At 44.5% G+C, this 571870-nt stretch overlaps 5 protein-coding genes and 3 long non-coding RNA genes across 13 annotated transcripts; 5 read left to right on the forward strand and 3 right to left on the reverse strand.

Annotated features, from left to right (window-relative positions):
* The first annotated feature begins 24958 nt into the window (after positions 1-24958).
* Positions 24959-76227, forward strand: LOC116950461 (uncharacterized). Its single transcript, XR_004404020.2, has 3 exons — positions 24959-26267; positions 73703-73846; positions 74956-76227. It is a non-coding gene; the product is annotated as an uncharacterized LOC116950461 (long non-coding RNA).
* Positions 76228-76239: 12 nt separating this feature from the next.
* Positions 76240-80999, forward strand: LOC116950403 (putative beta-lactamase-like 1; the record flags this gene model as incomplete). Its single annotated transcript, XM_032968115.2, is given in 3 exon segments — positions 76240-76343; positions 76539-77100; positions 77102-80999. Coding segments are annotated over 3 exon segments (1158 nt in total), but the record flags the coding sequence as incomplete, so codon positions are not given.
* Positions 81000-90044: 9045 nt separating this feature from the next.
* LOC116950494 (neuromedin-U receptor 1) lies at positions 90045-93089 on the forward strand. The gene is made up of 2 exons (XM_032968291.2): positions 90045-91150; positions 92426-93089. Exons 1-2 carry the CDS (start codon positions 90211-90213, stop codon positions 92866-92868), a joined length of 1383 nt encoding a protein of 460 aa, XP_032824182.1. The 5' UTR covers positions 90045-90210; the 3' UTR covers positions 92869-93089.
* Positions 93090-97811: 4722 nt separating this feature from the next.
* On the reverse strand, positions 97812-103079 carry LOC116950402 (uncharacterized). Its single transcript, XM_076072935.1, has one exon. The coding sequence runs from the start codon at positions 103065-103067 to the stop codon at positions 102159-102161; it is 909 nt and encodes a 302-aa protein (XP_075929050.1). The 5' UTR covers positions 103068-103079; the 3' UTR covers positions 97812-102158.
* Positions 103080-135943: 32864 nt separating this feature from the next.
* On the reverse strand, positions 135944-420281 carry MEGF6 (multiple EGF like domains 6). 4 transcript variants are annotated; one of them, XM_032968230.2, is made up of 38 exons: positions 419475-420280; positions 413183-413317; positions 410824-410933; positions 338164-338268; positions 242377-242499; positions 205391-205513; positions 195772-195897; positions 193097-193219; positions 190949-191071; positions 188289-188426; positions 184870-184992; positions 182769-182891; positions 180038-180298; positions 178897-179028; positions 177417-177545; positions 175751-175879; positions 173477-173611; positions 171877-172011; positions 171128-171253; positions 169651-169782; positions 168682-168810; positions 166293-166424; positions 165617-165745; positions 163928-164056; positions 161878-162006; positions 160537-160665; positions 159201-159329; positions 156428-156556; positions 154688-154816; positions 154145-154276; positions 153013-153141; positions 151811-151939; positions 149415-149543; positions 148799-148927; positions 145739-145867; positions 144666-144794; positions 143440-143568; positions 135944-142734 (listed from the first exon to the last, which is right to left on the reverse strand). In XM_032968230.2, exons 1-38 carry the CDS (start codon positions 419564-419566, stop codon positions 142709-142711), a joined length of 4848 nt encoding a protein of 1615 aa, XP_032824121.1. In that variant the 5' UTR covers positions 419567-420280; the 3' UTR covers positions 135944-142708. The 4 variants fall into 4 exon arrangements, with proteins under 4 accessions (XP_032824121.1, XP_032824123.1, XP_032824122.1 ...); XM_032968232.2 differs by lacking the exon at positions 205391-205513 and having other exon boundaries at positions 419475-420281; XM_032968231.2 differs by lacking the exons at positions 242377-242499; positions 338164-338268; positions 410824-410933; positions 413183-413317; positions 419475-420280 and adding an exon at positions 213189-215973.
* On the forward strand, positions 345909-349020 carry LOC142930497 (uncharacterized). The gene is made up of 3 exons (XR_012946427.1): positions 345909-345996; positions 346218-346327; positions 348934-349020. It is a non-coding gene; the product is annotated as an uncharacterized LOC142930497 (long non-coding RNA).
* Positions 420282-430240: 9959 nt separating the features above from the next.
* On the reverse strand, positions 430241-471545 carry GPR149 (G protein-coupled receptor 149). 2 transcript variants are annotated; one of them, XM_032968229.2, is made up of 4 exons: positions 469898-471545; positions 452811-453003; positions 448806-449320; positions 430241-439673 (listed from the first exon to the last, which is right to left on the reverse strand). In XM_032968229.2, the coding sequence occupies exons 1-4, from the start codon at positions 470960-470962 to the stop codon at positions 439080-439082; spliced, it is 2367 nt and encodes a 788-aa protein (XP_032824120.1). In that variant the 5' UTR covers positions 470963-471545; the 3' UTR covers positions 430241-439079. The 2 variants fall into 2 exon arrangements, with proteins under 2 accessions (XP_032824120.1, XP_032824119.1); XM_032968228.2 differs by having other exon boundaries at positions 448806-449323.
* A 41875-nt stretch (positions 471546-513420) lies between these two features.
* Positions 513421-530716, forward strand: LOC116950579 (uncharacterized). Of its 2 annotated transcripts, XR_012946429.1 has the most exons (5): positions 513421-520260; positions 522732-522842; positions 524027-524107; positions 524967-529364; positions 529530-530716. It is a non-coding gene; the product is annotated as an uncharacterized LOC116950579 (long non-coding RNA). The 2 variants fall into 2 exon arrangements; XR_012946428.1 differs by lacking the exon at positions 513421-520260 and having other exon boundaries at positions 520271-522842.
* Positions 530717-571870: the final 41154 nt, after the last annotated feature.

Genomic DNA, 571870 nt, shown 5'->3' on the forward strand with positions numbered 1-571870 from the left:
ATAACTCCGAATCATCTGGAGGTTACAAGTTCCAATCGCAGTTAAGAGCTCAATCCATCATCTCCCCTGGGCCTGATACAATGCATTGTGGGAAGGCAGCAGTGGCTGTCCTGCTGCTGTAATTGGGAGAGATTGCCCACCCACACTCCCCTATGAAATGTGGAATGTCCACTACTAGAGGAAAGGGCCAGAGTGATGAGCACTGCCACAATACCTATTGGACTGTTTATATATATAAAAAAGTTAAATCACTTCATAGACTTTAAATTGTACATTCGTGAGAATTATTTTAAAGACATTTTGAGTATGTACACCGGCTATGAATGTTATTTAAACTGCGAAGAGAAGTAAATGTGCTTGGGCAGGACACGCTTTCCAGAAGGGAATGTGATCGATGGTTAAGAATGAGGATGTAATGCCAGTATAGGAATGGAACGCATCTGTGGCGACATCCATTGAGGAGATGTAGTGATGAAATCGGCTCATGTGCAGGTCCTGTAGATGAATAGATGCATTGTGAGATCATGATAACTGGTGATGACTTGAGGAAAGCTTCACCCAATAGTGTAATGACCACGGCCAATGATCATTAACATATTTAACACTTCTAAAGTCGTAAAATAGTGTTCATATATAAAGCCCATCTATATAATGTGTACAGTATACATATTTACATAATATACCACAATAAATAGATAAAGTTTAGATTCTCACATTGCAAAAAAATAATGGAATAACATAGTTATTAAATAAACAGCTCCCTTTTTCCGAAGCATTAACTTATTGAAGGACTGTCTGAAATTCAATTTAGGCTGTGATGTGCCAAATGCATAGAAGCTGTTGGTTTGAAAAAAGCAACGCCTTGGATCTCAAGGTAATGCGTGGTTTCAATCTTAGTTAATTGTGTAATTTGAGAGCTTTCACAGGTGTACTGGCTAAACTCAAGTTGTATGCTTTAAAACGATTGTGATTGGGTGTTGGGGTGGCGTGTGACAAGTGGGTTTAACACGTAGGCTTTCGCGACCAATACTGTAATGATTGAACCCAATAAAACACTTTATTATTGACTGTGCGGGTATAAACCAAAAATTATACGGTCTGCTTAAAATGTGGATGTTAACGACCCTATGGACGTTTTATATATTTAAAAAAAATAGTTAATGAGTCGTGTGCTCACGTCCGACACGAGCATTTGAATTTTCTCAATATCCGCTGTCAATGACGCATCCTTGCGATTCAAGCAGCCTGACTTCGTCGCAAACGTCACCTCAAACCGACGCCGCCGTCTGGGACAGTCCGGGCGTGGTATATCGCTCGTCTCCAGTCGGATGTCCCAACTTGCCTCGCCCAGCCGTGGAACAGAACCTGACCGTACGTGAGCTCGGTCGCGCGAGGAGAGGGGGGCACTGAGCCCACGCTCAGCCTGGTTGCTGCTTGTCGATCGCCGTGTGCCACGTGCCAAGCCATTGGGTGATGTCTGTGCACCATAGCGGTTTCGTGATAGCCAAACTTTAAGAATGTTGCGAATATACAATGCACTAATTATTACTATGCTTTCAGCTTGGAGGATTGTCATTTAACATTGTGTCGTGAGTTCAACTGAGTCGCAGACGTACTCTTGGAGGCAACACATTTATTTACACCAACACACGGGGTTACTGCCCCTTAACAGAATGACAACCTATGGTGGTGTACCACCAGGCTACACTAATTACAACGTAGCTAGTTGCAACGGAGCAGGACCAACAGCTCGCGTCCAGGCAAGGGTGGAAAAAACACGATTTTTTTTGCAAACTTTATCGGGTTATTCGTTTTATATAAAAAAAAAACGATTTTGTCGGGAAAAAAACATGGTTTTAATCCGGCAAGTCAAGTTGTCGTCAATCGGCGCCAGAGTCATCAAATTCGTTGTCCTCTTCGATCATCTCAACCTCGCCGTCGAAGATGGCGTGAATGTTGCTCTTGATGAAGACGAGCTTCTCCACCGACTCCACGCTCGGGCTGTTCCTCAGCTCGGAGTGAACGAAGGCTGTGGTGGAGAAGTTCCTCTCGGATGCGGCACGGGATGTGGCGATGCTGAACAACTTGACAGCGATATTTTGCAGCTCAGGCCACCCACTGCCATCGGACAGCCAAGACTGCATCGGCGTCTTGCGACCTTTGACCATCATCATGTAGCTGAACGTGTTGTTTGTCTACTCTTTGGTGGGGGCTATGATTATAGGGATTAACAGGCAATAAAACCGGATTTTTGGCCATCTGAGATTATCGTTTTTTTTATTAAGACAATGAAAAACCCGATGGAAAAATACCCGATGCTGCTAGCCTTGGGTCCAGGTCCACGTGTTGGAGACTTGTAGAACGTAGGACATAGATGAAGGTTTCTTCAGGATGAACAACAGCACCAGTCCCTCTGGGGGACCCGGCTTATATCCTCTGTGTCGTGACTGGCTCCGCCCTTAGCCACGACCATCTTCTAGAATCCTCGAGCAGGATCTCGACCCTGACACGTGATCACCCCTAGTCCTCACTTGGGGGCCCTGTGTATACTTAACCGGCCACGTGTCCTCTGGGTTCAACCAGAGTGCCCATGGCCCTCAGTAATCCCATTTCCATGGCCGGCACTCCACACACCCTATCCTGTAGGGGCTGGCACTGCACGCCGAGCGTGGTGCCGCTCAGCGCTATCGATCAGCGCTCACCGAGCCCCTCTAGGTCCGGTACTGCACCCACATCCACGTGGTGTCCGCGATGTCGCTACACCGCACGTCGTGCCTCTCTGGGGCCGGCATTACACGGTGACATCCCGCGATCTCACTACATCTGAGCAATTCTAGTCAACAATCCTTGCGTTCCTGTTGTACCCCCAAATGAATTGTTGCACCTTTCTTAAAAAAAAAACTTCAAAGAGTATGAATTTGAATGGCACTCGTCAACAGATTATTTTTTTTTCCCAGAAATATTCCCAAATTTTATTTTCTGATATATTTTTAAAAAAGCACACACACATTGGCAAATGAACATATTACGGTCGGAATCCATTGCAAATTGTTACGAATACATTTTCGTATATTTGCATTGCTGAATATGCAGCTGTTTCGGCACTTCATCGATTGTATGAAGATTGTGTTGGGAAAGTCATATCATTCATGCTTTGCGCCAGCGCTGTTGGGATCGTGGCGCGCTGCAGGTGCTGATTTATAATGCATCTAACAGAATTATGCATTGGCCGCATCAAAATGCCCCAGTGTTGCTTTCATATTATAATGGATCGTGTGCCTTTTCATGAGACGAGTTAGTGTTTTTCACTTTTCAAACAAACCCCTCCCCCTTGTATGGATGGGATCAAAACAAAGTCCCCTTGATGACTTGGTTATAAGCCAAGCTAATCAACATTATATACGTGTGTGTGCGCTTGTGTGTGCGTGTATGGCTTATATACTTTTTTTTACACAATATGTTCAAAACAAGTTATGGGCTTGTCATGTTTGCTTTTTTTTTAAAAGTTAATAAATTATGCATTACAGTCACAGTGGCTGTTAAGAAGGGCTTCAAACAGGGGACCTTTCTGGTTTTGTAATGCCATATGCTCCATCCGTGTTGGTTGATGTTCGCCTATGCTCAACACGTGCCACTCCAATGCAGCCGTCGCTGCGACCCAGAGGAGGATTAATGGACAATGAATAATTTAATTTAATTTGATTTCACTACACGCCAGTACATAATGCAAACATTTTTAAGACAACACAAATTGCGCGTCACGATACAAAGAAGGCGACGTGATGGAGAGCATGAGGAGGAATTTAACGGGCACATTCATATTGTATACCGTACGTGTGTACTTGAAGTACGTCCACGCGTTTACACTCGGCAAAACTAAACTGTTGTGTCGTAGCAACTAGTTATTTAAAGTCACGTAGGTAGAAAAAGGCGTTTTTTCTGTTTGCCTCCTCACAGCTTAAAGGAGGCGACCTGCGCTTGGCTTTCTTCACTCCAACGCTGTCCTCTGGACAGTTTGGTCCCTTCACCTGATGAAGGCCACTTGTGTTGTGGCCGAAACGTCGTGATTTTTTTTGTTTAGTTTTTTACCTCCATGACTTTACCGAATAGAACCAAAGAGTATGAATCATTGCAGTCACGAAAGATTCAAATCTAGAATTAGTTATTTAAATGCAAATGAGAAACAATGCATTCATAGTGTGAGTTTTGGAAGAAGAGGTATGAGGTTCATTTTAAACATTTATGTAATTTCTATAATGATAATAAAGCTAAATTATGTACACGCATTGCATTCCGTATCTCGTAGTAATAAAACAACAACGCAGTTTTGGCGCATAGCTGACGAAAAATAGCACGCTTCAGTCAAACGGTGTTAAAATAAATTAACTAGACAAAACTGTTTTTTTTGTTACACCAGTATCATATGTTATATGTGTGGTGTTAAGATTAGCACGCTGGAGTTGCAGTATAGAGGTCACCATTTCAGTCTCGCGGTGTTGGCAGTTGCAACGAGGGAGGGAAGGAAAGGCCATCCTTTTAGTGGGGCCTCGTCTGTCAGGAGTTCCGTGAGTATTTACGCCAGCAGCCACGAAGTGTCACTTTACGGTGACACTGATGCATCGGGAAATGCGAGAATGCGGTAAAACAACGTCAAGACTTCAGATTTTAATGAAATATTCATCTGAGACAGTGTCTCCGGTAGATTCCCTTCCCATCGACAAATGCTTAAGAACGGCACAACTCGTTTTAATAATCAGTCAAATTCGGCCACTTGTTCAGTATAAAATTCCTCTGAGAAAAAACACAAAATGGTGGCGCCAATGGCTGTGATTAATCTACCGCGTCTTAGCATCCTGTGTAAGGCAAGACATAATTTGACACTTCATCGCCACAGTGTTTTGTTGAGTTAATTAGTGACTGTTTGCATTCGATGCATTCTAATTAATTTGCATACGCAATCACAATTCTGCCCAGTGTATGGAATCATATTGTGTCCATGATCCGGGCCACGTGATCACATTTGTAATAACCTTTCGACCGTACACTCCTAATATATGTACGTATGCGGAAAACACACGCGTTTTCATGTTAATTCTCCTCTGGGACATTTGTACTTTATACTGTTCGGGTGGAAATGCTTTTTTTTGTTTAACAAAAAATAAATCTCAGGGGAACCACTCATTTTGTTTTAAAATACATTTGATGCAACCGCCTATTTTCCACGCATTAATGTGCCCATTAGAGTCCACATTTCCGTTGTTTCTAAGCATAACTTGTTTTTTATCTCACATAAATGAGCAATGAGATGCCATTGTTGTTGATTGGTGCCCCCGAAACCATTGGTGCACAATTCCACATTCCCGTGTCGGGGATCAGCACATCCAAATCAATTATTTAATGCATTTGGGAGGGATTAAGAGCTTAATCTATTATGGTGGTAAATCCTGAGTTGTGGCTATCTGATTGCCGCTCCATCTCCGTTATGCATTTCTAGTGTGTTGTACGGAGGCACACACTGGAGTTGGAGGCAACACGTTTATTTAACAACTTCCCAACAGGGTAACTCTAAACGCACACTGGTTCAACATCTAGGTGATAACTACACGGTTAACTATGTGAGTAGCGGGTTAACTACACGATCGGGTCAGTCAGCTTACACGTTGCCTGACCCACGATGATGAGCGAAGGCCGAAGAGACGTAGCACCCGGCCACTTCCTTATGACCCTTGGGCTACACCCATTTCAAACCTTTTTAAAACAGTCTGCCTCAGCAGCAGACCACGCTTTCCCACCTGATGACGGACGCTTGTGTTGCACCTGAAACATTGCGATTTATTTTATTTTACACCCACGTGACTTTACCCAATAGAACCAAAGAGTGTGCACTCAGGGTTGGTTCCACAGACGAGCCCCGATCAGTCTCGGGGCTTCCTCTTCACCCCCCCCCCTCCCCCCGAGCGCGGCCTCGCTCTGACTTCGGGCCACGCCCCCTTCTCGATCTTGCCAGAAGCTCTCGGTTCCCTGTCACGTGTCCTTCGAGCCCCCTATGGCCCGCTTGCATGTCAATCTGTGGTCTGGTGGCCGAGAGGACTCCCGACATCCGTTTAAACTCATACAACAGTAGCTGGTGCTAAGCGCCATAGTGAGATCCATAACTTCACTACAAATTGACTGCATTCCTAAATATAATATGAATGTGATATGCAAAGTTACTAAATAAATAACAATTGCAATAACTTCACAGATACATTTTCCATTGAATAAATTAATGTAAACATTCCTCAGCTGCTTTTTTTTATCTTTAAGAAGGGGGCATTCCGATTACAACAACTTTTTCAGACAAAACTAGCAACATTTAACCCTTGGAACGCTATGGTAAAGGATGCATTTCATTGAAAAAATAGTAAAAGGAAGGTCGACGATAAATAATGGGAGACAAGAGGAAAAGGATGGAAAAATAACAGGAAAGTAGGAGCAATGGGTCAGGAGAGACAAGGATAGAGAGGGAGCAGCTGCTACATCAGGGCCTCAACGCTGCACGAAGCAGTCTGTTTTCATAGAAGTTCGGGGAGAGGAGAGGGTTTCAGAGTGGGAGTGGCCACACACAAGTCTGAGGCTTTACAGGAAGCTTGTCCTGATTTTGATTTGTAGATGGTGCTTTGCACCAAGTGTAACCCAAAAACAAATTGGCACGATGTCCGACTGTTCACTCCATGCGTGCTGGGAGCTTCACGACATCCTCAAGATGCTCAGTGCCTAGATTCAGGTGCCGAGAGGTTCTTCTGTCCGTAGACAACTCTCAGCACGTGGAGTGAAATGCCAACAAACCACCCCCGGGGGTTTTCACGGTTGCGCTATATTGGCGTGGTTTTCGGTTGTGCCGCGTGCTGTTTTGCGGCGCAGTGTCCAATTAATTCGGTCACTGATAGAAGCTCCCGGCATGTCGAGCGATTTGTTGGACGTCGTTACGAATGACAACATGAAGACACTTTGGGCAGAGCCGTGCAGAGCACGAGCACACAAAAAAAACCCACGCAGCAGGGTCCACAGTCGAACCGCAGGTTGCGCGACGCACGGGATAACTCTGTGAAGGACGCTGCACTTCGTGATGCTGCCGCTTTAAAACTGCAAAAGGATGTGGACCCATGTTGGGTCTTGGGCTCGGAAACATTCGTCTCAAAGGGAAGTGCTGCCCTACTTTTGAACACACCCCTGCCGCCTCGGGTTGTCGCAGATAAGTTAGGGTTTTGGGCTTGATGTGATTGGCGGTGATGATGACCCGGATACTGAGTGCTTGGATCTCACCATGTCGCCCCCGTAAGGATTTTCTGGTGGGTGATTAGCCATTAATGTGTATTGTGATTTGCTATTGAAGGATGCAGTTATCTATTATTTAAAGCAGGCTCTTCAAATATGACATTGTTATGCGGAAATGGCATTGTTATTGAACACATGCACACGTGTTCAAGCGCGCACGAACAACCGATGCACACTCGCTTAGCATTGCTTTGTATTTATTACATTGGTAACCCTGACATAATATTTCACGACGAAAATATAAAGCGTTGGGTATCTCGGAAATGGGATGTAAGGTCGAGCATCGTCCGCTGTAAATATATTGCAATTTCTCACCTGAAAACCTTGCCTTAACAAATGTAATGCGATTTAAAGATTTCGTGACTGCAGGGATTCATATTCTTGGTTCTTTCGGTAAAGTCACGTAGAAGGGAAACAATACATTTATACAAATATAAAACAATAAAATTCTCACGTTTCGACTGCAACACAAGCAATCATCATCAGGTGTGAAAACCACAACAAGAACATTTCACATTTTCTTGTTGTGGTTTTCACACCTGATGATGATTGCTTGTGTTGCAGTCGAAACGTCGTGAGAATTGTATTGTTTTATATTTTTATTATTTTATTGTTTCCCTTCTACGTGACTTTACCGAAAGAACCAAGAAATAAATGTAATGCGATCAAGTTTAGCCATTTGACCCATTTCCAAAACATCTCCTCTAGACATGTGCAGACAAAGTATTACTTTCAAATCACATTATTCAGCTGCATACCTCATTTGATTATGTAAGGGCATGTGTATAGCTTATCCATTTTGCTTATTCAGAACATCGTACTTATTCTGAACATTACTCATTCTGAATTTTTTTAAAGTTAATCCCAGAAAAAATAATATGGTGATGTACTTTATTTACCCAAAGGTCTCAAGAGTGTTTTTGGTGAGAAGGCTCCTGCATTGAGACATTTGGTCAATGCGACAAATTTATATTTTGCATGTGGGGGCGGGGATTACGATGTTGCTGAATTTATGCAAATTACCTCGTTGCGCGTTGCATTACAGGACCTCAAAACAAATACGGTTTTTTTATTTTTTCCTTTCAAATTTTTTTGTTAATGATCGTAAAAAATTTGCGAGTGACACATTTTTTCCCTCTGAATTTTCAGTACCAGATCAGTAGATAATCATTGTATGGTCCTTTGTGATTTATTACAAAAGTATGCATGTGATGCAAGAAACTAGTTTTACAAAATCGTCACAATAGTACGAACATTGCACGATTCCAGTAGTGAGACCATATACTTACATTTCAAGGGCTGGCCATGGGTAAGAAAGGGTCTTTTGAAGCGTAGACACACAGGGTTTCCGAAACCACTTCATAAACCAGGGCGATTGCAGTTGTCCCAAAATAATTAACTCACTTTTTTGAGCCAAACCCTTAATGTATTGGCTCATAGATACAATGCCATTCTTCAATGCATTGGGAATTAAAGCATCTCTCAAGGTTACTTGAGCTGAAGGTAAAGTCACGTAGAATGAGAATAAAATAATAAATTGATAAAATAAAATAACACAATAATATTATCACGACGTTTCGGCCACAACACAAGCGGCCTTCATCAGGTGAAGGGGCGAGACTGTCTGGTAGGACAGCGCTGGAGTGAAAGGGCCACGTTCAGATCACGGCCTTTAAGCCTCAAATTTCAGCAGGCTTAAAGGCCGTGATCTGAACGTACATTGTCATCATCATCGCCAGCCTTGGTTTATCCACTGCTGAATGAAGGCCTCTCCATGTCATCACCATCCCTCACACTCTTGCAATGCTACATTATTGCTCCTGCACATGAACTGATCTCATTGCTCCATCTCCGTGTGAGCTTCCTCTCCAGTGCATTTCCTAGTTTGGCTGCAATCTCAACACTGTTCTCGTCCTGTGGCCGATTGAAGCCCGCATTACTCGGTAACGGTTAATGTTAGCTGATTTTCTTTTATTCGTCAATCCACGAGCTCCTCTTTCAGTCTTTCGGTGTAATCCAAAACACGCGTATGTCCATGTTTAATTGTTGCTCCGTTTTCAGCTCCTTTCTCCCCTTTTTCTTTGCCTATGTCTCATCCATACATCGTAGCTGACAGTATTCATCGACAATATTCTACAAGCACATTGACAAATTTAATATCGCTTCACATTCCTATCGGATGTAAACAATAAAATAAAAATAATGTAATTTAACCCTCATCTCCCAGTATACATTTTGTCAAACTATACTGCGATGTGTGACGTTGAAATTCATATTGGGATGTGAACAAATTATAAGGGATTCCGTGGGGGTCACAAAGGGTGAAATCGTTCTTTAAAAAATCACTCATCCGACCGTAAATCCACTGGGAGTTCCATTTCTCTCGACTGGTGCAACATCTTGAATAAAAAAACATTGTGCTTTTGTTGAACCCGCAGTGAAGGCCTCTTTACTGCAGCGTGAAACTCGCTGTTGGCAAGATACACAGTGAATAGTTTAATGTTATCGATGGAGCATCCGTCACTTGTCACAGGGAGCATGTCCACCACCACCATCATCATACTCCCCACCTTTTTAATAATAACGATATGAAACACAGGCACTCGAAACCGAACTGGTTAGCATCCGTTGACACGTGGAGTTGTAATTTTAAAACCCGTCGAGTTCGGAAAATGTAATTAACAAACATGAACCTACAGAGAACACAGACATCCATAACCCATTGTAATTTATATACATTCATCAATCCCCCCTCCCCCATACGTGAAGGGCTCACAAGTGACGTCATCACAGGTATCCCTCTATTTAAGGAACAAAACAAGAGGATTTCTACACAAATCTGGCTGTCTGCCTGATGATGCTAGTTGTAATTACTGGCGGAAAGTCGTACTCAGATTGTAAATGTTGTGGATTCGGTCTCCACCACACTGCAGTGCTAGTAACGAATTGGAATGTTCTGTTAACGTGACAAACCTTACAAATTGGCTGTGTCAGGTAGTGGCGGGTTTAACGACACATTTACGCGATCTAACTAAAAAAAAAACTGGATTATGGATATTGGTTCGGAAAGCCTACGTGTTAAACTAACACAGGCATTCAAAGATATTCAAAGTTCATTTGAAAACATAGCCAAAACAATGTAAAGATCACAACAATAATTATGATGATGATGGATAAAGGAACAACTTGTATGACATACACTTACACCGGGCATAATTTCAGCAAAAACAGTCCCGAATGCTATACCAGGAACAATTTTAGTACACCACATTATGTCGTCATTAATCTTCCCTATATTCAGATCAACCTGTTCAGAGGATTATCGGAATGTTATAAGTGGTTCAATATAGGTTTCTAGATGTGTGCTTTGTACTATTGTGGTAGTGCCTTATGCCAATAATCACAACTCCAAGCCAGCCTAGAAGCGTTCTGGTAAATATCGAGTGAGATATTAAGCACTGCTTATACGTAACATTAATTTGATTTGTAAAAAAAAAATATGATGGCAAGATATATGTTTATGAATAATCATCAAACCGTGTAATTTTAGATGATCAATTTGAGTAGTAAGTTTTCTCTCTTTAAATGAAGGGATGCATCCCAGAAAATCCGAGCACCGTCTTTTCAAGCCAGAGATAGTTAAGCATAGCCTAACACCATCTCTCTTGGGCAGAAATAACCACAATATCCCCTGTGGTCGATACACTTTGCTGCAAAAGCAAGATAAACAGAGAGTCGCACTACAGTAAGCCCGCTCCCCACTGTTATATTTATCCCTTTGAGCGTCATAAAACCTGTGGAAAAATGCATCGACGAGGATTATATGTGTTTTTTTTATTTCTCAACAAAAAAAAACGAACCGCTGTTAATTATCGCCCGTTGGATAGCGGCGCGAAGGGGTGCCCTCTGCGCGCACGTGAATGCGCCGCACACAGAGAGGGCAACACCGTGGGAGCTCCTCCGCATCACGGCGCGATCATTACGGCTGAGGCAGCAGCGTGAGGCTCACGCGCCGGGACTTCCCGGCGGGATGCGGGCGGTGGTGGCGGTGGTGGTGGGAATGGAGCCCCCGGGGCCCCCTGTAGTTCGCCACCAAGAAACGGCTCTCGTCGGCAGATGAATGGAAGCGCGCGATGAGTGACGGCTAGCGCGTTGGGAGGAGGAGGAGGAGGTGGTGGTGAGGATGCTTGCTGCTCGTTGTGGCTCAAATGAGGGTAAAGCAAGGCGGTGCGCTCCCGATGTGTCTCTCGGGGTTGTACCCGCGAGCTGTTGCGCTTGCTGTCCCAGTCTCTTGCTTCTTCGCCCACTCGGCTCTGCCTCGTGGGGCGGCGGGGGGGGGGGGGGGGGCTTTTCTGGGAGCCTTCTTCAGACGAGCAACGCGCGGTTAGAGTCGGTTAGAGTCCGTACGCATGGAGGGGGGAGGGGAGGTTGACCCAAATGCATACGCTTGCATATGGGGGTCTACTGACAATGTCCGTACGCATAGGAAACGGGGGGGGGGGGGGGGGTGAGTGAAGCCTCGATAATAATAATGCAGCTGGCGGTGGACTTATCTATTTGCTGGAACACGTTAATATTATTAATCCTTGATCGCTTCTACGTGGATTAAATATCGGCCGTTCTATAGGATTCGGGGGGGGTGGGGGGGGGTGGGTGCGTCAAGCGAACGTACGCAGGTGTGTGGGGGGGGGGGTAAATAGTACGCGTGCGTACAGAGAGGGGGGGGGATTGGTCAAGTTTTGACAGATTTTTGCGTTGCGTACTAAATGGATGGCCCCTTACGGCCAGAAAACCACGTTAAGGGGTTAAGAGTTGTGGCCGTGAAAAGAAGACCTATACACAGGGAGGCGTAGATTGGTTGTTTCACGTTTCCCTCCCGCACAGCATGCACTTAAAGGATCAGGGACGCAGAACACTGGCCCTTGCAGATAATGGGAGCGGCCGATGCACGTTCAATCGCAAACTGAGGAGTTTTGCAGAGTAAAATTTTAACCTGTACAACGTTTTTTTTTTTTAATTGGCGGTGGCCGATAATAATTATTTTGTTCATATTCTTCTGGTTTTAATATTTAACACTCAATAACGATACGCCGTTGGTTGGATGTGTATGCATTTTCATGGCGCGTGTATATATGTACTTTTGCAGAAGAATTGAAAGCTGGTAGACAAAATAATTGGCGGATTAAAATATATATACACACGGAATAAAAAAAAATATAGACTAGAAAATAAATTTAAAACACTAAATATTACGTATTAAATTTTAATTTTAGGTTGATATAATTATTGCTGCATTTTATGAGCGCACAATGCATATAAAATTATTTAATTGTGATTATATGCTCGTATATTTTTATCATAATAATTATTCTATCAATGTAGTATGGACATAATGTCAAATTATGTATTTGATACATTTTTATTTGTGTAATTGATTAAATGTTTTATATAAAACAGTAATTACATTAAAATAAATACTAATAATACATTGTTTTATATAACAAACAAAAACATTTCCTCGATACCTTGTCTATAAAAAATGTAAAATATGCCGTTATGAATACAATGCTTATATGTAAATATATTTCCGTGCACATAAGTGCTACAGTATTTTCATAACTAATGCTTTATTTTAAATCCCGAGTCTACAAAGATGGTCTAATATCATACATTAGTAATATGTGGAAATGTAACATCTATTACTCCATTACATAACAAATAATTGAAAACATTTAAATGCAATGCAACTATTCTTACATTGACTAAAATTTGCAATGCATTCTAAGAATTTAGATAGTTTTGCGTAGCTACATTACTTCCCAATTTTGCACGAAATATGTTTTTTTTTAATAATACAGATTTAATTGAACTTAAATAATAGTACGTAAAGCGAAATTCCTAAAGTCTGGTCCAGTCTGACATGTACGTATATATGCATTTTCTCCACTCGTCGTGCAGTATAAGCGTGATGCCCTAAATCGTGGTTTGCATTCGGGGGAGTCACAATCAATTGGCAAACGTTAAGGGGGCATGGACCACTCCACGGTGCCCTCTGCATTTCCAGTGATTGTATCGTTCATGCGCTGATGGCTGAGGCTACGGCAAGTAAACATGTAACGTCGGCACATTGCACACAATTGGAAAATATTGCACGATGCAAAATGAGGTGGATAAAATGTAATGTGTTTGTGTAGCAGAAGCAGCAGCTGCGGCGTCTAAGGCAATCTGGCAGAATTGTGGAACGCTTTGCCGAGGCACGCGCATGGAAGCATCAACGGCTTAGGCCACGATGACATCTACATCTTCATAATCTGACTTTAGGCGTATCCTTTAGGCAGAGAATCGTGTATATATTGTCGATGTGGTTGGCAGCTGTGCTGGACCAGTGGCGAATGCGAACTCTATAAGACCTTCATCTTTGCGTGAAATTGTCTGCGGATGATGATTGAGATATTCTGTCCCGGTTTCTTTTTTTCTCGTTACTGAAGTTTTCCGATCAAGGCTGATGGCTCAGAGAGACGGATTATTTTCTCCTCGATAAATAAACTCGCAATAAAACTCCTCTGCAGATGCCGCGCCATTCTTCACGTAATGTAAATAATATACAGGGGGGAGTCTAACAACCAGATGGCACTCGAAATTTGTTTTAATAATTATCCAAATATACAGGGTGATACGTTCATAGATACCCCACTAACATATTATGGACACGTAATACAATGGTAGATTAGACAATGTTAACGTAGGTCAACGTCGTTAAAGGGAGAAAATGCTGTCGGGAATGTGCCCGGGAGATCACATCCACCATGGAGATGGAATGATGAAATCGGTTGTAGGTGCGGGACAGATTGTTGCCTCACTTGGTCATGAGAGGTGACATTAGCGCCTTGGGTGGTGGGGGGCTTCATCCAGCAGTGGATTGACGATGGTTGTTAATGACGAGGAGCAGTGTCTTTAGTCCACATCGAAACGTGCTTGGCCTGGACACCGACACCACCCAGAGAGAGAGAGAGAGGGGCTGTGTCGCTACTTTCAATGGTTAAATAACAAAATCGTATATACGTTTTAAAGGATCAAAATAATCGTAATCCAGACAGTCGGGCTCATTGTCCAGCGCAGAAACACTGCGACAAGAAATGACTGCATGGATGACGATCAGTCAATCAGTTACGACACGGGGGGGGGGGGGGGTGGGAGCAATAGCTGTCACATAAAACCACCGCCAGCAATTCCCCTTTGCATTTTTATCATGACCTTCAATGACACCTAATTATTTATATTTTGCCAGCCAACTTGAAAATGTTTCTTTGAAGAAAAAAAAAACATTGTTTATGAGTAGAATAAGCACTGACGTGTGTGTGCGCGCGTGTTGTATGTGTCTGTGTCACTGTGTGTGTGTGTCACTGTGTGGGGAGCGGTAGTGTAGCGGTGAGCGCGCTGCACTACCAACCTGGCGACCCTGGTTCGATTCGCGCTCATGGCCAACACCAGTGACGATTATCTGAGCCAGTCCTGGGCCTCCCATAGGTCGACTCAACCTCAAATGAATACCTGGTGCGGTGTGTAAACATCGCCACTGGGGAGACAAAGGCGGTCGGGCGTAGTGCTGGCCACCCACCCCCTCGTGTACCGTTCCGGCCTTCATAGGTGCTCGCTAACAGCACTTGCCCCTACAGTCTGTTAAGGCTATATGGGGGATCTTTGTCTTTGGAGCGGTAGTGTAGCGGTGAGCGCGCTGCACTACCAACCTGGCCACCCGGGTTCGATTCGCGCTCATGGCCAACACCAGTGACGATTATCTGAGCCAGTCCTGGGCCTCCCATAGGTCGACTCAACCTCAAATGAATACCTGGTGCGGTGTGTAAACATCGCCACTGGGGAGACAAAGGCGGTCGGGCGTGGTGCTGGCCACCCACCCCCTCGTGTACCGTTCCGGTCTCCATAGGTGCTAACAGCACTTGCCCCAACAGTATGTTGAGGTTATATAGGGGACCTTTGTCTTTCCCCTATGGATGTTCTTTCGGATGAGTTCCATTCCTTGGCCGGCACACCTTCATAAGCCTTGGCTATCGGTCATGGGCTGCCTAAGCCCACTAATGCTATCCCAATTAATCCCCCTTATCAGAAACAACGCCTCAATAATCATCCCAAAAGCCCCGACTTTCAATGAAAGGACTTGACATTTGGGCCTATAATGGTCACAATTCTTAACCATAAAAAAATGTAAGTGCCCTTTAACTGATGCTAATACATGTGAGCGTGTAGCTGTCATTATGAAGACAAATGTTAGAGCACAGACACATCCCACTTTGTTCAAAGTTGTTTAACATTTAGCTCATTTGCTTTTATCTAAGCCTGACAATCTATTACCAAAAGAATGATTAAGTATCAGTATGATCATAATACAAAACAAGTACTGTATGATACATGAGTACAGCATAGTGGATCGGAACGTCACGTTGTGATGGGGTAAAGTGTGGGTAATCCCACCTCTTCCAAAACACCTAGCAAATAGGCTCTCTAGATCTCCTTCTAATGGAGTCCCTACAGCCCTTCGTTCAGCAGTTGTGTCACTTTGTAATACCGTCCAGAGCATATTGTACTACTTTATTATAGATAATATGTTGGACTCCTCTTGCATGCTGGGCAGACGTCTTGGAAGACATTCGTGTGCCCACACTTTAACCCAACTCATGCGACCTGCCGATCGGTTCACCGTGTTGCAGACATTTATACTGCTGGGTGGAGCCGGGAGATGGAACCGCTCAATCCACCATGGGCTTCATCACTCATTAAGTACTGCTGGTTTTGTATTCCCCGTAATACTGCAAAAATAAATACACTCAAGGGGAGTAATAGATCTACTGCAAATTGGAGTGAACATTTTCCTTGACTTCTCTTCTGCTCTACAATGCTAATATAGCCCAAAGCCCCCTTTTATGATTCATTCGACAGATATCGCTTCTACTTTGCGGGGGCTCCATTACATTTTTTTTACTCAATCTGTGTTGGGCCCTGACAAAGCTGGCCCTTGCAATTTGTATGCGATAGCGGTTACTGACACGTGACACTTGTAGGAAATAGTTGTCAGCTGAGCGGCGAAGTGTAACCAATCCTTGTGAAGTGTGTTGCTTTAGGCCAGGAAAAAAATGTACATGCGAAGTTATCCGGTGAGATGAAAAAAAAGTAACATCGGCCGCTAATTTCATAGGGATTTAAAGACGCATTCAGGTATCACAAACTATGATTTAGTTTGTCGGGCATGTAAAGCATATCTATTAATCCATTACGTCTTCTAGTTAGTGCCCGATTAATATATGTTTTTATTGCGCTTTGATTCCTCGTGTAAAAATAAGTAAGTGGTTATGCAAGATGCACGAGTGGTGGCGGGGGATTGTTGACAATTTAGCGAAATAATCAAATAAAGTTAATGGTAATTAAATACAGAAGTCGCCGTTGTAGTTTGCAATTTACAGTTCAATTGCAATGTGAAAAAGCATAGAAACGAACTTTATCATCTGCAGAAAGCAGATAACAAATTCGATTAAATGAAAATTGTTTTTGCTCGAATGCCATAAAAATATAGTTGCGCGTATATCGCCATTCCCAGAATATTTTAAGGTCATAATTCAGGCATCAAATCACACTTACTATAAACGTGAATGATACAAATTTCTCTTTAATCTACACCATCAACCATAGCTTCATTACAAACAGGTATTGTATAGGACTGATACAAACACACACACATCGCATTCCCAATATTTGACAATCAATTACGTGTGCCGGCTGATGATTAAAGATCAAAGATAGGCCAGCGAAACGCAGATGAAATGTTTTTGCGTGCAAACTTTTTTTTTCTGAATGAAGTTTTCAAATGTACATCTAAAATGATTCGGACAGCAAAACGACAGATATCGCCAGCAATGCATGACGGTTAGGATTGCTATCGCGTTTTGCCGAGCGGTGACTCACGATCTCTTGAACCGCGCGAGCTCGCAGTTGCCACTGTGCATCCCGACCTATAAAGGGGGAAGTGATACAAAGGAAAAGGTTAAGTTAGCGTGACATGTACTTATTTCTACTTTACACGGATGGGTATTTGATTGTGGAATGTTGTGAGGTATGCGTTTCCTTTGTCTAATGCATGGCACGTTGTGATGCCTTAATGTACATTTAGATGTATTCCAACCACTGTAGACATTTATACACTTAGTTAACTTCTGAAGCACTTTACTTTCTAAATTACATGAGCCGGCCTTTTCTGTCACTGAATCTTGAAATTTCATGCGATTATCATCCTTGTTATAAACTCTTATATCTATTACCTCCAGTCACCAAGCAAATTATTACCACCTACCTGGCTCTTTGGAACAAAAAGTTAAACTCATGTATTCACTTTAACGTCTTTGTTCAGTTTTTTTTAATTAAATTTGTCCTATTAAACCTCCGTTTCATTGAATCCACATTTTTACCCCCCAATTTAAATGATTAAGATATTTCTCTTCTATGCGCTCCATCAGCAGGCATTTTTGTTTCATGACCGTAGTCCATTATTTTAAGGCGTTTGTAACTTTTTTTATCTCGTTTCCCCTATTTTGTACGTGTTTTAACACATTTTCTCATTTAAAATTACAGAGGTCCCCTGTTTCTGAGTTCAATCACTGGGATGACACGGGCATACAGTGAGGGAAAAAAAGTATTTGATCCCCTGCTGATTTTGTACGTTTTCCCACTGACAAAGAAATGATCAGTCTATAATTTTAATGGTAGGTTTATTTGAACAGTGAGAGACAGAATAACAACAACAAAATCCAGAAAAACGCATGTCAAAAATGTTATAAATTGATTTGCATTTTAATGAGGGAAATAAGTATTTGACCCCTCTGCAAAACATGACTTAGTACTTGGTGGCAAAACCCTTGTTGGCAATCACAGAGGTCAGACGTTTTTTTTGTAATTGGCCACCAGGTTTGCACACATCTCAGGAGGGATTTTTGTCCCACTTCTCTTTGCAGATCTTCTCAAAGTCATTAAGGTTTCGAGGCTGACGTTTGGCAACTCGAACATTCAGCTCCCTCCACAGATTTTCTATGGGATTAAGGTCTGGAGACTGGCTAGGCCACTCCAGGACCTTAATGTGCTTCTTCTTGAGCCACTCCTTTGTTGCCTTGGCCGTGTGTTTTGGGTCATTGTCATGCTTAAATACCCATCCACGACCCATTTTCAATGCCCTGGCTGAGGGAAGGAGGTTCTCACCCAAGATTTGACGGTACATGGCGGTGAAGTTGTCCTGTCCCCTGAGCAGAAAAACACCCCCAAAGCATAATGTTTCCACCTCCATGTTTGACGGTTGGGATACTGTTCTTGGGGTCATAGGCAGCATTCCTCCTCCCCAAACACGGCGAGTTGAGTTGATGCCAAAGAGCTCCATTTTGGTCTCATCTGACCACAACACTTTCACCCAGTTGTCCTCTGAATCATTCAGATGTGCATTGGCAAACTTCAGACGGGCATGTATATGTGCTTTCTTGAGCAGGGGGACCTTGCGGGCGCTGCAGGATTTCAGTCCTTCACGGCGTAGTGTGTAACCAATTGTTTTCTTGGTTACTATGGTCCCAGCTGCCTTGAGATCATTGACAAGATCCTCCCGTGTATGTCTGGGCTAATTCCTCACCGTTCTCATGATCATTGCATCTCCACGAGGTGAGATCTTGCATGGAGCCCCAGACCGAGGGAGATTGACAGTTCTTTTGTGTTTCTTCCACTTGCAAATAATCGCACCAACTGTTGTCACCTTCTCACCAAGCTGCTTGGCAATGGTCTTGTAGCCCATTCAAGCCTTGTGTAGGTCTACAATCTTGTCCCTGACATCCTTGGAGAGCTCTTTGGTCTTGGACATGGTGGAGAGTTTGGAATCTGATTGATTGATTGCTTCTGTGGACAGGTGTCTTTTATATAGGTAACGAGCTGAGATTAAGATAACACTCTTAAAGGGAGTGCTTCTAATCTCACCTTGTTCCTGTCAAAAATGTTATAAATTGATTTGAATTTTAATGAGGGAAATAAGTATTTGACCCCCTCTCAATCAGAAAGATTTCTGGCTCCCAGGTGTCTTTTATACAGGTAACGAGCTGAGATTAAGAGAACACTCTTAAAGGGAGTGCTCCTCATCTCAGCTTGTTACCTGTATAAAAGACACCTGGGAGCCAGAAATCTTCTGATTGAGAGGGGGTCAAATACTTATTTCCCTCATTAAAATGCAAATCAATTTACAACATTTTTGACATGCGTTTTTCTGGATTTTTTTGTTATTATTCTGTATCTCACTGTTCAAATAAACCTACTATTAAAATTATAGACTGATCATTTCTTTGTCAGTGGGCAAACGTACAAAATCAGCAGGCGATCAAATACTTTTTTTCCCTCACTGCAAATTACACAGATTTTCCTGAAATAGAAGAGAACGTTGATGTGGAGTGCGCTTCATCGTCGGTCACTAATGAAGGATCTCCTATGATTAATATTGGATGGTTATTGTACTTTTAGTTATTTTTATATTACAACTCATCACGAGCCCTGGTACAGAGCACAAATCGTGACCGTGCAGGGAAGGGGGGGTGGGCGTGCAGAGACTCCGTGGACAAAGCCCCAGGACTCAGTGTTCCTGTGTTTAAGGAATGCGGGGGGGGGGGAGGGGGGCAGAAATTGGGTTCATTGCTGAATTCCAAGTGGGGACCGCGAGCGTGGGAGTTTATATTTGTTGGGATCGATGATGAAGGGTATTGTTCTTTTTAGTCGACGTTATACCTGTCCACATTGCATTTGCCATATAAATGTACATCGATCTTCATAGACACATACAATAGGTGGCAGAGGCGTAGAAAACAACGAATGCTTTTTCCCACACGAGTTAAAAAGTATTTGTATATATGTAGATATATTATATATATACACAGACATATACATAAGAGATGAGGTGTAGACTTGAATTGGGAAGGGTCCTGCCATCATTTATGCACGTCAGTGTTACACACCAAAAGGTGTCCTCAACTGTCAATGATTATATAATTGATGAAAACGATCTAAGGTAGTTTTCTTTCCATCATTGTGTCCCAAGACATGTACATGCACAACTCCAGTTGTTGTTAAATTTTGATATAAAGCTTTCGTGACTGCAGGGATTCAAATACTTATTTCCCTTTCGGTAAAGTCACCACGTAGAAGGGAAACAATAAAAGAATTAAATAATTTTTTATTTTTTATATTTTTATTATTTTATTGTTTCCAGTTGTTGTTGTTGTCGTCAGCAAATAACATCGCATTGCTGGACAAAGACCTCCTTCTACGTCCTTCCCTTCTTTCCTTTCTAGCAGTGGCCTCCCAACCCCGGCATGACGTAGTCTCTCTGATGCCGTCACTTCTGCTGTCTCCCTCCGCATCCCTTCTCTTTTCTCCGGCCTCCACTCCGTATGATGTCACTGCATTGTGCGCTTTCAGGTGCTCTACTGCAGCCATCTGGAACGCTCTTCCTTCCGATGTTAGGAAACCCCTGAAGCTATGCACTTTTACATCTATAACTACTTTTTGTGTTTAGTTTGCTGTCCTTCCCCCGCTCATCTTATTCAGGTGGTTGGCTACGCACGGTGCGAAATAAGTTCTGCATACATACAGAAAATTGCGTCACTCCTCTCTCATCAGCTATTCTCAAGAAGGTTCCTGCCCATTTCCACTTGTTTTCTTTTGCGGTAAGGACAGCATCGGTCACCCCTGTCGCTTGCCTTGTTTATTCATTCATCAGCTCATATCTATGACTTAATTCTCACAAACGTATTTCCAGAGATCTTTGCAAACTCCATGGCCACTTGCTACTTACCTGCCCGAGATTAACATGGTAGTCCACCCTATAAAAACCAAGTTAAACCTTGGTTAGCTTCTGAGATCTGACAAGATCAGACATTTTGGCTGATGAGGTCATCCGCATAGGCGTGTTCACATCTATTATGAAGTCACCAATAATACTTTTGCATCTTTTTACGGCAACGGATGTGATCCGCATAAATACTATGCTCAAATTTAATTATGTTTAGGAGTTCATTCTCATAATATGTTCTAGTGCTCCCCCTTTAGAAGTGCACATTTGACATGGTAAAGCGGTGTTCTGTTCAATCAGCCACTGGCAGTGCCCATTTGATTGTCAATTTGCTCTCCTCCGGCATTTGATGATCACGCACTGACATCTGCAGGATTTTTCAGAAAATGCATTCAGGCTCGAAAAAAATATCTCACTTTTAATTTTACGACAAACAAACAGATGCTCATTAGTTGAGGCTAAGCTGATCGTTACACGTAGACATTGGGTTTGAGCTGGACGAACCCGATGAGCTATGAAACTGTTTGCGACAGGTGACCAGCCCACACTGTGGGGTCGGTTATGGCCGGAAATTACAGAGGAAGTTTGTACGGATGGCACTTTGAAATAAGCGTCAACATTGCATTCAAAAACTGTCACTAAGCATTCTTTGAAATATATTCTGAGGTGTCGGCCAGTAAGGATCGTGCTCTTGGCTGGCTCGAGGAGCTGAGTGTTTGACCTGGTCAGCATTTGTCACATTTTTATTTATTTATTCACTGCTTTTTGTGAATGTGTTGATTTCCCCAATTAGGAGCCGAGTTCCGTCTTGATAGATGAGCCCCTTCTTTGATCTGCTCGTGTAATTATTCTACGCCGGCGTTTTGAGATGCATTTGTATGAATGCCACGATAAGACATTCAATGTAAATAGTATGATCGAACGTACAGTACAATATTTCGTATGTATTCGTTAGACTTGCTGTCTGTGTTTGCAGCGTTAGTTTTAAATGGGACATGCATATTCTGACAACTGTTAGCCCTATTGGTCAGTATCTTCAATCAAGTTAGTTCACCATTCATGTGTTCCCAATGCCGGCTATAACATTAGCCTGGCCACACGTTCATCAAGAGACCAATACGTCAACGCGGCCAGAGCTGTTGATAGCTCCGCACCTCGCCAACGCTCTCCACCCGTCCGCCAGATCCCACAGTGGCTGCACAGTGGCAAGGAGGCCATTCAAATCGTAGACTCTGATTTCTTTATTATATATATGCATGTTGAATTTCTTTCGCACCTTACTCAGAGCCAACCGTGCTCATCGGAGGTGCGGGGGAAGGACAACAAACTAAAGACGAAAAAAAGCAGTTCTAAAGAAATACGATTTCAATCTAAATAAAAAAATGCGTCGCTCCCAGTGGCTTCCTAATAACCGGAAGGAAGAGCATTCCGGACGGCCGCAGAAGCGCATCTGAAAGCACGCGATGCGGTGACCACCGTCTTCGTTTCCATGCGCGACCGAAAGCCGTAGCGAGGATGACCGAAGTTGGCAGCGTGGTGCATGCTCCTTGATGAGATCAGTCAGGTATCGTGGTCCATTGGCATATATACAGGATCGATTGTGTTGAGCCTTTCTTTGTTTAGCGTCCACTTATCACCTTCACGTTTACTTTTGCATGGAGTAAAAATCTACTTTAACGTACGGTGCAGTTTGTGTGAATGCACGACCCATTCGGTCTACCGTCCTCACCAATAATTAATAACTCGTCAGATTCCTCCAGTCTAAATAAGGATTCTGATTCTGAGCTGGCCAGCTTGGCAGTGTCAGCCAAATCTCCTTCCGAGTGGTTTCATGAGTACTCCCTCGCGTGGAAGCAGTGGCATGTGCAAGCAATTAACTACACTGCACTTTTTTTTTTACTAAGTCTGGCCCACTGAGCTCTTTCGCTCTATTTAAGAATCGACATGGCCGTGAATGATAGCTCAATGATAGCAGCCAAATACTCTAAATGCGCTTTGATTCTAAATGTGGAAGGAAAAAAAAAAACGGACGCACCCTGAGAAAAATCCACACGATCCACGGGGAGAACATGCAAACTCCAAATATACAGGCATCAGGGTCAGGATCGAACCGAAGACCCGCATACCAGGCGAGGTTGTTAACATCTCGCCACAGCCGAGCTCCACGGTGGCGATATGTTAGTGGTGCGCTGCACCTTTACCTTTGCATTAGTCAACAACATTCGAACACACTGGGCTTCAGAGCTGTTGAGGCTGGGCTAATTTCCAATGCATGCCGTAGCCTATAGCCGCATCCGCTCGCGGGAAATTAAAACACCTTCACTCCTTTATGTTACGGTTTACCGATTAACGGGATGTGTTGCGTATTATAAGAGTTGTGTTTTTTTCATTCTACCTTGTCGGTCTGCATGGAAACGCATAGCTTGACTGTGAGCGATGGTCAAGACATGTGGAGGCCTATATCCAGCAGTGGATTAATCACGGCTGTTCTATATGATGCTCATGACAATCTTCCAATACGTGAGCTGAGTATTTTATGAAAGAAAAAATCCTCATCCCGCATTTCCCAATTGAATGACCGATGTTAATAGTCACGGACTCAGTTGAAAGGATTTGCTCCATTAATGAGATGCAGATTATTTTGGTCTTGGCTTTTGAACGTTTACAGATAAGCAACATCCCCATTCCGCCATGTCCACGTGCGTGGATCGTACGCACGATTGCATGTGATCTGAGAGTTGCATCGGTGGTCTCGCAGTGGTTTAATATGTAGTTAAATTTAACAGCATACCAAATTAAATAGTCCGATGGGTTTTAATTAAAAATAGCACGCAAAGCACATGTGTGTGCGTGTTTTTTTATGTATATTATATTTGCATATGGAATACTTCGGTTACTAAAAACATGCACTGACCACGGATATATATATTGCTGTGCAATACACTACACAGACACATAAATCCAAAACAATGTTTTCTTTTGAAAAAAAAACTATATCTGCCTAAACTCCCCGCACCTCCACACACATGCACTGTTGAGCCCACTTAGTGCAGTCTCGTTCAATCTGCCAGTGTTTACCGTTTGATTAATAATTTAAAGCCTCTAAAATGGGTAGCTGCTGTCTCCGAAGGCGAAACAAGACCCCCCCCCCCCCCCAACACAGCCCCGCCGATGACTTTGCTTGCGCTGGAATAGTGAAAAGACTGCATCGCTGAGTGATGGCTACAAATCAATCCAGGAGAAAATGAGCTTTGTTCGGTCGTTCTGCTTTGCTGGCCGTCAAGGGGTGTAAAATTTAAAAAGTTGGGGTGGTGCAGAGGTTCTTGAAGGCCTCGGGCAGAGTACCAAGTGCCCCCCCCCCACTCCCACCCCCTTTTATTTATGAGCAACACAAAACAGGTCCAATGTTGTGGGGGGCCCCTCTTGTGTGTGGGACCTAGAGCAGGTTGCCCCCATCCCCATTCACCCACTCCTCCCCCTTCACCCACCCCCTCCCCCTTCACCCCCTCCCCCTTCACCCACTCCCCCCCCTCCCCCTTCACCCACCCACCCCCTTCACCCACCCCCTCCCCCTTCACCCCCTCCCCCTTCATCCCCTCCCCCTTCACCCCCCTCCCCCTTCACCCACCCCCTCCCCCTTCACCCACCCCCTCCCCCTTCACCCCCTCCCCCTTCACCCACTCCCCCCCCTTCATCCACCCCCTCCCCCTTCACCCACTCCCCCTTCACCCACCCCCTCCCCCCTTCACCCACTCCCCCCATCCCGCCCCTGTTCCTGGGGGGACCTGGGCCCAGCAGGCACGCCAGGAGTCTCGCCCACAGCGGGAGATAAACAACACTGCTAGGAATATATTCTGATTTGGTTATCGCTTAATGTACCAGTCGCCAAGCCCTGTAGAGATGTTTAAGAGTAATTTATTGAAAAGAAGAAACTTGGTCGTTAAGCTTCTCAGTCGTCTGAATTAAAGGGTTGTCTAAAATGTGCCACACCAACCCCTGTTTGCCCCCCACCCCCCCCCCCCACCACTACCACTCCATAATCGCCCACGACATTCGACTCTCCATTCTAATTCACCCTTTCATGTCAACTTGCCACCCTGCCCAAAACAATCAACCACGATTGACCATATTGAACCATTGGGGTGGGAAGGGGTTTAAAGAAAGACACTTTTGTTTCAAAGTTCTCCATGGATCTGCTGCAGTCTATCTTGCTAACCTCTTGTTTTAGTTGATTCTCTTTCCCCCGACCCTCTGCTCGATCAACCGAAGACTTTCCGACTACATCACTCGTCAACCTCAAATCATTGGGTGAGTTGTTCATTCTCCACCGATGTTCCTGACATCAGCAACTTCCTCCTCCTTGACCTTCTTCTTTGGTATGGATTAATAACAGCAGATTAAAGATGTAATTTTGTATTTGTTATCCACTCAATGTTTTGTTCACACGCAAAGTGGACATCGTGCATTCCTCCTTTAAATGAGTGAAGACAGCAACGGGGTGTTTACGATGCGGTCGATGGTTTGCCATTCGTGGCCACACTCGCAGACTGCCGAATCTTTGATGCGCCACTTGTGCATCAGGTCGCCATGTCTGCTTTGTTACTGCATCCCTTGGCGCAAATCCTTGCTCAAGATGTTGATCTTTTTTGGTCTTGAGTTTATTTTGATTCGTTACATGGATTATATTCAAGTTTAGCCGGTTGTCCGGCTATTTTACAAAGGAGATCCATGCTGCGTGCTTTGTTTTGTCCGTCATTCTTACTGCACTATAACCATATCATCATTGTTGACGCGTGCCTCTCAATGAACTTACCCTGCAACTATATAGTGTGCTGAGATATGACATTTCGAGGCTATATAGATTGTAATATTGTTTCAGTATACTATATGTAAGAAGTGTTGTTCAATCCGAGAGTTTTTCCATGCAGCGAATAACGTTTTTTATTTCCTTGCTAGATGACATGGTCCACCTATCATGGTTGTGGTTTCACATGTACAAGTCCGTTCACAAATGTATGAAGGACTCCCCACACCGTGACGTTCATGGAGGATGCTTTGACCGTACCTCACCACGCCGGTGAGTGTGGGTTGGCGACGAGGAGTAAGGCAGGAGCAGTTCTAACATCCCTTGCCACTGATGTCAGCCGTCGTGGCTGGGATTAGAACTCGGGGTCTCCATATGCATAGCGCAGCATGCAAACCACTCCACCACCCGCGCCACGGTAGGGTATTGACCGCTGTAGTTCCCCAGCAAAACGTGCAGCTGTTGTCGGGATGACTTTGCAGTGATTAGCACAGTTTTATTATGAAGTTTCACAGCAGCTCGAATTAATTTCAGGACTTCACACAGGTCGGGTAGCAGCAGGTGATAATTTTACTTAGCAGCAACACATCAAATTCCGTGATTAACGGTGTCGGCGCGCAAGTGATGTATGACGCAGCGCTTTCTCCGTCCGCGGTTCAAAATGGGAATTGGGCTTGGGCACCGATCGGTTGGAGCTCGCCGATCTGTAACTGTGGGAACGAGCGGTGAATTAATACAACAAAGGCACTGTTGCTAATAATGGCAGAGCCCTCAACTGAAACTCGTTGGTCGCCAAACAGGGGACAGGCGCTCGTGATCTCGCCGTCCTTTCTCACGACGTCGAAGCGGTGTTGTCACATTATTTATTTTTTAAAGGGCACGCCGAGACGAACACATCGTAATCGTCCATTCTGCTCCAGAGATCCCCACAGTCATTAGGAAAGTCAATCAATGTTGCAATTAAACACACACAAAAAGCGAAAAACATTTTAATCATCAAGCCAAACAATTAAAATTGTCATTCTTAATCACAATGATGTTAATCTAAGCCGGGAGTTATTTATTTTCACACCGAAGCTAAGGATTTGTGTTAACTGTGTGCAGTGTATTAAATTGTCCTTTTGTTAATAAGTGTGGGTACTGAGCACTGCTAACGACTGTTACGCAGCGCAAGGTCATGCAGGTTTGACAACGTGTTCAGGATCATTATCCAAGCTGTTGTAATTAGTGTGAATGAGGTGGCCGGGTGACTCAGGGGTCAGGGCACTGGGCTGCCACCGCTGAGATCCTGGGTTTGAATCCAGGCAGCTGCCCATGATTAAACGAGGTTGTCAGAAGGATCCAGTTGATGGTGTCAACCCGGTCACCAATGACTGCAAACGTTAAAAAAACTGAGCTATATCGTTTTTTTTTCAGAAGCTCAACGAGGTATTTAAAAAAAAACCTGTTTTATAGAGGTGGTTTATCGTGTGTAAATTTACATCAGCCAAATACTCTAAACGCATGTTGACTCTAAATATGGAGAGAGAGAAACCGGATGACCCGGGGAAAATCCACGCGATCATGAGGAGAACACTCAAACTCCAATTATACAGCAGGTGTCAGGGTCGTGATGGAACCCACGACCTCCTGCATACCAAGTGAGGGCGTTAACATCTCGCCACCGAGGCTCCCAGTATCAGTATACCTTTCATGAGTGAACCTTGAAGCAGTGTTTTTGAGAAAGTACACCACATTATATTGGTTCCTTTTTGAATTGTAAAATAAATATATAAACCCAGCTGTTAAGAGTTAATTCACAAAGTGTAAAGTTGCCATGCAACAAATATCTGTAGCGGGGAATGTTGTGAAAGTCCAGTGCCCCGAGTGTGCATAAGGGGTCAAGTGAAGTCATCTCAGAAGTGGTTCTGTGGTACCACCTCCCATGGGGCCGATCTCTAACATGGGGGAGGGAGGGGGGTGCCCTGCTCTGTGAGATGTCCACATAAACTCTCTGTCCAAAGGTGTGCATCAAGAGCACAAGTGGAATACATTTGCGAAAAAGACCAAAAACTTATTTTTTTTCCTACAATTATATCGTCGACACGTAGGCTTTTGCGACCAATTAGTCGTTATAAAGATTTTCATTTTGTACGATGATGCTGGATGTAATTAGCAGCGAAACGTCACGGTATTCGAATAGTAAATGTTGTGGGTTTACTCTCCAACACCACCGGTGTGCTGAAGTAGCAACTAATTGGCACGTTTTGTTTGACGTGACAAACCTCACTAATTGGCCGTGTCACGTGGTGGCAGGTTAGCAACACATTTATCTTTTATGCGATCTAACCCAAACAAACCCTTATTATGAAAAATATCTTCAACACTTTACACGTATATATGTTGAAAAACGCTTGATTTGATACTTCTTCTGCCCAATTAACTACATGTATGAGAAAAAGTCGAGCTTTTCGTGCAGGTGGACTGTGCTAGCTATTTGTGTAAATCGTCTTTAAACAAAGGCGTCCCAAAGAGTTTAAGAAACACACACACACGTTCAGCTTTACTGTTGTCCTGCTGTAGATGAAATCAATTAATACAGATTTGTTTTTGTATTCTTATTTTTTTAGGCTAATAGGCATCTCAATTCTCAACAATCGTGTTGTGATGTCGTGGCACCTAACAATTAAGATTGCTAAATATATAAGTATGACTACTCTCTACAAACAATACATTCTACGATAATTTAAAAACATGCGGCTATAGTGCATTTTTAGGCAGTATACACTTTAGAAAAACTTAAATATTGGTGTTATTTTAAAGTAATTAAAAAGAACGCCTTTTGGGAGGAGTGGACATCAATATTGTATCTTTCACCGCTCGTGTGTTACTGTGTTTCAAGATACAAGCTTCTCCGAACCACAGACATCTGTAAGTTCCTTCCTCTTCTGCTGTTGCCTGATCAAGGCTCTATCAGCTCGGGTTTAGTACGGATAATAACGTAGTACATGTGCACAATAATTATAGAGCAAGGTTATTGTGAAGCCGCTATGTCTCACAGATGAGGGTCGCCTGCAAGGTGCCACGGTGGTGAGATGTTAACTACCTCGCCAGGTATGCAGGAGGTAATAAGTTCGAACACGACTATGATGCCTGTATATTTGGAGTTTGCATGTTCTCTCCCTGTGGTCGTGTGGGTTTTCTCCAAGTCCTCTGGTTTGCCCTACACATTTAGAATCAACATACGTTTAGCATATTTGACTGTTGCTATACGTTTCCACATGGTAAGTCACTTCAGCTGTCATTTGTGGCCAGGTCGCTTCTGAAAAAGAGCTATATAGCTCAGTGGGCCTTACCTAGTAAAAAAAAAGGTTAAGTTTAGGGTGCTATTTTGCTGTGCGATCTTTGCCAATTAAGTCATTTGCGAGTAATTTATCGAATTTGGACCGTGACGATGGCACATATGGTCTCCCCTTTGAGAACGACATCACGGTTTTTGGCACAGCGGACATCATTGCCAGGCAGTGAGGCTCGTGGATGTCTGCGTGGACATTTCCCATGGAAAGAAATGGCAATGTTCGTCTATGAATGAAAAAAAAAAACAGATAGCGTGAAATTACACCACCTCCTCCACCAGGCAGGCTGTATTGTCACACGCTCGCAACGTGGACATTGTTGGTCTTCTGCTTAATCTTATACCAGCGTCCGTGTGCGCGAGTTTTAACGAGACAATATACTTGCGTCTACTCGACAAAGATGCCGGGACAATGTGGTTGGCAGTAGAAAAGGAAAAAAATTCTGCTTCTAAGCTCTTACATCTTTGCTCCCCATCTTAACAGACATGTACTAAGCAGCATGAAAGAAATATGTTAAAATAATGGCTTGAGGTCTCCATCAAACAATGGATTGACAGATGGATGCACATCAGCATACCTTGTTGAGGCCAAACTTCGTCTTCGAGGATGATGATTTAGTTGACTATGTTTCTGATGCATTAATTTAGTCAAGCTTGTAAGAATGAATTATTTACAAACTACACGTACGCTGAGATTCTGAGTTTGGATCCAGGCAGCTGCCCATTGTCGAAGCAGGTTCATCCATCTCTGTGAAATAAAGTATTGTTAGATCCGCCCCGACTAGACATCTTTAAAAAAGTGCTTTATAGCTCTACGGATTCCTCCAGTATGACTATTTTTAGTCTGAACATTATAAGTCGTATGCGGAGTGAGTGGGAAAGGTCTGCCCCTCTACTGTGTGTGGACCAGAGTGTCACGTGAAGGACATCCCAGATCTAGCTCTGCGATACCCGCATCTGTGGCCCGCTTTCTAACGCGAAGGGTTGCACTGTTCTGTGAGGGAATGGATACTTCACCTCATTACATGTTGCCAATATCACAATCGGGAGAACATTTTGGGGTAAATAACAAAATATATATAATATGAATAAAGACGTTGCAATGACGACAACTCTGGTGACTACAGTACTTTGTGAAATAATGTTGATGTGGTGATGGCATTAAGAAAGTTGAATCTTTTCCTTTCACCAACTACTGAGAAGCTTTCCGCAAGCCGTCTGGGAAATAATTTGCATTTTTTTTTATTTTCGTTATTTTTGTTATTTCTCTTCAACTGCCGAGACCGGGAGGGCCTTGGGGGTGGGGTGTAGGGATGAGGGGAGTATGGGAATGAGGGGGGGTATTTGCTAAGTTTTAAAGGGGGCTTCTGATGGAAAATAGCTTTGGCAGCTTCTGATGACATTTCGTAGGATTCCCTGTGAGCCTGTTGCCGTACAGGTTTGATGGTTTGTACTGCAAAGCAAGGAACATGTGTGCGTGTGTGCAAATCTGGTGAAATTTTATTTACAGAAAACTTTTTTGAAGCGCATTTCTGAAATTTGACGTGGCATTTCCTTCTCCACCTCTCCTCACCCTTTGGAGAAAAAATAAAAAAAAATTGTGCCGGTCACGATTGCAAATTACAGCACGTAAAATGCACCGCATTGTCTTGAAAATTACAGAATTTGGGAGCGCACAATGACCATGAAAGGAAATATTTGATTCAAAGTGAAGTTGGCTGTGCCTCTGACCGATTCACCATCTAGCTGTTTAATTTTGATGTGTTCCCCCCCCCACCCCCCTGCGACCCCCCCAACTCTCCTGTCCGCTCAATGCTTCCCATGTGCAGCTCGCCAGCGAAAGCTGCGCTGCATTCAGCTGTCCGCAGCAGCAGCAGCAGCCTGAACATTCATCGCAGGGAGTTTCCTCCTCGGATGGAAACGTGGCCTTGATTTCAAAGAAGAATGCACACCGTACACAAATGCCAAATGAGTGCTCGCAACATAAACATGAACTTTCTGCACTGCAGCGTATTAATTATGCTCGATAATTACAACGGGGGGGGGGGGGGCAATGGATCCAGCGCTCACATCATTCCACTCCCCCCCGTCAGTAGCCCCCTACCCCCTGCTCCCTCCCGCCGGGAGGCTCGTGAAGCAAACCCACGAGGTGAATTCTGTGAGCCCCGACTCTCGGAGTCTCGGTCTTAAACTCGCACAATAAATCAACGAAGGCCGTGTAATGCCACCGCGTAGGTCTCTTTGCAGTCGCGCTGCGTTTTTGGGTCGGGGACCGTCTGTCGTTCAACTTCACGTACAAAGTGTCGCTCCGCGTGCTCGGAGCTCCGTCAAAAAACGGATTATTTCAGTTGGACATCATGCCACGCAATGCGCGATACAACCTGATACAACATTGGAGAGCTATGCAGTTAACAGCTGTTCATGTATCACTTGCCACCGATATCAGCCACGTTCAAGGATCGAACTGAGCACGCCGAGTTCAATAGTGCAGTACACTAACCACTGCACGGCCACTCTGCTCACTCGTAAATGTTGTGAATTCATGATCCCAATGTACCTACTCTTAGATACACATTTGGAAATATTTCGGCGAGCGATAGCATGTAACTAAAGCTCACATTAAACAAAAAGTACAGATTACACCAGGTAAAAAAAAAACTAATTTCTTCTGCAACACTCCGTTAAAACTAGACCTGCAAATTAAGTAAACTTAGAAATATCAAGTTATTTTTTTTACAGATAATGCCACCAGTGCCCTGCTTCATGCACACGGTTAATTGCATGAGGTACAGGCATCGGCTAGGAAACGATTGAAACAGTTGAACTACCCCGATGGAGTTACCGCAGGCATTGTTTCATCGCAGCAAAGGCGTCGTTATTGGTTCACGCGGTGAGCTCGGTAGTCGCTTTTTCCACTTCGCCGTCCACCTTTCTGTACTGGATGTCTGGGGGAACTTTTTTTTGTCAGCTGGTTCTTGGACACACACACGGTCTCTTTGTCCGGACCAAGTGAGAGTGTTAAAAGTGTTAAAGTGTAAAGAATATATTTTTTTCCAGAATTCCACGGGGATTGCTTTCTTTAGGATTTGGGGGATTTGAGGGGCATATGAGGAAGGATGAGTACATTTTGGTCGGATTGATTTGGTCAGCATGAAGCTGTCACACAATTGAGGATTGTGCACTATCTCTCTTGCCAGCACTGCCACGCCACATTCATCTCCGATTAAACCCCGGGGAAACACCTGCGGAAGTTCTCTGTGTTGGCCCTCGCCGTGTCCTAAATACTCGGAAGGAATATGTGAAGAGGAAGCCGACAAAAACGGCAAGCAAAAATTAACGTGAGCGCGATTCAATTTGATTTACAGCGTTGTTATTCAGTTTTAAGCGCGCTATAATTCATAAGCATCCATGCATGCAATATATTAATTTTGATGAAAAATATATATTTTGACAAAATAGTCATCCTTGGTTTGTTTCAATGCTGTTGCTGGTTTCATAAGTAACACCAGGATATAATCAAATTATATATAAATAAAATAAAAATATATGAACTATAATTCACAACCAATGACTCTCGCCTGTTACATCAGACCACGTAGTGGTATTAATTTATGAAGCCTTATTCTGCTGATGGTTTAGTGAAGTGAAGACTGTCAAGGGTGTTCCATCTATCATCAGCGTGTATTACTTTAGTATAAATACATGTTAATTTTGATTCATATGTTGTTGTTTTTTCTGACTTTATGTGAACGAAAAGAGACAAATTCGGCCGTTTTCTCATTGAAAATAGGTAAATTTGAAAATATCACTGTCCTGGTCACAAAAGCAAAGTTTGTGGGGAATACTAGCCATTTTCTATACTTTTTAGGCATAAGCAATTACGAAATAACACTTACTATCCAGAAACCAAAAAAAAATTGTTTCACAGTGTAATCATCATCAGGCATGATTAATCCGCTGCTGGATTAAGGCCTTCGCAAGCCATTGCCATATTTCATGATCCTGCACATGAACTGATTTCATTGCTCCATCTCCTTGGGTTATATCATCTTAAGATGCATTGCATTTGATTCCTTGGCTGCATTCCATTCCTTGTACTTGAAACCGGCTCGCTCAATCCCTCTCCTCCCGGTGATCGTAACGAGGGGACAGGCCGGTTAATAAAGACAACAATAATTGACGACTTCGGAGGCGATGAGTGGATACTCTGCGTTGTGCTCTGCTCTCCTCTTGAGTATCGAGTGACTCCACCACCGAGGGACACCAGAGGATTGTGGAACGTCAACTCGTTATTCCCAAGTGTTCATCTGAGGAGCATTCGTGCATCTGTAATTCAGTGATGTGCGGCGAGGTCAATGGCTGTGGAGGCACTGGCTAGTGTCAGAGCCAGATGTACACACATGAACCCGATGGAGGTAGCTTAAATTCGCCATTCAATTGGCAGGTTGCACAATGACTATGGGTTATGCGACCGTATGTTTCATATTTCATATCAGCATTCTTTACAACACACCCAAACAGGTAAGTCACGTATTCGATTCATGTTTTATAGGCGAATGCAGTTCCACTATTCATACTCATCCAACACAAATGAAAATATATATTGCATGGTCTTACCTATCCTTCTGGACAAAGAAGTCAGTGACTTTGTTGTAGAAGTCCTCTTTATTTTTTTTGTTTTAAAAGTCTCTCCATCTGAATAGAGATGATTGCCAGGGATGAAAGTCGGGCTTGGTCAGTCCGATTTCGACTGTATGTTTTGGGTCGTTTCAAAGCAGAGAACGACCTTTCAATGGACGCTGTTGTAGCTGGTATAGTGAGCACCGGCTGGGCTAACTTTGTCGCCTCGGGAACCGTCTGCCACAGATCATTCTGGGCCCAAAAGCTGAGGAGCTCTCCGGGTGATTTGCATTCGTTCCTCACCATTTGTGAACTATACAATCCGATAAGATCAGCCTTTAGTCTAACAAAGTCAAAGTACCTTGCATATTTTGATAGGCTCTGTAGTTTGGTGCCATTGAAATGTTGTGACATTTCATAAAACTTCGTGCAATAACCAAACCAAAGGAAAGATAGCTCACCGAAATGATCAAACCCTCGCTTTTATTTGAACACTGATATTATCCAGAATGTTATGAAACATTATTGTCCTCAGATCGGCTGTTTACTTTGGGCGTTGTATGTCAGGCCAAGTGTGACGCATTTCTGCTCGAATCGATCATAGAACCTGTCAAACTCTTGTCTCGGGCGTTCCGCAACTCACATTGTGTCGCGGATTCGCGCACAGCAGAATCCAATGTCCATTACTTTATTCTGCAGCACACGAAAGAGTGCATCGGTTTCATTGAAAATGCCCTCATGTGCCATTATGAAGAAGCAGGTTGATGTTTTTGACAGCCAGAGATCATATCCGGCGGCCGTCACCAGGGTGTCATTGTCCCAACCATCGAGATTTTCGCTCATAGTCCGGAACACAGCACGCAGATCACATTGCTACTTGCTGATCGTCCGCACTAGCCTAGAATTTTAGCTCCATCTCGTGGGCACTGCTCTTGGTAAACGTCGCTTCACGACATCGTCCAGTAGGTGGGTGCGCTCGGTCGACTTATTACAAAAAAACGTCGCAAGTCCCTCAAATGTTTTAAAAAAAAAAACTTTTACACTCAGGCATACATTTTGCTGAATGCTAGCTTCAATTTGTGTGCATACCAATGGGTAAACGTCGCTTCAGGTACCTTTGAGTTAATCTTGGCCCGCACCCCATTAAGATATGATGCCATCACAGAAGCTCCGTCGTAAGTCTGGTCGCTTTTCAATTGCAATAGTCGGTGCTCGTCTGTAATCACTCACATCATCAAATCCCAAAAACGCCTCCCTCACCTCACAAGTCACCTCACTTTTAGCCACATAACACAAAAATGACAGAGACCTGGCCTTTATTTGTGACATCCGCTGACCCGTCTACTTCACATTTTCTGAGGGGTTGCGCAATCGGAGGGGAGGCTGGGCTCGTCGCTGCCTCACCTCTCGTCTCTCCCTGCACTTGCAGCGGAGCTCCGCAAAATTTGGCGATTTTTGACGATAAAAATGAATGGAATCATACAGAAATAACATAACACAGATCAGCGGAAAAAATCTTTATCTCTTTGTTTTCATAAAAATGTTTTGGTAACAGCTATTATCATTGTAGTATGACCAGTGAGGCTCTGCCTCCCCTGCCTCCCCGTGACTGCTGTAATTATGACCCAGATGCACACCAATCGACCCCACGTTACACAACACCTCACTGCTGAACACCCGAAGAGCGTCCATAGATGAATTGATTACTCCACTGGTGGGCGTGGCCTACTTTGGGATCCAATTCATGGTCATCATTCATTGATGGAGGCATCCCCAATCCATATCGGTCATTGGTTGTTGTTATTTTTTTCGTATGATACTTCACTATGCTGGTCAACGTGGGTTGGTGAAAGAGGGGGTGGAGATCAGTGCACTACAAGGTTTTTAAGTCAATACGTGTGAGTCATTGCATTAAGCCCATACCGCACACATTCTGTTCATATGCAGACTTCATTCCCCCTACAGTTATTCTCGCCGCAGAGCCATCACGCACGCGATCTTCGGCTACGCTTGCTTAGCTTCCCAGATCTGTACGAGATCGAGAGAATCGCTGCTGACTTGTTTATGATCCTGGATCGTGCTTTGATGGGCGACAACGCCATGGATGTGGGAGGTGTCGTATCCGCGGCTTGCTGTGGGCAATGCATACAATTATTATTTGTCGTACTTTACTATGACCCAACACTCGCCGGTGTCGTACCATCAGCGCTGAGTGTGTGTTGCGAGGTGAGTAATGTGTGTCGGGTAAGTGGTGCGTCCGGTGAGTGTCTGCTAAGGTGTGCGGTCAGTGTTTAGTGAGAGGAAAAGCATCAGCTGAGTGGAAAATCCACGCGCGTGAGTGCCGAGTGGCGAGTAGTGTAAGGTGAGTGAGTCTTCTCACGAGTGGTGAGTGTCCGGGTGAGTGGTGGATGAATGTGAGTGTGGATTCGTGGGTGTCTGGTGTCTATTAAGCGTTTGTTGTGCCATATTGTCGAGCAAAGCAAGTAGCCGCAGCATGCCAACCTGCTGATGTTAGCCCTGTCCCCGCTTTATCACCAAACGCATCGGCATCGAGAAACTGCGCCAAGCGGATCGAAAACACAGTCCCCGGTGGTTTTGATGCCGTGTAATACCTTTGGCATTGTGTGCAGCATTATGCAAATGGGAGGATCCCCCACCCACTGCAGAAAGGTTATCTGAAGGGCAATGTAATCCTGACACATGGAGGTGCTGGGCTGCAGCAGATGGAGGAACCACCCTGCAGCCCTTTCTCAATCTCCCCATCCCTGTGGATAATGCTTACTCGCCCCATGCTAGGCAGAAATTGGGCAAAAATAAGCTGCTTGCTTTTCAGCCCCTCCAACACTTACCAAAGTCTCAAAGACAGTCTTGGGCGCACATGCTGGTACGGTTGAAGACTTTTGTGTGAAGCAAGTTTAGCCTACAATATATTTTCTTCCAGAATAGGGCAGTTGCGATGATGATGATGATGGAAAGATGGTCATGCACTCCATTCTAGTTGACGCGTCGCTTGTTATCAAGTGACATGCTGCACACAAACCGTTCTGAAATGACACGAAAAAACTCAACACGTTTGTCAACAACACTGTAGCCTTAACATTGATATGTAATTGACAACATTTGACTTCTTCTCAGCACACACAAAACATTCGGGAATGCTCTTGTCGCACGTTCACGTCACAAACCACCACGGCTTGGCACAGGGCACAGCGACCGACGCTTTCCACGTATGTGTGCACAACAAACAGCTGCTCCTTTTTGTTTTAAACGATCAATTAATTCAGTTTGTACGTGCTAGATCTGGAGACGGCGCGAGCACTATTCAGCTCTCGTTCGCGCACGTTGTGCCGGCAGCGTCAGCGAACGACGTAGCGGTGCAGCGGCATCTCGTTGTAACGCTCTTCTACTTGCAGAGCGTGTGATATTGAACGTGAGTTGGGAGGCGACTGTCTTTGCTCCCCGGCCCCATGCCCCGTAGAACAAACGTTGCCCTTCTAGCGGTGCGCACTCACAACATCATGCGAGGCGTATACGTTGGGTGCCATGGTGGCGAGATGTTAACTCCCTCGCCTGGTATACATGAGGTCTATAGGTTCGATCCCGGCCCTGACGCCTGCATATTTGGAGTTTCCGTGTTCTCTCCATGATCGCGCGGATTTTTTTTTGTCCGGGTCTTTCGTTATCTTTTTCCCTCCACATTTAGAAACACGCGTTTAGAATATTTGGCTGCTGCTTTCGATTTCCACGTAAGCCACTTCGTCGAGTTATCGTTTGTGGCCAGGTCACTTCTTAAAAAAAAATATCTATATAGCTCAGTCGGCCTTAACCTGGTAAAATAGAGAAAAAAAAAGTTTGAATGACTTTGTTGCGTGAATACAACCGTTCCTTTTATTGAGGCATGCCATTTTACCGGTGCGCACCCTCTCACGTCTGCACAGCATGATGCGAGAAGTGTACCATTTTTTTTAATGGAAAGTCGTATGATTAATGTGACTTTACTTCTTGTTTGCGCTCTCTTAGTGCTGCAGTACTGCTGGGTATACCGCTGAAAATCCACTTACTTATTGAATACGTTGATTCATATTTCATGAATGCTTGCCAGGCAGCAGTAATAAAGCGGTAATACTGTAGATGCTGTTGTCCTTCATGAATCACGTGACAAGTGTTCATAGCTGGCCAGAGTTTTATAGGTAACTCGTGTGCTCCAGGAATGATATTGAGAAAGAAAAAAAAGTGAACCAAACCGTAAAAAATAATTTGCACGTAAAAATAATATACGGTGGTTTAACACGTGAGTTACTTATTCGGTGAGTATAGAAGAGCACTTGTGTTTCGTATATGCTTGTGGATAGTAAAATTACAACAACAAAAACAATCTAATAAGTCGCAGTCCTGCAATTTCTTGCTCCTGCCACTGCTGGTGTATGTTCCACGACTATAGGGAGCTATGATGACCTCTAGAGAGACCCTCTAGGAGTATAGGAGGTCAAATATACCCTCTAGAGAGACCCTCTAGAGGGTATATTTGACCTCCTATACTCCTTTTAACTCTGCCCATGAGTATTGGAAGAGGTCAGAGTACCCGCACTTTTACCAACCATACGCTAACAGCTTTATCAACTGCTGTACCCATTTATACTGCTGGATGGACATTGGCGACAGGGCATTTAAGAAACTTAAATAACTATTAACTATGTTTTTTGTTCACGAAGTAAGGCCCACTAATCTATATAGCTATTTTCAGAAGCGACCAGGCCACAGATGACAGCTCAAGGAAGTGACATATCTTAATGTGGAAATTGAAAGCAACCAAGTACTCTCAATGCATATTGTTTCTAAACGTGGAGGGGAAAAAAACCGGAGGACCCGTAGAAAAATCCACGTGAACCACGGGGAGAGAGACATGCACACTCCAAATATGCAGGCGTCAAGGTTGGGATCGAACCCATGACCTCCTACATACCAGGCGAGGTAGTTAACATCTCGTCACCGTTGTTTCAACGGATGTGCGAGGAGGTTTAACTGACGACCTCTGGATTGCAAATCGAGTGTTATAACCACGATACCATGGCGGAATTAGTTTGGTGAGTGCATTTATTTTACACTTTTTACATTTGTTGATTTACGAGTCTGAAAATTTTAAAATAACCTTTGTTTCCCTGCTCAAATGTTAAGGTGTCTTGTTAGATAGTTATGACTTATCTGAAATATAAGTTTATCCTTGAATCCTGTGTTTAGGGCACAATATGCTAATTAAAGCAATTATATTTCAAACATCTGCAGACTGGAATCTCTGGTTTATTATTATTATTTTGCCTCCATTTTACGCGAATGCGTTTATGTGTAGGGTATTTGTAGGATTAGAATGCGTTTACATGCAGACTATTGCGTTTATAGATTATCTCAATTTCCGTTTCAATAGACTGAATGTCAGTGCTGTCAAAAGTGATATAAAGTACGCGTAAGCATCCCTCGGAGATGCTACCACCAGAAGCTCACCCCACTGTCGAACATTGTCATGTTCTTTCTAATAAGCTCTCCAATCAGTCTAGAAGTCATTTCAAAAGGCACGGTATTACCTGCACACAATGGCATCACATGCGGCATGAAGAGAAATGTGCCCTGTGCGGAGGATGTGTATGACGTTACGAGGATGAGCGAGCGCCAACCCTGGAGATGTGATTCCTCAAGTCACTTGCTGAGTAAATGAGGTGAGGTGAATAGCTGATTATATATATGAGATGGGGTGAATAGCTGCTGATATATATCATCAGCAAGTAAATATATTTAGTAACTTTAGTAATATATTTAGTAAATCTTGACGTCAAACTTTCATGAATGCAGTAATTCATATTCTTTGGATTTTTCGGTAAAGTCACGTAGATGGGTTCAAATAAAATAACAAAAAAACCTCGACGTCTCGATCACAACACAAGCGGTCGTCATCAGGAAAAGGGAGTTAGCCTCTAAAGGCAAACAGTTTATAAAGGTTTAAACTTGGTCGTAGCCCAAGTGTGTCAGCAGCATGGGAGGGGCAGCTAATGTTAATGTCGTGTAAAACAACGACACCAGCAGTCGGCCTCCACCAAAGGTCCTCCAGGCAAACATTACACCTCGCTCCACACACCCACACTGCTGACGGTGGAGGTTGTTGCTAGAGGTGATGGTAGTAGTGGGTAATGATGGTGCTGCTGCGGCAGTAGTTACATTGGGGAAACTAAGCGACATGTCTCGGACCGAGTCCGTGAACATAAGGCAGATCTGAAACATGGTAGGACCAATACCTCAGCCGTGGCTGATCATTGCTTTAATGCGGTGTGCTCACGCGAAATTGATTTCTCTAAGACGAAGGTACTTTGCAAATCCACTGGCTATCAACAAAAATTCGTTCATGAAGCCAACCATATATACAGACACAATTTCAACCGAGAAGATGGGTACAAACTCAGCAATCACTGAAAGGACGTTATCAATCAGTTTAAGTCATAACTGGCTGTAATGTTTCAATTTTAGACCTGGTAACCCTTAAATTGGTGGAAGCCCACCACCAGGACCATCACTGTCCACTACTACCATCACCTTTAGCAGCAACCTCCACCGTCAGCAGTGTGGGTGTGTGGAGCGAGGTGTAATGTTTGCCTGGGGACCCTTTGATTGGTGGAGACCCACTGCCGGTGTCATTGTTTTCCCCTACATTAACATTAGCTGCCCCGCCCAAGCTGCTGACACACTTGGGCTACGCCCATCTTTAAACCTTTATAAACAGTTTGCCTTTAGAGGCTAACCCCCTTTTCCTGATGACGAAAGCTTGTGTTGCGATGGAAATGTAGTTTTTTGTTATTTTCTTTGAACCTATCTACATGACTTTACCGAAAGACCTTCAATGCTTACGGACACACGAGATTTTATTGAAGAACGAGTTTCAATCGGGTCACTGCGTAACCTTTGCCTTAAGCTCACCACTCACCTGACACTCACCAAAACATCCATCACTCACATCTCACACTCACCATTCACCTGACGCTCTCATCCTCACCAAACACCCCCTAGACACTCACCCGGCACTCACTACTTAAAACTCGCCGAACACCTCACCACTCACCTTACACTCACCAGACCGCTCACAACTTACATTCGTTTAGCCACGGCCAAACAATCAAACTGCTTCTGGGGATAATGGACTAGCCGCATGATAATAATGCTTCGATCGTGTGATTTATTCTTCATTTTTATAAATTATTGCTGCCCACGGAGCCTGCTGCTTCAACAACAACACGGCCACCGGCCTCTACACTCCGAGCAACGGTCTGAACAGTTGGTGACCAATTATTTTAAGCGACACGCTCCATTAATTTAGCTTAAGTAATTAGTTCACCCAATGTCGGGTGAAACTGCCAACCTGCCAATCTAAAAACATTCAGTCGTCTCTCCAGCTTGGCAAAGAGTGTAAGTCGCAATCAGTGCTCTATATACATTGGCAAATACGTTCATGCAAATAAATCTAAAAAGTAATAAACAATTGTGCTGTGTGTGTGTGCACATTGGGCGACAAACCTGATGACCTGATTCCAATTAGCAGCAACAGAAAACACCATTCGCAAGTGGTGGATGAACCTGCCCTGGATTTGCCCCAAAATATATTCAGCCTTAAAATGTGTACCTGGTACAAAGTATAAACAACGGCACTGGGAAACCAAGAAAAAACTGGTTTAGTGCTCGACACAACCACCCTCTCCTGACCTTAATAGGTGCTCACTAACAATACTTGCTGATTATTACGGGAAAGATTCGATAATGGTGTTCATCGAATTCATTGGAGATTTGCAAGTGAGAGCGTGTGAGTGAATTCCTTTAAATACTGTGTGTGGGCTCTGCATGAAAAAGATTGAGGTGTGAAATATTTTTTCTGGGTGAATTCGCAGCGTGGAAACCGTGACACAGTCTAGCTTTCCAGCGAGAAGGTCCAGGTTGTTGTTTGTAACTCAAGGCGAGCCTTGGCACCCTTGACGTGCAGAGAAACCTTGCGTTTGCACGTTTATCCAACAGAAAATTACGTGAATTCACGCCTGCAAGTGTTTTGCTATATTTGGGATCTCCAGTAGTCCACTGCGTGTCAAACTATCCACTAATTCTTGCGATCGCCAATAAAAATACCCATGGCACACCCTGTCCTGTTTGCTTTGAAGAACGACCATTGTCTGACATATTGTCCTATTTGTTTATATACAACATAATGTGTGTGTATATATGTATATGTTTCTATTCATATTATATGTGCCGGCATGCATGAAGTGTCCAAATATTAAAATGCCTTTAATTACAGTATAAGGATATATTTGTAAACAAAACAACAAAAAAAACAGATGACCTAATTACTCACAAACAGAATAGGTAAAATGTACACTGCAATATATGAGTGTTTTTATATTTTAAAACGTGTTATTGTTAACGTGGAAGCATTACAAATCAGATATTTTTTGTGCATTCATATATATAATTAAAGCTTGCAACAAATAAACTGCTCACCTGTTAATGCGTTGCTCGGTAGAAAATTATAGAATATGGAAGAGGAAAGTGGTTGGATGCCACAGTGCAATTAATACATTTTAATGTGTAACTCGGGCCTTTTAAACTGTAATTATAACAGCATTACGTATACGACGTGAAGTCAGATGAGCAATGGAGTGGCATGCATCACTGTTAACAGCCCAGAGCCATAAGAGGAAATTCCACTTGTCTGTGTTTAGGGTCAAGGTCATGCGATCTAGTTGATGCCTGATAGAGATTTCAACCTGCAACCTAACACTCGTGAGCTCAGCACTCTCACCACGTAGCCACCCAGCGGTGTTCATGAATATTACAATAATTCAAATTGATTTCTGCTCAAATGAGCATTGATGGGATGCTAATGTCTTGTTTACAGTCTAGAACTAGTGCTGTAAATTCCATATTCCTCTTTAGCAGTGGCGAGTCTATCCATAGAACAGGCACTGTTGACTTCCCCACAAAGTGGTAGTAATTTATTGAGCCCAGAGGTATGATGGGCTGGGTCAAGCCCCAACTAGGATGTTAACTCGCATCTTTCTGATTGCGATCCGCTTGCTCTGCCGTTGATCCACGCATCCAAATTAATGTAATGGCATAATTACTTTCGTTGAAATAGAACTGCAGTGATGCAAATGTTGTTTAAAATGAATTTGTTTCTGTTCAATGACACAGATGCATCGTTTTGAATTGAGGCTGTTGCTGTTCATACGGAGTGATTAGGCCAATAACATCTGGAAAACCAGCGGCATTTGTATAACAAGCCTCATCCTGCTGATGAGCGCCAGACGGTCAGAACCAATCTAGAGTTGTCTTGCCTGAACAAATGCCATTGCATAATAATAATAATATGAGTTTAAAAAAATTGGTCGATATTTTTATTTCAATGTGGAGACTCAGAACGTTCTACTTAAACATACTTTGACGAACAATGCTCTGCAACAACGCATTTTGGGTCGTATGAAGCTGTAGAAGAATATAGAACGCTGTGAATCTGTGTCAAACTGACGATATACCAAGTTAATTCATTTAAATAATAACGAGGGGATTGAGATCCTTGTCTTTGTCTAGCACAGTGGATCCCCAATCGGCGCTGCACAGCCTTAGCCATAGTGGAGCTTTCCCGTTCTCATCAGGAAATTCACATTTCGATTGTCACCCAGTCGACACCTAAATGGGGCCTCACGGTGGCAAGATGTTAACTACCTCGCCGGGTATGCAGGAGGTCGCCGATTCGATCCCGACCCTGATGCCTGCCGTATATTTAAAGTTCGCATGTTCTCCCTGCGGTCGCATGGAATTTTATTTGGCTCCTCCGGTTTTATTCCTCCACATTTAGAATCAGCACGCGTTCAGAGTATTTGGCTGCTTGGTTAAACTGTAAAAAAATATATCTCTACATAGCTACGTGCCTTCGCGGGCCTTACCTGGTAAAATGGACGGATGGTAATTTGAAGAACGCATGGTGAGGGCATTCCATCAATCGCACCCCATGTAAGCACGTAAATAAGCGAAACAATTTAATTCTAAAAAGGAAAAACAATACCGCTAGCCATAGGTCGCCAACCTTTGGGTCTTTCTGCACACCGTGGCTGCAAAAGTCCATTAGAGCGACATATTTTAATCATGCCATAATTTATAGATACGCCTGCTCTGGGCCTCAATAATGCATGCGGCGTAATAACAGACTTACACTATTAAACTTATTGCAAAAAAGATGCTTCACATGACAGGCTTTAGCTCTTTATTGCCCAAAGTAAAGAAAAAAAAGGGGTTGAAATGCTTTTGGGGAAAATTGGATTTGCATCGTCAATTACCGGAGGGCACGAAGCTCTTGCCTGATATTGCATCTTCAGCCTCAGTTGTGTTACCGGAGGCCCAATTAATTACTCAAACTGCTGATAATTTAAGATTACATCAACTCGTGATTTGTGTGGGTTTTTTTTATTCTCAACTATTTCTTTCTTATCCTATTGTTTCAAAATATCAGCATAGTCGAGACGTTTGAATCACCGAATATACTGCATTTGGCTGTGTGTCAAGAGTGGCTCTCAATCAGAAGATTGTGACTCAGCCCTTCATCTCTCCGGTGTTATGGTAAATGAAACTAGGACCGCTTGGCTGTTTCAATGATATATTTTTTTTATTCGTACCTCACCATCGAGCAGTGGAGTTTCGACCGCTGCCCTAGGGCTGTGAACGGGAGATGTGCGACATCACTCTCCCGTGCGAGTGGGTAACCACTTTGACGCTGACTTTTTTTTTAAATTGCCGTACATTACGTTCTTGCTACGTTCACATGTGAACATAGTTATCGCCTTTGGGTAGCAAGCAGACGAGCGTGCGAGCGGCTTGCAAAGTGGCTGTAACACCTCTGCTCCTGTTTGACTAAAAGTCACAGCCAAACACCTTTTGTTATCGCCTTTACTGGCGAACACCTCCACGCGGGCGATAACAACAGTAGCAGCAGCGGCAGCCAGCAGGGAGGGAGCTCTGGGGTGTCCGCTGCTGCTGCTGCTGCTTCAGAGGACAAATTACTCACGCAGATCTGTGCTGAGATTCCGGCCAGCCACTGAGCCCGTGCGTGCTCGTGGTGGTCGACAGCCAATTCCAGCAGCGCAAATCCGGCATTTATTTAGACTAAACTATATATATATATATATCACTTAGCCACACTATAAATGATTGTAAGTATCGATATAGTTAGATTTTTTTGTTTTGGTGTTGTCCTTTTGCACACTTACAGTTGCAACTCTGACAATTGTCCAAGGGACCCAAGCACCCCAAGTTTGTTGATTGGCCATGGCTAACAGCCCTGTACCACCCAGTCTTGGCCAATCTGCATTGACCAGCCTTGAGATATATGGTCGAAATGTGTGTGTATGTATACATGTATATGGAAAGCGGTAATGTAGCGGTTAGCAGGTGAGGTAGTTAACATCTTGCCACCGTAGATTTGAAGTCACGTAGGTAAAATAAAATAAATGAAAACAACTAAATTAAATCACGACGTTTCGGAGGCAACATAAGCTTCCGTCTTCAGGTGGAAACTGTCACAGCAAAATTGATACAGCAAGTGATACAGCAATTTTGCTGTGACGGTTTCCACCTGAAGATGGAAGCTTGTGTTGCCTCCGAAACATCGTGATTTAATTTAGTTGTTTTCATTTATTTATTTTACCTACGTGACTTTACCGAAAAAAACAAAGAGTATGAATCTTGCCACTGCTTAACAACAACTCGAGTAACATTATACGCCATAATGTGCACAGTCACATCACATGCTATCAAATTCATTATTAGCCGGTATTTATGTATGTATGTTGAACTTCTTTCACACCATACGTAGCCAACTGAGCTAATAATAGATTTAGTATTTATTTTTCTAAAACACGTGCCAACACTTGTACGTGAACAGAAGCTGCTATATAGCCACTAATAGGCACAGGAGGAGGAATGTTGGGTATTTTTAATCAACGCTGACTCTCCGGGCAAGTCAAGGTCCTGTACATTGTCAGCGGCCTAATTGAGCTGTAGACAGGGGAGTTGGACACTGAAAATCTGTGCGTTTGGATCAATCGCATTCGGAGTGTATGCTGTGTACTTTGCCAGTCTGCATACGAGCACCGCTGTGTCACTTGCACCAGAGAATCATGGTTATGTTTGTTTGTTTATTGGTTTGTAAACATCTTTCTCTGTGAATTGGCTGGGCGTGGCGGTGTACGCCTGTCACCTCGAGACTTGGAGGCAGACTTGTTGGATCGATAAGAGATCAGGCAATTGAGACACACACACCTGGAGGCAAATATAGGAGCCAGTATAACAAGTAAGAATCCCGTCATGCTTATCACACTAGATGTGCAATCCAGAGGTCACCGTTTTCTTCTCCCAGAACGGCTGTTGAAACGATGAGCACGTTTCGTGAATATCGCCCACCTCTGTCCACCCAGCAGTTCAAATCGGTACACCACGCATTCTTGGTTCTTTCGGTGAAGTCACGTAGAAGAGAAATACACAACGCAAACAGCCGTCCTCTGGTGAAGAACAGAGCTGTCGGAAATACAGCGTCCAGGACGGCTGCTTGCGTTGTGGCCGAAATGTCGTGATAATTTAATTTTTATTATCTTTTATTTGTATTATTTTATTATTTCCCTTCTACGTGACTTTACCGAAAGAATCAAGAATATGAATCCCTGCAGTCACGAAAGCTTTAAATCGAAATGTGGTACACCACGGTTCCACAGTTAGTCAATGGGCAGGCCGTGTGTGGTGGGATGAATGTGGGGTACTTCCAACTCTTCCAAGATGTCTCACCAGCCACAGCTCATCGAGAGGGAATCTGTGCAGCTTCCGATAGTATGAGGCCTGTTCCACCAGCAGTGGCATGAGCAAGCAATTGCACGGCTGCACCTTCGTATTTTTAACAAGTAGGTTGCCAATCCACCTTGCAGTACTTGACTGGCTATCCCCTGCAACGTCAAGGTTTTACTGGTAGGAACCTCCTGGTTCCACCAGCCCACAGGGGATTATTGTGTCTGTCCGTCGTGCATCCAAAAATGGGAGGGATGGGGCTGGGTGGAGAGGGGAGGGTGGGGAGGGGCTGGGTGGGGAGGGAGGGGCTGGGTGGGGAGGGGCTGGGTGGGGAGGGTGGGGCTGGGTGGGGAGGGGCTGATCACCCCGTGGTGCCCCCCTTATAAAACTCAACGTTTAACCTACTCACGCCGGCTTGTGCCTGCCCTCACAGTCGGGCATATTTGTGGAATACACCACGTGGTGCCGCCGTTGACCCTGGCCATTGACCGAGCAACCCAACGTTCCTACCAGCTCCCTCCCACATGGAAAGCTACTCAAAAAGCAATCAGCCGAACATTCCAATTTAAGTAATATATATTTTCTACTGGGGGGAATAATATAATTGTAGTGCTAGGTAAATGATAGCCATTCTTTCTAATCCTCTGCAGTAATACGGCGTCCTTTTTAAGCCCATTTAGTATCCAAAAAATAAAACTCTTATGACATCGACTCTCTCTCTCACTTAATGGGTTATTCGCAGATTGAGCTTGGCTGCAATTTGAAACATCCTTTGGGACAAAATACTACAGTGCGACACTTGAGGCTACCGTTGAAATAAGAAAAATATCTCGCACACCTCAGGCAGTGGAGAGAGTGACCACTCCATTAGTCGTTCCCTTTTCACACTGATTCGATGTTTCAGGAAATCGTACAGCTGAGACCGCTTGTTCAAGAATCCTACGGCTATTTGGTTAATCCAACACTGTTTTATTTAACTGCAGTCTGGTTGCGTGCATTTTTATCGTTTCACTTAACAGGCTCAGCTGAATAATTACATGTATCAAGCCATTTACGTGTATTCAAAACATGAGTCAATGTTGTAATACTGGATTCCCGAATCCAAACATTAGCACGGGGAAAAAAACACCCCACACATTATGGGAGAATAACAAACTCTTCATTGATTGCCATGCAACTTGCCCCAATACCTTCTACAGGCACCTTGTTGCAATGGAGGTTGGTACCTCACAAATGCCATCCCTCTGTGAACAGCCAACCAAACTTTCACCCCACGGCAAAAACCCCCACCCCCCATAACGGTACTCTGGATATTCAAGAAACTTTAGAAAAGCAATTCTTGTACAAAAGTAAACAGGTCCCTGCAGGGTGGGCTGGTAGGAACATTGGAATTTTGCGCAATTTTATTTTTACACCCCAACAGCACGAGATTTCACTTCGTTAAAGTATTGAAAGGGGACGGACGGACGGACACATTAATCTATTGCTGGCTGGTACACTCGGTTTACAACTTCGTTCCTACCAGTATAATATTAATACACATATAATAGCCCAGATCTGTCCTTCTGTCATTCTGTGACCGTGATTAACGCGGCATGGGTTGGTTGAATTGTGTCACGTGAGAGTGAGCAAGCAGCCAATCAGAGCTGCGCTCCTCCCAAACATGTATGCCCCCGGATTGGTTGAAGTGCGTCACTTGATCGCGAGCTGCCCACTTCGTGTTGTGGTGTGCCCCGCACTGACAGTCGATCCACTCACACACGGCTCACTCATACACACAGCTCACTCACACTCACTCACTCACACACAGCTCACTCACACACACACAGCTCACTCATACTCACTCATACACACAGCTCACTCACACTCACTCACTCACACACAGCTCACTCACACACACACAGCTCACTCATACTCACTCATACACACAGCTCACTCACACTCACTCACACACAGCTCACTCACACACACAAAGCTCACTCATACTCACTCATACACACAGCTCACTCACACTCACTCATACACACAGCTCACTCACACTCACTCATACACATAGTTCACTCACACTCATACACACAGCTCACTCATACTCACCCATACACAGCTCACTCACACTCACTCATACACACAGCTCACTCACTCATACACACAGCTCACTCATACTCACTCATACACACAGCTCACTCACACTCACTCATACACACAGCTCACTCACACTCACTCATACACACAGCTCACTCACTCATACACACAGCTCACTCATACTCACTCATACACACAGCTCACTCACACTCACTCATAAACACAGCTCACTCACTCATACACACAGCTCACTCATACTCACTCATACACACAGCTCACTCACACTCACTCATACACACAGCTCACTCACACTCACCCATACACACAGCTCACTCACACTCACTCATACACACAGCTCACTCACTCATACACACAGCTCACTCATACTCACTCATACACACAGCTCACTCACACTCACTCATACACACAGCTCACTCACACTCACTCATACACACAGCTCACTCACTCATACACATAGCTCACTCATACTCACTCATACACACAGCTCACTCACACTCACTCATACACACAGCTCACTCACTCATACACACAGCTCACTCATACTCACTCATACACACAGCTCACTCACACTCACTCACACACAGCTCACTTACACTCATACACACAGCTCACTCACACTCACTCACACACAGCTCACTCACACTCACACACAATCGCATGCAGCTCAGAGGAGACGGGTGAATCAGAGTTAGGCAGAGCCGTGCTCTCTCCACTGCTGCCCTGAGGGACCCCCGCGCTCTCTCCATTACATTACTACTCGAGTTTTTTTGGAGCTTAAATCCACTGCTGGATGAAGGCCCACCGCACGCTGTGCGAGTGGATCGTAAGGATTTACTTGACCAGTCTGTTGGGGGGTGCCGCAGGCTGTGGTTGTTGGGGGGTGCCGCAGGCTGTGGTTGTTGGGGGCTGCCGCAGGCTGTGGTTGTTGGGGGGTGCCGCAGGCTGTGGTTGTTGGGGGGTGCTGCAGGCTGTGGTTTTTGGTGGGTGCCGCTGGCTGTGGTTGTTGGGGGGTGCCGCAGGCTGTGGTTGTTGGGGGGGGGGGTGCTGCAGGCTGTGGTTGTTGGGGGGTGCCGCAGGCTGTGGTTGTTGGGGGGTGCCGCACGCTGTGGTTGTTCAGGGCCGCCGCAGGCTTGCCCAGGGAGGCCTTAGTGACTAAAAACAAAACTCTCTTTTAGTCGCGTCGTACACTGAGATTTCATGCATTTTTTGTTGTTCATTTTATAATAAACACAGACTACCTGAAGAAACCCCATGCATACTCGTGGGGTAACACTTAACATTCTGCACAGATATATTTAAGAATCCATTGCTGTACTGCCACCACGTGGCTACCTCATCGCTCGAGCTGACAATTCTTGATATTGCCAGGGCGTTCCCCATCAAACGATTAACCAGGCCCACTCCTGCATAACTTTTGCGATCGAGCAAGATTGGGTGCACTCAAGGTGACTTGGTTGTAACAACGGTATATGAAAAATATACACATATAGTGCAGTGTTTGAAAAAAAAATCACATTCTTGCACATAATGAATGCTGAATTGTTATTGTTAGCTCTGATTTTAAGTGTCACGTTGTATTATTTGAAGGAAAAAAAATAAACGATTCCCGAGTTGAACAGACCTGTCCACTGAATGGAAATTCCCGATCTGTTTGCCGTCACAATGTAAGGTACATTACAGCACATTTGTGTGAGTTGTAATTTGTAAGGCCTCGTACGCAGACTATTATGTATATATAAAAAAAAAACCCTCTCATTCTTTTTTTGTGAGTAGAGTGAATGTCAGAGCTGTCAAAAATGACTGAAAGTATTCCGAAGCATCCTTTTGAGATACATCAACAGCAGCGGACATCCAGCCACAGCACATGGCCATGTCCTTTATAATAAGCTCTCCAATCAGTCTCTTCCTTTCAGCGCTAACAATATTGCCGACGTGCAATGTTTCCTCTGTGGAAAATGAGCCACGTGGGGGGGTGACGGTGGGAAGAATGTCTCCCACATAATGTTCCCTCATATGGTGTCAGATGAGTTGAGCAGAAGCCACTGTGTATATGCAATCGCTGGAAATCTGCCGATTTGGAACTCGTTTTCCCAATCAGTTCTGCATCGCACACCAAATTTATGTATTATTTTTATATTCGGTATGTTGTGTGTTAGTGTGATGAAACATATTCGAAGCGTCCGAGCTAATGCCAATAATTCTTATGGTTCATACAGATATTTACACACTCTCGAAAAATGTCTTTCTGCGCCCAGGCTACACGCTTACATTCACCTGAATTTGAAAATAACGAAAAAGTAAATAAATGAAGCCCTTCCTTGATGCACTGCTAGATAAAGTTATCCCCATGCCGGTTTGTTTGCTCACACTTTATCAGGCTTGTCAGTGTCGGGTTGGTGAAAGCGGAGAGGTAGAACTGGTTGAAATATCACACATCATTCACCACCAGGACTGCCAAATGTGTATTATTTTTATTGTTATTTTGTAGGTAGCAGCCAAACCAAATTTCTGGACTGAAAGCACGTGCCAAGTTTTCCAGACAGAAGCTCCCCCCTCCCCACCCCCCAAAAAAGAGTATGCAGTTTGTACACCAAACTATGTTGGTGATGATACTTGGTTGGCAGTGTTGCACAAGCACAATTAGCAGCGTTCGTCCGTAACACTGAGGCCTCAAAAGGGGAAAAACATGTAAAAGGTGACGTTTCGTGCAATGGCTCTTTTTAATTAACGTGGAATATCGTGCCATTACCCAAAATATCGCCTAATGTATATTTAGATTTGTTTACTTTTTAAGGGAACAGTGTTATCGATGAATGCGTTGACATTTTGGAAAAAGAGTTTCTTCCGAATCACATTTCAAAACTGCTCAAATGAATTCTCAATTGTGCACATAATTTCCTAAGGGTCCATCCATAAATGACGTCACGCACCTGGGGGGGGAGGCAGACATTTGTGACGATGTGTGAAGGGGGGGGGGGTGAGAAATGTGACGTTACATCAAAATGCACAACTTTATATATAGACGTTTTAATAAATGTTTTCTCCTACAACATCAGAGTGCAGCGCCACATTAAATACGCACTACAATGACAATAGTTTAAAGCGATTTGAAGCATTTTTTGGGGGGGGGGAGGGGCAGAGCTTTGTGACGTCATATTTTAGGGGGGGTCTGACTTTTTGTGACGTCGTGTGACGAAGGGGGGGGGGGTCAAAAATCGTACAAAATCGCGTGACGTCATTTATGGACGGCCCCTAATGCGGGATGCCCTGCTCGCCCTACACTTAACGTTAACCGTGGGCATATCAGAGTGCGAAGTGCCGCACAAACACTGCCGCAGTTTTAAAGACACGTCTTACAAACTAAAAACTAACATGATTCTTAAGCGGGTCGCTGTCTGTTGAAAAATGTACCCACGTATTTGAAAGGGCAAACGTGTAGAGTTGCCAGCCCTGCAATTTCTTGTTTAGGCCACTGCTGGCAGCACAGTCTCGATGGGCCTCTAGAGAGCCCCCTGTGGTCCTTTGCTTGGGCGACACTTCCACGATGATCAGACATTTTTGAAAGGGGTGAGAGTGTACCCACACTCCATCCCAGCACGCATGACCTGCCGGTTGAATAACTGCGGTGAACCCATTTGTACTGGACCGGCCATGTTAGCCCAGCTCTCGCTTTGCTGAACTAACACATAATAAGGTCGCACTCATTGCACACAAAGTGTTTGACACAAATTGAACCACAATACCTTTGCTGATCTCGTCAAGGAGCATGTGTACACCATCACGCGAACTCCGGGTCATGCTCGCAGCAGCGGCATTTGCTAGTCATCGAACAAAGACGGTCACCGCATCGCGCGCTTTCAGATGTGCTTCTGCGGCCGTCTGGAACGCTCTTCCTTCTGATATTATGGAAGCCACTGGAGCTCTGCACTTTTAAATGTAGAGCTAGATTGCACTCCTGGGTAGACAGAGACGGGGGAGGGGATATTTAGGAACCTTACACTATTGTTTTAACTGACTCTCTGGGAGATGGAATGAAACCCATCACATTTGGATTGCAAGTCCAGTGTTCTATGCGTTACACCATGGCCGCGTCCCTCAAAGCAGGAAGATACTGAAATAAATTGTGAACAAATAGAATGAAAACAACACGATACCCGCTACCACAAAGGATTGGCTGTACAGTACTGTAAAATAAATGAAATTATATACATTTTTAAAATATTTTTTTTTCAATTCCCCAACGAAAGTCCTTCGCCACGAACGCGCCAACCCTCCGCTCGCTTGTCCATAAAAATAAACGACGCTTGCCCATTTCAGCAGTTGTGACACCGCTTGACCCAGTTTTGTGCACGTGGATTTAAAATTCTGCCTTTCGAAAATTCTGGCGACACGCCACGTTTGCGCATGCACCGATGCCCACGCACGCGGCATCCCGGGCCTGTGGAGCAGCAGCGTCTCACGGCGGTGCCTTCCGCGAGTAGAGCGCCGACTTCGGTATCACGCCGACGCTGTTTTGCTGCTCATCCGCAGAGGGTCGCGGTTCGAGTACCAAAGCCGCCACCCGGTTAACGCTGCGGCTTGCTTAACCTGTACAAAATATCCACGCTTTGCTTCGCGGGGGGACATTAAAGATCCCGTGATGTTATTTGAAAAGAGCGTGCCTTGTTTGCCGGCGTCGTTGGTCGAAAAATAGTTGCCCAACTTGAACAGAATGTAATTAATACTACTCAATTTGGAGAAGAAAAACATTATTTTGGAAAAAGGTCAAATAGGTCAGATTGCAATGCAAATCAGCTACTTTTACTGCACATGTGCAGAGTATTTCATATGACGGGTTGAGTGCAATGTTCGAGATTTACGTACAATACATTGTTAAGGTTTAATAAATTTAGTGTTCCCAATATTTCCACAATTGATTCATTGAGGGCACTCATCAAACAAGTCCTTGCTCTCGACACAAGTGCAGATGACATTGAGTGAATGTTTAAAACTCGGGGTGAGTGTTTTGTTGGTGATACATATGATGAGGCCAATTATATCCAATCGCGATGTTGCAATACAACCTGCTGCAGTCAATGTCCCTTCAAAATGTATCTTAGCAGTGTACTAACGTGGAGGCAGTTTGCATTAATTCTCGAAGTTAATAGGCTACACAAAAGCATCCAGACTCAATCTCGGGAGCAGTGACCCAAGACGATCACTCCGTTATCCAGTGAAGAAGATCGGAATGACAGAACATGCCTTCATTCATCCTTCAACATGCATATAATCAGACCCTTACCCATGCCACGGGGTTCCAATGTTCTGCCCTGTTTTGTGATCTGTGCTTACCAGTGATGGATTTTTTTTGTCCGTGGTGAAATAAAATGCGCCTCATTTCCTCATACCCTAATATCAGAACGCATTTGCATCCATAACTAAATTTATGTGGTGTGCATCACAGCGGCAATGATATATAAATGCGTTGTGTTTATATATTTTTATGATTGCTAGGTTAAGGGATGACTTTTGTTCGCGAGGGAAATTATTATTTTTGATTTATAAAAAAAACTCAATAATTCATCAATAACACTGTGGCCTTAAAAGGAGAAAGAATATATAACGGGTAATGTTTCAGCCAATGAACATTATTCTTAGCACGTTGCTTTTATATTTCCTGATTGTGTGCCACTGCCAAGGCTGTATCACTAAATGCTATTTTCGATTATATAACACATTTTTTAACGGTAATAAAAAAAAAGAACAACTATCCTAAACATATTCTTAGCTCTTTCGGTAAAGTCACATTGAAGGGAAACAATAAAATAATAATATATAAAACAATAAACATTCTCACGACGTTTCGACCATAACACAAACGGTCGTCATCAGGTGTATCGGTTTGCATACATTTATTTATTTTTAAACGGTGTATTTATTTATTTATAAAAACGTCAGCGCCACGCGCAGCGATTTGGCAGTTTATTTAGAAGGACGAGTCCATCTATGTTCTGAAAAGAGGCGGGGGGAGACGAAAAATTAATGTATGCTGTCTGAAAGCCATTTTAAGCGTGAACAATCAATTAAGACCTGAAATGGTTTATCAAATCTTTCCAATGATTGCTAAGCCAGAATCCATCTTCTCGGTTGAAATTGTCTCTGTGCTTGTATATGTGGATAGCCTCATGAACGAATCTCTCATGGTAGCCAGATGCCTTACAAAGAACCTCTGTCTTGGAAAAGTCAATGTCATGTGAGCCTACTGAATTATAACAATGATCTGCCACGGCCGAGGTGTTGGTCCTACCGTGTTTAAGGTCTGCTTTGTGTTCACGAATGCGGTCCGAGACATGGCGTTTGGTTTCTCCAATGTAACTACTACCACAGAGGCAACTTAGTTTGCAGACACCAGGGTACTGTATGTCCAGAATCACATCTTTTACAGACGGAACCAGATCACGGATTTTATGTAATGTGTTGAAACGGACCTTGATCTTGTGTTTATTGAAGATTTTGGAGATCTTTTTAAAAATAATATATTTTATTATTTTATTGTTTCCCTTCAACGTGACTTTACCGAAAGAGCTAAGAATATGAATTACTGCAGTCACGAAAGCTTTAAATCAAAATTTATCCTAAACATTTAAATAACGTTACTTACAATTAACACAAAGCCGATGTATATAATCTCTCATTGCAACAGTATTTCAAGCCGCTGTTATATAGCAATGGGTTAATGGGGCATCGTGGTGAATGGAGTGAGAACAGCAGTACTGAGAGCTCGGGCAACGATAGCGGATGAGATTGAGACACTGACGAAGCTGGTAAGGCAGTGTTATTGACAAATGTGTTTTTTTTGTAATATGTGCATCACTGCCATTGCAGAAATACAAAATAATTGGATAATATATCGGGTTGTTACTATCGGTGGCCGGGGAGGAGGGGGAGGGGGGTTCATTACCGGTAACCACGTGAAAAAACAGTTATCGGTTTTGCGCAATTTAACCCCAACACAAAATTTTCCCGTCTCCATTCCTCTTCCAGCAACCGCGGCACTAATACCCAACGCTCACCCCTGACACTCTTACAACGCCGACGCTCGCACCTAACGCTGCCACTGGAACGTGAACGATTTGCCATCGTGGCGTCCGTCCAACGTCCTCGACGAGCAGCAGTGTGAACATTTGCGTTGCGTCATTGCGCATGTCGAATGTGTTCCGTAATTATATTATCGGACGAAACAAAAACAAAACATACCCCCATTAAAACATACAGCTGCACAAAAATCACGTGCGTGATAAATTAAACTGTTTCCAAAGTCGATTCGTGCACGCCTTCCAGCGGATGCAGCACTCTGGTGCAGGCACGACTGTTCGACGTGGCGATGAGAAATCGTAGCAGCGCCAAACTGCGAATAGCCGAGACAGAAACAGACTTCTCTCATCAGGTAAAACCGTGTAGTAGCCCGAACACGCGTTCCATAAAGCGAGAGTTTCCCTGTACGCAGAAACGTTTTAATGCAACAGCATTTTGTATATTAATACAAATTCACTTTATACACGTGCATATTTACTAGAGATACGTTGTGGATTTAAAAAAAAATATTAGGATTTTTAGGCCAAGTTTCAGATTTTATATCACGTATTCGGATTTTTATTTTGGTAGGTTTTAATAACTTTCCTTGTTAATGTGTTCTGTTTAAACGTGTTCATATCAATCGGAAACAAAAAATAAATTCGGATCAATCCTAAATTTATATCTAGGTCGTATAAATTGTTCATATGCATCTGATATGCAAATATTAAATGTACCCTAATTTAAAGTACGTGTTTTTGGAGTGGTAATTCTAAACAAATGTATAGCTTTTGAGGCAAGGATGTGTCAAACGTCTTTATAAAAGCCAGTATGACATGGCATTTATCTTGTGAAATCAACCAGGCAAAACATTTGCTTTTAAATACATTAATAAATACCAATACATCCATGCACCTGTTTTGCTTATACCTGTGAACATTGTGAAAGGTAAAGACAATGGAAACATGGAACTGGTTTCTTTACTTTGATGGTGGGTGATAAATCCATCTCCATAAATTTCATGACATGTAAAATGTCTGTCTGCAATGATGCAATTTAAAAAAAATAGGTGGTCTCCATTACCCTGCGTTCACCACAACTCGTGATACATTCCTGATAACCCTACGCTGCTCTCTAGCGGCCAACTCTAGTGTTTGCATGTGTAACGGCCCGAAACAATAGACCACTTGCATGACAGGAGGTAAATACGCAGACGGACAGTTCAGGAAGTGTGTTAGGGGCCTCTGGTGCAGGGGAGGCTTCGAAGAGGATAGGTTACGGTCGGACAATTAAGCTGATTAGAAGGGAAATTCAAAGGTAAAAGTGGGGGGGGGGGAAGAGGGAGGAATGTCGAGGGAAACGTTTGACGACCGTGATGGGAGGAGGAAGAGGATTGGCTGAGGGAGATGGGGGTGAGCGAACCTTCGAGAAAGGGGGCCTCGAGGGATATGCAAGGGGGGAAGGGACGGTTGGCGACAAGACGAAGTTCAAGCCGTCGAGAACTGAACCCTGAGGCTGGAATTGGTGGTGTGTACAAACAAAAGGCTCTTAGTAAGCAAGCACGTGTGTTGGCGTCACTACACATACATCAGGATGCAGTGGCTGATCAAAAATGAGCGTTCATGTTGGCTACGTCATAGTTTATTTGAAGAAAAAGACATCTTGTTCGTGCACGTCAGCTTATGAGTAAGATACGATCACCAATATCGCGATAAAATATAAACATTTGGACGTATATTTATTCCCAAAAAAATGGTCGTAAAAAAGCTGTACCATCGGTTTCAGAAACAACAAGGAAAATAAACTATGCACGACAGGAGATCAGCACGAATACATAATTCCTGTTTACAAACAACTCGAAGCTCTTCTGACTTAAACATTACATTTCTACAATGCATACCTATAATGTATGGCTTGTTTTTTTAACAATGCACGTGTATCTTGCACCATGTGATGAATTCTGAATATGTATGTCGCTTGAATTTGCGAAAAGGTCTAATGTTGGTATTTTACGCCATGGGCTACATTTCCTTGTCAACTGATGGGAGACTCATCTGTCATTGCAACGGAGGGATTTTAAACCACTTTGGAGCTTGCATTTCACATTTAAATATACATCTCAGGTTTTAATAAGTACTATTGCAATGCATTAGAGAAGAGAATGTGTAATAATAGTTGCATTAAAATGAACACCTACATTTAAAATACAAAACAAAATCAACAAACATCTGTGGGATAACCGAATTTACTTCTATGTGTTTCAACAATTGACATACAAAATGGCTTTTCTACATTCGTACATGCACAACTTTAATTATACAAACATTAATATTTCAGGATGGAATAAACGAAACAAAACAAAATCCACACATTTTAATGTCCTACTCTTTTTTACATTTTTAGAAAACCTTTTCCAGCGATATTACAAAGTATGGTAGGCACAGTGTGATCGGTGGCTTTACACTGCCCACGGTAGGCAATTGCCCTACCAGTCACTCAGTGTGTGAAGCGTGATTGGGTTTCTCTATGCAACTTCAGCACACTCTGGGATCCTACATTGTCAACCCTGGGAACGTGTCATGATAACTTGGGTGACAGTGCAATTGATGAGGGTGTATTTCACGTGTCACATGCTTTCCATGAGTGATTTTCTCGACTGAGCTTTTATAAGGCATGGTTTTATGAAGCATGAATTATGGAAAAATATATTGCGTGTGCGATTAAATGAGAATGCATCAGTTTGCGAATTGCAATTATGATGAGCACGTCATCATGATTAGACCTCCTTTGCCATTACCAAAATGTAATAATAGGGTTTTTCCCCTTTTTCTGGCAACAAAACTGAAACCTTTTTACAAGGATTCATGTCTGCATTAACCACAATACCTGCAGTAATATATGCATTGTCCTTGAAACTGATTGGTCCACACCCTTGGTGTGGACCAATCAGTGTGAACCAATCAGTTTCAAGGACAATGCATATATTATCATAGTATGTTTTTTGTTTGCATTTTGACTGCAGGTATTGTGGTTAATGCAAACATGAATCCTTGTAAAAAGGTTTCAGTTTTGTTGCCAGAAAAAAGGGGAAAAACCCTATTATTACATGATGAGCACGGTTGGCTAAATACGGTGCGAAAGTACATACATGATCTTTGAAGACATCGTTGCCCAAGACAGGTTAATAGTGGTCAATAAAATCTTATAATTAGTTACTGTCATTTTTGTTTTACATATACAAAATGTTCTCGGCATTTGTCACAAAACAAGAATGTACTCCAGTTGATATTAAACTTTAATTCTATACTGAGAGCAGGGGTGGGGAACCTTTTTTCTGCCATGGGCCATTTGGATATTTATAACATCATTGGCGGGCCATACAAAATTATCAACTCAAAAATTAGCCCGTTATATTTTGCCAAACATTTAATTAGGTCACCCATAATGTGATGGCTGGAACTGCTTCTCTTTGGTGAGGCGTGTGATGATGTTAGCTGGTATTGATGATGTTGCTACTCGCAACTGCTTTTCCAGGTTTGCTCCTAGATGTATTGAATATCGAGTCCCGCCTGCGGTTGCCTTGACAGGGTCACACCAAATGATTTTGCGGGCCTCATACGTCCCGCGGGCCGGACGTTCCCCACCCCTGACTTAGAGTATCATTCATTTTAAATATGAAGTTCACAGCAGAACGTTTTGGTTTTGTCTACTGCTGGTGCCTTATCAGTATTCAAATCTGGCCTGGTGGCTCAAGAGAAGAAGAAGAGGGTATAAGATCAAACCCTGGTTGGAGGTTGATTCAGCACATCATCCCTCAGGGGTTGATAATATCATAATTTCATTGTATGGAAGTCACTAGTGATTTTCCTATAAGTAGACTCATTCCCACCATAGGAATATGGAATTTGTGCCACTGGCAACGTGCTGTCAAAGGGATATGAGCATAGTCTTGATGCTTATTTGAGCAGGAAATCACTGCCTTTGTATTCTGATCAGGATGAAAACATTAATCTAAATCGTTTGTGTGTGGTAATGTCTTAACCCTAGCTCCACAACCATTCCATGGGAAATGTGACGCATGTTATGTGTTCACAAGAATGATGTCAAGTATTTCTTAGATACCATATATTGGAATATTGCTGCTGGTGACTAAAATGCTTGCAATATTTCATCACTAGAGGGCATTGTCTATATTACTCTGAGCAGCAAAGTAAGAAGGATAAATGCGGATTGTAAAGTGCCTTATTTAGAAGTTATTTATAGAGCATGAAACTGCTTAGCTTTAGGGTGACACAAGTAGTCTTTGGTGCAACTTAATTCCTGGTAAGGGGAAATAATCTGTAGGAGTAAGTATATGTGTAGTGGAATAAATAGGCGCATGGGGGTAATTGGTGAGATTGCGCAGGGGCAGGACAGTAGGGGTCATATTTGGACGATGAGGTAACGATTGGGCCAATTAAGCTGGGGGAGCCAAGGACGGCTGTGATTGGCTGGTGTGGTTGTCAGGGCTGGGGTGGCGTCTTGAAGTCTGGCGAGGTAACGGGCGCACGGGCACGCGGAGCGCCGTTGGGACTGCGAGTTAATTATTTGGGGTGTAATGAGAGCGGGGATAAATTGGGGAGACGTGAGGAGAAACGGGAGTTGGAGTCGGGGGCTGGACGAGGCAAGACGTGAAGCAGCTGAAGAGAGAAGCAGCTAGCAGTGGAGAGAGCATAGTGATAGCGAAGAGCGGAAGACAGAGACAAAGCAGTCAGCAGTGGAGAGAGCATAGTGATAGCGAAGAGCAGAGACGAAGCAGTTGGCAGTGGAGAGAGCACAGTGATAGCGGAGAGCAGAGACGAAGCAGTTGGCAGTGGAGAGAGCATAGTGATAGCGGATATCAGAGACGAAGCAGTTAGCAGTGGGGGAAGCACAGAGACATCGGAGCTGACGGAGAAGTAGAGATTGGAGAGACAAAGGTGGCGAGCGAGTCGAGTGAGGCACGGCGAGCGAGCCGTGACAACAAGGGAACTGTGGAGCATCGAGGACATGTGGAGAACTGTAAATAAAGTGGTGTTGGAAGAAAGACAAAAGTTGTCCGAGTGAAATCAACCACTACATATGTACTTTTAATGTCTTAACATGTTGGGCATTCCCAAATTTAATATCAGCATGTTTGTCCAGTACTTTACTTGATAGCAGAACTTCATTGCTTCCATTGCTTGTGGCATTTCATCATCCTCAGCGATTATAATCAATCCATTCATGGATGCAGGCCTTCCCCAGGTGTGGGAATCTCTGATGGTTCTCTGATGCAACAATCCACCTTGGATATGCACGTGAGCTGATTTGATCGTTCCACCATCTCGATGGCTGTCCCCGCGGAAGTCTTTCATTCCTTGGCTGCCACTCCGTAACTGTTCTTGACCATCGGCCATAATCCCTTCGAACGATGTTACCTGCACAAGGCCGGCTTTTTTCATTTTTACAATTTGAATGACGACTTTAACATTCCTATATTCTCTAATCTAATCCACTCGAGCCGGAGTTTCCGACCCACGTGTTGCTGGCAGTCAACCACGCACCAGTCATGGGGGCGACACAATAGAACGCCTCTTTATTTCCTACGCCACGCGTAAAAGTGCTTGGCCGTACCGAAACAACTGACATTGAGCAGTGCTCATTGGAGCAGTGCTCAATGTCAACGAGTCGTCGATTGCTTCCAGGGCAGGGCACAAAAACACCGCGGGGTCAGGGGGTGGTGGCTGTGTCCAGGTGGGCGGGGGGGCGATGTTGTGTGACCAGGTATTCCGTCGGGGGGGGGGGGGGTAGGGAGCAAGTAACACGCATTCTAAGGTGGAAATCGAGTGTGGCGAGTGGGGGGGGTGTGAGGAACACGCTATAAATTATGCAACATACACGGAGCTTTATTTGTTGGGGTGACCACCTCTCGTCTATGCTGGGACCATATTATCTTAGCTGACGAAAGGGGGCGGGAGTCCTTCTCCTTTGCTCGCTCCAATCTCAAGTCTCTGAGCCTCTCCCTCTTTTACTCTCAATTTAAACGTCGGAGGATGACGAGGGGGTGGGGGTTAACACAGCTGGCCTCAATGGGTACAACTTTTAACATCCCACCATTTTGCAAAGCAGGATGCCCGGTCAAGAACATTTGCCCCAATTAAATGAAGTCTGTCGGCACTTCCCCAATCGCCTCCTTCCTCAAAGCAGTGCATCTCACGTCACTGCGGTGCCCTAAGCCGTAGTCTGAGGCAGTGATTTCCTCAACAGTTATCTGGTTGCAGGAAAGCCCCCTCTTGGTTTGCGAAGGATGTCCCAGCCACTGTAAGCATTGTACCAGAGTGGGTATCAGTATTCTCATTGGCCAGACCTTTTAAAAATATATATTTAAGTATTCTATTTGCAGTTTTAAACCTCTGCTACGTGAATTGGAATTGTCCAGACTGCCCGCTGCCAGAATCCCACATAAATAAAATACACGAAGACTCTTATTCATAATAAGACTCTTGCTCTTTGCTTCTTTCGATAAAATCACGTAGATAGGTTCAAAGAAAATAACAAAAAATAACAAAAAACTGCTAAACAAAAAAAAAACCTGAAGACTCATTCAGCCTTTTCTTGATTAACGAAGATATTGTTTTATTAACACGAGTTGCAAATTTCAGCACTCATTGTTTTGTTTTATCTTCTACAATTTTGCCCAGATTGTGTTTTCTGCCTCACGCCATGAGGCAAAATGGGGCGCCGCGGTGGCGAGATGTTAATTCTCTCGCCTGGTATACAGGAGATCATGGCTTCGATCCCGACTGATACCTCTATATTTGGAGTTTGCATGTTCTCCCCGTGGTCATGTGGATTTTCATCCGGTTTCGGTTTTTATCTCCACATTTATAATCATGCGTTTATTATTTGGCTGATATACATTTCCACAACAAAAACCCAATTAGTTGAGCTATCCTTTGTGGCACAGATCGCTTCTGAAAAAAGCTATGAAGCTCAGTGGACCTGACCTGGTTAAATATAAAAATATAGTTTTGGTTAAGTTTAAGATATCCTTTTGGAATTATCGTAGGACAGTGAACTCGCAGTGTTAGAGAGCTGCCCACAAATGTCGATATCACAGAGTTATCGCTGAGATGCCTTCACACACAGTAGAGGATAACACTTCCCCACTCACTCTGCATATGAGAGTGAGTAAATCAATTTGAATAAATATCATCATCATAGTCAACCATGGCAAATCTGCTGCTGAACGAACATGTGATACAAAAATCAACCTATCACCTGCACATTAACCGATTTCATCGCTCAAGCTACTCGGTGGACATCCTCCCAGACACATGCAATTCCTCGGCTTATGATGCATCTTTTACGTGGCGTATGTGTGTGTTTGCATCTGTGGGGAGGGGTATTGTATTGGTTAGCGTGCTTCGTTAACTGCATCGAACCCTCTATGTGCCTTACTGGGTCTCATAGGTGTTCGCTAATGACACTTGCCCCAAAAGTCATGTGAGGCTATACGGAGGAATATTTTTCTTTGTAGCCCTACGTCCATGGCGTGCGTGTGTGTGTGTGCTCATGTTTGTGGTGAGCAGTGGTAAGACGATGGCACTGCACAAAATCCATGTGACCTCATTTTTATTCCATTCCACTCACACCAGTGCAAGGGGCAGCGATGCGTAACGAAGCTACCCCGTAGGTCAGCTCTCTGGAGACGACACACGTGGTGCATGTGGTATGCTCAAGTCATCAGTGTCAAGACAATTGCAGATTTTTCTGAACCCAAACACAGTACTCCTCACGAACCATATTCGCCGGAGCTGATATTCATCTAACACAACTGGCAGCAAAACATTACAACCGGGCTAAAAAAAATTGATCTTTGTATTTAAAATTGCATGCATTTGCATGTAGGTCAGTGGCCGTTTTCAGCTGGAAAATGAAATAATTCTTGCAAATCGTGACACTGATTTGCATGCCTCTTACACAAGCAGGTGACATTCATTGAAATTGTTGAGGGCGCACGTGGCATATTTAACATACGCTCATTAAGTTAATTAATCGTAAAATGCCTTCACAGTGTAAACATTTTTAAAACGCGCAATTAGAACTAGAGCAATTTTAACCCATGGAAATTCCATGTGTCCACATCCATAATGTTGGCAATTAAATTGTTTATTTGTATCAGATCCTCTTTTCCCATTTCAGTTATTGTGAGTGCATTTTTTAAATGTTCTTTTATTTGCATAACGATCCCAGTTATCAGAGCTGTTTCGTATATTCAATTCCAGATAGTTTGATAGTACAAGCCACATAACCACCTATTAAAACTGTTTTAAACTATTATTTTTACCAGGTAAGGCCCACTGAGCTATATAGCTCTTTTTTTCAAAAACTACCTGCCAACAAATGATAGCTCAACGAAGTGGCTCATGATGTAGAAATCGATAGCGGCCAAAATACTCTTAAGTGCATGTTTCTCAATGAACCTGGACTAGAACAAGAATCTGCTCACATTTGCTGAAACTCCAAAGTTCAGATGATTGCTGGACTATGCCTGGATTTCAGGAGGGCTAGTTACTGAGACCAGTCTCAGTCATAGAGATAGCGAGACGTAACCGTATACAGCATGTGCATCTTACTCTCAAAATACATCAATGGGTGTGAAATTAAACAATATTGCCAGCACAGTGTGCGGCCTAAAGGCCATCGTCAACAGCAGCAGCTAGGATTAAGGCCTCCCCATGCTATCAGCATCAATTATTATCCAGAAATATAATAATCCATCTTGCACCTGTATGTGAGCTGATTCCATCACCCCATCTCCACAGGAGACATCGTCTCAGATGCTTCCTATTCATAGACTGCCACTCCCATCATTATTCTGGACAATCGGTATCATCTACTCTCGCGATAAGACCGTGATAGACGAGGAATATATATTCCAATTGTCACCTGTAATCCTCGCCAGTAATACTGTAGTTGCTGCACTATTTTTTGTATACTGTTGTCGAGACAGAACTCTGACACTCTATGCCATTTCCGTACGAGTTGCATTCATTGCTCGTAATGAAACGCATTGCCGGTAAAGATCGCTGGCCTCAATTGCTGTAAAGTTACTCGAGTGTTATTATGTGGCCTAAGAGATACATGTGAACTCAAACCCATTTGTAGAGTACTGTATTAACATGTTATGTACGCGCGCGCACACACACACGCGTTGTTAATGAACCGCTACGTACATGATAATCTGTGGAGATTACTTTCTGGATTGCACGTATTAAGGGATTGGAGATCGTTATATTGGGGATGAAGTGGATTAATTTGTAGACCCTGGTCTTCCTTAGGAGCAGCTGTTCACTTGCAAAGAAACCCTGCACCTTTCGCCATCGGACACCTTTAGCCAACTTACCAAATAGTCTGCGATATGCTTAGGCAAGACTAATACAATTTTGATGCTGTTTAACACAGCACCGCACATTGTGTTGATTATTTTATACCTTTTTACTTTGCAGAGAGCGTCGATCCACGGTTATGCGGCAATTGGGATCTGCTTCCGTGAATAAGGGACTGCCAATTCGCCTCTCCAATCTCACCTCTGCAGTCTTACCTCTCCAATCTCATCTCTCCAATCTCACCTGCCCAATCTCACCTTTCCAATATCACCTCTCCAATCTCACCTCTCCAATCTCACCTCTCCAATCTCACCTTTTCAATCTCACCTCTCCAATCTCACCTCTCCAATCTCACCTCTCCAATCTCACCTCTCCAACCTCACCTCTCCAATCTCACCTCTCCAACCTCACCTCTCCAACCTCACCTCTCCAATCTCACCTCTCCAATCTCACCTCTCCAATCTCACCTCTCCAATCTCACCTCTACAATATCACCTGTCCAATCTCACCTCTCCAATCTCACCTCTCCAATCTCACCTCTCCAATCTCACCTCTCCAATCTCACCTCTACAATATCACCTCTCCAATCTCACCTCTCCAATCTCACCTCTCCAATCTCACCTCTCCAATCTCACATCTCCAATCTCACCCCTCCAATTTCACCTCTCCAATCTCACCTCTACAATATCACCTCTCCAATCCCACCTCTCCAATCTCACCTTTTCAATCTCACCTCTCCAATCTCACCTCTCCAATCTCACCTCTCCAATCTCACCTCTCCAATCTCACCTCTCCAATCTCACCTCTCCAACCTCACCTCTCCAACCTCACCTCTCCAATCTCACCTCTCCAATCTCACCTCTCCAATCTCACCTCTCCAATCTCACCTCTCCAATCTCACCTCTCCAATCTCACCTCTCCAATCTCACCTTTTCAATCTCACCTCTCCAATCTCACCTCTCCAATCTCACCTCTCCAATCTCACCTCTCCAATCTCACCTGTCCAATCTCACCTCTCCAATCTCACCTCTCCAATCTCACCTCTCCAATCTCACCTTTTCAATCTCACCTCTCCAATCTCACCTCTCCAATATCACTTTCTCCAATCTCACCTCTCCAATCTCACCTCTCCAATCTCACCCCTCCAATCTCACCTTTTCAATCTCACCTCTCCAATCTCACCTCTCCATTCTTACCTCTCCAATCTCACCTCTCCAATATCACCTCTCCATCTCACCTCTCCAATCTCACCTCTCCAATCTCACCTTTTCAATCTCACCTCTCCAATCTCACCTCTCCAATCTCACCTCTCCAATCTCACCTCTCCAATCTCACCTCTCCAATCTCACCTCTCCAACCTCACCTCTCCAACCTCACCTCTCCAATCTCACCTCTCCAATCTCACCTCTCCAATATCACCTCTCCAATCTCACCTCTCCAATCTCACCTATCCAATCTCACCCCTCCAATCTCACCTTTTCAATCTCACCTCTCCAATCTCACCTCTCCATTCTTACCGCTCCAATCTCACCTCTCCAATATCACCTCTCCAATCTCACCTCTCCAATCTCACCTCTCCAATCTCACCTTTTCAATCTCACCTCTCCATACTCACCTCTCCAATCTCACCTCTCCAATCTCAACTCTCCAATCTCACCTCTCCAATCTCACCTCTCCAATCTCACCTCTCCAATCTCACCTCTCCAATCTCACCTCTCCAATCTCACCTTTCCCACTCACCTCTCCAATCTCACCTCTCCAATATCACCTCTCCAATATCACCTCTCCAATCTCACCTCTCCAATCTCACCTCTCCAATCTCACCTTTTCAATCTCACCTCTCCAATCTCACCTCTCCAATGTCACCTCTCCAATCTCACCTCTCCAATCTCACCTCTCCAATCACACCCCTCCAATCTCACCTTTTCAATCTCACCTCTCCAATCTCACTTCTCCATTCTTACCTCTCCAATCTCACCTCTCCAATATCACCTCTCCAATCTCACCTCTCCAGTCTCACCTCTCCAATCTCACCTTTTCAATCTCACCTCTCCATTCTCACCTCTCCAATATCACCTCTCCATTCTCACCTCTCCAATCTCACCTCTCCAATATCACCTCTCCAATCTCACCTCTCCAATCTCACCTTTTCAATCCCAACTCCCGGCTGCAAGTCAGTGCGCTACGATCCTGCTGCTTGCGCAGCGCTCGCTCGGGTGACGTGGATCAACTCCCACGACACGTGGAGGGGGGGGGGTGGAAGTTGTGCACGTGAGGAGGTACTGTGGGGCTAGAAAATAATGTAGGCTCTTTTTTGTTTGTTACCAGAACGAACTAAGAAGATGAAAAATAATAATATCTATGCATAGATTCTCTATTAAAAAATGAATGGTGTTATGTTACAACAAAACGCGAGCCCGACATACCACGCGGAAAAGTTCCGGTAACAGGGTAAGGATTCCATTAAAATCAATCCATCGTGTTTGTCCACTTGAGTGGTTAATCGCAGTATCGCAGCCGACGGGGAGCTATTCGGGCACAATTATTGTGCTTGTATGTCTATAGTCTCTTTGCCACTGGTTTGTGTCTGCAAGTTTTTGGGTAAACCCTTTTAATCAATTTGACCAGTTTCATATCAAGCAAGTCCCTGAGAGGAACACAACTTTAGTACAACATTTAATCATTTTTCTACGAGACATATCATGTCCCCATGTTACAGAGACAAAGAACTAAAGCATTCATGCTCTCAACCTTAATTCGAAGGCATGAAAATATATCTTCTTGGTTCTTTCGGTAAAGTCACGTAGAATGGAAATATTTTATTATGTTTTATTTTTATTATTTTATTTCCATTCTACGTGGTGACTTTACCGAAAGAACCAAGAAGATGAATCCCTGCAGTCACGAAAGCTTTAATTCGAAAGCATGAAAATATACTCTGTACACTGCAAGAGGTGATGCTAAGGGCTGTTGTAGCTTGGGCTTTAGCTCCGTGTTGCGGCCCGCACAGATGCCTCATTGTGCACTGATAGTGTGCAGATGACTCGCAAGTGTTAACATTATAACCGACGCCTTTGTTTTTGGTTTGGTTTTGTTTAACCCTGGCCAACGTACAGGGACTCCTCTACTTACGAACATCCGACTTACAAACTTTCAGAGATGCGAACAAACCTGGTCCGTATGTCCAGTTGCCTGTTCGGACCGAGAGTCGTAAGTTCAACCGCCGCGCAATAGATGGCAGTAGTGGAATCTACATCTGCAGAACGTGAAGAACCAGTGGCGTCTGCATTACAGAAGATTCGACAATGTTTAAAGCAATTCCCTCTGTTTAGTATATATGTTGTACAACACAATGTAATCGACAGGAGTAAAGTTGGACTTAAGAACGACTTATGAACAGACCTCTGGAAACTTACTCGTTCGTGATAAGTGGAGTATCCGTATAATAATTGATTACTCAATACCTGTAAAGCAGTCATAATTAATTAATATCACGGGGATGTTCTATGACAGTGGTCCTGGAAATGGTATCTTTAACTGAGAAAGGTATTTGCGTGCATTTAATAAGTCTGGTCTGTGTCACAATAACGAATGGTTGATGTGACAAGCACAATGTTAGTGACGGTATTAAACCTCTGGCCAAGCTTGCCATTTTAAGGGGACGCGAAGTCGGGCATTATTTATTGTGCATATAATTATATAATTATTATATATGTATTATTATATATAATTATTATATATAATTATTGCTTTCAGTTATTTCTTTTCTCGTGGGCTTGAAGTTTTTTTTTTTTATTATATTTTGCTTAATTCAATATCTGGGCATCTGATACATGCCATCACGTAACAGGTAAAATCGTCTTTTAAATTAATCCTGAAGGTGGCTGTACACAATGCTACACTTTTATTCCTCATCGTTATAACGGTGCAATTCGTAAATTACTTTGTGGGACAATTTGAAATTCTCCCCCCCCCCCCCCACCACCAAACCCTTCCCCCTCCCCCTTCCCACGCCCCCCCACTTCATGAAAGTTCCTTCCAATTGTACCGGCTGTCTATTTCCAACCCTGTCCCTGCCATTCCCTAAGCCTCTCAGAGCTGACGCCGCATTAGATGTGAATACCACAAATTTGGGGATATTTCTGCACTCTGGATTAGTGTCCCCAGGCCGCGGTGGGGCTATTGCTGACCCCGGGGGAGACGCAGCGAGCGGTGCGGTTTCATGCGGTCGCTCCCGACCCGTGAAAGTTGCGAAAGCCCTGTCAAGGGCTGCTGGGCTGTGGGCTGCAGGCCGCCGGCTGCAGGCATGGACACCGTGCAGGAGAAATTTCAAAAATGCCGCAGCGGGGATGGGGGAGGGGTTGGTTCGTCGGCGCCACGTTGCGGCGACAACGCACTCTGCCGCACGGCGTGAGCCGAAGGATTTACTCGCGAAGATATATCGCTGCGTCTTGGCCTTGTTCATCTATAGAGGGATGTGGGGGTGGCGTGACCACTGTCCTTGATGGGGGTGGCGTGGGGGGGAAGGCCACCATAGCAACAAGGTCGAGAACTGCTGGTTTAATGTGTGGATCACATTTAAATTAAACTATTTAAACGGCTTCATATTCTTGGTTCTTTCTGTAAAGTCACGTAGAAGGAAAACAATAAAATAAATAAATATCTCAAACAAAACAATAAAATTCGTGCATGTACAGTGAGGGGAAAAAAAGTATTTGATCCCCTGCTGATTTTGTACGTTTGCCCACTGATAAAGAAATGATCAGTATATAATTTTAATGGTAGGTTTATTTGAACAGTGAGAGACAGAATAACAACAACAAAAAATCCAGAAAAACGCATGTCAAAACTGGACCTATTACTGAAAATCAATTTATAACATTTTTGAGATGCGTTTTTCTGGATTTTGTTGTTGTTATTCTGTCTCTCACTGTTCAAATAAACCTACCATTAAAATTATGGACTGTTTATTTCTTTGTCAGTGGGCAAACGTACAAAATCAGCAGGGGATCAAATACTTTTTTCCCTCACTGCAAACCGACAACATTTATCGAATAACATGGGACTAAACACACCAAGGCTTACACTGATGTGTACCTGTGCTCAACAAAACGTGGGGACATTATCAAGAATCGTCGTGCATGTTAATGAAGTGCGAATGAGCGTGTCATTCCGAGCAAAACGTCACCGGCTTAGAATAGCTCTGAGAGATTACACAAGGGCTTAAACCGAATATTGCCACCGATGGGACATTTAAAGATACAAATGAGTTTGCATGGGATTTTTCCCCATGTGTGCATCCAAATCAGTGTCTCGCAGAGCCAAAATGTCCACAGATGCCCTGAAAATTTCAATAAGGTAAGGTTTATGAAAATATTTACAAATACTGATGCTTTTGTGACAATAATAACGTGAATTTGAGTCCTGGTATGGAATGTACATGTGGTTTCTGTAAAATGAGTTAGCTCTAGTGCATATACACATCCTAGCGCAAGTGGCACTTTTGTGCATGCATCCACATACAGCAGTGATTAAAGCGGTGGTCTTTTCCTTGGTATGGCTGGGGAAATAGTTTATAGTTTCAGAATCAGAATCAGAAAAGGTTTTATTCGCCATGAAAGTTCGCACATACAAGGGATTTACTTTGGCAGGAACATATAGTAATCTTAAATCTAAAATAAGTGGTATACAAGTCTAACTATACTAAAGGTACAAACACTAAGGGGCTAAAGTATGTAAAATTTTGAATAAATATTGAATAAAAAGTAGCTATAAGATACAATCTAAAAATACAAAAAATACAAATAGGTTAACATAGTGTAAATATGGCAAGGTGTCATTTTGTAGATAAAATGTAAAAGTCAGTGTAAGTGTAAAAGTCAGTGTAAGCCCTTGGCCTTGTTGAAGAGGCCAGCAGCGGTGGGAGGAAACTGTTTTTTGTGGCGTGAGGTTTTGGTCTTGATGGACCGCAGCCTTCTGCCGGAGGGGAGTAGCAATCCATTCAACGGCTTCAGGTGAGGCAGAGTGAGTGGTCGCGATGCCACCGGGAATGGCTGTCTCAGGGCAGGAGTTCGTCACGTGGGGCGATCGGCTGATTTGGGCGGTGGCCACAGTCACCGTTTGGGCTGCTCCCTCACACTCCACTTGTGGAGCGAGTGGCCTCATCTTTCCCCGGCCCTGTCCTCGAGCGGTCGAGGGTTGTCCAAGCGGTGGTAACTCGGTAGAAAGAAAAGATCGACCGTGTGTCTGACATATTTTGATCGTATTGTACGGACGTCAAGCCCACGTGCAGTTAATATGTGTACATGTACACGTTATCTGGCATCTGCACACATGTGTTTTATATTTGTGTTTAGGTAAACCTAACTGGCCAAGTAGGGTGATGGCTGCATTACATAATATAGATATTATATGACAATGATATAGATATATAATATCCAACGGTATTTATACCAACACGTTTTGTGACGAAGGGGAAACATCTGTGTACGGTTATAGATATTTCTTCGGAGCCGCGACACAATGATTATCACACTGTACCACGATCCATACAACCCAGGTTTAATTCCCCTTCGTTCTGTGCCAATGGTCTAAGCCTCTTCTAGGTTTACTGAGCCACTAATAAGCACTTGGATTTGTTTTCTTCGGTTCAGAAATAGGATCATTCACAAAATAATTGGCTCATTTAATATCGTAACCTTCAAGGTGGCATTTGTTAATGACAAAATGTGGTTCAATATTTTCTACCTGTTTTGTGTATGGAACTTTGTTATTTTCTTTACACTGTCCAACTAATGTAGAAACCGTGTATGGATCATCTCCGTCTCTCCATCGTCTGCAATGAGTGGGGGGGGGGGAGTATAACTCCAGTAAGCATGTTCCAATTTCAACAGAACTTCAGGATAAATATCTGTTCCTATTAGGGACTTGACCTATTGAAATTGGGCTAAGTACAAACGTGGTTTAAACTTTGGCGACACAAATCAAAGCAAAAAAATGTCTGTATCAGATGTGTCCACTGAGTGGTCAGATGGAAAGGTATCATATATTGAGTGGTCAGATGGAAAGGTATCATATATTGAGTGGTCAGATGGAAAGGTATCATAGATTGTATCCAATCGGAATGCGATTTGGATCATGATTGGACTTCATGGTTCAATATTCATTACCCGTCTCATTTCACTTTCTTACACTCCTCTGCTTTCGTTTCCTGCCTTGGATCACGACCACAACTTCTTTAGACCCGTACATCTGTATTGGACGTGACAATCCATCGGTTGCCAGTATTTTTTTCTTTATTCGCTTTTGTGAGGTTAAATAAAAAAAAACTAAATCATTATATGTGTATTCGGCACGTTGAAAGAAAGTATCCGATATCAAAGTTTACCAGAAATACGTGCGTCACGTGATAGAGATGTTATCATATCAAGACGTGTTTATTTTTTTAAGCAACGGTAAAGTAATGTTTTTGTTTTTCTAATGGTGCACATGATGATCACGAGAGGTTTTTTTTAGGTTACGAAGCACAAAATGTTCAATGCGTCGCAAATAACACGCGTCTAATGCATTGATACGATGATACGTTTATTTATGTTATTAAATTCGAGTTTTGAATTATGCAAGGGGGATTGGTTCTTGGTCAAAGTCTTCCATGGTAATCGCCGTGCATCATTGGGATCAGCCCTGGCACGAACACCAGAAGCGGCACAGTATCCATGGAGACAACATGGCTCACAGAGTAATGTTTACAAAATAATTGGATTGAACAAATAGATTAATTGCGGTGGGAGAAACAGTTATTGTGACCATAATGGGCATACTCGCTAAGCATAATTAATAATTAAAAGACGCAATCTCACCAATACTGCTAATGGCACTCAGGACCAAGTTTCAGGTGTTGAAATCTGATGCTTGTAAACCTAATATGTCAGTGTTGTACGTTTTCATGGTTGTGCAGGTCACCCACCCCCTTCATAGGTGCTTCTCGCTAACAGCACCTTGCCCCAACAGTCTGGTGAAGGCTACACGGGGGATCTTTGCCTTTGCTGTGTACAGCTCCCCGATGTGTCTTGGGGTTGTACCGCGTGCTGTTCGGCGCAATATGCCCGACGTTTCCGCTCCACATCCTGGGAGCTCCTTCAGTTTGGTTTCTGGACGAAGTCGTCCACATTCACGTCGAACAATCCAACGAAGCGTGATGCCACCAGTAAACACATCGGGGAGCTAAATACGGTGGTGCCTCTAAGACAGACACTTGATGGACGCTGTACAGCGTAATGGATGCAAAGCGCCATTTTAACAAGTTCCTTCTTTTTCATAGCTAATATATTATTATTATTTTACTTCTTCAGCCACTGGGCCTCGGCCTCAGTAAATCGCCATGGTGGTGGGAGGAGGAGGAGGAGCTCTTTATGGAATGATATTTTCCCTGCTCCTGTCTCTTTTCATGATGGGATGTTTCCTCTTGCAGTGTATTCTTCTCAAAAAGGAAAAGCGTGAGTATACATATAATCTAAAGCATATTTTTTTCCCCCCATGCTGTACATATATCAGAATTATTCCTTGTCTAAATGATTGTGGTGGATGTTCCGAATGCAACCTCGTGAGAGGTATTTGTAAAAATGTGCCCCTAATTCATATTATTTAAAAATGCTATATTTTGTGGACGGTTGCACTTAAATCACTTAAAAAAAAAACACAATAATGCGATAAATAGATTGTGCTGTATTAGAAATTAAATGCGTACATTACAGGGCAAGTGAAACGTGTGTTAACCACAAATGTGGGATTTTTGGCTCATATTGATGGTAAGCCAGCATCAAAACGATTGAATCAATAGGCGAGTGATAGCAGGTGGTAGTACTTTTGGAAAACTGAGTTTAATAATGAAAAGCAATGTGCCTGAAGTAGTAGGTTTAACATCGTTGCATATTGCCTGCTATAACATGGTTCGGAAAGCATGAACATTGATGGAGAAAACGGAAGAAAATCTGAAAAGTGTGCATAGAAACATGGCGAGCGGCATTATATACATATCAGCAGGCTTTCATGATCAATAGGATTCATAATTGCTTTATTTTGGGTTGAATCATGTTGGTATAGTGTACATTTATTTTTTACTGCAACCCTCGTGCACCATCTGAATAAGCCAATCAAATCAAATCGTAACGTGGGAAACATCAGTTCAACACCTAAGCTTTCGCGACCAAATTCATCCTTAATAAAGTTTTTTTCTTGGGTTAGATCACGTAAATGCGGGAAAACCATGCCAATCGATTCGGTTTGTCAGCAAACCCGAATTGCCGAAACGCAAGCAGAACGTTTTTGACAACATTGTCCACCGTAACGCCGGAGATCCCGTGCAGCAGCATCAGGCGTGAGCAAGAGTCCCCCCCCCGTTACCTCGTGGAGTGATGAGCGCTCCTCTTACACTCGGACGGAAAGAGAAGCACATGGATCGGAGAACGAACGCCAAAGTCACAGACGCCATGTTTGCAATCCATCTCTTGCACCCGTAATATTAAACTCGATCTTTTTTTTTTCACGCCTTGAAACAACAAACGAATGTATCGTATACGCTGTTATTTTGTGTGTGTGTGTACAGAGGCAAGGCTGCGTTGGCTGGGTCATATAGCCCGCATGCCCAGCCACCGCATGCCGAAACAGCTTTTGTTCGGCCGGATCGAGGGGGCTAAATGGGCGTGGCACGGGCTAGAGAAGAGATGGAGTGATGTGGTACAGGAGGACGTGGAGCTGAGTGGACTTGCCGATGAATGGTACCAGCGGTGTCAAGATCGGCCTCTGTGGAGGAGGCTCGTGAAGGACGCTATTGGGCAGTTGGAGGCAGTCGCCCTCCAACAACAACGGAGGGCAGAGGAGCGACACTCACAACAACGAGCGGAGCGCCGGGTGGCTAAAGCACAGCAGGTTGGCACAGTAGGGGGCACAGGTGGTGCACCAGCCAATCATTTCAGTCAGTCGACCCGTAGCACCTGGGTCTGCCCCGTGACCTCCTTCCCGCGGGCGTTCGACACTTCACGTGGCCTCAAGGTGCACATGGCCTGGCACAAGCGTCGTGGTGACGTCACCGCCACTTAGTGGCGAATGGCGGTTGTTGTTGTTGTACAGAGCAACAACAGAACCTTTAAGACGAAATAAAAATGTACCCTCTCTCACCCAAACTTGTACCACTAGAAGAGCCCGGACCAGTTCGACACACTTTAAAAGCTATTTTTAAAGTTATTTTTAAAGTGTGTTTGCATCATTCAATAGTTTTACTCTCACGTGTTTGCTTGCATGTGGCTACATTTTAGATAAGAATAAACACTCCACTTGTCTAATGTTGTCCATACATTGATCATGCATTGTATGTTTTTTTTAAAGAACAGAATCAGGATCAGAATCTGTATTTATCCGATGAGATGTGAAGCGCTATTTTTTCACAAATATCCAGTAGAGCAGAGCAAGTTTAAACTCTCTGCAATTATTTTCCAGATAGAAAATTATGCAAAATTTTCGCTTTACTGTCCCATGCTGCCGTGCTGTACTGCTTAGCACAGCGTACTTACAGTTCAGAGGTCGCCAGTTTCAACTTCTTGGTAGCCTCTGCGCACTCTGCAGCATCAATGGGTGGGTACACCACCAGTCGTTGATCGAGTGAAGTGGGGAAAAGTGTGAGTGCTCCCACCTCTTCCAAAACGTCTGACCAGCGTGGACGAGTAGGCCAAATACCCACTAGAAGGGCTGTCTAAAGTTCCCTATAGTGGAGGGCCTTTTTTACTGGAAGTGGTGTGAGCAAGCAATTGCAGGGCTGCACCTTTAGCTCTTGAAAAAAAAAATACATGAGCTTCATAAAAAATGAGGAAGTCCTTTCTTTTGTTTTGTAGGACTACCCAGAAGACTCCGAGGTACAAACCTGCTATGGAATGGCAACACGGAAGAGGCTTTATCTCTTTTGCGAGACGATGTTTTAGTTTCATATCCTGGAACAAGGTAAAATGTAATACCTCAATCTATTTCACCAGCAAATATGAATGCTGCATACAGTCGTCCACATGCTGTGTTGGTACCACCTCCCATCAAACCCCCGACCTTTCCTCTTTTACCTTATTACAAATCACCCGCTCCGATCGTTATCGTTCGTGACCGCTGGCACTGCCATTGCTGCGATGCGTTATTCTTTACTAGGTGCCACTGCAGCAGCCTGGCCTTCTCGCTCATCGTGCACGCGCTGGCTCAGCACACGGCCGAGGGCGACTACCAGACGTGGGTGGAAGAGCACGTGCTGGGCACGGAGGATACCGGCTTCGACTTCACTCCCGCCACGCTCTCCGAGGTCAGCCCCGGATACTACAGCAGTGGAGAAGCCGCTCCCCTCTGCGACCTGGACTGGTATCACCCCGCGGGCCAAATGTACTCCACCACCAGGGACTTGGACAAGCTTGCCATGCTCCTCCACGGCTTGTACAGAGGTGTCGGCAAAGTCAAAGTCGAAGGCAACCGCGGCGGTGCGCTTCTTCAACAAGGCACCGTTTGGACCACGCTGGCTCCTCTGCACGAGTGCCAGGAGGGATATTTCGCCCACAAGACCGGCACGCCGTAGGAGACGGACGAGCGGTCGGGGTACGACGTGGTGAGGAAGGACGGCGACATCGACGGCTACACGGCCACATTCTCGCTGGTGTCCACGCTCAAGCTCTCCTTCATCACGCTCATGTCGGGCGGGCGGCCCCGAGGCGTCGACCCCGCCGGTCGAGGCGTACCGGCTGCTCGTCCCGGCGCTCCGAGAGACGCTGAGGCAGCCGTCCCCGCCCGATCCTGGGGCGTACGTTTGCTATTACACGCACGGGAACGCGACGTTCTACGAGGTGCGGGCCCACGACAGCGGTGCCCTCTCCACGCGGCAGCTTGGCCCACACATGGACGAAATCCCCGAAGGTTACAGAACTATTTGGGTCGGTTACTTAATGGATATAATCTTTCAAGTCACTTTCGAGGGAGATTATCCCTGCGTCTTTCGTACGCCAAATGTTACGCTGACCCTGCAGTCTCAAGACGGGAAAATGTTTCACTTTTACGCCTTCAACATATATGGTGTCTCTCCAGGTTTTGATATTCCAGGACTGAATATATACCAGGTTCTCAAAATTCAAAAGCAAGGTCCCTTCCTAATTGGTGTTAATATTACAAAATTGAACACGAAGCGGCTTAATAGCCTGGTTAATGTCCAGTGTGAGGTGTAATAGCAGAATGTCTAACACGTTCAATATGTATTATGTGATCGTGCAGTGATATCTAATTACGTGAAATTTTCAGAAAAAAATTAAGCGCGCTGTTGAGATCAATTAGAATCCTTTCAGAAGAGGTAATGTATTTGTAACAAAAAATGTGCTTTGTAAAAATGCACATAATTAATATTCCTTGATTAATTCAATAATATAGTGCAGGTTTTCTGGGAATACCCGCCGAATTATCAGCATTAAAGATGGGCAAATATGTTCACCATGGTAATTGAACTTTGTTATTACTGTGCATGCAAATGAAGGCATCCAAACAAGAAAGCTAACATGAAAGAAATACATCTCTTGAAGTAGTGTCATGCAGTGTATAATTCGAGCCATTTATTTAGAGCCTAAAACATGCAGTTGTCCGTGATATTTAAATAATGTGCCAATTTGGATCAATAACACACGAAGAAAGAATGGGCCCTCTGATGCTGTTTTTTGGTTGTACCTCGCGTATCTCTCAGCACGATGCCCAAAGTTTTTCCCCGCGTGCTGGAAACTTCTTCCTCCTCCAGCACGTGGAGTGAGCACGTGGAGTGAGGACTTAAGTTAATATTCAGTATTTCTCACCAGTTGTCCTTCATCAACACGATGAACAAACATGACCAAACATTTAGACCACACAATAATATGCACATTTGTATGGCGTCTGTTGATACAACCGGCTGATGAGTGCCCTCCCATGGAATGGAGGTTGACTATGGGATTTGTAAGAAGGGAGTGAGATGAGAGAGAAATGGGTCAGACCATGAGGACTCTTACAATAATGGCAATCTTGAAGTGAATCCAAGACATGACTTTGCAAGCAGGTGAGAATCCTAACAGGAGAATATTATATTCAGAATTGAAGCATATTGTATTAATAACACGCAGTAATCAAATGGGGATTTTGTTTTCTGCAATGTCATTGCCAACAGCAGCGTGTTAATTTATTTCTCTATTTACCATCGGCTGCGACATTGGGGAAATAAAGTCGCACGCATTGTTGGTCTAAAACTTATTTACAGAATCGTCTGGAATGCGCCTGAGATCACGTGACTTTGTTCAAGATCATATTTTCTCGTTGCAGCTGCAACAGCAGTCTCGGTGCTGGATGCTTTTGCACCGATCACCTGGCAACACAGCAAAAACATTTATCCTCATGGTGATTGATATTTTCCCTCACCGATGTGTGTAGGTTTTCACCACGGTGTTGTTTGAAATTGATGTCTGACGTTTCGCACCACATACAACCCAAAAACACGTCGGAGTGCTGTAGAGCACAACCGCAAATACCTACGCAGTAGTGATGTGTTATGCAATGTGTACACGTTGGCAAATTCGTCACGAGAACCAAATTAATTTGTCTATATGGAGACAAATAACATTTTGGTGTCAGTTATCTTATTTATCTTTTGTGGTTTTTTTCACCTTTATTTCCTGCATTGGCTCGTTTCTTTTCTCCTTAATTCAAAGGCTCAGCAAGGATTTCCCATTGCCTAGATGACCTGCCTGGTTCATGACAACTTCTTGGGCTTAGGCCATCCAGGAAAGACAGGAGGGGTTGGGGGTTTGGGCCTCCTAGGATGTGCTGCATTGATGATTCAAGATATGAACTTTGAACCAAAAATGTGCAGCTGTGTTGCAAAACTACGGCTGGGATTCCACGCTTGTACTGTGTAGCTTCTCCGATGTGTGTGTGCTTCGGGTTGTACCATGCGTCGATCGGCTCCTGAAATAGCTCCCAGCATGTGGAGCAAAACGTCTGACAACGATGTCAAACAACACGTGGTGCAAACCAACTACACGGGAGACCTGTGAATTGCGAAACAGATGGTATGGTGATGCCACATTTTACATCAGACATTGCACATCATTTGAATAGAGAAACACGTTGTTCTTTTCACTGATATTACATAATGCGACTTTAGTGTATTAAACACACACACACACAAACAAAACACTACGTATATTTAACTTTTTTTTAAGTGTCTGCAACTCTTATTTTTTTCAGAAGCATTACAAACGTATATTCACGTGAACACTGGCTGTTTATGGCCAATTGCATATGAGTTAGAGAGTACGTTTCTATAGTGGCATGTGTGTTCTAATTGCAACGTGCAGGTATTTGCACACATGCAATGATACGGAATTATCACTGTTGATGGCTGTGCTGCCTGCTATTGTGGGCACATGTTTGCGTGCATATACACGCACACACACTGTTAATGCTGTACATTAAATACACAGTCCACCTGCCTGCAATGGCGTGAACAATATATGTACAGCACAGGAAAACCCTTACATGTTAGAAGTTTCGTGTATTCGTATACGTGCGCAATGGCATTCCTGGTTTATTTAGCTCACTCATTACTGATGTAGTTTTAAATTAATTGAAACTCCTCCTATACATGTATAAATTGGGGTCCACTATGGATGGATCTTAATGCGGGTACATATTGAAAGCAATAAACTATTGATATATGTGTGGGTGACCTCAGGTAAATGCAGACAATAAGATCCATTTGTTGAGATATTTCTGGGTCACTACTCTTATCTAAAAAAATCCCAGATAATAGGATTAATGCAGCACTTCCATGAGACCACTTCTAAACAGGGTGCCCACCTTCTGAGGGACAAAGGGCCATTACACACTCATTCAATGAATAGGAATATCGCACCACACCAGGAGAGGGGAGGGCTACATCTCAATGCATTGTCTTTGGCCGTGTATTAGTAACACAATTGCGCAACTGACAAAACCCGTTTAATTAATGCCGTTCCATATGAAAACACAGAATAGCTGGAGGGGAATTGTTTATTATAAATTGATCTTTTTCAACAAGATCTCGAGGCATTACTCTGCTTTTTAAATCGTGCTTGGAATTTACTGTAAAGACGGTGTTGTCTTGTACGGGAGAGGATGATGAAATTACAATGTCATAGTAACGAAAGGGACACTTTCTTAACATATCTCTAATTCTCTAGTGAACTCTCAAGTGTCCTCAAGGCATTTGCATTTCCAAAGATCCCAAATGGTGCTGGAATAGTAGTGCAACTCCTATGGAGTGATGGATGGCTGTAACACAATGAGGTGGAATTGATGTTCTTGTATATTTTGTTAATTTCACAAATATATTTATGTACTTGATATTGTATTGTGCCATATATGCGTAGTACATTGTTCCGTTGTTAATGATCTTCAATCCCGCTGTCCGATCGGCATTCTGCAATAAGGCATATTTTTCTCCATGGATGAAATTGTGTTCTTGGTGTAGGGAGTGTTTATTAGCTTTGACTTTTTTTGAAAGAAACAAATTAAAATACAAATAGGAAAACTAAGCATTTCTTCTATTTTATACCTGAATAAAAGAGAAGAAATGTTCTGTGTATGATGGGACATTATAGTTGGCATTTGTATACCTTGTTAATGAAATTCATTGGGAAGACTTTGCTGTGAATATTGCGACTTCAGACTCATTCAACAACAACTGCACACAAAAAAACCACCCTTCCTCATCACGTTAATGTTTTATTTTCAAAAGATACTTTGGCACAATCGCAGCTGTGCCTTGCAATGTACATTGCTACAGCATGGCCACGTGGTGGCATAGTTCAGCACACGTGGTGTGCATAAGAGGTCATTTGAAGTAATCTCAGATGTACAGTGAGGGAAAAAAGTATTTGATCCCCTGCTGATTTTGTACGTTTGCTCACTGACAAAGAAATGATCAGTCTATAATTTTAATGGTAGGTTTATTTGAACAGTGAGAGACAGAATAACAACAATAAAATCCAGAAAAACGCATGTCAAAAATGTTATAAATTGATTTGCATTTTAATGAGGGAAATAAGCATTTGACCCCTCTGTAAAACATGACTTAGTACTTGGTGGCAAAACCCTTGTTGGCAATCACAGAGGTCATACGTTTCTTATAGTTGGCCACCAGGTTTGCACACATCTCAGGAGGGATTTTGTCCCACTCCTCTTTGCAGATCTTCTCCAAGTCATTAAGGTTTCGAGGCTGACGTTTGGCAACTCGAACCTTCAGCTCCCTCCACAGATTTTCTATGGGATTAAGGTCTGGAGACTGGCTAGGCCACTCCAGGACCTTAATGTGCTTCTTCTTGAGCCACTCCTTTGTTGCCTTGGCCGTGTGTTTTGGGTCATTGTCATGCTGGAATACCCATCCACGACCCATTTTCAATGCCCTGGCTGAGGGAAGGAGGTTTTCACCCAAGATGTGACGGAACATGGCCCCGTCCATCTTCCCTTTGATGCGGTAAAGGTGTCCTGTCCCGTTAGCAGAAAATCACCCCAAAAGCATAATGTTTACACCTCCATGTTTGACGGTGGGGATAGTGTTCTTGGGGTCATAGGCAGCATTCCTCCTCCTCCAAACACGGCGAGTTGAGTTGATGCCAAAGAGCTCCATTTTAGTCTCATCTGACCACACCACTTTCACCCAGTTGTCTTCTGAATCATTCAGATGTTCATTGGCAAACTTGAGACGGTCATGTATGTGCTTTCTTGAGCGGGGGGACCTTGCGGGCGCTGCAGGATTTCAGTCCTTCACGGCGTAGTGTGTTACCAATTGTTTTCTTGGTGACTATGGTCCCAGCTGCCTTGAGATCATTGACAAGATCCTCCCGTGTAGTTCTGGGCTGATTCCTCACCGTTCTCATGATCATTGCAACTCCACGAGGTGAGATCTTGCACGGAGCCCCAGGCTGAGGGAGATTGACAGTTCTGTTGTGTTTATTCCATTTGCGAATAACCGCACCAACTGTTGTCACCTTATAGGAATAGGTTTTACCCTTTTAACTGGCACAAAAACTGACACCTTTATTCAAGGCATCATGTTTGCAATAACCACAACACAAGCAGTCAAAATGCAAACAAAAAAGACAACTCTGATAATAATATGCACTGTCCTTGAATTTGATTGACGCCAAAAGGCGTTCTTCTGGTCCAACACCAATGGAGGCTCTAAGAAAAGCTGTCTCGGGTGTGCTCCTAATCTCAGCTCGTTACCTGTATAAAAGACACCTAGGAGCCAGAAATCTTTCTGATTGAAAGGGGGTCAAATACTTATTTCCCTCATTAAAATGCAAATTAATTTATAACATTTTTAAAATGTGTTTTTCTGGATTTTTTTGTTGTCATTGGCTCTCACTTTTCAAATAAGCCTACCATTAAAATTATAGACTGATCATTTCTTTGTCAGTGGGCAAACGTACAAAATCAGCAGGGGATTAAATACGTTTTTCCCTCGCTGTAGTTACCTTTAACAGACTGCTATATAATACGTAAAATGTTATACTGCCTTTCAAGATATCAAATGAATGTAACTTCGACTTTTTCATTCATGTCAACCTAAATATAATAATACATCTGTAATACAAAGGGAAATGCTAATCTTTCATATGTTTAAAGTACTTACATGTATTACCGTATGTCTCATGTACATCACGTGCCATTTATTTTAGTGCACACCATAGTATTGCAAATCCAATGATTGCGAGTGGAAGGCAGTGTTTTTTTTGTTTGTTTAGCAGCTGTTGAGGAGTGGCATATTCCATCTATAATCTAACATCAGTCACATCAGCATTGATGTTTTTACTGCAATGCATATTTGAATCGCTCATTTGGATTTATATAGGTTTTCTAATGGCAAATTTCACACGTGTACCAAATTAGGTTGCGAGGTGGTATCTGGTGGCCTTCATATAATTATTGCTTTCCGTGATTTATATGTATAACAACACATCTTTGCTTCGTCGCATATGTAAACAATTCCTGACTCTGTGTAACTATCTAGGTGACAGGAATTATTTCTAAGCTGTATTGTTGGATCTTCGGGCTAAACCAAGAGAGGGCTAAGCCGCCACTGCAAAATATACGATGATCAAATCCTTGCCGTCATCTTTTAGTAAGCTGGATTCTAACATGGCATTAGATTTTGATCTTGGCGATGACTGCACAACCAACAGACCAACACGTCATATTGCATGTGATTTGTCACTCACCTTAGGGACCATCCATAAATGACGTCACGCACCTAGGGGGCGGGGGGTCAGACATTTGTGACGATGTGTGACGAGGGGGGTGCGGGGGGTTGGAGAAATGTGACGTCACGTAAAAATGCGCAACTTTAAATAAATATAGACAACACGATCTACTTAATAAAATAGACTTTTTAATAAATGTTTTCTCTTAAAACATCAGAGTGCAGCACCAAATTAAATACGCATTACAATGACAATAGTTAAAAGCGATTTGAAGCATGTTTTATATATTTGGGGGGGGGGCAGAGCTTTGTGACGTCGTATTTGAGGGGGGGGGGTCTGACTTTTTGTGACGCCGTGTGACGAGGGGGGGGGGTCAAAAATCGTCCAAAATCGCGTGACGTCATTTATGGATGGCCCCTTAGCCTGCTTCAGCTCCGAGGTTGAAGCATTTTCGATTGACATTTGACGAGTGCTGTTTGAACGGTGTTGCTGGTGTGAATCAAGGCCTGGAGAATGAAGTTCAGAAGTAAAATTTTGACTTAAAGCTTTCGTGACTGCAGCGATTCATATTCTTGGTTCTTTCGGTAAAGTCACGTAGAAGGGAAGCAATAAAATGAAAAAAATATAAAACAATAAAGTTCTCACGATGTTTCGACTGCAACACAAGCAATCATCATCAGGTGTGAAAACCACAGCAAAAAAATTTGAAAAAAGTGGCGTTTTTTTAACGCTAGCACCACGGAGAGCGATTTGGCAGTTATGGCTGCAGACGTAGCAAGATCTGAAATCGCTGCAACCCTCAAAACGCTAAGATGCCAGCTAGCAACCTCAGCAAAGATGAGTGTTTTGAATTATATAAATTAAAAAAGAGAGATTACATTGTCATCCTCTCAGCCGACAAGGGCAATGCCACTCTCATCATGGATAAAATAGAATATAACAACAAAATTCAAGAATTGCTCAACGATAGCAGCTATATAAAAATAAAAAGAGATCCCACCAACAGCCTCGTCGTCATACAAACCAACAAAATAATTTCTGATTCAAACGCATTAATTGATCAAACCAAACAGTTCTCGTTGAAACCTTCTGCTGCCAGGCCACCAAGATTATACGGCTTACCAAAAATACATTACGTAGATACACCCTTCGTCCCATCGTCTCTACTATCAACTCCCCCACCTACAAACTGGCTCGTTTTCTGTCTGAAATCCTGCGGCCTTTCACTGGAAAAACCACCTCTGCGGTACAAATTTCTTCTCACCTGGTATCGACGATCACGGGTATTTCCCTGTCCCCAGACGACCAGCTTGTCAGTTTCGATGTAGTTTCCTTATTCACCAAAGTTCCTGTACCTGACACCATCGCAATCATTGAAGACTTGGTTCATCAAGGACTAAACAATGAGGTACCCCCCCTGGTGAGACACTGCTTAACCAATACATACTTCACTTGGAATGGAACTTCCTACAAACAAATGAGGGCACCCCAATGGGCTCCCTCATATCTCCGGTTGTAGCCAACATTTTCATGGAGAAATTTGAGACTGACGCCATCCAGACTGCCACTCTGCACCCAACCTTATGGAAGAGGTACGTGGATGACACTTTTGTCATCTGGCCACATGGCCGGCCTGCTCTAGACCAATTCTTCGATTTACCATGGAAGTCGAAAAAGAGGCAAGTTACTTTTTTGGATGTCCTAATAAAAAGAGACCTGATGGTTCAATGAGCCACACTGTCTACAGGAAAGCTACCCATACGGATGCTTACCCGAAACCGGATTCCCACCACCATCCATCCCAGAAGAATTCCCTCATCAAGACTCTGCACCATAGAGCCCAATGCATATCTGACCAGGAACACATAGCCAGTGAACTCAAGCACGTACACCGAGCTCTTACGGCTAATGGTTACTCCGACTACACAATCCGCAAAGCTGTCACACCAACCATGAAGAAGGACCCTCTTGAGGAGTCTTTCAAAACCATCACTTTACCCTACATTGCGGGGATCACAAAAAATATCTCCAAAATCTTGAATAAACACAAGATCCAGGTCCGATTCAAAACATTACATAAAATCCGTGATCTGGTTCCGTCTGTAAAAGATGTGATTCTGGACATACAGTACCCTGGCGTCTACAAACTAAGTTGCCTCTGTGGTAGTAGTTACTTTGGAGAAACCAAACGACATGTCTCGGACCGCATTCGTGAACACAAAGCAGACCTAAAACACGGTAGGACCAACACCTCGGCCGTGGCAGATCACTGTTATAATTCAGTAGGCTCACATGACATTGACTTCTCCAAGACAGAGGTTCTTTGCAAGCCATCTGGCTACCATGAGAGATTCATTCATGAGGCTATCCACAATACAAACACAGAGACAATTTCAACCGAGAAGATGGATTCTGGCTTAGCAATCATTGGAAGGATGTGATAGACCATTTCGGGTCTTAATTTATTGTTCACGCTTATGGTGGCTTTCAGACCGCATCCATTATTTTTGTCTCCCCCCTCCTCTTTTCCGAACATAGATGGACTCGTCCATCTGAACAAACTGTCAAATCGCTCTCCGTGGTGCTAACGTAAAAAAAAAACGCCACTTTTTTCAAAATTTCTTGTTGTGGTTTTCACACCTGATGATGATTGCTTGTGTTGCAGTCGAAACGTTGTGAGAATTTTATCGTTGTATCTTTTTATTATTTTATTGTTTCCCTTCTACATGACTTTACCGAAAGAACCAAGAATATAAGTTCAGAAGTAGTTATATGATGCAATGCACGGGGAACCGTTTTCTAACGCCAGGAGGTGCAGCAATCTCAATCATATCGTAATTTGCTGCTGATTTCGCCATGGAAAAGAGGACAGCAAAAAAGATGCTCAGAATGAATTACACACGGTATGCATACAACTGTGAAGATACATATTTTTTAATACCATTGTGAAATGCATATACTGTGCAGTGGTTACAAAATACATATAAAATACCCATAAAACACTAAATTATCTCGTGAAGGACACAGTCAAGAAATCTGACGTTGATAACATTTCTGCATAAAATAAAAGTAGATTGTACAAAACTAGCTCTCTTGATTGCATATAAAACCACTTTTTGTCCTCTTGATGTGGGCACAAATATGCTCAAACTTTGCACTGATTAAGGTTTCGGCTGAAATGATCCGTATTTAGATGTCATTTGTCTTGAATGCACAATCATTCGTGCATTTTTTTTTGTATTTCTACGGGGAAAAAACGGACATGTGCATGACATGCATGCAGCATTGTGTTTTACAATAAATGTGCAGAGATGCATGTTCTTACCGAATCACTACGCTTCCCTTCCAATGCCTCTTGTCCTTTTTATTATATTTTTCCCATAATGCCTCATATATTGTTTTTTTTTTCTCATTTCTATCTTGAGGTTCACTTTCCAGCCTCCTTCATTGAATTGCAGTATTATTTATCGTCACCCATTTCCATTTGTTGTTAAATGACTATATCAATCATTTAATTTTAGATGCTTAATATTTTCTCCATTTATTTTCAGGGCAATGTTTCTCCAATCCAATTTTCTGAAAAAAATGTTTTTAGGCTGCTGTGAATAGCGCTAGCCACAATCATAATCAATATTCATCAGTCTAATACAACATATGATTGATAGCATGAATATAGTTGTATCTATGGCACCATCTTTGCCAGTGTCAAGATGATGAAAAAAGAATAGGCTTTACCCTTTCCAACAGTAACACAGGTGTTAAGATGTTCAAACACCAAATAGACACACCTATTGCAAGGCAACAAGCTTGCATTAGCCACACATTAACCACACATTAGCCACACAATGACCACACATGCTTATGGTAGAACATCAAAATAATAATAATATGTTTTGATTGGCCTAACACTGGTGAGACATGGCCATAAATGAAGCTGTGTCTGGTCGTCATGAATCGAGTTACATGCAGAGAAACCTTACGGAAGCAAATTTTGCTCATGTGGTCTCGTCGCACAACTCTGTGTGCAAAGAGCAGGGAACTGCTGGCACGGGAATGACGCCACGCCCTCTGTCGTCACATTTTTAGAACAATCCGAAGGGGAAACTAATTTCCGATTTTCCGAAATGTAATATCTAGGCTCGATTGAAAGATTTTTTTCGATTAATCTGAAACTCAAGAACTTCCCTAATACATAGTTTTATATATGTGTCCTTCACATGCTCGGCGACTTTACCGAAATAACCAAAGAATATGAATTCCTGCAGTCACGAAAGTTTTAAGTCAAAATGTATGCTCCATCAAATTAGTAATTATAAAATGTGATCCAGACAATGGTATGTAAATAATGATGGCCTCTGAGGTGTAAAACGTAAGACGAGTTTGTGTTTTCAAACAGAGCCACCAGTGTGAAGCTCCAGGGCATCAAATCCAAGCATCTTTATTTTGACCAAGAAAGGCAATAGATTTGTTAGATGTTAAATAATTACCTGCACTCATGCCACTATGATTGTATAAAATGTAAAAATTTAAATGTGTAGATATACTGTGGCATATTAAATGTTCCTATCTAAAAGGTCCAGGTGACATTAACAACAGATACATCACACTGAAATTATTTCTCCAGACAGACATGTGGCACAATGCTAATTTAAGTATGCTGATTGTAATTATCTGAGGAATAATCACTTAATTAATACACTCACGAATACACAATATCTAGCCACGTTAATTACACAAAGCTGTTTGGCAGTTCAACAGTGACATGTTTTAACGTAAGTGGTGATATAATTGGGTTGGCTGAGACTGTATGGATGAATGCATACGTAAACATAGTATTATATACATTTTATTAATTTACATTCGGGCAGTGATGATACATGGCTGTAATTCGCCCCTATGGAGGCAAGGGTTGGTGGATCACACAAATGTTGGGGAACTCGCTTCTCATTGGGCGTCAAGAAGCCATACCATGGCTCACCAGGAGAAGGCGGTTACACGAAGTGTGGACGAATATCATCTGTCCCATCTGTATGGGATAGAGTGCTGCACCCTCATCTGTGTGGGTTTTCTCCACGTGCTCCAGTTTCTTTCCACATATATATTCACATTCACTAATTGGCTGAAAACATCTTTATATAATATATGCAACGCTGGACCCTCCTAAAATACTGCTTGGACTAAGTGTGACTGCCTGGGTAATTAAGGAATTCTTATAATTCTTTGGTCAGTGATTACTACAAAGGCTCATACGTCGTGCCAATAAAACACCGTTACATATAGTGTGAGGCTTCTGAGATGCTTGGGCTTTTTTTAAAAGTCACAAGGTGTCTCCTTTTGAAAGCAGATTATTGTAATGAGATATTCACCGTATGTTGGTTGAATGACCCTTGCCCGAATAGATTTTGAGGCAACAACAGCCACTCAACCACAGTAGAGGAGTAAGCAAACTCGCCGCTAAACCTGCCTGCCTGATTTTTTTGTGTGAAATGCGGTAAACGAATTGGCGTGATCACGTGATGCTTCACCGCTATATATCACGGAGAGCAAGTGGGGTGTCCTGCCTTTACAAGGCTTGCGCAATTGATGGGAGCTCACGAAATTCGATAGCTCTTGTTGTTGTTGTTGACGCTCGGACAAGATTTGGGGAGACGGTCGAAAGATCTTTCCCCCCGTGGATATTTAAAATCTTAGTATCGTGGCGTGCTGCGTATTCCTGATGTCAGGTACATGGTGAATTGTTACTTTTATATTACGTGGTTTAAATGCTTTGGCTATATTTTTTGTAAAAATATTTGTTATGAAACTGCACTGTGGGTCTATAAAAATACGGTTTATTGAGTGAAGGTTTAGTTGTTTTGAGTAGTTGCTAGAGCGCGCCTTGTTTGCTTTTATGCATATAGTCAGCATCATTTTATTGTTTATGTTGTAAACAGTTTCATATGTCGACAGTATTTTTATGTGCATATATACAAGAACCGTCTGCTTTACTTAAATGTAAACTAATATGAATTGTATTTCCCCTGAGATTGTATTGATCAAATTCGATTCATAAACTGTGATGTCATGTAGAATACACATGCTTGCTAACAAGGAATAATTTGCCTAGTTATGCAAATCATTTTCTCAACCAGTAATGACACGAATCTTATTTACAGCATGGAGCTGTCAGTGTTTGGTTGAATCAAAAGGTATATTACCATATTTATAAGTTAAACTTGGTTCATCCCCAGATTCAAATTGGGGGATTTTCCAAGCATAATTTAGTCAAATAGCACACTGGTTATATGTTTCCAAATGAGGACACATGCTGTGTCTTGTTTCATGCCAGATTTTCCAGCCAACGAAGGAACATTTTCTAAAAAATGATGCTGATAAGATGTATTACAATAATCAATATTTCGCTTTCATGAAATAGTAGCAGATATTTATTTATTAATAATCATCAAGGGCATGCTGGCTGTAAAGTGTTCTCTTCATTCCATGAAATTTGTACCCTTTTACCGACACTGAAGATATCAATACTCTAAATCTAGGTTCGACAAAATTAGTTGTAGATTGTACTTGCATGCTATATATGCGCCGTAATGTACAAACCAGACATGGAAAGGACGATCTTTGAAGAAATGTTAAACCGAAATTGTTCAGAGCTTCAAATATTGACTCTTAGCCCTGACCCAAGTTACCGCATGCTCTATAAGGACCTCTGCAACTCATCGGACGACAACGAAACGTCGAACTACAGTCTGCCAGTGGAGTTCTACATGACCAGGGGTCAAGTCATCACCGAGCTGCTGGGACCACGGACGTCGCCATTCTTTGTTCCCGTCCTAGCCATCTACCTGCTCATCTTCGTGACGGGAGTCGTGGGAAACTTCTTGACGTGCATCGTCATCTCGCGTCACAGACTCATGCGCACGCCCACAAACTTCTACCTCTTCAGCTTGGCCGTGTCGGACCTGCTTGTGCTCGTGCTGGGCATGCCCCTGGAGTTGTACGAAATGTGGGAGAACTACCCGTCACTGTTTGGCGAGGGCGGCTGCTACTTCAAGACGATGCTCTTCGAGACCGTCTGCTTCGCCTCCGTCCTCAACGTGACGGCGCTGAGCGTCGAGCGCTACATCGCCGTGGTCCACCCGCTCAAGGCCAGGTGGCTGGTCACCAGGACGCATGCCAGGCGAGTGATCGCGTGCCTCTGGGTCGCCTCCGTCTGCTGCTCCGTGCCCAACACGAGCCTGCACGGCATCCACTACCTCCGGTCTCCCCTGGGCGAGCCCTATGAGGAGTCCACCATCTGCATCGTCACGCAGCCGCGCTGGATCTACAACGTCGTGGTGCAGCTCACCGCGCTGCTCTTCTTCCTCGTGCCCATGGCCACCATCAGCGTGCTCTACCTGCTCATCGGCAGGCAGCTGCGCCGGGAGAAGAGCCTGGCTGTGCCCCACGAGTGCGAGGGACGCGGCACGTTCGGAAACCAGAGGATTCGGACGAACAGGTCCAAGTGCCGGCAAGTCACGAAGATGCTGTGTGAGTAATGCACGCACGATTGTACTTCATGTGTATGGCGTATGAGATGCATGCGGACCATTTCATGGTTAGCATCCGTTAATTGATACGCACTTGCGATATTGGTTGAATAGACACATATTACACTGTTATTTGGAAACTGTAATCCAATGATCTGGACAGGTGGCGCTGTGACCCGTGGAAAGTGTTGCGATTTCAAATCCTCATTTTGGGTTAGGATCAGCCCATCATCTCTCTGGAGTAGAAACATTTGGAGTATCACTTTGTGGGGAAGCTGAACTTCTTTCGCACCGTGCATAGCCAACAGTGGATAAACTTGCCTCGCCATGGGAATGTAGAATATGCACTATTGGCTCAAGGTCACAAAGAGGAAATGAGCATAATCACTGCAGCTCCTTTGACTCATTATATACGTAAGTATGTATCCATAAATCAATCACTGTAAGTGTTGTGTACGATCGTACTCTATATATATAATTTTGTATAGGCCATTCTATGTGTGTGCAGACTGTCCATCAAGAAGACCTTCCCAGCGTTTGTAAAAGCTGCCTCTAATTGAACCCTAGCAGTGTATGATTAAGAAAGAGTTGCCTGCCAAGCACTGTATAATGGAATATCCTCGGCTGTGCATTTCCTTTTGCTTTAACCCAGGGTTTCCCAAACACTAGTCCTCGTGTCCCAACACACTATTGCGTCTTTCGGCTTTCACCAATTTACGCGCCCAATGATTGTTAAAAATGCGTTTAAAGTACAGGGTGCTTTAAAAAAAAAACGGTAACACTATGATAATGATGGCCAACTAGTGGAGACTGACTTTTTGAAGCTATCAACATACATTTGTTATATCATGTTACAGTGTATTATCCGTTATTTTTCCATTAAAAACGATATTCCCATTTAAGTGTTAACATTTGTTCTAAGCCCTTTGTATTTGGCTGCATTAGGAGCCACTTCATTAGACTATCATTTGTGATAGCCAGGTCGCTTCTGAAAAAGAGCCATGTAGCTCAGTGGGCCTTACCTGGTAGAATAAAAGCAGTAAAGTAGTATAGTAGCATCCCACGTGGGATCTCAAGCAACAGCAACAGCAGCAGCACCGCCCCCAACGTCTTCGAAAACTTGGCAGGACCCTCCCGAAAGAGGGCCTTGAGAATCGGGCAAGACTTTTCAGGTTTATCGATAGTTATGATAATCATCATTTTAACACACCACGCGTTTAACTACATTCCTATGTGGCACCGATGTTCATCCCCCCCCTCCTCCCCCCCCCCCCAGACGTCTTGGTGATCGTGTTCGGCATCTGCTGGGCGCCTTTCCACACCGACCGTCTGGTGTGGAGCTTCGTCCACCGGTGGACAGCGGACAGCCACGGCATGTTCCAGTGCGTCCACCTCGTCTCGGGCGTCTTCTTCTACCTCAGCTCGGTGGTGAACCCCGTCATCTACAACCTGCTGTCCACACGCTTCCGCGACATGTTCAGGGAGGTGATGTGTCGCCGGCGGGCCCCGCGCGATCTGCGGCGCTTCGCTGCGCGAGACGGGCCCTGGGTCACGGGGGAGGCCGCACGGGGCCGCTCCGCCACCACCACCGCCGCCGCCACCACCGCCGCCGCCGCCGCCGCTGCAGCCTGCGTGGAGGTCGTGGGCAAGATCGACGCGAAGCGCTTCAGCTGCAGCAGCGGCGGCACGCGGGATGAAGCGGAGACGAGCTTGAATTGATTTTGTTCGCGCCCCGCCCCACCCATATCCCACCAACACCCATTACCCCCGTCTCCTTCCCACCCACCTCCTCCTACCCAACACAATTAAACAGGTGGATTACACATTCTGGTCTTTGATCACGAAAAGGATGCTATGGGCCGTTGTCTGGAAAGAGAATTACGTGCCTCTCTTTCGTATCGAGCAATGCGCGTTGCACGTGTTTGTGTGCACGCGTGTGTGTGTGTGTGTGTAGTGGTTAGCGCGCTGCGCTACGAACCTGATGAACCGGGTTCGACCAATACCGGTGACGGTTATCTTAACAGGTCGTGGGCCTCCCCTAGGTCGACTCAGCCTCAAATGAGTATCCGGTGCGATGTGTAAAATCGCCACTGGGGAGACAAAGGCGGTCGAGCGTGAGGTTGGCCACCCACCCCCTCGTGTGCCGTGCCGGCCTTCATAGGTGCTCGCCAACAGCACTTGCCCCAACAGACTGTTACAGACTATACGGGGGATCTTTGTTTTGTGTGTGTGTGTGGTTATCCCATCGCTGAGCTCCTCCATCAGGTGACGATGTGTGGGGCTTGGATGATGTGGCCTGGAGGGCCGGATCACGAAGTCCCGCAAACGCAGCCACTGCTGATGGACTGATGCGGTACAAACGGACGAGATGGCTTCACCGGCCACGAGTTATGTCGTCTGTGCTCTGTGGTTGCATGGGCGAAAGGTGGGCGATGTCCTTGGTAAATTTTGCCCAGATGAATCAAAAACTCAATCAACAAAAAAGAGCACCATTGGTGTAAGGAGGTGCCTCGTGCAATACATCTACTGGACATCGGTGAAAAAGAGCTTTGTAGCTCATTGGATTCCTCCTGTATGAATAAATATACTGATTTTGGTTACCGGGCAATTTGGTGGAAGCTGCCCTCCATGAGCAAAGGAAGTCACGGGAGCATAAATAATGGACTTGGTCCAGTGGGGGAGCGCAGGTAAAGAGTATGCCAGTCATCTGGGTAAGTTATCCCATAGCACCTGCGTCTGTTCCACGACCTATCTGCTACCAGTGAGCTTTCAAGACTTCACATTGCTTCAAAGTGCTCCTGGCCTGATACAGGCGGTGTGTTTTATGTCAACGTCACTTTGTTGCTCATGGTAGTTGGAGTCGTGTATGTTTCGTAGGTAGTGGTGATGTCGTTATTCATGCAGAACAATTCAGTCCAAGTGACGTGGGTTAGGTTCCCAACCGAAGATATTAATATTTGTCACGCGTGGCATCTGAAGCCATTCCTGGTTGGCTATACATCCGATTAGCACGGTCGGCTACGTACGGTGCGAAATAAGTAAAAATAAATGCATACATCAGCTCGGTGTCGAATGAGAACCTGGGTGCAATGTTTGAATATTTTCCCTGGGGAGAGGAATATGGCACGTGGCCCTGGCCACACGACTCCTTTGCGTGATGCGTTGGCCTTGGTAGCTTCTCGCCGACAGAGCCGTCCCTACGGTACCGAGCTCTATCAGCGCACCTTCGATTATCACGGTTGGCTAAGTACAGTGCGAGAGTTCAACATGCATATAAACATACAAGCATACGACGAATCGGGGGGAGGCGCTTTGTGGAGGCCCCACGCTTCGATGTCACGGTGTCAGATGTACAAGTGACATTTAGTTTGAAGGCTGTCGTGGATGGTGGGGGCCCACGCGGTGTGAGTTGCCCCAGGCCCTGACACCAATCACCCCCACTGTGGACGGCCCTGCTGATCGTATTTCCCCCTAAAATGCATGTCATTACACGGTTGCTATTTTACTTGTTTTGGTGTAGCGCGCGTCTGTACGATGCGTTGTAAATGTAAAGTCAACCGCATTTGACAAATATTCTCTCTTTGCAGATTCGAAAAATGTTCGCGAAAAATGTTTAACGTTTCTTTCACTTCATTTTGTTGTAACCCCAGGGTGGTCCAGATGTCTTAAGACCCTCCCCCACCCCCCATTAAATTATCTAAAACTACGTTTTTATATATATTGTTTATCTAAAAAAAAATTAATATGCAAATGAAAAAAGTGGTCACTTAATTGGGGGTCACTAAACATCAGGACCATCCTGCATAATCAATGTATTGTTTAAGATTGAGTTATGGTTGTGCACTATTTTCGATTTCTCATGTGACACAGATGTTGTTGATTTGATTCATATTTGCTTCATTGCTGTACATAATTTTATTTGTTGTGCTATCGACATTTTAGTAAACCAGGTCACTTTTGCAAAGGAGACTATCCTGGAGTTATCATCTGGTTAAATAGATAAACGTTAACACTTGTCAATAACACTGTCCCATAGAGAATAAAATATAAACAGGCAACGTTTTGGGCAGAAAACCTTCTTTCTTGCAAGCAACATCGTCTATCACGTGATATGATTTTCCTCTCGGGCAATGTTGTTGGCTAATGTTTTTGTTGTTGCTCGTGCGCACATTTTACTAATTTAATTACTTTTACACTCAATTAAATTAATATGCTTTAGCTGGGTACACTACACCACCAAATTGTTAGGTGACATTTATTTGTGAATAATTAGAGAGTTGAATTACCATCAAAGATTAGTCAGTTTTTGTAAAGCAATGTATACAATTTTGAAATTAACTGATTCATCATAATTTCTGTTTCCAATTAACTGTAACACCTACAACTTGGAAGGGTGTATTACACCAGAACTGATACAAGTGTCCGTAATTTCCTATTTTTTTATATTTTAAAGTCATATCCTCAGCTTAAATTTTTACATAAAAGCCATGCAATTATATTTGAACATGTTGAACATGCATAGTATGCAAAGAGCAACATAAAAGTTTAACACGTAGGCTTTCGCTACCAATATCATCCATGATATAGTTTTTCGGGTTAGATCGCGTAAATATATGTGTCGATACCCCCGCCACCACCCTGGCACAGCCAGTTAGTGGAGAGTGTCTGTACAAAACCGTGGAAGTTGTTAATAAAGAAGGCATCTTGTAAACTATGTCTCTGAATCGTTGACACTGCACCAGTGTGTTCCAGAGTAAATCCACAACATTTACAATCGCAGTCAGATTTGGATTTACTCTCCAACATCCCGGTGTGCTGTACAAGTAACGAATTGGCACGTTCTCTTTTACGTTACAAACCTTACTAACTGACTGTGTCGGGTGGTGGTGGGTTTTAACAACACATATTTACCCAAACAAACCTATATTATGAGCAACATGAAACTTAACGCATAGACTATATACTCATTGTATGCAATGGATGATGTGCACCTGTTATAATCACCATCAGCCTTGGCAATTCGACTGCTGTACGAAGTCAACCCCAAGCTGTCATCATCTCTCACGATGCTGTGATGCAACAAGACCACCTAACAGCCGCATAGGAGTGAATCTCATTGTCTTGTCAGATGTGTCCCCCTTCCTAGGTTCCCACATCATTTGTCTTGACTCATCAGCTATCATCCCTTCTAGTGATGTGTCCAGCTGACCCCTCTTACTTTACTTTACGAACATTATCACGGACTTAGCGTGCGCATGTCTTTCCAATTCACGTGTCCTCTCTCTGTATCTCACTGTAACTCCAAGTTTATCATTATCTATGCCTCGTTATTCACCTCCCGGATGTCATTTTGTAGGCGTTTAATGATGTATGGAGCCATTCACTTACATTGGATCATTCACAGCACGTGTCAAATTGTGCGCGAGAGAATTGATTATTTGGAATTTGTGCATGTTATTTGCGAAATTTACGTTCAGGTTAATAGAGCAAAATAAAGTTGTACGAATGGGACAGTAGAGAAAAAAGTGAAAATATAAACTAAGAAAAGTATCTTATATACAATAATGTATATGGCTGACCATTTACAGTACTGATGCTAGAATTCAGTCGAGTGTCATGCCAGATGCGATATGTTCTTGCTTATTACTGCAATACTGTCAGACCTCTCTCATTTATCCTCCTTACTCTCACTTTATATGTTACGTGGCCCTGCATAGACCCGTGGCTCTAAATTGAAGCGTGTCCCTCTCCGTATTGCTTGGATAAGAAGAGCAATCCAGAAGTCACCACAAATTCTCCCTGTTATCAAATCGTCCAGTTAATCTGACCGCTGTTGAACAGGATACAGGAACATGTCATTCGTCCTGTTGTTCATGCTGAATCACGGATAAGAATAGTAACCTGGAAGGGTGAGAAAATCTGTTCTATTATCTGCATTTGCCATTTGGCGATACTGCGTTGGCAGTGGTGTGCAGGCACAATTGACACACAAAAAAAACTCAACGCACTCGTCAACAACACTTCATTAAACAATATATATAATTGGCGATGTTTCAGGCAAATGCCCTTCATAGCAAATACACAAATTCCAGAGATTTGGAGCTCATCAGGATTGGAAGACCATGGGGCCGAATGAGAATTACAATGTAAAAGTGTTTTCTGATGGGCAGTTTTAAATTGGCTTATGAATGAACGGACGTTACCTAACAGCCACTGTTGAGTACCGAACAAACTCTTCAATGATCAGGTGTATTCACATGTCACGGTGGCGAGATGTTAACTACGTCACCAGGTATACAGGAGGTCGTGGGTTTGATCCCGATCCTGGCGCCTGCTGTAAATTAGTAGTTTGCATGTTCTCCCTGTGGTTGCGTGGATTTATCTCCGGTTTTCCCTCCACCTTTAGAAACATGCGTTTAGAGTATCTGGCTGCTATCAATTTTCACAGGATAAGCCACTTCGTTGAGCTTATAATTTGTGGCCAGGTCGCTTCTGGAAAAAGAGCTCTACACAGTTCAGTGGGCCTTACCTGGTAAATTAAAAACATATTTTATAGATTATTGTTCTTTTCAATAGTTTATTAAATTATTAAATAACCCCAACTCATTTATAATAAAGTACATTTATTGGAGGATATGATAGGAGTAATGTGTACAGATACATCCGGATAATAGGTTCTGCCCAAAATTCCCCTCCCCCAAAATCAAATGGATCATTGGACTTTCACGAGAGTCCTGAGTGTCTTATCAAAACAAAGGCATTTTGTCTTCGGGATGCTATTCTCGCGCACATTACAACTCGAAGTAGTGTTTGTGCCAGTGAATGCATTAATTGTCAGTAAACAGTTCGAGTGCATGACTGCAGTATCGATGAACACATGATGAACACATGATGAACACATGATGAACACATGATGAACACATGCTGAACACATGATGAACACATGATGAACACATGATGAACACATGATGAACACAAATCACAGTGCTGTATTGGATGTAAACGAAAAATTGTTGTTTATTCAGAGACATTTGACTTTAACAGGAACGTTGAAATTGGCCAAGTTGATTGCTATGTATTCACTCTATACATGGGTGAGCAGGGCCACGTGGAATTTAAAACTTTTTGTTCAATGTAAGGAATATATGTATAAATGTGCATGCAGTGCTGAACTATTGGTCACAAAGGAAAGCATAGAAAGTAACCTTTCAGTTACCCTTTTGGCTATATTCACGAATTAGTTTTCTACAAATTATTATTCAGCGTTCTTTGGTGCTTTTGGTAAAGTCACGTAGAATGAGAATAAAATAATAAATTGATAAAATAAAATAACACAATAATATTCTCACGACGTTTCGGCCACAACACAAGCGGCCTTCATCAGGTGAAGAGGACGAGACTGTCTGGACCACGTGCATCGATGCACTACAATTTATTTCAAATTTATTCTAAAATGGCATGAAGTGCTCCTACGTATAACCACTAGCAATGTTATTAAGCTGACTTTGTAGAGAACATGTGGAAAAAGGCAATGCCTGATAGGTGGTTATATTAGAATGGAATATAGAGTGTTAATAATATAACAAAATTTGGGTGAAATGTAAAATGACAAATGCTAACTTAGTGATTTAAATATTCTTGGTTCTTTTGGTAAAGTCACGTAGAAGGGAAAACGAAAGCTTTAAATCAAAATGTAGTTATTTATATTATATGAAATGTATACTGTACATGTCTGGCTATTACTGATCCAGAAATCCCAACGCGGAATTTTGCTCCTTTCTTATGGACCATTGGCTGCAAAAAATAAATCACTCACAGAAAGTTTAAAGCACAAACAGCACAATAGAGACATAAAAAATTAATGAACTCCAAGTGAAAATAGTTGGAAACTGAGTCACTGCATTGAGACATGAACTTCATTTTGAAGACCCTTAATGTCAATCATGCCATAAACTAACAAGTACCTAAAATGGCATGCTAACATATGTGCATCTGAACATTATTGCGGTGTGTTTGGAAACTTCTGGCTGCAATACTTTGATAAGTCATGTAACGGAAATACACAGGACAGCATAAATCCCTTGAGCCGTGTCCATAATACTCATCGCTCGTAGGGTCCACGACAAACGTTTATTTTATATATGCAGCTATTCCCAGGGTTTCTTCCCATCGTGCATTGTGGAATGGCTTCCTATTTTCTCCTAAATTATTTCCGAGCAAGACGAGCCAAATTCGTAAGTGCCTTTTCTCAATCAACGTTCATATTCTTAGCTAAAGAACTTAAATTTTAATAGAAATATGCGTGAAGACAAGATGTTCATTTTAAAACAGAATGTTGAAATAAAAATTACAGCTTTGTATATAATCTATAATTTCATTAAATTATAATTTGTACGTTTCTGGATCAGTAATAGCCAGACGTGTACAGTATACATTTCATATAATCTAAATCACTAAATTTTGATTTAAAGCTTTCGTTTTCCCTTCTACGTGACTTTACCAAAAGAACCAAGAATATTTAAATCACTAAGTTAGCATTTGTCATTTTACATTTCACCCAAATTTTGTTATATTATTAACACTCTATATTCCATTCTAATATAACCACCTATCAGGCATTGCCTTTTTCCACATGTTCTCTACAAAGTCAGCTTAATAACATTGCTAGTAGATATACGTAGGAGTACTTCATGCCATTTTAGAATAAATTTGAAATAAATTGTAGTGCATCGATGCACGTGGTCCTTTTGTACTTTTATAAGCCATCAAGTTAACTGCTGGCATTGTTACGCACCTGTAAAAAAATATTTTAAATTTCAGTTGCGATGACAGCCTCTCCACCCGTGAAAAGGTTCCACCAAATGGTGAATAATAAAGTGGACTGCCACCAGTGTAAGTGGCAAAACTGTAATTGGCAGCCACATCACATTTCAGATAACCAAAAACTTTGCCATCACCGTCTGAAAGGGTGCAATGAGAATAAACCGTGTACCCAGTTGGGTGGTGGCCACTACAGCACTCAGCCCACAATGATTGTGAGTTTTAAATATTTTTCATGCGTTGACTTTACATCATCGTCTTGGCCGACCATGCCTCTTGGGTCAGTTATATGACCGCCGCTGTGCAAAATGCAATGAAATCGTCTGCGAAGAAGGTACCGAATGTAATCAGCCAATTCACGTTGTACTGGCGGTTCTCAATCAGTCCTGCCCTGCAGGTGTCAATCATTTCTTTAGCACTGTGGTAAGTTTGTTGTCCTTCCCACGTACCTCCGATGAGCACGGTTGACTACGTACGGTGCGAAAGAAGTTAAACGTGCTACGTTCCAGCCATTTAAATGCTTGGCCGATGCTATATGAGCACTGTATGTTTCCCTGAGTGCCGCACTGGACTCCATGCAGTCTGGTATCCACCCCCAAGGTTCCTCTGATCCGTGCGATCTAGTTAAAAACCCGCATTCGATTCAGCAATGGAACCATTATTTCAGGATAAGAATAGTGAGAATTGCCCAGTTTTATTAGCCATGGTCAGGAATGGAACTCAGGTCGCTGGCTTGATAGCACATAGACATTGATTCAAAGTTCGATGCAAATTTGTTTCAAAGCAAGGGTCCTAGCCTATTATATCTGCCATGTCACCAGAATGAATTCAGGCAAGCCTATCTCTGCTGATCAGACACTGTATGTCTAACCGGTCCAGTGTTTGTATTGGATCAATGCTACTGAAATTATGCACTTCCAGAAGGTCATGGCGCCATTAAATTCCTTTTTAAAAAGTAGTTTGTTTTTTTACGCGGAAAGAGATCTATGAAAGTGGCGTATTGTCTGCTGAGCTATTTTGTTTGTTTGAATGGTTTGCATCGATTTTTTGTATGGGTCATTTAACGATTGCATTGTATTATAGGTTTTGTAAAATGTGCATTCTCAGTAACAGGGATACAATCCCAGATTATTCTCTTTACTCCTGTCTCAAATATCCATGCCCACATTTACTTAAAGTGGCCAGATGTTCACCGGTATTTGCTACAATAATTCCCTGGCCAATTGTTTAGGTCACACTTTGACAGGCACAGATGCATGCACGCGTTTTCATTTTCTGACTGTGATGCACAATTGACTTCATTATTTTGATGAGAACCGCAGTGTAATCATCGGCTTGAAGGCAATTAAACAGTCACAAATACGTATTCGAAAACTTTAATACGTCACATTTGCAACATAATCATACACATATGATATGAATAACAAGTACATTCCAATCGGCCGATTTCCAAAAGCATTCATTGGATGCTTTTTTTTTATCCAAGGTAAGTTTGATCTACTATTGACCACTAAAAATGCATCTAAACAAAACGCACATTGTTCAGAGTGTTACACACAAAAACTAGACAACTTAATTGCTCAACTGTTACATGCATAACACATACCATGAAGCATAGCAATTAATTACGCGAATTCATAACGTCAGAATTAACCACATTAGCATGGGTGGGACGATGTCTTCACTCATTACTAGGGATTATTGAGCTCACAATAGATGCAACGTGTCACGTGATTAACAATGAGTGATTTTCAATTAGTATTTTTAAATCACGGTTCTTGAGCACAGGCTCAAAGGCACGATATGCCAAGCGACCAGCACCAAACAGCACCATTCAAGGCGTCATTGATAAGAGTTCATGCTTTTTTACGTACAATCTGTTGTCTAATGTATCTGCATGACCACTTGTTTAAGCCACTCGTGGTTGCTACCCTGCATCACAACGTAAAAAGAATATCCATACATATTGAATCGCTACCTTGAATTGCGACAATGCATTTAATTTCCACCCATATTAAACATATATACTCACGTCCTGTGAAAAATCGAGGCACAGATCATTGCTAATCGACATTCTAAATCGTGTTCAATGATGTGTCGGACTCTGTAGCCCACTTTAGTCAAAGCACAAGGCAATGAAAACAGATGAATTGCCTCAATTCACACAACCACATACGTGTCCTGCTTCTCTACGAATGAACACCAATAGCAGCTCGGTTAATCCCCAAAACTCGACACATGTTCTTTCTGAGGTGCGTGATTTTGAGGCCGTAGATGACCAGGCCGAGGCCTTGTGCAACTGAAAAGACGACCAGGTGTGTCATCAGAATAGCCTCATACGTTTGGAATGAAATTGCTATACGTCTCCCAAATGCAGCCAGGACTTGCAGCAGTATTGTGGGCAGGATGAACAAGGACAGCTGCAGTCCGTGGTAGAGAATGGAGCGTCTGCCAGTCTCATTCTCTACGCTAAACACGCCCGCTCGACGTCCTTCCCGATAGATGAGAATGTAGCTCAGCACAACCACAAGTGAGGAGGCGCACACGCGGAAAACGGAGTACAACACGCGCATCTGTCCCGTTTTGAAGAGGGTCACATTGTCCACCGTGCAGAGCATGTTTGGGTTGTGGTGCTTCTCCAAAATCTCCTCTGCGAGGAACAGGGCAAATGGCACCGAAGCGGAAACCAAGGCGATGGTGATCACGGCGTTACGCACTCTGACGGGGGACAGTATCATGTTATACTTCAGTGGCCAGCAAATCGCAATGCATCTGTCAATGGACATGGCCGCTAAGCTGTAGAAATCATTTGCCAGGTAAACGGAAACTAATGATTGGTACACATTGCACACTGAGCTGCTAATCGGCACGTTGCCCAATTGTACGGCGATGAATATAATGCGCACAAGGTAAACGATCACTTCGTTGATCATTAGAGAGGTAAAGAAAATGAACTGGGGCTTCTCACGCAGCGCCTGTTTCTCCACAAGGACGATCACGAGGACAGTCGTGAAGGGCAGGATGAGATGTAGCATGATGATATTCACGGAGATTTGCACGCACAATATTGTCGCCGATGTCGGGGCCGTCAAATTCATGTTTGCTTGCAAACTGTAATTACTGCACTAAGAAACGAACGGACATTTCACTTTCAGAATGGATGTGTTGAGTTCAGTAATCGTAGAACAAATTAAATTCACAGATACACAGAGCTGATATATTCCGCAATGCACATTGTCCTTAAATATATGTTTTATGGATGCAACTTGCTGTTAATGAAGTTCACATGGTTACATTTGCATTATCTTTTCCACAGTTTTCTTGTGAGCTTTGATGAAAGTCATGATCGACCTGGTTAAAAACACAACAGGAAAAGACAATTGATCAGAGGGAGGTTGACAAATGTATATCAATGTACTTTAGTTAAAAGTCTACGTGTTAAACTCCTTAAATAAACTATGGAAATGTAAGTGTGGATTTACATGAAGGAAATAATACAATTTTATTCTTTTTTTCTAAGCTCTATGCATTCACGTTTTCTGTTGAACGTTATGATAACTATATCATCAGCTAATTTGAGATGGCTAAAGTTTTTCTTTTTTCCCCCAGGCATTATTTCTGCATTTATTTATCTATACCAATTCATGGGAAGATACAATTTGTCGCCTTGCCTCGGGCACTTAACATATCACACGTCAACGCATCGTTCAGGTAAAATCAGCGTGGCTGTTCCAATTTTAATAAATTAAGTTGTAGTGTTTCTTAATACGTATATATATTTTACAGTTAGGCCTTGGTTTGTGATGAGAGCGTTTATGACTGCATCAATCTCCCTAAGTCGAATTAATAATTGGGGCAGTTAAACATAAGACAGTGCACAAACGAGGACAGACACCACAGGACACAGTCGCCAATGAGGCAAACAACATCCACGAGGCAGCGCGAATGAGACAGAGAGCGCACATGAGTTAGTAAATACAAAATAGGCACAATGCACGACAATGCACGAGTTAGACAAACAATTAAGAGGGAAAATACAAATGACAGAGGACTAACAAGAGCGGCAATCGCACGCTACATTGCCAACCGTGCTCATCGGAGGAAGGAGAACAAACTAAACACAAAGAGCAGTTCAAAATAAATTAGTTATCAATCTACAGGGTGGTCCAGATGTCTTGCGTCCCCTAATGTAATGTTTTCCTTTGTTTACGTATTAATTTCTGTTTAAAATAACCCTTGAGAAATAAATGCGGGGCACAAGACATATGGACCACCCCGTGACTTTAAACGTGCATTCGGAGCTGCTGTGGCTGGGGCCGTGAGGATGATGATAAGTACAAGTGAACGGATCAGAGTGGGGGAGAAGAAGGAGGATCTGAAACAAAGGTTGGAGTTGAGCCACTCCACGAGGCGAGAGGATGGACGGTGGGGGGAGGGTGTGAAGGGATCGTGTCGTGTGTCAGGGTACTCACGGGGCTGATGTGCTGTGTTGATGGGGAGAGAGTGGCAGCAGTGACGGGTCCTATCTCTCATGCAACCAAAGGGTTATAGTTTAAAGTAATTTGAAATACCCTAATAGTTAAAGAATAAGTCAATGACGGTTATGATACAATAATTGCAATTTTAATGATACCATTAAACTAATAATGAACATTAGCCCCCTTATTGTCGATGGATATTTTTAGTCAGCGACATGCAAATCCCTTAGGAATGCAGTTTGTCAATGGAAACCTGTGGTGTGGAAAATGAGAAAACGCAAGCAAAGTGAGAATCAAGTAAAATATTCTACATCAGTAAACAAATGGAATGCAAACATACAAAACGATATCAACAATATAATAAATCTGTGGTCTTTTTTATCTTTCACAATGGTGTAAGTTATATCAACAATTATGTTTGCTGTGACAATCTTGAGCATTAAAAGTGGGGATGGTTTTCCATTTGTTGCTATCTCACAATTACTCTGTATCGTTCCTCGCACAAAAAAGAAAGCACAAAGGAAATTCTGAAAGCCAATAATCACACTATCATAGAAAATTATAGATAATTTCAGATGGAACAATCCCCTCGTGCAACAACTAAATATCTAATTATGAATATGATAACAAATCACAAATAATTCTAGATTTGAAGCTTTTGTGACTGCAAGGATTCATACTGTGTCACAGATATTCTGCGTTGACTATTCCACCTGAAGACGGAAGCTTGTGTTGCCTCCGTAACGTCGTGATTTAATTGTTTTCTTTTATTTTGTTTTCATTTTATCTACGTGACTTTACCGAATAAAACCAAAGAGTAATTCACAAATACTACACTTGGATTGTTGTGTATTGCAATAGCATGAATGACGCAGAAATTGAATAGCCAGAAAAAAATATCATATTTGTGATAAAAAAATGACACGTTTTAAAAGTGATTTGCGTAGCTTTTACCATTTCACTGACCTTTTCACTCGTATTCATTGAGGCTTAGCCTTATTGATGAGCAGATCTTTGGCCTTGTGTAGTCGTGGTTGATTTGTTTCACACGCAAAAGAAAAGGCAGAGGGTTAAGGAAATGTATGGAACGATATTCCAAAATAAACTTATTGAGCTTTATATAAAGCCGGTAGGAGGGGTAGAGATGGGGAGGAGAAATGTCTGTGGGTGGGACTCAGAGCCAATGCAGTGGGGAGCGGTGGTGCAGCGGTTAGAGCGCTGCTCTCCGAGCCCAGTGACGATTTTTTTTTCATCTTTACCGGTCCTGGGCCACCCCTGGGTCGACTCAGCCTCAATTTTGAGCACCTTGGTGTGGTGTGTGAACATAGCCGCTAGAGAGACAAAGGCGGCCGGGCTTGGTGTTGGCAACCCACCCCCGGCCTTCGCAGGTGCTATCGCTAACAGCACTTGCCCCATCAGTCTGTTAAGGCTACACGGGGGGATCTTTGTCTCTGTCAAAGGGTACAACTTTAAGCTCAATCCAACACAAACAATATTCGACATGCTTTGCAAGCCTTTTCAACCATGATGACTGTTGAGCAAACCTCACATTGGATATTTCATGCTCATAGAGCAAATCAACAGTAACAGTGCCGAAGTACAGGCTAAAAAGCAAACAAAACATGGATATAACAATATCAAGAAACATTTCCAGTAACAGTCATGCCCTCTTTGATGACAGCGTGGGCAGGAGTGTGATTTATATCTGATCCGCACTTGAGCGCTCATTTGAGCAACCTTTTTGCATGCAACTAAATCGCTTATATGTGGACGTTTATGTAACTGGTTGTAAGCAGTTGCGCAACTGGTTGCTTGCTCGTAGAGACAATCTGCTTTCAAACGATCTGCTGAGCGATTTGTAGTGAGTAGATTTCGCCATGTGCACCTTTGGAAACTATTTTGTTTTTTTTTACAGTCCTGAACACACCTTAATTTCGTGTGGCGAGATGTGAACTACTTCGCCTTGGTAAACAACGAGTCGTCGATTCGATCCCGACCCTGACGCCTGTACATTTGGAATGTGCATGTCTATCTCCCCCGTGGTTGCGTGGATTTTTCTTGCGCGTTCAGAGTATTTGGCTGCTATAAATTTCCACGTGATAAGCCACTTCGTTGAGCTATCATTTGTGGCCAGGTCGCTTCTGAAAATTAGCTACATAGCTCAGTGGGACTTACCTGGTAAAATGAAAAAAATAGTTTAGTAGTTTAATTTAATGTTTGCGCAGTACAGCGATAGAATGAGTCCATTAAATAATGAGGCATAAAGTAGGAGTGTGTCATCCCCAAATAACGTTACCCTGGTTATCTTGGACGTATGCTTTCCTATTTAACAGGAATCTAGAGATACAGCGATTCCGAATCCACTTATTAAACGTATGAATCTACACCATGCTAGATCCAATGTTTCGGTTGTTGTCCATCACCCGCACGGTTGGCTATGTACGGTGCGAAAGAAGTTCAACAAACATACCGTACATACATGCTCACACGCATATTTGTTTCATGCCGTCTTGACGCCTTCTTAATGTCTGTTTGGTGTTTGAACTTCTTAACACATGCATTTTTTCCAGAAAAAGTTAAGTTTTTTTTTTGTTATATCACAAAAAAATGACTGTGTTGTTATTATATGGATGTTAAATTAGTGTTGCTAATGGTAGCTAGCGCTGTTTCTATGATCACCCAAGGTCTACATGCCATGAAGTGGCATGCGTTTGCAGCCTCTCTTTGCACCCCCATCAGCTCACGAGGAGAAATCTGTCTGATTGCTCCGAGCATTAGGCAACCTTTGTTACCAAGGTAGCAAACTGAGACAGTGATTTGTTCAGAATCTTACACATGCACACGCTCAATCTACGTCAGAGACGTTGCACCTTCCGTCCATATCCGCTGAGCCACAATTACAGTCGTGGGGAAAAAAAATAAAAGTCAGTCTGTCCAGTGTGTGCGTGCGTGTGTCTACGAACCCGGCGACTCGAGTTTGAATCCGGCCAACACCCGTGAGGATTATCTAAAGTGGTCCTGGGCCGCTCCTAGGTCGACTCAGTCTCAAATGAATACCTGGTTGTGGTGCGTAAACAGCGCCGCTGGGGAGCCAAAGGCTGTTGGTTGTGGTGTTGGCTACCCACTCCCTCGTGTACCGCGCCAGCCTTCATAGGTACTCGGGAACAACACTTAGCCTAAAAGTATGTTAAAGGATATATGGGGAATCTTTGTATTTGTGGTGAGTGGTGGTTCACGTTGAAGTGAGACAGGGATGTCATTCGGCTCCTGCGTCTATGAATTTTACTCAATATATCTGCAAACAGTGTAGAAAATCATGGAATATAAGATTACTTCCAAAAGCTACTCTTCTTATCCACAAAAAGTGTGGATAATTGGAAGCCATTCCACAATGCAGGACAGGAAAAAACAAATCAAAGAAAATCACGATTCATCGGGTGAATGTTAAAATTAACTCTACCTCTATGCAAATATGTTGCAGACAATGGAAATGCAGTATGGGAAACATGCAGATAATAATAGGAATAATAGATACGCAGAAACGAGGGGTTTTGCAGACCCTGTAAGCCCGAGATAATATAATTCGTGGGTAAAAAGGGTGGCGGATAAACGTTCGACTCGACACGATGTATTAAGCCATAATTGCAATTTATTGAAAATGAAATTAATTGCTGGGTTCACACTTTCAGAAATTTATTCAGCGCGCCATATCCATATTCTGCCTCTGCAGCTTTACACAGTTACAATTAATTAATTTTACTAGGCGGAGGGTGTTATCAAGGTGTCAATGTAACCATGGAGACTTTGTGATTATCATGGTTGCATTGAGAGATACAAGAGCGGCGATAATCATTTGTTCGGAGAGCCTACAGAACTAAAAAGCTTAGATTTTGTATATTACTTGAAATATTTGAATAAGCTGTATACCGTGAAAACATGCCGTGTCTTTTGCAACTCAGTTTAACACGTAGGCTTTCGCGACCAATATTATTCATAATAAAGGTTGTTGGGTTAGATCGCGTTATTTATAAATGTGTCGTAACCTTCCACCACCCGACACGGCCAATCAGCAAAAAAAGTGTCACGTTGACAAAAGACAAATAATTCACTACTTTTGCCCACCGGTGTGTTGAAGAGTGAATCCACAACATTTACAGTTTGAGTACGACGTTTCGCTGGTAATTACATCCAGCATCATCGGGCGAATTGCCCGATGATGCTGGATGTTGTGGATTCACTCTTCAACACACCGTTGGGCTAAAGTAGTGAATTATTTGTCTTTTGTCAACGTGACACTTTTTTTGCTGATTGGCCGTGTCGGGTGGTGGAAGGGTTACGACACATTTATAAATAACGCGATCTAACCCAAAAACCTTTATTATGAATCTTTTGCAACTCCTAGAATTATACTTAAATCAGCCACGCATTAAATGTAGTTTTATTATTTTATACATGCAATTATTTAAATTTGCTTTATTATTTACAGTCGGTTTTTGATTAAATTGTACCCTACCTTGGCAGCGATAAGTGCACTACCCCATACTTCAGATTAAGCTATCCCTGAAAGATGACTTGTCCAAATACTTTCACTTCGATAGGCTTATTGATGCACAGTAAAAGCACAGCTTGCATGTCCTCAAAAAAGGTTTGTTGTCACGTGAATCAAACCAGTAATTGTACATCTCAGAGTATGGATTGAATTAAGGGAACGTCTCATTTGTTGTGATGATGTTCATTTGTGCATTTATTGATGACCAGAGAGTCGCCACATTTGAGAACCCAGAATAATCGCTGATTGCACCAATCAGTCAATCCCGCTCATTGGCATTCCCCAATATGGAACGTTTTCAACGTCTGTAATTATCTTCCCAGCATACCGTTTCTTGAATAACTCGCCTTAATCTCGACTGCTACTACGTTAAAAAAGCCTATAATCACGTCTAACTCGTATTTTGATCACCACTTTGAACATCGACAAATCATTCCATGACTGTGACAGCATAACTACCGTAGTTTTCTGAATCCGCAAGCAAACTTCGATAACTGACGTGGCTTCCAATGGTGTATGCCATGTTGCAAAATCACTCCTACATTTGTGTCCTTATTCTGATTCATGCATAACCTTCCCTCGCACGTGGTGGATATTCGCTGCAGTCCGCATCTTTCGTTAGCGTATTTTGCTGCTTGCTGCAGATATTCACGGTTCGAATCTGGCAGGCGCCCCTGGGAAACACCGTGGTGTATTAACCAAAACAACGCACCCCATCTGATTCACGGTGGACGTTAAAGATCGTGTGACGTCATGAGGAAAGAGGAGATCATGGTCCAAAATTTGCCAAATAATTCGAAAAGTTACTCGATTGTGATTACAAAAAAAAAGTCATCGACCCCTTTCTGGCAGGCTAATGCCACCTGCAGGCGGCTGTCGAGTCGCCTCGTTGCTGCACAGGGAAAGCTGCCACTGATCGTGCCGTTGATATCTCTAAGGAGAGATGCGATGTTGAGTTGCATCGAGTTGCCGATGTATGTAAGTGCAAAGGTTATTATTTGTGTTGTTGCTAGACTCATGGGCAGTATGAAGTGAAGTGTGTTTTGAATGCGTTCGCTGCAATGTTGCCTCAAGCCGTGACATTCATTTTATATTTTGTAGATTTTTTAAAACTGATTGGACGACACCCGAGACAGCCTTTTTTATGGCCTTGTCTCGCCACTGTGGGACCAAGGAACACCAGAAGGAGAACAGTACATTGCGTATGTTAACAGAGCATGTGTGTTTGCATGTTTTGCCACAAGCACGTGTGGTTAATGCACACTCGATGCCTTGAAAAAGGTACCTATGTGGTGTTTGGACATCTTAACACCCGTTTTATTGCTGGAAAGGCAGAAAAAAAATGCGCCCATAGATACGAAGAACCAATTTCCCTTTCAAGTGGTACCTATTGTATCAAACCCGGACACATGATGCTGAGCTTAGTCAGCACCCAATCAGACTTCATTGAACTCATTTCGAGCCGCTCCCTCCATCGCGAAACCACCTGGCTGCCTTCATCAGCAGTTCATACCCTGATATGAATAACATCCGTTTTTTTTTACACAAAGGTCAAGTAGACCTTGAGTACTGCGTGGGATGTGCACTCAGCGCTTGGCCGGCAAAGGCTGTGGGGCGTGATGATTGCGTCTTGTGTGCCTCTAAAAGGTTCTTCGTCTTTTGGGCTCTGGTAATAATATATTTATGTTTGGCATCATTTTTTCGGTTATATTTTCAAAAGATAATTACAGACATTTATTTTTTTTCGTAAATTTCTCAGATTGTTTAAAGCATGCGTAGAAGCTCATTATTTAATAATTTGAAGAAATACACAAACCTTGACTCGCATTTACCAAAAATGCTAAACATTACAAGTAATTATGCTATAAACTATTGAGGGATAATGCAGCGAATGAGTCGGTTAAATTATGTTTTGCAACACCAACTTTATTACGATATTCGAACGTGGTTGTCATTTTATAGAATGCAGACTATCATAAGCATTGAAAAATGTTTTACTCAAGTCACGAGCATTAACACAATGCAGCATTTACATTCTTATATAACTCTGCATCACGTAATATAGTGAATACGTGGAAACATTGTCACGCCTTTGAAATTCATGTTAAGACTTTCATGCATAAGCACAGGTACAACAGAGGAAAATGCATGTGCCATTAATAATAGAGGAGGATAATGTATTTTATAAATCATTCATATTATGTTGTTCCATGTCTTACACTACTTTATCGGATTACTCCAAGATAATTACACAATTTAGACACTGCATACATACTATCTTTGATAATACATTCATGTTTAATGCCAATTGATTACATTCATATTACGATTCCAGGTAATGGAGTATAGTGATTACGGAGACATGCAATGCCGTGTATTTACAATTAATTGCAATAACTTCACGCAGCGACATACAGGTAGCGCACACATAGGGCGCTTTTATGAATTAAAGGTGTTCATTTGTTTCGAATAACGTTTCTTAATTAGCAGCCTGCCTGGTCGTACGTTGCCCATGAAGATATTCCGACGAAATGTATCCATTGTGTATTCATAACGGCGATTGTTCGTCATCACTTTTGGCCCTGGCTTCGTCTATTTTGAGAGAAGCATGCATCCCCGACACTCCCCCCCCCTACCCCCACATTGCAGTGTTTACATATTGTCATCAGCACACTCCTAATGAGAAGACATTGTCCGTATAGGTCGCTATGCTGTCCTGGGACCCGTGTTGAACACTGACGCGGAGTTTCAGTGGAGAAAAAAAATGATGCTCATTAAAAATAATTTGAGAGAATAATATTACGACGTGGACTTGAAATCAAATCAAATGTTTTTTTTGCACCCAGGCGTCGTGCATTTTCATTTGCGCGTATTCAGCTGACGCGCTGTGCGACCGCGGGTGTAGTTGAGTGGGTTTCAAAACAAGTCGGGTATGTGAAGGCCAGATTTGAAGCTTTAATGACTGCAAGGATCCATACTCTTCGGTTCTATTCGGTAAAGTCACGTAGGTAAAAAAAAGTAAAACAACAAAAATCACGACGTTTCAGCCACAACACAAGCGGCCTTCATCAGGTGAAGGGACCAGACTGTCTCGAGGACAGCGCTGGAGTGAAACACAGCCACGCTCAGACCGCGACCTTTAAGCTGTGTGAGAGTAATTAACGTGCCTTGACAAAGGAATTACCATAAAAATTTGGATTTAATAGGCGGACTTAGCATGATGAAAGGTAGGGAGGGGGTCGACCTGTGCAGGCTGGCGAGGGGGTAAGGTAGCGTCCACATGCTGCTGGTGGTGTGAAAAGGGGATTTCAAGAAGCTGCGAAAGTTTGGGGTACCACTACTTGAAAAATATACTATACCATTGAAAATTAGTTTAATGTTTGGTTCGATTTAGAACATCTTTCCAATGGTTGCTTAATTTGAAACCATCTTCTCGGTTGAAATTGTGTCTGTGTTTGTAGATCTGAATTGCCTCGTGAACAAATCTCTGATAAAAACCCGTGGGTTTGCAAAAAACCTTGGTATCGGAGCCGTAGCTGATCACTGTTACAGGCCTGTAGAATACGACGGTTACACCACGCACAAAAACGAAACTGTTTATCCATAATATAGGTGATTTTCTTGTTATATCGCGTAAATATAAATGTGTCGTTAAACCCGCCACCACCCGACACAGCCGATAAGTAAGGTTTGTCACGTAAAGAGAACATGCCAATTCGTTACTGGTACAGCACACCGGTATTTTGGAGCGCACAATGACAACATTTACAATCTGAGCACGACGTTTCGCTAGTAATTACAACAAGCGTTATGCAATCTAACCCAAAAAAAACGAGAAATTATGGATTATATTGGTCACGAAAGCGCACGTGTTAAACTGACGAAACTGTTTGTTGGCGGTTCAGTGATGAGGGCGGATATGTGACCTGCTATAATGCAAAACAATCGTTTAATTAAATCCGAGATGATTTACAAGCATGCATGTGACATTTTATAGCACACTATACACTGCAACATTATTATGTAAGCACATTGCGTACAGATGTGAACCATTCATTTTCATAAATTATTTTTACTAATGCAAAACGGAAAAAAAAACCAGTTAATCACGAATTCATGAAATAACCTTGCCCGTAAAAATAGCTATCACAATTATTTCAATGTAATGTTTGGTCATTAACATCGGCCACAATCGGAGGAAGTGGGAATATTGCTGGATGCATAGCAGCCACTAAAATGCAAAACCATTCTCTGGCAGTTTAGCAATGAGCAATTCCTGAACTCAAGTTCATCCTCTTTAGGGCAATGTGTTTGACAAATGTCAGTTTATATTCTTAGCTCTTTCGGTAAAAGTCACGTTGAAGGGGAACAATAAAATAATAGAATATATTATTTATATATTATTATATAAATATATTGTTATATATTTTATTATTTTATTGTTTCCCTTCAACGTGACTTTACCGAAAGAGCTAAGAATATGAATTACTGCAGTCACGAAAGCTTTAAATCCAAATTTCAGTTTCTTTGTTTGTTATTTTGTACTTGCACGTCATTGCAGGTCCCTCTTTTTACAAAAAGGGATGCCGTTCTTAAAAAAACAAACAAACTTAAAACACGCGGAAAACACAATTGCGTAAATTTAATGATTTTCCCACTTTCATTTAATTTTCGGGATGCGTTTCGGACAGTCACTCCAACTCTACTCCTAACCTAAAAAATACACACCTATATCGCATGTCACAACACAAAAAAAACTACAATAGAGAACACAAAAACAAAACAAATGTAAATTCAAGTTAAAGCTGAAACAAAAAGAATTAACCTTATCGAGGAACTCATAAAAAAATATCCGCATGTTGGAATGACTGGAAAGTTGACGTGCTGTAGGGATACTGAGACTCTGTAGCGGATGCATGACGCAGCCTCACGGCTTGTTCTCGATTGATCTGGTGACGCGTGCAGTGTGAAATTTCGTTCACGCGGAAAATCGATTTCGTGAATCGAAAAGTGTCCGTAATTTGCACAATTGCGTGAGCGCCAAATTTCGTGAACCGAACGTTCGTAAATCGAGGGACACCGGTTGTCGCAACTTGCCGTTTCTTATTCCGCTATCGTCAAAAGAACAACGGGAAAAATTAGTCAATTGTTAACCTCCCCAATGCGTCTATTGGTACAGAACACCCTTACAAGTGTCTCTCTTAACTCGCGAGCGCGTAAGCCATACACAATGGGACTCAGACCTTGAGCGACGCCAAACACAACGGTTTGAAACAGCATGAGGTTCTGCACCACGTGACTGGTCATAATCAAGAACGCGTTTTCGATATAGTACAGAAACATCGGCATCACGAAAAAACAAATCTGCACCAAGTGGTACATGACGGTTTTGCGAGCGCGCTTGTTCGCCATCCCTAAGTTCCCGCTGCGCTTTCCTTCGAAATAGATGCAGCAGTAGCAAACGAAATTGATGAGGATAGCGATCACGATGGGCCCTAAAATGAGAGCCGTTGCCAGATCTCCCATTGCCCCAGGGGGGTCCATTACATCCAACGAGCAAATGACCGGCGAATTGAGATCCGAGGAATTTTTCAGCACTAGATTGTTCATCAATCGAATTCCAGGCCATACGGTGGATAAACCAACCACGGCGACGATGATTTTCCAATACTTCTCGGTCGAGCAGATTTCATTGTACCTCAGCGACCAGCAAATGGCCACGTATCTGTCCACCGACATCGCCATCACGCTGAAGAGTTCGTTGTTCAGGGTGGAGAAGAGAATCATGAAGTAGATGGCGCACATTGCCCGGGACAGTTGATACTGGCACAGGTGCAGTATGTAGAAAACGACCTGGACGGAATTGAAAATCACCTGGCTGATGATGAGGCTCATGAGCAGAAAAAAGCGAAGCTTTTGTCTCAGAGAGCGGCTCTTGAGCATGAGGTAAAAGACTAAGCTTGCAAATACCACCGACAGAAGCCACATGGTTGAGTGCATGGCTACCTTCTTAATGTTAAAAGATTGGCTGATGCTAGTTTCAGATGCATATGTGAAAGACGTGTTGTTGAAAGAAGCGTTGTATACAAATGCACCTTCTTCCATTGTAGATCGTCTGTGGATGGTGGCTTTCACATATTTATTTTCCACTCTTGTGCCTGGAACATAAATAGGTTCTTAATAGGCATACATTTTGCAACACTTGAACAAGCGACACAATCTGCAGTTTCGTAAATGTCACGAGGTATTATGATTACTAAGCTGGTGATTACATTATAGTTAATCATTTGCAATTCTTTGTCAATGTACTGCCAGGTTAAAAACCTTCCGACACCGTGTCGGCCGTAGCAGTTGGTTGACCATACTTCACCATGCTGGTCAATGTGAAATGGGAAAAGAGGTACAGTCTGTTCTCCGAAAACGCGTGTTTTCAAAGCCTGGAATTCTATATAACGCGATGAATGTACGAGGGAACACATTTTGACAAAACGGATGCAAATTGTATACAACGCGGTTGAGTGAACAGAACTTCGTCGTGCGAGTTGGAATAAGCGGATGTATGGCTGCTTCTGCGTAGCATCACACATGGTGGAATGCTTCTGGATGCTACCCACGTGCATCAAGTCTTTGTTCAGCCTGCATACGCATCACACGTGTGATCGCGGTTTGTGATTTACCAATTTTTAAGTTATTATAACGCGATGTTTCCATAACGCGGTGTTCTTCAGGAAAGCAACTACCATATTCATATTCTTAGCTCTTTCGGTAAAGTCACGTTGAAGGGAAACTATAAAATAATGAAATATATTTTATTATTTTATTGCTTCCCTTCAACGTGAAATATATATTTTATTATTTTATTGCTTCCCTTCAACGTGACTTTACCGAAAGAGCTAAGAATATGAACTACTGCAGTTACGAAAGCTTTAAATCAAAACCACCATATTGTTTTCTATCTACGTGGTTTTACCGAAAGACCCAGACAATAACTACCATAATATATGAGAACACATATAACTTACAACTGTAATTGAACTCAGGCTGATGGATAAACTTGCGGTGTGGTAACCACCGTGCCAAACATGCCCCTAGTTTGTATAACAATTGCTATTTTTTTTTAAATGTTACGTATGAATTGCTCTTACCTGATATGAATATAATCAACACTTGATGTAATCGAGTAACAAGTTGTAACGTCCGCTACTGTTGTATTATACGTGTAATTAAGTAAAGGGCTGGCCAAGTAAATTGTGAGGTGCTTCGTTAATCAAAAACAATCCCTAAAGATGTCGCAAGAGCCAATGTTCACGATTGTGTAGACCGGGTCAGTTTTATGCATTCTCTAATGATCTCCCATGATACTTGGCAGCCTGAGCAATTAGCAATTTGTCACCAAGTTCCCATGGGATCGAGCGTCCCCTGCATCGTTTTGCAATGTAACAAGCTAAACGTGTGGCAGTGTTTTTTTTTATTTATTGCAAATGGAACAACCTGGAATCGTGAGCCTAATTAGAGCGTAAAATGAGTTGGGCTCTTGATACAGACATACGTATATTGGTGTACACTCGTGGCATTAAAAATCATGACAATTATAGAGCAATGATACAATGTGACACTTCAAATGAAGAATGCATGCATTTGTATGTAATTTCAGCATGGACACATTTAATGTAATTACAACATGGAAGCATCAACTATGTTTATTATATCCCTGCGTATGATGAAAATGTGCTCAGGACCTAAATGCCAATTTGTCGAGGTCTGCTCGCCACGAGGGGGCTTCAGGAGAGAGTTCGTTTAGTTTTGCTGTTCCTCCGTTGAAGGAGCGCAAGGCCACAGTGATTTGCAATGTGGGCCATAGTTTTGTCACTTGCACTGGAGGCTTGTCTTTCAGTCTTCTATTTATGACGAAGAGCTTGCCGAGAATGAATGGCAGGCCTGTTGAAAGCGGTGACAATGCGGTGAAGATGTCGCGACTTTCCACAAGAGGGCAGTGTTGCAGTTGTTTCAAAGCTCTGTTTTGTTGACCAAAATACATGCGAAGGCAATGAAGCAAAGCCAGCAGAGGAGATGGCAGAGATATGACATAAAAAAACAAACATTTAAAGCCACTATAGGGACCAGAGGCAACTAAGGAAATTAAAACGTCTTTGTCCAAGCAGTGAGAAGTTAACAAACTTTTTTTTTTTAACCAGGTAAGGCCCACTGAGTTTTCTGGCTCTTTCCTCAGTAGCGACCTGGCCACAAATGATAGCTCAACGAAGTGGAGTGTCACGTGGACATTTATAGCAGCAGTCAAATACTCTAAACGCGTGTTTCTAAATGTAGAGGGAAACACCTGAGCAACAGGGATAAAAAAATCCATGCGACCACGGGGGGAGAGAGAGCGAGAGAGACACAAAACTCCAAATATACAGGGGTCACGGTCGGGATCGAAACCACGACCTCCTGTAAGCCAGGCGAGGTAGTTAACATCTCGCCACCACGGCAGACAGGAGCATTCATTAAATCCGGTACTCTAAAGGCCAATCAGTGTTAATTGGCAGTGCAACTATAGGGGGATTAATAGATAGCTCATGATTGGAAGATTTCAGGTGCAGTGCTGGTTGTCATTAGACTTGAGCCATCATCCCTTTGTGATCAATAAAATGAGTGCCTTTTCATGGGTGGGGGAATGCTGCTATCGTGGAATGTGTGAGCCACACAGGAAATGCAGCTGAAACAATGGTGTAAGTTTTTTCAATCACCCCACATCTGCCTCCCCCCCCAACAGTCTAACTGAGATCACCACAGTTTGTCGATCAGCAGGTCACCTATGGGTGGGGTAAAGTGTGGGTAGTCCCACCTCATCCAAGACGTTTGGCAAGCGCGGAAGAATCGACCAAATAGTCTCTGGAGGAGCTCTCTAGCTTCCTTAAGTGAAAACCCTTTAGCCAGTGGTCAATCAGTGAAGTGGCTTTACCCCTCATGTGGAAATGTGGAGTTTCCATCCTCGGCATTTCAGAGCTGGCAAGGCAGCTGGGCACTCTCTCACTGCTCTTTTGGCAAGAGAGACACTGAGTGGGAGTAATTGGTGGACTGCTCCCGTACCTCCGGTTAGCACGGTTGGCTATGTACGTTGCAAAAGAAGTGCAACGCGCCTATATAGATAACAGGCAGCAAAGTCGCACGGTTTGATACGATGTAATTTAAGATATAATTACTGTTTATACGTGAAACTCAAAGTACAACTGCACCTCAAAATACTGTTCAAAATTGATTTGACATGCACATTGTATACAGTGTATGTATGTATATAACAGGGAAGAGATGGTCATAGGGGTAAGGTGTTGTGCCTGGACTTGAACACGTATGGAGGGAGCGAGTTCCATATTGTAGGGGCAGCAGAGGAGAAGGAGCGACCCCCCCACCCAAAATGAGTGGAGATTTGGGGTTTCGTCAGGCGTTTTGCTGCTTGATTGGAGAGCATATGAAGGGGGAGCCGCGGTCGAAGTTTCGTGCGTGGAGGGGAGTAGAGTGAGATGAGAGTGGAGATGTAAGAGGGCACGTGGAGGTGAGTGGAGGGAGATGAGAGGGGAGCGGTATGGGGGGACGGGATCATGGAAAATCTTATTGAGGGCATCCTTGAAGCTGATGCGAGATTGGATCGGGAGCCAACACAGACATGGAGTATTTTAGGTTATATGCCACCATGTATTGATGGGCCCTGGTTAAGTCAAGACCAGTGCAAGCGTCTTGTTTGAACTATGTTTTTGTTTAATTGACAAAACAAATTACCTGCAATTTCCACGGATGGATTGAATGTTATCTACCTACTCGTGTATAGTACTTAATGTTATTTACTTTGAATGAAACCTCACCCACGTTTTCCCCTCCCCTCCATCACGCTCTATGCACGCTCCAGGTAAAACTGTGAATATCACCTTGACGACAGTTACATCCCCATGGTTTTAAGGGAGTGGCGATGTGCTTCAGTCATCGGACGTGGCCTGATTATGGTATCTCGGTTGCATTTCCCGTACAGCTCTTGCCCATCAGAGCCATTCAACATTCACGGGAATAAACATTGTCACATGTTCTGCTTGGTTGATTTAAAAAAATAACTATTTAAATGTCACGATTTGCTTCCATGTGATGTATCGGGTCTGCAGTTAACTTGCTTTGTTTGAATAAGTGTGGTTTATTCTCATGAGAGTTATTTGGAAAATTGCTGTGACACGTCGAAATGCACGCGGTTTGTCATTCCAAAAACAACAAGAAACGTACCCTATTCACGAATAGAATAAACACGTTCAGGTCCATTATCATTTTTCACATGCATGTAGGACGCCGAGTATGTTTTAAGTTAAATTAAGCTACACATGATGTAGTCCATGCAATTTACACACATAAAAAATGGTAAACATTGGAAAAAAACAATGTTATACAAATACGTGCCATGTAAAATAAAAAAAAGAATTCTCTTTTGCAAAACAGTAAATTACTAAAATTGTATGATTCAATGTTTAATGCAATCAGCTGGGTCTTATTTTACATGTAATAATTGGCTACCACAAGTATTGCCCTAGTTCACATGTACAGTATATTGTCAATATATATTAAAAAATCATCTAAGGTACTCTCAGAATATATTTTTACAAAACATTCATTTTTTAAAATCACAATTACTTATTCCACGAGCCACACTTATTCTTCTTTGGCAACGGATTTCTAGAAATGTCCAGATGTTGTCTTGTCTCTGTTTCTGCTAGCAATATGAACCCTCATGCCCAATTACATCTTAAACATCCTTGCACATTGATAAATGTCTTCACAACAAGTTACGTTTGTGGACAATCTAATGTTACTGTGTACTTGGCACCCGATAAAATACAATACACATAAGTACGGCGAAGATTGCTGCAAACAAAATACAATAATTGGCGATATAAACGCGCAGAAAAACATATAGACACACGTGCGAAATGCATCTTTCTCGCGGTCGATTTGTTCACACCTTCCAACGGACACAGCACTCTCAAGGTACCGACTTTCGACGCGTAGATGGGAATCTTAGCAGCGTCAAACTCCGAATAAGTCGAAACATCACTCCCGTATTTTGGAAAACAGACCTCTTTGGGTAAAGCGTTGATAGCTGAAACACGCGATGGATGAAGCTGCGTTGGGCAAGGTTTTTCTGTACAATAAAAAAAACAGAATAAGCTAATTCTCATATAACTGTACGTATATCTCCTGCCTATATCTGTTATGTCATCTGACAATCATTTTGTAAATTCAGTGGTGGTTTCCAAAATCAAATATCTGCTTAGGGGGATTGCACAAATACGTTGATGAATTGTGCAGTTCGATATGAATATCTTACCACTCTCACACACCGATGTGGATTAATTCGAGATTAAAAGGGCATATACTGAGCTCATTATTAATTGGTTTCATGCGAATGCGGCGATGCGAAATTATTGGTAAATCAGACGACACGGTTTTTCTGACGTGCTGGTTTTTTTTTATTTCCTAAAGAACCTTGACGCAGCTTGAAGTAAAACGTCGCATCTAATCTTGGTTACGAATATTCGTCTTGAGCACAGCGGTGAGTAAGTAATAACATTTGTAATTATTGTGCACTCTTATGAGTCCAGTCCGTCACACGTTGAAGTAGGTTCTCTGAAACAACAACAACAACAATAACAACAACAAACACTGTTTTAGAGTCTGTTGCGAAACTGGCTCAGACTCAAGGATGGATGCCGAACATGAACTGGTAGCGTGTTCCAGGTCTTTGAGCTGGAGACCCCGAAGCTGCGCCACCGCATCGCGCGATGTTTACCCGTGGGTGCAGCAGCAGGTCGCCGCCAGCCACGGAACGTAGCCGGAATCGATTTTTGGTACTGTTGAAGCTGGCATGCACTGAACGGTGAGATACGACGGAGCAGATAGATGGAGACTCGTGAAGACTAGTAGGCATACTTTTTACGCAATTCTTTATTTAATAGGTTAGCCAGTGCAGCTCATCACGATTCAAACTCGTGATCGGATTATATTTATGTTTCCTAACTATCAGACGAGCTGCAGAATTTAACACCGGCGGTGACCTGAAGGACAATAATAATTGGCACGTTGTCAAATGCCCGAATGCGTGGCAATAGAATGTGTGCTTAGGCTTTGTCGGGTGGTGGAGGGTGTCACGGCAAAAACAACAACAAAAATTGCACAAACCATTAAGTGGCCAGACCCAAATATCAATTATAAATGGTAAAATTGGCTTGCGGACACCTAAGTGGTTATGAATTTGCTTTAAATTATCATGATGCGCATCATCACTAAATCTCAACACTTTATCTCTCATCACTTTATCTCTCGTCACTTTATCTCTCACCACTTTATCTCTCTCATCACTTTATCTCTCGTCACTTTATTTCTCGTCACTTTATCGCTCGTCACTTTATATCTCATCAATTGATCTCCCTCATCACTTTATCGCTCATCACTTTATCTCTCATCAATTTATCTCTCGTCACTTTATCACTCATCAATTTATCTCTCTCATCGCTTTATCTCTCATCACTTTATCTCTCAGCACTTTATCTCTCAGCACTTTATCTCTCAGCACTTTATCTCTCGTCACTTTCTCACTCATCAATTTATCTTTCTCATCATTATATCTCTCATCACTTTATCTCTCATCACTTTATCTCTCAGCACTTTATCTCTCGTCACTTTATCTCTCGTCACTTTATCTCTCGTCACTTTATTTCTCGTCACTTTATCTCTCGTCACTTTATCTCTCGTCACTTCATCTCTCGTCACTTTCTTTCTCTCGCTCTCTCTCTCTCTCGATGCAGCCGTGTCGAGTACCAGATGCGATTCGCGAATATCCAAAATCGCGGATAGCAAGTTAGTAAATAACGGGGGAATATTGTGCGTCGTTCATTTCCATTCGGGGTCCCGTTCCTGCACACGGCCCCTGCCGTCCCACTTGTTCATGCGGTGCACCTTGTTGTCGTAGTACACACATCTTGCTGATACGAGTCGGAACTCCATCCTCACTCATGTGCAAGTTGCCTGGCTTGGTTGGGAAGTAGTAGAGACCTCATGGACTAATTTCTTTGCTGTGATAACTTTGCTGTTGTTTGTTTATATTCTTAGCTCTTTCGGTAAAAGTCACTTTGAAGGGAAACAATAAAATAATAAAATATATTTATAAACAATACAATTCTCACGACGTTTCGACCATAACACAAACGGTCATCATCAGGTGTGAAAAACCAACGGCAATAAACATTTGAAAGAAGTGGCGGTTTGCATTTATTTATTTATTTTTTATTTTTAAACGGTGTTTGTATTTATTTATTTATGTTGTTTGTTTGTGCTTTTGATCTTGGTGCCATTTCTTCATATGTTCATTAATTTTAGATTTTGCTTTGGAAGTAGTACGGTTTTCATTTGCTTCGAAGTAGCTGTATATGGGATTTGGCCATTTATATAATTAATGCACAGCATTATGAGATGCCATTAGCATGAATTATGCAATATTAAATGAAAGTAGTATTATTACACTAGTTCTTGGCTTCCTTAAGAGAGAATGTGGACTCGCTACACCGTTTTGTTGTTGTTGCTATTTTATTATTGTTCAACCACAGAAACAATTGCACAAACTATTGAACACACAGATGAGATTTTTAATAAACATACATTTTTATCCCTGATATAGAAGCAATATTCCTAATGTGCATGCGGTACCCACACGTGTGCTTATACGGTAGATTATATGTGTTACGTCTCCTTCGCAAAATTCACAATTACTTGCGCATAGCTAGTGCGTTACATTCGACTACAACTTACACATGTCCATGGATATCTGAAACTCGTCGGTTTTTACATAGCACTCGCAATAAGGCCTCTCTTAGCTCATCTGCCCTCAATCCATACACAATGGGACTCAAGCCCTGAGCGGCCCCGAAGACAATTGTCTTGAGTATTAACAGCTGCTCCACGGTACCCTCTGCAATGGTGAAATAGACCTTCTCCACATAGTACAGAAATATCGGTAGGACGTAAAAGGACACCTGCAGGGAGTGGAACATCACCGTGTAGCGGGCACGCTTGCTCGCGACACGAATGCTCCCGTTACGCTTCCCTTCGCGGGAGATGAGGCAGTAGCACACGGACAGGACCACGATGGATATCAGGATCGGCAAGACGTTCAAGAAGTTCACGATGCTCCTGACGATGGGTGACTTCGCGTTGAGGGAGTCAATCGAGCAGTACGCGAACTGACCAGGTGGATCTTCCTCGCTGATCATCGGCGTGGCCAGGCGAAAGACAAGTTGCAAGAGCGACGAGAGGGAAGCCATCAAGACGACGATGGCGACTACCTTCAGGAACCTCTCAATGGAGCATATCTCGTTGTACCTGAGCACCCAGCAGATCGCCACGTACTTATCGACCGACATCGCCGCGATGCTGTAGAGTTCGCTGAAGGAGGATAGGGAGAGGAATGTGAAGTACACCGTGCACATGAGCCGGGATAGCTGGATTTGGTGGAGCTCCAAGAGGTAAAATAAACATTGCATCGTGTTAAACATGACCTGGCTCAGGAGGAGGGTGACGAGCAGAACGAACCGGAGCTTCTCCCTCAGCGAGTAGTTCCTCAGCATGAGGTACAAGACCAGGAACGTGAAGGAGAGCGACAGGAGCAGCATGGCGGAGAACATGGCCATCTTTTTGAGATTTGATGACTGGATGCTCGTCACGTGGGACGCGTTCGTAAGCAGGTCGTATCTTGAAGAGGTATTCACCTCCATCAGGGGACCAAGAAGGCGATGAAACGATGACGAGAGTGTCTTGATTACTCTTGGCTAGTTCGGCATTCTATTGGCAGCTTCAATGATTTTCTACACACGGAGAACCAAGTTCTGCAATGCAAAGATGCTTTACATTAAATACAACAAAATAACATTCAATTTATATGATGGAGCGCCTTTCAGGATACATGCCCAACGAAGTATTGTTGTCAACAATCCAACCACAATACTGTATTTGCAGCAGTAACTCAAAATTGCAACTCAGATCAAATCAACAGATACCAAAACATCTTATTGCTCATGAATGCAATGCTAACAACAGCATTGTTTTAATATTGTTGAAATTGAGTAATGATAGGATTGTATCAGCATCAGGGGAGGAGAGATGGAATCTGGGATTGGCCATTATGAGATGTAAAAAAAAACAAATATGAAAATTAAGAATAGGTCGTTATTAACAATACTTAAAAACTATATATATATTTTACTCCAACTTTTGAAAAATTCTACTTGTGACAATGATGTTTGCAACACAATATAATTACCTGTTTTTTTTTCACTTAAACTTTAAGGAAGTTTGTTGCATCCATTATTAATACTATCTGCAAGACAATAGGACAGAACAGCTAAGTCAGAACCAGATCAAATGAAACGAAAATATACAACTGTGCCATCATTATGGAAATAAAAATTCACTTCATTCTGTAAAAAAAAACTCAACACATCCTTCAAAAACTCTGGCCTTACAATAAAAAAACTATACAACAGGCAACGTTTTGGGGAAACGACCCTGCTCTCCAAAAAGAGCCTTTTAAAAAAAAAACATCAGCTTTTTACATATTGATTTGCCTTTCAAGGTCCATGGTGTTATTGACGAACGCGTTGAGTTTGTTTGCTATGTGTACTTGTGCACAACTGCAAACGCACTCTCGGCAAATAATTAGCTTAACTCCAAAACGTCGACCGATATCACCCAACGGCAGCACATCGATACAAAATAGTAAGGGGCCTCATACGGATTCCAAAGGGACACCACAAATATGTGAACATCAAAGATGTCGTGGCCAAAGCCGTTGGTGCCACCTCACCTCGCCAGTGCTTTGCACCCTCTGCAAGACACCGCAATTGCTGCCCGGTGCCAACGCCACCTCCCAGATCTGTCCTCACGGTATCACACCAGCTGGTCTTAATGTCTTACCGTTGCGCCACTCGGCAAACCGACCCATGCCAATCCCGCACCCTTGTCCCGCCCAGTGCGACATTTGTTTTTCTTATTCCAATAATCATACCTACAACCCTTGCCTACCACGTTATCTTCCGGACTTGTGTATTGCTCAGAGCTGTCGTATATCTGAGATGGGAAGTTAGCCGATAGACGGCAGCTATTTAAGGGTCAAAAAGTGACGTAAAAGAGTGAACAGAAATCAATGGGACCCTTAGAAGCGAGGATATGTGTACTCTGTAAGACGTATTTAAAGCATTGATGGGAAAATATAAAGGCACGCCACACAATGGTTTGTATATAGAGAGAACAAAAATGATTTGCCAGGTCAGATTTATGTAGTGTGCTAATAAATGTATCATTCATTATGAAATTATTATACTGCAGTTGGAACTGCTTGGTTGAAATGTTGTAAATATAATTCCGATAGATTTTTACTTTATTTAAAACAAAGCTTGAGTGATCTTCAACATCACACGTGATGTGAAAAGTTAACCAGTTTTACTTTGTTGAAAATATATGTTTTTTTTTTCAGTAAACCTCATCCAATTTGCATTTTTGACATTTGAAGCTTAACGAAAATGTATCTGATCAGTATGTGCTGTCTATGCGCACACGTAATCTGCAGGCAAGTGCACGGGCACATTTGCTGGTACAAGAACTTTGTTTTCATATCCATTCACTGATTAAACATGGACAGTTTTGCTTTGTCTCTGTGTGAGTTTTGCATCCTGGGTGCCGTATGTGTGTGTGTGTATGCGTGCTGTTGTGTGTGGGGCTGTTGGTAGCAGTTCTTAGCTTGATCTGGTGTGGTGTGTAAACATCAACACATGGTAAACTAAGGTGTACAACTGTGGCGCTGGTCATGCCGCTTCTAATTGTGGAATTCCAGTTCTATTTTAATTTTTTCCCTAGTTTTGGGCCCAATTGTACTGTCAGCATCTTTTCATGAGATGGAGTATCAACATGCTTAATAAATAAGACAAGTGACAAATATGAATATATTATAATAATCCCACGAAGTGTTCTGAGTATAAGAACAGTAATGAATATATTACTTTACAAATGTGCTAGTATTATTGTATCTGTGAGTAAATGTATTGCTTACAGACATACGAGGTTTAGACGTTTCAATTATGTAACCTATGTCAGTGTGATTTTGGGGAAAATAAATGAATATTGCACAGTGAATGGAGCATGTCCCTCGCACTGATGTTCAATCATTTTTATTCCAGATTTTACCAATAGGTGGAAGATGTTTCGCGCGACTGAAGAGAGCGGCGTTCTTGCATAACTACATATTAGAAGAGGAGCAAACTGATCTTACACGTGTGTCCTCTCAGGATATCAACACACGTGAAGTTTATTAAAGAAGGAAGTTATAATATGGTGACAACTATTAATTGGGGCAACGTTTACATATGGCTACAATGGCAGCAATGAGAACGGGAGTGCGAGTGACAATTACAGAATTGGTAGGCCAGTTAACACTTCAACGCCAGTACAAATTGCGGGGTTGAATTTGGATTTCAGATTACAAATGTATAGGAATTAAACACATTCAGTATCACCAGTCATGGGGATATGATCTAGAACAGGGTGTTCAATGACCCATGACTGTCCATAGGAAGCAGAGACACTGACCAATGTGACCAAAATTCCTCTGACAGCGGACACGAAACATTTAACAAAGAGCCCAAAAAAATCTAGAATTGTATCCCCAGTACTCAATATTACTGAACGTCAGTGACGTGCGGTGAGGTCAATGGCTGGGGAGGCACTGGCTAGTGTCAGAGCCAGATTCACACACTGAGGGGGGCGTGGCCTCACAGAGCGGGGCGTGGCCTCGATGAAGCAGATGTGATAGCTGCCTCCCCTGGTGCTTTTTCATTGCAGTTTAATGACGAGAACAGCGAGCCTAAATATCTTTATACACGTATGTGAAATAAGTTACCTGGATTATGGAAGACGAGGACATGAAATGAAGGGGTTTACAAACATTACATTGGTGACGTACTGAGATAGTAACAGGCACGCGCTTATTGCCTGCGCTCCATCCAGTTACTGAGGGGTTGCGCAATCAGAGGGGAGGCTGAGCTCGTCGCTGCCTCACCTCTCGTCTCTTCCTGCAGTATTTGCAGCGGAGCTCCGCAAAATTGGCTATTTTGACAAAAAAAATGATTGGAATAGTACAGAAATAACATTTATAACACAGATCAGTGGTAAAAATCTTAATATTTATTTGATTATTCTTTTTTTTTACTTTTCGAAACAGCTATTTTCATTGGAGTATGACAGGTGATGGTCTGCCTCCCGTGCCTCCCCTGACCGCACGTCCCTGCTGAACATTACATTGCTCAAGTACACGCGGGTTTCTTAACGATCTTGTATTTCCACCGATGCACTGTTTTGTCTGTGCCTTGTTACTGTACAATTATGCAAACAATTGTCCGTTTATATTAATATAGATATATGGTAAATTGACAGCAAGTATACACACACACATTGCATACAGACCACCACACAGTTAGAATTGTATGCATTAACCAATACTTTAATATAAATGTATTACAAATACACAATGAAAACATATTCCAAAAGACGCTGCATGAAGCCACTCAACCACTTAATCATTCCTATTGACACATATAAATGCTAATAAAAAAGATAGGACAGTATATCATGCTTGTTATTAGCAAACATGAAAGTGTATGATATGAGACCACATATCAATCTTTGAGACACTTAAAATTCAAATTAAGTGAATCCCTAAATTCTTCCATAAGTCCCACCGAAGTCCGTGCTCTCTGAACCTAAAGAATACATTTTTTCCAGATGTTGGAAAAGAGATTCAAAGAGGGAGCCACATCCATGATTTTCTGAAAATCCGTCGTGCAGTAAATCATATCCCTATAACTGCTGATACCTGCGGTTTGCACGGTTGGCTACGTACGGTGCGAAAGAAGTTCAACATACATACACACAAGCACGTCCGCTAGCATGGGAATATCTCCATCGCTCATTATATAGACCGTACTTCCCCACGCAGTTCATCTCGAACAGTGGTTCTTAACCTGGGTTCGATCGAACCCCAGGGGTTCGGTGAGTCGATCTCAGGGGTTCGGCAGAGCCCCCGCCACGGAGGTCCGGACACACTTGAATTATTGTGTAAATTTGTGATGACACACACGGCCCGCTTGGCCATCACTGGCTGCAGATGATCATGCTACACTACTTGGCCAATCAGCGCTGCGGGGAATTTAGTGCGTACTCAGTAGTCAACGTGTGACTGTTGTTGTCGTACGTCGTGTGATTTCTTTAATATTTTATCCATACTAACTATGTCGGGCAAAAGAAGAAAGTGGTCGGACGAATATGTACAACATGGATTCTCATGTATCACGGAACGTGATGGGAGTGAGCGTCCTATCTGCATGATTTGCAACGCCAAGTTGAGCAACTCTAGTCTTGCACCGGCAAAACTAAAGGAACACTTCTTGAAGCTGCATGGAGACGGGGAATACAAGAACACAACACTTGCTGAATTCAGGGTGAAGAGAGCCAGATTCGATGAAAGGGCCACTCTGCCTGCTCTTGGATTTGTACCTGTTAACAAACCGATCCTGACAGCATCGTACGAAGTTGCTTACCTGATCGCAAAGCAGGGCAAGCCACACACCATTGGTGAAACACTTGTGAAACCAGCTGCATTAAAGATGGCGAATCTGATACTCGGAACAGCGGCCGAAGGTAAATTATCCCAAATTCCCCTTTCAAATGACACCGTCAGTGACAGAATAGAAGACATGAGTAAAGACATCTTGGCTCAAGTAGTCGCGGATCTGATTTCAAGCCCGGCAAAATTCAGCCTTCAACTCGACGAAACCACAGACGTTTCTGATCTAAGCCAGCTTGCTGTTTTTGTACGCTATGTGAAAGACGACATGATAAAAGAAGAGTTTTTATTTTGTAAGCCTCTTACAACAACAACGAAGGCAGCCGATGTGAAGAAGCTTGTGGATGACTTCTTCAGAGACAACAATCTTTCATGGGATATGGTTTCTGCAGTTTGTACGGACGGAGCTCCAGTCATGCTGGGAAGAAAGTCTGGTTTTGGTGCGCTAGTAAAGGCCGATGCACCACACATCATTGTGACGCATTGTATTCTGCACAGGCATGCGTTGGCAACAAAAACCTTACCTCCAAAAATGACAGAAGTATTAAAAACTGTGGTGGAATGTGTGAACTATGTGCGAAAAAGTGCTCTGAGGCACCGCATCTTCAGTGAGCTGTGTAAAGAAATGGGCTCTGAATTTGAGGTACTTCTGCTCCATTCTAATATTCGGTGGTTATCCCGGGGACAGGTGCTGAATCGTGTTTTTGCCATGCGTGTGGAATTAGCCCTGTTTTTGCAAGAGCACCAACACTGCCATGCAGATTGCTTCAAAAATCCTGAGTTCATTCTCATTTTAGCGTACATGGCTGATATATTCGCAGCTCTCAATCATCTCAATCAGCAGATGCAGGGTGGTGGAGTCAATATCATGGAAGCGGAAGAACACCTGAAGGCTTTTAAAAAAAAGCTACCGTTATGGAAACGACGAACAGAGAACAATAACTTCGCAAACTTACCGCTTCTGGACGACTGTGCAAGTAAGATCGAAGATGTGTCTGGAATCGGAGATATTTCTGTATCCACGGAACTGAAGCAAACAATTGCCACGCACTTAGATGAGCTTGCAAAGTCTCTCGACGGATATTTCCCTACAAGAGAGTCATATCCAGCATGGGTGAGACAGCCGTTCACGTTTGCTGTTGAAACAGCAGATGTCAATGATGAATTCCTCGACGAAATCATTGAAATTCAGCAGAGCCAGGTTCAACAGCAACTCTTCAGAAGAACAACGCTCTCAACGTTTTGGTGTCGACAAATCAACAAGTAACCAGTTATTGCTAAAAAAGCCCTGGATTTTTTTATACCATTTGTTACAACACATCTTTGTGAGCAATCCTTTTCGAGGATGCTGGACATAAAAACGAAGAAAAGGAACAGACTTTGCTGTGAAAATGACATGAGAGTGGCACTTGCCAAGGTGAAGCCACGCATATCTGAACTGATCTCTCAAAGGCAACAGCAGAAGTCACATTGATTTCCAGGTATGTAATTTGTTGTGAGTTTATGCATTGTGTTGGTTTTATTCTTTGAACAAGGTAATGTTCATGCACGGCTCATTTTGTGTACCAGTAAAAAACATATCTATGTCTTGAATTTGAAAAAAAATCACATTTTATTTTTCACTAAAGAGGGGTTCGGTGAATGCGCATATGAAACTGGTGGGGTTCGGTACCTCCAACAAGGTTAAGAACCACTGATCTCGAAGAATGCTGCGGTAAGGGGCCCCCCTAGTGGCAGCTGTCCCTGTGCGATATGCAAGGTAAAACCCAGAAGCAGACCTTCGAGATGGCATTAGCCTGGCAATCGAGGTCGATGTTGCTATGTGGCTGATTCATGTGTTTAACACAACACGGCAAACTTTACGCTGTCGCGTAAAGCCACGTATCCAAGCTACCACGTAAACACACATTGAGCCGCCGTGTCAACACAGATTGTGCTGCCGTGTAAAGACTGCAGCTGTCTTTGCGACCTCTGGTTCGCACAACACGGTAGAGGGCAGTGCTATACCAACTGCGTTGACACGAACAGTGATGTTCGTCGCATGGCAGTGACACCGATATTGAATTCTCAGAATTTATCCAAATTGAGCGCAGAACTAAATTTGGAGCGGTGGGTTTTTTTTTGTCCGTGTGTCCAGTCATTGGTGACTGAGCTGAGGACCGAATGGAATGAATTTGCCACTCAATTTCCCTCTTCCGTAAAATAAATTGCTTTCATGGGAAGAGTGTTCCACAATTCATGATGGTGATCATCGGGAAAACGGGAAGGTGGATAAAACATTTTTATTGTGGTCCTGTGAATAATAGGAATTGTGGGTAATGTGGCTGCACATAAGAGGGACTTCTTTGGTATCACAGGTTCGCTTGCTGAGGTTATTCTACAAATGCCTGTGCATGTTGGTCATTTCATATTGCATACAAGTGTAGGACCTTTTCATTAACATAAGTACAAACTCATAAATTATCTGCTGTACAACAATGCAGCATGTTATGTTTGCTGAAGCCCCATGCAAGTTGGTATGGTAGGCTTTAATTGCGATAAAAGACAGTATTTTGCAAGGAATGCAATACTAAACATTTAAACTCTAATATAAACATACGCACAGTGCATCCATTTAGTACGCAATGACCATGTTCTTGTGCAATTAAAAATAATGGTTGATACCACCTAGGAAACACGACATTTCATGCACGCAATGGTCCTCTGTTTATTGCAATTATAATTCTCAAATACATGTGCGTGTTGTGTTCTTGTATCAGTAGGTGCGAATATGCCTGCACATTCGCATACTTATTATTATGCATTTAATTGTCATTTTACGTAACATTTAAAACGTCAATCGCTCTTTAGAATAGCTAATGTTTATTAAATGTCACTTTCTGGAATAATGCATTGTTTGTTATTTATATATATTCTTTTTTAAGAGTAACATTTAAAGAAAATTTAAAGAAAATGTTACATAGTTTGAGCAAGCTCCAGTTAAACAAACGCACATTTACCCACCGTATACATTACAGAAATGTCACACGAGGAACCCATTATAATAGGTGAATAATATAGTGCGAGAGTGACACTCAAAATTCCAGTTGGTCATTTTTCAAGGTCACACTTCATGGTTTCGTTAATTTGCCTGTTAACCGAAGCTCCGTGAGTTGTGAGAGAATCCCTCAATGTTCAAAACCATGGCACCTGGGTGCTTGAAAAAAAATGGTTGGGCATCGATTATTAGCTCACATTAAAATCCTAACAAACAGAACAAGTTCACGAACCGAAATAATCCAATTGATCTCTGATCCCCATTGTTTCTGCATCGCTCTGCTCTGAGCTCGCTGCATCCTTAAGCTTGGTTTTCTTTCTATCGTTTCACTATGAACCGTCTCTGTCCCTCCTGCCATCTCACTTGCATCTTACGACTGGAAATGATTCCCCAACCCTCCTCGTAAATAATGTTCGCTTGGGGTCGCTAATTGGACCAGCATCGCCACTGTCTGCTGCAAGTGCTTTTAGGTGCCCATTGCGTTGTTATTCTGAATTTGAACACACGGTTGGCCGTCTCGCGTGGATACTGGGCGTGCAAGCAATTCAGTCCCGGGCCAAGCAGAGTAGCCAACGAACGCCCCCAATGGATGGCCACGAGATCCTTCTTTAACAGCTCGAACACGCAAACGGCAACACCATCGTGGCCAATCTAGCATTGAAGCTCTCGAGACTGCAGGAATTACTTATACTCATTGGTTCGTTCGGTAAAGTCACGTGATGCAACCCAGTCGGCCAACAACAACACGAAATCTGGTTGACCACGGATTTCAAAAGACTGTTCATCTTCTAGGTTGGACCTTCAAACGCTCTCCCACTTCGACCCACCAAATCCGGACAGTTGAGTGTACCTCGGACAAATGGTGCTTCAATGGGTGATGGAAGCGTTCAAGTCGTCAGGCGCCTCGATTGTCGATCGCCTTGCCCCAGACCGTTAGGGACGCTACTATAGTCGAACCTTTTCGGGCTCGTCTAAAGACGCATTTATGTCCTCTTGTGTAAAGTTGTTTGCCTCTTAGTCTAAACGTAAGTTTCTGTTTGTTTGTTTATTTTACTTGAAGTCTGTTGTAAAGTGCTGTGAGGCCTCTTGTGAATAGCGCTACGTAAAACCGAGTTTTTTTTTACGAACTTCGCCCTGTAGGCGGAGCGGTGGCAACCTGAACACGCAGACGGATCCCTCGCACGCCTCGCTCGCCTCGACACCGCCACGCACATCAGTGGACACACACATCGGTCCCCTGGCACCCGGAGGTGTATTCTAGATTGCCCAGTGATGGTGGCCTCGCGGCTGCACTACTGCCACTGACACCCAGCTGCACCAAATGTCCAAAACGTCAAGCGGCCAGCAACACGCTGTATCGTTGTCATTCTGTATCATTGCCACGCTGTATCGTTGTCATGCCGTATCGTTGCCATTCTGTATCATTGCCACGCTGTATCATTACCACGCTGTATCGTTGCCATGCTGTATCATTGCCACGCTGTATCATTACCACGCTGTATCGTTGCCATGCTGTATCGGATTTGGGATTTTAGGACACTTCTTGAATTTTTCAGTGCTCTAGTACTCTGCGCTATGAATAGAGTAATCTTGAATTTTGAAGCTCAGCTGAAAGTCAGATTGGCATTTTATTTTGGCCGTGAAGGATTCGTACAATTCCATGTACACATCACAATGTATTTGCATTCCAAAAGCAAAGTGATGGTTACAAGTGTTTTTTCTTTTTTGGGAATATACTCTTCTCCTGGGAAATTAAACATTTCAAGAAGGATTCCAATTTATCTGCACCGCAGAGTACAATGCGTTGCTTTTGGGAATTCAGACCACTCCAAAATCACTCTGGCCTTTGACACGTATCCACGGTGCCTCTGAAACATAATCCATCGTATGTGCTAGAAACACACGTTTGTGTTTATTAATGTCTTGCACGTGTACAGTCTCATTCACGTGGCTAAAATGTAACCAAAACGAGACGTAGACGACGTGACACTAGAATGTACCACGTGTACATGATTCTGTAATTTACGTTTTAACGGTGTTCATTTATGTGTTCATATATGGTGGTGTACTTTCGCAAAAAATATAAATATATATTCATCGCTTAGAACTCTATCCAGTCACGACATGGTTTTATAAAGAACACGTGATTTTTTTCTTTCGTCATTCCACCGATGACATGATCAAAGAAAATAGTTGATCGGCTTTCATTTTTTAAAATAAAAGTTTAATGATTGATGATATATACATATGCTTCAACGTAAACATCGCTTTAGCTGCTAATTATACAACAGGAGGACATTTGTGCAGGGTGTTTTTTTTTTTTAAAGCGTGTACGCGTGTTCTAGATGTACAGCAGATTATGTGGAAAGTCACTTGATGGGAATGAGATTATACAACATTGCAGGCTATATTATGAGTGCAAAGTTAAAGTAGAATGCGTGTGTGTTTGCAGGTAGTGGGGAGCGGTGGTGTCGCGGTTAGCGTGCTGCACTATGAACCCGGCCACCCGGGTTCGATTCCCGCTCACGGCCAACACCAGTGATGATTATCTGAACCGGTCCTGAGCCTCTCCTAGGTAGACTCAGCCTGAAATGCGGTGTGTTAACATCGTCACTGGGGAGACAAAAGTGGTGTGGTGCTGGCTACCCACCCCATCGTGTACCATTCCGTCCTTCATAGGTGCTCGCTAACAGCACTTGCCCCTACAGTCTGTTAAGGCTATACGGGGGATATTTGTTTGCAGGTAGCTTTTATTGGCCTTGCTGAAGTGAGCACAATTATCTAGTGTTGGAATTAGGTACAATTCCAACACTAGATAATTGTTATAATTCAGAGGTGGAATATATATACACATATAATCAAGCAGCCAGCAACACATAGCACGATTGAAGGTGTAATAGATTGTGTGCTGTGAATCCAACAAAGTGTATTATTGGAACTTGGGAAAATAAACTGTGGGAGGGAATTCCAAAGTTGAGCATTGCGAGCAAAGAAGTAAAACGAGAAGTGGGGTAGACCTGCAGTGGGGTAGGTGAAGCCGGTATGGAGGAGATGAAGTGGTCAGCCTCGTAAAGTCATCAACATTGGTGGAGGAAGTGATTGAAGTTCAATTGCGGTGGAGAGATGTTACTTCCTGTAATTCCTTCGCCTGGTATGCAGGAAGTCGTGGGTTTGATTCCCGACCCTGACGCCTGCTGTATATTTGGAGTTTGCATGTCTCTCTCTATCCCTGTGGTCGAGTGGAATTTTTATCCGGGTCCTCTGGTTTTTCCCTTCCACATTTAGAAGAAACGTGTGCGTTTAGAGTATTTGGCTGCTATACATTTCTGCATGATCAGCCACTTCGTTTTTGCTATCATGTGTGGCCAGGTTGTTTCTGAAAAAGAGCTATATACCTCAGTGTGCATTACCTGATAAAATAAAAAAAATAGTTTAGTACAGTTTAATCGTTGTAATAATCATGGCTGTAGTGAAAAGGAGTGATATGAAGGCAACTGATCACTGTGGAACGAGTGGCAGGAGTGAAGCAGTGGGTGCTGTGATCTGCTTTGTTTGGGGAATTAAAAAAAAACATACAAGCTGACATTTGCAATTTTTGCATAAATATTTCTCACGAGCGAGGGTTATTTTAGTTGGCCTGAAGTGTGTGTATGTGTGTGGGCTTCCCGCACACACAAGAATACTCAGCGACTGTGTTAAAAAAAAAAACTAATGCAAACAATAGAAGAATTCCTCAACCAGCCTCTTGTATGCAAGCTGGCCTGCATGAAGACCAACCTGTATTGTTTTTAGACCGGGTGATGTGGAAAGCTCACCAATACAAGTACAGGACTGGAAATATCTAGGCATAGGCTCCACATAAATTAGGCCACGTAAGTAGGCCTTCCAAGCAACAGAGGTTGCATTGGCTTGCCTTGTGCAGTCATCACAAGCCAAAGTAGCTTCTGTTTGGCTCGATTGGACTCAAGTAAGTGGGGTGACGCGATACAGAGGAAGGCGTCAAGCTAAGTAGATCTTCCAATGACTAAATCCAGTGGCGTCAAGATTGGTAGCGTGAAAGACATTGACTGGGCAGTTGGCGGGAGCCACTCTCCAGCAAGGTCTAAAAAATACAAATGTGATGCTCACAAGGTACGGAAGGCGATCCGGAGTCCAAAATGATTAAGCAATAACACATTTATAAAGACACAACGCTAGCAAAACCAAGCCACTTCGTAATAAAGCAAAACCTTTAATAAATTAGCACCACTGGGTACATTTCAGTATAATTGAGGTAACGTTCCTTCCTCCAACTTATTTGCTCACACGGCTTGCAAAAGTGAAATAATCAAGTATATGCTGCATTTTACGAGCGAACAATGCGATATACCAAGCGCGATAATGGTAAGTAATTCGTATTATTAGAAAGCGTGTTGAATATACAAGACTGAAAATTACTGTGGGCTTCACAAAATGTTATTAAAATACTTTTATATCATATTTGTTGACAGCAGTTTTTGTCATGAGTCATTCAGATGCATTTTGCGAACTGTCTCTATAACAATATGATGCTTATGGAATATATTGTATTTAATATAAACCATACAATAAAAAATACAATTTGACATTGTAAAAAAAAAACACTATTTAAAATCTGACAATATTTTGACATTCGAGAGTTAATGGTGATTGGGGTTTTTATATGCCAGAAACATGTTATTTCATTTGGTTTTCAAAGGACAGATTTACAATGACTTGTACAGTTGAAATGAATGATTAATTGATGCAGATAGGTGAGAGAGAAATATCCTTTAAGATGCATTTTTATAAATCCCTGCTCACTGTTTGAGGGTGAGGATAATAGTCTGTGATGGGTGGGATTATGAGTCATTTTTCCTCAAACAGAAATGGTGTTTCTTATTTATCAATTTTTCTACAGGTGGCTAACGACCCCCATATGAACAAATGAATGCTATGGCAGAAGATTGCCCACTTCCAAAACCAATTTCTGACATCTATTTTCATGAAAACGAACTAAATAAGGTTAAATTAAATATAATCGTGCTATATCTCACCACATGATAGTGTATTAGAATGTTTTGTGCCTTGTATTGATATTAGACATGTTTAATTTTGCCATGAGAAACCCAAAGTTTCTGCATCACTGTCCTCAAACATGTAACGGATGAATAAAGACCCTCTTTTAGTTGGTAATTTTATGTAAATACGTAAGATGATGATGAACATTTTCCACAGACAACTGGCTGTGAAAGCACATAATCAATTGGCAATCGATAAATTAACCCGTGCTGTTATATTTAAACGTTATGTTTGAATACAAAGAAGGTTATTTCCAAAAAAACTACACCAAATAATGCGTAAGCAAAACTCAACACATCCATCAACAACGTTTCCCTCATATATATAAATATATATGATAGGCAATGTTTCTGGCAATGGTCCTTCTTCATTGCACAAAGGCCCTCCTTGGGCCATTTTACGATCCAATTATTACATTTTCCATAAAAGGCAATGTCATTGACAAATGTGTTCAGCTTTTAACAACTGTGCGTGTACACCACTGCCAATTCAATATGACAAAGAAGTCAACTAATGATTTAGTGGCCCCTGGCCAAACCTAACCTTGTAAGCCACCTTCATGTTCACCGTAAAACTCAAAAAACTGATCGCTAAAACATTTTTTTCTGAAAGCCTTTCTGCATCTACATGAATAAGGCAAGCGGCAAAACTATCTACTGGGATTTAGAGAGTTTTAGCACATGGGGGAGTGGTTTTGGTTACACTTTTAGCTTCCAAAATATTGGTGACATGTTTTATATAGTTTATTAGTTGCATACGATTTGGTGAAGTGTGCAATACACATTCATTGACAGGATTGGAACGGTCTCAGGCCCTTTTAAAGGAATTCACGTAAACGGGTGTGCCTATCTGTGGATTCAAGTGTATATTACAATATAAAATATAGTAAGCAAGACTTCCCCATATTTATAAACAACTGAGCAAGCATAGATCCTTAATTACGTCATGGAACGGAAAACTGAGAGTAAACATGGGAATGGAACAGTTACATACATTATACATGTGGCATCGTAAATAGCCACTTTCATCAGCAAGCATAGAAAGTCTTCAGAAATGGCATACATTTTGCTAAATAAACTTTCAAATATGTTATGCAAACACAGAAATAAATGATTATTTGTAAAAACAAAAATATCTCAACATTTTGTTTATGTCAGTAAATATGGGTCAACAATTACCATTGAAATTAGTATAATACGTAGGCTTTCACGACCAATATTAAGATTGATAATTGATTTTTGGGTTAGGTCGCATAAGTAAAATGTATCTGTACACCCTGCAGCATCCCGACAGCCAAATTACCACACCGAGGCGCTGAGGCAGTAAAATGACACAATTGCTCACGTGACAATGCAACAATTAGCTTTTTCAGGTGGAGGAGGGTGTACAACACACATTTTACTTATGCCATCTGACGAAAAAAAATCAACTACGATCAAGGAAATTGGTACAGATTTCAATATTATTTTGTTTAAATATCAAATCCCTGAAAAAGGAAAAGTGTGAAACATTTAAAATGTTTCATGGACTAAAAAAAAGCACCATTTCATCACAGCCACCCCTTCCACACCCTTCCGAGCAAAATAAAAAAAAACAATTATATTTATTGTTAATTGTTCTCGATGACATTATAGGAAGGATCGATGGTAATAGAGCTTCATAACTTTAAAGCAATAAAGGAAATAGGCAAAACAACGTCAACAAGTGCGTAACAAGAGGGATACAACGAATCACACGATCCACAATCCGTCGTGAAATCTCGGTCACTTTCACCCCCGCAGCCTTTCACCACCAATATGATTCGCACTTAAGTTTTGGGTCAGACTGCATAGGTAATATGTGTGTCGTATACCCTACTCCACCCGACACAGACAACAAATTAACAATTGTTGCATTGTTAAATGTACGTCGATTGCTGTCCAACGCACTGTTTTTTTTAAAGCAGTAATTATTTGGCGCGTTTGTTCATCACGTTACAACGTTATTAATTGCCCCGTGTCGGGTGGAAGGGGGAGTTCGACACACATTTAACTTAAGCGATCCTACACAAAAAAACGATTATACATCATGGTCAATGTTAACGATTTAATCCACAAATGTTTATATTTGTTTTGTCCTTATAGTGTGTGTAGGATATACATCACAGTGGAATTAACATATTAAAGCGACGTTGCTATAAGCATTGGACATTATCAATGTTTACAGATACACTTTGCGAGTGTAGGAATACGTTTTGATCGATGACTGCATGAAGTGTTATATCTTTAATGTGGACAGTTACCCAGGGATCACATTGCATTGCTTTTGGACAAAATGCATACTGCATAGCACCTGCGTTTCTCACACGTGTGTCGTGATGCCTCGTTGTAAAATTACGTTTGACTTTTCACACTCGTAATCCAGATACAAAAGTAAAAAAAACCGATGTATTCAAGTGCGCAATTAAAGGCGATTATCAATTATGTAGAGCTTATTTTTGCGGGCACTACGACACAGACGTTGCATATGCCGTTTAATACAGAAACAAAGTCCCGTTTCATGACATCAAATAAATGTAGTTTTACGCGTTTTTTTTTAAGAACTGCTGGAAAACATCGCATCAGAAGGTTAATTGGGTTATGGATCCAAATGTTGTTTAATTTCCATGTCGTGTACCAAGGACTAGTTAGAAGCTACGTAGCCTTTTTGGTTCTATTGGGTAAAGTCACGTAGGTGAAAATAAAATAACAAAAAATCACGACGTTTCGGCCACAACACAAGCGGCCTTCATCAGGACAGCGCTGTCCTCCAGACAGTCTCGACCTGATGAAGGCCGCTTGTGTTGTGGCCGAAACGTCGTAATTTTTTGTTATTTAATTTTCACCTACGTGACTTTACCCAATAGAACCAAAGAGTATGGATCCTAGCAGTCACGAAAGCTTTAAATCTAGAGAAGCTACGTAGCATTTATATATTGTGAGTGTTAACGATAAGCGTGCGTGTTGTGTGGTATTGCATGTATGCACATAACGTTCATGCATTTATTTGGTAATTGTTATTTGCTTTATTTCTGCGATGCATTCGTGGTTTCTTACATATCCAGTGACATTATGATCTCGCTGTTTTAACACTTGCTACGTGAGCAATATCAAATGGTCTGAACTGTTGGTATTTTGGCACCAGTTTGAAAAATCTTGAAAGATGTATTCAATATTGAATCATGAATCATTAATTTGAGCCAGATTCGTGATGTTCAGCCTGATGTTAAAAACAACGGTGTCTGTTCAACTACTTCTAATTCAACAATCGCGTGACAGCGGAAGATATCGGCATGTAAATGTACGTGTATGTTGAACTTCTTTCGCTCCGTACATAGCCAACCGTGCTAATGTGGCAGTCTCAATGGAAAAAAAAACATGTTGAAAGCACTGCATTGACAAAGCCAATCAACCTCGGAGAACCAATAAAGTGTTACCAGTGCCAACCGTTTTAATTGTCCAACAATGTACTACACATTTTCCCACAACAAACCGTGGTATGTACACTGATGAAGCTCAGATGGCATTCATCACCGCCGTGTGTCAATTTAAATTGTGAAAAGTCCCGAGGGAGATGTACAACGAAGATACCCCCCAAAAAAACGCGTAAAAAAACGAAGTGCACATCTAAAACGGCACATTCATGTGTAGCTGTATGCCTATAGCAGTCTTCTACAGAAGCAATGTCAATATACAGTTCTGTAGGCTTCAGAATGCACTCTCACAGGATGTTCCGGATGTGTGGATGAATGTGAGAGACCCGTTCCATTTAACTCACAATGGGGGTTGGAAATTTTTGAGAATTTTACGGGAAATGTTCGCGGAAATAGCTTGAAATTTCTTCCGCCTCTAAGAATACCACAATGCCATTATCTTGTCGCATTGTGTCATTTGTTACATTTGCTGAACGCCATTGCTTCTATGCTTTTGTTGAACTCTTTCATACATTATTGTACATTCCCCATTTGGGCAATTACGTAGCAATTTGAAAAAGCTGTCAAGTTACGAGAGATGGAAGTCTAAATGGACTCTTTTTGCAAAACATAGGGACTCTTAAACATTGTAATTAATTGCAGCGAATACTATTTAGGATTTATACAAAACATGTAACAAAATATGTAACAAAATAACAAAGGAATACTACCACTGTAATCAGGCATTTAACCTCATACTAAATCACGCACAGTTAACACTGCCTACTCGATATGGCATACGGTACAACACTTCATAAAAATTGATGCTAAATACCGTACAAAGTTTTGCCAACTAGCAGAAACTTAACGCATCGTCAATTCCGACTTCCTACATTTGTATTCTGACTTTCAGAATTTAATGAAGATGCTTCATGTGGTATCAAAGCTAAACGTCGTGTTAATTGCCAATCTTGGTCGTCAAAATTGTTCTTCAACTCATCGCCGAGCTGAAACAATGAAAATTGGCAAGTACATTTCTTGTATGCCTGCACGGCAATACAAATTGTTTGGCTGCATTGATTGGAGGGTCTTTCAGCTGTAAACATTTTACAGCGATAATTACAAAAATTAACGATGGATTTTAGAAACTCACAGATTCTCTTTACTCGGGTTTTAAGATGAGAATGTTTGTCTAAGGCAATGAATTGGTATATATGTGAATTGACTCTTTTGTTGGGGATTTGTGTGTCGGTGTTATATCTTGGTTCCAAAAAAATAATCCTTATTTTTACGTAGATACAATAGCAGTAAAAATTCCATAATTTATTGATGAGCAGGGCTGGATATCGCAAAACAATTTCATAGTGTTCCTCAAAATCAATTGCACAATGTTTAAAGTGGGGGTTTATTCCAATGTTAACAAATTACTTTACAAATTCCAGATTCATCCTTCCATTTTATTTGAACTTCTTCAGTGCACAATTAAAAAAAAATCGCACGCGATTTTAATACAGACTTTTTCCCATGAGACTTTAACGTTAATGATAACACAGAAGATGAATTCCATTGCACAATTGGGTGGCATATGGGAGGAAATAAATGCAATGAAGAAAACGGCATGTTTAAAAAGTTCAATCGTGAAACAAAACACGTAAGCTGTGTGTGTCTATTTTTCTACGCTGCATTAAGAGAATTAAAATAAATTGCGATATTGATAACTCGTATCATACCCACCATTAGATATAAAAGTGTAAAAAAATACATGTTACCCTTGTGGCTGATGATAATCTATGAACAAAAAAACGTTTACTTGTTCATTTAACTGTTTGCTTAATATTGTCAGTTAGGACATTCAACGAACTCCCTTTTGAATGCAACAATAAAATAAAACGATGCATATATTATCATTGTTATTATTTCTCCTTGAGAAACAAGACAAATGTTGAACCAATATTTTGGATCAGTATTAACGTTTGGGTATTAAAGACTCGGCATAAAAAAGAATTTAAACCATGGTGATGTATTGGCCAAAAGTATTGAATACTGAACACGGAAAACAAGAATGACTTTGTGTATATCTCCGTGTGTGTTGCTGTTGTACGGAAATAACCTCTAGGTAAGGCTACAAACAGAATGGCTTTCCTCCATGCAATTCACACACGCATCCGTCAGTGACATAAGTGGACATAAACAAAAACAAAAGGAACGTGATCATTTCCAGTAACATTTCACTTCAAGTGTTATACAAAAGAGGCCAGTAAACAGCATGGTATCAGTACAACTAGAAATTCACTGCAGTCAGTCTACAATAGGCCACTTTTCTCTCTCGGATGTGCCACACCGTGATATTTCTTGACATTGCGAGTCATCAATTAGATGTTTTCTCTTTTTTTTTAGCAACGGCACAAGTGCTGCATGTCGAGCAGTCACCGTCCTGGTGAAGGAGAGAGCAGGTTGCTACATTCATTCAGAGCTGGGTTTGCAGTGGTCCACCTGTACGGAACAATGCACAAAAACACATACGATTCGTTATTCATATATATCTTTGGTAGCACTTTTCTTGAGGTCATATGTGTGTATGTGGGACTTCTTTCGCACCGTACATAGCCAATCGTGCTCATGGCAGGTGTGGGGGAAGAACACAATTGCTGCACATCCGACTGTCAAACAACCCTGACCAATTGAATTGCCCTCACCCATTGGAGTAACTGATTTCATGGAGATGCTCCCAAATCCAACCTTTTCAGTAAGTCATCGTGCAGCAATAGAATTGCTCACCTATTTGTATCCATATTTACATGACATGCAACCGACACATGAGTAGGTTGTTTGTATGCAAAGATATTCCAGTATTTTTACATGCACGGCAATCAAAATGAGTTCACCAAAAGTGCCAAGAAGAATGCTCCTTAAAACTAGCATACACTGCTACGAACCCAACGATTGTAGTTGTATCCCTGTCCACAGCTAACATGAGAGTCTAGCGGTCGACTTAGCCTATATGGAGTATCTGGCAAGACATTTTAATAACTGCACTTGCCAGACAAAGGCATTCAGGCGTGCGTGTTGCTCGCCACATCACCCTTTCACCCCACAGGCCGGTCTTAGAAGAGGTGGTCACTCACGCTATCCTCCCCAACATTCTGAATGGCTGCACAGGGTACCTTTGTATTTGTGCGAGTGTCTGTCTGAGAGTACCTTCTTGACAGGTAGGTCCCACCCAGCCGTAGAGACAGCTGCAGCTTCCAGAGCGAGGGTTGCACAGTGCCTTGTTGGCACATTCACACGTCAAGGAGCAATGTGGCCCGTATCGGTTCACTCGGCAATCTGCAGACGGGCAGAGGAGATGCACCCATGTGATCATTTGTTTGTATTATCCAAAAGCCCCTGATTCACATTCATGCTGTGAACAGTAATTATCATTTCATTATAAGCGCAAATGTGTTATTGCCCAGAGATGCTGCACGATAATAATAATAATAATAATCTTGGCTTGAAGCTTTCGTGACTGCAGGAATCCATACTCTTTGGTTCTTCCGCTAAAGTCTCGTAGGTATAAAATAAAATAAATCACGACGTTTCGGGTGCAACACAAGCGTCCATCATCAGGTGGGAAAGCATGGTCTGCTGCTGATGCGCAGACTGTTTTAAAAGGTTTGAAATGGGTGTAGCCCAAGGGTCATAAAGAAGTGGCCGGGGCTCGTGATGTTAATGCGAGAAATTGGCATGTAACTGTAAGATAGGAAAGTGGCCTCTTCGACGAGGGCACGGAAGTGGCTATGTTAATGTGAGAGATTAGCATGTTAATGTGAAATCGAAGAGTGGTGCAATCAGCAGCAGACCATGCTTTTCCACCTGATGACGGACGCTTGTGCTGCTCACGAAACGTCGTGATTTATTTTATTTTATACCTATGTGACTAGCAAAAGAACCAAAGAGTAATAATAATGTTAATTGTTTGTTTTTGTCAGAGCACTGCGTCTCAAAGCGCTATACACGCAATAAGTGACTTAACCCTTTCCATTTCCGATGACGTACTGATGATGTACGTCTACGTACGTCATCAGTTTTTCTTCCAAATCCGTGCCGATAAATGTACGTCATCAAATAACGCAGTAAAAGATAAGGTAAGACGAGGAACGAAAACAAGAATATATTACAGCAGGACGTCGCATATCCGATAGTCAAATATCCGCCCCGTTCAATCATCTCGCCACACCCAGTGCGACAATCGTGCATGGCGTAAGCATAACATTCTTATATATGTTCACATATATGACCATTTAACATATCCACCTTATATATACCTCAAGTCCCCATCAAGTCGGATATGTGATGTTGTATTGTAAAATATTTTTTATATATATAAAATGAGATAACAAAACATAGTACGAGACCAGTGGCTCTATTTCGGACTAACTCACCCACGTCACACTTGTCACCGGCCTTGCCCGGAGGACAGAGACATTTGCCCGTGACATGATCGCACTGCGAGCCATCCACACAGTCGCATCTGCTCAGGCACTTGTCTCCAAAAGTGCCAACGGTACACTCTGAACGAACGAAGGAGCGGGGAAAAAAAACACACATTTAAAGATAACGTCAGCATTCAACAAGACATCACCAGGCATCAGCGTGGTCGTGCAAATTGGAACAGAGGTCTGGACACAAAGGTGGATAATCATGGATTAATTATTCTCATTCCCGCACCCCTCCGTTACTTTCCTCCACGTTTAAAAGAAATATATTCCCTTCTACACTCAGACATTCTTTACCTGATATGTAACGTGGTTATACAATAAATCCTTCAGCTTATAAGGGAATGTTTGGTTAGAATATGTATCTTGAACTTATTTCACACCATACGAAGCCAACCGTGCCATTCGGAGGTGCGAATATATAAGGTGTTACGTTTTTTTGTACACACACAATATCTATATACATAAATAAAGGTCATGAGGTGTACCTATACATTCAAGAGCTGACTATCCATGTTGTGCAGGGCTGCATAAAATCTGCAGCTAGAGTGAGCTCGTGTACAGTGCTTGTGGCAGTTTAAGCCAGCTGGGAATGAAATAGCATGTTACAACTTTTGGGAAGAGCACCGTATTTGTTGGAGACGTAGATTATAACAAATGTTATCGTTACGGAACCGTGAGCCCGGAAACAATATCCAGCTGATAGGTTATGAGTGCTTTCCCAGATAATCTTTGGGTCGTTTTGAAAGAGGCAATGACTAAATGGATAAATACGTCGTGTGTAAATATACGTAGCTCTCCACAGACTGACAATTGGCATCCCCGGTATGAAATAACAGCGCCTCATGGCTGTTCATAAGACGCACTCCCAACTTTTGCTTTATATTAATTGGAGAAGAACATGGGGCATGATATTCCGGAGAATACAGTGTATGTGTTTAATTTAGGGCACGGTTGGGGAAAAGGGAATTATGTTTTTTTTTGCACGATGAAATGGCCCTACACATTGCTCAACGTACCATGGTCACACTTGGAGCCATGGTACCCTGCTGGGCACACACACTGCCCCGTCACCGGGTGGCACAGGGCGCCGTTTCTGCAGTCACAGGGCCTCATGCAGTTCAGGCCAAAGAATCCAGGTGGGCATTCTGTCGAGACGAACAAGCACAACATTTACACCATTGGAACCTTCTTTGCCAGTAGCAAAACATGATAATTGTTTTTTTTTACCCTTTTATCCGGCAACAAAACTGACACCTTCTTTTACAAGGAGTCATGTTTGCATTGACCACAATACCTGCGGTCGGAATGCAAACAAAAAACATAACTGATAATGTGTGCACTGACCTTTAAATTGATTGGTCCACACCCGAGACAGCTTTCCTTAGAGCCTAGTCTCACATGGTGTTGGACCAGGTGACGCCAAAAGCTCAACATTTGTTTTTTTTTTTTAAGAATTCACCACGATACTTACTCTGTATCCATTCAATGAGAATAGCTCATCTGTTCGCAAAGCCAACACGTGCTGTGTTACTGTGATGGGTCAAGTATTTTTTGAATGGTGGAATCTTTAAATGTCGACCATGTACAATGCCATTTGAATTGGTCATTAACTCGCAGAGCAATGAATTATGGCAAGGAAGAGCCATAAACGTATACAACACGTAACTTTGTTCGATGATTAGCCAAAAATCGCTGCTGCGAGGATGAGCGGAGTTTGGCATTACAGTTTATTCTCTTTGACGAGATCAGGAGGTGGTCTAATCACCACCTGCTTCCTTCTCTATGGGGATAGAGTGTTGCCCCCTCACACCTGTGTTTTTTTTTTTCTCCGAGTACTCCGGTTGCCTCCCACATGTATAACTACTCATCATTATATTCTTAGTTTTTTCGGTAAAGTCACGTTGAAGAGAAACAACAAAATAATAATATATATCAATATTTAGAGAAACAACAAAATAATAAAATATACCAATATTTATTTTATTATTTTGTTGTTTCTCTTCAACGTGACTTTACCGGAAAAAACTAAGAATATGAATTCCTGCAGTCACGAAAGCTTTAAATCAAAATTTACTCATCATTAATTGGCCTAAAATATCTTAAAATAAATATTTGAATTAAGAAACAACATCGTAAAATAAAAATAATGCAAGACCCTCATGAAAAAGAGTCTTAACACTCTGCGGCTCTCGTGAATAAATAAATCATGATTAATATATCAATCATTGTTAAGAAAACATGTTTTTATACAGATGAAGTTCGCTGTGAAAAAGAAAACTGGGGCATTACAATTTAATTTGATGCAAACGACAAGTCCCCCTTTCATTTATTATGTCAGCAGACTCGTGCAGTGAGCTAAATCTCTGCCTCAATAAGTGGTAAAAAAAATACTTCTTTTGTCTTTTTATGGAAACTAGGCGATGAGCAGCTTTTTTTATTATAATGTTTTTTTACGGTTGCGAGCGACTACTAATGGGGTATTTATTTTGCATTACAACCATGACAGCGTCGCGTATTCGCCAGGCGAGCCACCATTGTGGAGAGATGATCTTGTAAACTCGTAAGCTGATACCCAACATCGTCAACGGCTTCTGCGCAATGCTCTTCTGCTGCCCATAGAGACATATAGGCCAGATGTAGCAGGGAAATACGTGACATCGAGAAAATTGACGGTGGGTGGATTTCAGCACATGTTGAATTTGTATTGATAATGTGCATGGTATTCACTCATAAAAAAACGGTGTCATTTTGTGGATGGTCAACAGTGACTGTCCTGTGAACCCCCCTCACCCTCCCTCATAAGAATGTGGAATTTCCACTTCTAGCTCAAGGCTGTAAACAGGAGATGTGCACTGAGCCCTGCTTGTCTGAGTGGAGGGGCACTGTAACGCAGTGACTACGCGGTTTATTATTAAGCAGCCGGCCATGGTTAATGCTGCAGGTGTATTAATCATGAATGTGCTCCGGCTTACTTCAAAATGGAATTTAAAGATCCTGTGACGTTATTTGAAAAAAGTAGGCCATGTGTGCTGGGGGTCATGGTAAAAAAATAACCAAACTACATTCAACTCCTCGAAAAATTACTTAATTGAAGAAAAAAAAACATTGCAACATCGTCCACTGCTGGCAGACGATTGCAGGTCAGCAATTGGTTACACCTTGTGCCACACAGGCATCGCTGCCACTGTGGGGGTCCTATTAGCCAGACTAAAGCAGGTCATTGAAATGGTTGTGATAAAATGTGATGGAGGACACTTTGAGTTGCTCCAGAATTAAATGGGGGTGCCACGGTGGCGAGATGTTATCTCCCTCGCCTGGTGCGCAGGATGTCGTGGGCTCCATCCCGATCCTGATGCCTCTATATTTGGAGTATGCATTTTCTCTCTCTCTTCCCGTGGTCGCATGGATTTTTCTCTAGGTCCTCCGGTTTTTCCCTCCACATTTAGAAATGTGTGTTTAGAGTATTTGGCTGCTAGAAATGTCCACGTGATAAGTCACTTCGCTGAACTATGATTTGTGGCCACGTCGCTTCTGAAAAAAAACTAATAGCTCAGTCACGTAGAACGATTGCTTGTGTTGCGATCGAAACGTCGTAGTTTTTTGTAAAAAAATTGTTCTACGTGACTTTACCGAAAGACCCAAAGAATATGAATTCCTGCAGACACGAAAGCTTTAAGCCAAGGCTTTACCTAGTAAAATAAAAACGTCGTGAGAATTTTATTGTTTTATTTTATTATTTTATTCTCATTCTACGTTACTTTACCGAAAGAATCAAAGAATAAAAAAAAATACTTTAGTTTTAAATCACTGCGTGCATGCAAATCCTCATCCCGTATCAGCAATTGTGGCCATGCAACCTAAAACTATGGACCAAATAGTAAATAACTGCTGGTCTGCACTCCTTCAACAGGGGAGAAATAGCAAAACTACACAATCTCTCTCGTGAAGCCCTCTCCTGGTAGCTAGCAGACCCTCGACATTGGCATTTAGCTCACGAGCATATGGCCATCGTACACGAGAATACAATTTGAAGTCCCTAAACCCTTTATCCTGGGACGAAATCCGCAGGGGCCTACCGTATTCACAAGCGTGTCCGTAGACTCCCTCCGGGCACTTGCAGCAGCCAGTGAAGCGGTCGCAAGTGCCGTTGTTCCGACAGGGGCAGCTGACCTGGCAGCCGGCGCCGTATTTACCTTCGGGGCATTCTGTAGCAAAGAAGCACAGGCCTCAGGCGTGGCAAAGATGCGGTGATTGTGACGGGTGACAATGTCTTGCGCATTTCCGTCTGCTCCGACGAAGCGACTCACTCACTCAATTTTCAGTTAGTTACCGCTTTTAAGTAAGACAATGGTTGTTGTCCTATGGACATGTGCAATTCACAGCACCACCATCAATGGAGGTGATTGCCCGTCCAACTTAAATGCTAGGAAGGAGGGATGCAGCTTCACGTTTGGAAGTAGTTTAAACGTGTAGTTTACACGTTTTTCTTACGAGTAAAGTTATAGAATTATCAACAAAAGCAGCTTTTGCTTGAGAAACCTGACCACTTTAATGTGCAGCGTATGCAGATATATGCATGTATATATTTTACACCATGAAAACAGTGCTAATAAGGGAGTTGAAGTTTCGGAATGTTGGCATGAGAATAAACAGCTTTGGGAGAAGTGTACACGTACGTACACACACACGCACCTTTCTCACAGTGTAGACCAGTCCATCCCAAACCGCAAGTGCAAGTCCCGTTGGCTGTGTCGCACAGTCCGCCGTTGCGGCATGCACAGCTCTGCTGGCAGCCAGCCCCAAACCTCCCTCTAGGGCACACTGATACAAGAATGCACACACATGCACACACACGTGTGTGTGCATACACACGATGACACAAAGTCAAAGATCCCCTGAGTGGCCTCTAACAGGCTGCTGGTGAAAGCTCTGTTAGCCATCACATGTGCAGGCCGGAACGAAGCTGGAGGTGGTGGTGTGGCTAGCACCACCACGCCTGGCCGCCTCTGATGTTTACACACTGCACCAGGGGCTCTTTTGTGGTTGAGTCGATCTAGGGGAGGCCCAGGACCGGTTCTGTTTTGGCAGGGGATCTAACCCAGACCGCAGGAGTCCGCAGTTCAGTGTGCTAACCACAACGCTACCACCCCATCCACTGAGATGAGAACGAAAACTAATTTCTTTAGAACTGCGTTTGTGTTTAGTTTCTTGTTCTTCCCCCGCACCTCCGATCAGCACGGTTGGCTACGTACGGTGCGAAAGAAAGGACAAAGACACACACACAATGTCCACAACCGTACATACATCAACACACACAGTGCGCACTCTCGAATACAAAACACAAACAAACAATTGTGACGATGGCGCTTTGGGTGGAAGATTTGTGAGCCAAAGGCGCCACGTGTTTAAGAACAAAATAAAATTGACTCGACTCGACACGTGTATGTGGTCACACGCACGTGCAGGCAAACGTAAAGAATGCATACTTGAATGCGCACATACATACATACGTGCGTACTGTATATAGATATGTATTAGCATGCAGGCAATACCCACTAAAAGAGGGTATATTGGCCTCACGTACACACAGACACGCAAATACACGTGTGCACGCGCGCACACGAGCACACGAATGCCTGTCACCGACGCAGGATATTTATTTTTGGTGGCTCTTATAATTCACAGTTCGGTGTTTACTTATGGGAAGCCCTGTTTTGCAGTCACATTTTTTTTGTACAGCGCAATGTTTCAGTGGATGGAGTGAATAGAGTTGGAGGGCCGTTTTGTTTGTGGCTAGTCACGAGCAGTAATGATTTTCACTCATCACATTTGTTGACAACCGGCGACGTTTTGTGGCGCGTGTGGGCTCATGCCGGTGTCTCTCGGTCACCGTTGCAGAGATACGAACGCTACCTAGTGGAGCACTTTCTACACAAGCGTTGCCGGCGCGGCACCACCCACTAGTGCTCCATCTCGTGAAGCTGTTCGGTCATTCTCAACCAGCCGCATGTATGTACGTTGAACTTCTTTCACACCGCACGTAGCCAGCCGTGCTAATCGGAGGTGTGGGGGGGGGGAAGGACCACAAACTAAACACAAAAAAGCAGTTATGAAAAAAATTAGTTGATTTGAAAGTGCACAGCTCCAGTAGCTTCCTAATATCGGAAGGAAGAGTGTTCCAGACGGCCGCAGAAGCGCATCCGAAAGCGCGCGATGCGGTGGCCAAAATATTTGTCCCCTTAGGTGGGTGATGCAGAAGAGGGCAGGAACACAACGCAGAATAACCTCCATTAGTCCACCCCAATGTTTTTATTTATTTTTTTGCCAGGGTGTTCTCTCGTCACGATAACGGGCCAGAGAGAGACGGGACGGGTCGACTTTTGGCAATTTGCTAATGAAGAAAATGTAAAGATACCGACCCATCTCTGAACATCTGGACACCACATCATCGTAATGCAGCCACGTGGCGCGGCGTTTATATAACTTCGCTCGGATTATCTTTTGTCACGAGAAACTGAATGTTCCACATATTTTTCAGTTTAGCAGAGACACTCTGCGTTGCATTCTTTTATTCATTTAACATGATCATCATCATCATCAGCCCATGGTCTACCCACTCCTGGATCAAGGCAGCTAATCCTGTGCAGCATCACTGGCCTGCGAATTGTGGGCTATGTTTCTAAGTTCTGTAATATGTGAGTAATGGCCATTTCATCTTAAATTACTGCGATAACTGATAACATTTTTTTTTAATAGCTCCCTGTCCACCAGGGCAACTCAGAACACTTTATACTGTGGATAAGTGACTTCCTTCGCATTGCATCTAATCTCAAGCATTTTAGAATCAGAATATTTATTTAGACTGGAGGAATCCGAAGAGCTTTGGAACTCTTCTTCACAGTTGTCCAGTAATGGGCAGGTCAGCAAGTCTATACGGGCATCCCAAGTGGCAGCTGTCCCCTGTGCAGGACAATGTGACACCCAGTGCCTGACCTGCAAGTGGGTATTGGTCTGCCAGCCTTGGGTGGGGGGAGTGGAAGGGAGGGGGGCGATGATTGCAAAGTAAAAATCCCATGCAGGTTGCTCACCTTGTTGGCACTTGGCCCCTGTGCGCCCAGGCTGGCACTGGCACCGTCCACTCACGGGGTCACACGAGCCCCGCTCCCCACAGGAGCAGAGGGATGCACACTCCTTGCCATAGTGGCCTGCAGGACAGGCTGCTCGCCCAGACGCACAAAACAAAGACATAGATCCCCCCGCACCAAAGTATGGCCTTAACAGACTGTTGGGGCAAGGTAAAAGTAAAGGGGCAGCCTAGCAATGTATTGATCCAGCCACCGCTGGCACATGGGCCTCGATTAGGGGGGCTTCGGTGGAAAGATGTTGACCCCCTCGCCTGGTATACAGGAGGTTGTGGGTTCGATCCCGACCCTGACGCCGGCTGTATATTTTGAGTTTGCATGTCTCTTTCTCCCCGTGGCGGCGTGGGATTTTTCTCCAGGTCCTCTGGTTTTTCCCTCCATGTTTATAAACATACGTTTATGGTATTTGGCTGCTATAAATTCCCACTTGATAAGCCACTTTTTTGAGCTATCATCTGTTGCCAGATTGCTTCTGAAAAAGAGCTTCATAGCTCAGTGGGCCTTACCTAGTCAAATAAAAAGTTAGGAGTAAAGAGTAAATAAGATTGAATATTGGCCTACTTTCCCCTTGTTGTTTGACGTTCATAGAACAACCTATAACGTATGAACATTCAATGGGTGAACCCATATTTGATCGTGCGTGTACTTACAGAAATGCTCGTGCGTGTATTAAGCCCCATCACATCACGGAGTGACTCAGCAGCAGGAGAGCGATCGGCTCCCAAGGCTGTGAGTTAAAATCCTGGCTGGGGGTTGACTCAGGGCCTCATCACCCGAAGGGTCGATAAAATTAGTACCACTTTGCGGAGAAGTCAACCGTGGTATTCCAATGGATAAACTCACCCCTGCCGTAGGAATATATGGAATGTCCACCGCTGATTCAGGGCTGGCTGTAAACATGAGATGTTGCATGCATGTATATACGCTGACATTCTTTCGCACCGTACGTAGCCAACCGTGCGAATCTGAGGTCAGCGCCAACGCTTCAATACCCATTGAGCAGGATATCACATGGACTCTGAATTAAGACTTTACAATGAATACCCCCCTCCCCTCCAATCCCATCATATTTAATGTTGTCGATGTCCCAGCGCGGTCTGGCGAGGCCATGTGTAGGCGGGGGGGGGGGGGGGGGGGGTCCAACGTACCCTGGCCGCAGTCGGCTCCGAGGAATCCGGCGGGGCATTCGCACGTGCCCGTAGCTGTGTCGCAGCGTCCCCCGTTCTGGCACTTGCACTTCCGCTCGCAGTCGGAGCCGTAGCTGCCCTCGGGGCACTCTGCGGGGCGGCGAGCAGAACGAACGCAACGGCGGCTCGGCAAGCGAAGCGGCCCGACGTTTCCAGCAGATTGAGGATCGTCACGGTAAGATAGAGAACCCCCCCGCAGGGCCCAACCAACGAATGTCGCGGTCACAGCGTCAGAATAAACGGGTTATGACCTGGCTAGGTGGTAAAGGGTTACATTAACAGATTGACATGCTAATCTCTAGCAACACAACAGCCGAGGTATACCTAGCTCTGCGATCTTACATTTACCTGCAAATTCTATCTCTAGCCCCGCCCACTTACCCTTGGGTTGTACCCATCTCAAACCTATATAACCTTTGGCTGCAGTAGCTCTCTCGCTATATTTCCTCCTGCCTCGGCATTCTGCCTGCTGTATTTTTTTAACCTGAAGACGATTGCTCGTGTTGCGATCGAAACGTCGTGATTTTTTATTTTTTTTATTTTTCTATCTACGTGCCTTTACCGAAAGACCCAAAGAGTAGGTGGTAAAGGTTTACCGCTGCGATTGCTTGCTAATGCCACTGCTGCCAGAAGGGCCTCCGCTTTCAGATGCGCTTCTGCGGCCGTCTGGAATGCTCTTTCTTCCGATATTAGGAAGTCACTGGAGGTTGAAACCCAAATCTTTCAAATTCTAGATTGAAAGAACGTTTCTTTAGAACTGCTTTTTGTGTTGAGTAGTTTGTTGTCCTTCATCCGCACCTCCAGTCAGCACGGTTGGCTACGTATGGTGCGAAAGAAGTTAAACTTACATACACGAGTGGGAGCTCTAGAGAGCCCATCTAGGGGGGTTGTTACGCTTATACTTTCATGCTGGATAGTGATTATGGAAGAGGTGGACTTATCCACACTTTACCCTACTCCATTCAAACTGCTGATCCACTAACTGTGGTGAACCCATATATACTGCTGGGCGGATAGTGCACATTGTCTTCAGATTAACATTTTTAAGAGACCCCCGAAGTTGGTAGGAAGTGTAGTTGTGTTCTTCACTCACTGCTGTCACAGTGCGGTCCGTGGAAGCCAGCGAGGCAGTTGCACCTCCCCGTGACGGGGTGGCATTGTTGATTGTCTGCTGAGCACTGGCACACGGAGTTGCAGTTCTGACCGAACGTTCCAGCTGGGCAAGCTGCGCAGAGACGCACAACGGGGACGCGGTCCGTGCGTGTTAGGACGCAGGGAGAGACGGTGGTTAATGATGGTGGCCACTGGAGACTTGGAGTTGGGGGAGGGGGGGGGGGTGCATTCAGCCCTTGTATTAAATATAATCGAAACCTCCGATTAGCACAGTTGGCTCCATACGGTGCGAAAGAAGTTCAACGCACGTACGTACACAATTCATCATACTATGTTACTGGAGATAGACTGGTCTGCAAGTATTTGCTGCAAGCACCATCGTTTAGTATCGAGTCAACACACGGTCGACATGGAGTAAAAGCCACGACGATGGCAGCCTGATGTATGATGAATACAGATCAATATGATTCGTCACCCCGCAGGGTGTTGTGCGCTGGGACAGCGTTGTTCCCTGGAGACTCACTCTGGTCACATCCATTGCCGGTGAATCCCGGGGGGCAGCCACAGTTCCCCGTCACGTGATCGCAGGGCACGCCGGACGCGCACGAGCACCTCCGGGTGCAGCCCTCGCCGTAATGGCCCGGCAGGCAGGCTGCGGGGGGACAAACGTCGCTTGAGCGTCTGTGTGGGTTTTTGTCTGCGTCGTTATTCAAGAACCCAGGATGCAAAGTAGATTTCGAAGAGAGGGAGGGGGCTGGCGGGGGGGGGAGGAGGAGGAACATTTATGGGGGAGGGGAGCCAAGAAGATTGAAGAAGTAGTATGGGAGCGTCCCTCGCGTTCACAATCGCTGGCCGCGAAGTGAACACTCTGTGTGTTCGGCTCTGAGATGTGTTCTCGGGCAGTAACGCGCGCTCATCGGCACGATGTCCGACGTTCCGCTCCACCTGCGGGGGGATGCGTTTGGAGTAATTTGGCTGCTATAAATTTCCGCATGATGAGCCATTTCGTTCAGCTACCGTTTGCGAGTGCCGGGTCGCTTCTGGAAAGGGGCTATGTAGCTCAGTGGGCCTTACCTGGTAAAATAAAGTAAAAATAGTTCAGTTGAGTTTAGATTCTTTAGTTCTTCAGCAATAGTTGTTCGGCAACTCTAGAAGCTTGCAGCACGTGGCAGGAAGCGTGCTGGCATAGTCGTGCCGAACAAGGCGCGTTACAGCCCAACAACACACTGGTAGAAGCGATGCAGAACAGCCGCGAACAGTCGTATTCAGTCGGCGGTAATGATTGAAATTGATTATTACACACGCGATGCATGCTATGAATTGTGTTGAGTGAATTGAACGTTCGAGAATGTTTTTTTTTTATTCAAAATTACATGCGAATTATATGCTAATGCTACATTCAGGCGATTGTAATGAATCAAAACTTTGCAAATTATACAAATAATGAACGATACGTATGAGACGCAAACAATTAAACAGCAGAAATAGAATTGCAATCCCAAGTGAAGATAATTTATGGAATCGCTGGGGGTGGTGGGGTGAATGTTACATGTAGTACTCAGTGTGTACGGTGTTGATGATGAGTGGGTTACTGTAATCAGGCTAATTAAGGCAGGTGCCAGCAACGCTGTGTGATCACTCAGTTTGCAATCCTGTGTGATCACTCAGTTTGCAATCCTGTGTGATCACCAAGTTTCCAGTGTGTAAGGCGAGCACCGTGACTTAGCATGGTCCAGGTCGATCACTTGGATGGATAACTTTCTTTTGTAACAAAAACACATTTGGGGGGGGGGGGGGAAATTAGTGTGCAAAACAATTCAAAGAGAACGGAAATGTGTTCGCGAATGTGTGTGTGAGTGTGTGACTCAGCCTCGAAAGAGTACCTGGTGCGGTGTGTAAACATCGCACCAGGTACTCATTCTCTAGTGAGACAAAGGTGGCCGGGCGTGGTGAAGGCCATCCCATCCCCTAGTGTGCCATTCCGGCCTTCATAGGTGCTGCTCGCTGACAGCACTTGCCCCAACGCACTCTTAAGGCTATACGGGTGGTGGGGGGGGGTGGGGAGGCCCTTGTCTGTGTGTGTGTGCGCATGTGCTTGGGTGCGCGCGTGTGCATGTACGTGTGTGGGTGCGCGCGTGTGCGTGTGCGTGCGTGGGTGCGCGCGTGTGTGTGCGTGGGTGCGCGCGTGTGCGTGTGCGTGTGTGGGTGCGTGTGTGTGTGCGTGGGTGCGCGCGTGTGCGTGTGCGCTGCGGAGTGGACTCACGCTTGTCGCAGTGGCGGCCGCGCCACCCGGCGTGACAGTGGCAGGCGCCCGTCGCGTGGTGGCACGAGTCGCCGTGCGTGCACTCGCACCTCTCCCCGCACCGCCCGCCAAAAAACCCGGCCGGGCACGCTGCACAAAATAAAAAGACAGCGCGACGGGCCAAGCCACCACCGGTCAACGGGCGGCAGGGACGGGCGATCCCGGTCCCGCTCGGCCGGTGGGAACGTGAGCTCGCTCTCTCTCGCTCTCTCTCACTCTCTCTCGCTCTCTCTCGCTCTCTCTCGCTCACCACCGGTGAACAAGCATCACGGTCCCGCCGGCTCACGGCCTCCGCTCGCGCTTCTCGTGGGCTCATGGGGGAGAGAAAGAGCGAGGTTATACGAGGGGGGACCCTGGCCCAGGACTGTCGGTGGACTGCGCTATCCTCTTGAGCCTCTGTGTGTGTGTGTGTTGACCGTGAGCCTGCTTACATTGACAAAGAAAAAGTTCCCCCGTGAATCGCCTGTAGCAGACTGTTGAGGCAAGTGCTGTTAGCGAGTAGCATCCGTGAACGCCGGCGCTGTGGCACACGAGGGGGTGGGGTGGCCAACACCACGCCCGGCCGCCTTTGTCTCCCCAGTGGCGATGTTTACACAAGCACACCAGGTACTCATTTGAGGCTGAGTCGACCTCGGAGAGGCCCATAACCAGTTCAGATAATCGCCACTGGCGTTGGCCGTGAGCGGGAATTTAACTCGGTTCGCCGGTTTCGGAGCAGAAGGTCCAATATCCCAAGCGGAAAGTAACAAACAGCACTCTTGAAGTTGCAATAGATGAGAGTTTATACGTTTCCTGAATTGAGTGGGGTTGTCATAACAATTTGGGAATCAAAATGTTGAGAGGGAAGGTGCAGAATGAGAAGTGATGTGACCTGCAGTGTGGTGAGCGAGTGTGTGAGCGACGCTCACAGCAACGAGCGGAGCGCCGAGTGCTAAAGCAAGTTGGCACAGAAGGGGGCACAGGTGGTGGTGCATCGGCCAGTCATCTCAGTCAGTCGACCCATGGCACCTGGGTCTGCCTCGTGACCTCCTGCCAGCGGGCGTTCGACACTTCACGTGGCCTTAACGTGCACCTAGCCTGGCACAAGCGCGGTGGCGACGATCACCGCCACTTAGTGGCGAATGGCGGTTGTTGTTGTTGTTGTTGAGCAAGTGTGTTGTGATGATGAGCGGTGGTGTAGCGGTTGGTGCGCTGCGCTACGAACCCGGCCACTCGAGTTCGATTCCCGCTCAAGGCCAATACCAGTCACGATTATCTGAACCGGTCATGAGCCTCCCCTAGGTTAACTCAGCCTCAATTGAGCACCTCGTGCAGTGTTAACATCGCCACTGGAGAGACAAAGGTGGCCGGCCGTGGTGCTGGTCAACCACCCCCTCGTGTGCCGTGACGGCCTTCATAGGTGCTCGCTAACAGTCTGTTAAGGCTAGATGGGGGATCTTTGCATTTTGCCCGTGTTTACCGTCTGCAGTGCGATGGTTGAACAGTGTGGATGAGACTAAAGATCAGTCTGGCAGATCGAGTCCTCAGCATGGGAGGGGGCATCAAGTTCACGGGGAAAGAAACCTTGGCATAGGGGCTGCACAAATGCCAGCGTGTGGGGCCGGGTATATTGGTTGTCAGTGGTCGATGCGGTTTCTGTGTAGGTTCATGGAATCAGACCACGGTTATTGCCTGGCAATGGTGTGGGGTGTATTTTTTAAATAACCAATTGATGTCATATGCCATTAAAAACCTGGTAGGGTCGCTTGCAGCAACAGGACATTGTGTTCCGTTGTAATAGCCTACATATGAAAACCGCATGTATAACCTTTGTATTTGTGAGGTAAGTTTTCCACGTGGATCAAAAGACGTAGTAAGATACGTTTTTGAGTGCCAAGTGGCGTTCATCTACTAAAAATATATATTAAAAAAATAAGCCGTGATATATGTTTTACTTCAACTTGACAAAATAAAAGAATAATGGCTCTATATACGTTGTACAAGATAAATTGCTTAATTGAATCAAAGTCAAAATAATGCACTCTATTGTACATCGATTGTAAATGCTACATACAAACTATTATATTGCTAATATACGAATCAAATAAGGCATTTGACGCATTTTACGTATGAGGTGTTAACGGAATAAACATTTGGGTCTATATACTTTTGGGTCTATGTACATATACTTTAATTCCAAAGTATTGTTAATCAAATTAAATAACGCCTTGCATTGCAATTGCACACAAATGCACAACTTTCAGTAAATGCACGCTACAAATTGCTTACACCGGCATGACTCAAACTGTAGTCCTTGCAAGCCTGCACAATGTAGCTCTCAGTGTTTTACCAACCATGAGATGTGAGTATATGTATTGTTTACGTTAACATGTAGGCTTTCGCGACCAATATCATCCACAATACAGTTGTTCTGGCTTAGATCGGATACATATATCTATATATCTACATATGTACGCGACCTATGTATCTATATATTTATGCGATCTAACCCAAAAAGCCCTCTTGTGGATGATATTGTTTCGTTTGTCTGCCCTATTGGCTTTCCAGACCAACATTATCCAGTGTCATTTGTTCAAACAAATACATTCTGGACTGGTTTTTGACCTTGGGATCTCACCGTAACAATCAAACCTGTTTGAGCAAATGCTGAATAGTTCACGTGGTTCAGCTGCTCGCCGTGCGATAAACAGAATGGGATGAATGCAACGAGAGAGAGGGAGAGAGAGACACGTACTTGACTCGCACGTGTCTCCAGTCCAGCCTGCCTTGCACGTGCACCTCCCTGTCCTAGCCTCGCACGTGCCTCCATTCTGACAGCTGCAGGATTGCTGACAGCCAGCACCAAACTTTCCACCTGTGCACTCTGCAATGGAATTACACGATTACATAAAAAAATAATAAGACAAAGGTATTCTCTTCATACAACTATTGATCCAGAAGAGTCTCACAGAGTCTCAATACTTTTTGTTTCAGGAAGGCCCTGCATTTAAGATATTGGGCGAGTTGCATTAATTCATGTTTTGGCTTCATGTGGGCGGAAACTATAAAACACGGATAAAACCCACGCATATCTAGAGGGATAAGACCCAAAGCAGAATTCAATAAATGTAAGGATTCTTTACTGTATCACCGTATCGTTGGCACTTAGCATCTCAAGCTCAGAGTGGAAGATGGCAGCCTTCACGTGGCACACACTGTTAAGTGATAAATCGTGACTAATGCCATCATCAAACTGGTGACAATCTTCCGGTCTGCGGAGCAACAACTTAATATCAAGCTGAGTTTGCCCAGGACGCCTCCCATCCAAGTACTAACCCAGTTAAATGCTGCTTAGCAATCGGAGTGATTTGGTTGTCACCATTCAGGAGGTTCCTTCTCAAGATATCTGACCAGTTGCATGTTCAGTCTTACACGCTCAGTAAGGATTATTGTTGATTTTGTATCATCCCCTCATTCCTCTGTGGTCAGTAAAATAAGTAAGGATTGTGGGTGTTTAAATTGTGGTTAAAACTGTGGTTATCCTATGCAGAAGCTGGATCATGTCAACTGGTGGCTCAAGGTCCCCAATAATTTGCTTACCAATGAAACACTTATTTAACTAAGAAAGTCATATTGACTGTGTTTGGCCAATGCGGAATGCATTGCATGTTTCTTTCTGGAGGAAGGATATCTATTCGAGGGGGTCTTAGAGGGCCCTTGCAGAGGATATTTTGTCCTACTTTTCTATGTTGGCCAAGTATATTGAAAGAGTTTAACTCGGTGCAGCCTTTCATGACCAATACTATGATTCGCATTTTTTTTGGGATCATATCAGGTAAATAAAATGTTTGTCGTTATCTTACAAATGCCTGCTGGTTTTAACTACCAGCGAAACGTCGGACCACATATTCTCAAATGTCGTGGATTGCTCTCCAACAACACACCAGTTGGTGGTGCTAATGCAGCAGTAATAAAACGGCGCGTTTGTTCACGTGACAACTTTATTGATCGGCTGTGTTGGGTGGAGGAGGGTGTATGACGCACACTTCACTTGTGTGGGGGGGGGGGGGGGGCACGGTGCGGCGACGCACCAGTTTCACAGGCGACGCCCGTCCACCCGTCGGGACAGGAGCAGTCTCCCGTCACGTGGCTGCAGGTGGCGCCGTTCCGGCAGATACAATGCTGTGCACAGCCAGCTCCGTAGAATCCGGCATCACACTCTGCGGGTGCAAACGGAGCGACGTCAGCTGACTGGAGAGCCGTCGTGCAGCCAGACGTCGGGGGGGGGGGCGGGGGGAAAGAAAGCGAGGCTCGGGCACGACAAATTGGGCACGATGAGTCACTTAGAAACTATTCAACACATGTTTTGTTATTTTAGCAGGTAAGGTTCACTGAGCTGCATGGCTCTTTTTGAGAAGCGACCTGGCCACAAATGATAGCCCGAATGAAGTGGCTTGTCACGTGGAGTTTTATCGCAGCCAAATACTCTAAACGCGTGTTGATTCTGAATGTGGGGAAAAATCCACACGACCACAGGGAGAGAGACTATGCAAACTCCAAATATACAGCAGGCCTCAGGGTCGTGATCGAACCCACGACCTCCTGCATACCGGAAGAGAGAGGTAACATCTCGCCACCACGACACCGGATAATGGCCGATGGTCGAGACCGATGATAAGAGTGGCCGCCAAGGAATGATTGGAAAATGGGTTTTTATTCCTAGCAGAGATTTTATTGTAAAGCAGCCTGAGAAGCTCTGCATGAAGTGTAATATAAAAGCAAATTGTCTTTTATTCTATTACAGTCCTATTGGAATATTGCATTACTAAAACTTTGTCATTGAACATTGGACGATGTAACACGTGAAAAGCATTGGAAAATGACAAATAACTCTATACCGTTCCTCAGTAACACTGCCACCTAAAGAGGAAACATATACTGTGGTATTTCGGGCAGCTGCTCTTGAAATTAATCATGTCACTGGTAGGCCAACAGATTCATAGAAAAGTAAACCAACCCCAAGGGAAAAAAAATGGAGGAAAAGAATTCCTGTGACTCGCTTCTGCTTGTTGGTCAGAGTCAGGAACGAAAGTAGATGAAGAGAGGAACCATCCAGTGCCCAGATGCTCTGGGGGATGAACGTTCGCCAAACACAAATCGAGAACGTCAACGCGGCCAGCTCAGTGCCGTATGCCACGCCCGAGGCAACCGACCATCTCTAACTCGCGTCATGTTCGAGGATTCCTTTGACGCACGTGCGCGCACGCAGGGGGCGCCACGGACGCACACGGGGATCGCCTAACCGCGGACACGGCATTCTTGCCGGGATAATCAATCGAGTGCGGCGAGGATTCGTTAAGGGTTCGTGATGGGTTCGTGAAGGGTCCGCGGAGGGTCTGTGGCTCCCACGCACGGAGCGTCGATTCACTCACTGCGTTGGCACGACGCCCCCGTCCACCCCGGGGTGCAGAGGCACAGGCCCGTCACGTGCTCGCACGTCGCGCCGTTGTGACAGTCGCACGCCTGGCTGCAGTTCTCGCCGTGCGTCTGCCCTTGGCAAGCTGTGGCGGTGGAGGGGAGAAAAAAAACGAACGCGCGTCAAGCGCACGACCGTGAACCATCGGTGTGTGCCCGCTGCACCACCAGTACCTCCGATTGGCACGGCTGGCTACGTATGTACGTATGTTGAGCTTCTTTCGCACCGTACATAGGCAACCGTGCTCATCGGAGGTGCGGGGGAATGACAAGAAAATGAACACAAAAAAACTGTACGAATAATAAGAAGAGGTTTTACCCTTTCTGGCAATAAAACAGGTGTTAAGATGTTTAAACACCAAATAGATACATTTTGCATGGAATCAAGTCTGCATGAACCACACACACCTGTGGGCAACACATGCAAAGAAAGAGTAAATCCTATTCTTATTTCTCACAATTTGATACTGGCAAAAAAAGGCCCCATAGATACAAAGAGCAGTTCTAAAGAAATTATTTTTCGATTTAGATGCGAAAGAAGTTCAACATATGTACAGTATTGTATACTGGCCAGAAAGTTGTTTGTTTCATCATCCACAACCACAAAACAACTCAACTGCCAAGGAACAGCCTTTGAATAAAACCCCGCAGGGGTTCACCGAAAGGCTGTCTACAGAGTAACCCACAGCTGTCAAATCAAGTTAGGTTGTTTGTGTCTGCTCAGAGATCAACATATGTTTGATATTTGAACAAAAATATATTTTAACCACATAATCAATCCAGGATTTTAACCCATGCTCTCTGAGGTGATGCTTCAGTATGGCCTTCAGATACACTTCTGCGGCCGTCTGGAAAGCTCTTCCTTCCGATATTGTAAAGCCACTGGAGGTATGGACTTTTAAATCTAAATTGAAAACTAATTTCTTTAGAATAGCTTTTGTGTTTTGTTGGTTGTTCTTCCCTGGCACCTCCAACTAGCACGGTTAACGAGGTATGGTGCGAAAGAATTTCAACATTTACACATGTATACAACCTCAGTGAGCAATATGGCTCAGTACACTGTCTTAGTGGCTACAATCTACTCATTCAGAATCGCCAACAAAATTCATGATTCCCAGTTGGAAATTACACGAAATACTTTCTCTCGAAAACCAGGTTTCCAATTCATTATTATTTAAATCTGCATAATTCATTACAATACACGTTATTTATAAAATATACAGGATAGATTAAAACCAAAAAAGATATATTTCCTGCCAAAAAGTAAAATCACTCACAATCAGGACAAAAGTTTAATTAAAAAAAAGAAATGAAGAACACTGCATAATTTTCAGTTTAAATAAGCGACTCACAACATATGCCATCCAACTACAGTTACATATGTGCAGCCGCTGTATGAAAACGACCCAGAACTAAATTGAATGTGATGGTGTTGTTTTTGTGTGTGTGTGTGTGTACTTGGGTGGAATACAGGTGCACACAATGTGTCCAGTCTGAGACTGACCTTGCTGCACCTGACAACCCCAGCGTAACCACGGGGCAGCTGGCCTCGATTCGAACCCCCGATCTTAGCAAAGCCAGCTCAGCATTGTGACCTCTGAGCCACCTGGCCACCTCCTCTCCCCCACCAGTGCCACGGTGGCAAGATGTTAAGTACCTCGCCTGGTACACAGGAGTTTGTGGGTTTGATCCCGACGCTGACGCCTGCTGCTGTATATTTGGAGTTTGCGTGTTCTCCCCGTGGTCGTGTGAATTTTTCCCCGGCTTCTCCGGTTTTTCCCTCCACACTTATAAACGTGCGTTCAGAGTATTCGGCTGATATAAATATCCACGTGACAATAAGCCACTTCATTGCACTATAATTTGTAATAGCCAGGTCACTTCTGAAAAAGGAGCTATGTGGCAGCTCAGTGGGCCTTACCCTGGTAAAAATAAACATAGTTTATTTTAAAGTTTTAGTTTAGAATTAGTTCACTTCAAATGCACGTGGATGGTTGCGACACTCACGCTGACTGCACTTGGGGCCCACCCAGCCTGGAGCACAACTGCACAGGCCCGTGATGTGGTTACAGTGAGCGCCGTTTCGGCAGCCGCATGGCTCCTTGCACTCCATCCCAAAGAAGCCGTCGGGACAGGCTGTTGGAGAGACACAATAACAAGGGCAAGTCGTTAAAATGTATTGTTGTTGTCCTTACCCCCGCACCTCCGGTGAGCACGGTTGGCTATGTGCTGCGCAAAAAATACGTTCAAACATGAACACGTTCAAGCGCAGCGCTGAGCTGCTGTGCGAGTTGCCGCGTGCACAGTTTTGTGCTCAAAAACAAGTTTCTGCAGTGCCGTAGACGGATGCATCCTTTCCTTCTCTTGGGGAAGTAAAACAAAATATGTGTTATTTTAAATTAATATATTTATTAATTTTATTCCAGTTGCGTGATTGCCATCGTGTCATAAAACAAAGAAGGCATTCTGGACTCTCAAAAAACAGTGCATCACCCGCGTTTAAGAGAATGGTCCGCTGAAGACGATGTCACGGAACTGCTTCCGAGATCACTTCATCGAATTATTATTTTTAATCCACCCGCACCAAAAAAAAACGTATTATGCGATTGTCCATTGAAAAGCACCACCTTATTAGCATATTTCAGTGACTTATTTTTACAAATACAATTCATGTTCACATGCTTATCCAACAGCATTGCAAATGTCAAGCGTTTAGTGGCACTAAATTGTGAATTTCAAATGTTAAAGTAAAGGAAATTGCTCCCTGTGCATGCTGTGGAATTCAATTGTGCATGTCGTAATAATAAGTGCCACATATGGTTACATTTTAGAACGTTCATTTGGCAGTGCGAAATTGGGCACCTCTGCATGCTGTTGTGCATTAGAAAAAAATGCCCCATTTCTTTTATATTCAAACCATTGGGGCCGTTGTTATTATAATTATTATGCTTGTTTTCTCAAGGAAGCAAAACTGAGGCTCATGACACTTCTTCAGGAGGGTCTTGCCAAGTGTTTACATTTGGGGGTGACGATTACTATATATATTCCAGTGGAGTAATAGGTACGTTTTCAAATTAGGACCATTACTCTTACAAATTATCATACCCGTCATGAAGCAGATGCCTCGTATTGTGATTAATAATATCCATGGTATTAACCAGGGCGGCCGCTGGATTTAAACTGTGAAAATATAAGATTGCTATATGTTTTCTCCCCACATAGCAGATTAGGCAACCGTGCTTATTCGAGGTGCGTGGGAATGGCAAAAACAAACTAAACACAAAAAGCAGTTCTAAATAAATGAGTTTGTCAATCTAGATGATTTAACAGTGCATAGCTCCAGTGGCTTCCTAATATTGGAAGGAAGAGCACGTTCCAGACGGCAGCAGAAGCACATCTGAGAGCACACGACGTGGGTAACCGTCTTTGTTCATTGGCTAGCCAAAATCCACCGCTGCTGTTGAGACGATGATCGGAGTTCACGTGACGGTTTATGCTCCTTGACGAGGAGGACCAGAAACCACGGCAGTCGCGATCGAAGAGTAACAGGGAGGTGAGTGACTTTCTGTGAGCGACTGGAGTGACCGTCTTTGTTCGACGGTTAGCCAAGAATCACTGCCGCCGCCGCTGCTGCTACCGCGAGGAGGAGGAGGAAGACCGGGATTGGGGTTGGCGCGTGTGACGGTGACCCCTTACGGCGTTCGCAGTAGGTCCCGGTCCAGCCGGCGGCGCAGGTGCACGCGCCGCTCACGTGGTCACACGCCGCGCCGTGCTCGCACTGGCACCGACTCCTGCAGCTTGGCCCGAACGTTCCGGCGGTGCACTCTGCACGCACGCACAAACGAAGGCCCCGCGTGGGCGTGAGCAGAGTGTCGGGGCGCAGAGCCATGTTAGCGAGCCAGAGCCCGTCAAGGCCGGCGTGGCACACGGACGGAAGCCGGTGGCCACTGCTACGTTTGGCCACCTTTGTCTCAGGATGCTGCTTGCATACTGCACCAAAGCGCTGAACCGGTCATTGGCCTCCGCTAGGTTGAGTCAACCCTGACTTGAGTCAACCTAGAGGAGGCCTATGACCGGTTCAACTGTCAGGTCGCTGGGTTAGTAGTGCAGTGAGCTAATTGCTGCTCCACCGCTCAAGGTTGCATTCATTAACGAATCATTATAATGTCCGACTCATATTAATACATTTCTAGGCTCAGGTGAGATAAGCGGCCAAAGTTTCCCACCGCTCATTTGCACAAGAGGACATTTTTTGTTGTTGTTTTACGTCGGACCTTGCAACAGGCGTACTCCCAATGAATTGTGAAGCGTGTCTGTTTGAAACAATTGCTCAGACCTTACGAGGACGGGGCAAGTGGGAAGCGGTGCTTACTCTGTTCACAGCGAGGTCCAGTGAACCCAGCCTCACACACGCACTTCCCCGTCACCGGCTCGCAGCTGCCCACCACGCTGTTACACTCGCACAGCCGCTCGCAGTTTCGTCCCCAGCGCCCAGCGTGGCACGCTGAAACAGAAAAACGCACCCAGTCATTTCTCGCTCATGCCACTGCTGGCGAAAGGAAGGGCCTTTTTACTCGGGGGAGCTCTAGATAGTGAATTTTGGATCACTCTTCCATGCCGGCCAGACCTCTTGGAAGAAGTACCCACGCTTTACACCCGAAATCCAGATAGATAGAAAACACAATAATAAATTACGATTTTTTTAATACCTAAATTGTTTAATTGGTCCAAATTAAAAAGCAATATTTTTGGGGGGGTATTCGTCGACAAATGAATAATGTATATCCCTTGGTCTATCCACTGCTGAATGAGGGCATCCCCCCAACACTGCCACCTCTGACGACCCTGCGATGTAATGATCCACCTAGCACCTGCACACAAACTGATTTCAACGCTCCATCTTCTCCACAGACGTCCCCTCATTTGTGTTCCTTTCCTTGGATGCCACTCCGTGATGTATTATTGTTATTATCATTGATGGTTCGACCGCAGGTGGAGGTTGACGGGGCCAGACTCAGTTTAGACATCACCTCTCCACTGATATTAGCCGTGACCAGAATTACAACTCGGGTTGCTTGGTTCGTTTCACAGTACACTAACCACTGCACCACCACTCCCTCCGAATTGTTTCACGAGAGCCGAGATTCAGGTCGGTGAAGCAGAAGCTGCAGATTCTGGTTAGACCAATCTGATGAGCACGTTACAGTTCCATTGCTTGGAACTGCACACTGAACGGTCTGTAGTATTAATATCTGCGTTGTTTTAAACCCACGGTGGTGCTCTGAAGCTTGACATCCACTTCAAAGGTCAGTCTTTATGATTGTTATTGTGTGTGTGCTCATCATTGGACTGAACTTGTTATTTGGCACTTCAATAATGAGCCTTTTCCCCTCTGGTTTTCCATGTTCATTGTGTCCACTCAGGCCTCTATTCTAAAACAAAACAGAAATTGTCATCCGCAATGGAGACCTCTCATCTGGTGAAGTACAAATCAATAATTACAGACAGAATAACATTTCACAAGCTATCATTAGTGGTGCAATACAACAGAAATATGTAATCATGTCTTGTGGCGTATACATCGCGGGCAGTTCTTGAAATACGTGAGGATTAAAACGCTTTATAAAACCAACATTGTATTGCATAGTGCTTACAAAGGGTGTATAAGCGAAACATTAGCCTATTTTCAATATTTTATGAGGCAGGGTGAATGCTACATTAAGTGTGATGAACATTTGTATCGGTCTGTGCGTGTACATGATCATCAACTTAGCTTTCAGATTTTAATCAAATAACAACTCTTACTACAAATTGCTCAGGTGGCGCACAATCATCCAATCATCCGCCAGACATTGATGAAATGAGAACCATCTCATTCCTCACCCGACACTATAGTCATGACATTTACAGAACCTACTATTGTCAAAATGGTAGGGCCTTAGTAATTTTAACCTCCGCATGGGTGCTGAAATGTCTCAGTAGGAGCGCATTTGCGACTGGTTGCAGAGGTTTGTGGTTCCAATCCGACAGGCCGTCCTGGTTATTACTGCAGCTGTATTTACTGTGAAATATGCCCTGTCTGCCTTGCTGCGAACGTTTACGATCCCCCGATGTCATCGCAAATGAGCAGCCCATTGTTTGCCACCATCATGTTACAAATTTACCAAATCGTAAGTTACTCAATTGGGATTACATGCATAGAAATCACCCCTTCCGCATCCCACCCCGATGTCTTAGTCAGGTGCTGAGTCACCATGTGCCACACAGGGACAGCTGCCACTCTGGGTGCCCTTTCTAGTGTGTCGAGATGAGGTGTTATGTAAGTCGCTCATCGCGTGTGAAGGGCTCTGAGATTCCCCAGCATAGAGGAAGGTGGCTCTTTAAAACAAATCATCATTATTATTACTACACAATTAACCCTTTCCCGTTCCGATGACATACGTGTACGTCATCGGAATGGAACCGGAAGAAAAAATAAACGTAACTTTATCGGTACCGAGGCTCCCACAAGGCCATGCGGGAGGGCGTGTGGCACAGTATCGTGTCAGCTATCGTAGAGCGCGGGTCGCATCGCTATAGTTCTCCGCGGCGAGTGCGGTGTCTTTAAAAACAATGGCGCTACGCCTCTCTAAATAAAAATAACGCTTTTGAACCGCCTGTGCGTTCCGAGATTCACCGGTGAACGGGGGCCCCCACCCCGCAAAACTCGCAGACGTCTCGGAGCGGGCAAAGGGTTAAAGAGGGGAAGCAGCAGCACTCACGTTTCTTGCAGTTGTGTCCGAACCAACCCGGGCCGCAGGAGCACTGCCCGGTGGCGGGGTCGCACTGAGCGTCATTCTCGCACGCGCACCGCAGCGCGCAGCCCTGACCAAAGCGCCCGGCAGGGCAGCCTAAGGCGACAGCAGCAGCAGCAGCAGCAACAGACACCGCGCATTACAGCACCCCCCGCTGCTCTTAATCACCTCGCTCAATTCAAGAAACACGTTGGCTCGTGTCTGTTATCACACCTTCAGCGGCGCTGCGTGTCGATGATCCGTTTGGCTTTTTGGTTGGACTTTTGAGTCCGTGTTTAATGAAAATGTGATATGTAAAACATGTAGATGTAACGCTTCCTGAGGAGCATTAAATTGAATTAACGTTGAACTACCAGCGTGCTTGACAATACATGCGGGTTATCATTCTCATGATTGTGCGATGCAATGTGAGTGTATCGGCTACAGGGAATAATTGTTTGAGCTTTTTGTTGTGGTGCCATTTCTTAATTTGAGTATTATTATTATGAACGCTTTAAATCAAAATGTATTATTATTATTATGATTGTTGTTATTTTGCTTGGTAGTAGGGTTTTTAGCTCACCTGATGACGGACGCTTGTGTTGCGACTGAAACGTCGTTATCTTTTATTATTTTTCTATCTACGTGACTTTACCGAAAGAGAGTACGGATTTCTGCAGTCACGAAAGCTTCAAATCAAGATTAGTAGGGTTTTCATTTCCTTGCTAGTGGCTGTATATGGGATTTGGTCCTTATATGTAAAATTAATGTACAGCGTTGTGGGATGCTATAGCGTGAATGACCTGATATAAAATGTATTACTAATAATACGCACATAAATTGTCACAGACTATGCACAAACACTCCTCACTTGTGTTACAACAGCTGGTATGGCTGCATGCATACGGTGGATAGTAGGTCCCTAATGAGGAATGGGGGCAATGGGTTTTCTCTTACTGCTCTGGCAGGCTTTGCCCATGAATCCCGCCTTGCAGTCACACTCTCCCGTCGACCTGTTGCACGCCCCTCCACTCTCGCACGAGCTGCAGTTGCCCTGGCAGCCCAAACCCCAGCGTCCCTCCGGACACTCTGAACGTGAAACAGAACACACGCGTCAAGGGGGCAACACTGGCGTAGACACAGACAGACACGCGCACACGCACGCATACGTATTGTATGTGATGGTAAAAATGCAGTCCTGCAATTGCTTGCTCACGTCACTGCTGGCAAGAGAGAGCCTTCACTCGAGGGAGTTCTGAAGATGCCCTCTCGACGATATTTGGGCTACTCCCATCCACCGTCCCCCCATGCTTGCTAGGAATAGTTTGAGAAGAGTACCTATTGTTTCTGTCGTTCCGGGAGATCGACCCGTAGTGGTGGCCTCTGTATTACCGATGTACGTGGTATTATGCAAAAGCTTAACGTGGAATAACATGCGAGTTTGCGTAAAGAAAGACATTCTCAATCGATGCATATTTCAGATATGATGTACCGTATTGTATGTGTTACATGGCTCAGACATTGACAATTTAACAGATGATAAAAGTGTACAAATAAGTGTGGAGATATGCAGGCATGGATAGATAGACACATGCCTTATGTATGGACCAGGGACAAATGATAATTCTCATCACAGTCCAGAAAAATAAATAAATTTTATAACCCTGGTGGATTTTGAGAAATCAATAAGATGCGAGGTAGACACAACTGCTGATGGGATGGTAGTCTCGATGGGCCACTTTGTAAGATGAGCACGCATAGGGGAGGTGAAGCAACAGCAATGATTACAGCAATAGATTATATCCCTACAAGACCAGAGGTGGCAGTGTAGCCAAGGACATTGCTCGACGCACAGTGATTTGGAAATGCATTAAGATGCCTGTGTTGTTACTGCGTGGAAGCTTCGTGCTTGCTCTGCACAGCTCGTCGATGTGATTTGGCCGGTAGCACGTGTTGTTCGGCACGATGTCCGACGCTTCACTCCACGTTCGTGGGACCTTTGTCAGGAACTGAATTCGGTTTCCACAGCTGAATTCAGTTCCTGATGAATGTGGCGAAGGTAGGGGGACGAAAGAAAAAGCTCCAGGGACGCGGAGCGAAACGTCAGACGTCGTACCGAACAGCCTCGCGGTACGTCACAAAAAAACGAACGGTTACACGGGTTGTTTCAAAAAAATGTTAACACTTCGGAAAATTTGCAACGATACCGCGAGGAATGTGCTGCTGCCTCGGGGTTCTGGAGACCACCTGGAGAAGATTCCAGGCAACGTGTTGACAATAATGGTGAACAAATGGAGACTCTGACTTTTTGAAGCTATTAGCATACATTTGTTATCATGTTACAGTGTATTATCCGTTCGTTTTACATTAAAAACGATCGTCCTATGTAAGTGTTAACATCCTTTTGAAGCACACTGTATAAAATTCCGCTCACCTTTCTCACAGTAGTCGCCGGTCTTGCCAGGTGGACAGAAGCACCGGCCAGTGGCGTGATCGCAGGGCGCCCCACCACACGAACACGACGCCTGGCACCCGCCTCCAAATCTCCCAGCAGGGCACTCTGCGGAAATGTCGTACGATTTTCCTTCGTTTTTTGTTTTGTTTTTAAACGTGGACTTTGTGTCGCGTCAATAAACGTACGGTGTACAATGCGCGACTTAGTATATGTCTCAAGCACGACGTTGCCGATGAAATTCTGAGCGTACGTTATGGTTAAAATCTTTCACGTGCACTGTCCATTGTTAAAATCGACTGTGGTACCGTTCAGCACACCATTGTAGGATGCGCTCCTTCAACGGAGAAAGGGGAATAGCAATTCGAAATTATCTTCTGAAGCTTTCTCGTGGCTAGCAGACGTCTCGACATTGGCATTTAGCTCCTGAACACATTGCCAAATGCAAGAATAGACTTGTTCAATACTTACTTACCTCGTTTTTTGTTCATTGTGCCTAATTAGTATCCACTTAGGTGACGAAAGTTCATTTATCATAAAATATGACAAGTTAAACCAGTCAACAAAGCAAAATAGGTGCAGTTTTTGTGATTTATTAATGTCGATTAATTTTGTTTTGTTTTCAAAAGCCTCGTGCATTACGTAAAAAAAAACCACCACCAGCAGTTCCTGACGAAGTGCATTGTGGGCCCCTGCAACCCGAGCAGAGCCGCGGGGCGAGAGGGGCTTACTCAGTTGGCAATCGGTGCCATGAAATCCGGGCTGGCACTGCAGTTTGCACTCCCCGCTGACGTGATCGCAGGCCACGCCGTCGGCGCACGTGCACGGGAGTCGACAGCCCGTGCCGTAGAAGCCGTCGGCACACACTGCCCGAAGGAGAGCAGACCAGAGCATTGGCTTCATAACAACGACAACAACAACAACAGGAATGCAGTAACAACAAACGGAAGCGATGCAGAAAAGCAATGTCGCTGGCGAGCGTGCACATGTGTTAACGATTGTTCTGATTACGCCCGTAGTCGCAGCCGATGTGGCCAGACAGAAAGAGAGAGCGGGGGTTGGATAGAATTAAAAAGAAACGGCAGAGATAATCAGGCGCATGTGTGTGGGGCAAGGAAAAAAACAGTTCTCAGCAGCCCCTTTTTGCGAAATGTCAAAATGAGAATTATAATCGTTTCGCCAATTATTCCCAACCGCTGGGCCATGACAAATGCGGGTTTCCCATTTTTATAAGAGCTGTTCATTGAACAAAAAAAGGCAACGCACAAAATAACACTCAATGGATCTGGTGATGTTGATGGTTAAATACGAGTGTCGCTTTCAAAACTAACAATTGCTCTTGAAAGCATCCAGCCTTGAGGAAATTACTGTAACCCACAATGAGTGTTTCTAGGCTACACAAAAACAAAGCGATCATATCTTTTTTTTTTAAAAGCACCGTTTCAAATAAGCCATGTTAGATTAAAATAAACGGCTCATTTAATTAATCTTCAAGCGCTGACCTCTGATAGAAGCTTAATGTTCCTAATTCAACCTTCGCAGAGGCACTTAACATTCATTATAGAATGCAATAAGAGGAGGTGTAATCTGTGACAGTCATCAAGATTTTAAATAATTACTTCACTCCAAATATAATTAGTATTTTCCACTAAGCCACCCAATTGGCACCATAATTCGTATCAGGCCATTTGTTAAGGCAGGAAACCCCTACAAACCAAGTGGTGAACGTACAGCACTATCAACCTTACAACCTGAGTTTGATCCAAACATCTGTAATTAGTGATATCTGCATTGGCCCTGGGCTCTCCCCCCCCCCACCCCCCCATTTCATGGGCTACCCCCAGCATGTCGCGGTTAATGATGGAGATGTCACGATGATGTCATCGCATAGTTTATGATGGAGATTACATCACCAAACCCCATCCAACATCGCCCATCCAGCGTCACATCATCATCATCACGATCCATGGGGCAGATAGCCCGTAGGTGTCCACTGCACATGTTGGCATTTGTTTCCACTTCCCTCTTGTCTTGTGTCATCAAGCCATTTTCGTTTAGGTCTTCCTCTCTTTCTGGTTCCTTACATTTTCCCCCGAACAACGCCACACGTTACATTTTCCAGTTATTGTCCATCCTGCATATGTGTGCCCAAATAGTGCCAGTTTCCTTCTCATCGCTGCCTGCATTCGCCACTCTTCTTCTAAGTGCAACAATTTTTCTTACTCCTACGTTCGCGTCACACACACACACACAGGCACTATCCGTCGAGTAACAGGGGACGGCGGGTCATCGATAGCTTGAGTAATCGGATGGCCCTGGTCGTGTTCGTACCTTCCTGGCACTGGCTGCCCTGGTAGCCAGCGTGGCAGCGGCAGGTGCCGTCCTTGGGGTTGCACTCCTGCGTGCTGGCCTTGGCGCACTGGCACTCGGATGAGCAGCTCGGGCCGTACGCCCACTTAGGACACGCTGTGAAGACAAACACAACGATCCCCCGTACAGCCTTAACAGACTTCAACAGAGCAGCAATCAGAGCCCGGCTGTCCGATCGCTGCCTACGGACGCAACTGCTACCGACGCGCACGAAGTGAGCGTTACCATTAAGTTATCGTCAAGTAAATGTTTTCGAAGATGAATGCATGTTGGAAAGCGTTACAGAAGCCATCGCGTGTGCATAGTTTTTCTTCCTTGTTTTACATTTTTTTATATATATCTCGAGCATATGGTTATCGTAGACTAACACTTTGCAACATTGTAATTAATTGCACTAGCTCACAGGCCACTAAACACAATGGTCGTTTTATCGGTTAGATACTTGCACTGATACTTGACACGATATCTAATGGCAGTGTGTAATATTGCTGGTACTTTAACAGCCCCATTACTGGGCTTAGCGCTGAATGTTCATAAATAACTGCAATGGCCCCTGAAGTGCGGCACAAGGACAAATATCTCTCGCCTAGCTGCAACAGAATGTTGAGGCAAGTGCTGTTAGTGAGTACCTATGAAGGCCGGCACAGCACGCGAGGGGGTGGGTGGCCAGAACCACGTCCGGCCGCCTTTGTCTCCCTAGTGGCAATATTTTCACATCGCACCGGGTACTCATTTGAGGCTGAGTCGATCTAGGGAAGACCCAGGACTTGTTCAGAAAATCGTCACTGGTGTTGGCCGTGAGCAGGAATCGAACTCAGGTCTCCGGGTTCACACACATGCACGCACCACCCACACGTGGGCAAGAGCATTCATGATAGAGAGACACGATGCTGGTCATTACAGGGATGCTTTAGCCTGGTAATTGAATGTCATCATTTGTTTGTACAGATGTTCCAAGTTAATGGGACCAAATTTCGATTTAAAGCTTTCGTGACTGCAAGGATTCATCTTCTTTGGTTCTTTCGGTAAAGTCACGTCGAATGAGAATAAAATAATAAATTGATAAAATAAAATAACACAATAAAATTCTCACGACGTTTCGGCCACAACACAAGCGGCCTTCATCAGGTCAAGGGACGAGACTGTCTGTCCTCCAGACAGTCTCGGCCTTCATCAGATGAAGGCCGCTTGTGTTGTGGCCGAAACGTCGTGAGTATTTTATTGTGTTATTTTATTTTATCAATTGATTATTTTAGTCTCATTCGACGTGACTTTACCGAAAGAACCAAAGAAGATTAATGGGACCAGTTGCAATGCTGATTAGCATGGTTGGCTATGTCTGGTGTGAAAGAAGTTCAACATACATGCACAATTATACTTGAATTTAACAAATGTAAGTGTACATTGGACAAGCAAGAACATTCATTGATTACGTAATGCTTTCCAACATGTGTTTGTCCTCGGAAGTATTTCATTAGCAGTTCGGAAGCCAGAGGGTAGCTGTCAGGGCCAAATGCGTTCGGTCTGTGGCTGGGTTTTGGGAACCGCGTTGATGAATTTGATCAGTTTCCAATTAGGTTAAGTCCCAAATAGCAACACAAGTTTACACTATGGGTTTGCTCACATTGGACCATCTTTATAAGAGTTGTTCGTAAAAATGTCCCCGATTTGTATTCGACAGAGCCACTGTAAATCCTCCCCTCCCATGTAAAGTGTTGCGTATCATCGTACCAGCCGTTCCACAGAGCCCCTGTAAGTCCTCCCGTCCCGTGCCCTTGTAGCGTGCCTGCCGTGTTAGCCCCATCGCCGATGAAAGAGAGCTTCTTAGCTCAATGGGGCATTTCTTGAACTTGACCGACTTGACTGAATTACAACGGTTCCCAACTGAGATCGAGTGCTGTCACCATAGTCTAGGGGTCTAGTCCAGGGGTTGGCAAAGTGCATCTCCAGAGCCGCCATACAGCTCTTTAAGGGCTGCTTTGTGACGCTATTTATTAAGGACCCCACCATCTATGTATTCACAGTGCATTGCGGCTCTGGAAATATTGATTTTTTTTACCGAATTCGAAAAAAGTACTCCTCTCATTATTTCTGTTGCCGGACCCCCTGCCATCGTCCTACCACGGTTTGTGAGATTTTACACGAGGCTTGCGTTGCTGGAGACCGAGGGCACCGCTCAAACGTTGTGACCTTCGGCCCTGCGCCGGAATGAGAGCCCCAAAGCAGGAAACTCACGCAAGTGGCAGAAGCGGCCGTACAGCCCCGGGTCGCACAGACAGGCTCCGTAGATGCGGTGGCAGCGTCCGTTGTTGGCGCAGTTGCACTTCTTGTTGCACGCCTTTCCAAAGAAGCCCTTGGGACATCCTGTCCAGGGTTGGGACAGATGCAGGCACACCGTGTTTATTGCACGACGTTCAGACTGCGCTCGTGACTCAACTCTGTGCGTGAAAGAGAACGCCCATCGCGACAGACCAAAGTAGTGCACGTGGGAAAATTAAGAGATTTAATAACGCACGGAAGATGCACGTTCAAAAGCTCTCGGCCTTATTCAGCCCACGAGCTCAAAAGAGCTGAATGTGTGGCGATTTTGTCATTTGCATCACCAACTCAAAGAGTAGAGAAAGTGAGGCCATCCTAGCAGGCAGCAGTGAAACAAGGACATAAATGGCAGCAGCAGCGGTGGATGATGATGACTGTATTGGACTGATGAGCTCTAAAAACAGACGAAACTGATTCACATTGTTAAAAGATGATTGATCATTGTTGCGAAGTATGTTGTAAACCGATAATGCCGTGATGAAAAATGTTCAAAGGAAGGGAATTCCATTTCACGCCTGAGGCTTAGGGAGTCGAGACATGGCATGAAGGAATGACAAACAAAAACTGACAAAAAAAATCCGCGTAGAATGTGGAAAAAGTCACTGATAAATTGACATGGCCAAAGTATTTTCACCCCGAATGAAATAAGAATGACTTTTTGCATTCCACGTGGGAAACTTTATATATATATAAAACATTCAGCAGAATCAGAAAATAAATTCTCAATAGCAGCTGTCAGCATGCAGTGGCTTGAGCTGTTCATGTCCACGTAGATAAAAACAAATGCATAAATAGACCTCGTAACTCTTGCCCTAGACTGGCAGAGATGGTCAGCACTTCGATACAATTGCATAGGTTTTCATCGAGATGATACCCGATATTTCACTACACGCGGTGGCGTGATGGCAGAATAGTCAGTCTTCGTGCCAAACAACATGTGGCACATCCAGAAAACAAATTGGAGAGAACACTTAAGTACGTGTGTGTATCAATGTCCCACCTTTTAGCGTGTGTCTCTCTATATGTGTTGCATGCCTAACGTTTTGCTCAATGTCTTGGGAGCTACATCACTTCCCCTAACATCGGAAAAATATACCAGCACGTGGAGTAAAACGTTGGTACATCGTACAACTAAACTAAAACTAAACAATTTGTGTTTGACCAGGTAAGTCCCACTGTGCTATATCGCTCTTTTTCAGAAGTGACCTGGATACAAATGATACCTCAACGAAGTGGCTTATCACATGGAAATTTACAGCAGCCAAATGCTAAAAACGCATGTAGATTCTAAATGTGGAGGGAAAAACCGGAGGACCCGGAGAAAAATCCTCACGACCAGGCATCATGGTCGGGATCGAATCCACGACCTCCTGCATATCAGGCGAGGTAGTTAACATTTTGCCAACGTGGCACCCCAACACATCCTGCCGAGCAACACGCGTTACAACCCGACGACACATCAGAGAGCCGTGGGTGGAGATGCGTCTGGGATGAACACTTGATACAGGGCAGTTCTCTGTGAAGTGGGCAGAAGTTGGCAGACATAGTGGCTAGGGGTTGGTGGATGGTCGCCACTACTAACCGTCTTCACAGAGCTCGCCAGACACTCCGGGAGGGCAGCGACACTTCCCGCTGACGGGGTCACACGAGCCTCCATTCTGACACCTGCACTCACTCTGACAGTTGCTACCAAACTTGCCCTCGGGACAAGCTGGCCGCGGAAAACACCACAACGGAGAAAACATATATGCAGCAAAGCCAAGACGCGTCACGAAACTAAGTCGGTTAATGGTTTACTTGGAAGCGTTTGCATCAACCAGATGTACTGCACGACAGAGTTATATATGTTGTATTATTACGCCGTTGATTAACGTAACAATGTGTAACATGCTCGCAGTGTGGTTATATTTAACATCAATTGAAACCAAATGTGTGATGAATGTGTGTACACTCGCGCGCGGAGTTACATTTGGGTTTCTCTGATGGATTACGTGTGAAACATCTTTCCAGGCTTTATGTTTTCATTTTCATGCAGGCTGACACCAAAACAGTGGAAAAGTAGGGCAAAGTTGATTTGACTTTTTGTCTTAAGAAAAAGATTTGGGCACGGTATACGATGCGTCGATAATAAATAGAGGCGCACACAAAGACATGCTTCAGATGCACGTAGACATTGTTACCATTCGGCAAGGAAAGCGTTGGGGATAGTGAAGGTATGAAAACACTATGAAGAATGATAATATCGTTTCTGTGTGCCGGTCGTGTTTTGCACCCTTAAAATATGTATATATATTTAACTTAAAGAAACGACGCACGGTAGATCAAATTTTGCAATCTTATGACGTTATCTTAGAGGGATATTTGAATAGTGTTCAGATAGCCTGCTCCAGGTTGGTCAATAACAAATAAACAAATGTGTACAGTTGCGGCGTACTCGTCCTAAACTATATTTTTGTAACAGCAACTGTTTTAGAGGTGACCGTCGCCCCATTGCTTTGTTTGAGCAGAGAGACGCGCCTGACTCAACATGAATGTAAACGTCTGTACAACGTCTGTACAACGTTAACGGGCCGCCGCTGCTGCTGTGGTGTCGTGGTTAGGGCACTGAACTTGCAAATCCGGAGGTCGCCGGTTCAATTCCCCGAGGTGGGTCAATTGGGACAATGGGCGCGAGTTGATGAAAAATAAAATAAAGGATGTACCCTTTATGGGCAAAAATACAGGTGTTAACATGGTCAAAACCCAATAGACAGCTAATGCAAGGCATTAAGTCTGCATGATCCACACACACTTGTGTTAAAAATGCAAATAAATACGCTTTGATGACAATTGTCCTTGAGACTGATTGGCCTGCACCAGAGACAGCCTCTTTCATGCCATTGTCTCACCACTGGTAATCGACCAAAGAACACCAACAGGTGAACAGTACGAGAACGATGCAAACGCCAACGCATTAACAGCTCGCGTTAAGCAGTTAAATCAATGCCGAGTGCGTGTGTGTGTGTATATACACGGATCACCGGCTGCACAACATTGTACGGCGACGTGCGATCGGAGCGTACTTTCGTTGCACACGAGGCCCGTCCATCCCGCGAGGCAGTCGCATCCGTCCTGTCCCTCGCTGCAGCCGCCGCCGTTGCGGCAGTCGGAGCACGAGAGGCTGCAGTCGTGGCCGAACGTCTCGCCCAGGCAAACTGCGGAGAGACGCCACGTCGCCATGGGTTTAAGCCACGGGGACGCGGCTCGTAAAAAAAATATATATAACAACAAAAAGGCGAACCTCTCGGCTAGTGAATCACGGGCACGCGTGCTCGGAACGAATAACAAGCGTCGAGACGCACTCGCCTGGGCCAGGATAAGTCTCGGGAAATAAAACATACTTTGCTGTTGCCTAGCGTAGCGCAATTGTATTTCCTGCTCTCACTGAGCACGGCAGGTCCTCCTCCTAAGCTGTTGTTTTATTTATTTTACTTGCAGCAGCAACAACAACAACAAACAAGAATGAACAGCCCTTTGTGAAAGAATGTCGATCATAGGGGGGAGGTGGTGGGGGGGGATAGTCGATCATACTTCACCATAATGGTCAGTGCAGGTTGGTGAAGGGCGCCGGGGGGTTGGGGTATGAGGAAGGGCTGGAATGTTCACATTTCACTCGCCACTGATTTTGCCGTGGCCAGGAAAAAAAAAACCGATACATTATTTATATTTTAACAGGGAAGGCCCACTGAGCTATAAAAGTTTTTTTTTCAGATGCTACCTGGCCACAAATAATATCCCAATGTAGTGGCTTATTACGTGTAAATTCAATTCATAGCAGCCAAATACTGTAAGGAATCGAATGCGAGTTTCCCCGCTTCACAAATGCATTGCACTAAGCACCACAATAGCACTACCCCTTTAAACCATTATCATGATAATAATTATACGAAGCATATGGGAGGTGTGAAACAAAACAAATCTGCACTGAGTACACAGTGTTTGCTTTGCCTTGGAATACAAGGCAGAGTAAGCACTTGTCAAGTGTCGCAACATGTTGCATTGAGCTTTGAAGTATTTTGCGTCGCAATTGCCACCTTTAAATGTCCTTTAAGCATGCTCTTTGCAGTGTATAGCTCAATGATAACAACGTATCATTTTTAATTGCACCTCCGCTCTCTGTCTCTCTATCCCCTCTCCCTCCCTCTCCCACCGAGCAGGACCCACTGAATTTCTGGACGAGTGTGTGCTCCTGACGTCGGTGCTCCTGGGGTCCATAATCGAGGAAATCGTCACCCTCCTCCTCCTCGTCGCTGTCCCCCTCGCGGTACTCGCTGGCCTCTGCGTCCCCGAAGGCCCCCCACTCGGCCTCCTCGCGCGGCACCCACTGGTAGGTCTGCTCGACAGGGCGCAGGCGCACGGTGCTGCTCAGCCGCGTCTGCCCACGCAGCTCCTCCGTGCCCTGGTCTTCCGTGGCCCCCTCCAGAGCTGGAGAAACGCACACACGGAGGACCGCGCTTGTACGGCCGTGGATGTGTATGCACACACACACACACACAGAGGATCTCACTTGCAGGGATATACATGTGTATGCGCACACACGCAGGATGTCACTTGCAGAGCCGTGCATGCACACACACAGAGAGGATCTCACTTGCAGAGCCGTGCATGCACACACAGAGAGGATCTCACTTGCAGAGCCGTGCATGCACACACACAGAGAGGATCTCACTTGCAGAGCCGTGCATACACACACAGATGATCTCACTTGCAGAGCCGTGCATGCACACACAGAGAGGATCTCACTTGCAGAGCCGTGCATGCACACACACAGAGAGGATCTCACTTGCAGAGCCGTGCATACACACACAGAGGATCTCACTTGCAGAGCCGTGCATGCACACAGAGATGATCTCACTTGCAGAGCCGTGCATGCACACACAGAGAGGATCTCACTTGCAGAGCCGAGCATGCACACACAGAGGATGTCACTTGCAGAGCCGTGCATGTGTATGCACACAGACGGAGGATCTCACTTGCAGGGATGTTGCATGTGAACACGTGCACACAGACACAGATTCTCAAAGTCTAGCTTCACTGAGTGGATGGGGGAAGTGTTGCTCTGCATTGTGTTTTTGTATTACACCCAGTCTTGTTCAGCATAGTTTGCTTTTGCATTATTAATTTTTAATTGTATATTTTCCCAGATTTGTTTCAATTTCCTGTCTGTCATCGAAAGCCCAGAGCCTGTAAGCGAACCTCATCTCAGGCCTTCCCTAGTCTGTAAACACTCGGATGTTGTTGTTGTGGTGTCATGATGAGGAATGGAGAGGGGGGGGGGTAGGCAACACGGTGCTGGCGAGCGGCACTTGTCAGAACAGTATAACATTAAATGATGGATCAGTCTCTTCAATTTCATAAACATTTTCATTAATATTTATAATGGGTATTAATTCGCGCAATAATTCAAATTTATAATGCACATTTGTACGTAGTTATACACGTGTATAATTGCAGGCCCTTTAGTAATGCCGCACAACCGAGGTTGAATGTGTTTGCGCGTAACGCATTAGCTCTGTCCATTTGTCATCTTTTCAGCTGCAGATCTGTGATGAGGTAGTCCTTTTGGCGTTCTCTGATCTGACACTGCTGAGGCTAGGCCATAAAAAAGTCCGTCTCAAGTGTAGGCCAATCGGTTTCAAATACAATGCCAAATTTTTATCAGAGCATGTTTGTTTGCATGTTCACCACAAGTACGTGTGGTTAATGCAGACTTGTTGCCTTGCAAATGGTATCTATTTAGTGTTTGAAAATCTCAACACCTGTTTTATTGTCAGAAAGGGTAAAACCTATTCTTATTTTTCACGAACAAACCTGCAGGATTAAGTTTTGTTTCTCTTTGGGGCTCACCCTTTGGGAGAATGGCCTGTGACCCCCTTCAACAGAGCCGCAATCAGAGCCCGGCTGTCTGATAGCTGCCTACGGTTATCGCCAATTAAATGTTTCCGAGGATGAATGCATGTGGGAAAGCGTTAGAGAAGTCATTGCATGTGCATCGTTTTTTCTTCCTTTTTTAAGTTTTATATCTCGAGCATATGCTTATCGTAAACTAACACTTTGCAACATTGTAATTCATTGCAATAGCTCAAAGGCCACTGGTAGTTTGATCTGTTAGATACTTGCACTGTTACTTTACACGATATCTAATGGCAGTGTGTGTGATATTGCTGGTACTTTAACAGCCTCATTACTGGGCTTAGCGCTGAATGTTCATAAATAACTGAAATGGCCTCTGAAGTGCTGCACAAAGACAAAGATCTCCCGTATAGCTGCAACAGAATGTTGGCGCAAATGCTCTTAGCGAGCGCCTAATGAACCTCGCCACAACACACGTAGGGGTGGGTTGGCCTGCACCATGCCCGGCCACCTTTGTCTCCCACGTGGCGATGTTTACACATCGTTCAGGTACTCATTTGAGGCTGATTCGACCTCGGGGAAGCCTAGGACCAGATATATAATTCTAGATTTTTTATTTTACCAGGTAAGATCCACTGAGCAATGTAGCGCTTTTTGAGAAGCGACCTGGCCACAAATGATAGCTCAAGGAAGTGGCTTATCACGTGGAAATTGATATCAGCCAAATCCTCTAAACGCATGTTGATTCCAAATGTGGACCTGGAGAAAAATAAACACCACCACGGGGAAAGAGAACAATAAAAACTACAAATAAAATATACAGGTGCCAGGAACGGGGATTGGACACCTTCTGAATACCAGGCGAGGGAGGTAAAATCCCGTCACCGATTTGGAAGCGCAGCTGCCACCACCAGCCACGCCGCCCCGTCCCGCACGCACAGAGACACGCGTGGCAACGTTCAGGGTGGCAGGGAGAGGAAGCCGGGGGGGGGGGGGGTCAGAGATTGCGGAGGGGGTGCCTGGGCGTGTGAAGGGCCCTTACGGATGCATCCCCTCCTCTCCTCATCCAGGCGGAAGCCCCTGCGGCAAGAGCACTCGTAAGAGCCCTCATTGTTCCGGCACAGCTGTTCACAGCCCCCGTTTTCCGCCAGGCACTCGTCCACATCTGCGAACCAAAAAAGAAAAATAACGGACGAACGGGTCTTGTTTTTTTTCAGTTTGCTTTTTATAAATTTAACTTAATAATTATAATGTTCAGCACCGCCTGCATGGGGATATATATATATTTTTTACCATATTTCACCACGCTGGTCAGAGTGGGCTGGTGAAGTGGACGGGAAAGCCAGGGACTGGTTCAGGTATTGCTCGTTCCACTGTTGTCTCGTCATGATCGAGAATTGAACTCTCGTCACTTGCAATCACAAGGATGAGAATCCAACGGTTGACAAAATAAAGTATGACTGATAACAACTTATGATCCCTTTGAGGTCAATAAATTGTATTCCACTGTTTTGAAAAGTCGGCCATGGTCGTCCTATTGATAGACTGGCCTCCAACATGAGAATAGGGACTTTCCTCCTCTGGTTTAGGACCATCAGTAAGGATGAGTGCCACTCAATTGCTCATTCAGGAAAAAAATGTCTATAAATAATATAATATCATAGCAAATAATAGCATTAAAAATAATAGCCATTGTTATGATAACCATAATCCAATTAAATTGTGGAAGTAATATATATTCTCTCAAATTCCGTAAGTATTTATTTTTGCATTAATCTGTTCAACTCTGTGTCAGGCGTGTGCCATGGGCACATGCAATTAGCCCCAAAAATCCTTCCATATTTAAAAAATCTCAAACGCGACTACAAGGGGGATCTGATTGAACGCGTTTAATGCATCAAACCACACCGAAGATTAGGACCAGCTGCAGCGCACACTCGGTCATTAGGGCCATTGTAAGCACTGAGAGGCCCGCAGGCTTTGGAACACCGATATATTTTCGAGCAACAGCAAAGAAGGACTGCAACGGCGCATTCCTGAACGTGCCCACTACCCCAACCGTGCTGTAACAATCTCTAGTTTTCCCCGCCGCGAACATTTTTCTCTCGATTCTGCGACCTAGCGAGAGACGCCGTTCAGACTGAGACAATAAACTCCGGTGGGCTAAACTCGCCCGCTCTTTTGTAATCGCTCCCCTGGCTTTGGGGTGAATCTGCAACGGTTGCAGAGTGAGGAAGTGTTTCCTCTTTGCCGCTGCTGCTGCACACGGAGCGTTTCGGCCAACGCTTAACGGTCGCCGAAATCGTTTTCTTTTTTATTTATCATTACTCGTGATAAAAACCAAGACTGCGGCGTTGCGAAAAAGTGGAGGCACGCCAGCGGCGGTGGGCAATTGAGACTGCACGAGTCGCGAGCTGGCAATCGGGGCAGCGTGCGAGTCGCATTCGCGAAGCTTGATCGATCGCGCTCGAGCCCTTGAAAATAATTCTGGGGCGCTGCATTGTGAATGTGTTTGCTTGGTTTTTAGCTGCGTCGGGTTAAGTGTTCGCAAAGCTCGGAGACTCATTAGTAAATCGCGATAGCTTCGTGAAACCAGAGCTATTAGCCGAGCGGATATTCACGAAGACTGCCCTCTAATACTACCGCGCTGTTGCAGAATAACAATGAGGAGGTTCTGCGAATTCAAATCGTGGTTGTGGGTTGAACGAGACTAGCATCCCTACAGGGTCGATATAATCGGTACCATGTTTATCATCATCATCATTCTTGTCTATGATCAGTCCACTGCTGGATGAGGGCCTCCCCAAATCATCGCCCGTCTTTCAAAGTTTCTGCACTTTAATAATCCATGGAGAGCACCTGCTCTCGAGACGATTTCATTGCTCCATTTTCATTGTGCACGTGCTCTTGGTACCCGTTCCAATCCTTAGCCGCATCTCCGTAAAACATTTGTGGCGAGTCAATCGTGGTCATTGCAATGAGAGACTTGGGCGCCTGACGTGGATGCGTGTAATTCCACCACTTGGCTCGGCCGCCGCCGCTGCGAGGAACAGGGATCGCGAGCGCACAGCCTCATCAATGCGAGAAATCCCCAAGCCCCGTGATCTGTGCCCGCCGTGAGACGGAGAGGTGGCGATCGTTACCGTCACAATTGCATCCGTCGAGGCCGATGCGGTAGCCGGCACGGCAGCCGCACTCGTAGCCTCCGGCGTTGTTGCTGCAGAACTGCGCGCAGCAGGAACCTTCCTCGGAGCACTCGTCGGTGTCTGTACGCGGGCAGCAGCACAGGCAAGCGAGTAGCGGCATCACTCGTCACACGTCGGCGATCGTCACCGCGTTGTAGCAGCTGCCGATTGTAAGCGGCTTTCACCAGGTTCTCACGGCACGTTTCATTCCCGACGTGTCGCTGCGCCTCAATATTTGCCGGGGGCTACCTATCTCCCTCGCCTGGTATACGAGAGGTGGCGGGTTCAATCCTGACCCTGACGCCAGAGCATTTGGAGCTTGCGTGTTCTCTCTCCCCGTGGTGGCGTAGAGTTTTCTCCGGATCCTCAAGTTTTTTTTCCCTCCACATTTAGGAACACGCGTTTCAGAGTATTTGGACACGATATTATTCCACGTGATAAGCCACTTTGTTGAGCTATCATTTGTGGCCAGATCACTTCTGAAAAAAGAGCTATATCGCTCAGTGGGCCTTACCTGGTAAAAAAAATATAGTTCAGCAAGGTACTGCTTCTGTGGCTGCATAATGGTCGGCGCACTGGACTTGCAATCCAGAGGGGTCGCCGGTCCGATCTCCCAGTGCCACAGTTGAAACAATGGGATGCAGGTTTCTAAAATGCATCCCCTGCTTCCCGACCTCTGATCACCCTGCGATGCTTATGGGTTCACCACCGGCAGGTTGATCGGCTGGTCATGTGTGGTGGAGTAAAATCCCGGTCACTCCCCACCCATTCCAAGACGTCTGTCCAGCGTTGGAAAAGTAAGGCCTCAATTGCCCTCCGGAGAGGCTCCCTTGATGTCCCCTGTAATGGAGGCCCTCCCTGCCAGCAGTGTCATGGGCCGGGATGCACACCTTTACCTGTATCTATTTCTGTGGCACCTCCCTGGTTACTCGGCCAAACGTCCCTCTGGGCTCATTATGTCATTGAGTCACAATTTTGCGTGTGTAAATCAACGGTGTTTTTTTGCCATGCGGACACAATGGCCTCCAGACATGCGCATGTAGGATCCCCGCTCCTGGCTCGGGTCCAGCAATGGAGATGGGACGCCCGGCAGGCCGTGACTCTTTGGAGCGTGGAGACGCTTTTGTTTTGCATGCGCAAAGTTGAGGTGGCAGAGATGCATGCAGACCAGCGGCTAGGTGACAGGTCTGGCGGGTCACAATAAAGATTTTATTGCACTTAAGCAATCATCTAGAGCAGCCACATAGGTAGTACAGCAAGTAGGTGGCTGATATATCCTGTGTGAAGCTTTTGTGTTCCTTTCCCATGGGTGCGCGGGCTTTCTCAGTGGTCACTCTGGTTTCCCTCCCGCGTGCTGCAAAGGTGTACCAGTTCCTCGCGGGTTAACCAAAGACGTGTTTTCTCGCCGATGCACGAAAGTCCGTGCCTATGCTGATCGTTCTCCTCCTGTAGCGTGGCAATGTGTGTCCAGGTGCCCACAGAGGGTGGTGCTGTTTGTTGGCTGTTGCAGCAGCAGTAGCCACAAGTGCAAACTGGCATGTGCTGTGGGGTTGGCACCCCCTCCCTTTCGATCAACGCAGACTCCACGCAGAGCCACGCACCTTCTCCCCAGTCACAGCGCAAACAGGCACAAGCCAAAGTGTGCTCTCATTGTAGTGAAAACACCACTCCAGATTATGTGGATTGCACATCGCCTAGATTTGATTTTGGTTATTGTCATTTGTAACAACGCAAATGTGGGTGTTGTTTTCAAGATTGGCAAATCCTGTTGGGTTTTAATGTCTGTTTGATGAATGGGTATGAACCTCTGAGCGTGAACTGTTTGAAATTAAATATTTGGCATAATGTTAAGGTGGTAATGCCCGTGTAATAATGTTAACGTGAAAACATATTATGTATTTATCTTTCAAATGTATTTATTATTACTGTTATTGGGTTCTTTGAATTACAGTTTGATTATGGTTACTTACCCTTAATCTTGCATAATGGGACAATGAAATATATATTATATATATGCCACACTTGATAACATTTTATAGCTTTTAGCATGCAATACTTTACATTTATGTAATTTATTTAAAGACCAACAAAGTGGGTTCAAAATATACGTAACATAATTACTACTTTTGGAAAAAAATTGTGTTGTTAACGTTCATATGCAAATAATGTGTGCAAGTTAGCACAACGGCATGAAGGTGAACACGTTGCGCTACAAACCCGACGATCCGAGTTCAATAACCACTCACGGTCAACACCAGTAACGATTATCTGTACCGGTTCTGGCACTCCCCTAGGTCGACTCGGCCTCAAACGAGTACCTGGTGCTGTGTGTAAACATCGCCACTTGGGAGACAAAGGCGGCCAGGCATGGTGTTCACCACCCCCCCCCCCCCCTCCATGTGCCGTGCTGGCCTTCATAGGTGCTCGCTAACAGCACTAGCCCCAACAGTCTGTTAAGGCTATACAGGGCATATTTGTCTTTGCACAAGCACAAGCAGAGCACTGCTTGGCTGAAACACAAGTTAGCACTCTGGGGTGTGCACTAACACTTTCAGACCGCATCCATTTTATTTCGTCTCCCCCCCTCCTCTTTTCCGAACATAGATGGACTCGTCCATCTGAACAAACTGTCAAATCGCTCTCCGTGGTGCTAACGTTAAAAAACCGCCACTTTTTTCAAATTTTCTTACTGTGGTTTTCACACCTGATGATGATTGCTTGTGTTGCAGTCGAAACGTCGTGAGAATATTATTGTTTTATATTTTTATTATTTTATTGTTTCCCTTCTACGTGACTTTACCGAAATAACCAATCATACTAACCCTACTGTTAACTCATACCATCTGGGTCTGTCCAGTTACCTCCTACCGGCGAGCATTCACCACTTGACGTAGCCTAAAAGTGAGACCCAGCTTGGCACGAGTGCCGCAAAAATGTCTCCGCAAAGAGCAGGTTTTTTTTTGCATGTACGTGAGCAAAATTATTCAAGAGTTTGTGTGCATACTAAATCGCTGGAATATAACAAGGGTTTGATGAATATATTACGATGGCTTCTAACATTCACGATATCACGCATGGAATATGAATCGATGATTTACGATTCACGCAAAGTATGCGCGAACGGGGATGATAGTGATACGTTTAGGCTGAAGGGATGAATAAAAATGAGAAACGAGAAAAACCGAGACAAAAAAAAAAACAGAACATTTTGTCATTGATCATCGAGTCGAATCGCGAACCTTGAATGGTGGAGGCGAACCGTGAGCACGCTTGCCGGAAGCCTTCTCTCTGTAAACGCTCTGCCAGGGGGTGCATTATCACGCCGCGGCGCTCGTACGCGCTTGCAGGTTAAACGGAGGGCGGAACGGCGAGGGTACCTCTACACGTCTTGCCGTCCACGTCCAGGTGAAAGCCGCTGTCACAGAGGCAGCGTGGCCCCTGCGTCGCGTGCTGGCACGTGTGCGTGCAGCCGCCGTTGTCTTTCTCGCAGCTGTTCACGATCTCCATCTCGATGCCTGCTCATGCACGCACACGCACGCACGCACGCGCACGCACGCACACGCGTGCACGGGGCTGTGTGTGAGCCAGCGGCGGCTGCAATGAAATCGGTGGCGGCTCCACTCGCTGAAGCTTCTGCGGCAGGCTTTGCAGGTTTTTTAGTTTGAGCCCGTTGCGCAGTAGCGGCGGCGGTGGCGAGGAAGCGTCGGATTGAATTTTCCTGCACGCATGCGGTGGCTATGCAAATCGCAACACTCTCAATGCCACGGCTGGAAAATTCCAGCGACGGTGCTCTGTGTTTGCGGGAAAGTTGTTAAGGTGGTAAATTTATAAAATATCTTTTTTGGTTTTTATTCCCCCCCCCCCTCCCTTTCTCTCTGTCGATGGATTGAGATGTTTAGTGCTCGTTTCAATAATGTGGAATAGAACTGATGATCGTCAGTCTTCGTGGTGTTATAACGTCATGCGAACGTCACGTGCTTTCGTTTTCATTTAGAACAGTGGTTCTTAACCTTTACTGCATCCTTGGACCCCTTTGGTTCTCAATCGTAAAAAAAACATAAATGTATATATAATGTAAATAAAGACGTAGGTTTGATGAAACAAAGTACTCGCACTTACGTGCCCGTGCTTAATTTGTGTTTCAATGATTTTCCTTTCCATAAAAATCTGGACATGTCTCGCAACCCCAGAAAGGGAATCTCGCACTACCACTGGGTGCGTCCACCGCAGGTTAAGAACCATTTATTTAGAGTATTTGGCTGCTATACATTTCCACGTGATAAGCCACATCATTGCTCTATCATTCGTGGGCAGGTCGAGTCTGAAAAAAGCTACATAGCTCAGTGGGCCTTACCTGGTAAACTAAAGTAAAATTGATTCGTTTCGTGTGTTAAGGTCGGCGCTATCTAAAAAAGCTACTCGATTTCAAATGCATAGCCAACGAGATGCAAAATTTTATCCAGTCTGAGCGTTATACGATCAGTTTAAATTATTGAGCATTATTGATTTAAGATGTGCAATACAATGATGAGCCATACTTTTTTGAGGTAGCTTCGCCATGACCTTGACCTGTGGCCAAAGATTGAAATTGTGACGAAAAGGGGAGCCTCGCCGCCAACGCGATGCATATCCATGCGAATTAGAAAAGTGGCAGCTGTAATATGTGGAACGTGGTCGGGAGTCTGGTGACCATTACGGTGGCTCCACCCCCAGCCCTGACCCACGTAATTGTCTTCATGCCCAGCCAAGAGGCCATCCTTGCATTTTCTTATTGGAGCTCCGTCACCTTCATTACGTCTGCCCCAAACGAGCGTGACCCTAATAATGATGTTACATGACGTTTTTTATTTTTTTACGATCGGTGCTCGAATTCGGTCCTCCAATTCCTGTTGCATTTATCAGTTGCGCAGCAGTATCCATTGCCTGTGTGTTCACAAACTTGCAGCCCTGTGAACGTCTGTAGGGTTCGTATGTTAATGGTAGGATCGATTAATTGACGCATGTGGATATCTTAAAGCTCGTGCAAGTGCGCTCATGATCACAAGGGTGAGAATCAAGGGTTTGTTTTTTCAATTGCTACGTTGTTTACAATGGGCGTATGTCACCACTGTAGCCGCGGGTGGTGCTGCCATTCACCGTGATAAAATAATAATAACCTTGCATTGAATTTCAACCCTGAATTGTTACAATTTCATGGTAGGGTAAATCGTCGGACCACTGACGTATATCTTGATTTGAAGCTTTCGTGACTGCAGGAATCCATACTCTGGTTCTTTCGGTAAAGTCACGTATATGTCTGTGTGTGTGTCTGCGTGTAGGTGTATGGGGAGCAGTGGCGCAGTGGTTAGCACGCTGCGCTATGAACCCAGCGACCCGGGTTAAATTCCCGCTCATGGTCAAAAACCAGTGACGGTCCTGGGCCTTCCATAGGTCGACTCGGCCTCAAATGAGTACCTGGTGCTGTGTGTAAACATTGCCGCTGATGAGACAAAGGCAGCCGGGTGTGTTGTTGGCCACTCACCCCCTCGTGTGCCGTGCCAGACTTCATAGGTACTCGCTATAACAGCACTTGCCCCCAAAGTATGTTAAGTCTTTGTTTTTGTATGGGCCCCACTGTATTGTGGCAGCTATAGTGACACATGCGTATTATCTCCATGTCAGTATATAGAGGTGGCACAACCCTGCAACCGCTTGCTCACGGCTATGCTGGTGTAAGGGCCTCTACTATTGAAAGCCCATCATGCATTTGGCCCACTCTTGCATACTGTTCAAAAGTCTTGGAAGAGGTGGGAGTACCCACACGTCACCCCACCCCAGACGACCTGCCAACCGATTACTAACCGTGGTGCATAGGTGCATTTAATAAACTTGCCCATTGTTTCTGCTGCTTCTGCTGCTTAGCACACCGCATTGAACCGGCGGCCTCTGGATTGCAAGTAAAAAGTGTGCCAACAATTCCGCCGGCCGGCAGCATCCATATGCGCATACTCACACACACACACGTTCACGCACGCAAATATACATTCCAAACACTTACGGTAGCATTGCTTTCCATCGGAGCCCAACTCGTAGCCGGGGTTGCACTGGCAGACGAAGGAGCCCCTCGTGTTGCGGCAGCTATGCACGCACATGCTGGTCTCCAGATCGCACTCGTCAATGTCTACAAACAAAGCGGCACGGAGCGACGGCAGCCGCCTCGATTACGGGGAATCGGCGACCTTGGGTCGGAGGGGAAGGGAGGTGGGCAGCAAAGCCCTGCGAGGATCGTACGGAGGCAGCGCGTGTCAAAAAACCGATGGGATTCCGAGCGTGTATCGTCGCGGCAGGCCTCGCGACGACGGAGAGCGTGTTGCGAGTGCGACGCGCGATTTCGCTTGAGTTCCGTTTGATCTACGCGCTGCTCGTAAGTGATTGCAAATGTTTGCACGTTCATTTCACACATGCACACGCCTGCAGCCTTTTCACTTGTTAAATATTGACATTATTATTATTATGAGCTGTGCGTATTAAAAAAAACGGTATAATTAATAATTCATTTGCATGCACACATGAGCATGCGAGAAATATATATATATTTCAGAAAACGATTCGAATTTGGGGCAAGCACCATGCGAAGCACTTTTAATTTATCCTCAAATTTCTGTAATCGACACGTTGTACCAGAATCTTGTTTTAGGCTGAGCTGACTAAGATTAAGGCCACCTCACTTATCGATCTTCTCTCGTACGGTGGGGAGTTGAACATAAATGTTTTACGTGGCCCGGTGAATATCTGAAATGCTGGCGGCAAATTTTCAAAGTGGGGTTGGGGGGGGGGGAGATGACAATGGTGTTAAAGTGCGTTCCACGGTTTGGGGATTGGTGACTGCAAGTCATAACTGTGCGTGATTCTCAATTTTCCATCGGTTCAATCGGACCATTGTTTACGGGGCTAATTGAGCCTGGGAGGTTACTGGGAGATGAGAAACGACGAGATTTGCCAATAATGTGCAGCATCAAGCAAAGACATGGGGCGTGTTGGATTGTGGTGCGGTGTTAAAACGGCGACACAAGCATATTCATTAATCTTATAATTTCCTCAGAATTTATCTTGGCATAGACCAAGTGGTCTACATGAATTTTCTGAGGGGGGGGGGGGGTGGGGGACCACTTTCGCCAATAAGACCTCATCAGACTGAGGGCTGCCACACATTCAAAAAACACACACTGGGGTTTGACAGCATGATGGGGGCGTTTTCACGTCTGTTGTGTACGGTATTGTCGGGGGCGCACGTCTGGAGCCGCACTAAAGGCCACCAGGGGCTGCCAGTGGCCCGCGGGCCTTGCAATGAAGAACACTGTGGAGGATCTTAGTAGAGGCATGGATAACACGCAACTAGTCAGCGATCCCACCATCGATGTTCCAGGAATGAGCATCCCACACGAGCAATGGACAATAATAATTCGCATCAGAGCTTCCCATGTTAGCTGTTGTTGTTGTTGTATAAGTGGAAGATGAAATTCGAGGCAATTTGCCACGAGCCCATGCAAAGGGCTAAAGGTAAATTGTTCTCCGATGTGCTTCGGGTTGTACCAAACGTTGCTGGGCACTTACGTCCAACGTTTCAACGCTGCCAATCGACAATGCAGAGCATCGCGCAAACGCTCTGTGAGGGCGGCGTGACGCGGCCGCTCGAACTCTTGCAGCAGAGACAAACACATTTACTTGTGATGCAGGTGGGATGTGGTTTCCCCAGGAACTGGACGCATCGTGAACGTCGTCGCCCTCACGTGCTCATTGACTGGGGGAAATCGGGTCAATCCACTTTTTTTTCTCTTCCACCCAAGCCATCAATTTGACACTCAACCACAGCCCTAAAACTATACGTATGGACGTATGTTGGACTTCTTTCGCACCGTACATAGCCAACCGTGCTCATCGGAGGTGTGGGGGCAGGACAACAAACTAAACACACAAAAAGCAGTTCTAAAGCAATTCATTTTTTAATCTAAATTCAACTCCTGGGCCATGCAAAAGAAGACAGTTAGAAGAATAAGACTAACCATGCTTCACTCACCATCACAACTCTTTTCATCAACACCCAACCATGCTTCACTCACCATCACAACTCTTTTCATCAACACCCAACCATGCTTCACTCACCATCACAACTCTTTTCATCAACACCCAACCATGCTTCACTCACCATCACAACTCTTTTCATCAACACCCAACCGGTATCCAGGGTGACACAGACACTTGGCCACGCCACCGTCGCTGACGCACTTCTGCATGCAACCTCCGTTCCGGTCGCCACAGGGATTCCTCACTGCAACGGACAAAGCTTCTCATAAATCCATGTTTGTAACGCGTTGCAAAATAGCAAATCGTACGAAGATTTGCTTCGTCTTCCGATTGTATGCATTTATGTTGAACTTCTTTCGCACCATACGGAGCCAACCGTGCTAATCGGAGGTGGGGCTGGGGGGGGGATGACAGCAAAAAATAATACGGGCCTGCAATTTTCACAAGCATACATTTGTTTTTACCAACGCTGCACGATTAGATTCTAACTGGTAACGGTGCAGCCCTGCAAATGCCTTGATGACGCCAAGGGTCTCCACTGGAGGGCCTCTACTCGAGAAAGCCCCATCAAGGGGGTATTTGGCACTATGCCGTGCTGGAAGATGTGAAAGTACCCACACTTTACCCCACTACCCCAAACCATTGCACCATGAAAGGTTCCAGAATCGATTCGATTGACTCTAAGTTATTATCAGAATACAATGCCTCTATTCACGTAATGCTTGAACAAACATAATGAATCACGTTGAAGCAATCTTGACGGCATGTACATTTGGTTTAGCCACTTCAATCTGCTGTTTCGTTAATATTTAAAGTGGATTCCTGCTAAAGTGACTATTTGGTGTGACGCCTCTCATTTTGGGTCTCTGAACCTGTGATAGGGCCAAGTTACTCTATAGAACAACCAATCTTCTAATACTCTTTGGTTCTTTCGGTAAAGTCACGTAGGTAGAAAAAATATAATAGATCACGACGTTTCGATCGCAACACAAGCAGCCGTCATCAGGTGTGAAACAAAGACAGCAGCAGGACTTTCGTACGTCAGCAGTCCTCTTGATGTGTTTGTTTCACACCTGATGACGGTTGCTTGTGTTACGATCGAAACGTCGTGATCTATTATATTTTTTCTACCTACGTGACTTTACCGAAAGAACCAAAGAGTATGGATTCCTGCGGTCACGAAAGCTTCGAATCAAGATTGTTCTAATATTTAAACTACGAAACAAACCCTCTCTTGTGTTGTAGGTGAGTACATTGGCCGTGCGTTCCAGGCTGCATGACAAGTTTGAAACTTCATTATGAAGACACAATCTTCCATGGTAATATTTATAAGTGCTGGAGTGACATAATTGTCGCATCACCGCCGTATTTTATAATAAAGTGTCGCCAAAGTGGCATCACTCCTAGCCCTGTTTCTTTCATTAACATTTCATCCTTTACCCCCGTGAGTCAGCTCGGAACGCAGTGATTGTAGGGGCCGGGGAGGAGTTGGTAAGATAATATTTTTTTTATTATGGGTTATCTGCATCTGTATAAGCAGAACCTAAAACAATTGCATAAAACGTGCTCAAGCTCATAGAACATTTTAAGAGATGGAAATTAAATAAGGGATTTTATCCGGAATGCCGGCCAACTATAAAGGTGACGTCACAGGGTCTGCAATTGTTGGTCACAGCACTGCTGGCAAAAAGAGCCCCATCTAGACGTTATGCTTGGCCGACTCTTACAAGCTGGTCAGACACCTTTGGTGAGGTGAGAGTACCCACACTTTACCCCACTTTACTGCCGGTGGGCTAACTGTGGTGCACACATGAATGCTGCTGTGTGTAATTAATTATACCGGCATACGACACCGGTATAATGAATTATACGGGTTTTTATTTATTTATTTTCCGTTAGAAGCTCATTGGATCGGCCATGAGACTGAATGCCCCCCATCAGCATCGCCCTCAGCAGGGTCCGCTAATGCTTCCTCCCCTCCCGGATTCTTGAAGCAGGTGCTCAGTTAAAACGTAAGCACTTTTGTACTTAATGCCCGCATTGCTGTTTGCTCAGCATTAAGCGGGAGCGGTGGGGGTAGGGGGGGCGGGCTGAAAGTTGTCTCCAATTACTCCAAACATACAGGGCAAAGTGCTGGCTCGGCCCGCGGATTGATCCCAGCCCGAAGACGCTTTAAACTTGAACACTGACAGTCACGTGACAGGCAACCCCTCCCTCGAGACGTTGTTAGAAGACGAAAATCATCTTTTAGGGCGGTGGGAATGCGAGCAGTAACAATTTATTTGATAACGATCTGAAGATATGTTTAATGGATGAGGAAAAGTTCGGCAAGCTGTCAGAGTGCGTCTGGGTGCTTAAGGTTGGCTGTTGGGTGTGATGGAATTTTCTTTGGATTTTGCAACAACAACAAAAGTTATTCGACCTCTCGACGGTAACGCACCTAAGCCGTGTTCTGCAAGTCAAATTAAAGTTAAAATATGTTTACCTTCGTTGGATATCACCCACAGAACACATCTCAATAAAGAAAATAGCATGCTATAATGACTACGCTAAAACGATCACATGTTACAGTGTATTCAATATGTAAGAACGTGTGCAGATGTATGCACAATGGGTCTCAGGGAATGTCCGCTGATGGAGGGATCCCGTTTGCTATCTAAAATCGGCTCGTGTGCGGGCGCCCGGTTGGTTAATGCTTCGCAGGATCACCGGGCCGCCTCGGGGATGGCCCGTCATCCAGCAGTGGATCGATGGCGAATATCGATGGCAGGAGGCCGGAGAGGGGGCCTCGCTTACGTTCGCACTGCTTCCCATCTTCTTTGAGGCGGAAGTTGTGGCGGCACCTGCACTGGTATTGTCCCCCTCCCAGCTGCACGCAGTCGTGCTCGCAGCCGCCCTTGTTCACCGCACACGAGTTCACCGCTGCCAGGGTACAACAACAACAACAGCAGCAGCAGCAACAACAACAACACCAGCAGCAGCAACAATAACAGCAGCAGCAACAACAATAACAACAGCAGCAGCAGCAACAACAACAACAGCAGCAGCAGCAGCAACAACACCATCAGCAGCAACAACAACAGCAGCAGCAGCAACAACACCATCAGCAGCAGCAGCAACAACAATAACAACAGCAGCAACAACAACAGCAACAACAACAACAGCAGCAGCAGCAGCAAGCACGGAGTGGTTAATAAACACACAGGCTAAGATCACCCCCCACATAGCCTTGTGACATTAAAACTCAAGATAGTCCCTTACCCTGGCAATGAAACAGGCGTTAAAATGTCCAAACAAGAAATAGACACACACCTATTTCAAGGCATCAAGTCTGAAAAACACGACAACAAACATACTCTGGTGATACATGAATTGTCAGTTTATATATAATATATATAAAAAACAGTTAAGCACGGGTCAGTTATCCAACAGATGATATAACGTGAAAAAACATAACATTGGTTAATACACTGTAATAAGCCCTCTCAAAATATTTCTACTTATGCCCACCCCACGGTCTGTATTTTATCCGTTTAACTTCTTCCCAGACCAGGCTACAACCGGACACAGTCCACTTCACGCAGTCCTACCAACAAATTGGTGAATGTGCAGAACGCCTAACTACCCCTATCCCATATGAACTTGACTCGTTGCACTGTTATGACTGGCCAAGTACGGATGTACCGCCTGGTTTTTTTATGCTTACATAAAAACATATTTCACGTTTTTTTATATATAGTAATTCTAAAGGTAGGTAATGAGCACATTTTGTTTACAAATTTAACGTAAAAAAACCCATCCGTACGTTGTTGATTCACGTGGGGTTCTTTCTGTTTAATGTGTGCTTACAATGCAAGAGTGAGCGAGCGCGCGCGAGAGAGGAGACCTTTGGTTTACCCTCCGACAAAATAACCTTTGTGCATCCACACGTAGCCAAAGAATGCCAAAGCAAGTTCCAGGCGCGTCAAATACATTTAAAAAAAACACAAGCTCGCCGTCCGGCCACTTCCCAAAACTATATGTCACTGTCGAATAATGGGACAGGCTCCTCGTTGCGTGACCACAACTTGAACCCCGTTAATGGCACAACGGGATAGCGCCCACGTTGACAGACGTCCTCTCGGCTTGCCACGTGAAGGCGGCCAGGGAAGCCCAGGTGTGTTGCCGGTTACGGGACTAGGTGAGAATCGGCTCTTGTGCAGGTTTAGTGCGTTCGTACATCTGTGTGTATGGAATTGCGTACCTCTCTGTCTGCTTGTGTGTGTGTGTGTGTTTGACCCGGCAGATGTGTCTGGCCCATAACCTCCTGCCAGTCGCATCAAAGTGCACCTAGCCTGGCACAAGAGCTGTGGTGACATCTCCGCCACTTAGTGGAGAATGGCTATTAACATAACGAGCGTTTTTATAAAAATCGCGTCACCGAATGTAGCTTTTCTCAAATTCGATTCCCAGCCACGGCTGATATCAGAGGTCAACTCGGCCTGAAACGAGTGTCTGGTGTGGTGTTTAAACAACAACAACGAGTGGTGGGGAGACAAAGGCGGTCCTGCCGGGTGTGTTGCTGGTCAGACGACTACCCTCGTCCGTAATTCTGGCCCTTGATAGCTGCTCGCCGACAGTACTCTGCCCAACGGTACTCACATTGGTGTCGCCATGCTGTTACGCCTGCGCTTATTTCTGTGTTTATATTTGTTCGCTTGTATTTGAACACATTCTTGTGAAGGCTGGTGTTTGTTATTATGCATGTGTGTGTTTATGCGCCGGGCTGAGTGTTTGCTTGCGCACGGGTGCCTGTGTGTGAAAGTGGGTGTTTGTGTGTGTGTGTGTGTTCGCGCGCTTGTGTAAGCTTATGTGCATGGACCTTTGTATGCATGAGCCTGTGTGCGTGTATAACATTGAGCACGTGTTGAAGGTTTGCGTCCGTGCATACTCGCGCATGCGTTCTCATCCTTGCGCTCAAAGCTTGTGTGTGCACTGATGCATGTTTTTCCTCTTTTCTGGAATGCACACGAACCTTAAGCCCAATTGGAATTGAGATGACTAAAATAAATGAAAGAAAGAGCTAAAAGGTTACACCTTGAGGAATGCCAGACTCAAAACAAATAATATTGCCCTGATGTCAAAACAATATGCCCACTGCTAACAGCCCACGGCTACAACCCAACTTAAGCAGAAAGCAAAGGAGTGACTTACTGAATGGTCTATGGACCGAATTAAGCAGAACATATCAGCGTCTATAAAACACATGATGGGACACACAAGCAATATTGTACCCAGTGACACCGTGTCCACCGTGCCAGGAATGAATGTGATGAGGTGGTTTAAGTCGTTTAATACAGCAGTCTATAATAAAAGGCAAAAAGGTGCAGTCCTGCAATTGTTAGCTCGTTCCACTGTTGGCAAAAGGTATAATTCACCATTTCGTTGGAACTCCTGCAAAAATTTTTTCCATGCGACGAAGTGGAGCATCGTCTCGGACGAAATGATTTTTCGAACTCTAGCACTGCACTGGCTTTGCCTGATGAATGAATTCAAACTGAAGATGAATGAGTTCAAACTGTATTGAAATGAGCGAATGTTGTTCACTTATGTAATCAAGCACTTTAGAAGCAAGGGATCGCGCATATTTTTGCATCAAGGCCACGTGTTTATTCAAGGTGGCCTTTCCCCAAATCCATCTGTGCAGTGCTTTGAGTTACCCCTGCTCCTTCCTACCTGTTGGTGTTTTGTGAGGACTTAAATTTCCTCCCGAGTCGGCCAAACATCCCAATGCAGCACCCCCATCAGGAAAAATACTTTTTCGACTTGGTTAAATTAGGGGCATTAGTATTGTTATTACATAATTGCCCCTACATAAGTGTTATTACGAGCATGATTTTTCAATTTGGAGAAAGAAAAAGTTATTTTGAAAGTTAATTTCCAACTCGGTCCATTATCCCTTTTGTTGGCGAATAAAATCAGTACCACTTTGTAGGAGGTCGAGTGGTTGTCCTATGGAGAGATTGGTCTGACCCCCCCCCCCCCTTTCTCAGACCGAGTAATTTAAATCACAGGCGGGACTGCGGACGAAGCGAGGAGCTCTGCTGCCTGGTGCTCGTTGGAGTACGGGTCCGGTCCGTTGGCTCTGACCATATTTATTATTGCATCTCCGAAATTCATGGAAATCCTTTCGCCCAAAGGGTGAGCCAAGATAAATGACGGTCTCACTTCGCGAATGAAAACCAGTCTGACTGCAGCAAGGCATCTGGGCGCACCGACCTTAGCGACTTGTGCACATGGGGGAGGGAGACATTTAAAGCATCGCCACTGTTCCTCCCCAGCAGTGCTGAATTAATGGTGCGGTGCCAACATTAATAATTAACTGTGGTTTTTTTATTCCTTTGCCCAAAATTGTAAACGCGTCGCTTGCACGTAGTATTTATGTACACAAGGATGCCATTGTATATTATTCTAACCGACAGATCCTCAAACCCCTTACAATGCCAAGCATATGCAGCAACATTATGCTAATCTGCACAGATCAGCAATCTATCCAGGAGTCACAGTTTTTTTTTTTCATATCTCCAAGAGCCATTCATTTTCCTGGGTTGACACGCAATAGCCACCCAGTTTGTGTGTCGCCTGCGCGACATTGCAGCTCCACACACACACACACAGGCATCTAATTAAAAAGGTTTCTAATTCATTTTTGGGGGGCAGTAGTTGGCACACTGCGCGAATAAACCCAGCAATGTGAGTTCCAATCCCGGCCGTGGGGGCAACATCAGTAGCGAGCGAAATCTGAAATTGTCCCGGATCTCTCCTCGTTCAACAATCCCGCACTGACCTGCACGGCGAAGTATGGTCAAACACCCCCTCGACCAACACACAGCCTGTGGATTGCTCAGTGCTGTACTTCGCCTGTTGTGCCGGTAATGCTGTACTCGCCGTTCATATGAATTACACGCTAACCACAGTCTGCCTGAGTCACAGTGGGCATGCAATGGCACAATTGCTCAAACGGCTAAACTCAAGCTGCAACCACTCAGCACGCCTTCGTGTGTTTACAAAAAGTAATAAATCTACGAAACTGAGACACGCACAGCCTGTTGCGCGCGCCATATAGCAAATGCATGTTTATGCATAAACGGTCGTATAGCCACGTTTTGTTGACATGTGGGAAAACAGTATGTTGTTTAAGTTTCACTAGCTGAATTAAGTATGCCAATAATTACATTGGGAGGCTCACTGTTGGGAGAACTAATATCGGCAGCGAAAATCAGCCATGGTCTGCTAAATTATTGTATTTGCCACGTGAGCGCAGTGACCATTGTTATTAAACAGGCCCAGCCCTTTGTGAATTCACTGCTGGATAAAATTATCCCATTTTTGCCGATGTTGGTCACGGAGTTTATTTCGCTATAAATCGTCGAGCTGGCTGACCACCATCGCAGCACGGAGCGCTCAACAGCAGCGGTGGAAGACGGCCACCCCAACGCCAACGTTTTGACGAAGTACGTCCGAATAACCTCGACAACTCTAGTGGCGCCTGGAAACGTGGGGGTTTTTCGTTCACTAGTATATTAACAAATTTGCGTAAATTACATACAAACAAAAAACCTCGATGAGGTCTTTACGTCATTTATCTGGGAAAACATCACCTTTTTTTATCAGAAGGTTCCTGCGTTTAGGATGTTTGGCCGGTTCTTATGCAAGAAGTGTCTTGTATATGGTAGGAAACTAGCGTAGCTCAAGAGAACTCTCGGTTGTATAATAATTAAATGTCTGCAAAGCATACTTATTTTCTGGCCATCTTACATAGCTACTTGATCCACCGACCCTTGCTTCTGAAGCCCCATCCATATTTAAAGCATTAGCAGTGTCATAAAAAAGAGATTGTTATCCCATTTGGGTTCACGTCTTATTCTCTAATTTCTGTGCAAAAATAAAGTTCGTATTGTTCTGACTGGCTGTTTTTTTTATTTTTTGGCTGAGACCCATTGCAATGCCAGGTGCTTACGAAGCACAGGAGCATCATTCACGAGCCAAGCGAAACATGAAATAAACGAGTCCCGTCTGTTTTTCTGCAGGCGCAAAACGCAAGTTGATCATTATCCAGAGTTAACTGGAACAAGGGAAGGAAGGATTGAGAGAAATTGAAGAGGACTTGACGTTGGTTAGAATTGTGTACTGTGGTGCTTAAAAAAGATTACGCAACAATGGCCAAGCAAAGCGTGCTTCTCCATAAAGGTTCAACTGCTGTATTCAGCCTTGCTTCATGGGAAATTCGGCATGATGTCTGACGTTTCGTGCCACGGGCTTAGGGTTTCTTCAGGGACTGAATTGAAGACGAACTAAAGAAATTCAGTTCCTGGAGAAGCTCCCCTGAACGTGGATCGGAACCTCGGACACCGCCCCAAACAACACACGGCACGGCCGGAAAACACAACCCAAGAGCTGTACAGCCCAAACACGAACACCTACATAGTCGTAATTTTTGCATATGAGGGGAGAATGATACAGAAAGTTGCTTCAAAAGTCACAACCATCTGCGGTGAAACTGATTTCGTTTTTGTTACAGAGACAGAGGTAGAAAACCGTGGTGACTATATTTTTGCGTGAACTTGAAGTCACACCTCATTATCTTTGCTCTTTTACAGTGAGGGAAAAAAAGTATTTAATCCCCTGCTGATTTTGTACGTTTGCCCACTGACAAAGAAATGATCAGTTTATAATTGTAATGGTATGTTTATTTGAACAGTGAGAGACAGAATGACAACAAGAAAATCCAGAAAAACGCATGTTGAAAATGTTATAAATTGATTTGCATTTTAATGAGGGAAATAAGTATTTGACCCCCTCTCAATCAGAAAGATTTCTGGCTCCCAGGTGTCTTTTATACAGGTAAGGAGCTGAGATTAGGAACACACTCTTAAAGGGAGTGCTCCTAATCTCAGCTTGTTTCCTGTATAAAAGGCACCTGTCCACAGAAGCAATCAATCAGATTCCAAACTCTCCACCATGGCCAAGACCAAAGAGCGCTCCAAGGATGTCAGGGACAAGATTGTAGACCTACACAAGGCTGGAATGGGCTACAAGACCATTGCCAAGTAGCTTGGTGAGAAGGTGACAACAGTTGGTGCGATTATTCGCCAATGGAAGAAATCCAAAATAACTGTCAATCTCCCTCGGCCTGGGGCTCCATGCAAGATCTCACCTCGTGGAGTTGCAATGATCATAAGAACGGTGAGGAATCTGCCCAGAACTACATGGGAGTATCTTGTCAATGATCTCAAGGCAGCTGGGACCATGGTCACCAAGAAAACAATTGGTAACACACTACACCGTGAAGGACTGAAATCCTGCAGCGCCCGCAAGGTCCCCCTGCTCAAGAAAGCACATATACATGCCCGTCTGAAGTTTGCCAATGAACATCTGAATGATTTAGCGGACAACTGGGTGAAAGTGTTGTGGTCAGATGAGACCAAAATGGAGCTCTTTGGCATCAACTAAACTCGCCGTGTTTGGAGGAGGAGGAATGCTGCCTATGACCCCAAGAACACCATCCCCACCGTCAAACATGGAGGTGGAAACATTATGCTTTGGGTGTGTTTTTCTGCTAAGGGGACAGGACAACTTCACCGCATCAAAGGGACGATGGACGGGGCCATATACCGGCAAATCTTGGGTGAGAACCTCCTTCTCTCAGCCAGGGCATTGAAAATGGATCGTGGATGGGTATTCCAGCATGACAATGACCAAAAACACACGGCCAAGGCAACAAAGGAGTGGCTCAAGAAGAAGCACATTAAGGTCCTGGAGTGGCGTAGCCAGTCTCCAGACCTTAATCCCATAGAAAATCGTGGAGTGAGCTGAAGGTTCGAGTTGCCAAACGTCAGCCTCGAAACCTTAATGATTTGGAGAAGATCTGCAAAGAGGAGTGGGACAAAATCCCTCCTGAGATGTGTGCAAACCTGGTGGCCAACTACAAGAAACGTCTGACCTCTGTAATTGCCAACAAGGGTCTTGCCACCAAGTACTAAGTCATGTTTTGCAGAGGGGTCAAATACTTATTTCCCTCATTAAAATGCAAATCAATTCATAACATTTTTGACATGCGTTTTTCTGGATTTTTTGTTGTAATTCTATCTCTCACTGTTCAAATAAACCTACCATTAAAATTATAGACTGATCATTTCTTTGTCAGTGGGCAAACGTGCAAAATCAGCAGGGGATCAAATACTTTTTTTCCCCTCACTGTAAATTGCATTTATTTTGGACCCGATATTGCGCATCAATGAGCGTCGCAAGCATATCAGTCCAGCTCTGTTGGACACATTGTATTGCGAGTGTGTAAAGGGATTTGTAATGCACGGAGTGAGATTGCTGGTAGAAATGTGCAGGCTTTGAAATAAACAAAAAATAACATGTATGCATGTATGCGGAGTTGTTTTTGCACCATACGTAGCCAGCCGTGCTAATCCCAGAGGTGCGGAGGAAGGACAACAAACTAAACACAAAAACCGGTTCTCAAGACAGTCGTTTTCAACGAAGATGTAATTTACATGTATATTTTAGTTATTTTAGTGAGGCATATATTAATGCGTTACCCTATAGTGTATGTATAGTGCATATCGTGCATCCCCTATGCAAGACTCGGCAGTAGGCTGCGCGTCTTGCTTGTCAAAAGGATAACAATAATATTTTCCATTATAAAAATCATAAGCTGCTTGCTGTTACGATCAAGCTTTCGGAAAACACGGGGATGTTATTTCCATGCTAAAATGTTATTTTTCAGCAGAGGGACAGCCGAATGGCCAACTTTTTCTCCCCTATGATCATTTTTTTTTATCTTAAACAGTTATTCTTGCACGCAACAAAAATTCACGCAGTTCGCAGCCCATTTATCAGGGTCCCTGCGTAAATCCAACAGCAGTGTTAAATTATGCATGGCCGTGTTCTGTGCGATGCGGACACGCGTGCTGTTCGCATATGTGCCCTGTTAACGCTGTTTTCACAATGCTCAATCTATCGTGAATTAGCAGCTTTCAAATTCACCACAACCGGTTTTTTTTCTTTTTTGCAAACATGACAATTCGGACGCATTGTGAGGCATTAACGCCCACCAGAGCTCCCACATTCTGGCGAGGTCTGGTTGTATTTAATTGCTCCGCTTGTTTTACACAGGAAAGCTTCGCTGTGTCAGAAGACTGTTTTGAAGGAAGGGTCCCTGCATTAGGATGTTTTGGCCAATTCCTTTTTAGGAGTGCATTTTTTTCTTCAAATGTGGCAGGAATCCACAGCATTCCAGATAACACGTGAAAATCTGCGCAGGCCGGCCGGCCCATTTTCATAATTGCCACCTCGAAGCCCAGCGCATTTGGAGTGTAACAGCACCGTGATGAAATCCCTCCATGAACCACCAACCCTGCCTCCAAGGAACAGGATTACAGGCACTATGTATGTCGAACTTCTTTCGCACCGTACGTAGCCAACCGTGCTAATCGGAGGTGTGGGGGAAGAACAGCAAATTAAACACAAAACGCAGTTCGAAAGAAAGGAGTTTTCAATCGAGATAAAAAAAATGTACGTATATATGTATGTTGAAAATGTTTCTCACCATACGTAGCCAACAGTGTTAATCGGAGGTGCGGATGACGATGACGATGAGACAGCAAGATGCGTGAGTTTTTGTGTCGGGGCCGGTGGGCACGTGTGGTAGTCGCACGCCTTGTGCATCCTGCCCATGAAGAAGCACCACGTGCATAGCATTTTCTAGACTCATATTGCACAGGGATATGGTAATGGTGCAGACCGGAAATTGCATGCTCATGCCACTGCTGGCGGAGGGGCCTTCCACTCGAGAGAGCCCCTGACAAGACAACGCGGAAGTAGTGGAGTATGTCTGGGCAGTAGGCAATGCGGGGGGGGGAGGATTTAATAACTTGTCCGATATTTCAACTGCCACGCCAGGAGATGAAGATGAACCGGTAACCTCTGGATTGCAAATCCGGTGTATTAATCCAATGCGGCACGGCAGAATCTCTTGCTGTGTTCTGTGTAGAGGAGACACTTGAAGATCGTGGGGGTTACACGTTCTTGGAATGTGCCGCGAAAGCCAAAAATGTGATTATTCAATACTTAAAAGCCTTACCTAAATAATGAGGTTAGGTACATGGCAACCAAAAAGAGTAGCATAAATGCTGAATAAATGCCGTACTTACCTACGATGATGATGATGATGATCCAAAGTGGGTGTGCGTGTGTCCACGAGTGGGGCGCTACGGCGGTGCTACGGTTAGCGCCCTGCGCTACCAAGTCGGCAGACTAACCACCCCCTCCTCCCCCGCGCAAGCTGAGCGTGTGTACCAGGAGGGGGGGGGGGGGGGAGTCCATCCGTACGTCGTTTGCAAAACCGCGATGAAGAGCAACTCACAAACGCAGGTGCGGCCATCGCTGTGCACCTTGGTGCCCGGGCGGCATTCGCAGTGGTAGCTCCCCGGCGTGTTGACGCACACGTGCTGGCACCCGCCGTTGTGCTCCAGGCACTCGTCGACGTCTGGAAGGCAAACGCGATCGACCAATCGATCGATCGATGGGTCACGCTTATAACTGCAGCTCAAACCGAAACGGAAGACGCACGCCTGTTGGCACGCGCCGTTTGCGTCTCCGGGCGCTCGACGACATTCCGGTAAGGCAAAACGCGATCGATCAACGGTCACACTATGAACTGCGATTGGACATCCGAATGTGTATTCGCGTTGCGAGAGGCTCTCTTTTTCTTCACAACTTTGCCCTGCTTTGGCTTCCGAGAAATGACGAGATTGTGGGTGTATCCGGGGTGCGATTTGACTATTCAAAGAATGATCATGGTGGTGCATTGTATAGCAGCAAAACACAATTCTGATGCAACGCGCCATTGATTAAAGATCGTGCATTGAGAAGTGCAATTACTTGCAGTCGGGCTCCAAAGAATGCTCATGACTTGCACAATGGTCGAAAGTCAGGGGTTAAATGGCTTTACCAGAATTAGATGCCACAAAAGCATTTAGAGCAGCGACGCTCACAATGACCCCCCCTCCCCTTACCGCTATGAAACCCTACTTGTGTGCCCCTGCAACGCTCCATTGACTGGTGTCAGGACAGTGACGCTCATTCATGTAATCGTGAAACTGCATCGGCCACAGATAAGCATCGGGGCAAGTACGTGGTGGGCTCTTGGCTGGGGGTGTTGGGAAAGCTTAAGCGGACCGTGACTTCATCCATGCCGGAGCTCCTAATCTCTCCTCCGGGCAGACCGAGAGGACACGGAGGTTAAATGCCAAGCTACTGTCAATGGGCTATGAAGGAGAAAGACAAGTGCTGTGGAACGAGTGGCATCTGGCATTGACCTGCCTGCAACCACGAGCCTCACAATCAGCCCCTCGCTGAGGGTGAAGCCCCCTCTGTAAGTTGGATAAATCGTGGGTGTTTAGTTTAACACGCTGGATGCGGATCTACGTAAGCATTCCATGATGGCGAAATTGTGCCTGTAAGTCTCGGCTGTACTCGTTTTTGCTATTTTCATAATATCAGCTGAGGAACTTTCCTGCCGATTGTGTTTGTGTGTGTGTGTCTTTGTGCATGCTTTTAGACTTTCAGCACTCCACGAGGCCTCAAAGTTACACTTCGGTTACAAAGGTGGCAACCGAGGTGACGTCACAAGCCACTTGGGAGCACAACGCAGCTGTTATAGTCGTTATTCGCCTCTTTTGTCGTAACTGCTTAACCCGAGCGCCAACTTCAATAGACGCGACATAATAACAGTAATGTTTTGCAGCCATAATTCAAGAAACTGCACTTGCTGGCCATTGAAGTGAATATAAATCACAGCAGTGCTATTGGTGAAATGCCACTGTGATTCTGCTGCATTCGCGGAATGACAATGACGCACACCAAAGCTATTTCTTCATGTTGCTATCTAGACGGCACGCTCCAACCTAGGATAAAAAAAAAATATATAAGCATCCTTCGTGATGACAGCAGTTTGTAACGCATGTTTATAATAGCATCAGGAATACGTCAGGTGCAAAAAACGGACATGCCACGGCTACCATTACCCAGTGTGCGTGACCTGAGTGGTAGTGAATGCCACGCTTTGTGTATATATGCGCACACGCATGTACATAGTGCACGATGCACACATGCAACTTGATGATGGTAGCTTGCACACCATGGAGCCAGCGGCCTATGCCGGCATGATGCAATGGAAGGACAGGAAGTGTTGAGATTTAAATAAATATGGATGCATATAAATATATATATGGGTGAATGTGCCTATGACCAATCTCACTCATAATGTGCCCGATCCCAGAAGCTCAACGGGATTGGGCTGGATAAGGCTCGGACGAGTGACCAGAAAGTTTATAATAATCAAAAAATATTCATTTGAACTTATCCACGTGACTTTACCGAAAGACCCAAAGAATATGTATTCCTGCAAGTCACGAAAACTTTAAACATCAGGAGGCTCACCAGCGTCGATTCAAGCCAGCCTGAGTCTGCTTATGAGACACTGAATGTTGAAACTGCTCCAGAGTTGTTTGGTGACACTTAATCAGTACTTTATGTGGAGACACAGATACATATGTGAAGGAAATGTATGTGCGTGTGTGTTGTTGAACTTTTCCACCGTATGTATGCATTGTCTGCTCCACCACTTTGATACTTACTTCTCCACATTAACACGATTAGAAAGAGTTGCGTACGGTACATTGGACCGTGCGATATTTCGCTTGAATTTTACACTTTAAGATCATTGCGTTCGAGACGCCGTGTTTGGTGCTTCATTGGAAGCATGCTTCTGCGACTGTTTACGCAGCATCACATGTGCTGGCAGAGCCTCGTGGATACCTCGAGTCACGAGTGACTCCGTGCTTCAAATGAGAGATTGCAAAGGCAAACTGCCTCAACTTGTTTCAAAATTACGAAAAGCACCATTGTAATCATGCTGGCGGCTTTTAGGCCTACGACCATATCACCCTCGCCCGATCCCGAAAGATAAGCAGGCTCGAGAATGGCTAGTGCTTGGATGGAAGGAATCAAATCGAGCAACTCCCCACAAGTTGAATGACATTTCAGTGGCAGCTTCTCGAAATGGCACGATATGAATCCAGCATTACTGCTTTCCTCATGATTGACTGGCCAGGTGTGATTAGGAGGTGGCCATCAGGACACAGCATGTAACAACAGCAAGCTATAATTTTGTTGTAAAACCAACCCCATGTGAACACTTGTGTAGAGTGAGCAGTGATCTAATTATAGCTATTATGCCCAACACAAATACCTTCTGTAGAAATTTGTGTCAGTTTTTTTTTTTTTTTGCCTCCTATACACGGGGCTTAATTTCTCATGGAATATTTTCTGGATGCCCCCAAACTCCAACGCTCCAAATGAAACCCCAGACAGGGGGGGGGGGTTATTTTACAGTGCTCAGCCCCATATATCTCCAGCTGAAATTAAGAATTGTTCATAAGTAATACATATATGCACCTCCAGGAACGTGTTGTTTCATTATTCTAAAAGTCCTGAGCCATGGGCAGTCCATTATGGACTGGGGACGCTGTTGGTCCATCCACGTTGGAAGCAGTGCAAGGGAATGAGCTTCTGTCCAGGAGTTCGAGAGATTGTTCTGTTGCAGGACCGTGAAACATGATGATGGTGGGCTTAGGAAGACCTTCATCCAGCAGTGGATAAATCATGGCTGATAACAATGATGATGGCAAAACAACATGAGAATTGTATTTGCTCATGATTTCGTGCTCAACTAGTCAGACTTTTCAATGTTTAATTGGTTCCATTTCACATTTTTTTTTGGCCATAAAGCGTCCTTTAAATGCATAGCAGCTGTGCCCACAGTTGAGGTTTATTCATGCATATACACAACATTTTTTAATACACTGTATATTTCACAGGCGTTTGCTGTCCTAAATAAAAAAAAATGCAATGTAACAAAAAAATACTCCGAAGCATATGTTTTTTTTTGCTATGTCATTGAATGTTAAGTTAGTGAGGGGGCATTACAGGGTGTTGATAAATATTTTCCTTCAGGCAAACTTGGAATGAGATATTTCAGTTAAATTTGATCTCGTACAAAAAAAAACATTCTAAGGAAGTTGCCACAGTGGTGTCATGGTTAGCACACTGGACTCGGAATCCAGAGGTTGCAGAGTTCCCTCCAGATTAAGGCCCTTCAGCCAGCAGTGGAATGAGCATGCAATTGCATGACTGCACATTTACCTTAAACAATAAACCCCTAAAGAAATTCAAGTATTGCAGTAAATATAATGTTAATGTGTTTAACATGATATATATTCAAATTACTATTGTTTATAATTATTGACGTTATTTTCACAAATGGTATTTTCTTTGTTCTTATTTCTTCAAATCCTTTAAAAATATATTAAGAGAAATAGCCACTGCCCTCATCATGTATATGGATCTGGATGAAGCCACATTCATCATACGGCTGGTATGTGTATACATGGTCTATTTAAAACTCACAGTTATTACGGATGCAACTTAAGAATAAAAATGTGGGAATTTATTAGACTATTTTCAAGTAAGAGCTTCAGGTTCTACATAATAAAAATGTCCTTATAATTCCATCCCACGAGGGCTTTCAGAGTCTTGGCCAGATCTCGAAGTGGTTTTAAAACTGGCACCATAATCTCGCTTCGGAGAGAAATTTCCCTCTTGGCTCATGTATAAACCTGATATTACACGGTTGTTTACAATTTCCTTTTGTGAAAATAATATATATGCATCATACTTTATATAGATGCAGCCGTTCAATTACTTGTTCATGTCACTGCTGGCAGAAGGGTCTCCACTGGAGGGAGCGGGAGTTCTAGAGAGGCCCTATGAGGGCACTTGGCCTACTACCCCACACAGGCCAGATCTCTATGAAGAGTTAGGATTAAAACTAAAATCAAACTAAACTATGTTTATTTTTACCAGGCAAGGCGCACTAAGCTATGAGCTTTTTCAGAAGCGAGCTGGATACAAATGAAAGCTCAATGAAGTGGCTTATCATGTGGAAATGTATAGCAGTCAAATACTCTAAACGCGTGTTGATTCTAAATGTGGAGGGAGAAATCGGAGGACCCAGAGAAAACTCTATGCGACCAAAGGGAGAGAGACACGCACACTCAAAATATACCAGGCGAGGTAGTCAACATCTAACTAACGTGGCACCCTCACCACCACTATGCCCCACCACACAATATACGACTGGTTGAACATCGGTGGAGGGATTAAAAAACTAAAAAACGTGGCCATTGTTTCAACTGCCATGCTGGAAGATCAAATCCAACCTGCAACAATTAGATTAGTTAATGTAATACTGACCTAACCGCTGCGTATCACAATGTGTCTGCTGTGATCTCTATGTAGTATTGTACATACCTCTTGGTTGTCAACATCAAGAGTATATATATTTTTTATTGTAGCAAATTATATGCTTAATGTATCCACACCCAAGAAAGTTGCTGATGTCAATCCTAATGTTGTTGTGCAAATATGGGAACACGTTTGGCACAGTAATGATTTTATGTCAAGTTTCCTGGCATTTCCATCTGACGTGCCCAAACATTAAAGGGTACTAAAATATGTCAGATTTTTTGGGGGGGGGAGGGTTTTGGATCCGTTCAAATATGCATGACCGCAGCACATCATCACACACGCACGATCGGTGGCCTGCAAATGTGAAACAAATCGGGCAGTTTAAAATAATAACGACAACACATTCACCGGACGCTGCTCTCTTGGCTCGGACATTTTTTCTGTAATTAACTTATTGGCAGCAGTGATTATGCTTCGTTTATATATATAAACGGCGTTCGTTTAAAATTTGAAGCTTCTCAATCTGCCTCGTTACAATTTGTGGAGTTACATAATTTGCCTGTTTCCCCGTACCCCTCGAACATCGCCAGAATATCGCGGCATATCCAGGTTCCATCAAGTCGGATTCATTGCAAGCTCGAACTCACTCTTACGCCAGCACTCCCATATTAACCCGTGCGCGCACTCCCAACAACGAAAGCAGCTTCACGGGAGAAGCAAACAGCAGTGATTGGAAGCATGTGGGAAAAATTGTGATAATTAGGAATGGGCACGTGCATACCACGGTATGTGGGCGAACTCTAAAGCCCAGACTGGGTGTTCTGCCTCTAAGGAATGTAGTAATGCAGTCAGGTATGTACACCTTCAACACCCCTTGAGAGCAAGGCAAGCTGTATATATATCCGAAGTGTTCCACTATCATAAGCTGCCCGATGCCTTGCTTCCACCAGTGCAACATAAGCGCCTGTTGCTTATAGGAGAACTGTGCTTTTATATACGTGTTAACAATGCAACATATTATTCAGCATGTGAGTCGCCAATCCAGTTGTTGCCAGTTGGATTTGATCTTCCAGTCTGGCAGTGGAAACGAAGGCAACATATATAAGAGGTGATGGCTAAGGGATATGGCCCGTCTTCATGGCACATCATTTCATCAATGATCAATGATGTGCCATGAAGACGGGCGCTTGCCCGAAACGTCACCTATTATACATTTTACTTTCACGGCCACAGCGTTATTTGCGGACGTGTTGTGCGTTGTGCTTCTGCACCACTGCCAGTGCAGTAATCGCCAAATAACGTGCTTATATAAGACGTGGTTACATCCAGCTTCGACTGCACACAAATCGTGCAGACAGCTACGAACTTGGGAGTCATGTTAGCAAGTTCGCATGGCCGAGCTGTAAAAGCAGTGATGTGTACAGGCAGGCGCATGCTGACGTATCTTCTGGGCACGTAGGTAGAAGAGCCGTAGAAGATTACAAAAGTGCACACATACATAAGCAACATACAGGGAAATAAATAAAATGCTTATGGGAATTAACGTGTATAGTTGGCATATAAGCCAGTTAGTATGTTTGGATTGCAGGTACACATATTGCATAAGTGTCACGTAGGGCAGCCATGCGTTTCAGACGACGCAGCGACAAGCAACTTCCACGAGCATCGTGCAGGCAGTGAACAGGCACAGCTCCCACCCGTGGCACTTCGTGGCGTCTAAACAATCATCTTGCGCCTTTAAACCACCACCCACAATAGCCAAGCCATTCAGGCTACTTGGCCGCGCAGTGTGTGTGCCGGAGAATGAAAAGCCGCGTAATTTGGCGAGCGTGCGATTTTATACGATTCGGCAGGCTCGTAATGTTGTATTATGAGCACCTTGAGCTGGGAATGATATATATACCCAGCGCCCTTCCACTAATGCCCACGGACATGTCGAGCGGTCTTTATTATGAGCTGGTATTGCATTACACGTGGACTAGTGGAATACAGGTAATCCAATCAGGTATCCGTTGTAATCCGTTACATATTTTCCCACTACATAAAATGTGCTTACACGGCCAGGACAAATTTCATTAGCCGCTGCTGAAGGTAAAGTCTATCAAAAGGTTTGGCTGAGAATATATATTATTGTTACGATGATTCGTGTTCGATTCACTTCATTGCTGCACTTAATTTTATTTGTTTTGCTTTTTATGGGTCACTCGTCCAAATTAGACCTAACCTGGTATCTCGAATTGTCACCTTTGTTACACAAACTATACTTGAAACTACTTTTGATAATACAGACGTGAAATTACTTAATTGAGTATACTGAATGGGTATTAAATGAAATAAAAATTAAAATATATATGTTCAACATATTAGACCATCTAAAGCAGTGTTGTATGAGGCACGATTCACACACGTACCATTTAAAAGATGCGTTGCAAAGTATCATACGCACATCTTACTGATCCACTTAAACAATACATTCAAGCGTGGCAGAAGCACATCTCCTCGAAACATTTAGAAAGCAAGCGTACAGACGTAAGCAAAACACGCAATTACGCAATAAATAAAGCTCATTCCACGTGAGCTCACAACTCCGACGAATCTGAACCATCACGCTAAACAGAAGCAGCACAAACACACACACACACAGAGACACACGCACGCGCGCACGCTTTCAAAAATAATCACCCTCCCCCAGAACAACAAAACTATGACAATAAAAAAAAACACAACAACGAACTTTCGCGGTTAAATAATAATCTGTATCACAACAACAGCAGCAAGAATATACAAAAACAACAAACAAAAATCACGCAAAAACACCGAACGCAAAGCCAAAGCGTCTCACGGCTCATTACCAGTGACATTCTCGCTCCTGCCTCTGTGCGGGCTCCGCATGGGGACGCACGGGAAGCAGTTGACCCTCTGCTGGTAGCGCAGGGGCCTCCCTGGGTAGGAGGTGGCGCGCGCCGCTGACACGGCCACGCACAGCAGCGCCGCGAATGCGCCGGTGGCCCTCATCGCCGGGCGCTCTGAGCAAGTGAAGCTCGCTTGCCTCGCGCTCGCCGCTCCGCTCTTCCACCTCCTCGCCCTCTGTGGGGCTGCTTTCTTTTGCTTTGCCCTCCCTCGTGCCCGTGAGTTGTGCGCGAACGCTCGCAACTCGCAAGCGCCACCCCTACTGCGGACTCGGCATGTGTTTCTCGCTGTGTGCACGTGCGCGCGCGCGCGCGCGTGTGCGAACCTCTGAGACGAATGTGCTACTGTGGTGGTGCATGTATTTATGTTGAACTTCTGTTCGCACCGTGCATAGCCAATCGTGCTAAGTCGGAGGTGCGGTGTGCCTGCTGTTGTGTTGCACTTGAGGAGGCTCAAAACTTTCTCCTGCATTCACACATTCCACCCACAGTTGCCTTCTCCCGGTGTCTTTCGATATCTGTCTCTCTCTGGTTTATCACTACGGCTGGCTTGTTATATCTGCTTGTCTATACCTTAGATTTCATCTTTACGTCTGTCTGCCTGCCTCTCTCCTCCACCCTCCTCCTGTGTCGTTTGACAGCACAGTGATCCTCGTGTCACTTGCGTTAAATGATATGCGGGGCCCGCTTTGCCTGGCCGGCTTTCTCCTCCGCGTCATCTGTCCCCTCCCCTAGCCCCGAGCAGTCAAATACAATCTTGTTCCTCCCGAGTGCCCGATACGAGTGCTAAGAGTCACACCAGCAGCGGCGGCAGCAGCAGCTCCTCAACTTGTGCCGTGCCAATGTTGTTCAATTATATTGGATACGTGTGCCATTGATTGCTGGTACCGCATTGGCAGTGGTACGGAAGCACAAAACACACGCAACTTTAATACGAGAGTTAGTAAACACTGTCCTAAAAATGTAAATAAGTACATGAAATAGGTGACATTTTGTGTAACGGGGCACTCATTAATAGTATAGAGATCGGGACAATGGATGACGTTTTGGCCATTCTTTATCCACAGCTCGATGCTGGGCCACCCCACGCCATCAGAAAGCCTCACGGTCTTGCAATTCCACAGTCCTTGGCTGTCATTCCATCACCGTGAGTCTCCTCTGTTGGATGTCAACCGATCTATTAATGTTGGCTGCCGCAGCCCGCTAAGTTTCCTGAGGCTCTGACGTGTTTTCGTTCTCTGATCCAAGTGTTCATCTTTCTGTCTCTCATTGTACTTTCAAGTATGCGTCTCTCCACACTTATCTGTACACGTTTCAGCTTTCTGTTTGTTTTTTCATTGGCCATATTCGCCTTCTTAAAGCACATTGATATGTTTATTTTACTCTCAAATTAATTGTTTCCCAAACCACTCCATCCTGTTCTAAGTCACCTCTCAATATCATTATTTTGATCCTCAAATAAGTTCAATAATTGCCCTAAGTATACACATTCCGCCGCATTTTCAGTCAGTTGCATTTTTTATTACCGCATAAGTGAGGGAAATTCATTTTATTAAAATGTAAACCTTAAATTGTGCTTGAGCTTCAGTTATAATTAATTGGGATGAAGTTGCTGAGATAAAGTGTTAAATATTGATACCTTTATCATCATCTTCATAATCTAAGTGCCACGTGCTGTTAAACAGTTGTGTGGTCAAGAGAGTGGCCAGGCCACTCGGCAGCATCAGCCATAGCCATACAATCTACGGTCAAAATCAACACGCAGAAGAATTTTCTTGGCTGGATGTTGTGGTCGATCACTTGAGAGATTCAATATTTCATTAACATGCTTTCACATTCATTCTATTTTTGTGCACGAAAGTCAACAATCGATCTTAGTCCTTATAAAACCGTACATAGATATATCACCCCCTCTGGCGCCTCCCTCCCTTGGTCCACAGGCATGAATGATGGATCGCAAATGTAATTCATTTTTAACGTGTCTTATTAAAGTCCCTCATTTGTTACGAGTAGACTTGGTCAAAGTGAAATTCCTTTGCCCGGCACATGAACAGAATAACGTTTCATTCTTTTTTGTTTGCCGTTGTTTCATCCCAAACTCATTTCCACGGGATTTTTACAGGGGTATGTTTGTCGTCAACACGCCACATTTGCAAATCGTTGCACATTATTACTTTTGACATCGGGCAGTTGCTTTATGGTAAATGTGCGTTATTACAAAACAATTCATAATCTGACAAAATATGCATCGTCGCAAGCACAGCCATTGAGTTTAAACACAAGCGGCAATTATAAATATACAGACGACATTCAGAAACTTGCAAAACCTAATCTCAGGTAATTTTGAAATCCCATGATCATTCACTCTGCAATGTAATGTCACAGGGTATACATTACTTTAAAATGTATGTGTTTGCTTGTGGAGCTTTTAAAATACATTTTACAATCCTAATAATAATAATCATCATCCAAGAGCTATCCACTGCTGGATGAAGGCCTCTCAAGCCGTAGCAATTTCATGGTTTCAAACATATACCTCGCATCATGGATTAATGATACAAGGTCTAGGCGTTACACATGTCTGTACATGTGAGACACTTATAATTATTTACCTCTAGCACGTTGGTACCAATTGTTCTGCCTTGTTCATTTTCAAGTGATGAAAACAACATGAACAGGAACACTTCCCCCCAAAATGTATAACTTCACCCCGAGAGAAACATGCCCCCATTTCAAATAGTTTACTGTCAACGCGACATTGCATGCCTCTGATGTATCGTATGCGTTTTATGAGGCCCTGTTGCAGCAGTGCTTAACCCCCCCCCCCATGGGTCAAGGCACTGAATGGAAGGAAGGGGCTGCTGGGGGGACTGTGGCGTGAATACCGTGCAGGAGAAATCTCGAATGTGCGTGGCGAACGTCAGCGCCACATCGCGGCAATAAAACACCAAGATGAAACAAGTGCCTTACTCACAGGAAGTTGACTGGATATACGTACAGTGAGGGAAAAAAGTATTTGATCCCCTGCTGATTTTGTAGGTTTGCCCACTGACAAATAAATTATCAGTCTATAATTTTAATGGCAGGTTTGTTGGAACAGTGAGACAGACTAACAACAAAAATATCTAGAAAAACGCATGTCAAAAATGTTTAAATTGATTTGCATTTTAATGAGGGAAATAAGTATTTGACCCCTCTGCAAAACAGGACTTAGTACTTGGTGACAAAACCTTTGATGGCAATCACAGAGGTCAGACGTTTCTTGTAGTTGGCCACCAGGTTTGCACACATCTCAGGAAGGATTTTGTCCCACTCCTCTTTGCAGATCTTCTCCAAGTCATTAAGGTTTCGAGGCCGACGTTTGGCAACTCGAACCTTCAGCTCCATCCACAGATTTTCTATGGGATTAAGGTCTGGAGACTGGCGAAGCCACTCCAGGACCTTAATGTGCTTCTTCTTGAGCCACTCCTTTGTTGCCTCGGCCGTGTGTTTTGGGTAATTGTCATGCTGGAATACCCATCCACGACCCATTTTCAATGCCCTAGCTGAGGGAAGGAGGTTCTCACCCAAGATTTGACGGTACATGGCCCCGTCCATCGTCCCTTTAATGCGGTGAAGTTGGCCTGTCCCCTTAGCAGAAAAACACCCCCAAAGCATAATGTTTCCACCTTCATGTTTGACGGTGGGGATGGTGTTCTTGGGGTCATAGGCAGCATTCCTCCTCCTCCAAACACAGCGAGTTGAGTTGACGCCAAAGAGCTCCATTTTGGTCTCATCTGACCACAACACTTTCACGCAGTTGTCCTCTGAATAATTCAGATGTTCATTGGCAAACTTCAGACGGGCATGTAAATGTGCTTTCTTGAGCAGGGGGTTCTTGCGGGCGCTGAATGATTTCAGTCCTTCACGGCGTAGTGTGTTACCAATTGTTTTTTTGGTGACTATGGTCCCAGCTGCCTTGAGATCATTGAAAGATCTTCCCGTGTAGTTCTGGGCTGATTCCTCACCGTTCTCATGATCATTGCAACTCCACGAGGTGAAATGTTGCATGGAGCCCCAGGCCGAGGGAGATTGACAGTTCTTTTGTGTTTCTTCCATTTGCGAATAATAGCACCAGCTGTTGTCACCTTCTCACCAAGCTGCTTGGCAATGGTCTTGTAGCCCATTCCGGCCTTGTGTAGGTCTACAATCTTGTCCCTGACATCCTTGGATAGCTCTTTAGTCTTGGCCATTGTGGAGAGTTTGGAATTTGATTGATTGATTGCTTCTGTGGACAGGTGTCTTTTATACAGCTCGTTACCTGTATAAAAGACACCTGGGAGCCAGAAATCTTTCTGATTGAGAGGGGGTCAAATACGTATTTCCCTCATTAAAATGCAAATCAATTTATAACATTTTCGAGATGCGTTTTTCTGGATTTTCTTGTTATTCTGTCTCTCACTGTTCAAACAAACCTGCCATTAAAATGATAGACTGATCATTTCTTTGTCAGTGGGCAAACGTACAAAATCAGCAGGGGATCAAATACTTTTTCCCTCACTGTACATGTGACCATGCTATGCTTTATCTCCGTCGTGACATGGATGCGAGGGCGGGGTGGGGGAGCACAAGTGCTGTAGGGCAGGGGAAAAGGGTGGAGAGAGGAGGATGAGGTTGAGGATGGGGTGGTTTAGATTGGGGTCTATCGTACCAAAAATGCTGAAAACACTTCCCTGTTGTATAACTTGCATGTCAGATTAACTCATCCTTCAAATCAATGGGTGGTATCCTATGTGGCCTGACTTGTGATGTCCTTTAAGTGTAATGGGACAGCATTCTGTGGATATTTTGTATTTATTTTATTCTAAAGCCTCGTTTTACGTGTGGATGAAAAATAGTTATCTGGATTTAATCAATGCCATACTTGTGGCTAGCTGTGCTTTTAATGGGGATCAAAATGGAGATGGAGTTATGCTTGGCATGGAGTTGACACGCTTACTAAAGTATACATCTTCATTGGAGGAAAAGAATACTGATCAGTGACATGATTCATGCGTTAAAAAAAGTACAAATGTGTTTACGTCATTCCCTTTCACAGTTTGTACGGGGCAGCTATGCACAGTAGCTGGATTTAATAGTACCTTTTAGCAAAGAGGAATGTCTGTAATTGCATGGAGAATTACAGGAAATGTTGACCACAACATCAATCACTGTCGAAGGGCTTCGACTCCATTTGTTTAGGAATTTCCATAACTTTAGAAATATTCACACCAATGTGGTTTAAAGGAAAGGGAAAACACATTGGGCTAGGTTGTTGGCCGCCTATGAGCATGTGGAAAAAAAAGTTGCACACTCACACAGAGCAGTGTTGTGATGTTAAATATGATTTTACGGTGTGCGGGAGGGGTGAAGATGGGGGGGGGATAGGAGGGGGTTGGGATGCCCGGTACGGGTTTAATTACCAAACGATGACGTGGTCCTGATTCGCAACCGTAAACGCAATCTGCTGATCCACGCGTCTGCAATCTGATCTGGATCGGTCCTTTGAATCAATTCCGATCGATTGAGATCGGATTGAAATGTATTGCATCGTGATTTATTTTGAAACTGCTTTTAAACTGACGTAGCAATGCAGATCTTGATTCGGCTGCATGTTTTTTTTTGTTGCTGCTGTTGTTGTTGCTGCTATTTGAGCGCTAGATAAATCATCTGTTTATCCAGAAACGTCTCGCTGAGTTGGAAGGAGGACCCTCTGTTGACGTGCTTGAATAATAACCCTTTATATAACTCACGTGATGCTTCACGGGGGCCGAAAAGTGGAGTCCAGAGAGAAAACCCACCAGATATACATTGGGGGATAATTCACAAAGGTCTGGACGAATGGGATCATGAGCCCATGGCATCATGAGCCCATCAGTATATTTGGTATCTGCTGGCCACGTTGCAGCTCGTTGGGTTTGACAGTTCCACAAATCGACCTGTTGGTCGTGTGCAGGGGTGGAATGATGCATCGGTTCGTCAACTCAATGTAAATGCGTAAGCTCAAGTTACGCTCATCCAATTGCGCATCAGTTATAATCTAATTGTTCAGTTCGTATATATGTTTGTCTGAAACGGGTTCACATCACAACTGCGGCCACCGCAGTTGCCACCGTTCTCCGCAATGAAAATAAATAAACTGATTCTTAAAACGGAGTCATAAGATCGTCAGGGCCGGTGGCCAACCGTTCCACCGTTGCTAATTTTAATATAGCACAAGCCACCAGATGACAATGAACTCGTGGACACGATAAAGCAACACAATGGCTCTTGAGTGAAACAAACAAGATTGGGAGGAACACACTGCACACTTTGGCAACACAACATCGTTCTTTAACGGCAAAGTTCATCTGGATAAACAAAGGTTGCAGTGTTTTCCCCATGTGTCAGCATTTATTTTCCTTATAATATATAAAACAAGGTTTAAAGGCGCCGTGTTCCCTCGGCTCAATGTGAGTGGCGCCAATTTCAATTCAAAACAAAGTTCAAATCTGCCAAATACCTTGCGTACGTTTGTATTCCTCCTGCTGTTCCACTCTCCCCTACATCATCTTAACGTCCCCACATCCTACACACGCGCATCGATCTGACACTGCACAGGGTCTTGCTCAATAAATATTTGTCGTTCATTTGCTTCGCATGCGCATATTTCCACGTCACATTTGGAATTTAAGCGCGTAATTTAAGAGTTCTCATGAGCTTAATGGTTGTTTCCCCTTCACAACAACGATTGCTCAATTCTGCGTACTTTGGATTGCAGTAAACTGCCCATGCACTTGAGATGGATTTTTTTCAGAGATATTCAGCCACGTTTTGTGAAATATATGGATGTGAAAAGTCCACATTTCATTAATCAGAATGATAGGACAGTCCAGGAGCTAGTCAAATCTGAAGTTTATTATGACTCCTACAATTTGTGTTCCAGCCTTTATCTCTCTAAAGCATTTTTTTAAGTTTACATGTAACCTTACACATTATTTGAATCTACAAAAGCCAGGTATTGTGGTATTTTATATATATTTATCTGATATTTAATCTGATTGATGGCATGCATGTGGTCAATGGTCTAAAACATAACAAAAAATACAGCTTGCTCATGAGTTTGGCTATCATCTAAACCGTCCATTATTAGGCTCTCTATGAACTTGGCGAACAATGTATATCCATAAATAAGCTTAATGGGTCTGTCTTCTTTTAGTCAGTTTTAGTTTCCTTTTACGAAAAGAAAAATGACTTAGCCATTGTCGACAATATTAAACGGGGCTATCTCCCTCGCCTGGTTATTCAGAAAGTCGCGGGTTCGACCCAACCCATGATGCCTGCTGTATATTTGGAGTTTGCATGCTCTCCCCGTGGTTGCGTCGATTTTTCTCCGGGTCCTCCAGTTTTCCCTCCACATTTAGAAACATGTGTATATATCATTTGGCTGCTATACATTCCACATGACAAGCCACTTTGTTGAGCTATCATTTGTGACCAGGTCTCTTCCGAAAAAGAGATATACAGCACAGTGGGTCTTACTTGCTAAAATAAAAAGTAGTATTAGGTATTTTTTTTATAAATTGTGCACAAACATCTCCGTCACTACTGAACACATGCATATCTCTTTATAGATGGACTCTCACTTGTTTATTCACGAAGATATCGATAATTGAACATAAGTGTTACTTGGAAGTTAATTAATGAATGTTGTTAAAATTGTAGCTGTTAATTTGAATTGCAGCTGACCGCATATTTTTGCCCACTCACTCAACAATTTGTTCATACATTGCATGCAATGTCTGCACTTCTAACAAGTTGAATGTCAAAGCGACCGGTCGACAAAAGACCAGAGAAACTTTTTGCATATTTTGGCATTGCTTCACACAGCCATGAGCATATTTAAAGCGGACAACTTTATTTCACGCGTGCACAGATTACTGGAGTCGCTGGCTGACCGTGCAACCACAGCCACAACTTCTCCACGCTCCACGCTCGAGACGTCTCAGGTTTAGATTTCTGCCAAGATTGTCGTGAGACCGGGACACGTTTGCGTAACGGCGCGCTGCTGGCTTGTTTGCGTGTTTGTCGACGGGCAGTTTACGCACTAACGAGTCCGCAAAGTCACGTAAAATCCCAGATAGTCTGCACAAGCATCGATGCCGTCCCTTTCACAGCACTATCCGACTGTGCGGGAATGCTTCCTCCCCGTATCCATAATTGCAGGAAATGAATGGGAACATAACATTCTGAGGGTAGTGGACATATGTGCATTGAAGGAATGCACCTCGGTTTTTTCTCTCCTCCCCCCCCCAAATCTCCCCCCCCCCCACGAGCCATTAGGAGCATCGCGAGCCCGTGCCTGCACGCACGCAACGGCCTCTGCCTCGGCGCGGCCGGACCGAAGGGGCGCCACCCTCGAAGGAGAGCCATCATCCTGACTTAAAACGTTCGCGACTGCAGGAATTCGTATTCTTTGGTTCATTCGGTGACGTTACGTAGATAGAAAATAAAAAAATAAAAAAATAAAAACGTCGTGGGTTTAAAAAAAAATATTTTCTATCTACGTGACTTTACCGAAAGAACCAAATAATATAGCCATCATCCTCCCACCCCCGCTGTGCTCTCACAACTTACTTCTCCCCCGCCACACCTCTCCCCTCTGCTCTGACCCCCCCCCCCGTCACCGTGATAGAGCCCTCTTCAGTGAGCATTGCCTCTCTCGCACCCCCACCCACCCCACCCATCACCACCATCATCAGCACCGCCAGGGTCTCTAATCTGATAGAGACTGCGGAGTGGCCGGGGGAAGGGTCTGCGTGCCACGTTGGAGCCCGCCCATTGCGTGTGTCACGGCTGTCCACGCTTGAGGTTCTCTTAGTGCGGGGGGTGAGGGCGGCGGGTGTTCAAGATCGCCTTTCGACTCGTGTCATCGTGGCGCGCTCGAAAGGGCTAAAATAATAAATATATGCCGTTAAAAAAAATAACCAAGGCGTTGCTTCGTGTGTGTGCCTGCCCCCACCCCCCCGACTCCCCTCCTTCCCTCCACACCGTGGCTTTGGTGTTAAGGAGCTGTCATGTATGCTCGCTCCCTTGCCCAGTGATGATCATAACAATAATATACGTGGGGGACGTCCCTATACATGCAAACACGACCTCGCCTAATTGACTTGGGCAAGTCTCTGCGTGGCAACAGTCAGAGCGGCAGGCCGCCACGCGCGCACGTGCCGAGGCGCGATTCGAAAAAGGCTTCATCTGCAAAACACCGAACGCAGTTGGGCTTTGTATCGTGTCCAGGCGCGTGCGGCGACCACCACCAACACCAGCACCCCAGTGTGCTGCACGAGAGGCATGAGATACGCCCCACCGTGGGGAACTGCTGAAAGCGGCGAGACGCGCACATGCATGGATAATAGTGCGCATTCGGAAGAAAAAAAAACTAAAGTCTTGAGCTTGGAAATGGACAGCGAGTGGGCAGCATGGGTGACTGGAGGGACGGAATTCGAGACTACATGGGCAAGTAGCAGCGGAGTATAACATATGTGCAGAGAGAAGATCGTTGATGAGCGTGTAGAGCGTGTGAAGGGGAATGAAGTGAGATGATAGGAGATAGTTAGACAGCGCTTCCCGGACAGCTCACGAGGGTGCAATGTCTGAAAGTTAAAATAAGGGTTTATCTCTAGAACAAGCTGCCTACAGAGCACAATCTGGTGTCAACAGTGGTTGACAGGAGTCTGGAAATGAGATACATGTTGGATAATGAGATGTCGTGGCTATGCAAGTGAGCATGACCGTTAATGTGTTTGATAAGAAAGATAATCAAGATATAGGCATCACCATCCTGTATCTCTCACAAATGAAGCATTAGGATTTGCATTCATAGGGCGTTTTCTTAATTGCCTCAGCAACTCAAAGCACCTTTCATCACATCTCAGCCATTCCCAATGCTCTGCTACAGCAGAGTCAAAGGAACCCCCGGTGGCTGGAGTGGCGTTACTTTGTGTTTTTTTTTATTCCAAGTAAGTAATTTGAGAGTCATAAATTAATACCCCGGGTTCCTGAAAGGTGCGATGACGAATATCAAAACGAGGTAAATCAAAGCAATGTACAGGGTATTACGCCTCGCTTGCTATCCCTTTTCTGCTGTTTTTCCCCTCCTCTTGAAATGTCCACTGCATTCCGGTTTCTTTAATGACAACGCAAAATGCTTTGCAAATTAAAAAAAAAGCACTTCACAGGGTAGGTGGAGGGCGAAGGCTGAGAAGAGACGGGAGCTGTAGAGAGCTCCCTCACCACACGAGGGGAAGTTCACCGGCTCTTCTACGCTGGCCAGACAGCTCGCGAGAGGTTGGGCTACCCACACGTTCCACCGCCACGTGCGGTCTTCCAATCGACGGGCTATGGTGTATCGATTGATACTGCCGTTGTAGTTAAGGCTACATTAAGGCTACCTCGATGAAACTTGCCTATGTATTTATTTATTTTTGTTTGTTATTGCCTCACCCGGAGATATTGAACTGCTGATTTCTGCATTGCAAGCCTGGTGTGCTAATAACCATCAGCAGTGTCCTCTGTTGCTAAATAACTTCATTGCACATGCACGATGTTTATAACTCGTTAAATAACATGCTTTTTTCATGCATGTTTCCATTACCCTCATGACGTGTACCAAACTTAACATGTACGTTTTCAACTATGGATCGTATGGTTAAGCAACTGGTGTGGCATACGGGTTTTTTGAATGATTCATTATTCAATGCGATTATTTGGGCGGTTGCTTAAAGGATCACAACCGCACCAGCGCCATCCTGATGAACTGAATTTCCACCTGCAAACGCTTGCGACCAACACTTTAACACTGTTTTGAGGAGGCCCGTACACTCTCCTTGGACTGCCTGCATTGTAGAAATCTGGAATTGTCGTGGCAATAGATCTCTGTGGCCGGAGACATTATCTGCCTGCCTGGCATGCATCATCGTACAATTTCCCCTTGGCCCTCTAAAGGTATTTCACTGGTTGAGTGTCCTGCCTTTCAACGCAGTGTCATTTTAAATAATGAGCAGAGGTGGGACATGCCTTATTCGTGGTTACCGGGTTGTCCTTTTGACATTTAAAGTGATTGTGTGAGTCTAAATATGTCAAAGCACAATTCATCATATACCGGGGTTTATTTGGATAAATGGACAAGGTGGAACCCCCCCCCCCCACCCCCCCCCCCCCCCGACGATATCAAGGGCACATCAGAGAAAATCAAAAACATATCCATGTACTTTGTTCAAAAGTTGTTTCACATGCAGACAGAGGTAGCCTTAAATGATCCTCAATTTTTTTTTGGGATCACAACACTTTCTTCTTTGGTTCTTTTGGTAAAGTCACGTAGAATGAGAATAAGCGCTGTCTTCTGGACAGTCCTGTTTCTTCACCTGACGACGGCTACTTGTGTTGTGGCCGAAACGTCGTGAGAATTTTATTGTTTTATTTTATTATTTTATTCTCATTCTACGTGACTTTACCGAAATAACCAAAGAAGATTAATCCTTGCAGTCACGAAAGCTTTAAATCGAAATCACAACACTTGTCACGCACAACAAGAAAATCACGAGTGGGAAACAACTATACAGTGAGGGAAAAAAGTATTTGATCCCCTGCTGATTTTGTACGTTTGCCCACTGACAAAGAAATTATCAGTCTATAATTGCAATGGTAGGTTTATTTGAACAGTGAGAGACAGAATAACAACAACAAAAATCCAGAAAAACGCATGTCAAAAATGTTATAAATTGATTGGCATTTTAATGAGGGAAATAAGTATTTGACCCCTCTGCAAAACATGACTTAGTACTTGGTGGCAAAACCCTTGTTGGCAATCACAGAGGTCAGACATTTCTGGTAGTTGGCCACCAGGTTTGCACACATCTCAGGAGGGATTTTCTCCCACTCCTCTTTGCAGATCTTCTCCAAGTCATTAAGGTTTCGAGGCTGACGTTTGGCAACTCGAACCTTCAGCTCCCTCCACAGATTTTCTATGGGATTAAGGTCTGGAGACTGGCGAGGCCACTCCAGGACCTTAATGTGCTTCTTCTTGAGCCACTCCTTTGTTGCCTTGGCCGTGTGTTTTGGGTAATTGTCATGCTGGAATACCCATCCACGACCCATTTTCAATGCCCTAGCTGAGGGAAGGAGGTTCTCACCCAAGATTTGACGGTACATGGCCCCGTCCATCGTCCCTTTGATGCGGTGAAGTTGTCCTGTCCCCTTAGCAAAAAAACACCCCCAAAGCATGTTTCCGCCTCCATGTTTGACGGTGGAGATGGTGTTCTTGGGGTCATAGGCAGCATTCCTCCTCCTCCAAATACGGCGAGTTGAGTTGATGCCAAAGAGCTCCATTTTGGTCTCATCTTACCACAACACTTTCACCCAGTTGTCCTCTGAATCATTCAGATGTTCATTGGCAAACTTCAGACGGGCATGTAAATGTGCTTTCTTGAGCAGGGGGACCTTGCGGGCTCTGCAGGATTTCAGTCCTTCACAGCGTAGTGTGTTACCAATTGTTTTCTTGGTGACTATGGTCCCAGCTGCTTTGCGATCATTGACAAGATCCCCCCGTGTAGTTCTGGGCTGATTCCTCACCGTTCTCATGATCATTGCAACTCCACGAGGTGAGATCTTGCATGGAGCCCCAGGCCGAGGGAGATTGACAGTTCTTTTGTGTTTCTTCCATTTGCGAATAATCGCACCAACTGTTGTCACCTTCTCACCAAGCTGCTTGGCAATGGTATTCTAGCCCATTCCAGCCTTGTGTAGGTCTACAATCTTGTCCCTGACATCCTTGGAGAGCTCTTTGGTCTTGGCCATGGTGGAGAGTTTGGAATCTGATTGATTGATTGCTTATATGGACAGGTGTCTTTTATACAGGTAACAAGCTGAGATTAGGAGCACTCCCTACGGTTGCGTATGATGGCAATATGCTCAGGAGCTAAATGCCAATGTCGAGGTCTGCTACCCACGATGAGAGGGCTTCAGAAGAGAGTTCGTGTAGCTTAGCTGTTCCTTGTCCGTTGATGGGGCGCCGGCTACTGTGGCTTACTACATGGTGCATAGTTTGGGTTGCATGACCACAATCGCGCTGCTGTTGCTCGTCTTTAAGTTTCCATGCATTAAGGCGATGTTCGGATGCGGTTGATTGTGACACCACCAGTGTCTTCGAGGAATGTCAACACCGCGAGGTGCGATGTTTGGGTCTTGAATGAGGTTTAAACACCAATCATAATCCCAATCTAATTATGATAGTAAAAAAAAAATTAAGCAAGTCCTTGCAAACATAAATTCATTATTGTGCATCAAATTAATCGCCTCATCAATCTGTGCCAACATGTGCCAACATATGTTGGCACATGTACCAGATTAGGTGTGTCAGTCATGGTGAGGGGCAGGGGGGGGGAGGGTGCGTGGTTGATCATACTTGACCATAGAGGAGATAGAGGAATGAGATCAGTGGGTTATTGCATCACGGAATTCTGAGAGGTGGCTATGGCATGGGCTGGAAAGCCTTCATCCAGCAGCGGATTGACCACGGCTAATGACGAGGATGACAAGATCGGTAATACCTCTCCTGCGTTCGCATTCTCAAACAAAACACACATTTTCTCGCACTCGAAAAATGTCGACGCTCGCCCGGCAAAAAATGGATTTTGATAAAGTGGGGCTTTCAACCGGCACGTCGTGGCGACGGACGCATGGTGGGAGGTGAGCTCGCAGCTGTTGGGAACCACGGCAGGAGCACAATGAGGTCACCCGATGATCGTAAGGCCCCCTCCCCCCCCCCCCTTCGCTGATCGTGCTGTTTTACAGCACGCTTGTTTTGAATTCCACATTTCGAGGTCAAAATTCAGCCGCAGTTCATTAGGCGTAAATGTGGGTGTGGGGGAGGATGTGAGCGTGCGTGACTAAAGTACCTCGGCGGGAATTAGTCATGAACAACACGAGTGACGATCAGCTGGTGACTACTAGCAGCATGGATGCACGGGGGGGGGGGGGTACTTGTCATGACGGCCTACGTCCTCGCGTTCATTGCACTCGCTCGATAAAATCGGGGGTCTCATTCAATGCCAGCGGCGCGTTCCGTGAACCCGTGGGTGGTGTCGTTTAGTGACAAGACCCTTTCCACCGACCGTGAATTTTAAAACGGTTGTGCCGGGACTATTTTTGTGTTTATTCGTTCCACGCACGGGAGTAAAGTGTACGTCACGTATGCATGTTGGACTTCTTTCGCGCCGTACGTAGCCAACCAGTGTTAATCGGAGGTGCGGGGGAAGTACAACAAGCTGAACACAACTCTATAAAGAAATGAGTCTTTCAAGACGTCAGGACGGCGTGGAAGGTTCGGCAAGACACCCATTACAGGGGTCTCTCCAGGGTAAGCCCTCCAGTGGAGTGAGAGCAAGCAATTGCAGGGCTGAACCTTTATAATACCCCGCTTTAGTCGCAGGGAAAATCATCAATCGTTAATTTCGGCTGCGATGACTTGCGCCACAATCTATTCAATAGTCACGTTCGCTTTGTTTTTCAAACGTTGTTTTATTCAATGCTGGCCAGTAAACTGTATCGTTCAATATATACAATATGGACTGCGTATATTAACTGTAGTGTAAAAGTTGTCAGGCTATATTCTTGGGTCTTTCAGTAAAGTCACGTAGATAGGTTCAAAGAAAAAAAACAAAAAATAACCTACCTACTACGTAACTTTACCGAAAGACCCCAGAATATGAATTCCTGCAGTCACGAAAGCTTTAAGTCAAGATTTACCAGGTTATTTAACAGTCAAAATATCAGTTAAATTTGTTTCCAAAAAGTTGTTGTTAAAGACCTAATATATAAATATACACAACAACCGCCATTCGCCACTAAGTGGCGGTGACGTCACCACGACGCTTGTGCCAGGCCATGTGCACCTTGAGGCCACGTGAAGTGTCGAACGCCCGCTGGCAGGAGGTCACGGGGCAGACCCAGGTGCCACGGGTCGACTGACTGAGATGACTGGCTGTGCCCCCTATTGTGCCAACCTGCTGTGCTTTAGCCACCCGGCGCTCCGCTCGTTGTTGTGAGCGTCACTCCTCCACCCTCCGTTGTTGTTGGAGGGCGACTGCCTCCAACTGCCCAGTAGCGTCCTTCACGAGCCTCCTCCACAGAGGCCGATCTTGACACCGCTGGTACCAGTCATCGGCAAGTCCACTCAGCTCCACGTCCTCCTGTACCACATCACTCCATCTCTTCTCTATCCCGTGCCGCGCCCGTTTAGCCCCCTCGATTCGGCCGAACAACAGCTGTTTCGGCATGCGGTGGCTGGGCATGCGGGCTACATGACCCAGCCACACACGCACACATGTACACACACTTTTCTATAGACACAAAATTTCATTTTAGCAGTTAATGCCGTACATTAGAAACGAGAGAAGCTCTAGGAAATTTCATATGAAGATGTCTGTAAATGATAGCTTTCTTGTAACATATACTCACAATTGTATCATCGTGGTTGTTGTAAAAAACAAACAAATCACACACGTTGACGATTGCTGCATAATTTTCACATCACATTATCTGCACTCAATTCCCAATCATTGCACATTTATGTTAAACTATATATACACACACAAGTTACAGCCCTTGGTCAACTCACTCTGCCTGATAATGGGCTATCCACTTATTTTGTTTGTTGTGAATTTTGACCATACTTCACCACACTGGCCAGTAAAGGTTGGTAAGTGACGAGGCCCTGAACCAGTGCAGAGGCCACAGATGTTATCCATTGCCCTGGATCAAACTCAGGTGGATATTGTTCATCGTCCAACGTGCTGACCACTGCGCCACCACTTCAACCTTCACATCACAGATGCGAACAAATACTAACATTTCACGTCACTGTTATTAAACCTCATGTCAGTCATTTGTCAGCTGCTATGAGTGAATCGGCTCTTATCCTATTGCAGGCCATGTATTTTTTCCTGCACCAGATTGTCTCCGGTTCCCTCCTTCAACAATCGCGTGCACGGGCTGCTGCACCTTCAGGCGACTGAAAGGTCACGCTGGGTCGGGATGTGGATCATTTTTTAACCTTCTTCATTCTGCCATACTTACTGTGCCGCACAAACACCGCCCGTGCCCAGGTGTGTGAGGAAATGAAAGGGTAACCATTTCATTGAGGGGATATCCCCATTTTCAGGGGTTGAAGGAGGCAGAACATCTGCCTTTTGAACTTCTTACGTGAAAGTCTTGCCAAGGTAATAGCTCTTAATGCACATTTAATTTCCATCTTTGTGCAATCAACAGTTCAAGCCAACTTAAGCTAGTGAACTGGAAATATATTTTATTCATACATGGTATGAACTGTATACGTACACGTGGTTGACTTTAATCGTCTCCCAAATTGTAAGTTGATTATGTACATCTAACTCACAAACTCATAAGACAGTGGTTGATGATAAAGATAGTTGTAACACATTTAGCCTGTGTTTCAACACTACTGTCCACCCAGCATGTATGGGGAGCGGTAGTATAGTGGTTAATGCACCGCGCTAAGAACCCAGCGACCTGAGTTCAATTCCCCGCTCACAACCAATAACACTGGCAAATATTTTAACCAGTCGTGGGGCTCCCCTCGATTTACTCGGCCTTAAATGAATACCGATTACAGTGTATAAACGTGGTGAAGATGATGACAATAATCACATTCCACTCAGTCCTAAATATGACAAATATTCAGAACACCGCGTCTCTGTGATTTCAAAGCACTCTTTTCTGAAATGTTCCCGTCTCTATTTTGCTGATGATATTTGTTTAAGTGTTTATAAATTAACTGGTCGACATATTAAATTGTACAGGTAACAGAGTGAATAGTATTCACAGAGTTTTATTGAACATTAACCGTATTTCACCTGCTCTTTATCCAAAATTGACTCTTAAACAAACTGGTCGCACGTGTTTTCGTCCACAGCTCACTATCCTCTTTTGAACCGTTCAGATGGGAAGAAAAAAAACGCGGCACGCAATCTCACGGACCGCGCAACCCTCATACAGACGACGATCCATCGGTTCACCTCACAATTCACCTCGCCGCTCTTTCACGGCATGTTTATTTCCCCCCTTTTTATCTCCTGCACCGCAAATATTTACCGCGCCAATCCATGGTTGGCTTGTTTGAAAAATCTGCCGCGCTACTGCTGGCAGCGGTGCCTGCCGTGCCCGAGCCACAGGCAACGCAGGTTTGGCCTTGCGCAGATATGGTCAGATATGGTCAGAAGCCACGGTCAGAAGCCACGGAAAACTTATGGTCAGAAGCCACGGTCAGAAAAACGCATGGTCACAAAAACGCATGGTCAGAAGCCACGGTCAGAAGCCACGTAAACGTATGGTCAGAAGCCACGGTCAGAAAAACGCATGGTCACAAAAACGCATGGTCAGAAGCCACGGTCAGAAGCCACGGAAACGTATGGTCAGAAACCACGGTCAGAAAAACGCATGGTTACAAAAACGCATGGTCAGAAGCCACGATCAAAAAAACGCATGGTCACAAAAACGCATGGTCAAAAGCACGATATGGTCAGAAACCACGGTGAGAAGCCACGGCATAGGCATCGAAATAAACTCGCTATCGCCGTGTTCACTGCAACACGTCAGAGCGGCGGTGGTAAATGCTGGTGAATCTTTGGAAATGTTTTTTTTGCATCCCAAAAAAACCAGGGGGTGTGTTAATGTTTGATTAATTCAAAGCGTTATCTGCAATGCAGATTTATTGTTTAGGCAAAATTTCAAAGTTTTATCGGAACATAGTTTTCTTTTCCTTAAAATGTAAAATGTTAAACGAGGAAATGTAAGTGTTTTGGTGTATGTGTGTATATATACTGTAATGAGATTTTGGTGACAGTCTGAAACAATACATTTTGGTTATTGCCTGAAACAAGCTGAAGTGCAGGTTGTTGTTGTCGTTACTTTTATTTAACCAGGAGATGGAAAAAAACGATTGATGAGTGGAGCCACATCGTCTCTTCTGCGACCAAGGTTACGTCAGAAACAATTTAAGAGCACAACAATTTGACAAATGTCGACTGAATTTAACAACAAATGAATGCAGTAAAACGTAATAAGGCAATTTAAAAAAAGGGAAATTGCACTTACGTCGCTCTATATATAAAAAGTAAATTTAGAAGCGGAAAGTGGCTCAATTATGTGAGTAGAGTTAATGGAGAAAATTACACAAAATATCATTTCAAGAAGATGTAAACTTGGTGTCTCAGGCAGTCACGAAGCATTCAAACAAAGAGTCAATCCAAATATTTACAAACGTTTACGTCAAGTCTATATATATATACAATTGTTTTCCTTGATGAATAATCTTGGTATAGTTTACACGGTAAATTCCAGATGTTTTTTTTCATCAAAATGACAATCGCATATGTATATCAAGGAAATTGGAATTACGCCATTCATACTTTACGGATTGAGTTTACTTTGAAAAAAATAGTTCAATTTTTCTTTCCAAAGGCGATCAGCAATTTAACGTGTACACGTGATTGGTAGGAACAGGCACTTAATGCTAAGAAATGTTATGTTTTGACTGACACAATTAACATGATTCCTGGGTCAGCCGGCATAGTCGAGACATTCATCGCTGTGATTCGTTCTGGTTAATTTTGCGTACAATATTTAGTTGGAAGGATCCAAAGCAGAAGCAGGATCGGTGGAAAACTTTCCATGGAGCCATCTGTAATGTTTTAACCGTTTAGTGTTTTAAGTTTTCCACCAGGGCATAATCCAATACTGTGAACATGGGAGCTGTACGATGCACTCACATGCATACACACGAACCAAGGCACGCACACACACATTTGCACTTTTGCACAAGTGCACACCCATGCACGCGCGCAAAGAGAAAGATCCCCCGTATAGCCTTAACACACTGTTGGGGCAAGTGCTGTCAGCGAGCACCTATAAAGGCCAGCACGAGGGGATGGTGTGGCCAGTCCCACGCCTGGCTGCCTTCGTTTCTCAGTGATGAAGTTACACAATGCACCAGGTATTCATCTAAGGCTGAGTCAACCTAAGGAAGGCCCAGCACCGGTTCAAATATTAATCACCGATGTTGGCGGGAATCGAACTCGGGCTGCTGGGTTCGTCACGCATTGTGCTAACAACTTTGCCGTCGCTCCCCACATTGCACTTCCATATGCACACACATGTGTGCATGTGTATACACACGCTTGCGTTAACACGTTTGCATACACACGTTATGATGTCATTGTGTTTATTTAATGAGAAAAACATCTATTTTTTTACCTAAATGGATACCGTGGATGTAACTTTATCAATGTAAATTTGCAAAACAGACAAATGTGTGCAGAAACACTTACATACAAAAAAATACAGTTTTGTGTGTGTGTACAGGAAATAAGAACATTATGTGTATCGCCGAATGGGAAGTGGATGTCTGATGTTTGGAATTATGATGTTCAACCTACATGCAGCATTGGACGGCAACTTGGCTCGGGATGTTATAAAGGACCGTGAGTATCTTCAAGGGCATTGATTCGTGATTCAAAAATTGGCGAGTAGGTAAACAGGACCCTAAGCATCTTACAAAGACTGCACGTTTGCTTCCCCCCATTTCGAGGGTCACAGAAATTAAATGTCCCAGCGCATGAGTAGCAGTCCGTTTGTTTGGGCTGAATAAACTGCCTTTAAATTGAATAATTCCACCAAATAACTCGTACGTTTGAGTTCATCGCTCACATTAGCAGGTCAACCAAGCGGCAAACTCAAAGGAAGCCGTTAATTTCATGATGAGCAAACGCAACTTTACACCACGGGACAAAAGTTCCCTGTGGATGATGCCGCTGTTTACGACCGTGTGCAGCTGCAACCTATCTAGCTCAGAATCAGAATCAGAGTATTTATTTATACTGGAGGAATCCGATTAATTATAAAGCTCCTTTTCGCAGATGTCCAGTAGGGGCGGATCACAACGTTACAACAACAAACAATACAAAACACGGCATGAGTGCATAGTTATTTGAAAGGTAAACAAATCACAAAAAATATATACAAATAAAACTCAACTATTTGTTTTTTATCTTACCAGGTAAAGACCACCGAGCTATTACCGTATCATTCAGAAGCGACTGGGCCACAAATGATAGCTCAAACGAAGTGGCTTATTACGTGGACAATGTATAGCAGCCAAATACTCTAAGCTCAGACACGTGAGCCCTATTCCAGAGCTCCACTCTCGCTATCGGCAGAGGTCCTAAATGTGCCTCGCCAGTTTATAATCCGTCAATTGTTAAACCGATTGTTTGTGATGCGTTCATGGGATAGGAAACTGCAGGGACACTTCCACATGACAAAATACCTTTGGGGATATTGGTATCCGTACCACGAGGATAATGCAAAACCATTCCTGTTTTAAGGAGTGGCTTTTTGCAAAGTGATTGTTATTATTATTATTATTTTGCGTGGGTCTTTAAGATTTATAGACAAATGGGTAACAACAAGTTGAAGGTGCAAACCCGAAATGTATTACGAACGCCGCTGCTCGTGGAAAGACCTCTGCGAGAGTCAGAGCGCTCCTGGAGAGGGACGTTGGTCTACTCTTCCACCCTGGCCAGACGTCTTGGAAGAGATGAGAATACCTACACTTCTTTACCCCCGTCACATATTTTTTTTCAAGATAAACAGGTAACCCTGAACGATTGTCTCATATCAATGACCGTTGAGAGCCCCTTGAAGGGGAATTGCGTGACTATTTTTTCCTGACCAGGAAGTGTTTTGAAAAATGTGTTCCACCCACGTATTACCCCACCACAATGTAGCCGCCAGTCGTTGTATCTAGGTCACCCATTTTTACTCTTGTATGGGAAAGGGAAGAAAATAAAATTGCTCAATGTTTCAATGACGATCACGAAACCAAGCAATGCGTGGTTTGTAAGACAAAAAGGCATCAACTCAGTCTCAAGGTTTATCGCCCCAGAGAATCCCGTCTGGATTTCTTATCACACCAATAGGTCAACAGTTTACACGCTGTGCTGAATCTCTGCACAATCCCCCAATCCAGCCTCAGAAGTGCCACATTGCAGATAAGCCACCAACACCACCATGCCACGCACGCTTGAAAGATCATTTGAGGTGTCAAAATAGGGGTTGACCTTTGCCCCCCTTTGGAGTGTTGTGGTTTCTCGTGACCATGTCAGAATATAACACAAATTCCAGCCTGATTAGCCAGAGGCTGTTGTGGCGGCGGCGGCGGTGGGGGATACATTACAAAGCTCTACCAGATCGCATGAAAAAAACCCATGCCCGTCCGCTAATTAAATCTGCCGAATGATGGGATGCCGCCGACTTATCAGTGCGGGTTGAGTTGCATCGATTTTCAACGGTCAATGCCCTCTCTTGTCATTCCGTGCGTTAGAAGCCGCCAGCTCCGTCGGCATATTCCTTTCTCGAAAAGAACGCCGGCTCAAAAGTTGCCCGCGAGTCGTTTTAATCTTACTTCCTGCAGGGATTTTTGTTTTGTTGTTTTTTTTTTCGTTTTGAATCGATAGTTTTGTTAATTACCTCCAGACACGTCACGTGATGTGAGAGTGCGAGATGAAAGTTTTGGCGGTTTTGTTTTTTTACCTCCATTCGCAGTGACTGGGTTTATACCCTGCTGACAAATACTTTCATAACAGTGGCATCCGGTCCTGGTATTTATTCATTTAATCATTTGTTTTATATATTTATATAAATAATTAAAAAAACGTAAGCCCCACACTGTAGGTTTCCAGGTGGTAATCACAAACAATGATTGCCTGTATTCACACTCGAAAATGCCTTCATTTGTGTGGTGCCGTGTGTCGTCTGTGCTGGTTGTGTATAATTAAAATGTAAAAGGTGAAGCCCTCCTATTGCTTGTGCACGCCACTGCCGGTGAAATAGTCTCCACGAGAGGGAGTGCTAGAGAGCCCCTCTAGACTGGAATTGTTGACCTACTCGTCCATGCTGGCCACACATTTTAGATGAATTATTTGTAGATGGTACTCGTGCGATGTGAGCTTGGAAATTGCTTTCAATGGCATTTGCTGCAGCTTAAGAGAGGAATAGCGAAACGAACATGTTCATCTGAGTGAGTACTGCAAAGGGAAGAATGCAGAGGAGACAACGTAGCAAGGATAGGAGGTGCGTGATATTCCCTTGGGTTTATGTCGTCCGAAATTACTGTGAAAATGCAAGCGTAACGTTATTGGTATAAAAATAAATGATTTTCATTTTGGATGATTAAAAAAACATAGGAAAGGAAACCAAAACGGTGCAGAAATCAAAACAGTGAAGCTAAGCATGGACTGCAAGCAACGGTGTCTTAAAATACTTCAGGGATACGATTTGAAAAGGTAGGGGGAAGATGTGCAGCATGTTATGCAATATTTTTTGTGTATTTTTGATGCGTGCCAGAAGTTGGTTATTTGCGTGAGAATGATGAATGTGGGTGAAGTGGTCTTTGTCGATGTACAATTGTAGCAGGAATTAACAAACATTGCCATTATGCAGGCACACTTTAGTAATTGCCCCTTGAATAAAAAAATACCTTTTTGAAATTATGTTAAAGACATTCAAACCGCTTACCAATATCTTTATTTTGGCTTTACTTACAGAACTTTAAAATTATATTTATTTTCCCATTTGCTCTACCATATGTGAGCGGCAAAGTAAAAAAAAAACATTATTAAATGATTAAGTCGCGCTACTCAATATTGTTTAAATAAATACGTCGGTTGATAAATTAAAAGAGAACAAAAAATATCGTGAAATAATTACACATTGTTTCCCAGCTTTCTCAAGTAATTTTTTTGTTGGCATTCGTAGTGCCAACCTTGCCCAAAAATCACAACCTCAGGAACTAAATTCAATTTGCTCATTGGCAAATCAACGTCGAAGCAGATGTTATGGTAACTTTTTGTTCGCGTTTAATTTTTTGTTCGATGTGAAAAGTGCGTTTCGTCACGTGGGTAACATTACTCTCCAAATGTGAAACGTTAACAGTGTAATATGGTCGGCCTTTAAAGAGCTGAATCTATGTTTTACATTTGGTTGTGGAAACAACATGCCCTGCATTCCTATGAGCCCACCTTTTCACAAGAACTCTATTCTAATGGATAGTCCGAGCTATGCGTGTATATTACGAGGAATGTTGTCTTTGAATGTCCCGCAGTGCAGAGATGTATGGCTTCCAGTATTCAGTCACCTTAAATGAATGATAATGTTGAAGGCAGTTACGTGTGTGCATGTGTATGTCGGTGTGCACACACACTGCTCATGTGCAATTATAATGGCGAATATTTTAAGCTGTCCTGGGCCTCGCCTGGGTCGACTCAGCTTTAAATGACTATCTGGCGCGGTGTGAAAATATGAACACTGGGGAGACAAAGGCGGGCCCAGGCGTGGTATCAGCCACCAACCCCCATCGTGTGTCGTGTCGACCTTCGTAGGTGCTCTCTATCAGCACTTGCCCCGAAGAGCCTGTTCAAGAATACAAAGGGGGGACGTTGTGTCTGTGCGAGGGTGCATTGAGTACTCAATTTCACAGCACTCCCCACAGCATTCGGGGTGGCTATATGGGAGATCTCTACGTGCAGGCCTGTGTTTTTGGCTCTTGTCTTGCGGGGGCAAATATGGTGTCATCCGGTGCCTGTGTTACAGAGCAGAAACACCTTTGCATTTTCTTTTCCCCCCCTCCCCCCCTCCAATTTCCTATTTCACCTCTTAAGTACTTGCCCCTGACCAGGTACAGCTCAGATGACACCTAGGGCAGTGACACGGTTGACCCATTCGTGTCCGCTAAGCCGAGAAGCAGCAGGGTGGGGGGGTGAAGGGGGGGGCACACCACCTTGTGCAAAGCAGCAGATTAATTTACACTCGCACGGGTCTATGGCAGCTCGTACCCTCGAACGTCCTGTTCGAGCTTAGTCATCGTCATCATCATCTCGGCCATGATCGATCGACTGCTGGTTGAAGGTTGGTAAATTTGTAAGCGTGCTATGGGAACCTGTTTTGGGAAGGGATTTCATCACCATCGTCATCGTCAGCCCTGATACATCCACTGCTGGAAGGAGGAGGTTGGTTGATAGATGGCAAGCTCCGTGCAATATCCATTTGTATTAATTAATTTCCATCAGACTTTCTCCCCTCTCCCCCCATCCGCTTACACAATATAGAGTTCGTGTCAGGTCAGAGCTACATTTCATCTAGTACGCTGTGCCATCATAATCAGCCTTGATCTATCCACTGCTGGATGAAGGCCTCCCCATATCAGACACTTTCACCCCACCTCAAGGCCCATCTGTTCTCGTTTTCAATTCTGCGAATCAGCCTCGCCTTTGTCATCTTAGTTTTTCTCTTTTTGGCCTACGAATTTTGATGGACAGCACCGTAAGTCCCTTGTAGAAAGGTTTATTTTTTTTTTATAAATGTAATTCCTAATTTCATACATTGCCTCTATTACCCACATTTTTTAGGGTAAGCTTTATAATAAATGCATCAATTGCTTTCCAACTAGTTTACTAATGTTCAATAGTAAGCTGGTTGCTGATACATTTTAATTTTGTTATTATTAATCACAGCCAGCTTACCTGCTATTAAATGTGACCTTACCTCATATAACTGGTCTAAATGAACCACACTGAGCTCTTACCTGGCCATAACGGACATTATATCTACCTATGTGTAGATCTCTCTCTTCTCAAAGTGGTGATCTGGTTAACTCGTATTCCACGGCTACCTGGGCAGTGTACTAATGCACGCCACTCCATTCACGGCCGCGTGATCAGCGAGCGAGCACCAACGTGAATGGCCCCCTTAGTGCGGCCGAGCAAGTGACGCTAATTACGGATGACCAATCATCGCCCGCGTACCGTGCGCACGTAATTGCCACCGCGGTAATAACCGCCGCCCCAGAGACGCCAAGTGACATGAAGCTCGGCGATTTCAGGCAGGTCTTTGACACCGGGAGCCGCTCGTGCACAGACGCACGTGCGCACGCAAGTCTATCCCCCCCACCCCCTTGCTCCCCTGTGAGTCACGAAGGGGCAACTATAAAGGCCACATTACTTCTTAGGTCATGCTAGCAGAGTCACTGGAGAGCGTGCATAGCACAATTGGATAAATGCGGCGAGAGAGGGGGAGGGGAGAAGGGAGAGGAGAGAGGGCATACTTGGCTTTCTACGTCGGGCAGGGCCACGTCGCTGCAGTGAGCGTGGGACACTTGGGTCAACAGCTGTTGACCCAGTTACACGCTGGGTGTCGACGGGGCGCTCACTCGCCGAGACAGGCTGCAGGGCTGCCGACACTCTCGCAGGGCAACTCACAACTCTTCACGGTGTTTGCAGCTAATGCCGGAGGAGAGGCGGTAAGCTGCCCGGAGCCCGCTTTGCCTGCCGATGCTGATGGTTCACTTATCGGAGCCCGGAACGACAGCAAAATCAATAACCAAATCTGTAATTGATGAGAAAAAGCCATAATGACAGAATAAAATAAATACAAATATTCCTATTACGTGCATGTACAACCTGCGTGGGTTAAGTAGTTTTCTGGTTTATTGATTTTTTTTTTATAAATTAGACAAATTGAAGGTCAGATTTTGAAAAGCACTCCAACGTCGTCTCGTGTCATCCTCGTGATTTCAACATTTTTATTTCCATTTTCTTAATCGGTGCGTTGCTCCCTGCTACAGCATGCGCCAGAGACGTGCTTACCCCCAAGCAAATGAAAGGAACGAACTCGGGAGGGTATGCAACGAAGCATTGTGGGAATCACGTTGAGACGCAGAAGGAGCAACGATTGATTATATTGAACAATGTGCAGGTCACCGGCAACTAGGGGCGCCACGGTGGCGAGATGTTGAATGCCTCACCTGCTACACAGGCTAGCGTGGGTTCGATCCCGACACTGACGCCTGTATATTTGTAGTTTGCGTGTCTCTCTCCCTGTGGTCGCTTGGATTTTTCTACGAGTCCTTCGAAGTTTCCCTCCACATTTAGATTCAGCATCACGCGTTTTAGAGCATTTGGCTGCTATAAATGTCCACGTGACCAGCCACATCATTGAAGCTGTCATTTGTGGCCAGCTCGCTTCTGAAAAAGAGCAACACAGCTCAGTAGGCCTTACCTTATAAAATAAAATAACAGTTTATTTCAGTTCTAGATGCTCTTAAATCATTGCAGGATCATGGGAGATGGTTGCACTTTGACGAGTCCTTCATCGAGCAGTGGATCAACCATGATCGTCACAGTGCGTGTCATTGTCCTGGCCATGCCAAGCGAATGCGGCACTTTTACCACTGACTAGAGGCTGCCAACAGAGATCAGTACTTTACATAGTTCGCTTGAGCACGTAGACACTTTGACTTTGAACACTGGGAATCTTTAGATTTCCGCATCAGTCTGTGATTTTAATCAGTATCGCATGAAGGGTGAACGGCTGGCCATACCAATGTATACTCTGCTGCTATTTAATTGCACACATGCCGTTCCTTAATTGCTGTAATAATGGGTAACCGTACTGCTATTCCCTAGGTGCGGTGCATTAGTTGTAAGGCTATGCTTAATGTCCGGAGTGGATATGGTTATAATGAACGAGTTTGTTGCTTTGCAGCAGCAGTGGTGAATGGTGGAAATTCCCCAGATAGACACGCTGATCCCAGCAGTCTGCACAGCCCTCATTCCAGACCCGATGTCTTCCCAGTAATTGTAATTGAGACGATGACAGGCTTCTTTCTTCAACTCTGCTGGAGAATGAGGGCCCTGTCTATGTATTGTCCATCACCTTAAAAAAAAAATCTATGTTGCCAGAACAAAAAAAAAGTGACCATGTAGGCTTTGGTCATTCCACTCGCTGTTTTCATGGAATTTCTGAAACATAAATGCGCCCTGTCTTTGCAATGGAACTCACAGAGTAGATTCCCCCTGTGTAGGTTCTCACAGTTGTGCTGTGTTGCTCCGCTGATAGAACAAATGTGTTCACGGTTGGTTACCGATGACGTTCATGAGCTTCTTTAGGAAGCGAAGAAGCTCCGTGCATGGTCGGGGGCGGGGGGGGACGTCAGACATCACGCCCCAAAAAACCCCACATCGGAGAACTATGCAGCAGATTCAGCGCCACGTTTTCTCAATTCGAGGCAATACAGTAGATGCAATGGAGTGGCCTAAGGGAAAATCACATTCATGCTGCCGCAAAGCTATCGTTGCCAATAGTCCACAGTGTTTCTAATGAGCTTTCGAAAAGCAGCATCCCACCAAGTGTTTTTTTTTGTAGATAGCTGTGGATGATACCGTCCAATGAGAACAAGGGAAAGTATGGTTAAGAACATGGGGACATAACAAGGCATGCCTGGGATGCAGTGCATGGCGAGTTGGTTACATGGCTAACAGGTTGTGGTTTGAACTGGGCATGGTCACATTCCAGTAGTTGGCTCTTGCTTGGTAAAGACCCCATATAAGTCGACTCAGCCTCAAATGAGTACCTGGCGCGATGTGTGAACATCGCCACTGGGGAGACAAAGGCGACCGGGCATGGTGCTGGCCACCCACCCCTCGTGCACCGTGCCGGCCTTAATATGTGCTCACGAACAGAACTTGCCCCAAAGAGTATGTTAAGGCTATACGGGGGATCTTTGTCTTTGTGTAAACATGGGCACACACGTATTGCACTTGTGCCTGAGAGTGCATGAATAATGCATTTCCCATGGTTATGCATCCTGAAGGCGGCCTTCGTCCAGATTTTACATGATATGACCACATGCTAATGTTTGCAGGTGCATTCATAATTATCATGATATGTCATGAGTCACCACTATGCCCCCATTAATTGACAGCATGTGAAAGTCACTGTAATTAAAAATGCACGTGTGTGTGTGTCGTATATCAGTGTAGGATGGAGCCTTTAAGTTGAAGACAGTCTTTACTTTCACTGGCGAAGGGAGGGGGTGTGAGCAATTGTGGCATTTAATATTCTCTTGCCTTGCCTGGGGGCATTTTTTTAGCCCCACTTATCCTGCATAGGCAACAAATGGCTTGGCTGTCCGGGAGACTGATACGGCTAGATTATGCATGTGTATGGTATGATCTGACGATGCATTTAATTGTACATTTACCATTCATCATTGACCAGCATGGCGAAGTTCTCTCCCAGCAGTGGCTGGAAATGCACCACGAGCCCTGAACAAATGTTCACCATTCCAAGTTCCCATCGTGGAGGCCAGTCTGTCCATCATACAACTATTACTTCTGCACAAAGTATTTCTGACCTCAATGTCTCTAAGCGAGTATAGTCCAAGCCAACCCTCTGCCTTTGACTTTCTCACTGGCTACTGTGCAATTACAAATATGTATGTTGAACTTATTTGGTCCAGTACGTAGCCCACCATGCAAATTGGACATGCGGGGGAAGGACAACAAACTGAGCACAAAAAAACTGTTCTGAAGAAATTAGTTTTCAATCTGGATTTAAAAGTGTACAGCTCCAGTGGCTTCCAAATATCGGAAGGAAGAGCGTTCCAGATGGCTGCATAAGCACATCTGGATACACGCGATGCAGTGACCGCTTTTGTTCGATGGCTCGCCAAAGAGCCGCTGCTGCGAGGTTGACCGCAGTTCACGTGATGGTTTATGCTCCTTGACGAGAACAGCGAGGTATTGTGGTTCATTTGTTGCCAAGGACTTTATTGTGTGAAACGAGTGCGACATTATATAATATAAATACTGTACACGTAAACGTCCTCTTCTGTACGAATATGTCATTCAATATGTCATTCACTCAGCTGACCAATAGGAATGAGCACGAATCAATGCGCGTAATGAGTGTGGAGACACGCGCCGACTTTGATTCGGTATACTCGGGAATCCAGCTGACCACTACGAACCCAATTAACACAAAAAAAACCGTCGAAATTGAATCGGGGACGTTGGCAGACATGAGCCGCACTCGCGACTGATGGCATGTGAACAGACATTCGTACGAACAGAAGGATGGGGGACTGAAACATAATATAAACCCACATCCACTCGGGCTGTAGACACCAGGACGCCGCCGTGGTACAACCCCAGCCCGCGCTCACCTTCACAGGACCTGAGGTTGGCGGAGAGCTTGTGACCGAGTCCGCACTTGCAGATGAAGCTCCCGATGGTGTTGCAGCAGGACTCTTGACATCCGCCGTTGCCGAGCTCACATTCGTTCAAATCTGCACAACACATGGGGGAGGGGGGAGGGGGGGGGGCACAAGCAAGCGGGAGAGAGGAGGGGGGGAATTGAGAATTAATCCTCGCGTGCAATTAGTTTTCTTTACTTTATATTATCCATATGCTTTAGCAGCAGCATATGTGTAATTGGCTCAAGTCAAACCGAGTTAGAGGGAATACATTCGCAGCTTAATATATTGTTTTTATTTCTCAGCTGGAAGAGCCAGACTTTCTCCCCCCCCCCATCCGCTTACACAATATAGAGTTCGTGTCGGGTCAGAACTAACATGTCATAAGTGAATGCTTTTCTCTGTTCCAAGGCCAGCATTCATTTTTCTGCAAATTGCTGTTTGCTTGGGACCAAATTACCATCGCTTGCGAGTCATCTGCGTGCAAGTGAAAGGTTCGGTGCACGCTGGGCAAGTCGCAATATTATTCCCTTCTGGAATAAAGGACCTGGTATTTTTCAAGCGACATTCTCTGAGGATCTTGGTTTATTTTATTGCGATTACTGCCAATTGCTGCGAGCCCGGGCAATCTCCAGTGCCAAAAAGATTGGTTGATTGCGTGCAAACGAAGTGCGTTTTGGTTCTCTGCAATAATATCTAAAAGAAGATATAGTATATTTAATGCTGTTCCATAAACGTGGCCAGAAAATGCACATGCACAGATCACACCGATGGTTTTTTTTGTATACGTGTGTGTGTGTGCACTCACACAAGATAAAAAAGAGCATGTTTTTTTTATATTATTTCAACCTTGCTCTTTGTTGGCAATAGTCGATCAGTAATTCTTTGTTCGCCAATATCGAGAGTGCACTAAATCAGATTTAGATGTTAGTGCACTGCATTCCATTCCGGCCCCAGGAGAGCTGCATTAGCTGGCAGCAGCTGTAAACTCCCACAATGTCTCAAAAACAAAACTTCCCTGCGCTCTACCTTTGGATGAAATGCTGGGGAAAAAAGGAGTTATATAATGCACACGCCACAAAGTGTTGTTCTTCTGATCTTCATATTAACACGTAGGCTTTTGCTACCAATGTTATCCATAATAGAGTTTTTTTTGTGTTAGATTGCATGAATAAATGTGCCGTTAAACCCGCCACGAGCCGACACGGCCAATTATAGTTGGTTTGTCACATAAAGCACGTCTTGTTTACGTGACAAACCTTACTAATTCGCAGTGTCGGGTCGTGGCGGGTTTAACGGCACATGTATATTTTCGCGATCTAACCCAAAATCCTCTACGGATTACTTTTTTATGATATGATGTGCTATGAAGTAGGGCCATTGCCTTAAACGTCAACCTGCTTTGAAGGCCCCAGTGTTGTTGACGAGTGCGTCGTGGATTTCTGTTGTTCATTGTGCCTGTGCACCACTACCAATGCAGCAGCACCAACACAATTTGTTTTTATATCTAGATTAGGGCTGTTAAAATTTACTGCTAACATTGCATTACCACTGACATAAGGAAAAAACAACGGTTACTGGTTTGCCACGCATAGAAATGTCTGCCGGTAAATGTAAATATTTTCAACTGACAAATATAGCACAAATATAGCAATTGTTGTGTGAGTTCTCCTGGAACCAGTAACTGACTCTGAAAACGATCACAGGTTTACTTGTCATCCTTTGACAACCATAGTTTTTTTATATATGTACACAATTACTCGTGCATTAGGTCGCGCTAAATATCCTAGAACAACACCCTTCTTAATTTGTTTTGTCACGTTACAAAAGTTTGGACAAACAGGGTGCGGTAGAAATTTTGATTTAAAGCTTTCGTGACTGCAGTAATTCATATTCTTAGCTCTTTCGGTAAAGTCACGTTGAAAGGAAACAATAAAATAATAATATATATAAAACAATAAAAATTCTCACGACGTTTCGACCATAACACAAACGGTCGTCATCAGGTGTGTCGGTTTGCATGATGACGACCGTTTGTGTTATGGTCGAAACGTCGTGATAATTTTTATTGTTTTATATATATATTTTATTATTTTATTGTTTCCTTTCAACGTGACTTTACCGAAAGAGCTAAGAATAGGGTGCGGTAGTTTACCAATAATGCTATGTATAATGGGCAAAGTGAACATTTGCTGTAATTTATTACGTAAATCTGTGATGTAGATGACGAGCGTAATGAGAGCATGCATTCTATCAGCAAACGTGTGTTCGATCTGCTCACAAATATTGAAATAAACAAGGAAAGATAATCTGCCAATTGCAATAATTCAACGTATAGTGTTCTACGGGAAGTTGTATGGAATTCTTTATCATGCATGTGGAATGTTGATGCAGAGTGTTACGGACAAGATTTTGCATTCTAAATAGCAAACGTTACCTCGCACAAATGTAAAGAAACAACGTTGCGCAATCATTCATTCCTCTTTTAAATATTCGTCGTTGCTTTCACTTGTTTACAGCGATATCAAAGTTTACCAATAGATGGCACTGCGTGGCCGCAATGCGAATGTAAATGCACGTCGTGTAGCCACAACATACAATTGTTTTTGATATCCCCAAGCAGTATCCTAAACACACCTCCCCCCCTCGCCGACCTGCACATGTTCACCCCCTCTACACCGTTCATCATGCTAAGTCCGCCAATTAAATGCACATTTTTTATGCTAATTCCTTTGTCAAGGCACCTTGATTCCTCTCACACAGCTTAAAGGTCGCGGCCTGAGCTTGGCTCTGTTTCACTCCAGCGCAGTCTTCGAGACAGCCTGGTCCCTTCACCTGATGAAGGCCGCTTGTGTTGTGGCCGAAACGTCGTGATTTTTGTTGTTGTTTTATTTTATTTTTACCTACGTGACTTTACCGAATAGAACCAAAGAGTATGGATCCTTGCAGTCACGAAAGCTTGAAAATCTAGAATCAGTTTCCTAAAACCACAGCCGTCGACATTGTCAACGTAGCATGGAGGCGAGGGAGATTTTCTGCTCAATGACATTCTCATGAGCGTGCATCGTTGCGATTTCCGAGCTCAAGAGGTTGCAGTCTGCCTAATGGGGAAAACAAAACTCCGTTAAGTCGAATCACTTCTTGTGGAGACAAAAAGTACCTCCCACAGGTCATAAGTTTCCCAGCCATATGGGTCATTGAATAAATTACAACAAAACTTAACTCCTCCGTAGCCATGTTAACCGTGACTCCTGTAGAGGCCGTGAAAACTCCATTATCCATGCCCCCTATTCTTCATATTGAACCACGCTTATCTGTCATTTTCCCCACGACCGCATTGTGAAAGGCTTGTATGCATGTATGTTGAACTTCTTTCGCGCCATACGTAACCAACCGTGCTAATCGGAGGTGTGTGGAAGGACAACAAACACGGTTTCCTATCGTCTACATTTTGTATGTTGAGAATTTGTAGTTCATTGTCAAATTCATACAGTTCTCAATGGTGATTCGCATTAGTTTTTTTTTTGCAGCAATTGGAGTCAATTTTCAGATAACATCTCTGATCATGTGATCATGTGATGTTCATCCCACACATCACTACGGGCAGGAGGAATTTTACTGTATATTTACATCCGAGGCCGTTTGTGTAAATTACCGTCAAACCCTTGATTGCCACAGCCATCAGGCATATCCGCACACTTCCACACTGCAGTGAGTGGGCCCTCTCAGTGTTATCCATTCCGGTTCAGATTTGAATTGATAATGCTAGCCTGTAAATGCGTAATTTAGTTAATCAAATGCCAGATAGCTGGTGGTTTGTACAGCAGGATTTACTGATGTTTTTTTCCCCAAGGCTTATTGCCCACAATGATACTTTGTGGCGATAGTAATGCCATCTGTGGATTGTGCGCATGTCATTGCACTCATTATCAATAATAATAATAATAATAACGTACTTTAAGGGTTATTAGCTGGGATGTGGTGCACGGCTCAATTTTTACCAATGCTAACATGAAAATTGCTATAATCTTCCTAATGGCTGTGACCTCTCTGCATTGTAAAAGTGTAATGAATGTCAAACTTGAATATTTAAATTGCCGCTGTTCTTTTTCAAAGCATTGTTTCAAGCCGGCATTATAACTGTTGAACAATCACCACCTTGATTTTTTTTTATCTCTGCTGCGTGTTCACGTGTATCACTATGCATGTACCTGCTCTCAAGCAAGGCCCAGGGAAAGGACATCTTGAAAGTGTAACATTAGTTAAATAGGTCAAGAATACACTGACTCAAGAATAATCTTGATTTGAAACTTTCGTGACTGCAGGAATCCATACTCTTTGGTTCTTTCGGTATGTGACTTTACCGAAATAACCAAAGAGTATGACTGAAGAATGTTGTTACGGTAACAAAAATATACGAATTAAGAGTCGACCCAGATGGCTGGAAGAAACGTCTTGTGAGAAAAGAGGATAAAACCTACAGCCAGATGACGATGGTGAACAGGGAAACACTGGGGATGTGGAGACTGAGTGGCAGGGCCTAGAGAGAGGTCCTTCGAAGCGGTGTTCTGTTATTAACCTTTTCCCGTTCTGAGAGGTCTGCAAGTTGCAGGTTGGTGGGTGTCCCATTTACCGCTGAATCTCGGAACGCACAAGCGGTTCAGCCTTAGTTTTATTTAGTGAGGCGTAGCGCCGTTGTTTTTTTAAAGGCATTGTACTCACCCCAGATAACTGTAGCGACACGACCACACTCTACAATAGCTGGCGCCAAACTGTGCCACGCCCTCCCGCATGGCCTGTGGGAGCTTCAGTTCCGATAAAGTTCTGTTCTGATGACGTGCATGTACGTCATCGGAACGGAATTGGAAGAAAATAACTGATGACGTCCCATGTCACACACATATACCACATCCAGTCTCCATGCAAATATAATATGATCCGGCATATCAATAGACCTATAGTGCATGACTGTATTGTTAGTCTAATGCAAAAGATGAGGATTATATCAGTTTAACAAGTAGGTTTTCGAAACCTATATTATTCATAATAAAGGTTTTTGGATTACATCCCTTAAATATAAATGTGTCGTTAACCCACCACCACCCAACACAGCCAATTAGTAAGATTTGTCACGTAAACAACACTTGCCCATTAGATACGAGTTCAACACACCGGTTGTGTTTGAGAGTAACTCCACAACATTTACAATTTGAGTACGAAGAGTGGTCTCCAAAGAGCAATTGGTTGCAGTTATACAATCTATTAATTGACTTTTCATACATGCACATTTATGACAACTTTGAAGTTATGCCTAGCCATATGTTTGTGAGCACAAAGCAATATGATACGTCTTTAATGCCCGGAATTTAATTATTCTTTATAACTGAACATGTGTAATTTCCTGAATTGTTTGGCGGTTAACAAAAACAGTTTTCAGCAATTTAACAAATACACGTCATTAGTCTTAATTGTTTTCTTTACCATAAACAGTTGATACATTGCAGGATTGTGAGAGGGTGCCGACGGTTTGGCGAGGCCTTCATCCATCGGTGGATTGACCGTGGCCGATGATAATGACGACGACATAGTATACAACACATTATGTCACTGTAACAAGATGTGGTTCCAGGATTGGCCTTATCAGCCACCTGCTTACCCACAAACTGTGACCCTCATCGCTGTCCATGGACGATCATCACACTCGATCTCGATGAATCCTAGATGATGATGAGTATACAGTGCACTGCTATAATGCTGGTCTGGATAATACAGTATTGCAATTATTAAGGAATGCCAATTCAACCAGACAGGGCCTCTTTACTCACTACACAGAGTGAAAACAAATAGGTTAAAAGAAAATATTTTATTTTAACCTATCTACGTGACTTTACCGAAATACTCAAATAATATGAATCCCTGCAGTCTCGAAAGCTTTAAGTCAAGATTTAAGCTTGGAGTTGTGCACATATCCATTGTCCCCTGAGCAACTGACATGAACCTATTTAGGCTGAAATCAAACGCTGAATCATAGTGATGGAACGACATATATTGCATTATCCACCACTATACACCTCCACCGGATACCACCGTCCAATCACCACACTGTGGTGTAATGCTAGCTCATCCCTAATGACTGCCTCATTGCTTCAACACGTGATAGTAATTTGCAGAGTCCTCATGCAGAGGTTTAAATTTCCAACAGCTGTGATGCTGCTCGGAGTGAAACTGCGCGCGTGACCACGTGCTGCTGCTCTGACACTGAGGGCACCGTGCAGATTTGCAATTCCAGGTGCTAAGATCGTAATGTCATGAGCTGTCAATGTCCACGGAGCAGGTTGGAATTTTTCTGCCATATGGCGTATTGTACATCGACAGACCGGTGGGAGGACAGGAGGTGTGGGCACGAGGCATGCGTGACGCTATTGCAATTAGTCCGTTGAAACTGAACGTACATCAGACTGACCTGCATTACGATGAATTTGTAATGCCGGCGTGAGAGGGAGAATGGCGTACCGTGAATGAAGACAGGCTGAGCGTAATCATGTGTTCACTGGGCATGTTCCTAAAAGCTTACAATGCTGCATTGTATTTTGTTGCCCCTCAGATAAATGGCTGGGCGTTAATGTATGCATGCATGTTGAACTGCTTCATATGGTGCCGAATTGTGATGTTGTTATTTCAGGGATATTGTGGGTAAATGCACACAATCCTTGGTTCGCCATCTACATGATGACCAGTGACATTGTCAAGAAAAAATACACAAATCTACACTTGATAGAATGAATATATTTTGGTGAATACATAGATGCCATTTTCTGCAGTCCTTTGAAACCAAGTATGGGTCGCCTAGGATTAAAACAACAAGGTCATACCCACACTTGATTTCGGAGGCATCAGAATAATTCCACCAGCGCACCAACAAAAATGCAGGATGCCGATATCAATCTCGTTCCAGTCTCATGCCAGCCTCGGGATTCAATGGTGACTGGAGAAGGCCACCCAGGCTCCCTTACACTAGGCATGATTAAATGCTTTAATTCTCATGGCTACGATTTTAGTTCAATTGTGCATCCCCAATTTAATACTGTAATGGTCGCGCGTGTTTTTTTTCTATGTAATAGTCCAAGAAAGCCACACACAGCATTCGTGGGAAGTTATTTTTGGGTTTCACAATGAACCATCTGCCTTTGAATACAAATTCAGCCTCGAGGAGAAGGGGAGAAGGATACACGGCCACAACAAACACCCACACGTAATTCACATGAGCTATGCATTTTGTCCCCTCTTTACTTTCAAACCGGTGACTCGCTTAAAAGATGCTGCCGCAATTTAATGGTGAGCACACTGGACTTGCAATCCATGGCTTGCCGGTTCGATCTTCCAGCAAAGCAGTCGAAACAATGGGCAAGTTTCTTAAATCCTCGACGGAATGTCTCCACCGCATGCAGATGGCATGCAGATCGCATGTGGTGGGCTAAATCGTGGATGTAGTCTCCTCTCTTCCTCTAGAGGGGCTGTCTAGAGCTCCCTCTTGTGGAGGTCCTTCTGCCAGCATTGGCTGCAGTTTTCCCATTTACCTCTTGTCGCTGTGTTGTTGGTCTTTTACGTTTACCGTGTTGTATGCATGGTCCATCTTTCAAATGATCATAAATCTCGCAGGATTTTCTATCCACATTTAATTCCGCTATAATTATTGCACGGTTTTGTCGGTATGTAATGATTAATAAATCACGGCCATGGTTCGATTAATGAATGAATAATGAAACATTGTATTAGTTTTTGATAGTGCTCCTTTCCCCCGCGGTGTCTCACGAGTGATTACGATAAGCGACCTACATCTCATCTCAAATATTTGAAAGGGTACCCCCAGCCACAGCTTTCCCTGTGTGACACAAGGTGAATGTCGAGCCTATGGCGTGGCTGCAGGGTTTACACTAACAAATCGCATATTGGATATCAATACATATAACTGATTATTTCAAGCACGATTCATTGCACGTATAGTTGAGTGTGAAAATCGACCTTGCAAGCCCATCGTGCCAACCATTTCAACCCGATATCCTCATCCCTTTGTCAATGTACACAGTGACAAAATACCTTCAGTACCCTTGAGGATACAAAGAGGAATCTGCACAATTCGTTTTTTGGAGAATGCAGTCTGTGTATGCGTGTGGTCTCTGTGCATGCGTGTGTGTGGATGTGTGCGTGTGTTTGTGTGTGGGGAGCGGGAGGGTAGTGGTTAGCGCACTGCACTACGAACCCCGGGACCTGAGTTCGAATTCCACTGACGGGCAACACCAGTGACTATTATTTGAACCGGTCCTGGGCCTCCCTTAGGTTGACTCAGCCTCAAATGAGTACCCGGTGCAGTGTGTAGACATCGCCACTGGGGAGACAAAGGCGGCCGGGCGTGGTGCTGGCCACCCACCCCCTCGTGTGCCGTGCCGGTCTTCATAGGTGTTCCCTAACAGCACTTGACTCAACAGCTAAACGGGGGATCTTTGCCGTTGCACATGCATGCGTCCACACAATCCAAGATCCACACTGTGGAAGCGTCTATTGCATATATCTGTAATGTAATGCACACTTTGTGTTTCTCTAACGTTTCTTGAGTCGCGTGATCGTATTCAATTATTTTTCCTTCTCTGCAGAGACGTAAATATTGTGCAATGCTGTATTTACATTTTTTTAAAAGCATAGCGTATGAGAAATGCTCTTAAAACGCCGCTGTTTCATCAATGCAAGTAACATGTTAAAAAAATATAAAGGGATGAGGTGGAGCGGAGGAGTTAATGTAACCCAGTATTTTAAACATACAAAAATGTATTAGTCTTAAAACCACCAGGAAATGGGGAAGCGTAGCCTGTTGGAAACTCTTGTGCTTTACTTTGAAGTGAAATTGCTTGGCGGCAGACACGGCCTGCATAACAGCCTACTCACAAATTGCACAAAGGCATCTTTTCAAATTGAGCAGTGTGGAGTTCCTTTCGGCTTGGGAAAAAAAAAATATGTTTTGCTCAGAAGACCTCAGTCAAAGAATTTACTTTTTTTAAATCGCGTGGTTGAGTAAAATCTGGAATTAATAACATTGCCGATTCTTTGGCGTGATTTCATTTTTGTTTTAATAATCAGGATTTCCTACACTCATCTTCACACCTTGTGGACAATCATTTTGGTCTACTCTTCCATGCTAACCAGATGTCTCTGGTGAGATGGGAGAACTCACACTACACCCAGCCACACGTGGCCTGCCGATTGATTAACGGGATTGTACCAATTTTGTTTTACCGCTGGCTGGAGTGGATGGGGGAGGAGGATTAATAAAGCGACTAAATCCCAGAGGTGAAGGTGCCTATGTATGTGTGTACGTTGAACCTCTTCCGCACCGTACGTAGCCAAACGTGCGAATCGGAGGTGCGGGGGAAGGACAACGAATTAAACACAAAACTCTGTTTTAAAGAAATTCGTTTTCAATCTAGATTGTATCTTATCTGTAGCACGAGTGTATTATGCACATCACTGGACTTTAAGCTATGGCATTGCCTTGTGGAGAGAGGCCTTCATCCAGCAGTGGATGTAACAATGACTGCTGCTTACGGTACCGATGTGCAAGCTCGTAAAACGGGTCTCTTTTGCTCACACATCGCTCGTTCCAGCATTTTGTTCTTATTTGAAACGTAATATTGAAGAGTCGAACTTTTTTTTGGGTTGAGAAACGTTAAATGCCGTCATACAGGTAAACATTTGTTCGGCATGTGAGCAACATACAGTGGTGTGTTGTGTTCCTCATTTGTTTGTGGTTTTGTTTATCGCTTCAATGTGGTACGCTGTCCAAAGGAGTCATTTTAGGGAGGGGTGGGGGGTTGTCATTGATAGGTGCTTTGTGACATTTCTGGCTTTGTGTTTTGTACATTTTTGACACGTGCCCTATAATTTTGCACCTGTTAGGTCGCAGCGCATAAACTATATTTGTCTTTTGTCCATTTAGCACCTAATACAGCATTGTAGTCGTCTGAACGAGAGGTCCGTGTTGAAATGTTTTAAAGAAACCTTTGTAACCCCTAGCTCCCTTGACCACTCAAGCAGTATATCCAAGAATGCAGTCTTTAAGGATACTTATCATGAACCAAATCATGCTTGCCATATTTGTACTATTTTACTACCATCGCATAGTCCCACAGCAATAAATATGTTTTATATCCTACACGATTGCATGAAAGTATTTAGATATATGTTAGCATTGTGCGGTGGCGAGTGGGTTTGTAACTCAACAATAGAATACGCATATATCTTGAGTTAAAGCTTTCGTGACTGCAGGAATTCATATTCTTTGAGTCTTTCAGTAAAGTCACGTCGATAGGTTCAAGGAAAATATAAAAAAACTAAAAAAACTACGACGTTTCGATCTCAACACAAGCGATCGTCACCTGACTATCGTCACCTGATGACGCTCGCTTGTGTTGTGATCGAAATGTCGTAGCTTTTTGTTATTTTTGAGATTTTCTTTGAACCGACCTACGTGACTTTACCGAAAGCCCCAAATAATATGAATACGCATACTCGAACAGTGAAACAGGAAGCCAGATCGAGATGACGCAGACATCTTATATAATTATAGAAGGCTATTTGGTGGTTGTCTTACACGTCTGGTGAACGTTTATTATGGCCTACTCTTTCATGCAGGCCAAACTTCTCGGAAGGGGAGGGAGTACCCACACTTTACCCCATCGCACGGAAACCCGCTGATGGACGAATTGTGGTTGTACCCATTATACCGTTGGGTGGACAGAGGTGGACGGATGGGATTTAAGAAACCCTCCCATTGTTTCAGCTGCCATTATCGATTTCAATTAATTAAACATGTGAGTGGGATTCTAATTAAACAGGTATTTCGCAGGACTGTATTATATATTTGGTAAGGATGAACAGGAGGGGTGAGTAGGATAATTTTGTGGATACATCGACTATGTAGGAGTGTTGAAAAACAGATTGACATAATAGAGGTCTTGGAGGACATCATAAAAGTGCCTGGCACATGGAGATGGGGATCCAGAGCATGTGGATGAGGTGGCTGTTGTGAAGATGAGTCGACTCAGTCTCAAATGAGCACCTGGTGCGATGTGACAAAATCGCCAATGGGGAGACAAAGACGGCCAGGCGTGGTGCTGGCCACTCACCCCCTGGTGTGCTGCGGCGGCCTTCATAGGTGCTCACTAACAGCGCTTGCCCCAAAAGTCTGTTAAGGCACCTCCGGTTAGCACGGTTGGCTATGTAGAGTGCGAAAGAAGTTCAACATACAGTGTGGTCCAGATGTCTTGTGACCCCCCCTATTAATTTACCCTTCAACTGTTGTTTTTTGCTTTGCATATTCATTTCTGTTTTAAATAAACCTTAGTTTAAAAAATATTGCCTTAGAGAAATGGGGGCCACAAAAACATGTGCACCACCCTGTACATCCATACAAGGCGATGAGTTGGATCTTCGTCTTTGTCATGAAGATGAACTGTAAATTGGTGAGAGATTCCCTGGCAGAGGTGGACACACGCTTGGCTGGGCGGCTGCGATGGGAGTCACGGCAAAAGTTTTCTAACACCACAAAGTTGTGCAGCATAGTTCGTGATAGTACAATACGATCAGAAGTTTCTCCTCTGTCGAGGACATTTTTTTTCACGGAGTCTGCCGAAAGCTGAAATGCTCAAACAGCGCTCGCTCGCACGCACTGCGCTCTCTAATCTCAGACGGCATTTTTCTTTAAGAGGTTCCTTCTTTTGACGAGGTTTACTTTGAACCTGGACGGGGAAGCGCCTCTATTTTAAACGCATATGCACGTGTATTTGTTTGCTCTCGGCCATTCTGCACTCTCGTTTCTCTTCGCAAGTAATTTTTTTGAGCCAAAATGTAAATATACTTGGACGCCCATTGCAGTGCAATGATCAGCGCACTGGACACGCAAAACCAGAGGTCCCTGTTTTCACTCCATCCATTCTATATCCTCCTTGCCTCTGTCCGTCCAGCAGTGGCGGGATGTTAACTACCTCGCCTGGAATGAAAGAGTGCGTGGGTTCGATCCCGACCCCTGCTGTATATTTGGAGTTGGGATGTCTCTCTCTTCCTGTCGGCCCGTGAATTCTTCTCCGGGTCCTCCGGTTTTTCCCTCCACATTTAGGGGAAACATCACGCGCTTAGGGTATTTTCGCTGCAGCACATTTCCACATCACAAGGCACTACGTTGAGCTATCCTTTGTGGCAAGGTCGCTTCTGAAAAAGAGCTACATAGGTCAGTGAGCTTTACCTGGTAAAATAAGATAACATTTTAATGAAATGGGTATACCGTAGTTCGATGATCGGATGGTTGCATGTGGCGGGGAAAAGTGTGGGTACTCCCACCTCTCGTAAGATATAAGGTCAGTGTAGAAGGGTTGGTAAGAAAAGTTGCCCTCCAGTGCCTTTGCGTGGAGACCCTTCAAAAAGCAGAAGCACTAACTCGAAATTGCAGGACCGCACGCTGATCTTTCAGATAAATATATGTTTGTCTTTTAATAAGTAACAAATAACTAATTATATATGCTCATTAATAATTCACCCCCTTGAAATTCAATGAATCGCTACCAGTCATGATAAAGGCTTTTCACTCAATTCAATGACCTATGATTTAAACATTGTGGTGCAATATAGAACATTTACTGGCTGTGGAGGTCACGTGAGTGCATCGCGTGAAATGAAGGACATTGATTCGTACATTCACAATTTGAAAATGTATCGTGAGAAATTGCTATAGCCCTAACATTCGTGTTTAATATTATATGATGACAAACTCTATGCCACAGTCAATTGGAGCAGTGATGATCAAATGTAGTACCTTTGGTAAAAAAATAAGTAGCAGAAAGCTTAAACCATCTCTGCAATTTGATGAATGAAAGCGTCCTTTAACCACATCATTACCTTCCCGGTTTCCAATCACGAGGTGCAGGGTCTAGGTCCATCGACATCAAGCCAGATTAATTTGTGGCTCTGTGCTTGCAAGGCAATGTGCAATGAGAACCCATTGCAATCACGCATCTGCAGTCTGTGGAATCTGACATTTTGAATACAAGTCACGGTATGACCTAGATATTTGCCTTTTTTCATAGTTTTAAACGAACTTAGTCATGTTTGCAGCATGATTCATGTTACAAACATAACATGTTTCCTAACAAATCAAACACTACATATCAGTACGGTAATCGACTTCGTATTCAAGGTCAATTCCCGGGTTGGCCGTTGACTTGGTCTATCGTGCCTTTGAGGGGTTGGTAAAATATCTACTTTGTAGAAAGTAAGAAACCCTTGGCTTACTGTGGAACCATTTCCCTCCCTAAGAATGTGGAATTACTGCCGCAGGCTATGTTGTTGTTTGAGTGGGAAGACACTTTGACTGTGAACATTGAATGTGTCGTACTATTGTCGTATTTTTTTTTGTATTGGACTTGTGGAACACGAAGATGTTACCCACAGCACACAGTTGGTCATGAATTACCACAGCTGAATTAGTACAACTCACGGTCATGATTCGATTCAAGAATGCGTGTTTTTTTTTTCTGCAAAACTATTTACCATCGTGCTTGTTCAATCTTGTTTGTTCCGCATCATTTCTGTCTTAATTTCAATCAAACTCAAGTCACTGAGGTATTTGCGGAGTGTGATTGAACACTGACACTGCTGCCCACACACAAAGACAAAGACCCCCGTATAGTCTGAACAGACTGTTGGGGCAAGTGCTGTTAGCGAGCACCTATGAAGGCCGGCACGGCACACGATGTCGTGGGTGGGCAGCACCACGCCCGACCGCCTTTGTCTCCCACGTGGCGATGTTTACCCACCGCACTAGATTCTCATTTGAGGCTAAGTCGACCTAGGGGAGACCCAGGACCGGTTCAGATAATCGTCACTGGTGTTGGCCGTGAGCTGGAATCGAATCCGGGTCGCCGGGTTCGTAGTGCAGTGTAGCGCTAACCGCTCCCCACACACATGCACAGACACACACACTCTCCCTGTCTGGGCACCAGTCTATTGCCAACTTTGGCATCATAGCTTCTGGATTGAACAAGGTAAACAGTGGTAATGCGAGTGCCCACCAGTACTTCCGTTTGTGGTCGGCAGTTGGGAATTTAGAAAGGTTTTTTTTTTTACAACAAACGATGCATGTTTATGAGATTTTTTTTTGTTGTTGAGAGGAAGACTGCATCCATGCCCTGTCCTGGAACCTAAGACTGCTGACTGCACATGTGTGTTTACATGGGGGAGGGGGGTGCATGGTAAGACCAATAAATTGTTGCACTCAAAGAAAAATCCTTGGAAATTGCACATTTTCAAATGCTAAGCGTGGATTTAATTGTATTTTCCCACGCAGAGTGCATGTCTGATGGTTTTCTCAATTTGTTTGTTACTACATGTCAAGCAAGCTCTGAACATTTCAGTGTTTGGTATGCGGGGCTTCATGCAAGTTTGTAAGAATTATTTTAGACGCTTAACTAAATTGAGCTTCATTTATTGCTGTTATTTAGTCATGCATTTCAAAGGCGAATTTAACCCACGTTTTGTTTACAATCGAAAACAAAACGATCGGAATTCGTATAAATGTAGCCACGTCTGTTTCGTCATGGCTCTCTCTGTGGAAGCTGAGCGCAGCGTTGTGCAGAGTACATTCATATTCATGTTGGGCTGTCTGAATCGAAATGTATGCAGTCAGGCTTGGCAGAATCCCCACTCACATCTAAGACGTTCGGGTTTCGTCTGACATAGCCTCACCTCCTGGCCTATCCATGAACACTTACAGCTGTGGATAAGGGAACGGGAACAGGAGCTGACATTATAACGATGTGTACAGACGGAGTACTGTGTTCATAGAAGCTGCATTCACCTTCATCTGCTGCAGTATATCAACTTTTTTTTAAACGTAACACCTCACAAACACACGCCAGGCCCGTTTGGACACAGTTAAGCATTAAGTAACATTAACTGCATGATGTCACATTCTCTGCAGTGAAAATGCCTTCATTGTACGTGCTTGAGTTGGACAACGTCAGTCATGCATCAGTAAGATATTTGAGTGCTCAAAAATGTGGTTACACAATCGAACAACATTGACGAATAGCGGCTGTGGTGATAACGAATCACCCACTCTGCGAGCCAATCCACTGTTGAAGTTGAAGGTCTGGATTCAGTTAAATAATCGATTATTTATTCACATTGTGTGAATGTAGTGAGTGCGTGAGGTGTATCAATTAGTGTACATACAATAGGCAATTTTATTTATTAAAGTAAACTCTTACAAGATGAGAATGTATTATCGAGCATGAACTTTCAGAGTGAGCGTGACTCGACGAATCGAGGTGTCGTTATACATACATAGTACGTTCAAATTGTTTCGCACAGCACGTAACCAACCGTGCTGATCGGAGGTGCGAAATAACTCGATGTAACGATGAACGTCAGAAGCACGTTGCGGCAACAAACACACACGAAGCCTCTACACAACAGCACACCAATGGAGATTGTTGAGTGGCATGAGTGGGTTTTGGGAGGGGGTGGGCGAGGAGGGATCAGTGGGGTCTGTCTGACCGCCATCCCAAAAAGGTGAAGAACCATTCACTGCATTGTGCCCTTGTGTGGAGTACTTGCGAGAGAGCTTACTATTGAACGCACGTGGCTTAACCCCCGCCCCCCCCCCCCCCCCCCCCCAGTGATTACAAACGTACGGTGCTGCTCCATGTTGGGTGAGAGCTTACAAAATAATTTAGGGGTGTGCAGAATGTTACAGCGTTCCCGGCTGTCGGAGACAATTGTTGCGCCGCGCTACGACCCCGAAACCGGTGTGGAATTCGCGAGTTGCTTGATTTTCAGTGCCCGTATTCTGTGTCGACGCTGTTGGGTTCTCAGTGCCTATTGTAAATTTCCAAAGCTGCCAGGGATATCGAAAGGTTCCTTCTGTGGGCATCAAAAGAAACGCGCAAAAGCTAATGTGGATTGTCAGCCACGGTTTTAAGACTTGAGTATAACATATGCTTCAGACACATTGTCATTTACAAAAGTACATTTAAATGAACGCTAAAAAATGTGTTCAGAGAAGCGTGCAGTACGGCACGCTGAGAACTACCGTACGTTTAGACAAACGGGGGGACACGTTATGACATCATTGTTTTACCCAGTAAAGCCACAATGAGTCTGATGACGTCTTTTCAGGAGGGTCCGAGAGGAGGTGACGATGGCTTTACACATTCACATTGAGTAATATGCGGCACGCAGTGGCCAACTCTTCTGAAGTAGGTCACGGGATCTTGAACGTGCACTGGTTAATACACACCGCAGTAATAATTTGGTGATGTATTAACCAACCTATAACATTGATTCCTTACCATTTTAGATTTTAAATTCATTTCTTAAGTTCTGCTTTTTGTGTTTCGTTTGTTGTCCTTCCCCCGCAGCTCCGATTAGCACGGCTGGCAACGTACAATGCGAAATAAGTTCTACAAACATGCACTAAACTGTTAGGAATAGTTGGTGGACTTGTTTAGGAGAGGTAATGACAAGACAGTCAAGGATAACGACGGCGCAGCAGCAAGGAAATCAAAACTACTTACGATTTTTATTTTTTTTATTTTACCAGGTAAGGCCTACCGAGCTATACAGCTCTCTTTCAGAAGCGACCTGGTCACAAAATAATAGCGCAACGAAGCGGCTTATCATGTCGAAGTGTATCGCGGTAAAATATTATCTAAACACATGTTGATTTTAAATGTGGAGGGGAAAACCAGAAAAATGTATATGCTACCCACGGGGAGGACATGCAAACTCAAAATATGCAAGCATCATGGTCGGAATCAAACCCACGACCTCCCGTACACCGGGCGAGGTAGTTAACATCTCGCCACCGCGGCGCCCTGAATGGCACGCGTCCGAGAGGATGGTAACGGAGCCAGACGGAGTGATAAGATCAGCTCTTGTGCAGTTACCAGGTTACCAGGTTACCAGGTAAGGCCTACCGAGCTATACAGCTCTCTTTCAGAAGCGACCTGGTCACAAAATAATAGCTCAACGAAGCGGCTTATCATGTCGAAGTGTATCGCGGTAAAAATATTATCTAAACACATGTTGATTTTAAATGTGGAGGGGAAAACCAGAAAAATGTATATGCTACCCACGGGGAGGACATGCAAACTCAAAATATGCAAGCATCATGGTCGGAATCAAACCCACGACCTCCCGTACACCGGGCGAGGTAGTTAACATCTCGCCACCGCGGCGCCCTGAATGGCACGCGTCCGAGAGGATGGCAACGGAGCCAGACGGAGTGATAAGATCAGCTCTTGTGCAGCACGGGTGCCGGGTAGATTTTATTGCATCGCAGGATGGCGCGAAGATCTTGGCAACTGGGGGAGGCATTCCATCCAACAGTGGCTTGCCCATGGCCAGTGCTGATGAATGTACAATTCGGCTGCTTTATTTGGCACTGAAAAGATACGAAGAAAAAAGTGACGCTCAGGGAGTGGTGCTTTGTAAATTTTGTTCACCGCAGGACACGTTTGGATGAGCTGGTAAGACAAATTCATTTTTTTGTTCTCAACATTTTTTTTTCTCTTTGGCGAATCAAAACCCCGTAGCTAATTCTTGAAATGTGCCAACTTTACTTCTGTCATTCCACCAGGATTAAATCTGAAATGCATCCCCTATATTTCAGTTTGGAAATCTGTTTTCCATTGAGAACACAGAAATCACTGTGTCTGGATGGGTTTGGCCACCACCCAGCCATCTGCTCGTGAGTGCACTACAACGCGAACTGCTGATACGCAGCAAATTAGATTATCTGATGTGGATGATGAAAACCCAAAACATGTTTATTTTAATGACCTTGTAAATTTAGTTCCTATAAAGCCTTGTCTGTATTCATGTTTTTTTCGTCGTTTAGTAGTTGTATATATAAGTATTGCCGAAAACCATGGATAAACATTGACATCACTATCATAACCATCAATCCAAGAGAATTATACAATAATACACTTTATTTATGCAGAATATAAATGCAACGTTATCTCAACACACTGTAACAAATCGTGGGTCATGTTCATCGTGGTGAGGAGGAGACAGTAGCACTGTAGTTAGCTCACCGACATATCTAAATCTGGAGACCTGAGTTCAATTCCCAGCCATTGCTGATATCGGGGACAAGAGATATCTGAACTGGTTCTCAATTGTCCTTTTTGTTCAGCCACATTGACCAGCATGGCGAAGTATGGTCAAAACAACCTCCATGACCAACGGCGTGTGTTAGGAGACATTCCTCCAGCAATGGATTGACGAAGAGTTGTACAATTGTATACATGTATAGTGTACTCATATTGAAGATATAGTTTGAGGTAGATAAGCAAAATAAAGATTAATTACTTCCATAAATATCTCTTCTTGTTAATCCTGGGCTACTTATCTTAGCATCTTCAACAGCCCGTTCATTGTTGCTAATACTTACAGCTCTGCTACTGTTTGGGAAGTTGCGAATTCGAATCCTGGGTGAGGGTTAACTTAATCCATCATCCCCCTAGGGTTATTAAAACGAATGCCGCTTCGTGGGGAAGTCACAAGTGGTCCGAGTGGTCCTCTGGATGCAATGACCACCCACAATATCAATGAAGAATGGCCACGATTGCTGCTCATTTGAGCAGCAAATGACATTGACTTTTCACGGCTTAAGTCGAGGCAAAAGACCCGTCGCTTCTCTGCTGTAACGGGCATAGTTTGTGATCCAGAATGCCCATTGTGTAATTGTGTAATGATAAAGCGTTGCTGTGTCGAAGCAGCTCACAAGTGCAGCCTCTTCAAATTTTCAGTTGCACTCATCGGCTTAACGTGGCAACATTTAATGTCAAGATCTTAATTTCCTCTCGGTGACGTTTAGCTACGGTTATCGTTCGGAATGAAAGTTCTGCGTTTACCTACGAGAGTCTTAAAAAATGAGTCTTGCAGACTATCTTGCTTTAGCACGCTGTAAAGTCAAAATCTGGTCTTCAAATCTACTCGTGAAGGAATTGCTGTACAGGACATTGAGAAAAATAAACAGTGAAGTGAAGTGGTTTGGTCAAGGTCAGACTTGTCGATGATGCCATCACATCTCACCATTGCCTCCTTCCTTCTGCTGTATGTAGTGTGGAACATTATTGTTACCATACATTCTGACGAAGTGGGTCGGTGGGGGAGGTGCAGTGGTTAGCACGCTGTACAATACACCTGGCAACCCGAGTTCAAGACCTGACCACTGGTCCTGGCCCTCCTGCCCAGTACCAACATGCACTGACCATCCTGGTGAAAGGTAATCAAAACACCCCATATGGCCAACACAACATAGGGAGATCTTCATTTAGAAGATGAGTCATAATGATGATAATGATCATTATCAAGTCATCCACTAATTCTTAAACATGTAGCAAACACAATGCCTCTGTGTAATGTAAATGTACGCATTTCCCAAATGTCCTTCTCTCTGTTTAAACCTTTCCATATGTAGAACATCGTTCTTTGCTGAATTGACCATGGGGAGAGATTGCCCAGTGGAATAGTGGATATCCCTATGCATCTGGAACTACTATCAGAATGACCACCAGTATCTTTGAAATGTTTGCAGGTATTTTTGAGTGCAGTTTTCGCAGTGTTCCTCATCTGGTTATGCTTTGTAGTTGCGAGCCTGGTTTGAGTCAACCCCCATTCGCATCGTGTCCCACTTGGTCTATTTCCGAACTCCTTTGCCTGCCGTGAGACGTTGATTGAATGGCTCGGCAGTAAGACAAATCAAAACGCTTGCTCATGGCCATGTTTTTTTATGGTGCAAAGTGGTTGTCTGTTTTAAGACGTATATGTACTCATGCGGTGCATATTGCACAGACACAATTCTGTGAATCGCCTTAGTTTGACGACTTCTATATAAATGTTGCGCTCAGTAAAGTTGGCCCGGGTTTGGCACCGTTTCCCAACTCGTTCAGAGTGAACTCTGTCTCGGTGAAGCTCTATTGTTGAGATGTAATCTCTTGGGAAACACAACTCAAGCAGAATAACCTCACCACGTTCAGCATTAACACTGCTTTATAAACAATAACGTCGAGTAAACCAATTGGTTAATGTCCCTTATATGTTAGAGCAGAGAGAGGATAGAAAGATTGACTGGCTTAAAGTGTTAAACCACTTCGCTAGACTTTATAGCGTGGCGCCTTGAGAACACTACACATTTTGATGGCAGTTGATATCTTACCAGTTTTGAATTGGCACGATGTGAAAGATTTCCCATGAACATACATTGTAAGTGCAAACTTTTAAACGGTGTATGAGAAAAATGCACGCTTTGGCTGATTAAGAATGACAAAAAACATATCTGCGTCAACAGTTTCAGCCAATTAAAAATTGTCACCGGGAAAGCCAAGCGGTAACGTCAATTTTGTTGGGAGTATAAGCAGTTGAATATAAAAAAATACTGAGGACAGCACGATTTGAGGACTTTGAACATCACGAGGATGAGCAAATTTAACTTGAACCAGAGTATGGGCATAAACGTGCATTTGCTTATCAATACATCGTGGAATATGTAGATATTTCAATATTTCTCTGTTTTAAAGGTTTAAATTACTGGTATTTGAGTAATTTGCATTCTATGTGCGTTAACTATTTCTTGTTGTAGAAAATTAGCGACTGGTCGAGAGTGGGGGCGTCACTCCAGTTTTGTTTTTTTTGTAAAGCTTCTGGAATTGCAATGTTCAATTCAAATGATGTTTGGTCATCGAATATCTAACACAACGAATATGCAAGTCAACACCTTCAACAATCATAATATGCTCAGCATCACGGCTGCGTGATTGACTGATTTGAGTGAGATTACAGCAGAGCGAAATATATTTGGCACAACTTTACGCTCGTAGCAAGACGCATCTGAAATCCCAAATACCATGATTTGGGCCGATAGAAATGACATCCCATGAGTTGAGTTGCACCATTCGTAGGGCAGGGCAAACCAAGAGCAGTGGCTCTTCTTAACCTGGGATGCACGCAACCCCCTGTGGGTGCGAGAAGCCCTTTCTGGGGCTGTGAGACACGGCCACATTTTTTTAGAAGGTAAATCATCGAAAGACAAATTTAAGCACTTAAGTATAACTACATTGTTTCATCAAACCTATGTATTTAGTAACTTTTTTTTTTACATTTGAGAACCAAGGCTGCAGTAACCAAGGCTGCAGTAAAGGTTAAGAACCACTTGCCTGGAGATTCACACGTGTTCATATCTAAAGCTAAATACGTATCCCCCATCATCAGTGAACTGAGAAATTTGCGAGTGTGATGCTAAAGCTGATGGAAATCAGATGAAGTCCATGACTGGTTGCAATGCTAAACGCACTCAATAAATTTTGATAAGACACAAATACATCGTTGTGATCTTTTTTGCAAAGTAGAATGATGACTTAAGCCCAAGGGTTTGCAATAATTTAATGTAGAATTATCTCCGAAAAAAACAGAGTGAAAGCAATTAAAAGTAATTAGGGAGTCATGCAGATGGACTTAAAGCACAACACCACCTCCATAATGATATTCCCATTAATAAAAAAATAATAATTAACTATTATACAAATCAGTCCTATTGTCAATCCATTGTTATATGAAGAATTATATTGCTTTTAAATGTCGATTTAAAGCTTTCGTGACTGCAATGATTCATCTTCTTTGGTTCTTTCGGTAAAGTCACGTAGAATGATAATAAAATAATAAATTGATAAAATAAAATAACACAATAATAAGTCATTAGGGTTGTTTGACCATACCTCACCATGCTGGTCAGTGCTGTTTGATGAAGAGAGACCCAAAACCAATTCAGATACCACTCACCATTGACATTAACTTTGGTCAGGATACAAACTCAGGTCGCTGGGTGTTTTGCACGCTGTACTAACCACGGCACCTCCAATCGATTTCCTCCCATTAACTACGGTGCAATATGTCTCCAACCATGGCGTTGATACCACAGTGCAGATGGCATGGAGTTCTTGCCATTGCCTTCCACGTGTGCTGCCCAACATCACTTGGGTCATCAATAACGTTCATTGAACCATTCTCCTACTGCAATGTCTTCCGGTAGGCCATGCACATGCTGTGCATGGGAAATACATGTTGTGTTACACAACTATGGGAAAGAAAAGTATGCTTTTCCTCCATAGGGAACAGTGTGGCAGGGTCAATTGCTTAGCCATGCCATACCCAGTCTTACGTATTATCTTGCAAAAGGAAACTGAACAATTGGCTGTGGTAAATTAGTTCCGTAACAGCGTTAAGAACCCGCCGCCGTTGCTTGGTGAAGCTCGCGCAAGAAAAAAAAAACATCGTTTATTTTAATTTGACAGCCTCGAAGCAGAGTGTGTGCTTCGATGTTTATTTCGTCATGAAAGCCTTCAAGCAGATCACAGCACATTGTGCCTCATCCCGCCAAACTCTGGAGGTTTTTTTAGCAGCGGCGCTACGTCTGGTGAGTACTCGCACGGGCGATCAACGCCGCTTGCCAGGTGGTTGCAGGCGTCGGTCTGCAAAGTTATCAGGATGTGGCCACATGTCCAGCGTCGAGTGTCATACCCCCAGTCCCTGCGCGTGTGTTTTCTCCAGGCACCTCTGGCATCCTCCCGCGTGCCAAACACTCGTGAATGGCAGAGGCTAAAAAACAGGGGGGTCGGCTTTTTTTAAGGAATGCTTTGTGACGTCGTTTATTCAGGACCACCGTCTCGTATTCGCGTGCATTGCAGTTCTTGAAATTTTGAGGGTTTTTATTTTGTATCTAATTCGAACCAAAAATTATTCGGGTATTTTGGTTGCTGACCTCTGGGCTAAAAACATATCTTCTGGAAAAAGAAAAAAAAAATAGTCTTTTCCGGGTAGGTAACGAACTAGCAGAAATTTAATATCAGTTAATATTATTCGTTTGAATCAATATTATGAATACGAAATTTGAAAGAAAAATATAAATAAAGAACTCCACTGCACTAAGCAGCTGTGTAAATCGCCCGATCAAAATATATTTATTGCAGCAATTACCCGTGGGTGGATGGTTTTCCGACACGACTCTTGGAATTATTGCCTTGCACATTGAACACGTCCTTACATTCCGACGTTGCCTTGTGACGCGTTTGTTGTGTGTTTTTTTCCTCCCAACGACTTGCTTTAACAAGCAAAGATTGAGGAAGCTGATGCTGATGGAATCAATGACACGTTGACGAGCCCAAGGTTTGAAACGCACGGGAAGCATTCCGAGTGAAGAGCTTTCCAACCCAACCAAAATGTCATGTTTTTATTTCTTTTTCAGTAAGGAAAATTACCGCCTCTTATTTTTTTCGTTTAAGAAAATCCCCCCCCCCCCCCAAAGAAAAAATATATAGTAACCGTGTATGCGATAATGCATTGTCAGTTGTGAACAAGCCACAGACCTTCTTAGCATCTGAGGAAGGGCCGTTTCCTGAAACATCAGCTCATATTTTTTTTCTGTTTTGAGCAGTTTTATTGATGAACGTGTTGCGTTTTCCTTTTTTTTAATCCAAGCAATACGAGTTATCATCCCTGGGGCAGAAACACTTTATATGCACGTGCACAGTAAACCTGTGCATGCATTTTTTTACCTGAAACTTACTAAGTACACTTTTCAGCATCATAGTCGTCGGTGTCTTTGCATAGTAGGCGGGCAACTACGTGCCCATTCATCGGTTAAACTCAATTACGACTCTCACCGTGAATGCATTGAATTACGAGTGTAAGAAATTATCATTTTCAGTAGAATTGTTTGTTGTTTCGTTATTTGGTTCTCGTGAACCTTGCGGCCACGAGAGGCCAGCAACATTTCATCACCGTCGGGTGGGTGGGGGGGGGAGAAGCATGTACGGTGGGAAGCACGTATTACTGCTGCACACCTCATTATAAGACACTTCATTATAAGACACCTCATTATAAGTCACCTCACTATAAGACACTTCATTATAAAACACCTCACTATAAGACACCTCATTATAAAACACCTCATTATAAGACACCTCATTATAAGTCACCTCACTATAAGACACTTCATTATAAGACACCTCACTATAAGACACCTCACTATAAGACACCTCATTATAAGACGCTCCGGAAGATAAGACACACCCAATACTGTGCCCGGTGTCAATAAAGTTCGACACATCTGCTCACACACACGCACACACACACCGACCGGATTATAAGGCGCACTCTGAAAGTTTTGCTTTCAAATACGGGGGGGTGGGGGGCAGGGAGTGAATTGATCTGGAGAATAGAGTCGTTGTTTGTCCTGTTCCGATTACATACATATCTTGTTACTTCAAGGTATTTACTTTTACCTTCATATGCATGTATCTGCAAACTTGTGTTTTTCTCTTTACTTTGCCGTGAGACTATATTTTATGTGGATTCTTTTTGTTTTTCTCTTTCAAAAGCATTGCTGGGGCCTCGAGACGTTTGAGCTATATCTGCCACTCAATTGTCCACGATTAAAGTTGAGTGCCGAGCATCTGAGAGTGGTTCACTTCATGGAGGCGAACACGTGGAAAGTAAGTTAGGATAAACAAGCCTTCCTTGGTATATTATTATTGAGGATTGCATATTGTTACTTACCTCCATTGCATATGACTTGAATTACTATAAATGCATTTTTTCAAAACGAATTCAAATAATCAATACCAATTATTATTTTTTGAAATGCAGTAAAAAAGCACAAATCTAATTTGTTTGCTCTACATAACTACGTCCATGCAGTTCAATTTCTTAGCTTGAAAATGTCAAGCCCTTCTCGTAGCAGATGTTACCAAATATTCAGGTTTCACGAGCCTATGGAAGCAGCTGTGTTTATTTGGCATGCAGTGAAAATGTGGTACGGCTAAGGTTTTGACTACAAACCAGGACAATATCAACATCTCTTCATAGAAAGAAAGCTTTTTTTCGTTTAAGTTCATTGTGAAAATTACTCAAGATCCAATATGTTGCCTTTGCAGGATATGAAAGATCTTCAGTAAAAGCTCTCAAAGAGCAAATTCAACTTATGCAACCGCGTAGATGGCAATAAACGTGCTCATAATAACTCATCGAGTCACGAGAAAATACGTCGTTCACTGGAGATGATGGAATTCTGGCGATTGCACGAAACAATACTAAAGTTAAGAGTCAAAGGTGCAGCCCTGTAATTGCTTGCTTCAAGCCACTGTTGGTGGAGGGGCCTCTACTAGAGGGAGCTCTAGAGAGCCTCTCTGGAGGGTTTCTTCGGACTACGTGTTCACACCGGACAAAACTCTTGTATGTATGCATGCTGAACTTCTTTCGCACCGTACATAGCCAACCGTGAGAATTGTCGGAGGTGTGGGAGCAGGTGGGGGGGGGGGGGGGATCTTGGAGGGGGTGGTCAGCAACAGTTGCACGCTATTGTCGAGGCTGTTGAGCAACGTGATGGCTGCGTGGGTGGCGATGTTGCGGATGTCTGCGACGTTGCCTGTTACGTGGTTCGAAGCGGGCAGTGTCGGTCGATGATGTGACTCGTGGTCGGTCATCGGTTGCTGCAGCCGCAATGTGGACTCTCTCATTGTCCACTGGCGCATTGGGTTGCTTGCATCCACCGGGTGGTCTTATCTTGCTGTGGTCTGGGACAGTTTTGTTGTTTTTTGCTGCCTTGTCCAAGCATGATGAATCGGACTTGTATAATTAATGTATTTATTTATATTTAGTGACCTGCGAACCTGTTTCTACATTTATGCACTCCTGTCGTTTTTCTGCGTAGTTTATTGTTGTAGCTTTTGCTGACCCCCCTCCCCCCACCCCACCCGCCCAGACTGGACATCTGTGAAAAAAGAGCTTCATAGCTCATTGGATTCTTCCTCCAGTCTACATAATTAATCTGATTCCGCGTGCTGTTTGAAATGCGGGTCGAGTGTTCGCGTCCGGTAGCGCATCACCTTTTTTTAATTTTCTTGTCGTTCTAGGTGCCTCGTTCACCGCAGTCTTTCTTTCTTTCTTCACGCAGCCTTTTGGCTTCCTCTCCGAGAGCTTTACCCAAATCGCCAGCCCCTTGGCTTACCCTTTTGGCCCATTTATTGCGCCAGGAAGCAGCTTCACAAGGCTGCAGCAGTTCCAGGTCAAGGGAGGGATTTCGGCTGTTTCTGGAGGCATGCCGAGCGGCACGGGATATCGCGAGTGAAGCTCTTTAGCGCTGCCAAATGCACAAGGATCTGTCCGATAGTTTAGTGTTGGCTTCTGGTTACTCGAAGTATGCAAGCAAGGCATAAACTAAGAGGGCAGTCTTTGCAGCCAAAGCAAAGCCAACGAATGCTGCCAAGCGAAACATGTATACCTACACGTGAATTATGCGAAGACACATACAACTGTCTTCTCTAACTTCCAGGGGATAACTTTCCATTTGCTGTGAAATATTTGAAATCCCGTGTGAGACTTGGTAAGCATAAATAGTGGCACTTGGCTTTGCCTCTGATTACTTGCTATACCGTATAGAATGTTGTGGTAAATATTACAAAGTACATCTAGTATTGTAAACACAACCTGGTTTTGATGATTGCCTTCTACAGGCTGGACAGTTGGTCTCATCGTTTATTGCCGTTGCTTTCAGTTTAAAAATGTTTACTGGGGAAATCTAAATAAAATCAAAGCAAATGATCATGGTTTTTTGAAGCAATGAGAGCCTAATTAGGTGGATGTCTTGGGGTGTTGTCTTCAACTGCTGTTGTCTTGTGGGAGTGCTGTGATGTGTCATCAACTCTTGAATCAAGCACTTGACTTGCAGTTTGTGGGTGGTTACTGGTTAGTATTGGCTTTAATTGCAAATACATCATGGCATTGATGGAAGAAGAAAAAGCAATGCAGATTCTGTTATTGCTTTAGTTTACAAAACATATAAAGTAGCACTGCACACACGAATGCCGAAGCTATTATACGACCGATTGAGACCGCCTGATGTTCTTGGGAGCTCGTTTTGCATGCGATATATTGTGATGATCTAAGCTTTTTTTAATTCAAGCTACGGAAGAAGAAAAAAAAATACTTTTCGTGTTATGTAAGTGCTAGCTGCCATGCAATGCAGTAGCCAACGGATGGTTTTATGGCCCACAATGGAAATACATTATAAGCCACGTTGGTTGGATACAAATAGTGAAGATCAATGTGGAATGTGTTTTTGCATGGACAGACACTTGAAGACCAAACCCCTTTGTATGACTAAACAGAAAATATATAAAAACATATGAAAGTCAACACATTAATCAATAATACTGCCTTACAATAAAACAATGCCTATTATATATTTTTTTCATTTCAGGCCACAGTATTATTGATGGATGTGAGTTGCAGGCATGGTAAATCCACCGCTGGATGAAGGCCTCTCCAAGCCATCACTATCTCATGATCCTGTGATGTGCCTATCCACAAAGCACGTGCACCATAGCTTATGCTGCGTTTTACTACTGTGAGGGTTAAGGAGGGGCTAATTGATACTGTTAAAAAAAAATGCAATATTGTTACGAGTAGAATTACAGATAGTAGTCATATGGCCAGTGGCATTAAAAATAAAAGTAATCGTGCCATTAATTAACCTGTATGACTAAGCACACAGTGTAATACAATACGTAAAATAATATTAAGCGCATAAGGGATAAAACACAATATATTTAACTGTGAGTGTAAATAAATTTGTTTCTTATTAATGTGTGCAATCCTTAACTTCAGTTCACAATCAACTACTTAAATTAAAACAATGTATATTCTTGTTTTGCAAGCAAAACACATCCTATTTCATCGCAATGTCTTTCTACATAATATATTTACCATCATCTTCAACTTACTCGAATTATATGTGACATAAATAAGCAATGCATATCACTTTGTCAGTTATAATTTGTCGCTGTTCAGCTTATAACGGAGCTACGAATGCAATGTCAATATTCAAGCTTGCCTCCTTGCACAAGTGGGCAGTGCGAAACTCTTATGTCTCTATGGCGGATGGAGAGGGGGGGGGGTCCTAAACCAGTGGTGTCAATTCCACATGCCCATGATGCAGGCTAGTATAGGTACAGGTCAACCGCTGTGCACTCGCCACGAAGTAGTACAAATGTAATCCACCCAAAACAATTGTTATTGGGCGCGCTTATTTCCGACCAGCATTCAAAAAAACGCAACCTTTCCGAAAGTCCGTCGAGCGGGTTGGGGTGGGGGGAGTGGGGGTGGGGTGGGGGACTGTTTTTAGATTAGTCCGAGCGAAACGGTCCACTTGAGTCGGCCTCGACGCCACGACCGCCCCGAAGGCTGCCTCTACAAACCGCGTGGACCGCACCGACCGATCCTCTCTAGGGCCGAGGGCGAAGCGCATCGGTGGCCCCCAGCAGCGCCGGCTCCCCCCCCCCCCCATACACACACCAAAAAATAATAATAATAATAAAGAAAGTGATTTAACATCGCGCGGCCGCCTGCTGCTGAGGTGCCGGTTTCGAGGTCTGCGGAGAGCATTAATCATTGGGGGCTTTGCGCGCAAAGTGAATTCTCGCAGCTGGCAAAGTCTTGCTGCTGCTGCTGCTGGGTTGTCACAATTGAGGGGCGGTGGTGGGGGGCCGGCAGCTTTGGGACGTAAAGCAGATCATGCACATTTTGGGCTGTAACAAGATACGGCGGGTTTTTTTTTGTTAAAGAAACCGCAAATAGTCCATGTACCACTCTGGTAGATGGGGAGGGGTGGATAAAAGTAGGCCAAAGTAAAGGGATGTCCATCAAAGGGCTCTGCTGGTAGGTATGACCAGTGTTGGAAATCGTAAAATATATATTTTATTATTTTATTGTTTCCCTTCAACGTGACTTTACCGAAAGAGCTAAGAATATGAATTACTGCAGTCACGAAAGCTTTAAATCAAAATTTGAGTAGAACGACTTGCTTTGTGAAATCTCGCAATTTGAAGGCATCTTTCAGGATGTAAAACATTGAGTGCTCAACGTATATATGTATATTTAAGTCATCGCATATGTGACACCCTCTTCCAAGATGTGTGGCCAGTGTATAAAGGTAGGGTAGGCCAAGTGTCCACTCGAGGGAGGGGCTGCCTACGAGTGGAGGCGCTGCCACCCGCAGTGCCGTGAGATATGAATAACAGCGTTGCACCTTTGCATTTTATATTTGATGCATGAACTTTGAGAGGTATCAAAATAGCAGGGCTGCAAATGTTACTTTTTTGCCTTCATCTTTAGCCTAAGTCTAGCATTAGTATAGGGGTTTTGACGTAATTTCCATGAATAAAGATATATACATCCATAATATGCGCATGCATGAATGTGTGCGTGTGTTGTGTGTGTGCATACAATCGGGAGTGGTAATGTAGTGGTTAGCATACTGCGTTTAAAACCCGGCTACCCGAGCTTGATTCCTGATCATTGCTAACGTTGGTGACTGATATCTAACTGGTCCTGCACCTCCCCGAGGTGAACTTAAGTGAGTACCTAGTTCAGTGTATAAACAGCAATGGGGAGACAAAGGTGGCCGGGCATAGTGCCGGTCACTCACCCCTCGTGTGTTGTATTGGCCTTCGTTAAGTGCTCACGAACAGCACTTGCCCCCAAAAGGCTATGCGGGTATCTTTTTCTTTATCTTTACCTGCATGCAAATATGATAATGCACTAATGTATAATAAGTGACACACTGTCTCTAAGTAGTACAAGATAGTTCTGCATAATTGACCGTACTCTTATGAATAGTGGCCTTGTTCTATAAAGACCACATGACATAACGAGTGGCTATCAATCCTTGAGGACTTCTTGAAGCCTTGAGACTCATGGCTTCATTAGCCTTTCTGCCCAGATTTAGTGGTAGATCTGAATATTATGCCAAGAACCAACATTAAGTTTCCTTTAGAAGATTCTAATTTACACTCAAAAGTGCTTTAGTGTTGGGCACTTTATTTTAATTAGCTCCTTTAATTGAGATCTACAGTCAGCTGCCATTTATCAAACACATCATGAACATGAATTGTAATTTCTAAGAATAGAAACGCATTTGAAAGCAAATAAATTAATAACACGTTTAAATTGCTGGTTTATGAACCTATCAGGGTAACATTTCACATGGGGATACACCACACCACTAAGTAAATCTTGATTATTTTTACAATAGTTAAGAAACAAACGTCCAGCATTCTTTACGATCCAAAATATTGATACATTCCTTCTCATTTTCTTGGTTCTTTCGGTAAAGTCACGTAGAAGGGAAACATCCACCTGATGATGATTGCTTGTGTTGCAGTCGAAACGTCGTGAGAATATTATTGTTTTATATGTTTATTATTGTATTGTTTCCCTTCTACGTGACTTTACCTTAAGAACCAAGAATATGAATCCCTGCAGTCACGAAACGAAAGCTTTAAATCAAAACATTCCTTTTCGTTGGCGTCGCTGCCTGAAAATCACCTGAGTTATCCTTTCATATTGCATTATGTTTGGTTCATGGGCACGTATGTGTTTTATTTTTACTACATCGTAAGACCGTTTTCATTTAATTACCTCTTTAATGATAGACAATGAGCTCCCATTTAGGTTCTCGCAACAGGTCATAGTTTTAATTTAGACACATCTTAACTCAAGAATAAGTGCATTCACTCACTGAACTGAAGGTACGATGCAATGCAGCACTAAATTACCTTTAAAAAAAATAACACGTGCAACCGTTACACAATAGGCAGCCGAGCATGTTGGCCAATGGTAACACATTACGTTTAAATAGTGCCTCCAATACAAGCAGAAGCATCAAAAGACATCGGAAAATGTCTCCACAGCAGAAGAACAAAGGCCGGAATGCATGGGTTTGGTTTTGGATGGTTATGAAAATCCAAATCAAATACATCTGTAGGCACTGTGTGTATTTTTGTTGTTGTATTGTTGCATATGTATCTATGCATGCATGCACTTACAGCCAAAACAAAAGACAAGTAAATGTTATTGAAAGTTGGGAAACCACAGTGGTTAGCATACTATTAATCCACGCTGACTATTATTATAATACTTTAATTTTATATCGCGTCATTCATGCCAACAGCATGCCACAACGCTGTACATGAATTATATGTGAATACCAAATCCCAACTATGCGGTTGGCTAAGTATGGCGCGAAAGAAGCCCAAAACATTCATACCAAGCTCATTAAAATCCTACTGATATGCAAAAGCAAAAATGAATAAACTAATTTCTAGGCATTTGATAGGCATTGTCAAACCCACCGCCCGTGGCTTAAAAAGACATGCAAGTGGGATTCTCTACCAGCGTTGCATTGACAAACGATTAATCACAGTGGATTCGGAGGAGTTAAATCATTCTTTCAAAAATATTACCCGTAATTCACAAGAGGTTTAAACGCTAATATTCCGTTGTGTGATATCATTTGGAGGTCCTGTCAGGCTCTCTGGCACAGAGACAAGTATTCAAAATGCTCTTTTAGCAAGCAAAACTAAACAAAGATGCCGCATTCTTTGTTCAATAAAGTGAGTTATATTTCTCATGAGTGCATGCGTTACAAACAGAGAATCCGTTCCTACCAAACATGTATGAATGCATATGTCAGCGCTTTTTAACCGCTTGCAAAAATAAATCTTCGGCAGTCCAGAGACTACCCCATGGGAAAAATGTGCTTGCATATACTTATTGTAAGTGCTACTGCTGCTCGCGCAGAGCATAGCACTTTCTCCTGTGTGTGTGTGTGTTTTTGGTGATTGAGTGAAGATGGCGCGACCCTTCTGAAAATCGCTACATCCGCCCCTCCCCCCTCACCACCAAACAATTTCACGTTAAAATCATTTAAATAACAACATTTGAGGGTCTGATCATGAACGCTGTTCCCTATTAAAAATAACCCCACTTTGAACCAGTGTCACGCTCTGTTTCCCAATGCGTCCTTTTCAGGAATATCAACCAAATTATATTTATTTATCCTTTCAAGTGCGGTCCTATTCTGTAGATATGGTCTTCGGCAGCTTGCATTCAATCGTATTTATTACTCAAATTATTGCATTTCAGGGCGCTATTTAAAAACATTTTCCACCCGGTGCAATTGGCTGTATACATGCAGTAACGTATACAACGTTTTTATATAAATATACATCACGCATCTCTGCCAGAGTTGAATTCCAATAAAGGTACCACTATATTCTTAGTTTTTTCGGTAAAGTCACGTTGAAGAGAAACAACAAAATAATAAAATATATATAAAAATATTTATTATTTTGTTGTTTCTCTTCAACGTGACTTTACCGAAAAAACTAAGAATATGAATTACTGCAGTCACGAAAGCTTTAAATCAAAATTTAGGTACCACTATGTTAAGTTTGAGCTACTTTTAGAAAATACTTCTTCATTCAGAGCATTTCGATTAAACCATGAATTCCACAATGTTGCCTTAAATATATAAATCGATGTCACTGTGCATTCTAGACACACGCAAAAAGTGTAATTTCTAAGGCGGAGCATGGCTCTTTGAGCAAAAAAAGTAAAATTGTTTTACTTTTCCCGCAATGAAGACAAACGCGTACAGCATGTGTTGTGTGCATGTGATGCTGAATTGAAAGCGGCACACTCGCACACAGAGACAAAAACTAAACTTTGTCAGAAGCACTGCTCTGAGAAAAAAATAATATGACAAGATGACACTTGGGGGGAATGTCGCTTTTCATTGCAGAATCATCGCCTCGAACTTTAAAATGTGTTGTGTTATATTTATATAAATATTAGATTCGAAGCTTTCGTGACTGCAGGAATTACTCTTTGGTTATTTCGGTAAAGTCACGTAGAAAATAAAATCAAATAATAATAGAATACGACGTTTCGGTTGCAACACAAGCAACCATCATCAGGTAAGAATGAATGATAAATACACAGACACGAGAACAGCATACACACAAAGACACACCGTCTTTGTGTGTGTCTCTCTCTGCATGTGTGTCTGCCTATGGTTGCTTGTGTTGCAATCGAAACGTCGTATTTTATTATTGTTTGATTTTATTTTCTTCGTGACTTTACCGAAATAACCTATGAGTATTTTAATATTTTTGACAATAATTTGTTTTCTCTTGTAGACAAGCGTAACTCTTTTGTAGCTGACTGCGTTTTGAGAATGTTTTTTTTTATGAAGAAATTAGGATAATAACACTTTTGGCATTCTTTGGTTCTTTCGGTTAAGTGGCGTAAATAGAAACATAATAAAAAAATTAAGTGAATAAAAATAAAAATAAGAAAAATAAAATAATAATAAACAACAACAAAAAACACGAATATAGACTGTAGCCTGGTTCTTAATCGGAGTGAGTGTACTGTCAGTCTATAATGTAGACTGTTGCCTGGTTATTAAGTTTGGTGAGTGTACTGGCAGTCTATAATGTAGACTGTAACAATGGTTATTAAGCTGGGTGAGTGTACTGGCAGTCTATAATGTAGACTGTGGTTTTTTGTTGTTTATTATTTGATTTTGATTATTTTAATTTTTATACATTTTATTTTTTATGATTATTTTTATATCTACGTGACTTTACCGAAAGAACTAAAGAATATGAATTCCTGCAGTCACGAAAGTTTAAAGTCAAAATTTTACACTTTTGGTATAAACGTTCATCTCCTTAAGCATCGCATTGTGTGCGATAATGCATTTTATAGTTTTTGCCCACCATGGGAATTTAATTATTTTCACCAATGGCTCTAACCACCATATGTAAATGACGGTGATCATCATCAGCTTGATTTATCCCACTGTTAGATGCAAGGCCTCCCTCCAGAGTAGCATTGCTCATTTTTATGAGAGAAAGACAATTTGACATCGCTTTGAAGTATTGTGGCCATAAACTACTCCGAGCGATCGATTTCATCGCCAACAACGTGACACATTGTCAACTTCTCTTACCTCTGACATCAGATATCTACAACATTCAACTATGTGGAAGATGACGAACGCTTGTGTTGCGATCGAAACGTCGTAGTTTTTTTTTTGTTATTTTCTTTGAACCTATCTACGTGACTTTACCGAAAGACCCAAGAATATTCAGTCATGCAATTGTACACAACGCTATACAATTATCCCAACAAGCATATTTTGCCTTGGAGATAACAAAAGTATGAGCAGTGTTGGGAGTATTTGTGTGAAGCAGGCTTCCCCAGCTACCTTGATTTTTTCTTATTATACCACAAGAAAGTCAAACAAACAGCCTAAAAGGGGAGGTCATTTCGGGCTAGTTTTGTATCCCAAGCAATTGTCACACAACTTCTGGCCCGCGATGAATTGCAGAGTGGCGTGCATCACTTAGCGGCCTGAAACAACAAGGTTAAAAAAATATACACAATCCTGAGGCTGAATAATCATGCATTCCAATGGTGGATGGTCTCATTCAGTGTTAAGGCAATGTGCTATGTCTGCTTGGGGAGAATCCAGTCAGCTTTCATCAGATTCACGAGGCCTATTTTTCGGCGAATTTAAAGTCAAAGTGCAGCCCTGCAATTACTTGTCCATGCCAACGCTGGTGGAAGGGCCTTCTCTTCCACGCGAACCAGGCATCTTGTTTTACGGGAGAGTAAATCCACGAATCACTCCCGCCACGTGCGACCTGCCACTCGAGTAACTGTGGCGAACCCACTGACATGGCTGGGTGGACAGAGACCATTGAGGAGCTCAGAAACTCGCACCGATGTCTCATCTGCTGCGCTGCGAGATCAAATTGAACCATCACATCTGGACTGCAGAGCCAGTGCGCTTACAATTACTCCACGGCAGCATTCCTAAATGTGGCGAATATGTTGACGTTGAATAGAAGTAAATCTTGACTTAAAGCTTTCGTGACTGCAGGAATTCATATTCGTTGGGTCTTTCGGTAAAGTCACGTAGATGTAAAGTCACGTCGTAGTTTGTTGTTATTTTCTTTTAACCTATCTACGTGACTTTACCGAAAGACCCAAAGAATTTGAATAGAAGTATTTTCAATCCCAGCTCCATTTACAGCCGTCGTCAGTGTGTGTTCTTGCTTAAACAAGCAATGAGGTGGTGATTATCTGCCACGAAGCTTCATATGTCCATGATGGGCGGGGGGGGGGGGGCATTATGTCTGTATATAGCACAGCCAACACGTATTTCCCGAAACAAAAGCAGGACCAGGATCTTTAACTCCTGACCTAATCAATCCCAACTGAAGTATCACCAATCACTGCACCACTCATCTGGATTATATACGAGAGGAATTGCATGTATCACATATATTTAACACGCAGGCTTTCATGAGCAATATCATCTATCATAGAGGTTTTTAAAAGTATATCGCATAAATATATAGGTGTCGTTAAACATGCCACGACCCGACACAGGCAATCAGTAAGGTTTGTCACGTAAACCAAACATTCAAATTAATTTACAGTTGTAAATGTTGTGAGTTTACTCTCCAACACACAGGTGTGCTATTCTAGTAACGAATGGGCATGTTCTGTTTACGTGGTGGCGGGTTTCACGACGCATTTTTTTAATTGCTGTGGTTTTCACACCTGATGATGATTGCTTGTGTTGCAGTCGAAACGTCGTGAGAATATTATTGTTTTATATTTTTATTATTTTATTGTTTCCCTTCTACGTGACTTTACCGAAAGAACCAAGAAGACGCATTTATGTTTACGCTATCTAACCCAAAAACCTTAATTATTGACATCACATCTATATCGGCTACAATTAACACTTGAGTTTAGGTAGGTAAGTATACGTTCATGCATCAATTAAAATCAATCATCATGCGCGCAAATGCGTGCAATGCTTTCTGCATGTAATACAGACCGAGCATTTCACAGGTTGTTTATAACCTGTTCCGTACGTTGTGTTGTGCGGTGAGTGGCAATGCCTCTGCAATCGGGACTTGACCAAAACCAATGACACAAAACCTCTGGCTACCGCCCTCTTGTGGCCAAGCAAAGAAGACTCCATCCCCCCCCCCAACATTCCTCACATTCCCCCCCCCCACCGTCCCCATTCTGCCTTGTTTGGAGAACACAACATTCTGCAGCTGTTATTTCCCTTGCAAAAAAAAATTCCCCCAGAAGTTATAGCGCACGCACGGCTCACTACCTCGTCGTGTGAGAAAGTAGAAGTTGTCTTTCTCGACGAGTGTATCTGTGTTGCATGGAAATGGCAGGCAGCAACGCGTGACAGAAGTTGTATTTAAAAGGCTCATTGTTGGCAAAACAGGAAATTGTTGTTTCTTCAGCTTTCATACTCTTTTCACGTGAAAATGTGTGTGTGTCGAAACAATGTGTCTTACCTATACATTAAGACAGATTCAAAGTACAACTGTGAATGTCTGCAGGCCAGTGGAGCGGTGGTGTAGCGGTAAGCTCCCTGCGCTACGAACCTGGCGACCCAAGTTCTATTTCTGCTCACGGCCGACACCGGTGACGATTATCTGAACCGGTCCTGGGCCTCCCCTAGTTCGACTCAGCCTCAAATGAGTACCTGGTAGGGTGTGTAAAGTCATCGCCACTGGGGAGACAAATGCGGCCGGGCGTGGTGCTGGCCACCCACCTTCTCGTGTGCCATTCAGGCCTTCATAGGTGCTCGCTAACAGCACTTGCCCCAACAGTCTTTTAAGGCTATACGGTGGATCGTTGTCTTTGTTGACGCAATGTGTCTTACCTATACACTTAAGACAGATTAAAAGTACAGTTATGAATGTCTGCAGTCCAGTGACTGGAAGACTGGGTTGATGACCTATGGACGTATAGGGTTAATGCGTGAGACATCTACTTAAATGGTAGGGAGATTATTCCATGAAACAGCACAGCATATAGTTTTTTCTTTGTACACATCTGCATAGAGTTGAATGTTCTATTTGGCGTGGATGGGTCTGCATTTGGTCACACAGATAATGGCAGTGACCTGGAAGTGAAGGGAAATGCATCCTGTCACACTTATTTATCAATGGGTAAGAACATGGATAAGAAGGGTTATTTTTCACAGATAAGCGCGGAATGATAGGATCGCCAATAGCGACCCACATATGTACTTGGATGAACAGGGAGTTTGAATCTACTTACATAAATGAGCCAAATATCCCTAGTCAGGAACCTCCATGAAAATAAACGTGAATATTCACGGGTTCTTGGGTAAATAAAGAGTGAGTGTTGTCAGAGTTTGAATGTTCTCACCACAAGTGCGCTGTTCCTATGAACATTAAACAATGTATTTTGGCAAGTGTGAAACGTACAATCTCCAAACGATGGCAACCAACAAACTTGTCCATAACAACATCTGCCAAAAATAATTAAATAACGCCTTAAAAAACATCTTAAAACTTCTCGCCTGTGAACTTTGGCCGCACATTTGACCCCGAGACCCTTGGTGTAAATTACAGAACATCACTGCAGGCATTTGGCCACCCGTTTAGGGTTCTTGACGTCTGTTTGCCATTCAAAATGTGGTCTCTATTCCACAGGAAAGGTGCTGGGGCCTTAGCCAAATGCAGATGCTTGTCATTGCCAAATTAATGAAGGACGTGCACGTTTTGATTTGATAACTTTAGGGGACACGCAGAGGATAAATTCGCGAAGAATACTTTTCTCTGTTGATACTTTTTTTTTCCGCACCTCCGATTAGTACGGTTGGTTATTTACGGTGCGAAAGAAGTTTAACATAAATACATTTGTGTATACGTGTGCGATCATATATATTGTCATAGCCACAGTTTCACGGTTACCTCCCAGTTAGCTGTGCTTTCGGGGTTCTACCGCGAGGCGTTGGACGTGATGCTCAGGGTTCTGCTCCACGCGCCCAGAGCTTCTTCAAGAGCTGAATTTACTTTTTGATCTTTAATCGAGTTCGTGAAGAAACCTTCAGCACCCGCGGTGAAACGTCGGACATCCTGATAAACAGCACGCGCGGCACCTGTTGGGAGACCTGTTCAGCGCACCAACGGGAACCCTGCACAGAAGTGAACCCAGATTGATCCTCTGAGTCGCTTCAAGCAAAGTGCTGTTCAAAAAATGTGGCCAGATGCCTACTGAGGCTGGCAATTGCACCTCTTTGCGAGGGGGTAACGTGGTGACAACTGCTCCCAGTGTAAATATTAGCATGCTGTGCCAGTTGTAGGCTGAGTCAACCTCAAACAAAGTCCCGGATTAAGATACCTATTGCCCAGGAAATTAGGGGTACCAATTTCCTCTGGTTTGCCTGGCCAAAATTCAAACCTAGGTTGATGGAAGCTAAAGGTGGTGCGCACATAACTACTCTCACTCTCTATTCGTATGCAATTCAGGATTTTTTGTCATTCCGTTGACTATGAAACACTGTAATACAATACGACTGCATTGTATTGTTAAATCAGCATACTTTCCTGGAGAACATATTTAGAAAATCTATTTCTAAGTGAAGAAAAACATTATAAAGATTTTTTGAAGCACGCCAAAAGTAATGCCTCATTCGTTATCATAAAGAGCTGACGTTTAAAAATTCCTGCGATTATTTTGGTGGCTGTCATCGTGATGGATGATGGCCCATGCTTCATAGCAGTCAATGGCGTGTGAAGCCGTCACTTGTAGCTTTCTCTTGAGATGAACTGGAATGTACAGAAGATCGGTCCAAATAAACTCTGTGTGCCTCACGGTTTTGGGAAAACACACACAGGAACAACACTGACCTAGAACAATGCGTTTGGGACAAAAGGCGATCATTAGTGCTGTCTGTTCCACGGTGTTTATTCTCATGCAGGGACTTTAAAAAGGATGGCCCGACAACCAAAACGAACTTCCTGTTTGAACACTCACCCCTCTTTATACGTTCAGCAGTTCATTGCTACCAACTGCGTGGCCCATTGATGATGTCTGTGATGTGTACAGCTCGACGTTACGATTATGGAGAAGTGCGTATCCTGCAGTGTCATATTCAAAACGATTATTCGACTTATGGGATAACACGAAAACAGTAGGGAAGACTAAAGCATCGCCTTTGTTCCCACGTCTGCCGTTGAACGGTAGGTTATGGGCCACCTGGGTGACATCACCATCACTAGCCTTGTCACACTGGGGCCCGACTCTTCAGTTAAATAATTTACTTGCTTGGTTGATTGATTGTCCAAGCACTAGGCTGTGATCTCGTAGTCTCTAGCTCTATCTGGTCACGACGTGATTGGGTTTATTGCTTGCACTTTTATACGTTTTTCTCTTTTGTTCTTCGTACCAATTGTGTGTTGAATGTTTTTGCTTAAAAAAATAAAATCTTAAAATAACTTTAAAAAAATCCCGTATTATCGGTCTTAGATTTTTGTCCAAAATGAAAACATACGATGTGTCTGTCATTGCGACTGAATGAAACAAAGAACACGTGGAAAATGAATCGTCAATGTTGCAGCCTCTTACCCCTTTTCTCTTAATTTAATGTTTAAAAGGCAAGAACGGCATGCATCATGCGGGCATTGTTTGGCAGCAAATGTCTGCCAAATATGCACAATTAATCACGTGCTGCTGTGACCTTCCTTTGTAAAATGCCGACTATGCCATGTGTAAACTGTGCGCTAGATGTTTGTCTCAGTCGCTTGTATAACCCATCCGATGTTTTGACCGGAAGTGCTGGCTGCCACTGCCATTTTGAACGATTCACCATTCTTACAGAAACAATGCAAAGGCCGACTTTAGAGTGGCCGAGTTCCTGACAACAGATTAATACCGAATGCGATTATATATGGAAATGTCTTATACGAGAATAATCAAGTTCAAAGTCGCAAAAAGTACCCTTTAATAAATAAAAACCTCCTGGATTGTACTATACATCACTTTGTCAATCCATTCTCCACGCTGCCAGATCATTGGGGGTTACTTTTCCATACTTGGCCATGTTGTTCAGTACAAGTTGGTCAACACGAGCGAGGTGCTTATCTCTGCATTGTATCTAATATCTGCTGTGTTTTGTGTGATTTTATCATAGGCCATGAGTCTAGTCACTGGTAATCTATTGGCTGCTGCATAGAACCCGAAGATAGATAAATACAACATCTCAGTGTGTTGTCATTCAAGCTTGTAAAATGAAATAATTCTGAATTTCTAGTAGATTGAGTCATAATAAATAAAAAGTTGGCATATGCTGTTGGCACATACCAAAAGCTAAAAGTAATCAGCGTTTCTGGGATATGGAACTTCACACTAATGTCCAAAGCGACACACCAGACATTTTATACATGCTGTTTATTTTATCCTCATGAGAAAAAAAACATTCCGATCCAGACCAGAATGTGAAGTTCTGCACAACTTTGCTTCCCATGCCTTCTTTATAGCATCAAGCGTGAACACTTGTCTTGACCTTAACGAAATAATTGCAACATCCAGAAAGATGTTCCACATTTTAACATCCTAGCTAGAACAAATGTGCATCCTGGTAGTTTCGCGAGGGCACATGCACATCCGTTTATTTATTTAGGCCCGTGTAGGCACACAGGCACGCTTATTTGTTTTACCTTAAATTATTTATCAATGTTAATTTAACTGTGGCCTAGCTTAGCTAACATGTTGCTAATTATGGTGGTACCATGTGATCCATGTGATATACAATCTTGCTCCAACAAGAACTCACTAAGTTAATGAAGCCAATTCAATCTGTAAAAAAGGTGTGAATTTGTTATATTTGTTTGCACATCTAAACAGTTTGTTTTAAAAAAAAAATTTGGTAAGAGTAGGGAAACGTGCGACAAATGAGCAGTGCAAATTAAACGGCTAACGCCAGTGAGATAATCGTGTTTAGAGTCTGGGCAGACGCATTAATGACATCAACGTTTTAAAGTGAACAGAGTTGATGGTCAGTTTGAAAGTCACCCCAAACATTTAAGACCGAAGCAGGAGGATTGCTGCACAATTCTGGCGATCGCCTGATGAGCCTCGTTGTAATTACTGGCGGAAGGTCGGACTCGAATTGTAAACGTTGTGGATTTACTCTCCCAACACACAACCGCTGTGCTGAACCAATAACTAATTGGCACGTTTTGTTTACGCCACAAACCTTACTAATTGGCTGTGTCGGGTGGTGGCAGGTTTGACGACGCGTTTATGTTTACGCGATCCAAACCAAAAACACTTCTATTGTGAGTTAATGATTTCGAATGTATATTTTAATTCATTTCCTCTAGCTCAGCTGTGATGGCTAACTCTATAAATGGACAAGACGAGTGATGTGTGATGAACCACGCCCTGTAGAACGCGAAGGAACGGTCTTCTCCTTTAGTGTGGTGAGAGGAGGCCAATTGAAGTTTCTCCAGCAGTCGTCCAGAGCATCTCTGTCAATGTCACGAGGCTCTGCCGACCGAAGGCTTCCGAAAGGACGTGATGGCACCATTAATTAAAGCGCTATTCCAACACCCATTCCATTAAGTTGGACATGAGCAGGAAACAATCACAACTATGAACATATTCATATTCTTAGCTCTTTCGGTAAAGTCACGTTGAAGGGAAACAATAAAATAATAATATATATAAAACAAAAAATGAACATGCACAATAATCCCTTGAATTTGGCGCACGTTAAAGAAACTGATTTGCATTGATGATATCCCTTTTACTTTATTTACCAATTCTATTCTGATTGTGCTAGCGGTGTCACGTGTCCAGACAAAGCGATTCCCATTAGAAGCTCTGCAGAGAGCAGTGCATCACACCGTGTTGAACTACTTCTGAAACGACTTTAATGGGCCTCTTTCGATTATCACGCACGTGACTTAATGATATTCCGTTCATTTCGCTACTTGAGTTTTGTTCTCTTTAAACACTTGGGAGGCCGAGTGTATTTATGGCTGGCACATCAAAGCGGTGTTGTGTTGCAAGACGACCCTAAGCTACTGGGGGGGGAGGGGGGGGGGACCCAGACTGCTTGCGTTGGAGAATGTCTGGGGACCTTGCACTGCGATGGGCGGGTAACTCAATCCCGTCATTGCCACAGACACAAGTTCGCTTGAGCGCGCAGAATGGACGCGGTGCAAAAAATGCTACAAGACAATAATACAATGCAAAGAGGACAATGCGGAGTTGTACGTTAGTTTGCAGGCCATCAGATGAAGCGGTCGCTATTGTTGTTCGTGAGAATATTGCAGGAAACCCGAGCTTGCGTTTGCGTACGCAGAGGAAATGTGACTTCTGTGAATATGCGTGTGTGTGTGTCCACGCAATTTTTTTTTTTAAATCTCAGCCCACGCAATAATCAGCCGCGCGTAAAGATTATCAAGCACCTGGAACTTATTTAAAGATCACGTGTGCTGCCCGTGATTATGAAACCATTGAAATATAAGCCTTCATCAGACATCCGGAAGTCATTGGGCTTCTTTTCATAAACAAGCAGGCACTGAAAAGTAGCGTTGAATAAAATGAAAGCGTACGTATAACATGAAAAGGTGAGTGTGTGGAGGAGCATAAGCGCTGGCTAATATCACTGGCAAATCTCTGAACCGGGCCAACTCCGCTTTAACTGAGCAACTGTGTGGCGAGAATCATGCCTGAAATAGTAGTGGTGCTAGCCACAACACCCTGTACCGGCCTTCATAGGTGCTCTTAAATGGTACTTGCCCAAATGGCCAGTGCAGGTTATACAGAGGATCTTTGTCTTTGTGCGAATGCATTTTTTTCTTCCAAATGACGTGCATGCGTGTCCGAACACGTGGCTTGACACGTGGCTTGAAAAACAGATTATAGATAGAATCAAGATGTATTTTAACTATGGAACTGCCTTTTGGTGCTTCTTACATACAGAGATGCACACACATTCAGAGCAGCATTCTAAGTGCGAGTGGCACGGAAAGAGGAAGGAGAAGGGACAGAAAACACAAACGGGATGTTGTGGCGTAATGTAGAATACAAGACTAGAGGAAGGATGTTAAAAGGAACTTGCAACAAAGGAAAATAATCCTTTACTTATTTTTGAAACGCTACATAAAAAAATATATAATTCCGTGAATGATGAGTAGCCAGCATATGTCTTCTTATTATAACGATGTGTATATATATGATTTAAAATGGAACTTGCATGACTTTTTATATTTTCAAACAATGACTGAATTACGTAAGTAATTGAACTAAAAAGACAAGAAGGTCAATTTAATATTCCACTCTGTGCCATATAGGTTTATGAGCTAATATTATGAGATAATTGCATGAAACTGAGAAAGATACGCCTTCATAATTAGCAACTGTGGAGTCATTTGTAGCCAATTTGGCACAAATATATCTGTCACTGATACAAGACATTCATTCTCACGAGAGCATATTGTTTCATTGCAGCCACTTTAACAGGATTATGTATGTCCTAGGTGCTCTTGGATAGAACATTCTAGGAGTATCATTTTGTATAATTGAATTCAATATTTTCTGTCTTTTTTTCGATCAAAAAAATGGATGAAGGCCTCCCATGCTATGTCAGTCATTGAGTTTTTTTAACCGTACTTTACCACGCTGGTCAGGGCACCGGTTCAGATATAACTCGCCACTAGTTTTTAACCGTGGACAGGAATCGATTTCAGGGTTCTTGGTTCCTAGCGAAGTGCTGCGGCCACTGCACAATTGCTCCAGCCACTGCACCATTGGTTCGGCCACTGCACAATTGCTCCAGCCACTGCACATTTGCTCCAGCCACTGCACAATTGCTCCGGCCACTGCACAATTGCTCCAGCCACTGCACCATTGCTCCAGCCACTGCACCATTGGTTCGGCCACTGCACAATTGCTCCAGCCACTGCACAATTGCTCCGGCCACTGCACCATTGGTTCGGCCACTGCACAATTGCTCCAGCCACTGCACATTTGCTCCAGCCACTGCACAATTGCTCCGGCCACTGCATCATTGCTCCAGCCACTGCACATTTGCTCCGGCCACTGCACAATTGCTCTGGCCACTGCATCATTGCTCCGGCCACTGCACCATTGCTCCAGCCACTGCACCATTGCACCAGCCACTGCACTATTGCTCTGGCCACTGCACATTTGCTCCAGCCACTGCACCATTGGTTCGGCCACTGCACAATTGCTCCAGCCACTGCACCATTGCTCCGGCCACTGCACCATTGCTCCGGCCACTGCATCATTGCTCCAGCCACTGCACATTTGTTGCAGCCACTGCACCATTGCTCCGGCCACTGCACCATTGCTCCAACATGGCAAAATATGGAGCAACCAACAAGCCCGGTAGCAGTGGATTTAAAAAGGGCTTTTGATAACAATTTCATTTTCACACAAATTGTGTGCAGCTTTTAGAGGTATGTTTCCCAACTTGTTTTTTTTTTGTTCGGCATCATCTTTTTAAAGTATTTTCTTTTATTTTGCACTTTGCAAATCCTTGGCTTATTTCACTTGTGAAGTCTTGTGAAGTATGGCATCACCAAAGCAGGTGGCCTGCATGGAAGACGACCAACTGCTCTTGGGGCATCACTCATCTCCTGGCATCCAGGCTGAAGCTGAGATTTGCAGAGAGCCTGTAAACTCTTTAAGGCTTCGAGTAAAGTAAACCTATTAAACTGCTCTACAGGGAGGTGAAAAAAAAACCCAAACCCAACCAACTAGTGTTGTGGTCAAAAGTTTAAAAATAAAGTCCATTCTAAGCAATGCTTAAATAAGTTATGTATTTTAGTTCAGGGCAACACTACGAGCGGTGACATCTTAAGCACATCAGCCTCTCCTTTATGATGGGTCTGGACTAAACCGTGGGCTAGTAATCCGGTAATTGTGAGTAATTCTCAAAAATGTGGTCACAGCACATCATATTAAGTTGCTGCAGGTAATGCCAGGAGAACCGATTGTCTGTCTTAGCACTTAATTTGAAGACGTTTCTAGTGCTTCATCAGTGAATTCCACGCAATGCCAGTGGGAAGATGATACAAATCATAGATAATGCTGTGTATTTATATATTTAAGGATTTGCTATTTTAGGCAACTTAAATGTCTCAGCAGCTCAAAGCACATTGTATCATACCTCATTCCCGATCATTCCATGGCTCTGCTGAAGTCTAACCAAGGGGTCACCCGTTGTGAAATTTGTCCAGACATGTTCATCCTTTGACCTGATAAACATTTCTGAAAAGCTTATGCTATTTTACACATGGCAAGAGGCCCATCGTATTTCTCTAGCTTGGTTTATTTTCATTAATTCCACACTCTAGGTGTGCCAATGAACAGTCAATTTGAGGGCGTGTTCTATGAGTTGTTTAAAATAACTCAATTTAAGTGGCATTGGCACAAGTAAATCATGTATTGCTTAATTCCATTGCTAATTTTGCTTTGATTAATGTTGCACAGGACTGCTTTCAAGCACTTCCAGAGCACACGACAAAGGAAGGGAAATTAGTTCATTGAGCCAAATCCATACAGGTTCAAAAGTGTCATGCTGTTTAATAAATGAAAGATTTGGCTGCTTGTTAGCACGTTGCTTTCAAACATTATATACAGCTTCGTCAATTAAAGCAATGCATACACAAAGTTTAACAACAATAAGCTTATCAGGGGTTGGCCACATGTGTACATCGCCTGCTTAATTCTAATAAAATGGCATATATGTGGTTTCGCAAAATTGCATGGGGCGCTGTAAAACTCAGGAGTGATAAAACGTGGCAGATTAGAGCAAGCTGCCGTGTTGAGGCATTCCTACGGCACCAAATGTTTTTTTTTTCTTAACCGCATAAAGAGAGCCATGGTCTCATGATATCCCATCTATGCAGACGTGACCTTTTTTTTACTTTTTCCCCCCGCTTCACTAAAACAAACATTTATCCACCCAAACAGACACACCAGGGCTTTCTAGGCACGGACCCCCCCCCCCCCATCAGGGGGCTATACTGGAACTCATCTATACTGAGACTCATCTATACTGGGACTCATCTATACTGAGACTCATCTATACTGAGACTCATCTATACTGGGACTCATCTATACTGAGACTCATCTATACTGAGACTCATCTATACTGGGACTCATCTATACTGAGACTCACCTATACTGAGACTCATCTATACTGAGACTCATCTATACTGAGACTCATCTATACTGGGACTCATCTATACTGAGACTCATCTATACTGAGACTCATCTATACTGGGACTCATCTATACTGAGACTCACCTATACTGAGACTCATCTATACTGAGACTCATCTATACTGAGACTCATCTATACTGGGACTCATCTATACTGAGACTCATCTATACTGAGACTCATCTATACTGGGACTCATCTATACTGGGACTCAACTATACTGAGACTCATCTATACTGGGACTCATCTATACTGAGATTCATCTATACTGAGACTCATCTATACTGAGACTCATCTATACTGAGACTCATCTATACTGAGACTCATCTATACTGAGACTCATCTATACTGAGAATTATCTATACTGGGACTCATCTATACTGGGACTCATCTATACTGAGACTCATCTATACTGAGACTCATCTATACTGGGACTCATCTATACTGAGACTCATCTATACTGAGACTCATTTATACTGAGAATTATCTATACTGAGACTCATCTATACAGGGACTGAACCATACTGAGACTCATCTATACTGAGACTCATTTATACTGAGAATTATCTATACTGAGACTCATCTATACTGGGACTCATCTATACTGAGACTCATCTATACTGAGAATTATCTATACTGGGACTCATTTATACTGGGACTCATCTATACTGAGACTCATCTATACTGAGACTCATCTATACTGGGACTCATCTATACTGAGACTCATCTATACTGAGATTCATCTATACTGAAACTCATCTATACTGGGACTCATCTATACTGAGACTCATCTATACTGAGACTCATCTATGCTGAGATTCATCTATACTGAGACTCATCTATACTGAGACTCATCTATACTGAGACTCATCTATACTGAGAATTATCTATACTGGGACTCATCTATACTGGGACTCATCTATACTGAGACTCATCTATACTGAGACTCATCTATACTGAGACTCATCTATACTGAGAATTATCTATACTGGGACTCATCTATACTGGGACTCATCTATACTGAGACTCATCTATACTGAGACTCATCTATACTGGGACTCATCTATACTGAGACTCATCTATACTGAGACTCATTTATACTGAGAATTATCTATACTGAGACTCATCTATACAGGGACTGAACTATACTGAGACTCATCTATACTGAGACTCATTTATACTGAGAATTATCTATACTGAGACTCATCTATACTGGGACTCATCTATACTGAGACTCATCTATACTGAGAATTATCTATACTGGGACTCATCTATACTGGGACTCATCTATACTGAGACTCATCTATACTGAGACTCATCTATACTGGGACTCATCTATACTGAGACTCATCTATACTGAGATTCATCTATACTGAAACTCATCTATACTGGGACTCATCTATACTGAGACTCATCTATACTGAGACTCATCTATACTGAGATTCATCTATACTGAGACTCATCTATACTGAGACTCATCTATACTGAGATTCATCTATACTGAGACTCATCTATACTGAGACTCATCTATACTGAGACTCATCTATACTGGGACTCATCTATACTGAGATTCATCTATACTGAGACTCATCTATACAGGGACTCATATATACTGAGACTCATCTATACTGAAACTCATCTATACTGAGACTCATCTATACTGAGACTCATCTATACAGGGACTCATCTATACTGAGACTCATCTATACTGAGACTCATCTTTACTGAGACTCATCTATACTGGGACTCATCTATACTGAGACTCATCTATACTGAGATTCATCTATACTGAGACTCATTTATACTGAGACTCATCTATACTGAGACTCATCTATACTGAGACTCATCTATACTGGGACTCATCTATACTGAGACTCATCTATACTGAGACTCATCTATACTGAGACTCATTTAGAGTGAGACTCATCTATACTGGGACTCATCTATACTGAGACTCATCTATACTGAGACGCATCTATACTGAGACTCATCTATACTGAGACTCATCTATACTGAGACTCATCTATACTGAGACTCATCTATACTGGGACTCATCTATACTGGGACTCATCTATACTGAGACTCATCTATACTGAGACTCATCTATACAGGGACTCATCTATACTGGGACTCATCTATACTGGGACTCATCTATACTGGGACTTATCTATACTGAGACTCATCTATACTGAGACTCATCTATACAGGGACTCATCTATACAGGGACTCATCTATACTGGGACTCATCTATACTGGGACTTATCTATACTGAGACTCATCTATACTGAGACTGATCTATACTGAGACGCATCTATACTGAGACTCATCTATACTGAGACTCATCTATACTGAGACTCATCTATACTGAGACTCATCTATACTGGGACTCATCTATACAGGGACTCATCTATACTGAGACTCATCTATACTGAGACTCATCTATACTGAGATTCATCTATACTGAGACTCATCTATACTGAGACTCATCTATACTGAGACTGATCTATACTGAGACTCATCTATACTGAGACTCATCTATACTGGGACTCAACTATACTGAGACTCATCTATACTGAGACTCATCTATACAGGGACGCATCCATACTGAGACTCATCTATACTGGAACTCATCTATACTGGGACTGATCTATACTGAGACGCATCTATACAGGGACTCATCTATACTGAGACTCATCTATACTGGGACTCATCTATACTGGGTCTCATCTATACTGGGACTCATTTAGAGTGAGACTCATCTATACAGGGACTCATGTATACTGGGACTCATCTATACTGAGACTCATCTATACAGGGACTCATCTATACTGAGACTCATCTATACTGAGACTCATCTTTACTGAGACTCATCTATACTGGGACTCATCTATACTGAGACTCATCTATACTGAGATTCATCTATACTGAGACTCATTTATACTGAGACTCATCTATACTGAGACTCATCTATACTGAGACTCATCTATACTGGGACTCATCTATACTGAGACTCATCTATACTGAGACTCATTTAGAGTGAGACTCATCTATACTGATACTCATCTATACTGAGACTCATTTAGAGTGAGACTCATCTATACTGGGACTCATCTATACTGAGACTCATCTATACTGAGACGCATCTATACTGAGACTCATCTATACTGAGACTCATCTATACTGAGACTCATCTATACTGAGACTCATCTATACTGGGACTCATCTATACTGAGACTCATCTATACTGAGACTCATCTATACTGAGATTCATCTATACTGAGACTCATCTATACTGAGACTCATCTATACTGGGACTCATCTATACTGAGACTCATCTATACTGGGAATCATCTATACTGAGACTCATCTATACTGAGACTCATCTATACAGGGACTCATCTATACTGAGACTCATCTATACTGAGACTCATCTATACTGAGACTCATCTATACAGGGACTCATCTATACTGGGACTCATCTATACTGGGACTCATCTATACTGGGACTTATCTATACTGGGACTCATCTATACTGGGACTCATTTAGAGTGAGACTCATCTATACAGGGACTCATCTATACTGGGACTCATCTATACTGAGACTCATCTATACAGGGACTCATCTATACTGAGACTCATCTATACTGAGACTCATCTTTACTGAGACTCATCTATACTGGGACTCATCTATACTGAGACTCATCTATACTGAGACTCATCTATACTGAGACTCATCTATACTGAGACTCATCTATAATGAGACTCATCTATACTGAGACTCATCTATACTGGGACTCATCTATACAGGGACGCATCTATACTGAGACTCATCTATACTGGAACTCATCTATACTGGGACTCATCTATACTGGAACTCATCAATACTGGGACTCATCTATATTGAGACTCATCTATACAGGGACGCATCTATACTGAGACTCATCTATACTGGAACTCATCTATACTGGGACTCATCTATACTGAGACGCATCTATACAGGGACTCATCTATACTGAGACTCATCTATACTGGGACTCATCTATACTGGGTCTCATCTATACTGGGACTCTTCTGTACAGGGACTCATCTATACTGGGACTCATCTATACTAGGACTCATCTATACTGAGACTCATCTATACTGAGACTCATCTATACTGGGACTCATCTATACTGAGACTCATCTATACTGAGACTCATCTATACTGAGACTCATCTATGCTGAGACTCATCTATACTGAGACTCATCTATACTGAGACTCATCTATACTGAGACTCATCTATACAGGGACTCATCTATACTGAGACTCATCTATACTGAGACTCATCTATACTGAGACTCATCTATACTGAGACTCATCTATACTGGGACTCATCTATACAGGGACTCATCTATACTGAGACTCGTCTATACTGAGACTCATCTATACTGAGACTCATCTATACTGAGACTCATCTATACTGGGACTCATCTATACTGGGACTCATCTATACTGGGACTCATCTATACTGGGTCTCATCTATACTGGGACTCATCTATACTGGGACTCGTCTACTCCTCTAATTACGAACAGATCGACTTACGAGCACACCTCTGGAACCTAACTCGCCCGTACGTAGGCGCGCCCCTGGAGCGCCTTGCGTGCCGATCAGGCCTCGCGAGGGGCACATTGCCATGAAAAGGCGACGGCGATGTTGCCTCGCTCGGGTCCACTGCTGGCAGAAGATGAAGAAGATGAAGAAGATGAAGAAGATGAAGAAGATGAAGAAGATGAAGAAGATGTGCCTGCCCGCCAGAAGGAGCTCTGGAGGAGCTACATCGAGAACACTGCGTGTTGTTTCTATGACGCGAATTGGATCTAACGCCATGAATGTGTTTTGGGAACACATTTTAATTTTGTAAATGAATATATAAATATCTAACGCGGATGCGAATTGGATACAACGCACGGGGAGGAATGCGCGGTCGTGCGGCTGCCTCGACGGAGCGTCACGCAAGGCACTGGGATGCAGCTGGATACCTCCAGATGCTACGCATGCGCCTCAGTCTTTGTTTAGCCTGCTCATGCATATTCACGTGTTATCGCGGGCTCTGTTTTACCCTATGTTACAAATTATTTGGAATAACGCGATTTTTGTCCACAGCGCCGGGGAGGAGTACTCACACTTTACCCCAGCACGTGCTACATGTCATGCGACTATAGTTGTACCCATTTATACTGCTGGGTAGAGAGAGAGAGAGAGGTAGGGGTGGGGATTTAAGAAACTTGCTCATGAGATCGAACGTTCGACCTCTGGATTGCAGGTCCCTTTGGCTTAGCCATTGCACCAATGCAGCATCCTAATATGGGTGAGATCCCTGTATATGCAGTTGCCTTGCTGTGTTGCTGCTTCTTTGAACAAAAACAAAATGCTGCTCTTTTGTGCCACTGGATCGCATGGACTGTAAGCATAATCGAGACTGTGATGGTACCTTAACATGCAATGCATGCTGGGGAGCTCCTGTTTTTGTATACTGTCCTAAACAAAACAAAATGTATATATTATTGTCATTATCCTCTCCCAGATTGTATATGTTTTTGAGGCCCATAAGCTTTATTCATCATCTCGAGAAACCAAATTAGTACTTCGCTTTCTGCAAAGATATACCGCGTACGTCTAAGGCAACCACTGCATGCCCCTGGGACAATATAATTCAGCCCTTTTTACAATTCATTACGCTCACATATGCGACGTGCCTCTGTTATAAATTCCATTATCTCTGTTGTTCCTGAACTCTTATTTTTTTATTCCACCACGACCTTTTTTCACTCTCTTGCTGTGAGAATGATGAAAAGATGGGCGTTTAAAGTACATTTTTTTAAAGTGCTGCTGGTGCTGCAATTTTATACAACCACCATTCCCGCCCAAAGGTAAGATTTGTGAAGCCTCTTTGGCTGGAGTTAGGGGCATTGTAACTGCTGGCAAGCATTAAGGTAATCAGCATCGCCCCGCCAATGCTGTGGCACCCACTAGCTCGGTTCTTTGTTTAACCACAACAAATTAGTGGGTATTATTTTCCTACCCCCTTCATCATGCATTGCCGACTGCTACAATAATCATTACTGTCGTGAGATAACAGATTCTTGGCACACACTGCGACCTTTCTTGCTTAAACGTAGACCAAACCACACGGCTTGGGGTTTGTTTGATTTTGTTTTTTTTTATGGATGTTACACGTGGAACGCATTTAGTCTTGCATGCGTTTGCCAAAGGGCCTCAGTCAGGTGGATAGCTTTAGATTTAACGCGCATTATACAGAAACATATCTGTTGCAATTATCTGCAAGCGTGATGTATGTGTCTCTATGTAAAAAAAAAGTTTTCAAAAGCCTTTGCCCAGAATGTGAAGTACATTTGAACCCTGCTGTGTAGACTTAGGAAAAATAAATGTAACCTCTTGATATAATAGTCTTTGGACGATGGGGAGTCTGTCTGAATAGGAGAAAATTGTCAAAGTGCCAGCCAGCCAGCCACCCACCCACCCACAACGACTTGAAAGTGTGTTTTATATATAACCCACTTCAACATTCTAGAGGATGGCTCCTCCCACTGATGGGGTCATGTGACACTTCTCCCAAGACACGACTCACCGGATCCTCACCAGACACTCACCCGACACTCACTTGACCCTCACCAGACACCCGACCCTCACCCAACCATCACCCAACTCTCACCTGACACTCACCCGACACTCACCAGACACTCACTTTACCCTCACCCGACACTCACCCGATACTCACCAGACACTCACCAGACACTCACCCGACACTCACCCAACACTCACCCGACACTCACCCGACACTCACCCGATACTCACCAGACACTCACCCAACACTCACCCAACACTCACCCGACACTCACCAGACACTCACCCGATACTCACCAGACACTCACCCAACACTCACCCGATACTCACCAGACACTCACCCAACACTCACCCGACACTCACCAGACACTCACCCGACACTCACCCGACACTCACCAGACACTCACCAGACACTCACCTGACACTCACCAGACACTCACCCGACACTCACCCGACACTCACCCGATACTCACCAGACACTCACCCAACACTCACCCGACACTCACCAGACACTCACCAGACACTCACCTGACACTCACCAGACACTCACTTGACACTCACCAGACACTCACCAGACACTCACCCGACACTCACTGGACCCAACTGCTCACCTGATGCCACTCATCATGCACTCGTGACTCAAACGATGTAACGTTCACGTGAAACTCCCTGCTCACCACACCTGCCTTAGTACATTCAACTTGGGCATTTGATATTAGGGGTACAAAGTAGTAAACAGGTTAATGACTAATGGGAAAAAAGATTGTTGACATAAAATTATCAAATGTGGTCAGTGAATTGATGGTCTAAGCCTGATCATCATTGACGGCACACAAACAAAGTAAAGTTTCGTTTTTGGCTTCAGTTGTCATATTTACAGACAAAAAGCTGGTAAATAATATCACATGATTGACATTGCGGTTGCAATGCAGCCTTGTGATGCAACATACACGTCGTACAATGTCAATCATCCAACTTGTGAGTAAAACAGAGGTAATTCAAGCAGAAATAAAGAACCATGTCCAGTGTAGTGACTGTCGATGCACATCTTTCCCAGGATCGAAGCATCCTCATGGTGCACGCCCACAATCCTGAACTGTGGAGGCAAGGGTTGGTGGATCACAAGAATGTTGTGAATCTCCCTTCCTATTGGTTCGGCAGGAAAAGGCGGTCCGGCATCAATGTCGACTCTACCTCTTCTGTCAATATGGGATAGAGTGTTTCCCCCTCGCACCCGTGGGTTTTCTCCAGGTGCTCCGGTTTCGTCCCACACGTAAGCAATAATTATTTGGCTGGTAACGCCTTAATATGTAGAGGATCGCAGAGCTTGGGCAGTTGTTGTTGGTGCCGGATTGCCGTGCGGCTGCCTTGCTTGCTTGTCTGTCGTACCTCACGTCTCTGAGTAATTTTCTGTCTACGAGAGTGAGCAAATACCCTGCAAATGTTTAAGTTGAAATTAATATTCCTAAATGTTTCAAACATTTAAAACTGCTTAAGTTTTTTTTTTACGCGTAACTAAGTATAAAAAAATCACCAACATGTATTTATTGAAACATTCATAATTAAAATTAACGTAGAGATTTTGCCTGTAAGTTTAGTAAATGAGAAAAGGTGCATCCCTGCTGTCGAAGTTTGAGAGATGCCCTGCAGGGTATTTTGGCCTACTATCCACTCTGGGCAAATGCCTTGAAGGAAGTGAGTTGAGCCCACACTTTACTCCACCAAACGCGTGCTGACAATAAATCATCCACAGCGTACCCATGTATACTGCTGGGTGGATAGAGGCAGGCATATTTCATTATTCACGTGACAACTAGATTAATTTCCCATGCTGGGTGGAGAAGGTTGTACGACACACATTCTGCTCATTCGATCTAACATAAACATAAATGTGAACCATAATATAGGTCTCGAAAGGCGACATATTAAATTTACTTGTTTCAACTGCTGGGCTGCAAGAAGGCACCGGTGACCTCTAGATTGCAACTTTGGTGTAACTAACCATTACACCAGGGCAGCAAATAAAATAAAATAAAAACGCTGTCGCTTCTTGAGTCGAAACGTCATTCGGCTTAGGAAGAGCTCACTCCCTGAGTGACACTCCATTGCAAACAGCAAAGTCCGGCAAATGCACGGTAACTTGGGCAGCTCATTAATGGGGCCTTTCGTTGCCCCGGGCGGCTTGCCGTTGAGCAATGATGGCTTTGTCTGCCGACGTTGAGCGAGCCGTCCGCGAAGCATTTCGAGCAAATTACTCCACGTGTCACCGCAGACGTGCTACGAGCAGGCTGCTGACTCTCGTTGCTTCATCACGTTGCCGCTTTCGCTCATTCACTATCGGCAGGCTGAAGCTGTGGTCAAAGAGTTTTGAGGGCACTATACAAGCACGATGTCCTCGCTCATTATGTCATTATTATTATTAAGACTTTCTCAAACATATTTTGAATGTATACTCATCATTATCATCGGCATTACCCATGCTCAATCTACTGCTTGATGAAGGCTGCTGTTATCTCTCACAATCCTGCGGCGCAATTGCGCGCATTCTGTGGAGCGTCAACGTTTGTGTTGCCGTCAGTGAGGGGTTTTTTTTTAGAGGTCTGCTGTTCACTCTTATGTAATCCTGGTACATATTGGTGCCTAAGTAACCCAAGATGCAAAACAGGCTTTGGATTGCACATCTCGCGAGTGATTTTCTCTTCCCGCATTCTCGCGGAAGAATGCTACTGCAAAGAATGAAACAGTTCTACCCCATTGTCCCGAGGGTGCACTTGCTTTGTAAACAGCACAAGTCGAAAAGTTTCATTTTTTTGTGCAGACTTCAGTGACCATGACGCGACCGTCAAACCATTAATTCGTGAGAACCATTTTATTTAGAAGACGTGATACATTTGTTCGTATTTTTAAATGTCTCAACCGTGCGTTAAACAGTCAGTCACTTTAATTTTACCATTGAGTCAATGCTCATCTTCAGCTGGACATGTCGCATTCATAAGACGGGGGTGATTCCATCCATTCTTTCAGGAGAATAGGCACTGTTAACTTCATCAACCCCATTGTGACAACTAGAATTGGAACGTGCAACCTTACCATTGCCTGCCCATTCCTTCAACCGTTGAACCACAGTAGGCCCTATATTTCACTTCCGAAGTTAAATAAAGGATACTGCTACCACTACCCACCCAGCCCACGGTTTTCCTGGACATCTACAAGGCGCCATTGGATAAAGTCACCTGATCATGTTGTGATCAAAGAGGCTTTGCTTCTCTCCCAGAGGGCCGTTTCCTACACAACAGCTGTTTAACCTCTCCAATGATCAAGGACAACGACTGTGGCATACTAAGAAGCAACGTCAATTTCATTCCCAGGCGCTTGTCAAATGCTGCACAAAGTAGTCACCGTGGCCTTGTGGTTGGAGTTGGTGGAATGTCTGAGGTTTCAAGTTCAATTCCCAGGGCCCAACATTCATGGAGGCATTTAAAATAATTGGTTGCAAAGCTCATGTGGATTTAATACATTAATCAAAAGATGCGTAAGTGTAAAACAGAATATACTCATAAATCACGAAAGTAATTTGTAGCATTATGACTCACCTCTTTTATGATGAAGTAATAAGGGCCACAATCAAAAGCCAACGTTCCCTGGCTGATAAAATGATGGGGTACTATTCATAATAGCTGCAAACTTGTTTCAAATACTATAGTACCAACCGTACAATTAAATAATGTAAATTTTTAATCAATTTAGAATTCAATCGCAACTGAAGTTAACTTATTGGAATTATTAGAATGACATGGCAGCTACAATTCAGGGTATTATTGAAGGGGGTCTCCTCAAGCATGTGAAGTCATTAAATAAGTCTAAGAACTGGCAGTTAAATGGCAACCAGGAGAATAGGCATGCTGTAGGGTGATTATTTACACATTGGCATTCGGTAAGGAAATGTCTCGAGTATGCATGTTTAACACGAACACAGCAGTACAGCAACTTGTAAAAACAAATGGAGGATATTTCCACCATCCAAGTTACATCCCAGAGTGCTCATAACCAGATATACAAAAACGAAGTTATTAAATCACTTAATAGAACACAAATGTTGGTACAGTACCACTTAAAGGACTTACATTTGGGCATGATAAAACGGTCAGATTTGTAAACAAAAAAAATATTCTGAAAATATGAAGTTGTTTCCAATTTTAAACAATGCTGCTTTCTTGTTTGAAAGTCACACCTTTGATCTGTATTTGTTTACGAATGTTCATGACGTTATACTTAATTGCTGTACACCTCAAAACGGAATTGTATGATTCACAAATAACCATTGCTATTAATTGCTTTGATCTGGTGACATTAAGTCTAAAAATGTAAGCAAATATCTCTCGCCGTTTAAGCGTCCAACACGGAAAATGAGAATAATGCAAACAACGGTGCGCTTGTTTAAAGAGCAAATATGACAACGCTGCAAAAGATGGACCTAAAAGCGTGACATGTTTAGGACGCGAAGGAATGTGCACATTTCTGACCCCAAGGTAATATTCCTTTTAGTCTAAGGACTTTGGTAAACTTACTTAGAAGGTATAACACACTACACAGCCCCTTAACATTTCAGTTTGATTGGCAGGTAATTTATCTTGTAAAGTAAAGCAGTACTGGTTTCACATGCATTCCCTTGTCAGGGTACATAATGTTTTCTTGAAATACGCCCAAGTCCCAGAAGTGAAAAAAAAATCATTTTAAATATCAGTTGTGGTTCAAAAAATAAAACGTTACTTTTTCAACGAAGATTTATGCGTACCGATGTTTTTTTTTTACAAGACAAAAGTATCCTTTTAAACATGATGTTCAAACCAACAACAACTATTTTTATGGATATCGTAGACACCGGCCAATTGTACAGCTCAAGGTCACTCTCGCATGCTGCCCTCCTTTGCCACTGTTTGCGAACTGACAATTCGCCGCATTTCACGAGTGAAGGAATACTTCACACATATCATACGTAACTAAATATATCAGGGCCATGCGAGCAAGTCCAAAACCTTAAAACCCGTGCCACCGTATTCTGCTGAAATACAGTGAAGTTAACAGGTGCCCCTGTGAGAGATTTGCATGGTCGCCCACACGCAAAAAAAATACTGCAGCTTTCACTTCGAGAGAAGGCCCTGCCTTGCATCAAACGCTACATGGAAGTGCATCTGTTGGGACGGGAATGTGGAGAGTGACAGGCCCAAGGAGTCTGAAGTCTGGGGCGGTGAAAATGCAAGCGAGGGAGTCCATGCACACCGCACTCAGCCAAACAAGGTCTGCTGTTACCGCAGGACGTCTCACATTCCGCTCCTCTTACTGGGAGCTTTTTCGGGAACTGACAAGTTCCGTCAGATCCTGAAAAAGCTTCCGGCACGTTGATCATAGCGTCGGACATTGTGTCGAAATAAACTAAACTTTTTTTAGTTTTAAATATTTAGTTTAGCAGGTAAGGCCCACTGAGTTGTATACTGTAGCTCTTTTTCAAAAGTGACCTGGCCACAAATGACAGCTCAACGAAGTGGCTTATCATGTGGAAATTGACATCGGTCACATACTCTTAACGCATGTTGATTCTAAATGTGGGGAAAAAACGGAGGATCTGGAGAAAAATCTACGCAACCACGGGGAGAGCATGAAAATTCCAAACATACAGCAGACGTCAGGGTCGGGATCTAAAACCACGGCCTCTTGCATACCAGGCGAGGTAGTTAATATCTCACCACTGTGAAATCCAACACGTTGTATGAGCCATCATGGAGAGCAGCATAACCGTGGAAACCTATCCAGTACGTTTGTACTCTTGCGGCTTGCATGTACTCATATATGTAGGTTAAGGTGTTCATTGATGGCAACGTTGGGATTTGATTGTACATATGCTATCCTGATTGACTATGGAGGCTCAGGAATGCCATTTATTTTTGTCATCTCCTAAGCCACTGGTGTCCAGGAACAATGTTCAGCGTGAATAAATCCGCTTGTCAAATTGCTCGAGTCGACAGAGCATGGCACGTTTTCCGACACGTGATGGACGGGTAATCCTGCTTGCCCAGGCAAGCTCACCGCTAAGGGATTGCGAAGCTTATTTGTTATTTCCTCATGTTTGCGTTAAAGCCAGTTGTTCCAAATCCGCCCAAGAGAAAACGAGCAAAAATCCGTGTTTTGTCCGTTTGTTGGAATTTTCCAATAATTTGCGGCGGCCGCGCAGGTGGGAATGAAGCTCGCGGGCAGAAGTTGCGTCAAGACGCATCTTTATCGCCGGTAGCCACGGCGGCAACAGCCATGGTCGATCTACTGCTGGTTAAAGGCCTCCCTACACCGCCACCATCCACAGTGGGCGCATCTCTCAGCTCGCGTCTCTAACTTTGGCTGCCATTCCATCGCCGGTCGCATCCGTCAACCGTCGTCCCTTCCGGAGCCCGCTTACTCTTCTCGACAGTCGCACCGATGTCTCTGATTTACATTAATCTGAACTGGTGAATGGTAATCATCAGCTTTCATCGTGATTCATAATTTAACTCGTCACATCGATCCAGATTTGTTTTTGGGTTCGGCAGCGTCAGGTGGATCTGTTCTGTGGCGATGCACGGCTGTGCTTAGCTGTGGGAGTGCAAAGGAGAGGGGGCTCTTTCTGGGCTAAAACCGCCGATCGGAAGAATTTGGCACGTGCATTTCGGTTTTCTCTTTTGTCTTTCGAGGCCACGCATCCACAGGAAAAACCCAATTGACTTTCTAGCGCTAACATCAAGAGGCTGTGTGGCCACTTGTTGGTTGAGTTCAGAGAAGCAACGACAAGCACGTGTCTTGGTGGACCCCAGTGGGACTCATCAGCTGCAGTGGGCTGCCTCGCCCCTGACACGGTTGCATCAGCGAATTATCATTCACAATAAGGCAGGTCCTTTGCAAACAAGCCCACACTGTATGGAATCAAGCCGAAATTCGATTACAACTAAACGTTTTATTTTACGAGGTAAGGCCTACTGAGCTTATATAACTTTTTTCAGACATGACCTGGCCATCACAAATAATATCTCAACGAAGTGGCTCATAATGTGAAAATGTATAGCAGCCAAATACTCCCAAATACATGTTTCTGAATGTGGAGGGAAAAATTCAACGTGACCAGGGGGAGAACATTTAAACTCAAAATATACAGGGGTCAGGGTCGGGGTCAAATCCACGACCTCCTGCATATCAGGCGATGCATGTGCTGTCTTTGCAATGTGACTCGGTGGCTGTCAAAGTCCTGGACTCACAACCAGAAGGCTGAAAGTTTCAAATCCTGGTTAGTTGAGGGTTTAACTCAACACAACTCCTACTGAATTTAATTCCGAAATTCAAGCGGAGCAATACAATTAGCTCATGTGCAGGTACTCGGTTTATTGTTTCCATTCCAGGATCGTCATGGCTAATGGCTCGGTGAAGGCCTTAATCCGGCAGTGGATTGATCATAGCTGATGATAATGACGTGTGTTTCTCAGCGAAGGTACTCTGTAGCAACGATTCGTGAACTACAGGTAGACGCACAGAATATCACGACGGGAGAAGCAATGCTGCTAATTAAGCACAGATGACCCCCGTGTTATGCATACGCTTCATAAATCATGGTAGCCTTCTGGGCTGCTGGCCAAAACAATTAGTCTCTGTCACTGCTCGGACTAAAATTAGTGGAATTGGACTCTATTTTTTACACGGTTCATTTGGAGGCTCTGGTGAGCCTGAAATAGAATTGTTTAGGTGAAAATGTATCTGCTTTATGCAATATTAAACGCGGTTTTAAGAACGCACATTTAATATTTTAAGAAACCAAGAAGGGACATGGCCAACCCACAGAGCTTCTCCATGAATAAATGATCGGAATCGTGGATCAGCATTCGTCACGTGCCTGCCTTGACATTACCCCGTGAACCGACTCCGGTGAACGTCTGAACAAACGCACAATGCCACCTCCGCCCTGAATTAGTTTGACCCCCCCCCCCCCCCCAGAACCTTGTCTAAATGTTTTCTTCACGAAAAGAAGCCCTTTAACCAGCATGTATCGATCTGTGTGATGTATTAGAGAATAACAGGAGCGTGCAAATGACTTGATGGTTTACCTGAGCTTGTCTGTGATTTTGTGGAGAGATTGTTAAACAACCAAGATTATTCTAACTTGCGTGCATCAACTGCCTCATTGAATTTCACCGACTGGTGTTTCAAACTTCCTTACAAACAATGAATTAAGCAAGATTATTTTGGCATTTCACATATCTATTTGAGGATGTTGGAGATTTATTTTCACTGCAGATGTTTTATGGTTATATCCTTCTAGAATTGTATTATTGTATTATTCCGTGTGGCTGTCATTATGATAATGTATTGTTGTGGTATGATAGCTTTCCCTGTTGTTATTATTATAAGTTCTCAAGAGACACGTTGTAATGTCTGTCCAGTGATCGGCAGTCTATGTAATACGTTTTTTTAAATAAAATATTGCATTTAAAATCAATCCGAGTTTGATTTCTGGCCATGGTCAGCATGGTTCACGAGTGACTTTTGAACCAATCCTGGGCAGCCCCTGTTCACCAACCCACACTGACCAGCGTGGTGCAGTTGGGCCAAGCAGCCCCCAGAACTCACACAACGTTGGAAAGCTTCAACCGTCAGAGAATTGAGAAAAACGACGAGGTTTTTTAAAAAAGAAATTAAAATTACATTTCCGTCCAGTTCTCGCGAACCTTCATTGGCTTACGGTTGCCAAACGGATACATTATACGGTCACACTCGTTACACAAAGAGTGCTTGCCACAATTGAACCATAGTACCTTTCTGATCTCGTTAAGAAGCATAAACCATCACGCGAATTCCGGTCATCCTCGCAGCAGCTTCTGGCTAACGATCGAACAAAGACGGGCACTGCATCAGGTGCTTTCAGAAGCCCTTCTGCGGACAATTGGAACGCCCTTCCTCCTGATATTAGGAATTCACTGGAGCTATGCACTTTAAAATAATCTATATTGAAAACTCGTTTCTTTCGATCTGCTCTTTGTGTTTAGTTTGTTGTCCCTTCCCCCGCACCTTCGATTAGCACGGCTGGCTACGTACTTTGCGAAAGAAGTTTGACGTACATACATACATAAATAATAATAAAAAACAAACCAAGGGCGAGCAGTGGAACACGAGTTTGCAAACTGCGCTATAAGTCCGGCGACCTGAGCTTGAATCTTGGCCACGGTTAACACCAGTGCCAAGTGCTCTCTGAAGACGTCGTCCCCCTTATGCCCTTCAACACCCCTCTCGCCAACCCACACTAAGCAGTGATCTAAAAACAAAGTCCGGCCAAAGAACAACCGCCCACCCTCATGATCAACACAATGCATAGGAGGGCTTCATCAAGCAAGTGCAGTGATTAAGCGCTGTAACTGAATATATGGCACGGTATTATTTATTAAAGAATGGCTTCATAATAATGCTGACTGAAATGCCTCTCTCGATCTTACACTGGCGGGCCAAGAATTTAATTCACGATGGATCGGCCGCTGCTGCTTTTGATTTCACAGCCTTCGTTGCAATTGAGTGCAAGTTGTGAAAGTTATCTGCATTTGGGCAGCTAAGTAGAAACATTCGCTGGAAATGGTCCGTTGTTGTTTTTGGTTTCATGCGGCATTCGCTGTGCCTAGGGCTAACGGCAGTGTTTGCAATATCCAACGCAAACTGACTCCACTGGACTTTGTCAGATGAGAATAAATGTTGACGGTGAGTCTTGACTCCCTTCCTCAAAAACCTCCGACATTTTTGAGCTGCGATTATTTGTAGCTGTGTGATTTCATTTTTTTTTTCGTTTTGCATCGTAGCGTTTCAGTGTAGCGTTTCAGCATAGCGTTGCATCTCGTCCAAAGTCTTCAGTTGTGTGAAGTTTTGATCCGCAGCACGCACAATGTGTACCCTCAACCGCTTTTTTACTCGTTTTTTGCCGCTGCCTTTCACAAGTCTATTTCTGCTTGTTCCCATTCCTTTTTAAAGTGGAGAACAATTTGGAATATCCTCGTATTTGAATTACACTGAAAACCCTGAATTTCAGAGACACTTTATCCCATTTGTACTTTAAAATAAAAGTTCGGTCGTGCATATTATAGTCGCATAGCTGCGTGTGTTTGTGCGTGACCAGATTGTTTTTACTTATGGTCCAGAGAATACGGTCATCTGGACTTTTTGGGAACTGGGACATTACGGGCTTAACATTACAGCATCTGGAATTTGCCAACATTTATGTGTTTAAGTGTTTTATATTTTTTGGGGTTTACAAAAAATGTGCTTGCATGCATCGATTACAGAAAGAATATGCTACTTACAATGACTTAGAAGTTCCAGATGTTGAGGGTGTGCAAAGCTCATGCGTGTCTGTAATTGCTGGGAACGCAGTTCTTGTTGCTGTTGGATCAGAATTAGGCATTGAGTTTCCTGAATGCGAAACCAGTGATTCCTATTCGCGGTGATTCCTATTCGCAGTGATTCCCATTCGCAGTGATTCCCATTCGCAGTGATTCCTATTCGCAGTGATTCCCATTCGCAGTGATTCCCATTCGCAGTGATTCCCATTCGCAGTGATTCCTATTCGCAGTGATTCCCATTCGCAGTGATTTACATTCACGGAGCAAAGCCTGGGCACGTTGCAGATACATAGTTTGAGGCACTTAATATTGGTGACAGACTGCTTTGATTGCAAGTAGACACAGTTATATAATAATGTACATAATAAATTAATAAAAATACATATATATTTTTGGTTCTTTCGGTAAAGTCACGTAGAAGGTAAACAATAAAATAATAAAAAATATTAAAAAAAGAACATTTGTTGTGGTTTTCACACCTGATGATGATTGCTTGTGTTGCAGTCGAAACGTCGTGAGGATTTTATTGTTTTATATTTTTATTATTTTATTGTTTCCCTTCTACGTGACTTTACCGAAAGAACCAAGAATATGAATCCCTGCGGTCACGAAAGCTTTGAATAAAAAAAATACATACCTTTTTCAATCTACTGCCGGATAAAGGCCTTCCCATTGTGTGCCTTTCGAGCGAGTTGTTTGACCATAACTTCACCGCGCTGGTCAGCGCACGTTGGTGAAGGGGCAGGTCAGGAACGGTTCTGACGACACTCGTCACTGATGTTAGCCGAGGCCCTGAATCGAACTCGGGTGTGTGGATTTACAGGGCAACGCACTGACCACTGCGCCATTGTGCAAGCCTCCGAAAAATGCATGTTGGTTGGTGGAGGGGGGGGTGGAAATTGTATTGTTCAATTTTGTGCACTTTTATTCTAATATAATTTTCTAGTCTAATCAAAATTCTGACAACTACTGCGTGAGGTCAACCCTGGCATGTGACACTTTGCGTGTAAATGTGCAGTCGTGTGTGCGCACGCGCGATCCATGATTTCACCAGACGCACCTGTCAGTGATTATCGCGTGTTCACGCTGTCACAATGAGTAAGTCTGCCCTCAGTTCGGCAATGGCATTGTCTCGCCATCCTGTACCTCCGATGAGCACGGTTGGATACATACGGCTCATGAATAAAATAGCAAATATTCAAGCTGAGATACGATATGCGATTATTTAATGCACATTAATAGTTAATGAGATTGGAAGTATTTGAGTGATTTGAGCGTTTGGCATGCCACCCTAGAGGTAACTAGATCGTGCTCATGTCCATGTACAGCTCACTCGTAACATTCCGCGGTGACACTATGAAATAATTACACCCTCGCATAATCTGCTGAGACCAAAAAAAAATCATCGCCATTGTTTCCAACAATTAGACAATGTGTGAATTATTAAATGTGATGAATTGCCTGCAATTAGTCCGTTATCAGTGTCCCTTGCTGCTTCTGCAAAAAAAAACGCTGTGTGAAGCAGGCTCAGTTTCCTGAGCAATGATAATAAACCTGCTGTAAGGCAATGCTGCTCATATACATAACGATGTGGAATACTGACGATCGTGAGGTTGTGTTTGATAAATGTTTCGAGTACTCGTTTTTTATACTTATTTTATTTTACCAGGTAGAGCCCAACTGATAGCTCAGCCTACTGGCTTATCATGTGGAAATGTATTGCAAGCAAATACTCTAAACGCATGTTTCTAAATGTGGGGGGGGAAAAGCAGAGGACCCGGAGAATATTCCTTGCGACCATGGGGAGAATATGCAAACTCCAAATATACAGGCGTCATGGTAGGAATCCAACCCACGACCTCTTGTATACCAGGCGAGGTATTTAACATCTCGCCACCATGGCGCCCAGTGACATGGCCAAGCGGTAGCACCTTCGCCTCTTGCTGCAGATGTTCGTGGTTCCGAGCCTCGCGGCTGCTCTGGTAAATACTGCGAAAGTATTAAACACAAATACGGGCTGTCTGCTTCACTCCGAGACGTTGTTCTCGAAAGAGTGGGCCGTGTGTTCCATCGTCACGGTCCGAGTTGGCCAAATCTTGAATATTATCAGCACATTTTCTAAAATTGGTAAAAGCACACGAGCAACATTGCTTCCTACCGGCACTCTGAGAAGCATAGCACCTTCGCGATAAGCCTTTGGCGCAGTAAGAATGGCGTGATTATCAAATGTACCAAAAATTATGATTGCTATTATGATGATTATCATGACTTTGTGAACGTTCAAATATATCGATTTGGTAAATTCCATGACGTTGTCGCACGTTGTTTAATTTTCTGAACGTGACAGGAGACGCGTTGCCGGTCCAAGGGCCGCTCCCTCGGGTGCAAGCACCTAACAGAGTTTCTGCTTCAACTCCTGGCTGTAAACGGCTGCATTTAAGCTACAGAACAAAGCTTTGTTGAAATTTTAATTACGGTGTGAACAACGTTGTTTTTCAAACGCACCTTGATCCTGTACCAGAAAGGTTTGATTGTAAGTGACAAGATGATTGTAGACAATTGTTTAAATGATGCATACGCACGCAGTCATATGATGATGCGAATGTTTAATGTTTTTTTTTCACTTTACCAAATGTTGTGGCATTGCTTGTGTGGGATGTCGGAGATTAATGTTCTGTAAACTGGTGATATGCTCTCGGTAGTGTATGTAGTTTTGTATTGTCAATGCAGCACTTGAGGAATAAACGAACACAAATGCTGACATGTAGCACGACTTAAAGATTTTAACTTGTTCAAAATATGGATACAGTTCATGCGCCAAATACAACCTTTATAGGTCCAGCTGTTCAGTATAAGTGATATTAACACTGCAAACACCCTCCTCAAATAGATATAACCATTATTTTCACTGTTTGGTGGATAATTACGTCTGTTATCTGGACCTGAGAATACCAGGTGTTGTAGGTTTGGTTATCAAAATGGCCCGGCAATGATGAGACGGCATTTGATTTTCAAACGAATTTTTACGGAACTTCGAGAGTCAGAATCAGAATATTTATTCATACTGGCAGAATCCGATGAGCGAACAAGATATTTTTTTTACAGATGTCCAGTAGGGGCGGGTCAGGACGTTACAACTAATACAAAAACACGTGCAAAGTTATTGGAAAGGTAAACAAATCAATTTGCCCTTCACATCAGAGGCATGGAAGAAGGTGAGTTGTGTCCAGGTACTCGAGTTTCCTATGAAGTGATAGACACTGGTGGACGGTTCCACGTGGGTGCTTGCGGTGTTGCTGCTGTACAGCTCTGTGACTTGTGTTGTACCGCGTTTTGTTTGGCACGATGTCCGACGTGTCTCTTTGCGTGTTGGGAGCTTTTTCAGGGAATGAACTGGGGTCATATTCTTGTTTTTTTCGGTAAAGTCACGTAGATAGAGAATTGAACTGAGGTCAGTTGCGGAAGGGAATTGGCTAAACAGATTATAAAAAACTGTACCCCTGCTGAAAGCGGGTCTTAAGACTAGGAAGAGTTCCTGGATAGCTGCAGGGATTGTATAATTATAAAATAAAAGCTCGGATTGATTCTCTTTATTAAACTGGGGCTTGAAAAAAAAAACAAATTCCACTCTTTCAGAAAAAAAAATCCAGAGCGCAAGATTGCCAAACTGTTGCTTTAAAAGTGGGTTTCATTATTATTGTTATTGCAAAGAAGGCTCCACTTTAATAAAAGTGAGTTATAAACATTCTGGAATCGTTTACAAATTACTAAAAAAAATGACAGCTCCCGTACGGTCTGTGTGTGTGTAACATGCATACTTACAACATTTACAATCACCGTCGGGAACTCGCAAAAATGAACTTAAAATAAGCACGTAACGGATCTGTTTGTTTTTGTATGGACAGACCACGATTCGCAGATATCGTGCAAATGTTGACCACATTAACCTACAGCATGGCAGTATTTTTTCTTTACTTTCAACAGTGGGCACTCGTAACATGCCAAGTAAAGAAACCAGAGCCCTGGTTTATTGTTCCAAACCCGAGCGAAGTACGTCGAAGCCAATTTTATATGATGCAATGGCACACTTATCTATGTTATTGTGTATTGGTTTGGGGGAGAGGTGGCACTGGAACACGTTAGGCAAATGCAACATTTCCCACAGATTTACAACAATTGTCGTATCTGCGCAACCTTTGGTGTCAAATCTTATCGTTGCTTTTGCTCACATCCGAAAACGTAGCGCACAAGTGGGAACTCTTTAGTCCTGCACGCGGACAGAGCTGTATGTATCATTCAACACGTTTGTGAAAGAGCTACCATCTGCACCATGGTGGGTATCTGTGCATGTAATCACACATGAAAGGAAAATCCTGCCTTTTAACCTCCTTGCTTAGAGCGTTGTTTTTTTTGCCACCAGGAGAAGCTGATTTAGCCACCTTTCTCTAACTGTTGCCTTAAACATTATCCACAATCCACAGTTGGCTTTGACCCAGTATATCAAAATGGCATTTGTGCAATTCTTATTCAATGCATGACTGAGAGCCCACGTGGCCTTCGAAACTCGGTTAACGCGGTTATTTGAGGAGAATCTTCGTGGGGTTTAACTTCCTTCGTAACTGCGCAGAATGTAAATAATTTCTTAGAAACTAAAAAAAAACTCGACTGTTAAATGTATAGCGAGAAGGAGATAGGACGAACCAGTTTTATGATCAGCACATACGGCGTTTAATTGTATGATTGACATGATTACCGCTGGCATTTGCAGCAATAGATTTGCAAAGCTTTTGTTCCATTTATTCCCATTTCTTAGCTTTTTTCCCATAATTTCCCTCCTGTCCAGCAACGGGGCCTGCTGTTCCGAGAGATGCCTGACACACATATGGTTGCAATAAACCTTTCTACTCTCCTTTCTTGACAAATCATCTTCGTTTCTCTTCACCGTATCGGTGGTCCATAGTGGAACACTTGTAAATCCAGGGAACCCTTTATAAAATGTTAGTTGCGTGTGTTCCCATTGATCTAATTCCATGTACATCATGATTTAATCTTCCGCGAATAAAAGTATTTCACAAATATCAGTAAAAAAAAACAGCCGGCGTTAAAAACACCGGGCTAAGAGACTCTTTATATTATAAAAATGCGAAATTTCATTGGCAGTCGTGCACACAAAGAAAGAATAAAAACTCCACACACTCATCAACAGCACTGCCATCAATGTAAAATAGGCAACGATGGCCTTCTTCGTGGCAGTGTTTAATGCACAGTGGTCACCCATCCAAGCACTATCCAGGCTTAGCCCCACGTAACCTCCAAGATCTAATGAGACCCATTCCACGTGATATCGTCATCGGGTTGTGGTGAAATTCACCATATGTGGAATAAGTCTTTGGTCACTGGATGCTGTGTTTTTCATTTTTATATGCATTGGCTTTTATGCGTTAGTGTGGACACGAGCCGTAAATCTGTGCCAGTGGGTCCTGGGTTTTGGCCATGTCTCAGATAAGCCAGATAGATCTGGATAAGCCAATACGTACACAGAGTACTGGGATGAACCTAAATCTGTCAAAACTGGCATATACCATTCATAGGCACAAATACTTAGATCAGCTGATTCTGGTCTGCTCATAATTCCGAAGACAAAACTGTGGTGGTGCTGGTGGTGTTCTATGGGAAACACGGAGCCTTCCGCAATCCCTCATGGAATTCGATCCATGAGGGATTCTGAGTCTGTTTCACGTTTTAAATCGCTGTTTTAAAACTCACCTATTTGAATTGAAGGCTTTTCCAGTAACTTGAGATTTGAAAACCAATGTTGTTGTCCGATTAAATTACTCTGTAATTATATTATTATTATTATTTGCTTTCATCATAGTTCTTCATTTTATCCAAATTTCGAGTGTAGTCATTGATATGTTTATTATCAGATTTCTTTGTCGCTTAGATTTTATGGATACCTCTGAGTGTGCTTTTGTTTTTATGTACAGCACTTTTGAGATACTTCAATATGAAAGGAGCTTAATAAAAAAATAGTGTATTATTATTAAATGTGTTTGCCTGTTTACCTGATCTTTGTTCATGTCATGCCTCACCATAATAATTTGCCTTCACATTCATGACGAACTGTGATGCACCGTGCACTACATACTGATCCGCACATTTTCTGCTTTTCTGTGTAGCCTTGACACCAATAGTCATTATTGCCCCAATGCATTGATCGCATCCGAAATACCAACAGTGTTTACAATGTATGTTTATTACAATGTGTATATTAAATGTACACATCCCATCATGTATAATCATGAATATTCAGTAAATTCCCATGACATGTCAAAGGGCCCCCCCCCCACCACTCGCTCTTGGACTCCACTTGTAACCCACATATTTCCCAAATCTTTTATCTATCAGAGATGGAAATTGAGATGAGAAGATGATGATAATAATAAAAAGATGTACAATCCCATAGTTTGAACTGATACATTTGTTTTAGTTCACAGTATTGTCACAATTATAATGTGTATAGCTAATTGTGAACATTCTCGTTTCCACGCATAATTCTGATCAGAATGAGACATTGCTGACGTCTGTAGTGACACACATTACTCAAGTGTAGGCACTGTTAGACATACTCACACTGACTCGCAGAGAGACAAGCAAAGTTCCTTGTAATGTAGATCGTTTCTATTTGCCATTACTAAGCAGCTCATCTCACAGGGCTGAGCAAACATGAGTCGATACATTAATTTTGAAAAGTAAATAAACTTCCGAAAGGGGGCACAGTAGCTCATGCCAATAGAATGAAAATACGCACAGCCAGAGACAACATCACAGGAGCACATGTGCAATTTTTTCAACGAAAACCCCTTCAAAAACTCATCTGGCTGATGCTGCGTTATTAACGTGGGAGGAGGAGGAGGAGGGAGGGGAGAGACGTGAATTGATGGAAGTTTCCTCGGCCAGATGTAATCAGCCAAACTTCCTGCTGCAGACGCCACATCCACAGCCGTGTAACTAATCAAGGTATTGCTCCCCGAGGCTCCAGTGTCAGGGATTTACTGTACGACGCTACCTGAGATGGGCAGAGCGTACGGGTACACGCGTGATACAACAGCGGGGGGCTGTGTCATTTTACGGGGGGAGGGCATCGCATTTGACAGGGTACGGTTGGAGATGGTTCGTCGCTTCCCCACGTTATTTGTATTTTTCTGCTCTTGTCTTGTCTCTTGCCACCACTTTTAAGGTCATGGGTTGAATCCACGGTCTCACATTTCCAGGAATTAAAAATACAAAATGTGCTTAATTTCGTTATTTTATGGACTTCACCTCTCTCCGATGTGTTTTCATGGTTGTACCGCCGGTGTCGCTCCGGCACGACGTCCGACGTTTCGCTGCGTGTGCTGCTGACAGCCACGCGAACCAAAAGGAACTCAAGTCAGTTCCTGAAGAAAGCTCCCAGCACCCGCAGCGAAACGACGGACATCCTGCCGAAAGGACACGCGACACGACCCCCCCCCCCCCAAAGGGATCGGCCGAGCCGTCGCGGCAGAAGCGTGCGACGATGGCCTGCCCGGCAGCTCGACCGCAGTTCGGTGCCGTGGAGTAAACGACGCCCGATTTGATTGCACGCGTTCTCGGTTCGGACATCTCTCCTCTGTGGTCGCAATAAAAACACAGCAGAGGAGCAAAAATAATTTCTCGCCTTGGCCTCCTGAAGCCCGCTCGCGGCCTCTGCAAGAAGGCGGGCGTGAAGTACACTCGTTGAGGGAGACGACGTGCAATGTCCCTCCTCGTCCAACGAGACGACGTGCAATGTCCCTCCTCGGCGGTCCAAGAGCGGGCTTGCTCGCCGCCCCCTCGGCGGGGGGTTCCGATAATGGAAGCGGCTCTTCGCTCAGTAATTACGCTGGTGCAACAAGTGGCGAGATAGCGTGGTGTGTGGGAAAGCGTGGCTGCGCCTGAGATGGTGCACCTCAGTTACTGTGGATGGGCGCGTCCGAGCGGAGACATTGGGTTATGAGTGTGTCGGGATGCGATTCCATCGCGCGTAGATGAGCCGGTCATCTTCTGAACAATAATAAATTAGCGCTCATTCTCTCAAGCAACCAGATTCGCTCCGTGTGCCTAGCAGGTCTGCTTAAAAGACACATCCATAAATTCCACACGTCTCACCTTACAGCCTGCAGTTTGTTTTGAAGGGCCGAGCAGGATCATATAAAGCACGTTGCATACTCATTATGGTGTGTGTGTGTGTGCGCGCGCGTGCGTGCATGTATCTCAGAGGCATTTCGAATTGGCTTGGAAAAAATCCAATGGTATATTCAGCAAAAGGAAATCCAACAGCTGTCCGGTCAAATAATACATTGAGCATTACATTCGTGGAAAATGTACTATTGATGTTTTATTCATATACGTGTAGTATATATACTGAGAGGTTCCTGCAGATAGCTAGATAAATCAATTCAAACTTTGTCCATGGCTGCACAGAATTAAGAACTTTTTTTTTTACTGAACCCAATAAAATATATAGTGACCCCCGTGCCAAGACACATTTGACAGCAGGATTCGCATCAGGAGTTGTCAGGCAAAAGTGTGAATGCTCTCCTCTACCCGTAAAAAAAAGCCATTGGCAGAGACCACGTGTCTCATTTGAAAGAGTGCAATAATTATGAGTAACGAGTTTTTTTCAGGGCTCGCGGAGGGCACGGTGTGTTTTAAAACAATGGACATGGGTTGGCTGATGAGGCAGCGGTTGGCCTTTTGGTCCACATAAGAAAATAAAAAAAAACTCCCCAGATTTATTGTTAATCACAGGAATGTGCAGTGAGCTGAGCCAGCAGAGCATTCTCTGGCATTTCCCTTCAATTTTTTTTTTTAAAAGAGTGCTCAATGCAACATAGGGACACACGCATATGTTGTGTGCGTGTGTATACATACGTGCACTCTCGCCGCTTTCGTTTGCCATGATCGGGTATCGAACTCAGCTCGCTGAGTTTACAGCACTGCGTGCTAACCACCGTACGTACCAACGCTACGCTCCAATATTTTATTTGAGCATTTAAAATGTGCTCAAAAAGCGTGAAGTATTTAAACGGTGGCACCGTGGGTTTTGCATGCTGCGACTAAGATTCTTGCAAGATGTTAATTACCTCGCCAGGTATAAAGGAGGTCGTGGGTTCGATCCCGACTGATGCCTGCTGTATATTTGGAGTTTGTGTGTTGTCCCCCGTGGGTGCGTGGATTTCTCTCTGGATTTTCAGTTTTTTTTTTATTCCCTCCACATTTAGAATCAATGTGCTTTCACAGTATTTAGCTGCTGCTCTACATTTCCACCATATAAGCCACGTCGTTGAGCTGTGATTTGTGGCCAGGTCGCTTCTGAAAAAAAAAAGAGCTGTACAGCTCAGTGGCCCTGGTGAAATAAAAAAAAGTTTAATTTCGTTTAGTAATTTCAGGCCGTGGCAATTGTGATCTGAACCTGTGTTTCATTGACGTCAGCACATTCTCGCATGATCACCATGTGGGGTGTCTGTACGTCAGCTCTGGGGCGTACTAACCTGGCTGGGTGTGGTATTTGGAAACACCATTGTTTTTTGTTGCCACTTTGGCCAAAATGGGTGCTCACTAACAGCGGTTGATACCCCAATGGGCTTAACGACTGAAGAGGTAAATACGACGTTAATACGCATAGTGGTCATCATTTGCTATAAACTGGCCTACGTCATAGAAATGTGGAATTTTTTACCACGAGCTCAGGGGCCACGAAAAGTGAATGTGCACTGGTTTGCGTTTTTAAAGCAACATTTTTTTTATTTTATGCAAAAAGCGAGATCACGTTTTTGATTAAAAAAAAAATACATGACAATTTACTGCAAAATTAATATTCTGCAACTCTAGTAATTTTTTTTATTGTTTTACATTTTTATTATTTTATTGTTTCCCTTCTACGTGACTTTACCGAAAGAACAAGAATATTAATCCCTGCAGTCACGAAAGCTTCAAATCAATTTAACTCTAGTAAAGGTAATATAAATTGAAACATATTGCATTGTGTACTGCATATAAGGTACATACACATATACACACACACACAAAAAACCATTATCATAAAACATGTTTTTACTTCATTAATATGATGAAGTACTTTTAATAAACTTGTGGTATCCACTTATATTCAATAGGGCATCTAGGGTAATTAATTTCCAAGCCAATTGCTTCATTTTAACCATGCAAAAACCTGCATACAGTATATACAGTAAGGTGTAGGTACAAGTGACTTATGTGTATTTGGGTTCTCCCGTGTGTCTTTGTAATATACAAAACAAACCTCGCTGAGTCTTACGACTTCTTCCAGGCGATTTCTCCATTGGGATGTTTGGCTATTTCCATTCATGAGTGTTCGGTATGTGGAAGGAAACTGGAGTGTCCGAAGATAGCCCACGCATAAACATACAAATGCATAACACTCGAAGCTCCACGCGTTATGGATTATAGCCACTTCCTATACTTATCCTAGTCAGCTCGTGTGCCACCACCATGCCCGCCTCGGTTAAGAGCTAATTAAGAAAAAAGTATTATGCAAGAGACGACGTGACAAAAAAACAATCCAGCTACGTCCTCAATAAATATCTCATCCTCGAACGAACCCTCGAACCCCCTGGATTAGGGCAGCCTCAAACAATGGTGCACGCTGAAACAAATCCATGCCACCCATGGTGCAGCACCTCCTATTCAAGTGGGCAAGCTGAGAAAGCCCCGTGGCGTGTGGCTGTGGAATTCCTGACTAGACCGTGGACCACAGAGCGAACCATTATGAAACTCGGTTAATACAGCGGCAGCATTCATTCAGCTTCCCCCCCCCCCACACACCAGTGGCTGTGTGTCGGCTATCAGACCTGGATGAAGACCTGTGATTTGCTATACAAAGCCAGACGTTTGAAGAATTAACTACAAATATTGTTTATAAATCGCTGCTGGTTTGGATGCGACAAGCGTAAAGATCATGTGACCACAGGACCACACGAGCTCTATCATATGCTTCATGACAGATTAAATGCGTTCAGAATTTCCCTGCAGTAATTGTTAAAACTAAAACGAACAAGACGAAACACTTTTTTTTTATTTTACCACGTAAGGCCGACTAAGCTATTTAGCTCTCTTTAAGAAGCGACATAGTCACAAATGGTAGGTCAACGAAGTGGCTTATCATATGAACATCTATAGCAACCAAATGCTATAAATGCATGATTATAAATGTGGAGGGAAAAACCTGGGGAACCAGAGAAAAATCCACGCGACCACAGGGAGAACAAGCAAACTCCAAATATACAGCAGGCAACAGGGTCAGGGCCAGGATCAAACCCACGACCTCCCGCATACCAGGCGAAGTAGTTAAAATCTCGCCACAGTGAGATGATCATGTTGGGCAGCTACATAAATAATGAGTTCTTCCGATCTGTGAAAAATGACCCTACCATGGGCATGATGACTGCAAAGATATCCCAGTTTCGATCACATAAATCCATCACGAAGCTTTCTGGTGGGAACTAAAGAACGAATGTAAAAATACGGAATGATACATATATCCCATCAAAAAATCTTAAATTAAATACATTTTTAAATACACTATTTTAAAAGACACTAGCTCGGTCTGTCACAGGACATTAAGCACACCCAGACTTACATTGGATTTTCTTCCCAACGATCATTGGACTTGTAATTATAGTGGTCATTAACATTAATAAGATAACTCATCACACTCAATCGCAAGCACTATTTTAACAACATCATTATCACCGTCAGTCCCTTCCATCGGCTCGTTAGCGACGATGGGGCTGAGCAAATTTCCACCACGGTTCTCTTTCGCCGCTTTGCTAAGCCTCGACCCTTCCCGATCTATTACCACCAAATCTATCGGGCCTGCTTCCCACCCAACCTTGTGTCGCATCGCCTCGTACGGGGAGATCCTACCCAGGCTCGTTCTCTCGTTTTGCTGTTCTTCAAATGTGCATCGTCAGGGATTGAATCTCAAAAGCAGCTGTGCGCGAGTGTTTACAGGGGATGAGAGGAAGGGCCTTGGTTCCCCATTATGGATATGCGAAAGTGGCCCCTAGATACTCGCGAACTGTGGCAAGGTCACATCGAGGGTGGCGGTGGATGTTCAACGGTGAAGCATTCTCCCTCTATAACAGAGGGGTTTTTTTGGGGTTAGATCGCGTAAATATATAAATGTGTCGTTAAAACCCGCCACCACCCGACACAGCCAACTAGTAACAGTTGTCACGTAAACAGAACGTGGCCGATTCGTCACTAGTACAGCACACGGTGATCTAACCCCCAGAAAAAAAAAACACCTCTATTATGGATGATATCGTTCACGAAAGCCCGCGACGTGTTAAACATTCTCCCTCTGTTGCCGAGACTGTTGTCCTATCGGCAGCGAGCGGCCGTGGCCTGACGCTGTGACACCAGCGCAGTACTGCATAAAGCTACGTGCGTGCGCGAAGGAAGTTCAAAGTGCGTGCGTCCATCCTGTGCACCACCAGGTGTTGAGCTGAGGAGGTGGCGAGTAGATGGCCGTGCAGAAACTCCGTGTTCTGACCTATCGATAGTTACGCTCGAGAGCTCCCTGTGGAAGCCCTTGTGCCCGTAGTGGTGAGGAGAATCAAAGTGTTGTTGTTGTTGTTGTTTTCGCTCAAATTTCTATTAGCCGTTGCCCCTTATGTTATCATTATGGCGAGCCAGGTCACTCTGGTCTGTCGAGTTCTCACGTCGTTAAACAAACACACTTGAATCGTTGAGCTTACCTGAAACGTGGAAGCAAATGTTGCAGGAGAATTGCTTCCACGTTTCAGGGTAGAAATCTTGAAATGCATCTTGGCAAATACTGTGTATTTCCAGTGCCGATGATTAGGAGTGTAACAATCCATCCGTTCAATAAGTCACACGCACGTTCTTAAACTCGTAATGCACGCATCGAATCGCATGAATATAAATTCATGTTTTTTTGTGATTCCTGTCATATGTGCATGGTGTGTGTGACTCCATCCAGCCACTAGAGGCTACTACATTCACTACAATGTAAAACAAAAATCGAACGCAATAACGGCATAATTCATGGACTCACAAGGGATACGCATTGTTAAACATCTACACCGTGTCAACTTCAGGGGTAACCCAGGCTAAGTTCACATTCTAATTGCTTTGTTTTTCATTGTCACAAATCAAACGCAGGTCACTGGGATCGTAGAGCATTGTGCTAACCATTACTACATTCCTTCCCAAATGTACACGTACATGCAGACACACACCCACACACTCGAAGCGCACGCCTACACACGCAATACTTTCCAATCATGGAAAACACCACAATGGAGCTCGAAGACGATCATTTACGTGCACAGCAAGGTCACCGACAGCTGGCAGATGCAGCGGTCAGGGTCACCGTGGGCGCATCAGCTATGGAAATTAATGTGCCAGAGTGAAGCCAATACCGGGATCAGCATACGCGGCTGCAAATATATATATTTCAAGCAAGAATATTGGAATAATATTTCCCCTTGTAGGTTTTCATACTCGTGGTGCGTAGCTCTCAAAATTCGTTTCAGGGTCGTGTTGTTTCGGCATGACGTCTGCAGTTTCGCTCCACACTTTCAATGGCCTCCTTTGGAAAAATGTATTAAATTCAACTCAGTTCCTGGGAAAGCTCCCAGAACCTTCAGTCAAACGTTGGACATCATGCTGAACGCTGAAATAAATTCAGCCCCCAAAGAAAGCTCCCGGGCGCGTGGAGCAAAAGGTTTAACGTCGCGGCCAACAACGCGGGAATATTTATTCAATTAAGTCTTGGGTTCGACTGGTGTGGATATCCATTGTATACCTGCACAGTATACTCTTGAAAAATTACGCTCCGTTGAAGTCTCTTCTGATTCTTTCCTTCCCATTTTTTTTATTCCCATTTTTTTTCCCATTGAGGCAATTCTCACGAGTTATGGCGTTACGTGTGGTTACGTATGTGCTGTAAACTCCTCGTGTTCCTTGGCGCCATCTGTGGAGTGTAAACTTGAAAGCGAGGAACGCACTCTTATTTCCACGTAATCAGCAACCTTCAATTTTGTTTTCTTCTCGACCCATCATGAGAACTCAACAATTTCTTTTTTTGTAAAAAAAAAATAATTCTCAGTGGAACGGTTTAAACTTGCCGCGAAGCTTAACGACTTCTTAACAGATCTTTGCAGGATGTGAAAACAAACATAATTATTCCTTTTTTCAGGTGATGATGGCCAGCATATTTTTTAAAAAGCCATAGCCACGTGTGCTTTGCTTATGTTAAAATCGCAATATAAATAAACAAATAAACATTGTAGGCATGAAAAAAACTATCTTTAAATATCTGAAAATATCATACAAATATCTAAAATGTCATACATTACCACGTGTGCTTTGTTTATATTAAAATAGCAATAACAATACAAAAAGATAATGCAAATAATACAAAAAAATAATTACAAATCAATACATAATACAAAAACAATACAAAAAATATAACACAAATATCTGTATCATATATAGTACAAACATCTAAAATAGCATACTTGTGCTTTATGTTAAAATAGCAATAATTATTTTAAAAAATACAATGTAGGCATTCACAAAGCAAAAACAACCATCTTTAAATATCTTAAATGAGGATGAAGACATTGTTTTGTATAACTGTCTGCACACACGCACACATACCCATAATACACACGTGTGTATATATAAACCCTTGCATTAGGATGTGCATGGCAATTTTTGCCCTTGTTGCTCGACATGTGCCGCATGTGTGATTGTGCCTCTGTGTGTGTACATGGGGAGCGGTAGTGTCAGCGGTTAACACACTGCTTTGAACCCGGTGACCCTAGTTCAATCCCCGCTCACGACCACATATAGTGGCGAATATTTTAACTGGTTTGGGCCTCCCTTAGGTCGATTCGGCCTTAAATGAGGAGACCTGGTGCAATGAGTAAACATCAGCATTGTTTACCAAGGCGGCCCGGCGTGGTGGTGACCACGCTGATAGCACTTGCCCCAACAGTATTGTAAGGCTATAGGGAAGGGTACCTTGGTCTTTGTATGTGTATGTGAACACGTGTGTGTGTGTGTGCGCGCTGATGTGTTTGTGTTTATGCCATACGTTAGATAAAGTCATATTTGTTAATTTAATGATCATCTATGCATTACTTGTATGATCTGTTCGCTTTGGGATCCTATAATAGTCAACCATGTGCTATGTGCATGATACAGGTTAGTGAACACGTGTGTGCGTGTGAGCACGCTCGTGTTTGTCTTCATGCCATACGTAAGATGAAGTCACGTGAATTATTTTATTAACCATCTTAATGTGTTTAATAGGACCTGTGAGCAATAGGCATAGGGGTTGCATGTTGTCATCAAGTCCACATTGCATGATGTAACTCATGAGTTAAGTGATGACGTCACCCTGCTGCACTATATAATATAAAACCGGGAGCAAGCGAGGGCTTTACCATTCTGGCGAATTGCCCGATGATGCTGGATGTATTTACCAGCGAAACGTCGTACTCAAACTGTAAATGTAGATTAACTCTTCAACACACCGGTGGGCTGAAGTAGTGAATTATTTGTCTTTTGTCAACGTGACACTTTTTTTGCTGATTGGCCGTGTCGGGTGGTGCAGGATTACGACACATTTATAAATAAATGCGATCTAACCCAAAAACCTTTATTATGAATCATTTTTTCTCTACTTTGCGTAAAGGGATATGGTGAGAGATTTGGAAATAGCTGCAGTTAATGCATGGCCCTGTCATCCCTGACGTGGAACGTTTGCTCATAGTGAATTCGTCAAGAGCTGGATTAAGTGTAATGTCTGATTTATGCAAACTTTCCTATTGAGCATTAACATATGTGCACGAGTGTATTACATCTCGACCTACATGATACAGTTTCGAAAAAATATATACCATTGAATAAAACGTCAACACTGATGGGTCAAATCACTGCCATTTCAACCGCACTTCTCGACTTTGGAATTCCCTCCTAAATTATTTTTTTCCAAGTTCTTACAACTATGCTCAATTCGAGAAACATTCATTCTTATTTATTACAACTTTGATAGTGGTATTTTTTTCTGGCCACTTGGCAATGTGGGCCTCTGGGCCTGCTATCAACAACCATGATTTATGTGTACTGTACACATATAGAAATACATATTCATATTCTTGGTTATTTCGGTAAAGTCACGTAGATCGAAAACAAAAATCTAAATTAAAAGCAAAAAACCCACGACGTTTCGATCGCAACACAAGCGGTCTTCTTAATTACGCAAATCCTGGTAAATGGAACACATCACACAAAGTGTACAAATAATTGCATTTTCAATGTGTACAAAAAAGTTTGGAGTTTTTCCCCCGAATTCAGCATTCAACACCAATAATGCATTCCGTTATATGTGCCGCTGGTTGTATGGAAGAGCGTGTTTAAACGTTGCATTGTTTTAATAATATATTTTTTTCTCTTTGCAGCAGTTACTTTTGGCAAGTCTCCAAGAGAAAGATGATGACTGTTTGAGCCACTACCTCCTGGGATTAAAGCACAGAAGGTATTTTTTTTATTTTATTATCGGAAACAGACTTCACCCAGCGTACGGCACACACATGCTTGATCATTATATTCTAGACCTACTCTTTAAGTGCAGGGGGTAAGGAATTTGCATTCTACAACTTTCCATGCTCTCCCCTGGGTGTCAGTTGCAAGATTCTCCTCAGCCTATGTGGCAGTTGTCAGCCGAGCCTCGTGCTATAAACCATTGTCAAGTTAAAAACAGAAGTCACAGAACATGGACTGCAACAAGAAACATGTGAACACCTAATGTCCCATCAGTTGCAATCACAGTTCATATTACGATCGAGTGATGGGAACGCAATGGGTTTTCGGCCGAGTATGCTTTACAAGTGCTGTGCTACAACTATGAAGTGTCCGGAATTCCATTGCATGCTATTCCTCAAAAGACGACGTTTAACGGCTGAAATGTCTAAATATCATGCAAAAAAATAAATGAAGACGCACCCTGCAATAGCTCACTCTCAACGACACTGACCGTGGAAGGGCCCTTCACTGCAGGCTGCTCTCGAGTGTCCCTCTAGAGGGTATTCATGCCTACTCTTCCACACTGGGCAGGTTGACACGCAAGACGTGGGAGTACCCACGCCTCATCCTGCCCACAAGTTTGCCGTGGAGCCGTTCGTACTGCTGGCTCGAGGGATGGCTGCCGATTGTTTCAGCTGCTGCGCTGGGAGCACCGACAGGAAACCTCACCACGTTGCCAGTTGCACCGTGACAGCTAAAGACAATAGCATTCTCTTCATCAACATACAAACGACAATTGTACACAGCATGGCGGAGCCTTCATTCAGCAGCGGATTGATAAAGGGCTAAATTAAGTTATTTTCACTATCATTAAATTTCCTGCATAGGATAGCTTGTGTGTACACAGTGAGGATGTTAACTGTGGGGAGGACCATATGACATAGATAAGATAAGGGACTTGAGATTGCATTTTGGCTTAGGGTGGCGACTTATACTTTCGTGGATAATAAGCAGAAGGGCATTTCAGACATTGTAGTGGAGGATAATAAAAACAAAGAGGCTGGTCAAGAGACCAGGTGGTGGTCTAGAGGGGGAAGCAAGAGGGTGAGTGGTGAAAGATGGGGTCACGGAGGTTCGGGAGGGTGAGACCTCGAAGTGACGTTCAAAGCAACGAAGGGAAAGCAATATTTGTAGCAGTCTCACAAGCCGACGAGAACCGGTCAAGGTTGCGAGGATTGGGGTGATGTGAGCTCGAGAGCAGTAACACATTAGCTCCGCCGGGCTGATGGTAACTCTCACCAACAAGCTCCTGCGTATATAGAATTTCGGAATGAGCCTGCGTTGTGATTATGGACTTGCCCCAAAGAAAATGAAGCAAATTGATAAAAAAAAATTTGGGGCCAATACTTCGGGAGGAAAAAAAACTACGCGAAATGGATAAGCCTTCTCGGCCAAGGTGATGATGTCATACATTGTGTGCCGTCACCTCAATGTGTGGCTCTAAAACTAACATTAGTATCGTAACAGAAATCTGCCAAGGATGCACACGTGTTTGGAAAGCGTTACAAAATGCATGCATGTGTGAAGCATAGTTTTTTTTGCTCCTTGTTTATCATATACAGGTTTCCACATTTATTTAGATACAGGGATTTCTGTTACTCACAAATTGAGTTAATCTCCTGTGGCCTTCTTTGAAGGTCCTTTGATTTTCATTCAAGGAAATGTTTTCATTGTTTATGTAAAATTGTGTGTCATGGCAAAGCTCTTGCTGTGGATGGATTTAGCACATTAAAGCCGGGTCAACACAGCTGAACAAAAGGCTGTCCCATCAGTTAGCGCCCATTCGATGATTACTCAGTGATCATTTTTCAAATAATTAATCTATTTCTCAACAGTACTGCATGATAACGAACTATTTTAAAAACACCCCCCCCCCCCCCCTCTAAGGCAAAATATTCCACAAATCACCTCCGCACATCTTCCAGTGCTTTAATCCTTTCTTGTCACGTGACTTTTTTCCAAAACTGTGCCGCTACAGGCCCCACAATGTTGACTGTCAGCAGCTGGGCAGACACAACCAAGGTAATTACTTGTTTGTTTTACTTTTGAAACCATTAAGGGCACAACTGTCTTGACGCAAAGGTTTGAAAGCCTACCACCTGCTCTCAAAAGTCATTAGTGCCAGACACTGGCCTGAAAAGGGTCAGCTGCTGCTTGGAGGCATCATGTATACAATGTCGCGTCTGTGGCACTGCATCCCGAGCAAAAACCAGCCACTCGCACAGCCTAATCGCGTTACAAACAATGCAGCAGCAAATATGCATCGAGTGACTTTTTTGTTACGGATATTTCTGCCCAAGTTGTGCGATAAGTTAATTGCAATCTGGTGAAGGTGAATGTGCAGCCCTGGAATTGATTTGCATAGGCCACTGCTGATGAGAAGGCCTTCTATTCGAGGGGTCCCTAGAGGGTATTCGGCCTATCTTTCTTAGTGACCCACTGGTCTGCAAACTGGTGTCCCATGTATACTGATGGGGGGTTAGAGGCAGGGGTAATTTAAGAAATGTGGAAAATTGTTTCAACTGCCACGCTGGGAGAATGTACAGGCTACCACTGGATTGCAAGTCCAGATTTCTAACCATTACACCATGGCGTCATCCCCTCCTTGCATATGCATGCATGAATTAATTAATTGGTAGATAAAAAAAGCTGGATATTTGGGAGATTTCAGGGACTAGGTTTATTAGGCATGGCTCTAGGCTATAACATAATTAATGTTGCATGAATTGTGGAGTGTCAGCAGTCCTGATCTTGGCGTTCCTGTATTCTTTACAATACTTGGCAGGCGGGCCATCGTTAGTTTAGCTATGTTCTATATTCAAGCCCATACAGTGTTTGTGATTGTTTATTTTCAGCTTCTGACCTACATTTAGCTCTCATGGTGCATCAATTTGACTCTCAATGGGTTTCAGAAAAATTATAAAACGCATGAGGTCAACGATTATAAAACTTCCATTCAGTTGAATGAAACAAAGGGCTTGAAACTGTATTTAATAGTTGCCACATTTAGGTGTTTTTTCTTTTCTTTTGTGATTAGATGCATTTCAATTGGAATAATGCCAAAATGTAAGCACTTACATAACACATTCAAAATTTCATATCAATTATGTGCTCAGATCGCAAGTGAAAATGCACACTAATGGATATACAGTACGTGGGTTTTTATGACTGTTTACATTAAATACTACCATATTCCTTGGGTTATAAGATGCATGTTCTTTCCCAGGGTCTAATCGATGTTTTGTACTTCATACTTTACACCCTTGTTTCCCACTTTCAGATATTTTGGGGTATGTCTTAATTCATGGAGCGTCTCATGAAACAGAGAATACATTAGAATTATTATTTTTTTGCCAAAATGTAAGCATGAAAATCAAACCACTTCTGTCCATCTCAGTATTTAAAACCAGAGAATATGCCTTCAGCATCAGCGATTTTAATCTTTATTCATCCCTGCCCCCTCCCCCCCCCCTAATTTATCAGTAACTTGGCTCGGACCATCATCAACTTTAGACATAAAAGCACCCTTTTCATTCAGAAGGTGTTGCTGGTGATCATCCAGTGCCTTCTGCCAGGGGGCCGACAGCCAGGGACTCAAAGCAGCTGGCATTGTGCCATTGCTGTGGGCACCACCCTGTTGAGAGACGCCGACAAATCGGGCGAAAATATCACCCTTTCACCTTCTAATTTCATATTTCCTTTCCAGCTTGCCAACTTGTTAAGTAGGCAATATAACGTGAACTGCTAAAGATGTGGGGGGGGGGGGGTCCTGGCGTGGCGTAATGATTTAGCACGGTGGATTTGCAATCCGTAGACAGTTCCATATCCCAAAGGAGCAGCAGCTGAAACAATGGGCAAGTTTATTCAATTCACCGGGAAATGTTATTGGGTACGACGCAGTTAGTGGCGTAAGTTTAGGTACTCTCACCTCTTCCGATATTTCTGCCCAGTGTGGAAGAGTAGACCAAATAACCTCGAGAGGGGCTCACAAGAGCTCCCTTTAGTGGAGGCCCATCTACCATCAGTGTGTACGAGCGAGGAATTGCATGGCTGCACCTGTACCTTTTTGCTACTCAATGCAGATATCTTTGCTTGCAAGTGCTGCCGTGATGCATATAAGCACACCTTTGTATTATTCTTGTTTCAAATTTTATTACAATTCTTTTATCGGCAAAAAACAGCGACGCGAAAATGTGTGTAATCAGCAACCGTAGTTAAAGAGGAATGTTCGTGGAAATCTATCATTCATGGTCCTTGCAACTTAAGTTTGATTTCACACTTCGGTGAAATGAAGTGAGCAAGGCTATGATGGAAACAATACAAATGAGATCATCAAAATGTATATCGATGTTAAATTCAGTCATGGAAAGTGTTTAGCCACCAATTAGCCTTATTGGTGAGGATTTGATCAATACATTGGCACTCGTAAATTACATATTTGTAAACGTGACAATCGTGTCGGGTCGTTGACGGTTAATGACAAGAATTTGGCATAAAACTACTACATTGCCTAACCAAAATAAAATGACGAGGGATCGTGTGGATCAAGTATTGGACCTATCATAGGTGACCACAGCATAATTGTATACCGCTCATAGCCACTTAATCAACAGGCCTCATTCTTAACAATCAGCCAGTCCTCTTGGATTCCCCATATGTTAAACACAGATTAATGTTCTATTTTATAAAAAAAATATTTTTAACTTGTTAAAGGCTTAAAACACGGAAATTGAAGAGAAATAAGGCAGTCGTTTCAAAATATTTAAGACGCCAGTATTGAGCCGGACTGCCACGTACATCGCGGTGATTATTTGAATATTAAGTTAAGCCCCCCCCCCCGACCCTTTCGCTGTACCTCTGACCCCGTGCGAAGAAATTAAAGCATTATCTGAATCGCCGAGCAGTTGACAAGGCCTCCCTGTACGTTGTGGTACTCGGCAGTTGACAAGGGTTCAAAGGCGAAACTGTCGCGTCAAAAAAAAAGGAGCTCACGGTGCACTTCGCTGACGGAGCACGCGGTTAAATTTCACCAACAAAACATTACCTGCACTGGGGAAGGGGGCAGGGAAGGGAGGGAGGGAGGGGGTGGAATGTACCCTGGTGATAGGCGGCCACGTGTGGATCTGAGCGAAGCCAACGGGGGCATGCGCGGCGTTGTTCCTCGGCGGCGATAAGACGCACGCGCGATGCTAAGCGGGTTCGCCTGAGCAAGTGGGAGTTTGAATATTTCACGAAGATCTTTTAGAAACTGGAACATTCCAAAGTAAATACGGCAAGATTGTGCGATTGCAAGCGGCGGCGTGCTAATAAACATGCCCCTGATTACCACTGCGTAGGTGTGAGCAATCGCGCTGCATAGCTCTCCGATGAGTCTTAACACGTGTTGTTCGGGCACGATGTCCGACGTTTGACTCCACGGTGCCGGGAGCTTCATCAGGCTTCCTCCCAGAAGAAAGTAAATGGACAACATTGGCCGGACTACACCAGGCGCCAACAGCAGCCGACAGCAATGCTCCATAATCATGGGGTTAAGGTGAAACTTGCCGTTCCAGGTTCCTTGAAGAAGCACCCAGCACGTGGACTAAAACGTCGGACATCATGCCGAACCACGCATGGCACAACCCGAACACACACCGGAGAGCTCTGTTCCTGATGTTTATTTCAAATGTAAAGCACCACCCTTGTCCCTGCGGCTGCTACAAACGCGTGAAAGTATGCGCGCAGCGCGCCTGAACTCCCCGGATGGGAGGTTCAGTTCGCGGTGTTGAAGGTGTGAAGAGTTTCACCCTCGCGATCATTCACAGTTGGGCACTGAGTGGATATGTGAACGTATGCTTGAGTTACAACCGCGAACGCACGAGCGCATTCAACGCTGAAATGTAATTACCGATGCTGAATAACCAGACCAGAAAACATGTGCACCACGTTTCGAGGGTTGATATTAGATGTGAGTGCGCCAGATAAACCTCGTGGCAGACCCTTCGTAGAATAAACAGCTTGAATGAGCTCAAACTTTTCTCTTGTTTTCCCTTGCTATGCATCGAACTGTAAGTCCCTCCACATTCGTCGCGCATAGTTAGCCAAATCGCGACACCGGGGCGCTACTCGTACGACGTCGATCTGGGCTGCGTACAGACGGCCAACAATCTGCGTCGAGGGTGGTCACTGCGCGGATTGTCAATGCCAGGGTATGACGGGGGCCGGCCGCAACGTGAGCCTGCCTCCCAACATCCTTCACCGCGGGTTGTGGTCTCTTAATTAGCGTAACACCAGAGCCCAGTGACACCCCCCCCCCCCCCACCAAAACCTCTGTTACCCCCCTCCCCTCTCCTCCAGGGATGCCAATGTGTGAGCGATATTTACTTTGGGAATTTTACTATTAGTGAAGCCAGGTTTAGCTGCAGGGTTGGGGAGTAAGCCCAACCCTCCCTTGCTTCTGAGCAACATTGCCGTGTCAAAGTAATCATCGCGCTTCTCGCTTCAGAGCCATTCTCATTTTCCTCGGTCTTTTTGCTAAATACATTTTCACTCTTCAAAGCACGATAATGAATCCACAATGAGCACTGTGTGTGCGTGTGCGTAAGCGCGCACATATATCACAGGCAGCTGAACACTCTCGTCATGAGTTTGTACGAGTTGCGAACGCTTACGTTGCGAATGTGTTTCGCAAACGCGGTATAGTCATCTTTCACAAGACAGGGGAACTCTCTCTCTTCATCCGTGGTGATAATGGGAGAGAACCAATATCATGGATCCCATTATCCAGAATGTTATTCCATTCATCCACGTTGGAAAAAAAAAAAGGATAATCACGGATAACGGGAAGAAGAGGGCTGTATAGATTCGGAGTTTTTACTCACACAAAAACCTGCGGGGATAATAAATTGTGCGTAACAGGATGGAAAATGAGGATCCCTACGATTTATTTTCTTTATTAAATTTGCCTTTGTACAACGAGCCTTCTAAATAGCCGGAATGTGAAATTGGTGTAATTTGTTTTCATACAGGTTTCCCAAGTGTTTTCAACAGGCCCTCATAAGATATATATCTCTTAATCATGAAGTCCTCTATGAGTTTGGTACAAAGAGATGCGGATAAAGATTTAGAAACCATGAAAGAGAGAGAGAGAGAAAATGAACGTACGTAGATTTGATCACATGGCCTTTTGTGTACGAGAGTAATATTACTGATAACCATGCGATGGAAGATTGGGTCATAACTTTGCCCTCATGGGTGTATCAAGTTACGTTTGGTTTTTAATTTAAAGAGTCAATCGGGTCTAAAGTTCAAATAGCGCAAAAAAACTCATTTGGCATGCTGCTGTATATCATCTTGCACTTTTAATTGGTGAATTCAGGGATAATATAACTCCATTTCTCACACCAATCACCAAATGTGTAGAATTATAACTTTATTAAATTATGTTTTAAAACACTGTGACATTGATTAAAACCAACTAAAATTTAGATTATTCACGTGGTCACTGCCCACAGGATTACGTTTTTGGAAGCCCTCTTTTGCACTAAATTACATCCCGTGTGTATTTATTTTGACGTAATTTGTCATTGTGGAATAACAGAATAGTCATAGGAATGACATCATGTCTCGTATCATAGAATCAAAATCTGAATATTTATTTATATTGAAGGAATCCAATGAGCTTTGAAGCTCTTTTTCACAGATGTAAGGTCAAGTTTTCTACTTATTTTCACATTTTTGTTCTGAAAATAAAACTTGCACAGTGGATAGCTATCGCATACCCATCAACAAACAAGTATTCAAAACATTTTTTTCCCCCAAAACAAATCTGATATTGCATGTTTTCCTTCTGTGCCAAAATATGCCATTCACTCTGACCACCATGAAACGAATATTCAAAGGATATGTTGGTGTTATCTGTATATGATACCATGATGTCCTTTAAGTGTTCATGGACTCACTGCGGTGTAGCACAATGGTATGTTCTTATATGACGTTCATACAAAAGTCCGTTGACTTTCTTTGCTCTGTGCAAGCCCGTATAAAATCGCCAACTATGGTTCGGAATCTTAAAAAAAATAATAATCGGTGTCTTGACAAGAATGTAATTCCTTTATAGGAACTTCAGATAAGCCCTCAAGCATCGGCCGCGCGACAGTGGTGGAAATTCCGCATCTTTAAGGCGGAGAGCAGCCAGTCTATAGGACAATGACCGTCAACGAATTTGTATCAAACATCATGAATAGTGATGGACAGAGTCCACCACTCTGGATGATACGGATTAGAAAACATGCAGATTCATGACCTCAATCAAACAATCAAGAGAAGTCAGTGGGGCTTGGGCAGAACTCGTCGATAGCAGGAATGATATCCGATGGTCAACAATAATGATAGGGTGACAGGGAAGGAATGGAACGTGTCTGAGACATCCACGGAGGCGATGAATTCAGCTCACATGCAGGCACTTAGTGCGTTATTATTTTGCAGCATCGTGAGAGTCCTGCTGTCGATTGACCATGACTAATGATGATGATAACGATGAATGTGGACAGTGTATTGTCTGGGATGGATCTGGTTTAATGCCGTTGGAAGTCTCCGAGCCGTAAGTGAAATGATTTGTGTTTTCTTAGCATTTTCACTGGGGTGAATTTGCAATAGATTCAAAAATATTTGTTGGTCTTGGACATCTGCCATATTAATACGGTAGCAGAGCACTATGCAGCCCATTAAATCATTAGCTTACCAGACAGCGCTATGCTGTAGGAATTTAAAAGAAAAAAAAATATCCCAGTCCCCATCCTGACAAAGGCACTGACTCATGAAGGTCAGGAAAATTAATGAATCACCACGCAGAGTTTTTCCAACACATCCGTGATGGTGCATGGGCCGGGATGAGTTCTGGCATTTCACTCACAGGACACTCGTAAAAATGAACGGAATATCATTTTTTTAAAATCTCCCACAGCATAGCAATCTATTATGTGACCTTTGTAGATGGCCTCTAAAACAAGGCAGCATGTATTCCTATCCAAGCGTTCCCCAGATGCTTGCGCCCTTTGAATAATGCGCGTGGTAACCCAGCATCGACGTGCTGCGGTGTAGTAGAGATTTAGCCATAATTCGACAATGTAAATAGATTAATACTCTGCACAAGAAATGTCCGAGTTATTCCAATACACCGTGGAAGATCCTGAAGGAATGTGATAACACTCTCAGGAGATCATGAAATGTCCACGGTAGAGATAAAGGAACGGACCCTGCAATTGCTCTCGCAAGCCACTGCTGGCGGAAGGGCCTCCACTCGATCGACCTATGGAGAATATTAAGTCCATACCCTTTGATTTATTCGGTGAAGTCACGTAGGTATAAAATAAAATAAAATGTATACCTACGTGACTGTACCGAAAGAACCAAAGAGTATGGATTCCTGCAGTCACGAAAGCTTCAAATTAAGCATACACTTCCCCGTTGACCAGACATGTTAGAAGAGGTGGGAGTAGCCACGCGTTACGCTCGCCACACCGCGACCTGTCGATCTACCAACTGTGAGGAACTCGGTTCCACTGCCGCGTGGACAAAGGCGGGAGGAGGGTTTAATAAACACGCCGATTGTTTCAACTGGATCGATTCAACAATCACGACTTTTTATTTTAAATATTATTTGCACCGGTTTTTTTTTCGTAATATCTGTCTCTCTGTTCCATCTCAATCGTCCCATCAACCTAAAAGTACATTGGCATTCGATATGATTACGATTATAATACGTGATGAGACCACTGCACTAACCCGAACGGACCGGCATGCTGCAGAATGGTTAAATGAGCACGACAAACCCCACTTGGAATGGGGAGACCTTCATCATGGGTGAGGTCATTTCCTTCGGCGCTTCAGAATGATCTCTTAACAGGGCCAGATTTCAAATCACTCTTGTAGCCCTATGTTGGGCTTTCTCGCTTCCCTTTGGCTTCTTCTGTCACCGCGCCCTTTGAAAGCCTTGGTCCCATAGGTAAGAGGCTTGCTTTGACTTACTAGGGTTCCTGTCTGGCTCTGGGATCATCATCAGCGCCAACACATTGTTTTTGGTGCTGATGGCTGGAGGCCATACTGCCCTGGGTTTGGTCGTATGGAGAGGTGGAAAATAAGGCGACTTGCATACCTGGCATAATGGGTATTCTAGGGTTGGCCTTAAAATAGGCGCAACATTCTTCAAGCGGAGAAAAATGAGTTTTTTTATTTTTTTCCAGGAGCCTGGATAGCTTCATATTTGTAGGAATCACTAAAGAAGTCAACAGAACCCTAAAGGAGTTTGAAATTCCCTATGAGGTCCTGAAGGACTTTCATTAAACACATTGCGGCTCGCGACGCCTTGTGTCCAGGGAAGTGTGCGGTTGCAGATGTTACGGGATACAATAAAATCATTTAAAAAAAAACAAGCCACTATAGAATGCTTCCTTTGGGATATGCTGGTTATATCTACACCTTAATTTTATTCTGACAGCTCTGTGCTCTGTGCCAAACAGTACAACTCGCTTGAGTCATTAAGAATTAACGAATAATTTAGAACCATTATCCAACAACCGAATAAATGAAAGCCTCCCCAGGTTATGTTGCTTTGCTCATGGGTGTCTTCGTGCCATACTTCACCACGCTGGTCATTGTCGGTTGGTGAAGAAGGAAGGGGAGGCCAGCACTAGTTCTGGTAGAATGTCTCGTGCACCGTGCTATGCACCCAGCGACCCCAGTTCGATTCCCGGCCAAGACTTAGGATCAGTCGTGAGTGACATCATTTAAAAATGCACATCTGCAATGACCGCCAGCCAAATGTATGATCATAATGTGCATACATTTACTTGATGTATAAAATAAGGAATCATGACAAAAGTTATGGCTTGACAATTTTTTTTTATCAGATTTGAGCTTCACCAATAACGAGTGAAAGTTTGTGTTTATAATTCCATTATGGGTCAAATAAATAATGAACGGTTAGATAGTATTTTGGTAGTTGCGGTTACCATACAACAGAAAGGGTTTTCCCTTATTTAATTCAAGGTTGTTTCGTCAACGGAGTCCATCTATAATTGCTAGTGAAATAATAAAGAAGCAGGTAGCAAAAAACTACTCGAAAAAGGCCAGACCTTTTCTAATAACTTAACCTCGGCCTGCGGTGTCAATGGTCACACGATTAATTGTGCCGATGCGCACCGAGGGCTTTAATGACCCTGAAATGTAAAGCCCTGACGAAGACGCAGCGGCATGGCTCATGGCAAATTCAGCAACTGCGCTCCCCCCCACTCCCCCTCCCCCCACATTCCGAACGCTCCCAACCCAGCACTCCCAGCTCTCGCTCTTTCTCTCTCTCTCACGTCCAACTGACGGCGTGCGTTAAGCAGAAACGACGCGAATGGTGTTGCGCACAATTAGGCTTGAAAAATACCCGTTTCCTCATTGAAAACACTTTTTGGCAAAGACGTTGGCTTTTGTGGTCTTACATTTTTTGGCGGGGCTTGGGGTGGGTTGGTAAGTCACTTTCCTTGCAACCGCTGGAATAAGCCGAATAGAAGCTTAACATATACACGTAAGATTGAACTTAATGTAAAGCAGGTTATTTTCCTGTTTTGGTCTATTTAAGAGCGAAATAGGATTTCTCCACAACTCTGGCTGTCGTCTGATAATGCTGGTTGTAATTTACAGGCAAAGTGTCATACTCTAATTGTAAACGTTGTGGGTTTATCTCTCCAACACACAGGTGTGTTGGACTAGTAATGAACTAGCATGTTTTGTTTACGTGACAAACCTTACTAATTGGCTGTGTCGGGTGGTGGCTGGTTTAACAACACGTTTATATTTATGCGATCTAACCCGAAAAAAAATATTTTACGGAAAAGCCAGGTCATGGTTCGTTTGGACTGCAAGGCTCTTCTTCAATAACAAACTTGGACAATGCGAATGAAAGTGATAAATATATATACTCTTCCAAGTCCACATGAATTAATGAATACAGGATAGGTGGCTCAAGTGGTAGAGCGAATGGCTCGCAAGCGGAAGGTTTCGAGTTCAATTCCTGGTTGAGCATCGACTCAGCCTGTCGTTCATCTAGGGCTAACACAATCAATACCACTGTGTGGTTAGCCTATGGATAGACTCATCCCCCGTCATAGGAATGAGAATTTTCAACTGAATCTCAGAATTTGAATCAGAATGTTCATTTATCCTGGACAATCATATGAGCTGTGAAGCTCTTCTTCACAGATGTCCAACCACTGACTAAGTGTTATGTAATGAGAAAAGAGCACCACCTCACCGTTCATCTGAGCTGGAATTCACTTTGACTTATTTTGGAAACACGTTGTTCTGTCCGGATTGTTTTTTTTTACTCTCTGTGCTATGAATTAGAAGTTATGCATCCGTTCAAGATGATAAGCTCCCCCCCCCCCTTAAGTATCCTGTGTTCAGTCCTCTGGTGTCCTGCTAACCCCTGTGTGTGGGAGCATGACAAACCAATGATGTATATCTCAGCCAATTAGTTATTTCTGGACGTCAAGTATCTTCTCTGAGTCTCCACATCCATCTGTGGGAGGATGCATGTTTTGTTTCTTGTGTGTGTACGTGTACAGCAACCAGAACATGTAACTGTTATGTCGTGTTTATGCTCACCATTTTGATAGACTGACTCAAAAGAGCCCATACTGGAATCAATCACTGCGTATCTCATCCGTTCACTCTGACGGTGCACCGCTGAAGCCTGGAATTCTTGAACGTTTGTGTTCATCATCAGCATCGTCAGCCTCCCTTCGTGCCCCCGTGCTCAACGAACCCCCTCCCCTCTGCTCGACGCCGCCCACTCTGATCCCGTTCTGTGCAGCTGCAATCCATTTCACTCCAAACGCACACGGATTTCATTGTCCCGTGTATCCTTAGATTGCCCCCCATCTGCGTATTTAACTCCCTGGTCTGTCGTGATTTCACGAGCGTTGCTCATGGGTTCCCATCTCAAGTAGCGGCGCGTCTTGCATGAGTCTACTCGCGTTTTCTCTATGTTTTTACAGCAAGCGTAAGGTCTCCACCACGTTATTTCCTTTACCAATATCAGCGACTATATATGACCTCAAGTATACTTTTTTTATTTTACATTTAAGCATACGTGTACAGAGAGATGTATGCTTGGAATTGTACAGAGAGACGTGAAGAGGGAACGTCAATGAGGGAACATGTGCCGGTTGAATACATCATTCAAGGTGTCAAGGAGAGTAAAGTCGGTGTTGGAAGTAGACGTTGCTGGAAGAGATGGCGGGCCGATAGTAAAAAAATAGAGATGGAGCGATGAAAATGGCGCAGCAGTGGCGAGATGTTAACTACCTTGCCTGGTATACAGGAGGTCGTGGGTTCGATCCCGACCTTGATGCCAGCTGTATATTTGGAGTTTGCGTGTCTCTCTCTCTCTCTCCGTAGTCACGTGGATTTTTCTCCAGCTCCTCCGGTTTTTCCCTCCACATTTAGAAACACGCGTTTCGAGTATTTGGCTGCTATAAACTTCCACGTGATGATAAGCCACTTCGTTGAGCTAGTATTTGTGGCCAGGTTGCTTCTGACAAAGAACTATATAGCTCAGTGGGTCTTACCTGGTGAAATACAAATAGTTTATTTTAATAGTTTAGCTTTAAACAGCTCGCGTGCAGATGATAGGTGGATTGTTACATTGTGGCTGGGGGAAGGCCTTTATTCAGCAGTGGATTGACCATGGCTGATATTAATATTCTCATATATATACACACACACAAAAAACAAAGTACTGTTTTTCTGCGTTCTATGTAGTAAAGTACACATTAGTTTGTCTGACTAAAATTGAGTGAAAAGGTTTTTTGTTATGAAAAGAGATATGAATGTAAAAAACTGCACTACTTGTTTACAATGTGGAACTCACTAAAACGTTTGTAGAATTCATGCCGTTAGGTCTCCTCCATTTATAACCATTCTGAAGACTGTGCATTTCTTTCTATTGCAAGAAAACTCATGTCAAAATGCTGCTTATTGTCAATGTTTCTAATCCCCAAAAGCACGATTCTGTAATATGATTGTAGATCTTCTTTGGTTCTTTCGGTAAAGTCACGTAGAATGATAATAAAATACTAAATTAATAATATAAAATAACACAATAAAATTCTCACGACGTTTCGGCCACAACACACATGGCCTTCATCAGGTGAAGGGACGAGACTGTCTCGAGGACAGCGCTGGAGCGAACACAGCCAAGCTCAGACCGCGACCTATAAGCTGTGTGAGAAGAAACAGAGCCCCTTGACAAAGGAATTAGCATAAAAAATAGCATTTAATTTGCAGACTTAGCATGATGAACGGTGTAGAGGGGGTGAACATGTGCAGACCGGCGAGGGGGGGAGGGGGAGTTTACATATTGATGGTGTGAAAAGGGAATTTAAGCTGCTGCGAAAGTTTGGAATACCACTACTTTAAAAAATATACTGTACCATTAAAAATAAGTTTAATGTTTGGTTCGGATAATTTAGCATTGAAATAGCTGCGTGATTAGCTTGTAACTGGTCACAGAAATGGCTATGTTAAAGTCAAAGCCTACACATCCACAGAGGCACCTAGTACAAATCATGCTAAGTCTGCAAATTAAATGCTAATTTTTATGCTAATTCCTTTGTCAAGGCGCTCTGTTTCTTCTCACACAGCTTAAAGGTCGCGGTCTGAGCTTGGCTGTGTTCGCTCCAGCGCTGTTCTCGAGACAGTCTCGTCCCTTCACCTGATGAAGGCCACTTGTGTTGTGGCCGAAACGTCGTGAGAATTTTATCGTGTTATTTTATTTTATTAATTTATTATTTTATTCTCATTCTACGTGACTTTACCGAAAGAACCAAAGAAGATGAATACTTGCAGTCACGAAAGCTTTAAATAGAACATTTATGATTGTAGATGTTGTAAACTGGTCATTTTCCCTGGCCAGAAGCATGCACTCTTGGCACGTTTTCTCAAACATCGCAAGTCTTTGACATTTGTGTTTCCCATATGAATAATCGTCTTGCACCAAATTGAATGTACCCTTCGTACTCTCTTGCAATGAGATGGAGGAACAAGATTTTAAGGATGTGTTTATTTTTTAATAGCCTAAGATTGTAACACGACTGGTTGGGTGTTCACTCGGCCCATCAGTCCTTTGGGGGATGATGGTGAAGTCAGCAGTCTGTTGTCATGCGGATAAACTTTCCCCTCCTATAGGATTGTGGAATGTCCACCACTGGCTCAGTGTTGTACATCGTAAATGTGCACAACTTCAGTGCTCACATGAGCAGATAATCCCTCACTTTTTCTGGTAGCTTCGATGCATCGACCAAAGCGGATGAATTAGAACCCACATTCGAAGTAATTTTTGAGATATGTATTTAAGTTGAACTTCTTTCTCACCCTACCTAGCCAATAGTGCTAATCGGAGGGCCCAATATTCATTGCCTCTGGGTTCTTGAACGGAAGCAGAGAGAGAGAGAGCCAGCCAGAAGAGTCACGTCGGCAGGAGCGCCTTCACTACTGCAACGGCATCCGTTTTAATTCTCCGACATAACTTGTGGTCAAGAAGCGGCGGTGGCGTCAGCACAGCGGGCTAAGTTTACTCCACCGTAACCCGGTCACGACCGCAAAGCCCAAGTGGGGGGGGGGGGAGGGGGGGGAAGCTTTCTGCTCCTGGATCAAGAGACGCGTGACAGGCCCGAACGCAGCGCAAAGGCATCGACCGTTTAGTCACAGGGCACCGAGGTGAACCGGCGATGACGTTGGATGCCGGGGTGGGTCCGCTGCATTCTCGGCTTCTAGGTATCGGCGCAATGTTGAGAGCGAGCACTTTGGGCCGCGTCACAACGTTTCGAAGCAGAGCTGCCCCGTTTTTTTTTTTCCAACAAAAAAGTTGACCGAGATGATTTGCGTGGGCTCCTTAGAGCCGCTTCGCCATCGCGGTCCAGGGATGACAGGTCACAAGAAGCCAGCAATTAAGATCGCGAGGGTTTACCACTCACCGTACTGACAGCGCGGACCATGAAATCCCTGCGGGCAGTCACATAGTTGGGAGGAGTCTGTTGAGCATGTCCCTCCATTGAAACAGACTCCTACACTGCACGTGGCTGTAGGGTAAACGCGCACAACGCACAACATTTCATTAGCAAGAGTCAAGATAAGGTAAACAGTAAAGGTGCAGCCCAGCAGTTTATTTCCCAAGCTTCTGCTAGCAGAAGGGCCTCCTCCACAGGGAGCTCCAGAGAGCCCCTCGAAAGAGAGTAATTTGAGAGAGAATATGTTGACCTGCTCTTCCACTTCCTTCTCATCATACATCTCGGAAGGGATGGGAGTACAGTACCCCAGCACCTGTACCCTCCTGCCAATCGGCAAACTGTGGTATACCCATTTATTATGGATCGTTAGACAGATGCAGAAGGATTTACGAGACGTGCCCATTGCTTCATCTGCTGCTCCGGGGAAATCAAATCGGATCAGCGCTCTCACTCGACGCCCAGCGTGCTAACCGTAACACCATTGCAGCATCCCCAGCAGGAGTTTAGGAATTAAACGTGTAATAGGCATGGGCTAATGCACAGAGACAACACTGAAAATGTGTCTACATTGAAACTGTTTGGCATTTGTTATTGGTGAACTAAAGTATCAATGCCCAAATCTAACTTGGTCCAATTAAATTTAAACCGACATTGTAATACATTGATCACGCCACATTAGCCAAGAGATTTGCAACGCCATGAAGTAGTTGGATCACAAAGCAACGACTACATTCATGAATATTCCAATGTCTTATCCCAGCCCAAATGTATAAGTAACACTGCAATTAGAATGTTATATATGGCAATAACATTAATCGAACCCTTAATCATAAGTGTATTTGATGAAGCAAGAGACACATACAAATTCCGGAAAATATTAAATGAAACTGAAGTTAAGTCCCGAGGTCAGAATATTGTTCACGTGGCAAAGAGCACTTTGACAGTCCACTGCTGGTAAAGTCTTCCCCACGCTGTTGTTGGTCATGGACGGTGTGGAGGAGGCTCGCGAAGGACGCTGCTACTGGGCAGTTGGAGGCAATCGCCCTCCAGCAACAATGGAGGGCAGAGGAGCGACGCTCACAACAACGAGCGGAGCGCCGGGCGACTAAAACACAGAACGTTGGTACAGTAGGGTGCACAGGTGGTGCGTCGGCCAGTAATCTCAGTCCTTCCAGCGAGCGTTCGACATTTCACGTGGCCTTAAGGTGCACATAGCCTGGCACAAGCGCCGTGGTGACGTCACTGCCACTTGGTGTCTAATGGCGCTTGTTGTTGACCATACTTCCCCACGCTGGTCAGTGCTGATCGGTTCAGATATCACTCATCGCTGATGTTAGCCATGGCTAGCAATCAAACTGCGGCTGCTAGGTTCGTCGCGCAGTGGACTAACACGACCGCTCCCCATAAACGTTACGCATGGTTACTACAGTTGGCTTCTTGTGCACCATACTCTGGTTCTATTTGGTAAAGTCACGTAGGTGAAAGTAAAAGAACAAAAAATCACGACGTTTCGGCCACAACACAAGCGGCCTTCATCAGGTGAAGGGACGAGACTGTCTGGAGGACACAAGGCCGCTTGTGTTGTGGCCGAAACGTCGTGATTTTTTGTTCTTTTATTTTCACCTACGTGACTTTACCCAATCGAACCAAAGACTATGGATCCTAGCAGTCACGAAAGCTTTAAATCTAGAATTCTTGTGCACCTTTGTCTACTAAACATGCATATCAGCTACGAATACTCACGAGAACAGACAGATCACGTTCACTGACGTTAGATGCTAAATGGAGCCACTGCAATGACTGTGAGTGTGCCTCTTATTTGTTTTAATCCGCAATGATGATAACATTTTATCCCCCTAGGGTTTTCTCTTAAAACCAATCGCACTCCTGCATTTCTAGCATTGTGATTTTCACATGCATTTATAAACGCATTAAAACGCTGTGAAATAAACCATCCCCTCTGCCATTCGGCACACGTCAACTCTGGGAGCAAACCAATGACGAATGTGAATGAAAAGGTCGTTCGTTAATTCTGATTAATATTTAGCTTGGTGCAATCAGAAAATAAGTAAGTCGGGAATCATCGCGCTCCGTACCAAGAATGTCTCAGCTACTGCCCCTATTTTGTGTCGGTGTGTTTCGTTGGTTTTGGTCGATCGCTCCGCAGAGCCAAATGTTGACTTTGTGTCTCCATCCTGGCTTAACTTCTCCTCAGGTGGCAACGGGCCACGGGCGCATTGTTTCCACAGCGTACAGAGCAGATGCTTTGTGCATTAACGCAGCCCCTACCCAGCAGCGTGCAGTTGGACCCCCCCCCCCCCCACCTACTTCCTCCCGCATTCGAGTGTTGATGAAAAGCACCGTTCATTTATAAAACACAATTGTTATGTTTGTATATATGTATACAAACCTACGCCACAATTCAGGGTTTCTCGGATTAGAGTGGGGGGAATAAGCAGTATTGCGTTAAAATGCAACAGATTATAAATATAGTGTGCAGAGTGGGCCATCAGCATGTTGCTTACCTGATCGTGACCTTATTAAAGCGGAATATTAATATGGTCCTGTTATATTCCTCAAATTATTCTATCACGTCTTAGTATCGAAGTACATTTTTATCAACGTTATTTTGCTAGTTTCCCCAGGAAAGCCTCACTGAGTCTCAAGACTCATTTTTTCAGAAGGGTCCTACCAAGTCGTCTGTGGAGCCTTCGTTTAATCCACAATTGAGATATTTGCAGGTGATTTCTCAGCATTGGCATGTCTTGGCCATTTCCAGTTACGTTGGCTCTTTTTATTTTAGCAACGGCAGGAAGCCAGAGAACCCGGAGGAAAACCCGTGAAGAACAGAGGGCCGAACAGACAAACTCGACGTAACAAAAATGCGCCCAATTAGGGAATTGAACCAAGGCGCTTCTCAATGTGAGGTACAAGTATTGCGTCACCATGCTGCCCTTAATTGTCTAATACCTGCTTTGCAAAAGACAGGCTTACTCCTCGGTTGGCCCTGGCTAGATTTAAGATGAAGAAAACCTGAATAACAACGTTTGTTTATCTTTAGTATCGTGTATGTATGTGTTAAACTTCTTTTGCACCGTAAATAGCCAACCATGCCAATCGGATGATAATTAATTGCCTCTGACTTTTGTTTATGAATGTTTTAAATCAACATTTAAATGTAGCACTCTGTAAATAATTTGCGTGAATATAGTTTTATTACAATCAATGAACGCATAGGTGATTGCATAATTGGACTTCTTTGTCACGGCCTTCGAAAACGTGTTGATTCGCAAAATCCATTTAAACCTAGAAATCGCATTAACTCGATGCTCAGGAGGAAATGCACAGTAATGTAAGCACCTTAGCCCTCAAAAATAGCAGCGTTCATTTTTTTATTTTTAAAAAATCCCGTACGTTGTAAGAAACTCATGGCATAAGTACGAATGTTTCCACGTGTTTTACCAAAAAACATGGCACGATGACATTTAAAATTGCGCGTATATATACATTCATAGTCTGTTTGTGCAATGAATGACAGATGCATTGAACCACTTAAGTTTATTTTTTCTTGTGTGGGATTTCTTTTATGGAAAAACAAAGTGGGGTGGAGAGTAAAAAACATTGGTTTTTTTCTGCTCTGATAAATTCCCATTTTCAAACCGACCACTATTCACCATATTTCAATGGAACGGGCCTCATTTGAACAAACAAAATTCCCTTCTAAATTAAAGACCCACTTAACTTTCACCGCAACGGAAAAGAAAAAATAATGAACTGCAAATCGGTGCCAAGATTCAAAGTTTAATTTTAGGGAAATCAATTTAAATAAGTCCCAGTATGGTTGATTTTTTCCAAAAACCCACTATTTATGTTGATAAGTGACCAAGATGCAGACACAATAATGAATGCATACCACGCCATGATCTCTATCAAGTAATATATGTTCAAACATTTTCCAAGACCCAAATCTGAAGCGGCTTAATATTGGCTATGATGAGTGGACTTCCTGACTTGTGAATGAGATTAACCTCTTGAGAAACAACGGATTGGTCATTACAATGGCGTCTATTGTGCCAGTGGTATAAGGGACAATGCCTAGACTGTTTCTTACCCCTAATAGCTTGTGGAGGGTCCTTTTTGTTTATGTCAATGATTTATTCTACCTGCACTTTGTACATGCACCCAATTTAACGGGCTCCTTCGCATTATAGTAATGCATGCTTTTATCCTACACTGTTGTTATATATATGGCGAACAAACACTAATTTCACCTTTCTTTGTGACAATCGATGAGTCAGAATAATTTGCTATTCACATCCGAATTATTTGTTTTAAATACGAAGGCCACATTTAAATGTGAGATAAGCGAATTGGCAACAATGTTACATGCGTTAGAACACACCTCAGTGTAAACTGCCTGTATTCGTGCCACTCCACCACTATGTCCAGCTCTGAGGAGCCATGAGCAGATCAACTTGTTGGAAGAAGTTACACAAGTGTTGATGCGTGTTCTGTTTATAGCACCGGCGTAGTGGTCAGTGTACTGCAGTCTGAACTTGGTGGCCTTCGTTTGATTCCCGGCCATGGCTAACATCAGTGGCGAATATTTTCGAATTTGCCCTGGGGCCTCGTCTAGGTTGACTTAGCCGTAAGTAAGTTTCTGGTGCAGTGTGTAAACATGTGCGTTGCGGAGACGAAGGCGGTTGGCGTGTCGTGGTTCTGGTCACACCATCCCCCCTTGTGCGTTGAGCCGGCCTTTATAGGTGCTCACTGACGGAACTTGCTCCAATAATCTGTTAAAGGCTACGCCAGGAATCTTTGTTTTTTTTTTTTACATCCAGGGGTGCGGTGAGCAAAGAGGTTAATGTCCTCTGCAAAACCACCAGCAACTAGGATAATATTCAAGTCCATACTCATAACTGTATTGCATAATTGGCAAATGGGCTTTAACCTAGCCTAGGCCCCTGCTCAGTTGACTCAACCTCAATATGAATACACTGTGAAAACATCGGCACAGGGGAGACAAAGGTGGCCAAGCATGATGCTGCGGTGCTCACCACACTACCCTGCTGTGTACCTAGCCGACCTTAATAGGCGCTACCAAACACAACGTTTTGCCCACTCTGTTACCGTGATAAATCCAAGGCGACACGGGGCAGTGGGTGGGACTTGCTCTTTGTATTTACAGCTGGGGCGATGCAATTTACAGTTGTCAGTAACGTGACACTGAAACCCACACATTCAGGCAACTCCGTGAAAACTCTAACGCCTACACCGAACGGAAATGTACAATGCTGGAACCTCAATTAAACGTCTTCCAGTTGGACCCCCCCGGGGCCATTACTGTAACTCCACACTTTAGCAAACGGCGTTGGTTCGTGCTTTTGACAGCAGCCATTTGAACACTTAATTGTCCCACACCTAACCTCGGCGAAGGCCCATGCAGGTCTCGAATACCTGCTGGCACTTTTCACGCTGAGATCATGGTAATTTTACTGCAATTTTGGTCGAGAAAGGATGATTGTGTGAGCACAAATTGTCAATGCTCAGAGGTTATGCCTGTAGATTCTGTATTATATTGTGGTGGTATTATATTGTGGTGGTATTTTATTGTGGTGGTATTATATCGTGGTGGCAGTGCTCTGAATTATTTGGTAACACAACACTTTATAACATATGACATTGTCGGGATATATGATAGCGCTTTAATCGATAAAGTAAAATATACCACGCACCATTTTTTACAGAATTACACCAAGTATATATTTAATTCGAGTATGTGAATAGCTCAGGAAGCTGTTATAGTCTTGCAATAAAAATTTATTACAATATTGCTGACAAATAACAGTTACGGAACCCACTGACCCGAACGTAACAATTACATGTCAACAAAATGTAATGAATGGAATAATTCCAGTGCCATTACAATGTGGGAGGCAGAATTTTCCACACTAGCCCACCCCTGTCTGTGGGCTTGTATAGTCTGGAATGAAAGAAATATTATCTGAAACAACACTGTAGCTCCACAACGTGTTCACTTCAAAGAAACCCTGTGACCCTATGATTAAGTATAATGTATCAAAAAAAACCTTCTGAACACACCAAAACATATCATGGCCCAGGGTTTCAATTCCCTCCATCCAATCTGAACCCGCTCCTCCCCCTTTAGCTCTTACAACACCACGATCCACACGAGCGCTCCTGATCCATTACAGGGCTGGGGGAAGGATTTTTAAGGTGGTTCCCCACTTGCCATAGTGACACCATTGTCGGATAACAGTTCAACGTCGCACACAGGATAAGACCGAACACAAGATGATACGGTCAGCGACGGTGCGTGTCGCGCACACACACACACACTGACAGCGAGTGGCCCCCAGTGAGTGGACTCCACAGTGCTCTCCGGGCCCTCTCTCCACGCTGCCGATGAAGCGGCTGTGGCCTGGCTTGGCGCGATAGTGAATAATAAGCCAACACTACAAATGCGACAAGGACACCAAACTCTCAGGAGTCAGAGTGAAGGCTCTACAAATGTCTTGTGCCGTAGGACGATTGCCCGATAAATCACCTATCATATATATGTCGCTTTTGTTAGGGCAGCATTATTGACGAATGTGTTGAGATCATGTCACTTGTGCGATACTGCAAAACCACTGCTTTTGCAGTATCGCCCCAAAATATATCTGCCTTTTCCACTGGCTCATATTGTTCAGGCTTTAACCGTCGGACAAATAAATAGTGACATGTAAACAAATGTGGCTTGGAGGGTGCTTGATTTATACCTTGGTTAAACCGCAGCGAACGCACTCACCAGCGCATCAGTCATGTCACATGAAGCAGTCCATGGTTTATTGGTTTTGCACACATGTCTGCTCTATGTGTTTTCTGGCACTTGATGTACGGTGGTAATTCGCAAAAATCACAAACACAACTTTCCTGCATACCACCGTTAGTTTTCCACGTGCTTTTATTATTAAACAAAAAGTACGCGGTTTAATTCTCAAAAAGCATTTGTAAAGAAGTGAGTTTTAAATTAGTTGAAAGTGCATAGCTCCAGTGGCTCCTTAATATCGTAAGGAAGAGCGCTGCGGACGGCCACGGAAGCGCATCTGAAAGCGCATGGTGCAAAACTGCAGCACAACAACAGTTGCTGTGTAAGCGTCCGATGAACGCAGCGAGCGAAACGCGTTCCGTTGCAATGGCGGATTTTTACTGCCTCGGGCGGATGGAAAAAAAACCTCCAAAAACCAAGGAGCCCTTGCACCAAGTCGCCGCAGCGCTGCAACGAACGCGGCATGCGCGTGACGTCAATCCCCGATTGATGTCCGACTTGAGTCTCACTCCCCCCCCCACCGCGTGTCCGCAGCTTCTGGCCAATTTATGAATGGATGCACGGGGGACATCATCCTAGCTGGTGCCGTGTCGGGCAACGTGCCAGAGCCTTAACAATCGACGTTACAGTTGCGTCAGAGAGTAATGGAGTTGCGTTTCGTTCACCTCGCCGCTTGCGGACGTTTTTCGCGGTTGTGGATGACCGTCCGTCGGGCTGTTTTTATTTTTATTTGATTTTATTGTTAAATATTTTACTACCTGGTGCGTCGCTCGGCACGTTTGCCTTCGTGATGTTCGGCTCCACGTGTTGGGAGCTTCTTCGGGAAGCTTCTTCAGCGACCGAATGCATCCATTCATTCACTTCCCCGAAGAAGCTCCCTGGCAAGCGGCGCATAGCATCAGACGTTGTGCCAAACGACATGAAGTTCAACGCCGGGGAGCTGTCCTCGTTGTGGGTCTTTTTTTAAGGTGCCCGTTGTGATATTTTGAATAGAATTTCAGAAACACGTGATCACAAATGGCATGTGTCGTCGTGTTTCCTCCGTAATATTTGATGCGTTTTAGTTGTTCCTATTCAGCGTCTAATGAAGCTCCCGAGTATTGAGTGGCTGTATAAACGTAAATTATTGTTGTAAAAGGTAAAGTTATAACCCTGCGAATGCTTGCTTACCCCCACTACTCTTCCACAGTGACCAAACATCTTAGAAGAAGCAGAATTACCCACATCTTGCCCCACCGCATGCTGCCTGCCGAGTGGCGAACTGTGGAGAAACCATGGACACTGCTGGGTGGACGAGAGGTGGGGGCATTGGAAACTCATTCCTTATAATCAGATTTTTGTGTTTAGTTTATTCTCCTCGCCCACGAACCTCCGTATGGCACGGTTGGCTACTTGCGGTGCGAAAGAAGTTCAGAATACGTACATTGAAAAAAACTTGCCTATTTATGTCAAACTGCAATTTCACAAGATCTGGATCGCAAATCCAGTGTGTCCAAGTACATATATATATTATTAAGTTAATGAATGGATAAATTAATGTTACGTTTTTGATGGTGACTTTATGTGCTTTGAACTGTCTTATATGTTCATAAACACGAGGCAACCTCGGTATACACCCACCAGCTACATATATACACTTGCTATGTTCAGGAAATTCCGAGACGTCTCACAGGAGTTCTATGGGTTTGGACTCTATCTATAAATCCGGCCCAGGCACATAATTCGGATATGGGATACACCAAATGGCATTGGTTGGCAAATTAAGTTGCTTAATTTTACAAAATCCACATTTTTATTTCAGCACAAGCCTCCCGTGGTTTTGAATGGTTCACATTATTTCAGCAGGGCTTATCGATCGTGTGTTTCATCTCACCTATAATGCGCCCCCCCTCTCCCTTGCTAAACTCAACTGCTAACTGTCAAGTGGCATATGTATGGGATAATTCACACTTACATGAAACACATGTGCTGGGAGGCATAGAAAATGTTTAAGCTTTCCTAATACTGTTGCACTTTTCACGTTAGACACGTGTTGTGAAGCCTCGTTTTCCAGATATATTGGAAAACAAATTGTCTAAGAAAAGAATTCACTTTCTTCATAGCGCCCAGAGCATACCGTGTAAATATAATGTATTATTTTTTTAGTTTTTTTTAATATTATATAGATAAAACAAAAGCGTTCAAAGGATATTATTTTGCAATTCTCGGGAGGAGCTTCTCAATTTTCATTTCGGGTTGCTGAGCACGGGCCCAAGAGGCTTAGAACGCCAAGCGGCTGGTAACAAACGGCACATTGCGCTATGAAATCTCACGTGAATTTCAAAGTCCTATTTTGGTGGAAAGATACTATATCTATTTATTTTAAATCCCGCAGGGTATTTTTTTCTCCCCCCCCCTCCAACCTCTTAAAGATGGCACATAAACACCAAATGATGGCGCGGCTCAGGATATATGTCTGTCTGTCAGTTCACTAAGCCGGCACGCATGAGTCACGGCCATGCCCTGATCAAATCTGTGCACTCCGTGGTAGCCACCGAGTCCTGGGATGTTTCCCATTCTCCGTAAGTCGTTGTTGCTTTCCCTGAAAATGACTCCTTGAAAGTTGTTTTTTAAACAAACCATGTGCATGTGGAGATCCGTGCGTAAATTCGCGCGCTTTTGTGTCCCCCCCCCCTGCTTTGCCAGTAACTTTGTGAGCAGCGTGGCATAAATATGGTCTGAATCAAGTCGGGTTATTTAGCCCTCACAAGCTAGGGCATTGCCCTACATTGGTGGTGGGGGGGGGGGGTGGAATAAATGAAGTTCGTTTGGAATGTGAATGTCGAGATATTTCGATGGGGGCAGCACTGGTTCACTGATGGAGTGTCCACTTTTAAGAGGCTCGTCTTAGTCGAGTGTTGACAAACTCAAGTGGAAGCGCGCGAGGTGTTAGCGCGTATCGTGCATTTGTTCGGCACGCTGTCCGACGTTTCGCTACACGTGTTGGGAGCTTCTTCAGGAACTTGACTAATTCAGTTTGGAGCGACTGTATACAACACAGCCGCGGAAGCCTAGGCAGCCAGTAACACTCGGCCAGTATCACTCTCGTGGTTAAAATATAAAACCGTGGGCATCACCTTTAAGAGGCAATACAGCGCAGGTGCAATTGATAATGAGAGACGTATTCCTGCACAAAGTTACTGTTGTTGCTGGCTTACATCGTGTTATAGCTGGGGCCTTGCCAGTGCTGTGCTCCCTGCCCGCCCCTCTGGCTTTGCATACGCATCAACACCCGTAATGGAATGTCCTGATTTCCATCCCAAGCCAGCCGTATGTCGTGTTGGCTGCCCGAGACAGCGCAGGCCTTTATTGAGCATATGTAACGGGATCCACAGGGGAACATATCGAGAAAGGGGAACAGACGGAGAGAGAGGAAGCGCCGCTGTTTTGAGAAACTCAAGGCAACACCTAGTTACTGACACCACCATCATCATCATGATTCGTGGCTTTTGTCTATATATTTATACGTGTTTTTATTATTTGTAGTGCCCAGGCATATGTTCGTATTTTAGTTTTGTGTTTGGTTTGTTGTCCTTCCGCCGTTCCTCCGATTAGCGCGGTCGGCGACATACGGTGCAAAAGAAGTTCCACATGCATACATACATACATGCATGTTCATCTTGGTTCCATATATCAAATTAATAGATAATGAGGTGTAACGTAACAATAAATTGTCGGCTGTGTTTACGTCCGTACCATTAAACTGGTTTCGTGCTGATTCACTGTGGAATGGAGTTAAAATGTGGTTCGGAATGTTCAGGGTTTAGAGGTGGAATTCGCTATATATATAACTTAAGCTATATATAAAATATGCATATTATAATTTTCCATAGAAAACATAAATCAGACTCAAATATATTTTTCAGGAGGTGTCCTGCATTTGGATGTTTGGACAATTCCACGCTTGAGTGATTGGTAAGTGGAAAGACCGAGAAGGATCATTGAATTCATCTGTGCTGCCGTTTCCTTCCCATACCCTGGGCACCTTGTTACGTATTTTTAGCTTAATTTATGTTCAATTTTGTGCATTTCCTTCACTCGAGCTTGCTCTGGTCTCTTCGTGCGATTCAATATATAATGCCATGTCAAGGCAAATTCTAAGGAATTCTGATGAAATGTGACTGCGTTGCTTATTGTTAAATAGCATAAGGAGAGAGCTTATTTGAGGTTGGGGACCTTTCTAACTGAACCTAGCAATGGGGGCGGGGAGGGGGGGAAGCTCATCTCCGTTGGTGGTATGTGAAGCCAGTGATGGAAATTCCACATTGCCATGGTGGGTGGACAGGCACTTCCATAGCATGACCTACAATTGCCTGCCCGAAAAGTGTTTTATTTTTATTTTGTCAGGGCCATAATAAACGACAGTTTAAGTCGTCCCTTGACCAGGATTTAAGGCTCACAACGTTTTGATTACGTACATGTGCACACTGAACAGACATTCAAACGTGAGCATGAAACTGAACGCTTGTTAGCGAAATGTCTCGCATTCTCGCCGCGGAATGTTAGGTCGCGTGACTGCACAGGTGTGGGAGTATTACCGTTGGGCCATCTCTTTCAGTGCGGCAATGGGCTTTGGGATTTAATGGCTGTGCAGGTTTCTCAGGTCGTGAGAGTCGGGTTTTCCAGCACCTGGCACTGTCCAGTGTGCATCGTTAAGTTGGCAAAACTCAGCTGCCTCGACAAGCCAAGCGTTGTAACTCGACACCTGACAGTAGTGCGTGTGTGGGGGGGTTTCCTCTTCAAAATATGATCATTCCACAGGACATCCTCTGCACAAATATACAGTATAACACACACAATCTGGGAGTCGTTTTAACATTCAATATTTTAAAGGCGCTCTTGAGAAAATGCCATCCAAAGGTAAAGGTGCAGGTCCCGCACTGCTCTTGCCACTGCTAAGAGAATGGACTTCACCCGAGAGGGCTCTAGAGAGCCTCTGTCCAGGTTAACTTGGCCTACTCTTCCACCCTGAAATATGGAGAATAAATAATTTAGCACACTTGTATCAAAATATTATTAGTTTATATATTCATTGTACTTCTATGAATTTGCCCCGAAACGCCTCACTGTGAAGGTATCCTTTCTGCTTGGGATGTTCGGCCTATTTCACGAGTGATTCAGGTAAGAAAACAAGAATATCCAATAAGGCTACCAACAAGCACTGGGGAATGCTATTTTAATTCATTAAACGACACACTTTCCATGCAGTAGAATTATAATACGAATTGTTGATTTATTCCTAACAAGTGCCAGTTCATAAATATAATATATGGCAACAGCCACAACACATTACTTTGTAGAAAAGCAAATAACACATTCCACCGACGTTATTTTTAAAGTAACCTTTCGTAGAATCCAAGAGGATATGTATATTATTTTTTATTCCAGATTTGTTTTCATTGAAACCCACAACTCAGTGGCTCGCCTCTATAAGTCAGCGGGGATAGCAGGAGCATTATTTAATAGAGGACTTTACACCGGTCAAAAACCAGCTCCTTATGCTCCTATTCTTTCAGCCTCTTGTAGCCAAGGCGATGCGTGGGGTTTACTTTGAATGCACTGAAGCGAACTCATTTGTTGGTATAATATCCAATTGAAGCAACGCGCAGCCGTTCATCGTTCCGCTTGCCGGAACGTGCGCCCAGCGCTCCGTAAACCCCCTCGTCGAGTCTCCGGAAGTCCAGAGTCGTATTTTCGCGAACGTTCATGGGTCTTCTGCGGGTGTGAGATTGTTTCTGTCTTCAGACAAGCAATTGAGTTGTGTCTGTGCTATTTTATGACTTGATAATACGACCACCGCCCTCCCCAAAAAATAATCGTGAGCTCACGCATTTAGTTGGAGTAAATTAAACAAGTGCCAACTTTCTACGTCTGACTTTTATGATGCCACAATGTTCACTGATTGCCAGTAGGGTCACAGTGTGCATTTGGGATCCTAGGATGGAATGTACATTACACATTTGTATTATTATAAGTCTTAAAAAAAGACTAATTTCTCGAGAACTGCTTTTTGTGTTTAGTGTCTTGTCCTTCCCTCCGTACCTGCGATCAGCAAGGTTGGCTACGTAGGGTGTGAACAAAGTTCTACATATGCACAAAAAACAAGCCAGGGTTGAATCGTGCTCCACGCTGAGATGTAAAATGCTTGGGAACGTCTGTATTAATCACTAAACACTATAATCTTAGCTCTTTCGGTGAAGTCACGTTGAAGGGAAACAATAAAATAATACAATATATATATAAAATAAAAATTCTCACGACGTTTCGACCACAACACAAACGGGCGTCATCAGGTGTGTGGCTACCATGAGAGATTCGTTCATGAGGCTATCCACATATACAAGCACAGAGACAATTTCAACCGAGAAGATGGATTCTGGCTTAGCAACCATTGGAAAGATTTGATTAACCATTTCAGGTCTTAATTGATTGTTCACGCTTACGGTGGCTTTCAGACAGCAGACATTAATTTTTCGTCTCCCCCCTCCTCTTTTCAGAACATAGATGGACTAGTCCTTCTAAATAAACTGCCAAATCGCTGCGCGTGGCGCTAACGTTTTTTAAATAAATAATTAAATACACCGTTTTAAAATAAATAAATTCATGAAAACCGACACACCTGATGACGACCGTTTGTGTTGTGGTCGAAACGTCGTGAGAATTTTTATTTTATATATATATATTATTATTTTATTGTTTCCCTACAACGTGACTTTACCGAAAGAGCTAAGAATATGAATTACAGCAGTCACGAAAGCTTTAAATCACTAAACACTAGTTTGACAACAGTGATGCCGTGGCTTAACGGTTGATAAGCTGGGCTTGCAATCCAGAGGTCCGAGGTTGAATTCGATCTCCCGGACACGTAGCAGTTTAAACAGCGTTGGAAGTTTCTTAGATCACCCACAAACCTCTATCCACCCTGCAATATAAAAAGGGTGCCAACACAGTTAGTTGATTGGTAGGTAGCGGGGTTCTCTAGAGCAGTTGTTCTCAACCGGGGTACCCAAACCCCTGGGAGTACGTGGCAATGTCCCAGGGGGGTACGTGAGGTGATTCATAAATGTGCCTTAGACTGTCACATTCACCATGCTCAATATGACCACAAAATTGATGTGCGTTTATTTCTCAGAACGATGTCGCGTTAGGCAAGGGGTTACTCGGTTGTACGAGCAATTGCAGGGCTGCGCCTTTACCGTAACCTCGTTGGGCATGTCTGCCCTTCCTCGGGACAGCACTAAACCAGGAGAAGGTGAGTGGATATTTAATGAGTTGTCTGTTAAAGCATTGCATTCAAATTGCTGTCGCCAACAATTTAAAGACTGGTGTCTTTGTATCCTGAGAGCAGGCACCATAGTCTTCAAAGCACATGTAGAATTCATTACCCGCTTTAAAGATGCCTTGTCTGTTTTGTTTTTAACCACACGTGGGCTCTTACAATGCAATGTGGGGGTTTCCCCCACCCCCTCCACTTTGCCGTCAGACCTTGAAGTTAAATTATTAGCTGTATTGCCCGTCACAAGGTTGCATTAACACACAAATACAAACATCCCCCGTATAGCCTTAACAGACTGTTGGGGCAAGTACTGTCGGCGAGCACCTATGAAGGCCGGCACTGTGGCACACGAGGGGGTGGGTGGTCAATACCACGCCCGGCCGCCTTTGTCTCCCCAGTGACGATGTTTACACACCGCACCAGGTACTCATTTGAGGCTGAGTCAACCTAGGGGAGGCCCAGGACCAGTTGAGATAATCGTCCCTGGTGTTGACCGTGAGCAGGAATCGAATTCGGGTCGTTGGGTTCGTAGCACAGCGCGCTAACCGCTACTCCACCGCTCCCCACTCACACACACACATACAAAAAAAGACGGCGAACATGCACATACACACACAAACACACATGCACACACATACACACACATACACACACAAACACACATGCACACACATACACACACATACACACACATACACACGCACGCGGGAAATGCCTGGATAAACAGTTTTTGTGTCCCACGATTAAATCCCAATCAAAAATCTAAGTGATTTCCTGATAAAATGAGCATTCGGATTGTACTCATCTCCCGTTTACAGCCCTGAACCAGTGGTGGAAGTTCCACGTTCCAACAACAGGGAGCTAGTCTCTCCCCAGGAGAATCACTGTTGCCTTCCCTACAAAGTGGTACCTGTGTTATTGACCCCCGGATGGATGATTGTTCGAATCAACCCCAACAGGAGTCGAACTTCGACCCCAGCAATGTAGAGCTGCCGACGCTACGTGTGAGCCACCAGGCCAGATTTACGATACTGTAATCCCAAAGTAGTGCGTGCTTATTATTCAAAGCTTTGTCGATCATCAGTGTATCTTAAGCATACGATATGTGCAAACATGCATGTAATTTCAGATTATCGATGAGTATATTTGTATGCAATGGGGGTTAACATAAACACAATACATTACTCAATTGGGATGCCACACAACCACAATCCATCACCCGCTAATGGCTGGCTCATGCCCCTTTGTTGGTCAGGTGTTAAATTTGAATCACAGTTCCTATGATCACTGTATAGTGTTTTTTATAGCTTAATTTTGGTGATTTCGAAAACGTTTTGGTTTAGCCATATGTGTTTGTTTGTAGTACGGAGTTAGACTGGTAACTTTAATCTAAATTGTCTTATAGTTTTGATTTAAAGCTTTCGTGACTGCAGGGATTCATATTCTTGGTTCTTTCGGTAAAGTCACGTAGAATGGAAAAAATAAAATGATAAAAATATAAAACAATAAAATTCTCACGACGTTTCAACTGCAACACAAGCAATTATCATCAGATGTGAAAACCACAGCAAGAAATTTTAAAAAGTGGCGGGTTTTTTTTTACGTTAGCACTACGGAGAGCGATTTGGAAGTTATTCAGATGGACGAGTTCATCTATGAACGGGAAAAAAGGAGGGGGTAGACGAAAATAATGGATGCGGTCTGAAAGCCACCGTAAGCGTGAACGATCAATTAAGACCCGAAATGGTTTATCAAATCCTTCTAATGATTGCTAAGCCAGAATCCATCTTCTCGGTTGAAATTGTCTCTGTGTTTGTATATGTGGATAGCCTCATGAACGAATATCTCATGGTAGCCAGATGGCTTGCAGAGAACCTGGTCTTGGAGAAGTCATTGTCATGTGAGCCTACAGAATTATACCAGTGATCTGCCACGGCCGAGGTGTTGGTCCTACCGTGTTTTAGGTCTGCTTTGTGTTCACGGATGCGGTCCGAGACATGTCGTTTGGTTTCTCCAATGTAACTACTACCACAGAGGCAACTTAGTTTGTAGACGCCAGGGTACTGTATGTCCGGAATCACATCTTTTACAGACGAAACCAGATCACGGATTTTATGTAATGTGTTGAATCGGACCTGGATCTTGTGTTTATTCAAGATTTTGGAGATCTTTTTTGTGATCCCTGCAATGTAGGGTAAAGTGATGGTTTTGAATGGCTCCTCAAGAGGGTCCTTCATCATGGTTGGAGTGATAAATAAACTAACTAAATGAACAAACTAAATGAACTAACTAAATTAACAAACTAAATGAACTAACTAAATGAACTAACTAAATTAACTGACTAAATGAACTAACTAAATGAACTAACTAAATGAACTGACTAAATGAACAAACTAAATGAACTGACTAAATGAACAAACTAAATGAACTAACTAAATGAACTGACTAAATTAACTAACTAAATTAACTAACTAAATTAACTAACTAAATGAACTAACTAAATTAACTGACTAAATGAACTAACTAAATGAACAAACTAAATGAACTAACTAAATTAACTGACTAAATGAACTAACTAAATTAACAAACTAAATGAACTAACTAAATGAACTAACTAAATTAACTGACTAAATGAACTAACTAAATGAACTAACTAAATGAACTAACTAAATGAACTAACTAAATGAACTAACTAAATGAACAAACTAAATGAACTGACTAAATGAACTAACTAAATGAACAAACTAAATTTACTAACTAAATGAACTGACTAAATGAACTGACGAAATTAACTAACTAAATGAACTAACTAAATGAACAAACTAAATGAACTAACTAAATTAACTGACTAAATGAACAAACTAAATGAACTAACTAAATTAACTAACTAAATTAACTGACTAAATGAACTAACTAAATTAACTAACTAAATTAACTGACTAAATGAACTAACTAAATGAACAAACTAAATTAACTAACTAAATTAACTAACTAAATTAACTAACTAAATGAACAAACTAAATGAACTGACTAAATGAACTTACTAAATGAACTAACTAAATGAACTGACTAAATGAACTAACTAAATGAACTAACTAAATGAACTGACTAAATTAACTAACTAAATGAACTAACTAAATTAACTGACTAAATTAACTGACTAAATGAACTAACTAAATTAACTGACTAAATTAACTGACTAAATGAACTAACTAAATTAACTGACTAAATTAACTGACTAAATGAACTAACTAAATGAACTAACTAAATGAACTAACTAAATTAACTGACTAAATGAACTAACTAAATGAACAAACTAAATGAACAAACTAAATTAACTAACTAAATTAACTAACTAAATTAACTAACTAAATGAACAAACTAAATGAACTGACTAAATGAACTTACTAAATTAACTGACTAAATGAACTAACTAAATGAACTAACTAAATTAACTGACTAAATGAACTAACTAAATGAACTAACTAAATTAACTTACTAAATGAACTAACTAAATTAGCTGACTAAATGAACTAACTAAATGAACTAACTAAATGAACAAACTAAATGAACAAACTAAATGAACTAACTAAATTAACAAACTAAATGAACTGACTAAATTAACTGACTAAATTAACTAACTAAATGAACTAACTAAATGAACTGACTAAATTAACTGACTAAATGAACTAACTAAATGAACTAACTAAATGAACTGACTAAATTAACTAACTAAATGAACAAACTAAATGAACTGACTAAATTAACTAACTAAATGAACTGACTAAATTAACTAACTAAATGAACAAACTAAATGAACTGACTAAATTAACTAACTAAATTAACTAACTAAATGAACTGACTAAGGTGCTGAGTCACACTCTTGAGTCCACTGGGACAGCTGCCGCTGGGGGTTCCCTGTCAAGTGTTGGTAATGAGGAGTGATGAGGAGAGTGACGAGTAGAGTGACGGGTTTTAAAGTGTGCTGAGACGCCACGGCGTAGTGGGAAAAAATATATTGTTCTTAAGTTACTGTAGTTATGATTATTGTTAAATGAACACAATGTTATCTTATACTCATGGGTGGAGTGGGGGTGGGGCATGGGGTGGGGGAGGGGGTGTAAGCACCACAAGTTGTATATATGTATTGATTTATTTGAGTAGTTACAATAATAACATCATACATCAATTATATGCACGTGCAATTTCTAATGTGAAGGACAAAGCGAACCACTTCCCCCCACAAATATAGAAGTCAAACTCCGCCTATTGTTAAAATGTGTTTTTTTTATTGAGTCAAATTGTGACAATTCGTCAAACTGCCAGGGCAGGGGTGTGAATTAGTCCACCGTACCGTACTTATGTTTTAGCGTTTTGTTACTCAGCTAGGATACTATTAAACCATCTGTCATCCATCGACCTTTTCCAGCTGCTATAGTTCTGAGAAAGCAATGGAAGGACTGCACCTTTATCTTCTGTGAACTATGGTTCTGAAAACCCCATCTTTGATACAAACGGTTTTAAGTTCATTGCAGTTGATAATTGGTTCATAACAACATTGATTTAAAAAAATGTTATCAATGGAATGCATACATTTTAAATGCCTACAAGTGAATCACTTGTGAGAATGAATGACCAAGATATATATACATAATGATTTTTTTTTTCATTAGATTGCGTAAATACAAATGTAATTAAACCCACCACCACCCGACACAGTCAACTTGTAAGGGTTGTCACGTAAATAGAACATACCAATTCGTTACTAGTAAAGCACACCGGTGAGTTGGAGAGCCAAGCCACAACATTTACAATCTGAGTACGACGTTTCGCCAGTAATTACAACTAGCTTCATCAGGCGACAGCCAGCTTTGGACGTCGAGAAGGGGAAGTGTGTGTATGTTAGAGCGGTAGTGTAGTGCGTGGTGCTGCGCTATGAACCCGGCGTCTCGGGTTCGATTCCCGCTCGCGGGGAACATCAGTGACGATTATCTGAACCGGTCCTGGGCCTCCCCTAGGTCGACTCAGCCTCAAATGAGCACCTCGTGTGGACGTGGTGCTGGCCACCCATCCCCTCGTGTGCCGATCCGGCCTTAATAGGTGCTCGCTAACAGCACTTGTCCCAACAGTCTGTTAAGGCTATATGGAGGAGCTTTGTCTTTGTTCGAGTAAAAATATAAATGTAACCTGGGTGTTTAAACTACCTAGGCTGTTGATACAAGTTTCCATTACAAGTTGTATGAAGTATGACCTAACCCTCTTTATAGCCCAATATACATCCTAAATACAAAAGCAATTTCAATCCTGTCATGCAGAAGTTATTAAAAGAAAACTCATAAACACTGTTTTTGTTTGGTTCAATGTGATTTTAGCAATCAAAGGAACAGGGCAAATGTGTAAAGGAATACTTTAATATAATGTCATAGCAGTCAAACGTAAGTCTCTCCCAACACGTCTGGCCAGCATTGGAACACGTTGCCCAAAATACCCCCTCTAGAACGCCCTCTTGTGCAGCAGTGGTGTTACCAAGCAATTGCAGGGCTGCCCCTTTTAACCTTTCCTCCCACGTACACGCGTCGCCGCAGTCCCCACCACAGTGGCTACGAGCACGGTCGGCCACGAATGGTGGAAAGAAGTTCAACGTGCACATTGTGTGCACGACGCACGCGCCGGGTTTAAACGTTTCCCTCAAAATAATTAAACAGGACCTTTATGAGTAAGAGGAGATTTGCTTAAGTTCCGTGTGAATTGATGTGTTTGATGGGGTGCATTTGAACAGGTAAAATAATATATTCACGATGCGCTCAGCTGCTTTTGGACATGCTTGCGCGTAGAAGGTTGCGAGATGTCAGGGTCGGGATCGAACCCACGACATCCTGTATACCAGGCGAGGTAGTAAGCATCTCATAGCCACCGTGGTGCCCAGGCTGCCCTGAGACCAGCCTTTATGTCGAATGCTGAAGACGGAGACTCCATGTGGGTTTATTCTTTAAAGTGAAAGATGCTACTAATCACCTCAAGCCCTGAGGGAAGACATGGGAAACATATTTCAATAGAATACAAACTATTAAGGGGGTGGGTGGGGGGGGATGTCCTTGCCACAAAGAAAAGTTCTGGAACACCGTCTGATAGCTCTACCAGCCGAATACTGTAATTAAAAATGTCAAGGACGGGCTACACGTAAAAAATAGAAATTCTTAACGAAACTAAAGGACCTTTGGGGGATGAAATGTACAGCCGACCACGCAATGGCGTTAATTCACGGCACTGCATGTATTTGGCATTAGCAATGTGAAACAAAAAAAAAACGTTTAGTTGATGGGAAAAGATGAGAAAGACAGATGCACTCTGGAGCAGAGGGCCTCTCCTGTGCACCAGTACAGGGCCACACTTTGAAGCTGGCTGCTGCAATGTTCCAGTCATGGTATTATCCCAATGTGGGGTTTTTTTTTGCTTCATAAAATTGCCGTAGCTGCGCCGCTCTCTCTTTTAAACGATGACCTCCGTTTATTTTATTTTTAACAAATGGTCGCTAATTCCCGGGGCAAAATTTTAAGAATGTTGCCCGTTGCTCCTGAAATAATATGGCAAGAGTGAACATCTTTTTTTTTATGTGGCAGCGCACAACGTGAGATTGCAAGTGGGGTAATTGCTCTGGGTGATGCGTTATTTTAACCACTGTTGATTATCATTTGGGAGCAAAAAAACGTAGCCCCCCTCTTGTCGCTCCACCACTGGACGCTTGCCTCACCGTGCCATGCGGGGCTGTGCATGGGAGCTACTTGACCATACTTCACCCCACAGGTTAATGTGCTTTGGTGAAGGCTGTGAGCACAGATGTGGGGACGTATAAGTAGAGTACAATCATGAAATGTTCTGCGTTGCCCAGTGTAGCCCACAGCATAGCCCTACAGTATCCTATAACACCTGCTGGTGTATGGTGATCCCCTATATAAGCACTTTTCTGGCTTAACCCTACTTAGCTTATTGTATTTGATGTTAGGATGATTTGGTCATGCATTTAACGACTAATTCGCAGTGTTCAAGATGACAGTGTATACGTATTACTACGAAACAACGTTCCTACAACAAAGTCAAAATGAAATGTTCCTAATGTTCTATCTCTTTGTTCATTAAAATCTAATTTTGATGTGCATCTTTGACAGAGCTTCTCTACTACTGATGCATATACATATACGTGTGTGACTGGAAACCAATGTTAATTCTGATAGTATTGTTGTTGTGTAAAATGAAAGGCACTGTCCTACTATTGCTTAGCGGAAGAGCTTCCATGCTGGTATTCGAAGAGGTGGAAGGTACCCACACTTTACCCCACCACACACAACCTTGCGATCTCCTCACTGAGCTGCACCCGTTTATACTACGCGCTGGACAGCGGCAGTGGGGCTGGAGATTGTCAGAAACGTGCACCAATGTTTCAACTTCCAAGATGTGAGATGTAACTTAACCAGCCACCACCGGATTACAAATTCAATGCGCTAACCGCGTTCCCGACCGCAGCTGCCTCCGTCGTGATGTATGCTCGTCTAAGAACGTGCACCTACAATGTCTGCATTCACATAGACGTCTCAAAATATATCTCACTTTTAGCGAGTCACCGTAGCTCTCCGTCCGGTCAAACGACCAGTGAGAATCGCTGTGTGGTCGATAGACATTTCCCCCGTCTTACCTTGGTGTGACTCCTCAAGAACACCGATTAACGCTATCAGATGAAGCTTGCTCCGCTAATGCTTTGTTTTCGGTTGGGTAGGATTAGACGGCTTAGTGAAAATATCCAATTTCACCATCAACAATCATTCACTTCGAGAAGCCCTTGCTGTCCCTTTGATGGCATCAACGCTGGTGTTAATGTGCTAATGGGACGTAGCAGTTAATTTCCATACCCTGTAAGGATTGGACCCCCAATCTATTATGCTACATTACCAAGGGCATAGTTGATAGGGTTGTGTGGGTCAGTGGTATGCCACCCACAAACACACCACCACCAACAACAACAACAACCTCCAATCAGCACTAAGTGGTGGTGACGTCGTCACGGTTCTTGCACCAGGCTAGGTTCACTTCGAGGCCACGTAAATCATTGAATGGTTGCTCATGGGACAGACCCATGTGGATTGGGTTAACTGACTGACTGGCAGATGTACCATCTGCCGTCCCCACTGTGCCACCTTGATGTTTCAGCCACCCGGCACTCTGCTCGTCATTGTGAGTCTCAATCATGTTGCTCCTGACGGGTAGATTCTTCAAATTGGACCAGTAAGATATCTCATGAGCCTCCTCCACAGAGGCCAATCTTCACATCGCTGGCACCACAAAGCGGTACTCATTTATAATGACCTCAGAGGTACGAAGGGCTTGGTTTGACCCATCACCAGGACGTGGACTGACAATCTTCCAAGAGGTGCACTTTACTGTTGTACGACTTAGCCTGCTTTTTCTATAAATAGTCGCCTCCCTCGCACCCAAATCAATTGGAGTCACACCACTTGTGGATCTATTCGTTTATTTTTTTGTGTATTCATTTTGATATTCGTGATTATCAATACAAAAAAACAAGTAAATAACCCCGTAATTACTGTTCAGTTATAGATAATTAAGTATATGCACGAGAGGTGCTAATGAAAACACCAGCGTGACCACCACTCACTTGGAATTTATCTTCCGTCTTTTTGTTCAATTTAAAAATTAAAGTACGCTCCAATGATACACAAAATTTACATTAAAATATACGTGTATATCTAGTCAAGATTGAGAAGTAGTATCAGATGTGTGATATGTGCACATTGTAATGAGTGTCCGGTCAACGTCAGTGTCCACTGATATCTGACCCCCCCCACTCCACTCCACCAAGCCACTGTGACCAGGGTGATGATGACCTATGGCCGACATTCTGCAGTGAGTTTACAAAGGCATGTCAAATGTAAAATTGCATCATTATTATTATTACTCTCACACAAAACCTGTGCGCTTATCAGACAATACATTTTGAAATGCCGCACGCCCCCTCAACTCGAGAAAAGTCTCAATTTAGCATCGTTGATAACTCGATTTGGATTATCTTATATCGTCATGACCAACTGTCCTAGACTCTCAATTTGTCTTCATCCCACTCCTCCTGAGACTGGGCAATACCATCGCATGCTTCCAAATCCTGTGGCCAAGCCTCATCATCACCAGCAGCGATTGCTGCCTCCGTCGCCGAACACGTGTTTCCACGCCGCCTCTCAGACATCGGATCGCTGTGTTCTCATGTGCACTGGGCAGGTTATTCATTTCTGTTCAATTCTACTTAAGGATCGAGCCAGATGCCAACACGCGCTTGTAAATTGCACGTGTTGTTATACACACACACGCGCTGTGCCCGTGTAGAATGCGGATGGGCGATGATTCAGTTCGTTTGATCTGACGGTCATTCTTCATAGCAGAGTAATCATCATCCCTCTACGCCAGGCGATCGAGTGTGTCTTATCTGTGCTTTTGCACCACTGCCAATGCGGAATCACCCAAAACATTATTGGAAACCTCCAAGATAGGTTCCGGCACCACTTGCAGCTCCTGTCATGCTGGACATGACGAAGAATCACAGACAGGTGATGGAAATGTGTAGCTCAGCGCTGCAAACACTGCACCACTTCTCCCCACAATCACATATAAAACAACGGCAAAGATCCCCCGTGTAGCCTTTCAAGCTTGTTGAGTGCAAGTGTTGTGAGTGAGCACCTCTGAAGGCCGGCGCGACACACAAGGGTGGGTGGCCAGCACCACGCCCGGCCGCATTTGTCTCCTTAGTGCCAATGTTCGCACACTGCACCAGGTACTCATTTTAGACTAAGAAGACCTAAGAGAGGACCAGGACCGATTCAGATAATCGTCACTGGTGTTGGCAGTGAGCGGGAATCGAACTTCGTCGCGCTAACCGCTACACTACCGCTTCCACACAATCACAGACAGGCACATGTGGACACATGCACACTAGCATTTGTTTGAGCTCTGAGTGAAGGTTTAACCCAGATAAGGATCACAATTGTTTACATTGCACACCTGTTATTTGCAGAAAAGGCATGCATAAATGACTGAAACATCTCCCACCCACAACCAGGCATTTTAATCATTTTCCTTTTATTATCTAGCAGATATTACCACCCACTCACGGTGGTTTAAATATTAGATAGCTATTTCAGTTTCTGCTGTTGACGATTGTTTTGTTTGCGTAAAACCGCATTTTTTGTGTGTAATGTGTGTTAAACATTATTTTATTATCTATTTTTACTTTTATGGAAAACAAAAAATATATGTCTATCTACAACAATGAATTATATAATGATAATAATAATACTCTTTGGTTCTATTCGGTAAAGTCACGTAGGTAAAAAATAAAACAACAAAAATCACGACGCTTCGGCCACAACACAAGCGGCCTTCATCAGGTGAAGGGATCAGGCTGTCTCGAGGACAGCGCTGGAGTGTCCTCGAGACAGCCTGGTCCCTTCACCTGATGAAGGCCGCTTGTGTTGTGGCCGAAACGTCGTGATTTTTGTTGTTTTATTTTTTACCTACGTGACTTTACCGAATAGAATCAAAGAGTATGGATCCTTGCAGTCACGAAAACTTTAAATCTAGAAATAATAATAATAATAATAATGTCCTGCCCTTTATCACTGCAGTACCGGGGGAAGGATTCCTCTTGCTTTTGGTTACGGGGTAATTTGACCATATTTCGCCATGCTGGTCAGTTCGAGGTTAATGCTAGTGGGGGACCCAGGACTAGCTTGGATATCACTCGCCGCTGACATCCGTCATGGGTGGGAATCAAACTCAGGTCGGTGGGTTCAAATACAAATATGCGCGAAAAGACATAACGTATAGAAGCCAACACTTTACATCCATCCATTAAATGAGACAATGCTTGATTGCACTCCTGGACATCTGTGAAAAAAGAGCTTTATAGCTCATCGGATTCCTTAAATATGAATTAATATTTTTCATTCTCATTGTCTCTGTCATATATATATTCACGAGCAGTCTATGCAATATTCTTCTCTCCAATTAGAGTGAAGCTATTTATTCATGTCGTGCCAGGTCAAGCCGACACGAGCGAGGCGTGGTTTCCACGGTGTTGATGCTGAACGGAGCTGATTTATTTGTTTGCTTGATCGCTCGTTTTTCCTTTAGACCCCAAAAAAAGGTCACAGCCAAGAAGAAGAAGGGGGGGAGGGGGGAAATCCAATGCAAACAAAATAAGCATCTGCCAATGCGGTGATGATGACGGTGTCCGTTCAGATCAGCATGAAGCAACGACAGCGGTCGCATTGTAAACTCGTTTTATGACTTCGTCAAAGCACATTTGGCTTGTTGATTTCCAGAATCAAAGAGCCGCACAAGTGAGACGACATTTCGTCTAGTTTCAGCCGAATTGAGACAGGTTCGGATCTTATCACTGATCAGTAATAGGGTGCAGTGTTCATACAAAAACTGTCATGCTGTGTGTTTGACCCCAGGCTTCAATTGTTTAAAAGATTGGGCCCTGAAGAGCTGTTTTATGGTCCATAAAAAACAATCGCCTAGTCATTAAGCGACATATATAAAATGTGTGTATATATGGCTTGACAACATAAGACATTGGTGCTATAAAGATGTGCACTACTTGATCATATTGGCACAAGACAGATGAAAGTGGAAACAAATGACGAAATGTGGACCTACGGGCTGTCTGCCCATGGATCGTAAAGATGATGTATACACACGCCCTTCCACTGTGTTGGTGTGAACATCCGAGAGATGTAGATATTTCACTCATTCCTCCCAGCAGAAATGAAAAGGAGAAACGATAGTTTAATCGGGAGGGCTGTTGAGCTGTACAAACTCAGTAGCTCAGCCTGCCAATATTGTCCTTCAAACGTATTCCAAATTGTGACGTCCACATAATTTCATGAGACAAATAATCCATTCGTAAATCTCGCACATCGGTGCACCACTGTTTTTTTTGGTGCTGAACGGTCAACCTGATCAAATAATTTATTGTCAGTGGCGTAATTTGGGCAATTTAAGTGAGGAAAAAAAACTATTTTACTATGATGTATTTCTGTGCATTCGTTGATGATTGGGCTGAGAACATCAACTATTTATGCTTGAGAACCTATTTCACCCTTTCCCATTCCGAGATGTCTGAAAGTTGCAGGGTGGGTCCCATTCAACGCTCAATCTCGGAACAAGCAAGTGGCTCAGCATTAATTGTATTTAGAGAGGAGTAGCGCTGCTGTTTATAAAGACACTCTACTCACTGCAGAAAACCGTTGCGACATGACCACACTCTTCGAGAGCCTGCGTCAAACTGTGCCAACACTTCCTTCCTCCTTTAACTTTCGATTCCATTCGGAATCGATTCGGTTCGGAGTCAGAAGAATAACTGATAATGTACGTATACGTCATTGGAACGTGAAAGGGTTAATCACGGGTTGGCTGCCTAGATTGAAATCCTAGTGCTGGCTCGGCGCTTTGACCTCTGAACCACGTGGCCACCTCTCAAGGCCCTCGTTTTTGTTTTGTTTAATGCAAGCCCAGACTTGAGACCGAAAACAGGAAGACTTCTTCACAATTCTGGCCAATCACCTGGTGAAGCTGGTTGTTGCAATCACCAGCGAAAGGTCGCGGTACTCGAAATGTAACTGTTGTGGGTTTACTCTCCAACATATAATTATTCATGGGTATACTGTCCAACACACCGAGTGTGCTGAAATAGTAACTAATTGGCACCTTTTGTTTACGTGACAAACCTTACTAATTGGCTGTGTCCGGTGGTGGTGGTGGGTTTAATGACAACATTTATATTGACGCGACCTTACCCATTTTTTTATGGATAATATTGGTCGCAAAAACCTACGTGTAAAGAAGGCCCAGACTTGTTGTCTTTCAAGGGAATTCTTTACAAATCACGTTTTTACAATTTGACCTACAATTTTAATGCAACCCAGTGCATACCACCTGGGAATGTGTTTAGCTTTTTGTTTATTTACGTACGGTATCTGCTCCATCTGTAACCTGTTACGACATTTTCATTTTTTGAGGCCCTTAGAACTGAGTTCTGGCAACCTTAAGAAATGTCAATCTTTCAAAAACTCCATTCCATATCGTCTCTTATGCCTTAAAATCAGTCAGGTGTGGCTGGAAATTCCGGGAACTCCTGGGGCAAGAACAAAGTACCTTGAAAATATTGTCTTAAAAAGAATAATGTGTGGACAAAACATTTTGACCAGAAGCCCCCCAGGGGACTTGAGTGATATACTTGGGCCTCTTGGGTGTTTTTAGTGAAAATCATACCAAGGGCGAGCTTTTAATAACCACCATACCCTCACGTTCGCTTGAGAAGGATTTGCGAACTTCTAGGATGACACATTTAGCCTCTTTGCAGCTTAGGACAAAGTACGGGATTGACCAAGATGATTCGGAAAGGGCAAGGTGCATCGAGGAAATCCAAGACCGCTCGCAGAAGGAAATGGAGGTCGTAGCAGGGTTATATTTAATACATTTATGCAGTAAAAATACACCGTAGTTGAAAGATGGAACAAAAAAACTAAACCATTATTTGAAGTGTAAAAAAAAACAGACATTGATCAAAAAAATTATATTATTGTAGATAAAGAGTCAAGGTCAAAAAAATTTACTTGAGGGGATTTCATACGTGAAATATTTAACTTCAACTTAAGTGGTGATAAAGGGTGTGTATGTGTGTAACCACATGGATGTGCAGTCGTGTTCTGCTAAGCCCCAGTGCAATACAATCCACATAATCTGGATTCAACTCCTGGCCATGCACACAAGCAAGTAATTGATATCTGCACCAGGTCTGAGCTTCTCCAAAGTTTTCTCAGCCCAAAAATGCGTTTGTTTTGTGTGTGAACATCAGGTGCTGCAGTGCCAGACATGCATATTAGACACATCCTTCGAGTGCTTGCCCTAATAATGTCGCCCATGAGAATAAAAATACAAAAGGTAATTGGAAAATAATTGCTCTGGCTTCCCAATTTAAACCCAATTTTACATGTGTATAATTAGCTAAAAATGTCTACACAATTGTTTCCTGATAATGACCACTGTTATACATATATATATAAATACACGGAAGGCTTGTAGTGAATGATTGTTTTTTTAGGCCTCCGTGGCATTGGTGGTTCTGTTTTTTTTGTAGGCATGTAGATCTAACTCGTATAGACAAACAATAAAAAATTGTGATTCTACGTTGGCACCGATGCACAAGCACAAACATGAACAAAAAAAAATTCACGTTCATCAATAACACTGCCCTTAAATGAAAACAAAAATAATAAATCTTGAATTAAAGCTTTCGTGACTGCAGGAATTCATATTCTTGGGTCTTTCGGTAAAGTCACATCGATAGGTTCAAAGAAAATAATAGGCCACATTTGGGAGCCATGGCCCTACTTTGTAAAAGGCCCACTGTATCCTTGCGGACACAGAAATGGCACGTACGTACGTATGTAGGTTCAACTTATTTTTGCACGGTACGTAGCCAACCGTGAGTGTTGCTGTCAAAAATGCATGAGATTCAACTTGAATGCCCACTGTTCTGTGTGCCAGTTGTCATCAGGTTGTTTATACAAACCTGTGCCAGCGGATTATACAAAGCTAAACACTGGCGAATAATTTGCATGAACAGCAAAACATTCGCGTAAACAGCACGTAAAAAAATGTGAAGACTTACACGTCCAGACTTGGGGTTTTTATTTATTTAACATTGCCAGTAGACTGCATTGTCGGTGAACTTTACAGGAATTTCCGTACAACTCAACAGTTTGGTAACTTCAAGAGCCTGGTCTGTCTCCTCTTAAAGAATTGACATAAATGAAAGCGGTGAGATTCGGTCATTGCTTCTATAGAGGGTGCAACGGCGCTCTTTAAAATAAATAATGTTAATAGGCGGCTGCGTTGACAGCTGTGTGGACGTATGATCCCCCAAATAACGCACCACATCTGTCGTTATTAACGCCATCTTACAGAGTGTATACAAACTTTGTATTTTGCATGTGTTTGTTTCATAACATCCACGACGTTATTATGTCACGTCAAAACACGTCCAAATGGTTAGGTTGTCAATGTTCCTCAAACGTCCCAGTTTCCAATCAGGGCCTCACAGTCTCGAAGGGACGATAGCAGAAGGACACGACCGGTGATAGAATGGTATCCAGAGGAGATACCGCGCCCAAGAAGGCGACCACCACGGAGATGGACGATGAGATCAGCTCGTGTACGCGCGAGCGATATTGAGCTGTGTCGTCCTTCCCCTGCAACTCCGATTCGCGCGGTTGGATAGTTATGGTGCGAAAGAAGTTCAACATAGACACTTCGTGTCATCGTGGGACTGTGAGGGATGGCGACAACGCGGGGGGAATCTTCATCCAACAGTGGATAAAACAAAGCTGCTGCTGCTGTTGATGATGATGAAGGCCGTGCTAATGCTAGTTTGAGTAATTCAATGGCGAAAGGTATTTTGGGGTCACGAGCATTAGCAGACCAAGGAGAGAGCATCCTAATGGACCTCCTGAGTTTTGTTAATGAACCCCAACTCATCAGCAAGAAGGCAGGATTTGGGACCGAAAATTGGCAAAACCTTGAACTCAGCCAGAGGCAACGGCACTTCCTTTGGGCCACCCAGCTTCCCATCAACAAAATGTTCCTTGTTAAAACAGTAATAGAGGAAATTACAGAAAAATATAGTGTGCCCATGCACGGATGTCTCTGTGTGTGTTCTTTGGGTGAATGGTTGTGTGGCCGTTAGCGCAACGCGCTATGAACCTGGAACCCAAGTTAAATTCCCAGCCATGGCCAAGATGATGGAGAGTGATATCTGAACCAGCCCAAGCGCCTTCCCCCGTGTAGATTCAGAGTACTTGATATGGTGTGGAGAGACAAATGCAGCCAGTATTGTGCTGGCCACCCACCCCGTTGTGTGCCTTGTCACCTTTCATAGGTGCTCGCTAACATCACTTGCCCCAACAGTCAGTTACAGCTATACAGGGGGGGGGGATCTTTGCCTTTGTTGTGTTAAATATTTTTTGTTATATTCAAATCAACATATGTAACTTAACAGACAAATCAAAGTGTCCGACACAAATTATTTCGTCCGTTCTTTTTTTCTCTCCCGTTTTTTTTCTCATGCCACTCGTGACGGACGTGCGCCCTTAAATTGCGATCACGTGTTCTAATTTTTGACAACTTGTCCACAGGGGGTCAAGAGGCAAAGCAGTTTTTTTTTGGTACCAGCACACAAGGAATAACAGGCCCATTGTTCTGTGATTGAATTGCTTCTCTCTTCCACCACCCCCCCTTTATTTTATGTTTGTCAAAGCATCCCCAATTTTTTTTGGAAAGGCCCCAAGCCGAAAGTCTGCCAGACAATAGAGGGTGCAGTCCCAATCATCGCTGGGGCCGTTTGGCCCTCCCAGCCAGACAGGCGCCATAAACACCGGCGGCCGGGGGGGGGGACAAATAAATGCTCAGCGTGGTACAAAACACGCACACACACACCAGATCACACTGGGACTGCAAAGAGCATCAGACAACCAATAATCCCTCGCTGCCGTATTCTGTTTTAATTACTTTAATGAAACTTCCCGCGGTGAAGATGCTTGCTCACAATTGCATTGAGAGACGGAAACAGGGGCGGCGGGGGGGAGGGATGCACGTGGATTAGAGGAGGTATGCAGATACCCTGCGTTGTTATAAACAGACGGTATGCAGGTCAAAAGGCGTCATTCGAGCGGTTAAGACAAGTTAAGCTGGCCTGGCCAAGACGTGCGTGCAGGGCAGGATTATGGTCTAGATTAATTATTGAGTAGCAGGCGCGGGATGCGAAACCAGCCGCCGGGGAGATGGAGCGAAATGGAAGAGATGGCGATGGCTTGGGGGGGCCTTCATCCAACATTTGAAATGATCATGGCTGATGAAGATTTAATTAAATTGCCACCTAAAGTGTGTTTCTTTATTCACAATAGCTGTCCCAACAGAAGCGACGTTTTGTGTCTCAGTGTATTAAGATGCTAGGGCTTCTGCGTGTGTGTGTAAAATATTTGATGTCCTGTGGCATAATCTCTATAAGAAATCGTTTTATGTTATCACAAAAAGAACGTGATGAACATTTACAACTACGATTCTCTGAATCGTTCTGACCATACAAGTGGCAAATGTTTGCCATGTATTCATGTTTTATTTGACCATGTAAGGCCCGCTGACCTATATAGCTTTATTTCAGAAGCGACCTGGCCACAAATGATAGCTCAACGAAGTGGCTTATCACATTATTTGGGTCTTTCGGTAAAGTCACGTAGATAGAACGATGAAATAATAAAAATGAAAATAAAGTGAATAAAAAAGAATAAAAATATCACGACGTTTGGATCGCAACACAAGCACGTGGACATTTTATAGCAGCCAAATATTCTAAACGCGTGATGTTGTTGATTCTAAATGTGGAGGAAACAAACTGAGAATCCAGAGAGAAATCCACGCACCCACGGGGAACAACACGCAAACTCCAAATATACAGCAGCAGCAGCAGTCAGGGTCGGGATCAGAACCCACGACCTCCTGTATACCAGGCGAGGTAGTTAACATCTCCTAGCCATCGTGGTGATGATGAGAGAGAGACACGCAAACTCCAATTATACAGCAGTAGCAGTCAGGGTCGGGATCAGAACCCACGACCTCCTGTATACCAGGAGAGGTAGTTAACATCTCCTAGCCATCGTGGTGATGATGAGAGAGAGACACGCAAACTCCAATTATACAGCAGTAGCAGTCAGGGTCGGGATCAGAACCCACGACCTCCTGTATACCAGGAGAGGTAGTTAACATCTCATAGCCATCGTGATGATGATGAGAGAGAGACACGCAAACTCCAATTATACAGCAGTAGCAGTCAGGGTCGGGATCAGAACCTACGACCTCCTGTATACCTGGAGAGGTAGTTAACATCTCACCACTGTGACCTTTCTCATCCTCGTCACACTACTCACTCAACACAGTGGAAAAGGACATGTGGACACTACAAATATACCATTAATCAGCCACAAGGTAAGTCTAAGGGTAAACACAAGGCCAACTTTCTAAAGGCAAAAGTGCTGTTAAGCTTTTTTTCTTTAACAATCGAGTTTCCATGCTCAAATGAGAATGAGGCAGCGTTCATCTCTCTTCGTGGCCCTGAGCCAGTGGTGGAAATTTCACATTCGTATAGCGAGGGCCATACGGCACTAAAGTCAGTCTCACAAAAGCGGTACATATTTTATCGACCTAGATACATCAATGCAGATTTGTGAAACATCCCAAGACAGCTGTGGGGATGTGAGCTGGCAAGGAAACGATCGCCCTTTGAGTTGTGTTCCCTCAAAATTACTCTGGCCATGTCTCCCATGTAAACCACTCCTCAAAAAGGGGATTGACAGAACATCCCAACCAATGCATGGCCCATCCTGAAAGGAATCGTGACACTCGGTAAGGCTTTCTTGTTTAAAAAAATAATAATAATTCATTGAATTAATAGACAAATGTACATTTACAAAGTTGTATATTTTGAAGATAGTTGTAATTACTGTCGAAACATCGTACTCAGTTTGTAAACGTTGTGGCTTGGCTCTCCAACACACCGGTGTGCTGTACTAGTGACGAATTGGCCACGTTCTGTTTACGTGACAACCCTTACTAGTTGGCTGTGTCGGGTGGTGGAGGGTTTTAACGACGCATTTATATATTTACGCGATCTCACCCAAAACAACTCTATTACGGATTGTATTTTTTGTTCGTTAGGAAAATGTGAAAGAGCCTAAAATTGAAATATAATTTTGCTGGGTTTCGTTGTTCAGTGCAAATTGGCAAGTGCTGGGATCTCATGAGGCTGCAGAGGACGTGCGGTCGATGATCTTGTTATTGGCTAATGCTTCAAAAGTCACACAAGGACCCTCTCCACCAAGGTGTGCCTTTGGAAAGGCAGCACCACTCCAGCCGTCCACACACTGCGCCTGCCTCTATCCGCAGGTATCGCTGTGCTGCGAACTCATTTGACGGGTTGTTTTTGTGCAAAATAAAATAAAATCGATCTTGCTAACAACGCGTGTTGCACCGCTGTGCTTGTTTCGGTAATTTCACCACAGCAATGCAATTACCGTCATTCATTTGATTCGCGCAGTGGACCTTTTGATTGTTGAAAGTCCAGGTAGAGGTTAAGTAGCAATGTCGCTTTAACAGCAAAGCGATGCGGCAGTGGAGGGAAGTGAGTTAAGTGAAGATTTCATTACACAAAGGCTCATAACATCGGCAGTAATCAAGCAAATGTACGGTCGCTGCTGCAACTGGCCGGCTCTGATCTCTTTTTTAAGAGGTATAGTTTCGTGCATTTTTTATGACCGTGCCAATGCAGTTGCGCTGGTGTCTGTTTATTGCTCATCAACTCTGTTTCATAACGAAGCCATCGAGCCTGGGCACTGGACCAAGACGGGCGTGTAAATTGAATTGATGCTGAAATTTAAAAAAAAATCTCCATTATCCTGCAAAATATATTTGTTTAAATATATACAGGGTGGCCCGAAAGTCAGGACGCATAGGGTTATTCTATTATTTTCAAAAATTACAAATGGTTACTTAATATATTTGATCAAATATTCAATCTGACTTCCGTTAACGTTAATCCCGAAGAAATTACTTGCAAATTACTCAATTGGGATGACGCATTATAGCAACACCCCCCCCCCCTACTCTGACAACTTGGCAGGACTCTCATGAAAAGGTGTCTTGAGACTCAGGGAGGCTTTCCAGGATAAACGAGTGTAATAATACTAATTGTAAAACGTGTATTCGTACTTATTTACATATTCCATTAATCAAGGCACGCTTCCCAGTCAGTACGGATCTATTACGAGACGTGTGATATCAGCAGAACTATTATTATGATTTGTAGGATACATTGCGACATGAGCTACATCGTTACATACATTTAGCTGTGGAATTAGAGAAGGCAAAATTGGTGAAGATGTAGTTCAGCCCAACAGATAATCACGTCACTGCTCACTCCCCATCTCTTCGGAATGATAATTGTGAGACGACTATTGCTCAATTCTGTCACTTTAACCTGTTCCTTTGCATTCCTTGTCCCAGATCAAAGGTCTCGGCATAGAGGACATTGCCAATGATCATCGTGGACCATAGGTAATAACCCACCGCCCCCCCCCCCCCCCCCCCCGAACATCCTGACCCTACGTTCAAAATCAAATAGAAAGCGTGGAAAACTGCTGGCAGTGGTGTGTAAGTGCAGACTCAAGACACCGCGACTTGAACAGGGGGGCAGAGGGAGTCTACTGCATGCATGGCGGGAGGAAGATTTGTGGCCACAATTCAATTGTGACCCGACGTTAACTTTGGGGGGTCCGTTTAGCTCCCGCTAGCCTGAGTGTAACATAATAGCATATCGCGTGCATATAAATTACATACATTCTAAACTATCTCTTCTTCGAAACGTGATTCGATGCGTGATGTATGGAGTGTGATAGAATACATTTGAACAAATTGGTTACACTGTTAAATTTCGATTTAAAGCTTTCGTGACTGCAATGATTCATCTTCTTTGGTTCTTTAGGTAAAGTCACGTAGAATGAGAACAAAATAATAAATTGATAAAATAAAATAACACAATAATATTCTCACGACGTTTCGGCCACAACACAAGCGGCCTTCATCAGGTGAAGGGAGCGAGACTGTCTGGTAGGACAGCGCTGGAGTGAGAGAGCCACGTTCAGATCACGGCTTTTAAGCTGTGTGAGAGGAACAAAGAGCCTTGACGAAGGAATTAGCATAAAATTTAGCATTGAAAAGGCTGAATGATTAGCTTGTGACTGGTCACAGAAATAGCTATGTTAAAAGTTAAAGCATACACATCCGCAGAGGCACCCATTGTTAAAAGGAATTAGCATAGAATTTAGCATTGAAATAGCTAAATTAAGGCATTCGCTTGTAACTGCTACAGAAATAGTTACGTTGAAGTCAGAGCATACACATTCACCGAGGCACTTAGTACAAATCAAAACAGGAGAATTTAGCATTGAAATAACTAGGCGAATTTAGCATTGAAATAACTGGGTGATTTGCTAGTGACTGGTCACAGAAATGACTACAAATCTGAGCTATTCACAGTACTATATAGTGAACCAATAAAAACTAAAATATAAATTACCTTCATGTTATCAATAAACTCTATATTCTCCAATCAGCTAAGCTACCAACCATAAGTCGTTATATATCACAATGCTATATGGTGAAAAAATGGGTGGATTCTTACCCTCAAATTTCCGTACCACGGATAGCTACGGGCCCCGTTCAGACGGACGAGTTCGTCCATGGTCGGAACAGAGGAGGGGGAGAGAGACAGCTGCGAAGCCCTAGTATACTCCATGTTGTAAACCATACCATTAACCGTGGTGTGAGAGGTATTAAGAGGCAATGCTGGCGAAAGAGCTGCGGTCTGAAGGTCATCGTAAAATTACAATTAATTAAGAACAGAAATGATTTAACACATCTTTCCAGTGGTTACTGAGCCTGAATCCATCTTCTCGGTTGAAATTGTCTCTGTGCTTGTATATGTGAATGGCCTCATGAACGAATCTCTCATGGTAGCCAGTTGGTTTGCAAAGAACCTCCGTCTTGGAGAAGTCAATGTCATGTGAGCCCACTGAATTGTAACAGTGATCTGCCACGGCAGAGGAGTTCGTCTTACCGTGTTTCAAGTCTGCTTTATGTTCGCGGATGCGATCCGAGATATGTCTTTTGGTTTCTCCAATGTAGCTACTACCACAGAGGCACTTTAGTTTGTAAACGCCCGGGTACTGTATGTCTGGAAGAGCATCTTTTACAGATGGAACTAAATCACGGATTTTGTGTACTGTGTTGAATCGGACCTGGATCTTGTGTTTATTCAGGATTTTGGAGATCTTTTTAGTGACCCCTGCAATGTAGGGTAAGGTGATGGTTTTGAGTGGCTCCACAAGAGGATCCTTCTTCATGACTGGAGTGATGGCTTTGCGGATTGTGTAGTCGGAGTAGCCATTAGCCCTGAGAGCCTGGTGTACGTGTTTGAGTTCACTGGTAATGTGTTCCTGGTCGGAAATGCATTGGGCTCTATGGTATAGAGTCTTGATGAGGCAGTTCTTCTGGGATGGATGGTGGTGGGAATCCGGTTTCAAGTAAGCATCTGTATGGGTAGCTTTCCTGTAGACAGAGTGGCTCATTGAACCATCATGTCTCCTTTTAATTAAGACATCCAGAAAGGGTAGTTTGCCATCTTTTTCGACCTCCATGGTAAATCTGATGGCTGGGTGTATGGAATTGATGTGGTCGCGGAATTGGTCTAGAGCAGGCTGGCCATGTGGCCAGATGACAAAGGTGTCATCAACGTACCTCTTCCATAAGGTCGGGCGTAGAGTGGCAGTCTGGATGGCGTCAGTTTCAAATTTTTCCATGAATACGTTGGCTACAACCGGAGATAGGGGGGAGCCCATTGGGGTGCCCTCAGTTTGTTTGTAGAAAGTTCCATTCCAGGTGAAGTATGTGTTGGTTAAGCAATGTCTCACCAGGGGGGGTACATCAGTATGCAGTCCTTGATGAACCAGGTCTTCAATGATAGCGATGGTGTCAGGTACCGGGACTTTGGTGAACAAGGACACCACATCAAAACTGACAAGCAGGTCGTTTGGGGACAGGGAAATGTCTTTGATTGTCGATACCAGGTGAGTAGAATTTAGTACCGCAGAGGTGGTTTTTCCAGTGAAAGGTCGCAGTATATCAGCCAGAAAACGTGCCAGTTTGTAGGTGGGGGAGCTGATAGTAGAGACGATGGGACGAAGGGGTGTATCTTCTTTGTGTATCTTTGGAAGGCCATATAATCTTGGTGGTCTGGCAGCAGAGGGTTTCAACAAGAACTGTTTGTTCTCATCAATTAATGCTGTTGAATCAGAGATAATTTTGTTCGTTTTGGTGACCAGGCTGTTGGTGGGATCTCTTTTTATTTTTGTATAGCTGCCATCGTTGAGTAGTTCTTGAATTTTGTTGTTATATTCTGTTTTGTCCATGATGACAGTGGCATTGCCTTTGTCGGCTGAGAGAACGACAATATCATCCCTCTTTTTTAATTGAGATAATTCAAAACGTTCGTCTTTGCTGATGTTGCTAGGTGGCAACTTAGCGTTTTTGAGGGTTGCAGCGATTTCAGATCTTGCTACGTCTGCAGAGATGTGACTCAAGCCCTTGAGTGCAACGTCGACATGGGCAATGATATCATTAACCGGTAAGTGTCTCGGTGTGACAGCAAAGTTTAGACCTTTAGCTAAAACGGATTTCAGACCATCAGAAATGGAACTGTTACTGCGATTAATTACGACTTTGTTGACGTCTATCTTTTCGGTGTGTGGATCCGATTTTTTGCTGGAGAGGTGATTGAATTTGGAAATCAAATTGTCCCTACATTTGTTCGACATAGTGGCAGCCGAAGAGGTAGTCATATTGTCTACATGTTCCCAATCCGATGTAGACATTGTTGCTGTCAATTTTAAGTGTGATTTGTAGAGTGTCTTGTCTAACTGATCGAGTTCGGTGCGTGTAAGTCTGATTTTTTCCGAGATAAGAGCGAAGCTAGTTCTAGCTAGAATTCGTTTTGCATTGAGAGAAGTTGCAACAGCAGAGGTTAGTGTAAATGCGGTTGGTATTACCTTAGAGTCGCGGCATTTCCGACCAGGAACACATTACCAGTGAACTCAAACACGTACACCAGGCTCTCAGGGCTAATGGCTACTCCGACTACACAATCCGCAAAGCCATCACTCCAGTCATGAAGAAGGATCCTCTTGTGGAGCCACTCAAAACCATCACCTTACCCTACATTGCAGGGGTCACTAAAAAGATCTCCAAAATCCTGAATAAACACAAGATCCAGGTCCGATTCAACACAGTACACAAAATCCGTGATTTAGTTCCATCTGTAAAAGATGCTCTTCCAGACATACAGTACCCGGGCGTTTACAAACTAAAGTGCCTCTGTGGTAGTAGCTACATTGGAGAAACCAAAAGACATATCTCGGATCGCATCCGCGAACATAAAGCAGACTTGAAACACGGTAAGACGAACTCCTCTGCCGTGGCAGATCACTGTTACAATTCAGTGGGCTCACATGACATTGACTTCTCCAAGACGGAGGTTCTTTGCAAACCAACTGGCTACCATGAGAGATTCGTTCATGAGGCCATTCACATATACAAGCACAGAGACAATTTCAACCGAGAAGATGGATTCAGGCTCAGTAACCACTGGAAAGATGTGTTAAATCATTTCTGTTCTTAATTAATTGTAATTTTACGATGACCTTCAGACCGCAGCTCTTTCGCCAGCATTGCCTCTTAATACCTCTCACACCACGGTTAATGGTATGGTTTACAACATGGAGTATACTAGGGCTTCGCAGCTGTCTCTCTCCCCCTCCTCTGTTCCGACCATGGACGAACTCGTCCGTCTGAACGGGGCCCGTAGCTATCCGTGGTACGGAAATTTGAGGGTAAGAATCCACCCATTTTTTCACCATATAGCATTGTGATATATAACGACTTATGGTTGGTAGCTTAGCTGATTGGAGAATATAGAGTTTATTGATAACATGAAGGTAATTTATATTTTAGTTTTTATTGGTTCACTATATAGTACTGTGAATAGCTCAGATTTGTAGTCATTTCTGTGACCAGTCACTAGCAAATCACCCAGTTATTTCAATGCTAAATTCGCCTAGTTATTTCAATGCTAAATTCTCCTGTTTTGATTTGTACTAAGTGCCTCGGTGAATGTGTATGCTCTGACTTCAACGTAACTATTTCTGTAGCAGTTACAAGCGAATGCCTTAATTTAGCTATTTCAATGCTAAATTCTATGCTAATTCCTTTTAACAATGGGTGCCTCTGCGGATGTGTATGCTTTAACTTTTAACATAGCTATTTCTGTGACCAGTCACAAGCTAATCATTCAGCCTTTTCAATGCTAAATTTTATGCTAATTCCTTCGTCAAGGCTCTTTGTTCCTCTCACACAGCTTAAAAGCCGTGATCTGAACGTGGCTCTCTCACTCCAGCGCTGTCCTACCAGACAGTCTCGCTCCCTTCACCTGATGAAGGCCGCTTGTGTTGTGGCCGAAACGTCGTGAGAATATTATTGTGTTATTTTATTTTATCAATTTATTATTTTGTTCTCATTCTACGTGACTTTACCGAAAGAACCAAAGAAGATGAATCATTGCAGTCACGAAAGCTTTAAATCGAAATTTAACCGCCTCTACGGGGAGGGATTCCACACATCCTTAAGATCATTCAACAGACTTCGGGATAAGAAGGCTCAACTAATCGAGTCTCTCACCTTTCTGAAGAGATGCCGCGACTCTAAGGTAATACCAACCGCATTTACACTAACCTCTGCTGTTGCAACTTCTCTCAATGCAAAACGAATTCTAGCTAGAACTAGCTTCGCTCTTATCTCGGAAAAAATCAGACTTACACGCACCGAACTCGATCAGTTAGACAAGACACTCTACAAATCACACTTAAAATTGACAGCAACAATGTCTACATCGGATTGGGAACATGTAGACAATATGACTACCTCTTCGGCTGCCACTATGTCGAACAAATGTAGGGACAATTTGATTTCCAAATTCAATCACCTCTCCAGCAAAAAATCGGATCCACACACCGAAAAGATAGACGTCAACAAAGTCGTAATTAATCGCAGTAACAGTTCCATTTCTGATGGTCTGAAATCCGTTTTAGCTAAAGGTCTAAACTTTGCTGTCACACCGAGACACTTACCGGTTAATGATATCATTGCCCATGTCGACGTTGCACTCAAGGGCTTGAGTCACATCTCTGCAGACGTAGCAAGATCTGAAATCGCTGCAACCCTCAAAAACGCTAAGTTGCCACCTAGCAACATCAGCAAAGACGAACGTTTTGAATTATCTCAATTAAAAAAGAGGGATGATATTGTCGTTCTCTCAGCCGACAAAGGCAATGCCACTGTCATCATGGACAAAACAGAATATAACAACAAAATTCAAGAACTACTCAACGATGGCAGCTATACAAAAATAAAAAGAGATCCCACCAACAGCCTGGTCACCAAAACGAACAAAATTATCTCTGATTCAACAGCATTAATTGATGAGAACAAACAGTTCTTGTTGAAACCCTCTGCTGCCAGACCACCAAGATTATATGGCCTTCCAAAGATACACAAAGAAGATACACCCCTTCGTCCCATCGTCTCTACTATCAGCTCCCCCACCTACAAACTGGCACGTTTTCTGGCTGATATACTGCGACCTTTCACTGGAAAAACCACCTCTGCGGTACTAAATTCTACTCACCTGGTATCGACAATCAAAGACATTTCCCTGTCCCCAAACGACCTGCTTGTCAGTTTTGATGTGGTGTCCTTGTTCACCAAAGTCCCGGTACCTGACACCATCGCTATCATTGAAGACCTGGTTCATCAAGGACTGCATACTGATGTACCCCCCCTGGTGAGACATTGCTTAACCAACACATACTTCACCTGGAATGGAACTTTCTACAAACAAACTGAGGGCACCCCAATGGGCTCCCCCCTATCTCCGGTTGTAGCCAACGTATTCATGGAAAAATTTGAAACTGACGCCATCCAGACTGCCACTCTACGCCCGACCTTATGGAAGAGGTACGTTGATGACACCTTTGTCATCTGGCCACATGGCCAGCCTGCTCTAGACCAATTCCGCGACCACATCAATTCCATACACCCAGCCATCAGATTTACCATGGAGGTCGAAAAAGATGGCAAACTACCCTTTCTGGATGTCTTAATTAAAAGGAGACATGATGGTTCAATGAGCCACTCTGTCTACAGGAAAGCTACCCATACAGATGCTTACTTGAAACCGGATTCCCACCACCATCCATCCCAGAAGAACTGCCTCATCAAGACTCTATACCATAGAGCCCAATGCATTTCCGACCAGGAACACATTACCAGTGAACTCAAACACGTACACCAGGCTCTCAGGGCTAATGGCTACTCCGACTACACAATCCGCAAAGCCATCACTCCAGTCATGAAGAAGGATCCTCTTGTGGAGCCACTCAAAACCATCACCTTACCCTACATTGCAGGGGTCACTAAAAAGATCTCCAAAATCCTGAATAAACACAAGATCCAGGTCCGATTCAACACAGTACACAAAATCCGTGATTTAGTTCCATCTGTAAAAGATGCTCTTCCAGACATACAGTACCCGGGCGTTTACAAACTAAAGTGCCTCTGTGGTAGTAGCTACATTGGAGAAACCAAAAGACATATCTCGGATCGCATCCGCGAACATAAAGCAGACTTGAAACACGGTAAGACGAACTCCTCTGCCGTGGCAGATCACTGTTACAATTCAGTGGGCTCACATGACATTGACTTCTCCAAGACGGAGGTTCTTTGCAAACCAACTGGCTACCATGAGAGATTCGTTCATGAGGCCATTCACATATACAAGCACAGAGACAATTTCAACCGAGAAGATGGATTCAGGCTCAGTAACCACTGGAAAGATGTGTTAAATCATTTCTGTTCTTAATTAATTGTAATTTTACGATGACCTTCAGACCGCAGCTCTTTCGCCAGCATTGCCTCTTAATACCTCTCACACCACGGTTAATGGTATGGTTTACAACATGGAGTATACTAGGGCTTCGCAGCTGTCTCTCTCCCCCTCCTCTGTTCCGACCATGGACGAACTCGTCCGTCTGAACGGGGCCCGTAGCTATCCGTGGTACGGAAATTTGAGGGTAAGAATCCACCCATTTTTTCACCATATAGCATTGTGATATATAACGACTTATGGTTGGTAGCTTAGCTGATTGGAGAATATAGAGTTTATTGATAACATGAAGGTAATTTATATTTTAGTTTTTATTGGTTCACTATATAGTACTGTGAATAGCTCAGATTTGTAGTCATTTCTGTGACCAGTCACTAGCAAATCACCCAGTTATTTCAATGCTAAATTCGCCTAGTTATTTCAATGCTAAATTCTCCTGTTTTGATTTGTACTAAGTGCCTCGGTGAATGTGTATGCTCTGACTTCAACGTAACTATTTCTGTAGCAGTTACAAGCGAATGCCTTAATTTAGCTATTTCAATGCTAAATTCTATGCTAATTCCTTTTAACAATGGGTGCCTCTGCGGATGTGTATGCTTTAACTTTTAACATAGCTATTTCTGTGACCAGTCACAAGCTAATCATTCAGCCTTTTCAATGCTAAATTTTATGCTAATTCCTTCGTCAAGGCTCTTTGTTCCTCTCACACAGCTTAAAAGCCGTGATCTGAACGTGGCTCTCTCACTCCAGCGCTGTCCTACCAGACAGTCTCGCTCCCTTCACCTGATGAAGGCCGCTTGTGTTGTGGCCGAAACGTCGTGAGAATATTATTGTGTTATTTTATTTTATCAATTTATTATTTTGTTCTCATTCTACGTGACTTTACCGAAAGAACCAAAGAAGATGGTTACACTGTTTTACGTGCTTGAATGAACTACTGTGCATAGCAATGTTATACCCCAGGTAATTGGGGTTCATGCAACATACTTATAAGGACTGCCATTCATATTCTTGGTTCTTTCGGTAAAGTCACGTAGAAGGGAAACAATAAAAATATAAAACAATAAAATTATCACGACGTTTCGAATGCAACACAAGCAATCATCAACAAGTGTGAAAACCACAGCAAGAAAATTTGAAAAAAACGCCACTTTTTTTCAAAAATTCTAGCTGTGGTTTTCACACCTAATGATTATTGCTTGTGTTGCAGTCGAAACGTCGTGATAATTGTATTGTTTTATATTTTTATTATTTTATTGTTTCCCTTCTACGTGACTTTACCGAAAGCACCAAGAATATGAATCCCTGCACAGTCACGAAAGCTTTAAATCAAAAAGGACTGCCATTGTTTATGATTCACCACCACAACGACAGCTGAAATAGACAACACAGCTAAACTATTTTATATTACCAGGTCAAGCCCACTGAGCTGACAACTTGCGGGAATTGAGTCAAATAATCTAAACTCACGTTTCTCGACGTGAAGAGTAAAACCGGGAGGGCCCGGAGAAAAATCCACGCAACCACCCATGTCAATCCATGGGAATGCCTCTACATTTTTCAAACCCCCCCCTACAGGAGGATATAAATATACAGTATTGATCTTAATCATATGTCCATACACACGGAGATGAAGAACACACATTCAGCGATATAGACTTATTATTGGCAAGTGCTGTTAGCGAGCACCTATTAAGACCGGTATGGCAAGCAATGTGGGGTGATTTGAATAGCGCCACGCTATGCGACCTCTCTCTCTCTGCCCCAAGTAATGATGCTGACACCCTACGACTCTAGGTGGTCATTTAAGGCTGAGTTGACCTCGGGGAGGGCCCATGGAAATGTAGTATTTTACTGGCCACCGATATTGTGCATTGCCAGCGATCACGCGCCCTCGGCCACAGATGATCGCAGCGCAGTGAGCAAGCCGAAGGTGCAGCTGATATTTCCAACCAACTTGTGATATCCGCGCAGACAAAGATGTCATTGTTAGCGCGGTGGTCGAGCAGCACGGGGGCTTTGTAGGTCAACCACTACGGCTGTCCGCCTCCGTCTCCCCCAGAACCTAAAATGACACTCCGCACCTGGCAGTCATTTAAGGCTGAGTGGAACTGGGAGGGGGGCGGCAAACGTTTGGCATGGGAAGCGGTCTGCCGCCGATGCACGCGCGCGCGTGCACTCGTCACGGCAATCACGAGCCCAGTGCCCCCCCACTCCACAGCCCCTCATTACACACACAGGCAGATATAAAGATCCCCTGTGTAGGCTACAAAGACCCTCAGGACAAGGGACGTGAGTGAACACCATACGAATGATATTTGACCATACTTCACCACGGGAATCTATTGTTACAGTGACACCAATGGATTGTGCGGCACTGCTGCCTAACAGGCGCATTCATAGGCTTCCACGAATTATTAGCTGTATATTTGCCCCCTTGATTTATTTCTCAGTGGAACTTCACCTTTGTTTGTCATGCTTTTGCGAATTTGTCCCGTCGTGTAACGGAAGCGCTACGCCTTGGGTTGGCCGGTTCTGTTCGATCTCTCCCCTCTATCTCTGTGTCTGGCACAGCAACAAATCACTGGTGAGGAGGGGGGTGGTGGCGTGGGGAGGGAGGAAGGAGGCTTAAGTCTGCTTCACTGACGCAGCCACTGCAATTTAAAACGCCACAAAAGGCAAGGGGTGCTGCACTTTCGGGCTCTCTGTGGAATGTCGTCCGGCTTGATTGGACCTGCGGACAGTCTCGTGTCCCCTTGCCAGCATGTCTCTTCAGAGCAAGTGAGAATAGGGGAGGAGGGGGCGAGGAGCGAGGGGCAGGAGGCGATGTTTGTCAGCCAAAGTCCAGACGGGTGAAGACAGTAGACACAACAAGGTCTCGTTGCCTTTGAACGTGACTCATTTCCCGAGTCATCCACGTTGCATGTTTGCCTCGCGTTGGCTTTAAGCAAAGGGCTAATTCCGCCGATGACGCAACTGAATGTGTCGAAAAGCGGCTCCAGATTGTGTATTTGTATGAAAATCAATGCTGCTCATGAAATGTAACTACTAGAAAGGCCGTGTGTGTGGTCGACGGCATGTGTGAAGACATTATTGTCGATTTGTTTTTCATGTGGAGACGCAGATACGGGAAGGAGAGAGGCAAATCGTCTGGTTATTGATTTTGTATACAATGCATGTGAGGCTTGTTTGTATCACCGCCTGCAGAGCACGTGTGAAGTTGCCTTTCTCTTCAAAGGCTATTTATGCTCCGTGTTGATAGCAGGTGGTTGTGAGTTAAGAGTATGACTAAGGTGGCCGTGAGGTATTTTATTTCTGGATTGATATTTTAAGATAACAATAATGAAGCAACGTGCAGTCGTATGCATTAAAATGTGTCATTTATCATCTGCATTAAATCTCAGTTGATCAGTAACTGTGTATTGCAACTGCTGCGTTTGGAGATGTATAAACACCGTATTCTACATTTTACTCAATTTCAAATGTATCATTATTCTCTGTTCATTGTCCGAAAACGTCTGGATTATAAGACGCTCTGGATAGTAAGACGCGCCACAAGGTTATGCCGAGCGTCAACAAAGTTATACAAATCTGGTGACGTGCACACAAAGACAAAGATCCCCGTATAGCCTCTACTAGACTGCTGGGGGTGGGCGGCCAGCACCACGCCCGGCCGCCTTTGTCTCCCGAGTGACAATATTTACACATCGCACCAAGTACTCGTTTGAGGCTGAGTCGACCTAGGGGAGGCCCAGGACCAGTTAAGATAATCGTCACTGGTGTTGACCTTGAGCGGGAATCGAACTCGGGTCGCTGGGTTTCGTAGCGCTAACCACTACACTACCGCTCCCCATAAACCACACACACAGGCAAACAAACAAACCAACCGACTTAAAATACTCACCCTCGATTTTTGCTTTAAAAGACGCTGGGTAAAAGAGTGTCCTATAACCTGGCATACCAAGGCGCGTTTTACTTACAACATCCTCGCAACTTCCATATAGTAATAGGCTTTTACCCTTTTATCTGGCACCAGATAAAATAATAAAAAAACTATTACTATATCTTGCTACTGGTAAAGGAGGTCTCTTAACTTCCATATAATTCACTATTTACAGTTCATTCGAAGGTTTTAAGGTGTATAGTTAAAGGATAAGGCAGTAAATCTCTGGGTGGGGGGATGGCAAAAAATTATCGGGCCACTATAAGCCGTGACGCAGGTAAGGTCGCTACCCCTAGCTTACTTTGCCACCCGCAAGTATGACATTCCAGCAGGCCAATTCTAACCACTGAGATGTTTTGTCTCGTGTGTGTGAGTCACAATAACAACAAGAAAAAAGTGGGGGCATCTCAGGGAAGACTGTGACTTTTTTATGATGGTTACTTAAAGGGGGCAAACGCTGATAAACATAAAGCAATCAAGTGTTGGCAGTTGAGTAGGTCATTCAGTGATTTATGTGAGTCTATACCTTACATTTGTAATTGTTGATCTTTATTTAGACTCAGACAGAGCCCCGTGGATTGTGAGAAATGGTGGTGGCTTGGGGAAGCCTTCATTCAGACATTGATCGATCACGGGAGATGATGATTGATCGATCAGGGCTGATGATGATAATAATGAGAGCCCAATGACGCTACAAGTCTCTCTTTCGAGGAGCATGAGGCTAACGAAATTATAAAGAACAATCACAAAGCGAGTTGAAGAGCAACAACGACATCAAGTGCAGATTATCAAAAGTCAAAGCGGGTTGAAACACTTCACCAAGACGAAAAGTAACGATAGATATTCATTCACAATTGCAAACCCGTGTCGCTCTTTGAGATTGCTTTACGTGTGTGTGTGTGTTATGGGGAGCGGTCATTTTAGTCCACTGCACTATGAACCCAGCAGCCTCAGTTCGATCCCCGGCCACGGCTAACATCAGTTGAATAGAACTTAACCAGTCTTGGATCTATCCTCAGTCACTACAGCATTGAAACGACTGCCTGCTTCTGTGTGGAAACATCTACTCTGGGGAGATGAAGGTGGCCGGGTGTGGTGCTGGTGAAACCACTCCCACATGGACCACACGAGTCTTCATAAATCCTCACTAACAGCACTTGCCCCAACAGTATATGAGGGAAAGCTTTACCTTTGCATTGTGGGTGCGGTTGTGTGGTCGTAGCGGTGGTAGTGGTGTTTTATGATTTTTACACGCCACGGTTTGGCTTATCTCGGTTTGTAGCGTTTTGTTTACACATTTTCTATATCGATGGTAATGCTTTGTGTATTTTTAGCCTCTGGTCGTGTTAAGGGACCTCGTGTTTATCCGTCTCGGACGTTTTGTTTGGCTTGAGCACAGCTGCACTGCGGCAGGCGAGAACCACGAGTTTGAACAAGACCCGTCGGTGGCTGTTCTTTGGATCCAGGTGCAGGCACGGGGCGTGCGTGCACCAACAATGGGCCGTGTTGGTGAGATAACACGTCAGCCTTTAAATCCGATGGAATAGAAGCTAATCTTTAGCTGCCATTGCTGTGTGCTTGCTGGAACATCGATGACCCGATTCGGGTGGAGCAGGGGCGGGGGGGGGGGCATTATTCGATGAACATTTTAAACTGAGTTCGACTCCCGGCCGTTAGTGAACTGGTCCCGGGTACTCTCCCCCAACCTGTCAACCTCTTATCAGTGCCCGACCCTATTACAGAGCAATTCAGACCTTATTGGTCACCCCGTGCCCGTATAAATCTCATCGTTCATTTTACAAAGTCCCATCACAAGGGAGAAAAGCAAACAAATAGACAGACAAATGTTGCCCGTATTGAAACGGCTGAAGCGCCGTATGGACCTGAAAACTCAATTTCCCTGTACAAGAATACGGGTAAACCGTACGAGTTGTCAGGCTTGCTCTCCCTGTGACATAGATAATGAAGCCTCTTGTTTCATGGAGATAATACGACACGTTGTTATATTTTACGCATAGTTGTCTATTGTCCATATATTTATTTGCGTAGCGATGGCACGTTGGTCAGGCCGCTGATCTTTATGAGCCCAGATAAACTTGAGTTGAGTTTCTGCCCCAGTGACTGGCATCACCATCGAGATATATCTGATCCAGTGTTGGAGTGCCCCCCCCCCCCATCATCTTCATCATCCCCACGCTGCCAAGGGTGGTAAAGTATCGGTCAATCAACCCCCCCTCGAGGACTTAGATGGCGACGATTGACAAATGGACTCAACATAATTGCTTGATCGATTGCAAGCCAGCGCGGCTGCCAACTTCATTATCTTTGTCTTATTACACCCGACTTTGGTAACGTTCATCTTTTGCCTCGAGTTCATTTGCGCAAGTGCCCGGAGACAATATGAAAGTCAAGTGAAGCGGGCGAACTCAATTAAGTGGAAACTCTTCCTGCTCGAGGATCTATCGATATCGCCACATTCACAGACACAAACTTTAAGCGACCAACAATTACGGTAAAATCCACCCTTGCACACCAAGAGGCCTCTGTCAGAGGGATGGTATTAAAGGAGACCGCGTCCCTCTGAATGTATTTGTTTGTGATCTGACCTTTACCCTGCTAAAAAAAAATTCATCCCATCCCCATTTTTCTCCCTTTCCCTTCTTTCATATCATCTCACAATCTTCCATCCCCACCCACCCCGCTTCCCTTAAACTGTCGTGCGCATTTCCCTGCTCTCTAGATTAGTGCTGGAGAACACTGCACTCTACGCCCGTGCGAGTCGGTCATCTAGAGGATGTGCCCCACATTTAATGTTGCCTCTGTATGAATATTGGTATTGTACACACATTATATGTGTTGACTAACTGTGAATAACCCAACCAATAACAGATATGCATTGTGATTTATATTACTTCATTACCCCGCGCCTGGTCTTGATTGGCTCACAAGTGACGACATCACATGTACCCCCTCTATTTAAGACCGAAACAGGAGGATTTTGTCCACGATTCTAGCTGTCGCCTGATGAGGTTGGTTGTTATTACCGGTGAAACGTCGGAGTCGAATTGTAAATGTTGTGGGTTTACTCTCCAACATGCCGGTATGCTAAACTAGCAAATAATGAGCACGTTTTGCTTACTTGCGACATTTTACTAATTTGCTGTGTCAGGGGGTGACAAGTTTTAACGACACGTATATGTACGCGATCTACCCCAAAACAAAACACACACCTCATGTGTGAATATTGTAAAAACAAAAACACGTGGGAACATACATGGAGCCTCACTTGCCGTACTGCATAGCGCAGCATGTTGTTCTTCTTTTAATCCACTTTTAAAAAGCACGTGTCACAATCGCTGACGAGGCTGCCCGTGTGCACAGGGACGAAACCTCGCGTGCCAAATCATCCTTTGGAAGCTCGAGCGTGCATACGTCTGTTCAACTCGTGAGCTTGGTATTTATTTTAGATATCCAGCGAAATGACACAGTGAGTTGTGATCTGCGCAATGAGCGTAGCAAGTTGCAAGTGTTCGGCGTACGAGCGCCAGCTGGAGAGGAAATGGCTGTCAGTGTCTGGAGGTAGCAAACTTTTTTTTAAAAACAAAAACAGGGCTCTGAATCATCGGGCAAGACAAATGAGGAGCGATTACAGACGCCGGTTTGTCAAAGCGTCACGTATCGTGGTATTACGATTTTGGCTAAGCTGACACGCTATCGCTAATCTGTATACAAGCAAAGCTCCGTTTATTTTGTCTCCTACATTTTAGTCCTATCGGCCTATCAGCATCCTAAACGAACGCTACACAGCATCCTAAACGAACGCTACAAAGCGGCGTTTGTTGAGCAATAAAACGCCGTAGCAGGTTTCAAAGTTCTGGGTCTCGTCAGCAAGAGTCAGACTTTGTTCTATAAATTTTGCTGGAAATACAAAACGCCGTTGGCAAGGACATTCCATGCAAACGCTTTCACCCACAATGCTCCTCTGCAACACGTGATGAGTTTGTGTACAGCATGGCTAAGGTAAAGTTGGCTGCTGATAATTATTATCTGAATGTGCACAGAAGATCTCAGTAGATTTTTTTGGGCGGGAGCGTTGCAGCAGTTGTTAGGCCAGCCGACTTGAGCGATACATCTATCACGAGTAAGTTTGACAAAGGCGTTAAAATATTGCATATGACGTAATATAAATATTGCCGCAAGTCCGCGAATTGGCAAGTGCGCATTATTTTTGTTTTAAAATCCTATGAGATCAATGGTCATGAATCAATTCCTGACTTGTATATAAATATTGATGAGAGCAAAGATACCATATGCTTTATTGTCTATAACATTGCTTACATTGTGATATCATTGTTTGAAATCACAATGTAAACATAATGACGGACGTCGATTGTTTACTTATGCTTATGAAGCAAATATACTGCTTACCTATGCATTAATCCATTGGATAATGATTTTCCTTATTTGCTCACAAGCTGGATATAAGCACACCCCATGGGAGCAACCACGTGTGCTATATCTGAAGTAGTGTGCTTATATCAGAAGTTGTCCTTTGCTTTCCCTCACCAGTGCAATGTAAGGCCGTGTTGCTTATATCAGAACTGTACTTGTATAATGTGTGCGTATGTCCAGCTGCTGCTGTAATAATCTATCGTATTTATGTTTTCAACAGGTGAGTTATGAAGTTGATAACCTGTATAGTTTGTAGCATTGCAAACATAATTGAATTATAAAATCAAGTAAATTAGATATCTGATCTCCTCATTGGGCTGTGGCAGCATGGAATGGGCATGATTTGTTGCCATGGTTTCATGAATATATCTGTGAAGAGCTTTGAACTCCTTGTACGCGCTGACTTTCTCCACCTAATCTATTCTCCTCTCAGATGCCACTCGTGAATGCAATTGTGCCTAATATTCCAATGCAGGGCCTTCCTACAAAAAGAGAGCTTTGAGACTCAGCGAGGCTAATGCTGTGTAAGTAAAGGACATTGTAGTCTCTGGATTGTACGAGGACGCTCTGATAAGTAAGCCGCACCACAAACGTGTGCCCGGTGTCAATTAAAAGTTATAACCAATCTGGTCTCAAACACACACGCGCATCTAACAGATAATAACATGCACGCCCAATTTGTACTTTAAAATACCGGGGTAAAACAGCGTGCCTTATAGCCTGGAGAATGTGGTAATATTATACCACCACACGGGGTGCATCCTAAGCAGCACAGAGTAAATGCATCTTCCGAGTTCATGATGGGGAAAGTTGGGCCAAATACAGAACCTAGTGTCGGAACTTCTTCAAGCTGTGCGCACCTTAGCTGTGAGATGTTGACGTTTTCAAATTCGTAAGTCTTAGTCTTGATTCCTCTGTGGTCGGTCGTGTTCAGTGAATCGTAACTCTTTGCTCATCCCCGCACTCGGAGGAGGTTTGTGCAGGGGGTTGCTGCGCAGGAAATAAAATGCACAGATATCACCGTCGCCTAGCGCAGCTCGGAAACAAAAGTCAGAAAAAAATGCCGTAGAAAAGTCCAAAATTCTGTCATCCATTTGGCAGTGCTTTTCTTTCTCGCGTTTTCTCAAACGCGGATTCACTGAGGAAGCGGGCGCGACACGTGGAGTACGCTGCACGCGTGCGTGCATCATCGCTGCAAAAAAATCACTCTCAAAATAATAATGCAATTGGCCGATAAACAACCATTCTTCAAAATCGCATCCACGTGTCTGAACCATGTTTTGTAAATTCGATTTGGATTCCTGACCGAGTGCCTGGTAGGGTTTTGCATTGTTTGGAATCGGTCTCCACAGCTGTCTTGCTACCGAGATGTCTGCTTCTTGCGGTGTTTGGGGGGTTCCAACAACTGAAAACAACTGCACTCAACACATCCCTGCAATGAAATGGCTTTGAAAAGCAACAATGGGTCGACTAAAAATGAAACTTACACGTAAGTCACGTTAGGTGGTAAAGTGGCTGAGTGGGTAAATGCCAGTGCTAATTCAATAAGTGAGAACAATTGAGGGTCATGGTACGTTTTAAGCCCCTAACAATAACAATAACGGCCCTTATTTATACAGGAAAAGGTTCAATGAGTCTCGAGCCTCCTCTCTCTTGTCGGGTCCCGTTGGTCGATTCCTTTAAAATGGAGCGTTTGGTCTCATTCTTGGTTTGCCGCTCGCCGTGACAGATGTTATGTTCGCACAAACTCCGGTTGAAGTAGTGTGCTCTGTAACTGATTCCGACAGTGCAAATCATTTTATAGTTGGGGAGGGGAATTTTTTTAAATCAAATAATGGTGTGGTTGAGTGAGCTCCATATTAAGCGGCTTTCCATCTTTCACATTTCTATCCCAAGTTAAAGGCCTGTTTGTTGCACTTAAGTGTATTTAGGAAAGGGGTGGGGGGGGGGAGAAATGTAACAGCTCTGCCGTTAAGAATGCGAAACGACGCACCATATTGTCTCATCTCCATCTGGAAAGAAGGATAATGATGCAATGGTTTTCGCAGGTGTCGTATTTACGGCCCGGCCACAGTTATATGGGCGGCGTTGTGTTTCCAGTCCTTCCAAAGAGCAAAGCAAACAGCCATTGGCTTCCACTGTTTGCTGCTGAAGTGCCTCTTCACTTGGCCCCAGAGACAACAGTCTTCCTCTGGACGTGTACTCTTTCAGGCTGGTACGAACAGAGCAGGTACGAAGCACGGCACTTTATCCATCGTGCCAACGTTGAATATCAGGAGTCGTGCGTATCGAGCGGTAGAAACCGGCGACCTCGCAGCAGGTTTTAAGTACCGTTTACGAACGAATTAATCGTGTTAATATGGCAACGGCGGTGTGGAGCGGTGGTGCTGTGGTTAGCGCACTGCACGACCCAGCAGTAGATAGAGAATGGTTGTTAAAGAGAGTGATGTTACTTAGTTGAAGCAACGGTTTGATTTCCCAGACTGTTTTCCATTCCAAGTAAGCCTTGTTTAATGTTATTTTAGATGATTGTGCTTCTATTACACTGGGATTTATCAGCAGCAGACAATAAATGCATTAACTCCATTTGTTTATTTTCACTGTTAGAAAGGGTGCCTCGGGAAATTTAATTTTTGTAAATGTTTCGCGCTTGTGTTCTGCAATCACTCCACAGAAATCTGGAACTTTTAAACCCAAATATTTTTCAAACCATCTCTTTGGGCTTTTGTGATTCAGCATATGCTAATGAGTCATCTGTGACTCCAGAATGGACGGTTTTAAATTATTGTTTTTAATCAGAGCGGATAACTGCTAATATACAGGCGTCAGGATTATTCACACGCTTGCACGTAGCATTGACAATTTTATTTTTCTTGCCTTCATTCTGTGTATTCCAGCATTGTAGCGTGCAGGGTTTGTGGCTCACGCAGACTTCATCGTGCGTGGGAGGACATTCACTTTGCAATGTTGCTCGGTCGGCAGTAGAAGGCAGCGCAACAAGTAGGTAGCTGAGCTATCTGCATGACTGCCTTGAGTATCACCACCCCCGCCCTTGTCACGCATGAGGATGTCATGAGGTATAAATACTCAACAAGGAATTGGGAAGATATCTCACACAGGACTCTCTTGAAAAGATCTGGAGACCCATTTAGACTTTGCTGAATATGAAAAAGAGTACTATTACCGTTGTTTATGTGATGATTAGGCATGTAATACGTAATTATATTCATCATTTGTACGGTATATGTCCCAAACAGCTGTACAGTAATAAAACAAAGAATATTCTTTTAAAGGCGAAACTAAAACTTGTGTTACAATATGGGGAGAAATATTTTTTTAAAGGCCAGTGAATGAAAAAAATAAAACTGGAACGATGCACTCCCATCCATCTCTCCCACCACCTCTATGTCTTCACAAACAAATTCGATGAACTGTCAGAATTCTGGTAAACACAATTTTCTCGTATTTCGTGTGTCATTGTTTTCACTTGTTTACTCTCATTTGTACATTTTCTGTTCACACCGTTCGCATAAATATAACATCACCCAAGCATTATTACTGTTATTTGTGTAGATTGTTTAGAAAATGGTTCTGACATGCATGATTCAATGCACGCGTAATGAGCAAAGCAATCGATTTTTTTGTAATCAATCATTTGATGCATCATTACATGATGACTACTTACACATTCACCATATCGCAAATTCACTCTTTGGATGGCACACCGACCTAAATTCAACTGGCCACATCTATATGTTTTTTTTTTTTTCCAATTGTAAACTAACATGTAATTCCTGCAAATGACACGTTGACTTTCTAACATTATTTATCGCGCTTATTATTATTAATATTGTCTGGCGGCAAATAACACCGGCGGTACCAAAACATCTTTAAGGCCAATATTTGCGTGGGCGTTTCAATCCGAGTGCATGGGGGACTCCAGTGAGCACAGGAGCCCGGCATGAATTGTGTTTGCCCATCAGGGGTCACTGCCCACACGCGAGCATTCCTAGGTGACGCGCGGGCGATGTTGGTTCCGCCAGCGCCCGAGGGCTCTCGCGGATGACCGCGCTTCTGTATCGAACTGCAACGGCCCAGCCGCCATATCCCGAAGACGCGGGGGACGTCGCGGGAACATTCGTCGACTGAAGGAGATTCTCGCGAGCTGCACAATACGTGCGCGGTGAAGAGTGCGCATCGCCAGAATCGATGTACGTGTGGTTGATGGAAGTTATATTCTAATAAAGAATTATGTCGAAGTATTATGGTTGCCACACCAGACTTGCAATCCAGAGGTCACCGCTGGTCAAAATGTAGGCTTAGGACCTTCCTCTATTTCCTCTGCATATCACCAGCTACTCTCTCGTCTAACATATCCTTGAATATTACTTTTGTTTTGCTTGTCTCTGCTTTGTGTACCCTTCCCTGTAATATGCCTCCCACGTCAACACCATTATGCATCACCTTGACCGAACACTTAATTTGAATGCCACATAAATCACAAATCCATTACATAAACAATTTGGAAATGGGTTCTCGCCAAGACTGCGAGCAGCAGCTGCCACGAGCACACTTGATCGACAGGCAGACCGCTCACACCGGCATTTCCGTGCCGTTCTTCCTTTGCCATGGTCAACGACGAAATTTACAACGGTGAAATTTACAACTTCCTATAAAAGTGACAGCGCACGATGGTGTGAGGTTTACCCCCCCCCCCCCCCAGCTCCCACTAAGGGATGGCTCCGACAGGAGAACCGTGCGGGAGTTGACACGGCACGGACCCTCGCGTTGTGGGAATCACGGGGAGGAGAATCGAGGCACGGCGGCGCCACGTGTGTGTGTGTGGCACGGCAGGTGGTCAAGGCCATGTGCAGAGCACGTGGCCGTCAACCTTCACCCGCTGTGCAGTTGTGAGGGATTGATCCTCGACGCTGGCGCAGCGTGCGCGCGTATCACCGTCACCACTGTAATCGTCGTACTGCAGAATGATTGCCGTGTGGAACGATAGCTGTATATTAGCGCGAGGATGAGAAACGCGCGGACAATGTAGCAGATTTTGAAAGAAAAATTAAGCATTGAGCTCACATGTTGTTGAACATTGTGAATATACTGATTGTGAATATACCGTACTGATTAAGAAGGCTGATGGACAGAAACGTACTGTTGTTTGTATGTCGAGGCAGAATGGAATTTTGCTTAAATTTGCTTTTCTTTTTAAAGGTCATGACCTGACCTGAAAAAAAAGCAAAATGTTTAACTGATTGATTAGTTGTAGTGGCTCTCCAGAGACAGACAATTGATGGACGAGTTAATTGCAAGTGTTCAAGTCACTATCATTAGCATCATCATCATCATACAACTATTCGTTTATTGACAGACGTTTGTGTACATTACCATCATCAATGACCGTCGGCTTACTAAAAACTGCGATAAAATAAAATGAAAGGCACTAAAGCGAGGTGCCCTGTGTACACACGGTGGCCTCCAATGTGCGTGCGTGGCCGAGATGGGGCACCAATCGCAGCTATGAGAGGTAACGTCTGGAGATAAACGATGGAGTTTCCTCTCAGTGCTCTTCCACATCGAATCGCGAAATCAGTCTCCATTGTTCCGCCCCCATTTGATCTGACAATGCACGTGCGTGACTGCAGTTTGCCATCTTCACTTGCTGATTGCACAGGCAGCTACAAATGAATCAACTGGGACAATGGTATCAGGTAGCTCTGAATTGCTCTATCCAGCGTGCAGCGTCCACTGTTAATGCTCATTGCAAGACTATAATTATTCGTCACTGCGTAGTGACCTTTAATATTACTTTGGACAGGGCTATGAGCTGTATGTATCTACGCGTTGCATTTATTGTAGCTTATGGGCAATGTTATATACCATATGCTGATTAAAAACACCCTATCCCCCTGTAGTTTAAAACTAAACTTGAGGGTGCATCTTATAGTTCAGTAGGTGTGAGTGCCCAGATTTGTATAACTTTTATTGACACCGGGTACAAGTTTGGGGTGCGTCTTATTTTCTGCAGGATCTGATAATCCGGAGAATACAACACGTATATATTTCAAAAACTAGTGTTTGTTTATGTTTATTTATGACAAAGGCAAATGATTTACAAACTATCTATCTTGTGACGTTTTTGTCACTTGCCTTTCTGCTTACTTAGTTATTACTTTGGCAGTATATATTTCAGTATATATATTTGTTTGTCCATGTGTATTCATGCAGTGCCCTAAAATCAGACTGGGGATGTTGACACATGTGTGTGTGTGTGTGTCAACAGTCGTGCCAGCAGGAGGGTTTTCTCTCTCTCTCTGTGCCTGAGCTTGGAAATTAATAATAATAATGTGTACAACCATTCATGAATTGTATGCACGTGCACAATCAAGAAATCAACACCGCACGTTCGCTCTATGTGTCGTTCTAAAAACTCGAAGAAAATACCCACCTGCTTTCTAATTTTCATCGGCAGTGCTGGAATTACCACTAATTGTCAACATGAGACAGTTCTCGAGAAATGTGGGCCATTGAGCAGAAGTCTTATTCACGCAATGCAGTAATTTTACCCGTGCATTATATTGACGGTAAATGTGGATAACAGGACTCATTGTCTGCCTTCCTCCAGATTAATACTGTGGGGTTGTGCAAATACCAGCAAGAACTCATTTGTATGCTTGTTTTACTTCGTTGGAACCGCACATAGCCAACCGTGCCAATCGGAGGTGCGGATTTACAGATAAGAGGAATGACCATGGATAAACTCGAGGGTGTGGATAATAGGAAGAGCGGATAAGAGGATGTTGTGTAAAGAGAGCGTCACCGTGTATATATTTGCTCATGCGTCTATGTATCTCACGTCGAAGCTGTTTCCCATTCAAATAAAACACGGGGGCCGACGATCTGAGGAGACTCCTTATTTACAGCCACGAGCCAGTGCTGGAAACTCCACATTCCTATACTGGGAGTGGGGGTTGGATAAATCTATATTATTATTGATTTCCTTGGTACACCGCAGCAATATTGGCAATTATGGCAATCGCCTGATGAAGTTGGTTGTAATTACCAGCGAAACGTCGTACTCAATTTGTAAATGTTGTGGGTTTACTCTCCAACAGAGTGTGTTCAAGTCGTAACTAATTGTCACATGTTGTTCACGTGGCAAGCCCAACTAATTGGCTGTATCGGGTGTAGGTTGGGTTTACGACGCATTTATATTTAAGCGATCTAGCCCCCGAAAACGTCATTACGAATAATATTTGTTTTGCGAAAGCCGACGTGTTGAGCGGAACTTTGTCGGTCGTTTTCCCTCGTTGGCTGTCAGTGCAGGCATCGATCAGGAGAACCCCTTTGTGCCTCGAGCGATAATTAAAGCGGCACGGCGGATCGCGGCACACTGGGGACAGCCAGGCGAGGATTGGCGACCTCTGTTGTTGCGTGCCCTGGTGGCAGACCTCATGTGGCGATGGCGCATGCCTCCGACTGCCGGTCCCCGTCTCACACATCTGGCCCTCTTTAGATTAGCCCGCGCGCGCCCTGAGTCACTGGCTGCTAATGCATTTGGAATGGTGCTTCGCACAGATGGGCGTGCGCTCGCTGCCGTTAAAAAAAAGAGAAAAAAAGGAGAGGCGCAACTTAAACACCGCCGCTGGGTACTCGCCGAGAGACAAAGATCCCCGTCGTAATAATAACAATAAAACAAACCTCGGCCTCCATGGACCAGCCCGTGGCAAACGCTGTTGGTGAGAAAGACAATGGGATGTGGTGCGTGGGCTGGTGAGTGAGTGGTTTGGTGGCCAGCGCCACTGTTGAAATTCACATACCACGACAGAGGCGAGCATTCTCATGATGAGTCGATATAAGGACAGGCACTGAGGTGGGGATTAGCAAAATCATCGCCGCAAAGTGGGTGGGAGTTTGCGCACAGGTCGTCTGGAATGCTGTGCAGTGTACTCGCCCATTAGGCCACTAGTGCGACACACACACAGGTCACAATGCAGGTTTCCATCGCTTTGCGCGGTCGTAGTAGATGCGTTACAAAAAAAAGTGCCCACAAAGCAAAACTGCCGAGTAACACGCACAGCACACATGTATGTTTGTATGTTGAACTTCTTTCACACCGTGCGTAGCCAACCGCGCTAATCGGAGGTGTGGTTTCGCACAGTGCACACGCAAAAGTGTCCCACTTTGGCCTGCATAGGCGTATGAGTGCATTCAAACCGCATATGGCGAATTTTGAGTAGAAATAGGTTAGCCACAACTACGCGAAATCGCACAGACCAAACAACACAATTCACAAAGACAAAGATCCCCCGTATAGCCTTAACAGACAGTTGGGGCAAGTGCTGTTAGCGAGCAACTATGAAGGCCAACACGGGGCACGATGGGGCGGGTTGCCAACACCACGCCCGGCCGCCTTTGTCTCCCTCGCGGCAACGTTTGCGCACCGCACCAGGTACTCATTTGAGGCTGAGTCGACCTAGGGGAGGCCCAGCACCGGTTCAGATAATCGCCACCGGTGTTGTTGGTGAGGGCCGTGAATCGGGACTCGGAACTCGAGTGTCCCGGCTTCGTTGCGCACTAACCACTGCACGACCGCTCCCCCACAATACAAACACGCACGCCATAATGCCTCCACCCCCTCCCACGACTGCTGCCACCACTTTTCCCGATCCCCCCCCCCACACCGCATCCACTTCCCAGCCAGGATGCCCGTCTGAAAATCTTCCCTCTCCTGCAGCGTCATTTGCCTCTTCCCCTCCACCCGCCCTTCGCCATCCCTGCAACGACGTGCAACTCGCTCGTTTATTATTTTTGTATACGTGAATTGTGAAACGTGTTTCAAATTGGCATTGAAAACACATGTATTACTGACGATCTATTGTGTATGTTGTGCATGTGTTTAGCATGTGCGCACGGTGAAAGTTTATTATGGGGTTGAGGTTCATATATACTGTACCTACTGTATAGGTTATCATGTGTTTCATGATTGAAAGTAGCTTTCCCGCTATCTCCATGCCAATGAAATGTTCTTTGTAACATTCGGGCACTTGAAATGTAAAATGGGTTCAGATAATAAGACCAGAGCTGAACACAAAGCTTGCAATTTAAGTGGCTGCATTTTAAAAATCAGATGGCAGTCTCAACAAGCAGTAAATATTTGATGAGATGGGGGGGGAAATGAAACATATTTCAAATGTCTGTGCGTGCTCTCTACAATGTATTTTAACCATGACATCCGCAGCTGTTAGTGCTAGAAGTACATGCTTGGCAGACTAACAAACATCAAATTGACCACACAGAGAACCGGCATTCGGCCACTTTTTTTATAACGAAAATGAGCCGCAAGTCAGACTGAACGGAAGCACAGACAAACCCAAAATAACCACAATGCCGGAAAAGCTGATGGCTTGATAAAAAGCGACTCTAAACAACGGGCGCGACCAGACCAGACAATTAACAACCTAGAGCATCTTCTCCGCTTGTTTCCATGCTTTTCATGTCGGAGGGGAAAAGTGGAACGGTAGGGACAGGCAATTATTTAGAATAAACTCCCCACTTGTATTACCACACAACGTTAAGCACACGCAATGATTAGAATTGTAACGCCGTGAGTAATAATTGGCAGCCCTTTGTAAGTCTAGCTGGCTGGACGATGGCCTTCCCATGCCGTGCTGGTTGAGGGGTTTGCTTTACCAGACCTCACCACCCGGGTAAGTGTGGGTTGGTGATTGGGAGACCCAGAAGCAGTTCGTATATCACGGACTATTGATGTTAGCCAAGGCCGATCATTTTACTTAGGTGAGCGGTTTCAAAGTCTTGTACATGAACCACTCTTGATTGCAATAAAAAATAAACATGTTTACATGCTTTAAGTATCTTGTTCCGAAACATTTTATGATGGCCATCAAATGTGGGAAATATTTGTATGGTTCTGTTAACCACACATACAAATTACTTTATCTGTGTAAATAGATACACAAATGTAAGTATTAATTGGAATAATGATAACCCATAGGCACATTGAAAAATAAACTGAAGCAACTCGTTAAAAAAGAACACAATTTTCTGGGAATGCTGTCATTCATAATAAAGGTAAAGGTTCAGCCCTGCAATTTCTCGTTCACATCACTGCCGGCAGAAGGGCCTCCACTGGACGGAGTTCTAGAGAAGCCCTCTAGTCGACATTTTGTCTACTTTTCCACACGCGGCCAGCCATCTTAAAAGATGTGGGAAGTACCCACAACTTTACCCCACGGCACGCAGTTTGCCGATCGGCCAAATTGTGGTGAATATTTTTCTACTGCCGGGTGGACAGAGATGGTGGGGAATGTAAGAATCGTGCCTTGCCCAGGAGACAGAAGTGGCGACCTCGGGATTTGCCAGTCCTGTTTTGCTAACCCAACCACCACAGCAGCATCCACCTATACGAACGAATCAGGCACATGTCTGTGGATCTGCTGTTTAAAAAAAAAGAAAAGCAGAGTCAACACCATCGCAGAAGTAGAATTTTGCTTCCTGCTCATGCAGCCATCGGCAAATGACACGCACGTTCGATTGAACGGCGCCTCGCATTAATCCAGCGGTTTGGCCGTTGCCAAATCTCAAGCCCTAAATTTGAGCGCAGGGATGGTTTCCAAAAAATTACGCAAAGTTCACCGCTCCCAGAGTTCCCACAGACAGTTACACACACACACAACGCACAGCCCTGTTCAGCTGCAGAACCAAGCCCAGACAGCTGCCTGATTTATCATCTGTTTGTTAAATATGCTAACCCAGAGAGGAGCCGGTGGTATATATTTTTTTATTGTTTATGGCTCTAGGGGGAGATGGATCTATTTAAAGGCAGGGTAATGGCTCAGAGCACGATTGTGCACAATTAGCAGACTGCCCAAATCCAACCAATTCTTTGGCGAGACGAACCAGCTACTTTTACGGCTGCCACGCCACCGTAATGACTTTTTTTTGTTTCCCACTACGCACGATTTGAAACGGGCCAGTCAATTGTGAACAATAATTATTTCCATCAATGCGGATGGGTTTACAATGACCGTTCCCCAACTTACAGCAAATGAGAGCAATACACACGGCGCTCGCTGTGATCATCCAATTTGACGATGTTGCTTCACGCACGCATGCGCCTGCCTCATTCAGGCATGTGCTAAGAGCACGCTTGCATGCGGCACAGAGCACATTTTAGGGATACGGAATCCATATGTGTGTACTTAGATCTGTGGCAATTAATTTTGTCTTTGTCCATATTTATTTGTAATGGTATTTTACGAACAACAAACACTCAACACATTTGTGAATAACACTGCCGTAAAATGACATATAATAGGTGATCTTTAGGACAATGTATCTTCATCATAGCAAAGATCATGAAGAAGGGCCATTGCCAAAAACGTCAAATATATGTTTTTTCCTTATAAGGCAGTGGTATTTATGGGCGTGTTAACTTTGTGTTCTTTGTGCCTGTGCACCGCTCCCAAATCAGTGTTCCAAAACAAACCATGTTCAACTTTTATTCCCAAACAAAATCATATCAAACACGATATGTGGAAACTTACGACAGCCCTTTGAGATTTCCACGTCGCATTTACAAGGGGATACGAGTTAGCGATACATGGAAGAAATTATTATAATTGTTTTATAATTGAGTTGTGGATAATTTCCAAGTTTGGGTTTTATGCTGGGACACTTGCACAGTGGACTGTTTTTGTGAAATATGTCACACCGTTATTGATAAATAGCTATGTTGTTAGCATGTGTAGTCTACATTACTTGGTCGAATCCACTGCTAGATGAAGCCTTCCCTGCATCGTGTTGTTCGTGTAGGTTGTTTCAAACATACTTCACCACTGTGGTCAGTGCCAATGATGAAGGGGGCAGAGGCGAGCAGGTCTGGTTCACATTACACTCGTCACTGATGTTAGCCATGATCAGCAATTTAACTTATATTCCTAGGTGTATACGTTAGTGCATTGTACTGACCACTGTGCTACTGCTCCACCCGAATGCGAGCATCCTGGCCATCGAGTATCGTTGTTTTGTGATCAGTATTTTTTATTTATAAAACAACGCAACTTTGATTTAGGAAGTGTTAAAATGCTGTACACATAGTAGAGGGCATGTTGAGGAGGTTTTGGATTTTTAGAAAGATGCAAATTTATACTCATTTCAAAGCAGTACACATGAAAAGGGTTTAGCACACTGCTCCCTGAAGACGGTGACCTGAGCTTTATTCCTGGACCATGGCTAAAATCAGTGGAGTGTGAGATCTGAACTGTGCTTGGCAAACCCTCACCATGACACAAACTCACGGTGACCCGCGTGGTGAAGTATGGTCAAACAACCCACCATGACTGGGCGGAGGGCGCCAAGAGGCCTACATCCAAGAGTGGACGTATGAAAGGGCTGTAAGAAGTAAGCAATCGAGGGATGAAGGATATGGCCAAGGTGCGAATGAAGACGATTGACAGAAGAGGAGAATAACAAAGGATGCGTTGTGTGCTATGGTGCGGTAGCTTGGGTGGGCCCTCGTGGTTTGTGCCATCGCCCCTTCGCGTCTGCGCGTGGCTCGCGACTCCGCGTGCGTCATTGCACGCTGCCGCTATTCACTTCGGCGAGGCGACCTTTGTGTCTTGTGCGTCTGTTGTAAATTTATTCCGCTGGGAAAAACTGGCCGTGGCTTTGCGAGCACAGAAGAAGAAGAAATGATGATAATTAGATGAGAAAAATCATTTCCATTAGCATGCACTTTCCTTCTCGAATATAAATTGACCCATGAGAGAGGATTTTTTTTATTCTTCTAAATTTCGTGCGACTCAGCTGGAATAGGCAATTCGTCCCTGAGCAGTTGAGAAATGAAACATCTAGTGCGTGACAATGATTCGTTGCGCCCGCACACACTGGCACAGCCTTGTTTTGTCTCAGATGGATAGCTAGTAACACAATTCATCGCTTGGCACGGTCTAAAAAGAATTATATAATCACTGGTTTAAAAAAAAAAACAACAACCAGAACTCTAAACACTCCTGAATTGCCCTTCTCAAACGTTCACATTCACAGCGTCTCCTAAAAGGACGGACCCTGAATTTGCATACTCTTTGCAGATCAATCACCCACCAAGTTGCACCCTCTCCCCAGATTGCTCCCTCAGGCAAGGCATCAACATTCACCAGCGTTCAGCCTGGAATTAAAACGCACACACTAAATCCACACACGTCTGGAAGTGAATTACAGGCGAATATGATTTATATTTACTTTCTGTCCCTTGTCATCTGTTCATCTGTACAGTGTTTATCAACATACATAATGCTCTCCCCCCCACCCCGATGCACATCTGACTGTTCAGTGCAGTGTCTTGGAGATACAATCACCTCAGCACGTTCATCACCACTGCCATCGAGGTATCACCAAATACGTTGTTTAACTTTGAGATGCGAGTTGCATTCAAATGCCTCACGAGCCCAAGGCCACTTGTATTGTCCTGAAATCGAAGCCCACTTAGAATTCCGATGCAAATCCGTTGCACAAATACACATTTGATGCTTGCTTTTATCCTGTGGAAATAATGGCCCTGCCGTGGGAATGTGGAATTGTCGCATGGGGAAGAGCATTGCTCATTTGAGCAGGGAGATGGTTTGATTTTTGGTTCAACTTTTGTTGCAATGAAATATACTTTGTCAGCGAGAGGCATAATAACGCAAACACAGTTCACTTACAACATTTGTGTCGATGAGAAGTGCAACTGTCTCATCAATTGACGCCAAAAATGCATTATTTGTGGCCTACGACTGCAAAATATATTTTCACACACACATAAGTACATATATAATTGCTAGGGTAAGAATTGTGTTTGGCATATGGTACATGACGGGACTTTTACAATGCTTCAGAATGGTATGTATAAATTTCTGTACAGCACTGAATGTTTACACATACATACTCATTCCATCATGTAACACGATCAGGAGAGTAAAACATCGTTTTAGAATCTTATTTTCAAAGTTTGTTTCGTGCTTTTTGTGAAAATACATAATTGCGTCCACACACATACTGTACGTGTAACATCGCTTGAGAAGTCGTATTTATTAGCCTAGCTGTAAGGAAACACGAGAGGACACGTCCTTGTTTACCTCCGAGGAGTTGCATTTGGAATGCATGGCATCCAGTTTTCAGCTGTAACTCAGCTGTAAATCACAAACAAACACTGTTCTTGCCCAGAGGTGGTACAACTGAGGTTTACAAACCAGGTATTTGTCAGCACCGCATACACTCACTGCAACTCAAGTTTAGCAAGGCCTCCTTTATCGTTCACTACGATTCTGTAATCAAGTCCATGAGACCAGACCAGACATTGCAATTGTCAGTACCACCAGAGGTGGCGCAGCTTTAGTGGTTCCAATGTCTTTAATTTGGCAATTGAATTATGTTAGTACAAGCATTTGAAATTGGTGAGTTATCAAAGAGTTAACTTTTATTAGCCACGTAAATATATCAGGAGAACTTAACTTATGCTACCTTAGATGGTACCAATTTCTGTTCAGGCACATGGGCTTTAATGTTTACTATTTTGTATGCATGTATATATGCTAAACTTCTTTCGCACCTTATGTATGTTGTGCCAATCTCGGTTCACCGTGGTAGACGAGCATGTAAAGGCTTTCTCCTACACAGTAAAGTATTAGCATTTAAGGAAGCCGCTTGCATATGTTAATACTTACAATAATGTATGCATTTTTACTGCATGATTAAAATACCGTATCTGGTTATTGTATTTCAAAGAACATTGACGATTTTTAATGAATGCAAGTTTAAAGAAAATTAGGGAGCTCACATTAAAGTGACAATAATTTTGGAACCACTGTCATCAATTTTCTCCTGTCATTCAGTTACCCTTTTTTCTTGCAAGCTATAACAACTTGATAATTGATTCAGAGGGCCGTTCTGCTCGATCTGTGCAGAAGTATGCCCGGTCATGTATCCCAATCGCTCTGGCTATTCACTACTGACACTTGTAGTTACATTTCAGAAATGTGGATTTGCAGTAGGTTAAAAGCAGCATAGCAGAAAAAAGAATAACTTGCCAATGCCGGAAATGTTAGCTTGTACTGTATGGGTATATTTATTCCATCATAGAACTTGTGTAGGTTTTCCTGGTTGTGCCGTACAGCTCGCCGATGTGTTTTTCGCTTCTAACGCTTGCGTGTTGTTCAGCATGATGCTCGTTGATTGATATAACCGAAGATGCTCCCAGCAAATGGAGCGTCAGACATTATACCGAACGTGGCAACATTCCGAAAACATCATAGAGCTATTATAATGTAGTGACGGCAGGGACTAAAGCTACACTGTTTTCTGTACCATGTTCACCAATACCAACGCAGTATGTTATGCTTTAATTTGTACATTAAATATTCAAAAACCTCAACTTGTTTTTACTTTTTATTTATAGGATTATGTGTAACATTGTGGTTTTGGGCCTGTTTATATGCCTGGTTTCTCACCCAGTTTTTCCTTATAATAAATACATGTGTGCGCTTCTAGTTTATATGTGCTAACATGTAGCCCTGATATACTGTGCTATTAGCGAGCACCTATAAAGGCGACCACGGCACACGAGGGGGTGGGGTGGGCAGCCCCACGCCCGGCCACCTTTGTCTCCCCAGTGGCGATGTTTACACTTCGCGCAAGGTACTCATTTGAGGCTGAGTCGATCTAGGGGAGGCCCAAAACCGGTTCGGATAATCGTCACTGGCGTTGGCCGTGAGTGGGATCGTAGCGCAGCGCGCTAACCGCTACACTACCGCTCCCCACATATCGTACAGTCGCACAGGCAGACACACGTACATAATGAAACAAACTTCCAAAAATACCTCATTCATACAGCAACTTGAGATTCCATCCGATTCGCACGATGTATATCCATCAGAACTGAGTTGCTGTGTTGAGGGGGTGCGTACGTGTGTGCATATGTGTCCACGAGAATTATCCTGGCCTCTGTACGCATTGAAGGGGACACAAAGCATTATAAATCGTGTTTAAAGCCAATGGTTACTAATCACTTGCAAATTGTACACTAAATGTACCCAAAATGACAATCGCACCCACGGCCCTCCGAGTCAGCACGTGACACCACCCCGACCTAAATCACCGCTGCGATGCACAAGTTCAAATCAGTCACAGTGCGTCTGTCCCCCCCCCACCCACCATGGTGGCGGCTCTGCTGTGATGATCACACCCACCCCTTCAGGCACCTCAAAGGGATGAGCCGCATAATGACGCATGACACATCACCCACTCCGTCCTCCCACCACGTCCTCCCAGCTCAGTTTACAACGTGTCAGCTCTCCACGTCAAAAGATCAGAAGCCCGGGGAAGACGTAGTAAGTGATGGCTGTTTGTGGAGTGCGGTGCGTCAGGGTGGAGCACGCGTGTATTGTGACACGTATAACGAGGCAGTTTATAGAGGAGTGCGAGCGTACGCGCAAAGCGTGCGCGTTTGTGATCGCGTGCGAAGCCGCTTACGTGAATTGATTCCTGAGGGAACAATCAATTAAATCCTTCATAAGAAGGTGAGATGTGAAACCGCTTCAAAATACAAATCAGCATTGACATCATCCGTGATTAATCCACTGCTGGATGACGGCCTCCACAAGCCATCGCCGTCTCTCAGCATCCTGCATTGTACCAATCCACCTCACACCTGCACCTGATCTGATTTAATCACTCCATCTCCCCGCGGGACAAGCTCTCTATCCGATGCGTTCCATAAAACTCTTTTATTATTAATGACAATTGCCCATAATGACAAATATACCCATAAATGCGCCCATGTTCACACTGGTCCTTGAATGCTAAGTAGAGTTTAGCCTGCTTAGCAGTTGGATGGGTGGCCACCATGCATTTGTAAGGTGTTGTAGGCACGTGACTGCAAGGTCTGGTCAAGAGATGACAGTGTTGAGTGGCTGCTCCCTCATGTTAACTTCCTCGCCTGGTATCCAGGAGAGCGTGGGTTCGATCCCAACCCTAACGCTTGCTGTTAATTTGGAGTTTGAATGTCTCTCTCTCCCCATGGGCGTGTGGATTTTTCTCCGGGTCCTCCCATTTCTCCTTCCACATTTAAAATCGACATCACGCGTTTAGAGTACTTGACTGCTGTACATTGTCACTTGATAAGCCACTTCGTTGAGCTATCTTTTGTGGCCCAGATTGCTTCTAAAAAAAGAGTAACATAGCTCAGTGGGCCTTGCCTGGTAAAATAACAAAAATGGTTTAGTTGAATGCTGTGGTTCTTGTGGTATCCTCCAAGATTCCATGCATTAATGAAATCTTATTATTTTTATTTTTTTGCTTTTGCCATTTGGCTGACCCAGGTCACTTCCAAATTAGCCTATATCCTGGCATATTGAGTTCTCACCAGGTTAAACAATGTCAGCTTGAAACTATTGAAAAATATTCTTAAGGCTCAACGAGGCTGTCTTGTCTAATTCATTGGCATTTTGCTCTCCACCACTTTATATTTGAACAACCTAACATACATTTTGATATCTGTAATATTTTATCCATGAAGGGTACGTTTTATTAATCAACATTTTTTAAACGTAAAAATGCTTGTATGGTACTGGTCAAATATACTTATCAGGTTATCCCATTAGGCTTCCTGACATGGCAGTTAATCAGAAACACAAACTCAGGGATATCGCTCATAACCTTTATGTTTTTTATTTATCTTCTCATGCGGTCACTGCATTTTTTTTCTTCCAAAAACACAAGTTAATGGGGCATTAGTGCATTACGTGAAACATTTCACAAAGAGCTAATGTTGCATTTGTTAAGGCGGCGCCATTCTAAGAGGACTTTTATCTTTCAGCAAAGAGAATCTTGAAGCCACTAAATCACAGGCTATTACTGTGGCATGTTAAAGCCCATCGAGGTCTGCGTAACGTGTAGCCTCAGCTGCGAACATTCAAATGCATCAACCTGGGATCTTCCTCTAAGACTGGAAACCATTATGAGGCTATTCCAGAGATCAGTAGGTCTGCGATCCCTCCCAGTTTATCGTTGACCGCCACGTACTGGCATGAGAAAACGTTTACGTCTGGCACCATACAGCTCGCCGTACCATCGCTGTGATAATCCCACTATCGCGTATGCATTAAGAGATGCTGGTGAACATGATAGGCCATTTATCCTATCATGTCTTTTGTCGGCAGGTCCATTGACCGTGCTCCAAATTATTTTCCGCACATGTAAGGAAAAGATTATCTGGCCGGGTGGCGCTGTGCTAAGAGTGCCCGTCTCACAGTTGCAAGGTCACGAGTTCAAATCTCTGTCAGGGAATGACTCAGCACTTCGTCCCTTGGGGGTTCGGTAAAATTAGTGCCGTTTTTTTAGTCCCAGCCTGGTGACTCAGCGCTGGAATGAGAAGTTTATGAGTTCAAATCCTGGTTGGAGATTGATCCAGCCCATCATCCCTACAGGGTAAAAAAAACAATCCTGGTTGGTGATTGATTCAGCCCATCATCCCTCCAGCGCCATAAAACGAGTACTAATTTGTGGAGAAGTCGAGAGCTCTTGTCCTGTATATAGACTCGCCATAGGAACGTGGGATTTCCATCACTGACGCAGGTCTGCAAACAGGAGACGAGTAATACCTGCATGTCCAATTGGGCAGGACATCGTTTCGACTTTTGTTATCAGTCAATTGCGATTGTCTAATGGGAGACAATGGCCTCTGGTCACAGAAACATGGAACTTTCCTCAAAAGTCCATGGCTGCCGACAGAAATGAGCACCCCCCACCCCCGCCCCCCATGCTTATTCTACCACGAAATATATTTTGTATTTTGGCTTGCAATTTTTTTTTTCCGTTCCTTAAAAGTTCCGTTTCAAATTGTGCATGCGCTCGAACAAAGCACATGTTGTGTTAGAAATTACGCCTTCAACTTCGCGTCTTCAACATTGCCGGGAGTGTGTGGATTGTTTTGAGCCCTGTGTTTATCTACCGCGTGAGACCTGAGCCTGGGCCTAAAAAGGGGGTTCTCGTCATATCGCTGAAGTGGCTCTAATTATGACGGCGCCACGTTTTAATGCACCTCTGCTCAACTGTTTGGCCACCGTCGTGTTTACGGTCCAAACTCCAAGTGCAAGCACATGGGAACTTACGCACACCCTCGCACTCTCTCGATGATGTAATTTAGGTCATTTTACTGTACACGGCATCGTATTTGAGAGGCATCTTGAACAAAAGATACTGCTTTTTTGTCACGATTTTGCAAGCCATTTTTTTTTTTACCGAAGATTTATTCTTGCCAAACAAATCAGTGAGAAATGTACAGTTATCAATCTCCTGCAGTGGGGAGATATCATTGACATAAATTTGCACTGGCAATATTTAATTGCGACCATATCTCTCGTAAGTATATGTTATTTCAAGTTTCAATCATTACTGTTATTATTAATATAAACTTCAGTATCTTTCATTAAAATGTAACAAGTAGTACAGATTAAATACTCACTCAAAAACATGTTCTATGAAATAGGACCATTACTTCGGTAGGATTCTTTATTAATGTCTTAATCCGTTTCAGGGACCCACAAACATTGCTCGTCACATGCCAAATGTGGGTTGGAGCGAGCTGGCTTCGGTGAAAATCCTACTTGATGTGACGGGATTTTTGTTCTTCGTGCAATCATACGTGACCGGCTTCAAGCCATCGATTCACTGCACCTGAGAACCCAGTGGTTTAATAATGGACGGCCGCAATGACCAGCGTGGTGAAGCATGGTCAAACAACGTCCACGTGTGATGGGCTGTGGCGGGAGACTTTTATCCAGCAGTGGGCTCACATCTTTCATAATCCCCACCCACCTCGGTCCACGCAGCTATGCAATCGGGGTCCACAGCAGTTCGTCGATTGACAGGTCACGTTTTGGCAGGGTTCGGTGATGGTGCTCGCAAAATCTTCCGAGTTGCCTGGCCGCCGTGGAAGAGTAGACCAAAATACCCTGCGGAGGGGCTCTCTGGAGCTCCGTCCGGTGGTGGCCCTTCTGCCAGCAGTGGCGTGAGCGAGCAGTGTTGGGGCCGCTCCTTTGCCTTACCGATGAAGAGGGGCCCACGCATTTAGCGATGAAAGTCGTGGTTGGTGCACCCAAATGATACCGTGGGGTTTGTCGTCGGTGCTTATAGAAGGCTACATCTAAAGCACGCGTGTTCCATCGGCATTTAAATTAATCCGTAAAATATACAGTGCAGTGCTTAATTTGCACAAACCGTATTTCTGTGGTCCTTTTGGCTCCCCATTGCCTTTTTCTCGAAACAACAACTACCTTTTGTGCAACGTGTTCTCCGTCTTGGCGATTCTCCCACCAAACATGAGACGCTCATTGATCTATATGCTGTTGGTTTATTCCATTGGCCTCACTTGCCTTTTTGCAGTAACCATTTCCAAGCCATATTGGAGTCTATCCCATGTTCAACTGTAGATTTTCTGGAAAATCTTAGAAAAATAAGAGTGTATAACCAATGCTTTGCTGCCGAGAGCCATCAACAACTTTAAATCAATGCTTTTTCACGGAACACCACGGTTATAATATACATGCTGAATGGTTCACATACACGCATACACTACAGCAGGGTTTGTTTCATTTTCAAGGATCGGCTGGCTTGCTCTGCCCATTCGCTGGAAGTTTACGCAGGTGCATTGGAATTTTTCAGCTCCTTAATTTCTCTCAAATAATTATCAATGTGTGCAGTCACAAGCCATTTAAATTATTTATAGTGCCTGGGTGCATGCCAGAGTGGAGCGTGGCACTGCAATGTAAACCCGGCGATCCAAACTCAATTCTCAGCCGCAGACAACATCGCGGGCAAGTGATATCCGAACTGGTGCTGAGCCCCCCTGTGACTAGCGTGGTGAACTATGGTCAAACGACATCCACGTGCAACAGGATGTGTGTGTGGGGGTGGGGGGTTAGCGCTACGCTGCGCTATGAACCTGGCGACCCGGGTTCGATTCCCGCTCACGGCCAACACCAGTGACGATTATCTGAACCGGTCCCGGGCCTCCCCTAGGTCGACTCAGCCTCAAATGAGTACCTGGTGCGGTGTGTAAACATTGCCACTGGGGAGACAAAGGCGGTCGGGCGTGGTGCTGGCCACCCACCCCCTCGTGTACCGTTCCGGCCTTCAAAGGTGCTCGCTAACAGCACTTGCCCCTACAGTCTGTTAAGGCTATATGGGGGATCTTTGTCTTTGTCTTGGAGAGACTTTCATCCAGCAGTGGATTGACAATGGGCTGCAAACTACATCCCCACACGGGGTTATGGCGTTGTGTTTGTTGTGTGCAACATTAATCCCATGTTATTACAAAGAGTGTGTGTTAAGGCAGCTGTTTGGCCTGTTGTCCCACGAGCCATTTAATGTGTTAATGCAATGTTCACAACAATAAACCATGAGCCAAGTTGAGAAATCGCCAAATTAGCCACCTGCTGCAAAAGCTGCTGTGTTAACGAGCCGACTTTGAAAGTGAAATCTGACTATGATCATCGCCATCATAAGTGTTCTCCTCTCTTGACTCAGCACCACACATTATTTTAAATGTCCATCGGTCCATTTTCATAAAGATTCACAACCATGCATTTATGACGTGCCCCGTTGCAATGGCACACACGCGCCAGGGTTACACAGAAGATGTGCAGCCAAAGTCATGCAGGTAAAAGCACGGTTTGAAAAATGTACCATGTTGCATAGTCAGAGGCACAAACCTGTGCTCATGTCAATGGTTGCGTATTAACCCAGGAAAAACCGCACTGAGTCTCAGGACTATTTTAATCAGGAGTGTCCTGGCAAGTTTTCTAATTTATTTATTTTGCGTTTGCAGTAGGTGGCGGTGATTGCTACGTATATTCCAACGGCGTCATTTGTGGGTCACTTTTTTTTAATTTGGACCATGACGCCAGCGCACACAATTTCCTGCTCACGCGTATGACCTCACGGGATCTTCAATGTCAACTGCGAAGCAGGTGATGCGTACTTTTTGTTTTTGTTTAATACATCCACATTGGTCGTGACCGGGGGCGGGCCGCTGCGCTCGAACCGCGAACCTCTGCGACGAGCGGCGAACTCGCCGCCGCTTGGGCCGCGTCATCACCGCGACCGCACGAATTGTGACATCGCTGCGGCCTGCAGTGGAGGAAGGTTGAGGGCAACACATGCCTCTGGAGCGAAGCGGCCGTTCGTAATTTTCTCTGGGCAGCACGCATCAAGCCCAGGACGGGTGTGACCCCCGCGCTCGTGCGTGGAGCTGAACTCGCGGACGCGGCGCGAAGTCGCAGCGAGAGACTTACGGTGGAGGCACCCGGCGTGTCCGCTCAGCTGGGACCAGCCTGGGCAGCACTTGGGCACCGACTGGTACTCCATGGTGTACACCTGCCTGTTGGCTGTGAAGTACGCAGTCCTGCAAGCACAGAGAGAAAGGGGTCCAGGCGATCGGCTATAGCCACGTGCCTTTGCCTGCGCGTGTATTAGTGCGTATGTTAACATGGGGAGCGGTAGCATCACGGTTAGCACGTTGATTCCCGCTCATGGCGAACATCAATGACGATTATCTGAACCGGTTCTGGGCCTCCCCTAGGTCTGACTCAGCCTCAAATGAGTACCTGTTGCAGTATGTGAACATCGCCACTAGGGAAACAAAGGCGGCTGGGTGTGGTGTTGGCCACCCACCCCCCTTAATAGGTGCTCGCAAACGCCACTTGCCTCAATAGTCAGTTAAGCCTATCCAGGGGATCTTTGTCTGTATTAATGAATGGGGTTGTAGTGTTGTGATTCGTGCACAGCGCTATGAACCCGGTGCCCTGAGTTTGATTCCTGGTCACGGCTAAGAAGGACGGTGATTATCTGAGCTGGTGCTTGCTGGGTGGGCCTCCCCTGGGTTGTTTCAGCCTTAAACGAGTACCTGGGGAGGTTGCAGAGCTGCGCTTTTGCCATGTGATGTATGTTGTATGTGGATTATAATGAACTAATGGTTAGGGTTTATTTAAATGACATCACTGTACGTATAAATGATTGGTGGCTTCACTCAATGTTTACATTTTGGTTTCCTAAACGTGACAGGGGAAGAAATCTGTTTTATGTGTTTATGAAAGATTTACAAGTCTCTGTATGCAATCATTGTGGTGGTATTAACGTGGGAAGCCTTATTTAAACAATTCAGTCTTAAAGTTTTAGTGGACATTAGAGTGCTTCAAATTAATGGCACGTATATATATTATTGATGTCTTGAGGTAATATTTTCTTTAGCTCGCAAACGGATTTGTTGTTTTACTAAACCAATCTATTGTGATTTGATGAATTCAACAAATGCAAATCCATGCAATGCTATGTCACCCCAATTCTCCGATTCCTCGACTAATTCCCAATCCTGATTACAAATCTGCAACGATCAACCTTGCAATCTGAAAGATCTCCATAGTCACAGTTATGCATACCTCTCTCCTCTCATCTCACTCGACTCCCCCCCCCCACACACATTCCCCTATATCTCCCCTCTCGTCCCACTCTACTCCCCTTCACGAACTCTCCTACCTCTCCCCTCTCATCTCACTCTACTCCCCTCCACGACCTTTCTGCTCGAGCAACCAAGGCGTTCTGTGGAAGCCCAAAGTCAATCTTCCCTCGGTTCGAGGTCACTTCTTCACCTTCGCTGCTCTCGTCATCTGGAACTCCCTCCCACCCTTGCTGGCATGAAAGCATCGTGACAGCACAAGGTACTATTTTTTTACGCGGGGATAGTACAAGAGGAGAATGCATTACGTTTCCCAGGAGCACCGTGTTCTTATTGAATATCCGAGCCTGCAAATCATCCATTTGTAAAAGCAGAAGTTTAATTGTGATCCATTCTACAATGCAATCAAACAAACGGTAGCCCACGAAATGAGCGTACTGCATTTAAATTCTGAAGTCATTCCGCTACATTGCGCGCTCGGAAAAAAAAACTGATACATTTGTATCCGCTAATGTGCTTCTTTCCATTGTTATCCTGCTGTGAGATTTTTTTTTCATAATCTAACGTGTTTGTGTTTGTGAACACACAGAACACAACTTCACAGTGTGGTAGCGGTGGGTTTTTGTTTTCTTTGCGTGCGATTCATTTTGGAATCTGTTTTCATACGGCCGGTGGGGACTCTTATCGGCAACATCTATACGTTCCTGCAGGGGTCAATGAGCGAGCCGGCGAGTGGCGTCGGGAGTAGCCATGGTGGCGTGCCTTCAGTCCGGAGCTGTGGAGACGGGGGTTGGTGGATCACTGCACTGATGTTGAAAAAACTTCCTTGCCTGTCGGCATCGAGGAGGTGCCGTGCCCTAGTTTGCCAGGAGAAGGCAGTACAGTAAAAACGTGGGCTTGATCTTAAGTTCCGTCGGTATGGGATACAGCGTTTCCCCCTTGCATGCACGTAAACACTCAATAATTTGCTGACAAACACCTTCACATGTCAATGAATGCCTTCCTGTTTGTCTGTGGCTCCTTGCGCCTCTTGAGTTCTCTCTCTCTCTCTCGCTCACTCTCGTAGAACAAGAGTGAGCGAGAGAGAACTCAGAATTATACGCACTACAGATGAGGAGGGGCAGCGAGTTGCATGCGTGGCCGTGCAAAACCCGACCAGCGTCCGAACACGGCGCTAGCATCAACGAGGGGGGTCTCACCTTCTCTCGTAGCCGACGCACCAGCGCTGACCGCCGCAGCCCTGCTTCCACACCTTGACCATGTGCGTGAAGGCCTGCACGCACGGCTGCCTGTGGGTCACCACCATCAGCTGCTGCTCGGAGCACACGTTGGGCCTGGCGTTGACGGTGGGAGAGGGCGCGAAGGGGTTAACGATGTGCGAGGCCAAGCCGCGTTTACGTGCAAAGAAAACAGCGCGCCGGATCTTGCGATCCACGAGGTCGCCGGTCACATTCGACCTCCCGGCACGGCGGTTGAAGCAACCGCGCACGTGCCTTGACTCCCGCCGTGTCTGCCCATCCAGCAGTGGAAATAGGTAGGCGACAGGCAGTTGATTGGTAGGTCACGTGCGGTGGAGTAAATCGTGAGCACCCTCGCCTCTTCCAAGGCGTCTTGCCCACGGTAGAAGGGCACTTTAAGTTCCCTCTGAGCAGAGACCCTTTCGCCAGCAGTGGCATGAGACAGAAACCGCAGGGCTGCACCGTTATCTGTCATCCATGGGCGCACCCACATACACATACCCCCCATGCTGACGCACATACATACACACGTACAAATGCGCATACATATGCGCTACGCAAAGTTAAGTGAAAATACAAAAGTCAAAGTGTTTTATTGATCCAATGAGCATTGGCCCGCTGCTCATCTCCCGTTTGCAGCCCTGAACCAGTGGCGGAGATTCCACAGGGGTTGAAGAGAGGCGAGCGAGCGAGCGTTTACATCAGTGAATACCGTTCATTGCCCACAGCATGGTGCTTGTTTTGATCGACTTCAGAGGTACGAAGGGCTAAAGAGTCGAAGCCCATCCGGTATTTAAACACACGGCACATACAACTAGAGTCTCCTCACTGAGGACCGCGCACTCCAACTGCGGTCATGCAGCATGCACAAGATGGGAAATCCGTGTGTGCATGCCATGGATAGCCTCGCACACACACACACAAACGTGCGCATACCGTGTTATCTGTACAATGTAGTAGGATCCGTTCAGGAGTAGATTGGCAACAGAAGCAACATTTTCAATTATAGTAATGGGCCTTTCACAATGTCTCAAGGCGCCAAAGACAAAAATAATGTTTTTTTTTTCGTCCATTCTCACAGAATAGCATTCAAGCACTGTAAAATAAATCAGAGTTTTCAAACATTGTGACGTGGAAATTGAGCATAACCAAACGTATATTTTGTCAAAGCATCGTTCAGGTAGTTTAGCAGTTATGTACAGACGCAGTAAAGTTGTCTCTCTCTCTCTCTCCCAGCAGAAACTTTTAGCCAGGAAGCGGATTTCAAAATACTTGAAATCCCAGATGAGACATCGCGCACAAATGCAAGCAAATGTTGTATTGTGTTAAAGTTATTAATGTGTTTGTAGATGAATGACGTTCTACAGTGTTGCCTCCTGGTTGGTAGAATTTTGTTTTCAACTTGTGTCACACCAGTAAGACTACCACCATATCATGTGCACCGTAACCATTTGTAATATTTTATTTACGGTTAAACATTTTGCAATATTGTTTTTATTCATGGGTTACTACTGTATATATATATAGAGAGTTGGGTGATGGGTCCCTGCTTGGATTTTTTGTTAAAATAATCCAGATCCTTCAGCAGTGACAACAACAGAGTGAGGGATAATTTCCCAATAATAGAGACATTGGACCCAATGCATTTGCAGGTTAGAGTTGTGGACGTGTGCTAAGTTTTGCACTCGGGCCCTCTTGCTTGCCCGTGTGATCACTCGCACACACCGAGTTGCATACTCACAAAGGTGCAGCGGTTTCATTCTCCCTCTCTCTGACGAACAATCAGCCAATCATGTCCGTTGCCAGCACTAGATATACGCTAAGCAAATTTGTATGCGAAAATTATCAATTGTCAAGATAGGACTAGTGGAATGATGGAATGTATACCCCCCCCCACACACACACTATCCCCTTCCAGGTATTAACATTAACTCAGGGACCATGACTTAAAAAAGAAAAATAGACAGCGGCTCTCCCATACTAAATTTAAACGAGTCTCACTTGATAGCCGAACTTTAACACAAATGCAGAACCGTAGATCAGAGCGGCAGCTTGCCTTGATCATTACTGTTCCCCGCTGGTTTTGTTATTGTCAGCCGGGCTTGGCTTGCAGTTAAACATTTTACCAAATGGTTGCTGTAACACTTGCTGTTAATGACACGTGCATATGCCGAACCCACGAAAACGATCGTGTGATGACCAAGAGATCCCTCCTTGTTATCGCACGTTGGGGATCCCCGATGCATTAAATGGTCGTAAGATGTAAATCAACAGATGCCCAAATGTTAAAATGTTTTCCACTAGCTTTAACCATGGGATAAAATAAACGGAGCATTAAAACCCAGGGAGTAACTCATCATCATCGGCAGCCATGGTCAATCCACGGCTGAATGAAGAGCTCCCCAAAACCACTGCCACCTATCACGTTTCTGCGACGTAACAAACCAACAGCACATCGTCTGATGTCATCGCTCCATCTCCGCACAGCCGATGTCGTCTCGGATGCATTCCATTCCTTGGCTGCTCCTCCGTCATTGTTCTTGGCCATCTGCCGTTCACCCCTTTTCGCGATGTCCTGCCCGAGCGCATTCATTTTGGTAACAGTTTGAATGACGACGTTAACCTGCGCGTGTTCTTGGATCCACGTGTTTCTCTAGCTGCCTTTCCATGTAATTCCAAGCATGCATCTCTTCATGCTTCTTCGTGGAATTTTCAGTTTGTATTTCTGCGTGGTCTTTTATTCCCATCCTATGAATGCATCTGATGGTAATGTAAAGTAAAAAAAATATATATTGTTCATGATTCCGAATATTAATGGATAAATGACTCACGTGGCATTTACAGCTGTAATAACTTTAAAGGTCCTGGCAAATTGTGGTATTGGGAAATGTATTTCCATACTTATTTATATATTTATATGATTTGACATTAGCATACATTACATGTGATTAATGAGCATTTCGTCGTAAGATAAATAACCCCCTGGTTTAAGTAGCGAAGCAATCCTGCGAGATCGTTAAAAGGCGTGCAGGGATGCTCCCTCCCAGCGACAAGTGCTGGGGGCGGACAATAGGTTGTGACGAGGCGTCATCGAATGACACCGATCGAGTGCAACAATCACCGTTCGATATATATATTGTGTACGTAATGGAATTGTGACAATTCATCAAATGTATTCGAGGAGATGGGCGAGAGTGGGGGGGGGAGGGAGAGGGGGGGGGGGTCGAGGAAGGAGATTAATTCTTACAACTCTGGGATGCACACATGTAACACGTTTTGTCATTCCACTGTTTGATCCATGCCTCGTCGACCGTGCATCGCCGCGTTGGTCAGCAGTGCGCGTTGGAGGAGGTCCTCGATGTGCCCAGGGATCGGTTTAGGAATTCACGTGCCACCGATGTTAACCGTCGCTGGGAATTGAACTCTGGTCGCTGGGTTCATAGCGCAGCAGGCTAGCTCACTCACAGGACAGCCTCCATACCCATCCACTTGCCACCACCGTGTAGCTCTGTAATACTGGACATAGTTAGAAAAAAAACGTTTAAACGAGGGCGGAGGCAAGCTGTGCGTGGTCGGGAGCACGCATTCCCTTGTAAATTCATACGGACCCCCCTGCATGTCCCCATTGTGTGTCCAGACTCATGATAAGTGAATTGCGTTTGAGCTTCGAGTTAGGTAAACAATTAAACGTCTGCCTTCCGATGGCGTTCGTGGTGTTAAGTTTGATTGGGGAGGAGGCGGTGGGATAACTCCGTTTGATGTCAGGGCTTCCCACTCCACCATGACCAATTGATCCCAGTTGTCTCATCGCACTGCAGCGCTGGACTGGTAAACACACACACACGCACACAGGCAGAACGTGTGTGCTCTGGTGTGTGCTGCCAGCGTGTCCCCAGACGTGCAGTTTCCTATGTAATAATTCTAAATGTCATCCACCGCCGCACGACCGTCCAACCACTCTTACGTCTGTGCATTCCTCTGAAGTAACGCTGAAGCGTCTGTCTGCCGTGCCCTGTACGGCAATCATTCTTACCCCCATCGTTGTGTGTGTGGGTAGGGTTAAGTCGGAACGACTGGAAGAACACATGACAGGTTCTCAAATTGCCTCTCAAAAGGACGGAACCCTCCCCCCCCCGTAAGAAAACGAGTACCCACAGCACGTTTAAATCTGCACGCAACGCCGTTATGAATAAATTGCACGGTTGAACACGTGTCAAAGGTCCCCCTGATTAATAAACTTAATGTGGGTGGCGTGGGTGTCAGCACATCGCCAGCATGCTTAGATATGTCTACGAGACACACCCACAACATTTTTGAAAGTAAAAACAAAATATTGTATTTTTCAAACTGTGTTTTTTTCCTCTCCCTTCAACAAGGTGATGATTTTGATGTAAAGCTTTCGTGACTGCAGGGATTCATATTCTTGGTTCTTTCGGTAAAGTCACCACGTAGAAGGGAAACAATAAAATAATAATTGTTTTATATTTTTATAATTTTATTGTTTCCCTTCTACGTGACTTTACCGAAAGAACCACGAATAAGGTGATGATTATAAACGGTGACCATGCTGATGACAGAACCATTAAGTGCGCGCACGAACAGTAAAGTACTTCCAGTACTGAGTCGGTAGCCACCGGTTGTCTATACTGCATGTAATTATAGTGCAGAAGAATTCCGCTTATCCGTGACAAAGTCGGGGTGTGAATTTCGCTGAGCATATCTGTGATCTGATAATCACAGGGGGGAAAAATGTTCGATAGTAGAACACTGGTAACTTCTAAAGAGTGACTGTGCCTCTGATTTTCACTGTTTTGATACAAACATTGTGCGTGTCTGATTACTGTGAATAGCAGATCTTTTTTTTCTCTCCGAGCAATGTAATTTCCACGTGGACATCTGCTGTGCTAACATTATACAAAGCACTTAAAGGTATATTAAACAACGAAATGAAAAGAGCTCACTTAGAACCAGTGCCGGATTAAGCTAGTGCGGGGCCTGTAGCATACGTTATAACGGGGCCCTAAATAAAATAAAAACACAAATATTATAACACACATTTTTTTACTTGAATCGTAAAGTAATTGCATTTGTTTCATTTGATATACAGCAAGATAATACGACAATTCGCTAACCTTAAATACCCGGTCGTTCATAAAAGTCGAAGGCAGTATTGTACTATAGTAATAGAGCAAGTGCAGAATCACTGAAACGGAATTGATAGCTTGAAAGCATTCAGCGCTGGGCCCTTGAAAGTGCTGGGCCCGTAGCATCATATGTAGATACTTTTGCTACTAGGATAATCCGGCACTGCTTGGAACTGAGAAGGGCAACACGTCCATTCACCATCATCAGCCACGGTCAATCCACTGCTGGATGAAGACCTCCATAATTCTGCACCACATCTCGCGATCCTGCGATGCAATAAATCCACCCAGCACGGGCAACATGGGCTGATTTAATCGCTCCATCTCCTCAATAGGTCGTCCTCTGGGACACGTCCCATTCTTTGGAGACGTCGTTAAATATCTTTGGCCATCGGCCGTCATCATGTATGCGCCATGACGTGTCCTGTCCCAGCAGTTTGATTGATGTCATGAGGTCTGCATGTGTTCTCTAATCACCGTGTTCCTCTCATTGGTTCTCAGTGTAATTGCAAGCTCGCATCTCTCTCTTCCACGCGTCCGAAGGGACTTGGCAGTTTTGTGTCAACGCGTTCTAACGAACCACCCGACGTGGAATCTGGACGTCAACTTTGCACGTGACGTTTTAAAGACCCGGGAAGCCTAACACCGTACAGTTTAAATAATCATTAACGAAAAGTGTGAACTCGCGAAACGTTAGATAAGTTCCACATCAAGGTACAAGTCAATAAAACCACTCAAATTAGGCCACCACACACACCCACGCACCACATGTGTGTGTGTGCGTGGGTGGGTGTATGGGGAGCGGTAGTGTTAGTGGTTTAACGCATTGCCCTACGAAACCTGACGATCCGAGTTCGATTCCTACTCACGGCCAACACCAGTGACGATTGTCTGAACTGGCCCTGGGCATCCCCCTAGGTACACTCAGCCTCAATGTACCTGGTGCGATGTGTAAAAAAAAAAAACATCGCCACTGGGGAGACAAAGATGACCGGGCGTGGTGCTGTCCACCCACACCCTTCAAAGGGAGCTACTCACAAACAACACTTTCTCCGACAGGCTTCACACGGGGAATCATCGTGTCTTCGTAGAGTGCACACAATACGTACATTCCAACCTGGAGTCCCGTCCCGTGCGCCGAGGCTGCGCGAGACACCAAGACTTGCAAGAAGAGGAGTAAAAACTCGGGATGCCGCCGCATCTTGATGCCTGCCGGTCGGAGCCGATGGAGAAGTTGTAATCCACCCCGGGACTTGCCGCCCCGTGCGTCGACTCTCCCCGTGAATGTGTAGCCCAGCTGGGAGAGCAGCTGAAGCGGAGCCGGGGACAACTCGCTTTCAAACGATTCGATAAATGTTCATTCAACTCTTGACGCTCGCTCGCTTTAAAAGAGGCACCAAACCAATAAATTAAAAAAAATCCCGCAGCTTTGGTGACTTGTGTATCGGGACAACCGGTTGCTTATAGGGTTTGCAGGACTGATGAGCTGGGAATCTTCCAAATGTACCAAGTTTATGCGCGCGTATGCGTGTGTGCACGTGTGCGCACCCGTATGTGTGTGTGTGTGCACGTGTGTGCACCCGTGTGTGTGTGCACGTGAGCGCACGCCTGTGTAAATGTGTTTGTGTGTGAGAGAGGCAGAGAGTGAGGGCATAGAATGAGTGGAGAGTCTTGTTTGTCCCGAGCACAGAAGCAGCCGGCAGCAGCCGACGTAAGGAAGAGGCTCTTGTCCTGTGTGTGTGTGTGCCTCTGTTGCACGCATGCAATGAATTAGGTCTGAGTGTGATTACTGTGAACAGCAGCAGCCCTCCTTCCAAACTCCCGGTGGGTTCGGGTGGGTGGGTAGTGTTAAGTGCAGGGACTTGGGGAGGGGGAGACCTCAAAAGGGAGGGCAGTCAAATAGCATTTGAGAAGTTTGCGTTGGAGGGGGTGGAGCGGCGACCGTAAAAGTTTAAAACCCCGAGTAGAAGCGTCAGAGGGAGCGCAACTTTTGAAAGAGATTTTTTTTTGTGGGCGGAGAGTGAAAAAATCCCGCCTTAAACAAGGAACTCTAAACGAAACAAAAACTCTGTTGGGAACATTGGATGCCCACTGAAAAATGCTTAGTGCATCTGAGACGCTGTGAATATAAATTAATGCGCTGGGATAAAGCAACACTTGAGGCTTTTATTTTGTATTTGCATTTTTTTTGTAAAATATACATTAAAAACGTATTTTAGAAGCTCTGCTAATTGCGATGTCTGCAAATCGCCGTGTGCTGGAATTATTTGTTTAATTCGTGAATAGACATCGTTCACAATTGGAGCATGAATGGACCAAATAAGGTTTACAAACGTAACATTTGCAAAGCTTGGGTAAAACTTAATCACTATGAAGCAGGAAGAAATCTTCAACTCGGCAACCTCTCTCCTACTAATGTCTGTCGCACATTTATCCACCCGGATTGAAAATGATCAAAGGAAAATTGGGCATATTTTCAAAGCAAAAAACAAAGTATACAACCAGGGTTGCTAAGACTTATCTCCATTAGGTCGCATTGTAACCACTTCAGTGTCTGCTGAATCTCTCCGTCCGCTGCTCTCTCGCTGTTTTGAACATAACTCGGCCACTATTCCTGAGCCAAATTGGCATCTGTGAACGCAGTGCATCCCCGCATCCCATACTGGCAGTGGGCTTTAGATCACCATACTTCACCACACGCTGGTTCAGAGCGGACCGGTGAGTGCCGGGGTGCATAGACGCGGGGGTAATAAGTGTAGTACAACAATGGATGTTTTGCGGCACCGCCCGCTTGCTGACCAACCACGTTGCCCACACGTTCTATTCGTGCCACCGTCAAAATGCGCACACGTGGTGGTGTTGCTGCTGTCATGCGGTGGTGTTGAGGCGCGGGTTCTTCACTACGGAGCCTGTACTTGCAAAAAACCATGCACCCCGTTTAGAAAGGTACGGCACGTAGGTTTTTTTTTTTTTGCCTCGTCCATACAAAGTTTAAAGTGTTTTCACCATCACACCTTTCATAATTGTAAGGGAACACCTTTTAAAACGTAACCCTGGACACTCATGAAGGATTCTCGGGAAACAAATTAATCGTGATTGCCAAGGCAAGTACAGAATAATTCCTCTTAATTGCGGTCATGTGGGGCAGAAACATCGCATATCCTTTTTGCCACTCGCTTATCCGTGAATTCTACTTTAAACGAAACTTTTTTTCTATCTACAACGCAAGGCTCACTGAGCTGTGTAGATCTTATTTTCAGAAACGACTTTGCCACACATTATAACTCAACGAATAGCAGCCAAATATTAACTCCACTTATCTGCGGGGGTCAGTGTGAATAATATGAAGAATATGGCTGAAGATAATCGAAGGTTTTTGTTTGCAGAGTCTACAGGTCCTGTGTATAATAGGGACACGGATAATACATCTGTCATAAGACATCCCTGAAAAAAACACCTTCATAGCTTGCCGGATTTATCCAGGATAAATAAAGAGTTCTGTTGTACGTTAGCTCAATAGGCTGCCTCTCAAAGTAACACTACGGCATGCGCGGTGTTGTAAACAAAACATTTTGAATAATGACACTTCCTTAGGCCCGAGTGAGAGAAAGTAAACCTATTTGTCTTCTTGTCGTCTCTCTCTGTGAAGTTGTGTGCTTATTCAAACCCGAGTTCAATGTGCTTCGGGCGCTTGAACCCAGCCAGGAGACCCACCGTGACTCAATCGTCGCTTCATTTCCACAGTGACACCTGCTGGACAAGCTGTGTGGTTGTAATTTTGTTGAATTTCTCATCATTTTATTGAACAATTAGCCCAAACAATGTTACGGCGGACTATGTTTCACGGTAGAGCTAATTGAAGTGCTGTCGTCCCGACAGTTCTGTTCCTTCACCTGAAGAATTGTATTGTCTTATTTTGTTGTATTGTTTTATTCTCATTCTACGTGACTTTACCGAAAGAACCAAGAAAATAGTAAATAATACTTAGATGGGAAGCAAAATTTCACGCCTCAAAATAATATTCAGTACAACGTTGCGTATCTGAGCGTCACAAATATAAGTGGTACACATTTTATGTACCCTAAAGCAATGGAGGTGAGAAGCAACCTGTATCAAGAGCTTGAGCTGGGCTGCAATCCGATTATTTAAATAATGTATTTCTCTGCTGATTATCTATTTGATTACTCGTCTAGTCATATAACACGAACATAGTTGAGAGGAAACATCTCAATCTTAATTTGAAGCTTTCGTGACTGCAGGAATCCATACTCGCGACGTTTCGGGTGCAACACAAGCGTCCGTCATCAGGTGGAAAACATCTCACCTATGTTTCCACGTGTGCCGCTGGACGGGAGGTGATGTGGAGGTGAGCGGTGACTTGTCATCAGCGGCCTCGCCCTGAGCGTGACTTGCAGGTGGGGGTTTCCTGCCTTCGGTAGGCGCGGCGTGGGGGTGAACCGTCACTTTTAAAGAAATCAAAAATGACACAACCACAAAAATTAGTCGGTTACAATTTCCATTGTTTTATCGATGCAATATTCTAATTGCGTCGTCTCTGCTTGAAAGCCCTCCTGTTGCAAACCACGCGCTCTAATCACGATGCTAACTGAATTAATTGGCATGCAATCTTAATCTGGTTCGCAAGAGATGATAACGCTTGAGCAAGTTTACTCAGGATAGCCTTACTGAGGCTCAAGGCTCTTTCTCAAGAGGGTCCTGCCAAGTTGTCGCAGGAGGGGGTGATGTTGTTACGAGGTGTAATCCCAACTGAGTGATTTGTAGTCAATGGGATGTTTGGCCAATACTATTTTCATTTACGAATTGGCATGATTTGTTTACGTGTTAAACCTTACTAATTGGCTGTGTTCTAACCCAAAGGAGCCTCTATTATGGATAATATTGGTTCTGAAAGCCTACGATGTTAAATTGACTATTTGCATTGTGTTTGTTTAAAAAATAATATATGTTAATGCATATTAATGGTATGCAAACACTTTTTTACGTAAGTAAAACTAAAAATCAAATGTTACATGTCTAAGTAAGTAAAATACCGAGCTGAATCCATCACCAATTCTGCTTGGTTGCTATTAAAGAGCAGGAGTGGTTAAACTCGTTTGGCATAATGCTGTAAGCACTACGATGATAGGTTTACAAAAACAATTAACCTTTTTTTTACAGAAAACCACCCGGCTATAATGATCAGCGATGCCAACACCCAGCCATCTGTTGTCAAATGTAAACCGAAGAATACTGTTATAAACACCATCTGTCCATGAACAAGATCATCCACAACACAATCCCACGGGGGTTAAACACAGTCTGTCTCGCACAAATACATACAGCTAATATTCTAGCTTTATTTACACGAAAATAACCTACGGTGGTTTTACATTACAACAGCATAATAATATATATTAAATTTACGTATATTAAATGAGTTTGTGTCTCGTGTTCAAAGAGCAGACATTAATCTAACTCCGTGTTGTCTCTCCACGTAAACATACACATCATCTGGTCTTTGTCTATCAGCCTATTGGTTTTCAAGAGCAATATTGTCAGGAAGCATTTGGATCGGTGTCTGCCTTCCTCATCTCATCATCAGGGCCAGGGCTCGTTACACAAACGCGGCTGGTTTCCCAGGTCGCGTTGACGCTTCCATTCCCAGTATCTTCACGGAGGAATGTCAAAGGCAGGACGTGCGATGTTTGGGTCTCGATTGAGGTACTTCTTCAATAATACATTTTCATCATAAATTAAGCTGATATTATTTATTACTGCCCCCCTCCCCCCAAATATGTATATATGCATATAAATTAGTATTAGCTGATAAATCTACGTACAATCAACGTAGAAATATATTTAATATCCTGTGTTTAATTCATCACGGTGGGGGGGTTAATGTTGGGTGATGCCAACAAGCTGAGTTCAATTCCGAGCCCTGGGTCACGTCGGTGGGAGTGATATGTCGATATCAGACAGAATCAAGGCCCTCCCCCTCCGCACTGTCACCAACCGCGCTGACCAGCTTGGGGAAGTATAGTCGAACACCCGTGGCAAGGCATGGGGAGGCTTTCATCAAGTGCTCAGTGGATTGACAAAAGACTGAGCAATTATGCATTCAATTCAGCAGAGCAGCAATGCATAGTGACCCAAAGATTATGTTAATCGGATGTCAGAAGACCGTTTTTTTTTGTTAAGGGCAGATTGCCAATTCCATGCATTTGATAAGGCCACCTGGAATGCTGATTTCGAGTATAGTCTGGCCATTTCAGCCTCCTTCCAATTAAACCGCGTGACTTCCACTTTCCAACCAACACTGAGCATTAAATTGTAACATTCTGAAAGAGCTAACTCGTGTTAAATATGTCACAGTCACTCAGCCTCATGGCTTTCTGGATCAATATGATCAAGCAGCATTTGTCTAAGCTGATGAGACCCAGAAGGTCGAAGTCCAGAGTTTGCTGCTTGATAGCATTGGTCAGGAAACGGAGTTGGCCCATGGACTAACCATATTTTATTTTATGTGTATACAGACTCGAGTTCTGCTCAGATTCATCCCTTACCCACGTTGTTCCAAAGCAATGCATCGAATTTCCGTGCTTACGTTAAGTACAAGAAGAAATCAATATACATTTTGTGAGAGAGAAACAAATACTTTCTCAACACTATTCTTCCCAGCACATTAAAGTGGAGCAAATTTGTAAAAAAAAAATCAGCAGGGCTGAGAATAATCACCAAACTTGTTAAAAGAAATGCTTCGCAAGATGTTTAATTGGCTATGCCCATGAACGCAGAACATGTTAGCGTGCTTTAAAAAAAAAAGTTTGAAGCCTTCGGTGATGATCGTTGATTGCAAATAACTACAGAATAATGACTCGCGGGTTATACCTCGTGACTGTGCATGGAGGAGCGGCGCGGGGAGCTTTGACGCAGCTCCCCGTGGAGGCCACACTCGGTTCCTGGCCATGCTGATATCCATACTGGTACCTCTCTCCACCACCCCACCCTGACCAGCTTCATCAAGTGTGTTCCAACAATCCCCATGACCGCCATGGCATAAGGGAGGCCTGCAAACGGCAGTGGGTTACCAAAGGTCTGTAAACGACACGAAAAACGTTATTGGTTTTTGTGTTTTTGTGTGATTCAAAATCTCTAGGCGAATACAAAAGCGACCACTTGTTGAGCCGTATAGGCTGCAGCGGGGGGGGGGGGGGGGGGGTGATGTTAGCGAGCCTATATTAAGGCCGGAAATAGGACAGGAAACAGTGCTCTCGTTGGAAACAAACACAGGCTGAATTTATTTCTGTGGCAGGTTGATTACGGTCGGTTCGCACGCCGCTTTGTCTGCTCATTCTACGTCGCGGGGTCAAACCGGGGAAGGCCCATTTTTTTCAAGCTCCCTGCCGATTGCCACTGTGCGTTCTGGGTTTTTGAATTTGCTTCACCGGGATGATGATGATGTATTATGATGGGATAGCAACATTTTACAGCGTGAGGTTAGGCTCTGATAGCCAGTCATTCGCTTTGGGATATGTATGTGTGTGGAATTAATGGATGTTTTTCTCTTTCTTTATCACACCGGCTCATAGTTGTTCACTGGGTTGGTGATCCTCTGTTTGAAGTTGTTCAGCACACATTCGTCGCACGGTGGAATGTCCGTGATGTATGCACGCATGTCAAATGGCTGAAAAATATCTCAATATATAGAGGATCGCAGAGATTGGGCAATTGCTGGTAACACCGACTCACCACTTTACTGCTTTTCCCACTTGTCCGTGGTTTCACGCGCCTTAGACTCGTTCTCTCTCTCTCTCTTCGAGAACGAGCTAAAGCTATGTGCGCACATCACAAGTCTAAATCATCATACTCATTGGGTCTCCATTTGTGCATACGGCATCCACAGGATTACCAGCATCATTCATTCCATTGCTTTTAGCACTATGCCTCCACAGACACACACACATGTAAGCATATATTGCATGTCTAAAACTAATCATCAGCAGCAGCACATTACTGTGCCTGACATGAATCACCTACAATGTGCTCAAGTGAGAATAACCAGGTAATTACACGGCCTCTCTCGCTTCAGCCAAGGGGTAGGAACCCCGGTGCGGGTGTTGTGGTTCCACACACCCGGCCAGCCCGGTTTATCTGCGGAACACAAAATCCAACTGCTCGTGGTGAATGCCGAGGTGGGCAGGGTCACTGAGCACTTCATTGGAGCAGCAGCAGCAGCAGAAGCAGCAGCGGCAGCAGCTGCAGCTTGCAGGCGGTCCTCGCTATGAAGCCATACGTCATACCCGCCCTTCCGTCAAGGGCTCATTGATCCCCCTCTTGGCCGCGTGACATCGAGGTTGATGCGAACCGGGGCAGGAGACGGTCGCACGCACGCACGCACGCTGGACGCGCGGTCAACGTTTAGAGCAGAGAGCGGCGTTATTTACATGTGGATCGACCCCGAGCGAGGGTCCACCTCTGATGTGCAGCTGATGCCAATCGATGAGAAATAAATGCTGCCATCGCTGGTGTGTTTATTCATCCGTTACCGCATTGCAGAATGTTCGGAGGCGGAGCGGCAGCGCGGTGGATCGCACATTGCACGAACATCCCCTGCCACGTGAGTTTGATTCCCGGCCATGGGCTGACTAACATCGCATCAGTTGCGTGTGATATCTAATGTTTCCGCCGAATCTCAAGACTCCTTTTTTCGCCTGTGAAATGTCTGATAAATCCCTTGTCGCTTTTGGCTTCGTGGAGAATAGCGCTATCAACGCGTACAAAGCGACAACAAAGAGGGTCACCGCATCGCACTTCTGCGGCCGTCTGGAACGCTCTCCCTTCCGAAATTAGGAAGCCACCGGGGCTATGGACTTTTGAATCTAGGCTGAACAGTAATTTCTTTAGAACTGCCTTTTGTGTTTAGTTTGTTGTCCTCCCACACATCCGTTGAGCACGGTTGGCTAAGTAGGGTGCGAAAGAAGCTCAACGTACGTACATACTCAAACGTCTGCAACAAATAGGTGAGGAAGTTCCTCTTTATTACGTCCATAAAGGGGACCTCGTTACACTGCAGGCGTTGTGGGTGATGCTTATGATATATGTGCGACCAATTAGCTGAGCCCGCGAAGCTCTTCAAATAAGCTAATGGAAAAATGTGTCGATATTGATGTATTTCTTTTATTATATTGAGTAGCAACTAAGCCTTCAAATAGCACAGCGAAAACCAAAAATGATTGCAGAAATCGATTTGAGTTGTATTCTTATTTCCTTGGTACATTGCAAACAAAACATTCTCCAGAGTATCATTCGGGTTAATTTACAAAAAAAAATGCCTCTCTCCACGTAATCGGTGCATCAATTAGTGACCGATAGTAATAAATTTTGGACGCTTTTCCAGCAAACATTGACCCACTTTTTTTGTTTAAGATGCATCTCCTGTGACGCATGAAGCCCCAAATGGGAGAGCCGGGTGGGTGGACTTCGCGTAACGCTCGGCGAGGGATATAACGTGGAATTCACACTCGCAGCAGCAGTGATTTCGAATGTTCAGCGGTGCAGTATTATATTGCTAATTTCTTTTTTTTTATCGGTCCACATTGCATCACCGACGCATGACTGGGGATGTGCGGACATCTATAGAAATGAGTGGTTGCAGCGCGTGCGCACAAACAGGTGACTGGACTCAAAATTTTCATCTTCAAGCCGGGTTCAACGCAGCGGCACTCGAGTCGTGAGCGAATGCACGGGGCATTGAGATCACATCTCGTTGAGCTTGGCACGGTCGAACTTGCGAACGTCTCTGGACATCGACAGCTGCGTCGCGCACTGATACATCTGCACTGGGCGTGAGCCGGCAGTTTGTCAGGTCGCATTTATATTTTGTACATGTTTTTTTTTTATTGGAGATGTAAATTTAGTGTTTCTTGGGAAACGGTGTTGTTTTTGCCACCCACACTTTTTTTTATCCGTAATCTTGAACTTTTTAAATTCCTTATTTGGCTAAAACTTTTGAAACATACATTTTATATTTTTTTTATTTATGATTTCTTACCTTTTATTTATTTATTTGGATTAATTTATTTTTCTCCGATTTGTTACTGTATGTCTGTCACGGAAACGGTGTGTTTCTATTGATGAACCCCGACTTAAGAGCTTCTTATCTCACAGGGTATTTAAAAATAAACTGAAACTGGGTGGACACGGCATGGATTCGTACGAAGCGTTGCACTCCTGGGAATGCAATTGCTGTGCGCAAGCAGCGTCATCTCCTTGCCAGAGGAATGTGGAATTTCCTCACTGCTATTATGGGTGGAGGTAGATGCGTAATCACTCCACACTTCTTCGAGTGATGGGGAGAGACACGTTGATGCTGCCTTCCTGTGACTGTTCCGTGCAACCCTGTGGTTATGTTGTCACTGGATGCAAGAGCGTCCAGGTGGAACGTGCATGAAGACGCGCAGAATATGTTTCGGCCAAACGGGAGTGACGTCTCGGGTGATAGCCACCGTCTTGCGGTGTAACCCCTGTGGGCGATGTACAGTGATGGGCAGGTGCGCCTGCCAAATTTGCTTAAATCAGCAAAACCTTGTAATGAGTCCCTCTAAGGGACGCGACATCAGTATCCACAGCTGCTCTAATAATGGCGTTGTGGGCCCACTGTACATTGGCGTACGGTTTCAATAAATTAATGCTCCCCGTCATAGCGATGCAGCGTTCGTAGATGTGATGCGTTGTAACGCCGCGTCTCAAAACGCATGCTCTGAATGGTAAAGGCGCAGCCCCGCAACGGCCGCCTCACGTCGCTGCTGGCGGAAAGGGCCTCGGCTAGAAATTACTGGAGAGTTGCCTCGGCAAAAACGGGAGCGCTTGATGTTGTACGATTTGTTTTCACAGACATAATTTTGACAATTTAGTCGACAAAGCACAAGCAACCGTATTTTTTAAGAGCAACGTACATTAGAGTCACTCTGAGTCACAGGTCAATTTTCTGTTTCCTCCCTCCGGTATATGGATGCAAGGATGGATGCCAGTGGTGTAATCGTGAGCACGCTGGACTTGCAATCCAGAGGTCGCCGCGACGACCTCTCCGGTGCAGCTGTTGAAACGATGGTGCAGGTTTCTTAAATCCCCCCCCCCCACTCGCCCACCCCGAACCCCCCCAAGTAGGACCACCGCTGTCCACCCAGCAGAATAAATTTGATAAACGACCACGAGTGAATGGGCAGGTGGAGTGTGGTGGGGTAAAGCGTGGGTACTGCCGGTTGACGAACTGATACAGGACACATTTTGATTTAAAGCTATCGCGACTGCAAGGATTCATATGCTTGGTTCTTTCGGGAAAGTCACGTAGAAGGGAAACAATCAAATAATAAAAAATATCAAACAACAAAATTATCTCGACGTTTCGACTGCAACACAAGCAATCATCATCAGGTGTGAAAATTTGAAATTTTCTTGCTGTGGTTTTCACACCTGATGATGATTGCTTGTGTTGCAGTCGAAACGTCGTGAGAATTGTATTGTTTTATATTTTTATTGTTTTATTGTTTCCCTTCTACGTGACTTTACCGAAAGAACCAAGAATATGATACAGGACAGTTCGCCAATGGGCAGAGGGGTAGAGGAGAGGGGTTTACAGCGCTACCTCCCATGGAGGCCCATCTGCCACCAGTGGCTGTGAGCAGACACCTGCAGGGCTGCACCTGAACCCACCCGTGACAGTGGCGGTAGAGGAAGCGACTCCGTAGCCAAATGCTAATTCAGGGACAGCGCGATATTGGACAACATTAGTTGGATTTTTTTTTTACTCGCCTGACCGCATTCGCCCCCTTCACGGTCAGAGATATTCAACAACAAGACACACGCGGCACCGATAGAGCGGGCTGAGCTCATGTTTTCTGGTTTATTCTTCATTTCCAAATGTGAACTGACAATACTTGGGAATTAACGTGGAGCCTCACCACAAACAAACATAACAGAAAAGCCCGGCCACTAGATCGCAACGAGGCTCTTACCCCGCGTAAAACCTGTGGCGGGACAACATCAGTTGGTGTCGTGTAACAGGCAGTGACTTCTACGAGAAAACATAAACTAACTGGAGCCTATATCCAGGTGAGATGTGTGCAAATCGAAGATTGTCTATGGGTTCATCCGTTAACGAGTCACGCTTTTGTCTTCATCTTGTTCAATAATAACCACCTGGGCCAGTATTACGGAGTTAACAATGACAACACACGTAACACTGTGTCTCAGATTGTTTTACGACTATTATAATTATAAACTCTTATATGGCCCATATGGTCAATAGCATCACACAAGATTGTGCAATTCCTCTTCGTTCCTTTGTCGTGTATTACAAATTTTTCATCATGTAGGCTTTCGCGAGCGATATTATGATTCATGTTTCTTTTCTTGGGTTATATCGTGTAGGTAAAATGTCAAAATTACCTATAGTTTAAAATGTTACATTATACCTTCATTGTACCGATACGAACTAACCCAAAAGCAACAAATTTTGAATGAAACATTTAATAGCGTTTCACCTTTCTAGCGTAAGATTTGACAGCGAATTTTGTGGGATACAGTGTACAATCATATTGCGCGCGTGAGTGTGCGTATAAATCCCTTTGATACGTCTGCCCGTCCATCCGCTAAGATGTCATCATGTGGGGCGATGGCATTTTCTTTTCAAAAGCATTCATCGCGGTAACGCCGCAACTTGAGGAAAATCATAGCTGCAGTTTTTACAGGACTGCATAACATCTACAACACAAGCTAGTGAAAGCATCGAACGGATACAACGTCGGTATTTGGAGAGAGAGAGAAAAAAATACCGCAACCTTTAACCCCAGGTTGCTAACAGCTTAGTATGACACGGGGTGTACATCGTGGGTCTTCAATAACGGTGCATGTACTGAACAACATGGCATGCCAACAGAAGCAGATGCTGCCATGTAACTGTCCTACCTAACTGCGATTGAATAAAGAACAGTTTGAAAACAACCGAAACATTACAGCCCACTGAATAACGTTATACATAGCTGCTTGTCATTTGCAGTTACACGTTGTTTTACATCCGTGTCAACCCAAAGCACACATATATATAACATATCTGCAGTCATAGATACAGCAATTTCTGGACAGCTAACGATTGCTTAAGAGACATCGCAACAACAATCTGGTCACACGGCGCAAAATGATGAAATGGAGGAAGCAGAAGTTGCAATTCCTGCATTCTCATTGCGCCTCCTAATGCCGAGTGCTTTTAACAGATTGCTTTTTTTTGCCGAATGCCGTAGACTGTACACGTGAAAAACCCCGAGGTGGTTAGATGACATTACAGTCTGACACTGGTCTCATTTATTTCCCTCAACAGACCGGACCCATACGTCTCACTCTCTCCATCTGGTAAAGGCGTTATTCTTTTTGTTGTTTCCCAGTCTCTCTCGGAAACAATCGTGAGTAATCACTTAACGTTCAGCCCGATGTTTGACGCATAAGCAAAGTAAAACAGAAAATAATGTGACCGTCAACAATAACTCCTCGCATCCGTGGCCATTTGGTTGGACCAAAATATCGCAGATTCTTTCAACTGCGGGCTCATTCGCAATTCTATTCCAATTATACGTGAACATAATTAACGGATAAGTGAATTGTTTTCACGGCATTATCCGTGAAAATAATTCACGGATAATCGCCGATAACAGGATGCCAATGCCTGCTGAATTTGTATCCTCAATGTAGGATGGGAAAATCAGATCATTGTGCGTAATACGAAGAACCGGTTCACAGATAATGGGATTTTCTGTGGAACTTGTAAGTTAATTCACGTGTCATGGAATTAATCAGAACAGCTGGATGGGGACACATTCAGCGAGAGGCACGGTTTGACGAATAAGGGACGTGACGGAAGGAAGAATGGACAGGAAGAGAATAAAAGGAAAAGATGGGGATTGAATGAATAGGAGGGTGGAGATCGGGGGGAGGATGGAGACGATGACAGCCAGGGACAAGCAGCTAAGAGATAAGAGAAGATCGGTCACATCCCACGGATAATAGGAGCCGTGAGCAATAGGGGTCGTGGATAATATGGGTCGAGGATAAGAGGGTCGTGGATGAGGGGAGTTCTCCTGTATGCAAACATGTACACAGCGTATGTGTGCGTATCTGTGTGTATGTGTGTTTATGTTGGCACAGAAGGGGGCACAGGTGGTGCATCTGCCAATCTCAGTCAGTCCAGTCAGTAAACCCCATGGCACCTGGGTCTGTCCCGTGACCTCCTGCCAGCAGGCGTTCGACACTTCACGTTGCCCTTAAAGTGCACATAGCCTGGTACAAGCGCCATGGTGACTTCACCACTACTTAGTAGTGAAATGGCGGTTGTTGCTGTTGTAAGTTTCACCTTGATGATTACGTTTGCGTTATTACTGCGGTGATGTAATAACCGCAAAAATACCGCACGCCGTCTGCTACGCAGTGGATGTTAGAGATGCCCTGACGTCATTCGCAAGAGGAGGCCCACTGTGTGCCAACGTCAGGACCCATTTGGGATGTTATATAGCAAGCATCGCCCCCTTCTGTACGTATGTTGAACTTCTTTCGCACTGTACGTGGCTAGCCGTGCTAATCGGAGGTGCGGGGGGAATGACAACGCAAACTGACCAGGAGAAGCAGTTCTCAGTTTTCAACCTAAAGAAAATAAATTTTTAACTTAAGTCTATCAATGTCTCAGGGCACTCTTGCAAATCAGACTCATCGTGGTCTCTTGAGTCCTCAACTGGTGAAACAAGACACACTCGAAACTCGAAGATGCAGCTTTTATACCAGAATAGCTCATTCGGTGATGTATTTTTTTTAAATACATAATTGTCTAAACTGAAATTGTTCTGCATCCTAAAAAAAAACCCACGTCAATCTGTATACCATATTTAGTTTACATAGATAATGGATTGAAACGTGTCAATATACAACCACAACACAATTGCAAGTTGGTTAGCATGTAACACCGAACACATTACATGGATTAAGATATGTTAAGTATGTGAGTGCCCTTTAAATAATACTTAAACGTGAATGTTGTTGGTACATTTTATAAATGTAAGTTGTACAATTGGCATGTCATCATCATCATCATCAATTTCAGTCTTTAAATTATCTTTCGCTATTCTAGAATTTGTCACGTAAACTTTTTTTTATATATATATAGGAGGTACCTCATGGATAGAACGAGCTGCTCGCAATCAAAAGGTTAAAAGGTCACACCCTGGTTAGGGGTAGACTCCGTCCATCATCTCTCCAGGGTTAATAAAAGGAGTACCACTTTGTTGGTGAGCAATCAGTGGTTGTCCTACGGAGTGACTCCCCACTGCCATAGGATTGCAGAATTCCCTCCACTGCCTCGTGGCTGTAAAGGGTAGATGGTGTACCAATTCCACAATGCTAATTTGATATGCCAATGTTACACACCGTAACATTAGCATATTTTTCACTGCATACATATTTTTATTTTGCTGGACTATGTGCGTTCAAATGTCGCCAAGAATCAAGCTCGGTTAATGATTCTACACGGTTGGTTGTTCAGATTATATGCGTTGTTTATTACGTCATTTAAAACAGTAACTCCACCTAATTTGCGTGTCGCAGATTTTGAAAGTACTGCGTAGGCTTTCACGAATGTGCTGCTCGCTGTGTGCAGCTCTGATGTGTGTTCTGGTTGTACCACGAATGGTTGTTTGGCACCATGCCCTGCCATTTCTCTGCACGTGCTGGGATGAATCGAGAGGTGTTCAACATATGAACGCCCACGCAGTTTGTGCACAACCGTGTTGCTTCAACATTGCAGGCGGTTTGTAAACTCGCACGAAATGCTAAACGGACAGTAACACCCTGTTAAAGCGACTGCAATGTGACCCTTGCCACAGCCACGCTATCATATCTTGCCAAAGGTCAACAGTATTATCACGGAAAGCTGCGCCATATTCTCTACGCAAGTTTATTCTTGAACGAGATGATGCACGGGCACACAATTCAGAGTGACCTTAAGTTAGCAGCGACGTGTGCGCCTCAAAGTGTGCGGCGTGATATGCGCATGCCACTCGATTACTTAATTCAAGACGAGGGCAGCAATGCCTTGCGTATATTAGACATCAACGTCGCTTGCAAGCGTATGAGTAGCGTCGGACTAAATGATGCGCTGTATAATAGAGCCGTTGATTGAAACACGAATTGTCCATCTGCCATACACTTAACATAAAAAGTGCAAATGTTCCTTGACGTAACTATTCGCATACCTGAAGTTATTCCATCCCACCTTAACCTTGCATTGGCTTTACATGAATTCCGCTGAACGTCGGAGAAGTCTCGGTTTGAATCGGGAGCTTTATTGTTACTTCCATCGCCCCCTTTGCACGCCTGCAATGCACTGACGCAGACTTCATAACAGCCGGTGGTGCTCATTGGGCTATTCCGCTGTTACACAAAGGATGAGCGTCTCAAGACGATCGGCAGTGAGGGCGGTTACAGAACATCGCAGACAGGGAATCCTCGGCTCTCAAGTGGCGAGGTTTGGCGCATCACGAAGACGTATGTTAACGTCGCTACGAGGTAGTGGCGCAAGCAAATGGTTTCTTGAATATGAATCTTTACGGATTGACCCCTCGGATAGTTTGGGTTTTTCTCCAGGCACTCTCTTGTCCTCCCACGTGAAAGGCAATCGCTATAAAGGACCTGGTCAAATATCCAAGGACAGGACGATCCTTGGATTTAAAAAAAAAAGTCTTAAGCTTCAGGAAACATTTTTCTGGATAAATAACTTACTATATTATCATATCGTTCCTGTTAGTCTCAGTTTACTTTGAAATGTATGTACTGTGCAAGTTTAAGTTTGACTAGTATATATTTTTACATGTATATATAGTCTTGCCTTCTGCTAATACTGTACTTTAATGAAACTGGACCCTGTGTTGCACTCCGCTGTACAATGCGACCTCAATACAGACAGCAGGACATACAAGGCGTCCTTTTATGAGTCACTGGACGTCGAAGCTCTCTTCAAAGACACGTTCGATACAAATAATTTCTCGGACAAAAGCCCGAGGTGACCTTTCAACTCCTTTCTTGACCCCCTCCCCTCCGTCCATCCTCCTCTCCTAAATCCTCATGTCCTCAACTGATCCTTTCTCTCGGCGCTCTGCGTTGGCTCTCACTCACCCAGGTGTGACGCTCCCGCCTCTTGGAATTTGTTAATCCTTTCCCTGCCGTTTCTCGCCCTCTTCTCATTCTCCCCTCTCTCAAGTCTCACCTCGCCTCGTTTTACTCATTCATTCACCCGCCGCTAATCCTTCTCACCCCTTCCTTCCCGTTGCCTGCCTGCAAGTGAGTAAAGCTGTCTCCCAACTATGAGTCATTGAATCTCCCTCTCGGCTCTCTTTATAAGTGATATGATTTTGAGTATCAACTATAAATCGATGTCTAAGTTGGAATTCCAGCTGATCACTTCAGAAGACACATTGTGAACTGATTTCTACCATATATTATGTAATCCTCAAAGGCAGTGTTTAATGATGAATGAGGTGAGTTAGTTTAACACGTAGGCTTTCACGAACAATATTATCCATATTAGAGGTTGTTGAGTTAGATCGCGTAAATATAAATCAAATATAAATGTACGCGATCTAACTCGTAAATTTGGAGAGTAACCCCACAACACACTGGTGTGATGAACGAGTAACGAATTGGTACGTTCTGTTTATAATACAAACCTTAGGAATTGTCTGCGTCGGGTGGTTGCTGGTTCAACGACACAATCTAAACCAACACTTCGATTATGAGGTGAGTCGATGTTTTAATTTGTGCTCGTGCACTACCGCCAATGTAGTTGATCTGTTATTATTTTCTCCCAAGGTTTTTTCAGTGGCTCGCGATCAGAAGGTTACGCGTTCAAATCCTGGTTGGGGGTTGATGCAACCCATCATCCCTTCAGGATCCATGAAATAAAAACCATTGCGTGGGGAAGTCAACAGTGGTTGTCCTCTGGGCGATCGCCCGTCACTCGTGATTGGCTTCGTAAGTAACTAAACGCGTTAGTAGATGTCCCCGTTGAACGTTATAATGACTACGTTGTGAAAAAATACGGGACGGCTGTTAAAGTTTTCCCCATTTATATTCATGCCTTTGTGTCCCCGATCCGAGTTTTAAAAACACCTTCTATAATTATTTCATGATGGGGTGTTCTCGCCATTTGCATACGTGATTATTGTTGGCATTAGCCAAGCTAATGGGCCCTAGAGCATGGAAGTAGTATCTCTAGATACTTGGTCTCCAGAGGCAGACACTGCAACAGTGAGCATGGACTGTACTGTGCTGATGAGTCCTAATATTGACAAAACCGGTGCACAGTCTGTCTCACTGTTGTCTGTCAGTCATTCACGTTTGCTCAAATTCATTTCGATGGTGACCTAAGACAAAGAGAACCACAATGGCTATACATCAGTGCATATTACCTGCCACGTCAAATGGATCCATAACATTGATGGAGAAAATGGAACAACACCTGATTAGTGTCCAAAGATGCTTGGAGAGGTGAATTCTCGGAATTAAACTCAGAGGCAGAAAGAGGAACAGTGGCAAGTTAGAGGCATCGCTTTGACTGTGAAGAAAAGAGAGGTGGCTGCATTGGGCAGGACACATCGCGAGAATGGATCACAGTCGGTGGTTGAGACTAATGCCTGAGTGGCAGCCAAGGGATGGAATAACGCCTGATAGAGTACATCCGCTGCGGAGATGGAGCAATGGCACGAGGCGATGTGCTGGAGCTCTCATGAGATAGGGCGGTGGTTTTGGGGGTGAAGGCCTTTCAGCATTATTATATCGTGGCTGCTGATGATGATGGCGCTTTTGCTGGCATCTGCTCTGCGTGCAAGTTTATAAACAACAACTTCAAATGAGAAATTACAAGCGTGCACAGTTTTACGTGCGGGGATTTACAATGGGTGCACATTGTGCACAGTCAATGCAAAGTCAGTCTGTGATGGGCTCAAGGATCTTCTTTAGACTTTACGATGAACCTGAAACAGTTCCGCTCATCACCATGGATGATCTGTGCATGCATTTCCGTTAGCTCCTTTGTGTAAGAATTTCCTTTTCTGGAGAAGTAGGGAGAGAGAGAAAATAACTGCTCATTAAAAAGTAAATTGCCCATTAAACGTACTGGCAAAATAACCCGCTTTAGAGGGATAGTTTATACTGAGTGCTGATGACACATCCTCTCAATTAAAAATGTGGAGCTGTGAATCACGGGGTGTGTGTGTGTATTTTGGTAGTATAGTGCTTAGCGCACTGCTCTACAAACCCAGCGACCCAAATTAAATTCTCGCTCACGGCCAACACCAACGGTGACGATTATCTGAACCGGTCCCGGGTCTCCCCTAGGTCGATTCAGCCTCAATTGAGTACCTGGTACGATGTGTAAAAACATCGCTACTGGGGAGACAAAGACGGTCGGGCGTGGTGCTGGCCACCCACCCCTCGTGCGCCGTGCTGCCCTTCATAGGTGCTCGCATAGAGCACTTGCCCAACAGTCTGTTAAGGCTATACTAGGGGGGGGGGGTCTTTATCTTTGTTTGTTAGCATGCACTGCCTTGCAAAACGAGAAACAGTGACATAGCATACGCCAAACTGTTCTCTTTGCCTTTGACAAGTAGACAACATGTCAATGGAGCTGCATGCCCAAACCTCTGTTTGAGCTCATACCTTATCAAATAAAATAACCGGGGGGGGGGGGAAATGTTACCTCCCCAACGTCACGGAGACATTAGTTGTGAACCCTTGTTCAAAGACTCAAGAGTTGTACAATAACGAACGCCATTTTTTTTCTTCTAAAATATTAAAATCCATTTGTCTGCGTATCCATGATTACAAAGGTCCGAAACCGGCGTCATGTGTTCACCGTTGCCTTCCCCATTGCTTGTAAGGCCGTGGACCCTATGCGATCATTCTGCATCACTTGCAAACGTAAGCACTTAAGGCTGATTGCGTCGCTCGGGGTTCCTCCGCTGCCTTCGCTGGCAGCAGCGTTTCGGCCGCGTGCCAATAGAACAGTCACCGATTGTGCTTTTTTTTCCTCTCTCCTTTTGTTTTATTCGGAGCTCAAAGCAGCAGCGTTCCTCTCTCTCTCTGTCAAATGTCCGTGGGCCCCGGCCACGTCCACGCTCCGTCCCCATCACGGTCGCGTTAATACGCGTAGCGTTATAACAGCGATGCCGAATCGTCCGACTCTCGGTTGGAAAATGCCGTGAGTTCCAGTCCGGTCCATCGATTTTCTGCAGTGGATAAAAATTGTTGATGTGTTCTTCACCTGCTGGCCTGTGTAGAGGCTTGTTCCTCGACCATAGCAAACGTGGACTTTCTCTCTGGGAAGTTTTTTTCTTCTTCTTTGAAACCATTCCCTTCATTTCCACGACGTCTTTCGACACGGACATGCTGATCGATAGTGACAATCGTAACAATCGTGATAACAAAAACTCAAAACGCGTACGGCTTCCACAACCGGCGAGTGCAGCGCCGTCCACGTAGCTCAACAACCCTCGCGTCTAGTTCTCACGACGACGACGACGACAACAACAACAACACTTGAGTTTGAAAAGCCAACAAACAAAACAACCGTCGCCAGCACACGGACGGACGGACGGACGGAGGAGGAATAAGAAGAATCTCGGCTAAGTGGCGGCGTCGCCCTTCTCCCGCTCGCGGTACACCTGGTTCAGCAGCTGGATCTCCTCCTTGTACCCGCCGCCGTCGTCCGGCCGCTCCTTGCGGCTGTTCTGCCGGTGCGCCTCCACCGTGTCGGGGATGGTGATGTTGATGTCGCTCTCGGGGCTGTTGGAGGGGATGAAGAGCGAGTAGGAGGCGCTCTCGTCCAGGTCCACCGACACGAAGCGGTTCTCCTTGCGCGAGTAGCGCAGCGAGGGCGATCGCGCGCGCGTCGACGACTGGCTGATGTTGCTCACGATGGACACCGTGTCCATCTTGTCGCCGTTGTCGCAGATCTCCAGCACCTCGAGGTGGATCTTGACGTTGGTGTCGCCGAGGCCGCCGCCGCCGCCGCCGCCGCCGCCGCAGCCTCCCTCCGAGCTGGGCTGGTGCCCGACGCTCTTGGAGCGGTACACCTCCACCTTGCGCGGCACGGGCAGTGCTTGCTTGCCGTCGCCGCTGATCTCGTAGGTGGAGAGCGACAGCGTCTTGCCGGTGGGCGACTGCAGCGACACCGTGCCTTGGATGGCGCACAGCGGGGTCGAGAGGCCGCCCAGACGCTGCGAGCAGAGACACGGGGTTGGGTTTTATTTTTGCGAGGGTGGTTTATAAATTAGGGTGGGGGGGGGGAGGAAGAAATACTCAGACAGCATTGGGGAGGTTGTCACAGTAGCGGCGGAGAGCTCCCCGGATACCTGTCTGTGTCTGTGTGTGTGTCTGTGTGTGTGTCTGTGTGTGTGTCTCTCTGTGTGTCTGTGTGTCTGTGTGTCTGTGTGTCTGTCTGTCTGTGTGTCTGTGTGTGTGTCTGTCTGTCTGTGTGTCTATCTGTCTGTGTGTGTGTCTGTGTGTCTGTGTGTGTGTCTGTGTGTCTGTCTGTGTGTGTCTGTGTATCTGTGTGTGTCTGTGTCTGTGTGTCTGTCTGTGTGTCTGTCTGTGTGTGTGTGTGTCTGTGTGTCTGTCTGTGTGTGTGTCTGTTTGTTTGTCTGTCTGTGTGTCTGTCTGTCTGTGTGTCTGTCTGTGTGTCTGTCTGTCTGTGTGTGTCTGTCTGTGTGTCTGTCTGTCTGTGCGTCTGTCTGTGTGTCTGTGTGTGTCTGTGTGTCTGTCTGTCCGGCAAAACAACCCCCTACCTCCTCGCGGTGACGGACGGGCAACTCTGTCGTGGACAGTGCTGTGGGGGGAGTTCCAATTTTGATTGGCTCCTCCCCTCATGGCATATGTGTCCACCACAGGGGCTAAACGGGGGCTCTGGACGGGTGCGAGGGGCTGGTAACCCCTCCACCTTCAATTAATTACCACAAAACCACGAATTAAAGTGAAATATGTAACAACTAAGCTTGTGCCGGAGGCCCCGGGGGGCCAGGCGTCTATGACGTCTCCTGGCCAAACCCCAATTGGCGGAGCCAGGAGATTGAATACCTACCCTCGGGGCTACTCCAGAAACAACGAAAAGCCACTACGGGTGGCCACGTGGAATGTTCGAACGCTCACTGCAGAGGAGAGGCTGCCACTCCTCTGTCGGGAGCTGGACCGGTACCGCCTGGATCTATGCGGCATTCAGGAGGTCCGGTGGACCGGCTCTGGCTCCTGCCACCATGAGGGGTGGACAGTCCTCTACTCGGGGCAGCAGACTGCCAAACAACAGGGTGTGGGTCTTCTTTTGAACAAAAGAATGAAGGGGGCATGGGAGCGTGGCGGTGAGGTGTGGGAAGCTGTAAGCCCCAGGCTACTTTGGGCTCGCCTTCCCATCAACCGGAGGCGAGGAATGGTGGTCGTGGTTACTTATGCCCCCACCGAAGATGAACATCCGTGGAGGGATGCAGGCAAAGCCGATGAGTCAGATGCCTTCTATGACCTCCTGTCACAGGTGCTGGCTAAAGTGGCCCCTCGGGATAGAGTCATCATGCTGGGTGACTTCAATGCCCGAGTTGGTCATGATACTGGCACCTGGTCTGGAGTGATTGGAGGGCATGGGCCAGATCAGCTCAATAACAACGGTAGGAGGCTGCTAGATTTTTGTGCAGCCCATGGGCTTGTAATTACCAACACGCTGTTCCGGCATCGGCGCATCCACACAACATCATGGATGCATGCCGGGTCCAAGCAAGAACATCTGCTGGACTACATAGTGACGGACCAGCGAATGCGAGCCCATGTCCTTGACACCAGGACCTACCGTGGAGCTGATCTGCCCTCTGACCATCGACTAGTCATCTGTAAGATGCGCCTGCCATTCTTCCACTCCGGTGGTGGGTGTACACCCAGGACCCCATTCCAACCTAAAGTGGCCTGGTCTCAGTTATCTGATGAAAGTTGCAAGCGAGAATTTCATCATCGCTTGCGGCTGGGATTGGCATCGTCCCCGACTCCTCCTGATGTCGAGGGTAAATGGGCGAGGTTTAGGACTGTGACTCATGCAGCTGCAATGGCTGCTTTGGGTACGCGGTCCAGACCTCCCCAGACACCCTGGATGACAGAGGAGTTGTTCAGGATGGTTGAGAAAAAGCGACAGGCCCACTGTCATCGGCTACAGAATCCCACGTCAGAGAATGAGGAGGCTTACCGCAGCCTTCGCTCGGAGGTTCGGAGAGCCGTGAGGCGCTGCAAGGATGGGTGGTGGTCGCGGGTTGCTGAGGAGATGGAGTCTGCCTCAGTGGCCCGTGATCACAAATCGCTATTTAACTCCATCAAAAAAGTAACCTGCAGCGCCACACCTATTACCATCATTAGGGGAAAAAACGGTGATCCAATTTCCGACCCCCAGGAACAGGTTCGCAGATTTGCTGAGCATTTCTGTGAGGTCCTGGGGGAGGGAAAATCCCACAGCCAGGAAAACATCGTGGCACAAAGTGAGGATGACCCTGCTGAGGCTGCGGTGCCTCAAATATTGGATGAAGTCACCCCCTGTGAGTGGCTGGCTGAGGTGCCATCTGCTGAGGAAGTATTGAAGGCGATCCGGAGTCTGAGACCAGGAAAGGCAGCGGGCAGAGATGATCTCCCAAGCGAAATGCTGAGGGAGGGTGGCGTTTGTGCACAGACTGCCCTATATGACATCATAACAACAGTCTGGACCACTGGACGGGTTCCGCAGGATTGGAAGGATGCCCTGGTGGTCCCCCTTTTTAAGAAGGGGGACCGCACAGACTGTAACAACTACAGGGGCATCTCACTCCTCAGTGTGCCGGGAAAGGTCCTGGCAAGGATTATTCAGCATCGCCTTGCCAGGCACGCTGAGGAGAGGCTTGCGGAGCCCCAATGCGGTTTCAGGAAAGGGCGGTCCTGCACAGATGCCATATTTTCTGTCCGTCTGCTACAGCAGAGGTGTAGGGAATTCCAACAAGACCTACATCTCTGCTTTATTGACCTGGTCAAGGCCTATGATACCATCAGTAGGCCTGGGCTCTGGGTCGTTCTTCGTGCTTTTGGAGTACCTGACCCTCTGCTCACGATCATTAAGGACCTTCATGATGGTGAGCGGGCCCGGGTAAAACTACGTGGCCGGGAGTCAGAGCCATTCCCTGTACACCTTGGGGTGCGACAGGGATGTCCTCTGGCTCCCACATTATTTAACATCTATTTTGACCACGTAGTTCGTGAAGCCTTCAATAGCTGTACCGGGGGAATCTCCATATGGTACAGATATAATGGGAGGCTAATCGATGCCCGGGTGCGGTCAAGGGATGGCTCCCTATTGCTCAACCACGTTATGTATGCTGATGACTTGGTAATAGCTGCTCAGTCAGAGGAGGAGTTGGAGACGCTGCTGCTGAGACTGGAGCGTGCCACTAAGAGGTGGGGCCTTACCATCAGCCCCACCAAAACTAAGCACCTGCCTGGGTATTTTGTACCATCGGACACTCCGCCCCCACAACTCCCAATCGGTGATGGGGCAGTTGTGGAGAGAGTGGAGAGTTTCCCATACCTGGGCAGTGTGCTTATGACTGGCTCCAGTTTAACAGCAGAGGTCTCACTCCGAATCAGTCGAGCGGCAATATCTTTTCATCGGTTGCGTAACGCTGTGTGGAAGCTACCTGGTCTGTCGCTCCGCACTAAGCTTCAGGTCTTCTCGGCCACGGTCATTCCCTCCCTTCTCTACGCTTGCGAAACGTGGACCCCCCTAATGGAACATCTTCGCCGGTTAGAAACATTTAGGCTGACCTGCCTACGATCCATCCTGGGTTTAACCAGACTGGATTGTGTGAGGAGCTCACAAATCCTTGAAAGATCTGGGCAGGGTCCCATCGGTGAGCTCCTCCGGCAGGCAAGGCTGCGATGGCTGGGTCATGTAGCCTGCATGCCCAGCCACCGCATGCCGAAACAGCTTTTGTTTGGCCGGATTGAGGGGGCTAAGCGGGCGCGGCACGGGCTAGAGAAGAGATGGAGTGATGTGGTACAGGAGGACGTGGAGCTGAGTGGACTTGCCGATGACTGGTACCAGCGGTGTCAAGATCGGCCTCTGTGGAGGAGGCTCGTGAAGGATGCTACTGGGCAGTTGGAGGCAGTCGCCCTCCAACAACAACGGAGGGCGGAGGAGCGACGCTCACAACAGCGAGCGGAGCGCCGGGTGGCTAAAGCACAGCAGGTTGGCACAGTAGGGGGCACAGGTGGTGCATCAGCCAGTCATCTCAGTCAGTCGACCCGTGGCACCTGGGTCTGCCCCGTGACCTCCTGCCAGCGGGCGTTCGACACTTCACGTGGCCTCAGGGTGCACATAGCCTGGCACAAGCGTCGTGGTGACGTCACCGCCACTTAGTGGCGAATGGCGGTTGTTGTTGTTGTTGTTGTGTGTCTGTCTGTGTGTGCGTCGTTTTTCGAGTCGTGCCGCACGTTGAGACTGCCTGCTGAGCTGCGTGATAGCTGCACTCAGGGGGCAAGGTGGCAAAAGCCATGCTTCTTGCGGACGTGCGGAGTTGGCCTGATAACTTTAATCTGAATAGTCTAGTGGTTGTTATTGTTTGACTTGCATCACACACTGGGATTTTTGCACACAGCGTTGTAATACGGTGGGGTTTTTTTCTGTAAGATTTGCTGGTTTATCCCAGGATGTTTCTGTTGCGCGTCGTCGCTTTAACATGTTCTCTGTTCATATTTTGTTTGTTGTGGTTGCACCCGACTCAACAGCCGCATGGCTCACAGGGCTATACCTAATACATTAAATAAATGCAAACTTGAAACGTTGTTTGGCACAATGTCCGACGTTTCTTAGTGCCACGTGCCGGAAGCTTCAACATTCACTTATTGGCTCAGTTTCTGAAGAAGCTTCCAGCACGTGGACAAGTTGCCCAACAATATGCGGTACAACCCCAACACGCGTGAAAAAGAAAATATATACTTTGCTGTTACTGTTTTTACATGGCACATTTTCCCTCCTAGGTCTCGGAGCCCCTTACATTATTTATATAACAGCAGCTTTCATTTCACACACACACACTTTGGTGAACGAGAAGCCCTTTCATCGTTTCCCTAAAGCCCAGCAGAGTACGTGTGAGGTGCATCTTTGCCGGGAGGGAGTTCCAAAGTCTTGGCAATTCACCTAGAACATGTAATCTCTGATCTTTTTGAGTCGGTCTCGTGAGACCGATAGAAGTGCCAATCCAGCGGAACCCGGATTCCGCATACAGAATTAATGGTACCAGGCGGTCTTGGTGGTTGAGGGGCCAAACCCTTATAGGTTTGTTTTAATAAACACTGAGACACTGGGCGCCGCGGTGGCGAGATGTTAACTACCTCGCCTGGTATTCAAGAGGTCGTGGGTTCGATCCCGACCCTGATGCCTGCTGTATATTTAATTTCACACACACACACACACACTTTGGTGAACGAGAAGCAGTTTCAGCGTTTCCCTCCGGTTTTCCCCTCCACATTTAGAAACACGCGTTTTGAGCACTTGGCTGCTGCTATAAATGTCCACGTGTTGCTAAGCCACTTCGTTGAGCATTCATTTGTGGCCAGGTTGCTTATAAAAAAAATTGCTACATAGCGGACCTTAGCTGGTAAAATTAAAATAGTTTAATATCCTCATCATCGGCCATGGTCAATCCACTGCTGGATGAAGGGGTCCCCAACCTGTGACCATCTCTCACAGTTCCGTGATGTAACAATCCACCGTGCTCTATCTCCGTGGTGGACGTACTGCCAAATAAGTGCTCCATCTCCGTGGTGTACGCACTGCCAAATAAGTGATCCATCTCCGCGGTGGACGCACTGCCAAATAAGTGCTCCATCTCCGCGGTGGACGCACTGCCAAATAAGTGCTCCATCTCCGTGGTGGACGGAATGCCAAATAAGTGTTCCGTTTGTAGGCTGGTTATATAGATTATAAAATAACATTCACAAATGTGATTTGTAACTTTGATCATTACCGGTGTATCGATAGATTTTAACGTGCAATTTTATTGAGGGACTGTGTGTTGTTGTCTTGGTGTGGTCTGGGACTGTTGTTGTTGTTGTTGTTTTGCTGCCTTTCCCAAGATTGCATTTAGTGTTGAAAAATTGGCAGGAATGTATGTCCTTATGCAATTTGTCTTTAAATATTTTATTTATTTGTACATATTTATTTTTAGTAACTTGACCATCTTTTTCTCTATGTCGCACTGCTATCATTTTATTGTTGTATTGTTGAATTGTTTGTTGTTGTAACTCTCTGACCCGCCCCTTCCAGGCATCTGTGAAAAAATAGCTTCTTAGCTCATCGGATTCTTCCAGGATAACAAAAACTAAATTCTGATTCTGATGAAAAAAATATTTTAGCTACCTATACGCTTATCCAACATTTCGTCTGGCCAGTTTGAAAGAATATGCCATGTGACAAAAAGAGCTCCCTCTAGTGGAGACAATTCTTCCACCAGCAGTGACATGGGCAGGTAATAGCAGGGCTGCACCTTTACCTATATTTATCCCGGAAAACCCACGCGCATCATTGATCGATTGCAAGTGTTCGTGACGCCAGAGGAAACGCGAACAATCGAGGAAGTCCGCGCATACACGGGGAATGTCACTCGGAGCTCCGCTCCGACACATATGCACTCATGGGATCACAGTTCTGCCTCTGGTTGTCGCGTCCTTGCAGTCCAAACCCTAACAACATGTGATGTGTGCAGGCAGCCTGCCATCCGAGTACTTAACTCCTGAGACCCGACGAGTCACTGGGCAGTGTCACTCGGGGACGTTTGCTCACGTTTGAGCGGATGGTCGCAGCCTGGCTCAAGAAAAAGTTATCACAGCAACTCGATCTATTTTGAGCTTCAGCCAAAAGCCCTTTTTTTCCCCACTACCACTGCAATCTATACGCATCCATTGAACAAAGCAGGGGTCTGATTGCGGGAAAGAAGAAATGGTCGGTCATAAACAGACTGGCTGCAGTAAGAATGTCAGATCATACGTGCAACAGGTATTTCTATATCTGCTTAGCATATCTGCCTGGCTACTTTTGAAGTGTTTTAACTTACAAACAAGGCGGTTAAAACATCAGACTGCAGTGTATTCTGTCTTGGAAAAGGTGTATTTGTTGTTAATGGGAAAGTTCCGTTGTGGCACCACAGCAGCTAATGTGAGGAACTTACATGCACAATCCAAAATGTTCAGGTTAATTAAAGTCTCATGTCATCGTCTCTAATAACTGTGTTGCCGTTTTTAATTCTCTGCCACCGTTTCAGCTGCCAGTCACCAAAAAGTTACGCATAATATAATTGTTAAATGTAATTAATTGAGGCAGGTGAACATAGCGATGCGGGCGTCGTGGTTAAACAATTATAAAGGATATTATTGTTGTCATTTTGTCAAGTGACAGTAGGAACCTCACTGAAAACGTGAACGAGTAAAATATTCTACGTTCAGCCAAACTGTAATACTGACGACAAAAGTGCAGCGTGTGCAGCAGTTCCCTACGCTCCCTTTGACGACGTGTCAACAATCTTATCCAAACAGATTCAATGTATATAAAAAGGCAAAGGTACAGCCACTGAATTGCTAGCTCATGCCACTGCTGGCAGAAGGGCCTACGCAAGATGAAACTCTAGAGGGCCCCTCTCGAGGGATTTGGCCTACTCTTCCATGCTGCCCAGAGCTTGAGAGTACCCACACTTTACCCCGCCACACGTGACCTGCCTCTTGACTAATTGTTGCGTACCCACATAACAGAATCAGAATATTTATTGACACTGGAGGATTCCGATGAGCCGTGAAGCTCTTTTTCACAGATGTCGAGTAAGGGCGGGTCAGAAAGTTACAACAACAAACAATAAAAAAAACAATAGGAATGTAAAGTATAGGACAGCTAAGCAAATCAGTAATATATTATCAGGTAAAGCCCACTAGCTATTAGGTTTTTTTTTCGAATTAACCTGGACACAGAGGTGGAAGGATTTTATAAATTATCCCATTGATTCAACTGAAATACTGGGAGATCGGATCGATCCGGCGACCTATGGATTGTGAGGCCAGTGTGCCGTTCCACCATGGCGACATCCCAATGCATTTAACTGGTGAAGGTTTGCTAATAATATTCTCCCAATGTGTTGTGCATTAAAAGAAGAAGAAAAAAAACATTCGCTCCAGCAGAATAATTCTGGAAATTATATCAGTGAGCTTAAATGTCAGGCCAATAACACTGAGTCTACAGTATGATCTCCAGTTGCCTGGATGAAAAGTGGGCGAGGTGTTTTTCCCAATCCTGGCCAGCTGGCTCAACAACTTAATAAGTGAATGAATGGTCTGGATTTTTATTTTGCGATTTAAAGCTTTCGTGACTGCAGGGATTCATATTCTTGGTTCTTTCGGTAAAGTCACGTAGAAGGGAAATAATAAAATAATACAAGTAAAACAATACAATTCTCGCGACGTTTTGTTTACCTGCACGCCACTTTTTTTCAAAATTTCTTGCTGTGGTTTTTCACAACTGATGATGATTGCTTGTGTTGCAATCGAAACGTCGTGAGAATTGTATTGTTTTATTTTTATTATTTCCCTTCTACGTGACTTTACCGAAAGAACCAAGAGTATGAATGGTCTGGCGTTAAATGCATGATAGACAACAACTTTACCCTAAAGTTACGGTGACCTACAATTATGGGCTAAAGTAAAGGTAACGCACAGTAATGGTAACGTATGGTAACAATAATGTTGAGTTAAATCTTGACTTAAAGCTTTCGTGACCGCAGGAATTCATATTATTTGGGTCTTTCGGTAACTGTACATTACCGTAACGGTGATATACAGTTACCGTTATTTATTCGTCTTCGCAGTTAGAGTCCATTTAAAGTTGATGTAACATCGACCGTGTTGAACTACCAAAGCGTCCTCGCTGCCTTGTCAATGGCACAGCGACAAAGGAAAAACAACTTTTTTATTTGACCAGGTAAAGCTCAATGAGCTATATATCTTTTCAGAGGCGACCTGACCACAAATGACAGCTCAACACTGTGGCTTATCGCGTGGACTTTTATAGCGGCCAAATACCTGAAATGCACGTCGATTCTAAATGTGAAGGAAAACCGGAGGATCCGGAGAAAAATCCACACGCGACCACGATGAGAGAGAGAGAGAAAGAGAATACGCAAACTCCAAATATACAACACGCGTCGGGGGGGGTTAGGCATCGAACCCACGACCTCCTGTATACCGGGCGAGGTAGTTAACATCTCGCCCCTAGAGAAAGTGCAGCGATCTGCTTGAGCGCGATGGCGCGGGGTCCTTGCCTGTCGCGGCGTGCGCTCCGACTTGCTGCGGCACCACTCCCACTCGAGGCCGTCCGAGTGGAGGCCGTCGTGCAGGTAGAGGCCGCTGCGCGTGGTGCGGTCCCCGTGGAGGCCGTCGGCGCCGCTCTCGGAGCGGCGGCCCTCCCTGCCCCCGAAGCGTTTCTGCGTCTGCCCACCAAACATCGCCGACACCTCGTCGCGGAAGTCGCACGGCTGGGCGTAGCGCGGCGGCGACGCCTCGGCGTTCACCGCCTGCGACTTGGGCACCGGGGCTACCTCCACCCGGGCCGGCTGGGATCGGTGTGGGGCGGCGGTGCCCGTGCCGGTGCCGACGCCGACGCCGCCGATGCCGCCGACGCCGCAGCTGGCCTTCTCCGAGTCCTTGGCCGATTGGTTGGGCAGGATGTTGACCTTGTCGTTGTTGAAGAAGTACTTCTTGGGAGAGATGTGGTCGGCTCGGTACATCTCGTAGCCCTTGTGGAAGGAGAGGTCGATGCCCAGCGCCACGCTCTGTCCTGCTAGGAGACACAGTGGAAGCGCGGCACGGGTGTTATCCCAGCCTTGTTATTATTAGTTTTACAGTTCGGGCCTTTGGCTGTGGGTCACCAATGGAGATTACGCCGTCCCAGTACTCACTGGAGCGTGGTGACGCGTTTAGTTTGATTTCCACGCGTGCTCTGTTTGTTCTGCTTCGTGTGGCGACCTACAGCTAAGCTTTCATTATTCACTGAATGAGTCCTGCGAAAAATATACATTTTCCATCGACATTATATCGTCACGGCTTACTTACTGGTACATTTCAAATTTTGAGATGTAGTTTATAGCGATGGCACAGAGTGGTTTACTCGTAAATATTCCCACATTGTCATTATAATTAATTTACTCGCGTGAATATGAATGTGTCGCTTAACCCGCCACCACGCAACACAGGCAATTAGTAAGTTTATTATGTAAACAAAACGTGCCAATTTGGTTACTAGTTCAGCACGCCGGTGTATTGGAGAGTAAACCCACAATATTTATAATTCGATTCCACCCAAGAAAAAAACCTCTTATGTGTAATATTGGTGGCGAAATCCTGTGTGTCAAGCAGTACTCAAGGTCACTCGGTGGCTCAGAGGTCAAGAGTGACAAGCTGGCACCACTGTGATCATGGGGCTCAGATCCAAACCGCCCACCACCACCTGTGATTTAACTGGACTCTCAAAGTGTGGTGAATTGATGGTCTCAGCCCGGTCACCAATGATTGCATGACAAAACTACGTGAATAAATGTATGAAGCAGTTCTCTGATATCCGTTTCCCGTTGGGTGGTTATAACAGCGGGGAGGAGAGGGGGTGGATGTATTGCTTCGTAAGGGCGCTATCATGACATGACACCGATAGCACAATTGGGATACCTTATCTGTATTATTTGATTCACACTTGTTCTCAACAAACATTTCGCAGATTAGGACCAGCATGGTTTATTCGATGTCGGCAGAAAGCTGCTGATGTTTGCAAATGTTGCAGAGCAATGTAGGTAAAGTGTCCCACGAACAACGAGGCAACGATTTTGTTGTTGTTGCAGTCACGATACTTCATGGTCTGTGCATACAGATGTACATCGATTCCACGCTATTCCGATTGATTCCTTGCGCCACTGGATACATCGTCATTGACGGCTGTGCCCCGTGCTTGATATTTTTTTTTGCGTGCGCATCTTGCATTTTGTCGGCCTTCGTCTTAAATTTGACTTGTGCTCAAAGTATCGGTCGGAACATTACGCACGCACGCCTGCCGATGTAGATACACCCCCTCACTGCCTTTGCCTGTTTGGGCATTGAAGTTACTTTAATCATGGGACCTTTGTTGCCAGCATCAAAGTATTAAAAATGAGAATAGGTTTTTATCTTTTCTGGAAACTAAACTGTTCGCGTTTTGGCTCGGCCATGAAGAAGGATGTCTCTGGTGTAGGCCAATCAGTTTAAAAGACAATGCATATATTATCAGAGCATGTTTTGTTTGCACGTTCACGTACGTGTGGTTAGTGCAGACTTGTTGCCTTGCAAAATATATCTATTTGGTGTTTGAACATCTCAACACATGTTTTATTGCCAAATAAGGGTAAAACCTATTCTTAAGTCACTTTTACTTGACTTAGTATAGTAATCATTTATTTAGGCAAATAAATGCCTTCTCGGGCTGTTGCCATCTCTGTATGTTGAACTTCTTTCACGCTGTACGTTGCCCATGTACGTGCGTTGAACTTATTTCGCACCGTACGTAGCCTATGTATGTGTATTGAACTTTTTCCGCACTGGACGTAGCCAACCGCGCTGATGTCTCACGCTTCTGCGATGTAAACAGGCTACCCAGCACCTGCGCGCGAGCTAATTTGACCACTCCCTTTCCTATTCAGAGGGTACGCTCGGAGTCCCTCCCCTTCCTTGACTGCCAACCCGTCACTATTCCCAACCATCAGTCATCATGTCTTCGAACGACGCATCCTGTGTCAAGCCCACTTACATTTCTTCAAAGCTTGGAAGATGTCAATAACCTCCGTATACTCCCTGACCCATGTGTTCTTCCTCTTCACGTCTCTTCATTGGTCGTTCCAAGTATGCATCTCTCGGTGTTCCTTTTGCTGACCGTTCAGTTTTTTGCTCACCTTTTTTTGTTTTGCCGATTATCAAGTTTCTCGACCGTATGTCATAACAGGTAGTACATACTCACCGATGTGAAAATAAAACAGAACACGTGAAGTATGGAGCCATTAAAGGTGTGACTGCTGTGGTCACAAAATAGCCACGAGGACTGATGTGTACACAGGGTCTCATCCTCGACCCACTCTTAGTCCTCGGGTTAAACGTTGAATGAATTACAGACAAACACATTTCGATAAATCAATATTAGCACGACGACGATGATGATATCGATTTTTAAGCTATCGTATTTCATACACGTGTCAATAGATGCCACTCGGGAGCAATGACGCACAATCAATTAAATATTTGGCAAATTTCGACGTCAGGTCATGCCCTTAAAAAAATCTTTAATTTTAGAAAGCGAAACTCTTCTGGTGATGTTTGGTGGATTGCTTATACTTCTACTGTTAGCAAAACAACGCAACGGTAATATTATCTGTTCGCCGCACGTAGCAGGGGTTTGTGAGTCAGGCCCATTGGCCACCCTAGTTAATAATCGGAGTGTATTGACCGTCAATACGTGCCGTCTGCTTCAACGAATGCTACAGATCCCGTGATGGTATGAGAATAAGAGTAGGGCACGGGTCCCAGGGTTATGGCATGAAAAATAATATAACTTGCTCACGTATTTCTTGATTGCGAAAAAAAAACACGTCACACACCACTGCACCCAGCGATAGCTGCCACCGGGAAGTCCCCTTGGCTGCGCTACCATCAGCACAATGGAATGGCCGAGATGTGACGCGAGGTGCCTTGAGCTGCTGTCGCATTTAAACAATGTGAATCATTATCTTTATCTCTAACGTCTAAAATCGATTCAAAACAAGGCTTGTCCAGGTGTTCTTTACGGGATAACATAACCCTTTCCCGTTCCGAGATGTCTGCAAGTTGCAGGGTGTGAGTCCCATTTACCTCTGAATCTCAGAATGCGCAAGCGGCCTCAGCATACATTTTATTTAGAGAGGCGTAGCGCCGTTGTTTTTAAAGACGTTGTTACTCACCGCAGAGAACTGTAGCGACACGACCGCTGCACTCTATGATAGCCGGCTCCAAACTGTGCCACACGCCCTCCCTCATGGCCCTGTGCGAGCCTCAGTACCGATTAAGTTGATACAATTTTTCTTCCGGTTTCGTTTTTATGACGTACACGTGCGTAGCGCCGTTGTTTTTCACGTACGTAGCGCCATTGATTCCAGTACAGTGACGTACAGGTACGTCATCGGACTGGAATCAGATGAAAGGGTTACGAGACGGAGACTGACAGACAGAGGGACACGCACGCACAGAGAAGATGTTGGTCAGGTGCTGCCGTCGCTCACCCTTGTCGATCTCCTGGTTCATCGCGTAGGTGTTGCGGTGGCAGTTGATGATGCAGCCGCACGGCAGGTGCAGCCACTTGCGGGACAGGATGAGCAGGGGCGACAGGAGCATGGCGAACAGCGAGAGGATGAAGCTTAGCTCCTCGGAGGACGGGCTCGGTCGGCCTGTGCTGAACTGCAACGCCAGGTGAATCTGGCGTCGGAGAGGTGGGGGAAAGGAATGGCATCCAAATCAAGTCGTGAGTGTAAACGGCGCGGGTGCGCACTCTATCCTGCGTTGGTCTCGTGTGCACAGTGGCAGGGATCGCTCCCACTCGGTGACTCGTTGCGGTTGCAAGCACGTGGGAATCGAAAGCTCTCAGATCTCCGGTTTCCTGCAACATGTGAAGCACTCATTATTTGGCCGATAACACCTTAATGTGTAGAGGACCGCAGAGCTTGGTCAGTTGTTGGTGTCAGCTCGAAGTTTGCATTATCTGCAAACTCGAGTATGTTCGTGGCGTCCTACTTTATGGCACACTCGTTTCAATGTTTTGTATATGCAACAAAGGATCTGCTTGCAATAGATCACCAGCCTCTAGTTAAGGAAATCCCTCCAGAAGGCCTGGTAAGATGTCTTGGAAAGGTGAGAATACCCACACTGCACTTCACCATAGTTCGTGAGCTCGAGCAGAATTCGATATCAGTGGGGGTGGTAAATATTGAGTGATATCAGTCGGTGTACATGGCTAATGAAAGTAAAGATGTATGCAGAACCCAAGTTGCGCCCTCTCAGGTGGTACCAACAAGGAAATTATTCTAGTCTGTGCAGCAGAATATTCTACCTGCCAATCGACTGCCTGTGGTGTATTTATTCCACACGTGGACACGGACTGGAGGACTCAGGACACCTGCCACATTACTTCAACTGCCACGCCGGGAGGTCAAACCTCTCAACCTCCGGATTGCAACACAACACGGCAGCATCCGGTCATTAAATAATGCCACATTGTTATTTACTGATGCCCCCAATTCGTACCGTATACGATCAAGACAGCTGAACAGGTTGCCCACACGAGAAAAAAAAAACGAAATTCAACGGTGTTGCGCTTTACCACATGCGCACAACGAAAACGCAGCGACGTGTGGCAAACCCTTCATTGCACAGGCCAATACAGTGCGCTGCTCGCATTAGCGAGAGGAAGCTTGCGATTCTATTGAGAGTTGCTGCCAAGACAAATGATCCGCGCGAATCAACCTCTGAAATCGACCAAGTGTAGCGCTACAGTCGATAGCCACGGTGTCAAATTGTTGAGGCTCGAGGCCCAGTGATAGCCTTGGGTGGAAGTGTAAATAGATTGATGCAACTTTTAAAATATATATTTAATTTTAAAAAAAGATCAGCACTGGCAATTAAGTCATTTATTACCAGTCGATCCAGGTTTCGCTGGGTTTAGTCTTAAACCACTGCCTTGATTGTACTCTTTATGGGCGCACAATTTCTGCGCAGGATTGATCATGGGTCATTTTTGTTTCAAGAGGAAATTGTAACATTTTGCCGTTGCAGCGTCAGGCTTACCGACGTGTTTATGTGTCGCGTGTAGAACCTCCCAACACGTTCCGAGCTCTGAAACGGTAACACGGTTGAGGTGGAGCCCTACAATTGTTTCCCACTTTGAGCGCCGGCGGAAGGGGTTTAGAAAGCCCCTCTCGTGCAGCGTCCTTCACTCATTTTCAGAGGGGGGAGGGGGCTACTTTCGTCGATAAGACATCATCAGTCCGAAGATCGCCACACATTTGAAACCATTGGGGGGTTTTGACAGCAGCACGCTGATTATGGGGGTGTTTTCATTCTTTGTGTATTGTCGGAGAGCCGCTGGTCAGGTGGCGCACTAAAGGCCACCAGTGGCCTGGTGGGCCTTGCAATGAGGAACGCCGCTCGAGACGGTATCTCTGCTGCTGCTCTCCCACGCTGGAAAGACATCTTCGAAGAGGCGAGGGTTTTACCCACGCTTTACCCTACCGCGCTTGACAAGCGGTAATGTTCCTGCCGGGTGAACAGAGGAGGTGGAATAGGTGGGGGGGGGGGGGGGTGAGAGAGGGGGGTTGGATTTTATAAAATGTGCCCATTCTTTCAACTCCCTCGCCAGGAGATTGAATCAAACGGGCGGTCTATGGATTGCAAGTCCAGCGTGCTGTCCGTTACGTCCCAGTGGCAGCGTTCTTGAGCTCTGCAATTCTCCTGCATTAAGGTGTGCACGATGACTCTGCCTTCCAGGCAAGGCATTCGTTACGTTGACCATTGGCAGGGCCGGATTAAGATTTTCTAGGCCCCTGGGCTACAGGTACTGTGAGGCCCCCAGTCATATTTTCAAAAGAAAAACAAAGTTGAAGAAAAATAAAATGTATTTTTACAAGGCTAACAACAAATAAAATTGAGTATTCACAAGTGAAATAACTTTTCACTTAATCTCTGGAGGCCCTCCAGCTGTCGGAGGCCCCTGGGCTGTAGCCCCTAAAGCCCCCGTGCCTTAATCCGGCCCTGACCATTGGCTGTGGAACTCAAAACCGCACGGCATGGAATGATCTGCCTCACTTTGAATTTGCTGTGATGTATCGTTACCCAGGGAGGGATGCTGATGTGTTGTTCAATAGTGATTGTCCCTCAGGGAATCCTATTGGGAGATTTGCCCTCACAACGTGATACGTTTCTGCGTTGGCAGTGCCACTTTTAACCTTTTCTGTATATGATGGGTACCTGGTGGAATATTCAATACACGAGGGACTAGAGTGTTAACTGCCTCGCGACAGGAGGTCGTGGGTCCGATCCCAACTCTGACGCCTGTATATATGGAGTGTGTGTGTTCTCTCGGTGGTAGTGTGGATTTTTCTCCGGGTCCACCGTTTTTTTTTTTCCCTCCATCTAGAATCAACATCACGCGTTTAGAGTATTTGGCTGCTAGAAATTTCAACGTGATAAGCCACTTACTTGAGCTATCATTGTGGCCAGATCGCTTCTGAAAAAGATCTATATAGCTCAGGGGACCTTACCTTACCTATTAGTATTGGTATAGTACATGCCAGAAATTCGGTTTTGGGATGTATTAAGAGGTTTCACTTCCAGGCTGAGAAGCCTGTATCCCCATGCAACCCTAAACAACAGTCGGACAGTGTCCCACGTTCCTAAATTAACTAAACAAAATTCGCAGGCTATGTCTCCTTCATATATCTATCTCCCCACGTATAATACATTTAAAGTCTTCACCACACAAGCCATCTGCCCAAGGCATTCTGGGAGCGAATAGTTTCAGCAGCATGTATTCAATACAAACAAAATCTGGACCGGTTTTGACATACAGTGTCTCATTAGCAGGGTCAGGCTTGCTTGAATCAGCGCTGGAGAACGGCCAGCTGTTAAAGGCAAGCACTCTATCTTTAAAATATTTACATCCAAAAAGTTGCACGCAAGATTATATGTAGTAATGCATAACTGAATGCTTATTAGTGTTGCTATGGGGAATATAAGTTGTGGAATAGATAAGCATACACTACGTCTCCACATACAAATAAATAAATAAAAGTATTCACTTCGCTTAGTTTCCCACTCGCAAAAGTTTGCTTTTGAATCTACACATCGTGGTCAATGCAGTATTTATGGTATCTGCTCCTTGCACAGTGCCTTGAGAGCCATGCTATGTTTTGCTTTAGACGACCCGCTGCAGCGAGACGTAATTAAACTTCGAACCTGCAGGACATGTATTTATTATAGTTTTTTTGCGTTAAACTGACACCCACGTCGAACAAAAAGGCTCCTAGCCAATAAACCACTGGCAGTTCACAGAAATTGGTTGAAACAATCTCGACTGCTGATGAAACATAGTTGAAACCGGTTCAGAGTGCGCTTGAGTTGAACTCATGCTGCTGAAATTATGCACTCTCAGTGGGCCTTGTGGCTGATGAGACAGATATGTGAAGGAGGGGCCTTATCTGCTGCATTCGTTCATGAAAGAAATTAAGGAAAAAATAAGAAATGAGGGAGGCCTTAGCCCAGGAGTGGGAAATGCAACAGACAACAGCGACCTGTTGTGAGTTTGCAATGTGGGCAAGTGGCCACTCCCTGCAGTTGTCCACCCGATCAAATTTGACATGAAGAATATTGACGCAGGGGTCCAATTCTCGCACTCATTGCCGTCAGCGAGCTTTGCATCGTTTTGCGGATATTAATTTTTGCTGCCACCGGTGGCCGTGATGGTGGTCATCGTGGATAATTTGCGACCGTGGGAAATTCATCACGGTCATTGTAGACACTTGATCAATTGTCCTCCATGAACGCGTATCGATGACTCTGGAGGCAATGCATATTCCAAATGCTGCCAGATCAGGTGTGATGCGACAGAAAATATCAATGTACATTGTGAGTGTGATTGTATATCGGCATCCCTACTCACGTTTCGAGTTAATTTTCTTTAACAAGGTGAGAACCCAAGAGACCAGGATAGCCTAATTTGCAAGAGTGACCTGGGGCATTCGTCTGCCAGTAGGGGGCGATGATTGCTGTGCACAGTCCCAAGTTAGTAATTTACGGTGTAATTTTTCGAGCTTGACAAAATTGAGATCCTGGCGCAGGCACGCGATGGCCTACTCTTGCGAACGACGTCAATGCAGATGGTGTTCGTGGCACAGCGCTAATTTAGTCCGGGAGTTGATGGTTTAACTCAATGGACGAATGGCGTTCGCACTTTTTGAGACGACGCATACCAACGCTCCCCCCGCCCCGCCCCCAGCCCCGGCCAAGAACATAAAAGCGTGTCACTTTCTACACGTGGGTTATTCAACGCGTGATAACTTCAAAGCAAAAAAAACATCCCAGAGCCTGACCTTGGCTCTTGGGTCAGACTAGCCATGCTCTGAGGGAGGGCACAGTGGGACATGAGGTGGAGGGAGTTTGTACCGGCGCAACAGTGGGCGCGTACGCTCGAGAGCACCGTGAAAGTGTTTTGCTGATGGGATTTTTCTAAGAAGCCCCTCTGGCATCACGATGTTGGAAACATTTTAATTGCTCAGGGAATGCAGCTGGTGGTCGTGTGATGGAGAGCTTTAATTGCAGAACGTGCAATCGCAAAGCAACTGACTGCCTCATCGCACTTTGAAAGCGCTCTACGTGGTGAGATAATTGTTGTTGCATACCATTAAACGTACAAATATATAAGCAATACAAATGTATATCTTTGTTTATTCCCAAAAAACAAGAAAAAAGAAAACACCGTTTTCCAATAACTAAAAAATGCCAATTGTACCCAGACTCTGGGAAGCGATGCGAGCTAAGCAGGTTGGAAACCCCGTTGGTACAGCAGTAATACAACAGTTGGCGTTCGTATTGGGGGGGCCATACAGCGGATCCGGTAATTCGCGGTGAGACTAAAACGATCAGCCCGGAGGATTTGGCGCTGACGCGGTTGGCCCTGTGGTTATGGGAGGAGAGAGCCGCGTGATTCCATTCATCTGCCAAAACATTTGCAGAGTACAGGAGAAGCACTGACACGTGAAGAACGCATAAATTAATCCGCAATACATGTGTGAATTACGAGGTTTATGACTTTCGCTGAGACTGAATTGATGCAAATCTGCTATATAAGGTAAAGTATTTCCTGGGTAAATAAAGAAGGTAATTATTCACTTCAGGACACCAGTGTAACTTACCTAGTTTCCGGCAGTATCACTATATTTTATGATGTTTTAAGTTATGCTACATTTTAAAAGCATCTGCTGATAATTGACATTAATCTTAATGAATGCAAGAGAATTTGCAGATTTATTTATCCCAATATCGGTTGGTTAAACAACAACTCTACAGAATAGAATGTCCTTCGACGTAAAAAAAACATAAGTGTATAAGGCACCCTTGGTGACATTAAGACATAAATATATACACAGCCATGACCTATACGTAGCGAGCGTAGCCAATGCTCAACATGTACCCAATCGTGTCGTGGCCACACACACTGTACATATTGACTGGGGTACAAATATCACAGCGCGTTGTCCGTCCATCCATCCGAAACCGTGCACGAAAGGTCACGTGACCCAGGGGCACCCTTCCCGTTGTATAAATATGCATCGTTTTCCCTCCGGAAAATTCCGCTGTCCCTTGCTACGCTTGGCCACCTGATGAAATAAATGTGGCGGTTTTCAATTTGCATAGAGAAAGCGCAGACTCGGGGTTATCGAGAGAAGAACGGGGGATGAACTGTGAAATTGTATGGGTTCGGTATTTTAAACATTTATTTTATATATATCATGGTTCTTGAGCACAGGCTCATAGGTCCAAAATGCCAAGTGGTCAGCGACAAACAGAAAATATCAAGTTTAAAACATTGATAAGAGTATATCCTAATCTGGCTTTTGGCCGTGTGTTCAGGAGCTAAATGCCAACATCGACGTCTCCTCGCCACGAGATGACTTCGGCAGAGGGTTCGTGTAGTTTTGCACTTCCTCCTCCATTTGTTTACCATATGGTTCATAGTGTTTGGTTGCATGGCCACAGCCGCACTGTTGTGGTTTGTCTCTTTTTTGTTCGTTCATGAAAGAGATGTGCGTCGTGGCCTGCCCGTGTTCTGATGCGGTTAAGCGGCTCCACCACCGGTGTCCCCCTGAGAGGGGGACTCTCAAAAGCCACGAGGTTGCGGATGTTTGGGTCTCGAATGAGGAGGCGTTTATTGTGGACGTCGGCGTTGTGAAAACGTTTCATTAAATTGAGCAAGGCTACAAGGAACTTGGGGGGGGGGGGGATAGATGGTGGTGGCAGGGAATTCCAAAGATGGGCTGTGCGACAGCAAGATGAAGTGACCTGCAGTGTGGTGGGAGAGTTTGTTGTCGTTGTGACCTGTGGAGTGTGTTGGTTGAACGCAGTGTGGCTGAGATGAAACAGTCCGCAAGACTTGAGACCTCACGACATGGATGGAGAAATCAAAGAGCAAAAATCGCTGGAATAGTAACTATGGTAGTAGCGATAAAATAGTGATGCATCCGGTTTGTATGCAGTTTAATATGAGGAAGGGGCTGTCAAGAATGTATAACAATGAAATTAGTCGTAAATACAATATCTGGCCAACTCGCAAAAGTGCAGTATCACGCTCATACCACACTTAATAACAAAATAAATAGATACGATTGTTCATGCAGTGGGAGCTGATACAAGAGCATGAAATGAACATTAAACATTCAGTGGAGCTATTTTTCTTAAGCAGCTGGTTTCGATGATGCGTTTTTTTAAGCCCATGAAATTGTGGGTGGGATCAGTGACCCAGACCTTAGTCCACTGTTCTTGAACCAGGCACCCCCAGTTCGATTTTCGGCCACGGATAACATCGCCGGCGAGCAATATGCAAGCCCGTCCTGTCCTTCCCACTTCGCCAACCCGGGCCTGCCAGTGTGGTGAAGTATGGTCAAACATCCCCTATGATCCGCAAGGCAATGGGGAGGCCTTCTTTCATTGGCGGTAGATTGAGAATGACTGTAATTAACAAAACATCTGAATTGCTGATTAATACTCGTAGCTAGCATGCAACTTCTTTCACAACGTGTTAACAATTCCATCACACGCAGGCTAACATAGTCCACTGTAAGAAGTTTGACATAGGTAATGTAAATATAGATAGCAAGTGTTTGCTTATTAGGGGTGAGTGATGCATTGACTCATCCATCAACATCGAGTCTTAAGGCTCACAATACATGACACCACACACCGTGGGTATGAAACCGTGTCCTTTGTTTAATTATGATAATTAGTTAATGTCTAAAAGTTATATGCAGTGGGTCTACCTTCCTTCCCCTTGAGACCCCAACAATTGGTAGTGTACATGTTATTGATTATATACGAGAGAACACGTATCCATACATTGCATGTTTTCATTGTGAATTAATGCAGCGTTATATTTAAAAGGCTTGAAATGTGTTTCTAGATCCTCCATCTGGCTATATTGAAGGCTAATCGGAGCAAACGAAAGGATAAGAATGAGATGCGATCGGCGAGCCAAATAAGACGACGTAGCCTACCCGACTGCATCGATTCGACGGATGGAGCTCCACGAGCGGAACGGGTGGTGGTGGGGGGGGGTAAATGTTGTGGCTTTGCTCTCCAAACACACAACCGGTGTTGCTGTACCAGTTAACGAGTTGGCACGTTCTCTTTACGTGATAAACCTTACGAATTGGCTGCGCCGGGTGGCGGCGGGTTTAATGACACATCTATACATGTACGAGATCTAACCTCCCCGAATAAACCCCTCTATTATGGAGGGTGGGTGGTGTTTGAGTGTGTAACGCCGACTTTCATAATATCATTGGCTCGACAAAACATGACCTCGGTTCAAGTGGGACGACGACCGCTACCTTATTCCGCGTCGCACGTTTTTAGTTTGTTCCTTACAGCCCATATCGGGCTCATTGCGCAGAGAAACAGTTGCGCGCCTGCCCGCATTTGAATTCGATTTCCAAGGACTCCCAATGGCTACAGTCCGGGTGTCAAGACGACGATAAACAATTGCGCAAATAACAACAACAACAACGACAACGTCAACAACAACAACAACGACAACAACGACGTTCTCTTCTTGGATGGCGATTCCACCGCATGCGACGGCGACGTTGATTCGGAACCGGTCTTGGTCCTTCGCTAGGTCGATTCGGCCTCAAATGCCTACCTTGTGTGGTGTGCTCACGCGTACGTACGTACGTACGTTGAACTTCTTTCGCGCCGTACGTGGCCTTACCGTGCTAATCGGAGGTGCGGGAGACAAAGGCGACAGGCCGTGATGCTGGCCCCTTCTTTACTGTGCAGTACTCTACTGGCCTTAATAGGTGCTCGCTAACATCACTTAGCCCTAACCGTCCAGTAAGAGGCTACACGACGGATCTTTGCCATTAATTATAATTATAATGATTTGTTTGTTCATATACGTATCTAACCGCTCCTAACTGCGGGGCATCTCTCTCTCTCTCTCGAGAAAGAGAGAGAGATTTTTTAAACATGACATCTCATCTCGCACGTGTGGTAAAGGTCACCGTGCCGGTGGGTTGCTCGCAGACCCCGTGGGCATGGAGTAACTCAGCACCTGGCCTTCACACCAACATGGCTCTGTATGGCTATGTATGCCAGCAAGGGGTGAGGTGGTGTGGGGAGGCGAAGATTGCTCACTGATCATCGCCACTTCTCGCATTCGACGAACGAATGAACGCTGCAGCAATGTTTAACACGCCACGTTGGTTAACCATCGTTGTTATTGGCTTCACGCGGCCAAGGGAAGTGCTTTTTGAAAACGAGACCCACGGTGGATTTAAACCCATCACGGCTGCGTAACAAATAAAACAAAATAATATACCGCATAAATTGCGCTTCTCTGACGCAAACTCCGTTTGCATTTCAAAAGGCACCGGCAACTGAAGTGCAGTGTGTGTTTTATCTTGACCACGGTGACCACCTTGGCGGCGCTTAATATTCTAAGCTTGTTCCAAGCCGTATGCTGATTTAACTGGTGGGCAGGGGGCTATATACTTCACGGGGCATTACGGCACGCATGTGGCTAAGCATTTGGAAGCTAGCGGCTCACGATCAGGTTTCGAGTTCAAATGCCAGTTGGGGGTTGACAGCCCATCATCCTCTCTAGGGTCGATAAAACAGGTACCACTTCCTGGGGGGTGGGGGGGGAGTCAACGGTGGTTGTCTCATTGATAAGCTGGCCCCCGACATAGGAATGTGGAATTTACACCACTGGATCAGGGCTATAAACGGTAAATGAGCACTGACTCTTGATGCACATTCGAGCAGGACATCACATTGACTCTTGACTTTGGAATGAATCTAAAGTCAAAACATTATTTCATTTGCTGATCATTTTTTGACGTCTGGAGCAAAAGTTATCAACAGTTGCTGCTTGATCACAATGAACATTGAAACATGCTGGATCATTCAGACCTAGAACACGTGTGTAAATGTGCTACATCACATTGCACCAGGTACTAATTTGAGACCGAGTCGACCTAGGCGACCGGGCGTGGTGCTGGCCACTCATCCCTTCGTGTGCCGTGCCGGCCTTCATAGGCGCTACTCGCTAGCAGTACTTACCCCAACAGTCCGGTAAGGCTATACGGGGGAGCTTGTCTTTGTGCTACATCACATACATGAGAGCGTAGAAAGATGCCTCACGCTGATTTTCGCGGTTGTGGCGTACACGATCTCCCATTTGTCCCGGGTCGTGCCGCGTGTCGTTCCGTACGACGTCCCACCTACTTCAGGAACTGAATTCAAGGACAATTCGGTTCCTCAAGAAGTTCCCCGCATCTAGGCATGTATGCGGAACTTATTTTGCACACCGTACGTAGCCAACCTTGCTTAACGGGGGCGCGGGGGGAAGGACAACCAACGAAATACTAAGCAGCAGTTCTCAGGAAATTTAGTTTTAATTCTAGATGATGAGAGCAATGCTCCAGTGGCTTCCTAATGTTGGAAGCAAGAGCGTTCCAGACGGCTGCAGAAGCGCACCTGAGAGCGCGCCATGCGGTGACTGTTTACGCTCCTTGACGAGATCAGCAAGGCTGCGAAACGCCGGACATCGTCGCGAACAGCAACATCGCACGAGCCGGAAACACATCGGGAAGGGTAGAGAGACGTCTTTTTCTCAAAGTGGACCAGATCAGCATTCGTAAATTGTATTTGTTTATTGTTTAATTTATATTTTTAAAAAATCTACGCAATTTTGTAAACGCGAATGACACTTTCCAGTCGAGGTCAGCTCGCTCGCAGATTGGTGCCTGTCTGCTGCTCGCGCGATTTCAAACATTCGAGGATGAATTGGCCATTAACCTTTTGCGTTCGCGGGCCAAGCCAGGATCGACGCAGATTACGGTGTTGTGTGCTCGCTGCTGTGACGAGTGCTTGTTGGGCCTTCAGAGGCGAATTCACCGTGGATTGCCATCTGCAGGACACAGAGGCAACTCAAACATGGCACTGTGTCATCGCTAATTTGTATGAATTGCAAGCGGGTTTCTCGTGCCACTCGGAGGCTATTATTTATTGGAGTTGAAGGGAACATGAATTAAGACAGTCACTCCAATAATTTAATGGGAAAAGGGGCGGTGTTGCAAGGTACAGGTGCAGCCCTGAAATTGCCTGCTCACGCCACTGTTGGCGGAAGGGCGTCCACTGGAGGCAGCGCTGGTCAGCCCATCTTGAGGATATTCTGGCCTACTCTTTCACGTTTGCCAAGGCGTCTTGGAAGTTGATTGTGAGCATCCCCCGCTTTGCGCCATCATACGCGACGTGCCACTCGACTAACTGTGGTTGAACCCGTTTATGCCGCTGGGTGTGGGCATAAGGTGGGATGATTTATAAATAAAAGTGCTTGCCACAAATGATGAACCACAATACTTCGCTAATCTCGTCAAGGAACATGAACCATCAAGTGAACTCCGGTCATCCTCGCAGCAGCAGCGGCTTTTAGCTGCCCATCGAACAAAGACGGTCAGCATTTCGCGCGTCTTCAGATGAGCTTCTGCGGCCGTCTGGAACGCTCTTCATTTCGATATTAGGAAGCCACTGGAGCTGTGCACTTTTAAAATGTATATTGAAAACTCATATGTGCAGAACTGCTTTTTTTTGTTTAGTTTGTTGTACTTCCCCCGCACCTACGATTAGCGCGGTTGGCTATGTACGGTGTGAAATAAATTCTACATACATACATACAACTCGCCCATTGTTTCAACTGCTGTACCAGTAGATTGTTGTCAGAGTCATTGAGACCAAGTCAAAAATAACCCATTGGAGGGTATTCAGATAATGTCCCAATATTAAATACATCATGTAAAATTCAAACACTAAGTATGCAACGTAAGACAAATAGAGGAAAAGGTCATTATGCCTCACGCTAATGAGAAAATAGACATTTTGTTACAAATTTTTCAGGAAAAATATTGAATAATTATACCATAAATATTTTACAGAAGGGGGACGTACGTGTTTTTTTTTTCTTTCTCAAAGAGTAATGAACGCCACGTTGTAATTTATAACCACGTGCGAGGGAGATATTTGCATTTAGAAGTCACCTCCTGATAAAGTGTCAATCTAACCGTGCGTGAATAAACCCACTCGTGCGTGAATCGTTGAATACGCAACACCGCCCACTCGCTCCTCTCCTGACGCACTTGGCGAATCCCTTCCTATGGAACCACAGGCGCGCGGCGTGGAGCCACCTCGTGCAATCGCGAATCACGACCCCACACCCGCTTCGATTCCCTTTCCACGGAGGCCCAGGTGCTGTCCTACGATGTCACCTGTCTCTGATCCTGATCATCCGGGAATCCCTTCCGGCCCCACTGAACCTAGGGATGCGTGCTTCGAAGTGCGTGGAGCAAGCGCCCCCACCCCCCCTCCCCCGGGGTGGATGACATATACATTAGCAAAACAAATGGAGCGTGCTCGTTCTTCCGCGAGAGGCTGGGTGTGCAACCCCACCCTTCCCGCAGTGCGCTCTGTATGGGGCCAGCAGTATGGGGACCAGGGTGTAATTGTACGCGTGTAGGCAACCCCTCGTGCACCTTATTCCACGGGGTCATCGTCAGCCCTAATGTCTATCCCGCGGCTGGATATGAAACCGTGCGCAATGATGTATCATTTCAAATCGTTACGCGCATTTATCCACTCACTCTTCAAGGCTCGAGGTGCCGCACATCGAGTGGGTTGAATGCAACAGCCGGGCGGTGGGCTGGCACCAATAATCCCCCAAGCTCTGGGGTCCTCCATATGTATTAAGATGTTTTCAGTCAATGAGTTTGCAGTTGAACGTGTGGGAGAAACCCGCTAGAACCCAGAAAAAACCCCACGCCGCGTACGGAGCGGGTAAACACGACCCCATCATTGCTCTACTACCGTCTACTGGCGAGCCAGGGTATGGGCACATTGATGGCGACGCAGAAGATCCACTGGGGGTTTTGATCCTCCACGAAACGGATGGGTCACCCCTAACCGCATCCGCTGCACAAACCGTGGCAGTAGATGCGGATACCCTGATGCGCAAATGGAAAATTCAAAACTCTCCAGTAGCAGTGTGCGACTGTGGTCATCCAGAACCGACTACGACGTGTAACGACGCAATGTCCTGATATCCACCAATACAAAGGAGACATCACAGCGATACACTACTCCGCTGCTCCTGCCGGGGTTATCTGGCTTGACCACGTGAATGTAACATTTGCAGTTGATGCTCTGCATCTACATCATCAGTCGTACGAAAGAAAAGTACCCCAATCAATGCCAACGGGTAGGGAATATTCACGCCATTTGTGTCATCGACCAACCTTCGCATCCACAGTGCTGCATTAGAGACCACGTGCATAGTTCACCACTTCCCGGCTAACTGCATCCCCATGCCACTACCATTCCTCGTGGTCGTTTTACGATGGATGCCTCAATCCATCTCGCTCCTGCACCATGGGTAGATTTTCTCATCCCTCCACCTCTCGGCCGCCCACCCAGCCTCTCCACCTTACCGGCTACCACACAGCCATTGGCTGCCATTTCTTTTTTTTAATTTAAGCTATGTGGGTCGTTTTCAGAAGCGACCTGGCTATCATAAGTGACAGCTCAACGAAGTGGCTTATGTGGAAATGTACAGAAGCCAAATACTATAAACGCATATTTTTTAATGTGGAGGGAAAAACTGGAGAGCCCGGAGAAAAATCCACGCGACCACAGGGCTAACATGTAAACTCAAATAAAAATATACAGGAGTCGGGATCTGGATTGAAGCCACGACCCCCTGCATACCAGACGAGGTAGTTAACATTTCCTAGCCACCCAGCCTGGCCCAACGGTCATGATCCCTTCAGGCAATGAGACTGGCCCAAGGCCAATTACTTTACTTATAATTTTATATGATTAATTTGCATTTGTTCTCAGACCCACGCGTTTCTCTTCGTGTCTCTCAGTCAGGAAATCTGTACTTACGTTAATGTCGCTATTTCTGTAAACTGAACTTCAGAAAACATATTCTAATTTTGCTGTGAATCTTCAGCAGTTGCAGCTATTGTCATTCTGCTGCTGGATGAAGGCCTCCCAAAGCTGCCACCATCTCTCATTTTAAAAACTAATCCACCTAGCACCTGCACCCAAACGGATTTCATAAATCTATCTCCTCGATGGAGTGCTCTGGGACGCTTTCCTATGTGGTCCGTGATTTGATATGTTCATCAATAATTGCCATATTTGTTTCTGTATAATCTATGTATGTCATTACTATAATACCGTTGTGTGTGTAATGTATGTGGTGTTTTCAGATTGGCTCTGCACTTCAGTTTAATGGCCTTGAAAGGCATTTTTTGCAATCGAACAAAAAGCAGATTCAGCGACTTAATTGAGTGAGGTGAGCCAGTGAATAAAAAAAAGTGTCACCTCTCCACCCTTATTTAATTAACCCTCATATGAGTGATTAAACCCATGATGCATAATGAATGCAGAGAATGTTTAAGTCGCACTGCTCTGCATGAAAGCGAACATTGATTTATCACCGTATGGATTAAAACGTAAAGTTATTGTCTCGGTCAAGGACATGGGGAGCATGGGGTTTGCTGTACGTGGGTGTTCGAAATATGTTTTTAAAAAAAAAATACCCCCTACAGCATTTTGTCACAATAACAACAAGGTCAGGGTCTGGCTATTCACTTCAACTTCACCTCGCTATCACTTCCTTCCTTCTGCCAGTTCTCTCAGCTGTTGCACAGTTGGCAGCGCACCACCTGCAAGCTCTTCTTTCACTCTATCCCTTCCCGGGTTGTTTGTCTTGCACACGTGGTGTGTGTGTGTGGAGCAGTAACGTAGTGGTTTGCATGATGCTGTGTGAAATCCGCGATCCCAATTTGATTCCCGGCAATGACAAACAACCGGTTCACATAAATGCAGTGGCATTTTTCTGAACCGGTTTTGGGACTCCCCAAATTGTCAACTCAGCCTTGCATAAGTACTTGGAGCAGTATGAAAAAAAACATCAGTACGAGAGAGACAAAGGCGACGGAGGAACATGGTTCTGGCCACACCATCCATTTGTGTGCAATGCCAGCCTCCATGGGTGGCATTAAGTCTATCATTGGTCGTATTAAGAACACACTATAAAGTTCATAATATGTGTAGTCTAATAGACAGTGTGTCGTCAGTGGTGAACAAGCACAATTAACAAACAAAACATTCACATTCGTTAATAACACCGTCGCCTTACAATGCAAATATATCGTATATAAGAGACGACGTTTCAGGCGACGACCCTTTTTTCAATGCACAGACATTATATTGTGCTACGGATAAGGGCCATTGCCGAAAACGTTGAGAAAAGGTGTTGAAATTTTTGTTTCACAATATATCCGCATTGCAATTTGCGTTACACAAATACACATTAATCCAACAGTCCACCGAGACCTCTCATAGGACACCGCTCATCCCCTTGCACGCATTCATATACTATAGAATTGTACACGCAAATTATTCGGTGCGCACATATGAAACGTGCGCGCGAGCTATAAAAGGGACCATAAGTGAGCGGACTGACTTCAATAACTCTCCGGTTGAAATGACACAAATGCTGCCGCAGCGCCACTATATGTGGGCGCGCGTCTAATTGGGTGAACGCGTGGCATTAGACCGAGAGGCACAGGAGAGACACGCGCATCGTCTTCACTGATATGGGAGAAAAAAAATGTAAGTGGGGATTGGGCAGGAGCGGGCAAGGTCGATAATACCTCCAGAGTGGCAGCGGAATGGAGGTTACGCGCATCACAATCCGCGCGCCCTCGGAGGGGGAGCTATGAGATAAACTCGCGGTGCTGTAGGAGTGCAAGAGGGTGCGAAGATGGAGCGACGGCTTTTGTAGGCCTTCATTCAGCAGTGGCTAGAACAACGGCTGCTGATGATGATCATCATCATAATGATGATGATGATGAACAGGCTGTGTCGGGTGCTTCCAATTACAACGACAAAAATAGTTACCATCGTTTAAGCGTATGCGAGTTCAAATTCGCATCTGCAGTGTCATGTGAATGTGGAATTACTGCTACAAGTATATGGACCAACGAGGGAAAGGGATCAGCACCCCTCACTGGCTCGACTGGGCACGCAGACCCAGTGTGGTCGCCGTAGATCTGGCGGCGTCAACGACGAGCAGAGGAAGGAGGCGAACGCTCGCGAGAAGGCGGCCAACAGCGGAGAGGGAGCTGTGGAGCTCACGTGGCCGTCGCAGCACTCGTGACAAGTTGCGACGGCTTGTGGAGCGATATCCATCCAGAAGTGGATATGACGTAGCCGATGATGATGATGGTGATGAATGCGCGTTACGTGTGACGGCGTGGGTAGGGGGGGGGGGGGCATTGTTATCCAGCAGTGGATAGGCCATGGCTAATGGTGATGGTGATAGTCAGGGCTGCATTACGGCGTTGAGGCTGTAAGGACTGCAGCTCTGGCCCTTGCATTATAGGGGACCCAAAGTAAAGTAGTCTACTGCAGTGCTTTATCATGAGTGACACGCAAAACTGTGCGCGCTTGGCCTGCACAACGTGCACGGGTGATGGGGGAATTCGCACGAGTACTCTATGATAAATGCTATTCATAATTGATAATTATCAATTAAAGCCACAGTCGCAGTGTGAATTACTGCACTGCCACACATGTGTTGGCATTGAACATAGGTTCGTTCGTTTTAAGTTAGATTCAGCTTAATCGCATTAAAAATATATAACACGAAATAAACGTGTCATATAATAACGGAGTGTTTGGCATTGGGCAATGGTGGTGGTAACAGTCGAAAAGGACAGAAATGTAATAGAGGAGCTCCCCAAACTATAACAACCTTGAGACGCTATCAAACTTAATCTGGCCCTCACGATGATGATGATGATGACTGTAAACAGGTAAAGGCGCAGCCCTGCAATTTCTTACTGGTGGAAGGGTCTCCACGTAAGACTCTTAGATGGTTAGGGTGTTGTTTTGGCCTACTCTTTTACGCGGGTCAGGCGTCATTGGAAAGAGCGGACGAAGAAGACGACAACAACAACAAAACCACGGGCACACTCACCATCATGGGCAGCCACAGGAACAGCTTGGCGAAGGTTATCAGGAGCGCAAATCTCTTTTGAGCCACGGCCATGCCAACGTAGGGAGTCCTGGCGCAGGCGGCCGCGTTGTTTATGAGTACGGAGTTGGACGCGTCCTTGCTGGAGCTGTCCGTGGTAGCAGCGGCCGGGCCGGTCGACCTGGCACCTGCCGTCGCCGCAGCAGCAGCAGCCGCCGCCGCCTTACCCTCCACCATCCTCTCTTCGGCCAGCGCAGTCACCGTGCTGTGGTACACGCCCGTGTCCTCGATGGTGTAGTAGTTGGACGTGGCGCTGAGCGACAGCGTGCGCTCTCCGGGACGGCAGAAGAGCTTGTAGAGCGCGGGCAGCGAGAGCGCTGTGAGGGCGCACAGCAGGGCCACGAAGAGCACGCACACGAAGAGGCCGTGCGAGGAGGAGTCCGGCAAAAAGCAGCCCCAAGTCCTGGGCTCGAACCTATCCCAGCCGCACAGAGGCAGCACGCTGAGTAGTAGGGATACTCCCCACGTGCACAGCACGGTCCACAGCGCCTTTCTCCTCGCGGGCGACGACCGCGCCTTGGGAGGCGACGACAGAGACGAGGATAGAGAGGACGCCGAATAAGCGCCGCCGCCTCCACCTCCACCGCCGCGTCCCTTGACCGACCTCCTGGGTCCGCACACGTTGTGCAGGACGATCGCCGCCGCCTTGAGGGCTCCGGCGAGGCACACGAACTCGTAGAGGAATCCCGAGAGCGCGCACACGGCGGGAGACACGTCCCCGCCGGACGCGTGCACGTAGAGGAAGAGCGCCGCGGGCAGCGCGCCCAGCAGCTCGTCCACGCAGAGGCACAGCACCAGCGCCTCCAGCACGCCCCGCCGGGGCATCTGCAGCAACCGCGACACCGAGTAGAGGCTGCCGGCCAGCACGGCGGCCACCAGGAGCAGCGTGGCCGAGAAGAAGAGCAGGCTCACCCCGTGCGCCGCTCCGCGCGGGTCCGCCGCCGCGGTGGAGTTGGAGTCGGAGCCGCCGGCTGACGGGAGCGCGGAACGGCACGCGGACTGGGACATTGTCTTGCCGCTCTCGTTTTCCGCTCTCACGCCTCGCTCATTCTGTTCGCGCTACCCCCTCGCGCTCTCTCTCTGTCTCTCGTCGCGTCTGTGTCTCTCGGCTCACTCGAACTGCCTGCCCGGGTGTTTGCTCCCTCCCTCCCTATCTCCCTCGCTCGCTCGCACTGTGTCTCCCACACCACGCACTCCCCTCCTATACGAGCGCTCAGTGGGATCGGGTTATTCACGCACCCCTGACGTCAGGGGCGGTGTCCGCTTCTTGATTTGTGTTGTGTGTGTGGGGGGGGGGGGGGGGTAGCCTATGCACTGCATTGGCGCTGTTGATTACGATGTATATATTGTTATCTAGACCCCTCCCGTCATGTTTCATTTCAACATCATTCGGCGTTGTTCATTCCGCTTTGTTACCATTCGCGTTGGACCCCTTTTTCACGGACATGGTGCCTGCTGGGTTAACGGGCTGCCGATATGTTGCGCTTTCGGGAGAAAAAAAATTGGCGGTAAGAGAAACTTGGTAATACCATACGTCTAAGGTTAAGGCTCCTAAGCTAATGACAGCCTGTGTGGTATTGCTACTGTGCCCGCACACAGGCGAGTCGTCATGCTGCAAAGCTGTTAGTGTTCTGTATTTACTGGGCGCAGCTGCGTCGTTAATCAACAAAGCAATCCACTTATTGTGAATGCATTATGCAGTTCGAGTGGCCGACGTGTGAACCATAATACCATTATTATTTATGAACCCCAAACACAATCGAGCAATAGGAATTGCAAATACTGTAACCGCCCAGCATGCCTGGCCCCTCTGGCAAATCGCAGAGAAGCCACGTTGTGTTGAACACGTGTGTCACACGTGTCACGGATGTATGTACGTCGAACTTCTTTCACACCGTACGAACCCAATCTGATCGTGACACACCTGTTCAACTGTGATCGTGACACGGTGTTGAACAGGTGTGTCACACGTGTCACGAATGCATGTACGTTGAACTTCGTTAGCACCGTACGAACCCAATCTGAGGGCGACACACGAGTGCATCTGTGCGTCACGGTCCACGTGGGTTCGTGACACACACAGTGATCGTGGCGCAGTGTTGAACACGTGTGTCCCACGAACCCAGCTGATCCCAGTGCGTGTAATTCAATTGTAAACTCGAGCACAATTATAAATGATAATACAGTAACACAAGTTAAACATTCGCATTATATTGGGTCTCAAATGCACCGCCGCCAAACACAAGAGTTTAATTTAGTTGAATGTTCAAAGATCAATGTTAACCACATTTCCCCTCGACAGATTGCATGGCGAGCGATCGAGACCCGTCGTGGAGGCCTTGATCCAGCAGTAGATTAACCATGGAGGCTGATTATTATGATACAAATAATGACATTCCTTTGCTTTGATTAGATATGACTGCGTTTGGGGAATAAAGTTAACTGAAATATTAGTCGCCGGTGAAAGTGATGTTTTATTGCTGGCTCAAAATCATTCTGAATTCAAGTCCGCAACAGCAACTGTGTGTAGAGTATACGGTATGTATGTACACATAGGGTACTGTATATGTAGCAGAACACCCTGAACAAACGCGTGATACTTGTTAGGAATTAATAGAGCAGCCCGGTTCATGGCGAGAGAAAGGTGATGTTAGTTTGGGTGGACGTAGTTTTTTTTCAAGCGAGGTAACGTAGCAATTCACTCTCTCATCGCCGTTTTATTCAATCGTTTTCTCTTTTCATATCCCGTTTTATACGTCTCTACCGTCTCTTTTGTATCTAGTTTTTTTTTCACACAGTGGCGTTGGCTCATCCGCTTTCGTGTAACATCAGTTCAAGCTTTTACGTAAACAAAAAAAACGATTCCTACACCCCTAGCTATTGTATGCACGCGCTGTCCTAAACGTGTCCAATCGATACAGCAGCGGCGCTCGCTTGAAAGCAACGTCGCTCTCCGACCAAGTGACTAGGATTCGTCAATAACACTGCCGTCAAACAAGAAACAGATAAGCAAGCGACGTTTCAGGCAATGGCTCTTATTCGTAGCAGAAATATGATCTTGTCACCTATTACGTCGGCATTTTTGTTTTGGGTGGGTGGGGGGTCGGTGTTATTCACGTAAGCCTTGAGTTGCTATTTGCGCAACCACTGCCAGCGCAGATTCACAGAAGAAGCATTGGAGTCGGATCGCGAGCCATTGACGCGGTGGGTGTGGGTGCGCCTTAGCATCATCCTGTTGCTCATGCAGCGCCTCTATTCTATGCGGCGAAGATGAATGACTCGCGATGTGTACTCGACAGTGTACGAGGTTGCATAGGAACTGGGACCTATGTCTGAAAGAGACGGTTATTGGTTGAACGTTCACCGGCATCCATTCAAGCAAGCCTGACTCTGCCGATGAGACGCCGTGTTGGCAAAACCGGTCCAGAGTTTGCTTGTGCCGAACCAATGCTGCTCGAATTATCGACTGCCAAGAAGGCTGTGGGGAGTGCCCATGGATCTAAAAACATTATCTGCGTGTCTTCGTTTTGCTTTAGCTGCTACTGATCATCTTTGAAGAAGGGCTATTACCAGAAACGTCGCCTGCTACTATATATTTGTTCCCCCCGTTTAAAGGCAGTGTTTTTGACGGGTATGTTGAGCACGTACTTCAGGGGTCGGCAACTTGCGGTTCTTCAAAGACTGCTTCGTGACGCGGTATTCACGATGCATTGTGGCTCTTAAAAGATTGAGTTTATAAATATTATTCTGAAATTGGCGGAGTTTGGGGATGGAGGGAGGGCACAGAGGGTAACGCCCACCCCTCCCCCCCAAACTGAGCACATTAATTAATTATTTTTGTTAGTTTACAATTAATATTAAAAATCAATTAATTATATGCACCCGCGATTCCTAATGCGAGGGACAAAGCGCTCCCCCCAAATATAGAAGTCAAACTCCACGCCCACGATTTCTATGAACAAACCGAATTCGAAAGAAAAAAAAACGCCTCTCATTGTTACTTTGGTTTTTGCCGATTCCCTGTTATAGCGAATCACGATTTGTGGACTCCCGAAACGCCTCGGGATGGCTCCGGCACGCCAGCACGGGGCCGCTCGCAACTCGCCGTGCAGGACGAACGTCACCGCTCGCACTCACGCGAAGCCTTGACGCCGCTTCTGTGTCCGACGGCAGTGAGAGCGTCCCGGACACAGCACCCCCACCCCCTTTACCAATACGTTTCACTTATGCCTCCACCCCCTCCATCCCCCGTGTGCGTACGTCCACGGCCCGTTTGTCAATCCAGTGCTGGGTGAGGAGCTCCGTGTGTGTTGATAATTTGCAGTGGCACCGAGTGTGCGACATGATTGACAGGCGCGCGCGTCTGTGTGTGTGTGTTAGTTGGGGTGTGGTCAGCGGTAGTGTAGCGGTTAGCGCGCTGCGCTATGAACTTGGCGACCCGGGTTCGATTCCGGCCCACGGCCAACACCAGTGACGATTATCTGAACCTGGTCCTGGGCCTTAAATGAATACCTGGTGCGGTGTATAAACATTGCCACTAGGGAGACAAAGGCGGGCAGGCGTAGTGCTGGCCACCCACCCCCTCGTGTACCATTCCGGCCTTCACAGGTGCTCGCTAACAGCACTTGCCCCTACAGTTTGTTAAGGGTATACAGAGGGTTGTGTTTGGTTCTTCACAAGACATTGCATCTAACCACGCGCACTCATTCATGGCGTTTGCAAACCATTCAATATAGTTGCCAACAGCATTGCCCACAATTTATTAATGTATCCGTTGTAATCATCGGTGTTTTTTGGAATGCGTGTAACAAAATATTTAATTTAATAGTAGGGTGAGGAACAGGAGGGCTACCCAAACGCATATCCACCCTTAAACACATTGCAATCACAAATAATTGAATAAAATTGGAGTTTCACATGCACGCCACAATAGAACCAACATCTAATCAAGAAACAAGTGGGCGTTGTAACAAAAAAAAGTGTAATAAGACAACTTGTCATCACAATCGCCGTCATCATAATCATCATCGTGAGCCAGTGCGGGGCCCTGCCTACTCTCTCCCGGGAACTTATGACCCCAAAGTTCAGACATGTCATAAATTAATAATTGCATTGTCTCCGTTATTCAGAAAATTAATAGGTTGACTGCGGTCACGTGCCATCGTCTCCGAAAGTAAATTCTTCCAGTAGAGTCTCATCATATGGCGCGACGCTGGACTTCACGCGACGTCGCCACCCCGTTTCGCCTGTGCTGAAATGTCACGATCCACTTCGCTCCTGCACGTGAGTTGATCTTATCGCTCCATCTCCGTGGCGATTCCCCTTATCGGGCGCGTTCACATCTCCTCTGCTTCGGCTGCCATTCCATCGCAAGTGACAACGAGCATCTCGATCTCTCTATCGGCTTTAGCGTCGCACTCCACGGGACGCGAATTACTTGGTTCGGTGATGCTGAGAATCGTTTCTTTTGAGTGCTTAGGGAAGAGCCCTGAAGCACTGTCTTCGACATTTCGGGTGACCTTGCTGAATGAGTAAAGTGAACGCTGCGTGACTATATCTGTACAGTTGCGTCAGCTCTCTCGGCATGGCATTGCCACAATGTCACTCGATCACGTTGACCTGTATGAGATGTGTAATCGCAGGTTGTGTTCCAAGCTGTTTATACGAACGGCTTCAACCCATTTAATCAAAACACGGGGAGAGAGGGAGAGAGATGCACGCTTGGAATTGCACTCGGAGACAGAATCACGAACGACTTGATTAGAGAAGACGCGCAGGTTAATTATATCGTTCAAGCTGCCGACTCGAACAAGAACTATTTTTTTATTTTTTCTATCTACGTGGCTTTAGCAGCGACCTGGCCACAAATGATAGCTCAACGAAGTGGCTTATACTGGTAGGAACGAAGTTGTAAACTGAGTGTGCCAGCCTGCAATAGATTAATGTGTCCGTCCCCTTTCAATACTTTAACGAAGTGAAATATCGTGCTGTTGGGTGTAAAATCAGCAATAGACAGCGCAGAGACTTGTCCTACCAGCCCACCCTGCAGGGACCTGTTCATCATGTGGAAATTTATAGCAGCCAAATACTCTAAACGCATATTGATTCAAAATGTGGAGGGAAAACCGGAGGACCCGGATAAAAAAATACCCGCCACCACAGGGAGAGAGACACGCAAACTCCAAATAAACAGCAGGCGTCAGGGTCAGGATCGAACCTACGACATCCTGTATACCAGGCGAGGTTGTTAACATCTCGCCACCGTGGTGCCGATAATTCGATTTCATGAAGCTGGAGTTAAAGCCAAAGGGATGGCACGCGTTTCAGTAGGATGTCCACTCAGGATGAAACACCCTCAAAAATACATCACAGAATCATGAGAGATGGTCGCGGGCTTGGAGGGGGGTGGGGGGTGGGGGCGGTCTTCATCCAGCACTGGATTGATCAAGGCTGAAGTTGACCCCAATTCGATACCAATAATCGAACGGGGGCCATGAATGAACTTGTGGTGTAGGCTGCAGTTGCTACGGGCAGTGAACTTTGGCGGTGGCGGGTGGCGCGTGGTGGCTCTGGGAGAGACTGGCAGTGTTGGCTGCTGCTGCTGCTGCTGCTGTTGCCGCCTCTGCTGCGGGCTGTGTGTGCTGCGTTTGCACGTGGCGAGCCCCCGATCCATTCACCCGCTCTCGCTGATTAATGCTTGCTCGCTAGGAGACGAGCTGGGAAACCACGGCGCTCTGACAAAAATTACATTAAGGGAGACAGACCCCAAAGCTCAAGGCTTTCACATGCCCTGACGCGAAACCAATGACAAATATCCCCCTATATCCTTAATGGACTTTTGGAGCAAGTTATATTAGCGAGCACCTATGAAGACCGGAACGGCACACGAGGGGGTGGGTGGCCAGCACTACGCCCAGCCGCCTTTGTCTCCCCTAAGTGGAGAAGCTTTGCACAACTCGCCAGGTACTCATTTGAGGCTGAGTCGACCTATGGAGACGCCCAGAACCGGTTCATGAGCGGCAATCGAACTCGGGTCGCTAGGTTAGTACCGCTACAGCACCAACACACTCACGTCACTTCTACATTCAAGCCCGTCTGGCACGTCCGTCCGTGTGCGCACCTCACACACTCTTTCAAACACCCATTCAAACCCTCATCCATTCATTCAAACGCTCATTCATTCACTCAAACGCTCATTCAAACTCAATCACACAATCACCAATTCTCAACACACACTCGACAGATACCTGCTGCATCTGCCAGCCCAACATTTCTAGACCTCTCTGTTCGAGAAGGGCTATGTGTGTATGCGTGTGTGTGTGTGGTGGAGCGGTGGCGCAATGATTAGCGCACCACGCAACGAACCCGGTGACGATTAACAACAGAGGCGAATATTTTAACCGGTCCTGGGCCTCCCTTAAGTCGTCGTGGTCACTAGGGAGACAAAGACGGCCGGGCGTGGTGTTCGCCACCCACTCCCTTGTGCGCCGTGCCGGCCTTCATAGGTGCTCGCTAACAGCCCTTGCCCCAATAATCTGTTTAGGCTATATGCGGGTCTTTGTCTTTGTTCGCGCGTGTGCGTGCACTTGAGGGCGCGCCTGCGTGGTTGCGAGCGCGCTGCGCTACAAACCTGCTGACCTACAAACCTGCTAACCTAAGTTCGACTGCCAGCCATCAAACACCGGGTAGACAAAGGCGGCCGGGCGTGGTGCTGGCCTTAATAAGTGCTGCTGGCCTTAGGAGGTGCTTGGCCATCATAGGTGCTGACGAGCAGCACTTGCTCCAAAAGTCTGGGGTGAAGGTCACACGTGGGATCTTGAGCTTTGCCTATTGTTGTTTTGCGAAACGTACGGTATGCGTATCATCCCCTCCGATGTCCCCCGCTGTGAGTGTGCGTATCCTAGTCCTCTTGAGGAATGATTAACGGGATCCTCGTTTGTATTTTGACGCTAAAAAGGCAGGCAGGCTGATGACGCGTAATGACTGCAAATCCGTTCTTCTGTTGTTGTTGTTGTTGTTTTGCATAATGCGGTTGTGTAATGGTTTGTGCAACTGCCTGGCAGTAAACTTATGGCGTGTGCACACAGTCTGGTCTCTTATAACGGTCCCGTGTTTTCATAACGCGACTTGGATATGACGCGATCAGTGTATTAGGGAGCATTTTTTTGTCATAACGCGGACGCTAATTGGATGTGACGCGATTGAGCGAACCTCCGTCGCGCGAGTAGGAATCAGATTGTAAATGTTGTGGCTTGGCTCTCCAACACACCGGTGTGCTGTACTCGTGACGAATTGGCCACGTTCTGTTTACGTGACGACCCTTACTAGTTGGCTGCGTCGGGTGGTGTCGGGTTTTAATGACACATTTATATATTTACGCGATCTAACCCCCAGAAGAAATTAAAAAAAAACTTCTTATGGAGGAATCAGCAATTGTACGGCTGCCTCTGCGTAGCATCACACAAGGCGGGGGATGCTGCTGGATGCTTCCAGACGCTACCCACGCGCCTCAGTATTTGTTCAGCCTGGGTTAGCATCTCACGTGGCATCGCGGACTGTGATTTACCCCCTGTGTTATATGTACTATTTATTATAACGCGATTGTTCCATAACGCGGTGTTCTTCAAAAACGCAACTACTACAGTAGAAGAGAATGTAATTACAAACGGGGCTAGAATTCCAACGTAAATTTCCGTAAATTAACACGTGAACTCGATACATTCTGATTGTCATTTATTGAGGCCACTCACATTCTAGAGACGATATCAAAATGTAATTAACCCACCACATCCCATCATTGCTATTGCCTCATAACAGAAAGATGCCAAACACTCTGAAATGAAATTGGCCAAACAGCACAATGCAAACGCCTCATGAAATGCCTCTCAATACTGCGCTGCGACAAATTCGTAAATGTATTCACGTGCTTTGAAGAAGGGCCATTTCCCAAAACGTTGACGATCATATTTTGTTCTCCTTTTAAGGCCACAGTGTTATTGACTAATGTTAAGCTTTCTGTTCCCACTCATGAGGCTTTCCTACATGAATAAATAACATATGTTGTATTATATCTCGCATATTTAGGTAGTTACCATTTTATTTGTTTGGTCCAAAATCCAAAAGTTTAGCTTTACAAATGAAGACAGCTGCCGTTAACCTTCGTAACGCTCTTCTGCTGTTATAAGACACACGCATGATGACGCTGGGCATTTCTTCTCGTTGCGTCTCACAGCCGGTGGAGACTCGGCGAGCCCGTGTCATCCCCGCAGTGGAATGACCATAGCTGATGGCGATGTTGCAAAAAAACATAACTGCACTTTCAATCCACTCCCGATGCAATTGTCATCATAAATGAACAACCATAAAAAAACATTGAAAGCTCTGCTCTAATACATTATGCCAATTCTTTCTCTTAACCTGGTTGGCCTGCTTTCAAAGCTCAGGAAGTTGTAACAATGTTTTCCTGAAAACTTTCCTGATCATAGCAGCAGATTATTATGCAGGAGCAGTGAATGCCCAGCCACGTAGAGCAGGGTAGAGCTTCTTTGTAACACGTGGCCGGAACGTGCAATGTGCCCAAGACAGGACACCAGGCAGGTGTGCAAATTGTTTACAGCCAGAGTGGCCTCGACCATGTCGACTCTGATTTCTTGTTTTAATTGATAAGATTCGATTTATTTCAGCAGGACGGTGCATTAATCAACCGTCTGGCTATATTTGCACCTCCGGTTAGCGCGGTTGGCTAGGCACGGTCCGAAAGCAGTTCAACATACATGCAGCATACCAAAATTTCATGGGCGTCCTGCGACAGTACGGACGTTACACCGAGCAAAACTTAAAACCTTGCACGGCATGAAACTGAACTGCCATCGGGAGGACACCGCCAACATGAAATCATCGGGCTTTTGTCAGCCGTAGCCGCGGCTGGTAATTTAATACACAGCCGCACACAGCCTCCTGACGCTTATTTCACGATGGGTGATGCAAAATTTCCGGGGGGAAAAAAAAAGATTTGACGCGGCTTTCAGAGGTGCAAAACAACCACTGTGGACGCTAATGGCACGGGAAATAAAATGAATCTGGTGGCCAAAGGACCCGAACGGAAAGGTCTAATCAGGAGGCAATAGCACGCGGCTCTCCATTGATGTCAATCCTCAGCCATTTTCAAATGGCTATTGGTGGGCACGAAAAGCACTCGAGAATTTGTTTCCACGTGGATGTAGGATGTCCCCCCCCCTACACCTCCACTGACGTCATTGCCACGGCTTTTAGTGGGTTGTATTGAATTGCGTCATCGCCAGGTCATCAGGAAACGTTGAAACTCGATAGTGATGATTGCCCGTCGCGGGAGTGCATTGTTGGACGATTTATTAAGGCAGCCTGCAACGTGAGAAGGGCTGTCCTTTCCCTCGCCGTTCCTCTCTGAAAGCACCGTTTTTCTTATTGTTGTGATGTTGAGTTTTCCATTAAACCAGCGATGCAAAGTGAGTGTGGTTGTGTAGGCCTACACACGGAAAATCGCACGCATGCACGCACGTACGTGTGCCTTCTTGGTTGTGGCTTTACTGCCCCACCTAAGTGCTGATAAGATGATAGGAGTAACTTCAGTCGTTGTCCTACAGAGAGACTGGAATTTAGAATGTCTATCGCCGGCTCGGGAATACGAGCAGACACGCACTTGCCCATACGCTGATTTAAGTGCGTAGATACTTTGACTTGCGTAAGAGTCCTACTACCACTACTGCGGCAAATACTTCATCAACGGGGGAAGAGCCCATTGAATCCTAGAGCTTATTTTTCACAGAGGCTGATCTTGGAGAATCAAGGACTCTCGTAACAGTGTACAGCAATTGTAGTTTAAACCGACAAATAAAATACCACACGGTCGTACATATTATGCACACAGCTATCAAGATCAAATGATGGAAAGTACATTCCAGTCGATTGAAAATGCGAGTTTAATTGTTCAACCACAAGTATATGCAAATTAACAGAAAATATCATTCTCGCGCAAAAAGAAAGGTTAATGACAGCGTGTCGAGCAATTAGTGCCTTGCATGTGTATGCTGTATATGTAATGTGTGCACGCACTGTATACATATCATTAACGAATCGAGTTGCATTGTGGCAGTTTCTCATCCCACGCGAATTCTCTCCGGCCAGCTGAGCACAGGGATGATTATCATTTAAAACTTTCGAGGATAAGACTTTTGTTTTAATTGGCGTGGGTTTCTGACAGTCATTAAAATTAGGTCAAATAACAGCTACCGGTTTACGGTAGAAACGTATCATTGACTAATATAAGTTAAGTCCAAACTGGAGAACTGCACACTTGCTAGATAAATGACGGATGTACCTCGGATTTAGAGGGAGCGGTGCTGCAGTGCCCAGCACACTGTGTGCCATGCACCTGGCCACCTGAGTTGATCGTTTCTCGGCCACGGCTCGTGCCAGTGGCGAGTGATATCTGATCCCCCCCCACCCACCCCCGTCGCTCCTGCCTTCACCTACCCGCACTGACCGGCGTAGTTAAATGTGGTCAAACAACCCCCAAACGCTGCAGTGGAGCGGGCGGTTGACCTTCAATGTCAAGAGAAGATGCGACGGTTTTCTTTGTACTCGCTTTGCACGTGATAATAATAATAATAATTCCATGTATTTAGACAGGAGGGCCTCACCGACTGAGGGGGTATTTTTTTCAGGAGGGTCTTGCTTTGAAATGTTTGGCCAATGCGGTACCAATGAGTGTTTTGCACCCAGCGAGGAGACTGGAGAACCAGGAGAAAACAATACATGTTTTATTTTTGGGTTATATAGAACTGTGCCGCTAAGCCGCCACCACCACCCGACACAGCCAATTAGTAAGGTTTGTCACGGAGACGAAACGCGCCAATTAGTTACTAGTGCCGTACACCGGTGTGTTGGAGGGTGTTTTGGTTTAGATCGCGTAAATATAAATAACATTACATATAATATGAACTATAAATGCGTCGTTAAACCCGCCACCACCCGACACAGCCAACATTTGTGGGTTTACTGTCCAACACACCGGTGTGCTGAACAAGTAACGCATTGTTGCGTTTTGTTTAGGTGGCAAAGCTTACATACTTGATCGTGTTGGATGGTGGCGGGTTTAACGACACATTATATTTACGCGATCTAACACAAAAAAACACCTGTTATGGTAGAGGTACTGTAGGGCTACACTTTCTGTGCGACTGACGCCAACATGTATTATCGTGGATATTAAAGTAGAATGGGCAACGGTTCTAATTAAATGGATTGGACTGACGCAATCATTAAGGGGTTATAAAGTGCAACGCATCACATCTATTGCTTCGGAGACTGGCTGGGATGTATAGTCTATACTCTATTAGCTCTGCTCACCGATAGACACCAATTAAATATCCCCTTTATAGTCTCTACACGTGGTCCCTGCAAGTGCTGTTAGTGAGCACCTATTAGGAGCCAGGACAGCACACGTAGCGTTGTGGCAAATCAACGCTACGCCTGGGCTGCCTTTGTCTCGCCGGTACCGATCTTGAAAGTTGAACCGCCTTTGCCAGTTGCTCGTTTCATGCCAGAATCACCCCGGGGAAGGTCCAGGCCAATCACAGATCCCATTTGCCACTTGTGTGTGGTGTTCATGGCCAGGAAATTAACTGACTGGCTTGTTTCGATCACAGGGGAGCAATGTTTACTACTCCAGACACCTCAGGACAGATGCAAGTACAAACAACCACACAGGTGGCTCTACCTAACAGAACGCACAAAATTGTTCTGCACAATAGCTGCATACTTGCCAGCCCTATAGATGTAACAGGCGAATACTTTACAAAGCTGCTTTACTGCATACCTGCCTTCAAAACGAATCTATTATAACAACGTTTTATTTTTTATTTTACCAGGTAAGGCCCGCTGAGCTATGTAGCTCTTTTTCAGAAGTGACCTGGCCACAATTGATACCTCAACGAAGTGGCTTATTGTCACGTGGACATTCATAGCAACCAAATGCTATAAACGCGTGTTTATGAATGTGGAGGGAAAAACCGGAGGATTCGGAGAAGAATCCAAGTGACCACTGGGAGAACATGCAATCTCCAATTTTTTCAGGGGTCAGAGAAGTGGATGATCATATGGGAATGTATAACAGCAAAAAACGGGAGTACCCGGAGAAAAATCCACACGACCACCAGGAGAGAGACATGCAAACTCCAAATATACAGCAGGCGTCAGGGTCGGGATCAAATCCACGACCTCCTGCATTCCAGGCGAGATAGTTAACATCTCGCCACTGCAGCGACACGTAACATTTTATAGAGTAAACATGCTGTTTAGCACAACCTTTCTTTTGAAATGAGTTTAGCGGTAAACTGGGTTAGAGATGGGAAGGCCATCTCTCCCAAAATCTATGGGCAACGTGGAAGAGTTGGCCACAGTACCCGACAGAGGGCCTCTGTTGACTTGGCCACAGTCCCCGAGACAGAGGGCCTCTGTTGAGTTGGCCACAGTCCCCGAGACAGAGGGCCTCTGTTGAGTTGGCCACAGTCCCCGACAGAGGGCCTCTGTTGAGTTGGCCACAGTACCCGAGACAGAGGGCCTCTGTTGACTTGGCCACAGTCCCCGAGACAGAAGGCCTCTGTTGAGTTGGCCACAGTCCCCGACAGAGGGCCTCTGTTGAGTTGGCCACAGTACACGAGACAGAGGGCCTCTGTTGACTTGGCCACAGTACTCGAGACAGAGGGCCTCTGTTGAGTTGGGCACAGTCCCCGACAGAGGGCCTCTGTTGAGCTCCCTCTACAGTGGAGGCCATGGCACCAGCAGGGACATGAGGAAGCACGTTCAGGGATGCACTTTTACGCCTTACCTTTGCATGGAGTATACACGTGACTTGTTCGGATAACGATAGAATAAGTAATATTTGTGAATTGTGCTTTCATTTGAAAGTGTTGCTGGTGTTGCACGTGTTACTCATTCGCCGTATTCAACTTTGGTATTAGGATTTATTTCAGTGGAAACAAGAAAAAAATATAATATCCGCTATTATTGTCTCACCGATGCAGCTCGCAACGCTTCAAGTGGTAAGCATTGGCAATTACGGGACTGGGGCAGTGGGCACATTTTTTCAACAATGGATTTATAGTTGCCGTGAGATTAAGTCACGAATGCACCTGCAAGCGATGCCTGCTTTTGTTGCGTTTCGCGGCAGCAGCTCGTTGAGGGGGGAGAGGGGAGTTGAAAATGCGTCTTAAAATATGCGTGCAAATATCGGCCCATTGATTAACGCAAATGCAGCAGCAGCAGTATCGCTCGTGCTCTGGATTCGTTGTAAGAGGCACGGGGCCCACACCTGCCAATACTTTGCATTCAATATAACATTCGTTATAAAGGAGTGACACTTTATTTATCCCTACATGCAAGCAAACGAAACGTGCATTTAATATATATAGAGTGGTACAAAAGTCAGGGCACATCGAGTAATTATATTATTATTATTATTTTTAAGTACGTGGAATTATAGATCGGTCAGTGGGCAGCAGTCCGAAGTGCATGAGCTGAGTCGTTCCTTGCGAGTTTCGGCAGCGTGGCGATTCTCAAAACAATGGGGGGGGGGGGAGTTTATTTATTTACCCCCCCCCGCTTCTGTCCCTCCATCCAGCAATTGAACATGGGTACACCACAGGGTCACGTGTGGTGGGGTAAAACCGTGAGTACTCCCGCCTCTTCAAAGACTTATGGCCAGTGTGGAAGAGTAGGCCAACAATAATTTCCAGTTAGGGCTCTCCAGAGATCCCTTCACTGGCTTGCTCTTCCACCAGCAGAGGTGTGAGCAAGGAATTGCAGGGCTGCGCCTTTCGGCCTTTCAACTTTGTTGACCCACGTGAAGTGTTCAAATATTAAGCTGGCACTAGCTGTGTAAATAATTTTAGCAAAGCTAATCAATATTAGCTGCCTGTGAATTACATTTGTTTTCATCATCCTTGTATTGTGTAATTGCCATCGCTTGCCGGTGTATTAATGTACCACAGAGCAATTTGTTCTTAACGCTAGAACAAGTACAACATACGCTCTTATTAAAATGTACCACAGATTGAATTACAATAAATTAATTAATTTGATTCATGCTCAAGTACATTTTTAATGTGCCGACATGGTGCATTACAAAAACAGCTCTCCTTGGGACCATAACTAATGATCATTCATCCGCTTCTCCACTCCGGGGAGTGGTTAGGGTAAATTGCACACAACAAAGTACGTGTAACTAGACGTGCCTTACCTTATAGTCCTTTAGTCTCATGGTGTTGTAGACGCATGATGAGGTCCCGAGGTGCAATGTGTGCAGTGGTTCAAGCGCCATTCAGCGGGAAGGCACGCTTCAATGCGCTCAAAGCCCCTGCATCCCGCGATCAGCCGGAGGAAGCGGCGTTGGTTCGTTCCCATCGCTTTCTCTCAAGCTTCTGAGTGTTTTGTCATCGTCAGCCACGATACAGCCACTGCTGGATGAAGGCCTCCTCGAGCCGTCTCTCGTCTAAGCGCCTGCACGAGAGCCGAAGTCATCGCCCCATTATCGGCTGTGGACGTCCACCTTTGGGGGCGTTGTGTTCTCTCCTGTGGCCCGCCACTCCCCTCGTGTTTAGTTTCGGCAAAGTTGTTCGCACAAGCCCACCGCTGGCGGACGAGCCACGGATTATATTATTAGACGGGAGTTCGAGAGAGGTTCCTCTGGAGAGCATATTTGGTCTACTCTTCCGGGTAACGCACACTCTACCCCACCACAGTTTGATCTGTCGGGTATCCGTTGATGCGGCCGAGTGTGGCAGAGGCGAGGGTGGGTTAAGAAGTCTGCCCATTGTTCCACCCGCCTTTGCAGGAGATTAATAATCTGAAATCTAGATTTCATATCAGCCTTTCGTCCGATTCAGAATCATTCGAATCAAGAATTCACTCCCTTTGTTAGCCTTGTGGTTAATGGTATCACCTCCAGTGGCTGCAGGGGCGACGTGAACCCAGTTCGTACAGCAATTACGAATATAAAAAAAGAAAACCTTGATTTTTAGTACGCAATAAAATGCGTGCGTAATGGAACGAATGAGACACATTATTACATTAATCAATGCTTCATTCCCCTTTTTCTGTACACTTCGCAATCTCTTTGAGTGAATAAAGTGTTTAAAAAGTGGCCGGTGGTATAATAATCAGAAGTATATATTTTAAATTGGTCGATACGTTGTTAACGTCCGATCTGCTTCTAGAGCTAAATAAGCTTGCTTCGGCCGAGATTCATGAACGTAGAGCTGTTTGTGTTAAGTCTCTGGAACCAAATGTGTCAGAATTGAGCCAGTACATGTGTCCGAATAAATATGCTTTGATGAGCGCATATTTGAATTATAAAATAGCTTGCGCTGCTAACCCAACGTGATTTTTTTTTACAGCCACACAATCTACTTAAATTGATGTCGGTTAAAGCAAAGCTTGAAGCACCCTCGAATGCTTTTATGTAGCTGAACAAAAACTGCCTGTGTGCTATTTGTCACCTTCTTTGCATAATCAATCGCAAGACAAGTTTGATGTCAGGTTTTGTACATTAAATGACGTGCACCGCTGCACTGTGAATACCTAATTTGGAGAGCATGAACAATCAAGGGATTGAAATGGAATATTGAAACAAGCCTGACCTCTAAATAATCATCATGATGCAATAAGTAACTGGTATAGCCGGGCACGCCAAACAGCAATCAGCAATATTTTGAAATACAATGTATTTAAAGGAGTCAACCTGAAAAGCAATGTGGAACAATGAAATACTGTATTTACTCTTAAAAATACATACACATATTCTTGGTTCTTTCTGTAAAGTCACGTAGAAGGGAAACAATACCGTTAAAAATAACCGCCACTTTTTTTCAAATTTTCTTGTTGTGGTTTTCACATCTGATGATGATTGCTTGTGTTGCAGTCGAAACGTCGTGAGAATTGTATTGTTTTATATTTTTATCTTTTTATTGTTTCCCTGCTATGTGATTTTACCGAAAGAACCAAGAATATGAATCCCTGCAGTCACGAAAGCTTTAAATCGATACATAAACAATTATTATTATTATGTTTCAGGATGTGGCCACGGTGTGCATGGTGGTGAGCACACTGGACTTGAAATCCAGAGGTAGCCAGTTCAAGATTAGTTAATTCTCCTGGCGCGGCAGTTGACAGAGTGGTCAACTTCCTAGAATCCCCCCTGGCTCTCTACAGCCAGCAGTGGACATTGGTATGCCGATGCGTGGTTGGGGTAAAGTGTGGGTATTCCCACCTCTTCCACGATATATTGCCTCTAGCGGTGGCACTTCTGCCAGCGGTGGCATGAGCATGCAATTGCAGGGCTGCGCCTGTACCTTCACCATTTTGTTGTACGGAAGTACGGTATTACATGCAACTTTCACTTGCCGTAAAATACACACCGCAGGCGATTGCGTTCGTTCAGAAGTTGCGCTTAAGTGCGGCAGCTGCTCGAAATTCGCCGCACAAATCGGCAGGGACTCCGGTGACTCAGTGACCCCCAATGAAAGGCTGATGCCTCGCCGACTCCGTGACAAGGGGAGGAGCGCGACGTGACAATGATGCGGTGGGTTCCTGCCGACGAGTCAGCGTTGCGGGGGTCACTGATAATTGCCCTTCACACGCGCGGCGCGCTACGTGGCAGCTTGCGTGTGATTGAGCAGGCTGGGATGATTGAGCAGGCTGGCTTGCTTGATTTGGGGGTGGGGGGGGGTAATGTCTGCATCGGGTTACTGGGACGCCTAAACTGCTGCTGGGATTATGCATTCATGCCCCCCCCCCCCCCACTCGGTTGCCCACCCAGGGTAAAGGAAAGGTTCCCCTCCACAGAACGCTTGACTGGCCCCATTTTTTGAGCCATTCACCGGTGACTTTGCCTCTGACCAAGTCACCGGCAAAGCTAAGCCGATCTTGGAAGCTAAGCAGGTTTGAGGCCGGATAGCGCTCGGATGGGTTGACCACGATGCAACGCAGGTGTGATGCGCCGTGCGGCTACGTGATGGGCAGTGCATCGAAATCCGTTGCTCGACCATAACTACTACGTGCCCGCGAATATGAGTTAAAGTATTGGTGGGGGGCGAGGAGGTGGCGGTGCGGGATGGTGGCAAAGTCGTTAGCTCGATGCATCATGATCATCGTAACGACCCGAGTTCGATTTCTGGCCACGGCTGACATCAGTGACGAGTGAAAGATGAACCGTTCCCGCGGGCCCCCATCGCCAACCCATCAATGACCACCCTGGCGATGTACGGCGTCAGATAACCCCCGCGACCCACACCAACACTGTGTGGGTGGTAGGCTGTCATCCAGCAGTTGATTAACACAAGGGGCTGCACGAGTGACTGTTTGCAAATTAAATTAAATACGTAATATAAACTTTTTTTTTACTTACACATTACATTGTATTTTTTCATTTGCTATACAGCCAGATAATACGACAAATCGCCAACCTTAAACACCCAGTCGTTCATAAAAGTCGAAGGCAGTATAGTACTATAGTAATAGAGCAAGTGCAGAATCACTGAACCGGAATTGATAGCCTGAAAGCATTTAGCGCGGGGCCCTTGAAAGTGCGGGGCCTATAGCATGTGTAGCTACTTTTGCTACTAGGATAATTCGGCACTCCCAGTATGCCTGATTGACGACATTTGATGTTTTTTTGGTTGTTCTGTCATAACCAGCTGAGAGGATACGGATGTAGATTTCCAAGACAAGATCGCCTGCCCCAAAAGCTAATTTTGCCATTTGAAGAAGCTGTCTCCACCACCCCAATGATGTTCCCTGCCAGGATGCATTTCTGTTCTGCTGGTAATAGCATAGAGATTCCCTGCTCAGCCACTGCAGCTGTAGCAGCTCTAGCTGCCGCTGCTGGTGGTAGCACCATTCTTTTGGAGAAAAAGCAAAAAAAATCAGCATCAAAGGGGAGAGAACATAAAATTGCGTGTAATTGAATGACCAAAATTAAGACACGAATTACTCATTGAATTAGACCTCGGTGCATGCGGCACGGAAGGACGCATTAGCATTCGGTGAAGCCGGCGATGAATATGCATCACAACTTCCCAATTAGATTGCCTCTTACACGCACTGCCATTCACGCGACTCGTCCACCGATGGAGCTTTCGCGAATGCTCCGACAGCCACCCGGCTTGAGAGATCGATCGAGAACATTGACAGCCGTGACAAAGTAGGCCCTGCGTCGCGATGGCGACGTTGATAACGGCGACGTGGGGGGGGGGGGGGGGGGGTTGGTGGTGGCGAACCCTTCTGGGACCCGTGCCTCAAATACAGAGACCGGCTCCCCCCGCAAGGACCGGTCCTGCGGGGCATTTTCCCCATGGGACTGCTGCCCCTATGGCCCAGTCCGAGCCTACACCCGAGTTGGATGTCGCGCTGCATCGCCCGCACTCTGCAACGGATCTCAATCCTGCGCGCGCCTCTGCTTTTGGGAGAAGCTCAGACTGGCATTTGATTCATAAATGCCCCGGATTGTGTGCCTGGGCGGACAGGCGAAGTCACGGCGTCACTTCGCCTGTCCGCCCAGACACGGCGAGCAGGCCTGGCCGATACCGCGTGGATTATTATGTGAGGGTAGCACGCGAGGCATCTTCTATATGTCTGTTGAACTTCTTCTTTTTTAGCGCTCCACATAGCCGACCGAAGGTGCTACGTTGGATCTCACCTGCAGCGCTTGCAGTGACGGACTGAGATAAACAAACAAAAAAAATCGGTCCAAGGCATTTGTAAACACACCGGCCCACATTCGCGCTATGAGCAACAATTTTGGGGTTTTTGTTTTGTTTCGATGGCTGTTGTGCGAGTAATTGTGTAGTGCTCGTAGCTAGACGTTGCGTTGTTACCACCTATTAGCGGGATTCTGCCTTGCGATCTCATTGGCCCATTTGGGGCTGGGTCCAAACAAAACTAATGGGGCCCGGTGAGGAAGCATCTTTGGGGCTGCCGAATATGGCGACGTAATGCCAACTGAGAGCGTAAATAAGCAATGGAGCGTACACATTCGACGAATTAAACTACTTTAATGAAAAAAAACACATTACTCTGTTAACATTTGCAATTACCTCAAACACAGAGACCTGCTCCCCCTGCAAGGACCGGCCCTGCGGGGCATTTTCCCCATGGGACTGCTGCCCCTATGGCCCAGTCCGAGCCTACACCCGAGTTGGATGTCGCGCTGCATCGCCCGCACTTTGCAACGGATCTCAATCCTGCGCGCGCCTCTGCTTTTGGGAGAAGCTCAGACTGGCATTTGATTCATAAATGCTCCGGATTGTGTTCACGATCCCTTGAGGTGTCGCTGAACTTTGCACAGATATTGCAAATAAATCCGTGGCACGCGGTGAAACACGGAGGGGTAATACCTCGCGTGGACATCACAGAATTGGGGGGTGGGGGGGTCGTGGGGGGCGACGTCATGCAATGTTTGGCTGTGTAGGCTTCGGGGCAAAGAACATTGCAGCATTACTGCATTTCATTCTCTCCCAACAATCTCCTAAAACGTCAACGCACAAATACGTCATCATTTATCCCCGGCCTTCCGCAATGTTCAACGAACGGGCCTTGCCCTTTCGCGCCATCAGTGTACACAAAAAATGTCGTGGCACCTTTGGGTGCCTTTGGGTGCCTTTGGGTGCCTTTGGGTGCCTTTGGGTGCCTAAACTCGGCTCGTAAAGCCATCGCCGTGGAGAGCCCTCAGAGCGTGACCGTGGCATTCGCCGCGCCATTGTGCCGACCGGGCCGGCGTGCGCATGTCTTGTTGGCACAGCACAGCGACGCACCACGCTGGTGTACACGCGGTGCCCCGGCGTAGCCATCTGGTACGTTACCAGTATCGTGCCATCTGGTACGTTGGCCAATGTGCGCGCTGGCCCTCTGCTCAGACGCACAGGCAGACTCCGATGAACCGATACTGCCCCCCCCCCCTACTACCACCCCCACGTTGTTCTTCTCCTGCCCCCCTCCTCACACGCAACGTTTGGTGTTACAGCTACTCGCTGATCTTCAATCATTGATTGCTCGACCCGTGTTGAGGACTCGTTCTACCAGACACTCACTGTCTCGTCCCATTCATGCTGTGCACAACCACCACACTCACTCACAAAGCCACTCACTAACCCACTCACTAACCCACTCACTAACCCACTCACTAACTCACTCACTAACCAACTCACTAACCCACTCACTAACCCACTCACTAACCCACTCACTAACCCACTCACTAACCCACTCACAAACCCACTCACTAACCCACTCACTAACCAACTCACGAACCCAAACACTCACACACTCACAGAGCACACTGCAGATCACAACAACACACTCACTCACCAACTCACCAACTCGCTCACCACAATGCAGGTCACAACGCTTGCCGCGGCGCCTCTCCCTCGCCATCGTCTCCGCTATCTTCAAGCCTCGTGCCTATTACAGCTCTAAGAGTGCCGTTTGTTGTTGGCTAATTGGTGTTTGGGGGACATCGTGGGACCTCGCTTGCCAGTATCAAAATGTCAGAATAGGTTTTACCCGTTCTGGCAATGAAACAACAGTGTTACGATGTTAAAACACCAAGCAGGAATCTTTTGCAAGGAATTATGAACTGCATATTCATTGCAGAGGGTTTCTGTTCGGTGTTTTAACATCTTAACACAACTGTTGTATTGCCAGAAAGGGTAGAAACTATTATTATATGTATGGGGGCCGTTGGACCTGTGCTCGACAACCGTGATGAAAACAAAAACAAAACCCTCCATCCCTATGCAGCTGCCTTGCAAGTGATCCCGGGGGGGGGGGGAGGGGGGGGGTCACAGCAGGGTGAGCGGACACAATTCTGCCGGCTGGAATTACGGATGTTCTGCGTCAATGTCTCTCCGTGTGTTCGCTCCCGCATCAGAGGCGCACGTGGCAACAGCCCCCTTAAGCCTCGCGAGCTGGGGACGCACCGCTTAGAGCCTCATTCCGTGGGGCACGCTGGCGCCGGGTGAGTCGCTCGTGCAGGTGCGCACGGCGCTACACCTACGCGGCATCGCGATGCCGCTGAACACGTGCGAGCGATGAACCGACTCGTGATGAGCCAGATGTGTGCCCCGCTACTATTGAAGCTGGCGTGAAGGTGCGAATGGTTGGGGGGGGGGGGGGACTTTCGATGTAACTAAACAAGATAAAGTATCCCCCCCCACACGGCTAGCCTGAACAAGCTGTGAGCGAGTAGCACCTGTGAAGGGCAGGATGGCACGCTAGGGAGTGGGTTGGACCAGCACCACGCCCGCCCGCCTTTGTCTCCTCAGTGGCGATGTTTACTACGCACCCCACCAGGTACTCATTTGAGGCTGAGTCGACATAAGCGATGCCCAGGACCGGTACAGATAATCGTCACGTGGTGGTGTTGGCCATGAGCGAGAATCGAACTCAGGTCAACGGGTTCGTAGCGGCAGCGTGCTCACCGCTACACGACCGCCCGACGCGTCCCTTCATGGACAGACATGAAGTAGTCACTGTCCTAATACGCGATTTATATCGATGATGATACGTTCACTCTGCGCGTCTATGCTAATTTTATTTTATTTGGTAGGTTATTTGTATAAATTCTTCCCGCACACCCTCCCCCCCCATCCTCCTCCGACTTTTACTTTGTTAGTCCGGGCTGCGATCTCGCCTCTCTTCTAACCCTGGCCCACGTGAGCACCGCGCCTCGGGATTTTGCTCCGCGGAATTTCTGTACGCGACCCTTCCACGTTTTGTTTATCGCTCGCGCTCCCGTACCGGGTTCTTGTCAAAATGTAACAACGACGAATACAGCAAAAACACGAGTAATGCCAAGCCATCCTGCACATCCGTAATGGTTGCTCTCGTTCATCTACGGTTCCACTGCGCGTCCCATATTGCAAGTGCGACGCCTCTAATCCCTCGGTTTGAGTTATTCCAAACACGCACGAATGCATCGCTCCCTTTGTGCGGCTTGCAGCTTGAGTTGCGAGAACTCCGGGTGTCGGTGAGTGGCACGCTTCCAATTCATAAGTCGTGCATGGCCGTGCATGTACACGCGTTGAACATGCTTCTTTTCGCATTTGTGTTCTGTTTTCTGACCGGAGACAGAATCGAATGTCCAAGAATCGTTGCGTACAAGTTTGATTCGTCTGTATTTCTAAACTTAAAGACCCACTGAGCTATATAGCTCTTTTTCACAATTGAAAGCTCAACAAAGTGGCCTATAATGTGGAAATGTATAACGGCGAATTACTCGAAACGCATGTTTCTAAAATGTGGCGAGGAAAAACCAGAGGACCCGGAGAAAAATCCACGTGACCACGGGGAGAGGGACACGCAAACTCCAAATATACAGGCACTGTGGTCAGCACACTGTACTTGCAATCCAGAGATCGCCCATCCCATCTCCCGGTACCGCAGTGGAAACAATTAGCAAAGAAATAAATACTCCCCTCCGCATGTGCACCCCAGTTGCATGAACGGCCGGTCCGCACGTGGTGGTGTAAAGTGTATGCGTACTACCATATGTCTGCGCCAGTATCGACGAGCACAATAGATGACCATCTAGACCGACTCGCTAGAGCTTCCACTAGTGGAGGCCCCATCCACCTGCAGTGGTGAGAGTTAAGTGATTGAAGGGCTGCGCCTTTCCCTGCACCACCACGACCACCTAATCCGCCCGTTGTAATCAGGTGCTGTCGATTTTAGTCGTTACACACACACAGCACGCACTCTGTCGTATACGTTATCGGCTTATTAAGGCATTGACAAAATCACAAAGGCAAAGATCCCCCGTGAAGCCTTAGAAGACTGTTGGGGCAAGTACCATTGGTGAGCACCTACGAAGGCCGAAACGGCGCACGAAGGGGTGGGTTGTCAGCACCACGCCCGGCCACCTTTGTGTCCCGAGTGGCGATGTTTACACACTGCACCAGGAACTCATTTGAGTCTGAGTCTACCTAGGGGAGGCCCAGGACCGGTTCAGACAATCGTCGCTGTTGTTGGCCGTGAGTGGGACTCGAACCCGGGTGACCGGGTTCTATCTCAGCGGCAGCGCGTCGACTCCTTGCGCCACCGTTCCCCACCCCAAGCGTCAAACGCACGCGTAGAAAGAGAGAAGGGACAAGTCGGGCGAAGTCCAAGCGCAACGTTCGCTCCGCTCCCGTTGCTTGAGGATCTGCGAGGGGGCTCGTCTCGGCTGTCGCCACTGAACGCCTGCCTGGGTACAGTGCTGAGCCTTTGCAGGCGGGCGTGCGGTCGTTTGGGCGGTGGAGTGGAGGGGGGGGGAGAGGGGTGCGCCCGTGCGTAAAGAGCTCCGAACTGTTAGCGAGATTGGAAACGGTTAAATGTTTGCCGAGATTTCTGGTCGACAGGCTGCTCGCTCTCACAACCCTCGTGTGTGCCCTGAGCCGCGTAAACGTCTGGGCAGAAGCGTCACTGGCAGCCGCAGAAGGTATGCAGCCCCCTTGCGCTGAAAACAGAATTGCCCTGCCCTGGCATTTGCAAGTTAAACGCACGCAATTTTTTTTTTACCACGAGCAAGAAAGGCAATTGCTAATCAATGTGGCACTAATTAGTGCTAGTGTGTACGTGTGTGTTCGGGGGACAGTAGTGTGGGGGAGCGGCAGTGGAGCAGTTAGCGCGCAGCACTACAGACCCGGCAAACCGAGTTAGACTCCTGCTCACGGCCAACACCGGTGACGATTATCTGGTCAACTCAGCCTTGAATGAGTACCTGGTGCGGTGTGTAAACATCACCACTAGGGAGACAAAGGTGGTCGGGCGTGGTGTTGGCCACCCATCAACTCGTGTGCCGTGCCAGTCTTCATAGGTACTCACTAATATAACTATTCCCAACAGTCTGCTAATGCTGTACGGGGGATCTTTGTCTGTCTGTTTGTGAGTCCGTGTGCGGATGCTTGTTGCAGGCAGCGCTAGTAGAGTGAGGTTCGCTCACTGCGCTACCAATCCGGTGACCTTAGTTTGACCCCTGACCACAGCTGACATAGGTGGTTTGGGTAAGTGGTAGCCAAATCTGTCCTGGGCCTCCATCGTCAACCTCAGTAGAAAATAAAATGGAAAGTCATATTTCCCAAAATGCAGATGATTTTAAACTGATGCAGTCATCCAAGGGTGGATCCGACTAAAAATAATGAAAGTAAAGAGGTGAGCAGGGACAGCTTGGATACCTCTTGGGAACATGAACCTGGGAATGAAAAGAAATGCGTCAGCGCAACTCAAGGAGACGGTTTTCAATCAGTGCATAGCCCCCCATCCCCCCATAGCACCCCCCCCCAAAGCACCCCCCATAGCACCCCCCCTCCCATTTAATGATCGGGCACGTGAAAATTTCGAATGCTTGCAAATGCAATGAGAGACACGAAGAGGAAGACGTGGACATCATACTAACGGTTTAGTTGGACTTGGGGAGGACACGTCGCTCCAAGGGAGGATGTCTGGTGGTCGAGACTCCCAATGGAATGGCAGACAAAGGATGGGAATTCGCCCACCATGGAGATGGAGCCATGGGGTCGGCTCACGTGCGGCAGCGGGACGGTGGTGGCGTCGCGATAGCCTGAGGGGTCACGGCGGTGTGGGGGAGGCCTTCGGCTAGCGGTGAGATCAATCTTGGCGATTGATCTGGAGCAGTGGCAAGTAGTCCTTTCGCAAATTGCAATTCCTTGGCATTTGAAATATGAACACGGCCTGGACCTTTCATACATTTACGTAATTTTATTCAATTTTGAAAAAAAAAAATTGTCATAAAAATATTCGCATGCTTTTCCCTCATTCATACACTTATTTTTTGTTTGTTCTGTAGAACATTCAAAAGATGGAAAAGTGTGCTGTGAAAGGCACTTTGGTCATAGTGCGATGCCTCGAACAATTTTCTATCCCTCGTTGTTCCTTTCGGCCAAATGAAAACAAAATTATGGTTTTAAAAATGAATAATAGCCATTGTATTTCTCTCTCTGCCAGCCAGACTAAATAGCCACTGAGTGGAGCACAGTTGGTTTTCCCATTTGGCATTGTGACTTCCATCCCCAAGAGCAATGTTGTAGCTGGCATATTAATTATATTTCCCACGTATATAGAGAGTGTGTGGGAGATTCTATTGAATGCGTAGGACAATGTATAATTTAGCCAATATTTGCGTAAGACGTGCATGTGCGTGCGTGCGCACATACACTCTATATAGCCATAGAATATTAATATGATATCCGTGAAGCTCAGATTTAAATTATGCCAACATGAAGTTTTAAAAAGCCATATGTATATGCACGGTTCTGTTGAATCGCTCAATATTCAGGAAATCCATTACAAATAGAAGCAAATCAACAGAGTACAGCAAAGCCTTTTCAAAGTTCTTCATGTCTAAAGAGACTGACACAAATATCCCCCCGTATAGCCTTCACAGATTACCGTTAGCTAGCAGCTGTTAAGTCCGGCAATGACGAACGCAGGGGTGGTGTGACCGGCACCTTGCTTCACTGCCTTAGCTCCAAATCTTTATTTAAGGCTGGGTAAACCTAGGGGAAGTCCATGACCGGTCTTCGATGTCACTTGCTACTGATCTTAGCTGTGGCAGCGACTCAAACTCGCGCCTCTAGGTTTGGAGCGCAGTGTGCTGCAGTGCCTCGTATATATTATATGATACTAGAATAACAACGATTTTGCTTATAAAATATTTTCATCTGACGCACACAAAATTTCTCCCAGAGGAAGCGGGTTTGTTTCAGTGCTGCTCTTGTATCCATCTCTTTTTTCCCCCCATCGCCTTGTGGTAATTATCATTCACAGGACCGGTGACTGAGATCATTCCTTTACATGCTCGTCTTTCTTTTTTTCCCAAAGAGGATTTTACAATATACAAATAAACACCAAGGTTTCTTTGCTTCTTATCCTTCTTTTTCAAAAATGTATGCTATAATATATAGTTGATCAAATGCAAATTTGTGCATAAACTCAAATAATTGTGCGTGTAAGATCCGCGGTAAGCGCGCTGCACTACGAACCCGGCGACGCAAGTTTGATTCCCGCGCAAGGCCAACACGAGGGATTTGTAAACATCGCCACGTGGGAGACAAAGGCGGTCGGGCGTGGCGCTGGCCACCCACCCCCTCGTGCACCGTGCCGGCCTTCATGGGTGCTCGCAAACAGCACTTGCCCCAACAGTCTGTGAAGGCTATACGGGGCATCATTGTCTTGATCTTTATGCTGCCGGGTGGACGGAGGTGGGGATGGTTAAAGAGACTTTTCCATTGTTTCAAGTGTTGCACCAACAGATCAAATTGAGCTGGTGACCGCTGGATTTCAGTGTGATGACCATTACACCACACCACAGCAGTATCCCCATATTCATTTATTGGAGGTTTGTTAAAGTATTTAACTTACATGTTGCACAGCCTTCCAGTGTAATATGCTCTGTCTCGTTGAAATGAAATTTCACGTCTCCTGTGTTAAACATGCATAACATTGACATTACCGATTACACCATATCTTTTTACAATGACGTTTTAAGCCTGGTAGCGACGTAAATATATTGTTCGCAGTATGTAGGCTGCTCAGTAATGAAATTGAGTATTGTACAGTACGCTAAACCGGGGTTGATACAATCATTGTAGTTGATTTTTTTTTATGTCCGGCCATAATTAATGTCTTTCACACCTTGATGCATATCATTAAAGCGACAAAAAAAAGAGATTACATTCTGTCTTCGGAGACATTACATTCTGGAGACCATTGCATTGACGGAAATGTTAAATTTTGTGAACGGTTGTCTTGCAAACTAAGAATAATAACACTATGTAACACGATTTTTGGGTAGTGTTATTTTTTTAATAGCTTATGCCTAAAAAGTATATAAAATGGCTATTATTCCCCACAAACTTTGCTTTTGTGAGCAGGACTTTATGTGAAGGAATGAACAAATGCACACCACGTTTTCTCATAAAAAAATATGTAAATGTCAAAATATCAATGTTCTGGTCACAAAAGCAAAGTTTGAGTACTTTTGAGATATAAGCAATTAGGAAATAACACTTACTACCCAGGGACATTTTTTATTGTTACACAGTGTACGATAACAAAAATTCCTTGCTGATGCTCATGATGCGTCATTGAGGCGAGTTACCCTCACCAGGGGTACTGCGGTGGGCGGGGTGGCCTGGAGGGCGTGGCCGCGGTGGGGGGGAGTGGCCGGGTCGGGGGGCTGGTGGCCGGGATGGGGGTGGCCGCGGTGGGGGGGTTGGGGTGACTGGGAGGGGGGGGTGGTGACTGGGAGGGGGAGGTGGTGACTGGGAGGGGGGTGGTGACTGGGATGGGGGGTGGTGACTGGGAGTGGGGGTGGTGACTGGGAGGGGGGTGGTGACTGGGAGGGGGGGTGGTGACTGGGATGGGGGGGTGGTGACTGGGATGGGGGGGTGGTGACTGGGAGGGGGGGTGGTGACTGGGAGGGGGGTGGTGACTGGGATGGGGGGTGGTGACTGGGAGTGGGGGTGGTGACTGGGAGGGGGGTGGTGACTGGGAGGGGGGGTGGTGACTGGGATGGGGGGGTGGTGACTGGGATGGGGGGGTGGTGACTGGGAGGGGGGGTGGTGACTGGGATGGGGGGTGGTGACTGGGAGGGGGGGGGGTGGTGACTGGGAGGGGGGGGGGGGTGACTGGGAGGGGGCGGGGCTATCGCGACAGCTTAGCAGTTCTGAGCGGGGGTCCAAAGGGTCGATTTAGGGGGTCCCATAGGATGTGGTCGGGTAACGTGAATTATTGAGTAGTGTGACAGACGGTAAATGATTGATCCTGTTAACGTGTACAGTTTTGTTCAGTACTTCTGATTCTATTGAAAATCGCGCGTCTCTTGTTCTTGTTGTCCTTCCCCGGCACCTCGGATTAGCGCGGTTGGCTCCGCGCTGTGCGATAGCAGCCCAACATACGTACACACATGCACCTGATGACGGGAATTGCATTGAGGACAGATATGCGAAGCAAGGAGACACTCAGCCGCCACGGATTTTGATGGTGAGATGTCGAGCGTGCGTCGTGGAGCTGTGACGTGGGTCGTGAGCTGTGACGTGGATCGTGAGCTGTGACGTGGATCGTGAGCTGTGACGTGGGTCGTGAGCTGTGACGTATGACAGCTGTATGGCATCACGGTGTGGGGAAACAGAGGCATGCTTATTCTGTCCCTGCCATCATTTTATTCCACCCCTCCCCCCCCAACAACATGTAAAGACAATAGCACTGCCCTAAAGTGGAGGGGAAATATATAAAATATTACACCATAGGGCCCACTACATCTCCGACCAACACCACCAACTGGAACACGTACAGGAATAGGTTTTACCCTTTTAACTGGCACAAAAACTGACACCTTTATTCAAGGCATCATGTTTGCAATGACCACAACACAAGCAGTCAAAATGCAAACAAAAAAGACAACTCTGATAATAATATGCACTGTTTTTGAATTTGATTAGTCCACACCCGAGACAGCTTTTCTTAGAGCCTAGTCTCCATAACTTCAACCGAGAAGATGGATACAAATTGAACAATCATTGGAAGGATGTTATTAACCAGGTAAAGCCTTAACTGGTTGTGGTTGTTTCCATCCTACCTGCCATTTACTAGCACCTTTCCCCCCCTCCCTCCACACTCAGCTTCCCACTTCTAGCCCCGCCCACTCCCCCCCCAAGCCTCACGTCCTCTTCCCCTAGTGCTCACGCAGTCCCCCCCCCCCTACCCAGCACCCCCCCCTCTCTCTCCCCCCCTTGCCCCCCCCTTCTTACCTATATGACCTCTTGCCACGGCAGCTCTCTCGCCTACTTCAGCAGTTTTTTTCTTGCTGTGATTGTTCCACCTGATGCAGATTGCTTGTGTTGTGATCGAAACGTCGTGATTTGTTTTATTTTATTTCTACCTACGTGACTTTACCGAAAGAACCAAAAAGTATAAAATGTAGTGTTTGGACAATTGGTTGTATATAATTCATTTTGAGTCCACAGTGTCATTGACAAATTCGTTGAGTGTTATGTTCATTGCCATTGTGGATAACTGTAAAGTTGCAGCTTTGTATAATGTTAATTAATATGCGATGTTGAGCCCAGGATTCCCTTCTGTTGCCTTTTCTAACGGTTCTCGTACGCTCAGCGCTCTCCTGAATTCTCTCGCGTTATTTCGCCCATCCCAAATAATTCCCCTCGTGCAAATATCTTTCCTTTGAGACCACGTGAAGTGTCGAAAGCTCGCTGACAGTAGAAGGTCATGGGACAGACCCAGCAGGTGCCATGGGGTTGACTGACCGATAAGACTGGCAGATGCGCCCAGATGTGCCCCCTACAGTATCAACTCTTCTATTCACAAAACAAATCACAAGCAAGGATGCTGATGCGGCTCAGCAGCGGCACGTTTCGCCGCTTGTTGCAGAGGTTCACAGTTTGATACCGGCAGGCGCCCTGGTTAATACTGCGTGGTGTAATAACGAGAATAATACTAACGCGGTGGACGTTAACAAAAAAACCCTGGCGTCATTCGCAAGTGTAGGCCATTGTGTGCTGGTGTCAGGTTCCAAATTTGCCAAATTTTAAAAATTACTAACAAATTACTCACTTGGTACTATGCGTAGTAATCATCAACCCCTACTGGCAGACTAATGCCCCAGGTCACTCTCGCAAATGAGAATTTCCTGATCTTTTGAGTTCTCATCTGGTTAAACAAAATAAACTTGAAACATGAACCTGCAATCTTTGAAGCTGTTGCTTTGAGTGGTTTATTGATTTTCTGACCTGCATTTGTGATGGTGGGTACTTTCATAATGGGTCTTGACCATTTGTGTTCGTCTTTCAAATTTAACAAAACGCTAATCGTCGCTGAAGAAGTCGTTACGTGACCAATCTGGACAGTGTTTAATTTGCCTGTCCATGTGTCACCTTGTTTCCTACTGAGCGCCGTTTAAACTGCGCTGCCTCGGTGGGTGGCAGCTAATTAAAATCGGGCTCCGTGCCCATACTGTGAGGGAAAAAAAGTATTTGATCCCCTGCAGATTTTGTACGTTTGCCCACTGACAAAGAAATGATCAGTCTATAATTTTAATGGTAGGTTTATTTGAACAGTGAAAGACAAATTAACAACAACAACAACAAAAACCAGAAAAACGCATGTCAAAAATGTTATAAATTGATTTGCATTTTAATGAGGGAAATAAGTATTTGACCCCTCTGCAAAACATGACTTAGTACTTGTTGGCAATCACAGAGGTCAGACGTTTCTTGTAGTTGGCCACCAGGTTTGCACACATCTCAGGAGGGATTTTGTCCCACTCCTTTTTGCAGATCTTCTCCAAGTCATTAAGGTTTCGAGGCTGACGTTTGGCAAGCCTAACCTTCAGCTCCCTCCACAGATTTTCTATGGGATTAAGGTCTGGAGACTGGCTAGGTCACTCCAGGACCTTAATGTGCTTCTTCTTGAGCCACTCCTTTGTTGCCTTGGCCGTGTGTTTTGGGTCATTGACATGCTGGAATACCCATCCACGACCCATTTTCAATGCCCTGGCTGAGGGAACGGTTCTCACCCAAGATTTGACGGTAAATGGCCCCGTCCATCGTCCCTTTGATGCGGTGAAATTGTCCTGTCCCCTTAGTAGAAAACACCCCCAAAGCATAATGTTTCCACCTCCATCTTTGACGGTGGGGATGGTGTTTTTGGGGTCATAGGCAGCAGTCCTCCTCCTCCAAACACGGCGAGTTGAGTTGATGCCAAAGAGCTCCATTTTAGTCTCATCTGACCACAACACTTTCACCTAGTAGTCCTCTGAACCATTCAGATGTTCATTGGCAAACTTCAGACGGGCATGTATATATGTGCTTTCTTGAACAGGGGGACCTTGCGGGCGGTGCAGGATTTCAGTCCTTCCTGGTGTAGTGTGTTACCAATTGTTTTCTTGGTGACTTTGGTCCAAGCTGTCTTGAGATCATTGACAAGATCCTCCAATGTAGTTCTGGGATGATTCCTCACCGTTTTCATGATCATTGTAACTCCACGAGGTGAGATCTTGCATGGAGCCTCAGGACGAGGGAGATTGACAGTTCTTTTGTGTTTCTGACATTTGCGAATAATCGCACCAACTATTGTCACCTTCTCACCAAGCTGCTTGACAGTGGTCTTGTAGCCCATTCCAGCCTTGTGTAGGTCTACAATCTTGTCCCTGACATCCTTGGAGAGCTCTTTGGTCTTGGCCATGGTGGAGAGTTTGGAATCTGATTGATTGATTGTTTCTGTGGACAGGTGCCTTTTATACAGGTAACACGCTGAGATTAGGAGCACTCCCTTTAAGAGTGTGCTCCTAATCTCAGCTCGTTACCTGTATAAAAGACACCTGGGAGCCAGAAATCTTTCTGCTTGAGAAGGAGTCAAATACTTATTTCCCTCATTAAAATGCAAATCAATTTATAACATTTTTGACATGCGTTTTTCTGGATTTTTTTGTTGTTATTCTGTCTCTCACTGTTAAAATAAACCTACCATTAAAATTATAGACTGATCAATTCTTTGTCAGTGGGCAAACGTACATAATCAGCAGGGGATCAAATTCTTTTTCCCTCACTGTATGTATGTGAGTGCCACGGTAACAAGATGTTATCTACCTCGCCTGGTATACAGGAAGTCGTGGGTTCGATCCTGACCCTGACGCCTGTATATTTGGAGTTTGCATGTTCTCCCCGTGGTCGCGTGAATTTTAATCCAGGTCCTCCAATGTTTCCCTCCACATTTGGAATCAACATGCGTTTACAGTACAATGCTGCTTTAAATTCCCACATGATAAGCCACTTCATTGAGCTATCATTTGTGGCCAGGTCGCTTCTGAAAAAGAGCTATATAGTTCAGTGGGGCTTACCTGGTTTAAAAAAAATGTTTTAGCATGTTGAACTTTCTTCGCACCTTACGTAACCAACTGTGCTAATCGAATCTTGGACAATCATTGCATCATGCCAATGACTGCCCAAGCTTCATATTAGCCAGTTAAGGTCAAGGTGCAGATCTTAAAATTAATTTTTCATGCCACTGCCAGCTGAAGGACTTCCACTAGAGGGAGTTCTGAAGTGCCGCTCGGGAGTGTACTTTTGCCTCCTCTTCCGAGCTGGCTCGACTTTATGGACGAGGTGAGAGTGTTCCCACACTTTAGCCCACCACACGTGACCTGTCTATGGCCCGACTGTGGTGTATAACTCTTAGCCACTGGATGGACAGCTGCGAAGGGATTTGAGAAACGTCGTTCGCTGTTTAAAGTGCCACACCGGGAAATTGAAGCGGCAAACCTACCGAGTGCATATCCAGCGAAGCGAACCATTGCACAGTGGCAGCGGCCCTGTGAGGGGGAATAAATAAATAAAGTAATGAAACGCATTGGGATATTTTGTTTAGCAATAAAATCTTACGACGGAGACGGGTGATGTTTCATCGCCACGTCAGGCTAAGACACGGCGCGGTCCCGGCATGAATACATTAATAAATAGATAAATATAACTCTGCTTTGCTAAAGTGTACGTGCTACGCTGCATTGACTTTGTTTATTAGGCTTCACATTTTCTGCATGAGCCCATTAGGCCTCCCACCTGCCTGCCTTCCCACCAGGGGACATTCAATAGTGAGCGGGTTTTGTTCCTTCCCCACTAAATAGAATGGTATCTTGGCGGGCGGTACTGTGATTAGAGTTCTCGGCAAAAAATCCTGACTTTGATTCGGCAGGGTTGAAAGTTCAAATCTCAGTGAAACACAACAATGTTTCAAATACATGAAGAGTATGTGTGTGTATGTGTTGTGCACGGGGTATAAGCAGCCAACCAGCCAGATGCTGCTGTGGAAAAAGGTTTCACAATACAGCCCAAAGGAAATGTTGCAAGTTAAAATACTCGTCATGGTTCGAGGTTATTAATCAGGTGACACTTTGTGGAAAGTCAACGTTTGATCATCCTGGGGAAGACAATGGCCCATTTTATGGGAATGCGGAATTTCCACCGATGATATATGAGAGACAGAAAAGAGGAGCGCATGGATTCGATAACATGCATGTTAAATACACGATTCAAACTGTTAAGAAAAGTGAGTAGACATACACCTCTTGTGAAATGTAATTTTAATTAACTTAACGTGGGTACACTTGAAATGCCATTTTTTACGTGGGTGTAAAATACCAATGTTATGCTTTGAATTTTTTGGGTTTTCACTTCTGGTTATTGTTAGAGCACTTAATTACGGCCATGACGGTTAAATATTGACACGCTATATTAACGTGGTGGTTTTTAAATGTGGAATATCTAGCAATGTCACACTCATTCTGTGCTCTCAAAAATCCATAAGGGTAGTTCCAAAATGATGGGATGTAATTTCAGACATTTTGAAGATGCGGGAGATCATCTTTGGAGTGGATTTTCACTTGGGCATAGTGCATCAACCAATTAGCAGTGCCATTCTGAAAGTTTTTTTGCTCGTCTTGAGAAGGGAGAATCGATGATAAAATGCCACGGTGGCGGTGCATTTATGGAGGAGGCTCGTGAGAGACGCTGGAGCACTGCTCAGTTGGAGGCAGTCATCATCCAACAACAACAGCGGAGGACAGAGGAGCTACGCTCACAACAACAAGCGGAGCGCCGGGCCGCCAAAAAATAGAGCAAGTTGGCACAGTAGGGGGCACAGCTGGTGCCTCTGCCAGTCATCTAAGTCAGTCAACCGATAGTACCTGCTGGGTGGCCTCAAAGTGCACCTGGCTTGGCACAGGCGCTGTGGTGACGTCACCGTCACTTAGTGGCAAATGGCGGGGTGTTGGTATTGGTGCATTTAGATTTGTGCATGTGTCAAGCCACTGACTTCTGTATACATAAGACGTATTCTATACAACGCAAGCCAATTTTATTTGGCCCCGTGTAGACATTGGCGGTTGTGCTGTGTGTAGATCTCGGAAGTGCTTTCTGGGTCATGCCGTGTGTCGTGCCATCTCTATTGGCAGGATGATGTTGAGATGGCTACTCCGAGGTATCCTCCCCTGTTGAACTTATCCATGAGCATGTATCCCGACCACTCATACTGCGAACAGCAATTTGAATAAGACTCAACATTTTGCTTGTCATTTCACAATCAATGAAGCTCGGTTATCGCAGTGTGAATTGAGTTATGCTCCTAGTGACGGGTGTGCCTTTAATCCTGAGGGATTTCGTTATCAGTCTCACGACGGAAAGAGGCTTTTGAAAAATATAATCTCTGCTACAAACGCGGTTTGCAGAGAGCTGAAAATTGCCTTCATGTCCAAAGTAAAATAATAATTTTTGAATCTTACCAAATAAGGCCAACTGAGCTATATAGCCCGTTTTCAGAAGCGACCTTGCCACCAACGATAGCTCTACGAAGTGGCTTATCACGTGGATATGTATCGCAGCCAAATGCTCTGAACGCGTGATGTTGATTCCAAATGTGGAGGGAAAAACCGAAGGACGCAGAGAAAAAAAACACGCGACCACGGGGAGAACATGCACACTCCAAATATACAGGCGTCGGGATCGGGGTAGAACCCACGACCTCCTGCATACCAGGCGAGGTAGTTATCATCTAGCCACCGCGGTGCCCTTAACCGGTAGTAAATAATACAGCTCGCAACCACGTGCATGAACCCAATGTCCGGTGACAGGTTACACACCATTAGCATATCAGATTGTCTTGGCCCTGCGCTGGGTACGAATAGCTCTTGACGTCCTGCCATTTGCTGTGTCTACCTTGCCCTTCTTACACTCACTCTCGTGCATTCAACAATGATACGTGGGCCCTTCAGCCCCAGCGATGCCTTGGACGTGTCCTCGTTTCGACCGCTGATTTGTCTGTCCTTACGAAGTCCGCTCAAGCCATGTGAGAATTGACGATCTTTGTCGTCGCAAATGCTCATCTCAAGAAATTGCGACCGGCTGTCCGTGTTTTTTGTTGTTGCTTTCAGGTTTCCCTCGACATCGGAAGCCGCGCTCGGCCTCTTGAGTAGGCACATAGCAGCTCAGACTTTCATCAACTAAAATCAATAGTTATGCTCACGATACATTCGTCAAACTGCGCGTGCGCTATTATTGACTCGTGTCATGTCGCCCCTAGAAACACCACAGCCGCTCCAGTAAAATCCGTGATGATGTATGACGCGGTTGCTATTGGAGTGTCCGATTATCCGCGTTGGAATTTATTTCAATGTGCGCGCATGGATGTCTGTGGATGATATAATTACTTTGGTTCATCCAGGAGACCACTTTTGGTGACTCCCTTATCTGTGGATATGTGAATGCATAATAGGAATACGTTGTCACTACTTCTGGGCCACGCTTATTTTCTGCAAATAATAAAACACAATACTAAATGAGTGCTTAATAGTCGGCCTGGAAAGGAGAGTTTGTCCTGTTTAGAGAAAGTGTCCAAAATAATGTATTCATTTATCGAATTGGTAGGACACGTGGCAGATGGTCAATAATAATTTACGGAGTGGCAGCCAAGGATCAGAACGCGCCGTAGATTACGTTCACCGAGGAGATGGAACAGTGAAATTGTTTCGCAGGTTCGTAAGGGAGGCTTCACGATCCCTCTATCTAGCAGTGGATTTACCAAAGCTAATGTTGGTGAAACCACTTCACTAACCCAATTCGGGCCAATTGATTGAATCGCGGAGGGTTAATTCATTATCGAGCCTCCCACCACCCGGCATCCTGAAATGGATTTCGAACGGCCCAAGCCGACGTTGTGAGGCATTGCGACACCTGAACTGGCAATCACTCAACCCCTTAATACAACGGGCTCCTCTGCTCTCAATGCGCGCATTCCACTCAATTGACCACCTAAATGAGCTTTGTATCAGGGACGGGCACACAATGCAGACTGAGTTATAACCGCTAATTACGTCCGCAGGTGCAGCTGCTTCCTTTTTCTACGCAATCCATAGTCACGTGGACACCCCCCTCCCTATCAACAGAGCAATTTGCAATGTACACAGTCAATAGACCATCTCTGACAATGACCGAAAATGTACCCCAATCTCACGGGCGCGAAAGCGTCAGTGGGAGGTTTTATCCAAGTAACGCGAAAAGTGGACGTTGCAGTGGTGTAATGGTTAGCACACTGGACCGGCGGTCCGAGTTTCTATCAATGTGTACACCACTTTTGATCGTTATGGAGGTCGAGTGTGGTAGGGTAAAGTGTGGGTACTCCCACTTCCAAGATGTCTGGGCCGGCGTGGAAGAGTAGGCCCAATCCACTCGAGAGCGAGCTCTCATTGGTCCCCCACCCCCTCTAGTGTAGGCCACTCTTCTGGCAGAGACTTGAGAAAGGAATTGCCGGGCTGCACCTTAACGTTTAGTAATAGATGCAGACCTCGCCGAAAGCTGGGGGTTACGTTCCTGCAGAATGTAATGTTAGGGAAAACCCGCGTTGGACAAATAATCGACCTCATGGGAAAAATAGGGTTGCGTCCCTGGGTCCGAAATGGCCATAAACTGCCTCTTTGTTCAACTAATTCTACAATATTTCTGCCCTTGTTATTGTAATAAAGGATGCTGAGTCGCTCTCCATATCTTGTGTGCGTGTGTGTACACTCTTATTTTTGTTTCAATTCAACCCCAACACAAACCCCCCTGTCTCCATTCCTCTTCCCGCACCGTTGGCATCCCCAGCCCAACGCTCGCACTTGGACGTTGATGATTCACCATCCAGGCGCTCGTCGAACTGACGTCCCCAACGAGCGGACGTGTAGATGCATGCGGCAATGTGTGAACATGCCCCTGTGCGTGTTGAGTGCGTTACATTAACACACGGCCCCTCATTCGTTATGAAGAAGGGACATTGCCCGACACGTCACCTGTTACTTTTAAGGGCAACTGCCAACGCAGTATCTCCAACTAATTTATTCAAACGTACGTGGCGCTGTGCGGCATATCACTCTCATCAAAACGAGCCTTCCAAGGCTTGCAAATGAGGAATACTAAAAACCTTTCGTGCATAACACCACTCAAGGCCCTTTGTAGTGAACCCCTGCTTACATTGCTCCCTGCCTATGCTTATGTGGAAAAAGCAAAGCTGGTGAAAGCTCTTGTAGAGCCCCACTACAAGGTATATTGGCCTACTCTTCTACATTGTCCAGACATCTTAGGAAAGGTGGGAGTACCCACACTCTACCCCACCATATATGATTTGTACCCATCTATATTGCTTCGATGAACATTGCATTTTTTTCCTGCCGAGCCAGCATATTGAAACGGTGACCTCTGCATTGCAAGTCCAGAGTGCCAACCGTTACATCACAGCGGCATGCTTAAACTCTCGATACAAAACACTGTGCTCATATACAATCAATAAGGCCTCAATCGGGAAAAATAGCTGGCCTTAATGTCGCACGTTCATAAGTTGAAATAGTAGTCATGGATGACTCGGTCCACAGTAATCTAATTGAGCGTTCCTTTTTAATGGACTTCAAAATTGGTTGCTAATTAATCCCCCACACAGTGGGGGTTGTTGCTGGTCAGCTGCTGCCCCCATGGTCTGAAATGCCCCCCCCCCCCCCCAATGGCCGTCCTCGTGGCTGACTCCGTCCCTCGTGTTCAAGGCCAGGCTCGAGGTCTCTCGTAATCCTGTGACCGACCGTTCCCATCAGTAGAAATGTTTTGTACAGTCTCCAGATCATCTCAAACTCTACCTTTCACCATGTTAATTTGGTAACGCCGTTGGTGAGCGAGGGTAGGAAGGATCGTGCGTTCAATGCAATCCACTCTGGATATGTAAAGCATTTAAAGTTGACCCCCTCGAAACGCTGTGCAAAAAATTGTGACGCGCATCATTTGATAGCAGGGAAAAGGACGTTTATTTATTTATTTTAATTCGAAATCCAGAATTGAGGTCATGCCGATCGATAGCCGTTGGTGGTATATGAGGTAATGTCTGTAGTTAAGCAAAGGGAAGATATTTCCTTATCGTTTGTTGTGCTATGGTTGTGAATTTCATAACTAATTAATAATGCGTTTACTTTGGGTTAGAATGTTGAAAAGCGAGTAAAACGTTGACAAATTACGTAACATTCCGGTTTGACGATTTAAAAAATCAGTTTGTGTATTGCCTATGACGTGGCAATTTGATTTGATTGCCTTCTGTCGGATGATGAAGGGTTTTAGTTGAAAAAATATATATTATGTTTACATGACGATCTAACACGAAACAAACTAATTAAGAATCGTAATATTGGTCGTGAGAGCCTACGTGTGAAGTTCAATCGCGCAATCGTTCGTTTGTTTGTTTGTCACTTTGCGTGGCATTCCAAATGGGATTAAATGGCCATGCCCTGTAATTGTTGCGTGTCTGTAGGAAACGAGGATAAACCCCAAGATCGGTGTAAATAGCGAGGATTAAACACATTATAGTTCATCCCACTTGGACGGGACGAACGAGATTTGAATTGATTTGTGTCACACTGGTGGCATTCGCGATCGCTGATATTTAAATGTACTACAAGTAAAAAAAACATATCCGCAGAGTAGAACATTGATTTTTTTCTTCCAACCTTGACAATCAATATGCCCGCTCTAATTTGCGAATGTCTTTCATCATTGCACCTAAGCAATTCATCATAGCACGGGGGAGTGTGCCTGGGATAATGTATCTGGCGAGGTTGTTCCTATGGTGTAATTCTATTTATTTATTTTATTTCGATGTTTTCAATTGTTTTTTTAATAAGATCCCGGGTACATATCGCAAACCGAGACGCAAGATGGGGTGTACGGAAACTCCACAGATAGAAGTCCCGAACGCTGTGCTCCTGGGTGTGGATGCGGGAGGAAGGGATTGGACCTTACCCAAGTGGGGACCGCGAGCGGGTTATCTGTACGTTTATGTGGAGAGGAGAAGATAAGGGAGGAAGAACGTTTAAGAGGATAGAGGGAGCAGGGTGAGGGGCAGGAATGGGAAAAGGAAGGCGAGGGGCAGCACTGAGGAAGGAATAACTTTCATGCGCTCAGTGAAGGTGTCAAGCAATCAAAGTCCTGCAGAGCAGCATTCAACTGCTCTCCATCCCCGGAGGAGGAGGGGAGGTACCCCTTGCACCCATCCCATCTTCCTCGACCTCCTTACGCGCGCCTCTCACGTCAGGCTCTGTAGGAATGGGGAGGGGGGGCAGCCCAGGTGTCATTCTTATCACGCTGGATTTGCAGTCCACAGGCACGCTGGTACAGTCTCCTGACTCGGCAGTTGAAACAATTTGCCAGTTTGTTTAATAATAATAATAGGAAGACAAACAACAAAGCCGACCTGTAATGCCGCACGGGGAGAGGGGGCGACTCAAGAGGCACGAGGAGGAGCCACAGACGAGCGCGAAGGCGGCCCCAACATTCGCCCATGCTCTGCGGTGCTCCATCCAACCTGCGGTATTAGAGGGGGACATCTCATCGAGTCGATTTGAATGTTGCGTGTGATGGTGTTGGTGGTGGGGGGGTAAAGTGTGGGTACTTCCATTTTATCCAAGATATATGGACCAGCGTGGTCAAATCTCCTCAAGAGGGCGCTCTCCAGAACCCCCTCGAGTAGAGACCCTTTGGCTGGCTAGCGACGTTCAGCAAGAAAATGCAGCACACCGGATGGACCAGTGTTGCTAACCGTTACATCACATCTGTATATTCTCCAACATTGTTTGAACACCAATATGTTCGGATGAATGATTGATTCAAAATGTACTATTTGTGAGAAAAGTCATGTATTAGATGAAGGTGATCTGTTCAAAACTTTATTTTCTTATTCGCGGTTCGTAAAACTCATCAGGCCATGCTGGTCACAACTTTGCACCCTAACGGGCAAGGCGTGGCAATATTTCACGTTTAGTCACAGCATATTTGGGTGTTCACTCGTGAATGTTGAAATGCGTGTTGAAAATGGATAGCAATTTTGTGTCATACACACACTGTTAGCAGCTAACACATCTGCTGTTGTTGTGCCCTTTAAATCAGAATGTGGTGGTGAGTCATCCTGAAGTTGTTTGGGTCATTGCTCCTGACACATTTTCTAGTCTGATGCATACAATTTGTCGAAAATGAAATTCTACTCGGCCGTGCTTTCAGTTAATCTACATTCTAATTTCCACATACACGGGGGAGTGGCGTGGAGGGGGCTACATTTTCATTGTGAATTCAACAAGATAGAGTTCAACTAGAATGTAAATTCAACTTTGTTCCGGCCTTCAGAGTCTCGTAAGAAAAAAACAACGTGCAGCGAGAGGGATCGATAGCCCCGGGGGGGGGGGGGGGGGGTGTCGAGACTAATGGTAGCGTGGCAGCTAAAGGAGAGAAACAACGCGAAGGGGGACAGGGCCACGAAATAGGCTCAGGTAGCTGCTTGATGGATCGTGTCGCTGCGTGGTCATGAGAGATGACCACAGCATGGCGAGGCCTTTCTTCCGTCATTGGATTGTCATGGTTCGCGATGATGGTGATGGTGATGAGCAGCAGCCTTGGCCGCTGCTTTGCCCTGTCATTTCAAGCATTATCTTGTCTACTCAATCGTGTTTTTTGCTTCTTGTATATTGCCAGCGGGGTGGCGGTGCGGTGGTGAGCGCACTGCGCTACGAACCCAACGGATCCAAGTTCAATTCTTGGGTTACGGCTAACATGAGTGGCGAGCGATGCCTGTCATTGTGAATCAGTGTGTGCATGTGTGTGTGGGGAGCGGTAGTATAGCGGTTCCTGAGTTGTGCTGCCAAGCCAAGTGACCTGAGTTTCATTCCTGCTCACGGCCAACACCAGTGACAATTCATTATCTCAACCAGGCCTGGGTCTCCCCTATGTGGCCTCAGCCTTAATTAAGTACCCAGTGCAGTGTGTATACATCGCCACGCGAGTGATGTCTGAGTGGGTCCTGCCCCTGCCCACACCTCTCTTTCACCAACCCACACGAACCAGAATGGTGTAGTATGGTCAAACAACTCTAATGTCTGACACGGCAATGGGAGCCCTGCACACAGCAGTGGCTTGACTAAGACCTCTAAATTAGAAATTATACATTTGCCAGACCTTTCTCTTCCGTCCTTCTATATAGTCACCGTTATGACGTCACCACCCGCCTGTCTATCCACTGCTGGATGAAGGCCTCCCCACGTCACCAAACATCCCTCATGGTCAGACGATGGCCACAACCAATGTGCAGCCCCCTAAATGGGAGGATTTGTCAACTTCTCGCGAGCCTTTTTCAAATTAAAGTTATCTGATTCCATATATTCCCGGCCCAATTTCCACGACCGAATTCGTCTTTCATGGCAGCAGCTGATGCATAATGCATGCCAAGACAACGGCATCGTGAACTGAGAAATTGGGATTTCAAATGTGTTCCTTGGAAAGGGTTTGAGTTGTATTATGCCAAAAATGTCCTAAATTTGTTCTTGAGAGAGTTTTTTTTTTAATCCACATGTAAATATTACTGTAAGTTCTCTACAGAAGGAATTATAATTACTTAGTTTGTAATTAAAATTAACTTCAAGTGTAATTGCGTGATTTGCATAAGGCTTCCTGGCGCTGAAGAATGGATATATCCTGTGATGAAACGCGTGAATAACGCATTATAACAATGCAAAATATGCAATTCAGGGTTTTAAAAGACGACAACAATGAATAAGCAGCTGTTTGCCTGTTGGATTTGATTCACAAGTAGGGGTGAGGGAGGCTCAACTCTGTTGACAACAGCCTGGTTCACCCGCACGGGCATACTGAGCAAAGATTATGCACGTTGTCCTGAGTCAGTGTAACTACTCATACGCCTTGTTTTATATTGTTAAGTACAAGCACGTAAATATATATTTCTGTATTTTTATTTAATTTTATTTGTATTTTCAACACAGCAAACAGAGGAAATCAGGACCAGGTTACAAGGGTCTCGATGTCTCCATGTCTGGTACAGATGAATGCATCTATGGCATGAAAGCCTCTCTGAATCTCAAGAGTATTTTTCGAGGAGGGTTCTGCTAAGTTGTTGCGTAATATATTTACGTATGTTGAACTTCTTTTGCACCGTACCTAGTCAACAGTGCTAATCGGAGATGGGTGGGAAGGACAACAAACTAAACACAAAAAGCAGTTCTTAAGAAATGTTTTCAATATAGATTTGAAAGTGCATAACTCCAGTGGCTTCCTAATATGGGATGGAAGTTGCGTTCCAGACGGCCGTAGGAGCCCATCTGCTGCGAGGGTGACGGGAGTTCGCGTGACGGTGAATGCTCCTGGACGAGATCAGCAAGGCATTGTGGTTCATTGGTGGCAAGCACCTTGTGTGTGTGTGTGTAATGAGTGCGACCTCATATTTCGTGTTCGTTCGGCAGCCGGAAGTCGATGCAACTCCACGAGCATCGGACGGACACGTTCGGATCTTGCAGTACCCGTCACGAAGCATGCCAGAGAATGTCGTACACGCTGCAGCTTGGTAATGTGTCCGAGATATCGCTGCTTCCTGTACTTACTTAACCATAATTAGAGGCCACGATAGATTGGCTGCGATTTCTTTGATATGTCAATGACTGCAAAGCAAACCAAAAACAAAAGGCTACTTTTAACTTCGTTTTGCAGGCATATGTAGCCGCAGTGTATTTCAAACTGTAAGAAAGGTGAAACGGGATAAAAGTGCGCTTGAACTTTTGAATGATTGTTCATTCGAAGAGCTTGTGTGCGTAAAATAATCTTGTAACGACACTAATTGCTGAAAAGTGTGTGTGCTCATTTGCGGAATGTGACGTTAATGAGGGCGTGTTGGAGCGACGTAAGGCAACGTCGCCCACTCGGTGTCATTTTCCCTCCGCACAGCGACTAAGATGTGAAATCGCGCAGCTTAATATGCACGTTTTCTCTCCGCTCGTATCACCACCACAGTCTAAATGGATTCTCCGAATGAACGGTAGATTGCGTAACATTTATAAAAGGAGTATTTTAGCGGGCTTGCTCTTTCAATACGTGCGAGCGAGACCCACGAAGGCTTTTCGCGAGAGCTTTACACGATTTCTTCCCGTGGTGGGGGAAATGTTGAAAGTATTGAACACCTTTGCCATGCCGGACACGATGAGTGAAGCCACGGAAGAGATTCACCCCAACGCTTGGGCCGAATTCATCTCAGTCTCGTTTCGGGCGATGGGGGGAGGGTGATTCAGCTCATCGTCACTCGGGGTCTATAACGTAAGTAGCACGTCCTAGGGTAGTCAACAACGCTTGTCTGGTGGGGGGGGGGGGGGGGAGTAAGGCTGGCCCCCGCCATAGGCATGTGGAATTTCCACCACTTGGCTCAGGGCCACGAACAGGAGATCGCCGCCGCCTCCGTACTCATCTGAGCAGGAGATTGCTCCTGACGTTGACGAGCCTCAGCACTGCTAGACAAGAGATCGCTTGGCTTAGTGTGACCACTCTATCGCACCACAGCAAGAGCAATTTCACTCTAGAGATTACTCATCCAATGCAGTATTGAGCCCCCTCGCTATGCGAAAGAAGTTCAACATGCACATGTAAGGGATGTTCGGGGTAGGAATGGAGAGGGGCAGTGGGTTGGTGGAGGGGGGCATGTAGAAGATTCCCTCCAAAAGCAGGCGAGCAGTGGAGCGGGAACAGTGCGAGAGAGGGGGGGGGGGGAGGAAACGAATTTGGGAGAGGGCTGTGGGCAAGTGTTGACTAGGGAAATGACGAACGGACCCCCCCACTCTCACCCCAACCTCGTGGCGGCCCCACTTTACACATACACACCCTGTGGTCGTCATGCTATCGGGAGTTGAACTCGAAACCCTTGCCACTGCGAATCGCTGTGCATGTGCGTGGGCAAGCGGTAGCATGGCACTTCCTGAGCCGCTCAGACGAACCGAGCGACCTGAGTTTGATTCGTGAATTGTCATGGCTCGTGATGATGATGATGGCGATGAGCAGCAGCCTTTGCCGCTGCTTTGTCCTCGTGTCATTTCGAGCATCATCTTGTCTACTCAATCGTGTTGTTTGTTTCTTGTGTCTTGCCAGGGGGGTGATGGTGCAGTGGTGAGCGCACTGCGCAACGAACCCAACGGATCCAAGTTCAATTCCTGGGTTACGGCTAACATGAGTGGCGAGCGATGCCTGCCATTGTGAATCGGTGTGTGCATGTGTTTGTGTGTGTGGAGCGGTAGTATAGCGGTTCCTGAGTTGTGCTGCCAAGCCAAGTTGACCTGAGTTTCATTCCTGCTCACGGCCAACACCAGTGACGATTATCTCAACCAGGCCTGGGTCTCCCCTATGTCGACTCAACCTCAAACATGCACCTAGTGCAGCGTGTGGACATTGCCACGAGGGAGACAAAAGCAGCAGGGGCATGATGCTGACAACCCACCCCTCTGTGTGCCATGCCGACCTTTAATGGGTGCTCGCTAACAGCGCTTGTCCCAACAGGATGTTGAGGCTATCCGGGCGATCTTTGTCTTCGATATTAATTTGGTGTACATGTAAAATTTATGCACAAAGGTTGCATGCGTGGGTTTGTACCTTGAGAAGGGTTACGCAATAATAATAAACGTTTTTGAAAGGCAATTTGCTAATATGCTGACGATTGGCCTTTGGTGTCACGTATTGAAATGCCCTGTGTCTGAATGGAAATTTTCCAGTGAGGCCAATTAACATTTCGCCAAATCCTTACTATCCACAAACCAACGTCACAACATTACAACATATATAAATAATGTCAACGCAAGCCCTCCCTTTTGAATGTTGCAGCCTACAACAACGATGCTGCGATTGTGTTCAGTTTTTACCCGGCCTTGAAGAATGTCGATGTGAGTTGATCTTGGTTCGGGATTTGAACTCATGGTCTTACTTCTAAATACGCTGTATTATCGCTTCATTGGAATTCATTATCTTCGCGAGCCAATGTCTATCCACTGCTCGATGAATCACCATCTCCACCTTCGCTCACGAGTTCCTGCTTCTCACTCAAAACGCACTGATTGCTCCCTAGCTCGCCTCACGACCCATGCGTCCCCCCCTCATAACCACCACAGTAACAGTTCCCTCCTCATATTCACATTACATGGCTATCACTCATTCACCCATTCATTCATCATCATGTACGCTCATCAATTTCCCTTTCACCGAATTCACTAATCACAGATTGGCCCCGATTGTTTCCTAACATCTATTTCATTCGCCTCATCTCCACCATTACATTGACACCATTACGTGTTGTGCCGTTGTTAATTCGTCATAAAGTGTCCCGCTCAACACGCCATATAAATCCCGTCAAGCTCACGGTCCTGCGATGACACACGCACTCGCGAACTCATCTCATCGCTCAACATCGTAACGGTGGACTTCCCTTCCTGCCCATATCTCTCTCCACTGGGCTGGCATTCCATCACCATCCTCATCCATGAGCCAGCATCTCTGCAAGTGACGTGCCCTGCCCAAAGCCTCCTTGCGTTTTGCAAAGATCTATGTCTGTAATAATACATTTACGGAAGAAGAAAACTGTCATAAGGACTGTGCTGGTGGCAATAGAGCGTTTGGATAAAATTGGGAACAAAGAATAACGAAATATAAAAAAATATATAAGATTAAATTAATGGAATTGTAATTAAATTGTTGATGATGTCCTGATGGTTCAATGAATACTGTAATCTGGTTTCTAATCTGTCTTCCATACTACCAACAGCGAACCCATTGACAATTCCTCGTTTCGGCAACATTATATGACATCATAAGACCTCCATGCCAGTACCGAACTGTGAGAATAAGTTTTCCTCTTTTTTTCTGGCAACAAAACAGCTGTGTTAAGATGTTAAAACACCAAACTGACACCTTCTGCAAGGAATCATGTCAGCATTAACCACAATACTTGTGGTCAGAATTCGAACAAAAAACACATATGCATTGTCTTTGAAACTGATTGGTCCACACCAGAGACAGCTTTCTTTTAGACCAGCGGACGCCAAAAAGCCTAACGGAGACGAGGCTCAAAAGACAATGCATATATTATCAGAGGACGGTTTTGTTTGCATTCTGACCACAAGTATTGTGGTTAATGCAGACGTGATTCTTTGTAAAAGGTTTCGGTTTGGTGTTTTTAGATTTTAACATCTGTTTTGTTGCCAGAAAAAAGGAGAAAACCTATTCTAATTACATGACGTGCTTATAATGAATGTATCGTCATTTTAGTGGTACATACAAAATAATACAAAAGGGCGAAGCACACAAGTAATTCGATTTCCGGTATCTGCCCTGGCCGTGGCCTCTATTCCCGCCCCTTCATTAACCTGCATTGACCAGCATGGTGAAGTATGGTCAATGTCCAGAACCGACATGGCAAGCCTTCATTCAGCAATGGCTCGACAAATAGCTGTAAAATTTATTTGAATTGCATAATTAAAAAGATCACTTAAATTTTCAACCCGCGCACATAAATGTTTTTAACCGTTAAATGTGAACAAATTACATTTATTCACACGTCGCGTGTATGTATGTATGTTGAACTTCTTTGGCAACTGTGGTAATCGGAGGGCTCCCCACGCTGGGTCGGTAACTAGGAGTTGTTTGACCATACTTCACCACGCTGGTCGACGCGGGTTGGTGAAGGTGGGGGACCATTTCGGATTGTCACTCGCCACCGATAATTTCCGTGGTTAAGAATCTCACTCGGGCTGCCGTGTTCCTAGTGCGGTGGCTCACGCCACGCCACCGCACTACGAACTCCCCGCTCGATTATTTTCTTTGGCCGCTGTGAACCACGCTAATTATTGCAATGAGTGCAACCCAGCTGTGTTTTCGTGTGGCTGAATCACCATTCGAAAATGCCTTTCATTTCCCAAGTCCAAGGTGCACTTTGAAATGGTAATCAGTGGTCCGTAAAAAAAAGAATCCCCCATCGGCGCCTGATTCGAGAGAGTCCGCACGGGAAAACTTTCTAACACCCGTGGAGTGCTCTGAAGTGGCACAGTGTGTCGCTCAACAAGCCAGCCGGCAGTAGGAGACCCACGCAGCTGCTTTCTCCTCCGTTCGTTTGTTGTCCTTCCCCCGCACCTCCGATTAGCATGGTTGGATGCGTATGGTGCGAAAGAAGTTCAACATACGTACGTACACGTTAAATGTTTAACGTGTAATTACAATATCATTTGGAAATGTGTAATTACTTTCTTGTGATAATGTTTATTATTCTAATTTTCATCATTACTAGTAAGTGGTAAGCGTGATAACATTGCAGGTATTGCGAGAGACGGCGACGACTTAGGTAGGCCTTCATCCAGCAGTGGATTGAGCATGACTGCTTCCGATGGCGATAATGGTGGCGGTGGTGGTGATGACGAGGCGGTGACAGGACGAGTGTCTGCATGCGCCGCTCAGATCGATGTGAGCTGTTACATGAACATGCTTGACTGCTCTTTGATGGTTCCTCCGCATCCATGTGGAGGACAGTTGCCCATGCGCATCTGCCCGTCAACAAATGTACCTTTGCAGAGACACTGCCTCGTGAGCATACTGTAGTTTCCTTATCCTCTCTCGAGCATGCGCTCAACCTTTTCCCGTAAATTCCTCTTTTTTGTAACGCGTGTGTTATTGTACCACTTCAGATTATGCCCTCTGTGTTTGATTTTCCTCTCCACACAACAACAAAAATAATTAACCACACACATGCCGGGCACTGCACAGAGCCACGGGGAGTAGCTCCGCAGAGGTGTGCAATCCACGGCAAACGATTTTGCTCACAGCCTGGCCACATTCTCAAAGTAAAATTACTTTATTATTTCACCAGCATCAGCCTGGCTAAATGCTCACTTTACTGGCGAACGCTGGCAAAAAAAAACTGCATGCTGGGAAAGTAATTAAATCGATTTTCCTGTCAAATAAAATCTTCATCCCCGCTTACTTTGCCCCTTTAATTAGTTCAAGATATGTTTATAATTATTTTGTGTCTGGCATTGTTGCGGTGCTCCTGAAGTTGAGGCTGATAAGTGTCGATAAGTGCCGATTTCATATTGTGTGTACCTCTTGGGAACGCGAATATTTGTTCCAGAATTTTTTTTTAAAACCTGCAAAGTATTTTGAGTTTTTAATTAAGCTGTGTAAATTGGATGCCATCTGTCTTATGATACCTGGCACAATATCAGAGGGCATGATGACCCACATTTCTACACACATGTGATCATGGCCTGTGATTTGAGTATGTTTTTAGCTGAATGCCTTAAACGCCTGCTCGACATGCAATGATCTGATCTATTGAACTCGTGGTAATATCAACACGGCACTTGTGCCAGGTTAGGTGCACTGTGAGGCTGCGTGAAAAAGTGTCAAGGTTCTCTGGCAGGAGGTTTTCGGACAGACTCAGATATTCCTTGTGATCAAGAGTGAGATGACTGGCGGATGCATTTCCCGCACTCCCCACGCTGTTTCGAATGGTTGTGTTTTAGCCCCGCAGTGTTCTCCTCGATGCTGTGAGCGTCGACCCTGCGCCTACTGTTGTTGCTGGAGGCCAGCTGCTTACTACTCCTCTAGAGTTCACGAGTGATCTGTACAGTGGCCAATCGTGTTACTGCTTGACACCAGTTATCAGTAAGTCCACTCTGTCCTACACCCATTTGCCACCTGATGTCAAACGGCACTTATAGTAAAATAATGTGTAATCTATAAGGGAGAATATTTAGATGATAAAGACAAAGATTCCTTGTATCGACTTTAACAGGTTGCTGCGGCAAGTGTTGTTTATAGGCAAACTATGAAAGCCGGCAGGACACATGAAGGGAGTGAGTGGGCCACACTTCACCCAACCACCTTTGTCACCCGAGTGCTGATGCTTACAAACCGCACCAGGTACTCATGTAGTCACATATAATGGGTCACTACGGCGCCGAGCGCCAGTTACTGAAAGAGGGGAACTGGGAGTGTAGTAGCCCTCCCTGCCAGCAGGGTACGCTATGTCATGGAAAGGGTCCCTAGGGGGCATGGTTCTGGTGGCTGGCAGAGAGGGGGCATCTTAGGACGTAGCAGCCCGGTTGGCTGGCAAGGGCACGTGACAGTACAGGGTAAGGATGTGGGCCAAAGGTGACAGAAGGGACACGTGGTGTAGGGCCCAGAACCTTCTGGTGAGTTCCAGAAGGGGGCATGGCCGAGGGCGGAGCCAGGCCAAGCTGCTGGGCATAAAAGGGGGGTCGCGGGGTCCCATTGGGGCTGTCTGCTGGAATGGAACCCGCTGTGCTGCGTCTTCTCCTCGGTCTCCGGTCTTCGTGCTCGGCATCGTGGGTGAGGCAGTGTGCCGACTGACCTGACCCGTTTATATAGTTACCCCGTGGTGGTTACTGGTTATGTAGTTACCGTAGTGGTTACCGGTTATGTAGTTACCCCGTTGTGGGCATAGAATAAACGTGTTGCCTCGTGAATTGGTGTCTCTCAAGTTAACCCACTACACTCATTTTGGGCTAAGTCGAACTAGGGGAGGCCCAGGACCATTTCAGATAATCGTCCCTGGTCTTGGCCACGAGCGAGAATCGAAATCGGTTCGTTGGGTCCATAGCGCAACGCGCTAACCACTATGTATGTACGTATGTTGAACTTTATTCGTACAGTACGTAGCCAACCGTGCTAATCCGAGGTTTACATAGTATAATAATAACTACAATGACACATACACATCAACTGTTTAGAAAATAAAGCCCATATTTTTTTTACACTGACAGCATGAAGAGTTATGTAAATGACATGGCCTTCAGGAAACATTTTTTTTTTTAAATAGAAAAACAAATGTAAAGTTTTTGCATTACATTGGCTTTATCCTTGGTCATAATCATCAACAGAGGCGGAGTTTATTTCGTTGTAAACTAAATTTTGAGTGAATATTTCATATGTCCAAGGTTGTATTAAATACTTTATACTGTTCGTCAATCTATTTTCCTTTCACATTATTAGTATATTAATGTGTATTTATTTATCCAGGACAGCCACATTTTGGTTGTTGTTATTTTGAGATGTTTTCAGCCCAATAGTGAGTGTTGTACATATGGGAGGAAACCGGAGCGCCCGGGTAAAACCCACGCGTGCGATGGAGCTCTTTCGGTCTATACGATACGCATCGCGCCAATAATTCGTTGTTGCAAACAGCAGTACAGTACAACTACATGCAACGCAGCTGAAATTAATTAAATTAACTCATCTATTTAAAACTACAGTTTTTATTTGAACAGGTAAAACCCACTGAGCGATATAGCTCTTCTTCAGAAGCTACTTGGCCACAAATGACAGCTCACCGAAGTGGCCTATCACGTGGACATTTATCGCGGGCAAATACTCGAAGCGCATGTTTATTCTAAATGTGGAGGGAAAAACAGGATGGCCCGGAGAAAAATTCCACGTGGCCACGGGGAGAACATGCAAATATACAGGCGTCAGGGTCCGGGTCGAACCCACGACCCCTGCATACCAGGCATTTAACACCTCGCTACCTTGGCGCCCGTATTGTACAAACACATGCGGCATCGACCTTCAAAGTCACTTACGATGTATTTCATGTTCTCAAGGATTTGATGGAGAACAGTGCCCTCTCAGCATTTTTAAGACGACCCATCGCAATTTTAACCTTCATCATCTTCATCATCACGAATAAAATATAGATAAAACAATAAAAAATATTTTATATATATATTATTATTTTGTTGTTTCTCTTCAACGTGACTTTACCGAAAAAAACTAAGAATATAAAGTAGCTGTCCTTAAAAAAATCTTTAAATGTCCATAATACGTCACCAGCCCCCTCCACCTTCGATCACTACTCATGTTAAACTATAAGGCTATTGCCTACAGTCATTGGTGTATTATAATTTAATATCGTCATCATCACGAGCAGCCCATTTTGCAAAATTCATGTGTGTAACATCCTTACATTTTTATGAACATGCCAATTGAATATGAATCACGGTGATGCAACCAACTGACAATAATTTTAGAGTCAGATTAGAGCCCTAATGAGACTGCATACCTGATCTGTTTTGAATAAAAACATACAATTCATCTTTGAGTCGCAAAAAAAACGACAAACACTTAAAAGGAGCGGCTTCATAATTTGTTGCCGAAGTATTTATTTATTTACGTTACATTTGAGTGCCTGGAAAAAAACAACGGCGAAGGGATACTCGGCCATCATGTGATGGATCAACGCACTGCACTTTCAGTCCAGAGGTCACCGGTTTGAGTCGATCTCCACGCGCAGCAGTGGGAATAATGGTGCCATCTTTTTAAATCTAATTTTCAATCGGCAGGTCGCGTGTGTGGATACTCACACATCACGCAAGATATCTGTGCCAGTGTGGAAGAGTAGGCCAATATACCCTCCCTTATAGAGCAAGGATCGGCAACCTGTGGCTCTGGAGCCAGATATGGCTCTTTAAGGACTGCTTTGTGATGTTATTTTATACAGTACACCCACGTGCGTTAGATTTGCAGGATTGTTTTTTTCTTTCTTTCACATCATGCAGGAGAAGAAAATTAAGTATTTCTGTAGACAAAAAGAGAAGTACGGTCGTTATAATAGCTTTCGCTCAGTTGCTTCCTTTTCCATTCTCCACCTGAATGTAATTATTTGATTGGCACATCCATTCGCCTTTCTCTTCCATGCAAAGATGAATGCCTCGGTACACCCTTCTTACCCCCTTCTGTCGCTAACGCGAGTGGTGCAAGGCACATCTCTCTCATCCAGTGCGATGCACATCTCTCTCATCCAGTGGCAAGAGGAACGTGGGATGACAACAAGGTGTGAAACAAAGTGCAAAAAACAACACCAGCCGCTGCGCAGTTGCTGCCCGCTGACCTGGCGGAGATTAAGAGGATGACCCGTGAGCATGGATATAATGTTGCCGAATTAGCGATGGGTTTATTATCAAAATAGTAATAATATGTGGTCCCATCCCCACCACGTGATCCTACACACCGTGTCCGTCAACGTCAGCCCCATGTTAGTGGCGGCCATATCGTAACCACTGCCTGCTCACTTCAACGGAGGAAGGTCAAAGAAGCAGTCCACAATTTGCCACAATTGACGGTAATCGAACAATGGAATTCATCATCACCATGCCTAATTCGAGGATACTAATGGGCTGTGGACAGCACTCTCCATTAACAATGGGAGGCAGGAGGGCGATTCAGGTGGCACAAACAGTGGATAAGCCCCAGGTGGCGCCTCTGCTCGTCATCTGTTGGTTAATGTTCAGCACCTGGGTCTAACTTAAGAGTTATGCTTCCAGCGAGCCTTCTGTACTTCATGTGGCCTCAGTGCGCCTAGCCATCGAGTCGCAGCTGATATTTGTATTGTCCTGTGCGTAAATCTTGACTTAAAGCTTTCGTTACTGCAGGAATTCATATTAGTAGTGTCTTTCGGTAAAGTCACGTAGGTATATTAAAAGAAAATAACACAAAAATCATTTTAAAAAATACGCCGTTTCGATCACAACACAAGCGATCGTCATCAGGATGATGTCATCAGGATGATGACGATCGCTTGTGTTGTGTTGTGATCGAAACTTCGTAGTTTTTGTGATTTTTTTTGTTATTTTCTTTGAACCTATCTACGTGACTTTACCGAAAGACCCTAAGAATATGTCCTGTGCGTGTATGATGGGTGCTGGTGCAGTTAACATTTTAGAAACTGGAATGTTACCGAGTTGAAGCAACTACATTTTTCTAAATGTTGTTGATGCTATTAAAATCGAGTTCAGTACAAGTGTACCCCGATATATATCAATGCGATGATTCTTTATTACCTTCGTCATATGTTACTGCTTTTTTGTTAGTTAAGTCTCCTTTGTTTCGGATACAACGTTCTTGTTTTTAATTCTCCAGTATTTTTTTTCGGTTTGTGAAGAGAGAAATAAAACATTAGCAAATGGTAAATGCCCATTACGTCGTGTGTCCGTGCGTGCATTGATGTACACCATGCGGTTCGTAGCCTAACGTTTCAGAATCAGAAGAATGAATTTGTTACTGGAGGAATCCGATGAGCTATGAAGCTCTTTTTTCACAGATGTCCAGTAGGGGCGGTTCAGAACGTTACAACATCAACACACGGGACAACGACAAGATAGGAGTGCAAAGTCTAAGAAAGGTAAACAAATAACTTTAAAAAATATATTCAAATAAAACTCTCTTTTTTTTTACAAGGTAAAGCTCAGTGAGCTGTTTGCTTTTTTTTTCAGAAATTACCTGGCCACAAATGGCATCTCAACAAAGTAGCATGGACATTTATAGCAGCCAAATAATCCAAATAATTACTCGAACACCCCACTCTGCCTCCCCCACCCTTTCTTTCACCACTCCTCGCTGACCAGCACGGTGAAGTATGGTTAAAAGAAAAACCACCATACGTGATTTCACGTACATCGTGTGGAGGCCCCCAGTTGACTCGCTCAGGGCTGTCGTCTAGTCTTTATTGTTCATGATTGTGAGTGAGTATGATAGAAAATACAATTCAAAACCGTTTCAATGTCTTCACAGTAACCATACAGAGACAACTCTTATCCATATTTAAAATTAGGAAGATCATATGTCCTATATATAAGCAGTATACGTGTGCATCGCCTTCTCCCAACGGTATACATATTTAGAATGGGATCAAATGTTATAGGGGGCCGTCCATAAACGACGTCACAAGATTTTGGACGATTTTTGACCCCTCCCCCCCACCCCTTCGTCACACGGCGTCACAAAAAGTTCTGCCCCCCGACAAAAAAATAAACATGCTTCAAATCGCTTTAAACTATTGTCATTGTAGTGCGTATTTAATGTGGCGCTGCACTCTGATGTTTTAGAAGAACACATTTTTTTTTTAAAAGGTCTATTTAATCAAGTAGAAGGTGTTGTCTATATTTATTTAAAGTTGCGCATTTTGATGTGACGTCACATTTCTCAACCCCCCCCCCCCCTCGTCACACATCGTCACAAATGTCTGACCCCCCCCCCCCCAGGTGCGTGACGTCATATATGGACGACCCCTTTGCGCAACATGTGGAGAGTGAAAATCTCACTCAGACGCAACGGATTATGAACGGGTGGCTGGACAATAAAAATCTAAAAATGCCACATTGTACTGATATTCATGGCCACAGGCCCAACTCATTCATGACCATGGTCACTCACAGAGAAAATGTTGCAATGCTGCATGTACTTTATGTTCTCAAGCTCAGGTATGAGAATGCGTCGGAAGTCTTTGAAAGGTCACGGTGTTGTGTATTCACTTTGCATGCGTTTGGTGGCAGTTTCTGCATTGGCTATGGTGAGGTTCAGTGCGGTGTTTTTTTTCGCATGACTGATTTCGAAGTACCTTTACTATGTATGTATGGTGAACTTCTTCCGCGCACCATAAGTTGCCAACCGTGCTAATCACAATGGTTAATTCATACGCTCGCTTGAGCCATATGCTTATCGACTGAGTTATCATCTGTGGTATCAATGGTAACTTGATATTTGCTTCGCCATGAATAACACAAAGGGTTTGGTGGATGTTGATCAACAGATACAATCCTGCAAATTGTCAATTTTAAGTGCATCGTGAGTGAACAGAATACCGTGTTCTGTATATATATAACACACGCGTGGCGCGTGGTTAGCGCATTCGAACTGACAAGCCCGAGTCCCAGACACGGCTACTATCAGTGGTGGGGTGATATCTAAACCAGTCCTGGGCACCACCCTGCGCTGACCAGTGTGGTGGAATATGGTGAAATAATTAAAACACCTATGGATAACACAGTGTGGCAAATCCCTTATCCAGTAGTGCATCAATTATGTACAGGCTTGTGAATGACCCGCTATGGAAACATAAGATTAGAGGAATATGTTTAGGACCCAAAAAATACTAACATGGTTTTCTTCATTGTTAATACTAACCCCAAAAGCTGTGTATTCCAGCCCGTCAAACGTGAGATTTACACGTTTGACAAACTTGAGTTTGATGCTTTATTAATGAGGGAAAACACACTTTAAAACCAATGCATTGGCCGATTTATAATCAAGTGCCGTGCTCCAACTGCAGTGACGTCCGGCGCAGGCTAAACATGTCACCACGTGCATTCCCATTCGATCTGCATAATGCTACCACAAGACATCTCGCATCGAGCCTATGAATTCACCAGGGCTTCAGAATTATTAAGCACTTAAAAAATTAAATAAGTAAACTTACTTTCTGAAACTTACTGTCAATAGGAATTTTCTTAATGTGTTTTTTTTATTATGTCTTTGCTCGATATTTCTAACAATGTGATTTAATTTTGCCTACAATTTCACTTTTATTGTTCACGCCTGCAAAGCACAATGCATTGCATTTTGTTTGCGCGAATAGTGCTATAGAAATAAAGTTTCATTGATTTATTGATTTGTTACGGAATTCAGCAGGTGGGTTGCCTCGGCTCTCTCATCGCTGCGACGGTTCCATTACAAATGTTACCCGGGTTGAACGGCGGCTCGATGGCTCGGCTCAACTCCGAACATTGCCGCTGTCAACCAAGAGGCGTCGACGCGCCCCAGTTCGCCGTGAGTGCGTGAGCACGCGCGGGGCACCTGCCTGCCTGCCTGCCCTACCCGAGGACACTGCCGCGGAACGCTTCTTCCTAATTGCTACGCCCTCCAGGGGGTGGTGGTGGTGGTGGTGAGGGGGGAGGCTGTCAACGACAGCAGAGGAGTTGCAAGGTTAATCATATTTCATAAGGGAGATGTATCAAATTAGAGATGTGATCCACTCTTTTTGTGCGCGTGCAATAAGGCAAAAAAAAATATTCGATCCCGTTAGCACACCTTTGTACGTTAATTTTTTTCTCTTCAAGAAGATGCGATATATATATACACACACAGGCACTTATCATTTTATTTTTACATTGCTATTGTATTGTGCCCAGATAAAGAGAAGAAAACATCTCCGCATGAGCCTTTGCAATTTCCAAACACGCGCGCCTCTGAATGCGGGCTGATAGTCTCATACTGAGCTTAGCCTCCCCCTCGAATGGTTGAGCCGTTATATATTTCCCCCGCATTGTCCAGCCTTTCACAAGCAGCGGCTGACGTCAACTCAGGCCTATTTGAGGACGTGAGCAAATTCCACGCACTTCGCCCCTCTGGCGGACGCCACAGCAACCGATGGCTGCGACAGTGATAAATTGTCGCGATTGTTCACGTGGCCACTTCATTGATTGGCCGTGCCGGGTGGAGAAGGGTGCACGGCACACATTTTTACTCGCACGACCTGACCCGAAAACATCGAGTGCGCACGTCCACGGGCTGTTAATGGTTTAGTAAATAATATTTGTTTCGCATTATTTGTTGCAGGAACACTGCTCACACTCTTTTGTCTGTCTGTTATTTTGGATAGACTGGGCCACGCCATAGGATTGTGGAATTTCGATCACTGGGATTTATGGCTGCTGATACAGATCAGTGTCATTCTTTGTTTGATTGTGAGAGCGTGTGGACCTTATTCGCATTGGCAATTCACGGCAGTTAATGAGTTATTATCATTAAACTACTGTATCCATTGATTCAATAGAAGAGCTACCTTTATCAAACATATTGAGCATGTTGGCTGTTAGTCATGAGGCGTGCTGCATGGCGAATCGCCCACTCTCTCGACAATGCAGCTAATCGATGAAATATTCAACAGGGAAGATGAATTAGCACTTTTGCTGGAAGTTTTGCATGGTTAGCATTTGCAATGTCGGTTACACGACAAGTACACTTGCGTCGGTTTCTTACTCTTAGCACTCCTCGCGGTCACCTTGGGTTGTGACACTTTATCCAACATGCACTGGGGTATAGTTGTTAATGTTAACGATTTTAATTATTGCATTTTCTCAAAATCAGAACATCATCTTGATGAGTTATCTTTGGATACCTCAAGCGTGGAGGTCCTTCCGCCAGCAGTGGAATAAGCAAGACATCGCATTGATGCAGCTTCATGTGTACCTCTAAACACTGATAGTCGATAGGCTTAGCGGTGTCAACACCAATTCCCTTGGCCCTATTGAGCTATGGGTCCGCGATGGCCCTGGACGTAACCTAATTGAACCGCTCTGTCTCTCCTCTGGTTATTCTTTCGGGCATGGTTTTCCCTTTCTCTGTTGAACTTGCAGCGCTGCACTCATTCATGATTTGGTCATCCCTCGAGGTTCAGCCATAGTCCATTAATTTATGTTAATGGCTGAGTGAGTGTGATGTCTGCTATTGTAGTTTCCACTGGATCCATCATGCTCCGCGCTGTGTTTGTTCAAGCTGTTCCAACTGTGCACATCTCATGCTCTTTATACACGTTTCAGAATACATATTTTTTAGATATCACACTTTCATACCGAACTTGAAGGCAGCAGATCTGCAACGCAACAACGCTGAGGTATACACAAGGGCTAGACTAAGTGCTTTCATGAACGTGGATTTGATAACACACACCAGAGCGCCAGTGCGTCTTAAGAGAAAAGTTTGCAGTGCGAATGCATATTACCGGCTGCCGCTTATGGACCACAAACATGAAGGAAAAATAAACTGACAATGATGTTGGCACTGCTGGTATGCAAAGAAGCGTGCTGAGATGAGGCATGCTTGCAATTACGTTGAGGAACGTTATGGATCAATTTAGAGATGTCGTGTTGACTGCTAAGTGAGCGTGGGCAGGACACACATCATGGCCAAGAAGAATGGGTGATGGCCAATGGATGAGACTGGTGATGGAATGGCAGTCAATGGAGGGGAGAGAGCTCACCCGTGCAGATGTTGGAGTGATGAGATCGGTGCACGTGAAGGAGTGATGATAGCCTAGGCCCATGATGACCTTTCTTCACGCAACTTTTTCATTTTTGAACAGGAAATCACTTTGAGTTGCCTTTGGTAATATCACTGAAATATTTGTAAAAAAAAACTAAACCGGTAGCTGCCACTGATTGACAAACGTTACTTACTCCCTTTGGTAATGTTACATTTCACGCGTATTCTCGTGGTTAACAGGCACGGTTTAAACCTTTCTGCAGCACCCGCTCGTTATTGAAACCATTAAATCAGTTTCAATTGCTCTAATTACTCTAAAGTGTTCTCCTGTGTACAATGCAATCTCTTTGTGTCTGCTGCGTATAATTATTATTATCCATGTACCTTAATAATGTACAATGTGCATGGTTCATGCCTATTTTAAAGGGCTTTGCTTGGAAACTTTTAAAAGCCACGCGTTAAATGTTTAATATACATCATTTTACCTCCTTTGCCAGTACCAAAATATAATAATAGGGTTTTCCACTTTTTTCTGGCAACAAAATTGAAACCTTTTAACAAGGATTCATGTCCTTGTTAAAAGGTTTCAATTGGTGCTCGACCAGATGACGCCTTTTGGCGTCATCTGGTCGAGCACCAATTGGGTCAAGGCTCAAAAGAAAGCCGTCTCTTGGTGTGGACCAATCAGTTTCAAGGACAATGCATATATTATCATAGTATGTTTTTTTGTTTGCATGAATCCTTGAATCCTTGTAAAAGGTTTCAGTTTTGTTGCCAGAAAAAAGGGGAAAACACTATTAATATGTTTAATATACATTTCACTATTTAATTATCTATAGTTTATGTTATGGTCGGCCAAGGATATCACGAAATATCGCGTTGGGTTTTCTCGCTGCTGTCCCTGTCTTGGTTTAAAATACTTAATATTGAGTTTTTTGGTGAATACGTATTTCCATAAAAAAAAAAACTATAATAAGGTTATATACATTCTTGGTTCTTTCGGTACACGACGTTTCGACTGCAACACAAGCAATCATCATCAGGTGTGAAAACCACAGCAAGAAAATTTGAAAAAAGTGGCGGTTTATTTTACGTGAGCACCACGGAGAGCGATTTGGCAGTTATTCAGATGAACGAGTCAATCTATGTTCGGAAAAGAGGAGGGGGGAGACAAAAATAATGGATGCGGTTTGAAAGCCACGGTAAGCGTGAACAATCAATTAAGACCCAAAATGGTTTATCAAATCCTTCCAATGATTGCTAAGCCAGAATCCATCTTCTCGGTTGAAATTGTCTCTGTGTTTGTATATGTGGATAGCCTCATGAACGAATCTCTCATGGTAGCCAGATGGCTTGCAGAGAACCTATGTATTGGAGAAGTCAATGTCACGTGAGCCTACTGAATAAAAATAATAATAATATGGTTGCTTAAAGAATACCAAAATATTAAATCACGTAAGCTCGTGTAAGCATTTTTTTTTGTTTGTTGATGTGTTCTTTTAAGTTTGAAGCAAAAGTGATCTTTAACAAATATGCTCCCAAAAGGTGTGACCAGTGGCAATGCATTTCTACAAATCTGGTCACGCTCACACAGCTCGAGGATTAGAAGGCACGCCTACACCTTTTTGTCTTTAATATACATGGGAAAAAAGTGCGTCTTTACAATCAGGAAAAATTTGGCGGTCCATTTGTACTGTTGCTCGACACATCGTGCGCACATTATATTTATGTTCGTGTGCATCACAATATAATATCTACTTTAACAATTAACAGTAATTCATAAGAATAAGAAATTATAAAAAGAGAGTTTAAAAAAATTATACGCGTAAAAAAGAGATAACACTTTATTAATTTATTTCAGAAATACTCTTCAAGCAGGCACCATCATCACGAAACGCCGCCACCAGGCAGGCTTGCTCGGAAAAAAAGGGTTCCGTAATGATGCCATCCTGACGCACGTTGGCAGTGTGAACGGCGCGATTGCATCAGAAGTGTGGCGCGTGCGTGGGGGCGTGGGAGGGTGGCGCGTGCCTCTCTCAACGGCGTCGGCATCGAAGGCGAGACGCCGACTCGTCAGCCGCCGCCGACGCATCCTTCCCTCCAAGCGTCGGCTCACCCACGCGTCCGCGCTACGTGCACCACCAGGGGTCACCAGGGTTTGTTTAGCGTTCGGTCAATATTGTAACGCGACACGGAAGACCCGCTGTAAAAGAAAAACAAACAAACCTGTGTACGTTTTTATTTTTGTTAAGCCAATTACGTCACGGTTTTCTGCGTTATCAGATTGTCCCAAGGTCTTCTGCGTTGGGTTTTCGTGGTTGTGCGTACGGCTCCCAGATGTGTTTTCTGGGTCGTCTGCCGCGTGTTGCTCAACAGGATGTCCAACGTTGCCCTCCACGTGCCGGGAGCTTATCTGCGAACTCTGCAGAAGCTAATTGCGAGCAATACATATCCTTCAAATCAGGCCACGCACGTATGTGTGTACGTTGAACTTGATTGGCACTGTACGTAGCCAATCGTGCTGATCGTAAATGGATACAAGCAACCCCAAAACTCGCTTCGTCTGTTTATGTTGATTCACGGGATGAGGTTGTGTTGGGCTGACTGCATAAAACAGCCTCGTCGCTGAAGGACATTCTCTGACACGTGGGGTTCACCGCTTCGTCACTGATGGACATTCTCTGACACGTGGGGTTCACCGCCTCGTCACTGATGGACATTCTCTGACACGTGGGGTTCACCGCTTCGTCACTGATGGAAATTATCTGACACGTGGGGTTCACTGCCTCGTCACTGATGGACATTCTCTGACACGTGGGGTTCACCGCCTCGTCACTGATGGACATTCTCTGACACGTGGGGTTCACCGCCTCGTCACTGATGGACATTCTCTGACACGTGGGGTTCGCTGCCTCGTCACTGAAGGACATTCTCTGACACGTGGGGTTCACTGCCTCGTCACTGATGGACATTCTCTGACACGTGGGGTTCACCGCCTCGTCACTGAAGGACATTCTCTGACACGTGGGGTTCACCGCCTCGTCACTGATGGACATTCTCTGACACGTGGGGTTCGCTGCCTCGTCACTGAAGGACATTCTCTGACACGTGGGGTTCACTGCCTCGTCACTGATGGACATTCTCTGACACGTGGGGTTCACTGCCTCGTCACTGATGGACATTCTCTGACACGTGGGGTTCACTGCCTCGTCACTGATGGACATTCTCTGACACGTGGGGTTCACTGCCTCGTCACTGATGGACATTCTCTGACACGTGGGGTTCACCGCCTCGTCACTGAAGGACATTCTCTGACACGTGGGGTTCACTGCCTCGTCACTGATGGACATTCTCTGACACGTGGGGTTCACTGCCTCGTCACTGATGGACATTCTCTGACACGTGGGGTTCGCTGCCTCGTCACTGAAGGACATTCTCTGACACGTGGGGTTCACCGCCTCGTCACTGATGGACATTCTATGAAACGTGGGGTCCACTACCTCGTCACTGATGGACATTCTCTGACACGTGGGGTTCACTGCCTCGTCACTGAAGGACATTCTCTGACACGTGGGTTCACTGCCTCGTCACTGATGGACATTCTCTGACACGTGGGGTTCACCGCTTCGTCACTGATGGACATTCTCTGACACGTGGGGTTCACTGCTTCGTCACTGATGGACATTCTCTGACACGTGGGGTTCACTGCTTCGTCACTGATGGACATTCTCTGACACGTGGGGTTCACCGCTTCGTCACTGATGGACATTCTCTGACACGTGGGGTTCACCGCTTCGTCACTGATGGACATTCTCTGACACGTGGGGTTCACTGCTTCGTCACTGATGGACATTCTCTGACACGTGGGGTTCACCGCTTCGTCACTGATGGACATTCTCTGACACGTGGGGTTCACTGCCTCGTCACTGATGGACATTCTCTGACACGTGGGGATCACTGCTTCGTCACTGAAGGACATTCTCTGACACGTGGGGTTCACTGCTTCGTGAGATTTCCAAATGGATTCCTCATTTCCTGCCATGACACCTGATAGCACTCTTGGAATACATTCAAGGGTTAGGGTGTAGTGGTGGAGGGGGTGGTAAAATAAGTAGGCACCATGTCGTCGGCAAACTGAATATATATTTGTACGCAACACAATATTTTATTTCGTAACAAGCTGATGGCATCTAGTTTGTTTTAAGAGACGTGACACGCGCGGATCTTTTCCTGCCAGCTTTGGTCATCATAACCTTTACAGGATTATCTTAATTTGCTCCATTACCAGAATGTCCTTTCTTCAGAGCTTTTAAAAGGTTACGTGGCTGCGCCAAGGCTAAGCTGAACGTTGGTCTGTGCTTAACCTTGCTGCAAGGCAATCGGAGTCGCACGAAAGATGACAGTGATCTGTGTGTATAAAGGTCAAATAGGGGTCGACATTAGCTTTCATCATTCTATTCTCCATTTTATCCAATATATTTTTTTGAATCGGTGCCACTTGTTTGAATGAAAGTCATTTGCAAAATCTATTGGGATAACAACAATGTTAATGCCCTTCCAAAAAAGTATCCTGTTCGCAAAAAAGATTAAAAAAGTCTAATCCTCTATGGCTTCTCATAAATGTAGTTTTGGATACGCCAAGTGTCAGCGGTGATGGCATTTATCACATCAAAGACCGAGATAACCAGGACACTATTGTAAACACAATGCATGCATCACAGCACATGGTGCCAGCGGAAACTGTTTAAAAGTTACAAATCGGTATTGGAAAGTGCTAAGTTACTCACCTTGTACAAGTAAGCTGAGCTGGAATTATAGCGGGTGATAGAATGATTGGTGCTGAGCTAGGAACCTGAGTTTCATCTCTGAAGTAGATCAGTGGCAAGCGATATCTGAACCTGTCCTGCCCACCCCTCCTTACCCCCCCCCACCCTTAACCACCCTCTTCGCCAACCTGCACTGACCAGCGTGGCGAAGTATGGTAAAACAAAAATCCCATAACCGACAGGGCACAGGAAAGCTTCCATCGGTGGAAAATATTTATTAAAAAAAAGTCTCTAAAAATAAAATCACACATTTTAAGCAAAAGTACTTTGCCATTAGCTGCACAATGAACTGACCATTGGTACTGTAGTCGATTGGTTTAGATAATTGGGTAACCCAGCTCTCCTTATAACTTCTTATTTGTATAAGCCAAATTTTGATAAAACCGCCAATACCAAACGGAGAACTGTGACCATTTTGATTTAAAGCTTTCGTGACTGCAGTGATTCATATTCTTGGTTCTTTCGGTGAAGTCACGTTGAAGGGAAACAATAAAATAATAATAATATATACATAAAACAATAAAATTCTCACGACGTTTCGACTGTAACGCAAACCAACGGCAAGAAACATTTGAACGAAGTGGCGGTTTGATGATGACTGTTTGCGTTACAGTCGAAACGTCGTGATAATTTTATTGTTTTATATATATTATTCTTATTTTATTGTTTCCCTTCAACGTGACTCTACCGAAAGAACCAAGAATATGTGACCATTTTATCACATTTTGAGTTTTACTTTGTTGAATTGACTTATTGGCCTTGGACAGGACACGTCGCAAGACGAGATTAAGGCTGATAGTCACAATAATGACAGCGGCAGCCAAGGAATGAAACACGATGGATATTATTTCCACCGAGGAAATCGAGGGAATGAAATTGGCTTGCTTTGCAGGATCGCAAGACATGGTGATAGCATCATGGGGAACCCTTCATCCAGCAGTGGAATAATCACGGTTGATGATTATGTTGAACTTCTTTCGCACCCTACATAACGAACCATGTTAATCTGAGGTGCAGGTAAAGTACAACAAACTAAACACAAAAAGCAGTTCTAAAGAATTGAGTTTTCAATATAGATTTAAAAGTACAAAGCTCCAGTGGCTTCCTAATATCGGAAGGAAGAGCGTTCCAGACGGCCGCAGAAGAGCATCTTAAAGCGCGCGATGCAGCGCGTGTCTTTGTTCGATGGCTAGCCTGCTGCTGCTGCTGTGAGGATGACCGGAACAGGTTGAACAGTGATGGACTTTATTTCACCAGAAGCCCACTGAGCCAACAAGCCTCTTGTAGAAGGGCGACCTGGGTCATCACGTGAGAGTAGCACGGGGCCATCGCAGAGCAAACGTGCAGGCCAGGGACAGACCCACGGAGAGAAATTCAATCGCGCATCGCCGTTAAATTGGAGTTTAAGCGGAGGATTAATATTTAGTGCATTATTGTTATTTTTTGTTATTTAATTTCACAAATGCATAACTTTCCTGAATAAGCCTCTCTTATTATTATCATCGTGGCTTTATGGGCATTCCACAGTGACATAAATTAAATGTAGCATTGCTCAAAAGGTGCAACCAAATAACACGTCGATTCTTATCCCAGTCTATTTATTTCTGACCTCGTAAGACGGCCGGGTGGCACAGTGGTGGTGGAGTAGACCATGCACTGCGCTGTGAACTCACGACACCTGAGTATGAGTCATAGACACGGCTAACATCAGTGGCTAGTGATATCTACGCTGGTCCAAAACTGACCTCCCTTTAGCCAACCCACATTGACCAGTATGGTGAAGTATGGTCAATCAACCCCCACTACCAACATGGTGTGAGAGGTACTCAACCAGCAGTCGGCTGACAATTGCCTGTACATTTATTCAGCATTGAAGATCATATTCATGGGCAGAAGTTGTTTTCATCAAGGGTGACCTGGGTAGTAAAAAATAAGTTTACCAAAAAACTAACAAGCGTATACATTCAATATTTGATGCAGGATCGATAAAACGAGTAACCTTATTCAGAAAACACCGTTGAAATATCCTGTTCAAAAGAGACATTTGTCTCGATGGGCTCTCACATGGCTACAAAGAGCCAGTTAACATTTGGACGTTTGGCTAACGTTGGCCTGTGCTGGATGCGTGGGATCAACTTTGGCCCAACGCTGGCCCAACGTTCCCGTGTTTACTGACAGCACTACTGCATACCATGCTCTGGGATTCTAAATTCACAAAAAGCCATGGGGTGGTTTATATTGTGAGGTGCGGCGACACGCCAGTTACACAATTTTAATAACAACGCATGGCACAGTTTGCACAAAATGTGCAACTTGATGGGCTGTACTTACCGTCTCTCTCGAGTGGACCAGAAAATGGGCACTTTGTCTCGCGTGTCACGCAATTTTAGCCTCTGAAAATTAGCAGGTCGCCACGTTTGTGTTCGTCGGAAATAAACGGCAAAGTGCATCCCTGAGCAGAGCGCATTCACAAAACACGTGGGCACATGTCCAGTAACCTAGCAACCAACAAGAGCAAGCGCGTTTTTTTTGTCGACATAGTCAGATCCGTTTTAACCGACAGCCCTTACAATGTGCCCTTTCATGAGCTTGCTAAGAAGCTGCAAAAGTTACAAAAAACAAAGTTGGTCATATTGTTCTGTTTCCTACAGTTGAAACCGGTGTGCATTATTTGCATTATTATTGTTATTCACGACACAGACACATTTGGCCAGATGAGCAAAGTCCAGTCCTGGTGCCTTTACTGAGACCCGGGCTTCATGTGGCTCAGATGCAACCCGAATATTTGGGCATCATTTTCAGCAGTGTTTTAGAAAGAGTTAAAGGTGCAGCCCCTGCAACTGCTTTCTCACTCTACTGCTGGTGGAAGGGTCTCCACCAGAAGGAGCTCTAGAGAGAGCTCCCCTCTCGAAAGTATGTTGGCCTACTCTTCCATGCTGGCCCGATGTCTTGGAAGAGGTTGGAGTACCCACACTTTACCCCACGACACGGGACCTGCCTTACGACTCACTGTGGCTTACCCGTTGATACTTGCTGGGTCGACAGAGGTGGCGGGGGGTGGGGCATTTAATACACTTAAAGCATTAAATTTGGATTTAAAGCTTTCGTGACTGCAGGGATTCATATTCTTGGTTCTTTCGGTAAAGTCACGTAGAAGGAAAAAATATGACTTTTTATTTTCATGATTTTATTATTTCCCTTCTACGTGACTTTACCGAAAGAACCAAGAATACTTTAAGCATTGTTTTCATGTGCCGTGCTGGCAGCAGGTCAAACCAGTGGGCCCCAGGATACCAATTCCAATCTGCTGACCATTACGGCCACAGCAGCGTCCCGTGTTAAGAGATAACTTTAGCAGCAATGGCAGAGGCGCGCAGGCGACGTCACCCCCCACCCCTCCTTCTTCCCCGGCCGTGACTTCTCGAACTCCCAGGGCCATGAGTGCCTGGAGTAAACCCGCGCGCCTCGCGAAGGGTCGAAGTTCAATTGCACCTCGGATTAGCACGGTTGGCTTCGTACGGTGCGAAAGAAGTTAGAGCATACGTACATACTTCAGGTCCTGCAGAAATAGATTTGTGCTGACATGCCTTGGCCACCTCGTGACCGCACAGCTGTAACACCTGGTATGCGTTGGGAGTCACTCATCCAAGCATTTGTCGGTCTTAAGGCTCAAACAAGATTGGCAACATTCAATGCCATGTTATTATATGCTCCATGCGAAGAGCCACGATACATTTATTTTACGTGATGTTTTAATGAATGACTTCACGAATAACCTTTTAAAAGTGTTGTTTGTGTGTAGATTTTGATTTAAAGCTTTCGTGACTGCAGGGATTCATATTCTTGGTTCTTTCGGTAAAGTCACGTAGAAGAAAAACAATGAAATAATAAAAATACGAAACAATAAAATTCTCACGACCTGATGATGATTGCTTGTGTTGCAGTCGAAACGTCGTGAGAATTTTATTGTTTTATATTTTTATTATTTTGTTTCCCTTCTACGTGACTTTGCCGAAAGAACCAATAATATGGGTGTAGATTGTTCATAATAGCAGGATCTATGTTCTTGTATTACCTGCATTGCTGTTTCAATGAAAAAAACATCTCGCTTACACCACAGTCTTGATAAAATATAACATCCCACTGAGCACTTTGAAACGAATGTGATGAAAACAATAGATAAAAGTAATATGTATTACTCGTGTGTACATTTTGTCTATACCGTTTTGTTTCTGCCCATGCATACCATGTCAGGAAGGCGATACCTCTTTTAGACGAGGAGTATATTTCTCAAGTTGTCTTTTCACCCTACCGGTCACATCACAGGTACAGCGAAGAATGTTTGGTGCAATGCTGGCTGCTGAACTTGCGATGACTACATTTTCACATTGTGGAAATAGTGCACCGTCCAATGGACTGGAAAATGAATTTCCAATGCCCATGTGTCGCAAGTTGTTATTTGTTGGTGCAGTCTGAGCAATACTCTGTCAAATCTAGCCAGAGTCACAGAGAAAACCAACGTGCAGTGAATTAAACCTATAAACCACAAAGCCGCTACATTCAGATATGTTTTTCGTGGAGATATGAGTTATATTATATTTGTCCAAAGTCTTTGCTGTTACGTTTGTCACCTGTGCAGGTTTTTCCAGGATTGTTGAGGTTGTCTGAAGAGCTTCCAGCTTCTCTGTTGCGTAATTCTCCAGCGCTCATTTACGTGCAATTGTCACGTATTCTTTCCCATAATATGTCTCGGTTTTTGTGTATCTCGGAGATGCTAATATAACCCTTGCAATATATCACCCAATTTTATAACAGATCCATGAATCGAGTTAAAACAAATACGAATTCCTGAAAAAATCTTACCTTCATGTTTCATAAATCCGCTGAATAAACATAAGAGTAAGAGAATAAAAAAAACTGTGATACGTTTCACGTGCATCGTGTATATCCGAGTCAAGCACCCCCACCGGGTCCTAGCGTTCACATTTTGATCAGTATACAGAAGGCGCATGCATGACATACAATGAGGGAAAAAAGTATTTGTTCCCCTGCTGATTTTGTACGTTTGTCCACTGACAAAGAAATGATCTGTCTATCATTTTAATGGTAGGTTTATTTGAACAGTGAGAGACAGAATAACAACAACAAAATCCAGAAAAACGCATGTCAAAAATGTTATAAATTGATTTGCATTTTAATGAGGGAAATAAGTATTTGATCCCCTCTCAATCAGAAAGATTTCTGGCTCCCAGATGTCTTTTATACAGGTAACGAGCTGAGATTAGGAGCACACTCTGAAAGGGAGTGCTCCTATCTCAGCTTGTTACTTATTTAAAAGACACCTGTCCACAGAAGCAATCAATCAATCAGATTCCAAACTCTCCACCATGGCCAAGACCAAAGAGCTCTCCAAGGATGTCAGGGACAAGATTGTAGACCTACACAAGGCTGGAATGGACTACAAGACCATTGCCAAGCAGCTTTGTGAGAAGATGACAACAGTTGGTGCGATTATTCGCAAATGTAACAAACACAAAAGAACTGTCAATCTCCCTCGGCCTGGGGCTCCATGCAAGATCTCACTTCGTGGAGTTGCAATGATCATGAGAACGGTGAGAAATCAGCCCAGAACTACACGGGAGGATCTTGTCAATGATCTCAAGGCAGCTGGCACCATAGTCACCAAGAAAACAATTGGTAACACACTACGCCGTGAAGGACTGAAATCCTGCAGCGCCTGCAAGGTCCCCCTGCTCAAGAAAGCACTTATACATGCCCGTCTGAAGTTTGCCAATGAACATCTGAATGATTCAGAGGACAACTGGGTGAAAGTGTTGTGGTCAGATGAGACCATAATGGAGCTCTTTGGCATCAACTCAACTCGCCGTGTTTGGAGAAGGAGGAATGCTGCCTATGACCCCAAGAACACCATCTCCACCGTCAAACATGGAGGTGGAAAAATTATGCTTTGGGGGTGTTTTTCTGCTAAGGGGACAGGACAACTTCACCGCATCAAAGGGACGATGGACGAGGCCATGTATCGTCAAATCTTGGGTGAGAACCTCCTTCCCTCAGCCAGGGCATTGAAAATGGGTCGTGGATGGGTATTCCAGCATGACAATGACCCAAAACACACGGCCAAGGCAACAAAGGAGTGGCTCAAGAAGAAGCACATTAAGGTCCTGGAGTGGCCTAGCCAGTCTCCAGACCTTAATCCAATAGAAAATCTGTGGAGGGAGCTGAAGGTTCGACTTGCCAAACGTCAGCCTCGAAACCTTAATTACTTGGAGAAGATCTGCAAAGAAGAGTGGGACAAAATCCCTCTTGAGATGTGTGCAAACCTGGTGGCCAACTACAACAAACGTCTGACCTCTGTGATTGCCAACAATGGTTTGCCACCAAGTACTAAGTCATGTTTTGCAGAGGGGTCAAATACTTATTTCCCTCATTAAAATGCAAATCAATTTATAACATTTTTGACATGCGTTTTTCTGGATTTTGTTGTTGTTATTCTGTCTCTCACTGTTCAAATAAACCTACCATTAAAATTATAGACTGATCATTTCTTTGTCAGTGGACAAGCATACAAAATCAGCAGGGGATCAAATACTTTTTTCCTTCACTGTGTGCGTGTTATATTTCACGGCGTGCAGGGCAAAAACAAATCTATCTGTGGGATAAAATGAGCACTTGTCGATAGAACAGACGAAAGTGCACTCGGCTCCTTTCATGTTCTTGCTGGAATGAATGCGATGATTGGTGGCACATCCGTATTTCTTGAACTTTTCGCAATGGAGTTATTTTGTTTCAGTTGAAGCACTTGCACTTGTGAGTTCGGAACAAAAGTCATCCTCCGATTTGCTGCTTCTTCTCTGCAGCGATTGCATTAACGTCCCACCCCCCCCCCCCTTCGGGCTTGAAGTATGTTATTTGCCATGTCATTGGTTCATGCCTTGAGTCTTGTGCAGCCGACTATTTCCAATGGCACGCAAATCACGTCAGTGACGACTCATCTTTCAAGTCATCTGCGTTCGCTTGTCTCTCGCATTCATCCTCATCCATTGCGCCCTGGTGTGCCGAGATGGACGAGCGGCTCGTGCCATTGATGAGCGATTAAAAATAAAAAATAATTTTCACGTTTCTCCAAATGAATTGAGCTTATGACATTTTCGCCATCGCAGGCATGAGGTCCAGCCGGGATGTCCGGTGTTGCACGTGCTCAACTCGCGATTGGAAGTTGTTTTTACGAGCTCATCTCCGTTCTCATCTCAGAGTCGACACTCATCCCTCCAGGGCTATTTAAATGCGCACCACTGCACGCGAAGTCAAAGGTTCGTTCCACTGAGTCGGATTCCCCGCCGGCACTCTTCTTCTCCTATGGGATTTCTGCTCGCGCCGCGTGCTGCTCGGCGCGACGTCCGACGTTTCACTCGGCGTGCTGGGAGCTTCGTCGTGAATGTGGTTGTCCGACGGATGAATGAAACCCCGTCACTGATTGGCTCATGCCTATGGGTAGAAGATGAAGGCCGCCCTATGCTTTTATGAAACGAATCATTTTGACCGTTTTGACTTTTAGGCTTGATTAAACATTTGTTTAATGATAGTTCTGCACGTTGACACAACTTTTTTTAAATATATTTTCTAATTATCAATATGTATCGCAGAACTTCCAAATGAACCAAACACGATGTATATCATCATGGGACCTCCTTTGCCAGTGCCAAAATATGATAATAGGTTCTTCCCCTTTTTATGTCAACAAAAGAGGTGTTAAGATGTTAAAACAACAAACTGAAACCTTTTACAAGGAATCATGTCTGCATTAACTACAATGCTTGTGGTCACAATGCTAACAAAAAAAGATGCTCTGATAATATATTGGCATTTTCCTTGAAACTGATTGGTCCACACCAGAGACAGCTTTCTTTTGAGCCTCATCTCAAACGGTGGTAGACTAGAGGACGCCAAAAGGCATATATTAACAGAGTATGTTTTTTGTTTGCATTCTGACCACAAGCATTGTGGTTAATACAGACATGATCCCTTGTTTCAGTTTGGTGTTTTAACATCTTAACACCTGTTTTGTTGCCACAAAAAAGGGGAAAACCCTATTATTACGATGTATATCCATTTGCCATTCCACTCCTGGATGAAGGGTATCCATTGCCCTGTCATTGCGGTTATTTGACGATGCTTTGATGACCACTATTGTCAGTGAAGGTTTATTAAACCGGGAGCAGTTCAGATGTTTTACTCACCACTGATGATACTAGCCGGGGCCACGCACTGAACTTGGATTGCCATGTTTAGAGCCCTGTGTGATAACCGCTCCTTCCCAAATCAATTATAGCCGTTTGTAACGGAATACTTATGAATAGCCTACTGCACATTTGCATAACTCTTCGTGTTACTGAAAAGATGCGTCACTTATCCATGCTGTGCAATACGAAGCAAAACTGTCTGTACGAATGCCTGCTGTGAAGGCAGTGTGTGCATTCTAGAATCCATTGATCCATGTTCTGCCAATTGGATGAAAATGTGATATATTGAAACATTGCCTAGAGAGAGCTCCTTTAATGCACAGGCTTGTCAGATTGTTGTTTATTTCGTCTCGCTGTCTACACTCATTCCCAAATCAACTGACCTCAATATTTTGATATTTATATTCTCCAAAGAAAGAATGTTTTCCAATGAAAGTAAAAAAAAATGCCAAGAGCATTTTCATTTTTCTATTCATTTAAAGCACATTCACAGCTTAATAATAAAATGCTCCTGACCATGTGCCATTTATATTTCTGATAACCAATACGGCTTTGTAAATGTGTTGTGACAGCAAGTGGCAAAGGTCAAATTGGCCCGGAGAGTGAGAGGCGGAGCGTTGTGTTCCATCGCCACTTCCTAACGAGCGGCACGCCGCACCCCGCTCAGCGTCCAGCTGGCTACGAGGCCCTGTTCTCTGCCCGTCCTGTCCCCTGCATTCGCTACGAAATTCTGTTGGTGCGCGGGGCCTGTTCGCCGTAGTGCAGCGGTTAGCGCGCTGCGCTACAAACCCGGCGACCCCAGTTGGATTCCCGCTCACGGCCAACACCAGCGACGATTATTTGAATGGGTCCTGGGCCTCCCTTAGGTCGACTCAGCCTCAATTGAGTACCTGGTGGCGAAGTGTAGTAAACATTACCACTGGGCAGACAAAAAAGGTGGTCGGGAGTGGTGCTGGCCACCCACCCCCTCGTGTGCCGTTCTGGTCTTCTTAGGTGCTACATCTAAAGGCACTTGCCCCAACAGTGTGTTAAGGCTATACGGGGGAATCTTTGTTTTGTTTTCCTATTTGCAAACGCCTGGTTAGATTGCAGATGTGATCCAAGAAGTTTACCCTTCCCCTCCCCTTCACCCAAACCACGATCTGATGCCCTACCCTGGACGCGGATATCTGTGCTGCTCGCAGGCATAGTCCCTTCCCTCCGACAATATCTGACGCAAGGGGACGGAATCACTCGCGTCAGTGGGGAGAATATAAATAACAAAACAGAATAGCAGACGATACGTCACCTTCAGATATCTGTGTGTGTGTAGAGTGGGGGGGGGCGGAGCAGGTATAAGATATTTACATGAGTCATGTGCTCACCGTTTGTCTTGCCAGGGTGTGCACGTGTGGAAATTGCAATCGAAATGTGTTCGACTGTCAATGCATTCCCGTGTCCAGCTCGCCGAGCATCTCCCAACTGCTTGCGTAGTTTTCTTCCATGCATTTTTTCTCACAATTTCACCGTCCAGAGGTTGTTTTTTTTGTTTTCCGCCTGCTCTGAGCAAACCGCCCGAGACGGGAGACGAGTCACCGTCTCTAACTGTTGCGCGCGTGCTGTACTCGAGCATTTCCCTCTTGAGTGAAAGGTAACGGTAAGCGTACGGGCCACCCCCCTCTCACCTTCTCTTCGGGGAAAACTGTGCGTGCACGTGTTCAAAATTGAGGTCGGTCCTCTTGGGAAATGAGCGCAGACAGACTTGAGTAAGCTACACGTTGACAAGTCAGTCCTTTACAGCAAAGGGTAATGGAGCAGCCCAGCAATGTCTTGCTCATGCCACTGCTGGCGGAAGAGCCTCCACAGGAGAGAGGAGAGAGTTCTGCAGGGCGTCTCTCAAGGATATCTTGGCCTCCTCTTCCATCGGCTTCGGCGGTGCAGCAGGAGCAGCTAATATCGCTTTTGATTCTGTGAATGAATTACCGACTGAATTTGCATTTATATTGCACTCTGTCACTTAGGAAAACGTCTCAGAGCACAGATCACCCTCCCCCCCCCCGATTGGGAATCGTGATTCCTGGCTTGGAGTCTCAAGAATCGCCCGGATGATCTAATACACAAACCACACTATGTATGATGCTTAATTTAAAGCCCCACACACCACACGCACGCGCGTGCGTGTGCGTAGATTGAATCTGCTGAGGCAGAAACAGCCTGCCTCAGCAGGTTTTCCGCTAACCTTTCTCCTGATGACGATTGCTTGTGTTGCGATCGAAACGTCGTAGTTTATTTTGTTATTTTTCGTTATTTTCTTTAAACCTATCTACGTCCCTTTACCGAAAGACCCAAGAATATGAATTCCTGCAGTCATGAAAGCTTTAAGTCAAGATATAATGTAATGTGTATACTATGTTTATATGAATTGAGAATGAGCAGATTCTTACCTGCACGACTCGAAAAATATATTGAATTAAATTTTCGATATATTGTTACGTACGTCCATCGTCATCATTGCCACCTAAGTATATTTGTACCCTCTCCTCCCATGCAATCCGTGTTGTAGGTGCCTTGAGGCAGGGGATCCTCCCCGCTGGCAGCTGTCCCAGTGTGACGCGAGGTGTAGGCCGCACCGCCAAGCGCGTGAGTATCGTGTTGCTTTTTTTTAATTAAGTAATTGGCATTTAAATCATTTGGACGGTGACGCCCGGCATAACGTGTGGCCAATTCTCTTTTTGAATCATGTCATGGGAACCTCAGCGCCACTGTAAACCAGAGGGCGGGCATTTATGCATCATGCGCCTGCAGTGTTAATCAGGGTGGCCGTTGGCGTCAAACCGAAACCCTCTCTGCAGCAAGCAGCGAACACACTGGACCACGTGACTGCATAAGCAGTAGTCGCGTCTGTATTTTCATCTGCAGGTCCTTACTCATTAGTTGAACCGACATGCTTATTCTCAGAACCAAGCTTGACGTTCGCTCATTCAAGACAATCTCTTTTAACGCATGGATGTGTGTATATGCTGTGGCATTAACAGGGAAATGGAGCTGCGTGTGTATACACAGATATTAAAAATGTAATTTTATTGTGAGAGCGAGATGAAACTTGAAGAGCAGCAGTCCGTTTAATTTGACTGCATCTCGATACTCGATGCATCCCCAGCGCTCGATGCGTCTAATTGGAAATCCTTCTACACATGTTATATTAAAATTTATTAGAATCCGCCATCGTCAGGCGCTCGATTCATGGGCGATGTTTGGACAAGCCAGGGGCTTCATGTTTGGGCAGAATAGAAACATTTGCCAAGACGGCAACAGGGCCTGCGTGCAAAATGAATATATACTTCTTCCCTTAAGTCCTGGCAGCCTTCTAAAATGAAATTTACATCGGCACAGAACTTTTCTGGTTGAATGTTAATTCAAATTATTCCCCCAACGTCGAGTAAACATCTTCAAAGGACACGCGGGCAGGATAACAGTAATAGAAGGCATATGCCTGGATGATTGTTAAGTCTCCCAGACTTGTCAATTAAACTATAACTACATGGATCTTCCAGAGGAAGGAGATCTTCAATAAGAGGGAAAAAAGAACATCCACAATACCTCTCTAATTTCGTTAAGGAGCATAGACCATCACACAAACTCTGGTCATCCTCGCAGCGGCGGCTTTTGACTCACCGCATTGTGCGCTTTCAGATGCGCTTCTGTAGCCGTCTGGAATGCTCTTCGGATATTAGGAAGCCACTGGAGCTGTGGACTTTTCTATCTACAGTGAAAATTAATGTATTTAAAACTGCTTTTTGTGTTTAGTTTGTTGTCCTTCCCAAGCACCTCCTATTAGCAGAGTTGGCTATGTACGGTATGACAGAAGGTCAACATACTTAAATACTTACATACATTAACCTTTCTTCTTCAGGGGATGCAGTCTTAATAATAATACATTTTATTTGTGAGCATTGTTCTGAATACTCAAAGACACTTTACATAAAATCATAAAAGCAGCAAAAACAACATCAACTGGTAAAAACACTAAAAATACATCAAACTTAGCTAAACATTAAAAGCAATTTTAAAAAGGTAAGTCTTAGTCAATGATTTGAACACTGGAAGGTCGGTGCAGTCACGGATTTGTTTTGGGAAAGAGTTCCAAAGTGAGGGGGCAGCTATAGAGAAGGCTCTGTCACCCCAGGTTCGATGCTTGGTCCTGAGAGGTGGAGTCAGGAGGTTGGCGTCAGATGAGCGAAGGCTACAGGATCGGTTGGCGGTGGAGCAGGTCAGTGAGGTAGGAAGGGGCCTGGTTATGAAGGGCTTTATGTGTGAGGAGGAGGATTTTGAATTGAATTTGTTGTGGGACCGGGAGCCAATGGAGGTTCTGGAGGACAGGGGTAATGTAGTCACAGGTGCGGGTGTGAGTGAACCGACGAGCAACAGAGTTCTGGATGTACTAGAGTTTATTTAATGTTTTGGTTGAGGTGCCGTATAGGTTGCTGTTGCAGTAATCGATTCTGGAGGTGATGAAGGCGTGGATGAGGGTTTCTGCAGCGGAGAAAGAGAGTGATGGGCGAAGTCTGGAGATGTTTTTGAGGTGAAGAAAGGCAGCTCTGGTGATTTGTTTTACGCGGTGTTCAAAGGAGAGGTTATTGTCAAAAATTACTCCAAGGTTGCGACTTTGAAGGGATGGAGACAGGATGAAGGTGTCGACAGTGACGGAGAAACTGCGAATGGATTTAGTGATAGATTTGGGACCGATGACGATCACATCTGTTTTGTCGCAGTTACGTTTAAGCAAATTGGTGTGCATCCACGATTTAATTTCAGCGAGACAGTTCGAGAGAGTGGAGTGGGTGCCGGAGCTTATGGATTTGGTGGAGATGTAGAGCTGGACATCATCGGCATAGCAGTGAAAGTTAAGACCATGGTGGCGAATGACGTTGCCAAGGGGAAGCAGGTATAGTATGAAGAGCAACGGACCAAGCACCGAGCCCTGGGGGACACCTTGGGACAACGGAGCGGTGGAGGAGGTGCAGTTGTTGATGTGGATGAACTGTCGTCTGTCGGTGAGATAAGATTGGAGCCAGGAGAGGGCGGTGCCAGTGATGTTGAGGGTAGCTTTGAGGCGAGAGAGAAGAATGTTGTGGTTGATAGTTGTCAAAAGCTGAAGTAAGGTCCAGGAGGATGAGGATGCTGAGGTGACCAGAGTCTGTGGAAAGGAGGATGTTGTTGGTCACTCTGAGGAGGGCTGTTTCAGTGCTGTGTTGTGAACGGAAGCCGGATTGAAATGGTTCGAACAGGTCATTTGAGGAGAGGTGGGTTTTGAGTTGTTTGGCGACAGTGCGTTCCAGTATCTTAGACAGAAAGGGGAGATTGGAAATGGGCCTAAAGTTAGACATAATGTTGGGGTCAAGTCCAGGTTTTTTGAGAATGGGGGTGACAGAGAGAGTTGGTCTGGTGGTTGAACGAGGATCGATCTTAGCACTCCCAGCCTCGGCAAAATGTACCTGCAGCCCAAGTGGACAGCTACCTGGTGATTCGTCTATCCGTGGAGAGTGTAAAAAATTCCGCTATGAACTTGTGACTCGGGAAAGACGTTAGGACCTGCGAGAAGTGTTCGGCACTGGCTCCATAGCGGGCGGTTAAGGTGCTGTGACGCGATTGAATAAACGAGTTAGGGACATTGCATGCCCGACGTCACGCTCCAAAGTTTTAAACGTTACCTCAAAACAACTCGATGAGGTAAAAAAAAATCACCAACATCGATCCTGGATGCCAGGCTCCACTCGTCTATGCGACAAAGACCCCTTTGTCATCACCTTGCTCGATGGGAATGGCGCGGACACACAACTATACTCAATTATTATCGTAACTACTAAATTGCACAATAGCACGGCGATTTGCTTTCTTTGTTCATTTCTGCGGAGCATTTTTTTTGCAATTGTCGGGAGTGACGGCGAAAGTTCTCGACTTGATAAAATCCCTCACCGCTCGCCGGTGCTCGTGCTCTGCACTGCCATCCATCAGCGAGGGATGCAGCGTCAGGCATTTAGCAAAGCCATTAAGACAGAGGAGCGGGCAGATCATTAAACACCACAAACATGGGGTCCAGGTTCGTCGCGCTGCCCGGCGGAAGGCAGGAGGGAGAATCGACAACAGAAACTCAATCGATCTGCGCAATTCCGTGCAGACTCCCATGTGCATGTGTGCGCACGCGTGCCTAAGTTGCAAGGTAATTGCAATCGGCAGCATAGTTTATGGTTACGGCCGAACCACTTGTTCAGCTAAAATTGCTTCGTGCCGGCTGTAATAATAGTGGGCGAAATGGCTTTAATCAATGCGGATGAATTCCTGGTTGAAGCGCTGAAATTATTCATGAGGGACCGCAAAGCCACCCACTCACGTGGTGTTTGCTGCATTAGCTGCATCCTTGACATTTCCTTCAATTCTACTTGGGTTTTTTTTTACATTTACATCGTAGAAGAAAATATTTAATTTCCATACACTCAATTCGTGTCCAAATATTAGGATATGAAAATAATTCGCATACACAATTATTATACTGCTGTTATTGATCGTTAAGCAAACTAAACTTTTTTTATTTGACCAGGAAAGATCCACTGAGCTATATAGCTATTTTCTAGAAGCGACCTGGCCACAAATGATAGCCCAATGAAGTGGCTTATCATTTTAAAAGTTAATGTAAAAACCGGAGGACTGGAGAAAATCCATGCAACGACGGAGAGAACATGCAAACTCCAAATATCCATCAGGAGTCAGCGTCGGGATCGAACCCACGACCTCCTTTATACCAGGCGAAATAATTAACATCTGGCCACCGTGCTGAGATGTTAACAACAGATTAGCGAACACCGAGCATCGATGTGGGATGAAGCAGTGGTGCTGTGGCTAGCACACTGCCTTTTAAACTCTGCGACCTGAGTTGGACTCCCAGCCACAAGTGATATTCGAAATGGTCCTGTGGTCACCTCTGCAACCCACACCGGTTAGCGCGGCGAGTTTCCTCCTCAGCTGAAGCCAAATAGAATGCGAGCAAAGTCGTTTAAAAGATAACTGAGCCACGCGGAAGTCAAGAAAACAACGTGGCATGTAAAATGCTGGAGATATAATTTGGCCAAATGTTGTTGCGCTGCTTAGGATTACGTGTGCAGGGCGGTGGGGAGAACAAGACAGGCAACGGAGAGGAAGACCCAAGAGCTGATGGTGCACCCAGACTTAGCAGCATCTTCGGGATCTGGCAGAGGGTGGAAAGCGTTGGCGAGGTTCGTTGGCGAGGTTCGTTGGCGAGGTGCTTTGGCGAGGTGCTTTGGCGAGGTGCTTTGGCGAGGTTCTTTGGCGAGGTTCATTGGCGAGGTGCCTTGGCGAGGTTCGTTGGGGATGTGCGGCAGCATCAACGGTTGTGGCCGTGGTGACGCCACGATCTTGGTGGCATTGCATATACAAACACATCATCACCTGTGTGCTCAGCCACGTGATACGCGTGGCTCGGTTTGACCGTCCGCAGGTAGAATTCTAAAAAAAAAAAATCCCGTGAAGGACACATCGGCAAGTTTGGCGTTTCAATTGGGCCATTCATGTCAATGTGCAATTTATCTTTGGACATTCAAAGGCAATATATACGTACTTCTCCCAACACGGAAAATGTAATCCACTTAGACCCAAACACTCTTCTGTATTCGAGGAATATTTTTTGGTTACCTTTACGCTTCGTGACATTATGTAGTGTGAATTGAAAACAGCTGTGGCCTCCACACACTTCCCAAGGGACTTTTTTTTTAGCAAGTTTGATGTTTTCGAATTAAGCGACAGTCGCGCAGGGCACTTGTGTAGGTGGGTTTTGCGTCTCGCCGAGCTCTCTGCATGCCGTCCATGGTTCTTAGCAAATTCTCACGTCCTAAATAGCAGCAGCAGCAGCAGCAAGCAGCAGCAGGAAGTGAAACACAAACAAGGTCCCGGATGGTTACGTAAACACGTGGACCTCAGAGTCAACGCTGGTGCCATGGTAACTCGAGGCCATGTATAACGATGCATCGATTCATTGTCGGCATCGTCAGCAGCAGGCCATGGGCAATCCACTGTTGGATGAAGGGCCCCCTCCACGAGCTGCTGCCACCATCTCTCGCAATCCGGCGATGTAATGATCCATCTGGCACTTCGAAACGAGTTGATTTCATCGATCAGTCTCCCCCGTGGACGTGCTCTCGGATGCGTTCCGTTTCGCGGCTGCCACTCCGCCGTCGCTAATATTTTAACCGTCTGCCATCGTGCCTTCTAGCATTTATTTTGATTATTTTTTATTGGCCTACGTTCTGTGATCCATATGCTCCGGTCTCTCGGTGTGATTCTAATGATTTTTTGGTATGTATGCAGGTATGTTGAACTTCGTTCGCGCCGTACGTAGCCCACCTTGCTGATCGGCGGTGAGTGGGAAGGACGCCTGACTAAACGCACAAAAAGCAATTCGCTTTCAATTGTATTACGATGCGTTTGTGTAGCCCTTTATATCAGTGCTGACCATGGTTTCTAAACCTCCTCCCCCCCAACCCACCTCCCCCTTAGACATGCACCTGCTTTTAAGACTTGTGAGAGTGTGTGGCCAAACAGAGGCCGTTGAGCTGAAGGGGGAAAAAAAATGGGCCGTGTTGAGAGGCAACGTGTAACATATTCATCTCTATAATTTCCTCCTGTCTCGTTCAGCCTCTTTACATGAGAGGCATGTAACGTACCCATGTAGGGGGGGCCCCATCATTCAGTTTAATAAGCTTGCCACCCCTGCGTGTGGCGTGACACGTGCAATCAGTCTGATGTCCGCTGAAGATGAGGGGTGAAATAAAATCGCTCAAACCCGTTGTTAGCTGACACACGCGAGCAATCCCAACAGCTCCCATTGGTCGGGAAAGGAGAGGGGTTGCACGTGAGTGTAAATGTGTGTTTTATAAAGGAACTGTCATTGTCATGTGCTGTACATTTATTTAAATACCAGATTATGATCATTAGATTTTTTCCGCGTAAAATATAAAATTGTAGAAGTACGGTATGTAATTATTAATTGTCACCAGGAATAATTCACAGCTCTTCATCGACGTGCATTGACTAGCATGGTGACGCACGGTCAAACAGACCCAGTCACTGGCGGAGCCAGTGGGGGAGGGGTGGGATGGCACGTGCCCCCCCACCCCCCCCCAATGATCCGACCAAATCCCTAATTTCGATCGGATCATTGGGGTTTATTAGTAATTAATCGGCATTTTGCGACCAACAATGCCACTGTGTAGCATATTATTATGTGCCAGGCACTCTATTAGACGATAGGACAATAGTCTGAGTCCATAATTGGCAATAAGTAACGGAAAAGCAGTTATAAGTGACTCACAGAATTGTCCGCAGTTTCGTACACAGTACACGACTTCCCTGAAGGCATTCACCTTCAGCGAGCGCGATGCCGATCACACATGGTTCGATTTCGACCTTCGATCAATGGCTGAGCCATCGCCGCACTCGCGTCGAATAAAACTCAAGGGACAAGTCCTTACCATCACGTTACCACGAATAGCAGGCGTTACCAAAAAGATTGCTAAAATCTTAAACAAACACAAGATTCAGGTCCGATTCAGTACAGTGCACATAATCCGTGATCTAATCCCGTCTGTGAAGGATGTCATTCCTGACTTGCAATAGCCTGGAGTCTACAAACTAAGTTGCATCTGTGGTGATTGTTACCTTGGGGAAACGAAACGTCATGTCTCTGACCTGATCCACGAGCATAAGTCAGATCTGAAACACGGCAGAACTAATTCCTCAGCTGTTGCTGATCATTGCTATAACGCCGTGGGCTCCCATGATATTGTTTTCTCCGAGACCAAGGTGCTCTGCAATCCGTCTGGCTACCATCAAAGATTTGTTCATGAAGCCATCCAGATATATAAACATAGACATAACTTCAACCGAGAGGACGGATATAAATTGAGCAATCATTGGAAATATGTTTTTAACCAAGCAAAATTTAACTGTTTATAGTTGTTCCATCTTATTTACCGGGTATTATCTTCTTTGGTTCGTTCGTTAAAGTCACATAGAATGAGAATAAAATAATAAATTAATAAAATAAAATTACACAATAAAATTATTTGGTTATTTCGGTAAAGTTATGTAGAATGAGAATAAAATAATAAATTAATAAAATAAAATAACACAATCAAATTCTCACGACGTTTTATTGTGTTATTTTATTTTATTAATTTATTATTGCATTCTCATTCTACGTGACTTTACCGAAAGAACCAAAGAAGATGAATCCTTGCAGTCACGAAAGCTTTAAATCGAAATTTACCGGGTATTAGTCTATTTTACCGAGTTAATTGCATCCTCAGCGTTTAGCAGTGCGGCTATTTTGCTTTATATGTCATCATCTATCATGGCAGCAATCATGCTGCCTTTTTGCTCTCGGCATCTCTGCTGTACTTGCAGTGTACGTACTGAATTCACCCCCCTCTACCCTCCCCCTCTCTGACTTATTTAACTGCCCTAATCCTGGTCTCTCTCCCACTTCAGTAAAAATGTCCTTGCTGTGGTTGCCACACCTGATGATGATTGCTTGTGTTGCAATCGAAACGTCGTGATTTATTTATTTCAATTATGCATTTTATTATTTATTTATTCACCTACGTGACTTTACCGAAAGAACCAAAGAGTATAAAGTCCTTACTTACTAACAACTTCTATCATTTTTCCATTGCTGGAGGGGTTGCCCCCCCCTACCTGAAAATAATAACTCCACCATTGCACCCAGTGACCGGCATGGAAAGACTTCATCCAGCAGTTGATGGACAAAGAGACATTCGTCAATAACGCTGCCTTAAAAAAAGGACACGTAAATAGCAAGTGATGTTTCGGACAATGGGCCTTCTTCACAGCACATAGGCCGGAGAGATCGTGGACGGATATGTTGAGGTTTATATTCTTAGTTTTTTCGGTAAAGTCACGTTGAAGAGAAACAACAAAATAACAAAATATATATAAAACAATAAAAAATTCTCACGACGTTTCGACCATAACTCAAACGGTCATCATCAGGTGTGTCGGTTTGCATAAATTTATTTTGAAAACGGCATATTTATTTATATATATATAAAAATAACGTTTGCGTCACGCGCAACGATGGCAGTTTGCCAGGACTAGTCCATCTATTTTTTGAAAAGAGGAGGGGGGAGACGAAATTTGTTTTTATGTATGCTGTCTGAAAGGCACTGTAAGCGTGAACAATCAATCAAGAAGTGAAATGATTTATCAAATCTTTCCAATGATTGCTAAGATAGAATCCATCTTCTCGGTTGAAATTGTCTCTGTGTTTGTATATGTGGATAGCCTCATGAACGAATCTCTCATGGAAGCCAGATGGCTTACAAAGAACCTCCGTCTTGGAAAAGTCAATGGCATGTGAGCCTACTGAATTAGAACAATGATCTGCTACGGCCGAGGTGTTGGTCCTACCGTGTTTAAGGTCTGCTTTATGTTCACGAATGCGGTCCGAGATATGGCGTTTGGTTTCTCCAATGTAACTACTACCACAGAGGCAACTTAGTTTGTAGACACCAGGGTATTGTATGTCCGGAATCACATCTTTTACAGACGGAACCAGATCACGGATTTTATGTAATGTGTTGAAACGGACCTGGATCTTGTGTTTATTCAAGATTTTGGAGATCTTTTTTGTGATCCCAGCAATGTAGGGTAAAGTGATGGTTTTGAAAGGCTCCTCAAGAGGGTTCTTCTTCATGGTTTGAGTGATAGCTTTGCGGATTGTATAGTCGGAGTAACCATTAGCCCTAAGAGCTTGGTGTACGTGCTTGAGTTCACTGCTTATGTGTTCCTGGTCGGATATGCATTGGGCTCTATGATACAGAGTCTTGATGAGAGAATTCTTCTGTGATGGATGGTGGTGGGAATCCGGTTTCAGATAAGCATCCGTATGGGTAGCTTTCCTGTAGACAGAGTGGCTCATTGAACCATCAGGTCTCTTTTTAATTAGGACATCCAAAAAAGGTATCTTGCCATCTATTTCGACTTCCATGGTAAATCTGATGGCTGGGTGTATGGAATTGACTCGATCAGCTCAGCTGATCGAGTCTCTCACCTTCCTGAAGAGATGCCGCGACTCTGGGGTAATACCAATCGCATTTACACTCACCTCTGCTACTGTAACTTCTTCTAATGCGAAACGAATTCTTTTCAAAACTAGCTTAGCTCTTATCTCAGAAAAAATCAGACTTATACGCACAGAACTAGATCAGTTAGACAAGACACTCTACAAATCACACTTATCATTGACGGCAATAATGTCCACATCGGATTGGGAACATGTAGACAATATGACTGCCTCTTCAGCTGCTACTATGTCGACCAAATGTAAGGAAAACCTGATTTCCAAATTTAACCTCCTCTTAAACAAAAGACCGGACCCACACACCAAAAAGTTAGACGTTAATAAAGTCGTAATTAATCGCAGTAACAGTTCTATTTCCGATGGTCTGAAATCCGTTTTAGCTAAAGGTCTAAACTTTGCAGTCACACCTAAACACATACCAGTTAATGATATAATTGCCCAAGTAGACGTTGCTCTCAGGGGCCTGGGTCACATCGCTGCAGACGTAGCAAGATCTGAAATCGCTGCAACCCTCAAAAACGCTAAGATGCCAGCTAGCAACCTCAGCAAAGATGAGCGTTTTGAATTATATAAATTAAAAAAGAGGAATGATATTGTAGTTCTCTCAGCTGACAAAGGCAATGCTACTGTTATCATGGATAAAATAGAATACAACAACAAAATTAAAGAATTACTCGACGATGGTAGTTATACAAAAATAAAAAGAGATCCCACCAACAGCCTCGTCACACAAACCAACAAAATAATTTCTGATTCAACCGCATTAATTGATCAATCTAAACAGTTTTCGTTGAAACCTTCTGCTGCCAGGCCACCAAGATTATACGGCTTACCAAAAATACATAAAGTTGATACACCTCTTCGTCCCATAGTCTCTACTATCAGCTCCCCCACCTACAAACTAGCTCGTTTTTTGTCTGAAATCCTGCGTCCTTTCACTGGAAAGACCACCTCTGCGGTACAAAATTCTACTCACCTGGTATCAACAATCAAGGGTATTTCCCTGTCCCCAGACGACCTGCTTGTCAGTTTTGATGTAGTTTCCTTATTCACCAAGGTTCCTGTACCTGACACCATTGCAATCATTGAAGACTTGGTTCATCAAGGACTAAACACTGAGGTACCCCCCCTGGTGAGACACTGTTTAACCAATACATACTTCACTTGGAATGGAACTTTCTACAAACAAACTGAGGGCACCCCAATGGGCTCCCCCCTTTCTCCAGTTATAGCTAACATTTTCATGGAGAAATTTGAGACTGACGCCATCCAGACTGCCACTCTGCGCCCAACCTTATGGAAGAGGTACGTGGATGACACTTTTGTCATCTGGCCACATGGCCGGCCTGCTCTAGACAAATTCTTCGACCACATCAATTCCATACACCCAGCCATCAGATTTACCATGGAAGTCGAAATAGATGGCAAGATACCTTTTTTGGATGTCCTAATTAAAAAGAGACCTGATGGTTCAATGAGCCACTCTGTCTACAGGAAAGCTACCCATACGGATGCTTATCTGAAACCGGATTCCCACCACCATCCATCACAGAAGAATTCTCTCATCAAGACTCTGTATCATAGAGCCCAATGCATATCCGACCAGGAACACATAAGCAGTGAACTCAAGCACGTACACCAAGCTCTTAGGGCTAATGGTTACTCCGACTATACAATCCGCAAAGCTATCACTCAAACCATGAAGAAGAACCCTCTTGAGGAGCCTTTCAAAACCATCACTTTACCCTACATTGCTGGGATCACAAAAAAGATCTCCAAAATCTTGAATAAACACAAGATCCAGGTCCGTTTCAACACATTACATAAAATCCGTGATCTGGTTCCGTCTGTAAAAGATGTGATTCCGGACATACAATACCCTGGTGTCTACAAACTAAGTTGCCTCTGTGGTAGTAGTTACATTGGAGAAACCAAACGCCATATCTCGGACCGCATTCGTGAACATAAAGCAGACCTTAAACACGGTAGGACCAACACCTCGGCCGTAGCAGATCATTGTTCTAATTCAGTAGGCTCACATGCCATTGACTTTTCCAAGACGGAGGTTCTTTGTAAGCCATCTGGCTTCCATGAGAGATTCGTTCATGAGGCTATCCACATATACAAACACAGAGACAATTTCAACCGAGAAGATGGATTCTATCTTAGCAATCATTGGAAAGATTTGATAAATCATTTCACTTCTTGATTGATTGTTCACGCTTACAGTGCCTTTCAGACAGCATACATAAAAACAAATTTCGTCTCCCCCCTCCTCTTTTCAAAAAATAGATGGACTAGTCCTGGCAAACTGCCATCGTTGCGCGTGACGCAAACGTTATTTATATATATAAATAAATATGCCGTTTTCAAAATAAATTTATGCAAACCGACACACCTGATGATGACCGTTTGAGTTATGGTCGAAACGTCGTGAGAATTTTTTATTGTTTTATATATATTTTGTTATTTTGTTGTTTCTCTTCAACGTGACTTTACCGAAAAAACTAAGAATATGAATTACTGCAGTCACGAAAGCTTTAAATCAAAATTTAATCGCCTCTACGGGGAGGGTTTTCACATAACTTTAAGATCTTTCAACAAACTCCGGGATAAGAAAGCTCAGCTGATCGAGTCTCTCACCTTCCTGAAGAGATGCCGCGACTCTGGGGTAATACCAATCGCATTTACACTCACCTCTGCTACTGTAACTTCTTCTAATGCGAAACGAATTCTTTTCAAAACTAGCTTAGCTCTTATCTCAGAAAAAATCAGACTTATACGCACAGAACTAGATCAGTTAGACAAGACACTCTACAAATCACACTTATCATTGACGGCAATAATGTCCACATCGGATTGGGAACATGTAGACAATATGACTGCCTCTTCAGCTGCTACTATGTCGACCAAATGTAAGGAAAACCTGATTTCCAAATTTAACCTCCTCTTAAACAAAAGACCGGACCCACACACCAAAAAGTTAGACGTTAATAAAGTCGTAATTAATCGCAGTAACAGTTCTATTTCCGATGGTCTGAAATCCGTTTTAGCTAAAGGTCTAAACTTTGCAGTCACACCTAAACACATACCAGTTAATGATATAATTGCCCAAGTAGACGTTGCTCTCAGGGGCCTGGGTCACATCGCTGCAGACGTAGCAAGATCTGAAATCGCTGCAACCCTCAAAAACGCTAAGATGCCAGCTAGCAACCTCAGCAAAGATGAGCGTTTTGAATTATATAAATTAAAAAAGAGGAATGATATTGTAGTTCTCTCAGCTGACAAAGGCAATGCTACTGTTATCATGGATAAAATAGAATACAACAACAAAATTAAAGAATTACTCGACGATGGTAGTTATACAAAAATAAAAAGAGATCCCACCAACAGCCTCGTCACACAAACCAACAAAATAATTTCTGATTCAACCGCATTAATTGATCAATCTAAACAGTTTTCGTTGAAACCTTCTGCTGCCAGGCCACCAAGATTATACGGCTTACCAAAAATACATAAAGTTGATACACCTCTTCGTCCCATAGTCTCTACTATCAGCTCCCCCACCTACAAACTAGCTCGTTTTTTGTCTGAAATCCTGCGTCCTTTCACTGGAAAGACCACCTCTGCGGTACAAAATTCTACTCACCTGGTATCAACAATCAAGGGTATTTCCCTGTCCCCAGACGACCTGCTTGTCAGTTTTGATGTAGTTTCCTTATTCACCAAGGTTCCTGTACCTGACACCATTGCAATCATTGAAGACTTGGTTCATCAAGGACTAAACACTGAGGTACCCCCCCTGGTGAGACACTGTTTAACCAATACATACTTCACTTGGAATGGAACTTTCTACAAACAAACTGAGGGCACCCCAATGGGCTCCCCCCTTTCTCCAGTTATAGCTAACATTTTCATGGAGAAATTTGAGACTGACGCCATCCAGACTGCCACTCTGCGCCCAACCTTATGGAAGAGGTACGTGGATGACACTTTTGTCATCTGGCCACATGGCCGGCCTGCTCTAGACAAATTCTTCGACCACATCAATTCCATACACCCAGCCATCAGATTTACCATGGAAGTCGAAATAGATGGCAAGATACCTTTTTTGGATGTCCTAATTAAAAAGAGACCTGATGGTTCAATGAGCCACTCTGTCTACAGGAAAGCTACCCATACGGATGCTTATCTGAAACCGGATTCCCACCACCATCCATCACAGAAGAATTCTCTCATCAAGACTCTGTATCATAGAGCCCAATGCATATCCGACCAGGAACACATAAGCAGTGAACTCAAGCACGTACACCAAGCTCTTAGGGCTAATGGTTACTCCGACTATACAATCCGCAAAGCTATCACTCAAACCATGAAGAAGAACCCTCTTGAGGAGCCTTTCAAAACCATCACTTTACCCTACATTGCTGGGATCACAAAAAAGATCTCCAAAATCTTGAATAAACACAAGATCCAGGTCCGTTTCAACACATTACATAAAATCCGTGATCTGGTTCCGTCTGTAAAAGATGTGATTCCGGACATACAATACCCTGGTGTCTACAAACTAAGTTGCCTCTGTGGTAGTAGTTACATTGGAGAAACCAAACGCCATATCTCGGACCGCATTCGTGAACATAAAGCAGACCTTAAACACGGTAGGACCAACACCTCGGCCGTAGCAGATCATTGTTCTAATTCAGTAGGCTCACATGCCATTGACTTTTCCAAGACGGAGGTTCTTTGTAAGCCATCTGGCTTCCATGAGAGATTCGTTCATGAGGCTATCCACATATACAAACACAGAGACAATTTCAACCGAGAAGATGGATTCTATCTTAGCAATCATTGGAAAGATTTGATAAATCATTTCACTTCTTGATTGATTGTTCACGCTTACAGTGCCTTTCAGACAGCATACATAAAAACAAATTTCGTCTCCCCCCTCCTCTTTTCAAAAAATAGATGGACTAGTCCTGGCAAACTGCCATCGTTGCGCGTGACGCAAACGTTATTTTTATATATATATAAATAAATATGCCGTTTTCAAAATAAATTTATGCAAACCGACACACCTGATGATGACCGTTTGAGTTATGGTCGAAACGTCGTGAGAATTTTTTATTGTTTTATATATATTTTGTTATTTTGTTGTTTCTCTTCAACGTGACTTTACCGAAAAAACTAAGAATATGAATTACTGCAGTCACGAAAGCTTTAAATCAAAATTTAATCGCCTCTACGGGGAGGGTTTTCACATAACTTTAAGATCTTTCAACAAACTCCGGGATAAGAAAGCTCAGCTGATCGAGTCTCTCACCTTCCTGAAGAGATGCCGCGACTCTGGGGTAATACCAATCGCATTTACACTCACCTCTGCTACTGTAACTTCTTCTAATGCGAAACGAATTCTTTTCAAAACTAGCTTAGCTCTTATCTCAGAAAAAATCAGACTTATACGCACAGAACTAGATCAGTTAGACAAGACACTCTACAAATCACACTTATCATTGACGGCAATAATGTCCACATCGGATTGGGAACATGTAGACAATATGACTGCCTCTTCAGCTGCTACTATGTCGACCAAATGTAAGGAAAACCTGATTTCCAAATTTAACCTCCTCTTAAACAAAAGACCGGACCCACACACCAAAAAGTTAGACGTTAATAAAGTCGTAATTAATCGCAGTAACAGTTCTATTTCCGATGGTCTGAAATCCGTTTTAGCTAAAGGTCTAAACTTTGCAGTCACACCTAAACACATACCAGTTAATGATATAATTGCCCAAGTAGACGTTGCTCTCAGGGGCCTGGGTCACATCGCTGCAGACGTAGCAAGATCTGAAATCGCTGCAACCCTCAAAAACGCTAAGATGCCAGCTAGCAACCTCAGCAAAGATGAGCGTTTTGAATTATATAAATTAAAAAAGAGGAATGATATTGTAGTTCTCTCAGCTGACAAAGGCAATGCTACTGTTATCATGGATAAAATAGAATACAACAACAAAATTAAAGAATTACTCGACGATGGTAGTTATACAAAAATAAAAAGAGATCCCACCAACAGCCTCGTCACACAAACCAACAAAATAATTTCTGATTCAACCGCATTAATTGATCAATCTAAACAGTTTTCGTTGAAACCTTCTGCTGCCAGGCCACCAAGATTATACGGCTTACCAAAAATACATAAAGTTGATACACCTCTTCGTCCCATAGTCTCTACTATCAGCTCCCCCACCTACAAACTAGCTCGTTTTTTGTCTGAAATCCTGCGTCCTTTCACTGGAAAGACCACCTCTGCGGTACAAAATTCTACTCACCTGGTATCAACAATCAAGGGTATTTCCCTGTCCCCAGACGACCTGCTTGTCAGTTTTGATGTAGTTTCCTTATTCACCAAGGTTCCTGTACCTGACACCATTGCAATCATTGAAGACTTGGTTCATCAAGGACTAAACACTGAGGTACCCCCCCTGGTGAGACACTGTTTAACCAATACATACTTCACTTGGAATGGAACTTTCTACAAACAAACTGAGGGCACCCCAATGGGCTCCCCCCTTTCTCCAGTTATAGCTAACATTTTCATGGAGAAATTTGAGACTGACGCCATCCAGACTGCCACTCTGCGCCCAACCTTATGGAAGAGGTACGTGGATGACACTTTTGTCATCTGGCCACATGGCCGGCCTGCTCTAGACAAATTCTTCGACCACATCAATTCCATACACCCAGCCATCAGATTTACCATGGAAGTCGAAATAGATGGCAAGATACCTTTTTTGGATGTCCTAATTAAAAAGAGACCTGATGGTTCAATGAGCCACTCTGTCTACAGGAAAGCTACCCATACGGATGCTTATCTGAAACCGGATTCCCACCACCATCCATCACAGAAGAATTCTCTCATCAAGACTCTGTATCATAGAGCCCAATGCATATCCGACCAGGAACACATAAGCAGTGAACTCAAGCACGTACACCAAGCTCTTAGGGCTAATGGTTACTCCGACTATACAATCCGCAAAGCTATCACTCAAACCATGAAGAAGAACCCTCTTGAGGAGCCTTTCAAAACCATCACTTTACCCTACATTGCTGGGATCACAAAAAAGATCTCCAAAATCTTGAATAAACACAAGATCCAGGTCCGTTTCAACACATTACATAAAATCCGTGATCTGGTTCCGTCTGTAAAAGATGTGATTCCGGACATACAATACCCTGGTGTCTACAAACTAAGTTGCCTCTGTGGTAGTAGTTACATTGGAGAAACCAAACGCCATATCTCGGACCGCATTCGTGAACATAAAGCAGACCTTAAACACGGTAGGACCAACACCTCGGCCGTAGCAGATCATTGTTCTAATTCAGTAGGCTCACATGCCATTGACTTTTCCAAGACGGAGGTTCTTTGTAAGCCATCTGGCTTCCATGAGAGATTCGTTCATGAGGCTATCCACATATACAAACACAGAGACAATTTCAACCGAGAAGATGGATTCTATCTTAGCAATCATTGGAAAGATTTGATAAATCATTTCACTTCTTGATTGATTGTTCACGCTTACAGTGCCTTTCAGACAGCATACATAAAAACAAATTTCGTCTCCCCCCTCCTCTTTTCAAAAAATAGATGGACTAGTCCTGGCAAACTGCCATCGTTGCGCGTGACGCAAACGTTATTTTTATATATATATAAATAAATATGCCGTTTTCAAAATAAATTTATGCAAACCGACACACCTGATGATGACCGTTTGAGTTATGGTCGAAACGTCGTGAGAATTTTTTATTGTTTTATATATATTTTGTTATTTTGTTGTTTCTCTTCAACGTGACTTTACCGAAAAAACTAAGAATATGAATTACTGCAGTCACGAAAGCTTTAAATCAAAAAATGTTGAGGTTTGTTTTGGTCGTCATTTGTGCTTACGCTCCACTGCCAATGCCGGTATCACCAAATAATTAATCGAAGACTCCTCATAACATTCCCCGCCAGGTGCCCCTGATGGGTCGTGGCAGCGTATCCGCGGGAATTCAATCGCAGTTTGTGCTCATGAATCTCTGCGCAAGTCTTCCCTACCCAAGGCATCCGAAATCATTAGCGCAATACCCAAGGCGATGCTTGCCCGATAAGCCTTTTGCCCAACCGAGGTTAAATTGTTGCAATGGGCAATGTTTCTCTCTCTTACATCGTTTGGCACGACGTGGTTACATCATCTCCACCCCCGTGCCATCTGCCTCGCCCACGCCAACTCCAACCCGGCAGTTGTCCGTCTGTGCACGACCCTTTCATCGCCTGTTTTTGTCTGTATGCCGACAAATGTTAATCACTATCTGGAAGGTATGAGTCACCCGCACCTCAAGGCGGCTAATTAAAGTCACCCATCTGGTCGTACATCTGTGACGAGAAGGTTAATTGGGTTACGTTGTATATTCATATCTCAGACAACCGCCACTTAATTGGCTGACTTGGGTGTTATTTACCGGTGTGATATTCAACCCAGACGTAAGCTGAACTAGTTACGCTTCATTCTTTTATCCGCGCCGAATGTCGCAATAATTTGCGTGTGCAAAATCTAGCCTCGTGTGTGCGTACGTGCGTCTGCGAGCAAGTGTAAACATATCGAAGACGTTTTAATTAGTGTCTGCTAAAAGCATAACAGTTTATCCATCATCTCACACCCTTCATAATTTAGCATAACTTCTTTCGCCCTGACCTTTTACCACGTTTAAAGCCTGGAGTTCATCAACGAATGGATACAGCACTGAACGGCTTAGCGACTCCACGTGTGCCGTCTTGGAGCCGCGGAAGCCGTAAAATTGTTTTGTTGTTGTTGCTCGATCAACTGTGGAAGTCGCCGCCTTCCTAGTCCCCATCGCAGCGGGGTAGCCGTGCGTCTGCCTCCACACCACGGAGACTGTGGAGCACACACACACACGGGCTGTGCACAACAACGAGTCCACTGGTGCCCGCATACTTAGAAGAGAAATCCTAAGAATTTGGAACTCACTGCTTGTTGCATGCTCAGCACAAATAGGAGTGGTCACGTGGGGAGGGGGTAGAGGGGGGGAAGAGGCTGAGTCGACAGCGGCACCAGCCGGCTCGCTGTTCGTTCCAAGTGCAGGGAAAACTTCACCAAACGCGGTTTTGTTGAACGCGCGTTTCGGCTATACACGGTTTGCCTAACATGAGATCCGTTTTCCTGGAAACACGGAGGGCGATGTGCCGGCTTTACGCGGTTTGACGCGGCTAGGCGTCTCATCTCCGCGAGTCAAAAAGTCGTGCCGTGAGGATGCTGCATCGGCTGGGAGGAATGAATGAAGGAATGGACTCGGCGAGCCACGTGCGGGTTCCCCCCCCCCCCCCCGTGTGACAATGCACCGCACTAAACACGCGCGACGTCACAACGCAGACGCGCAAACATTGCCGCATGCATCTTAGGCGTCCGCTCGTTGAAGACATTCGTGAGACGGACGACTAAACGGTGAATCATGTACGTTCAAGTGACAGTGTCGGGAGCGAGTGACGCGGTGCGGGAAGGGGAATGGAAACGTGGGTTTTGTTTTGAGGTGAAATATAAAAAGTATTAGTGTACACACACACACGAGATGGAGAGCGACTTGACATCATTTAGTACATGACCAAGGCACGGAAGTCTTGTAGAATTAGTTAAACAAAGAGGAAGGGGGGGTAGTTCTTTCGGACCCGGGAATGCAACCCTATTTTCCTCATGAGGTATATTATTTGTTGAACGCGGTTTTGTCCAACAAGGTATTTTCCAGGAACGTAACCCCCCTTAGCCGGCGAGGTCTGCCTGTATACACTATAGCACTAATGTACTGTGCATCGATTTGAATTGCATTGTGCATGCTTTTGTCCTGTCCACGTTTGTGCTTTGTGTTGCACAGCCGTGTTATTAAATGTAATGTTTCCAGCAAACTGCGAATGATGCCGCCCGGTACGATATAACGTGATATCAATGTCTTGGTTCTTTCGGTAAAGTCACGTAGAAGGGAAATAATAATATTTTATAATATTTTTATTTTATTTGTATTTTATTTTTTATTTGATTTTATACTTATTTGTTATTTTATTTGTTATTTTATTTGTATTGTTTTATTTTTTTATTATTTTATTATTTCCCTCCTACGTGACTTTACCAAAAGAACCAAGAAGATGAATCCCTGCAGTCACGAAAAGCTTTAAATCGAAACGTGACATCATGTTTTGCTCCTGTATAGGGCGAATAAAATAATGATGTGATTGAGGTCATTACTGAGCCCACATTGATTGTGGCTCTATTCTTACAGCCTTTCAAGCATGGCCTGGGAGTAAATATTTGCACATTTTGTGAACAAACTCCAAAAAGTATTTGGTTCACTAATGCACAATTTTGTGCAATTTATTGATACACCAGTGGATTGACAAAGCACGATATTATGTTCAGCTATGTTATTTGCAAACAGGGCAATGCAATGCCACATTTCCACGGCACAGAGGGCTGAGGTGTAGACAGTCGTGCGTTGAGCGGTCGGTTTTGCGAACGTTTGTTCCAAACAAGAAATGCGGGGAATGCGTGAAAAGCAATCAGTGTTTGTGCACTACTCAGTAAAAACGTCAGCATTTCAAGAGGATGTGCATTGTGATGTTTCTTGTCTGAGGTCACCTTGACAGCAAGTTAGAGCAACTGTGAACCATTTCTAGTGTCGGTTTGGCCTTATATGCGAATACATACATAAAGACATCATGGGAGGGGGAGGGGGTGAAAAGGGGTTACACTCAGCTTTTCTTCTCTGTGTTATCCTAATGCATGCAACACACACACATTGAAGTAAGTGCTGCCTCTTTTCTATCTGCGACATAATGGACTGAGTTTCGCCGCAGCTGGGACACGCTCATTGACAGCATGCTATTTAAACGAGATGGATTGCCCTGTCTCCCCCCCACCCCAAATAAACATTGTGTAATTATGATGAAAATGTTCAAGCAATGTCTCGTTGGCATATAGTGAGTGGCTAGTTGACCGAATTTCTAAAGTTAGATTGATTCAGCAGTGATGGATTGAAAGTCTCGTACAAACTTTGTTTTGGTCTTAATGGAGCATAACACACTTTAGTCTCACAGGCCTATTTTTAGTGGTAGGCGCCACAGGCAGTAACGTGTCTTCTCTGATACTTTAGAATGTCATTTGGTAGTCTCTACGTGCAGAGAGTAGGGCATTTCAAGATGGGGTCCAGCAAGTAGGGCATGGTTAGTGTGTGTACGTTGAACTTCATGCGCACCATACGTAGCCAACCGTACTAATCGGATGGTCGATGGTCAAGACCAGCAGCAGAGTGGCAGCCGGAGGAGCGAATGTGTCCAAGAGCATGCCCGCTGTGGAGATGGAGCGTTCAGTGGATTGTGATTGCGAGACTGAGGGGGCGGCAATGGTCTTCAAATAGCAGTGGATAGTTTACGGGCTGATGATGGAAAAATACCTTTTTTTTTTGGTCCTCACGTTTTCCCCTCCACATTTAGACACATGCATTTAGGCCCACTGAGCTCTAGCTCTTTTTCAGAAGTGACCTGGCCACAAATAATAGCTCAAAAAAGTGGCTTATGTGGAAATTTATTGCAGCCAAATATTCTAAACGCATTTTGATTCAAAGTTTTGGAGGGAAAAACCGAAAGACCCACAGTAAAATCTACGCTACCACGGGGAGAACATACAAACTCCAAATATACAGCCATCAGGGTCTGGATCAAACCCACGACCTCCTGTATACCCGGCGAGGTAGTTAACATCTCGCCACCACGGCACCCTGATCCCTAACCCTGCCCTTACACAACCGCCATCCTCCAAGTGCGCATCGCAATCCACCCTCTGATCCCACCGCTCTCCGCTGCACGGTTTGACCGAATTGAATGCTTGGAAAATTATTTAACTTAACACAGATTACGTTGGAGCACTATGTTCAATGTGGTCTGTAACGTGGTTGTTTCTGCTCTGATTTATATTTTTGTTGTTTTTATGGCTCTCGTATCGTACGATATTCGCAGTGTCGCCCTATTGTGGCAGCAACCCTTATTTCCAGATACGGGTAAGACTTATCGATCTTATGGCGCACGCGGAAGGATAACGCGATTCAAAGATAAAGATGAATTGCTGCACATAGAGGAGCACGCGCTACTGAATCCTGCCTCGTGAAAATTTCGGGAAAAAGATTAGCGATCACCTCTGAATCTGTTTACGTTGCACCGACTGTGGAATAATATATAATAAACAACACAAAATTAAAAACACTGCAATTGTGTGCGACTGGTCATTCAGAACAGGCCGTACAACATATAATAACGCAATGCCCGATCAACAAATACAAAGGAGACATCATAGCGATGATGCACTCCGCTACGTCTGACGCGGCTACGTGGCCTGACCACCTGAATGTGAAATTGTAATTGTTGCTCTTCATCTCCATCGGCCGCGCGAATGAATAAGAAGCACAGCAAAACACACAACGCATATTTCTTTGAGCTCGACAATATTCCCGTAATTTCTGCGACCATGAACGCCACGCAACGTCGCCCGTTGCTGTCGCAGCGGCGAGATTTCTCAGCGTCCGCTGGCGCGTGTCGCCACTGCCGTCGTCGCGGGCCCGAGTGACGCCACCTCGCACGCGCTTCGACAAGGCCACCGTCGCACGTAAGCAAGGCAATCGTGCGGCGCGTCGCGCGTGGGCTTCCCCGTGGTCTGCGACCACGATACCTCATTGCGGACGTCACTCACGTGTTCCGTTGACAAGCGAGCTGACGAGCCAACGATTTGGCGGTTTTGATTTTTTTTTATCGTCTGGTGTTGCTGTGATTGCCAAGTCGGCGTTTCCCACCGACTCGAACGAGCCCTGACTGGGGGCACTGTGTCTCACCACCACGGATGATATTTCAGCAGTGAAAATTCCACATTTGAATGGTAAGCGCCTCGATTTGCCAGTGGCATGGCTTTACTGGTAGCGCATTCGCCACTTGTTGCGGATGGTTGTGGTTCGAATCCAGGGGGCCGTCCTGATAATTATTACTGCCGGTGTATTAACAGTAAATATACCCTCCATCTGCTTCTCGGTGGCTTTTAAAGATTCCGTGACGTCTTTCGCCAGAGAAGACCAATGTGTGCCGGCATCGTGGTCCAAACTTGTCAAATTTTAACAAAAATCAACACTCCATATGTAGTGGAGTAGGAAGGTGCGTAGTGCAAACAGCGTGATTACATGAAAACACAGACAGTACGGGTTATCTTGGGTCAGCCGTGTAGCGAAGGCGAATACAGTGCAGGTTATGTTAGGGCAATTAAGCTGGAAGAGCCAAGGACGGCTGTGATTGGTTGGAGCTGTTGCCAAGGCTAGAGTGGCGCCTAAAGGTCTGGCGGAGAAACAGGTGCGAACGACGCGGAGCGTCGTTGGGGCACGGACTAATTAATTGGGGAGTAATGAGAGCGGGGATAAATTGGGGAGTCGGCAATTGGAGGGAGGTTGTTGAAGTTGGAGAGCTTGGAGTGAACAGGGGGGAATTGAAGTTGGAGTCAACAGCGGGGAGTTGAAGTTGGAGTCAACAGCGGGGAATTAAAGTTGGAGTCAACAGCGGGGAGTTGAAGGGTGGAGAGCTTGGAGACAGAGAGTTGGAGAGACATAGTTTGGGAGACAGAGTTGGAGACGAAGCAGTGGAGAGAGCATAGCGGTAGTGGAGCTGAAGAAGAAAAGCAGCCAGCAGTGGAGAGAGCGTAGCGATAGCGGAGCTGAACAGAGACGAAGTAGTTAGCAGTGGAGAGAGCATAGTGACGGTGATAGCGGAGAGCAGAGACGAAGAAGTTAGCAGTGGAGAGAGCATAGTGACGGTGATAGCGGAGAACGGAGACGAAGAAGTTAGCGGCGGAGCAAGCGAAGTAATCGTGGGGAGTGGAGAGACAAAGGTGGCGAGCGAGTCGAGTGAAGCACGGCGAGCGAGCCGTGGTGACCAGGATACTGTGGAATGTGGAGGACATGCTGAGAGTTGTAAATAAAGCGGTGTTCGAAGAAAGACAAAAGTTGTCCGAGTGAAATCGAACATTACACATATACTAAACTTATGATTACACATCGCAACATCATCCCCCGACTGCGACGACTTGGCATGACACTCCTTGAGAATGTGAGGCTTTCCTGGGTATATAAGCAGAATATTTATAATATCCATAAAAATAACCACTGTTCACTTTCCAATGTATTTTCGGGTTGTATCCGCGTTGTTTCAATCAATAATGCCAGCTTAAATACAGTTGCTGGAGAAGTTCCCAGCATGCGGTGCGAAACGTCGGACATGGCACCATAAAAAGCGCGGTATACAGCACAACCGCAAAAAACCCACGGAGTGCTGTTCACTTTTCAAAAAAGTGCTGCCACTTAATAATGGTCCGAGTGAGTTCAATTCACCATCCTGGAATTGAATTCCCCACCCTGGAATTGAACTCGCAACCTTTACATTGCAAGGTCGGGCAACTCTGCCACAGTGCCACCGACACGTGAAAATATATTCTTGGTTCTTTCGGTAAAGTCACGTTGCAGTGAAACAAAAAAAAATATATAAAACAATAAAATTCTCACGACGTTTCAAACCAACGGCAAAAACATTTCAAATGATGATGACTGCTTGTGTTGCAGTCGAAACGTGAGAATTGTATTGTTATTCTTAGTTCTTTCGGTAAAGTCACGTTGAAGGGAAACAATAAAATAATAAAATATATATAAAACAATAAAAATTCTCACGACGTTTCGACCATAACACAAACGGTCGTCATCAGGTGTGTCGGTTTGCATAAATTTATGTATTTTTAAACGGTGTATTTATTTATTTATAAAAAAAACGTTAGCGCCACGCGCAGCGATTTGGCAGTTTACTTAGAAGGACTAGTCCATCTATGTTCTGAAAAGAGGAGGGGGGAGACGAAAAATATAATGTATGCTGTCTGAAAGCCACTGTAAGCGTGAACAATCAATTAAGACCTGAAATGGTTTATCAAATCTTTCCAATGATTGGCAGGCCTGCTCTAGACCAATTCTTCAACCACATCAATTCCATACACCCAGCCATCAGATTTACCATGGAAGTCGAAAAAGATGGCAAGCTACCTTTTTTGGATGTCCTAATTAAAAAGAGACCTGATGGTTCAATGAGCCACTCTGTCTACAGGAACGCTACCCATACGGATGCTTATCTGAAACCCGATTCCCACCACCATCTATCACAGAAGAATTCTCTCATCAAGACTGTATCATAGAGCCCAATGCATATCCGACCAGGAACACATAGGCAGTGAACTCAAGCACGTACACCAAGCTCTTAAGGCTAATGGTTACTCCGACTATACAATCCGCAAAGCTATCACTCAAACCATGAAGAAGGACCCTCTTGAGGAGCCTTTCAAAACTATCACTTTACCCTACATTGCGGGGATCACAAAAAAGATCTCCAAAATCTTGAATAACCACAAGATCCAGGTCCGTTTCAACACATTACATAAAATCCGTGATCTGGTTCCGTCTGTAAAAGATGTGATTCCGGACATACAATACCCTGGTGTCTACAAACTAAGTTGCCTCTGTGGTAGTAGTTACATTGGAGAAACCAAACGCCATGTCTCGGACCACATTCGTGAACACAAAGCAGACCTTAAACACGGTAGGACCAACACCTCAGCCGTGGCAGATCATTGTTATAATTCAGTAGGCTCACATGACATTGACTTTTCCAAGACAGAGGTTCTTTGTAAGCCATCTGGCTACCATGAGAGATTCGTTCATGAGGCTATCCACATATACAAGCACAGAGACAATTTCAACAGAGAAGATGGATTCTGGCTTAGCAATCATTGGAAAGATTTGATAAACCATTTCAGGTCTTAATTGATTGTTCACGCTTATAGTGGCTTTCAGACAGCATACATTAAATTTTTCGTCTCCCCCCTCCTCTTTTCAGAACATAGATGGACTAGTCCTTCCAAATAAACTGCCAAATCGCTGCGTGTGGCGCTAACGTTTTTTTATAAATAAATAAATACACAGTTTAAAAATAAATACATTTATGCAAACCGACACACCTGATGACGACCGTTTGTGTTATGGTCGAAACGTCGTGAGAATTTTTATTGTTTTATATATATTTTATTATTTTATTGTTTCCCTTCAACGTGACTTTACCGAAAGAACTAAGAATATGAATCACTGCAGTCACGAAAGCTTGAAATAAAAATTTGCGTGAATATGTTCACTTCGGCATCAACTCGCCCGATCCTCGGCAATGCGCGGCTGTCAACTTTGCGCGTCATCGCAGGTCACTTTGTCGTCTCGAATTCAGGGCCAGACCAAGGGCACCTTCAAGGCAAATTGGCCACTAATGTGCAGGCCAGCGCTGCCTCGTTATCCCACTGTGCGCCTCCTCATCTCCTTATCGTAGCTATTCTTGGTAGCCTATCTCAGTGTGTTCCAGATAATGTGTCTCAGCAGTCTCAACTTGCCCCCTTTGCCAACTGCTCAGTCACTTGTTGTTTGCCCTTAACGTTGCAGATTTTATGGAAAAGAGAATTGCTTTTACCCTTGAGTTTTTCGTGCAAACTGTATCCAATACATTAATGTTTCCGATCACACGCTGGTATTCTTAAGATGAAGACACTCGTTTCTCCCCGTGTTTAAAAGCAACATTTCGGGCAGCGTCTTGTAAACTGGCTTATGTGTGTTAGTGTCGTGTGACGAGACTTGTATACTTGTATTGACACAAGGTACACATATGGGGTGGGTCTTCCTTTCCGGAGCGTGTTACCATGCAGTATACATACTCATAAATGATAGCTGGCTTTTGCCACCTCTCTAAGTGGCTTCAGCATCACAACAGCAGCCACTGCTAGATCAAGGGCTCCCAAAGTCATGGTCTAGTACCTGCACATGAGCTTAGCTCTTCGCTCTTCATCTCCATGGTGGACATTCTCTCAGGAGAGCTCTCCCCTGTGGCTACCATTCAGTCTCAGTGACGAGATGTTAACTACCTCGCCTGGTGTACAAGATGGTTGTGGGTTCGATCCCGACCCTTACGCCTGCTGTATAGTTAGAGATTGCATCTTTCTCTCCCCGTGGACGCGTGGATTTTACTCTCTCTCTCTGGGTCCTCCGTTTGTTTCCCTCCGCATTTAGTATCGACGCGTGTTTAGAGTCATTGGCTGCCGTAAATTGCCACGTGAAAAAGAGCGATGTAGCTCACAGTGGGCTTCACCTGGTAAAATAGAAACAAAACATTTTTGGTAGGAGTTGAGAATCACCCATTCCCCTGTCAACTCATCCACTGCCAGAGCCGTCTCGGCGAATACGACGTCCCGTGCTTGCGTAATGATCACCGGTTTTTGGAGAAGAAAAAAATGTGTTCCTCTTCCTGCCTTCTTCTTCTTCCACGCGTTTGTCCCACACATTTTGGGTCCGATGGTCACCGTGGTCCGATCGCACCACATCGCCCCCCCTCCCCCATCTCTTCTGCCTTCCTCTCGATCTCTTTCCTTCCACTTGCATCACTTGCACATTCTGACCCACGTCATTTTTCCTGTTGTCTCTCAACATGACCGAACCACAGCAGCCTTTTCTCTCTCGTCTTCTCTGTGATTTCCTCTTCCTGCCTCTGAAGTGCAATTCCCAAGCACACATCTCGTTATGTGCCTTTGTGCGATTTTCAGCCTTTTGTTCCCTTTTACTTGCCAGTCGTCTCCACGTTTTACTATCCGTGCATTATAGAAAGTAACGCATGGTCGCCGAAAACGTTGCATTGTTCCTAGGGCACATTGACACGCTTCCTTATTAAGTTCAATTCATAACAAAAGCACTCC

The sequence above is a fragment of the Petromyzon marinus genome, chromosome 39 (assembly GCF_048934315.1).
Source record: "Petromyzon marinus isolate PM22_M1 ecotype Great Lakes invasive population chromosome 39, UKy_Petmar_22M1.pri1.0, whole genome shotgun sequence".
Taxonomy (NCBI): Eukaryota; Metazoa; Chordata; class Hyperoartia; order Petromyzontiformes; family Petromyzontidae; genus Petromyzon; species Petromyzon marinus.

Excerpts from the sequence above, each read along its gene's own strand:
- GPR149 (XM_032968228.2), bottom strand. The coding sequence starts at position 470,962 with ATGTCCCAGTCCGCGTGCCGTTCCGCGCTCCCGTCAGCCGGCGGCTCC. Across the intron at positions 453,004-469,897 it reads TCCTGTGGCTGCCCATGATG|ATTCACCTGGCGTTGCAGTT; the intron begins GTGAGTGTGCCC and ends CTCCGACGCCAG. Across the intron at positions 439,674-448,805 it reads CGGAGCGCACGCCGCGACAG|CGTCTGGGCGGCCTCTCGAC; the intron begins GCAAGGACCCCG and ends CTCTGCTCGCAG.
- LOC116950402 (XM_076072935.1), bottom strand. The coding sequence starts at position 103,067 with ATGAATTTGACGGCCCCGACATCGGCGACAATATTGTGCGTGCAAATC.
- LOC116950494 (XM_032968291.2), top strand. The coding sequence starts at position 90,211 with ATGTACAAACCAGACATGGAAAGGACGATCTTTGAAGAAATGTTAAAC. Across the intron at positions 91,151-92,425 it reads GCAAGTCACGAAGATGCTGT|ACGTCTTGGTGATCGTGTTC; the intron begins GTGAGTAATGCA and ends CCCCCCCCCCAG.
- MEGF6 (XM_032968230.2), bottom strand. The coding sequence starts at position 419,566 with ATGCGGCGGCATCCCGAGTTTTTACTCCTCTTCTTGCAAGTCTTGGTG. Across the intron at positions 188,427-190,948 it reads CGATGGAAAGCAATGCTACC|GCATCGAGATGGAGATCGTG; the intron begins GTAAGTGTTTGG and ends GTGCATGAGCAG. Across the intron at positions 149,544-151,810 it reads AGGGGCCAAGTGCCAACAAG|TGTGCCCTAGAGGGAGGTTT; the intron begins GTGAGCAACCTG and ends TTCTTGTATCAG.